At 37.1% G+C, this 576,716-nt stretch overlaps 1 protein-coding gene across 2 annotated transcripts; it reads left to right on the plus strand.

Moving 5' to 3' along the window:
• Nucleotides 1–100,364: 100,364 nt before the first annotated feature.
• pcdh9 (protocadherin 9) lies at nucleotides 100,365–355,985 on the plus strand (the record flags this gene model as incomplete). Of its 2 annotated transcripts, XM_079377356.1 has the most annotated exons (5): nucleotides 100,365–100,971; nucleotides 101,472–104,627; nucleotides 155,203–155,304; nucleotides 270,919–270,994; nucleotides 355,248–355,985. In XM_079377356.1, the coding sequence occupies exons 2-5, from the start codon at nucleotides 101,592–101,594 to the stop codon at nucleotides 355,622–355,624; spliced, it is 3,591 nt and encodes a 1,196-aa protein (XP_079233482.1). In that variant the 5' UTR covers nucleotides 100,365–100,971; nucleotides 101,472–101,591. The 2 variants fall into 2 exon arrangements, with proteins under 2 accessions (XP_079233482.1, XP_079233483.1); XM_079377357.1 differs by lacking the exons at nucleotides 155,203–155,304; nucleotides 270,919–270,994; nucleotides 355,248–355,985 and having other exon boundaries at nucleotides 101,472–104,687.
• Nucleotides 355,986–576,716: the final 220,731 nt, after the last annotated feature.

Genomic DNA, 576,716 nt, shown 5'->3' on the forward strand with positions numbered 1-576,716 from the left:
CGACCTGCCAACTCCATAAACTGGATCGCTTTATCAGCTGAGCCCAAACAACAAGAAAAATTTTAATAAAAATTGCTTTTAATTAATGGACATGGCAACCCTCCAATAGCGCATTCTGCAAAGCAACGTTGCTCATGTGTAAATGAACACAGGGTGGTGCTTCACGGAAACACACAGGATGTATATTTATTTAAATCACAGCCTATGAAATTTGATAATCACGCTATACGCCATAATGGGATTTTGGCTTTATTTCAATTAATTGTTCGGCAATAGTGATCTGAAGGGTTCCAGGCATCAGAAAATGTAAATGGAGCACTAGATCAAGACTCACCAAAACTTTGTGCGATAGCTCAACGTGAGCATTATTACAGTTTTACAAAGAGCAGTATTACAAAAGATTGCAATAAATGCACCATTATTTGAGGAAATATTGAAGAGAGTGTTATGAAACACAGTCCTTTGTGTGTGTGCATGTGCGCGTGTGTGTGCAGATCACGCACGTTGGCTTGTCTCTGGTCACACTGTATCACAAACACTGAACAGTAATTCGTTTTTCCACTCATTTGAAGCTGTGTGTGTTTATGCAGCTCAAGGGCATTGGTTTGTACCAGACAGCAGATTATTATTTACTACACTGAGTCAGGGAGGACCTAATCCAATTAGCAAATTCCCCCTTTCCTCCTCCTCGCTTCAAGGAGAGAATCATCTTTTTTTTTTTTTTCCCCTTCCCTTTTGCTCAGCCCAGCTGACGCGTCCCAGGAAAGCAAAGCTGCAAAAGCTGCAATAAAAATGCATCTGTCTCCATTAAACAGTGCAGGGACAAGAACAGGCGCTTACAGATACTGTGTCTTGGCCAGTCACTCGTGGAAACAGATTGCAGAGCAGGCGGCATCATTACTTTGTGTGTTAAAAACACATTAGGTGCCAATAAGGTGGCAGTGTACTTGAATGAAAATACCCAGAGATTAGAATATGCAGATGAGAGCCGAAGAGGCAGCGGTGGCGATGTCTGTTTGTGGCTTTGCAATTAAGTGGCGTTCGTGTCATTTTTCTGCGCTTTATTGACAATATGATATTGTACATGCTGTAATTATCTGATGTTAGTATCCGGGCAGGCGATGATACATTTCGCTGATTGTGTACTAAGTGAGCTAGTTTCAAACCCTGATTTTGCTTCATTTCAGGGATAAATATGAGCATGCACAGATGCACTCCCGCAGGAGATTTTTATTGCTTATCGGTGGCTCTCTCATAGCACTGGAGACTTAACACTGATGCTCAAGACATGGGGCTAAACATGTGCCACAACTATAGCTTTTAAAATAGCATTATTTAAACTTCGACATTTTATATTTATATTCACTGCAGAGGATCCATTGGTGTGCAAGTGATGTAATGCTACATCTCACCAAAATCTACTACACACACAATTAATTTTAAATTTTTTTTTTTGCATTATTTGGCTAAATTTCAGCTTGCTTAGAAACAATGTACAATAAAAATGTTCTGTGATATTTACGTAGATTTTTCATTGGTTTTATCATGTTTGATAATGTACACTAACGTCTGGGGATGTTACCAACACAAAGCCAAAACATTAGGGGCAAAATTGTGTGGCAAAATGTTGCCAAAACAGTGGGAGAGCCATAATTTGGTCACCATTTTATACAACTGGAGCTTGCCAGATCTATTATTGTATGATTCGGAAGAGTCTGCCACAATGTGCCTTTGATGCATTTGTGAAGCCTGCATTAGTGCACACTTCACAGCAGACTGCTATCTTTTACTTCATTGTGGCATTTTAGACATTTCTATCTCTGATTTATGTTACAGGCCAAATTATCAAAAACATTTGGAAATAAATAAATTTTTAAAAGCTCCATGAAGCACTTTTCTGCAACTGTTCTTCAAGGTGAGCAGTTTTTCAGCATCTGCTTGCCAGTTTCCATCTCAGTTTGAGGGCAAGCCCTCTGTGCACCTTTAAGTGTCTCCCTGGGCAACAACATCCTCAAGCATGTGAACAAGCAGAAAATAAGCGTGATAAAAGGAATGGAAGCTCACATGGGAGCGAACAAAAAGAGCATAAGCAACCTATGTCTGTGGTGCACCAATCTATTCACTATGATGTCCATAGAAGTTTACACAAATGATTTCTCTTTCCATTCCCCAATCTCAAACATGGTGGCCTACAGAATCGAAATAGTAACACTACAATTGTGCATGATCAACTATGATTTTCATTGCACATAAATCAAGACCGTTTCTCAAAATTAACGAGTCCAGGGCTACAATTTAATAAGTGCAATATGAAAACTTCTTTATAGATCAGATTTCAAATATGACATCCCAAACAGACAAAAAATGTAAAGAAATGAGCGAGAGTTCTGTAGACTTAAGTCAGAGTGGAATTTGATTTGTTTCAGTCAAACCTAAAACTCCAGCAAAAGATGGATTTCTCTCTGTTTCATAAAGATGTTTAACAATAGAAGACTGAAACACTCTCTCTCTCTCACTCACACACACACACACACACACACACACACACACACACACACACACACACACACTCCCACACACACACACACACACACACACATATCGTCTTTGTCTTTTGTCTGTGATGCAGTTATAATACAAATACTTAAAGATACATGCAGACCATGTGTCTCAGAGACAAGAAAAAGAATGAGAAAAGAGAGTGTGGATGGGGAGATATAATCAGTCACCACTCCTCACTCACTCCGTCTTGCCTCCTAGTTTTCCTGTAAGACTTCATTAGTAATCTGTGAAAGTATTGATACCCGCTGCTACATTCAATTAACTTGGAACATTTTTTATTTGAGCCCGGTATGATTTCACTTTCAATTTGTGACAGTCTCCCATGGCCTTCTGGCTTTTTCTGTGCAAGCCACCGTTTGATATGAAAGTGCTTTTTTTTTCTTTTTCTTTTCGAAATTAGACTTAAGTTTGCTTCGTACTGAATTCATTTGCTGTGCAATTGAAGCTCAACTGCTCTGCATGGTTAGCCAGTGTTATGCTTACAAATCATTTTAAGTGGCTGCTTTGGTTATAATGCAATATAAATAATACATATCTGATTATTAGTGCTCAATGTGTTTATTAAAGGAATGGTTCAACCCCCCCCCCCCAAAACCCCCCCCCCCCCCCCCCCCCCAAAAAATCACAAATTTTAAATTGAGCAAAATTATTTTAATATTTTTGTACCGAAGCATTTTCACTGGTGGTCTCAAGACTTTTGGACCCCAGTGTGTTCTGCATAATTTACTCAAAATGTTCAGACTTTTTCTGTATCAATGACAAAAAGGTACACTTAATATTGATTCACTGTAACTATGACCATCTTTATGGAATATAAAGAAAATTTGCCATTCATTTATTTGTCTTTTGGTTCATATTCCTTTTAAATATAAGTTTAAAGTTTCCAAGCATTAATCAAGCAGTGTGTGTCACCGTACTTCACTAAAATCCCGGAGGGAAAATAACCCTCCGACTTTCATCTGTAATAATATTTGACCGTCCGTTATTATATTTTTCTGTTTCTCCCATTATCTGGATGTTTGTCGTGACAGCGTGTGAGTCATGTTTGACTTCATTTGTATTTCCGTCTGTCTCTTTATATTAGCTTAATTTTCTTTCTGCTGTGTCTTTAGGCATTACCTCCATCTGACATCAGCGCAAGTCTTTGAATCTACAAGTGTTCATCTGTCTACTTCTTCTGGTCACTGCTTTCTTTTCCTTCCTTCTTTCCCCATCTTCTTCTCCCTTTCACTCTGCCTTTATTTCAATGATGGAATTTTCATGGCACCGTTATCATCCTTAACAGGGTTATCTGCAATCAACTCAGGGAGTAATGAAATCAGTTTTGTACAATTGGTAACTAGTGTGTGGCTGGGGATCTCATTTGGAGCTCTTGCCATATTGCCTGTCCCTAAAAGGACCACATGTAGAGAAATGAGTATGTCTCCTTATGACTTGGAGATTGAATTAGGTTGATTTTAATGGAGACATTATGTAGGGACATGACATGATGTATTAGTTGTCTCGGAGAGCATTCTTATGACACAACCAAGCCTGTTCAGTCGTCTTCTTTGTTCTTCCACATCCACTTCCTGTTGCTTTCTACAACCCTGAAGTAATGCATGGTATTCATATTTACAATACATTTTTGATGAAGATATCTAATTAAGCAATGTTAAGAATACCACAAAGATTTTAATGATTTTGATGAAGATATAAAATTAAGCAACATTGTCTGCAAAGGTTTTAATGCATTTCATGCCATTATATTTGTAGTGTCATTAGATTCAATCCTGCCTGTCCTGTGTCACAATTTTAAAAGACTTAAGATGTTTTAATAGTTTGTAGTGGTGAATAGAGGTAATTGGGAGTTTGAATGTTTGCATGTTTGATTCTATATTCCAGTTTCATTTAATTGATCCAAAACTTTGAATCAATGCATTTGTTTGCATCACTCAAAATGCTTTGGTATAAATGTAGGCTACTGTGAGATGTACAAGTCCTGCTGGAAAATGAAATCAGCATCTCCATAAAGCTTGTCAGCAGAAGGAAGCATGAAGTGCTCTAAAATTTCCTGGTAGATGGCTGCGTTGACTGTGGACTTCAGAAAACACAGTGGACCAACATCAGCAGATGACATGGCAGCCCAAATCATCACTGACTGTGGAAACTTCACACTGGACTTCAAGCAACATGGATTCTGTGCCTCTCTACTCTTCCTCCAGACTCTGGGACCTTGATTTCCAAATGAAATGCAAAATTTATTTTCATCTGAAAAGAGGACTTTGGACAACTGAGCAACAGTCCAGTTCTTTTTGTCTACAGCCCAGGTAAGAAGCTTCTGAAGTAGTTCAGAAGTGGCTTGGTAGCCCTTTTCCTGAAGACGTCTGAGCGTGGTGACTCTTGATGCACTGACTCGTAAGCTCTAATAATCAAAATTACACATTTTGATAATATGAGAATTTTTACACACAATTTTTACACATTTAGATAATATGAGAATACTGAAAATATTGGAAAAAAAATACTGAATTGTTTTTAGATTAAAATAATAATAATAATATAAATAATAAATCAATATAAAAAATTATCAAAATGTTTTGGTAAAAATGTACTTGTAATGATTATATTTAACTTTATTTATTTTTATTTTTTTATTTTTACACATTTAGATAATGTGAAATATTGAAAATATTGACAAAATACTAAAAACATTGAGCTTAATACTACTACTACTACTACTACTAATAATAATAGGTAATATAAAATGCAATTAACTGAGATGCATTAAAATTCATATTTCTAAACTACATAATAAAATAGTTATCGAATAACGAATAATCGCGATTAATCACATCCAAAATAAAAGTTTTTGTTTACATAATATATGTGTGTATTGTGCATATTTATTATGTATATATAAATACACATACACATGCATGTATTTAAGAAAAATATTTTACATTTATATATTAAATATATTTATATATGATATTATATAAATATATACATGTAAATATTTTTTAAATATATGCTGTATATGTGTGTCTTTAAATATACATAAATATACACAGTAAACACACATATATTATGTAAACTAAAACTTTTATTTTGGATGCGATTAATCGCGATTAATCGCTATACAGCACTAAAAATTAGATAATTAAAAACCCATTAAAAAAATCTAACATTTCTAATCTAACAGTAGTTTATCAAGGCAAGAAAGATGAAGGATTCGGAGCAACAGATGATGACAGAATTGTAATTTTTGCGTGCAATTCTCCTTTAAGAGGAGTCTGTGGTAGTAGAATAAGATCTTTACTAAAGCACTACAGTTAAGGATGAGTTATAGAGAGATCTAAAACTAAACATTTGACATGAATTCGTCTGTGACCCAAACCTCTAAAGCACAAAATAGAAACATCTTGAAGTTTTAGCATCCGGCAGTGACTGCTTATAACATGCTGCGGCGGTCCGTCGCCGCACAGTAAGACCACCGCACTAAAAAGCTCTTACTTGCCATGTAGCGTAGCAATGCTTTTCCTTGCACATTCACCGCTGACAGTCTTTCAAAAGACACTTCTTCTGAAAGATCTTGAGGAGTAGCTATGGAAACAAGAGAACAAAATATGGAAGGAAGGAATTTGAGAAGGTAAAGCATTCATTAGGTAGGCAGCATCACAGCTTATGGAGATCTTTTTAGCATAAATATGCCGTTGAAGCTGGAGGTGGTGCAGTCAGTGCACGACACAGATGTCATCCGTAAACACTGGGGGTGTGGGTGTGTTTGGCAAGTGGGTGGATGGAGATGAGGGTAGGGTATGCTCTGCAGAGATTAATTAACAGTTCCTGGTGGAATTAGTCAATTATATGTCTTGCACATGATAACGCTGCACACACAGGAATCAATAAGGCAAAACGCTATCTGTTTAACTGGCTCGCTGTTGCATGTATACTGTCCATAATGTAATGTAGAACAGTGTCCAACCCCCCCCCCCCCCCACCCCATCAGCCTGTAAATGCAGGACCTGCTGCACTTCGTACGTGTTTCTGAGGGTGCAAGGAACAGCCTGTATGACTCGAAGGGAATAATGAGTTCAACAGTTCACTCTCTGGGTCCCATTAAAATATTAAATCTCCCAATCCCTCCTTCCTGCCTTAATTAATGCCCAGTGTTTTGAGGTGTCTAGTTCTTGGCCAACCGCAGAGTGATAGCGCACCCGGAAGTGTCACATGCTCCTTCACATTTCTGAGCCAGCTGGGTTTCAGAAATCTTTGATAACTAATTTATCTGATTATCTTAGGTGTTTGTCTAAAGCTTTGTAGAAGAAATAATCTATCCACAGGTCTACATCTGGAGTGTCCAAAAGAGTTGTTCTCATACTGTAAATTTTCTTAAATGTTAGATAGATCTGAAACGGAAAAATGGTGCATACAGATCAAACTTTCTCAAATTGTGCCAAAAGTTATGGGGCCCTATTTTAGCGCATGGTCTAGCAGGGTGCAGGTGCACTTAGGGCATCTCCGAATCCACTTTTGTGGCCCATGATGTTCAATGGTTATGGTTCAGATTCATGTTAGATGTTCCAGCCCGATCTCACCGCAATTCATACATATTTTATGAGGTGGCTAATTCGTACAAATTCGTATGACCTCACTTGTACAAATTCATACAATTTTTGCTAAATCGTATGTATTTTACGAGTTGCCAATTTGTATGAATTTGTATGAATGACCTACACCTAACCCCACCCCTAAACCTACCAGTCACTGGGGTTTAGACAAATCGTACTAAATCGTATGAGTGAGGTCGTAATTCTTACGAATTAGCCACCTCGTAAAATTTGTACGAATTGGTCGTGAGATAGTGTTGGATGTTCTCAAGCAAGGGACCGGGGCCCTTTAGCATTAGCAAACTTTCAAAGGACATTACTAGAACTTTATTCCTATAAATGAACAACTGAATATAAATTATTTGTATTAATTATAAACTTTTTTTAGACAAATTAAATTAATGAAAGTATTAATTAAAAATAATGAATTAAAAATAATTAATACTAAAATAATGGAACTTACCAGAATGTAAAATTCTAAATAAAAGGCACCAAAAATCAACATAAAAAAATCTAAGCTCTCACTCATTATTTTTTTCATCATTTTATTTATGAAGTGATTTTTACAATTTATGAACAAAATATGTTATACTCTGCCTAAAATAAATAAATAAGCAAACACATGTCGTTTCAAACCCATAACACTTCGGGTTAATCTTCAAACACAAATAGAATATTTTTAATGAAAACATCATCAGTGCATCATCACTAGATCTATGTATGGTTGTCCATCAATGTTTAGATGCAATTTAAAAGTTTTTCATATAAAGCATTCGTATCCCTTCACAAGACTTCATATGGATTCATTTTATGCCTTTATAAGCTTTTTTGGTTCTTTGAAGTTTTGATTACCTTGACTTTCAGTTGAGAAACAGAAACTGAGTTTCATTAAAATATCTTAAAAAAGGGTGAGTAAATTATGACAATTTTCATTTTTGGGTGAACTACCCCTGTAAGGTTAGAGGTTCTTACAACCCTTTCACCTGAAGTCTGAGCAATAGTAATACTGCTGCTTAGCATGCCTCACTAATTAGCTTTATCTAAAACTGGAAAGTCACTGGAAAGGCAAGTCATTTAATGGTTGTATGTGTATCCTTTTACGCAGATAGTGTTGTAGCTCTGCAAATCTTACACTAATCTCCCTGTGGCAGGGCTCTAGGATCAGTCTTATAATTGCCAGGTCAGGACTGAAGTGCTGTTATTGGTTCAGTCAGTGACAGGGCTCTCAGGTGGGCTGGTTTAAGTATAGCGTTCAGCATGTCTGGACCTGCAGACAGATGGGCGCTACACATAAGGATATGCCTCTTGATGGAGAACTTAACTTAATGAAATTCAGTACACATCACTTTAATGGCCTGCTGCTATCATAAACCAATGCTGCTGTGTTAAGATGGAGCATGGAACAGATTTGAAGGCAGATTTGGGATGAAGAAGTAATTCGGTGGGCGATTCAAACTGATTTAAAGTCATGAGAAGATTTTGTGGGTTTTATTTTATGCAGTGGATCATTTACAATTATTAGATAACATCTCACAATTCTGACTTTTTTTCTCAGAATTGCGACTGTATCTCCCAATTTGTAATTGTGCATTTAGCTCACAATTCTGAGAAAAAAAGTTAGAGGTGCAAGATATAAACTCAGAATTGCGAGAAAAGCTATAAACTTGCAATTGCGTGAAATAAAGTAGCAATTTAGAGAAAACAAAATCTGAATTTTGAGTTATAAACTCAATTATGAACTGAGAAAATAGAGAATAAATAGAAATGTGAGAAAAAAGTCAGGATTGTGAGACTGATCACTGTCACCCCCCCCCCCCCCCCCCCCCATTTTATCAAAAAAAGCTGGTTTAATTTAGAAGAATGATACACATATTAATATTTTACAAGTCCTGTAGCTGTATTTCTCTCTAAAAAATTTTTGTCAAATGTGCTTAATTTGGTATTGTCTAAATCAACAGTTTTTTGTGTAGGTAAAATATTTTAAATATATAGCTTAAACGCATTAGGTTGTATAATCTAAAGTATCTTTAAGGGTCAGATGTGCTAGAAAACACCCTTGCAATAGCCAGAATTTCCTTTTTTTTTATATATCCTTGTCATGAGAGCCTATTTAACCTTTCAAATAAGATCTACTTTCATTAAACAGCTGTTTCTTGTCTGAAAGTAATGTAAGATTTGAAGGTGACTCAAACCAACATAAAACACTGCTAGAGAAAACAATTTGTGAAATTTGACTCGAGAATCTTAGTTACTAGATATAGTTAATGTGATAATTAGCATCAGCCTTCTCTAATATAGAAAATGTAAACAATGAAATCAAATCTAATTGAGAGCCACCAATTTGCAGTTGTTGATTTGCTTGTTCGTCATTCTACTCTGGTAGAAGAGAGAAGCAAGTACAATAAACCTACTCTCCTAATTTCCATTACAACAGAATTACGCCAGCCTTTTCTGAGGGTTTACTGTATCATTAACACTTGTCAAGGTTTACTTGTCAAGGTTGCCAGACATACAGGGAAAAGCTGAAAAAAACCCTGCCGTTTTAACTTGGCAAACAGTTTTATATGCTTATACCACCATTTAATCAGTCTCTCCGAGAGTCTCTCGACCTTTATTAGAAATTAATGTTGAAGCTATCTGCAGCTCACAATTATTTCCTGTCTGTGTTCTGTTGGTTAACCTTTCAAATTCGCTTTAAAGTCCAAATCATTGCAGGTGAAAAACTCTTTCTCGGAGATGAATCACCAAAAGTCTCCTGCAATTCCTGTTCTTGGCTTGCGTTATACTTGTAATAATTTTTAATATCGGACTGAGAGAGAGCCATCCAGATTGGCAATATGGCGAATTTATTCATCTAAACGCTACCATATCAAAACAAAGCTGGTCAGTCGCCTAACCGTCTCTAAGGGTGTACGCCGGCCAAGAACCATCGACCGCCACCAAATGCTCAACAGATGGTAAAGAGTATAAATACATCTGGAAGCATATGACTGTGTAAGGAAATATTGGGAAGGAAATGGAAGCCGAATGGCGAAAGAAGAATATGTATAAAAAAAGGCATCAGGGAACAATCAAGAAGGAAGGTCACCCTGAGTTCTACAGGGGAGAAAAGTTTCATGCCGTGAAAGATAATGGAAGACTGCTGGGCTAATTTTAGTTGTAATTTATGGTTTGACCTTTGGGCAAGAGAAATCTAGCATTATAATATGGAACAACACGCTTATCATGTCCACGGTAAATTAGTTTGAACATGAATATTGCATATTTTTTTATTTCTTACACTTGTGAATTTATTATGCATTCCCAAACAAGATGAATGGATATTTCTTAAATTTTGAATTCTTAGCCTTAAGGTGCTGATGAAACCATAAGAGACACTGATAGAAATAGAAAAAAGGCTGCTGTAGAAGTTCAGAAGCACACCTGAATGAAAGACTTGATTAATAAGCTTAACAAGTCAAGTCAAGTTGAGCTTTATTGTCATTCCGCTACATGTGGGGACTTACAGTGGAACGAAATGTCGTGCCTCGCAGGACCACGGTGCTACATAAATACAGACATACAACAATGAAGTAAAAAACACTATAAACCTATACACTACTAACCTACTGACAGATTTAACTATAAGTATACTATATATATATAAGTATTTACCCTATACAAACTAAAAGAATAAAAGATAAAAAATACAAACTATACGAATGCTTCACACAAATACTGTACATGTGCAAAGAGAAACATTTTGAGTCAGCAGCTGGTTGGGGAACAGTGCAGGATGATTTGTAGTGCATGAGCATGTAAACATACATATATTGCTGAGTCTTTTGTGGGATTGTGTACACGCAGCAGTGTGTGTTAAGTGTCTAGTGCACAGAGGAGAGTGTGTTACTACAAGTGGTTTGTACAGGTTCACTCACCTGTGTGTAGCACATTTCAAATTGCACAACAAAGTTTCATACAGTTTTTTGTGTGTGTGTAACTCAGGGTGTCTACTTTACACAAGACATCTCCGTGTCAAGTTAGGGCAATTTGACATTTAGATAAAAAAATCATGCAATTAATCATGCCACCCTAATTTTGTACTATCAGAGCAATTCAAGCTGGAAGTAGCACCTTCACGTTTTGCAAAACCATATTTCGCGAGAACAGGCAGCACAGAATAAATAAGAAGCCATTCAAAAATGACTTGTTTTACATTCTGAGTACAGAATAAAACAATGTGTTTCCAAATATATTTCTAAAAGCCAAACTACCGTACGTGATGTCTTAAAATGGCAAAAAAATTTGCTAAAAATACAACAGCCAAAACATCAATCTAGTGCAGGGGTTTTCAACATTTTTCAGGGCAAGGACCCCTTAGGCAATAAATACATGGAACAGGGACTCCCTGATACAAAATGTATCAAGCAGAGATACATATTAAGCATATAGCTTTAAATATTAAAGGGGTCATATGATACGATTTCAAGTTTTCCTTTCTCTTTGGAGTGTTACAAGCTATTCATGCATAGATAAGATCCCTAAAACTTGTCCACACCCCCCTAAAACAGCTCATTTAAACACGCCCCCACATGTCTACGTCACTGTGTGGGAAGATTTGCATAACACCGCCCAAATGTATATGCAAAGAAAAAATATGCTTGATTTTTATCCTCACTGTAGTATTGTTGCTGCCGCTGGCGCCATGTCCTGGAGACGCTGTGTTTCGTTGTGAAAGTGAAAGTACTTTGTTTGGGCTTCCCAAAAGAGTACACAACTAGAAATCAGAACAGTTCAACCCAAATATTAGAGTGTGTGCAGCGCATTTTACAGACAACTATTTCCTGAACCTGGGAGAGTAACGTTAGCCTACAATGCCAGCTGTGCACAAAGGCTGTTTCTATAAAGTGGGGCAATTCCAACTTTGCAAGGACAGTCCTGACTCACTGTCTGTAAGTTCATATTTAAAGAATTTGCTACTGACTATTCAAACGCAAGTTTTTGAGCAGTGTAGAGTAACGCTTGTTGTTTGTCATTTCTCCGATCACATATGCAGACATGGTAATGTTTATGTGGCGCAAAGCGTAAAAAGACAGTATAAGTCATTATAATCAGTAATTATGTCCCCACTGGATGCAACAAATGCCTCGTTTATAATGGGTTTTATTGTTTTTGTGTCGTCGCGTCGGGACACTATTTATTCTTCAGACATTCTACTTTAAATACAATAAGTATCAGCTGTATACAAAGTGACCAACATTTGGTTTTCAGGCGCTGAAATGTAATATTCATCAAACTGAAAATGGAGCCTCATTGAGGTCCCCATATCACTGTGACTGAACGATGTAGGGCCTAGAAAATGAAGATTCCCCCAAAAAAAGTTGATTAAGAACTAGAATCTAAAATCATATTGCGATATCTTTAATACTTCTTGAGTTATAGGCATGCAAACTTTGGAAAAAAAATATTTATGGCACTCAGACAGGTACGTTCAATGCAGTTGTTTTGACAGAACATTTTCAACAGTTTCAACATTATTTGTTCTTCAGACATTCCTCTTTAAAAGAAAAACAATATCATATTTTTGCAAATTGACCCACATTTGGTTTTTGACCACTGAAAATTTACATTTTACCAATTTAATCCTGAAGCCATATTTAAATTCCAATATCTCTAGAACAGAAACATATAGGGCCTTACAAATAAAGATACCAAAAGGAAAGTAGACCCAATATCTAAAAGGGCATTCAAATATCTTTAATACTTTTTGAGTTACAGGCATGCAAACATTGGAGAAAAAAACTTGAAACGTGCTGTTTCCCCATTTTTGAATGGTCACCATTGGCACATAATGTAAAAAAGATTGCTAAAGTCAACAGATTTTACTAATAGATGTACCAATCTCTGTGTAAAAATAACATTGTGACGCTGCCATCTTTCTGAATTCATTTTTACCCCCTGGTAATTTGGCTCTGATTCTGACCCCCCTCAACAAAATAGTAGATTAATCAATAAATATTAATCCATGATATTTAATATTTTGGCTATCATTACTATACATGTTTTATCTTTCTTCAGATAAAATATTAGCAAAATCCAAAATTTGAGCCAGGGAAATTTCTGAAATAGTTTTGACACGGAATGACCCTGCCTATATTGTGCAGGAAATCCAAAACAAAGAAACTGTGCAATAGCGCCCGGATGCACACATTAACAGGTTTTTAAAAACTGCCAGACTCAATTTTTCTACATAATGGAAAGTATTGCATGAGTAATTTGAACTGCTCACAAAACTGATAAACACCTTGACCCAGCTAACCTTTATTGAGTTCAACATTGTGCTGTTATTACAGTCAATTCTGTCTCACCATCACATCTGTCGATTCCTTATTGGGAAGTAAGATGTTCTAGGTTTGTCATCAGGCTTTCTCATGCAGTTTCTTACACTAATTGATGGACTCATTGATCTTGGCGGTTTTGCTACTGAGAATCACAGTCAAACAGCATTTGCTCAAGTACTCAAGAATTAGTGCGGTTTATTCGGTCTTAGCAGTTTTTCCCTTAACAATCTCTCTCTTCAAGCCCACATATGCTGATTGAGGCCCAAACTTTGAGTCTGGAAGGGTCGGTTGTGTCAGCAGAAGCAGTAACAGCAGATCTATGTATGTAATGCAGCATTAATGTCCCAGTATAGCGCCCTGACCAGCTCTTATCGCTTGTGGCTTTATCTCTATGCACCAGGCCCTCCTCTTTGCACCGGCTTCACCGTTTTGCCCCGCTGGCCAGAAATTTAAGGCCAACTGCTGGGCTTTTTGACCTCTGAGCTCTCTATGTGGCCATAACTGTCAAAGCAAAAATCGTTCGGCTCAGAGAATGCAACTATACGATGCACTGAGTGATGGGGCAATTACATGGGTAAAAGAGGACAAAAAACATGCCGTAAAAGCCTTGATGTTTTACCTGTACTGGGGAGTGACTAATATAAAGTGCATTTTTTGTATTGTGACAGTAGATGAGCTGTTTTCAAGAAGCGAGTCATTTCTTTTAAAAAAAGTGATGGAAAAAGTTTACAAAAAAACAGAAAATCCACACAGAGCTGAACTGAGTGGGCTTGAATTTCTCTAGTTTGATTTATTAAAAAAAAAAAAAAAAATCACTGACAAATTATTTCAATGAACTGGAAAACAAATTGAAAAAAAAATTAAAAACAAAAATTATAGACTTTATTTATTGGGGAAGGAAAGGGAAGACTTGGTGACATTAACCAAAATTGAAAATATTTTAAAGGCAGAGCAAGTTATTACACTGTGATGAATTTTTTTTCTTCGTAATAATAAGCTGTGATGAATCATACTCAATAGGGATATGTAAATAAAATAAATAGCATTGGTATATTTTTAATTTATTTGTTAGTAATTTATGTAGTTTACTAAACGAGTAGTTCTGCAGCTTGGCGTATTATTTCAAAGTTTCTTCTGGCATTGAATCTGCCAGACTGTGTAATCAAGTAGTCAGATTTGGTTTGCACAGAACAGGTTGTGCTATATTGTGAATAGTTGTTGTTATAGGCACAATATGGATGCAGCAGAGTATATTCACAATTTAGAATGGCCTTGAGTGCATTATTGCTTTTATAAAGAGGATATTACATAATAAACGTTATTTTATTAAGCAAATTCAGTGAGTCCATCTTACATTAAAAGATATAGCCCTGATATGTAAACTGGGGTTAATAGTTGGTCTCTATGAGAGCTACTGTACGCAGTGATGCAAACATTGTAATGGACCCGGTATTGTGTACTTTAGCAAAATGCATTGACCAAGCAGAATCTAGGTATGTATCTGGTTTATAATCTGGAACATGGCATGTAGCGCATACATACCCACTCCAGCAGTTATAGTGGTCAATAAATCAAAGCAGAAGGAAAGTCACATGCACAGAGGGCAGTGTATGAAGAATGTCACAGAGGATACAGTAGCTTGAAGCAATATTCATCTGATACACCAGCATCATGTCTATGGCTTTTTCTCTCTATCTCTGATCAAAAGCATTAGCACTGTGGGTCAAATTTGCCAAGCTGGATAAAGGACAGCAGTATAAAAGGAAAAATATAAATAAATATATTATGCATTATATTATGCCCTTGTTCCCCATTTCTTTTTATTAGGAGGCCTCAGATAACACATGCAGGACAAGCCTCTATTCAAAACATCATCTTTATTATTCCTCTCTGAATGAGTAGACTCTAATTTACCACATAATAATGTTTATAATGTCTAATTTTCGTATGAATTGTAATTGAGCCTTCACTAAGCCCCCCCCCACACTTTTGATCATGCAGACGAAGAGTATAGGCTACTTTAAGGTCAAAATTGCTCTTAAAAATGGCCAAATTAAGTTTATTATATTCTTATGTGAGCTAGTGTGACATTGCAAATATATATATATATTTTTCTACCGTTCTTCTTAAAAGATTGTTGAATTATGCATGAGAAATGAGGCAATGCCTCCTTCACGCTATGATTGGCTCATCACCCTGTCAATGCAGTAATGTCTGCCTATCAGTCGACGTGAATGGGTCAAATCGATGGAAATCGAAGGACTAATTAATTAAAATAAACAGCTCACTCGGATTTATTCACAGATCCTGTCTGAGCAGATGAGACCATTCGGTTAAATTAAAGCTGCATTTTCGTGGCTGCAACCATGGGTCCGTTCTTCGTACGGCGTATGCGGCGTATGCGTATGCGGTTCAAGTTTCATCAACATTTATCTGTTTTGCTCATAAATGAATAAGCGTTGTTGAACGAATAATTTGATTCACTGAAAGCCGACGGTGTTGTCTCCTCCCTCCACCAAAAAAACTGAGCCCGAACACACCACACAGACTATAGCCGCTGGCAAACTAACATATGCGTTCTGCGCATGCGTGAGAGGAATTAACTGTCTATTTCAGCAGCTGTCAATAGTATGTATTCGTCATTCAAAAGGAGAAACCGAAACAAAGATATACAAGATAAACGCAGATATACGAAACGTAAACAAAGCTTGCTTACAATTTTGATTATCAGTAACATTGATAACTTTAATCATTTCAAGTGGCTCATGTTGTTTGCATGATGATGGGGAAAGATTACGAAACAGTCTTTAACTGCTCTGAAAGATGCCTTTAAATAAAATGTATTATTATTTTTATTATGAACACAGTGACTTGCCACTACCTATTGGCGTAATGATGTAAACAACATTATTAGAGGCTCAGTATTTTTTTGTGTTATATATTTGTAATCTCCAAAAGAGGACCTTGTACCCTCTTAACAATATTTGACCTTTATTGTAGATTTTCTAAGTCTGTAAACGCAAGACCTCTGTAGACATACAGTACATTAGAAAAGAGCTTAATACGCTGGATGCATGCTAATGGGGTATTGACTGTAACAATTTACTGATTTATATGTAAAATTTGCAGATGGATGGGAGGGAAGGCGCCACTGCTACCAACAGAGTTTATGTGCACAGAGTTCAGTGCTTTTTGCACTGCGACCGGCTAAAGTCTCGAAGCGCTCAAATCAAAGGCTCATTGCTTGTTAAAGAGATCAAGCAATATTTGTCCATTAAAGTTTAATGCACACTTAAGTGCAGGAAATGAAGAGCCCCTCTTTTTTCATCAGAAGATTTGTTTAATCTCGTGTTCGTCTAATAAAATCTCTTTGATCCAGCTTTCTCCTCTAATCAGGACGTGCTCCCTCTTGCTCGACGTATGAAGTCGGACCGACCCTTTCCCCTCCTGGTACACAGTGTCTGATTTGATTTCTGTTGACATTGCGATACTAAAACCAAGTGTCTCGCATGCACTAATTGGCCCAGGTGGAATAATGTGGCATCTGATTTCCGTGCTGGTTTTCACGTGGCTGCAACTTTTCAGGGTCGAGTTTCACGTTTACAAACTTTAATTTTTCCTTTTTTTCCCCCCATCCACACGTTTCTCTTTTTCTCCCTTCAGTTCTGCTGTCATTCACCTTCAAGGTCATTGGTTTCTTCAGATTCTATTGAATAATTGCATGGTTGAAAAGAGGGAGATGGCACAATAGTGCTGGTTTAGAGGTTATGCGTCTGTGTGTGGGAAGATCAGCCATTCAGTGTTTTTAGCACAGACATTGGTACACTGACACTATTAATGGCTTCACAATCATGACCATTGAAAAGAAGTAACACAATATGAAACCAGCTTAAAAAATAAATAAATAAATAGCCTAATCCTGCATGTGAACAAGAAAAGCTCCAATAGTATGTTCTCAGTACAGTATGTAGTAAAATACTGTTATTCAAATACTTCACACTTCTGAAGAAAAAGTTATTTTGTGACAACATGCCCCACTATCACATAAGATCAATATGTTTGACCACAGTTTTTATTTGTCACATACACAATTATACAGAGTATAACCAGCAGTGAAATGTAGGTACATAAAGCAAATAATTACAAAAAAAATAAATTCCCTTTTTTCTGCTATTAATTTTGCCTTCATTTTCAGTTAATCTTTGCTCTTGTACTGCAACAGCAAACGACTTGCGCTGATGTTCAAAGACTGAATGAATTAAGTTGTTGTTGTTTTGGTTCATCAGTGATGGAAAGTGATTATGTTACAAGCTGAGATGAGCGGAGAATACAGGGGAGCAGGAAGAAATCATTTAATTAACAACGATAATAATGATCATTATCATTTTAATGATATTCATGCAAGCACGTGTCTCATTTCACAAAATACATTGGCCTCATTTATGGTTATCAACTGGAAGTGACATACAAAGGATGTTTAAGTTATCTGAAGTTACTGTTTTTCAAATAGATTTCACCATTTCAAGCACAGTTGCAACTAAATTGTTGGAAGCTGTTTGTTACTTAAGGCCATTTAATCATATAACAGCCACTAACAATGATTTCTCTGAAATACCGCCTACGTTTATCCCATTCATCAGGAGGATTGTAGTCTTATTCTGCACAAATGTGAAACATTGAAGAAGTATAGTTTTACATTATAAAAATGATTATAACATATCACAACACAATTATTCAGCACTTATTTTTTTACTGTATATGTACAAGGAGTATCTGACATCAAACTGAGGTCAGTACTACAGTATAATGCTGAAGTATGTTTAGTTGTTCATGTTACATAAAGACCAGATATTTCTTTAAGAAATCTCAATCATGTCTTTGTAAAGATATTATAAGGAGTGCTAGTTGCCATAATTGCTGATATATTTACATTTATTTTAAAATATTATTTTTAATCTATTTTTTTTTCTTAATTTATATGCTTCATTCATAAATTGTTTAAATTTGGCTTCTTTCTTTGGATAGTAGATTCTTGACAAATTGTTGTCAATTACCAGCAGGTTCCATTCATGACATCCAGCTGTATTCTGGTATGTTGTCACAAAAGGCCAGTGCGTGTTAAATGACTGAATCTTCTGGATAACAATGGTGTATGTGTTAAATTGCTCTTTTATAGACAGCACTTCAGGGTATGTCTATACAGAAAATGACTTGCATAAAGAATCCTACCTTGACAAATATACACTGGAGTAAATGACAAATAGCCCCAGACTTTCATACTGTACATCATTAACTATAATGTGCTATCATCTTAATACTCAATATGATTTTTTTTTAAAATAATCTATAGACAATTTGGGATTTATTATTCACTTCACTGGTTCATTAATGAGGCTGGTGCATCCTCAGACACATTAAATGTCTTTTGGTCAGACTGTAATTACGGGATATGCATTAATAAAGCACTTTGTAAAAGCATCCACCCAGAGATCTGGTAGGATGTGATGTGCAAGCGTAAAATGATCAAAATATCAAAGATAACGCCTTGAAACAAACGGATGCAACCTTTCTTGCATTAATGATGAAGTAGTGTCTCTAGAGGCAAGATCAAGACTAATGAACATATTACAGCACATTCCATTCCAGAATGAATGTGTAATGTAAACCTTTTGGACACTACGACTCATGGGTCAAAATTCAAGTTTTTCCTTCCCATGTTCCAAGTTAAGACAGGATATGGTACCAGAAACATCAATATTAGTTTTAATTATTCTCTTATAAAATTAATTAATAAGGATATTAGAGGATTTCCCAGAGGCACTGATTAAGATACGTTGGAGAAGATAGCAAAGCCTTTGTTCTACTTACTCTAGAGATCCTTAATAAGGCTTTAGAATCATTGCATCTCATATTGAGTACAGAAGATATGAATAATGACTTCCAAATAAATAGTGAATTATAACAGAACAAAAACTCATTATATTGAAATTGCATACTGTGTGGTTTTACTTTAAGGCTCTCAGAAATGTGAAGTTGTCAAGAGTAACATTAAACTATGATACTGTATCAGACATTTTCATGCATTAGACATTTCAAAAAAAAAAAAAAAAAAAAGTTCACCCCAAAATTCAAATTTTCTGAAAATGTTCTCATCCTCAGGCCATGAAAGATTTAGATGAGTTTTTCATCATCTGAACAGATTTGTAACAATTTAGCATTGCGTCTCTTGCTCACCAGTTTTTGCTGTCTGCAGTGAATGGGTGCCGTCAGTATAAGAGTCCAAATAGCTGATAAAAAGATCACAAAAAGTAATCCACACCACTCCAGTCATTAATTAATGTTTTGTGAAATGAAAAGCTGCAAGCTTTTAAAAAACAAATCCATCATTTAGATGCTTTTGACTACAAACCATTATGACTAAATTATAGAATAAGTTCCGTATCATGCTTTCTCTATCGAAAAATCATCTTGCCACTATTTTTTGTATAGGATATTTTGTCATCCTGTTCCAAAAGATAGATATAACTGTTTTGCTGCACAGCCCTGTTGCTATGCAATTGCATAGTAGTCCCAATTCAAAACAGCTCAGACCTAGGTTTTTTGTTAAATTCTAATCAAATATGGTTTGGGTCTCGCCCTCAGTATTAGTCTATGGGAGTTTTTCCACCATGGTCCACCAAGTTGCTTAGAACAGCATACCTCTTCTCAACAAATCGCATAATTGAGGTATCATTTGTATGTCTGGAGCACAAGCGGTGCAGCACAAATTACACACTTGAGGTTAATACTTGTTCAAATCACTAACCATAAGTATGAGCAATAGTAATAGTGATGCTTGCTTTAGCAAACACCAATAATAATTATCCGCACACATCTGATTCTAGAATTGAAATTAATCTTTATTTTCCAGCCCGTGCCCAACTTATAAATGGATTCACATTGGTGAGTATTTCACTGTGCATGTGACAGATTGTGTGTAGATTTGGTTGCGTGCGTATCTTCAGTCCTGATGACTGAAACTGTTTGTGTTGCCTTGAGAAGATGATCTTGCTTTATTAAAGTGTAGTGATGCATGTAATGAAATATAGTGTTGACAAAAAGCAGAGGTTTGGGGAAATTATGAAATTTCTTCTGCTGACTGTGGATTGGGGTCTAATTATGCCTCAAAACAGAATGCAATGCTGGAGGGAATCTAAAAAGTAAACATACTAAACTGTTTTAATTCAGGATATTACATAAGAAACATCATTTAGTAATCATAAAGGTGAGTCATAAAAAAAAATAGTATTTCACATTTTAAAATAGATTTACATAAGACATCAGATATGTATCCAAATGGTCAATGTCAATTAATTTTGAACACAGGGGACATTAGTAAATTGAATGTACAAGGCCTCCAGTGTCATCCGGTTCCAGTTGTTTTAGCTGTGCAAAAACAGTTTATGCTGCTTAATACTGCAAACATATTATATTATTTTAATTTATTATCATAATCACAAACAATGTAGCACAAATAGTTTTACGATTTAGTGCACTAGTTTTTCTTAATTATTCACCTATGCTGGCTAATGAATTGGAAGTATCAATCAATCAATCAATCAATCAATCAGTCAATCAATCAATCAATCAATCTATGCCAGATTTACATTTGCATTTAGCAAACGCTTACAGTTCATTCAAAGTTTACATTTTGTTAGTATGGGAATCAAACCCATTACCCTTACAAGTTCCACCAGTTGAGCAACAGTATATAGGAACTAGCACAACTAAGGTGGCATACATCAGCAGAACTAGAATGCAACATTCATCACAGAAAGCAAAATGTTTATCCTTAAGTAATGAATGTAAAAAAAGTGCAAGTGACCTCTCCGACTACTGTTCAAAGACTAGAGCCTGGGGCCATGAAGTCATATAGTGTTGCGCACATTTCATCCCTACCCTTAATAAAGTGGCATAATCATCAGAGTTTTGTCTAAACAGTGTTTAAGACATTTGTCTAACTTTGCTAGGGGCGGCAATAGACAATTTAGCTTGTGCCAGACGAACCTCAGCAGATTGCGCCTCACATATTACTTCCTCACCCCCTCTGAAAATCATGTAATTTACAGAATGACGTGCAACAAAATCAGAGGGGCTGATAACAAAAACTAGTTTATTTAGTCCAGATGTACCCCTGGAGAAATGGACCGAACTGCTCATGCAAGTAAAACTCTGTAACAAGGATGTTAACGTTGTTGCCTTGGTGACAAACCTCTTCCTTACAGCAATGCTGCTGAGCTGATCTAAGCGCACGGGCCTCTGTATTATTGTTTGGCACGATTTAATATACAATTTGAGATCCTGAGCAAGCGTGGGTGTGATAAAGGTTCATTCAAACACACATGCTAATGTAATCGTGCACAAAGACTCACCACACACACACAAACGCCTACACATGCACATATAGATGCACGTTTAAGGCTAGACTATAATCTGTGATTACCAGAACTTTTTGAGAAGTGCTAAGCAGGAAAATCTGATGAGTTGCAGCAGATTTTCCAAATCCCTCAGGTGCTGCCTCTCACTTATCTCCCCTGTGCCAGCCATTCAGCTGCCAAGAGCAGGTGGCACACTTTTGGGAGAAAATTGACTGTTTTAAAGATGTAGAACTCCTGGCGCACGGAGGACAGGGGATTTGGGATGCGAGAGTGTGTGCGCGTGCGAATTCATGTGTGCATGTTTTAGTGCACACATGTGTGTGTGTGTGAGTGTGTGCCAGCCCAATGTCCATGATGATTATCTCTCATATTCTCCTGCCCAGCGGGAGTCTCTCCTAACGCCCTCTTTCTAAAGATAGTCTCAAATGAGAAGCCCTCCCCGTCTCCCCAGCCAGATTCAATTTGGAGTCGGCAAGTTCTGCCAGGTTAAAGGGAGATCTGAGACTGATGTGTGCGAACTGAAAAAAGGGGTGAGCCAGAGAGACCACCACCGGCAAAAAAGATCAATTAAATAGTAAATGAAAATGATTGCGGCCCTGTCCTCTCGCATTTCTAGCCCGCAGATTTAATTTGGCGGTTCTCAGGATTAAAAGGCAAAGCTAGTCCCTCTTCCTCTGCAACAAGTGCATGGGCATAGGGTTGCATCATGGGATACGGCTCAGAGCAGCAGCTCTGCAGCACATATGGGCCGGCTGATTTATGCTAATATAACCTGCATCTTTTTTTCCTACCTCTCTATCACTCCCTGTCCCGTCTTTCCGCTCGTATCCTAATGGAAAGCCCCACGATTCAGGTTGCGAGAAACGGGGTCTCTCTTTGCGTAAGATAAATGAATTTAGCGCCAAAGCCAATTTGTCAAGGGCTCATCGTGCTGTCAGCTCTGTTTGTTCGTAAACGACTGTCTTAATCAAACACTGATCCGCAATTCCTCCCGGAGATTAAATAACGAACGGCAGGCCGCTCTCTAAACATCTACCATGCTTCACTTTCAGCTATGTCCTGGGAACGAAAGAAACGCACTTGCTTTCTCTAATCACCACGCAAGGACATTAACTGTTCGCAAGCTGTTTACTGGTAATGTACTCCTAACTTCAGCAATATTATAATGTTCCTAAAAATTTTACAGTCTGCAGTGCTGGAGATTATGAGTCCCAAAAGTGCCACTGCTGTAATTCTAGTTTATAAATAATTGAATATAGACCACAGAAAATGCAATCACACTTCCAATAAATCAAAACTGTTTTCATTTAGAGTCAACATGAACTTAAAATGGACCTGATTTAATTCCTTATTACTCGCACCTGGTTGTGTGTATCATCAATTTGCATTATTTAAGAAATAAAAAAGAAGTTTGTCTTTCATCCAAATAACTTATTCTTCTGTACCTCTGAAATGACCAATCCTTCTTGCTTTTCAGTTTCTTCCCTCCAGCCATCTGGCTCCATAATGGAATAGCCACTTCTCAACATCCAATATGTTCCTAATGAATAAAAAGTTCAAGATATTTCATTCACTGAAGATTAAAATCCATCCATCCATCCATCCATCCATCCATCCATCCATCCATCCATCCATCCATCCATCCATCCATCCATCCATCCATCCATCGTAGCCTTTTGATACAAGCGTTTTGGAGAATGGATGTATTGATGGATGAATAATGTGTCTTTTTACACTGGTTAAATTAAACAGTTTGAAATGTTTAATGGATATGAATCAAACTCTGAACTAACTTGGATTAATTCTAGCACTCTATTAATACTCAAAACACGAAAAAGTGCATTAAAAAATTGCTATGTGTGCAATGCTTTATCAGCATTAGCAAAATCACTGTGAATACCTGCTACTTAGCCTATTTATGAACGTATTTGTAATAATGTTCTACAATTTCTTGCACCAAAACTGTCATAAATTTCATTGCCATTTTCTACCCTCACCTCACAGTAGTTATTAACTGATATGTAAATATGAAATTACACATACCATACAGTATGTAATGGTGTGCTCATGCTTGTGACGTTCTGACCATGATGGTTTCTGAATGAGCATTTTGCCAGATCAGTTTCAGTAAAGCTCTCGGTGGATCGGGAAGAAAGTTTTGAGCTGTAAATGTTAGAACATGTTGACATAAACTCAAAAGAGTTTATTTAAGAAGAGTTTTCCAGAATATGTCTCAAAGTCCTGCTTAAAATTTAAATGTATACAGTAATCCTTTGGCACAGAGGAGTTGATATAGCTTCTGAAGCCACAGGAAGCCTTCTGAGGTAAAGGTGGCAAAGCTCACATTCAGATAGGCTCTCTTTGTGTTTGATCTGTGTGTGTATGTTGAAAAGAGTGTGTGTAGTGTGTGTATTTGTGTGCTGTGGCTGCACCATCAGCTCTTACCGTGTCCAGACATGGCAGGTCAGATCTCATCCTTCCTGACAGCATGGTATTTATGCAGTATACCGCAGTGATGACATCTTATCAAAGATGAGCCAGAGCTGCTGAGTTCAGGTTTACACTGACAGGTCACTCTGTGTTCTGCTTCTGTCTGCTTAGCACTTTTCCTCCAGGCTGATGGACACCAGCGCTTCAATCTCAAGGTCTCATGGATCAGCATATTTAGCTCCTTTACCAGTTTTTGGCCTCTTTAGTCATTAGTCTCAATCATGAGACAAATGTAGGAACAGGAAGTGTGATTGGCCAACAACAGAACCCATTCCAGAGGTTTGGGGTCAAGTTTTTTTTGTGGTCTATTTAATTTTATGGAAAGTTAGTCCTGTAACTACAGCATTATCAGAGTAAAAGCCGTCTTTGTTCATTGATGGCCAAATAAACTTGTTTATTTTGTTGTAAACATACAAATCTCTATTATAATTGTTTTACCTGATTTTTTTTTAAATTTAGTTTTATAAAAGATTGTTTCGCTTTTTTAATCTGACTGTCTATATGTCTCTGAATTATTTATTCAACTGATTTGTTAAAAAATGCTTAATTAATCAGGAACAAAGCAAGCGACTCAAATGAGTCATTCGACCAATTCATTCATATATGATGATTCATGAAGCAATGAAACAAGTGAAAAGTGTTTTTCTATGAGTCATTGAATCATTTAATGATTTGCCCAAAAATGCTTAATCCAGGGGTCACCAAGTTCGGTCCTGGAGGGCCGGTGTCCTGCAGAGTTTAGCTCCAACCCTAATCAAACACACCTGAAGCAGCTAATCAAGGTCTTACTAGGCATACTTCAAACTTCCAGGCAGGTGTGTTGAGGCAAGTTGGAGCTAAACTCTGCAGGACACCGGCCCTCCAGGATCCAGTTTGATGACCCCTGGCTTAATCGTTCAGGAACAAAGTGAGTAACTCATTGAATGATTTATTCAAATTATTTGCTTAAATACGCTAATTCCTTCAGGAATGTAAGTCACAGAATCATTAATTCAAACGATTTATTCAAATATATTAATTTAGGAAAGGGGGAGTGGTGTGTGGCCAAGTATGGTGACCCATACTCAAAGGTTTGGGGTCAATACATTTTTTCTTTCTTATTTTTTTTTTTTTAATTAATACTTTTATTCAGCAATGTGTTAAATGGATAAAAAGTGATAGTAAATACTTATATTGTTAGAAAATAATTATATTTTTAATTAATGCTGTTCTTTTTAACTTTTTATTAGCCTAATCAAAGAATCAAAGAAAAAAGGTACCAAAAAATATGAAGCAGCACACAGTTTCAACACTGATAATAAATCAGAATATTAGAATGATTTCTGAAGGATCATGTGACACTGAAGAGATGCTGGAAATTCAGCGTTGCTTTACAGGAATACACTATATTTTAAAATATATCAAAATAGAAAACCAATATTAGAAATTGCAATAGCCTAAGAGTTCACAATATTACTGTTTTTTTTTTCTCTGTATTTTGATCAAATAAATACATCCTTGATGAGTGACTCCATTAAAAAACAAGGTAAATTACTTATTAGGTGTATAATATAGGCCTAACATAATATAATATAATATCAAAACAACTGAAGCATGTAAACTGAGATCTGTAAGTTAAATATATATATATATATATAAAAATATAGCTTATATAGCTATCTAAAACATCCCTAAGAAGTACAGTTTGCACAATACACCTGTGTGTGTGACCGTAAATGTCTCAAAGAGTTTTGTTACCGTTCTGTGCCCATCATCCGCTATTTCCAGCACTTAAACAAGCCACTCTTCTTTAATACATGAGGATGTTTCATTTCACATGTCATCGCATTTGCATTGGCTCTCGTGTTGAGCTATTTCGTCCGCAACCATTGAAGCATTCGGTTTCTACAGCGACTCATTTGGGGCACATCATTCTCTTTCTATGAAACCTGTAAACCGCATTCACCGGTTCTAACTCTATAGCGGCAGCAGCTCTAAAGCAGTTTACCCGAGCATTGCAATTCTTTTGTTTTTACTAGAATACAATCAAATGGCTTCCCAACTCATTTTTGCGTGTGCGCGGCACATTATCTCTCTGCGTGGCCGCGCTCACAGCTTAGAGGGAACATTTCCCCCAACCATTCGAATTTCCGTAGGCGGGATTTATTTTAATGATATTCTAATGGACCGCTTTGTGATATCACAACACCCGGAAAACAACGCTGTAGTCCAAACGAGCCGTTCGTTGTAGTTCTTCAAAAAACTAATATCTTCCTTTGGAATGGACTTTGAGATTTGTAACTTTGTAGATCTTTTTTATGCCCAAACATACACACTACACACTGACTAAAATTCAAAAAGTGAAAAAGCATAATAGGACCCCTTTAATCAAACAAATTGCTTATAGAATCTTTTCGGGACCAAAACACAGCTGTTTTGCTTGGTGTTGCAATGATTCTGCTGTATAGCTATCTTTGGAACTATTTCCCTTGATGGGCAAAAGCACAAAATTATCAATATTATGTGCAAATGTAAGTTGCTTCATTTTTCAGATTTTGTTTAACTGGTGTATAGATGCAATAACACATAATCTTGTTACTTTCTCTTCAAAGCTCAGAACAGAGTTGTGTATTTTCTCCAGAAATGGCGAGTTATCAATTTCCTGTTTTCTCCGTGATGGTTTTTTTTCACTGCCTGAGAGCATGAGAACAGTGTGTGAGTCTCACGTGTAAGACATGCCAGTCCCAGAACAGTCGCTAGAAAGATGCATGGAAAAAAACTCTCTGGTCTTAAATGAGGAAGCCGAATCCAAGTTTACAAAACAATGAATGTGAAAGTAGTGAAACAGAAACACCTGTTTATACTGATTTCTGTAGTTTTCTCCTGTTCTTCAAACACCTGTCCTTGAAATAAGATGGATTGTTCAAAGCAATAAAAATACTATAAATGACTTGATCTCATGTTAACATAATTAGCATACAAGTCAACAAAAGTTACACCTGCTGTAAGTGATATTATTTTGTCTCCTACATAAACAATGGTGATACCATTAAATATTTATGCATATATCTGTATACCTGTATCAAAGCTTTTGTCTTCTAGGCTAGGCTATTTGAGGTCTCTCTCACTCTCATGTCTCTTTGCTCAATTGTCTTAGTCCATTTTGAGCATATCAATCATCTTCTGACCGTTTAAATCACAGCATGTTATCAGCATTTGTCTGATTGGGTCACACAGGGACATTCTGGGGATGAGAAAATGACATTTCCTTTTACAGTTCTCTGTCGTCACTAAAGTGTCCTTATAACCCTCTTTGTTGATCAATTTTCTCCAGAGAAACCTGTTTGAAGCCAATTATCTCACGTCATACAGAAGAAAATTGAGGGTTTATGACCGGATCTTAAGGCGAGAAGGAGGAACAAACATGTGGCCTGTAATTTTTAGAAGTATTCTTGGAGGCATCAGGTGGATCATTTGTCATCTTGATATCCATTAGAGTCACAAGGCATGTCCCAGCCAGTAATTCTCAAGGTAATTCAAGCGCAGACTTGTTTGACACTGTCCAACACGGTTTGAGGTTGACAGTTTAGGACGTTTTAGACGTTGTTTACACACCAGATGTGTATCATAGAGTGGAGCGACTGAGGCAGGAGACTGCAGCATAACCTTGGTCCCTTGGTTTAATTTGGAAATCAGATCTTATAGTTTTAGAGGTCATATCAAAACTATAACTAGACAGCATTGGTTATCTAAACAAGAAATACTAATTCTGGCCGTTATTAAAAGACTAGGTTTAATGGCAGTTTGGTAGCTGTACAGTAGTTTAGTTGGTCTGAAGTTGATCTTGCTGGACCAAATGACAAATGTCCAAAACGCCTCTGCAACCTTTAAACCAGACCAGACTGAAGTCCAGTCACATGTAAATTTAATTTAAAAGTGCTTATACTTGTTCAGTCAATGGCTTTAGAGTAGATAGCAAATGCTTGTAGGACCTAATGAACTACCATTCAAATGTCTACACTGTAAAAAAATGATTGCAATTTTAATCGTAAAAGAAATGCTATGATAAAAAACTGTTAAATAATTAATGATGTTTGCTTACTATATACATTGAAAGACTGTAATAAATGTAATGGGACAAGTTTAACATTATACCAGTTAATGAAAGTTTTTACTATAAAGTGTAATCTGTACTGTAAAACCTAAAATGTTGCAACAGTATTGCTTTTTTTACCATTAAAAGTGTCATATGACGTTGCTAAAAAGAACATTATTTTGTGTATTTGGTGTAATGCAATGTGTTTATGTGGTTTAAGGTTAAAAAAAAACATTATTTTCCACATACTGTACACTATTGTTGCTCCTCTATGCTCCGCATTTCTGAAACGTGTCGATTTTTACAAAGCTCATCGTTCTGAGAAGCGAGGCGTGTGTACAGGCTTACAGGCTGTGAGTCAAAACCGTCAGACTATCCTTGCAAAGTTGAAATTGCCCCACTTTATAGAAACAGCCTTTGTGCAAGCCAGCATTGTAGGCTACTCTTCCAGGTTCAGGAAGTAGTCCTCTGTAAAATGCGCTGCACACACTCGAATATTTGGGCTGAACTGTTCTGGAACAACAGTTCAAACAGTTCTAGGGTCAGGCTATAATATCTTTTTCTTTTTCTATTTTTTGCTAGAATTATACAGTACCTGATTGCAGCACTTTCACTTTCCATTGTGCATGCCCTATATAAATAAACTGGTCCTGCCTTACTTTTCAACAAATAGTCAGCAACATAATGCAAGCTCTGAGTACTTCAGCAAGAACACACTGGTACAAGGACTTACGACCTGTTTCCAGTCTCTACTTCTTCACAAGGCACACAAGCTTTTCTCGCCGGTCCTATATTGAAAAAGATGTCTGGAATTCTGGGTGAATATAAAACGTTTAATCAAGCTTCTCCCAACGTCCCAATTAATCGGCTGCCGATCTGTCACCATCCATCATAATCATTTTAATAGCGCCTCCTGTTGACCTGATCATCTGGATACCTGCTGCACCCCTTTTGCATTTTTCAGCCCATTAATTTAACAAATTTTAATTGTGTACATTTTTGACAGTTTTAATTTCCCTTATGAAACGCAGCCTCTCTGCGTTAAGGGTGGGGTGGGTGCCTTTTCTCCGTGTTTTTCCCTCTTTTTCCCCCAAGAGCTGTCAAATATACATCTGGCCTTGATATAGCGTTCAGGGTTTAAATAAACAAAGCAATGTTTGCCAAACCCATTACAAGCCATTTTAGAGAAAAATCTTTCATTTTTTTATTTTCCCAAACTCCATAACTCATACATCTGGAGCTTTTATGGTGTCCATTTGTAAGTGTGTTTGTGTCCGCTGGGGTGGGAAGTTACATTTCGGGAGGAACCCCTCGCAGAAACACAGGAAATGAAATATCGGCGGTGGCAAAGAAAAGTGACACGTAATTACTGTGGACACATTTGGCTGCCTAGGCAAACAAATTCCCGTTAAATAGGTTTTGAACTGCAGTAGTGAGATTAATCACCTCTCTATGAGCACGGCCATATGTGCGGGATCAATCACAGCACACACTGGGCACTTTGATGCAAATATATGCACTTATTTAGCCTTTGCTTTTATGTTTTCATTCTTTTGGTCAGAGCGGCCGCTTTCCAATCTGCATCTCTGCTGGATCCCATTAGCGTTTTAACAAAGGGTGCTGATACAGGTCGACTTAATAGGCCTGACTTCAACCCTTCCAGCAAGGATTTTGCTGCCTCCCTGTTGAGTTTCTCCTCTGACTTACAATTCACTACTTTTCTGGTGACCCAAAAGTGTATTCATTGGCTGCAACATGTCAAGATATGGGAGTTTTAGTTCATTTGTTGGTTTCCCGCGTGAGCCTTAAGCAAACATTAGCCATGCAAACTGCAAAGGGCAAAGTACAGGAGAAACTCTGCAAATCTAGTGTGTTTTTGGCAATAAAGCACAACGGTAACCTCATTTTTTTAGTGGCCTTGGTTTCATAAATGTTATATTTAAATCTTTAATAAAGAGTTCAAAGCCTTGAACAAATAAAATGTGAACTCTAAAATGAATCACAACATTTCACTGAAAGCAAACAAGTATTTGGGGGGGTGGAATTCTCATTCAACACCCCATTTGAAATTATTATGAAATAGAATAAATAAATTTAAATAAATTCTCTAAATATAAACACATTGTATTTTTAAATTTCATGTTTATTTCGCAAATTATTTTAAACTTTTTTTTTCTACAAAAATATGGTCTAAAAACATATTTGCAAGTCCACAGCTTCTTTAGCTTGCTTTTTAATGTAGTTATCTAATACACCTGCCATTGTTTATTACTGTACAGATATTGTTAATATACGTATATATAATGTTTGTGATGACTAACTTTATTACGTCATTCTCAGCACTTTGCGTCATTACTGAGCTCTTTTGCCAGAATTCTGTTTCCAAAGTAACATCATTGCCTCTGATTGGTGGAGCTCTTTTCACGATTATCAGTAGTGTAGTTCTTTCTGGGGAATTCCACAGTTAATTTTTAATTTGATTAGTTTTTGAAGTTGGAATCACTGACTGTGCACATAACATGGGCTCTGAGGTTGTACATCTCAAAAGGCTTATACTAAAAAATCAATTTCTCTGTAGAGAAATAAGTGGCAAGCCATTAGAAGCCAAGTCTAAAACTGTATGTATATTACTATAAATAAATAACACGTACACCAGTAGAAAGAGGAACACTGGGACATAGACACAAACTCACATTTCTATCTCAGTGCCTGTTTATTCCCATCAGACTGAGGTTCTAAACAAATTTCTCAAAAATATCTCTACATCACAAACCCATCCACTTGAGCATTTCTTTTTAAAGTGGAAATACTCAAAACACAGATGGGGTAAAAGAGAAAAAAAGGGAAAGAAAAACATAACAGGAAGCACAAGAAGAAAATCTTTCTGCCGCAAGAAAAAAATAAATGCAATAACTCTCTTAAAAACAGCAGGGAAGAGCTCAAGTACAGGCCGCTGTACATTTTGGCAGCAAACCAAACACATATGTTCTGATCTGTGACCTGTCTAGTGGACACTGTACTCCAGCAGCCTATACAGTTTGTCAACTATAAAGAGTGGACAAATACACTGGAACACAGTGATTTCAGTATATACATCAGTAAACATTAAGCCAAACAAAGTCAAAAAAATGTCTGTATTTTATTGCTTTATTGTGTTAATTTATTGTGTTAATGATTTACTTCAAAACTTCACCAAAATATAAATAAATAAATAAATAAAAATGTAATAAAATGTATTATTCCAAACACACTCTCATAGCTGTCAAAAATAAATAAATAAATAAATAAAAAGTAAAATAGAGCTGAACAGCTGAATATGATTTCTAAAATCATATTATAAAACCATAATATTTAAATGACATATAACTCCTAAATGTGTGAGATTTAAGGATCTTTCTTTCTTTCTGACTAATAAGCCAATTCTCAAATAACTGCTAAGATGACTTTTGTTCTACGCACTTAAAAGATAGAAGTACTTGCGTTGTCCAATCTATACAGACTGTGTCTGTTCCCCAAATAGCGAGTATAGTCTAAAATAGTCTAAATATAAATTTAATGCAGGATCTGATCGTGATTAAACCAGAAAAACGCAAAATAAATGAACAAAAACTATTTTTAAAGCTTGGGGTCCTAAATATTAGATCACTCGCACCCAAAGCAGTTATTGTAAATTAAATAATCACAGATAATAATTTTGATGTACTCTGCCTGACTGAAACCTGGCTGAAACCAAATGAATATTTTGGTCTAAATGAGTCTACTCCACCAAGCTACTGTTATAAACATGAGCCTCGTCAGACTGGTCGTGGCGGCGTTGTGACAATAATATATAGTGATATTCTCAATGTTACTCAGAAAACAGGATACAGGAGGTTTAACTCATTCAAAATACTTCTGCTTAATGTTACACTGTTAGATATGCAAAATAAATCCCTCCTGTCTCTTGCTCTGGCTACTGTGTACAGACCGCCAGGGCCATATACAGATTTCCTAAAAGAATTTGCAGATTTCCTCTCTGATCTATTGGTTAATGTTGATAAAGTGCTAATTGTCGGAGATTTTAACATTCACGTTGATAATACAAATGATGCGTTAGGACTTGCGTTTACTGACCTCATAAAATCTTTTGGAGTCAAGCAAAACGTCACCGGGCCCACTCATCGTTTTAATCATACGCTAGATTTAATTATATCGCATGGAATTGATCTTACCGATATAGATATCGTACCTCAAAGTGGTGATGTCACTGATAATTTCCTTGTATCGTGCATGCTGCGTATTACTGATATTAATTATATGGCTCCGCGTTATCGTCCGGGCAGAACTATTGTTCCAGCCACCAAAGACAGATTCACAAATAACCTGCCTGATTTATCTCAACTGCTCTGTGTACCCATAAATACACATGAACTAGATGAAATGACTAGCAACATGGGCACTATCTTCTCTAATACATTAGAAGCTGTTGCCCCCCTCAAATTGAAAAAAGTTAGAGAAAAAACGTACTGCGCCATGGTACAACAGTTATACCCAATCTCTCAAGAAAGAAACTCGTAATCTTGAGCGCAAATGGAGAAAAACTAACTTAGAAGTTTTTAGAATTGCGTGGAAAAACAGTATGTCCAGCTATAGACAGGCTCTAAAAGCTGCCAGGGCAGAGCATATCCGCAAACTCATAGATAATGACCAAAACAATCCAAGGTTCTTATTTAGCACAGTGGCTAGATTAACAAATAAACAGACACCGCCCGATCTAAATATTCCCTCACAGTTTAATAGTAATGACTTTATGAATTTCTTTTCTTTACTAAAATAGATAACATCAGAAATACAATATCAAATGTATATTCTACTGCGTCTAGTATTTAAGCTTCATTCATCGCACCCAAAGAAAAACTGCAGTGCTTTACAACTATAGGACAGGAAGAGCTAAATAAACTTATCAGTGCTTCTAAACCAACAACATGTTTATTAGATCCTGTACCCACTAAACTACTGAAAGAGTTGTTACCTGCAGCAGAAGAACCGCTTCTCAATATTATTAACTCATCGTTAACTTTAGGTCACGTCCCAAAACCATTCAAGCTGGCGTTATTAAGCCTCTTATTAAGAAACCACAACTAGATTCTAATGAACTGGCAAATTACAGACCCATTTCAAATCTTCCGTTTATGTCTAAAATTGTAGAAAAACTTGTGTCTGCTCAATTGTGCTCCTTTGTGCAAATAAATGATCTCTATGAAGAATTTCAGTCAGGTTTCAGGCCTCACCATAGCACAGAAACTGCACTTGTTAAAATTACAAATGACTTGCTTCTTGCTTCAGACCAAGGGTACATCTCATTGCTAGTATTACTTGATCTTAGTGCTGCGTTCGACACTATAGACCATGACATACTCATAGATCGATTACAAAACTATACTATTATTCAAGGGCAGGCTTTAAGATTCTTTAGATCCTACCTGTCCGATCGCTACCACTTTGTTCATTTAAATGGGGAGTCATCTCAATTATCACCAGTAAAGTTTAGAGTACTACAAGGATCTGTCCTAGGTCCTCTGCTATTTTCAATATACATGTTGCCTCTTGGTAATATTATTAGAAAATACGGGATTAGTTTTCATTGTTATGCTGATGATACTCAACTATATATCTCAACAAGACCAGATAAAATTCTAAACTATCTAAGCTAATAGATTTTGTAAAAAATGTAAAAGATTGGATGACCAATAATTTCCTCCTATTAAATTCAGATAAGACAGAGATATTACTTATTGGACCAAAAAACAGTACACAGAATCTCTTGGATCACAATTTACAACTAGACGGATGTACTGTTACGTCCTCTTAAAGGATTAGTTCACTTTTAAAAAAACTTTTGCTGATAATTTACTCACCCCCATGTCGTCCAAGATGTCCATGTCTTTCTTTCTTCAGTCGAAAAGAAATTAAGGTTTTTGATGAAAACATTTCTCCATATAATGGACTTCATTGGGACCCAAACGGTTCAAGGTCCAAATGACAGTTTCAGTGCAGCTTCAAAGGGCTTTAAACGATACCAGACGATGAATAAGGGTCTTATCTAGCGAAACGATCGGTCATTTAAAAAATAAATAAAAAAGTTTAAGTTTTATAAGCACAAATGCTCGCCTTGCTCTGTTCTGTGATGCACGTTCGTGACGTCACGTAATACGCAATGACGTTGAAAAGGTCACGCTTGACTTAGGCGGAAGTACTGAGTCAGTGTTTACAAATGTGCGGAAGGAGGACCATATACACATATTCAAATGTCTTTGTGTCAGTTTATTGTTTAAAATGCCCATTTCGTGTGCGTATCCTGGGTGTTTTAATATTAAAAACCCTACTGACTCGGTACTTCCGCCTACCTCAACCGTGACCTTTTCCACGTAATTGCGTATTACGTGACGTCACGAAAGCGAAAAGCTAGTTCATGCATTCATGACCTCTAGACTGGACTATTGTAATACACTGCTATAGGTGGTTCACCTGCATCTTCAATAAACAAGCTACAGATAGCAGCTGCTAGAGTTCTTACCAGGTCAAGAAAATATGATCATATTACCCCAATTTTACAGTCTCTGCACTGGCTACCTATTAAGTTCCGTATCATTTACAAAATATTATTACTTGCCTATAAGGCCCTAAATGGTTTAGCTCCTGCGTACCTAACTTGTCTTCTACCACGCTACAATCCAACCCGCTCCCTAAGGTCGCAAAACTCTGGACTTTTGGTAGTACCTTGGATAGCAAAGTCCACTAAAGGAGGTAGAGCTTTTTCACATTTGGCTCCCAAACTCTGGAATAGCTTTCCTGATAACGTTCGGGGTTCAGACACACTCTATCTGTTTAAATCTAGATTAAAGACACATCTCTTTAGCATTCACATAATGCATTTTATAATCTTGTACTGCAGTTAAATATGATCAAATGTACATTATTATTATTATTCTTTAGCTTGGGTTGAACAAATAATTTTTGATTAGATGGAACAGCAGCTAGGCTTATTATATCTCTATTTTTTTCTCTGTTTCTGTCACAGGATTAACATCCCATGATAACTAGGAATTACAGAAGCTTCAGTCTGGATCCAACCCTTAAATGATCTGAGATGACCGAACACCTGAGAAAAGATGATGCCAACCCCTCAGAGGACCTCAGAGGATGCCAACGCTCAGACAACATACAGAAATACCAAATTTTGCCATAAGTTAAATATATTAATGTTCTGCAATATATAAATATATTGTGGAAACTTAATTTCGTGTAGAGCTGCTTTGCAATGATTTGTATCATAAAAAGCGCTATACAAATAAACTTGAACTTTCTTTCTTTCTTTCTTTCTTTCTTTCTTTCTTTCTTTCTTTCTTTCTTTCTTTCTTTCTTTCTTTCTTTCTTTCTTTCTTTCTTTCAGCAACTGTTTCCATAAGTGAATATATTCCATATATACAGTATGCTATAGAATCAGTGGTTTGACCACAATGAGGCAATTGTCTGTATTGCTATCTCTCATACTTAGGATTAGTCATTTTAACAAAATCTGTTTAAAAAAACTGTAAACTACGCATTAAAATTTGTCCCATAACTCACATCTCACATAATTTTTAGTATACTGTCTAGAAGTACAGTACTTGACCATTTCATAGGAAACCACAACACTTAACAGCACAGGAATGGCACCCTAGCATTGAGTTTTGCATGAGTTTACCTTCCAGAAAATGTAAAAATCATTTTATGTCTATTTGACTTCTCAGTTTGCAGATTGGATAATTTGACCATGTTTTTGACTCCCTGTTCCTTTGGTTATCTGAGATACTTTTGTAATGCGGAAAGCATTCCTAAAGCCGTCTTCTTCCAGACCTGTGTGCTAATGATTTAAACAATCTTCCATACACGTCATGAAATCTGCCAGAACAAAAGAGAAGAACTGTCAAGAGTGAAAAGCTTACAGCCGTTTTTATGCACGTCTCCTACTCAACTACCTCAGAGGAAATGAAGGAATCATAGGCAGCAGTTAAGATTAGTATCTGAAATAGAGATGTCAGGACTGTAATTTAATGAAATACATCTTTGGGAATATTCGCTATACAGTCTTAGACGGCATAAACAGCATTTCTTATTATAAGAAAAGTGCCAAAGTGACTTCTTTGCTAATTCATAGCGTTCTTCTAGACTGTCAGTCCAGTGCATCATCGAGTTATTTATCTTCCACTAGATCTGAGATACACGCCATGAACGCACAGGGACTCCAGCGAAGATATTGCATTCTCTTTGACGTAGACTTAGCCAACCACTGTGCTTCTGTAATGTTCTTGTAATTGCACAGTGGATGCTCAAGAACGATCGCTGTACTTCTCTAAAATGTTTAGCATAACTAAAGTTGGTGGAAACGTAGTGGTGGATTCTGTCAGCGCCGCTGGGTCGCATGTGATCTATCCCACACCAAGTGTCAGAAGAGCAATAAAAAAGAATTTCCAATCAGATGAGTGCAGAAGAGAGAACAGACCTTTACAAGGCAACATGGCAGTTCATGTGCTATTGCATAATTGCTCCCACATCAAAGGTGTCGTGTTAAAGCATTAGTTTACCCGAACCTGAGATTCTGCAATCATGTAAATATCTTTCTTTTTTAAATACTAATTCAGATTATTTGCTTTTCAATATAACAAACATAGGTCACACAGTCAAGCAGAAAAAGTGTACCACGTGGCTCGTGTGTTATATTTGAAGACTTCTGAAGCTATATGATAGCTTGTGAAATGCAGTTCACAACCTATATAGGCAAATGCACACTGCACTGACAGACATGTTTTGTCGGATCAGTTTGTTACCCCTGTTCGTTTTGGTCGACGCTTATTTTGACCAATTGAATTGAATGTTGAATTGGTGTTTGTCGGGTCTTGAAGCGTCTGAGAAGTGAGGTATCTGAATTGTAATCTGGTGACTGCCGCCTTTGGTCTGCATCTGCCACATAGACTGTAAAAAAACAACGGATGACGGATTTCTACTTCGTTTCATTTTTGATAAGTGAAGTTAAAAGTAAAGCTGCACGATTAATCGAAATTAAATCGCGATCGAGATTAGGCAAAACCTGCGATTGTCATGCATATCTTTCAGCAAAGCAGGGTTCTGTGATCAGTATCTCCATCCCAAAGCCAGAGGGCACTATCACGTTGAAACTCCAAATATGCCCTGCAGAAGAAAGGTAATGCACGTTGTTCCAGGAAACAGAAAATTGAACTGCTTTCATTGATTCAATGTGACTAATAAACACAGGACTATGACAATATATGGTTTATTTGTTATTAAATGTGGTATTTTTGTGGGACAAGGGGCTCATAAATGCTTCTCACGTTGGAGAAGATGTTTGATGCATGTTGCTTTTTCAAAAGCACGATATAAACGAATTTTTTTTTTTTTTCAAACTTGCCAGGTAAAGGTTCGATGGTGTACAGAAGCGGGTTCAGATGGAGCAGCATTTACTACACAAAGCCATAGTTCACTACGCAAACTGCTTTCATAATCACAGAACTATTTCATTGATTTCGTAATCGCGTGCTTAAATCAGTCTGCAAATTTGAAAGCAGTTTTGCGTAGCTTGTCAGTGAACTACGGCTTCATTGTTAGTTTCCCGTCGCAGCGGTATCCCTTAGTCAAAACCCTGGAACGACATGCATTACCTTTCTTCCGTAGGGCATTTTTGGGAGTTTCAGCGCGAGAGCGCCCTCTGGCCTTCGGATGGAGATTTACTACTAATCACAGAACCGTGCTTCACTGAAAGATACACATGACAATCGCGTTCGATCAATCATGCAGCCCTAGGTTAAATGTCCGGAGTGAACTCTAGGTGGAGCCGCGGTACCAAACTCCCGCAGACCCAATCACAAGCTCACAATCATGATGCCACACCCCATTTTTATAGAACCAAATAACTCAAAGCAAACTTATTAGAAAAATGAACACCTGAACGTACATCAGCTTGACAAGGACTACCTAAAATGATGGAAACTATATTTGAGAAAAAATTAATTTGAAGCGTAATTTCTTTTTTTAGTTTGGCTCATGTCCCATTCGTTTACATGGAGAGGGTGGGGTTTATGACCTATACTGCAGCTAGCCACCATAGGGTGATCGAAAGGTTTTGGCATCACTTTTCAGGATGAAATGGGTGATTCTGTCATATAGATTCAGAAGGCTTCAAATATAGCACATGAGTCACATGGTCCACTTTTGTGGTGCTTTCTATTAGACAGTATATGACAGGATATACTGTAAATATACACACAAACTAATGTCAGTAAGGTATTTTAATGAAAGAAATTAATGATGCACTAAATTGAGAAAAAAGTTATTGACATTTAAAATATAACAAACGATTTCTATTTCATATAAATGTTGTTCCTTTGAACCTTGTTCATCAAAAAATTCGGAAAAAAAAATATCATGGCATTCATAACATAAGCAGCAAATCAGCATATTTAAATGATTTCTGAAGGATCACGTGGCACTGAAGACTGGAGTAACAATGCTGAAAATTCAGCTCTGCATCACAGAAATAAATTACATCTTACAATATATTCAAGTAGAAAATAGTTATTTTTAACTGTTTTTCTGCATTTTTTTAAGAATTTAATAAATATAGCATTGGTGTGCATAAGAGACTTTATAAAACACATTAAAAACCAAGAATGTTCTGTTTGTGTCCTAATTTGAATGGAGAGACAGCAGGATTTCAGTAAAAACAGACTTGCATAATATTTGGTCTCTTCCACACCTAAAGTACATTGCCTAAGATGTGGAATATAGTTATACTGTATGAAATACTATATATGTTGGATTTTTTGAGCTTGACAGTGCAAGCCACCATTACAACATTCATTGTACAAAAAGAAAGTCATGTCATTGGAGTGTCATGGTGATTTTTGGGTGAACTATTCCTTCACAGAGATGGCTGAGCAGAGAGCTGTTGAAAGGATCTGTTAATAAAGAGCAGTGATAGTTTTATTGCCGTACCCTTTCTGGGTGGATGCATTTGAACGGACACAGTTCATGAAAAGACCTGTCTGAGCTACTCTTCAAGCGCTCTTCCTTCACAGCATTTGTCTCTCCGAAATGCTAAATCTAAATGGAGTCAGATTTGGCCTAATCCCAAACCGAATTATTTTGTTATGACCCTGCTCGAGTATTATTATCTTTTGAGCTGTGGAAGCGTGAAGGGTGGAGATGAACACCAGTGTTGATGAGGCAGCCCTGCTTTTGGTCTGCCCTAAATTTATAAATAGCTTGTCTCTCTCTTTTGCTTTTGGCCAGAAACATACTTTATGCAAGTATGCAGATGCAGATGTGAATGCATGGCCAGACATTTTCAAGTGCACAGTACTGTTGTACATACTTAATGTGCATTCATGCATCACTGTAACAATCCCCATTACTCATGAGGGCGATAGAGGGACCTTCAAATGTCATTAAATGTGTTATCATTCATGTAGCTACAGTATATGAACAGCACATTACTAATTTAGTCTGAAAGGTTCTCTTCAAACTGATGCTCCACCATGACACTTAGTTGACCTGAAGGAAAAATCTGACTGTAGAAGAAGACAGTTTATGCTCATGTCCACTTTAGAGGTCTTTTGTGTACATTTTGGAGCACAACAACCATCTATATGCATCCAGATATGTTTTGCATTTACGTCTTACACTACCAAGTGTGTGATTGGTAAGACTTATTTATTTATTTATTTACTTTTTTGGTAAAAAAACACTGTAAAAACAGCAAAATTAATTAAATATATTGCTGTTAAAATAACTCTTTTCTATTTGAATATACTCTAAAATGTAATTTATTCCTGTGGTGCAAAGCTGAATTTTCAGCATCATTAGTTTTCAGAGTCACATGAGCCTTCACAAATTATTCTAATATGCTGATTTGCTGCTCAAAAACATTTCTGGTTATTATTAATGTTTTCAAGACAGTTGTGATGCTTGATAATTTTTTCAGGATCATTTGATGAAAGTTAAAAGGAACAACATTTATTTGAAATAGAAACATAAAAGTCATTTTAGATCAATTTAGTGTTTAATATGTCCTTACTGAACAATAATAATAATAATAATTATTATTATTATGCCAAAACACTCACAAAAAAGCTTTTCCATCATATTTATTTATTTATTTTAAATAAAACTATATCAAGTTTGATTTTCTCCACCTTGTTCTGACATTAATTTGAAAGCGTGTCAGATTGGGATCAAACTAACATGACAGGAAGCTGATAATGCCCTCACGCAAACCAACAGGCCGAGCAGTGAATAATGCCAGGCTCTGGGTTGTGTTTGCACCATCTGCAGTGCTGGCTGGGCCAGAGTCATCATTTACAAAGGCATTAACATTAGCATCGCGGCAGCCAGCTCTGCTTCACTGTTGTTTTCTCTTGTTCCCTGAAGCCAGCAGGTACACAGAGGGAATTTATTGTTGCTGGACCCCATTAATATTAAACATTAACTAATGAGAACTAATCACCACAGCACAATGGATAGTGACAGCCTCAACAAAGAGACCTGTCTCAGGAACTCTATCTGTCTGCATGTCCGTTTGTCTATTCATTCATCCATCCAACCAAACATACATACATTCATCTTTTTCATCCAGTTTTTTTCATCCATCCATCCATCCATCCATCCATCCATCTGTCAACACTTAAAAAAATGCATTGATGGTTCCATGGCATGAAGAACTTTTAATACCCATTTAAATTTTCCAAGTTCCTTTAAAGTGGAAAAAGGCTATTGAGATTAGTAAACTGTTATTCTCGCTAGGAAAATATTGGTTCTTTTAGAGACTGTTCACTAAATGGTCCTTTGGGGAAAGAAAAATGGTTCTTCTATGGATCACTGCAAAACCCCCTATTTGGAATCATTATTTTTTATGAATGTATCAATCCATCCAGCCATCCATTTCTTCTCATCTAAAATTTTTCATCCATCCATCTATCTACCACTTTTTTCATCCATCCAACCATCCACCATTTCTTCATCTACTATTTTTCCATCCATCCATCCATCCATCCATCCATCATTCATCCATCAATTTTTTTCATCTATGATTCATCCATGATTCATCCATAAATTGTTTTCATCCATCCATCCATCCATCCATCCATCCATCCATCCATCCATAATGTCTTCATCCATCCATCTTTTTCATCTACCATTTTTCATCCATCCATTCATCCATACATTTTTTTCATCCATCCATCCATCCATCCATCCATCCATCCATCCATAATTTTTTAACCCGTCCATCCATCCATCCATCCATCCATCCATCCATCCATCCATCCATCCATCCATCCATCTTTTCATTTTTTCATGACTCCGAAGACTGGAGAAGAACATTCCGATTCCCAAACTTTTGTATAGAAGTGTGCAGTATATAGTATTCAGTACATTAGTGCTGAATAGTACAATAGCACATTAGTATTTTATTATAGTACATTAGTATGTTATTGAAGACATAGCCTGTGTTAATTCATTGTGCATATTTTCTTTTTCAAACATGGCGCTGACCGCTGCCACCTCTGAAAGGACAACCAGACGCTTCTGGATTCGTCCCAGAAGGCTGATTTTGCCCACACCCAGCACCTGTCTCCAGTTCACCGTCCCTTATTTCCTAGAGCATCTCCTCTCTCAGTGGTCTCTCTCCTCCACTGCCTGTGTTCTGCATCTGTCTTCATTTCCTGCCACACCTGAACAAAACCAACTGACCTTCGGGGACCTTTGCCTTTAAATAAATGAGGTGCGTGTGTTCTGGCACGTGTGCTCGCGATCTGATGTGAGCTATTGCACCAAGAAGGATCTTAATGTGTGAGGGACCAGAGGTGCGAGCTCTGTTCAAACGCTTCAATTAATTAATGGGGTAATTAAGATTTTGTCATTGACGCAGTTTGCCGTGACAGGGATGGATCAGCCGCTCTGTCTCCGCACCAGGCGGGCGAGCAGACATGCGGTTGGGCGGGTGCCGTAATGAATGGCAGCAATTTAAGGTTTGTTTCGGTGGTGACAGGGCCACCTGCAAAGGCTTAGCTGGTGCGTTACAGCATACCAACATCATTCAGAGTGGCACAGCTGTCGTATGGAATTCTGGGTAAAATGACCACACGGATGCATTCCTGCGTTTTGATTTGAACAATTCCTTCATCTCTCTTCACTTTCTTTGTCAGCTGTGTATTACACAGTGTCTTTATTACACAATGTCTTTTATTAATCAAATTTTTATACTATATTCAGAATATTTTGCTCATGAAAAAGGAAAAAACTCATTAGACCACCAGTATTTTATGCCTAAGTTATTATTGATTAAAGGGACACAACAATCTATAGAAATGTAAAATAAATAAATAAATAAATAAATAAAAACATTCATTCATTCTGTATTGGTCTATTTAACACGTTCATGTTTTGAAACTGCTACCTTAATTTCCATTTATTTTTCCAACTTAACATTAAATTTTAAACTTTTTAATTCATTATAATTTATCCTTTCATAGTTTTGATGCTACACTAACCTGAAAAATTATTCTTATATACTATTATAGTATTCATTAATTTGAATAAGCTTTTATATTTATAGTTTTCATTTTATGAATTATTTTGTATTGATCTATTCATTTATGCTTTGGTGAAACTTCTACTACTTTATTGACAATTTTTTATGCCACCCCAACACTTAATTTTAAACATTTTAATTATAATTTTAATTAATTAAAAATATTATTATGATAAAATTAACATAAATTATACAATTATCGCTAATCATAAAATTACTAGAACATTAAAATAACAATCAAAAGAATAATGAAAATACGATAAAACATTTTATTAAAAAAAGTTAAAATTATAATATATAATATAATTTTATAGTTATAATGAAATATAGCAGGCGCAATGATATTACGCAGCACCTGAAAGTAGTCCCCTATATCATAACTCGAATACTTTCAGGCACTGTGTAATATCATTGTGCCTGTTGCACCCATGGAACGGCAGCAAAGTTCCTTGAGAATGAGAGGAAAAAAATGAGAATGAGGAAAAAAAAAAAGAGAAAAAAAAAAAGCCCAACCAGGGACTGGGGCTGCAAATTAGCCTTTGGCTAGAAGCCTATATTTGGAGCATCGGCTGCTTGAAATTATAGCAATGTTATACTGCATTGTCCCTGTTAAATAAACTAATAAATAAATAAATATAGTTCCTAGTTATATAAGCCTAGAAAATCGTAACTTTTAATTTTCTGTCAATCTTAGTACACGATGTAGCCCAAGAGAAGAGTCAAGTTTTAAATTCGAAAAATATCAAAACTCTTTGGTCATTTTTGAGCGAGATGCTAACGGTCCAATCAGATTCAATGATCTATGCTAAGCTACGCTAAAAGTGCTACCGCCAGACACGGACATCGGCTGAATGTATTCGAAAACGGTAAAACTCAACTGTTTAACTCTTGGAGTGGAGTGGAGCGTTCCTTTAAAACTAAAAACTAAAACTAAAATTTGAAATGTTCAATTCAATTTTGTATCCTTGAATTACAAAAGAAAATGCTCATTTTTTCAGCAACAAAAACAAACAAACGAATGAGTGTAAATAAAATGAAATAGATTAAAATATTTAAAGTTACTATTTTAACTCTAATGTCAGGTAAAGTAGAGGATGTTTTCATCCTCATCTGAAGAATCAGTGACCTGCTCCAATCCCACATTTGATTTGACAAATGCAGCATCATGCTGACGTTCTTCCACGAGGTGATGCAACCTGACAGCAACGGTGTAATAGCTGTGTGGAAACACTGATGCCCCACCAAAAGTCACCTCATCGATCCAGCCAATAAGGACAGGTGTTGTGTTTCACCCTGACGAGGAAAGGAGAACAACCTCCAAACCCTAGTGGGACAAGTGTTTGGTCCTCGTCCTCTTTCCCCTTTCTTTGATGGTTCCGTTGGGGAACGACGCCCTGCAAGGTGACACGGGAGGATCTCCGGTTTCACGGAGGAGAACTTACACACGTTTAGTGGCTTTTGGGATGGTGTGGGGAATTCCCATCGGAGTGAAAACAGGAACAAGAACACCTCCATCTCTCACAAAGGGCAAAAAGAAACCTGCTCCTGACATTTACACAGCACGCACTGCTCACTACATACTATTTTTAAAGGCAGCAGTATATAGTATGTGTGGGTTCAGCTCGCATGATCCAGTTAGTGCTGTCGCATGAACTCTGTGTTACATGATTCATGTAATTTTGTGTTAGCAGCTAAGGAAACATTTCTAATTTAAGCTTTTTTTAAGTTTAACGAAAAGTATTCTAATCAATTTAATACATTTTTTGTTTAGTTTTAGTAAGCAATAACAACACCACTCTAAAGTGGGCACTATCTAACATTCCTGACAGGGTAAAAAACTTTTGTACTATAACTCCTGGGAATATAAAGCCAGTCAGTTTGGAAGTGTAGAATGTGAAGTGCTTGTTTGAAATATTAATGCCTTTTTTTGGAATTTTGTTTTGGAAACGCACAGCATGCATCTCAAATTTCACGTTGAACCTGTTTGCTTTTACAGTATTTTTTTTTATTTGAACTTAGCAATAAGCTGTGGTTTACACTGAAACATACCCTGAAGTAAAGATCCATCCATTTTCTCAAAGTTAGATTTTCATTTTAATGAGACAATAACACTCTGCAAGCAAGACCAGTGAATTCCACTCAGTGACTGAAAATCGTTCGGCTCATCAAAAACCACGCTGCACTTGTTAATTATTAAAACCTAAAGGTGAGCATGTAATATTAAAACACCTCGAGGCGATCGAGCGGCCCAGGCCATATATACTGCCACTGCTTAAACACACTGCATCACCGATAATGGCTAATCTTGACGAGTGAATGTGCCTTTTGTTTGTGCAAAACTGTAATCACCTTCATTTCACTTTTATCAGCCGGAGTTTCAGCAGTTTTTCTGTGCAGGCGAACAAGACTTTTGCCAAACTCTTTGTATTGTTAATAAACCAGGTTTTTAGTGATTCTTTGTTTTGGAAAGTGTCAAGCTTGTTAGAACGAAATAAAATTTGAATTTTCAGGGTTCTTATTGGTATTCCTTAAAAAGAGAGCACTCAGTGGCTCAATATTCTCATGCACAGTGAAATTGATCAGTTGTCCTCATTTAAAAAGAGTATTTGTTCACTACCTCTTGTTGACAGAATAAATGATGATTTTTGCGTTTTGTCTTTATGTATTCAGTAAGGGAGGTTAAGCTGGGTCTTCATGAGCCAAGCATGCACACGACTGACAGAATTCAAGTTTTATTGAAGTCACGATAGATTGAAAGTAGCAACAAATCTTTTTTTTTGATACAATTCCATAAAATCTAAAAAAAAAAGGATTTAAAAAATCCAGCATTTGTCACCAGAGACATACATTTTGATTAAGAATTACAATTTATTATTATTATTATTTAATAAATCATTTGCTTGGATTATGTGATCAGACAAAATCAACAAAATGCATTTAGAAAATAGGGTGAATTTTCATTCATGCTTACTTGAATGAAAATGTAAAAAATCAATTTTCTTGTACACTGCTTGTTTGCTTACATCTTAAAATTAAATGCATTTATAATGTGCATTGAAATGCAATTTAAGTTAAAATTATTTTAAATGTAAAGTCAACATCTTGAGGTTCAGACATTCTAGATATTATATATATATATATATATATATATATATATATATATATATATATATATATATATACAGTTGTTTTATTTACCTCCTGCATTTGACTGACAATAAATAAATAAATAATATTATGCATTATTTTGGATAGTAAAGTAAAACGCCTCCACAGTGAATGTATCCAGCAGAAACGAAAAAGATTACATTCTAAACAGCATCACTAAATAGTAATTTCATTTATGATTAGGTGAATTATGTAGTTTAATTTTATAAATAGAAACAAGCATATTTAGATTATTTTACATTCAATAAGTTGCTTAACTTTGGCATCTCCCTACTGTCCATAAGATAACAGAGCTCTTCGACTAGAGGTCTGCAGACTCATTTTTTTATAGCCATCTAAATAATTTTGATGAAATCTCTGTGCTGCACGAAGGCAGTGAATTCAAAAGCAGTGAGTTACTGAAAGACTTCGTGTAAAACCAACATGTCGGCATGTCTGACTCTGAAAATCATCCAATCAAGCTTGTTCTCTTCACTAGTGATCATCTGAGAAATGCTCACTGGCTAATTTTCCTCATAGATGGGAAAAAAAATATATAATTGCATTTGATGTTTATTGAATTTTCTTATAAGCCTATATATATTTCTACTAGCCCTTTTCTACTTGACCTTTTTAAATGTATTTTATTACAGTTAGTTTCCAAGGCAACTATTTTGATTATCATTTTCAATATTGTTTCAGTTTATATTTCAGTGTATTTTTCAATTTAATACAGTTTATGTAAAATTAAAGTTCTATGTTATATTAATTTTGTCAAAGATATGGGCTTTAGCAGATCTTATTTTAGCAGATTTGATGTGCTTTTGTTGTTTATTTGTTCTATGTAGCTTAGTCATTTACTTTTCATATTTATAATTCATTTTATTTTTCACTAGATTTTTATACAAAATTAAAGTTCTGTATTAGATTAGACAAGGCCATTTTTGTGGGTTGATTTTGTTAAATATATGGACTTCAGCAATCTTTCAAATGTTCCTCTGCAATTTTCCTACTTTTTAAACAACCTAAAATGATCATATTACACTTCTCAACAAATAGACTGTTTATTCTAGTTTTTCATATGAAGTCCACTAGAGGAATGAAAGGAACTCTCCAGAGAAAGTTTGGAGGACATTGCATTCTCACAAACTTTATGAATGGCAAACAAAACAGCCGGTTCCTGCCACATATGTGGGTCATTTCTACCTTTCTGAGACCGGCTTGATGTCTCGGTCACTTCAGAGTTCTGAATGAACATCCGTTCGCCTTCCAACCCTACAGGTAGCTGATTTATATTCTAGCATTTGCGTTCTGTTTTAATTGACACTTGTGTGCTCGGGCCCATGCTAGACATAATTAAATGATAACGCCCCAAAATTCTCCCATTTCCTGCAGAGGTGAAAAGAAAAATTTGGGCTGAAAGCGTGAGATGTTTGGAGTCTATTGTAGCAGACAGGACAGCAGAGAAAATTACAAGCATTCAGCGCGTCTTTATGACCGGTCAGTCATGGGTGTAATCTCAATGGCGGGAAGCGTACGTCATAATGAGCTCCAAATTAGCTCCTATCTCTTGTCTCCGCGAGCTGCTGCCTACGGGTGTTTGGATGCGCCGCTGAATGGGCTCGCGTGTGAAGGTTTTGTGTGGGGTTTGTCGGCAGCCTCTCGCCATGTGTGTTAGCAGAACGCTGAGAGTCAGCAGAAAACCTTTTGACATGCCGCCGCGGATCATTCAAGCGCCCACTGAGTCGTGGTTTTATCTTCTCCTGCCAAGCCCTCGATTCACTCCCCAATCCTTTAACGTTGCCCCCTCCTGTCTCGCTAGACATAAGGCTCTTCACACAGCTTTGGTGTAGGCAGCAGTTTTCCTGCGCCGATCAGGTGGAAGCTGTGAGCTGTATGGCGCAAACTGTCATTCTCCATTGCTACTGTATAGAGAAGTGCAAATATAGGGGTGTATTTGCCTTTTGTCTTTTCTGACAGCTTACAAGAGCAACAAAGGCCGGCTTCAAAACCTTGCGCTCTGAGGGTGTGCACTAAAAATGTTCCAATGAAAAAAAAGACAATTCTCGATCAGAGAAGAAAAAGGAATTAATGGAAGCTTAATTGTTTCTTGCATGGGATAGATAGATAGATAGATAGATAGATAGATAGATAGATGGATGGATGGATGGATGGATGGATGGATGGATGGATGGATGGATGGATGGATGGATGGATGGATGGATGGATGGAGACATTTTCTCACAATTCTGAGAAATTGCAAATTGCGAGATAAAAAATTAGAATTGCTATATGTAAACTCAGAATTGTGAGATATGAACTTAAAATTCTGAGAAGAAAAGTCAGAATTGCAATATATAAATACAAACAAAGCCAGAATTTAGACAGTTAATATCTCATATTAATAAATTTAAATCTTACAATTCTCTTACATATCTTACAATGGGGAAAAAAACTGAACTGTGAGATGTAAATTTAGAATTCTGAGAAAAAAGGGTTAGAAGGCAAAACTGCGAGACACTCAGAATTTCTCGAAAAAAGTATCTCAATTCTAATTTTATATATCACAATTGTGGCATTTTTTTAAGATTTTGATATGCACAATTCTAAGCCCTCTAAATGGCCAACATGATCAAAACTTCACTGAAAAACATGTTGTACACAATCTACCACATGCCTTTTGTCATCTTATTGTTCATACTTTACTAAAAAGCCTTTTAGTATAATTAACTGTTATTTAGTATAATAAAACTGTTCACCTTCAGGTTGTGGTTCACATGTATTTTAGCTATGGCATATTTACTCAGTTTTACAAAGTAAGAATGATATTGTTAGCAATTGTACAAGATTTATTATTTCATATGTTAGGCTTTACAGAGTTAAATGAGGGAAATTCATCAAAACTTGTGCCATCTCTGTGTGTAGAATTCTCAAAAAAGTCAGAATTCTCAGTTTATATCTCATATTTCTAAATTTAAATCTTACAATTCTGTTTTTTTTCCCCTCAGAATTCTGAGTTTACATGTCAGAAATGCAAGAAAAAAGTATTTGCAGATGTTTCTGAAAAAAACAAAAAAAAACAATGTCTGCAGCAAGCAACTGAAGTTTACTTTCACAAGATCTCTGGTCATTTTATTAGTTTTGGCCGTTATATATATATATTTAGGCATTGTTTTACCAAAGCCTAAAACAAAAGTCATCTTGTTTGACCCTAGTTTGACTAGTGCATAATCCCCACTTTTTGCATCTTAATGGATAAATGCAAGAACCGCCCAACATTTCATTCAGAAATTGCAGAATGCAGAATTAGTTTGCCAATGGCAATTCATATTGACTTTAAAAGGCTAAGTTCCTACGTTGCTTGGAAACCATAAACATCATTACTGATAAATATAACTTTTAAGCTGCAATAAGCTGAAGTTCCACCGATTTAACTTCTGTCTGTCTGTTGTGCTTTCATTATTGAAGGTTTTTGATGGGCACAGACTGTCCTGTGACCTCCGTCTCTCCAGCTTTCTGTCTGTGTCCTTCTCTTAGTTTTAATATCTGCTCCCCCAATAGCAGCGGCAGTGGAGAAATTATTTCCTTTTCAAATCAATCATACGTACGAGTTTCTTATCAGACTGACCTGCTTCTATAAAAACGTTTCTCTGCTGCGCTCGTACTCGAAATCCAATTTCCATGTATTTTCTTGTTTACAGAAAATCATTAGTGTTGGATTTGATGTGCCCTCTGAGCTAGTTATGATGTTCGTGTATGTACGCTTAAAGAAACTGTACATCTGCAAATGAACGTAAAGTGTTATTTTAGTAAAGTTGTGTTATTTTTCTGTGAAACATTTACATTTATGCATTTAGCAGACGCTTTTATCCAAAGCGACTTATATTGCATTCAAGTTACAGTTTTTACATTTGATCAGCTCCTGCTTTCCCTGGGAATCGAACCCATGACCTTGGCGTTGCTAGCGCCATGCTCTACTATTTGAGCTACAGGAAAGCTTAACAGGTGTTTATTGACAAACAACAGAGCAGATGGGTCAGGATATGGTCATTGAGTAGCTCAACAGACCAGTTTGAGTGTGATGAGACGGTAACTTGGAATCTTTGTCTTGACAGGAATTCTAGGAACTAGGAGCTGAACACACACCTCACACAGACGGTTTCCAGAACTGGACACTGGAGCAGACTGACTGGGGAACACTGGAAAACACACACTGGAGGTAAGTATACAAGGAAGTAAGTAGCAGGTAATTCGCTGTGGTATTATAAGCAGTCCTCTTCGTATGAACGTTAACATAAACATTTGGTATTTTTGGCAGTTTGAGAGCGATGAGACGCGCCTTCCGGGATGGAAAGTGGGGGGGGGGGGGGGGGGGGGGGGGGGGGGCACAGTAACATGTTTGGGGGGGCACGGCCCCGGCCTTGGCGCCGGCCCTGGTGCAGGTGCGTTCCATTAATGATTAAGTGGTATCAGGTGCAGGCGTGCGTCGTGATAGGAGAATGACAGACAGATCTGTGACACTCATATGACATTGCCATTTTATAAAGAAGTGAACTTTTCAAGTTAGTCTCATCTTTTCATCTTATGCTTTTTTTTCCATTGGGGTCGATTTTACAAGGTCAACAGTGTTGACATGATTTTGTGCAGTAAAGAATTGAACATGTTTGTAGAAATATCAGCACTAAGTGATCTTTTTAAGGAAAGTGCTGCATAACCTTGAGCACAAGGCTTATGATGTTACATTAAACTGTTCAACTGTCAATTCTGATACCTTTCTGTAGCTTGCATTGTGCATGTTATTAATTTTTAAATACACTACATTGTTTAAATAAAAAATCCCCTTATTGAACTAGAAAAGGCACCAGTTTCATAGACTCATCCATGTGTTTCTCTCTCACACACATAAACTTATGAAGATCGATTGCACTTGCAAAACAGGTGAATGAGGAAGATGCAAGGAAAAAAATAGTTGATGCCAAAAAATTGATGGAGTGAACAAAAGGGAGATTGTTTGGCATTAGAGGACGAGGGAAAGAGAGAAAGAGAGAAAGTTGAAAGAAACTGACTTTGACATGCCTCATTTCATGAGCCTGTTTGTGCAGCAGAGATGTCGGCACTAATAGGTCCCGCAGAAATGCAGTGGCCCATCATGTGAATTCTAAGGGCCGCGGCTGAAGAGGGCTCCAGAAGAAGTGCAAAAAAAGCCAAAGTACCTGACAAACAGTCCATTTCTCCGTTCGTGTAGGAACTGACATAAAAAAGTGCAAGAGGAAAAGACAACAGATGCTGCTGCCTTTAGCCGGGTTCATTAGAGGGTCTGTAGAGAATCAAAAGTCGGCAGCCATGGACATTTTTCAGGCTGCAGCTGATGTCTGGAGTGCAAACAGAAGCTGTTGTTCAGTTACTGCTTGGCATACGGAGATGGAGTGAGTTTCGGACACAAACACAAAGCTGAAAGTGACCTTTACCATCTGACCATATGCTTCATAGTCTGTGTGTGTTTGAGTTGATAACTGGTAATCGACGACCACAGAGAGCCTCTTCTCTCCTCTAACTGCCTGATCTTTGAATCCCCGCTTCATATCTATGATTTTAACATGCATGCTCTTCTTCTTCCAACTCCTCCCACTGCTTACCCGCCTCCTACTCTGTTTAAAATGTATAATTTTCTGACTCCGCCCACCGGTCGGACTCCACCCACTCTCGCTTACCCCTCCATGACTGACTCAATCTTTAATCACTGACTGTGTCTGAAATCATATATAGCTACTTCTGTTAAACAAGCAATTACTTCACAATAATTAAAAAAATATGTTCTATATAGAATGAGTGAAGTATGAATGTAATCTGTCAAATCAAGTGAAGTCAAGTCACCTTTATTTATATAGTGCTTTATACAATACAGATTGCTTCAAAGCAGCTTTACAGGGATAAACGAGGAAAAACTGATTCAAAGATGCAAACAGAGATCAATTCTGCTGTAAAGCAGCTCTTAATAAATAATAATAAAATAATAATCATTTTCAAGCTGTGTTATTTTAGCATCAGATATTATTAAAGTTTTTGTAATTTTTGGTGTTTTTCTCATTTGAAATACACATTTTTTCAGCCGTTCTGAAATACTGAGAGATGACAGGATTGTGGACAGACCCTCACAAGCGACTCTCTGTCCTGAGCTGTGGAAAATATAAGGCACACTTTTTGAAGCCTGGCAAAACAACTATAACATAATTGAATACACTTTACAATAAGGATCCACTCGTTAAGGTTAAGGTTAATTAAAGATTAGTTAGGATGAACTAACAATGAACAATTTGGAAACTAATAACTAGTTGCTTATTAGCATGCATATTACTAGCATATTGGCTATTTATTAGTATTTATAAAAGCACATTAAGTCCTAAATCTGCATGACCATATTAGAGCATTTAATCCTATCCCATAACTAAATTTATTTACCTTACTATTTATAAGCAGAAAATTATCAGTTTATTGAGGCAACATTTTTTGTTAATAGTTAGTTACTATGAGAATTGGCACCCAAACTAAAGTTTGATCAACAATTCTTGTTAATCTTAATTGATACAAACTTCACTATTAATTAAATATGTGATGAACAACTTTGATTTTATCTTAACTTTAAGATTAATGAATGCTGCAAAAAATATATTGTATATAAAATATTTTATTACGCTGTATGCATCGCGGTAGTCTGGAAATGAAATGTCTGATGAGTGGCACTAAAAGGTTAATGCTATATCGTGTTTGAATATAACTTGCTAAATCTAACCAGTAGTGATAGCAAAAGCATACAGTAAGTGAGATAAAAACACATTTACTGAAGCAATCATGCCATTTTAGTTTCCTTCTACAAGTCTTTAAGCTCTTTTATCATAACACGATTTTCACAGGACTTAAACCCAGTGCTTCACATCGCAGGTGCAATTCTGTACCGGGTGTGCTTCTGAGCAAGTTTACTGTGCCAGAAAAAAACATATAGAGCTGGTTATGTGATGTAAATGTCAACATGTTAGTTTACAAATCATGCACTATGGTAAAAGTGTTTTGAGCTCATAAAAGTATTAGAATAGTATCATAATATATATATATGTTTTTTTTGTTTTTTTTTACTACCACTAATGTTAATGCAGTTGATTGCATTCATAAGTATGTTTTTTTAGTTTTGCACATTTTTGAAATAAGCTTAGGCTGATTTTTTTTTTTGCAATATATGATGCTTTCATAGATTCTTATTTAGAATACTAGCCTTTTCTTAGAATGGCATTTACTGGACTTTTTGCTAACAAGAACGATTCTCTTGTGCCAGATCCGGATTGTTCTGGCAAAATTAAGCCTGGTTTTCCCATGTGTATTTTTTATTCTGTTTTGTGTGTTTTGACTTCTGTTTTTTTTTTCTTCTTTTTGTTTATTAACTACAATACATTTAATGCTCTCTCTCTCCTTCTTTCCAAATAATTTTCATAATCTGTTTTTTTTTTTCCCTGACATTTCTTTCAATGAGTCATTTGTCAGACACATTGTCCCCTGGACAGAGTCTCTGTGTGGGTCTTAAGGTTGAAAGCCTCACATTTAAGTCATGAATAAACATGTTACTCTCACAGCCTGACCTGAAAAATTAAGGGAAGTTCTCCAGCTCTTCTGTAAATGAATTAATTTCATATATGTGAAATGGGCCATGCAAATAAAATATCTTAATGTGCAAATGTGTTTTTTAGACATCAATGCAGAAATAGCCTCAAACGGCACAGACGCAGCATCATTATGGCTCACAGATGACAACAAAGGACCGTCTCTGAATATTCATAGCCCACCATCTCACTTCCAATTCATCACACTGTGATTTTTGTGAAGACAAAGTTTGCGTGTCATTTCAGGAGCTTTAGTTAATTTTTTTACAAACACAAGTGAAGTCATATTTCATCCCAAACTATATATATATATATACATACACACATTTAAGAAGAGAAATTTGCATATACTTTTAACAATTTTTTGAGCTAAAACAGAGACAATGAGATGTATTTCTGATTATTATTTTCTAATGTAATGAATTATTTGAAGAAAAAGAAAATGTGAATGTCATGAAAATAATGCCAAAATTGTATTGTTTCTTAAGGCATACTCTGTTTTCTTACACAATATAATTTCTTGTTTATTTCCTTTGGTACTGGGGTGAAATCTAACTCAGGCTTCATTTTGTTAGGATCCTGTCTTTCAGAGATCATGTGAGAACAATCAATTGTCTCAAAATTAACTACTTTCCGGGCTGAGAATTTAACCCAACTTTAGGAAGCTCTGGTCCATCACAACAACAAAAAAGAGCAGAAAACATCTATTAATGTGAGTCCAACACGACAGAAGTATGTTTTGTTATCGCTTCATATATGGCTGACAGTTATCACCACTGAGTTTTGTTTTTTCAGATGCTTCTATTTCACCTTCGAGCCGAACATAAATTTCACCCACTTCTGTTCTATTATTCTCTATCTGTAACGCATTTTACCTGTTGTGTCATTATTGAATTTGCCTGGAGCAGAATGTGCTATCACATTCTGTCGTGAAACATCTGTTCACGTCCTCTTTTTCTTTTCAGCCTTATCAGGTCAACATGGATAAACAGCAGATGCAGTTTAGCTCACAGAGCAAACAATAACTTTGAATGGGTTCCCTTGAGCAAAGGCGTTATATGAGGAGAACGCCACTTTGGGTACAATATTAAAAACATATTAATCAGTTTCTCTTAAAGGCAGGTGTTTAATAAACTTACTTGTAGTGTTTCATTATACGCTTCCTAAAAACCTGCATTTGTTGCTAATTGTAGAATATGCATAAAAAACTCGAATTAATTAAAAAACCTAGTAAACCTCACTAACACGAGGCACTAATGTGTTTGACAGCAGGCGATTAGAGGCGGTAGGTGACAGATTTGTACTAAGAAGATTAATTAATTTGCTGTTTCCATACAAAATAATGCATGTTAGAATGAAAATGAGCTTAATCTAAAATTGTGACTTGTGACTCACACTAATAAATAGAAAATACTTTCAAAACTACATTATACAAACAATTCAAAGGCATAAAGGGCAGTCCGGTGGGGCACACTCGAATATGAAACAACCCTACACAACAGTTATCAAAGCCACACGGGATTAATTAAAAAACACAATAAAGCAAAGGCACAGTAGTACAATCGAGAGGACAAAATCACTTGCATGAAAATGTTTTCCACATAGGACTATTGAGTCAAATGCAAATGAGTACATTATAAAAGGAAAAGATAATGCGTTGGTGTGCAGTTTGACAACTCGCAGATTACAAAAGGACAAGAAAAACAAATGTTTACAATAAAGTAGCACTTTCCCCTAATTGTTCCCTCTCATGCACAAACGCACACGCAATAATGTATTTTTAATTTAACAGCATATCCATTGCTTTTATGGAAGAAACCAACAGGACAGCACAAGACATGTCATTTTCTCCTATCAGGATTTGCAGTCTGCAGAGACAGTAAGTAAGCCATCTGTAGGTTGATTTTTGTAAACACTGTGGCCGAATTTCACCGAAAAGTGAGCATCGATATGTGCCCTTCTGAATCTGAATGCTACCTGCATAACGCTATGACAAACTTCATGCTTGTGCTGTACTGTATCTATTAAATTTGTTGCAAAAATAAAGATTACTGCTTGGTGAAATTTATATTCATTTGAACTTGTGTGCCATCACATGCAGGTTGAGCCCAATTCAGAATTTAAAAAGAGCTTCCTTTCAGTTCATTTATCTGTAAAGGCCTATAAACCTTCAAACCTCAAGGCCTTTAAAACGTTTTTCAAAGCTTTCAGAAAGTCTAGATAAACCATTATTTTCTAATTTCTTCTATATGTTGAAACAACTAATAAGAAAAAGAAATGTTTCTTGAGCAGCAAATCAGCATATTAGAATGATTTCAGAAAAATAATGTGACTGAAGGCTGGAGTAATGATGCTAAAAATTCAGCTTTGATCACAGGAATAAATTACATTTTAAATTATATTCAAATAGAACCCCCTTATTTTAATTTGTAATAATATTTCACACTATTGCTGATTTTACTATTTTTTTTTATTAAATAAATGCAGCCTTGGTGATCATAAGAGACTTTTCAGAAAAAAAAAAAACATTATCTTACTGACCCTAAACAGCAGTGTACATTTCTTTTTTTAATTGCGGTTTGCCACCTAAACTCAAATTCAAGAACTAAAATGGAATTTAAAAGCCATACTCAGGGTTCATTTCCCAATAGCACAAAACCCTGAAACAAACACAAAAATATATATGTAGGATTATTTATACTAAAAAGATGCATATGAATTCAACATATTTTAGCGCTAGAATGATGGCATTTGGTTTCAGAATGATTCAGGATGACACGTGTTAATAAATGGCAACATTACATCCTTTAACTGGCCGATCACAAGTGTTAACGCCTTGTGGAAGAGTGATTCATGAAGGGATTCAGCTTCTATTTTTTGTTTCTTCACTGCTATTCTTTTTTTTCTGTCACACAAGTATTGGTAGACAATCTAGTCACATTTGGTGTCTGATTTCCAATTGGTACCACTAATGTAGGGTGACCATACGTGCCATTTTTCCCGGATGCGTCCTAGCCAGGATTTCTATATTGCTTTGATTCAACGTACCTCGAGAGCGTTCGAAAACATAAGGAACCTATGTCATACACCGATTGGTCTTCACACACAAACAAAGCCAAATCCTAGATATTTTAGGCAATATAGAAATCCTGGCCAGGATGTGTCTGGGAAAAAAATTGCACATATGGTCACCCTAACTAATGGTGTAGAAATGCACTTTTTCTTTAAAAAGAAAAAAAAACAAGACTTTAAACTTTTAAATTCGTCCTCTTTCTCCATTCTTCACAGTCTGCTTTAGTTATATTTGTATGTTCCATTCACATCTGAAGGAAGGCAAGGGTCGGTCCTCGCCGTGGCCTGTCATTAGGCTCACAGAGAGCCAGTATTCATGCTGCTTCCCCTGCAGTCAAAAAGCACTCAATGCCGTCGCTCAGGAAATGCCTGACCTGCCTCTCAGATATTGCTTTGGAGAGAGGAGGTTATTGCAGCCCCATTCTGTGGATTAAGTGGGTCCGGGTCTAAGTTACTAAAGCCTCCTCCTGGGGGTGTGACCCATGGGGCCACCCAATTTCTGCAAACAGCAGAGTTAAAACGCAGAGAAAGAGAGCAAAAAAGAAAGAATAAGCGGCAAAGCTTGAGTGGAAGAAAAAAAAATATATTGTACGAAATGTCTTGCTTTTTATCCATGCAGAGTTAGAATACAGATTTTGTGTCTGCAGACTGGTTACTATGGCAATAGGAGAACTTGCTCAAAAGCAAAGTTTAGTACATTGAAATATACACGATCAGGGTGAATGTATTTTTGTACCTTACAACCATTATTCAAACACAAATGGAGCTAACAAGCAACTTAATACTGCTATGGCTTTCAAAATTGGATTCACGTTGAGTTGAGAAAAAAAGTTTTGATTTAATTGATGATTAATGTTGAAAAAAGTCCAAGTACATTTGCGGGACACTCAGTACGTCCGAAAATCATGCTGTCATCATACTGTTCCAATAACATATGGCTTTCTTTCTTCTGTGCAACACCAAATTGGTGCAAAATTGAAATAGAAGTTGCAGCCACTGGAAAAAGCCAGCACTTTTTATTATATTACTTGTGGTTATTTAAGCTGTGGAAGGTAATGAGGTCACATGACTTGAGGCATCATCACATCTCACCTCGAGCAAGCATATGTTTTTATGCCCTTTTTAATTATCATTTATGCTCGTTTCTATTTAGTATTCTATTTTATGCAACATTACACAATTTGCATAAAAATACATGAATCGAAACCCAGCTATTGAGAAAAGAGCAGCGTGGACATTCTGCCTAGCATCTTATTATTTTTTAGTTCCACATAAGAAAGACTTGGCGAGAAAGTTTGCTCAGCAACATATGTGTGACTATTTAAGAGAATTACATAAAAGCTTTCCACACGTCTCTCAGTGGCAGCTAGCAGGATCCAGTCGGACAGGCACAAGACCCCTTTTCAGAGATAATGAACCAATGAGTGAAATACTATCCTTCAGCTAAATACAATTTACAGCAGATGGTTGAATTTAAAGTGAACCTCAGAGTGGAGCTTCAAAGGCTGCCAGTGAGTGTTCTTTATCCCCTTAGGCTTTGATTTTGAGTAGTTTTCTTTATATACAGTGCATGATTACATGAGCCTTGATCACACTTTATAAAGTCAAGCAGTGAAATGGCTTCTGTATTGCACTTTGCAGGGTGATTGAGGGAGTGACCTAACTCTGGGCCACAGAGTAGCTCTTTTGAGGGTTTTATTGGCCCAGGCCTCTTCTCCATTTGCCATAATGGGGCATGAATTTGGCTTCCTTTTGTGAAGTTCATGTTCAATTCCACTCAATGTGACTCAAGATCATTGATTCTCTCTGCCTGTTACCGGAAAGTGAGAAAAGCCTGTTACAGCTTGTTTGTCAGTTGGTTTTAACTCTACATTAACTTCAAAAGCAAAAATGATGTGCACAAGCTCCAAAAAAGACATAAAAGCACTAAAACAGTAAAAAAAGTACACCATTTGGCTTGTAAGGAAAGCCACACAATTAGACTGAGTCATTTACACTTTTGCAAATTCTAACTGGGCTCATCAACATCCAACATCAACTGGGTCATATATTTATCACAAAAAAGAGAATCTAAAAATTTAATATCTATTTGGCACAAATACAATCAGGATCAGAGTGAAAACATCAAAATGAAATAAATATATACTAAATACAAATAGAGAAACACATGAACTTAAATTGTCCTTCAAAGTTAAAGTAAAAAGCTTAAGAAACAAGCTCAGTCGATTAAATAAAGAAATTCTGAAAAACCACCCTCTTCTAGCAATTGTGTAATTTCTATAATTAAAGAAATTTGGTTCCTAAATGTTTTGTTTTTCCCTTTTTCGTCTCTAGTCCTATACTTACATTTTTGTTCTATGAGAATCAATCCCTGTTCATTTTTGATATCAAAATGTTATCTCATGTATTCCACAAAAGAAATAAAGTCGTAGCACAGCACAACAAACAGAGCCCCGGCCTCTTCTCCATTTGCAATAATGGCTCATGGATTTGGCATCTTTTTGTGAAGTTCATGTTCCATTCTACTAAAGCACTTTGATTCTTTCTGTCTGTTACCGGAAAGCTGGAAAAGCCCGTTATAGCTGAGTAGCTTTGATTGTTTGTCAACTGATTCCAGCACTACAAAAAACTTCAGAAACAATAATGGCACAAGATGCGTCATGCTGCATTCACTCCGTTTGAGCCTTTCTCGGTTGTCTGTTGACAGAGATCGGGTGAAAATAATTAAACCGTGCTCACCGAATCTTTCTAAAGTCACATTTTACCGTGAGAGGAGCTTTACGGCAAGTTTTTATATGTAAACGCTGATCAAATACACCACTGTTCTTTTACCCTGCCGGTTATTACATGACTGTAAGTCAGCTAAGAGCTGAGAGTTTTATCCAGGCTTCTGATGTCTTTCCTACGGCCCATCAATCATGCAGAACTAGATTAAAAATGGAAATGAACAGAGGAAGGCAGAAATATTCATCTCTTCTAAAAGGGGCTAGCGGTGATTACATTAAAAAAGGTGTAGTCCTGCTTTACCTTACCGTTGAGGAAAAAGACAGGAAAACTTAATCCGCCTTTAGAACATTAACATTCAAATTACATGGACGCGAGCTTCCTGCTTAGCCCTGGGAACGCAGGAAGAAAAATTGGACTGTGGAGATTTATCAAGAATGTACATGACAAAATGAAGAAGTTTGCCCTGCATTTTCAGACCATATGAAAGCTTGCACGATGCAGTACGACTTCATTTAAAACTGTTTTCTTTTATTTATATGCATGGAAAGGGAAATTAATAAGAAGGTTTCACTGAATGATTACATCTGCAATTTGCCACTGTAAAAACCCCTTTTTAATTTGTATTTATTTCTTAAGGATTCATGCCACATGCTGTTTCTTCTGACAGGCAGCCCCTGTAATTAATCGTTTCTTCTAGTTTTAGTATTGTTTAAGTGATATACATATTTGGTGAGTGGGCGGAGGTTGCCACAAATTGTCATCTACAGTCATGAAATATAAAACAACATTGAATATAGTAATATATAGTGGCGTTCTTAAAAATGCCTAAATGCACAGATGGTAGAACAAATAAAGTAAACAGAATAGATAAAACGAGATGAAGAAGTCATCATAGCTCTGTTCCAAAACTATGAGCTGAATATGCATCATAGGTGCGAGACACAAAATGATTATTATACCTAATTACAATCAAATTATAAGAAAACATGTTTTCATCATAAGAAGGCATTCGTAGACACAACATAAATGTACCTCTATCTACTTTTTGTTTAAAACTCTCCAGTTGAAGCGGCAGTAAAACACCAGCAACCTCCATGTTCACAATGTAAAATATTATATTAATGTCAAACCCTACTGAGGAGTGCTTTAGAAACAGTAAGGCCAGTTTAGAAACAGAGCCAGTGTATGCATTTTTATGCTACTGTGCAACTACTTACCAAAGACTGATTGTTTAATAAATTTGTCTCTGCTGTAAAATAAGTCATGCATGTTTGTACATCTAAAAGGCCTCTGTAAGTGCCTGTGCATATGTACACTGGTATGTATTTGTGTGTGTGTGCAATAAAGTGTAATGGGGCATTTGTATGTGTACCTGCGCTTCATCCACTGACAGTCCAATTTCATGGTGTATCTTGCTTATTTTCACAAGATGTAGGCTGCTTATTGAACAATTCGAATTTGATTTGCGAGGAAAGGATGCTAAATACTGGCTACAGAGTTAAAGTGTCACCGTACATAAGGAGCACACGAACAACTCAGCCGCAGCGCACAGAAACCTCGTTCTGATATAAATCAGGCGACTCATCCAGGGGGAAAATGACTTCTGGGTTTTGGCTTGTTTGCCTGGGGCTTGAGACAATACGCATATTTAGATAACACGCGAGCCCCAAATCAACGAGATATTACAATTTGTAAGAGTGTTTTGTTTTGTTCATTTCTTATTTGTTGCGTAGTGTTTTTCTCTCAATATTATACGGCTGTGGGCTGTTTCATTGCATTGCTGCTTCTGAAGGGAAATGGGATGAAACCGCTAAACCATCAATCAATTTTTTTCTTTTGCAAATATCAAAGTACATATCTGTAAGCAATTGTTTACAGTTGTTAGTTTATGCCGGGCTTCACAGATCAATGCAGTGCTACTTTTTGTGGTAGTTTTGTAAACAATTTACTTTATTCTTTGTGGATATAACTTTTCAAAATCACTGCTTCTTTCTCTCTCTCCATTTCTCACCATATAAAAGTATGAGGGTGTAAATGTGTGTTTTATAATGATGTAGTACAGCGTGCTGTTAGCAAAGGTCAAATTATACAACAGGAAGAAAAAAGTACCAAAAACTTGCGTGGTATTACTTAGTAAGTGTGAAAAAATTCATAGTGCCATTCTAGAAACAACCCTAGTAATACTATTGTAAATGTCCAAAAGCACTGGATACATTATTGTATTTGAACATTTAATGCCTTTTTGGACAATTTTGGACATGGTACAATAACATTTTTAGATATTCATTATAATTTGAACTTAACTTATATAATATTAACTTTAATTTAATTCCCAATTTAATAAAAAAACAAACAAAAAAACAGCCTTTTAGTTAACAACAACATTGCTTTTGTGATACTATGATAATATATATTTTTTAACATTCACCAAAATATTATCATGATTTTTAATAACTATGATATTGGAAGCATCATGCTTATCTCTGGAAAGTAACTAAGTCGTTAAGTCGTGACGTATTGTCAAGTATGGTGACCCATACTCGAAATTGGTGCTCTGCGTTTAACCCATCCAAGTGCACACACACACAGCAGTGAGTAGTGAACAAATGCACACACACACACACACACACACACACACACACACACCGTGAACACACACCCGGAGCAGTGGGCAGCCATGCTGCAGCGCCCGGGGAGCAATTGGGGGTTCGGTGCCTTGCTCAAGGGCACCTCAGTCGTGGTATTGAGGGTGGAGAGAGCGCTGTACATTCACTCCCCCCACCTACAATTCCTGCCGGCCGGGGACTCGAACCCGCAACCTTTCGATAACGAGTCCGACTCTCTAACCATTAGGCCACGACTTCCCCTAATGGTTAGAGAGTCTAACTACCATACTACATGCATGTGGTAGGCACATCATTCAGTACATAATATTCATCACAGTCCCATGGTATTTCCATCTGATTCAATGACTTTACCATGGTACTGCTACAGAATGTTTTTGTAAGGCTATACCCACATCCAGCAAACAACAACACACAACCACACACACACACCCCATCACACCATCCAAATATGCAGTTTTTCCCGAATTTCATAACAGCCTGCCTCATGTCAGCAGTGGAACAAATTGGAGCAATCAGCCGGTGTCGGCTGCGATGCGATGCTAGGCTTCGCAAATTAGCCTCCATTAGCATAATGACCCTGGCGGGAAAAGACAATGGCCCCTTCACACCATCACTGCCAGCATTCTATGGGTTGATGTTTACACCGCCATGACACCAGCCCCTCATTAGCACATTTGTCTTAGTTAGGGCAAAATTGGCAATTCTATCGCTGATAGCAAATGTTTCAAATGGAAGCTCATTGGAGCATAACCAATGTGATGTCACTCATGATAAAACAACAGAGGCATAGAGGAAAGAAAAAAAAGGAAACTGACATTAGCGCTCAGGTTTATGTCCCTCCAGGCGTTTGCGTTCGCATGTATATCGTTTGTTTCCACATTTCATTATGAATGTATTGATGTATCTCTTATCTGCCGTTACGCCACACATACAGTAGGTTAATTACGGCCTTCGTGTGAAATATACCCGCGTGTGAATGGATGTTTACACGCGTCTATTGGTCTTGGCTGACTTTTAAAGACCTTCTGGCATGTTTATAGCTTTGATGTGCTTTGATAGGGCCATCTATTGCTCCTTTGTCAGAATCTTTCATGTGATGTATGTGTGTGTCGGACGGCTTTGGGCTATCGTAGATTACAAGGCGCTTTCTTTAGATGCACATTGACTTGTCTTCGACCTTGTAACCTTGGGGAATCGATGTCCCTCAAGAGTGCACATGAACTCCTGCTTTGCTTTATTACTTTGACTCTCCGTGACAGATTATGACACACACGATGCAGATAATCTGTTTTCAGTGGGTTTTATTGATACTCGATTATGGTAGCATCACTCCCTTCAGGGTTCCATTTCTAAATGCCATACTTTTCCAGACTCAAATTGCCAAACCTTCTTCCAAATGACTTTTTTTCAGACCATATTTAACATAAATGGTTCATACAGCATTATCTTTATTATATAGTGCAGTCATCTGAATTTACAGATTTAAAATTTAGATAGAATGCACATTTAAAATATACACACACATTAAAAATCTAAATAAAAAAATTAATTACATGTATATATGAGAAAATCTATATTTTTAAATCCTATTTGGTAACACTTTATTTTAAGGTCTCTTAACTAACTGCTTATTAGCTGCATATTACTAGAATATTAACCATTTATTAGTAGTAATTAAGCACATATTAATGCATTATTCTATATCCCTAATCCTACCTAATACCTAAACTTAACTACTACCTTACTAACTATTAATTATTATATATTATATTTGCTATGAAAAAAATATTTTTCTATTTTTTAGAAATTTTATATTTTAGTAAGCTGAGTAGAGGCAACAGATTGGAAACACAATTTTTTTTTTGTTTTGTTTCTTCAATCAAAATCCATACTTTTCCATATTTTTTCCAAATCCTGTCACTTGGTTTGATCGCATCTGCTTGTATTATCCTAATTTTTTAAATCATTTTGGACAAAAGCTGGAAAATGAATAAATGGAATTTAATTTTACTGATAAACAGATTCAGTGTTAAAATGCTGATGTAATCTTCAGAGGAAGTGTGAAAGAAATGTGTAGTTCACACACAAAAATAAAAATTCTGTCAAAAACAGTTGAAAAGTTCTTCAAAAATTCTTCTTTTCAAATGCATTCAGAGTTTGACATTAGAGTATGCAAATGATGACAGAAGTGTCATTTTTGTTGAGCTATCCCTTTAAGTGTGTCACTTAATAAAACCATAAAAAAAAACTGCATGGTTTTGATTGCTATAGTCTTCCAAAGATATGAAGAATGCACTGTTCTCATTGACTTCTTATGCATGGCACTAAGCAAAGTTGATTAAAGTTTCATGCCATCTGAAGAGTATTGGGCTTTTGAAGATATAGCTGTGTGTGCGTGATCACAGAGACCTGCTTTTCTTTTTCTGTGAGTGCTTCATTAATCTGTTGACATTGATGGAATCGTAAGAGCGAGGTCTAATTTACACTCCTGCTGGGGAGACTGGACGAGAGAGCGGGAGAGAGAGTGATGAGCGTTTTCCACTGATCTCTCTTCTTCTGACTATTGTTTCCCCGTCTCACTCTGCGGGGCAGAATCTCTGAGACCATGGGGGAAGTGAGCAAAGCCATTTTTATAAATATGTCATAATATCGGGTCATTACATGCAAGATCTTAAGCGTAGCACTGCTAAACTTAGTAAATGTATAGCATATTTAATTGTTATTTAACAAAATGATCATTTTGTAATACTTGATGAATTGTTAAGAGAACAGCTTTAATGTACCATTAAAATACACCATTAAGACAAGCTCTCAAAATATCATTAACTCAAAGGCAATTAGAAAATTAGAAATGTGTTCAATAAAAGTCATATATATATATAATATTAAACATAAGAGTAATATATATATTAAATGTGAGTGTAATTTTTTATAATTTTTATAATTAAACAGGTTTACATGTAAATTGCAATATTGTAATTTAAGTGTAATAAAGTTTACCTAAATGTTTGGTTGGGAGTATACATGAAAATACATATTAAATAAGGTTGCAAAAGGGAAGAAGATTTCTGAAAATTTAGAGACATTTTTCAGAATTTTTGGAAAGTTTCCAGGAGTTTTTGGAAACTTCCGAAAAATTTTGGAAGGTGTCCAGAAATTTACCAAAAAATGTTCCATGTGCAACCCTAATAATAATAAAATGCATATATATATATTATTTAAAAAAAAATATATATATATTATTATATATTTTTTTATAATATTTTTTATAGATAATTATTGTAGCACTATCTATTCTATAATTGTAATACTTATTCATAATTTAGATTATCGTGGATTGTAATTTATGATTAGAAAATATCAAGTAGATCTAGTTTTTTTATATTTCTAAGTTTAGTTTTTTGTATTCTTGAATAAGTAAGCATAAAAACTGTAAATTATCCTCAAGAAAATGCAAAGCTATGTTCATGTGTTAAGTATACCTTTATCATGCACTAAATAGAGAGGGGCTACAAGTTTGCTTTTGACTGGAATGCTTTCCTGGAAATTAGCAGAGAAGCCGTAGAGCATTATGCTTCAATTGAGCATTGGCACTGAAAGGACACTTCTCGCGGCGAGACTCTCAGCGAGCTGAACGACCATTCAAATCATCAAACACCTTTTTGAGACATTTATGGGCTTACAGTATTGGCAGGGCCTGTCAAATCTCCTTAAACAGCAGTTTATAACTAAAGCTCTTTGTTCCCCAGTGCTTGTCTCATCTCTGTGAAATCCTCTGGATGCTTTTTTTAGCCAGCGGACCATGCAGCTGACAACTCTTGTAGAGCAGCCAGATAAGAAGATAAAAAGCTTGTTTTTCAGTGGTTATAAATTGCTCTGGCTAGGATCAGTGGTGCAGGGCTTAGAGATATATGACTTGATAGAAGCTTACTTTTATATCCATCACAGAAGCTGGAGTGTTATGTCAGAAGTGTTGAATTATAATGCAATGATAGACGCTGAATTCATCGGGAGCTGTATGGAGCTTTAAGGGCCCGTATCTCAATGCGAACATGGCACGCTGAAGGAGCGCGTGAAGGTTTGTCACCCGTCTGAAGCTACTGTAGTGACACGCTCGCTTGAAAAAGGAGTATCGTTTATGCATCCTAATGGTTTCTTTTATCTTTCCCTTTGCTTTGACTTCGGTATGAACCGACCTTGGAAGAGGAAACATAAAGAGTGATGGAACATTAACCAATGCTGTGCCTGTCTTAAAATATGCCAGGATATGCTTCCAGTGACAGCTGGCAGAATAGAATAGAATAGAATAGAATAGAATAGAATAGAATAGAATAGAATAGAATAGAATAGAAACACTAGGTGTTTTTGGAGCACATCCCGACCTCTTATTTTTCACATAATACAATTAAATGAGAACTAGGTCTGCCAATCTGTCAATTTTACAAAAATAATGTAAACTTCAGTTATAAAAGTAACTGACAGAATTGCACAAAATGCATATTATGTATTTCAATTGACAGCATATATATAATAGTGATGGCAAATTTATATATTCATATCAATTTATATATATAAATAAAATTGCCATATATATATATATATATATATATATATTAATAATAAATAATATTTTTAAATAATACTAAAATAATAATAATAAATACAATAATAAATAAATCCATTAATGATTTAATAATTTTATAACAATATAAATATAAATAAATATAAAAATTAGAAATAATATTGTATACAATATTGATATGCAAGTTACATAAGTGAAATATTTAAATTATATATATATATATATATATATATATATACACACACACATAGTATTTTTATAATATTTAATTATTGTATATTTATTATATACTAATTTGCCCAGCTAGTTAAGCTAGTGAACAGCTATGTTATCATATTGTTAAAACATCTATGCCCTACAATTGTGTTTGAAAGGTGTCTTAAAGTTATCTTTAATCCAGGTAATCCAGTGGGTGTGTGTGAACCGAGATCAGTGTAGCAAAGCTGACTTTGTGACTTCTGACCTTTCCATTACTCCGGCCGCAGCTTCTGTCGGCACACAGCAGGGTTTCTCAGGCCTTAATGCTGTCACTGGTGCTGCCTTTCATCTCAGCTCTTCTGCAGACAGATGCTCTGAAGACGGACTCTGAGGCCCAGAGGCTGAACGGACAATCTCTGAAGTGTCCCTTCAGGTCTCTTCCCACTGCTCCATGAGAGAGCTGGACAGGAAGTGCACTGGAGAGAAGACCATCTCATGAGGCCGGGTTACCAAACAGGCTCACAGAAGTCCTGAGGTAACTTTAAATTCAACAAAAGTTCAAAATGGAACATATTATTGTGATGATTAATCAGTTACATGATTACGCAGTGATGATTAAACATGATTAATCAGTTAAATTTTGCAAAAAATTATGTGCATTTCAATGATACTTTATTGCGTAATTGACAGAAGTGAACAAAACTCATAATTTGATTGATGCCATTAAATTGAATAGTGATGCCATATTAAGTTAAAAAGTAATTAAAACAAAAACTTGATTTATCTTAAAATTATTAAATAATATTATAAATATAAATATTTTAGTGCCTTTCTCCAAAGAAAGGAGTCTTCATCTTATTTTTCTTTCCCAACACATTTGACCATAAATCCAAGTAATTCCTGATACAAAAAATCAACTTTCTTCCAATATTGTTCTAGTTGAATATCCTGTAGAGTTTATTAATTGTTTATTTGATTATATGACTATAACAATGATTGTTCATAAGGATCCAAGCAGCTAATGGTCATTTTACTCAAACAATACTCATCTTAACAATAACTGACAAAATTAATAATTAGGAAATAAATATACTGCAAGATAACAACATTAGTGAAAAAGATTTATGCATACTGAAATATTATGGTATGCGGACAATAGTAGCAAATAAACTGAACATTAGCATTTCAGTTCCTTGTTAGCTAAATTTCTCAGTTGTACATAAGCTACTAATTAAAATATGTATCTACAGTATGAGTTTTATCTCAATGCAGAAACATTATGTTTATTCACGTAGGATATAAGGTAATGACTATTTCTTTGTGCTTGCATGCACTCAGTACAACCTGTTTTGTGACCTTCTATGATTTTGTATCTAAATAGCATGCATTGTTCATATGAATTTGCATGAACACTTATGCTTTCAGCAAATGCTTTAAGTGGCTTCCATTTAAGCGCAGTTATTTATGTAAGTGCAGTTACCTGAAGTATGGAAACAAGCCAAGTGCTAAGACGACATCTTGAGAGTCCAGAAGAACACTAGAATGCAAATACATGAACACCTGCAAGTGCAGTATCACATCAGTGCCAGTGTCATGCTAGACGCTAATCAAGCATGGAGAAAACTGAGAGTCAGTGTGTCTAGTGTTAGTGTTAGGTAACTAAAGAAGGCTTATTACCAATGCAGAACACATAGAGATGAACTGTGGAAAATAAGTTTGACCCTCAAGCTGTAAAAACACACAAGAACTGTGCTTGCAGTAATGCACTTACAGTATAGGCCATTACACTAGAATAAATGTTAAAACACACACAGTTTCAAATGAATAGGCACAAATAGCAATATTTAACACGGCTGATCACGTGGTTCATCTGGTAATTTAAAACCTTTTAATTTATTGGAGAACATTGCAGATATGTTATGTAAAAACTATCCACATTTCTTTCAATGTGCTTATGCTCACCTGTTACAAAAGAATAAATTCCATCAGCAATGCTGTATTTGCACATATTTTCCTGAAGACTTTAGACGTTTTGACAGGTTGAAAGAATTAATTTCTTCGCTTGTTCTTTTGCTGTGGTGACACACAGGTGACACTCAAAGTAGAAAGCTTAATTGTTATGATAAAACTGTTCTTATGTGTCTGTGTGAGAATAATTTTCTCATATTTCACTAGTGTCAGTGTGGATGGTTGTAACGCAGTAAAGGAGCTTGTTCCTGCCTTAATTCACAGTATCAAATCTAGCATGCTTCACCAAGATTACACAGTGACAATATTAAATGTCACTGGCGGCCCTGTGATTCCAGCAAGCTCAATTAAACACACCAAAAGCACAGTCTCAGAGTCTCACAGTCTCAAGAGTTTCAGAATTATATTTAATAATGGATGCATTGTACCACATAATCAAAAAATATATAAATTGTATATATAATACATATATCTAAATATAATTTTAATAAAACTGAAATTATATATAATTTATTATAAATACATATGTAATTAATTATATATAATTTCAATTTTATTAAAATTATATGACAAAGATTGCCAATTTTTGGAACATTATAATGTATATATACAGTGGTGTGAAAAAGTGTTGGCCCCCTTCCTGATTTTTTTTTTTTTTTTGCATGTTTGTCATACTTTAATGTTTCAGATCATCAAATAAATTTAAATATTAATCAAAGATAACACAAGTAAACACAACATGCAGTTTTTGAATTAAGTTTTTTATTATGAAAGGAAAACTAAATCCAAACCCACATGGCCCTGTGTGAAAAAGTGCTTGCCCCCTAAACCTAATAACTGGTTGGGCCACCCTTAGCATCAACAACTGCGATCAAGCGTTTGTGATAACTTGCAATGCGTCTGTTACAGCGCTGTGGAGGAATTTTGGCCCACTCATCTGGGCAGAATTGTTGTAATTCAGCCCCATTGGAGGGTTTTCGAGCATGAACTGCCTTTTTAAGGTCATGCCACAGCATCTCAATAGGATTCAGGTCAGGACTTTGACTAGGCCACTCCAAAGTCTTCATTTTGTTTTTCTTCAGACATTCAGAGGTGGATTTGCTGGTGTGTTTTGGATCATTGTCCTGCTGCAGAACCCAAGTTCGCTTCAGCTTGAGGTCACCAACAGATGGCCGGACATTGTCCTTCAGGATTTTTTGGTTGACAGCTGAATTCATGGTTCCATTTATCACAGCAAGTCTTCCAGGTCCTGAAGCAGCAAAACAGCCCCAGACCATCACACTACCACCACCATATTTTACTGTTGTATGATGTTCTTTTTCTGAAATGCTGTGTTACTTTTACGCCAGATGTAATGGGACACACACCTTCCAAAAAGTTCAACTTTTGTCTTGTCTGTCCACAGAGTATTTTCCCAAAAGTCTTGGTGATCATCAAGATGTTTTCTGGCAAAACTGATACGAGCCTTTATGTTCTTTTTGCGGTTTTCGTCTTGGAACTCTGCCATGCAGGCCATTTTTGCCCAGTCTCTTTCTTATGGTGGAGTTATGATCACTGACCTTAACTGAGGCAAGTGAGGCCTGCAGTTCTTTAGATGTTGTGGGGTCTTTTGTGACCTCTTGGATGAGTCGTCGCTGCGCTCTTGGGGTAATTTTGGTCGGCCGGCCACTCCTGGAAAGGTTCACCACTGTTCCATGTTTTCTCCATTTGTGGATAATGGCTCTCACTGTGGTTCGCTGGAGTCCCAAAGCTTTAGAAATGGCTTCATAACCTTTTCTAGACTGATCGATCTCAATTACTTTCTTTCTCATTTGTTCCTGAATTTCTTTGGATCTCAACATGTGTAGCTTTTGAGGATCTTTTGGTCTACTTCACTTTGTCAGACAGGTCCTATTTAAGTGATTTTTTGATTGCGAACAGGTGTGGCAGTAATCAGGCCTGGGTGTGGCTAGAGAAACTGAACTCAGGTGTGATAAACCACAGTTATGTTTTAACAGGGGGGAGGGGGGCAAACACTTTTTCACACAGGGCCATGTCAAGTCAAGTCAAGTCTGCTTTATTGTCAATTCTTCCACATGTACAGCACATACATACAGATAATTGAAATTGCGTTACTCTCAGACCCTTGGTGCATACAGTTAACATTAAACACTGACAGTAGACGTTCAAATACAGATAAATACAGTTTAAACATATGTACATACAACTATACAGATATACAAATGAGGACATAAAAAATAAAGAAAGAGATAGATAAAGTGGCATAAGGCACATGGCAGATAGAGTATATGTGGGTTTGGATTTTGTTTTCCCTTCATAAAAATAACCCTTCATTTAAAAACTGCATGTTGTGTTTACTTGTGTTATCTTTGATTAAATTTGTCTGATGATCTGAAACATTAAAGTGTGACAAACATGCAAAAAAAAAAAAAAAAAATCAGGAAGGGGGGCCAACACTTTTTCACTGTACATATATATATATATATATATATACACATATACATATATATGTGTGTGTGTGTGAGTTTGTGTGTGTGTGTGTGTATATGTAAGTATATGTGTGTGTGTGTGTGTATATATATATATATATATATATTTATTTGTGTATGTATGTATAACTATGTAACTATATATGTCTGTCTATCTATCTATCTATCTATCTATCTATCTATCTATCTATCTATCTATCTATCTATCTATCTATCTATCTATCTATCTATCTATCTATCTATCGATCTAGACACACACAACACTTACATTATATTAATTATATATTAATTATATAAATTATTATATTATTATTAAATATGAATAAAAAATACATTAAAATTCCATTACAAATTCCAATACATTTCACTGAAATTAGGATGTTCTTTATTTAATGCACTGCAAAAACATCTATCTACATTAAACTAAATTAAAATATATTAATCTGTACATGTTAAACAAAAATGTTTAAAATAAATAAATAAAGGGATGAGGAAAAAATAAAGTTTATTCAAGATATCCTGAAAATAAGTCTTAATATCTTAAAAAATTTGCTTCTTAAGTAAATATGTTAGCATTTATTTTAGACAAACATACTGATTTTCGAGTATACTATTCATTTAGCTTCTTTAAACAAACTGTTATTTATTATTTCTTTCTTTGCAAAATATGACATAAATATGACATGTTCTTGACCTGTTCACATAATGCAATTATGTTGATGAACAGTTTACTTTACCCTTCTCTCAGTGATAGTCTGGCTCACGCTGGGACATTTCTACACCCGTGTGTTTACACTAGAATGAAGGTGTAAGATGTGAAGATATCTGTGTGAGTGTGTTTATACATGTGAGCCAGTGCTTACCGATTACTAAAACACATTATTTGCTAAAAAGATTCCCTGTCTCATTCAGGTCTGTAACATGTAGCACAAACAATCCAATTATGCTTATTGTACATATGAAAATATTGCCCCGGTTCAGACGCCCATCTTCGGTGTGTGTCGTAAACCAAAGCAACCTCGTGAAATTCAGAAACACTGTATCTGCTTCTTTCTGTTCAATCTGTACTCCACCAGTCTCCTGCCTTCTTCAGACAGGCCTGTGGAACACCTGACACATTTGACAGGCGTATTTTGACTAACTGCATATGGCAGTCTTGATAAATAACACGCTAAGGAGGAAGCTTATCAACCAAATAAACTCAGCTCTACAGATAAGGAAGAAAATGCAAATCCAGTCTGACAGTTTCCAGCACAGTCTGCAAAGTGCCGAATAAACACGTCAGATATATAAAACTCCTTCCTTCTGTTTGTCTCACATGATAATTCTGTTTATGTTACTACGTGAGGACCAAGTGTCCTTATTTTTAATAAACCACAGTTTTGTTTTGTTTTTAATTTTTCTGATAGCTACTGTGAAATCCCAAACCATCATTTAACACCATAAGCTAGATTTTTACAATTTCTGAAGAAAATGAGTAGTGTTTCCACACTTTTTTGGTGTACAGATTTCTTTGTGTTGTTGTTGTTTTTTCATATATAAATTGGAGCAGAACCATTGAATATTTTTCACAAGCAAAACTTCCCATAGTGTTGCTATGTTATTGCTAGGGTTTTTAAAAAAATATTTTCGAAGTTGTAAATAAAACAGATTATTTGAGTATGTTTTACAAGAAAATATTTATTTTATATATTTATTTCACATTTAATTCAATGTATTACTTGCCATTTATTTGTAATTATTTGTGAAATTTACTAGCAATTTTACATTTTTTCTTATTTCTACTTTTAAATATTTATTTTATTTTTATTATTAGTAGTAGTAGTAGTAGTAGTATTATCGGTAGTGGTTTTAATGGCGTTCTGGGTGGTTGCTTACTGGTTCCAATAAAAAAAAAAATAACCCAACCCTCTAAATATCTCCAGATATGGCAAGCAATTTTAGTCTGTTTTTAGCTTTGTGGCAAAAACTCTAGGTCATTTGGAAAAACAAACTGCACAGTTCTCCTCAACAAGCCTCATGATTTAAATAATCGATCATGTCCGTAGCACAAATGGTGCACTTAAGTTTCGCTAGAACTCATTTGGCTAGGACCCATTTCTCAATAAATGGGTCACTTTTTCAAAACTCTGCAGCAGTTCTCCTAACCAAATTTCACCGTGGCACAGCAGTTAATTTCACATTCAAAATTCACTCTAAAACTACCAAAACTATTCATACATGTCTCAAATCGAGTCATTCTCCCATAACACTAGCTAAGCTTGTCAACCAACAAACACACTTTGTCACTTATAAACCAATGCCCTAAAAACACTATGTTACACGTCCCATATTTACATTACAGTATAAAATTATTCCTAAGGTGTCCGATTTTGTATACACAACTGTGGAGTTGTTCAGCTACATAAATTTTTTTGATAGTTCTTCATTTTTTAGATCTGGAATATATCTCAGTATTATTACTGTAGAAATGTAACATATTGCTGTCTTATTCAGTTTTGTATTATGTTAGGTTGTGAAATTAATTTAACAGCTTTGAAAGGAGGAGGATATAAACATGCAAATTGGCCTGTAGGTACACAGAGTGTTGGTGGCTGTTGTGTCTAAGTGAGAAAAAAAATTCATGTAATGTGAAAGATGTAGTCATTGAATGCATTTGTGCCAAAACAATGATAAATGATCCACAGTTTAGCACACAGTTGTGCTCACCATGTGGAGTTTTGAAGTTTTGTTATTACCAACTACTGTACATAAAAGAGGACACCTTAGGAATCATTTTGTACTGTAATGCAAATATGGGCCTTGCAATATATACTATGATTTCTAAACAGAAAGTGTCATTCTTTCTTTGTAAAGAAATTTTATAAAAGAAAACACTGTGTAATGCTACCTGCAGTTAGTTCTTTTTAAGTCATTGTTTTATGAATGACAACGTGTGTTTGTTGAGTGACAACCTTTGCTAGCGATATGGTAGAATGATTTGATTTGAGATATGTTTTGTTAATTGTAGTGCATTTTAGATGTGAAATTAACAGCTGTGCCAAGCTGAAAGTTGGTTAGGAAAAACTTTTTTGAAAAAGTGATTTGTATGTGATTGTTAAAAAAAGTGAGTTGAAATCACTAACTCAAGGTATGAGCAATAGTAATAGTTATTCTACACTCTTAAAAATAAAGGTTCCAAAAGGGTGTTTTTGCAGTGATGCCACAGAAGAACCATTTTTGGTTCCCAAAAGAACCTTTCAGTGAACAGTTCCTAAAAGAACCATTTTGAAGAACATTTTAAAAATCTAAAGAACCTTTTCTGCATTTGAAAGGTTCCATGGATGTTCAAGGTTCTTCATAGAACCACTGATGCCAATAAAGAACCTTTATTTTTAAGAGTGTAGGCTCAATGAGCCCAAATAAAAAGCATCAGGTGAAATTCACCCACAATCACAAGCACAACACAAAAAGTGGCCTTGGACAGTTAGATTGGGGGAGCCATAATATCATGTAACACACATTTACATTTGTGTCAAACACAGAGGTGTGCGGTTTGCCTTTTGCTCGGCAGTATGTTTTTGTTCTTCTCGTTACCCCGAGGGGAACAGTTGGCAGGCGCGTAGAGGACAGGACGAAGTGTTGGGCTGGTAGCCAACGCCACGAACGCTGGCGAGTATGACTGACAATTAAAAAAACACGACTAGACAGGGCAGGCAGCTGTGACTTTAGTGTCGGGAGTGTGTGAGGATTTATAGCGAAGCAAGAGCTTGCTGAAGTCAAAGAAGGAAAACAAAACAAACAACAATGAAGTTGATGAATGAATACGCCTTTTTCCATTCTATTACTCAAACATTCAATAAACTGTCTCAAAATCAAATTCATCCTTATAAAACACATGCAACCAATACACTGTTTGCAACACATTATAAAGACAATAGAGATAGTGCATATTCTATCTGTTTTCTGAATTTCCTAAACCATGAAAGTCTGAAAAAATCTAATCCTTCCAGAACTAATATGTTGCATGCGATGAAATATGCAAAAGCACATTTCAGGAATATTCACTGAAGGAGTGATTATATGGTATTCAATGATTATAGGGAATATTCATAGCATAAGCCATTAGAGCCTTAGGGGGCCTTTGGTACTATGACTTGCTGTGCTCTTGAGATATGTTTCTTTATTTCTATCAAGAGGTTAGGCTCAAACCTTACTTGTATTTTCACAAACACATGTGGCTACATTTTATTAAGCAGGAAATTAAGCCATTGATTTGTCTCAAGATGGACACCAGTAATGTTTTTTTTCTAAGGCACGTTTATAAAAATGACTTGATGTCTTAATTGAACTATGGCCTAATCCTGGTTTAGTCTAAACCCTGTCTGTGAAACCGGGCCTTTATCTCCTAATTTTTGTCATAATATGAAAATATGGTTAAAGATGAGTCAGGTTTGTGATCATTCAAAATTATTATGAAATGGTTACGTATAACTTTGGGGGTCTTCATTTTGTATAATTTGTATTATAGGGTGATGTTTTGTTGTATTAATAGGAGGATATTTTGCAGTAACTTGGATTGTAGCTTCTATTTGGGGGATTATATTACTTTTTTTCTTTTTTTGGGGTGGGGGGTTATTGTACATTATATTGATATTTTTGTTACATAGTATGTTTTGGTACACTCCTGCCAAGGCATGTGCGGATGGGGGGGGGGGGGGGGGGGGCGGTGGATTGCTTGAGGACTTGCCCCTTTTCCCCTTGATGCCCAAAGTGCCCTTTTGTCAAGGCAATTTTTTTTTTTTTGGAATTAAACACCCTTTTGTGAAGACCTGCCCAATTTAACTATTAGTAAAATTAATTAATAATAGTTTAGCCGGAAATTAAATTATCCACAAAATGGCCTTTCACCTGACGATCTCATCCGGGACGATCCCTCACGTTCAGACACACCTTTAGGATGCCTTCAATAACGTCCACGGGTGCTGATAATTGGAGTTCTCAGCGGAGCGGTGTGACTGCAAACTTATATTATTGAATTATTAATATTTTACGAGAACGGCGTGAAGAGATCATGCACAGCTGTTGTTTATACTGCTGTGTGTAGCCTGTGCAAGCAAGGTTAGCTGCAGCAAGGGGCTACAATATTTTTGTTCAATGTTTTCCTAATGACAATTTTATGATTGGTTTATAAAGGCTACTACGAACACCCTTTTCCAGCAACAGGGATAGCCTGTGTGTTTGTCCACATTAGGGATTTCCTGCAAGTCAAAAGTTTATGCGCGAGAGCGCCCTCTGACTTCAAGTATGAATGAACATGCACTGCACGAGAGTGTTCAGCTCTCTTGATATTCATATCTCCTCATTTTGGATACAAATAAAATGTCAGGTCATGTCTCTTAATTTAAATCTAGAAATCTATGTGAAAACACCTGCTTGAGCTCGAATAAAGTGCGGGGGACGAATTTACATTTTATTAAAATTAATATTAAATAAAAAATGCAGCTAACGTAGTTCTACACACAGCAATAAAAACAAAGGTACTTGTTCTCTTTCGTTCTTGATGTTTAACTGGGAAAAGTTTAAAGCGCGGGTCGAGGTGTCTTGTCTTTTTTTATGTTATCTGACTAAAAACTATTAATACTTTGAACTATTATTATTACAGTATTTATTTAAAAAATGTAGAGTGCCTTAAAAATAATTATCACAACACTAATAAAGTGCGGGGGACGAATTTACATTTTATTAAAATTAATATTAAATAAAAAATGCAGCTAACGTAGTTCTACACACAGCAATAAAAACAAAGGTACTTGTTCTCTTTTGTTCTTGATGTTTAACTGGGAAAAGTTTAAAGCGCGGGTCGAGGTGTCTTGTCTTTTTTTATGTTATCTGACTAAAAACTATTAATACTTTGAACTATTATTATTACAGTATTTATTTAAAAAATGTAGAGTGCCTTAAAAATAATTATCACAACACTAGTAAAACGTCTTAGGTTACGTATGTAAACCCCAGTTCCTCGAAGGAATGAGACGCTGCTTCAGGAGACGCTTTGGGGAACGCCTACAGCGTAACCGGCTCTGAATACCAATGAAATCTGTCCAATGGATGGGAGGGACGTCACGGGCGAGGTGACGTAATGACCAGCTGGTATAAAAGCACGTGCGGTGAAACCGGCGTCAGCTTCTAGAATGAAGCAAGCACTGGCAGGGATGCCGGAAGTGTGGCATCGCGACGCAGCGTCTCGTTCCTTCAAGGAACTGGGGTTACATACGTAACCTAAGACGTTCTTCTTCAGGAACTCGAGCTGCGTCAGGAGACGCTTTGGGGAACGAGATACCCATGGCACCAGACTTCCAAATTCCTGCCCTGTGTGTATCCATACGGAGCACAGCTAGGGCAAGAGAACGGAAGAACCTGGAGTGGCTCGCATGTCCAGGCCATAAAATCTGACAAAGGTCAGAGGCGTGGACCAACCCGCAGCGTTGCAGATGTCCTGGATAGGGACACCTGCGAGAAAGGCCTTGGAGGCCCCCACACTCCTAGTGGAATGAGCCCTGACTCCCAAGGGAGAGGGGAGATCAGAGGACTCATAGGCCAACTGAATGGCATCCACAATCCACCGACTGAGGGTCTGCTTGGACGCAGGAAAACCTCTCTTAGGGGGACCAAAGCAAATAAGAAGTTGGTCCGCCTTCCTCCACAAGGCAGCTCTGTGCTCGCACTGGACACATACGATTTAGTCTCAGCTGGTCAGGTTCCCGAAAGGGAGGAGGACTAAAGGCCTGCAGCACGACAGGCTGTGGTGTGACAGTTAACTGGGTCGAGCTGGCAATCTCCGCACCATGAAGTGAAGAGTCTCCACTACAGGGCGTACAGTTTCCTCGTAGAAGGAGCTCTGGATTGGAGAATGGTCTCAACAACCTCGGTTGGGAGACCGGCAGCTATGAGCTGTGCCCCCTCAGGGGCCACACCCACAGCTTCCACAACTCCGGGCAGGGGTGCACAATGGTGCCTCCTGCCTGTGAGAGGAGATCCCTCCTGACTGGAATCTCCCATGGAGAGCCGTCGAGGAGGGAAAACAGGTCCGAGAACCATACTCGGCCCGGCCAGAATGGGGCTACTAATAGCAGCCGGAGTCCGTCCCGGCGCACTCTCTCCAGAACTCCGGAGAGCATAGTGATTGGGGGAAAGGCGTACAGACGAAGCCTCAGCCACGTCTGTACCATGGCATCCAGCCCCAACGGAGTTGGATGACGTAGAGAGTACCAGAGGGGACATTGCGCTGACTCTTGAGTGGCAAAGAGGTCCACCTGAGCCTGGCCAAACACTCTCCAGATCTGCTTCATCACCTCGGTGTGAAGCATCCATTCCCCGGATAACAGCCCCTGCCTCGACAGGGTGTCTGCTCCCATATTTAGATGCCCAGGGATGTAAACCGCTCTCAGTGAGAGGAGTTTGCCCTGGGCCCACGGAAGGATCTGGTGTGCCAACCTGTACAGGGGGCGCGACCGCAGACCTCCTTGGTGGTTGATATAAGAGACCACCGATGTGTTGTCGGTGTGAACTAACACATGGTGACCTCTCAGGTCTAGGAGAAAGTGTTTCAGAACCTGAAACACGGCCAGCATCTCGAGCCTGTTGATGTGCCAGGCGAGATGATGACCTCTCCATCGACCGTGGGCAGGGCGGCCACTCATGACCACTCCCCAACCGGTGAGGTATGCGTCCGTCGCTAGCGTTATGCGGCGACTAGGAGCTCCCAACACCAGGCCCTGGGACAAGAACCAAGGTTGTCTCCACATGTCCAAGGCACGTAGGCACCGCCGCGTGACCTTGATCATGCGAAGCGGGTTTCCCCTCAGGGAGAACCCCTTGGTCTTGAGCCACCACTGTAGGGGTCTCATGTACAGCAGGCCAATAGGTAACACGTTGGACGCAGCCACCATCAGACCCAGCAGTCACTGAAACTGCTTGACAGTGAGTGACTGGCCTTCTCTCACTCTCCTGACTTCCGTGAGGATTGACTCGATCCAAGCTGGAAACATACGTGCCTGCATCGTGGTCGAATCCCACACTACACCAAGATAAGTGGTTCTCTGTACTGGAGAAAGAACACTCTTCTTGGCGTTTAGTCTTAACCCCAACACTTTCATGTGGGCGAGAACAACATCTCGATGTTGAGCCGCCCTCCGCTCTGAATGAGTGAGAATCACCCAATCGTCGATATAAATGAGTATGTGGACGCCCCGTAGCCGCAGCGGGGCTAACACAGCGTCCACACACTTCGTGAAAGTGCGGGGTGAGAGTGCTAGGCCGAAGAGAAGTACCCGATATTGGTAAGCTTTGCCACCGAAAGCAAACCTCAGGAACTTCCTGTGAGAGGGAAGGATGGAGACGTGGAAGTATGCGTCTTTTAGATCGATCGCGAAAAACCAGTCCTCGGACCTGATTTGGGATGCGACCTGCCTGAGCGTAAGCATCTTGAACTTCAGTCTGCTGACTGAGTGGTTCAGACGCCGCAGATCCAAAATGGGACGCAACCCTCCTTCCTTCTTTGGAACTATGAAGTACTGGCTGTAGAATCCAGACTGTCTCTCGTGAGGAGGAACCACCTCGATGGCCTCCTTCCTTAAGAGAGTATGTACCTCCTGTTCCATTACCAGAGCCTGCTCGGAGCCCACTAACGTGGAAATCACCCCGTTGAACTGAGGCGGACGAGAACCAAACTGGATTTTGTAGCCTCTTTCTACAGTGCGCAGGACCCATCGAGACAAATTTGGCAGTAGTTTCCACGCTGCAAAATAGTCTACTAAGGGAACCAGAGCGGCTAGTTTGGTGCCCTGAAACGGAACACCGGCAGGGAACGACCGAACCAACTGCTCTAGAGACCCCCGAAGGGGTGGCGAGCATCTCAGCTCCGCTACGATAGCGGGCGGAAGAGACTGAGTTGTGTGCTCGCTGGAGACCGCTGCGCCCTGAAGCACCGTAGGTGGCAGGGTTGGCAGAACGATCTCCTGAGGGCGCTGGGGGGCGACGACCGCTGTGTGATGCAGCGATCGTCGCTCTACCTCAGCGGGGGCTACCCTCATAAGCCCTGGTCCACCACCATCAGGGCTTCTTGGCCGTAGACCTCCTCGCCTGAAGCATGGTCCGCAGATCCTGCTTAGGCTGAGAGGTCCTCGGCCGCACACTTTTCTTTCCACCCCTCTTACGAGGAGGCGCACGGGTGGCCACGCTCTCCTTTTGCGCCTCCCTGTGCGAGGAGCCAGCACGCGGCAGGGGCTGCTCTCGCCCAGCAGCCACCAAAAGCCGGAGAGCGGCGAGGGAGAAACCGCTGGAACGCCACCGCCTGCCTCCCGGCCTCCTGGTGCCTGCTGACAACCGAGTCAACAGCGTCACCAAACAGGCCGGAAGGCGACAGCGGGGCGTTCAGGAGGAAGACCCTGTCGCATTCTTTAATATCCGACAGGGTCAACCACAGGTGCCTCTCCGCCGCCAATGGCACGGGCGGTCTCCTTGGTGGCGCGAAGAGACAAATCAGCGGTTCTGCGGAGCTCACAAATGCTCTCCGCAGAAATTCCCTCGCCCTCATCCAACTCCTTGAGCAGGTCCGCTTGGTATGCCTGCAACACCGCCATGGTGTGCAGACATGACCCAGCATGACCTGCTGCCGCGTACCACTTGCCCACCAGCGCTGACGGGGATGACGCCGTGTCAGGAGACAGATAGCCCGCAAGCGTCTGCTCCATGCGCGGCATCGCCCCATAACCGCGCTCCCTCGCCCCCGTCACATTGCTATAGAAACCAGACGAGGGGGCGAAGAGGCGGGCCGAAAAAGGTTCTCCCCACGACCTCGACACCTCAGTGTGGAGGTCGGGGAAAAGCGGCAGGCTCCGATGTGGAGGTGATCCAGTTTGCCTTTCCGCGGTTCCACCGAACACTCGGCCGGCCAGTCGAGTCTCAACTTGGCAACAGCATGAGTGATCACCTCCACAAGCTCCTCATACTGGGGTGAAAGAGGGGGTGCGACGTGTTCTCTTGTCTTTCAGAGGAAGACAAGAGAAGCGCCGCGGCCACTGCCCGAGGGGAAGTAACCGCCAGGCGTGCTTCCGGACTCGGGGAGCGGTCGCGGGATCCAGCAGGTGAGGATGGAGATAGAGACTCGCTCGTCTCCGATCCCTCTGCCAGATCCTGTTGCGAACCCCACGAGCGCCGTCTCCGCTCCACCTCAGCGACAGCGGGACCCGCGCCGCGGGGAACGCCAATGAAAGAACCCTCTCCTGAAAAGAGGGCCTTTCGGGAGCGAAGCACACGCAGAGGAACACCCTCGCAGTGCGGACAGTCAGCCCCCTCGAGGGCTGCCTCCGCGTGCCTCGCTCCCAAGCAAAGCACACACAAGCTGTGTGTATCCTCCGCACACAAATAACGTTTGCACGGAGGCACACACAGCCTGTATTGCGCCTCATTCCTCCCAAACTTTGTTTTACAAAGCCTCTTAGACATTTGCAAAACGGACAGACAACAGTAAATAGGACTTACAAGACACAGAGCGCTTAGCTGAATGACAGAAAGCTGACGCCGGTTTCACCGCACGTGCTTTTATACCAGCTGGTCATTACGTCACCTCGCCCATGACGTCCCTCCCATCCATTGGACAGATTTCATTGGTATTCAGAGCCAGTTACGCTGTTGGCGTTCCCCAAAGCGTCTCCTGACACAGCTCCAGTTCCTGAAGAGGAACTTATACTGATGTTCTCGTCCTCCGAATTATACATATCAATCCTGTTTTTATAATCATTATCATTCAAAAAATTTATAAATTCAGAACAGGATTAGAATAGAATTCTATTTTAAATAAGACAGGAATATTTTTTTCTACATCAACAGCAAAACCACCATACCCTGTAAACTCAATAACAACAACAACAACAACAACAACAATAATAATAATAATAATAATAATAATAATAATAATAACAATAATATCATTCCAGAGTAATTAAGAGGTGCAATAAAATGTCTTTAATATTTAAACTTAAAATGGCCTTTTCTGTTCTGTTTTTTTTTTCAAACCAGCATCATGGCATTTGCTGCTCTATCAATATAGAAGCATCCATTTGGATACACATATCAGCATAACCCTATTAAAAGCCGTGTTCCATGTGACCCTTTTATACTTTGAGCACCTGCCCCTCCAAAGGTCTCTGAACGGCCCTGCTCCTGCCCAACGACAGCAGATCAAATTTAGCTCTGTGGCTAATTCTGGGACAGTCTTTTTTTTTTTTTCTTATGTGGCAGAAATGGACTTCTACAGGATCACACCTGTGTAGAGAACATTCGAACTTCTCATTGCCCATTTTTCATTGTATTTCCTCACATTCTTTCATGAATGTCTATCTCTCTTGCTACGCATCCATAATTTCTGTCCCTCTTTCTGTCTTTACACACATAAGCATTCTCACTTTCAGATATGATCATATTCATACTACGCAATAGTAGAACTGCGTCTCAGCTGATTCTGCTACACCACTTACACTGCAGTATATCATTGGTGTGATTTTAAAAACCAGACACCAAGCAAAACACTATGGCCTACGGTTTAAACTAGGTTCCACATGAGCGCCTCCAGTATAGACAGTTTCTCTGATTATCCTAGAAACGAAAATAACTATACTGTGATATATACTGCTACTGTGAAATAAAATGACTAATATCATGATATAAGTTTTTGGTCATACCCACCCGTACTACATTCTGCAGGCTAGACTTTTAATTTTTAGGGTGTATATATGCGCCTGTGTAAGTATCTGCCCATATATTAGCACAAATCTTCTCATATTGTGGCTGTCTCTCTCCTTCTTTCTCTTTCTAGCCCATCTCTCGTTCATCGTTCTGCTCTACTTCCTTCAGCTTAGTTTGTAATGGAGATTGGCTCCAGGTTTACGCCTTGCCGCTGCGGAGCGCATAACAACACTATACCTGATGTTTTTCCTCTTCTCCTCTAAAGATTGCAATTGATTTAAGTGTGATGGGTAATATTGTTCGACGTTGTGAAGGGAACACAGTGACAGCGGTGATAAAGCATTCTGGACATTTGCTTGACACCCGGGTTATCGCGACTTAAACGCAATGAGGTGCAATGGAGAACGGTCAGGTTTTGAAAGTGATAAAGAGAGATGAGCCATTGGGAGATATAAAATGAGAGCGATAAGGAGACAAATACTGAGCTGTCCAACCTTTGTATCACTCGCTGTCCTTGGCTCACACCTGTAGCCATGTGTTCTCTGGGCCTAAGCTGCAAACAGATGGCGGCGTGTTGTCCTTCACCTTCTTTCTGCGTGGAAAAAAGAGAGAAAACAACAGTTGACATTTTCCAGACACAGCACAGCTCCTCGCTGATTTGTCACCTGTCTGTATAATAAACTTATATTTGGCGAATGTGACCTGTCATGCACACAACAAACTCAATGCCAATGATTAACTCTGATTCTTTTTATCCTCTATGGGTTTATGTCTGTTTACATAAGACTCGTGGAAAGGCAGACGCCATAAAAGTTACACCTGCTCTCCTCCTCCATATGTTTACCAGAAAGAGCCTAAATCCAGGTTTAATTTAGTTTGCATCAATCAACACAGTTCCGAAGGTAAGATATGGTACATTAACTACTTAGGTCACAAGGCCAGTCACTGGCATAACATGGGCTACAAGGAAAGAAACTACTGTAATAGAGCTAATGTAATACACAAGAATTTCAAAATTAAAATCTAAACACGCGATGAGTACATACTTTTGAGTATATGATATAGTTTGGCATATTAGTGGTATATTTCCACATCATAAAACTGCAATTTGATAACACAAACATCATCTTGCATTTTATTTAGATCTGCTCATGTTAAGATTAGTTTTTGTTTGTTGGTTTGTTTGTTTAGCATTACATCCAATCACACATGTACAGTATCTGTTGAGCTTATGAATGCAATGGCCAATCAGGGGCCTATATATTAGTCACCATTGAAGAAGAAATTCTCTCAAAACGCTGGAGTTTATGAAGCATGCACATTTTCTCTTCATAAACAACAAAGTTTAGATACAGTGTAAAAAGAGAGTCATTAGGCAGTGCAGTCAGCTTCATTGATTATAATGGGAGTTTTTGCGAGATTGTAGATGTTGGTGAACTCACAATGAACTGAAGTCATTGATTGCTTCACTGATGTTGATTAATTAAACCAAAGTACTTTACATAAAAATACAACATTTATACGATAATTATAAATCCATTTAAAGCTACATTTAATAAGGTAATTGTAAAAACTGCCTTGACAAAAGGCAAAAAATGCCTCTGGAAATCAATTCCAAGGGGTAAATATTGCTAGTTAATGGAAAAGTTAATTTCTGACCCTGATATACTGCAAAAGACAACAAGCAAAAGAAGACATGACCACATGGAAAGTGAAAGTGCTGCATGGTGTGACACAATGACAGCCAATCAAAACATATTTGATATTTGATTTAATATACAGATAGGCTGAGTGGGATTTTGGGCCAATGAGAGTTCACTATTGCTGGATCACCCAGTGCAACCTGGTTACGGCACAATAGAGTACCAAATATAAAATATAAAAAAATCTCTGGAGCTCTTCGAGAATATAAAATTAGTCAGTGCCTGTAACTGATCTCTCACACACACACAGTCGTTTCTATATCGCAGTAGGGTCTTTCCATTGACAGCCATTATTGGGCAGTAACCAAAGTCACCCCTTTTTTGCCTTTACGATTATTAAGCCATAGGGAGAGCCTTGCAATGCAATGCATGTGATTTCAGGTTTCCTTGGCACGCATGTGCTGCTGCCACTTTAAAAAAAAAAAAAAACATGTCAAAACTATGAGCCGCAGCTGCTTTGTATATTAATATCTTTCATTCTGCAGCTCACCCCTACAGAGGACTCTCACATTTCTACATCAACACTGTGGTTTTACTCACTCTCATTGTCGTTTACTTTACCTCTCGTTAGCAGAAACCCGATCCAGCGGTACAGCACTTTACACCATCTAGAGAGGAAACGGGAGTTTATATACCTCCAGCAGAAGACATTTTAGAGCACAAACCCTAAATCACTACAATAACACTGTAGCCATTTAACTGTCAAAATAGCCATCAGAGAGCTCGTACCACCTCAGCGGGGATAATTGCATGTGCGTGTGTGAGAGAGGATCATTATGTACATTTAGAGCGTGTTGAGGGAGTCTGTCCTGCGTATCTTTCATCTTTTCTTCCCCCACCCCTCAGTTAAGTTCCCATTTTCTCAAATTTACATCTAAGCAGCACTTATTCTCTTGTTAGTGTTTTTTCCTGGTTTCCGACAAGCCAAACAAACAGAATAAAACATGTGGCTATATCATTGCCTTTCTTCTCTGTCCTACAAATTATTTGCAATTCTGCGGCACAAGTTTCACCATACTCTGGAAAAAAGCTTTAAGTGGATAGTCTAAACTTTTAACACACTCCAGGGTGGAAAAGCTTAATGTAACATTACGGGTGGAATGGCTGACCTGTGACCCTCTTAGATTTAAGCTGCACTTTAAAAGGTTTACTCCGCTGGACTGGTGCTCGTGCAGGGCCGTCTGCGCCTCGTCGCATCGGTGCCCGGAACTGGCTCTGTCTCTCTTATATCATCACATCCCGAAGAACTGCAAAATTTAATCAAAAGATTTACAAAGGAAGTTTAAGTGAGTCTGCCAGAGACGGCGAGAAAGAGATGACAGCAAATAAGATCAGGTCATGTCAGAAGCTCTTTTCTCCAAAGGCTAAGAAGTGCCCCATTCATTATTCAGCTCCGTCCTTCATGTTTAATGGTGACCTAAGAAGAACAAGAGAAAGAATGAAATCGAAAGTTGGCTGCTGTGTTTTGGTTACCACTGACTTCCATTGTATGGACAAAAAAACACTCAAAATATCACCTTTCATGTTCCACAGAAGAAAGAAAGTCATATACGTTTGGAACAACATGAGGTAATGACAATTTTGGGTGAACTATATCTTTAAACTCCTACACAAGCAATTATCTAGCACTGTGATTTCAAAGACAGCATATAAGTTATATTTTATATTATTTTATTTAAAAAAAAAGGAACTCATGAAACATCTGCTATAAAATGATGTAATATTAGCAATATTTGTAGGAAAGACTTATTTGTGAGAATACAAAACTAATTTTGAATGGCTGTTTAGAACAGAATAGAGTGCAACATTCGGGTTCTGGGAGTAAAAACTCTTCTCCGTGTGGGTATAGATTGTTAACAATAAATTAAAGACAGACCTACTAGTTGTGAGGTTATTAATTGATGACGCATGCTTTTGTTAAATCCATCTGTTTGCATTATTTATTAAAATAATCATGTTTAACAGCTGAATTAGCTGTAAAAAACTACATTATAAAATTCACATTACAAAATCAGGGAGTTGTAGCGAGCAAATAGTGGCAAAAAAAGCTGATATACACCATCAATATGCATATATTGCAGTGAACAAAATAATTTTTTTCGATAGGAGATAATACAATTTTATACTGAATAGTTTTATACTTCGCCACAGTTTTCAATTCAAATATGTCCTTCACAATGCTTTATGGGAATTGTAGTTCTTTCCTTCACTAAACACATTTTCAGTACCCTTTGATCAAAAACTATGTTTTAATAATTTTTTTTTAGGAAGATTCAGTAGGGCCAATAAGATTTTTGGAAGAAATTAATACTTTTATACAGTAAGGATGCGTTAAATTAGTCAAACATGACATGAAATACCTTTACATTGTTACAAGTAGGCCTATTTATTTAAAATAAAAGTTCATTCAAGTTTTTTTTATAAACTTTCTGTTTATCAATGAATGTATTAAGTTGAAAACAAATATGCTGCTTCATATTAAATGTTTCATGAGCAGCAAATCAGCATATTAGAATGATTTCTGAATGATCATGTGACTGAAGACTGGAGTAATGATGCTGAAAATTCAGCTTTGATCACAGGAATAAAATACATTTTACAATATACTATATTAATACAGAAAACAGTTGCTTTAAATTGTAATAATACTACACTATATCTTCAGAATCACATGCAGTGATTGTTGACAATAAGAAAGTGAACAGAATCAAGTTTGATTTTGGGTTAAGTCTTAAGTTTGAGCTTCTTCTCATCTACCCTCATTGTTTCTCTTCAGAATTTCTCTCCTAATCTCTGTCTCAGGTAATAGCTTCCTCATTCCCCTCCTCTCCTTCTTCCCCTGTCAGTTTCTTCATCATCTCAGTCTTGGTATCAATCTCGCGCCCTTGCTCGGCTACCACACTCCCCTCGTCATCTCAGAGAACACAACAGACATCTTTTTTTGGGCTGTGGCAAAACAAATGAGCCGAGAATGTTTGACCTTTAGCAGTGCACATCCTGAACATGATATGTGAGTGTCAGAGAGAGAGAGAGGCAAGAAATAGAGAGACTGCGAGTGAAACGAGGGAGGTGTTGGAGGAAGAAATTGAGAAAGAGATACAGGGGAGAGAAAGAGAGAAAGTCAAGGGGAGGTAATAAGCAGAGATGGAGAAACAGAATAAGAGAGAGATAGAGAGAGGATATCTCAAGTCCTTGTTTGTCCGGTGTGCCAAGGATATCTGTATTGATCCAGCAGGGTGTCAATCACAGCACTCAATAGACTATTTATGTACGGAGACCTTTACCTTTGAAATAACAGCGGAGCTAAGATGATGAGGGTGAACAGATAACCCTGCTGCATAAAATAACATCTTTAAAAGTTAGCGCTTGACCCCGGCAGCCTTTCTTTCTGCCCCCCAGAGCACATGATGCTGCCCAGGCCTTCAAACGCTTGCCCCACATCACAAACCTACAAACAGGCCCTGCAACATCAAACACATCACTAGAAAGCGTCCGTGTTAGGGAGGAAAAAAAAAACTTTACTTCTGTTAAAAGTTTACTTTACTAGTTTACATTACTAGTTTTGTTAAAAGTCCTGTCTGGGCTTGATTTATAAATAAATTACACTAGGGAAAATATATGCACTACTTATATACACACTACCTACATACTATACACTATATGCACAAAATTAAAATAGTTTTTTTTTAATGTTTTTAAAAGAAGTGCCCTTATGCTCACCAGCTTATTTAAAGCTGCAGTCCGTAATTTTTTTGGGTTAAAAATTATCCAAAATCGTTATTTGAGCAAATACATAACCAGCCAGTGTTCAAAATTATCACCTTACTTCAGCCTGATTCACAACGGTTAGCTTATAATAATGTTTTCTAATTTGAGTGGCACAGGTAGGCTTTCGAGGGAAATTCGAGCATGGCACTGCATCATTACGTCACGTCTGTAAACATAAAGAAGTTGTCCCGGCCACAAGGCTATCGCACGTGAGGATCCTGCAGCAGAATAATTAAATGTATCATTTTGATGGCGAATTGTAATCCAAAAAGGATTATGTGTTTATGAAACACATGCAAATTAAATTAAATTATATTCCAGTTTTAAATGTGCTGCTGATTACAGATAGCATGTGATTACACAAGATTTGTATTTTAAAGAAAACCAGTTCGAAGGGAGCATAGTTTGCTTTTTGGGTTAAAAGAATTTCTTAATATGAAATTCCAATGGCATGACAATTAGATATTAGCAATGTTGATGGTGTTTACATTAATAATTTGAGAATAAAGTATAACAATAATGATAATTTGCACGGTTAGATGTGATGTGAGCTAACCGATCGTTAGATTTAATCACCATTGTTAGCGCGATTTATTGTAATGCTTTTTTCCTCAGTTGGTCAGAACAAACATGGCAGACTTGTTACTTGTTCAGATGGCAATATATGGTGAAAATGTTTATTTGGTTCATATATTCCAAGACGTAGGCTAGAATCTGTGATTCTTAAGTACAGTATCCACACCGGTGTGGTGACTGACAGACTGACGCATACTCCTCAAAACATTAGATTCATCTGCACTGGAGCCGTGCCGAAGCACAACCCCACGCACAGAAGATAATTCCGCACAGAGCTGCAATTCCAGGTTTTCAAACAGAGATGGCGACAAAGAGGCAAAACTTATGGACAGCATCTTTAATGAAATACAGTAAAAAAAACAACACCAAAAAACGGTAATAATGTAAAATATTATTACAATTTAAAATGACTGTTTTCTATTTTAATATATTTTAAAATGTAATTTATTCCTGCTATGGCAAAGCTGAATTTTCAGGAGCTTTTACCCCAGTCTAATTAAATTGTATGGTTAACTTCTTTATGGAAGCCCCATTTGATCCACCATGGGATCAAATAAATAAAATAAAATAAAAAAAGGTAATTGCAATTTTTTATCTCACATTTCTGAATTTTTTCTTGCAATTGTGAGTTTGTCTCACAATTTTCACTTCTTTTCACGTCAAATTCTGAGAAAAAACTGCTTAAAATTCTGTCATTTTCATACAGTTGCAAGTTTATATCTCACATTTCTGACTTTAGTTTTTAAAACTGTAGCATGCAATTTCGAGTTTATATCTTGTAATTTTGACTTTATATCTTTTTCTTACTCGATTATGACTTTTTTTCTCGATTGTGTGATAAAGTTTAAAAAAAATGTGTATTCAATGGCATAAGCAAGTTCTATATAGTTCACCCAAAAACTTGCCCTCATGTTGTTTCAAACCTATATATCTTTTCTTTCTTTTTTTTTCGTTTTCTGTGTAATTTAAAAAAAACAGCAACTGATATTCTCACCATTCAAATTCTGTGCATTTTACTTCTATAAAATGAAGTGAACATTTGAAACAAAATGATGGTGAGTGAACAATGACAAAATTTCTATTTGGGGTGAATATTTTGGTCTATTTTGAGCTCAAACACTCAAGATACAAGATACAAGATACACCCCCCCCCCCCCCCCCACACACACACACACTCACACAAACAAACATACTTTATATGAATTAACATAATTATATGCCTAAAAGGACTACGGATAATGCTATTTTTTCATTCTATGTTTTTCTTAGTACAAAACAGAGTAAAATGAAGTCCTTGGCGACTGTAACCATGACAACATCTGAGCACCACCTTGACTACACAAACGATTGTGCTAAAAGTTATTGCATTTGGGGCCTTTACCACATTTAGGACCAAAAGCTATTACACTCAGGGCCTTTATCACATTTAGCTTGTTCAGTGTTCAAGACATGGTTACGGCCTTGTCTAACACCATGACTTCATGGCTCTCAACCCCTCCACGCTGTCTGGCCTGAAATCTACTGCTCTCGCTGAAAGTAAATAGGTCATTCAGATGTTCTGTTGACAAATGCCTTGTTGATAACTCCCATCCAGCTGTGATGCCACCCAGGCCTCTCTTATCTAATGGGACCATCTGTCTTATGTCGATGATGTCACTTCCTGGAGTTTGGCTGAGGCAGGGGAGAGTTGATAGATAGTTGGCTTGATAGAGAGAGACAGAACAAGATAGCGAGAGACGGGGAGAGAGATGAGCAGATTATACGTTTCGCACATAAACCTCAAAGCCCACCATATAGAAACATTTGCATGGTTTGAACTGTAAATGTGAAAAATACAGCTGCGTGCTTGACTGGATGTAAACGGTATTAAGTTTTTACCAAGTTAGTTGTGGCCAAAAAGAGCAGTTATTTTATGCTCACAGAGACTGCATTTATTTGAGGAAAATCTACAGTAAAAACAGGAATATTATATCAATATTTCACAATTTAAAATAACTTGTTTATATTTGAATATGAATTTGAATCTGTGATGCAAAGCTGAATTTTCAGAATCATTACACCAATCTTCAGTGTCACATGATCCTTCAGAAATAATTCTAATTAGGGCTGCACGATATACTGTATCACATGCGATTGTCATGCGCATCTCGTCAGTAAAGTCAGTTCTGTGATTATTAATAATAATTATTATTATTTGCAGCAGTAATCATGGAAACAAATCAGGACTGAACAGAAACTAGGACAATGGAACTAAACAAGACAGGAGAAGAGGAACAGAAAGAAACACAGCCAAAAGACACCTGTTTCAACCTTAACATTTGCATGGTTTAAACTGCAAATGCCCAAACATACAACTGTGTACTCGACTGGATGTAAATTGTATAAAGCATTCAGAAAAAAAGTTTGTTGTGGCCCAACACAGCAATTCCAAGCCATCAGATAACCAGTGAGACACAAAGTCTCTTTTCAAAGACCCTTGTTGGAATCTAAAGACAACATGGTTGAGTGAAAGAATTCTCACCGCAGTCATTTTGTTTCTGATATATTTTTACTTAACAGGCACCAGTGGCACAGTGATAAGTGTGCTATTCGCTCTTATTTTTCCAAAGGCAAAATGCTCGACTTGTCAGACTACAAATGGTTTGAATTCTATTTATCAAGCTCAGCCGTTGACCAAATGACACGCCTAAATTTAAGGGTGTTTTAAAGAAATGGAAATGTCTTTTCTCCATCGTAGGCATGAATTACAGACACTTTGAGAGCAATAACTGAGGGTCAAAGCGGTACAGCACTTGTCTGAGAGGGTTTCTGTGAATTGTTAAGTACAACGATCCAGTTTTTTACTAGTACATCTGTGTGTTTGGGTGCATGTAGTGTATAGAGGGTGTAAATGCAGACTGAAAAGCTTTACCTTTTGAGATTAATCAGAATGTCACTTTAGATTTAAATAATTAGACTTGTTGTGACAGAGTGTGTAACATATGCACAAGGAAGCTGTGTCATATGTGCTGCTTGTTGTGAACAATTTAGTATTAATTTTGATGTTGCTGAAAAGAGCAGCACTACTTGTCAACAGCAAATGTTGTGTTTTGAAAATGGTTTCCCAACATTGTTCACTCAAAAACAACAAAAATAAATTCTGTTATCATTTATTCAAACCTGACTGTCTTTCTTCCAAAGAAAATAAAGCAGATATATTTGGAAGAATGTTGGTAACCAACATTCTTGTTGAGTAAACTATCCCTTTACTGTAAATAATAATAAATAAATAAATCTGTAAAATAAAATAATCTGTGAAATGTACGGTTAAAAAATGGTAGCTGTGGTTGCCTGAACTTACAATAAGAAACTATGGAAGCAACATTTTAGGTTTTACAAACAACTAAAATTTACATTAAAAAAATATTTTATGATCAGAACAATTTTTGCTATACTTTCCCAATAGCTAGACAAATCAGCACTAACCAGCAACAGAAAAGCACTAGGTGGCATTAACCAGCATTAATCAGTACCAGACCCACATTAAACAAGCACCAGACCAGCACCAACCATGGCCAAAAAAATAAAATAAAAAATAACACTTATAAGTACCATTCACTACACAATTTTCTCCCAGATCTTTTGCTCCAATTTACAGTCTGGAAGTTGATGCTATAGTTCCCAAAAGTTAAAGCCAGTCTGCAGATCTATTTAATATAAAACTGCATAGTGTATGATGTTAATAGACTCCAGTCGGAGGATTTCAAACGTTCAATATTTTGAGCTGATTTTAAAACACATACTGTTTTCATTTGTCACACGTCTCCTGGTTTGTTGTGTTCGGAGCAATTTATACAATACAGATTAAAGTCAAAACTTTACAGTGATAAACAGGAAAATAATCATTCAGTGATGCAAACAGAATTCAATTCTGCTGTAAAGACAACAGGCATTATTCAGCTGAAATCAGTTCATTGTTGATTCAGTTCTGTTCAATAACTGTAAAGTTCATCAATTGGAATGAGTTTCATTCATCTAATCTATAAAGCAGCTATGGAGAAATCAGTGTCATCGTCCAGTTCCGTTCAGTTATCATCCAATAGTGTCAGTGCAATTGCATTCCAGCCTGTAGGCTTATGATACTTTATATTTACATTTACATTTATTAATTTAGCTGACTCTTTTATCCAAAGCGACATACAATTGCTATATATATGTCAGAGTTCGCACGCCTCTGGAGCAACTAGGGGTTAAGCGTCTTGCTCAGGGACACATTGGTGTCTCACAGTGGTCTCTCACACCAAAGGCATGTGTCTTATCCACTGCGCCATCACCACCCTGTCATATATCGTTATATATCAAATATCAGCATCAACCATCACTGGTCTAGCATCAACCAACATAAACCAATTGAGTCAATTGAGTTTGATTAATGAAAGTTCTTGATGTGAGTATGTTGAACTAAAGGCCTCTGTGCATTGTGATTAAACACGGAGAGAGTAGTCCATCAGACTCACAGGCAGAGAGGGGACGCTGAGAGACTGGTGAGTCCAGCACCTGCCATTAATTCATTCCCTGTGAATGTGTCTATATATACATGTGCACACACACACACACACACACTCGTGCACATCTCGTGTGACTCACTCTGGGCTAATCAGAGTTTTATCTCTCTCTCCCACTGCCAGCTGCTCCAATCTGCTCTGCAGCCTGCCGATTATAAAATTGTAAAAATGTGAAACATACACTCACATTAACAAATGTCACGAGGAGCTCGAAACGGAGAAAAAAAGAAATAAATAAAGCACGCTTCCCCGAAGTCGGGGAAAAAAGCCATTGTCTGCTGACATTTCCTTCTCAGGAAGCAAATTGAAATGGAAGAATTTTAATTTTGTGTGATTTCAATAAGCGTGCATCAGAATTGTAATTAATACACACTGCTGTGCTCCCCACGGGCTGCGCTGCTGACACTGGCTTAGCAAACAGGGGATGAAACTCCATTTGGACGTGTAAAGATTATTGTTATGAGAGCCCAACACTCTATTTCCATCTCCTCTCCTTCCTTTTCTCCATTTCTGTCTCCTCCTCATTTCCTGTTATTCATAGACACTTTAGATCTCTGCAGACGACTCGTGACCCACATACACAGGACTTCACTTGGAATCAGAGAAACAAAAGAGCATAAACGCTATGTTCAGTTATTAGTTGGGAAATGTCCAAGTATACTGTATGTGAGCAAGACAAAGCAATGCCACTGTAAAAGCTGAAAGTATTGCTGAGATTCAGCGGCCCCAAAAACCATTTGGACACTGAAGGCACATTCGTGAAATTATGAACATCTTTGCTTTTGTTACCAAATACTAAACTGGTATTTAAATAAATTAACATTTCCAAGAAAAAAAAAAAAGAAGCTTATTAGGTTTACAACTTAGATATGATATTCAAAAATGAAGACAAACAATATTGTGAACCTTGTCAAATGTTAATTGAGCGTGTCAGTTAATGTGATGTGTGAACTTGAGGAAAAATGACTTTATACAGAAAATAAAAATCACCTTGACACCAGTTGGTTACACGTGATTGTAAAAAGTTTTTAGAAAAGTTAGTTCTAAGAAAAGTCAGCACTTGCTTGCAAATGCCACTTGGTTTGATAGTTTGTTTTCTAATGCAATGACATTCAGTAATTTTAAGTGTGGCTCAAGTTTGGGGCTGCTGCATAACACACACACACACACACACACACACACACACACACACACACACATACACAAAATAAAGAAAAAAGTATGGAGGTTCTTAAACGTCACTGCTCCCACTAAGTCCCATGATTTTGTCAACTTCTCACTTTCTGGAAAACACATAAGGACACGCCAGACATCAACTCGTGACATCACATTTGTGCTGATGTGTTCCAGTAATATATAGTTACTAACCTCCCTTAGATTAAATTGTGCTTGCTGCAGAATAGCTGCAAAAGAAATGTTCACAAAATAACCAAATAAACTCACTCTCAGGAAAAACTAAAAAACTTACTAAAGCTGTCTCTGGGCCAATACCCTTTTAAAACCTACTAATATGTACACATATGCACTAATGTGTATAATATTTAGGTAATAATATCTACCTTTAAGGTAAATGCACCCTTTAGCAGTAAGTAAGGTACAAAGGTGTACCTTCTAAAAATGTGCCACCACACTGACAGCTTTGTTTTGTTTTGTTGAGTGTAACGTAAACGTAATATTTAATTTAAAGGGAAACAGTTTAATTAAGCTCAAAGGGAATAATTTATGATTTTATAGGGAATTTGAACAGAATCATTGTGTTACGGCTGATCACTGAGGCGGCAGCGATTCACTGAAGGAGCCGTATAACACCAACTCTGCACTGGATATTACGATCCAAAATATATGAAAATATGAAAACATTATCAAATAGCATAGTGACAAAATGGGCAGATTAAGACATTAACTTGTGAGCACAAAACACAAGATACTTCTCTCTGATTGGCTGACAGTTCAGTAGTCGTTTGTAGTGAAGTCTTGGGCGTTGTTTCTTGGCTTTGCCAAGAGAGAGATTGCGCTGCACACACACATAAACTTGTTGTCAACGCTTCCCCACGATTTTTATTTGTGCTGCAAAGAGCAATACTAGTTTTAACTTGTCTATAACTTGGCAAATGACCATGGAATAAGCGGGATAATCAACGGATAGCCGTGCATTAAAGGATTTTAAATGCACTTCGTGAAGGCAACCACCCTCCGCTTCGAGTCGGGCGGTTCTTTGCCTCCACGTCGTGCATTAATCCTTTTATATATATATATATAAGGGATAATCAACTCTCTGCCCTATTAGTTTATGTTGATTTTTGGGCACTAACTGAACTCATCAAAATATCTTCTCGTATGATACTGTACATGGAAGAAAGTAAGGCATACAGATTTTGCATGACATGCCAGTGAGTAAATGATGAGAGAATTTTCATTTATGGTTGAAGTATCCCTTTAACAGTTTCACCATTAAAACTTCACAGCTCTCATTAAGTCCCACAGGCATGATTTTGTCAACTTCTCGCTTTCTAGAAAACACAAGGAAACGACACACACCAGCCACATTGCCGCAACACTAATGCCTTCCTGTACTGCTGTTTTCAAGAATTTAATCACATATTTACGATTGGAGGAGTCAAATGTAATACTTTTTTAAAAATGACCAAAAAACCCTTATCAGCTGAGCACCGATCTGAATATTGGAGAAGATGCGTCCTTGTCAGCGTCTACTGGGGTTAAGGCTCTCGCCAGGTCTGACTTCCTTTAGATTCCATCACGCTCGGTTCAGTGAAATTTGGATGCCATCATTGTGTTTTGGATGCTGCTTTGTTGTCCCAGTAACCTTGTATCTGAGTTGTAATGAGACTGTGATGTAAACTCATCTCTTGGCAGTGCCACATGGGCCATTGGTGAACATTTATCACTCTCTGGCCTGCTCTGTCCAATCCTGCACCGGCCCAGATTGTGCCTAAAGATAGCAGGAGTGTCCGGAACCCCAGAGATCGGCTCTCTCTCGCCCTATCTCTCCTTTTCACACACTCCCACAGACACACACAGTGAGAGGTAGATAGGCCAGTCTGGCAGCTAGTATGTGGTGGAAGAGAACAGTCCAGAGAGCTGGACCGAACCATCATCTGGCCAGAGCCAAGCAGCCACAGCTACAGTCATCAGCGCACATGTGTGCATGTGCGAATGTTTATTTATGCATGTGCCAGACACGTCTTCTCAAATGCCTCCATATCCACACTCTCGCTGCAGACGTGTCACCAAAATTAGCCGCCAACTCTAACAGACGAGAACAGGATGAAACTCAAAGAAGATTTGCTTGCGAAATCACCCAGTTACTTTTAAGTGACGCTTCGATGTTTTACAGTTTATTGCAGTTAGGAGAGCTGCACTTCTATTTTGGTTATCTTTTTACAGTTCTGACTTACAGTGACTGTGCGTGTCTGAAGCTTTTCTGTAAATGTACTTGTTTTCTCAGACATGAATCTAAGAAACCCAGCTTTGCTGCTTCGGGTTTGATTAGCTCTTTTTGCAGAGTTCACAGAAAGCCTTTATTTAAATTCACCAGGTCTTGCGAATGGAATCATGAGATGTTTGAAGTGAAAAACCCTTAAACGTTGAAAACTGAAAGCACGCTGCATTCAATTTATGTTGAATGTAAATTTCATTAGTAGACTTTTGCACTTGTTTCTTTAGCAGATGTATGCTCACCGGATTGAAGCAAAATTTAGAGTATGATAAAAACCAAGTGTAAAATATCCATTAATCCTTCAATCCATGAAAATAATTCTTAATATCTGTAAAAATCTATTTTTATTCAGTGGTGTTCCTGGACTTGTTTTCAAAAAGTATATTTTCAAAAGAGCAGCAGTGTTACAAATCACAAGATGTTTTACAAATGCAACATTAATGAGTCCAACATTCACACGTAATTGTAAGAAAAGTGTTTTCATTTCAGATGGAGTTACTGTGAAAGTTCAGGTCTATCTGGCATCTGGAGAGTAAACAATGTGTTTTTATTTTATTTCTTGTGATACAAAAGTAATGTGGCCCTTTTTTGAAGAACACGAGCTAAATGCATTGAATCGTAAAGCTTCTGGGAAGAATAAAGCTCAATCTCTTTAAGGAAGTGACTCACCTGTTCACAAAGGAACTGCTCAAATATGTCAATATCTTTCGATATGTGGCTTTCTCAGTTGACCTTAGGGCTTATCTGTAATCATAGAGGATTTCATGAAAGAATTACACTTTAACAATGGATTGAATTCAGCACATGACTTTATCTGTGGCTAAACTGGCTCGATAGACGCAGGATGCTTTATCAATACATTTTATGTTTTGTCTTTCATAATTCATGGTCTCGCTGCTATAATAGAATTCCATCAATATGCAATTGAAAGGTTGTCAGGTCTGCGATAATCCTTTACATAACCTATCAACAGTCCAGCATCATAGACATGAGCTTGTGTGCATTATTCATACAAGACTAAAAAGCAATGCAGAAAATAAAAAGGAAAATGTCGATTTGAAAAATCAAAGCTCAGCTCTTATGGGACTCATAATTTATTGCAGTAGAAAAGCAAAACTTAATAGCTAATCTAATATCCATCGAAATCACCCCTCGTACTCTCTAGCATGGCTGTGTTGCGTTACTGAGTCCGAAAGGTCAACACACCCTGCATACACTGACCTCTGTGACCTTCAGAAATGGATATGCTTGTGTTTTAATTGAATTAGGTTAATGCAGTAGCAATAAAATGAGAAAGCCAGAGTTAGCCATTGAAGGATTGGAGTTTGTTTATATGAGAGTGTCCACTTGAAGTTACTTTTGAATTGTACATAGTATCATATGTTTCTACAACTTTTAAGACCATGCAAATCCATTGCTAATACTCACCGTTGTTTGTGTTGTTGGTTTCCCTCCAAAATTATGTCACTTCCTGTAAGATGACATCACTAAGTAACTGGAAAGAACACAATGGAAAGTGATCATTTTATTTCAAATATTTCAATAAGAGAAAGAAAAAACGTGCAACAAACGTGTGGAATACTTAAAAATATAATTGTTATATTGTGATAAAATAAACTAATACAGTTTTTTTTTTTACTTTTTAAAAAAATAAAAAATATTCAATATATTTGATGGGAAAATGCTACTGTAGGCATACTCTACAGTATGATGCACATCTGTTTACTAACTGTTGTTATGCTTGAGTCACAGTTCTTGAGTTTGAGGAATGATAGATTGGCCCAGGTTGCCAGCCAGCCAAAAATACCTTCTTTACTCCTGTATCTCCCTTTTTTGCTTTTAATCTTTCCATCCCTTGATATGTCAGTGGAAGAAAAAGCAGATACTAATTTCCAAGAACCTGACTGTCTCTTCAGTCCCTCCCTCTTTGACCTAACAAAGCTTTTGCACTCTCTCTCTCTCTCTCTCTCTCTCTCTCTCTCACACACACACACACACACACACACACCTGGAACCTCGACAAGAGTGTCGTCCCACTTCAGCTCAGTGTGATGATGAGATAAGCGCATGTGTCTCGTGTTCGCCTCTAGATGGTGCTGTTCACCGCAACTCAACTAAACACGCTCCGCTTTCCTGACGGTGTCCACCTCTCTTCCTCTCTTCAGACATTCAGTCTAATAAACCTGGAATAAAATACATCAGAAGATTTTAGATCGGTGCATATAGTTTGTATTAAACATATTTCAACCTTGTTATCCTTCCTAACAGAAATTGCTACGTATTTACACTGCTGAATTTCACAATTTAATACCTTTTAATCGAGACGTATCTTCATATACTTTACAAACATACTTTATAATTCTGCTGTCAAAATCACATAGGCACTCAGTGACAGAGCATTATGGGAAGTATTTTGGTGATTATATTTGACAGTTTCGAACTGTTTATGCCAAAGTATGTTTAATGTACCAATCTATTTGAGCCTATAAAATATGTTTAATGCTGTAAGATGCAGCAATGATGGTTTAAAGTTCATCAAAACTAACTTTAGTTTATGCAATTCAAATATTCCGTGTTATAGATTTGACACGTTTAGGTGAAGCTAATGTTCCTGCCTGCTTAATACCTGACACAAGCACAGCTTTAAGTACACACTTCTCATTCGCATCAGTCCAGCAGACTTTATCTGTTTTGAAACGCTTATGCCGCTCTCTTTAATACTCCAAATAACTGTCGGTCACGAGTGACAAAACATTTTCGGTTTGTGTTTGGACTATTTGACACCATATTGCTGAAAACAAATACATGAAATGATCTTAAGCGTTAATGAGGTGAGATGGAACCCTGCATCGAGCCTCTTCTTCCCGCAGCCCGCAGAGTCTTTCTGAGGCATCTCTCTCCGTCTCAGCAGCGCGCGTGAGTGACGTTAATTCTAACCAATCATATTATTCCCCCTCCCCTCACCGCGACGTTAATGAAGAGACGGACCAATCAGCAGCCGAGGGGGCGTTCCCCTGTGGGCATACTCAGAGTTAGTGCAAGAAATTCAGTCTGGGGAAGAGGAGAGAGCGAGGATAAGCATCCCAACACATCCCACCGTTTGGACTTTTCCTCATTCAGGTGTGCGCGGCGAACCACGCACAAGACACCGGGACAGAAGCCGTGGATTTTCTTTCTGAATGAGGACTGAGAGGGAAATGATCCGATCGAATTTGAACTTGACTCTTTTTCTCTGATGGGATAGTTTATGTTGATATTTGAGCAGAACAGGTGCGATTCATAAGGGCTCCTCCGGTAATGCGGAATGACCGTACGGGACCGTTAACGCGCGCGTGGATCACCTGATTCATCACCGACCACCGCATTCCGCGCGTCCCCGACCGCACGCTGATCTGCGGGGGAAAGTTCATAAAGATTGTCTGATTGATTGATCAACATTTACCCCCCAAACAAGCTGTGCTTTGAATTGGATTTTTTCCCCCCACGACTAAAATACTAAAGTATTCACTGACCTAGTAGTCCTCAAAGCAGTGATCAATACGGATATCCTTACATTATACTGGAGTCAGATCATTTTTTCTGACTGGTCGAACGGATTTGTCACTATGTGCGCGAATTGGTAACCTCTGTATGAACAAGCTCACAGTGAACCGAGGTAAGAAAACGCATGCATGCATGCAGACACCCAAACGGGTTTGCATGCAGAATTTATGTACTGTCTTGTTTAAAACACTGTCACTTATAGTGCATATGCTATTTAATCACAATAAAATAATAATGAAATTAAATCCCAAATGCATGATGTGTAACTTTGAAGGAGATGCCATTAGAGACATTTCATGTGAAATGTCTTGAAAGATGCTGCTGAGTGCTTGACTGGCTGCATTATTTTATCTAGAGCCTCTCTGTGTATGCACAGTGAAATGATTACAGTGAAAAGCAGGCTGTAGTGGTGGTTAGAATGCATTTGAGAATTCTATCTAGAATGCATTGCCACCTTTATTAAGCATTACTATAAACCAGACTATAAACACTTATTGCTTGATTTTTAATTGCATTGGTTTTGGATGGACTATTTTTTTTTGTTGGTTCTTTGTCTTGAGTGCTGAGTATTATGGAATTCAATGTAACATATTATAATGTTGTGTGTTGTAGGGTCGTGTTTGGCTGCTCTTTATCTACAAATGTAAGGCTCTGTGAAACCTTGGCTCTGACAACACCATATGGAGACAACTGTTTGAATTAAAGCAGCGGGAACACGCGTGAACTGCTGTCATGGATTTAAGGGATTTTTTCTTGTTGGCAACATTAGTTGCTTGTTTCTGGTTAGATCCCACCATAGCCCAAGAGCTCATTTACCCTATTCGAGAAGAGCTACAGGAGAATGTTCTTATTGGAAACATACCAAAGGACTTGAACATCTCCCATATGAACTCTGCCACCGGGGCTACCAGTAATCTGGTTTACCGACTTGTGTCGAAAGCAGGTGACACCCCACTACTTAGAGTCATGAGCAATACAGGAGAAATCTTTACCACCTCCAACCGTATCGACAGGGAGAAACTCTGTCCCGGCCCCTCTTTTGAAGACAGCGAGTGCTCTTTTGAAATTGAGGTGGTCATGTTGCCCAATGAATACTTCAGATTAATCAAAATTAAAATCATAGTCAAAGACACCAACGACAATGCCCCCATGTTCCCCTCACCCGTGATCAACATTTCAATTCCAGAAAACACACTCATCAACAGCCGCTTTGCCATTCCCTCTGCCACCGATCCAGATACCGGACCCAACAGTGTACACAAATATGAGCTGTTGAACGGGCAGAGCGCCTTCGGTTTGGATATTGTGGAGACACCAGAGGGTGAGAAATGGCCTCAGCTTATCGTTCAGCAGAATTTAGATAGAGAACAGAAAGATACTTATGTGATGAAAGTCAAAGTGGAGGATGGGGGGAACCCACAAAAATCCAGCACTGCCATTCTACAGGTGACCGTCACTGATGTTAATGATAACCGGCCTGTCTTCAAAGAAAGCCAAATTGAGGTCCACATCCCAGAAAATTCTCCCGTCGGCACATCTGTAGTTCAGCTGCAAGCCACTGATGCAGACGTGGGAGCCAATGCAGAAATAAAATACATGTTTGGGGCCCAGGTGTCTCCAGCAACACGGAGACTTTTTGCTCTGAACTCAACCACTGGGCTCATAACAGTTCAAAGGCCGCTTGATAGAGAGGAGACTGCCATTCATAAACTCACAGTACTAGCCAGCGATGGAAGCTCGAGTCCAGCAAGAGCCACTATCACTATCAATGTGACAGATGTGAATGACAACGCTCCAAACATCGACCTGAGATACATCATCAGTCCAACTAATGGTACTGTAATGCTTTCTGAAAAAGATCCAATAAATACCAAGATTGCTCTCATTACTGTATCTGACAAAGACACCGATGTCAACGGCAAGGTGATTTGCTTCATTGAAAAAGATGTTCCATTTCATCTCAAAGCAGTTTATGATAACCAGTATTTGTTAGAAACATCTGCACTGCTTGATTATGAAGGAACCAAGGAGTACATCTTCAAGATTGTTGCTTCTGACTCTGGAAAACCTAGTCTGAACCAGACCGCCCTGGTTAGAGTACGGCTGGAGGATGAGAATGACAATCCACCCATTTTCACCCAGCCTGTCATTGAGCTGGCTGTCATGGAGAACAACCAACGTGACATGTTCCTGACAACCATCAGCGCCACAGATGACGACAGCGGACGGAATGCAGAGATTGTCTACCAGCTTGGACCCAACGCATCATTCTTTGATCTTGACCGCAAAACAGGAGTGCTAACCGCATCCAGGGTGTTTGATAGGGAGGAACAAGAGCGGTTCCTCTTTACGGTCACCGCTAGGGACAATGGCACCAGGGCTCTGCAGAGTCAAGCTGCAGTCATAGTGACCATACTGGACGAGAATGACAATAGCCCTAAATTCACACACAACCACTTTCAGTTCTTTGTGTCAGAGAACCTGCCTAAATATAGTACAGTCGGAGTAATCACAGTCACAGATGCAGATGCGGGTGAGAACGCCGTGGTGAGACTCTCGATCCTTAACGATAACGAGAACTTCATCCTTGACCCAGATTCTGGAGTCATAAAGTCCAACGTTTCCTTTGACCGAGAGCAGCAAAGCTCCTACACCTTTGACGTCAGAGCAGTGGACAACGGAAGCCCTCCATGTTCATCAGCTGCCAAGGTGACCATCAATGTCATTGACGTCAATGATAACCCCCCCATCGTCATCTACCCGCCATCAAACACCTCTTTCAAGCTAGTGCCACTGTCTGCGATTCCAGGATCAGTTGTGGCCGAGGTGTTTGCGGTAGATGGCGATACGGGTATGAATGCAGAACTCAAGTACACTATTGTGAGTGGTAACGGAAGAAGTCTTTTCAGAATTGACCCTGTAACGGGAAACATCACGTTAGAGGAGAAACCCACGGTTGCAGACATTGGCCTCCATCGGCTAGTGGTCAACATCAGTGACCTCGGCTATCCAAAGTCCCTGCACACTCTTGTCCTTGTTTTCCTGTATGTAAACGACACGGTTGGAAACTCCTCATACATACATGACCTCATCCGTCGGACAATGGAAACACCACTGGATAGGAACATCGGCGAGAGCAGTGAGACTTATCAGAATGTTGACAACCTCAAAACCATCATTGCCATCGTGACAGGCGCTATGGTAGTGATCGTGCTCATCTTCATAACAGTTCTGGTGCGCTGCCGACACTCCTCACAATTCAAGGCGGCCCAGAGAAAGAAGCAGGGTGCCGAGTGGATGTCCCCCAATCAGGAGAACAAGCAAAACAAGAAGAAGAAGCGCAAAAAGAGGAAGTCGCCAAAGAGCTCCCTCTTGAACTTTGTCACCATCGAGGAGAACAAACCCGACGACTCTGCCCACGAACCCATAAACGGGACCATCAGTCTCCCGGCTGAGCTCGAGGAGCCTGGGATTGGGCGCTTTGATTGGAATGCCACCCCTACTACCACCTTCAAACCCAGCAGCCCAGACTTGGCCCGGCACTACAAGTCCGCTTCACCTCAGTCGGCCTTCCACCTCAAAGCTGACACTCCGGTGTCTGTGAAAAAGCATCATGTGATACAGGAGCTGCCACTGGACAATACCTTTGTTGGGGGCTGTGACACGCTTTCCAAACGTTCATCCACCAGCTCTGATCACTTCAGTGCCTCAGAATGCAGTTCACAAGGAGGCTTCAAGTCAAAGGGGGCACCTTTGCACACCAGACAGGTAAAAGAACACTTTTACTGGTCTATAAGTACTGCTTATAACTGCCCTGCTCAGTACTGAAGTGCCTGTTGTAGCTAACTTGCTCTGAGTGATACATCTGTGATGCACGTAGAATTCAAAAAGCCCCCCGTAGATGTTCTTCAAAAAAGTCGTAAATATTGTATGTGTTTATGAAACTAGCATACCCAGGCGAATTACTATTATCATCATCTTACCACATGCATTTCTGTGTTTTTTTCTTTTTTAATTTATAAACCTCTACTTGAAACAAGTGCTGGATAAGCAGTTGGTTTAAAGGGTGAGATTCGAAAAGAATCCAACTTCTCTTCTGAATCCTACGAGGCTAGATTCAGTTTAATTTCACTGCTCTGTCATGATTCAAAGATGCAATGTTCTGAGAGTTTGTGAAAGAAACATTTTTTTCTCGCCTGTCTACTTCGATCACCATTTTCTCATTTCGACATCCAAACTCTTTTGTGGAAGAAATTAATTTTACTTCTAGGCATTATCAAACAAACCATCACTTGTATGAGTAACCACTCAAATTCAATCTTTTTTCTTATTTTTCAACATTTGTTAATTAGCATTCTCTATGATACCAGTTTCTTAATTAAAAATGTGCGCACACAACATTAAACATTATCTTCTGGTTCATTAAATCCAATGGAATCCAGATACTAAACCAATAAACTGTCTCAGATATTTAGTATAGGACAGCATTTCTTTTCGGTAGCTGTGCATATTTCTCAAAGATAATTCTACTGTATAAAGCACTCAAAATCACAAAAGCGAGTTGCCAAGCACAGCATCTCGTAGTATGAAACCCAGATGATGAGAGAGAGAGTTGAGGGAGGGAGGGAGGGAGGGAGGGAGGGAGGGGAATATTACCTTTAGGTGGCACTGTTGTTCTGTATGGCATATTCTGGCTATGGGCCAACATGCAGTGTGTGAGTGTGTGTGTCTGTAATGCATGGGGAAGAAGTGGGGGGCAGTTGCTCGTTCTCTCTCTGTCGCTCTCTCTTATTCACTCTCTCTCTCCATCTCTCGCTCACTTTTCGTCTCTCTGTCTCCCTGCCCTTCCCTTGCCCTTTTGTCTGTGTGTGTTTGTGTACGTGTGTGTGTGTATGGGAGCATCTCTCTCAGTAAACAGCTAATGTCTAATGATTGACTGAATTCACAACAGATTGGTAATGGCTGTTAGAGATGTATAACACTAGGTCTGACCGTTGGAGAACAAACACATACACACTTGTTTACTTGGCTATCTAAATAAGGACTTCTGTTTTAATTCGGTTGTAATTATGATTATTACTAATTATTACTACAGACTGTCATCTGGGGACAATTTTATATTTGTAGAATTAAAAAAATATATCTATGAATATTTTTTTTTTTTTTTTAGTTTATTCATGGATGCTTTTTTTCTAATTGAAGACATCATTTTGTGCTTTCATTTAATTATGTATTTACCTTATTTATGAGCTATGAATTATTTTTTAGTTCATTTTTGTTTAGATTTTTTCCAACAATTTTACAATTTTACGCCCTAAGTATAGCAAAGTAGACCAACACACTCACAAACATAAATGTTTATATACTATTTAAATATATGTAGGCTATATATTTAAACTGAATTTGTATAAACGGTCTCTAACTGAGATCCAACTATATTGTATTTTTTATATATTAGGGTAAAAAATTGTAGCCCTACAAGAAATAAATAATAATAATCATTGTTTTCTTTGCATGAATTCCTTTTCCAATTAAAGACATCCCTGGATGTCCCCAATGAAAAGTTTTGTCAGATTTAGTTCACTTCAGGGGATAATTTTGTCCACAAAGTGTAGCTACAGTAAGTAAACACACACACACAACTCGCATATTTCCAGATTGAGTGTGTGGAAGATCGTTTATCAATTCCTTAAGCGTGAAAGCTGTACAAACAAAAGCTTGTCTAATATTGTTTCCGGGCGGAACTGAGTCTGGAAGATGGGGGCGTCTGGGTTGGCTTGCTCTTGTGTGGGCCGTCCAGATCGCGGACATACAGTCCACACAGGATATGACCCTTCGATAGGTTACACTGCAGATCATCCCATTCCCCTTCCAAATGAGAACGTCAAATGAGTGTGATGAAGCATTTCAAAATGTTTTTCAATGAGATTTTGCATATGCAAAGCAATTCGTTGCATTCTGTTTCCTTCTCCCTGTCTAAGGTTTGCATTGTAGGGAGAAAGAAAGGAGTACATCAATGTAGAACGACAGATTACATAATGAACTGCAATCCAGGCCAAGAGAGTGGCCTCTGCAGCTACTGTCCTATTGGGAACCATGCTGTCGTGCTGTACATGCCTTAACGAATGACTCAGTGACCCAAAACAATAGCCGCCACTGTAAGCGCAGAGACAGATGCCTGTCAACGCTGTAGATGGATTGTACCACACTGTGAAATGTGCTGTTCGCTCAGTCCAGAGGGGTCTGTGTTTGAACAGGGGTTGCCCTTTGTGTCTCTGTCTCGATCCTTTAAAGGCCATTGACTGTGCGTTTCCTCTCTAAAGCTCATAGATACTGGGGCAGCCTCCATGCAGAGCTAGTTAGCACAGCTAGAGGCACATCAGTGGAAAGCTTATTATGGCACCCAAAACCTCTGCTGACAGCCATAGGGCAATTAACACTTGGCCTTTCTGTTCACCGACTGAACTGAAGCAGTGCAAACAACAATGAGCACATGCAAACCTGCCTGATAGTCAAGGGTGCAGCAAACATTACCATTTTCGGTCTGCTTGGCCGCAGTAAAACTACAGCTTTAAAGGGATAGCTCATCCTAAAATGAAATTCTGTCATCATTTGCTCACTCTCATGTCATTCCTTTATGCATTTCTTCTTCTGTGGAACACAAAAGGAGGAAAGTCAACAGGATCCAGTGTCATTTTTTTGCGTCCAAACATTTTTCAAAACGACTTCTTTTATGCACCACAGAAGAAAGAGAGTCATACAGGTTTGTAATGACATCGGGGTGAGTAAATGATGACAGAAGTTTCATGTTGGGGAGAACTGGCTCTTTAGGACTAAGCAGAAGCATTGGTTGCATAAGCGACCAATTGGGTGCCATTGGGTGTTAATGCATTTATCCAAAGCAAACTTACATTGCATTCTACGCTTACAATTCGTCAGTTCATGCATTCCCTTGAAATGAAACTCATGACCTTGCTAGTGCCATGCTCTACTCTTTAAACCATAGAAACCATAGTCACATAATTACTAGTCATGAGCCAAAATGATTTATAAGTGCAATAATATGTCCTCTCGACTTTCAAATCGTTTCAACGCCGCTTCTGATAATAAAATGTAATGTAGGAAAATTTCCATTGTGCATACTGGAATCAATGTGTATCATTCCTTACCCATTTCTCTGTCACTTTACTATGCTTTTCAGAGTGAAATTCAATATACAACAGATACAAATCGCTCACCTTCCAAAGAACTCGTTGATGAACAGCCTTTATTGCAAAATAATCTGAGTAGGCCATTTATTTCTCATTTGTAGTTTTTTTTTTATTACATGGGGCAAACACACACGCACACATCACGGTTCAATAGCTTCTCAGGATGGAGGCGCATTAAAAAGTCTATTACGAAGTGCATGAAACATTTAGGTTATTGATTAAACGTGCATGCATAGTGTGCAAGACTCCGCTCTGCGGGAAAACTCCTCAACAAGTCTGATTAATAAACTCAGTTGGAGAAATTAAACTGGGAAGTGACTGCTCATAGCAAACCGAACTCACGCAAGCATTTATAAGAGCATTTGCTCTTCATGCTGGAGAGTCTCTGCTCTTACTCATACCTGCTCAGATTTCACATCAAGAAATCCACTTACATCATGTCTATCAGATTCAGATTTCTTATCAGATCTTTGTCCATAAATATAGATTCTTAGAAAGCCTCATTCATATGTATCCGAGCCCTGAGAGGAGGCTATCAGCTCTACCAGTGAGTGCTAGCAATAATGACTTGAAGTGATGCGGTTATTCGGTTGAATTAGGAAGCAATCAGACCCGAGAGATTCCGTTGGACTGTTTTTAGAGACCAGATGACTGTCTCTTATGCACTGTTTCCTCTGCTGTCGAGCTTTCCTCTAGTCTGGCAAAGCAGAGCGCAGTCAGGTCTTTTCCCACTGTCACATAATAGAAGGAATCTGTACGCATCGCCTTTCCTGAGAGTCTCAACGAGCTAAGACAAAACCAAAATGGAATAAAAGTGTCTGGTTGCTGACAACATTGCAACATTAAATCTTAAGAGATTACGCATGCATCAGGCTCGCTCTCTGCCATATGTGAGCTAGACAAAGGTTACTAGCGAGGGCACGGAGCGAATAATATGTGGAATGAAGAGATGTGTGTGTGTGTTCAAGCCTCTCTCGAGTGGCTTTATGCTTCAATGAATGGACATCCTAATGCAAACAGTAGAGACTGGAGACGGTACGGGGGAAGGCGGTAATAGACTCCGCATTGTGATGGTGAAGGGCCGGTAGGGAGTAGTTCTTTCTCCACAGGTTCATTTGCCACATTAATAAGGGATTAGCATGGACGGGGCTCCCAGGATCAGGGCCTGAAGTTTGAGAAGATTAATGGACTGTGACATTATTGCACCTGAGGGGGATGTCTGTTGCGATATCTGGCGCGTTGAGCTGATGGAGAGGCTCCGTTGGGCCAGAGAAAGAAATTTAGTCGGGGTGCAACACTTGCGGCTGCTCGCTGCCTCTCATTGTCTTGCATAAAGAGCCTCTGCAATTCATTATTACGCGTTGTTGGGCTCCTCTTTGACTGGTTTACAGAAGCCTAGATTAAATATTATGTAAATTGCGTTGGACTGGTGCAGTTTTCTGTTATTAAATAAGCGTTCTGTCATCATTTACTCACCCTTGTGTCGCTACAAACCTGTATGCCTTTCTGTAGAACACAATAGAAGATACTTTGAAAAATGCTTCAGCGTTTTATTTTGTCCACACAATGAAAGTCAGTGGGATCCAAAGTTCTTTTGGACCCAAGTGACTTTCATTTCATGAACAATAGAAGGAAGAAAATCATACAGGTTAAGGTGAGTAAATGATGACAGAATGTTCATTTTGGTGTGAACTATCCCTTTTAAAACCAATTGTGGATGAAAAAGATGAATGAGATGCATTTTCTCATTTTTCCGGCCTCAATGCACCAATTTTACACAATGCACTGGCACCACGGAGTAATCAGCTGAACCCCAAGGTTGGTTTTGTCCCAAATGAACACATTGGAAACCAAAGATTCTTGTCTTTGGGAAGGTTCCTAATTCTCCAAATCCATTCAAGCCTCTCTCAATTCAAGGGTCAGTCCTGCCGTTTCAGCCCAAATGGCTGTGGCTTACAATTCTGAAATCTACACGGCTATCCGTTTCTCTTACGTAATCCAGTCTACCTCAAGTGCAGTTTGTCAAATCCCCGGTGGGAGCAAGCAGGCTTATCTTTCAAACAGACCATTGATTGTGCACGTTCTGGACCCAATGCCGAGGTGAAAACTTCCCAGTTTTGTCCCTATGAGGCTCAGCTTCTGAAGTTCAAGTTGAACTCACTCGGTCTAAAGTACTTTGCAGTTATAGCCCTTGTTGGGGCCAAACTGTCAAACTGATTTTGATAGGGTACTGATGGAAGACAGGCAAGGCGGTGCAAGAATGGAACGTTGCCTCAGGATGCCTATTGCAAAGCCTGTAAAGCTCCTAAATATAGAGAACAAACTGTAAGTTTGAGGCAGGGTTGAAGGCACCCCACTTGAGTGCTAGCAGAACTTTTTAGCTTGCTCAAGACTTTTATATTGTACATTCACACAGATGTTCAGAAGGTGTTGCTGGTAGAACTTAAAGCAAGACTTCCCTCTCCTGCATGGACAGAATACAGAAATGCTTCTGTTAAGCTAGGGTTTTTATTTATTCATTAACCAAACAGACCATTGGCACAGACCACTGGCAAATTACCAGGATTTTTACGATTTTCAGATTCGTTGTTGACTTCTTTTCATCATTTTCATGGTCATCACACAATAACTCTCATGAGTGTAGAGTAAATGTGATTTAAATAAACTTCAGTGGCTTGAAACAAATATTTGAACATTCATTCCACACTTAAAAAGGCATGAATTTAATTTGACTGAAAATCAAATTCGCATCTGCAATGATACATATATCTATTTTTGAAGTCGAAAGGAGAGGAAGAGATAAAGTATTAAAAAGATGAATGTTCAAATGTGTTTAGCTGTGTTGTTTCCTCTGCCAACTCTCTGGCAGCTCATTTGCTGAAGTCGCAAGCAAAAGTCAGCCCCATTCATCATAATTTCATTTCATAAAGCAAACTGATTGATAAGAGATGGCTCCCGGATCCGCTCTGTGATCTCCAACAGGCTAGATGAGAACACTCTGCCTTTCACTCCTTCTGATTTTTAGTTCCATATTTTTATCTTTCATTCATTCTCATACACATATTTACATTGACTGATTATCGGCATTGCATGATTCCTAATTATATATAACACAGAATATAAACAAATTATTAAACCCTGTCATGATAACACCAGAAGTCTCTCTGTTTATTTCATCTTATGGTACCTACATGCTGCAATTTTTAATGCATTTGGGTAACGACTCACACAATATGAAATGGCTAAAGTAGATACGGTGGAAGAAAATGTTTCTTGACTAGTTTGTGATGTTCTGGACACTTTTTCATTTTTGTACACTGTTTCAAATGCTCACCTGAGGTACAGTAGGGGTTCATCTAATGTGCACCAATTCATCTCAACATTTTTGGGAAAGAAGACACACACCTCACATGAACACCACTGTGCACTCTTAACAATAAAGGTTCCGGTTTGAACCATGGAGGGTTCTAGATCCCGATGCCATAGAAGAAGTTTCTTATGAGTTCCTCAAAGAAAACCATCCATGTAGTGCTGTTTTAAAGAACCCAGAAAGCACTACTTTGATCTGAAGAACCTGTAAAGTAACATCAAGAATGTTTTTAATCTCCAAAGAGCAATACAACTCAAGAACCCTATAAAGGGGGGAAGAACCACTGAAGAACCTTTATTTTTGAGAGAGTACTGTGACCATCCCCAAGTGCTGTTTCTCTGACACAGTGACATCATTGACACAACGAGCCCTGTAGGGCCTTTCCAAAGGTTGAAGGAGTCATCCTGTCAGATCACAGCACCTCCTCTTTCTTCAGATTAATAGCTTTGATTACCATAATCTGTAGTGAACTTCTCCTGTTCCACCCCTCCACTGCACCCGCCGTAATTTATAATGTACATAAAAGATGTTTTATGTAAATTGACCTCCTGGTAATCTTGCTTAATGTGCTGTGTTATTCTATAATGGACTGTTATGATTTTGTTTCTGCATATTTTTTCTTTCGCTTGTTATAATGTACTTCCCCACTGCAATCTGTATGCAGCTCAAGTAATCCTTGATGACTATTAATATTATGATTTTGTTTTTGTTTTCTGCTGAGCATTGTTTGAACAGTGATATTTTATCTTTTTAATTTCATAATAAATGTTGAAAAGTGATTTTTTTTCCTTTCTGGTTTTTAGTCCACTGCCTTTGACACTGAATCTTTGCACTTTGAGCTCCAATCAGGGTTTAGTGCAGATAAAAGCACATGTCATTATTCAGTCAATGTAATGCTTTCATCATGCAGATCTAAGGTTTATCATAAATTTAGATGTGCATGAAAATTAAAAATTTTAGTGTGCATCATACTAAGCACGCACACTGTTAAAATCACATCTGCACTGTGATTGAAGTTAACTTATAAAGCACAGCTTGCTTAAAACTTGTTTACATAGCTCGAAGTAGGACTACTAATGATATCAAGTAAACACTGACTATGCATATTTATTAGTGTATAAGCTTCATGCAAGTTTTGTGGCACTTGATTGAAAGTTGAAAAATGAATGCAAACCAGTGACAAACACAACTGAATAGATCTAATTAAGGGTTGTGCACTAGTAATACATGAGCATTTTGCATAGATTTTCAATTACAAATCTATAAGTGCATTTAAACTTAACAAGCTCTGTTGAACTGAAAATTTAAGGATATAAAGATATGAAGTGATGTATCAATTTGAAAGCCGGTATAGCATAGAAAACCCATATTACAAATATGTTGCCTCTAGCTTTATAACAGCAGGATTGTGAACTGTTTAAAATGTGTCTGTGAGATATGAAAGGACAGAAGGTACCCTGAAGCTTTTTACAAGGTTTGAAATTTCAGGGATTTGAGATACTGAAAAAATGAGTTTGAAGTTAATGACAATAAGAGATAAAAAAGAAATATATTAATAGAGTAAAATGGAACGAGACTGGACTCATGCTTTGGTTTGTAGACATATGCAGTCCTGCTCACATTCAAGCTACACATTTGTTCATGCATTCCCTGGGAATTGAACCCATGACCTTAGCCGTTAGCGCCATGCTTTACTGTTTTATACATTGCAGGCCTTTATATCAGAATGAATGAACACAATTTTCTATATTGACACATTTCCTACTGAAATAGCTTCATGAACCATGATTTGCTACTTTCGTTTTATTGCTAGTTGCTTGCAGGTGGTATTATGGGGACATTCTAGTACTTGACATTTATATTGGGCAAACATTTCCATGTCTCTCAACAATTCAACAGTATTTTGGTCCATTTTTCAGCAATAGTAATATTGCACATTTTGTCATTTTTATTTTGTAATATTTTAAGAGAAAGAGAGAAAAAAAACTCTAAAACTATACAAGATGCAATAAAATAAGACCTAGACTACATTAAATATAGATTCATTTGCTATTGTTTTCACCTACCATAATGTATTTTTTGTGGTGAAATATTGCTAAAAGTAAGAAACACAAAGAAACAAAAATATATTTTTATAGTCAGACAGCTATTGTCTATATAGCTTCTGCAATCCTTTTGCATATTGTTGGGTTTATCCCGCTCGTAATAACATTGATACATTTTAATGCTTGATCTTAAGGACTTTATTTTTTATTTTTTTTGTAAAAACTGTGCTTCGTGTCCAAAATGGATCAGGTCCTTTGACGTTCAGTTTCATAATGAGCTAAAAAAGTAGGTTTGGATACCAAGAACGGATTCTTGAAAAAAACAAATAATGGAGAAGAATGATGTTTAGTTCCATTGCACTGATTTGCAAATGGATGATTCTAACGAGTTGGTCCTTTTTTGTGATTAAGAAACATACAGTGAAGACTGATTCTCAAACGAATGATTTAAATGAGTTGGTTCTTCTAGTGAATCAAAAACATACAGCACAAACAGCTGAATCAGATTTATGTCCAGGTTTTTTAGTGAATCAGCAACATACAGTGCAAACAGTGAAGTCTGATTCCTAAATCAAGGAATCTAATGAACTGATCTGAGAAATATGCAGCACAATTAGGGTGGCCCGGTTCCTGAATGAAAGACTCTACTGAGTCACACATATAGAGGTTTAAATCAGTAGTTACTGACTGGTTGTTCAAATGGCAATGTGTAGTTAAAGATTCACATGATGAGTTCTACAGCATGGTAAAATAAAAGCAATCAGCCTAGAACGTACAGGTATAAAACAGGAACAGTAAACTATATAATTTGTGAATTGTATTATAACTTTAAAAAAATTAATGATGCTCAATTCTGTTAATGGTTTTCAGAAGTGCATTCTCCCCCCACGACGGACCGAACACCATACTCATGCATATGACAGAGATTCCTGCATTACTTGATAGAATAAGAATAAAAACAGCAGTAAGCAATGTAGTTTGTGAATTGCATTAAAAAACATACAAATAGTCTCTAAGGCATATTTAGCGTGTCAAGAAGGTGCTCACCAATGAGATTAGTGGTAATACAACATCAACAGTTGACTGCACACACCTATAAAGACATTTCTACCTTTCTGCCTAAGCTTTCCCTCTACGGCCCCTTTAATTTGATAGGTTTACACTCCACAACAGGACTAAATCTCTTTAATAATATAAGAACCAAAACAGATTAGAGCTGAATATGGTCTGAATGTTCATAGCAGTTGTTTGGTTGAGAACTGGCGTCTAAGCGCTGCATAAACACATGCTGAGTGAACGGGTGTATTTCAAAGTGCCGAGCAAACACATCCACGGCTTAAACTCTTTTTTTTAATCCTTTCATTTTTTGGAGCGTGGCCACCGTTGGCGGGCTGATGACTTGATGAGCTTGCGCTGGGGTTGAATACCGAGAGATAAATAAATACACAAACAAATCTTTGAAGGCTAGGGTTAGGGTAATCCCATCAGTGCTGTCTTTTATGGTGGACAGCAGAATCCGGTATGTCCGGTAAGCGCTCCAGACATCCTGTTCTGACATTATATGTAGGCTATATAAATATAATGTGGAGAGGTATAAATATTTAGAGCAGGATTGGTTCAGGACTAGTTCATTGGTCTGCGTGGGGCTCCGGGGCTCAATCGTCCCAGCTGTTGCTTTGACAAGCATCTGAGGGAGGAAAACGAATTACTATGATAGTGTCAGCGTTAGGTAAACCAGCTGGGATATAAACTCACATTAGTGACGTCCCCAAGGCATTCAAATGGTGTCATGACTTCCACATGTGTGCTGCAGAAAAAGCAAATTGCAAAAAAATGATGCTATTTTTCAATTGTTATTAAAATTGTGGACACTTTATCCATTGCATCGAATCATGCTGTCTTTTCCAACATCGTTTGGCATTAGCTTAGGTTTTTAAAATGCCACGTTAAGCTGCAAAATATTTGTAAACACTGTAAAAGAAAAATGGTATGAGATTTACGAATTTACTTTGAAACAATTTTCTTTAACTATTATATACCTACATTTAAATTAATCATTTAATATAATTCACTTATTGTGTACATACATGTTTTTACATTGTACTTCTATTTTCTATTATGTAGTTACATCTGTAATAACAAGTCCACCAAACCTGGTCATAACCTTAACCATATCCCACCTTGATAGCAGCAAAAGTGATCTGGGTTGCATTTTATATACAGTATGTGCACTTTGGCCTACCTGTACTTACAGCGTACTTACCTAAAATAATGGATAATATAAGGTAACTACATGGGTTAGGGTTAGGTTTAGGGGTAGGTTCAGGGTTAGTACCTAGTTATTACCCAGTTATTGTAATTTCTATAACAAATACATAGTATGTAAATGCAGAATATGACTGTAAAATAAATGAATAAAAAGTGCTACAATGACATGCAATACACCATGAACACAGTAAGCAAATCATACCAAGCAATTCATTATTTTTTAATGTAAGTACATGGTAGTTAAAGACACCTTAATATAAAGTGGGACCTGGTTTTCTATTAGAAATTGCTAATAGATATCACAATAAAATGTACAAGAAAATGGCAAGTAATACGCTGAATTAAACATGACATTTTAAAGCAGAAAAACTGGAAAAGTATTCTTAAACATACTCCAATAATCTTTGAAAAAACAATATATATTTTTTACACTGCAGCCTATGAAAACATGTCCAGTGCAAATGCAAGTTGCCATCCCAACTGAAACCAATTGGACCACAAGGAACTACCCAAAATGCCAGTTTGGCACATTTGCACATAGTAGTTACCAGACAGACTGGCTGTGTCTCAAATCACCCCTTATTTAGTGCTGTATTTGAGGGGACTGCCATTTGAAGTGGTGTCTGAAGCAATGGTGGACAAAAAATGTCCAAGTATTCAAGACCATAATGCACCTCAATAATGACTGTACAACCGATGTTAGTAGTGATATAATTATGTACGCTAGTGAATACGATGTACTGTGAGTGACACATCAAAATGAATCATACACAGCACTTTCGGCACCTTTTTCTTTGTCAGAATTCACTCACTCGTTTTCATTCGCTCATTCAGAGGACTATATTTGTAATGTAGGGAATAGTGAAGGAGGGTATAGAAGGTGATTTCAGATACAGCCACTGCATTCCTATAGCTCAAACAGTAGAGCTTGTTACTAGCAATTTGAAGGTCATGGGTTCGATTCCAAGGAAAAAAGGTTACTACAGTTGTAATTCCACTAATGTTTGACCACCAGAAATCATGTTTTGCTTGAAGAACATGCTTATTTCTGTGTTTCTTAAAATGATAAGCGTTTGGTTATTATCCATTCATTTTAAATTGTGGCTGAAGAGTCTAAATGCTGTTTTGGGGCCACCATCTTGTGTTCAAGTAAACCATTAGAAGCAAGAAAGAGTGAGAATGACAGAAACATTGCTGTGCTAAAGGGGTAAAAATGTGCTCAGCACCCAGAGACTACATTTTCAAGACATAAAATCACCTCTTCAGACTGACTTTGCAGTCTGTGACTTTTACGATGGCAGGCCTGGTATTAGTCGCTCCAATCTGTATATCCATCTCTTGCTTTGTCTTGGCCCAGGCAAATCGATGTTCGTAAGGCGCAGTAAAAATGACAATAAAAGTCAATCTCAACTTTCAGTCTCAATCTCTTTTTATTGCACCGCATTGACAAGTCTCACGACTGGGCCGGGAGAGGTAATGCACTGAAGTGGCCTACTAACTCTGCCAGCGCGGAGAAAATGACCCGGCTGATTGCTGGGACTCATGATTGCGCGGAGCTGGACGGTAGGCAAAAGCTGCAGACCGTGATGCTGATTTACTTCCTGAAGGGACGCGGATGACGGAACAGGTGCTGGAGTGTAAATATACATGTAGATCGCCTTTTGATTGTAATGACACAGTGGGTGCCAAAAGCTCCAGGCCAGCCGTTTTTCTTTTTCCCCATTTACTGATTGTCTGAGCCACTGTTTACTGACTGCCTGGCATCTGGAAGTTCATTTCCTGCACTTAAGAAGAGCCGCCATGCTATGTTCATTTTGGCCTGCCTCAATTGTAAAATCAAATGCTAATTCTAGTTTCGAGTGCATGCAATGTTTCTTAATCTATGAGTACATTTGGCCCTGTGTGCTTTTAAAACACTCTTCTCACACTCTCACTATAGTATATTTCATTTCCCCACCAATATCCAACTGCACACATCCCAGGTCAATTCTGTATTGGTTTTTCATGACCTGCGTAATTTTTACCACATATTAAAGCACCATTCGTTGTGTAGATGGATGGAATTATTTTGTTTTGTTTTTACTATTGCCAGCTTATTTGTCTTGGTATAATAAAATTTAATGCTTATAAAAAAAAATACATTAAAAATAATATATATATATATATATATATATATATATATATATATATATACATATATACATATACAGATATACACAACATAATTTGACAGAATAGCTTGAAACTTTCTGTTCTTGTTCTTTGTTTTCTTTACATCTCCTATTTCATCTTCACAAGCTCTTGACTGAAACAGTTGTCTCCTTACTGAACAAGCACACTAACATCTGAAAAATACTTTTTTTATACAAACATTTTCAGTTGTAGCAATGTCGCTTGTTGGAAATGACATTTTAAGCATTTTTGGATAAAATGGCAGACTAGTTTGTCTTGCCAATTTCATTACTAGCATTTCATGTATCCTAAATACTCACAATTAAATTATATTTTCCAAATTTGACAACACATTTAGCAAATATTTTCATCCAAAGTAATTCAAGGTATATATATATATATATATATATATATATATATATATATATATATATATATATATATATATATAATAAGTTTAAAGGGATAGTTCACCCAAAAATGAAAATTCTGGTATTATTTATTAAGTCAACTTTTTGGCTACCAACAATCTTCTGAAAGAAATTCATACAGGTTTGGAATGACTTGAGTATGAATAAATGATGACAGAATTATCATTTCATGGTGAACTATGTCTTTAATGCATTCACTGGGAATTGAACCAACAACCTTGATGTTGTTTACACCATGCTCTGTTTGAGCTACATGAACACCTCAGTTTTTTGTTTACTGTACATCGCTTCTCATACAATATGTAATCTCATACATGCTATTCACTGACACTATTGCCTCCTAGATAAACAAGTACACTTTTTATATAACATTTTTAGGGAGAATTGTTGGTTGAACTGACATCATAACTGAGGGACAGTGATAATTTAAGGTATAAAATGTATACACTTAACTTTAATGCAATAAATATTGAACTTACATATGCTGTTTCATTCTTTGTACTCACATATTACTACAAATTTATTTCTAAATAGATAGTTTTTAATAAAAAACCAGCCTCTGGAACATAAAATGCCCTCATTGATCAAGAAACACTCAAAAAACATTGTTGGCAAAATGTATCAGGAAAGCTATTCAAAACTGAGCTTGAAAGGAAATCACATAAATTCAGCTTCAAAAGAGGTTATTGAAAGGTTGAAAGCTACATGCGCCTGTGTGACGCTGAACGTTTTGTTGTCGAATCCGTTCGATGTATGGATTGCGGATGAGTATTGAATCAAGGCTTTATCCAGGCGATGGAACCTTGGCAGCCTTGTCGGGATTCTCAGTGTTTGCTTGAACAATGTGAGAACACATAAGAGCTACGATCAATCTGTCAGCGAATAAGCTGTCACAGTGGTGCTGCACCGAGAGATATTTAACGCACACATAAAACAAGCCGTGTCTGTTGTTTTTATCGTCGAGGGAATGTGAAATGGTAGGGTTTTTAAAAGCACACGCGGACACGTGCCTGACTGCTGCAGTAGTGTGTACTTCACTGCTCACACCACCACGTGAACTTTGCTTTGCGTTGCAGGAAAATAATAATATGCGTGGAAATGTCATTCAGGCAAGTGACGAGTCACGTCTTATCGCAGCTCCATTATATGCAAAGGTGTAAAACATTTGGCTCTCTTATTTAGATGATGCAATTCCATCCAGGCGAAGAGTTGAATTAGCAAAGGAGGGTAAAATTGTTTTCCCACTATCTCTCCACAAACATAGACAGCGGCCCCCGTCTCCCCCTGCCGTCAAGCCGATAATGCTCCTGATAAAGTACATGGACACCTGGATTTATTTCCACCGCTATCACTCGCTTTATTTATTTATTTCCGTGTCCTTTCGTTTACAACCCTTACGTACGTCTCGATTTCACCTCACCATCTGCACGCGGCCGCGCTCAGTGATTCCTGAGCCAAAAATACCAGTAATGCCGTACTTTCTCATTTCGTTCTCTTTTTTTCCTTGGCTTTTTAACACACTAATGTGCTGGACAGATGGCAGCACACTATGGTTAATACTGTTCCCATTAAGTCATGCGCTCGTAGTAAAGATAAGGGCTGCACTACTGGTCATACTTTTCCTGTATTCAGGCGCACTAATTTGGTTGCTTGGCAGTAGTAGTGGTGACAGAATCTGCAGCTTTCCTTGTAATAAAGATTCCATACTTTGTATTGGGGTGGGTGGTATGACCAATTTCATATACCACGGTAGCATATATCACAATATAGTAGTTTATTCTAGAAATGCAGCAACTAGGGCTGATACAGGGCGAATTCAGGTTAATTGGGACATTTTTTTCCCAGTCATCTCAATGGCAAAATGTGTTCCAATTTACCTGAATTTACGCTATTAAACGTCCAAGTGAAAATATTTTTTTTTCTCTATTCAAGTGAATCACGTTTACTAATATTACAAAATATATATTTTATGAAAATATATAATTGATAATAATTTTATTTACTTTGCATATATTCAAATGGCATCATACAATAGCACTTCATGCAAATGCTTCTTTTCATCTATTCAAGTCGTGGATTAATATATCATTGTATTTAAACATATATTTATATTTCTATATATATATATATATATATATATATATATATATATATATATATATATATTTACTAATACTTAACATTAAAATTTGTATTTTTTATAATTAATGTAACGTGTTTAGTAATATATATATATATATACATACACACACTAACACACATGTATTATATATTATATCTAAATATATTTATAGATTTCTAACAAAATATCTGTATTTCTGTAGTTTAAAGCGTATATTTATGTATATATAACATTTTAAACCAAAAATATAATATACAAACAGTAATAACATTACTATATATTTTAAACAATATTATATACAATATTTTTTGTATGTATATATGTGTGTGCATGTTAGTAGTAATATTAATACATATTAAAGCATTAATATTTTACCAACATTAACATATCTTAACAACAAAACAACAGTAACATATCTTAACATTAATATTTCAGCATTTTGAAATTTTGTATACATATAAAATCAAACATATAAATTCCAAATCACAAGTAAAGTATAAAAATGTGTTCATAGAATGTGCACTACAAAAGAATAAGAAATGATTACTAAGTAAACGACACTTGACCCATTGTCTCTCAACACACACACACACACACACACCGCCTAGAGCTCTAGAACATGTGGATCTCCCATGACCCCATTTCGCCATCATTTCTGACTCTGCTGATGGGTTGAGTCAGTGTCTTCGATGTCTCCAAGACATCCGCCCCAAATATCAGTGACTGGATACATAATAACTCTCATCCAGAGCCCCTTATCAGAGCTGCCTGTACCCCCGGGGTGTCACAATCCGGGGTTCCTCGCTGAAGCGTTAAAAGGTTACAGCAGGGGTGACGTCTGACGCACGCGGCTCCAACAAACGACCGCTTCTTCTCTCGCCCTAAACCCCCTCCTCGACCCCAAACAGTGCCTGAATTGTTCTCATATCCGAGGTGATGAACCTTCTAGGCCCTCCAGACTTAAAAATATCCCGAGCTCTTCAGAGGAAGCTCGAATACAGGAGATGTGGAAGGGATGTGGATGCGACGCTATGCGTAAGGCCGCGGCAACCCCTGACGAATATCAACGAGCCGGGCACGCTTTCATCCTGTATTCGGCTCACATACATGCTACTGAAAGTGACCCTGTGTCACAGTTTTCTACACTGACAAACAACAGCCTTATACTGGACTGCCCCACACTGAGCACATTCATTTTTAAATGAGTCTTGCAGCAGGAGAACAAAAAACACTTTCCTTTCTTCCAGAATTATGGATGGAAATGGAAACATTCAGAGAGATTTCAGACAGATTGGCATTGAAAAAACTTGCCAAACTGGATTTGTGGATTGATTGTAACTGTGAACATAATCACCTGATGGTCAATATTAATTACAAGCTACATTTGGTTATACATAGATTTGAATGAAAAATCACCACGGATCTGCTTAAAATAATCATCTTAAAGGTCAGTCGCCGTCCCAATGTGGGATTGTTTATGTCGGCACGGCTCGTTGGGAAAGGCTGTAATGTCTGAGATTGATTGGATTATGTCTGCATGATTTGTATGCCTCTCTCGGTACGAGACAGGACCTGTATTAAGACCACCCTGCAGCTACCGCAGAGCTTGTGGACTTGATGGTCTGTAAACAGCCTGTCTCTGGGTTTTTATTAAACTCTTCCGCATAGAAAGCATCACCGGCACCTCCTCCACTATATTTCCATTTCAAGACTCCCCTCACTCATTGCTGACTGAATCAAAATGAAGCTGGGAAAATTACTCTGAGCTCTGGATGTCTGACCGTGTCACATCAAGTTCAGTCGGAGGAGCTCTTACGGTTTCAATAGGGCTTGGTGCTTGTGAACTGCATTAGGGCTCTTGGAACTGATAAATGTTTGAAAATCTTGCTTGCAATGTCAGAAATGTCAATATTGGTGTTTTTCTTCATGGCGGTTAGCCCTGGAGAGCTTTCAAAGGGTTAGTTTACTTTTAAATGAAGACATTTATTCACTGTCTTGATGCTCCAAAGCCGCGTGATTTTCTTTCTGTGTCGAGAAATCCAATAAAATTATATCGTAAAATATCCAAAGTGTGCTTTTTCATAACATTGAGCTCTAAAAAACCTACTTCAAAAGAAAGAAAATCACAGAGGTTTACAGTATTACAACTTAAGGGTAAATGAGGACAATGCAGAGAGAAAATTAATTTTTAGGTAAACTGTTCCTTTAAGATTTCTTCCTAGCATATTTTAGCAATGTTTCTAGACAGCAGAGTTTCTGATATATTGACCCTGTACATGCTGTTAGAGAATAAAATGTAATCTTTTAAGACTAATACACAGAGAACGACTCTAAGATGAAGAAAAATAAAACAAAATCAGATGTGATATAGCAGGTGAGGTAGATAAATTCACCATCATTTCTTATTTGTGTAATAATGCACTGCAAGTCTGTATTTAATTTTCCAATTCTTGAGCCGTAGCACCTGCCGTCTTTCATTTTCACAGAGGATTCACCTTGAAGAGCCACTAATATCAAACACAAACAATCAATCTCAGGCAATCCTGAGCAGCCCTAATGGAGAAGAGCAGAATATTAATTATTGCAATGGAGAAAAAACAAAAGCGGCTGCCACGGTGATGTAGCTCAGCTAATTTATGTGTGTTTGGGTGCCAGGGGAGCTCCTGCAAATCTAGTAATGGCGCTTTCACACTCACAACCACGTATACACGCGTAATCGCACATGTTAATCAAGTAACCTGACATTTTCAACTAATGTATATGCATTAGTGCCTATAATTCATTACAGTTTTTCTCAGTCACTTTGGTACATCTCTCAGATCAGAATTGAAATCCTCAAAACTACCTGTTCAATCTTCACATCATTGTGTCACTTATGCACATCAAAAAAGCAGTTTCTCATTTCTTTGAACAAGCTGCAAATGCTTTGGTACATCTATGCAAATGATTATGTACAATTCTCTGCTGTTTCCTACATTATTAATTGCTTATGTCATGTTGCTCAAAATGTATTATATAGATCTCTGTGCTATTGTCTTACCCCCTCAAAACATCTAGTCATTAGTTCATCGGATAAGTTATTAAATGCTAAATGATTGATCTAGTTGTCATAAACTGTCAAGCATACTTTTTGTAAATTTGCCATGAATTGTGCAAGTGAATCTTGACTCTCACTAATGAAGAGAATATAGATCAACCAATTATAAACCAATTCTCTGAAATAGCTCAAAGGTGCATTTCATGACCCTTCAATTGGAAAGCATATATAGACAACACAAAATTGACAAATTCTGACGATGGATGAACATCCAGAAAACGATCAGGGACAACAGTCGAGAGGAAGAAGAGGAGTAAGGATGCATGGAAGTGTACAGAGGCAAAACAGAGAAAGAGGCAGAAGAGGCCAAGGACAGAGCTGCATATCAGATGAAATAATGTTGTCAATCATGGCCTTACAATGGCTGAAGGGTGCAGCTAAAAATTGGGAGAGCGACCATACCCTCAATAATTCAAACATTTGAAACAGTCTCTTTCAATCAATATCCCACATACAGTAATGTGTAAATTTGTACTTTTGAAAGGAAATATGGCATACATAAGAAGTGCAGCTTAGATAGATAGATAGATAGATAGATAGATAGATAGATAGATAGATAGATAGATAGATAGATAGATAGATAGATAGATAGATAGATAGATAGATAGATGTTTGTGTGCTCAGGTTTGTCATCTCGCTGTGAAGCATAGACCAAGGCTGTAAACTACACAGCCAGCAGCTGTCGTATTGATTGGTACTCAGATAAATGTCATTACTGGGACTTGTGGCCACCCGTTTATGTTTGTTTGATGTAAAGTGAAGTTTATTCTTCTCCCCTCATAGTTCTTCTCATTTTCTCGCTCAGTTTGAGTGAAATGGCACCTCAGAAAGCAGCTCAGCTGTCTTATCAGCCCTCCTCAGTAAAGCAGGACTCCCACCGTCTCACACACACACTCAGCTCTCTCTCTCATCCTCTTCCACCTCTCTCCTTCAGCTCAGCCTCTTCAGTTTACCTCTCCACCCAGGGGGACGCTTTATTGCTCAGAGGTTGCTCTTTCATACCTCAGGAGATTCAAAGGTGCTAGAAGCAAATTTACTTTTGGAATACCACAATGTAGATGATGGCTGATGCCACATTTGTCTTTGCCACTGTTCATAGAGCATAAAAAAGCAGTGGTCTTTTAGTTTTTAACCAATCGGAAACACTCTGACTGGGAGTCAATTTGCATGTTTGACGTCAGGTTGACTGACATGTCTTTGGAGGGTGGCAGGGTTGAAGTTACCAAAATGATGGATCTAGAAACATAAAATAATGCTTAAAGATGCTGTATGTTATTTTTTTTATTGTACTAAAGCATAAAATACCATAATACCTTATGTTTGCAGATATTTAACAAACATGCTAAGATCACATACTTGTTTCTCAGTGCTACAGTAAGTTATTCTACTCTGAAATGTGCATTCCTTGTTGGAATGTCTGTTTTTATTTTGGTCTGTTTTGGTATTTTGACACCCTGGGTTGCCAGTTGGTGGAAAGCTCAACTTTTTGGAGCCATGGAAGCCAGAAAATGAACTGGGTCAGAGATTGCAAATTGTACTCGAGCAAAAAAAATCCTCGGCATCACTCTAAAAAGCTTTATGATCAGAGGCATATTAAAATACAGATAAATCAACTCATCTACAGCGTAAAGCCTTCCATTGTAAATTGCGCTTGTTCCTGTTGCAGCAACCTGGCAACCCCAAACGAATAATAAAATATACTGTTATCATAAGTGAAAATGTGCATTTGTGCAATTAGTGACGTGCATTCGTATTATCTGTTTGCTAGTAGTTGAAGAATGCATATGTGTGCAGACAGTAGTGTTTCTTTACAAAGTGACATTGTCTACTACTGGCCTGGCATGCACAATACAGTCATTTTCATAGGTCTGCGTGGATTGGGATCGTTTTGACAACATTGTTGTCTGTACACAAAACCTCTCAAATATGCAAATGTAAATCTTTTATGTTTTTAGTACATCATTGGCATATAAACGTACCCTCAGATGTTAGCTCACAAAGAGTTACAGTAAGTGAATTCGGGTGTTTCTGGTTTAAGCACACCCCCGTGGGGTGTGTTGCCATGGTTGCCAGGGGCAAAGCTGTTTCCTGCAGAGAAATATAAATGGACACTAATTAGACAGTTTATTCAAGTAAACCATCTGTTTCTATGGTCAGTTTTATCTTTCAGGTCAGTTTTCAATTAATAAAGTTAACTAAAGTAAAGCAGCTAGCTAAAAAATTACACATGCAGTTTACACAGACAGTTGAAGGGAACTCCATCACCCCTTTGAGTACTGAGGTTGGTTACCACCATAGTAACACAAAAAAAGCAGTACGTAGAGTAGTATGCTCAAATTCACAGTATTCATAAAACAATAGGCAAAAAGTACCCAGTAATGACCAACTGTTTCTGGTGAGATTCTGAAATGCGCATAAGATGGACACTTTACTATCCCATGAGGCCACAAGAGAGAATTTGTGAATGTGAACTGAGATGTAGTACATCTGGACTGTATGAATGGGTTCATACTATACAGAACATACTCTTTTTAACAGTTGCAAAGCAAGCATTTATTCAGAAGTACTTTTACGATTTCAGATGCAGCCACGTTATGTACAACAGGACTGCACACTTGCAACGTGTTGTGCAATATTCAGGTTATCATATTTGTGTGGCATATGTCTCTAACTTGTGTTTATGTTAAATTCAGATTAAGATCTCTGACTTGTGAGCACATGGTTGAGATCGTTTCCCAAACTCAAAATATGACATTTTACTTTTATGCATTTGTAAGATGCCTTTTTCCAAAGCAGCTCACATTGTATTCAAGATTCAAATTTGATCAGTTCATGCATTTCCTTGAGTCAAACCTATGCCCTATTCTCTACTGCATGTTTGAGCTACAGCAATGCCCAGGAAAGTGAATTTTATATACTTTTTGATGTATCTAGATGTATTAGATGAGTTTGAAGCCACACATGAGATTACTTTGATATTTTTTCTGTGGAGAAGCAACAGAAAAAAAAATCAAATCTGCATTCGGTCTCATTTTAATCTCAGGAGGAACGTTTGAGATATTAAAGCGATTGTGATTTTTCTGTCATACCTTCTCGCTCCTCACCTCCATATCTCTCTCTCTCTGTGTTCTACTCTCATGTTCTGTGGGTCACATCCTTTTTTATTGCACACCGTATGTGATTTGACTCTCCAGGGCTCAGCTCACTAAATGGCTGCATGGTCGACGGACGATTTTAACTCTAAACCTCAGGAGGGAAGGAAACACAGAGTGGGCAGATGGTCAGTGAGGGGAGGGGGTGGTAGAAGGGGCAGAGAGAGGTGAGGGAAAACTGGAGACGGCAAGAAAGGAAGTCAGTTCATGAGAGATGGAATATATAAAGAAAGGAGAACCAAGGCACAAAGTCTCTTCTCCGAGTTTCCAGTATTCTCTCTGAACTCTCTAGAGACGAAGTCTCCATAGAGTGAAATTGCTGTTCCCGCTAATGCACTAACTGCTGCCGTCTACCCGAGCGCTGACACGCTGGCTACAGAACTCTGTCACCGTACATGCCGTCTGTCAGAGAAATGGGTAGATTTTCACTTAGTTTGTAGTTGAAAATTTTCCGCATTGTGGCACGAACAGGATCCCGTTCGGCGTCGAGCTTCTTGTTATGCCGAGACTCTCTCGCTTTCAACACACGCATTATAAGCCAGCCAGAAGCCTTGTGCTGTTGCCATGTGACACGCACGGTGTGTCTTTCTCTCTCCCTACCCTTATCGCTCAAGTCAGTTTTATTTCTCTCTGGGTTGTTTTTTTGTTCCTTTACACTTCTTAGGCGCGACACCAAAACAAGCCCTTCTTTTAAACCAAGCTATTTCAAAAGTGGCGCTGGGGTGAGAGAGTGCAACGAAGCAGATTCAGTGCCGCTAGTGGGATAAATACAGTGAATTCATAAACCTAAATCCATGCAAAGGCCTTGCTTGGGAGTCACTAAATCCAGTCAGTATCCAAAATTGATATCATTTATCAAATCCCAAAAGATCAAAGCGTGACTATCAGAACATAGTCAGGGAAAAAGTTATAATGACTTCAACCTGTATTATGACTGCCTCAGTCAGTTTTTTCGAAAGCAGCAGTGTCATTTAGTCCAGTGTCGCCAAGCGGAAGTGTGAAATGAGCAATTGTTTTCATACAGCTTTCCAAACACTTCCCCATCTGCCATTGGCCAAACAAAACGATAGCTCTGCCCAAAACTCACGCCATTGGCTGAGCTAGTGGGGATGCTTAAAGTGTGTGCTAACATGCCTAAAGCTACAATGCAAGGGAAGTAGCAACAGATAATTTCTCATGTATTACCATCCAAGTGAAATTCATTATTAAAAAGAAAAACGCAAGGCTTGGTTGTTGATTGGATAGAGGCAGATCTAAATGTGTGCTTGTAGGAAAGGGGTGGAGTTTAAGTGAAGTCTATGCGACTTTAAGGCATTTTTGTAGACAGAATGTTACACACGCACCATGGTGCCTCCCTTACCTCGGTATGCTGCTTGCAAAGGCAGCATTTTTCAGGTTTCAGACACAACCGATAAGTCAAGTCAGCGTCCAAAATCAATATCATTCAGCAAATCCCAACAGCATTAGATCAAAGCACAAATCACTGAAAGTGGCCTGGAAACAGGTTAGGATCTTCACGTTGTGATACTGAGCTACACTTTTGACAAGGTGTTTATGAGGAAGGTTATTAAGAAAATAAGCAGCAGGTGACAACGGAAACCATGGTAACTAGTGACTAGACCTGTGAGACTGATAAACCTGTGATAAAGAGGTGAGGCCTCTATGACAGCTAAATAAAACTGCTTATACATAGGCTATGTTTAGTGTACTGCATACTGGCATTGTGGGATAGCTTTCTGTGCTGTTTGCTCTGTTGAATACTGCACATTTTGGCCAATCAGAGTTACACAGACAAAATGCACACTATTCAAACTTCAGAGAATATATACTGCAAAAAAAAAAACAAACAAACAAAAACAGAAATAGTAGCATGGTAGTATTCTATTTTAAAAAATATTACAAATCGAATACTATGTTGTATCCCAAATGAGGTACTGTACACTATGCACTTTATCATGAAGTGTATGAAATAGTTAATTAGCAATAGAATTGGGATGCACCGCTAGTGTACAGTATTTGCGGCCTGCGCTATTCTGCTTAAAATGTTTTTAATATGTAAAGCTCTAGTACATTACAGTGTTTACATTAGAGGCATCCAGTTATCAAAGTAAATAAATAAATAATCCAGGTTTGTAAAAGGTTTGAACTTTTATCAGTTTTTTTTTATTAATAATATTTTACTCTTGTGCTAAAATTTCTGTAAAACCACATCGCTGATCCGAGCTAATGCACTTCACTTTTTAAATGAAATTATTTCTGGATAATTCACTGTTTATTAAAAAAAACAAGTTGAAAAAATGATTGAATCCAGTGTTTGGTAATAAAATAGCATAACAGGAAATTTACATGCGATTATTTTTTATTTTGTAGACTGGTCATTTCTGACTGGGAACACTGCAAGTGTAACAAAGTGGGGGGAAAATCATTAAAAAAAAATATACCATGTGTGAGCAAGTCAGTGGGTTTTAGTCCAATGCAACAGCATATTCAGAAAAAAGAAAATCTTCTCCGTGTCAAGATGAGCAGAAAACAACATGAGGGTTAAGATTATATAATTTCTGGTTTATTCAAATGGAAGGTCAAGTCATGTGCATTGCATTATGGGATACAATATTCACTATTTTGCACATTTCGGGGAACAGTAGCAAGTATTCAATGCATACAGAAAATGTACTGTTTATACTGTTCCATTACATTTATGCATTTGGCAAACACTTTTTATCTGTAGCAACTTATGTTGTTTTCAAGTAATATGCTTGGTTGGTTCATGCATTCCCTTGAAATCAAACCCACAACCTTTATGTTGCTGGCGTCCTTCTTCTCTGTTTGAGCTAGAGGAACATCCAGCAAAGTGATTTTTTGGAGTAAACTCTTTCTAGATGTACCTAGATGGGTCTGAAGCCATCAAACATTGAGGTTTGATGCACAGAAGAAAGGATGATGCCATCAGACAGCATGTGTAAATTGTAGAATTAGCCTGTTGGAATACTGTTATAAAAGCAGCTCTGGAGAATACGAGGATTGCTGTGACAGCATTAGCTGGTTGTAACCCTTCTGGTTTCCTCTTGGCACGCCTGTCCCTGTTACCCAGTTTAGCAGCGTATTATCTTACCAGTATCACTCCTCCGAATATGAAACGGCAAGCTTTGGCGGCATATTTGGGTCAGGCATTAGCGCCACACCTCTGACGTGTGTACTAACATGCTTTGCTTTCTCCCCTCTCTGGGACTCCTCCACCAACTGCATGGATAAACGAGTAGAACAGAACGAGCGGCGGAGGAGGAGACCCGTGGGTTCCAAGCGTTTGATCCCTATCGAAGCATGTTTATAGATATCAGAGCCTGATGTCTGCTGGGACTCTACAACTCAATGACTCTATTCCAAACAGCGAAACAGAAAAAGAAAACATTCCCGTCGCATCTCTCTACCCTTTCCCTCTAGAGAGATGGGAGGGATTTTGGTTTACATGAGCTTAAGAGACTCACACTTGCTGCCTGTTTTGATATTGACGGGCTGAAGACGTTATAGAAATATTATGCATTTCAGCCAAACCCCTGGGACCAAGTTAATATCATAGTGTTTACACGGCAGCGCCACACTGATATTCCTCAGTTTCTCTAAGCCGCAAACTCTAAATATTAGGGCAATTTTGATGTCAGGGTTCAATTTATTTGGTTGGTGTTAAAGTGTTTTTTTGAAGCATTCCACCTCACCGTCTTTTTAGGTGGACTTTTGAAGAGAGTGCAGCTGATCCTAAATTATGGAAATGAAACACTATTGATGATCCTGGTGACATTATCATATCTTCAGACCAAGCAATTGAAACAAAAATAGTTTTAAATGTAGTTTCAGCCATGCATGCACTTTTTTATTTTTTGGGGGGAGTAAAAATCTGTTTGAAAATGGTTTAAAATATTTACAATGCAACCAAAAGTGATGATGTCATTATACTATTTGAATATTACTTTACTTTTACTTTTAGTCATTTAGCAGACACTTTATTCCAAAGCGACTTACAAATAAGAAGGAACTAAAACTAAAAGTTAACACTCTGTAAATACTCTATACACACCCATTTAAGAAAATATAGAAATTAAATACAATTGACAAATGCATACAACAACAACATTTCAATAGTAAACATATAAAGGAAAAAATAAATAAATAAATCAAATAAAAATAAAAATAAAAAGCGATACTTATATCCTTTGCACGGTAGAGTCGATGGTCTTCACACTAAGAGGGCTTCACACGAGGGCTGCTGCGACCGCTGCCGCGGTATAATAACCTTTTTTATACCAATCCAACAAATCACTGCTAGAATTCAGCTGAACCCATTTTCCTATTAATCACTAAAAATGGCTAAGCAAGTGCACACACTGACAAGATACAGTACAGTATGAGACCAAACGCGATTTCAGCAACTCTCAACATAGTAAACAAAATATAAAAATTGGGCCAATTGAATAAACTTAGTCTGTATGTCTTAAAGGGACAGTTTACCTAAAAATTTAAATGAAATGAAAATGTTGTCATCATTTTCTGACTCTCATGTTGTTCCAAACCTGTATGAATTTCTTTCTTCTGTTTAACTTAAAAGAAGATAATGAATGTTGGTAACCAAATAGTTCATAAATGATGACAGAATTTTATTTTTATTTTTTTTTTAAGTTCAATGATCCCTTTAAGAACTAGTTTGACCAACTAGCAGTTATTTTTAATCGTACTTTTCGGATTCAAATTAGACCAATCTATGTTTTTTGCAACTGACTTTAAAAAGTCATGTTCAGCCTTAAAGAACAAAATAATAATAATAAAATACTGAATTATGTGTGCTCTTATCTTTCTTGCAAATATATTTAACAATTTATAGCCACAGTGTGTTTTGGTTACCCCAAAACCCCAAACACTTTATTTTACTGCTTTGAAAACATTGCTATGCTCATGCAAATAAGTTATTATTAGTATTGTTATTTGAATATGTGTGCGTTAACTTATTCATGTTAACCAAAATATTATTGGTTCATAATAATATGCTATTTTATTAGATTCTGGATACCTCATGACTTAATTAGATCAGAACACAAAGAGCCATTCATAATATTTCTGTCCTTGAGTTACTGAGTCATCTTTGAAATACCAGAGGGGAATATCTAAGAGTTTAGGCCAAAGGGGAAACAAATAGCTCCCCTCTCTACAATAAAGCAACTTTAGTAATGTGACATTATAATGGACTGTGTCTCAATATGGAGGCGTCTGGGTACATTCACAGGGAATTTTATTAGCACTATATTCGCTATGACACACGGCCTGGTGGTTTTAACCTCATCATCATTTCACAAAGAGAAAATGAAGCCTTTCACATAGTCCAACAGTGTTTGCACCCTTCCACATCCCTGAGAGTACTGGTATATAACAGCCTTTCATTTGCTCCAGCAGGGCCATTTTAACAACTGTAGAATTAATCTAAGTCTCATGCTAACACGGCGCTAGTCCTGAATATTCATGATGTCACTGTGATACCGTGTTTGATTCAACGCAATCCCCAGTACGTGCAATGTATGTATGAGCAGGTGCGTACGAAAGACTGTTTCTGACTTCTGTTTTATTGCAGCATCCATGTCCTTCTTCCTAGCATTGTCATATTTACACTTAGCGCTCAGTCCAAACGAATTGACTCTAGCGTGTCCCATTGCAATTATTCTCAATTCATAATTAATGCGCAGCGGTCTGGGAGCTAATTTAGGCTTGCACGTTGACTTGTGTGCTGTGTGTGGTTGTCAGTCCCCATCATGGTAAACAGTGGTAGTGGAGGAGAGAGCTTGGTGTTAGCGCATTAGCGGGGCCCGTGGGAGCTGTTCTTTGTGGCGTGCTGTTGTTCCTTTGTAGCGAGAGATACACAAAAACAGCCAAAGGAGTGGCGAGAACAGATGCAGGTGATGTTTACACTCTCTGAGCTTTTGATTTCATATCCTGCAAGAGATAAGTCACAACGCTAAAGATGCAAAATGAATGTGAGATTAATTCGGAGAGCCCATTTTAATACTGATGTCAACATGCGAGTTATATAACTATGTTGGGTTGAAATAATTCTATTCAAAACAGCTGTAAATTAACTAAGAATTACTACTTGGCAAAATGTCACTGATTGCTTTAAAAAATGCATGGGCACAGTACAACTTTAAATTTCATTAGATGAGTCTGATCATTTCTCACCCACATCTCATTCCAAACCTGAATGACGTTCTTGCCTCTTGGGAACACAAAAGAAGATGCACCGACCCAGCTAACAATCATATGTTCTAAGAATGTTTTACTAGTTTTTTACTAAACATTATTCATTAATTACGTTTTAAAATCTTGATATATTCAAAATGGTTATGCAAACGGAGTGTCCACCAATGTATATTAGCCAGCTGAAAATGCCTAGCTGTGAGCACTTCTGCAGCACAGCGGTTTTCAGTTGAGACGCTTTGGTTGATATGAAACAGAATATCCACAGAAGTGTTAATAGTATCTGATTCTGTAGACAGTTTATACCCGACAATAACAATGTTGACACAATGTAAAATACTTGCTCTGGCCCTTATTTTAAAACGTGGGTTCATTAAGTAACCCTGACACGTTTTTGTTATGTTGATATAGTCACGGATTGCTATGTTTTATTATGTTGCTTATTGTGGTGGTTCATAATTGAAATATCCGGGGAGTGTCGCTCTATCGTGTTGAAAACATCCCCTACACCAAACCCAACCCACCAAACCTACCTGATAGTGCTAACAAATGCAAAACTGTTAAAAAAAAAACTGTTTGTTGATGCAACTGTGCCATTTTAACTTAAAATATGCAGGTTTGAACTGTTTTGTGGAACTGTAGTTTCCGTACCGCGTGAGCTACCGAACAAACCAACTAAATATAAAAACCCATACATATGAAGCTGGATATGTGACGCTAATGTTCAAAAGTATCCGTTTTCAAATGTTGCAGCATGTTAAAATTGTTTTGAGGTCACACCATGATATTCCTTAAGTAATTGTGCGAAAATTAGGCTTTATTAATCAAAACTGTGGACCTGCAAATCATACTTTGAGTGAAAAGGAGCAAAAGTTGTTTATACCTCTAGTGTTTATTTCAACTGGAAACTGCAGCTATTTGTAATTATAGGTATGTTTTTTCAGTTTTGCAGAAATGTATTTAGAGGCGTGTGTATTTCCAGTGAGCCTATGTTGCAAAAATGACACATTTTTTAACCTTTTCAGAAAAAAATGTTCTATGAACAACATTATTATAGACCAGACAACTTTGAAAGAGTGTTCTATTAATGCTCTTCATAACTTTGAGAGAACCTTGCCAGAATACAAGAAAGAACCTTCTGAGATCATTCCCTGTTTGCTGGAAATTATACACTGCAAACATCTTGTAAGCAGTGTTGTAATATTGTTCATTCCAATTATTCAATTAATTAAACGTTTTAATGAACATTAATGTATTTTATAATACCATCATATTTTTAGTAAAAGCAATAAGCCACTCTAGGCATTTCAATAATTTTACTAGTTTCTGGGGTCTTCACTTCATGTGATGCCGAACAGAACAATGCAGTGTGCAAATTATGTTAATATTGCACTGAATCAATCCACCCTTCTTCTTAATGAGCCTTTAGTAACCTGTAGCACTGCAGTTAGTAGTGAAAAACATTTTCCTCCATTTTCGCAAATTTCTGTCTCTGTATCAGTATAAAAAGATATATAGACAGGAATCAGCTAATTTTCTCGCCTTATGTCAGACGTGTGGATGCGTGCGGCAGCATGCACAGATGTTCTATTAGCTGCACATCAAGGTAGCTAATTGCTGCCATGTGTAAACTAGGCACTGAAGTTTTGATATATCGCTGAGTGTTTCTTCATAAATGATGCACCTTTTTCCCCCATCTCTTCATGCAAAATTAGCTCTCGCAAATGTTTTGGTGAAAACTCAAAGTGCCTTCCGCTTAGAGAGGCTGTTGTAATTGTTGCAGAGCTTTTGACACCTGAAAGATGTCTGTCATCGTGCGCTGTTGAGTGAGAGGGAATACAAATGGTTAAAGGTTCGTTGTTCATTTTCACCCCATTTGAATTAGCATAAATTATGCCATGAAAGTATGAATGACAGAGCCCAAAATAAAAATGCTAAATGCTGTGTTGATGATAGAAGTTAGTAATTTTCTCAAACGCTTTGCGTGCAGTATGCATCGGATGTGGGCGTCTAAGGCAGAGATGAAACAATCACATAGGATGGAAAGATCATCTTGACGGATGAATGAGAAGTGGGCGCATTTTCTCATTAGCGAATCTTAGATTACGCCACATCACAAAGGAGAAGGTAAAAGAGCTATCCAGGTCACTACACACACGTACGCACAAACACAGGCTCTTTCTAATGCACCCGACTGCAGATATCATTATCTAGAGCAGGAGACGATGGTGTCATCGATTGTGACCGAGTCGGGAGCATTTCATTTGCTTCAGGCTACGTGTCTGATGAGTCCCTCTCTTTCTCTCTGCTGATGCTTCATCGTGTTCAGCCACCAGGGAGAATTAACTGCGTGTGTGGGGCAGCAGGAGGGGAGGGTGCTTTAGCGATTTTGAGCAACTCTCACACAAAGAACAGCTGCTCCGGTTTGGCTGCCTCGCAGACCGTCACGAGTCCGGCGGCGGCTCACCCGGAGGTCTCATGAGCTCTCATGCGCCTGACCCTCGAGCGGAGAGGACCCAGTGTCTCGGTGGGGGACTCTGTTGGAAACGAGGCTATGTTTGGAAAGCATTTGAAGGAATTTATATCTTTTGGATGTTTCGGCTGACCTTAATAAAAGCAGATGAGTCACGGCTATGCTGTTTAGTTAGATCCCAAAGCGCTCGTAGCTGAATAACATTCAGAACGAAACATTATCGCACAATCAGGAGCCTCTAATGTGATGCACGCAGCGAGCAGTCGTTTCAGGCGAAATGCACTCTATTCTAATGCTGTTTTGCTGTGAGTGAAGAGGCTGCAACCTCTCGTATCTCGGCGGCGTCTCAGTGGAATGTCAGGGCAGGTGCTGGGGCCTAAGTGAGACACGTGATGCCTGGCTTGTTTACACAATTTGTGACTAGGCGACTGCAAGAAAATCAGTCTCACCTGAGATGTTGCATCAGCTAATAAGGAAAGATCTCCTTAAGTTGGGTAGGCACTGGGTGATGGGGTGGGCATTGCACCACCTAGGTTTTCTCAAGTCAAGAAATTATTGATTGTACCCTCCCTCACGATTAAGGGGCGGCCACACTACAATTTTAGTTCCACTGACTTCAGTTCATATGCACGCAAATGCTGAAGTCCTGAAACACAAGTTCATATGAGGTTATTGAACTCTGACCAGTGAATTTCTTGCAAATGAAGATATCTGACCCATGGCGTGACCTTTTAGCTGGATTAAAAGAACACAAACTTCAAAGCTGTAGATTTGTTGCAGGAAAGTGGCATAGATTCTATATTTTAGATTTTTTATTAGTCATATTGCAAATCTCTCTCTTTTTATTTAATTGTCAACAGGGGAATACAGAGTCATGATGAAATATACCATACTAAGATATTAATCTTTTTCACCTTAGATGCAACACTTGTAGACTTGTTTTTATTCCTTTTCAGCAACAGAGATGTCTCTCAACAGCGTTAAGATTGCTCTTTATAGAGAATCATAAAATATTTTTAAGTCAGTGGAAAATAGTCTACCAATTGGAGCAGTTGAAATACATTTTTATATATGTATTTTCCCCGTTCAAAACACTATGCCACAAAGCTGAATAAATTATATGTTTAAGATACTGTAAATATGACTTTGGTGGTCCTGTAGTAAAGTTGTTTACAGTGTGACAGGAGTTAAAATCCTGACCTAACACCTATGGTAAGCTAACATAATTCATAAATCTGGAAACAAAGAAAAACAGCACTGCCTGTGCAAGAAACATAATTCAGTCATAAAATTTATGGTGCTTCAGGTGTCTCAGTTAAAAAGGACATGGTAGACAGCTCTCAGATAAACAAATAAATAAATAAATGAATCGTGAATGAATGAATGTCAGGTAAAACAGGATTCATAACAGCATATAGGCCTACTACTCTTAATGTTTTTTGCCACATCTTTATGTGCAAACACTTTTAACCCAAATCACTTTTTTGAATCTGTTCTCTTCAATGAATTGAAATGAACGGATCCGAATCAGTTCGCGATGAATCGAGCAGATCACTGACTCACACATTGACTCGTTTGGAGCGATTTTCTCGAGATGGTCCTCACTGCAGAACACAAGATCCAGGGGGTGTGGTGAATCTAGATCCAACTCCTCTCACCTTACATATACCTAAACCTACCTGTCTCCACCCCCTGATCCCTAAACCCACCCATCCCCACCCCTAAACCTACCCATCCCCACCCCTAAACCTACCCATCCCCATCCCTAAACCTACCCATCCCCACCCATCCCCACCCCTAAACCTACCCATACCCACCCCTAAACCCACCCATCTCCACCCCCTGATCCCTAAACCCACCCATCCCCACCCCTAAACCCACCCATCTCCACCCCCTGGATGTGGAACCAACCCCGCCCCCTGTATCTTTGTTCTGCAGTGAGGGGCTACTGACTTTCTCACTCAGTATAGTTCAACAAAGACAACAAAAAGTGCTGGACCTACAATCAATTGAAACAAAACATTGAAAGGCTGTTAGCCAGCGATGAAGAGAGTGTTTGTTTACTTCAACTCCTGCACGTGCAGCATTGAGAACAACTCAGGTAAATATATTTCCAACAGATGGTCTATAGCAACACTAACAGTAAAAGCGTTTAAAATGCCATTGACATTTCATGGCATGACATATTTATTCTTTGAAGTGTTAAAGTAAATATCATAACACAATAATTCAGTAGGGTACCATCAGATAGTCCCTAGTTTTTACAATTTGATGTGTGTGTAAGAGTATATGCTTTAAATTTTTCAATAATTTCATTCTCTATATACCGTCACGTTGTGTCGCTTCACCTGACAAAACGGGCCTCGTTGTATACAGTTTTTCCTCAGAACATTTGAGTTTGAGTGGCATTATGAGGGTTATACCCTCAAGTTACAGTTATATTCTTTTTTCCCTTTAAATGTATTTTTTAAATGATTTTTAAGTCTACTTACATTTTACATGGTAATTATGTAAACCTTTAGGAGTATGAGTATAAAAGACCTCAAAGTAAACAGAAATGGACTAAATGCCCTAAAAGTCCTAGTTTGACAAAATATGCATTGCCACAGTGTTTCTAGATTTGGGTCAGGATCACAGGATCAGGAATAGGCTTCACGTTACCAAAAAAAAAAAAAACTAAACAAACAAACTGCTGCTACTTCTGACTGAAATTTGCATTTTAAGACAAATATTGATACAATCTCACCAAAGTAGCGTTTTCTTAGAAATTTTTTTTAAAGTTATTAAATTGTTAAAGTTTTACAGTCTGAAGAGCATATCAGTGGTAAAATGAATTTGAAACCAATAACCGATACTCTGATCTGAAGAACGTATAATGCAATATCAACTCTATATACAGTGTAAATTAGTTCTTTATAAGAAGAGGACACTTTTCTGAACTTATGGTGCTGCAAAAGACATTATTTTTAAGAGTGTGTCTGCGTAGGTAGTGCGGAGAAGGATAAAGTACTAGCACATTTTAATTTGTGCTGCATCAGTGTCGTCCCCAGGCTAATGTATTTGACATCGTTCCAGCTTAAACAAGCGTACTGTAAACCAGATCCCTCTGGAAGCATTTTATCCTATGGAGAGGAACAGCACTCTGACAGCATTCTGAGGAGATATAGAAATGATTTTGATTGGCAGGTGTCAGAGACAGATATGATTCCAAAGACTCCCGGCGTTCCAGCACATTCACATTCGCTCTTACACTTCATTTAGCACCTGTCACTCACTCATCCGAAAAGCACACACACACAAATACAGTTATGCACAGATGCACACTTGCATGAAGTGTTTCCTTTGAGGAAGTCAATTGCTTTTATGACCGATATGTAAGGGATAATGTGCAGTCAGCCGGTCATTATTGCAAAATAAACCCTGACAGGGTGATCTGTGTTTTGTGTCCTCACGAAAGGGTTTATTTTGCTATAATTATCACCTAACATTTTTTATTCCATGGCTGCTCATCAAATATAATTTATACTCATAAGTTGTAATGTCGACTAGAAACAGCATTCTCACTTGTAGACTTCACTTTATAGTCCACCTATATAGTTAGTCTTGTTGCTCAGGGTGTTGGGAAAGCCACAGTCTTCCTCGCCAGTGTATAATCTGACTCGCTTCCCTGGAAGATGAATTATATCTGTGATTTGTTGTCACTTTTTGAATTATTGGTTGCCCTCTTTCCTCTTGGTGTGTTGTTTGTAAGCATCACTATCTGTAGTGGGTTAGACATAATAGGATCTTCTGATTTCTATCTCGATATTTCCCCTCATCATTCTTTACTGGTCTTTATTGCTGCGGACGCAGCAGTAGATGGCACACAGTGTTAGAGGAAATAGAGAGAGAGGCACAGCACTGGAGAAAGGTGTTTGCTTGTTAGCAGTTGCCTGCAGCAATTGAAACCCTATACTGCTCTTTTAAAGATTAAAGGGAGCTCACAAGAATGAATTGCTCCTGCTGATAGTGTTGTTTATAGCGCATGTTGTCTGAGTTGTTTTAGCATTAGAATTACTGATGCAATTATGCAAATCAGGTAACAGTGCAAATATGGCCAAAATTGGCATTTAAAAATCTTTCATGTCTGTTCTGAGTAGGAGATTGTGGAGGATGCAAAGTAGCGCAATCTGGCATGCTTCAAAATGCTTATTTCTGAAAATTGAATTCTATTTAGATTTTTAATTCAGTTTTAGTTAGTTTTAGCGGCAAGTTAAACTGTTTTTTTGGTCGGTGAATAAGGTTTTTGCACTAAAGGGGCCTAGTTTAGTGAATTTGCTGCAAGTGACCTCGGGAATATCAGATTGATCTCGTGTTTGTTCTCTTTTCAGTCGAAAAGTACATTCACACACGGACCTTCTCAAAGAGAAGTGCTAATAACTGTAAAAGTCATTCATTATAAGCTGCAGTCCATCAAAGGCTGTGAAAAAGAATGAAGGCACTGGACTAGAGCCAATTATGATCCACAGAGACAAACACACGCTGTTGAGATGAAAACGAGAGCAATATTATTTTCATTGCTGAAAAAGAAAATGTTGAAAATATTCAAAGCCGTGTGTATTTTGATGGCACCAATTGCGTCATAAAGTCTTGAGCATTAAACACATTTGCACAAAGGCCAATTAGGAAGACAGGATGGGTATTTTTCAGACTCTAAAGGTGACAAGCTAAATGGTGTGTCATGATTTAAATGCAGACTCCTGGGGAAAATTGCTTTTAATAATTGCAACATTCTCGTTTTGCCAAAGAGAGTGCAAATTTGCACCAAAAATAATTTTACAAACCTGCAATGCAAATGAAGTTTAGCCAAGCTGCATCTTTGCTTCCATCAGTCAAGTGCAAGATACATAGTGCTGGGATTATTCAATACTTTATTCTGGTAATGAGGTGAAAAATGGAAGTTATTTTAGAATATTAAACTGAAGTTCATGTTAATGTTGTCTATGTAAAAATGAGGAATCGCATCACTCCGATGTGCAAATTTGATGTCGAGTATTTCTGTCTCTCGCTGAAGCCTATAAATACTGTTTTTATTTGATCACAGATAATTGGTTTCACGGTGAAACTCTTCACTCAAGATCCGTTTTCATTCCTCTGTTGAGCACAAAGAATATCAGTGACAAAATTACAGGAATTGCTTATCAAGTAAGTGCTATATACAGTACAGTGAATACAGGACTGTTAGATTTGTTATGCATCGTCGCCCACTAAAGAAGTCTTTATTTAGGCCCGGAGCGTCTTGGGGTTACTTGACTTGCTCAAGGGCAAAACGTCAATGCAGTGGATGGGCAGTCATTTCTACAACCTGTGTTTATGGTACATTAAACTGTTAATGACTGACAATAGCATCACGTATGAGCTTGAAAGACACTTATTTACCCTGTGCGATGTCTTGTACATCAGTTTAGTGTAATTTCAAGGCTTAGTTCACCATAAAATTAAATGTTATCGCTGCCCTTACACTATTTCTTTCATGCAACTCGTACAAACACACATTGGCTTTCTATATTTTATAGACATAATGGTTTTTATACTGTACAAACTGTATTTTCTGTCCCCTTACCCTAACCCTACCCCTAAACCGAAACGTTCTGCTTTATTCTGTATGATTTATAAGCTGGTTTTCTCACAGAGACTTGACCACAAGGTCAATATTTACTGGTATTACTATACTTGTGGGGACATTTGATCTCCGTAAAGTAGGGAATACCAGGTGCACAAACACACACTCACACAAAGGATATTTAGCAGATGTTCAGTCTGCTCTTTTCCATATAATAAAAGTTGCTGCTTTGGAGCCGCTTGCTCCAAATTGGCTATAAAGCACTATGAAATGATAAAATTAGTCCTTTTGATTATTGCACTTTTTTCCCCAATTCCTCTAATGCTGTTTTGATTTTGACTAAATTTAATGGTGGAGTATGACATTTCTGTGCTACTAGCGGCACCAAATTGAATTGCACTTTGTTTGAGTGTCTTGACTGGGCCAGACAACAGCGTTCAACTTGCCATTGCAACTCATTGCCTGAAAACACTGGTATAAAGGTGAAGTGTTTAATTTTTATTTTATAGAAAAGAAAAAGCATACAAATGCAGAAAGTACACATTTCACCTCATGCCATTTTCAGTGAAATTCTTCACTCTTCTCAATAGCTCTCAAATCTCATTCACACTTCTGCAGATTCAAACATGACGTGTCATATTTAGTACGGATACGTGCAAGAACCAGTGTAGTTTGGCATCAAGTCAACCGTGGTTCGAGATATCTTGATGTGCCAAATTTGATTATAATCATGCGTGTTTAAATGGAAATGAGGGTGAGTATAAACATCACATAGCTACTTTGACGTCATTTACAAAGTTTTGCTTCCAAATGCGCATTCTTATCTCAAAACGTTGAGCTTAACCCACAGTTGCACCCAATGTCGGCGGGCTCTAGCGACACGTTTGTTGCCAGTTTAGCAGGCATCCTGCTTCCCGCCTGAGTCAGATAAGCAAGGCGGCTGCTACAATGGGAGGAGAACGTAGACACTTGCTTAAATTGCCACCTTTGCAGCATTTGACAAAGTGTTCGCTCGCTCATTTCTCTGAAGAATCATCAAAGTACTGGAGAAAGAAGTGAGCTGTCCCCCAAAGCGTATCTGTCTCTCTTTCTCAGCTCTGTCCTTCATGTGTTTAATGATCACCTCGCTGCTGCATGTGTCGGCATGAGCGAAATCCACAGGACGTTAATGCGGCCCACACATGTCAGCGCTGACAGAAGCGACGCTCAGCCGCTCGACACAGTTTCACCAAATCAAATCTTCTTCCCCCTCCAGAGTTGCTGAAGTGTGCCACTTGTAAAGTTAATTAATTTGATGGTTAATTATATAACTCATTTATTTAAGTGAGAGCTCGAGTGACATTAGTCTTGTGGAAATATAGAACATGCTGTAATTGTGGAGTGAATTTGCTTTTAAAGAGCTTTTTAATTCGGGTTCCGGGGCCATGGACTGGATGGGGGCCTAGTGTGGCCCTTTCTGCATTGAGAACCACCGTTGTTTCCATCAGATAGAGAGAGAAATGGTGAAATCTCAGTATCAAATGCATGTCCTTATTGAAAGTTCACCGCATTTTTTCCTACCACGTATGATTTTATGTGATCTTGTGAAGTATGTCATTACGCTCTAAATAGTGAATCACACTACACTGAGGTAATGAGCTACAGTCTCTTTCTATTTTAAGCCTGACACTGATCTCGTATCAGGGTGAGAGTATGAGTGGTAACCGGAGTCTTCACGGGATAGTCCAACCAGAAATCAATTTTGCGTTTACAGCACAAAGAGCTTCTAATATTTACATATAGTGTCACGGTCTTCTCTCACTGTGTATGCTGTATTTGCAATATCATACTGAAAAAATAGCAAGCTTAATATTCAATTATAGAAAAGGGGCAAAGTAACTCACTCAGTTTTGTGGTAACACTTTAGAATAGGGACCGCATGTTCACTATTAGCTAAGAGTTTTCTCCTCAGTAAACTCCTAATTTGCTGCTTATTGATAGTAAGTAAGGTAGTTGTTGTTATAGTTATGTTTAGGTATGGGATAGGGTTAAGGGATCTATAATATGGTCATGCATTATATGTGCTAATAAACAGCCAATATGCTTGTAATATGCATGCTAATAAAGTTAATAGTGAAAAGTGTTCCTTAATCTAAAGTGTTATCAATTTCGTCAAGCGCAAACATGCTAAAACACTTTTTCGATTCTAAATGGTCGTGATCATCTGGGTGTTCAGTATTTTTATTCGTTTCGATATCTTTCAGTTCCATCTAGTCTCTGGTTTGGTTAAAGGTTAACATGAATGACCAACATAGATGCTGGTGTCTTCAATACAGTATTTTACTATGGCTGTGAGATTGGCACCCGTTGTATGATTACTTATGACATAAATATTGTATGACTGAAATGTAAGATTGAATTTTTTAAATATGCAATGAATATTATTTCATTGAAATACTGAACATTGTTCATTTTACTAACCTAATGTATGTTAGTGAACTAATTGTATCCATTTCAGATAATTTACATTTAAATGGTACAATCTAGATTTAAACACACTTTCCTGACTTCTAAAATAATTAGTACCAATGGCAAATTAATAATACTCTGCTTAAATATTTATTATTAATATTACTGAAGTGATATCATTACTGTGATGTGTGTTCTTGTTTGAGATAAAGTAGGTTTTTGTTGAGTATTACAAATGGCTTGAGGCACTCTAACAGTTATATTTTTTTAATGCCACTATTTCTGTAGGCATGCACATACTGTATGTTTCTTATACCAAAACATAAATTATTGCCTCTGGTCTTCCCTACCCCTCAATTAATCTTCTACGATGATTAAAGAGTATAAAATAAAGAGCAAAAACATGTAGCAGTGTTTGTGAATGCTCGTCTAGTGTATTGCAAGTGTGGGACCCTGTTGAACACACTTAACACATGCCCTTGCGTTGGCGGTAACAAACCGAGTTACCTTCAGGTGTATTATTAAACTGGATGGCTTGTTATTCAGCTAACTCAATATAAACATATTGACATTTAACCAAGTAGCCGAGCAAAATTCTGTTAGTAGTTGACCTGGAAGGGAAAACAGGCTGTGGAAGAACATGGTTTAACGGGTAGTGTGGCTAAGAATGCAATCTATATGCATTGCATTGTGAATGACATTCAGACACTTTTTGGATGGAATGCATGCTTTGTTCTGTTTCAGGCCTAATGGTCAGGCAAGATACAGGTTTCACAGCATTTCACGTCTAAACCTAACACTCTTGTGTGGTTTAGTGTATGAAATATGAATGAGGACATATAAGATCGATATAAACATCCACATTCACACAGACTGCTTGTTTCCAACAGTTCAGAACAGGTTTGAGCAAAGAAAACGGCAGTTCCTACAGGTGGTTAAAACCAGAGAGCAGTGGTGATAGGAACGGAAAACCACACGTATCTCCAGGGATGAAGACAAAGCAAAGATTTTGTGACAGATCCTTTAGAGCAGGGTTTCCAAAGCCAGTTCACTGAGACTTCCTCACATAATTCCAAACAAGCGATTTAGAGTGTACTACGTCTCACATCTCCTAAAACACGAGAGAGAGAGAGAGAGAGAGAGAGAGAGAGAGAGAGAGAGAGAGAGAGGGAGGCAGACATACGGAAAAGGGAATATAAGGTGGAATTGATTTTATATATTTAGCATCGTATTGTGTGGCACTGCTGTGGAGTCTGTGTTCATGAACAGAAAGAATAGAGTCAGACTCCAACAAATAACTTCAAATAACCGGTTATATTTGTTTAGTTATGCTGTGTATTACTCGTAATCTGTCAGATACGGAAAATAGTGTAATTTCGCACATGACATCAAGATTAGACTTTATTTGTGTGCAAAGAGAACATATTTCTCTTTTGTAACAGAGCATATTTATCTTTTGTACTACCTTAGACCGGTATTTAACTGAATGGAGGAATTCTCAGAATCTCATAAAAAAAAATATTTCAAGGTCAATTTAACCCAAAATTCAAAAGAAATAAAAATCAGTCAGTATTAATCAAAATAAACATTTTTGCTTAATGAAAATGAAGCCTAGTTATTGACAATTTGTCTAAATTGGGACATTTTTTTTTTCGTGATTTTCAACACTTTCCCACCAATTTTTCCTTAATGTAGAACCCCCCATAAATAAATTAATAATTATATAAAATACTACCTTTTTAGTTCTCATTATTTTAAATGACAATTCCAATTACTGTAATACTGATATAAAAAAAATAAATATATACAGTATATAGCAAAACTATATATATTATATATAGTAGTACAACATTTTTTATATATTATATTATGTTATACTATATTATAATATACTATATTATATTGTATTTTATTATATTATATTATTATTTATTTATGGGACATTCTTCGTCGTCTTCCCACTGATTATGGAGTGTCTTATTATTATTTTTAATCTTAATGCTAATTATTTTTTAAGCTAATTTGTCATAATTAATGCAATAATAATTAATAATTAAAATTACATTGTGACATTGTTTTCATTATTGTTTTCATTCCCCCCGATTTTTCTTTACTGTAATGCAAAAACAAAAACAACAACAAACAAACAAACAAACAAAAAACATTCAAGTGTCTTGTTTTAGTTCTCATTAGTTCTTATGGCACTTCTTATTATCGTAATACTGATAATTTTTTTAAGTAAATCAAGTTAAATTATATTTAATGTAATCAATTAAATTTTGAATTATGGGAGGACTATGGGACTATTGGATGACTATTATTTTTTATGTTAATAAGAATGAGTTTTTAAGGTAATTTATTATAACATAAATATAATGCAAAATATCTTAATAGAACATATATGCTACTATTTCTTTGCTTTTGCTTTCAGGTAAAATATGACCTGGGCATTTTCTTGACACGTTTTTTCGCTCAATGATCATAGCGCATTCCTTCGCCCATCTAATGTATTTTAAGTAGTCATTAACCAATAGCGCGGTCAGGGGTCCTCTTTAGATCAGTAATGTTCTCTAATGATGAGAACGAGGCCCGCAGTAGAAATCGATAAAGGCTTCGTCTCTTGTGAATGAGCAGCACAACAGCAGACCTCCTTGCCATCCACTATCCCCCCGTCTCGACTGCTTAATTGATTGAGCGTTCCACCGCTTTGGGCTCAGGTCTTGGATTCCTCAAGGCGAGTATTACATGTCATCCAGCCGAAGGGCCGAGTAGATGGCGGGACGATAGAATAAGATCGATTTAGAATATTCTCTGTCACCAGACGCCATGATAGAACGGATTCTGTGTTGTCTGGTGTTGGCCTTTCGTAACCTCAATCACCCCCGCTGAGAGTTACGTTTCTTCCCTTTCATGTAAACCAGCTCATAGTGGCAATGAAACTATGTTTTTATATTTTTTGTTCCCCTTGTCTATCTTGCATTTTTTATTTCTCCCTGGAGTGTAGGCTTTGGTTTTCTATAAGGTGCAAATTAATTATCATTTCAAACAGTCTTCAGAAATATATTTGTGGCAGCGTGGATGGAGAGTTTTGCATGAGAAAGAACCGTCGCTTTGAATGTGCGCTGGATACATATGGTTATTTGAGGGGTTGGTAGTTTGATAGGCTTTGTTCTTCAGGAACAAAGTGAAAGGCCCCGGCGAAAAGCAATCCTCTTTAGTTCCTGAATGATATTAGAGCGCTGAGGATAATTGGGTGATATTTTTAGTGGTGGCCCCAGCGTTCAAGCTGTTTTTATGCTGTCGTCTTAGCGAGAGGCTCTCCCCGGCCATTGTCAACTTAAATGGAATGTCGATAAGTTGTAGTTTTGAGCCCACCGTGAAAATGGGCTTAGCAGCAGCGCGGTAAACACAAATCTGAAATTTGCTGAAGAGACCGATTGTTGCCAGTGTTCAATCAAATGCTAATGCTCTCTTGTGCTCACTTTCTTCTCTTCCCTCTTCACTACAGCCACATGCACACTGAAGTGTTTTTGAGACTGTCAGCTGCATTTTAAACATGGTGTTAACCCCTAAACCACTTTTACAAGTATGCACAGAATATAGGACTCGGTTGACTATAGCAACTTGTTGGCGTCTTGTGGCTTTAAACAATAAACATGGAAGGCAACATTTTAACCCATTTGCTGTTTGCTATTTTTATCTTCTGCTCACCTACATTTATTTGATTGAAAACACAATCAAAACAGTAATATTGTGAAATATTATTAGAATATAAAATAACTGCACTGCAAAAAATGGCTCATCTTACTTAGTATTTTTGTCTTGTTTCAAGTCAAAATATCAAAAAATTCTTAAAACAAGATACTTTTACTAGATAAGCAAAATTACATAAGATATTTAGTCTTAATATTAAGATTAAAAGACTAAATTAAGTGCATTTTGCTTAAAACAAGTAAAGATTTTCTGCCAGTAGGGTAAGTAAAATATTCTTAAAACAAGAGGATTTTACGTCCCTTTACTTTGCTTAGTTTTAAGCAAAATGCACTTTATTTAGGTTTTTTTCCCCCTGGGAAACAAGACTAAATATCTTAAGCAATTTTGCTTATCTAGTAAAAGTATCTTGATTTCAGATTTAATTTTTTTAGATATTTTGACTAGAAACATGAGAGAAAAATACTAAAATAAGCCATTTTTTTTGCAGTGAGTGTTTTCTATTTAAATATATTGTAAAATTGCATTTATTTCTGTGATCAAAGCTGACTTTTCTGCATTGTTACTCCAGTCTTAAGTGTCACATGATCTTTCAGAAATCATTTTAATATGCTGACACATTTTTTTATTATCAATGCTGCTTATTTTATATTTGCAGATATTTTATAAATGTCGTTACTCTCAGTTTTTATCAATTTAATGCATCATAATTAAACAATTATTAATTTCTTAAAATGTTATAATATTCTAAAATATAAAATTGTTATTGATTATAATTTTAAGATTATTTTTTCCAGTAATAATTTAAGTGTATCATTTAAATTTATTTATAAAACATATAAAAACTGTCTGTATATTAAAAAGCATTGTATAGAAATGTATTTATAATACTTTTTATATGTATATATAGTATTACCAATACTGGAAAAAAAAACAAACACACACACACACACACACAAAAAAAAATCATTTTGTTTAATTTTGCATCACTGCACTGATATGGTTCAGATGAAACTTTTTAAAAATTTTATTTTATTTAATTAAAAACAATTTTTGGATATCTAAATCAGTCACTGCCTTAACTGGTTGTTCTCTTTGGGTTTGTATACACTAGTTAATGCAAGTGCATTTGTCACTACCTGACGTTTTGAGTGAGTTTGTTGTAGAAAGTGGTTTTCACACTCATAAATAACCGAACTGTCTGTGTGCAGAATGACATTAAGCACTCAGAAGAGGAGTGACTACTGTATTCTCGGCAGTGTGTACGTTACCTGTGTCAGTTCACAGCAACAGTGCGGATCTGTACTAAAGACTGAAGGAGAGAGATAAATAAAGAACGACGGAGAAGATGTGCTTCATGGCTTGCTCTCCTCTTTTACGAGCTCATTTGCAGCGCTGGTGCACCAGTAACTCAACCATAGTGAGGAGACTATAAGGAAAGGGCCGATTATGAATGCGATATATTAAACATGGTGGCAAATATATTAAACATACTGGGCCGATCTCAGGAGGCAGGCTAGATAATGCGCTGATTGATTTTTACTGAGCTGTTAACTATTAATGCAGCTGTAACAGAAGGAGACCTACGGACATTTATCAGACCCGTAACACGTTCTTCATACGCCGTGGCTGGAGTCGGCTGTGAAGGATCCATTTAGTAATTATCAAACGGCCCCCCGGACACATGGCGGCTCTCGGCGATGATGAGATTTCGCTGAAGGTAATGCGGCTGGTAAACAGTCGGTGTGGAGGATGACGATGTGTATTTATTTACATTGTATCCTCCAGGAGCTCTTTGCCCTCAGCTTCAGCCTTAATAAAATGTGTTTAGTTATTGCTTGTTTTTTCTGCAGGTATCTGCAGTTTCGCTAAGTGACCCGTGGGGTCTCGGTAAGAAGCACATGTTGCCACTGTAACTGGAAATTTGCCTGATTATCATGCGGGGAAACAAACAGAAAGGACTTATCTGGAGAGAAGTGAAGTGCTCTGAAAAGATTAATTAGGCTGAATGCTTTGGATGTTTTAATGAAGAGGCCTTGAGATGAGGCGCCGCCACTTGCGCTCCTTCACGCAGGTGCACATCTCAGCTGGGTCACGTGAAGCACTTTCAACTGTGCCGAAGTCACCCATTTAGTGCCACCCTCGATTTTGTGATGCTTTGTCACAGAGACCACAGGAACACACAGGCATCACTGCGGCAGGAAGAAACCTAATTAGGAAGAATCAAAGGAACATTTGTTTAAAAAATGGCAAGTGATATTTTCGCTTAAAAAGCTGCGGTCAGCCCTTGACATTCTCATTACGAGCTATTATTTTTGGAATGTTCAGCTTTGAAGGAAAATAGAGGGCGCATTTCTTGATGAATGTGAAATGAATTTACAGCCCTCAATTTTAAAACAGTTTAAATTGAGGAAAAGATGAGGACTAGGAAATTGAAGCATGATTTATAAACGTACGCATGTATGGATGTATTTAGTCTCCGGTGTGACTTTGAACATGAAAGGCCTGAAACATCTATGCACGTGCATGAACATGAACTTGATGCTACGTAAGCCGAATTTCATACAGTCTTGCATTTTAGAATATGTCATAGCAAATTCATAATGCTGTGCAAGTAAATAAGGGGCACTATAGTGGATGTTTCATCTTATATGTTTAGTTTTGAAGTTTGAAGAAGCAGGTTGCATGGTTCTCAGAGTCACTGAACACCTGGAAATGTGTGAAATTGTGATTTCCAGGCTTGGGAAAGTCATGCATTTCTCTATACACAGAAAAATATACTTTTTTCCCATATTTATTTGGCTAGAAATATTAGTAGGTGTAATCTGTGGAAACTTTTTTCTGCCATGTGGTAAAACAAAAAAAAAGTATGCAAATTTCCCTTTGTGATTCCGAGTTTATATCTCACAATTCTGACTATTTTCTCACAATTCTGAGAGAGAGAGAGAGAGAGAGAAAAAAAAATAGAATTGGAAGATATAAACTGCAAGATATATGTGCAGAATTACGAGATAAAAAGTCACAATTAACTTTTTAATTTGTTTATTTTCTGGCCACAAAACGAAACAAAAGGAAACAAAAGAAAACAAAACATTGAGTAAAAAGTCTGAATTGTGAGATAAAAAATACTAACATTTATTTATTTATTTTTTCATGCCAGAAACAGGCTTCCGTTGTAATCTCTAAAAAAATATTTTGAAAATAATAATGAATAAATTTTGTCCAATAAAGGTGCACAAAAAAGACCACCAATAATAGGACATGCACAGACTATAAATGAACACCTAGTAGCTAAAACTCTCTCTTTATTATAATAATCGGTGGAGATATGGTTTATTTTGTGTGAAATGAACGGGCCCCTGAAGAGAGATGCATCATGAGATCAGAAGATGTGCTGTGGGTGTTATTGTTTGAACCAAAGCTCATGTGATTGACAGAGGGCTGTCATACAGTCCCATAGCATCCCTTCAGGCACATTATATTTTTAAAAGCCCTTGATTTATATCATCCGTCTGGTTGTGGTGTCTTTATGAAGCATTTGATGTTTGTGCGTATGTGTGTTTGAGCGTTTAACCTCTTTCCTGTAAACATGGCCCTCTGTACAAAAGCTCTCTAAATAAATGATGATAGATAATCTAGATATATAGAGTAAATGGAAAAGTGCCATCAGCATCACCTGTCTATCATGCACACACACACACACACGTGTTGGTTTTTGTGGTTTATGGGGACTCTCCATAGGCGTAATGGTTTTTATACTGAACAAACTGTGTGTGCTATTGCCCTACACCAACCCTACACCTAAACTTAGCCCTCACAGGAGACTTTGTGCATTTTTAGATTTTCAAAAAAACACCATTTAGTATGTTTTTTAAGCCTTTTGAATTACGGGGACATAGGCAGTGTCCTCATAAACCACCTTCATATTGTAATACCTCTGTCATACCCATGTCATTATACAAATTTGTGTCCTCATAAACCACATAAACATGCGCACACACACACACACACACACACACACACACTTATTTACTCTCGAAGAGTGCCAGGCTACTTAATCCAGAGTAATATTCCCCCTCTTAATCACGTTCATAAATTGGTAATGATATTCATGCACTTGTGTGATATATGGGAAATTATAATGTCAGCGTGTCTTAGCCGTGCCGCCGTCATTTGAATATGGGCTCTATTGCTTTAATAAATCATGGTGGGTGGGATATGGCAGTCATTAGGTTGAATGACACTACAGAGTCGTGTAAAAAAGTGCATTCAGCTCTCATATGCATCATGTTGTTAATCATATTACGACCATTGGGGCCATCATGATTCTCAAGTACGATATGGAAGTGCATTGAAGAACTAGGCTTTTATTTTGTGGTATTTTAGTTTTTTTTTTTTAAGAAATGAATATTTTTATTCAGCAAGGATGCATTAAATTGACCAAAAGTTCAGTTTTTGTAGCAATGTAAAATCTGTAGTATTTAAAAAACAAAACAACAACAACAAACATCAAAATACATACATATAATGGTTTCCACAAAAAAATAAATATAGGATCCTAAATAAAGGATCATGTGACAGTAATGATGCTGAAAATTCAGCATTACATCACAGAAATAAATTACATTTTAATATATATATAATATAATATATAAATATATTCAAATAGAAAAGAGTCATAGTACAGTACTATATTTTATTACAACATAATATTTGTACTGTATTTTTCAAATAAATGCATCTTCGGTGAGCTGAGACTTTCACTTTCAAAATCATTTAAAAATCTTACCAAACCCCACATTTTGAATGGTATATTTGAATGTAATTTCATCCGATTTAGTGAATTAATTTTGGTGTTCCAAGGTGGAAAAACAATCATCTCCACCAGTGCATTACCTTTGTTTTTTGTTCATTTGTAATTAAATAAATTCTTCCTGTTATTCCAATTCAAATTTAAATGGGGTGTGCCATTCACACCATCAACTGAAAGGCAGTCGGTTATTAAATTCTGAATTTCCCCCAACCCAACTAAACACCGAAATGCATGACCCAAATCTGTTACATGCCGACTATTAGAACCAAAGCAAAAGTGTGACTAGCAGAAACCTTCCAGAGCACATTTTTGTGATTTGCTGCAATTTTTTTGCACTAAACAGGAACTGCAGATGCCCTTTTTTCTACTTTCTTAAAGCTCAGAATATGTTCAGTTCAGCAGAACATGCTTTGTTTGAGGGAATGAAGGACAGATGACAGACAGCTTGTACTTTTACAGAACGGAAGCAGGCTTCCTTCTGGCTTTGATCACACATCTTGCTGTGAGAAAAGCTCTCGAATGCACACAGAAGGCTTGTTCTCACGACTACACACACCAAACATTCTCTGTACATGCCAGAGTTAGATTACAGTAAAAACTATAAATTAATAAAACAATTAAAGAGTACAAACCATACACCAGCACTCTAGAATGCACTTTCCTTCACGCTCGCTCACTAATGATAAGAGTGGAGAATCACGCTGGCATTAAGCGACTTTGCCATCTGCCAAAGCGTGTTGGCCAGGTCAATGTGACATTAATTAAAACACAGAGTGTGGGCGGCACCGAGCTCCAGACAAATAAGTAAATAGACATAGTGGTTAAGGAAACAAACTTTTTGACGCCTTGACAAACGTAACTTCAGATTTCATGATGCGAAGCGCGCAGAGATGGAGTAGAGATAAATAGCACGTGTAAGAGGGCGAGTGTGCACTCTCGAAGGTGTTCTGGGGTTAGAGACAGTGATGTATGCCCGGGCCTCTCGTCGGCCCTGCCTCATTACTGGGCAGCCATTTTGTAAATCGACAGATAATTACGGTATACATCATACAGTGTTTGCATGGCCGCAATTTACTGGATTTTGTTAGGTCCGTCGCTTAGGGACGGAGCAAGATGGAAAATGAAAAACGGCTCTTTCCGAAGCAAATAAACCATTTCTTTAGTATTCATAGCATCTCCAGAGGGCATTTGAGCGCAAGAACTGTAGCTTTTGGGTTGCCTGCTTCACCCTTTTTGTGTGACCTTGAATCTCATGCGATGCTTAACGCGTGTTTCGTAATTTCCCATCTTGCCTTGTTCGCCGTGCATGTTAATATACGAAAGCCTTTATTTGTTTTCTTTCAGGTCAGCATTTAGGTTTTAATTCACGGCTGTACGATAAACAATATGTTTTAGCTTCTCTCTCTTTGTTTGTGAATTTCAATGAGGTCGCCTTGCCTCCGCCAAAGCCTTTTTGATTGCTTTCCCTGCTTGAGTATCACTCTAATATCATTTGAAATGTCACCACTCATATGTGTTTGTTTCATATGCGTCCCTCTTTCTATTGCATGTAAAAAAACACAGAAGAGAAAAGACGGAGCGTGCGCGCGAGAGAAAAGCAGATTACCTAACAAAGGGCAGACTGATTTGAAAGCAGGATATTTCGCTGAGATTCACAGCGGAGGTTTGTCAAACACAAATGCCGTATGCTTATAAAGGCAATTTCATTTTCAAAGGAGATATAATCAGTCTGTATCATTTTGGACACAAAGCGTGAAGAAGAAAACATCTTCAGTTCTGCTTCAGCTTAAAAGCGCTGTGTAATTTTTCACCTTTTGAGTTGACTGAGTGTTTGGAAATTGAGAGCCCCCTAATTTTACGTTCGTGTGTAAAATATTAAGGATGCTGCAGAAATTCTCAGAAACCATGTTTTTCTGTCGAGTTTTTGAAAAGTGACAGAATGCCATTCATTCTCCTGGTTTTGGAAATGTCTTGTTGAGGTCCATTAAAGGCCTCGTGTAATAGGAAGCACGACATTTGTATTACCTGTTGAAACAGGAAATTGGTGTGGCCTGAATTGCAAGAGTCAGACTTGAAATAGCAAGCTTCATGCACGTTATACAGAAAAAAAGCAGGTTGTGTCACGAGGCTGGAAACACGAGACTGGAAAATCTGGTTTAAGATAGTGGTTTTGCAACATAATGGCTGGTCTAAACTAGTAATTTAAAGGTCCAAGCTGATCCTTGATGGTTAACATGTTAGCTGGTCAACCAGCTACTAATCAGCTTGCACCAACTTATTTATAATCACTTTAGACCAGGCACCTTATTCCAATAAAACAGCTTCCCCCTCCCCAACATCAGTCACGATTTTGAATATCGGTATTATAATTATTTAATCAATTATTTTTAATATAATTTATTTATTGACTGATAACCTACAAATGGCTGACGATTACAATTTTGACTAAAATCAATTCTAATGTACAGTGCGCATATTGATTTTAATAAGTGCTGTCAAAAGATTAATCACATCCAAAATAAATGTTTTTGTTTACATAATATATGTGTGTGCACTTTGTATATTTATTATGAATATATATATATATATATATATATATATATATATATACACACACACATGCATGTATATATTTAAGAAAAATTGTATATTAAATATATTTATATGTAATATATTTTTTATGAATATAAATATGTACATATAAATACATGTAAGAAACATTTAAATGTTTTCAAAATACATACTGTATGTGTGAATTTAAATTAATTATAAAATTTAAATATACATAATATACACAGTACACATACATATGTAAACAAAAACTTTTATTTTGGATGCAATTAATTGTGATTAATCGTTTGACATCAGTAATTTTAATAATTTTTTGAAAATTACATTTTAACAATCTTAATAACTTATTTGTTTTTTAAAGATTGAGAGGTAATTGGATCTACATATAAAAATTGGGGAAATCAGATTATATCATATCCAGTATCCATATGTATAACCAGTATTATCCTGTACCTCCCATTTATTCTTCTGTGAGAAATCTACCTTCCTCTACTTTCTCTGGTTCCCATCACTCCCCACACTTTGTGATTCCAGCCATATCATCACTCATTTCACATCTTTTTAAAAGTTGCTTACCAGTTTACTGGGTGGACTTGTAACCCTGCCTTTTCTTGGCTTTTAAGGGAACGCTTACCCGTGCCCGCACCGAACTGAACCCCGACTACCTGGACCTTCGTTCCCGAGCCGAGCTGAACCCAGAGTACTGGACGCCCTGCACTCCTCTAGTGAGTAACCCTTGTTCAGATTGTTGAGATGGCTGCTGTTGAAGCCCCATTAGAGAGCAGCACAGATACACTTTTCACCTGCTTGTTTATACGTGTTCTCTGCTTATTGGTTTCTTTAGTGACCTCTCTAACGATGGTCCCTTCACCGCTACATCATTATAACTGTGCTAATTTTACATAAACACACATACCTCCCTCCCATTGCTCTCATTACCTGAGTATGTGCTGGGATTTTTGTCTTCTGGAGATCGGGACAGTTTACATGAAACTTTGCTTGCCACTGGACCTAATGATGCTTGTTTTTTTTTTTTCTTTTTTTGAGAGCTTTGTGCAGACAGAAATGCATATATGAGTTTGAAGTCTTAAAATGTTTGTGGTGGCTTTTCAGGAGCTCTAAACCTGCTAATCTTGGCAGCGCTCTTGACTGGTTAAATTGGTCGATGCTTGTCATTTGCAAGTGTTTATCGGAGCTAATGCTAATTATTATGCGGTTTCATGAAGGTGAATGTCTCACTCCTTGTGTATGCTTCCCTGACTTTGTTTGGGGACATTCAGATGATATACTTCCACTCCTCACCGACTGTTATCGTTTGTCCTGGCCGATTTAAAACTCTCATCAGAAGAGTGTGTGCTCAAATGCAGTGAGTGAAATCAAACACATAAATCATCCATAACACCTTTCTTTTCATTCTACAAAGTGCTAAAGACTTTACTTGGGCTCTATATGCGTGTGTGCATTTGTAGGTGCTTGAATGAGTTTACTAGACTCCAAGGTCTATGTGGGTGTGACGGACACAGACAGAAAATAAGAGGGTGGTGAATGGAGAAGTAGAATATTTGCAGTGGAGAAGGCAACAAAGGAAATTCAGAAATAAACCATGACTGCAAGACAAAAAATAGGGTTTGTTTCTACCACAGGGACCTTAAGACTCTCGACATGCCCACTTTATAGTCATCAACACCCCTTCAGCTCCATTATAAGAGCATGCATGGGCTGTACAGCATTCCTGATCAATATTTCACCCTATTTTTGCTCTTCATCTTTCCTTTTTCCCCATGTCACTGCTTCTAACTTCCAGCATGTCTGCAAGGAATATGGATCCACTCTGTATGCGGTTGTAATATTCTCCTGGGCAGTCGATGAGATGATAGAAATGACCTGCGTTCTTCCAGATGTCACCGTGCATAAGAGTAGCTCAGTGTGCAGCCAATTACAGTGGTTTTCCAATGGGACTGGTCCTCATCATTGGAGTGTGAATGGTCACTTTCCCATATCATCCTGGGGTGAACCGTGCATTCACACTCATTGCTATCTCATACAGAAATACACACAGACACTTATCTTGTAACGAAAATTCAGCATCAAAATGGATTGAAATTAAAATATAATTAAAGTTATTATTATTTTCAAGATTACTTAAATGTGAATGAATGACTGTTGAATGACAGTAGATGTAACATGCTGAAAATCACCAGTTTTGTTTTTGTGTCTAGAGAACAGTACTGTCTTTGTGTCAGATGTTGTTGATCTGATAATAAGAACCTACATCTTTAGGAAAAGGCTGGTCTTGAGGATCAGTGTTTCAAATGGGTGATGGCAGGAGTGTTAGAGGTCTTGTCTGATGGATTTCAGGACATCAGTTTTAAGAAACTAAAGGGATAGGCTAGTTCAGATTGTTATATGTGAAGTGAAGGCAGACTCAATATTTCTAGTGTAGATCTAGACCACCACATTGGGGCTAGTTGAGAGTTTACCTTCCTTTTAAGGTAGCCATTTAGTTATAAACCTTGCTGTAGGATTTCAGAAGGGCAGGTTGTTGTGACGAGAAGTAAGGCTCGATTTGACCCCTGTTGTGAACTATCGTGTCCAAGTCGGAGAACTTCTTGGGGTCAAACAAGGACTTGTTTCAAAGTAGGTCAGACTCAGAACAAGTTGCTCAATTGTCGATAGGACCGCCAAATGGTCATGAGTTTGAAGTTATTAAAGTTTCTTATGGCCCTTGGGGACTAAAACAATAGCTGATCTTTTAAAGCAGGTTGAAGCAGCACAGAGGTCCAGCAGGTGGCAAAGAAAGTTAGGAAACCTATAGTTGGTCAGCATTGTGCTTCAAGGACTGTCATCATCTTCCCTCGGGAGAATTGGGGTCTGGTGGCCTCTCTTTTGTTCTTGAAGTTCTCTTGGTTATATGCACAGATGCACCCAGACACAGTTTGTTAATTTTCTTCATGCACCAAATCTATTTCGTCCTTTACAAGCCGGTTTGATAAATGGCTTTGTAAACTAGCCGAAATCGTATTCTGTTGAATTGCTAATGGGATTAGAGCTGTATTATGAAAAAGGTTGTTTTTGGAGAACATATTGCTTGTTTTCTGGAGGTCAGAGCGAATGTGCAGAATATCTTGTACCCTCCTCTGTCGTCTCTCAAAGGTCAGCAGTGTGATTAACCTCAGGTCAACAACACCCAAGATGCTGCACACAATCCGTTAGAATGCATTAGTTTGGGGATAAGTGCACAAGGTAACCAGTTTTACTGATCGGAGGTGATCCTTCAGTTCCAACTGCAGCTCTGCTAATATGTTGTGCATCTCGCCAACTGTCAGTTATTGCTCCCCTGAGCGTTTAGAACAATATTACGACCGATATTAGTTATTGAAATGAGCCGTAATTAACACAAAACCAATTGAGTTCATTATGGAGTTCATCCCTCTTTATTGCTCTGCTATCAGTTGCTGTATTCTCACCTCATGACCGCGGATGAAAGGGAAGAAGTCAAGCACAGTAAGTCAACACTACACTTCATAGGTATGTCAATAAATGGTCCTTCATGCCTTACACCGTCTTCGAAATAAGCCGGCCTCTCATTACAGAAAACACGGCTAGTGTATGTATATCTTCACTAGCGACGGACAGATCAGATAGATTCATTGCTTTGCTGTTCAATAAGTGGCTGTCGCAGCTGAACGCAGACTTGTCATTGGGTATCTGCCATGACGAGCCCCAGGTGCATGTACTCATGGTTCGCAGGCAGAGAGGAATCATGGGATTGATTATGACGTTATTCCAGGGTTGTGTGACCGTCATAACTGCTGTTTTCATCCAACATGTCCTGGAATATTCATGAAGCGGAGCTAGGCTATGTCTGAGGAGACCTGTCAGCTGGGAAGAGAAACATTTCTGAGCTTGTAGGGAACATGCTTGAGAAAGAAAAATGGCGACTTTGAATTGCTTTTTCATGTATTTGCACGCATTATTGATTTATTGACTTTCTGTCGGGACAAGGTGGTTTGAAGACTGACTACGGCCAATTTATTCATTCCGGTGAGAGGGAAATGAGCTTAGCTCTGCCGTGCTGACCAAACTGAGCGATGCCTAGGCCTACTGTAGGTGCTGATTAGCGAGAGTGAGCGCTCTTGACGCCGTTAGATTCTCATTCATTAGATGATATGAGGTACGTCGACTCCTAGGATTCTGCTAGGTTGTTCAGTAATGAGAACCTGAAAAAAGTTACAGAGCACATTTATTTATTTTGAATATAGGATGTAACCAGGGCAGAGGGAGCAAATGTAAAGCTTTATGAACTAGACATTGATTAAACTTCCGAAGTCCTCTTCAGTGTCCATAACGGTGATGTTACCGCCCCGCTTCAGATGTTTTCCTCTATAAAGTGGCTCTTAGAGGCTGGATGTGCTCTGAATCCTCATGCCATACTTTGCGTAGAAAAATTGTGTCTAAGCGTTTTAGAAAGTTGGTCAATACTCTCTTCATATTGAAGGTGTATTTACTGTAAGACCTTTGTAAAGAAAGAGAGACCTCATGAATTTTGCATGTGTATAGAGCTCCCATTTCTGTTCTGAGATATGGGATAGGAAATGGATCCCTTTCTTAAGTAAAGAGTAGGGATACTCCTGGGGCGAGGAACTCTACCTTTGCATTAGTGGGGTTGTCTGCATTGACTCGGATTGAGTGCTAGAAGCTCCACACAAATCCTTATTCATGCTGGGATATTAAAGGAACAATTCACCCAAAGCTAGCAATTGAGCTGACATCATTTAGCTGACATCTTTATGTCAGTCCAATGGAAGTCTGTTTTTGGAATAGAGCAGCATGAATTTTCTTCAGAATTTCTTTTTTGCGATAAGGCCAATAGCTAACAATGTCAGACTCTTGTTGAGTGTCTGTTGGCCCAGTTTTTGCCGTTTGTTCCATACCATTGCCAGTAGTCTGATCACTGTTATGGATTTTTGGCCAATTGAGCATGTCAGATAAGTGGCTGAGCCTGTCAGTGAGTGACCACTCTGATTGGGTGTTCAGCTTAGCGAACCAGTGCATGAAAATAACTTATGTGACAAAGGCAAGTAAACAGTAAAATCGAAAAGGGGCACAAACAAGAATGCTCTTCTCATTATATATTCGTACTCCTAACTCTTCCGGTTTCCTTTTTTTTTTCTGAATGGCGAATACAGACTTCTGCCACCTGCTGGTCTGGAGAGTTGGCTATAGTCTGCGGTTTTTTGAAGCACAAATGTTTGTCCCAAGCGCAGATGATGTGAAATGGCACCACATTCGACTTTCGGTGTCTAGGCCTTTAAATGGCAGAATGAAAGTCTTATATTTTTAACACAACATAAGGGTGAATAAGTAAGTAAAAAACTTTGCCTGCTTTCAGTGAAATGGTAAGTCACAGAGCATCTTGTTGGAACTAATACCGTTTTGTGATGTGGTAGAGTCTTGTTTGAAATCAAGTTTTGCCATTATTAAGTTGTAGCAGCTGTTTGTTGTATAGCCTCCAGCCTTGTTTTGGGCCATTTTCTTATTGTCTCTCTCTTTCTCTTATGGTTTCATTGTTTGTTTCTCTCTTACTTTCTTCACTTGTGTTCTCTTTCTACCTTTCTCTCTCTTTGACTCGCTCACACTCTCAGTATTATTAAGAGCAGAACTGGTGACTTGAGATAAGTGATTACTCCTAGAGGCGTCGGCTGGTGAGGGCACTCTTTTATTTGGTCAAGATGGATGGGTTGAAACATTTCCCTGAAAACAGCAGTCAGCATTGCAGCATTACTACTCTTTAAAATGCTTTTGTCTGATAAGAGCTCCTGCATTAATGTAGAAGGCAGGGTCCAGTGTTTGTGCCCTTGTAGTGCTTTAAAATGTCTTACTCACTACATTCATCATAGTCCTTATAGTTTGGCAGCATAAAAAAAGCAAAATAAATAAATAAATAAAACAAACATCTGGTCATCCAACTTTTACCTCCCTAGTCCAATGACGACTTATTTTATTTGTGCTTCTTTTTTATTTTCAGATAATAAAACTTTCATTACAGAAAATGTCTGACTGAAAGGGCCGTATACTTTAAGAATCCGTGTCAAGTTGATAAGAACATGTGGAAGAAATGTCATTTTCTGCCCCAGTTTGGTGGATGCGAAGGACAAGCTTTGCCGTATCTTGACATTCTCAGTTGCTTAGTTGTTCCAGCAGCAGATATTTTTCCTGTTTTGTACATTGGATTGTCATGTGTCGCATGTTTCCTGGTTTTTGATGATGTCATAATGCATCGTTTACACAAACCTGTCAGCTCTTCACGTTTCATGGTCCTCAGCCTTTCAGTAGATGTCACGTCACGCTCATGCACATCTCCCGCAGTCTATTTTGACAGGGATGAGGAGACATATGCGGGTAGAATGAGTTGTTCAAACAGCTTGTTGAATGGAGTTTCGCTGAATGCATGTTGGCAGAACCATGAGCGCTACACAGAAGCTAATAAAAGACAGACTCACCGATACTTTGACACTATTGAAGTTTTTTTCTGTCACTCCATGTATAGCACTTATGGTTTCACACTGCCGTTTGCGAGTAAAATTAGCCAGGTTATTGGTTTGGTGAAGTCTTCAGTAGATTTAGCTCATTTGCTTGTGTTGTGTTCAGAAGTATGCCCAAGCGCTTGCAATGCATTGGCCAATCATTTGCCTGCTTGTGAAGAATGTTTGTAAAGCCGTATTCGAACTGTCTACTACTTTCGCAGTTGGCCCCCTAGTGGCAGTTGGTTTGTCTGCGTATTTACAAAAGATGATCAAGGGTTTAACCCTTTGTGAGTAGTACGGGTGTGTGTTCATGTGTGATTTAGATGAGTGTGTGTTAAAGGCCTGATGGACCAGCTGTGGTGTCTGGCTGTCAGTTTTATGCAGATGAAGAGTTCAGATAGTAATTATCTAAATAATTAGCCTGTCCCAAAGGAAAGTAAGTTTGTTCTACTTCAGGCAATCCTGTCTCTTTGGTCTCTGCTGTCTGCACGGCATCTGTCCTAATGGCACAGTTCCATATATCTAAAAAAAGAGGCGCCATTTGTTATCTGACTCGGTTATTAATCTAATAAATTGGCATTAGGCACCTAAACACACATCCTGGAAAAAATCCATGAGATGTGTATTTTGTTGTTGTTTTTTTGTGTGTTTTTAAGTGAAGTGAAGTGACATACGGCCAAGTATGGTGACCCATACTCGGAATTCGTGCTCTGCATTTAACCCATCCAACGTGCACACACACAGCAGTGAACACACACACCGTGAACACACACCTGGAGCAGTGGGCAGCCATTTATGCTGCGGCGCCCGGGGAGCAGTTGGGCCTTGCTCAAGGGCACCTCAGTCATGGTATTGAGGGTGGAGAGAGCGCTGGACATTCACTCCCCCCACCTACAATCCCTGCCGGCCTGAGACTCGAACCAGCAACCTTTGGATTATGAGTCCGACTTTCTAACCATTTGGCCACGACTTCCCCGTGGAAGGTGAAGTTAACAAGGTGAAGTTCGTTGTGTGCCTCTAGTGGCTACAAAAATACTGCAAAAATGTTTTCAAGCATGATTCAACAACACTTGTCTGCAAATGGACAAAAAAAAAAAGTTGTGTTCCAGACCAAAAAAGAAATGTACTGTATGTTGCGATTTGATTTTATGCATCAGGAATTGACTGGATCAAGTGGTCTCTATATGCAATATAAAACAATAAAAGTGCTTGATGTCAGTCAAAAATGAAAGTTATTTCAGAGGCGTAGCAATTTATTACATTTTTATAATGAAGACATGATTATTATGACTTTTTTTTCCCTTTATAACATATATCTATTTTAGAAGTGGCTGGTATTAGTCCTTTATAGGAGAAATATTGGAAAAAGAAGTAAATAACTGAACAGATACAAGGCACTTATCTCTGCCTATGACTATCTAGCACCAGTCAGCGTTATTGCTTTAACGAATCCAATCGATCTGAGATGGTCGTCTGTATCGCCCAGTTGATGCTGATAATCTCTTATCAATGAGAGAGTTAACAGTGACTTATCACTTTGTGGTTTTCACCAGTATTTTCTGACATATTGCCACTATTTTAAATAAAGAGAACACCTCTGCGGCCCTGATGGAGGATTACAGTGCTTAAAACAGGCCACAGACGTAAAAGATTCACATTTGGCCTTTAAACAAGGCCGGCCTGTCAATACCCCTTAACCTCGGAGATCTGCTGCTTTCATACCAGGATGGCCCATATATAAAGTGGTTTAGGAGAATAGTCCTTCACAATGGCCCGTTTTTTTTCACTCTCTTGCTCTGTCTTTCTTTTGCACACATACACAGTTTTGGCCTTTTGAGATTTGGGGCACTGCTTTCCACATGGACTTATCAAACTGTCTCAGGGAAGTAGGCTTTGTGGGTGGGCGGCACTCTATTGTTCTCCTGCATGTAGTAAAGAACGAAAGAGGAGCTGTTCGATATATTTTCTGCTATCGTCAAAAACCCCTGCCAACCTAAGGCCAAGTTTATTTCTTTCACCCCATCACAATCACATGTACACAAAGAAGCGAACCAAAAGTGAACCAAACTAGTTTTTTCATAAAGAAAGGGCATCTGTTTTTTGGACTGATTTACTTGTTTCCTTGCTTGCTGGTGTATTTATTTATTTAGACATAATTCCCTCAATAATTTCCCTAATGCTCTTGACAAATAAATAAATAAATATTCTTGATTTGATTTAAAAAATATATACAGTGGTGTGAAAAAGTGTTCCTTCCTGATTTTTTTATTTTTTTGCATGTTTGTCACACTTTAATGTTTCAGATCATCAAACAAATTTAAATATTAATAAAAGATAACACAAATAAACACAACATGCAGTTTTTGAATGAAGTTTTTTATTATGAAGGGAAAACAAAATCCAAACACACATGACCCTGTGTGAAAAAGTCCCCCCCTGTTAAAACATAACAGTGGTTTATCACATCTGAGTTCAGTTTCTCTAGCCACACCCAGACCTGATTACTGCCACACCTGTTCGCTCGCAATCTAGAAATCACTTAAATAGGACCTGCCTGACAAAGTGAAGTGGACCAAAAGATCCTCAAAAGCTACACATCGTGTTGAGATCCAAAGAAATTAAGGAACAAATGAGAAAGAAAGTAATTGTGATCTATCAGTCTGGAAAAGGTTATAAAGCCATTTCTAAAGCTTTGGGACTCCAGCGAACCACAGTGAGAGCCATTATCCACAAATGGAGAAAACATGGAACAGTGGTAAACCTTCCCAGTAGTGGCCGGCCAACCAAAATTACCCCAAGAGCGCAGCGACGACTCATCCAAGAGGTCATAAAAGACCCCACAACAACATCTAAAGAACTGCAGGCCTCACTTGCCTCAGTTAAGGTCAGTGTTCATGACTCCACCATAAGAAAGAGACTGGGCAAAAATGGCCTGCATTGCAGAGTTCCAAGACGAAAACCGCTGCTGAGCAAAAAGAACATAAAGGCTCGTCTCAGTTTTGCCAGAAAACATCTTGATGATCCCCAAGACTTTTGGGAAAATACTCTGTGTGTGTCCCATTACATCTGGCGTAAAAGTAACAGCATTTCAGAAAAAGAACATCATAGCAACAGTAAAATATGGTGGTGGTAGTGTGATGGTCTGGGGCTGTTTTGCTGCTTCAGGACCTGGAAGACTTGCTGTGATAAATGGAACCATGAATTCAGCTGTCTACCTAAAAATCCTGAAGGACAATGTCCGGCCATCTGTTTGTGACCTCAAGCTGAAGCGAACTTGGGTTCTGCAGCAGGACAATGATCCAAAACACACCAGCAAATCCACCTCTGAATGTCTGAAGAAAAACAAAATGGAGACTTTGGAGTGGCCTAGTCAAAGTCCTGACCTGAATCCTATTGAGATGCTGTGGCATGACCTTAAAAAGGCAGTTCATGCTCAAACCCTCAAATGTGGCTGAATTACAACAATTCTGCCAAGATGAGTGGGCCAAAATTCCTCCACAGCGCTGTAACAGACGCATTGCAAGTTATCACAAACGCTTGATCGCAGTTGTTGATGCTAAGTGTGGCCCAAGCAGTTATTAGGTTTAGGGGGCAAGCACTTTTTCACACAGGGCCATGTGGGTTTGGATTTTGTTTTCCCTTCATAATAAAAAATTTCATTCAAAAACTGCATGTTGTGTTTACTTGTGTTATCTTTGATTAATATTTCAGTTTGTTTTCACACCACTGTATTCATTACAGTCATTTATTGAGATTTAATGTATTGCGAGTAATTTGTGAAAATAATGTCACTATAAAACGGCTTGAATTTATTATTATTATTATTATGCCATACTTGTTTTTTGTGGTTTTGAGGTTGTGAACTGGACTTGTATTTGTGAAGTTCACTCACACAGAGACACACATACACACAAACACAGACATATGATATTGTTTTAAATCAGATTGTTTTGTGCAGAATTAGATATTGCGGATTAGAGGTCCTGACTCTTTCATTATACTAAGAGGGCCTTAAAATGAGATGGATGTATGAAAAACATACTGGTCTTCTTTAAACCTCTTCCATGTCTGTCTCATTTTTTTTTTTTATCTGGAGTGTTTAATCTCTTGTTTCATGTATGAGAAAGCATCATTACTAATATCATCATGAATTGTGTGGTGACCTCAAAGTAGATTAAGGTATGCTGAACATCTTTAAACTATATATTGTTGCTTGATGACCTTCTGATAAAATGTTCTGATGAAAAACTGAATCTGCATAGCATGTTTCAGTGCATTGGGATTGGTTTATCATGCAATGTTGCTAGTTTTTCTCCAAAATGCTGCCTATTGCTTGGAATAGCCTTTCTGTCGAGAATGTGCCTAAAAAGTTGCTTAGGTTGGCAACTCACTATGTTTTGCAACAGAGGCATTGTTGTCTAAAAAATCGAATCTCCTACGAGGTTCTTATGGTTTACAGTAAATGAAATGTCCTGTTAGGAGATCAGCCTCACCTGTCATCCAGAGACGCAGGTAAAGCTTCTGTTCTCTGACGTTTTCATCTTTGCAGGGACAGTGTGATCGCCCCTCTCTAATATGCGTCCTCAGGGATGAAATCTGGAAGTTCTAGACCGGACTAATTGGCTTGGAGGCAGATATGCAGGGCAGCGCTGACAGCAGAGGTTTCTCCTGCTTCTTTCATATTGAAGGGACTGGACCCCAGTAGCAGTTCCAGGACTGCTTTAGGCTATGATCTACCTACTGACTCAACTTGGCAATTAGTCTACGTAGGTTATATATATTCTTCAGCTGGATAGCATCGGTGCTGAAAGTCGCCTAATGGACTCCCATCTTTAAAACACCTACTTTTTATAATTCAAATCTTCATTTCTGTCCGTCTCTCTTTGTCTTGCTTTTCTCTAATGAGGGTTTTCTGTGATATACTGTGATGGGGGTTTAGCTGCTCTTTCAACAAAGTAGTTACTTACTCTAAACAACATGTTAAATACAAAAAGTAGCTATATTGAAGCTGTTCAAGTAATCATTATCACTTTAATTATGTAACAAATTATTTGTTCATCATTTAATCATTTGTTCATAACAGGCTAACTTATAAAAGAGTGTCTGCTAAATGATATTAATTAGAATAATTGGATTAAAAACAAAGTAATAACCAGTGATTTTCAACTAAAACTTTATTTCACTACATTAAAGAACATAATATGTAGCACAGAGACATTTCCGCATACCGTTTAGTAATGACTCTTACTTGAATGAGGTTTTGGATTGATTTACATCAGTGAATTGATTTGCAAAAATGAATCTGTCTTAATCCATAATCGCCCCTCAAGTTGACTTTACTCTTAGGTTCTTCGGGGTCATATGGACCTCAAACTTTTACAGAGCAATTGCCTAAGGAAATATACATTTTTTATATGATAAACTGTATAGCATTTTTTATTTACTTCTCAGCTATGCATTTATGCTGTTTTTGTGGATATGTTTTTTTTAACCTATTTACTGCACAATTACTCAACTACGCCATAAATTGGCTTATGAAAAATTATTTTTTTAATGAAAAAATCACTTAAATCATGACTTAAATTAAATATAAAAAGGTTTCTAGATATTGGCCCAAGTCCATTTTTCTTCATTTTTCAACTTCTCCTCGCAACTTTATCATATATATTTTGTGAATATATATTTAAACATTCTAAAATATATTAAAAATCTATATTTTTGTCAAAGGCTAGAATTTGTTGTTGTTTGATGTCTTTTGAATTGTCTGCTTTTGCAAGTTATGTTACATAAATTTGCAGAAATGTCTCTCTCTCTCTCTCTCTCTCTCTCTCTGTGTGTGTGTTATGTCTACCCCTTCACATTGTTATGCATTTATTTTCTGTGCATTTTATTTGCCAAAATCTAAAAAATGCCCTGGACACCTGTCACACCTGTCTGTGTGTAAGTGTGTGTGAGTGCGTGTGTAAGTGTTTTTGTTTTTATATACCGATGGGGACTTAAACCTGAATACACACAGACTCATGGGGACTTGTGTCACGGTGGGGACCTAAATTGAGGTCCCCACGGGTAAACAAGCTTATAAATCACACAGAATTAAGTTTTTTGAAAATCTAAAAATGCAAAAAGTCTCCTGTGAGGGCTACGTTTAGGTGTAGGGCAATAGAATAGTGTGTGTGTGTGTGTGTGAGTGAACATGCTTGTTCCATGTTGCATTTGTGCTGTAGTACCAGTCTTTCATTTATGAGTGGAAATTTTCAGATTTATGCCAGATTTGTTGATTTTATATGCCGATTTCTATAAAAATGCACTCTATTGCAGTCACACACGTGTGTGTGTGTGTGCATGAGATAGAATGTACGTTCCAATTTGCATTTGTGCTCTATATCCAGGCCTTTACAAAAATGTAAAACATTTCAGATTTATACTGGGTTTACTACTTTTTTGGACAAATGAAACAAAAAAAACCCTAACTTTTTTTCACTTTTCCCATTCATTTTCAATGTGGGGTCAATCTGACCCCAAGGACCTTAACGGTAATTTTTTCAAATCAAGGCCAGCCAAGATTTTTTTCTTGAGCAGCAAATCAGCATATTAGAATGATTTCTGAAGGATCATGTGACACTGAAGACGCTGAAAATTCAGAATTCAGTTTTGCTCATATAAATAAATTATGAATATAAATAAATTATAAATTTTAATTTTTATTAGACTTTTATTAATGTTTCACAGCAAACTTTTGAAAAGTGCTATACATGTGTCAGAAGGATATATTTGGCTGTTGCATCACATCTTACTGTTTTTCAGCTTCACGTTGTGAGTGTCATGTTTTTAGGATGCCGGAACTGGATAAAAACGTGAAGCATACATCCTGTTCTCTCATATTGCGTTTTTGTCAAGCTGTTTTTGAACACCTCCTGTGTGAGCACCCACTAAGCCTGTATGTACAATACATTAGGATGAAAATAAACACCAATGTAGTGTTTACTCAAGTCTGTACTGCTGCTTGTTGGAAAAAAATAGCTTTGTGGAAAATTGACACTATTTTGAAAACAGCTGTGCTATTAAACAATGTAGTTAGCAACGTCATTACATTTAGTTAGTTACCCATAAAGAACAGAGGCAGATGAATGTGCTCATTTATGAATTTTAGATACAGATACATCATGTTGGAATGGATCTGATACTAAGTGCCGTCTCATTGAACCTCATCGTCTCAGCAGGATTCTTAAAGGAAGTCATGGGAGAATTTCCTCTGATTTTGAATTCAGTGCAGCTGTGTATGTGTCCGCTCCCATTGGCTCAGTCTGACTCTGTTTGCGTTTCTGTCACAACTGTTTCATCTACATGTAACGTCAGAAGCCAGTTCACACAAACACTTCCATCTGTGTTAAATTAGCATAGCAAAGCGTGACCATACAAAGCTAGCCAAACAGCATGTGACAGTTCTATGTATGTGCACACAGCATGGAATCAAGAGGTTACACACTGTCTTTGCCCTCTCTTCACGCACTCTCGCTCTTTTTCTTTCATTTCTCAGTCTAAGAATTCCACAGCATGCTTGACTACACTTCGCATACACATATCGTCGCTGGGTCAAGCAGAAGCTTTAACGTAGCCATAACGTTAATAGTCTAGTGCAGAGGTTTTCAAACTTTTTAATTCCAAGGGTCCCCAAATATGATGACCACCTAAGAAAAATGGACAGCATTATGCAAAACTATATAACTGGTTTTTGTTGCACCAATTTAGTTTTTCTACCAATTTAGTTTTAACTTCTTTAAGAGTTTTATGTAAATGATCACACTTATGACCTAACCTCTACGTGTCAGCATAGTTTGAACTATCATTCATCCTTTAATATAAAAATGTGGGCTGTGATATGTTAATGAGCTCATAACAGATGACTCTGGCCCATTTTTGCAGCTTCATTTGTTTTTAAACATGTAAATGAAGGCGGAAGCTTTGCGTTTTGAAAGCTACAGTATGTTTCCATAGCAAGAACAAGGAAAACGTATTTCCTGCGTCATGTCCCCTTTAAGACCCTCAACAGAACGCGCAACTGGGGTCCTCATTAGCAAGTCTAACGAGGTCACAACTAGCCCTTTATTTGTTTCTTTTTCAGACATAATATGCCAGTGTCCAAGTAGAACTGAGAAAATGAGATGCATCATGGGATCTGTTCATATCTAATAAGTGAGTCAAAAAAGAATAATTGCTAGCCGGCCAGCTGCCATTATTGTCCATTAAGTGTATTGTGGTCGGCGGTATGGCACGTCTGAACGCTCAGCCGTATGTAATGAGCTATAATCCTGCCTGGTGTGACGAAAAACGTCCACAGCAGGGCCTGCTCTATTGCAGAAGTTCTCGCTCTAATCAGAGCCCAATATTAAGGGCGAGGAGATTAGTCAAGGTGCAGGGTGCTCTTTAAATAAATAAATTGTGGCAAGAGAACAGAAGAAGCAGAATATATGTGTTCGACGGCAAGAAACAGTACAAGAGAGAGGGTCTCGAGTGGTCAACCTCTGAAGACCCTGCACTCTTTGAAGGCCTCATTAGCCGGTGTTATCTGTGTATTGACACTAGCACGGGTACCTGAGGGGTTACTGTGTGCGGCTTGCGTCTTGGCCCAGGCATACAAGGCTGTTCCGATGAAATAAGACTTTGAAGTTGATTTTCCATTTGAAGAACTATCCATCTGGGATTTTATTTATTTCCAATTCTCTTCTTTCCTTCTCTTTCCTTTCTCGCTCCTCAAGGCTAGGGGCTTCTATGTAGGTGGTGAAGAAGAAGATCACTCTTTGTTTTCTATTTATTTTGTTATGATCTCCAGCTGAAACAATCAGAACCTCTGTGTGTTTTGTTAATAATTAAAGCGGCCAAATCAATCTCGGAAACCCCGAGCTAGACGTCGCTCTCGGAGAGAAGGAGATGAAAAAAGATGGAGATGGTCTCCACAGCTTGTATTGCATGCCGGAAGTCACTTGCAGTAATCGGTATTGATCCGAAATACAACTTAGATTTGATTGTGTTCATTTCTTTTAGCGTCATGTATGAATCAGAAACCTTATTTATATGTAAACACAGCGAATAAAGCACATGCACACGCATGTTTTATTAGCTCTCGGAAAACTTCTAGCTCAATAAACAGCCACTTACATGTTGTTTTAACTTTTTTATGCCTTCAAGCTTTTATGCAGCTGTCATTTTTCAATTATAGCATTTCTCGCAACATCTGACTCTACATGAGGCGGAATTAACGAGAAGCGTATAAGTGTGTGTGTGCAAGAAGAACAAACTAACACGAGAGCGGCGGAGATGCAATCACATCCTCATCTATAATCTCCAAACAGTAGGACTGGAATTTATACCTCTATTTTCTTCCCTGCATCCTCCTTTCTTTTATGTTTTCAGACAAACTGTTGGCATAAAGTTGAGTAGATTCTGTTTTTGAAGAGGTTTACATTTATGCCTTTGGCAGGTGCAGTTTATGCATGGCAAATTACATTGCGTTCAAGCTCCTGATTTTATCAGTACATGCATTTGCTGGCATTCAAACCCATGATATTGCTAGCGCCATGCTATAGTGCAAGAGTAATTTGTTTGAATGTGTAGAACTCAAATCATATAAAATACAGTACTGTTAGATGATGCTTAACTTAAAACTTAACTTATACATGCACAGTTCTTGCTGTCTTTGGGAATTGAATCCATGATCCTTAAAATTTATTTTTGGGATTTGGTTAACAATAATAATGCTGCTTCAACTATTGCTAGTTGATGCTGGGTGATATATATATATATATATATATATATATATATATATATATATATATATATATATATATATATATATATATATATATATATATATGAGCCACATGAGTGTTTCTGAATTTATTTTACAGAGTAATCCTCAAGAACAGCTCTAAAGGAGATTTTGATAGGTGCACCAGCCTCAAAACTAAGACTAAATGTCATACAACTATAAGTTTGATTTCATAGTACTTGAATGGTAATGAAATCCTCCTCATGCTTTTATTGTTATATGGCCATGCAGAAGTGAATATGGATTCTAATGTAAGACTGAAAACAATCTTTCTTAGAGTTGGCTCTAAAAGAAAACGATCATTGAGATTTTGTGCACGAGTATTTTTACAGTAGCCAATTTCCATGACAATGTGACTGCCGTACAGAAAGCTATTGTTTTGGTTTACTCAAGACAATGACAGCAGGTTATTGTTGAGATATGCAAATTTGGTTTTCCTTTGCTCCATTTGGGAATGCCCTCTTTGAAGTCCTGGCAGCCTTGTGAAGTGTGAGGAAACAGAACCTTAATGGAATCCCCTCCTCTGAGTATAGAGCGATGCCCGTCTAACCTTGAACTTCCTGTGATGATCTGTCTGACCTGATTGTATCGTGATTAGATAAGGATTTAATCTGCCACACATATGCACGCGCCGTCAAACAATCAAGAGTCTTGCTCTCTTACAAACGCACACATCCGTCCTGCTTTCATCTGTCTCTCCGGCCCTCCATAACGCCAGGCTTTCTCTTGGCTCTCCTCACCCCTCCTTCCTCTTCTCGCTCTCCTTCCGTTTTCCTCCAGACACGCTGGAAATACAATAACAACCCTGAGAGAGGCAGGAAGTAGTAGAGCCAGCAGGAGAGGAAATGGATGATAGAAGAATGTAATCCATCTAGCGCACTAAAAACTTCAAACACACACGCACTCACTTGGATAAACAAATACACAAAGCTATATACACAAAAACATGACTATAGATCATATTTCACCCCAAAATAGTCAAATTAGAGAAAAAAAAATATGGTCAAATTAATAAATTATTGTTATTTTTATTTCTTTGACAGTATTTTTGAAAATGTTTCAAATACTCACACATTTTTTTTATTATTTTTTACTACTACAATCAATCAGATCATAAAAAGAAAAAAACAAAGGAATAAATTTATAAATATTTTTATGTCTTGTACAATTTGATTTAAAAATATACTATTTGATTTATAAAAATTTTAAAAAATACTATAATTTATTATGCCTTTCTTTAAATTTGGAGCAGCCTGGGCTGGTTTTGTGGGGTTTTATTGTTCTGGAAAATGAAGACTGTTCTCCTTGCATTAGATATTTGGAGTTTAGCCACAAATAACTGTCTTACTAATCACGTCCGACTAATCCCCTGTATTTGAAAACTGTCCTGAGAACTGTTTTCTACAGAAATCTGCCCTAATCAGACCCTTTAACACAAATCCACATGCTCAGGAATCCTGATTAGTGACTTAGGAAAGTGTTACGATTGCTGATTCATTTCCATGTGTATGTGGACATTGGTGTGCATCTGTGTTTGCATAAAGGATCAAAATTGAGCTGATGTGTTTGGCTATTATTTCCACAGCTCCCCACCACCTGTCCTTTTCATTCTCAGAATCTGTTTTAGCTGCTTATTTTCAGAGTAAAACTTTGTTTTTGTCTTCTGCCAGACTGTCTGAAGCCGCCAGTCCAGAGCTGAAGCGCTTCTGCTTTCATGATGGGCATCAGAGCTGAGCAAGCCTCTCCAGTTGGAATTGTTCCATATTAATTGCTTGTAAAAAATAAGTGTGATTGGGTTTTCCATCTGTCTTTGGATGCCTGGTACTCCTCTTGTTCTGAAGACCCTCGTTTTGACAGGCATTATACAGATAAGGGAGCGGAAGCACAATGTAACATATGTCTGAGGCTCCATTGAAAACTGATGCAGAATATTTCATATTATCTCCTTATTACAATTTCTTCTGTCGTATCCAATATCCTAATTTTGCACACAATGAACAATAATTAGTGACTAAACTTTTAGCAAAGCTATCACTGTTGCTCGTGTCGGAAAGACATGCATTATTGCTGTAAGATTAATGTATTTCATGGGAAAAGAGATTAGGAATGCAGACTTTGTCAGTTTGTGCATGTCTCAGATGATTTTTGCAAAACTACAGCTCTTTTCAAAACCTAGTGTGCTGCCTAGACATCAGAGATATTCCAAAACATTCTTGTAAGCCTTGTTTGGTCTTGTTTTAATGTGAAAATGCTTTCACACCTGCCTCATTTAGTTCGGTTGAATCGCACTAGATTCGTTTTCCCTCTTGGTGCGCTTCGTTTGGGCAGGTGAGAAAGCATCAATCGCACTCGGGTGCGCACCAAAAGCGGACCAAACAAGTGTACCGAGACCTCCTTGAAGAGGTGGTCTCGGTATGCTTTCAAACGAACCCTGGAGCGGTTCGTTTGTAGTGAGAAAGCGATCCGACCTTAAACAGACCCAACCACAAAAAGAACTGCGCATTTTTGGACTAAACCAGCTGCCGTAGTCAGCTGCGCTGTGCATTATAGGATGAGGAAGTATTTGTTGACAGTTTGCAGTTTAGCATGGCAGGTCGCGGACAAACTTGGGGTTGTGAGGAGGTGCGGAGCTTCATATAAATTTGTAATAATAAAGTAATAGCAGTGTGCTGTCTGCTGCTACTTTTTTTGCTTATTAGACTATTGAGGTAAACTTAGCAACATGTTAATGTCAAATTAAAATCCATAGTGAACTGAGTTTCCCATCTGCTTCACGTAAGCATTTATATATGTGTTCTATATAGAGAGTTTCATATGACTGATATGACCCCCCCCCCCCCCCCCCCCCCCCCTTGCTTAGGGACCTTAGAAGACAGCTGCCTATGTAGGTAGTAGACAGTTAGGCAGCTCTCTAAGTTTGAGAACAGAACTAATGCGTGGATATCTAGGATATCTACCCACTCTCCACCGTAGTAATTAGACAGGTTTCCCAGCTCAACATGAAAGTTTTGCGCTCTTCAGTACTTCAAAGACCGAATCCGATTTCTTCACAGCACGGTAAATAAATAAATAAATAAAAGAAAAGACCACACACCCTTAATCAATAGTGAAGCCAATGAAGTCAAGGTAACTTTCTTGGGAAATAATGAGGTATTATTTTTAAGCTATCACTTATTCTTGACGTGATTTCCCAGCAGGGGTTAAATTAAAGACAGTGTAGAGTGCAGAAATGAACGTTGATTTGTGTAACGAACGTATGAGGTGGAAAGTAATATCTACACTAAGGGTTTTAAAATGCAAATCTGTCCTCCTTTCGTAATGAGGTAGGAAAACCTACAATATTGCACGTACATGATGGTTTTATAGTCTTGCGTAGTGCATTGTGGCCTATTTTGGCCCTTATTTTAGATGCATCGTGGATTTATTTCATCCTGTTTTGTTTCATTTTGTTTTACCTAAGATCGAGGGGCAACAAATCATATTACATTCTTTGCTTTCTGATTTAGATGAATGTATTTGATCCCTAAACCAGGTTAGGATTTCATTTTACCAGATTAAATATTTCTTTTTGAGTAATGAGCCATGATTCATTTGACCTTCAACGACTTCAAAAGCAGATCCTCTGTTCAAAAACAGACCAGTCGCCCACGTGATTCAATCGGACAATTGAACAAAACCGCTCTTCAGTGACTCCCCATCAGAGTTACATGCTAGCCATCACAAAATTGCTCTCATGAAAGATCTCTGGGATTTTTTTTCTTCTTTGTATTGTCATGATCTATTGTGGGCCCCATCTGATTTCAATCAGGTAAATGGGACGATCATACAGAGGGAGGTTTCTCCCTTAATGACCCCGAGCTTTCAGCCGTATGATCAGGGGAGATGTTTACAGGCTCTGAGTGTGGATAATATCAAAGGCTTCCAGGATGATCTGGGACACATTGTTACGAGGTTTCTAAATATTAATATTTCATCTGTTTCGATCTCATTTGTGGTACTTAAGTTGATGTCTTCAGATTAGAGCGGGAGAGGCTGCGCAGCTTTCCAACAGAGGACGTTTGATCCTGGGAGAATAACAGCTGACCAAAAAAGCCCTGCATATTTATGCCAAGTGCAGCAGATCTTTTCGGATGCTTTTAGGTCGTGCCCTTAAGAGCAGCATATATTTTGTAGGGACTTTGAGGGCCCAGCCCTCCTCAGAAGCGTTATACTTTTCAACTCCAAAAGAGCTCTTAGAGAAAAATCCTCAAATGTATATTTAGAGACGAATGGCCACAAGAGGACTGAACTGCTGAAGATGAAGAAATTACAGTGACATTGCAGCGATGATTTTTTTCTCTCTCTCTTTTCCAACAGCATTATTTAATAGTAAAACCAGGGCTGTTAATTCTCTGTGGTGATTTAATGCATAAGAAATAACTTTTGTGGCTTTATTAAGGGACTTATTTTATTAATAAAGGCATGCTCTCTAAATATGCTTTTAAATAACTTGAATCGTTTTTAAAATATTGATATTTTAAATAGTTTTTAGAGTGCAGACATTTTTTTTTTGTATTTTTAGATTTTTTTTGTTTAAATGTAATATAATAATTTCTATATATCATATATTTTTTATTATTATTATATTTATTTATGAATGAATGAATGGTTTCTTACTCAAAATATCTTGGTTGAGCAGTTTGTCTGTTTTGGAGAAGACATCCCTTCTGCAGGGAACAATATGATATACTATTGCTAATATTTATTTAAATGATTAAATAAATTCATATGAGAGCTCTATAACATGCATTTACAAAATAGGGCATATTTTCATTTCATGTTGAATTTAAAGTTCTTCTAACATGTTATGGTATCTTTCCTTTTAAAGCTGCAATAATAGCCCCCTAGACACCAATGTTTTCTGTTAGTTGTGCCAGCGGGTCAAGGTTTGGCTGGTTAGCATGACCCATCAGCTCTTGCTGGTAGCTACACCATCTGGCAGCAAAACACATCTTTTTCCATTGGAGACAATTCAAAAGTAGCTGCACATTTTGAAGAAATCAATTTTAAAAAAATATATATATACCACTGGTATTGTAGCTGATGTTTTACCAGTTCTCAGTTCTGATTGGAGTGCTCTTAAAGTGTGAAATTGATTTATTTTCTTAGTTAGCATGCCTTGCTATTAATCACTGTGGTGCTGTTAGAATGACATTTACAGCTTTAGTGAAAACTGATATCAATATGTATAAAAACAAAGGTGTGTTTAGAAGTCAAATTGTAAACATAAAAGCAATTACAGAAACAAAACTGAAATCAATTGTCAAAATAAAAACAAATTCGAAAATTTTAAACTATAATAACCTTGGTACCTGATTCATTCTCACTGTGCTATTGATTCTGAAGGAGAACAGAGCTTGATGTGACCGATGTGGCATCCATCTTGCTTATTAAAAGCGTGTTTGCGCTGGCATATTCTTTGACCTTTTATCAGGATGAGTGATTGCTGCCAGGCTAGCGTTAGCAGAACGTCCACTTCTGACCTTCCGACAGCTCGTCCTTTACCTCCTGAATTATTCCTGCCGTGCCCATGAGGGCTGAAGTCAAATGAGCGCTTAAGCTAATGGAAAAGAATGCTGACAGGAAGTTGATGTACTCAGGTGATTCTTCCTCGTGGATTCTTCCTGTTGAGGTAGGCGACGTTGACACCCAGGGTCATACACCTCATAATGAGATTTATGGAGGAAAGCGAGACGGTCCACCTCTCCCACAAGAGGTCCCTGTCTTTCTTCCAGTTGTCGAGGGACAGAAGTAAACACTTGACCCAGCTGTAATGAGGGGCTTGTTTGGTAAATCAATGACAGATGGGTATTTTTGCAAACTTTGGAGAAAGTAGGGCGGGGAGAGTAGAAAAGTAATGGGTTTCAGTGTTTGCTGTTGTGCGACAATCTGCACGACACTAAGAAGACAATAACACTTCTGTCACAAATTGTAGACTCCACTAAATCCTAGAGTAGTGAGCATTTTAAGGCATCTTAGGTGCTTTTCTGATGTGATGATGTTCCAAATTGTAGGCGGCATAATTCTGAATGCATTCTGATCAGACCGTTTCATATGGCAGCTGCAGGAAAAGTCCCATCTGTCAGTTAAAAGAGCCAATCACCTTTTGATAGCATTTGTTTAATCTAGTATCCGTGTGAATTAGCTGCACCAGTTTGAAAAAAATAGATTTTTTAAAGCATGTTTTCACAGTTTATAATGGTACTTCATTGCTGATTTGATACATGTTGTTCTGGTTGATACCAACGCTAATAATTATTTTAATGTTACAGCTAATAAACAATATTGAAAATTGACTATTGGTAATTTGACTGAAAGTAAAGTTCTATATCATTAAAAACTGTATATTACTACCTGTGCATTAAACGGTTATAATGCATACCTGTCAGCCAATCAGAAACCAGTATGCATATATATATATTATATTACACATTAGATGATGGCACAAGTAGTCTGCATGTAAAACTGGAGGAAATAAGCATGAAAAAATTATCAAATTAATCTAGTATCAACCGATACAACCAAAAAAAAAAAAAAAAAAAGATATTCAATATGACACTGATAATGTTTTTTTAGGTCAGTAAAACAAGATTAATGTAGTTATTAATGTTTATTATTATTTTTTTATTTTTTAAATAAAATAATATAGAACTTTCCTTTCAGTGAAATTACCTATAGTAAATATTCTGTAATTTTAGCTATTATTTTAAGATAATTATCGGCTTTGGCTTTGGTATCAGCCATAATTTTAATATCTGTGCATCCCTAGGAAGCTGTTGACTGCCTAAATGAGACGTCACCTCATAATCGACCGATTTCCAACACTTTACAAAACGTTTGCATGGAAGACTTAGCTAGCAGTTGATTCCGATATCATAGCATGATGCTAGCATGTTGCTAAGCTAACAATGCGATACACTATTAAATGCATAAACATATAAAGCAATCAAAAAGTGACTAGTTATAATCAAGAAATACAGTCTTCTACTTAAATTGATTAAGTTGGTTTAACAAAACTTTAAACGAGCTGGTTTATTCTGGTTGTGCTGACCTCGATATCAGTCACTTATGAGGTGAGGTCTTGCTTATTGGATTGACAGCCCACAAGTTCTTGCAACAGATAATGTAGCACTGTTTTGTAAATGTGTTCTAGTCATTGGCATTCCGGGTCGTGAAAGGTAACACTTTCAGAGAAACGTCTTAGCAGGTTTTCAGACAACACAACACCTTCGTCCTGTAGCTATAGTTCACAGAAATAGCATCTCTCCAGCTCTGCTTTGTTTCTCCTACACGTGTCCTCTGAATGCGTTCACACTTCATTTGTATTCCACGCTGGTGCCTTCGTGTGGATTGTAACCACCTCTAAGACAATTAATTGGACAATAAATAGCTTTTGTCGATGATTACCTACCGTATTATTCATTAATTTCAGTTCAGATCAAGCATATAATAGTCCGAATACTTTCATCCACAAACACGATTGTTGCAGATAATGTTGCTTTGTCCCGGCTTCACCTCCAAACACGTATCGAGCCGAAGCGTGGCTTTTATCTTGCGCGCTGACCGTGTGTAAATACATCCCATTAACTCGCGACCGACGGCTTTTCTTTTGAGCTCGCAATTTCATGCTTGCAGCTCACCTTCGGTGCTTTTGAATGCTTTAAAGATTTTCACAGGTAGTTATACAGCTTGTGCATTTGGCTGAAGTCAATGTGAAAGAGGGGCGAGGTGGGCCGTGAGTGTTGTCCCACGGTACTAACTCGCCCAGAGCTGTAAGACACACAGACCAAGAAAAATGAGGCCTCTGTGCATAATGACTCAAAGATTGGCTAAGCAACATGGTGATGTGTCATGGGAAAGATATAAATGGTTGCTCTAAGAACACATCCAGTGTACCCAATTTTGTAGGAAACGCAGCCGCTCATTTGTCTTGCGGTAGGAGCTCTATCTTGTCTGAGACATAACGGTTAACTCACATGACTCTTTGTGGTGAATCATTTTAAATTATTTTATTGTGCTGTTTGCTCGCCCTGAATAAAAGCTGTTTTCTGTAGTCAGTTGCTTATAAAACAGCTTGAATTCCAGCACTGCGAATGTCTTAAATTCCTCGCCTTTAATTAATGACATGCCGCTTTCAATCGCAATGTCACATTGCTTCAGTATGTGTTTAAGTACTCTTTGAATATTAAGTTAGTTAAGCAAAGTATGTCAAATGTAAATTGTCAGTCGACATGCAATCAAAATTGTGAATGCATTCTAATGAACTCTGGGAAGTTTAATCAGAGACAGTAAAAAGAGAATGAAATAAAGTTCTAAATAAAATAAAATTATGCAAACCAGTAGTTAATGTTAACGAACTAATAAAATATCGAGAAAATGTACTATTGGTAATTTGACTGTAAAGTTATTTTAGTAAAAAATACTGAAACTCTAAAAACTACAATAAATAATTGCAAATGCAGGCGTCACAACAATAAGAACGGGATATTATGAGATTTGCTAAAAATTATATTTAACGTGTCACTAAATTAATAAGTATTTAAACTTTATAAAAATACAGATAATCAACATGAAATCAACCCCGTTTACTCTCAAAATTTATTTTTTTTTGTCTTATTGTGCACAATTCAATAGTGCATGTCTTCAAAGTTTCTCTTTTTGTGGCGCATGTTTTTAATCTGTTGTACTAAAATGTATTAGACGTTAGGCTACTGTTGAAAATACTGTATGTGATGTTTCTAAAAAATTGTAATGGAGTAATTAAGCTACATGCAATGTGATGGTGAATAACCTTTCCTTAGTTAGGTGAAAGTTTGGCGATGTCACCTGAAATGGGATATATTTTATTTAAACGTGCCACTTTCCCAGTCGATTATGCATTCTTCCAAATTATATCAAGATGCTCGAAACTTGATCTTCAGCCTCCACATCCTATAGTCTTCTCAAAGCTTCTGGTCTGGTGCTGTTTTAGAAGGAGTAGGCCTATATGCTGAATTAGATGACACTTCTAATGTATTGTTTCTGTGGGAATTATGCCTCAATCTAGATGTAAAAATGAGTTGTGAATGCCATTTCATGTTAAATATTAATAGATGACACAACTTATTGAAGGTACTGTAAAGTTGATTTAGTTAAAGTGCAAAAATATATAAATAAATAAATAAAGTGGATACTTCAACTGTGTTTTTTTTCTCTTAAAAGCTGAAAGATTTTCTCTTTCATGTCTTATTACAAGCTACCCAGCGGGTGAAAAATCAATCGCTGAAGCTTAAACAGAAATGTCAATTTCATTTTCTAGTAGTGGAGAAATATGTTGTAGTCCAAAAAAACAGAAATAAATCAATCTGTTTTGCAATTCTTCTGAGATGTTCTATCATATCTCACTGCAAACACAATCCAATGCCTGAATATATGAAGAATCCATAGTGTTGTCATCTTGGAGCTGCTGTACTGTAGTAATGAGCGCTGCCGTAATTCAGTTAACTGTTTTATCTCATTAAGAAGCCATAGAGACTGTGTAGAGTTATAGTTTAGATATCGGCAACTTTAGCCTTGCAGAAAAAAATATTTTTCTTTCTTTCTTTTTTTCTTTCTTGTTGTAGGACTTTCTTTCTTTTGTGAGATGTGAAATAATTTGAAAAATGGTTGGTAACCAAACAGTTTTGCCATCCGTTGTATGGACAAAAAAAACACTGACACATTTTTGGGTGATCTATCCTTTTAAAACTTCACCGAATGAACCTGTGGCCTCTTTTAGGTTGAGCTTGGACGTGTTATGTTTCTTCTTGAAAGCTTAGTTGTTTTCTAACTTTAAGTTATTGTGGTGGTGAAAAGTGTGAGACTCAATGTGTCAGAGTTTGCCTTCCAGTCAAAAGCCACTGCGGTGTGTGTGTGTGTGTTTTGTTGTCGTCTCACTCTGTGAACTTCAGGGTGCCATCTTGAGAGACGTAACTTACAACCTCAAGTTTCTAAGCATTCCAGCTTGCTTTATGCAGGTGTGCTTATCTCCATCTGCTCACACAGGTGTCAAAAATGCATGACACAAACATTTCACTGACACATTTTGTTTTCTATAATGAAAAAAACAACATTTTCATCTGCTCACCTCCAGTAAATCAGGGACACACTTTTAAAATAGATCAGTCTTTTTGGCCGTTCTCAAAGTCCTGCTGAAATATTTCATTCCTTGTTGAAATGTGGCCAAAATGCTGCTGATATATCATATTACCCACACCGCATCAAATAAGATGAGAATTTATCAACAAATATCCTCAGTCCTGAATGGATGATCTATTCTCAGACCAAAGAACTGAAGAAGAATCCTGTCCAGAAATATGCCATGCCCAAATTTGTGACATAGTGTTGATGAAAGCAGAATTCAGTTTCAGTTTATCCCTCATTTTAATTACAATAAGCAAACATTGTGGTTAAACTTCCATTGGAAGCATAAAGCCACAACATTATTTTAAAGGTGGGGTATGTAGTTTTTCAAAAACGCTTTAGTAATCGAGTCGGGGCCAAACTTGTAGCCAATCAGCAGTAAGGGGCGTGTCTACTCATCATGCGGGGGAGAGAGCGCTCAGTGCACATGACTGACTAGCTGAGCGATGACAGAATGATAGAGATGGCAGATAAAAAACAAAAGAGGAAAACATCTGCGGAACAAAAGGCGGCTTATACACTGTGTCTACACTGCACGCGACATTTGTCATGTTGCGCCGCGCCAACTAAAGCCTGTCTACACTGGTAGACAGCAAAGGCAAGAAGTAAGACCCGTGTAAATATCGGATCAGCTCTCCAGCGCTGGAGAGAACTCACGGAGCGGGAAGGCCTGCGATCAGACGTTGCTTTCTATCTTCTCTATCGTTGCCTGGTTTGCGTACGTATGTGTGGGGCGAAGCTATCAAAATAGGGGCGAGACCCTTTTGGGGTAGGGGCATGTTTGTCTCGGTGATTTCAAATATCAACATTGGCTACCAGACATCGCTTACCCCACCTTTAACATGTTGTGATGTAATCATTTAATTTAATTTAATTTAATTATTATTTTTTTTTTACTTAGGGATGACTTCAAAAAACAAACAAACAACAAAAAAAAAACTCTGTGATAGTCCGCGTTTTGCCACAAATGTTATCAGTAGTGCCCTAAACAATTAATTTAGCACGGTCACTCCTTTTATCTGATGTCTGGAGGACAAACTGCATCACAACTCTGACCTTTTCTAATATTTCATGGTGCAAATGCATCTTTTATGCAAGTATCTTCATTTGCTTCCACTTTTGAAAAATTGTCAGGGATTTGAATTGCGTTGCTGTTTTTTTTATCAGTCTATCCATTACAGGATTTCTTGTGTTTCATCACTCTGCCAGTGTTTCTTTCCTTGTCATTCCACCGTTCATTCATTTGTATGTGAGTCAATTCATCTATCTGTCTGTCTAACCCTCACAGTTTCTCTAATCTCTCTTTCTCGTGGTTTCTGCTCTTCTGACAACTTCATGTAGGAGGGAAAATCATAAATGAGATCTCTTTAATATTTCAGATGGCAGTGAGATGAAGTGGAGACTTGAGCTCACGTCTCCTGCCTCAGAAAAGACCCCAGTGATCTCACATGTGTCTCTTCTGGAGAATCAGAAGAGTCGCAAACTGTGCTCAGATTTGTAGAGCTACTAAAATATGCAATTAAGTCAGAGATCTTAACTTGATCCCAAACATTTTTCATTAATTTTTCGCACTAAATGTTCTGAGCTGCTATCCATGTTATTGCTCTGTACTTACAATTGTCTACGGTATGTTGTTTAGAATGTTGATTCTTAAATTAAACAACTTTAAAGTCAAAAAAGACAAACCACTGATCAATAACATTTCTTTTGGACCTAAACTTAGCTCTAGCAAATAAACCTTTTTTTTTTGCTCTTTTTGTAGGGCCTCAGGGAAGTTTTCAGTTTTGTACGACTATTAACCTTCTCAGATGTTTCTCCAAACGTTCATGAGCACAGGAGGAATTCAATAAGTAATGTTGGAGTTCATATTGAGGTCTTTTAACCACTGATTGCAGGATTTTGTGTTTTGGAAAATATGAGAGGAGTCTCTGTTTGCAAGTTACTTTTCTTGGTGCTATGGGCCTAAAGAGAAAAGTTGTGGATGAAGTTAAATAAAGAGTTCATTCCACTTGCTTTCCTTTAGTATTCTTGGAGGTGGGTGGAGGAGTGGGTCAGGCATGTGGAAAACCGCTGTCACTCAGCATCTCTGCTCTGCACGTCCAGCTGTCAAGCTACTTACGGCCTTCTCAAAGTTTACACTGTCCTCCTCAGCGTGTTCTTAAACACTTCGTCAATTTCACGTCTTCACACGTCAAGAAATATGAAATAAGAGAGACAGAGAGCACGAGAGGTAACCGCACGTCAGAGCTGCTGAGGAGATTTGGCATGGACGGCGTTTGGGTGCGGGCACAGGCCAGCGCATGATGCCGCAGGCGATGGATGCCTTATGCCTGCAAATAAAACATCTGAAGAGTAAACGCTAACGCTGTCAGTTTAACACAAACTCTTTTAGAGCGATTTAATCATTTTAAAAAAGACAATGTTATTAAAAAACTCAATTAATCACCCCAGATCTGTAAATTCTGTTTGTAAGGATAAGCCATTTTATTGAAAGTAGGGTTAGGTTTTTTGTGAAATTAAATGTCAAAATATAGTTGAATTAATGTTCCATCTTCAGTCAGTGTAACAGATATATACACTGAATGACATTTTTAGTCAACTCTAATAAACTCTATGAAAACCCATAGATATGAAGCTGGATATGTGTGATGCTAACGTTCAAAAACATCAGTTTTCAAATCTCCCAGCATATTAATATTGTTTTGAAGTCATAACATGATATTCTTCAAGTAATTGTGCAAAAATTACGCTTCATTAATCAAAACTCTGTAAATGTGTGTGAAAAGGAATAAAAGGCGTCTGAGTTTTACTGCCTCTGTTCATTTCTTTTGGAAACTGCAGTGATATGTACTTATTGGTATGTTTTTTGCATCTCCATAAAATGTGCCCCCAGGTACATTTATGCCATGAGACCAGGTCGTTTTTAGTGGGTATTTTCTGAAAATCATGGAAAAATTATATTATTATCTTTTGCTAAGAAAAACAATTATATAGAAAAATAGTAAATAAATAAATGCATACAAACATACATCACTTGCATTGGTTTGATGCTTGAAAACATATTTTCGTTTTTGACCCTTATGCAATTAATTTGTTCATGTAATAAATCTAAAATTAAAAATGGTTATCGATTTAAATGACTGGTATAAATATGTTAAAGAAAATAAATTAGGATGAACTGATGGAGAAACCAGGAAACCTGCCAGTTAGACAGCTGTGCTTACAAGTATGTATGTCAGATTGGGTAAATTCACTTGGAGAAGTATTTATATCCACCCTTATGCGACTTTACAAACGCCTCAGTCATTTTCTTTGATCTAAATGTTCTCTGAGTTGAGAATCTCCCTCAAATAGCATTGCAACCCCAGACGTGTAGATGCTACTGATGAAGGTTTCCTTTCCAGGTATGGTCTACCTCCAGCAGAGCGAGGAACCTAATAAAAGTCCTGAACTTCTTTATTTATTTATTTATTTACTTGGTTGCAGCACTGGAGCGTTGCATCATGGGCGTGAAGATCCATTAGGAGTGTTGGCGTGGGTGTGGAGTGCCGAGGTTCAGACTGGAGTGAGACTGATTAGCAACGCCTCTGAACAGTACTTCACTGTACTCAGCAGGGGCTCGTTTCACTTTCGACCGACACATCTATAACTTTGATGTAAACAGGAAGTCCTTTATTGTGTCTGAGTGGGTGGGTCGTGAAGTCAGAACACAAGGAGATCTGTCAGGTCAGATGAGCTACTTATTGAAACCTGTAATCGTTTACAGAACCTTCTTATTTGCAAGACATGAATATGTAATGATATGGGGAAATCCATGAAATCTGTCATGAACATGGCTTGTCATATTTCATCATTTTTTATTTTGTAATTTCAAGAAATGAATGAGAAATAATTTTGCTTAAAATAAAATATTTATTTATTTACCGTGACTATTTCATGATAGTTACTTACATTTCTCCAGCATGTGAGGGGTTAACTTGGAGGTGTTGCCAGATCCCTGTGTAAGCCGTAGTTCCTTCATGAATAATAAAGAATGCTTTTAGAAGCATTCGTAGGTGCATATTGCTTTGCTCAAACTTTTCTAATTAGAAGCATGAATGGGTGCCAGAGAACATGTTTATGTGCTGCATGTGTTGGCATTTTCAAGATGCGGCCTCTTAAAGTATTTATGAAACAAACCCAACAAACAAAGTGGCGCTTGCGATGCTCTTGGCTTTCACACCGAGAGCTTCTCTGGCATCGAGCTGCCACTATATTACCTTGGCGACCAGATTGTGATGCAGTCCATCCTCCGTGTCTTAAAAAGGCGGCTGAGGGGAGGTCTGATGAATTCCGTTTGAAGACGGTTTGATATTTTGAGATACTTTGAGTGGATTAAACTGAAAATGTCAAGCCGGTGAGGTGGTACTGGGCGGGACTGCTTTCAAGCTCTAGCTATTGGCATCCAGAGGTCAAAGGTCATGGCGTATCTAGAAAATACACTGCGGGGGTGCAAGAAAGCGCACACACACCGAGTGGAAAAGTCGCTGGGGTGTTTCTGTCGGATAGCATTTCAGATCTATTTGTTGGTCAAATTGAATGTTGCTGCATTAGCTTTTAATGGAGTTGACTGCAAAACTTAAAGTGATATTTCTGGGTTTAAAATAGTCTAACAAATGGGTTCAGTGCACACTTTTAAGACGGTCTCATTGTAATTAAAAATAATTTAGAGTCTCGTGACAGAATATTTTATTAAAAGTTAATAATTATATAAAAGTTATATTATATTATATTATACTGTGTGTGTGTGCAAAAAAAAAGGTTATTGATAAGAATGGATAAAATGTTTATTTACTGATTAAATTACATTATATTTAATTCACGTTTTTTTCTTTATTCCAGAAAACCAACCATTTACTAAGAACCTTTTAAGAACCCGGTAACCAATACACTGAAAAAAACTGTATAATATAATATAATGTAATATAATACACGCACGCACACACACACACACACACACACTGTTCAAGAACCTACAAAAATTGGTTCTTGATACGGTATGGATACATTTTTCAAAATATATTTTATTTTACTTTATTTTAGAAAACCAACCATTTACTAAGAACCTTAGAATAAATATAAATACAGTATATTATTATATATTTTGTATATTACTACTCAGGAATGCACAAATAAGGACAAAAAAAAGAGTTTGTTAAACCAAAAGATTGTATTTCTTCTTTTCTTTTCTTTTCTTTCTCCGTTTATGTGTGTGTGTGTGTGTCAGAAGTTTCCAGAAGCACAGATCCAAATGGTGTCTACTAGAGCGTGCTAAATGGGACCATTACGGTTTGCTAATGTTCTGAACCTGATGCTGCTTCCTCTTATTAATATTTAATTTCCTGTATTATAGACGCCATGACTATTATGAATATTTTTACCTAAATCTATTGTTTATCTGCTGTCTCTCTCAGTGGGACTGAAGTTTTCTAAAAGCTTTTGTGTGTTTGTAAGCAGAGGCACAGTAAATTATTCATATTTTTTACATGACATCTGTCAGAGAGAAAAGAAGCACACTCGTCTGCAGCGTTTCTTTCTCTTGTTCTCTTTTGACTGAGGGCTCTTTTAAAGTACACACATGCACTCATGCTAACATGCTACAATGCTAACAGTAGCCAGCGCTGCAGGTTCACAATTCTGCACGATGCTTCGACGTCTATTATAAATTGAACATATTTGGGCTTATTGAATTAATGGGAAAAAGATATTGTGCCTCGACAGCCTCACAAGTGATGTCGCACAGGTTGTAAACCTCCCACATCATCAACGGGACAATTAATATGTCCTCCGAGGGAGTAAACAGACTGGAGAAAAGTGCTGATGCTCACAGAGTCAGCTCTTGGTTCTCAGAGCGTCACACAGGACTGGAAGTTGCATAAAGGCCGACGGCAGCCAGAGTTTGTGTGGTCGCCTTGGAAACTGGTTGCCACAGTGTTATGAGGTGTATCTGCTCATTTGCGGTCATTATTGCTAGCCTTTTAGCCACTAATAAACAAACCCAGAAAACTTTAGCTGAAAAATAAGTGGTTTTAGATAATTTCACAAGTTAAGGTCATGGCAGTATTAAGTATGATTTGAAAAGATTGCATTTGCAGCAAGATGTTTGGATATTTTCCATGTTTCAAAGGAATGAATCACTCACATTGAAGTCATTATTTTCTGATAATCTTCCATGCATGCTGAATACTGCAGCTTGAAGTGGTTAAACGTTTCAGTGAAAAGCTACCTAAATTGTTGTCTTTTTCATGGATAAGTGAAGCTTGGCCTCAAAAGATTCAGAAAATAATGCACAAGTCATATGTATTGCTTTTATGAACAGCTGTCATGTGAAAATGCTGCTTAATTCTAAGTATGCTCCACTGAAAAATAACTGCTTTAAGGTGTGGACTAACACAGTGTAATAAGGGAAGTGGTGTGTGGCCAAGTATGGTGACCCATACTCGGAATTTGTGCTCTGCATTTAACCCATCCAATGTACATACACCCAGAGCAGTGGGCAGCCAATGCTGCGGCGCCCGGGGAGCAGTTGGGGATTCGGTGCCTTGCTTAAGGGTCTCACCTCAGTCATGGTATTGAAAGAGGGTTGGTTATTCACTCCCCCACCTACAATCCCTTCCGGACCTGAGACTCGAACCCACAACCTTCGGGTTACAAGTCCAACTCTTTATCCATTAGGCCACGGCTGCCCCCAAATAATGCCACTAAATAAAATTAGTAAATAAAAACACTTTTATATCCATATTTTATTTTATAGGGTGAGCTATTTCTTGAAGTTTTCTTATTCAGTTCTCTACATTTTCTTGGTGGCCAGCTCAGCTAAAACTCATTCAGTTATAAACTTGTGCTCAATCCATGTGTAGTGTTGATAAACAGAGTGTGTTTGCGTGTTTGTTGTAGCAAGTGTGGTTTCTGCATACATGCGATAAGACCTGTAAAAATTCACATTTTCTTCTGTTTTAATGCATGCTCTCTGTGTCGGTATATCTCTCTGGCCTCTCCGGCTCCAGTGCGCTTGGCAGCATGTTTCTATTGATTATTCTGTGCTCGGTATATGATCGATGCACAGGAACCGCTGAAATATTTGCCCAATTGGCTGCAATTACGTGAGTACATTAATCACATATGTGAGCGGATACAAGCTGATAATGACTGAGATATGAACTCTGGCTTGTCAACAACAGTGAAAGAATTTGCATTAGCGAATGACCCAGAACTCCAGCACGATCGTTTCCCTGCCCTGACTGCACGTCGGCTCTCTTTAGGAAAACATTACGTTTGCAGTAATTTATAGCAAGCGCTAGACTTTATACTGAACTCAGGCAGATTTAAATCGACCCCATTTACTTGATAAATAAATGTCAGCAGTGTTGTTGTCAGTGTTATGTTTTTGAAAAATAATTAAATGTTTTCAAAAGTTTAATAACATTTTCTGCCCTCTGAAATCTTTTCTGCTGACATGATGAAGGTGGTCTGGAAAATATTAACCAAAAATATGAATTACTTTCCTTCCTTTCTTCTTCCTTCCTTGTTGTTGTTTACTTGGAAAAATAAATGTCTCATGCAAGTTACAGCAACATTTTAAAATATAAAATATGTTTCTGTAACTTGCATGAGAATAAAATAAAATAAAAATTAAAAGCAGGCCTTACAGGTTATTTTGCAGGGACTGTAGACCCTGAAAGTCTGAAGACACACCAGGACTGTAAATGGAAGGGGATGCTGGGTCAAGGCTGGTTCATGACCATTCACTGGTGTCCTTGTGCTTGTAATGAGTTTAAAATGAGTGTGTGTGTGTGGTCCTGTGTGGTCTCAATGACTGTAAAAGCCAGGCTTTCAGATCAGCACAGTTGAAAAATCCTCTCTCATTGAGCGTTCCCCGTTCCTTGTCCTCAGTTTTATGGAGCGTGTGAAATCAGAGGAAAGGAACTGAACTCTGGAATCCCTGAGCAGGACTGCAAATTAATAACCATTGAATGCTGGTCAATTTCTGAGAAAGCAGCTAAATCTGCCCGAAAAGCCACAACTGAGAATTCACAAAGCAGAATTGCTCTGCATTTCACTTGTAGGTGTAATCATTTCATAAGACAATAAGCCATTACTCTGCCAACTAATGTAGTTCATTAGTCTACAGTAGGTAATATTGTACATATGAGGACATGGCTCCACTAAATACAGTACAGCGTTTAATTAAAGTCTAGATTAAAGTACTGTACGAGTTAGTTTATTAAAAAAATAATATCACAGATAGTTCTTCCAGTGAGCAGTATATAATAGTGTGCATATAGCCTAATTTTATATTATTCTTTATAAGTAATATATAATATCAGCTGACATGCATTCAAAAGTGTTTTATGTATTTTGATTATTTTACAAACAGCTCAGAATACAGCTCATCCAGTCAGATTTCACAGCACAACCGCCCTTTTTATAAGAGTCTATTTTATTGGGGTCTTATCTTGCAAGGTCTATATTTTATAGGTCCAGACTCTCAGTTTTTGTAACAAGTTAATTTTCCAATCGATAAACATTGTATAGACAAAATCTGCTATGGGAATTTATATGACATAAAAGAGTCTGCTCATCCATTCAGACCAATTATTTTGTAAGTTTGCCGTTTGTTTTACCTAAACTTTCAGAAAAAAGGTACTAATGCTGTCACTGGGACTGAACCCTGTCAAAAAGGTACATATTTGTACCTTATTTACCCCTAAAGGATGCATATATGTACCTTAAATGTATATTTTAGTACCTAAAGTGTACATATTAGTACCTTAAAAGTACATATTTGTACCTTTCAAAAAGATACCGCCTAAGGGACAGCTTTTGTACCTTTTTTCAGAGAGTGTAAATGTCCAGGTTTTACACATTTTGAATGATTTATTGTCAAAATTACTTATTTTTACCAGCAGTTAATCTCACTTATGATCAGATATTACCTACTGTAGACTACATACTGTACGTTAGTTGCACACACTCTCAAAAAAGGTACAAAAGCGGTCATTGGTGCAATACTAAAAAGTACTAATATGTACAGTGCCCTCCAAAAGTATTGGAACAGTAAAGACAAAATTGCTCTGTTGGCTGTGGAGTCAAGACATTTACAAATATGATTAAAAGATGAATATGAGACAAAACTACAGAATGTCACATTTTATTATTGGGTGATTCAACACATAGATGTTTTACCAGCTAAGAAGATCAGCACTTTTAGAGTTTCATTCCTCTATCTGATGTGAGCATAAGTATTGGAACAGTTGCCTCACAGGTCTTTCTAAGTGATCAGCTGTGTCTTGTTGCATTAATTCTTCAGATATTAAAAGCAGGGAGTGTGTCGTATCAGTTATCTCCATTACTTCTGTATTCTGAATTCTACAATCGATGATGACACACACAAACCAGGATGAAGATGAGGGAGCTGACTTTGAGAGAAAAGCAAGCAATTTGGATGCTAAAAGAAAAGAGGAAGTCAATTAGAGCTCAAGCAAAAACAAAGGTCATGGAGAAATCAAGAGTTTGGAAACCACCAGCGACACCAGCAACCAACAACTACCTGATCGGCTGAGAAAACAACAGTAGTTGATGACAGACAAATCATAAAAGCTGTGAAAATGAACCCTAAAAGACGTGTCTGTAAAATCACCAACAACTTCCAGAAAGCTGGGGTGATGCTCTGACAATCTACTGTCCTCAGGAGACTTTGACACAGAATTACAGATGCTACACAGCAAGATGCAAACCTCTGACCAGCACCAAAAATAGAAAAGGCAAGATTAGAGTTTGCAAAAAAAAGCACAAAGGTGAGCCAGAAGAGTTTTGGAACTGTGTTCATGGACCGATGAGACAAAGACGAACCTTTATCTAAGTGATGGGAAAGCAAAAATGTGGAGCAAAAAAGGGAACTGCAAATGATGCCAAGCATACAGCCTCATCTGTAAAGCATAGTGGAGGTGGTGTCATGGCATGGGCATGCATGGCTGTCTCTGGAACAGGCCCTCTCAACTTTACTGATGACTTAATGTATGATGACAGTAGCAGAATGAATTTGGAAGGGTACAAACCCATCTTGCCTACCAATATTCAAGAAGATGCCACCAGATTCATTGGGAAGTGCTTCATATTGCATCAGGACAATGACCCAAAACACCCTGCCAGTTCAGTCAAGGAATTTATAAGAGCAAAGAAATGGAAAGTCTTAGATTGCCCAAGTCAATCTCCAAATTTAAATCTGATTGAACATGAATTTCACCAGCTGAAGAGGAGAGTAAAGGCAGAAACTCCCCAAAACAAGCAACAATTGGAATTGGCTGCATTAAAGGCTGGGAAAAGTATTTCAAAGGATGAGACCAAGAGTCTGGTGATGTCTATGGGACTCACTGCTGTGATCTACAACTAAATAATAGCTTTTCATCTTTTATATCTGCCTTATGTTCAACTGTCCCAATACTTATGTTCACATCAATGAGTGGGATGAACTCTAAAAGTGCTGTTCTTTTTATTTGGTAAAACATGTATGTGTTGAAACGGCTAATAATAAAATGTGACATTCTGTAGTTTTGTCTCATATTCATCTTTTAATCATATTTGCAAATGTCTTGACTCCACAGCCAACAGAGCAATTGTGTCTTTACTGTTCCAATACTGGAGGGCACTGTATCTTTAATATACCAATATTAAGCTTAGGGGTAAATAAGGTACAAATGTGTACCTTTTGAAAAGTTACCGCCCAAATTTTGTACCTTTTTTTAATTTTTCTGAGAGTATAAACCTCCAATTGAATGTGTGCATCCAGCAATAGAAATGCCTTCTAGTGACTAACAGTACAGCAAGTCGCTGACCTCCATCGATAAAATCACTGTCAGTGTGAACGGGCCATAAGACACATAGAAGAAAAGAGAAAAAGGTCAGGTGTTTGTTTGTAAACAGCTATAGAGCGTAAAACCAAGCGAGCTCAGTGTGACGCCGAGGCTGTGCGTGAACATGGATGTTGTGGAGCCGATCGATATTGTATGGAGAAAGACAAGGGAAGAGCTAGGAAAAGGAGACTTGGATGGGCTATAAATCGCTAGTCACACACAAAATGGATCAATCATTGGCACGAGAGCAATGAACAGTGTGTGTCGATAGAATTAGTCACAACGCATGTGCCGCTCGCAGATTCACGAGCCCAAATAAATTCACCCGATGGAAGCATGAAATCTAAAGAGGTGTCCGTAAGGAGAGTGATGGGGTATTGATCATCTGCTCCACAGAGTGTGTATTTCCATAGATCTTGTTGTTATGTGACCCAGCGAAAGGTCCCATGATTAGTTTCGTGCTAAATATGGATTTGTGTGGCTCTTATAAAGAGGAACCGAAGACTGATAGATTGGGTGACTGTCACGACACCTGTCAAGTGCATGTCTGGGTCATCCAAACATCATAAAAAATTTATAAACTATATTTTTTTGAAGAAAATGGAGCATTTTGAGAACGTTTTGGTTTATTTATACCAATAATGTTTTGAACAAAGGTTAACCCTCTGGGGTCTGAGGTGATTTTGGAGCCCTTGAGATGTTTTGACATGCAAATATATTTACAGGAACGCTGTAATGAAGTACATAAAAAAATATATTTAAAATTAAATTCTTGTAGCTTTGTAAAATTATGGTTGAACCCCTGATGTCACATGGACTATTTTACAGATGTCCTTGCGACGTATCTGTGCGTTGATAGTGGTAATATCCTTGCTGTCTATTGGAGGGTCAGGGAGCTCTCAGATTTCATCAATAATATCTTAATTTGTGTTCCGAAGTTGACATGAGGGTGAGTAATTAATGACAGAATTTTCATTTTTGGATGAGCTATCCGTTTAACTCTCAGTAATTCACTACTACATGTTAGTAGTCAGTTAGGTTAGGGTTAGTAGAACAAGTTGACCTGTATTTGCAAAGCTACTATTAAGTAGAATGTGTGTTGGGGAACCATCAAAATAAAGTGTTAGCAGATATGGAGCAGACATTCTACTAATACTCCTGATGAATGTCTATCTTTTTTCTCTCTTTTGATTTTGGAGTGCGATGTGATCTCCACGTTTGCCTGAGGGTCACCCTGCTATTCACCCAGAATTCTGTGTGAAAGAGACTGTTTCAGATATGTCAGGCTTGAACCTCCATACTGCTGAGTCATGTGCTGTTATAAACAGATACTGCTGACACAATGGCCGCTGGTTACCTGAAGCTGTTTTCCAGCGGCTTGCACCTGGTTGCGTCATCCGCTGATAGCCTTAAAATGTCTTCCATTGACCACACACTTAGTAAGAGTCTAGACAGCAATTATATTTACTCTGGCCTACTTTTCACATCGTAGAGTCTGTGCTCCAGAATAATCCTCAGCCTTGATTAGCTTGCTTCAAAATACATTAGTGAATCAGAGGTGATGCACTTTGCCTGTGCTGTTTGAAATTAATACGGTTTGGTCTGAAGAAAACTTTAAATTACTTGTATTCATCGTTTACTCACCCTCATGTTGTTCTGTGTGCTACTTATTATTATTATTATTATTATTATTGTTTTTTCAGTGTGCCATATTACAATTTTACACTTAAATAGACACTTAAAAAAGCATTTTAGTACAATTTTTATGACATTATTTGAAATAATACCAAGTGCATTTTCACTCTCTTGCACTCAAGTGAGTCTCTATAATCTATGAGATTACTTGTATTATTACTATAATACATTTTTTTTTAATTTGTAAAATGTTTACTCATGATGGTAGTATTTGTAGTACTGTATTTAATTTATTACACAAACACTATTTTTATATTTTTATATGACCATTTATATATTATAGTTTTGCTGTAATGCAGTAATACATTACAGTAATGATAATAATATATAATTATAATAATACTTATATATAATAATTAAATATGCCTGGACGTATTATGGAAATGAGAATGTTTAATGAGAATTACCATGTCATTGGAAAAAGTTGTGAATTATTAGTGGATTATTGACCTACTGAAATATGTATTTAATTTTGAAATGATCATAAAACTTATGCTAAACAACTTATTACAGTTTTCTTTTCAATAATTCCGCAACTTATTTTTTATTAAGATTTTAGCTTCATTATAATGTCAGAAAAGACTTTATGCCTCCACAATCAATCAATCAAATCCAATTTATTGTGTGTATTCAATGCATTGTGATCAATTCCTTTTATTTATTTATAGATATGGATTAATAGATCTGATGTGGTTGCTATACACTTGAGCTGCTTGTTTCAAAACTTTTACATTTAAAGGGAATAATAACTGAATAATGACAATTTAATTTTTTTTGGTTAACTGTTGCTTTAAATTTAAATTGGCAAGTGAATAATTGATTGTATTAGTGTTGTGAGGCTCTTTATTGTTCTTATCTATAAAGAGAAAGAAATACAATAAGATGTACTAATAGAAAGCTTGAAAAAAAGAAAAGAAAATCAAAAACAAATGTTATTTCAAGGCTTGGCACTGAATATCTTGACACTGAATCCAACGCTTTGTTTGGGAACGTTGTAGAGAATCTGGGCCATGAGCTTATTTTGCTACCATATCTTTGGCTCAAACATAATATCTAATTCATCATAATAAGATCTCCCGCACAGATGTTACGGGTTTATGACGGCGAGAGGTTAAACCTGCTCGGATTATCTTCCACGTTTAAATCCGAATGAATTAGGCATTCTTTTCCCTTTAGAGATTTTCGAATATTCCCATATTGTTTAATCACGATTATACGGCACGGATCACGCAGTTGCTTAGCCGGTTATTATTTAGATAGTGAGATTTGAGTGTTCTGCTTTTATTTGTTGTTTCAAGCCCTCCTCCTCTTCAGGATGCCCTTCGAGACCCTCCGCAGCTGCTCGGACGGGCAGGATTGATAAAATCTACAGGAGGGCAGCAAAGGAAACCGAGTGGATAAATGTGACGCTGCATGTGCCGCCAGTCTTTTCCGATAACTTCACAGCGTGCAGAGATGGCCAAACCCACTCTGTAATAACCTCCAAACCGCCCGTCTGTAATTGTTCATTTGCATGAGGCCGCTTGCATGAGCTCTCCCCCACAATCTCTCTCTCACGCTGCCGACAAATGTGTGCTGGAACGAAAATGAAACATAATTATACAAGCTTATTAATATTTTGGCTTTGCCGCACATTGTTACAACCGCTGAAACATGGAATTAGCGTCAGCTCGGCAGCTTTTTTGGAGTTCTTTTCCTCTCTGGTCGCGTGTTCTCTTCCCACCCCTCTTTCTGAATGCTGTTAGTAGAGATCGGGGCCCCAACTGATTAAAAATGACAAAACACAGCATGTTTGAAGTGACTGTTGGCCTTCCCTGTCATGTGACCCGGCGAAAGGCCCTATGATTAGTTTTTGTGCTTAATACAGATTACACGTTTCCACAAGGCTCTTATAAAGAGAAACTGAAGAATGATAGATTGGGTGAATTACACAAAACCTATCACAAATATGTCCGAGTCACCCAAAAATCTGAAACAAACAAATAAACCACATTTAAAAAAATAATGTCATAAAAAATTGTAATTTATTATTATTATTATTATTAATACTAAGCACATTTTCAGTTTCAACTCCAAAATCACATTCGTATTACTCTTAATACAAGAGTAAAATATTTTTGAAATGTATCAAATATTTACTCTTAATGGTAATATTTGTTGTTGTGTATTATTACCATTTATATACTATATATTTTTACTGGAATGCAGTAATGCATTACAGTAATGAGGATAATACATAATTATACATATAATAACAATGTAATAATGAAATACGCCTGGGCGTATTATGGCATTGAGAATGTGTTTAATGAGGATTTAAATTGGCTGTAAAATATGAAAAGAAATGTGCAAAAATCATAAAAGTCCTAAAAGATGGTATTTTTGCACATTTCTTGGGACATTTTAAACCCAATTTAAATCCTCAATATAATTGTGTTTAAAATGCACAAAGAAATTAGCAAAATTTGCACATTGTTACAACTGCTGAAACATGGAATTACATGGGAGTTCTTTTCCTCACTGGTCGCACAAACTCTTCCCACCCCTCTTTCCGAATGCTGTTAGTTGAGACTGGGGTCCCTGACTGATTAAAAGTGACAAAACACAGCGTGTTTGAAGTGACTGTTGGCCTTTTCTGAAGAAGCTAGTCATTGTCACCACCGCCTCTGTTTTCTGCTCCTACATGAACCTTTCGAGCACCACTTCTGTCTCTGCAATGAACTTACCGCGTTACCGTGACCCAGATCTGGACCCTGGGTCTTCACAGCGTGAGCATAAACATGATTATTTATTCAATGCAAAAAAAAAAAAGCTACCGCATTGTTGTGGCGTTTACCTGAGGCTGTCTTTTGATTAATGTTATTTAATGCCTTAGGTGACCCTGAGGATGCAATGCACTAACACTCGTCATGCCGGTTCAAAGGCTTTCTGTTTTACGCTTAAAGACGCGTTTCTCGTTCGTGTGAGTCTCTGATCGTTTCCCCGGTTGCCCGTCATAAAGGTGTTTTAAATTAGAAGAGACTGAGAATTGAAAGAATCGACTGAAAACAAGGACGTCTAGCTTTATACGGTCATCCTACAGCACTACCCGACATCAAATACATCCTTGGCAGTGGACGTTCAGTAGTATAGATCACCCACGTTTAGCCCACGGGCAGAGAGAGGGAAATCAACAGCTTGTTGTTGTAAACTACTCTGATCTGAATGACACTGGAAATCTGTTGAATAAAAACATCAAATGACAGTATTGAGAGGCACAGTCTGCTTACACATGCTCTCAGACTTACATTTATAACATATCGACCAGCATATTCTCCTTGTCCTTCTGATTTCAGCCAAGAAAAAATATGTGCCTCTAACTGGTTCAATACGTGACCCTGCATGGCACATTTTTGTTACATTGATATAGGCATGTATTGCTGTGTTTGTATTGCGATGGTTCAGGTACATACTGCAGTGGTTCATAATTTAAATATCCGAGGAGTGTCACTAAAAGTTAATGCTCTATCGTGTTGGAAATATCCCCTACACCAAACCCAACCCTAAACCTACCCAATAGTGTTAACAAATACAAAAGCGTTTCACGGGGTTTGTACCGGAGTAGAGGCCCGTATTTCCAGTGAGCCTGTGTTGATTTTTAAGCAAAAATAGATTTTTAAGATTTTTAAAGGCTTTTATTTTTTTCCATGCCTTGTTTCTGGCCTTATTCTGTTTTATTTATTGAATTATCAATATATATAAAAAAGCTTTGAATATCCTGTTTAACAAAATACATCCAAATAGGAAATTAAAACAGTTAGCGAAAGGTCCTTTACTATGGAAGCAGAATACTGACAATAGTTTTTGACAAAGCATGCTGAATTCCCCAAATCGAAAAAAAGATGCATTGCAATTAACTGTGCCTGAATTTTAATGCCTTGTATTTCCAGGGCTTGCATTTTTAAGTCCTGAAATTTAACAGTTTATTTTGAGCTGTGAATATTTCAATTCAAAATATTTCACACGCATTTTCATAATTAAAAATTAAATAATTAATATTCACCTTCCAAAATATTCAATCAGTTTAAAAATACGATGTATAATATTCAATAGACAAATTCAGTAATTTTATTTCACTTTCCAAATTCGCTGTCACAAATTCAGCGTTGCACATCCAGGACCCGCAGGAATAGCAGTAGAGCACCGATGCATGATCGCCAGCTGATGTCAGCCGCTCACCTGCAGGTGGCGCAAAGCGGCTGTTGATGAAGGACATATGTGGATCAAGTCATTCATTTACAAAAACTGATTTGCAGAAATGGCGCAAGCACTAAGTAGAAGTTTTGATTATCGGGGCCAGTATAAACGTATGGAAACGCTGATTGTGTGTATGTTTAATTCAACATCTTCGCTGTTTCCCTACTACATGTAAGCAGCTTTCTCTACCGCAAAGGAGATTATAATGCTCTTTAACCCAACTCTGAAGTACAGAACTAACATTGCATCTGAGGACATATATTGCTTAGTGTCTGTAACTTTGTATCATGGCTTGTGTGACGCTGTGCTATAATACTGGGGTTCCCCTCATACGTCACACTCCAGGATTCCCCAACGACGCGTAATGCGCCTCAGTCAACTGACCTGAGATATAAGACCTCATGAACTAAATATATCAATAATTAATATTAAAATATTAAAAGTAAAAAATATATAAACTTATAGTGCACATGATCAGATTTAATTTTTATCTGTATTTGTGAAAAGGTCCCTGTGCTCTTCTTAAACCCCCTAAACTCTCTCATCTTTTTGAGCCAGCATTATAACACGCATCAAACGTGAAGCTGGAGCCGTCATGATACGGCAGGAGCATCACTCCGTCCGGATGTACAACCACTGCGGAAGAGCTGCACTGCAGACAGAAGGAAGGCCTATTAGAGAGACACATCTCTGACTTCCTGCCGGTCCCTTTGGGCCTGTAGATAATAATAGTTTCTCGCCACTGTTTTTTCAAAAGGTGAAATGTACTGTACGTTACGATGGAGCATTCCGTTTGCTTGGATCTTCTTCAGTTGTTCCCTTTAAAACATCTCCTTCATCATCCAGATAGAGTTTTCTTTTTTTCTTCCCCCGTCTGTCCTTTCACTGTCTTAGCTGTCTTTGTAAGTATAACAGAATCTCTTGAGGGTTTGATTAGTGAGATGGGTGCACGGATGTAGTGATTTAAATCAGAGAGCATGTGAATGAGAGAGAGAGAGCAGGAGGAGGAAGAGGGGGCTCCCTCATCAGCCCCTTTTGTGTGGAGAAAAGGGGCTTTAATTACTCCTTGCACCAGTTTCATTAAATATCTCATTCCTGATGTAAATGTTTGTGTGGGAGCCCCGAGTGCTAAACGACAGAAGAGAGACAGTAAGCGAGACAGAGTGAGATGGATGGAGAAAAGAAGAGCGAGAAAGAGGGAGGTTGGGTTTGCATAGGTGGGTGTGATGGATTTAGCTGTTGGTATGGGAGACTGGGGCTAGTTGTCACAAGGGGCAGCTTAACACTGACATCTTGTTTATTTATTTTTTTCTTCCCACTATCATAAAAAAAAAATAATGAATGAATAAATAAAGAAACTGAGCATGAATTTTTTAAATATCTGTAAAAGTATTTATGTATGTAGGTATGCATGTATGCATGTACCGTATGTCAGGTTGAGGCAGGTTGTTTCTCATTTTAAATGTAATTCAGTTAATTACTTTAAATGTATTTTGCTTAAACATTGGTTTGATATTTTGCATGCTTTATGTTACATTCATTATTTTGCAGTTAAAGTTGCTCCTAAAATATGCTGATTAATAGCAAGCTCACATTGTGACAACTTGCCCCATATAAGCTCTACTATTGGGGCATGTTGTCACTTTTTTTTTTTTTATGTAACGCTCTAAAATTTGTAACTGTACAGAAACTGACTTGAAAAATGAATGTGGCCCATTTTTTAACTGGGGTAAGGTAGTGTGACAACTAGCCCCGTTCTTCTCTATAATTGTATCATAACAGTGCAATCACATTAACTCCTGCATTTGCATACAAATTCACACCTCTAAGCTGATCGATGAGCCATAGATTTCTATATGATTGTTTCTGTGGTCGTCTGTGGTCAAACATTCTGCTTTGTCCAGAATCCATTGCCCCATTTTTTCTCCGATGTCTGTCACTCGAGTCGACAGATTTAGTCTCTTTGATCAGGACTCCGCCGTGGATCAAAAAAGGTTGTATATGGCAGAGTCGTGTACTCTGGAGAGACGAGGGTAAATCGGCTTTTGTAAGCCGATGATATGACGCGGGTCCCGAGGGATCATCAGCAGATCCTTCAAATTGATAATCACCATTCCTCATTACTGCAACTTCCTACGCTTTACTCGCCACTTCATTTCCTAATTACTTGATTATATATCTAAGATGATTCATTAACGATCTGAGCTTCCTTTTGCAAATAGTTTACACCAGTCATTAATTACCCTGGGCTTTTCCCCTCTCTGATAATGAGAGTTAGATTCTGACTCTGATTCCCTCTCTCTCGAGTGCTCCTCTGCTGAAAGCTCACCTCATTTTGGGTGAAGATTTGATTCATTATCCAGCAGTGCCTCTTGACTTTCAGTTTGCTAATGTTATTTGTGTTGTAGCTCAAGTCATTTGAGAGGGGGATTTGAGCCAAAATTACTGTTGTTTAAACATCTAAAGACATGCATTTGAAGAAATATGTTTTATTTTCAGCCATTAAGTGCTTTTGTTCCAGGTAAACATTGTTTATTGGCTGAAAAACTGGGTAGTCTTCAGTAATTTGTGGTGCATGTACTTAAGAAAATGGTTTAATGTAGATTGTGGCGATTGCTAGAAGGTTGTGGGTTCGATTCCCTTTACACTTTGAGTTGAATGTGCCTGTCAGTTGCATGATTGATCTGTGGATGCGTAGGTCAAAGGTTCAAAATAACATAGAAGTGACAGTCATTGCAAGGTAAATTGCTGGATTTGATCCATCCGCACAGTGAACTGCTATTCATTTTGCTGCAATGTGGTTGTTATTCTAACATGGACTGGATAAAAATAATAGCACTTTATAAAGCACACATGCTTCCATCATGAACTACGGCCTTGAGATTGTCGAGCTTCACCATTCATTGTGTTTAATAATGCCAAATCTGCTCGAAAACACTGAGTATTTGAATGGACTTTGTTAAAGCAGCTTGAAAATTAATTAGAGCTTCTGTCCCTAAGGAAATTTAGCCTTTTCACTTTAGTCTTCAGTCGGAACTCCACTCCAACATGAAGAATGAGAGGTTTGTTCTTTCACACAGACTTATTGGGAAGTCACAAAAAGCTTCAAACTTACTTGCCACAGCATTACTTTTGACACAAAAGACATTCTGTCAGGCTATAAAAACAGTTATAAGCAAAAATCAGCTGGGTTTTTCACCTTTTCAGCATTCATCGTGGAAGAAATCTGCAGCAGGGATAGACACATACCTTTAAAAGTACTGAGAGTCCTACACTGCTGAAAGTAATGTCAAATCACTCAAGTTATTCATTTCCCCCCCATATAAATACAATGTACTGAATGTAAAACTTTCAAAAAGCAGTATAAAATTAAATGACAGGAGTTTGTATTCTATGAAATGGTATATCTGGATACAAGCTTACTTATAATAGATGCACAGCATCTGAACATTTCAAATAAATTAATTGCATAAATGCAAACAGCTTAATAAAGCATTTTTTTAAATATATGCATTCTTTTAAATATGCATGTATTATCTGGTCAGGTTGAACTGTGGGGGGTTAGAGAATGATATGCATGGTTTTGTGTTGAATTACTGCATGCTAAAGTATCCTAAACTCTTTAAACGTGTGATTTTCCGCTTTGTTTGTTAGTTTGTACCACATTCCTGCTGTCACTGAAAACAAAAATGTGGAAAAAGAACATGATGGTCAGACACATCTCCATCTTTGGTTTCTTCAGGAGCAGTACATTTTAACCTCAAGGGAACTAATCAATAATGTATACGTGAGGCCTGAATTGCACTGTCACATCCATCATAATTGAACTTTTTAGCTGATGGAAAATACATTACTATCAGTTTAGATTTATTTGTGCAGGTTTCTCCGGTCTGAGAGAACAGCTCTGTGTGTGGACACATGCTCCACGGGGACCACCGAGGCTGTTTACAGCCAGCAAGTGTCGTTTCCTATTCGTCTCCTTCACTGCCGTATGAGTGTAAGTCACAGGATAATTTTTTTAAATAATTCACCTCAATCTCTAGAGTGGAGGACGCAGGGGTCATTGCTGAAGTGGGCTACTTTGATGTGTGGATAGTGCGTTCATTATGTTTATTTGAGTTTACCTCAAAAATGGTCTTCTTGTTTTCAGATACTCTACTGACTGATGACATGCATCTACAACTTTTTGAGAGAGAGAGAGAGAGAGACTCTGCAAGTGTGGCATTGCCACATAAATTAAAAACTATGTGAATGTGAAGAGGAGGTTACACAATTAAAATATTCAGCTACTGCCGAACAAGTAACCCACGGAAATCTGTCAAATAAAACATTTAAAAATATGCTGTAATAGAGTGATATCATGATATAGCACAGTTGTGTAATACAAAGTCGAAATTGCAGAATACAAAGTTGTATTTAGAATTAACATTGACAAATTGACATTTGAAGAAATACTGTAAAACTGATGTTAAAAAAGAGATACTCATAATCGTTAGATGCAATTTGCAGTTTGTATAGTATGATGCACTTTGCAGTGCATGATCAGATATTAAATGTAAACAGTCAGTTTTCAGAACAGGACAAAACATCTGATATGTGGAAATAGATCTTATATCTTATATCTTATCTGAGACAGAAGCATACTTCTATATGGCTAGCCCTAATGCACATTGCTATGAAAACTGCTTTTGATTTTTCATGTTTTGATGTTTTCTGCAAGAAATTAGTTCGTCCTGATTCACTTCAGCATATTTGTATTCTTCAGCATTTTCCCCATCTCTAAAAAGACATGTTGCTCTAATATTTGATAAAAGCTCCACTTTCTTCATTCTGCATATTACTTGGAAGTTTAATATCAATATCACCTTATGCCTGCTGTATCGACTGTTTTCACATATACCACCTCACCACCTCCTCCCGCTGTCCGATACAGTCACTCTGAAAGGATGCGTGGACTCATACAGGCCAAAATTCCTCCATCATTCCATACTGTTGAATTAATCGTGCTCCATGGCGTTCCCAAGCGTACGTGAAGTTTCGGGGAGCTGCCGGGTTCTTTGTTTTTCCTGCTGGTGTGCTTTATCTGCTGTAGCAGGGCTGAAAGTACGCCACTGAGGAGACCATTGTGCTTCTGTTTTGTTGGGGAACAGTTCTGTCTCCACAGTCTGAAACTTCTGCGCTGTGGCGTGATGCAGAATCCTCTGAGCCTGCGAGTTGAATACAGCTAAAACCAACTCTATTACCCAGCAGCTTATGGATTTGAATAGTTGAATGCCTAGTAATTACATACGGAGAGAGGTGTGTGTCCCTGTCTCTGAGCAGATGTGTGTGTGTTGTGCTGCGTTCCATTCAAACTCAAATGCGGGATATTCCTACTTGATATCTCAGACTTCCGACCACAAAGGCGTTCTGACATTTGCATGATGACGGATAAGAAAACAATACCGTAATGCTGCTATTAGCTTTGCAGATGTCAATGTTTAAACAATGCTTCGTAATAATCATTGGTGCTAGTTTTAGTGCATTTTATTTGGGAAGACAGTGTTTATCCATAAAGGTGTTTTTTTTTTTTTTTACTATACTAAAGCAGAGAAATACCATAATGTGTTTGTAGACATTTAGGAAACATGCTTAGTTCACATACTTGTTTCTCCAAAAAACAATGCTATACAGCCAGTTATTCTACTTTGAAATGTGAGTTCCGTTTCAGAATGTCTGTTTTTGTTTGGGTCTGTGTGACTCCGCCTACTACCAATTTACCCAATAGAATTTTGACAACACAGAAAACACCGCGTATTGTAGCCATGGAATCCAACAAACAAACCGGGTTAGTGATCTCAGATTCTACCCAACATAAAAGCCTTGGCACCCATCTAAAAAGCTCTAAAAGGCTTATTAAAATACAGATAAATCAACTCTTACAGTGTAAGGCTTGCCACCTTCCATTGCCAGTTGAGCTCGTTCCTGTTGCATGTCCTCAATCTGGCAACCTGTGTAATCATCGCGTTATGAGGAAGAGAGAAAGGAGAAATATTTTAAATATTGGACCCATTTTAACGGCTTGCTGTCAATATTACTTGCTGCACCTGTGTATATCTCACTGAGCAATGCCATTTTAAGGTTTGGATTTTCCAGAAGTTAGAAGTCTGACTTACAAACACAGCACTAATGCATTTCCACGTGTCTGCATGATTTGTCCATCACCTCACCGGAACTCAGCCCTGAATCTGTCATTCACTGCGCCTGCATGCTTCTCGACTCCAAAAGAGCAGCCATGGCCTCCTTGAACGTCAGTGTTAATGACAGCAAAATGGAGATGGATTTGTGCGGAATAGTCAGTCTGACTCACGATGAAAATAACCGGGATATTCTTAGATGCAGTGTGTTTTTAAAGTTGTAAATCATGATAGTTAAACCCAATATCACAATTAAGGAAACATGATGAGAATTTTATAACTAAAATGAAAAATTGGCAGTTTATTAAGAAATATTAAATTTTTTTATACAAATTAGATATTTTAAACAAATGGTTTTATTGGTTTATTTTTTTGATTAATCATTTTGTATTCAATATTAATTTCCATCCTGTTATTCTTTTGTAAAATTCCTTTAAGCAATAGTTTTGATTAATTCTGTGCTGTTTTTCTCATGCTAAAACATCCAACCTCATAAGATATAATTACAGAAATCAGTATGACAATATCAAAATTAAATAATAATGTTATTAAAAAAAGAAATGGCTAACGTAAGGCGTACGGATTCATGTGCAGGCTTTTATTAAGAAACAAAGTCAAACACAGGCAGGGTTAAACATCAATAAACAGCTATGCTGAGGGCAAGACACATGAGTATTCTTAGGACATGCGTGGGTCGTCGATCGGCAAACAATATCCAGAGGGCTTGACATGAGAGGCAATCCAAGAACCTGAGCATTAATCCAAAAGAGGTATAAACAAGAGTCCGAACGGCGAGACAAGTGTTAATTCAAGATACCCGGGCGGGAATCAGGAAACGAGGCTATAAACAAAATAAACTAAATTTAGACTTCAAAAACACAGAAGGACTCCGTAATGTAGCTATCACTAGTAGAGCGATAAACATAAGACAACACTGGAACTAAACACAGAATAGCTCGGTAAAGCAGCTAACACTTGGAGAGTGTTAAACGCAGAACAATACTCGGCAACTAGATCAGGAACTGAATGTGTTTATATGGTGTGTGTGTGTAATAGCTCTCAGGTGAGCGTGTGATTGGTGACAGCTGTGTGATCAGTCTCAGGTGTGAGCGTGGGATTAGTGAAATGGCTGCTGGGAAATGTAGTCCGGGTTAATGTGAAACAGTCTGTGCAATGAGAGAGTCAATATGGTGGAGGAGTGACCTCTGGTGGCGAGCGAATGGAAGTCCATGGACCGGATTTGTGACACATATTTCCTTAAATTAGAGCATGTGCATATTCATTTATTTATTTTTTCAAGTTGATAAGGTTCTGCTTGAAAGGAAGCGTCACATAGGTGAGATTCTGTATCGAGATTCAGCATGACTTGTGTGCATATCTTTGCACGTTACCCCCTGTGCCATTACCCCATTCCTCAGACTGCTTGGTTTCATCTGCGGAAGAATAAAATAAACATTATTGTTTTCCTGCCATGCTGGAATGGAGCCATTACTCTAAATAAACATTACATATGATGCAGATGACGATAATGTCTTTCTCTCTGTTTCTCTTTCTCTCGCTCTCTCTTGCTCTCATTATAGTGTTTTACTTGTTCTTAAAAAGGCTTCAGAAACTCATATTGCATGTGTTTGTGTGTCTCTGTGTCAAAGAGCAGGTGTTGTTAGATGTTTAAAAAGCACTTTTGCTTCTGTGCTAGCACATACATTTATCGATTGCCCTAAAATCAGGTTTGGAAGTTAACGTTGGAGTAAATGCAAGTCGACTTCAAGTGTATTAACAGAGTGTTCAATTCTAATGGGCTCTGCGCAACCTTTCCCTGACAGTTTATTACCTCTGAATGCCGTGTCTGATTGCATTTCATGCGCTGCAAATGCATTAGTGGTGTACAGACTCATGAAGGTCTGTAATACCTGGAGAGAGCTATCCGTTAGCATTCCCTCTGTTCATATCAATGGCAGTTGCTCGGCTGGCACATACCTGCTTCAGAAGTACATGAAATGCATGCTGACATTTTTACACATGGATAATTTGATCTATTTATGTTTTTTGATTGGATGTCATTCAAGATTCTATCTTTTTCCCACCTCAAAACCATTAATTCATTAAACATTTGATGAATTTTTATTATTTTATTTTATAAAATTTTTTGTTTAAGGTCTTTAATCAGACACAAGTTGTCGTTTGCCACTTTGAATGGCCAAGAGAGCCCAAGAGGCCACTGACAGGTAAAGCAACCAATCAAGTTTCACTGCATCATGTTTAGGGGTGGGACAATAAATCGATATGGCGATATATCGCGATTCTTCTCAGTGCGATACGATAATCGATATCTGGCGCCAAATATCGATATTTTAATTAATATAATAAGGTGCTTTAAATAGATTTCCCTGTTCACAGCATCTAAAAATGCGTTATGGATATATATGGTTATGGAGATGAAAACTAGCTGCCCCAGAACAGCTATCAGCGTGGACCATAGGCACCGATCACGTTATTATTGCAGAGCGCATATTCAGTCCGTGAGTAGCCTCTCTCCTCGGATCGCAGGTATGATTAATTTAGCCTACTCAACGTTAAAATCGATTTACATAACTTTTTTTTTGTTTTTGTTTTGACTTGAATAAAGAAAGAAAACTTGCACTTAACCTTTCCACAGGCATTTTGTTTAGAGATATCGTGATGTATCATTATAGGACTTTCTAGAAATATATAGATTATCGCAGAATCGCAGTATCATGATATTATCGTTACCGTGAGCCATGTATCGTGATTATATCGTATCGTGAGCTACCCTGCGATTCCCACCCCTAATCATGTTTAGGGGCGTGGAAATGTATCCACAATAACACACCGGTGTGTAAAATTCTTTGGACATGACTTGGACATGTTTAAAGATACTATGCTCCGAATTTAAAATATTTCACACATTTTTGAAAATCCAGCATTTAGTTGACCCTGATAAGTGCATAAACAGTTGTAAACACGACGGCTTTCTTCTTCCGTCAGGAGGTTTGGCATCACGGCATCTTTGTTTCCAGGTGGAATGTTAAAGAACACGACACACACGTCTCCTGGAAATCCTGTATAATTCAACCAATCCGATGACGACTTCAAAATTCCTGAAGTTTTTCCAATTTTGTGTGCTGTAGGTATCAGACATTCAGCCAACGGTCCGTGGGCGTGACATCTGAGGCGGAGACTAGCCTTTGAGTAGCAATCTAACATCTTAGCTTTCAGAACTCTAACTGGTTAAGAAAATCGGTTGATAAGCTAAAACGATATACACGACATAACAACTTTCTGTTTTTTGAGAAATACATCAACGCTACAGGGCTGTAGTGACTCAGCCCTAAAATATCATCAGCTAGTGCGATGAGCTATGAGTCTCTCTGTTTAAGCACGGGAAAACAATTGAAAACAGACTGCACCTGGTGACCAGAATGGAGTAATTGTAAAGTGTTGTAAAGAAAGCACGTCGCTCACATGTGTCAGGCCTGACCTTCTGCAGATACAGCTGCAGCACTCAAGCTCTATTCTGTTTACTCGGCTAAGCTGTTCGCATCAGTAGCAGAGATTGTGGCTGATTTTCTGCAGAAACCGCGCTGCACCGTGCCAAATTGCTCCAATAAATTCAATGTCGCAGCTAAATAATAGATTTCCATTACAGTCAAAGGAGCATGAAGCATGTTTTTCCTTTTGGAGGTCTGAAATACGCCATAGTCGACTGTGGCAACGTCATTGTGACACTGGAGAAGCCCAAATTCAAAGCCATTACGATGCTTCATTGCTCTATTTTCTAATTTACCAAGATTAACGACAGGCAATAAGGAGTCTATGTACTCTAAAGGAATTATTTCATTATTTAATCTAAAATAAAGTATTTCTTCGGAAAGAATGAGGTGATGAATTAAAAGTATGCGAGACACGAGAGAAGGGAGGAGTAGAAGATAAAATCCATGCTTTTAGCATGTTTCCAAGCAGTTCTTTCTTCAAGGGTCCTTTTGTATGTCAGCGGTATGTCAAAAGGAGGTTCTTTTAGATTCTAATTGTTGTCTATTTTGAGTTAAAGAGTGTGAGGTCAGCATGTCATCAAATCAAATGCAAGACCGTTCTCAAAGTGAGCCTCCCAGCTCTCCTGCTGTCACCGCGAGTGGTTTGTAAAGCGCAGCTCTGAGATTGCAGCCTGACACCATCAGAAGGGATTCTTATCCTTTTTTTTAGTTAAGCGCTGACGAGTCGTAGACACATCAGGGACTCACGCTACCTCGATGTCTCTCCGTGCTTGTCAGAGATGCTGAGATGGGATCTTGTTTAAAAGTGGGCCATGCGAGGTGCATCTTCACAACAATCTCGCACGAGTGGATTTCACTTGAGTGCATAATATGACGCTTTAAAGGCAATACTGACACTGACGTCTGTCTAAAGACGTTCTACCTTGGGCAAAGTGACTAAATTAGAAAGATATCTTTGGTTAAACAGGCGTTTATGGTCTCTTCAAATCTCTTTGCCCAATTTGTGTCCATTTTTTATGTTGGCAGAGCTTGTTGCTTGGTAGTCTTTAAAGAGTTTAAATGTTTTTCATGTTTTTCTTCCATCTTTTGATTTTTGTGCCAAGACAGCCCATGCAAGAACACACAGGAACATTGTAGAGCTGTAGCTACATTTACATGCACCCAAATAATCCATTTGTAATTGGATTGATGGCTCAATTGGATTGGAAAGTCTTCATGTAAACATCTAAATCGATCTGATTGAACTGGATCGCAATTACAATACGACTGGATTGGAAGGGGTGGTGTAGATCTGAAATAATCCCATCAAAAGGGGGAAAAAAATAAGCATGTGAATGCTATTTTCTCAATCGGTTTCAAAAATACCTTACACAGATGCACAGTGCCATCATGCATATGCACAATTATGCTCACAGCAGCTCCAGTGACATTATTGTAATGGTTTTCTCCAGTTCTGAATGAATGGATTCCAATTGAGAGAAATGAGTGCATGTAATGAGAAATTGTTTGAGTTCATATGGAGATTTGGTATGTAGATGCAGATCGAGATGCTAAGATCACTTTTGAACATCTACAGGATATGACCGAAGTCTAAGAAGCAGGAGACTTCAGCCAAAGCACATTTGCACTCTATTTAAAGTCATAGCTGTCTAGGAAAAGCAGTCAAGGTTTTAAAGAGATCTCGATTGTCATTTTCTTTCCTGTAGGCTCAGTCTGAATACTCTTAGTCACTGTGGGATTTACATCTCGCAGACATTTTTTTTCCCACAATACTTTCGTCCTACATGATCGATACATACACGGTGGCTTTTTAAGCTACATGGACGCATATCATGGACATTAAATGGAGCTCTGTGATTCAATGGCGGAGAGAATTTTTCGCTGGCTTGGTGATTGACAGCTCACAGAGCAAGCTAAACCTCACAGATCTCTTCTCAGCCGGATCGGCGTTCTGACTTGAGCGCACTGTCTTTTCATGGATCTGAGAAAATTCCCACAAAGGACACTGGCGTACACGCTCAGGCTCCTCCCTGCTTTGCCTGCCTCCCTTTGAAAGTGTAACAGCTACATCTCTGCAAGTCCAAAACGTGAAAGTGCCCTCGCCTCTCTCCCTTTTCCACTCGTTTTGAGAGACAGGAAAATCCAAAGTCACAACGACACTGCACACAGAATGTTGAGACTGTTACTGATTAAAGTCAACATGGAATCAAAATTGGCACTGTGAAAGTCAGCATGATAATGGTTTTATAAATTCATGCTATTGATCTTATTGCGAATGATTCATCCATGCATGTTTTATTCATGTATTCATTCATTAATATGTCATAACTGGATCTTGTGGTGACGTATGTTTGGCTTCTCGCCGGCTTCCCAGTGAACAAACACTGGAAAGAAACAAGTCGCCGCTCTCCTTTTTTTTTTTTTTTTTTTTTTATCAATCTATTTAATTTTTTAAGCAAACTTACTCTCTAGCAACTTTTTGATGTCAGCAAGCTCTCATATTTGTCATATAGACACATGTTTTGGCAACAAAATCAATTTCTACATTGTTTTTCCTATTTTTTTTACACATTCTTTTTTCGTCAACAAGCCTTGTGGACAAAATAGTATGATGGTGTTAAGGTTGGGTCACATTAGCACAATTTCATGCACAAAAAGGTCAATTTTCTATTGTCAATATTATAGCGAATCATAAAGCGCAGTTAAGTCACTTTCGGACCAAGCAGGTTTCTATTGGAAAACATGTTGAATTTGCATGACCATTGCGAAATCCTTTGCCTTTATGCTAAATTCCAAATTTTATTATATTATTTTCACTTTTATGTATGTTACAATACATAAGAACAGGTGTGTCGTTACTTCTGTGTCATATTGAATTTAAAACATATTCCTGTTTCATCTGTGCACATTTATTTATTTTTACCCAAAATTGCTCCTTTTCTCAAATGATATCATCAAGTGTTTTTTATATAGACATCCCTTTTAGCAGTTTAATCAATTCCAGGTTAATGTAATAGCCTCACATTATTTCTCCTCTTTAAATATCCTGTTTCGCTCTGAAATTTGTCATGTAATGGGGGAAAAAAGGTTTGCATGTCAACGGCATTTCATGTTGATTTTAGCGTCTTCATCTGGGGTCTACACATTGGTTGGAACAAATATATACATGATCTCTTTGGAATAAATAAACACATTAATAATTGATGAGCAGTGGAATAATCAGACCTCTATGACGGCAGAAAGTAAATGCTTTGTGAAACTTCACAAGCACATCCTACATTTCACTGTCTTACATATCTTGTTTCACTCGGAAATATGTCAGATTATGGAATTAAAAAGACTTTAATTCGAGAAATATAGGTCAGAAATCGTCTCTGGCTGTTGATGTGGTTGTAAGTGTGATTCTGCAGATGTAATGATGTGTGTTTATGATCTTGCGTGTTTAAATGGCAGCGGTAATTCTGTAATTATCCCCTGCTTACGTTTTCCTCTTCGTTTTCTTCTCATCTGCTCCTCCTTCCCTTCCTGGCAGGACCTCTTTTCTCCCTTCTCGTCAGAGCCGTCTCTGACCGCATTAATACACAAACAAACCCTCTCGGTTTCGAGCAGTGTTCTGGAGTGCCGCCCCTCCCTTTTTCTGTGGTGGCTGAGCGATGCATGCCGCCCCGTGTCCTCGCCATGGCATCTCCCTCGTTCCCTTCGAAATCACAGGTAGCGGCAACAACAGCGGTGGGTGTGTAAAATAGCTAACGGTGTGTTAACACTGATCACTGAATTTGCTTAAAAGGCACCTTTTTATTTGTGACTCACGCGATGTGCTCCCAGCCTCTTGTAATGTAGCATCCTACCTCTCCATTCATCTCCAAGGCAACGGCAAGCGCATATGTGATGGGAATGCAGAGTGTTGATGTGAATACAGCGCTGTGTCTGAGTGTGTGGGAGAGAGCAGCGGAGCGAGAGAGAGAGACAGTGTGTAAGTGTGTGGTAAACAGAAATACAGTAGCTTCTATCTAAAGAAGCATGTTTGTGGTTTTCTTGCAGTCAATAAAGCACAGCACACTTGAGCCATAACACGATTGCATCACACTGGTCATGTAAAGCATAATGTCTGCACATGCACGCTATACAGTAATCATATCCATGCATACTGGTCATATATCAATACAATGAGCCCTTGCTATCTAACAAGCATTATTGACTTAACAAAATAGTGTAATGGTGTTAAGATGCAGTCAGACTAGTGAAATTTTGCGACAAAAGTCGCCAATACACAGCTCACAAAATCACTTTCCAAACCAAATAGATTTCTATTGGTAAACATGGCAAATTTGCATTACCAAATCGAACCTGTTGCGAAATCTGTATGGGGAAATTTCACACGGAATTCCAGATTGCATAGATTCCTACAAAAAAACAGGATTTCAATCATGAAAATTCACAGAACAATGGCAAATCTAAACCTTCCCTAGTGAAAAAATAGTATACTTAAGTACAATTTGTTTGTGTGTACTTTAGTATAACTAAATATATTTGTGGCAGACTATAAATTGGTATACTTAAAGTCTGCTAAATTGGAACAACTTATTTTGTACTAAATGCATTTTAGTTGTGCAAAGTTCAACTTAAGTTGTAATAAATATACTTGTTTGTGCTAAAGTGGAACTATATACTTAAGTACACTTGAAGTATATATTTTTTGTTTATATATTTGAATTGCAGAATTCATTCAGCATAAACTTCAAATGTATTTTGGTGACATTACAATTGCAATTCAAATACATTGTAAGAGTGTTGAACATACATTAATATTACACTAATAACAAACTGAGGTCATACTGTCCTTTACTTTTAGTGACTTTAAAATGTATTGCAATGGCATTCAAAGTAAACTTGAAGTGTGCTAATGGCACAATTATTGTGTGCTTAAAATGCAGTAAATTAACCTTTATAAATAACAGCACAGCTTAAGATATTGCCTTTTAATAACACCCCCAGCATACCAGTCAACTCAATTATTTAATTAATTAAACGTGTGTATACGTGTGTGTGTGTGTGTATATATATACCGTGAATATACGTGTATATATATATATATATATATATATATATACACGTATATTCACGGTAGGAAAGTTGCTAAATATTTTCATGGAACGTGATCTTTAGTTAATATCCTAATGATTTTTTGGCATAAAAGAAAGATCAATAATTTTGTAAATACACAAAAAAAGACTGCCCTTTTTTTTTTTGGTCCAGGGTCACATGTGTGTGTAAAGTTGCTTTGCAACCATGCAAAATTGTGAAAAGCACTATTTGAAGTGTGGTTAAATTATTGAAAAGGTAAAGTTCATAACTATACAAAGTACTGCATCATCATGAATTATTATTATTTTTTTTTGTAACTCTTTTGTAACATTTTTATACTCAACAAGTACACTGTAAAAAGTGATAAGTTGACTTAACTTAAAAAAAATTGAGGAAACCCCTTGCCTTAAAATGATCAAGTAAATAATCATTTAAAAAAATATTATTATTATTTTCTTATTTTTTTATAAGAATTTTTTTTTTTAAGTTAAGTCAACTTATCACTTTTATCAGTGTAGAACTCAAATACAGTGTGTTGTATTGTACATTTAATCATAACAGGTCAATAGAGGATTCAGCTAAAATAAATGACTGAAGGATTATTTCAATATTTAACACATTTAACAGTTTTGTTTGCAATTCCCCTGTTTGTTACATTTGCGCTGTAAGCAAAAGTTGTGTTTGGAAGCTCTGCCCTTACAGCACCTGTTAGCAGAAACATGCTGGATGTTTCTATTCATACCTCACATTTTCTTTGGTTTGTCCAAAAAGAAAGTCTCATCTTAAAAAAAGTTAATAAAAAATACACAGCATCAGCTTAAAATAATTTAATCATTCTCAGACTTGAAATACATGGTGAGATTTGTGTCCTTATCTGCAATGAGTTTCTAGACTGCAATGAGTTTCTTCTGAAAAAATGTGCCAAATCTGCAACACAGATTCCCAAAAGTACAGCAACACCGATTGCTGGTGAATTTCAGAGCTCATTAAAGTATAAGGTGAGGAGAAACTGACACATCAAGTCCCCTTCACTGAACATACTGTATAGCCTATATTTAAGCTAATGTTAAAATCACATTATTAAAATACTTTAAGACACTTTAACGATTAATATATAAATATTTAATCCTTTCCCAAATGCATTTGTAAAAAGTACAGTATTTTACAAATGAATTTGTAGTGCACTAAGTTTGTGCTTGATGAATGCATGAAATAACTACATTTAGAATGTATGTTCGGTTAGTATAGACATGCCAATCTATTTTTAGCATACTTATCATGAAATAAATACATTTTAAATACAATTAAGTATATTTATTTTTCACTAGGGTTTACCATGGTTTTTGGACAATGGCAATAACATGCGATGACAAATTAAATGTCGTTTAAAAATACACTGGGAAAAAAAAAATAGACTATGGTATTCTAAGGGATTACAGTGTAAATTTCGGTATACTTAAGTATATTTCCAAATACCATAGTATGACCATGTATCATGGTATCACAGTACCACTTAGTACTTATTTTTAAAAACATTGCATTTTTTATTTGCTTATTTACCATGGTATTATGATCTAAAACATAACCATTCCGTGGTACCACCATACTACAGTACTTCTAACGAGAACACCACCATTATAATATAGTAAAAGCACAGTATTCCCTGATGTATCATGTTAATACCATGCTATATATCTATACAGGAAGATGGTACATTATATTTAACAGTACATACAGTATAATTTTGATAATATCAAAGTACTAATTATATCGTAGTACAATTCCCTTCCAAAAAAGTACTTTGGTGCTGCCATGTTTTTTGTACATGTACCATAGTATTATTGGAAGTACCTTAATAATGTTGTGTATTGCATATAATACCATGGTAAATCTATCAATACCATTGTACCACCACAGTATTTCTTAAGGTGTGAATATACCACAGTATACGAATATGTGGCATATTTGTGTAAATAGTATATTTCAAAGTACCATGGTACCTTCACAATACTTTTTGTATATGGGATTAGCATAATGGTAATGGTATTCACATTTACAATCTAAAGAAGTAAAAAATAAACGATGATATCTGAATATTCTGTATTATAGTTCAGAATACTGTGATATTGCCATCTAATAGGGCTGTAGTCAAGTCCACCTTTGTCAAGTCCAAGACAAATCCAAGACCAGGACTATCGAGTCCAAGTCAAGACTGAGTCCAAAGAGGTTCGAGTCCAAGTCAAGTCCAAGTCCAAGAGGTTCGAGTCCAAGTCCAAGTCCAAATGAGACAGTCAAAACAGAGAAAGAAAATAAAAGCATCTTCTTCAAAACCACATACTTAACTATTGATAATTTATGTGACATCTATTCTAAGATAATCATTTTGCATTATTATTTGTAATGATCTAAAAGCATGTGCAGCAGCACTGTAGGATAAAATTAGGCTATTTTATTTACTTTAGGGTAGCAGTTTCACTAAAGTCACATAAACTGAAGTGCAACTTCACATTTTCAGCATTTTTATTAAAGTGTAACAATCACATTCTGGGCTGCCAATGGAAAATATGACAAAAAACAAGCAACATAAGTCTAAAAAATAAATCAACATGTTCCCATTCTTGAACTTGTTACTTGTTCTAAAGCAGGGTGTCCAAACTCAGTCCTGGAGGGCCGGTGTCCTGCAGAGTTTAGATCCAATTTGCCTCAAAACACCTGCCTGAAAGTTTCTAGTATGCTTAGATTAGCTGTTTCAGGTGTGTTTGATTGGGTTGGAGCTGAATTCTGCAGGACACCAGCCCTCCAGGACCAAGTTTTAAGACCCCTGTCCTAAAGAAACCATAGTACAATGTAACCCTCCCAAGCAAGTCTGTGTAGCATATAAACACCTTCAGGTCTGTGTGTCTGTGTGTGGCCGCGCATGCATTTATTTGCTGTTTACCTTAGGCCATATAGTATAGCTGCAATATATATCCCCCGGGGATAGGGGTATATAGACAGAATTACAGGTGTTAAGCTGAGGCCATTTTTAATAGTAGAAATAAAAATTATTTAGTTCAGTTAGAGAACAGACAATTAAAGATTGAAAAATTAAATAAATAAAAAATTGGAAGGTTTTTTATTTGTTTCTAGGCTGGACCATGTGGCAAAAAAATAAATAAATCAATTGATTTTCATAGAATATTTGACCAATTCTCGATTTTGTACAATATTAACTAGTCAACTTGAAAATATAACTACAACATGATTCAAGCCTTTTTTTTTTTTATTAAACCTCTAGTTAAAGAAAATTCTATTCTAAGTGCAGCACACACATGAAGTTGTCATCATGATGTAAATGTTAAACAAATCACTAAATATCTTTGCAGAAAAGATGCATGAACTACAACTACATCTTGTACAAACTTTTCTTATGCATATTATATGTTCAGAAAGAATACAAGAAAAATGCTTAAACAATTCTCAAGTAATTCAAATTCAAAATGACTGAAGGTATAACACCTAGAGTGCTATTATGAACTATAAATGCTCTGTAAAAACAATGAACAGTGGTTTTCAGCCTGTCACCCTGATGCAAACATGAAATATCAGACATATAGTAATAGTTCTTCACAGGTTTTTTTTATTTGATTACGCTGCTTTTCCATTGTTTTTTTCTGTGTAAACATGGACGCGTTTGACTGTTGCGCTCGCGTCTCTTGCAGTGTCTCGTGCATGAAACGGCTTTCTAAAAACGCGGCGCTCTAGTTATTAAAGATGTTTAACTCCCATCTTCCGCGTCACATCTTTGTCAACACAAAAGCACATTCTGTGTGAATGGCATAGAGAGCATCACAAGAGAGCGGTTAATCATGTGCGCTGATATGCGGTGAAAGTAAATTGCGCCCGGGCATTTATAAGCTATAAAAGCAAAGGAAAGTCAGGTGGAAGAGAGGGAAAACTCCAACGAACTTTGTAAAACCAAACTGTATTATGCAACTCGCCGACATTGTGTCTGTGGCCAAAATAAAAATGAATTATGCCTCTGCTCAGCGCGCACACTTGGAGCCAGGCATATGACGCAGCCATGCATTTACCAGGCGACCAATGGCAATGCCCGTTCTAGATGGATTGTAAATTAAACCAATTACATTACCCATTTTCCGAACAAGCAAGCCAGATTAATGGGTTTGTTTTGAAAGAGAAAAAAAAGCATATATAGCTGGACTCGGTCGAGACCAACTAGAACATTTGGCGAGTCCAATGACCAAGTCCGAGTCCAAATACCAACGAGTCCATGACAAGTCCGAGACGACAGAAAATCGAGACTGGACTCGAGTACTACAGCCCTACCATCTAATTTCATCACTATGCCAAATAATTTCATCACTATGTACCACTGCAGTACTCTTTAGGCAACTGTTTAGACAACTAGTTTTTTTAAAAAGTACCTTTAAAAGTTGATAAATCTGCAGTTCTGCTGGATTAGGCAGAAGATGATTGATGAGATGTGAGGAGCGTTCCTCTGCTTCCTCTTTAGTGGATTCGGTTTAATGACTGCAGTTTTACAGTCGTTTGGAGCGTACATCCGTCCCCAGTCTGAGGACCTCTAACATGATACGGGTGACTGTATTCACCATTAAACGCACATCATGGGGTGATCACAGGGATGGCAATTGCAAGTCTGGGCAATGGTAAGCCTCTGCTAATGATGATATGCACTCCGTCTCTCCGTGTGACTCCAAGTCCGTCATGGACTGGGGTCCCCTGACCTCCATTAAAGCTCAGTGTGAGTTCACTTCTTCCTCCCAGCATCCTGTCTCCTTGTCTCACTTCTCGCTCACCGAATGACTGATAGCTTTGCTGCCGTAGCTCCTGCACTAATTAGCTATAGATTTACTCTTTATTCGGTAATGTTGTGACAACTATTTTTCTTTATTTTCCTTTTTACCCCTTTATAGCCCTTTATTTTGTAGCCAGATATTTGTTCTCTCCCTCTCTCTGACTTTCTCTTTCTTGCTCTGTTCCAAACCCACCATGCTGCTAACTAGATCATACTGTATTTGTGCTTCTGACGTGACGTGAATATCTTTTTCGGCTAAACTCTAAGGCAATAGTCTTAATATCCCAGAAGGCCTTGCAAACAAGTAAATGCCAGACGGGGTGAGAGAATTGTTGACTATAAATGCACTTATATTTCATTCAGTGCCTAAAAATGTAGATAAAAGAACCTTTTTTGTTTTGTTTTTGCCCTTAGCGGTTAGCTTAGCATTGAACCATAGCAGTTAATACTTTCATATAGTATTGATGCATTAAATTGATGAAAAGTGACAGTAAATAATTTTAGAATGTTACAAAAGTTTTTATTTAAAATGCTCTTTTGAACTTTCTATTCATCAAGGGATCCTGAAAAAAGTATAATTTTCCCACAAAAATATGAAGCAGCACAACTGTATGCAACATTAATAATAATAAGAAATGTGTCTTAAATCCAAATCAGCATATTAGAAAGATTTATGAAGGATCATGTGACACTGAAGACTGGAGTAATGATGCTTAAAATTTAGCTTTACATCACAGGAATAAAATACATTTTAAATTTTAAATTGTGATATTTTTATTTTCCACAAGATTAGTTTTTACTGTATTTTTGATCAAATAGTCTTGGTGAACATAAGAAGGTGAGCTTAAATTAATCCAGTCCCATACTGTAGGTTGGTCTGTTGGCGGGTTTAAGATGGATTTTAGGCATCTTACCAACCAGTAAAACCATCTGAACACCATGATAACACAATTTAAGAAGTGCATAAACCAGTTAAGCCAAGCAACCCAGCTGTGTTTGGTAAATGTTGTTTTTCCCCAGGTATGCTAGAAGGCATCTGTCGATCTAAGATTTTAGAACAGAGCACTTTCTCTCATTCTATCTCTCTTATTCTATTTCACAAATGAGGATGGCTTGATGCTGAACACTGACTGCCTCTCAATAAAAGTAAGATTTTCACCATCCCAATCCATCACTCTCTCTCCACCTGCAGGTGCCTTTGAGCAGGGGCATTCTTCTGGAGGCTGCCCCTCACCAGCCGCAGCCTCCAGCTTCTCCAGACACTCTCATAATTCATCCGCCTGTGATCGATGTTGCTGAATCTCAGGCTGTGGTTAGCGAGAGCAGTTGGGAGGAGCAGGCCGTGGTGTTTGGGTATATTTTCATATCCCTGTGAGCTCATATGGAACTTCACTTCATGTTATGTCACTGTCCTTGGGTATTCAGTGTTGATGAGCTCAGCCGAAAGTTTCATTTAGTTTTGGTCTCGTTTTAGGATCCAGCAAGCACACATACATAACCAAAACGGAAATACATCGCAATCTACTTAGTCTACTGAGTAATTTTGATTCACATATAGTTGAAATGTTACATTTTGGTATAAACAGCTAACTGTCAGTGACAGTCTAACTTCTGATCTGATAAGTAATTATTAGTAATATTTCTTTGATATACAAACTTCTGCACCTTAAATTGACCATATTTTTGGAACTATTTAAAATGCAAAAAAATGAGTCTTCAAAATAGAGCATATTTGTGTTTATTCTAAGGGTATGTTTACCCACAGCAATTGTACTAAAAACAACAAATTATTTTTGTGTTTTTGCAAAGGCCTGCATACAGGTGACAACATTGCCAAAATGATCCCTGTTTCCACACAGATTAGCGGAAACGACTAAAAATGCTGTATTGGCGATGTCACTCTTTAAAGAAACACTATGCAAATGCACATTCCTATAGACTGAACATGTAATATGCGTCTCAGTTTTCAAAAAATTGGATTTTCAGAGACGATAACGGTATCAAAAACCTGCACGTTAAAACCTGTACCCATACAAAGTTAACGTTTTCAGGCTGCCAAAACGCTGTTGTCGTGTAAACAAATGACCTAAACGCATAAAAAGGTTTACGTTTTTAGTTGAAAATGGTGTTGTGTTTTGTTTTGGTCTCAGCCGAACATTCAGTACACAAATATTCATGTGTCTACAAAAGAGCACGTCACTTTCATTTTTAAGTAATTTATTTTTGTTTAAACATCATCTGATAATCTTCACAAAAAGAGATGATTCACTTACAGTTAAAATCCAAAATGTTGTGAAAACGTTCGACAGGAAAACATCATGTTCTGCATTAAGTGTCAGTGTAAAAAGGCATCTAATAAATGTGTTATACTTTGAGAAGATCTGTGTATGTTCAAAGTTTATGAATGTCTAGGCAACTTGCTACATGTGCTTTCTGGAATTTTTACCGTAATATGCAAGGTCATTAACCTTTCCCGTCAATGTTGATTAGCCCAACTGAATGTTTTGAGCAGATAGGTGCTTATTTTCTAGCTTTTGGATGCTTAGCTCATTAGCTGATCTGCAAAATATGCTAAGCACGTTTCAGATTTACTTTCAAACATGCTAATCTTCTCTGGCCACCGCTAGCGATAATGTGCTTCTTAGTGTCTCATTGGTTCAGCTTAACCATGGTGGAGGTCTCATTTTATGCTGACAGGCCAAGTACAGGGAGAAATATATACACACAATCATCCGCTGTTGATATAGCCACTGGCGTGTGCGGTCTGTGTCTGTGATTGTTTAGACTAGCTGGTGGGCAGCTAGCAGAACAGTCCATCTGCGTGTTTTTGCAGATGCACATGTGTGTCTACGAGGGTTCGGTATCGCTCCGAGGCAGTGAAGATGGCTGCCCACTCTCTGTTTCTTCCTCGCAGGTAATGATTTGAAACAGCATCTGCGGAGGGGGGCATGAAGATAGAAGGGGCAGGCTGTAATTGAATGCGAACTGCTCTACTGCAGTGGCCTGAGAAAACACCATTATCCATTCTGTTATCCCAAAGGCTACTGTTGCTCCCACCTTTACGGCTGGAAGATGGGCAAACAGTAGCCCCTCAAAGTGAATTGCTTTTTCTCTGCTCTCCTGTTTCCTTCCCCCATCCTTTTTTATTCATTTATTTCACGGCCATATTTCACATGCGTGTCTCTTACATGCAATACATAGACACTTTATGGAAAATCAGTCTTAAAAATATGTAGATAAAGTCATTTAGATAGTTTGTATAGCATTATTATTATTATTGTATAAACACGAATACTTAAAAAAAGAGATTTTGTTTGGCTTTAATCCTGTGTATCAGTCAGTATTGGGTACTATATATATATATATATATATATTTAGCCTACAGAATCTTTGACTAGTATGTAAAACTGCACAATATGGCCGTTAAGGTAAACACTGGAAAGCGTTGTTGTGACAGTATTATACACTGCATGACTGCATGTCAAGTTCAGCAATGAATGGAGGAAAATGGTCTTCCAGTGATGCCAGGCCTTCTCTGTTGATAACAGTTGTAGTTTCTTCCACACTGGAAGTCAGTAAGCAAAACAATGTGTCAGGAAATATAACATGGCATTATCTTTCAACTCAAGGCTAAACGTGGATGGCTATCTCCTCCCGAAAAGCTTTTCCACCGCTGTGATACGACAGAGTGCTGGTGCCCATGCCACCCTTGTTTCTTTGGAGTGTCACTCTCATATTTTTTCGCTCACTGTCACACTTCCCCCAAAACTTTTGTCAGTCTTAAACAAAAAACATGACACCGCTTCTGGTTTTCATGTGACAAGGCATACAAAAGGGCTGCGTGGCAAAACACTCAAAGTAAATATCTGTCTCTCTTCGTTTTTGTCTGTCGGATTTTTTCACCCAGCTATCTACAGTACATCAGATACCCTAATGCTGACAGTGTCTTTGGAATGTCCTCTTGTTTTCCCTCTCATTCTAAATCTATTTGTCATTTAGCAGAATTATTTATTGACTGAACATACACTAATTACAGATATTCTTGGTTTTACTTGAGGATCAGTGTCTCAAAGGGTCAGCCCTTGTAGGGTTTGAACCTGTAACCTTTCAGTTACCATGCTGTTGTACATTTCACATTGTAGGCATTTGGTGGATATTTTTATCCAAAGCAACTTACATTTGCATTGAAGGTATACGTTCCTTGGGAATCCAACTCATGGCCTTGGTGTTGATGTTCCCATGTTCTACTGTTTGACCTGCAGGAATATTATTTTTAACCACTGTTCTATGAAACAATGATTTTAAAATCTCTGCAACAGTGTAAGTGAATGTGTTAGTGGTAAACTTAGTGGAAAGTCATAATGTCAACACGTGTAGGGTTTGAACCTGTAACCTTTCAGCATGCTCCTGGTTTTTGCATTTAACATTTACATTGGGCAGATATTTTTAGCCAAAACTACTTACATTTGTATTGAATGTATACATGTTATTGGTTCATGCTTTCCTTGGGAATCAAACCTTTGTGTTGATATCGCCATGTTTAACCTGCAGGAAAGTTATTTAACCACTACATCGCCTCTCTTAAACAATTATTTTAAGGACTCAGCATGCGAGTAAGTGAATGTGTAAGCGGTAAACTTCATTGTGATTCATAGATATTAATTTGATTAATTATTTGGCCCTAATTTGAACATTGAAATTTTGAAATTACACATTGACTTTAAACATTGTTTTGTTATCGGATGATAAAGCTGTAATAAAACTATTATTTTTGTTGGTTGCTCTCCATGTTCAGATATTAGCCTCTGATTCTCTCTCTCTCTTTCTTTCTCTCTATTCACCATCTGTGAACACATTTATTCCCTCTTTCAAGTTTCTGACTTGTTGAATGTGGCCTTTAACAGCCATCTCATTCTGACAGCTGGCCAGTTAGAAATACTGCAATTGCTACACGTCCAGGCTTTTAAAGGGAAGTCTCTCTCTCTCTTTCTGTCTCTGTCTCACCCCTCCATTCGCACACCTTTTTTTTATTATTCTGAATGCCAACGTGCCCCCCTTTCCCCCACCCGTCAGCATGCCTCTCTGTAATAGGCTTGTCTCCATCACAAAAGGCAGACTTGACATTTGCTGGTGGATGTCAATGGCTGCTGGAAGCTTGACGGACAGCGTGGCCCGAATGTGCGCCCGGGCGCTCAGTGCTGGCTAATTAGCTGTTATGGAGGAAGTGCCGGTTGATTTAGGCTGGGGCCTTATCGAGAGAGCCCACCTTTCCTCCCTCTGCTGTGCTGGCGTGACGCAGGGCAGCCACAGCCTTCAAATCCACGACAATAGACAGCCCTGTTATCTGACCCTGAAAGAGCTTGTGCACTGCGATAATCAGCTCGAAGGAGAGATGGAGGAAACGGGAGATTGTTGAGGCAAAGAGAATCGGAGGATGGGGAGGGGTTTTGTAAGATTTAGTTTAAAGCGGAATCATAGAGCTCCTTTCAAGTGTGCAGAACGAGTGAGAGAATGTGACCGTGCATGAATAAAACGGGTATCAGGTGGTTTCATAATGTATAACTAATGCATTCGATGAATAGTTTGTGCAATATTTACTCACTCTTGTGTTGTTCTAAAACCGTACATAAAGGAAACACTTTGAAGAATCTTCATGTGTCTCCTTTCCTTTCAACATTTATAGTAATAATGCCCCTCAAGTCCCAAAACATGTGCATTATATTTGAAGTCTCATCAAAGTAGACAGCCATTTATTTATGTAAGATCTTCCCCTCCACTGCTGCTCTTAAATCTCAAATTTAGTGTATTCGAACCTATATTTTGGACAGTTGTTATAGTGCTTTTATAATGTTGTTGTGTCCTCTTTGGAGCTTTAGAGACATAGACATGGCCATTGTGAAAAAGAGCTGCATTAACAATCTTCAGAAATTCTCTTTTTGTATTCCACAGGAAAAAAAAAATAATAATAGCAGGCTTGGGACAACATGAAGGTGAGTAAATAATAAAGACATTAAATTGGGGATGTCCTCAAATGGAAAAAACGTTCATTAAAAAAGTAAACAATTTGTTTTTGTTTCAGAATTAGCTTAATATAAAACAATAGCAGTCTATGGTATGTCCTCATTTAGATAGCTATGTAAGCACACGTCTGTAAGAGAGTTACACAGGGTTTACAAACGAGGAATTACCATGAATAATTAAATGGCTGGGGTGAGCATTCCGGTAGCCTTTGATTAATACTGGAAGGATAGAGAAAGAGAATAAAATGAAAAGGGAGCACCATGAAAGAAAAGACAGAACAGCAAAGAGATCAGACAGAAGAGAGGAGAGACAAAAAGGCGGAGTGCTGCATAGAGAATGAGTTCCACGCTCCTTTGCTCTGTTGAAAGCTTGATTCAGCAGTGCGGCTCCTTGCCCGTCCGCAGCCATGTGGAGCCCAGCAGTTCAGCATATTTTACAACACAAACCCAAAGGGAGAAGATGGAAGAGGTGTGTGTGTGTGTGTGTGTGTGTGCGGGGAGAGGAATTTGGAACAAATTTAAGTGACACAAGTAACACCAGAAATAACAGGTACACTGACTTGTCATCTTTTTCTTTATTTATTTAATTTTCAGTCTGGTATACGGCAGGGGAACGTGTCGCTTTTTTTCTCGCGCTCCATTCAGGTTGAAATCAATCACCGTCCACACTTGTCGACGGTCCTCACAGCGAGAACACCGGATTATTTATAGCTCGTGTCTTTCACACGATCCGTGCCTGGCGGACCCTAAAGAACCGATGCGTATCGCTATTAGGTAGACCAGCATCATGCCTGTCTCAAGATCCCCGAGTGGGTTTGCTCTCAAAGTCAAAGGCGCTGAGTCATGAGAACTGGAAAGTCAGTGGGGACTGAGCTTTGGCAGACCTGTCTTACCTTCTCTTCTTCTGATATGGGCAGAGTGCCATCTTTCTTTCTCTATCTATCTCTTTTTATTTCTCCTCTGGGCCTCAGTGTTCCATTCAGCTGGTTAGCGTGTGCTAAAATGAGCTAGCTCTGATAGCTGTGAGAGATCAGAATAAAATGGCGACTCACACACTGTGGCATTTAAAATGACGTTGTTCACATGGCATAATTGAAGACCACGTTGCAAAATAAAATACAGTAAAATCTTGGTCTTGTTTTTGAGTAAAAATATCTTGAAAATATTTAATTGTAGAATGTTGCGAATGACAAACGCGTGATGTGAATATGCATGGATGTGCACCTGCAGGTAAAGTACATTATCCCTGCTGGGAAATCCAGCTAAAACCCAGCTTAAGGTGGTTTTACGTGTTTTCCAGCTGGTTTAAGCTGATGTAAGTGGTTAACTGGATGGACCACCTGCTGGAGGAGAGCAGGCTGAGCTGGTAAGACCTCCATGGACAAGCCAAATTTGAGCTACAAAGGTACAAGACTGGGTTGGCCATCTGAAGACATGGCTGTCCAGTAGGGGTTGTGTTTGCAAATGTTTTTATGCATGAATGTGTTATTGTACATGCCCTAAGCGAGCTTTGCCACAAGATTTGCCTGGTTTTGTCTTCTGTGGCCAGTAGGCTGAAATTTTCCCATGCTCTGCAGTGAAATTCCAGCCTCTTTGCTCCTCTCTTGAGCTCAGGATGGATCCATATATCTCTCTTTATCCTGGGGCCACACAACACCTGGCAGCCTCCTACACTGCCTGAAACCAATCCCTCATCCCAGTAACCCAAAAAAGTGGAGTAACCTAGCACTGGGAAATCTATTACCCCAGAAATGGTCTCTCCTTGGGCTTGACCATGCACATTTGCCTGCCCACATGCCAGGAAAGAAAAGCTCATTAGAATTTTCTGCACTTAACACACACTGTCCTCCCCCGTGAGACACGAGACAATTGCGTTAAATGGAGCATTGCTTGGGATTCTTGTTAATTGAATTGTCACATCCTGCTTCTATTGATGGTGTCCAGACAGTTTTTTTTTCTCTCTGAATATTTGAAGCTTTTAATGGAAACATTTTGTGGAAAAGCAGAAACAGCTGTTGCTTAATTCCGGGAAGATATAGACAAGGTTTTAAACAAGAACTTCACCACCCTCTGAATTATTCTCTAGAATTCTAGGCATACACTTTCCAATTAGATCTGCATGAAAGGAGTTGGCTTGCTACTTGTTTCTTTGTAATGTGCCAACCAAAAAACCGAACCCACTCAAAAACCAGTACAGTCACCCAATCCCCTATCATTGTAGATGTGTGCAAGACAGTTTTGTCCTTCAAATGACCCTTCAAACATGGACCTCATCCATTATCCAAGCGGCACACTCTGGGATAGGGGGGCATCCTGACTCGGTGACCTGAGGTTCTGGAGGTAATCAGCTGCATGGGCCACAATGTGACCCGCCGTCTAAACCTCCTAGGCAAACACCGCTATTGATTTTACCACTGTATCTTTTATTGGAGTAATGTCTGTGATGTGTGAGATGCTTGACAATTTAATGGAAAAAGGTTGAGTAGGAAGGGCAGCCCGGCGAATAGCAAAAGGTGTTCGGGAACTAATATATCATTGTCAGCCATATCCTGTGGAGTTTCACGGCATGGTGCACCACTTTCTGACATTTTTACACCATATACACACTGTATCCAGCGTCCAATCTATCATTTCAGCAAAAACACTGTTGTGTAATATTTGAAATAATTAAATAAGTTGTTGAAGAGAGACCGCAAGCCCCTTAAGGGAGCTTGACAAGGCAGGGGGAGGCACAAAGCAGTGCTGACTGGAAAAAAAGGGATGAAGGCCGAGGAAGATTGTGAGGGAGCGCTCAGTGCTACATCAAAGCGGAGGCCTCCATAAAGAGCGCAGATGACTTCCGGCTATTGATTCCTCCCTCTCTCGAGGTCAGGTGAAATGTGTTTTGGCATTCGCTTCTTTTATTTTGTTTTGTTTCCTGGGTGCTTTTTTCTGTGTTATTACGAGCTCAGGCTCTCCGAGGACGTTGCTGGCTTTTGGTGGGTAACAAGCTCAACTCGACTGTAGTTGTTTTCAAGGATCAGAACTCCAAATTGCTTGGCAGAGCTCCTCCTGCCTGACTAACGTGTGCTAGCCCGCCTTACGCTCCCTAAGCTTTTCCTAATCATTTTAGGGTAGTCACTTTTAATCTCGTCATACTGTATCTACGTGGCCGCAGAGGAAAGCGAGCAGGTCTGAGGGGATGAGGGGTTGTGGGTCCGATGCTTGTAGTAGTAGTGTCCTGTTGTTTTTTTTTTTTTGTTTGTTTTTTGTGTGTGGCCAAGTATGATGAAAGTTTCACACTTTCGCTGCCTACCTAGACAACTGTCATGTAATTAATATGTGCAATTCCTTGAATGTCACTTTGTTATGAAAACCTCTGCCGGGAATATAAATTTGTGGAAGGCTTTAAGACCAAGCGGAATCCTCTGCCGGCTGCTCCCGCTTCACAGTGTGCGGGACTTGCACTAACTGGGACGTGCACCGTCTGCGTTTTGACAGTCTGACAGTTTTGGCCAATGCAAAAAACTTATTGATTATGAGACCAAAATTTAGCAAGGCAGGAAAACATTCAATCTACCTGAGGGAAGACATCTTTAATTGCAATACTGTCAATCACTTACACAGGTCAATCACATTTTTTTGTATGACATTAAAATTTTTTTTAGAATAATTGTGATTATTTCTGAGATTATTACTTCTTTTTAACTGCAGGCAAAAAGCCTACATTATGGTACAGTCCAAATATTTGGAGCACCCCTTATTCTGCTTATTTTCTTAAAGAATAAGCACTTATTTTCTACATGAATACAAGAATAAACACTATTTTCTCAAATAATAAAAGATAAAGAATCACAATTGTCCCTTATTTTCCATTTCTGAAGTTAATTGGCAACCCTAATGATGACGTAATTATCGGTTGACTTCCTTGACAGCTGTACCTTGCTCAAAAAAAAAAAAGTCAGTTGTTGGAGATATGCGAGCAAAAAAAATAATGCATAAAAAAATAGATAATAGAAAGCACAAAGGAGGCACTGAAAAGGCCAGCACAGAAAAAAAAGAAGAAAAATAAAAAAAAGTGGGCCGGTCTAAGGCTTGAAACTCCAGGGCTGAAAATTAGTCCCACTCCGGCCCTGAGCTAAACCGTTCCAGTAATTCTGCCATTTACAGAAGGCTGGACTGAGCTGTGTAAAGTACTCTGTGTTGATGCAGTGATCTGGGGCATTGAACACAGAGAGGCTGCTTATCTCTCCATGCAGTGTGATCGGGGTGAAAGAGTCAGTGTGCGGATGCCGATCTCCCATATTTCAGCCTGTGACCTCATCACCCTGCGCCAGATTCTCATTTCGGATTTTGTTTGCTGACATGGTAATGGAGGTTAGAGGGGAAGTGAGCTCAGGGAGAGGGTTTCCTTCTCTTTCTTTTTTTAGCATGGCACACTTTTTCTTGAGCACATGGACAGACAGATAGATGAAGAGAAAGGGTGGTTAACAAACATTATCCAGAGGTAGATACCTCCACAAAAGATATAATTACTGTGGAAGAAGAGAGAGAGAAAAAAGGGTACCCTAGTGAAAAATAAATATACTAAAATGTATTTGAAATACATTTATTTCATACTAGGTATACTACAAATACATTTAAATATTTATGTACTTAATTAAAATACCCCTACAATTGTACTTTTAGTGCACTAAACTGGTATACATAAACCACCGGTTTCACAGACAAGGCTTAAGCTAGACCCAGAATAAAATGCACGTTTGAGCTGCCTCAACTAAAAATATCTTGCTCTGACATATCGTAAAATATGCACACCTTAATGTTTTCTCTTAAGGCATTTTTTTTTTTTAAGTTGCTTAAATATCTTATTTTAACTAAGGCCTAGTCCTGGCTTAAACTAAGCCCCGTTTGTGAAACCGGGCCAAAGTCTGCTAAATTGGTACTAATTTTGCGCTTAATGCACTTTGATTGTGCAGAAGTATTCCTGAAGTCCAATTAAAGATATGCTGACGCTTCACTCTGAAGCATCAGATACACTTTAAATATCCTGCATTTAAAGACCGATGTTATTCAAAGATCATGCAATTCTAATCACTAGTGACATTAAAACACATTTAGTGTTAAGAAATGTGTTGTAGTACTCCAAATAAAGTTTCATTATATTTGTTATATAAGTACGTCTCGAGCAATATATATCTGTGAATATGTTAATAGATTTATATATATATATATATATATATTTTTTTTTGGCAGCATTTTTATTATGCTCTACTAAGCTATAAATGCTTTGCCGAGTATATTCACATCAATAAAGCATGCTACATTGAATTAGATTGAGAGACATTTCCTCACAGACCACATACTGGCAAGACAGTAGAAGCAAAGTTTAAATTTTGTTACATTTCTGTGTGGTCACGGATATATTTTATAGGCCAAGTCACTTGAGCTTTGCAATACTTATTATTTATTACAGACACTGTTATTTCAGTAGTCATTTCAAAGTTAAGGGTGAGAGAATCCTTTAGCTTGTTGCTTCAGGGCACTAACAGATGGGAATAAAAGTCTGAGTTAGTGTTGATCTTGAAGCCTGAAGTTATGGTTGCCATACAACCCCAGATATGAGCACCCTAATGTTGTACTCTTTCAGAGAGAAACATTTATCTACTTGTTACTCCAGGGTAAACTTGAATATGGTTGTGAATTTGTTTTAAAGTACAGTTTTAAAGTACAAAGACTAGGTTCAGTTGCTGGTTGTCTGTCTGTGAGATGAGCTGAGTGGGGTTTTGGAGGGGTTAACAGCACTAGTGGTTTAGTTTTAATTTTTTTTAATTCTCTTAAGTACTTAATCCCGCTGTGTGCCTTTGAGTGTAATAATGACAGGGATACATGTTTGGCGTTTATATGCCATATTAGTCCAAATGTGTTTGGTACTGACTGATAATGCCTGTATTTGTGTCTTTGGTGCAAAAGCATGTTTTTGTTTAAATCACAAATAAACAGTTAATATGACAACCAGTGACTGAACCTAGTCTTTACTATTTAAACTAAACTGAGCTAGACAATGACATCTCTGAATTCAATAATGAAATGCCTTTAACTGAAAATTGAGTGTTTAATCTTATTATTATAGATTACCGACACTCTATCCTCCAATTTGATACTGTTAAATGCTTTGATACACTCTGCATTGCTAAAAGCGCTATATAAATAAAGGTAAAAAAAATATATATATACAGTATATATATATATATACAGTATATATATATATATATATATATATATATATATATATATATATATATAATGCAATGCAATTCCATAGACGATGCAAAATGTAACTTCTTTCCTCACTTTTCAGATGTTTTCAGGACTTCGTCTTTGACTTTTGGGGAAATAGTCATTATATATAAGTATAATGTTTTAACCAATACAAATATTCCTTGTGACGTTCCTCAATTTAAATTTTACCCATCGGCTTAAAATGTAAATTAAATTTTTCTCAGTTTATTGTAGGATTTATTTATTTCACTTTTATAAAAAAAAGTGCCAATGGCCTGTGCATTAAATGTGGTTAACAGCTATCTTACTTCAGCTAGTACCTATTTTTAAATGTCTTACTTTCAGCAAATTAGTAGTGGGTGAATGTCATACAATTAATATTCATGAGCCCAGCTGATAGCTTGCCCCCCACACACTTTGTTCACACTCACAATGTGTCTGTGCCCATGGTGTAACCATAGTTTCCAGCAAAACACTTTAGTATCCATTGTGTTTTTGTTAGGGCTGCTCTATAACTGAGGCATTCTTGGCACTAAAATAGAAGAGTTTTGTTGATTGACTGCACTGATACTTGAACACCCAACTGTGCCAAACACACATTTGACAACATATATATGCACTATGTAGGCATGCACATCTCACAGCATAAGGATAATTGTGTTTGTCTGTGTGAGAACTATATTAGCCGGTTGTACAGAGTCAGCAGCTTTTTAATAGCAAGTGAGTGCAGAGCTTGACCAGTATTTGGAAAAAAACAGAAAAGAAATGGAACAAGAAACACAAAATTCTCTCATTTGGATTCATCATTAAGAAGTCGGTTTCTTCTGCCAATGGATCAATTGTTTCACCCACATCCAGAGTAAAGAGAAGGGCATCAGGTTCGGACAGAGTTGACCACTTAGCAGTATATAGAAGGCATTAGTTTTCTGGCAAAGAAGATGAGTCAGAGAGGTGCTTGGGGTTTCCCACAAGGCCAAGGGCGCTCATGAATGGAACATGAGGTTGGTTTACTAAAATATTGATGAGACAACTCTATAACTTAACTTCTTTGAGACCATCTGTGCCTTCTGCCCCCAACATGCTTGCTGAGATCTATCAAATATTGACACGCTTGCACAGAACCTTGGTGAATGCGAGTCAAGTTCATCCTAATGATTCAGAAGTTCGCTTCACTGTTGAAAAGCAGAGCGATTAGAGAAGTTGCGGACACCTCTCAGAAATGCCTCGGAGAATGCTGCTTGGCTGCTACAAAGGGAGAGAGACCTCCTTGAGAACATGCTTCAAGAATCCACAGGCACTTGAGAGAATAATTAGTAGGCACTATCGGGACGAGAGCTCAGCTAGACCTTTGCCACCAGTTCAGGTAGCTAAATGGCTGGAGAGAGAACGCAGAAGTAAAAGAAAGTGGTGCGATGAAGAAAACATGAAAAGAGAGACATTTCCTGTTGCGGCTCAAGAATAGACTGGTAAACCTCGGGAGTGTTTTGAAGCTTTGGAGGTCACCTGATGCAGAGTCTTTAAGTAGCATGCTAGGTCACCAGCCGACTTGAAATAGAAGATGAACCAGATCCCAAAGCTATTTTTGCCTTTCTCGAGCATGGTGGGTGGTGTCACACGGCAGTGTGAATGGCTTAATTGCTAAATCGAAGGTGACGAATGTGGTTATTTCATGGCAGCTCAAGAGTACAGTTGCACTGATGAAATTCCTTGTGAAGGAGGCAGATGAAAAACGGTCTGGCGATTTTTTTCAAAGGAGCTAATCGCTATTGAAGATTACTTTCATGTTTGGCTCGCTTTATGCTCAAATGTTCTTGTGCGAGATTAGTCTTAAGACTGATTTGGAGACTGATTGTAAATGTATTTCAAGGAACCCTGATTTCTTACTATAGCTATAGCGACTGGCTCTAACCCATAACATCAGAATTGACCGTTCTGTTTTATATTTAAGGTCTCTGCACACTGAGTGAAATTTTCGCATGCGTTTTTTCGCATTCGCAATCTTAAAAATTCGTCACGCACAGAGACCTTGCACACTGAGTCCGATGCGTTTTAATTAATCCGTTGCGAAAAAATTCGCAAAACTATACAAAATGTCTTTAAGCAGTGAGGATGATTTTGTTGTCCTCTCTCTTTTTAAAAAAATAAAAAGGAAATATTGGGTCCATCCAATCCTTAGATTGCGCAGAGAGGAAGGAGAGTTCCACCTGCGGGATTATATCGAGAGATTCAAAGTTTATTTCAGGATGTCAGTGCCTCAGTTTGATACTTTGCTAGCGATACTGAATCCACATAATACAAAGAATACCACCAATTTCCGTGAACCAATTTATCCTGAACAGAGACTGTCTGAGGTATGGACACACACACACACACAAACCAAACTGCGGCATCGGAAAGGTGCGCGCCAGGCATAAAAATAGGCTACAGCAGTTCTTTATATTCTGTATCTTTGTATTCCGCAATTTGTTTGTCATAAAGTGCGCTGTGCTGCAAGACGAAGTGTATTAATTTGTCTGACACTATTTTGGATTTTGGCTTTCGCTTGTACGGTGGCTCTGAATTGTCAAAACACCTTCTCAAAGCATCTCAAAATGCTTTATACGGATGCGAAAAACGCAAAAAATCGAACCCGATCCGAATTTTTTTTTGACGGACGAAAATTTCGGAGGCAGTGTGCAAACGTGATTGACAAAACGTGAGGTCGTATTTATTTTTCAACGTGCGAAAATTTCGGACGAAAAATTCGGACTCAGTGTGCAATGGCCTTTAGTGTTTATGAGTTAAAAATTGTGTTTGTAAATACATATACTGTGTTGTAACTCTTTAATGATTTGCGCATCTTGTATTCAAGGTGTAGAAAAAAATACAGATTTTTCTTGATGCTTACATCATGTTCTTGGTCATTAAATGTTTTGTTGAAAATGGAGTAAAGGTTCTTCAAAATGATATGATGAATATGGTGAATGCATTCCTAAGAGCTTGTTGTGTTTTAAACACCATTTTTTCAGCGATGACCCATAACTCTGAAATTATACTTTAATTTCAACTCATACTTTCAATCCCTTGACTGTAAACAGTTCCCAATGGATAATATCAGATACAGCGTTCTATTTTATTACATTTTGTCAGAAAATGCATTGAAAATGGCTTTATTTGACTTTAAATATAATAATTATCGTTAGCCGCTGACTAACAATGGATGTAAAAAATAAAATCTGTAAAGAATATGTCAGTGATTCAAAGTGCCGCTGACTGTTTAACACTAATGGAATGGCTCTTCAGAGAGTGCTCTGACCCTCAAGGTCACAGACATGGTCGTGCATTCAGTGTGGAAAGAAGGGAAATATGTGCCTTTATCAGTGGGGAGCCATCTTACTTTCACTCTGCTGTTACCGTGACCCTGCTGAGGGTGATTGTCACACTTGCTCTGTCTCGCTTCAGGCGTTGCGCTTTGGTAACAGTGAGAACTTTGATCTATGGAACCTCTGACTGATCTCACTTCGCCGTGACAAAGATACTTCATCACTCTCCGTTGCTCTCACTCTCTTTATTCACCTTGTTTAAGGAATAATTTGCCCCAAAATGAAAATTCTGTCATCATTTACTCACTCTCATGTCATTCAAAACCCCTGCAACTTTCTTTTTCTGGATATTTTTTTTTTTCTTTCAAGAATAGCCTAGCTGCTGTTTTCCTTACAATGAAAGCCAATGAGTAAAGTATTATAAGAGTGGGCCGTACAACTTGTGCTCTCTATTCTATAAAAGAAAGTTGCTCTCAGATCAAATGTGATAGGTTGCATAAGGTCATTGAATCAAAAACATGTCTAAAAAACATTTGATTTGATTTGAATCTTCTGGAGGAGAAGATTTTCAATGAATATCATATGTTTTTAACATAACCATTGTATGGATTTGAAGACTTATTATGTAGTGCATGAGCTGCATTGACTACTTTTTAAGAATTTCATTATAATGCAAGTATTTCAGTGAATATCATCAGTTAATCACATAAAACTATTATATGGATTTAACGACTTAGAATGCAATATATTTGGTGAATATCGTCTGTCCATCACACAAAACTATTACATGGATTTGAAAACTTATTCAGAGAACATCATCTGTTCGTCTAAAACTATTTTATGTAAGACTTCTAATGTAGTGCATGAGTTGTGTTGACTGCTTTTTTGAGGCTTTTATGGAGCTTGACAGCACCTGTTCCCATTCACTTTCATTATATGGAAAAGAACAGCCAGAATTTTCTTCACCTTTTGTGTTCCACAGAAGAAAGAAGATCATACTGGTTTAGAACGAAATGTGGGTGAGTAAATGATGATTGAAAGATAAGACTTTGAATTCAGGACCAAATTAGAGGACAGGTTTTCTTTTGAGGATCCAGAGAGATGATTTGTAGCCCATTATCGTCAATACACAGCGAGTTCATAAGGAACAGAGTGAAAGCAAAGATTCTCTAGTCTTTCTTTTTAATGACAAATGAATCTTTATTATCTTCTTAGCCCTGCATGGGACTCAGCTCTGCCGTTCTGCCGGATAAATCGCCCTCCTTGTTATGTTGGTGTCTCATGACAGGTAGCCTGAATGCACAATGAACTGTATTAGGCATTCAAACTGAGGAATAAACCTATTAATATTAATGCATTCCTAGCTCTTTTTTTTTATTCCATTCTGAATATTATATTAGTCATGTTTGCGGTTTACCACAACTAGGAGTGTTTTGTTTCGCCTGACAAGAAAAAGTTGCTCATATATTTGTTTGTTAATTTTTTCGAGTAAGATCATAAACATACAAACTGGATACTTGGTTCAGAAGGCCACTTACAAAAGGAGCCAACAATCTATTGTCTTTATTTTATACCAAAGCTTAAAATAATACTACTAATAAAAAAGCCCTAAAACGATGTTTTCAACTGACGTGACTGTCGGTGCAGAATCCTCTGCGGGCCTACATCAAAGTCTGCATGAGCTCTCTCTTCTCTGGAGAGTTGGATGAAACGACTGCGTTTGATTTGCACGTTCGGAAGAGAGCAATCCTGCTACTCGAACCGCCATTTATTTCGAGTATTGGAGTAATGGGGTTCTATAACTCTTCTGTCTTTCATAAAGCAGCTACTTTCACAGCATAGATAGATGTAAACTTCATAATTAGCTGTCAGAGAAAGAGAGAGAGAACGTAGTGGGTGCAAAACGCATCAGAATGTGGCCCTTTTCTTTCCATGACTGTTCTGACGCAAGTGAAACATGTCTTCTCTTTCATCCCTGATGCAATGACCAGGTTGAGATTGACAGCGCTCTGATCTTCCTGGAAAATGAGAGCTCGTGTGAGAGCTAGAGAATAAGAGACAGACCTGTATCTTAGATGTCTTACTTAGATGTGCGGTTATAATAATCTGTGCTTTGTTATGTACGGATATCCTTGGGGTGTGGATATTTAATGTGCTTTATGTCCTTAGAGGGTCAGATAATACTTTTTTTATTATTTATTCTCCCCTTCCCCAAGCTTCACTTTTTTTCCCCATCGGAAATAATTCATATGTATATTTCTGACCTCTTTCTAACCCTTAGCATAAAACAGGCTCTTTATACTACTGTGTGGGATATATAGCTTACCTAAAAAATGTACCTTTTGTGTCTTATTTCGAAGGTTGCATCCCCCCCGGGGTCACATTTGTCGGTCTCATTTCAGAGAACCATTATAAAATGCACTATTCGTCCTTGTTAGATGTAAATTGCTGTAATTTCTTTCTTACTTTGGGAAGTAATGGTTGCTTTTCTGAAATGAGAAAGCCTTGATGACGTATGTGGCCAACAGATGCAATCTAGAGGGTGCAGCCTTTGAAAATGAGGCAATTTAGTCACCCTCATTTCATTACATGAGTTTCCTCTTTCAATAAATCAACCAATCAATCAAATCCATGTTTTTTTTTTTTTTTTTTATAAAATGCAGGTTTGGAATAATTAGGGGAAGTAAATGATGCCAGAGTTTTTTTTTTAAGTTTTTTTTTGGGGTGAACTATCCCGTTAAGGCTTGTAAATGTCCTTATCTCATGTGAAATTAATCTTTTAGTGCACTTACTAGAGGGTTTAGGGTTTGCTGTCATGTCCAGTACAGTTTGCACTGGCCCTTTCTTCAACTGCAGAGCTGTAGGTGCTACACACAGCCAGAAACAACACAAAGTTGGACAGACTTTGAGTAATGTTATCTGTCTTATTTCCTTCTTGAGTTGTGGATCACTCAATTGGGTTTGTCTGTCAAAGTGTTACGATTTGGTGTTTATATTCCAGAAATTCATCACATTTAACATTTAACATTTTAACATTTAACATTGTTAAATGTTAAATGTTAAATGTTAAATGTTAAATTCATCAGATTGATGTGTTTTTTCAGCATGGTTGGGTTTTTGATCCCGGTATTTTTCATAGAACACTGAAGTCTTTTATTTAAAAAAAAAAAATGAAGGAAATTGTGATGCATCAGAAGATGACCCCTTTAAGGAAATCATGAATGAGCTGCATGCATATGTGTCATCTTCATAAAGCAACACTAAAGATTAGCCATATATTGTGGGTCAGGCACACACACTTTTATGAAAACACACAGTCTGCCCTCAGCCATCTGTCACAACACACACAGAGCAGTTGATATTTGAGCAGAGACGTCCCCTTTGTGTCTTATAAATTTAGTTTGCCACGTCTGTTTGTTTGCATTTGAACAACAGTAATGAGCTGTACACTCTGTGGCTCTTCGCTGTGTGTTCCGTCCTTAATTATGACCATAATAATCCAATTAGAGCATTAGCGGTGCCGTGAGAGGAAGTGCCTGCAGCAGCGGCCACCTCATTACAGAGCACCTTTCCCTGATTCACAAATCCAGCCGATGATCATGCTCTGACCCTGGCTTTGGGTTCGTCCAGGTCTCTTTGAGAGGCTTGAAAAGCCAAATTTCATTACAGGGCTTCCATAGCAGAGTCAGACGCTCAAGATAATAAGTTCTCACAGATTTTGAGAAGAATATGTGTGCTGGTAGTGGCACACATAGTAATCTAATGCACTTCAAATGAACTCATCCTCATCTTTACTTCTTCTCTCGATCTATGGATCTTTTTCAAAGTGTAGTGATCTGCATAAGTAACATTTCAAGACAGTGAAGATGCACTTCGTAAAGGCTGTTCTGAACAGTTACGCTGCCTTATGAGATGCCACATTTTGGCCTCAATCTAAAGCAGCATCGCATGTATCCTATAACTCATTGCAACAAACGTGAAAACGGAGCACTTACCCTCAGGGTGAACCTTCGAACTCTGTTCAAAAATGCTTAACACGGTAGGAGGCGGTTCTATTTGAATGGAAGTCAATGGAGGAGATGTGGAGAGAAGAGTGAAAAAATAAAGAAGGTTATGTAAAAAAAAAAAAAAAAAATAGAGAGAGAGAAAGAGAGAGAGGGAGAGGGAAAAAAAAAACATAAAAGAGTTGCAGTTTCAAGAAATACTGTATAGTCACAATAACCTGTTCTATGTATTTATTTGCTTAATACTTAGAGGACGAAACAGTTCCAAGTTTATTATAGTTATTATAGTACTAAAACTAAAATCATAAAAACAATACTTGAATAAAATAAATATTAAGTGTATATATATATATATATATATATATATATATATATATATATATATATACACACACACACACAATACTATATGTTGTATATTATAATTTAGTATAATTAAAAAATAACTAAAACTAAATCAAAACTATGCATATAAAAACAAAAACTTCTAAAAATGATAAAATACAGAATAAAATGACTAAAACTTTAAATAAAATAAAAATAAAAATATAAAGAAATAAAAACTGATTTAAAATATTAATAAAAACTATAATAGTATTATACTAAAGTAACACGGGGGCGGATTTTATGCTGAATAAATGGCTTTTGTGTGGAGGAAAAAACAAACAAACAAACTTATCAAACAACAAAAGTTCCTTGCCATAAATTGTCAACATTTTGAGTGAGCTGTAGTTTGAGTCAGAAACTCTTTCAAAAAAATATTTTGCCATGACAATTTTGCAACAGGTAGGATCCATTTACAGCATTGTGCATTTATATCGTCCTTAGTAGTGGTTACTGTCTGTTGTAAAATTCAGTAAACGTTACAAGGCATATGCAATTTTCATCAACATATGTAATAGGCCTTATGCAATTTTCAAAAGTTTGCTGCCCATAGGGAATGTTTTAAATCGCTTTAGGTATCTTTGGGGTTAAGATGCAGTCTCTGAAGGTAGTCATTCATCTGACACTTCTTTACTGCACATCTATGTTGTGTCCTCCATCAGAGCAGCCCATGCTTTAATATTACTTTCTAGGAAACTGTTGTGAATCAGATTCCTTGTGATAGTAGTGCAGGATCTCAGAGAAACAGTGTTTTTGTGTTTGAATGAAGTACTGTACAAGCTCTTCGGCTGACTGGTTAGGGCTTTTTGCTTTTTGAAATAGCTAAGGCTAACATTCCTTTAGCTCCCTCCGCTCCACTACCAGCCTTTTAATGAAAGTCAAGGCAAGATGCAGAAGATGAAAGCACTAACAGAAGACGTCTGCGGATGTACACTCATTAAATTCAGCTAACTCTAAATCATGTGCGTAGGATTCTCTCAAACATGGCGACAACAGCTTACACGTGTCCTGCTCTACTGTACTACAGCTTGCTTGACGTTACATGCTTGCTGCCAAATTCTTTTTTTTTTAATTTGCTAGTTTTTTTATTTGCATATGCATTTTAATGCATTTATTTTTATTGCAAATGCACCCTAACTAAAGCAGTTTGATGCAAACTTGTTTACTTGTTTCTTATACTTTGGTATATTTCATTGTTCAGTTTTGTAAAAGAAATAGTAAGTAGTGAGTTGGCTCACTCAGCAGCTAATACCTGAATATACTTAACTGTTTACCAAAATAATGTTTCCAAATTATATTTTAGATAAAAAATAAATTTTGATAACTTTTTAAGCTCATGTCATTGGGGAAAAATATTAATGTAAACATGGACCGTCTTATACAGTCTTCTCCGTAGAGATAATAAGCCCTTCACTGCTTTGCAGAACATATGTTAAACAAGTCAAACTTTAACTTGACACATTTGGTGTTCAATCTAAAATTAGCCCGAGGGTAATTTGTCTATGTTCAGTAATTATGGTTTGGACAGAGAGTATGCCCGTGTCTTAAAGGTCATTAATGATTGACATTGTGGACACAGACTATATAGAGGAACATACGGGAGGTGACTTTAAGAGCGTTTGTACCTTTACCACAGAGTTTGATCCTCTTTTGTCTCTTTTAATGCCTGAACAAGACCTCCAGGGAGACCATGGCTCTGGTCCAAAACCTAGTGAGCTGCCTATGGAGGAGGTACTCCTGACACAAAGGCTGTTCCACAAGGCATGCAGAATAATTTTGGCCAAAGTCACTAACATATGTATCCATCACATATGTGACCCTGGACCACAAAACCAGTCATAAGGGTCAATTATGACAATCCAGTCAACAACAGCACAATATTTGGCCCAGATACAACTATTTGAAAATCTGGAATCTGAGGTTGCAAAAAATCTAAATATTGAGAAAATCACCTTTAAAGTTGTCCAAATTAAGTCCTTAGCAATGCATATTACTAAACAAAAAGTATGTTTTGATATATTTATGTTCGGAAATTTACAAAATATCTTCATGGAACATGAACTTTACTTAATATCCTAATGATTTTTAGCATAAAAGAAAAATGTATTATTTTGACCCATACAATGCATTTTTGGCTATTGCTACAAACATATCCGTGCCACTTAAGACCCATGGACTTGGTTTTGTGGTCCAGGGTCACATATAGAGACAGGCCCAGAATGTATTGTATTGAACTGAGTGAAGAGATTCATCCAATATGGCAAATCAATTTGTTATTTTTATAGTGATTGTGTTTTTAGTGTAAATTATATTTATTTAGAATATAAATCATTCATTGAATACCATTGCATTTAAGTAATAACCACTAATTAAATTCTGTTCTGGATTTTATGGAATTAAATTAAATATGGACTACTTTACCCAACTTTTTTTTTTTTTTTTTTGAGAGAAGCCTCTTATACAGAGGCTGGATTTATTTAATCAAAAACATACTAGAAACAGTAATATTGTGAAATATATTATTACAACTTAAAATAACTGTTTTCTATGTGAATATTTTATTAAGTATAATTTTTTTTTTTTATGCAAAGCTGAATTTTTTTGCACCATTTCTCCAGTCTTCAGTGTCACATAATCCTCAAGAAGTAATTATAATATACCGATTTGTTGCTCAAGAAACACTTCTTCTTGTTATTAATGTTGAGCACAATTGTGTTGCTGTGAAAGTGAAATATTGCTTTGTAACAATTTAAAAATCGTATGTACTTAGACTTTTAAACAATTAAATGCACCCTTGCTAAATATAAATGTTTAAAAAAAATAATCTTACTGACCCTAAACTTTTGAAGGATAATTATATATTATATTTAGTGATGTCAAACGATTAATCACATCCAAAATAAAAGTTTTTGTTTACATTATATGTATATGTGCACTGTATACATTTATTATGTACATACAAATACATACACATACAGTATATATTTTGAAAATATTTATGTTTCTTATATTCTCATATTTTATATTATATATAAATATATTTAACATATAAATGTAACATATTTGTCTTAAATATATACATGCATGTGTTTGTATTTACATACATATATATGTATATGTGTGTGTGTGTGTGTGTGTGTGTGTGTGTGTGTATATATATATATATATATATATATATGCACGTAATACATATACACAGTATACACATGTAAACAAAAATTGTATTATGGATGCGATTAATCGCGATTAATTATTTGACAGCACTAACTATATTATGTTACATACAAAAGTGTTACAATTCAATAAATATCAAAACATTTAGATAAAAATAGTTTATTCAGTATTTATGTGGTGTATTTTTACACTTGTTAGAGGATCAGGTATTGGTAAGATGTTAACACCAAACTCTGTGGCACATGAGTTGTTGCCTATATACAGTGTTCCAAAAACTAGTCATGACTGAAGTTCAGTCGGGCTGGCAGCTGTCTATATAGACGTTACGCAGCAAAGCACCTTGCTAGGTTTTGTTACAGAGCCCATTTTAGCGCTTCACCTACATCGCCTTCTACTTACATTCTCGTCAGCCTCTTCTCGAACAGATCAAGATAAAGGGAGCAGACATGATCTGCCTTAGTCATCCTGATTCATTACAAAGGGAAGAGTTGGCCCGAATAACTTTGCAACAAAACAGTCTCCCCCACTCATTCTAAACTGCACTAGTTAGGTTAAGCACATTAAAGCAGGATTGATGAACGCGCTCTCAGGGCCCGGAGTGCGCTGCGTGGCACAAGAGAGGATCGGGCCTGCATTTCAGTGGCAGGCCCAATCACTTGTGATTTTTCTTGTATTGATCCTTGCCCAATGTAATGACCCTGAGATATTGTGATGCGCAGAAAATGACCGCGTTGGATGGAGGGGCTGCCTCTCACATGCATCTCTCTGAATCACGGCTGCTTATCATTCTTTTGATGTTTGAGGTGGATGACCTCAGTGTCGCGCGAGTAATGGAGGACATCGCATTGATGCACGTTGAGACAAAAGACGCAGTCCATTGAGATATGAGCCAAGACAATACAGAAAGACAGGAGTAGATGAATAGCAAACAGCTGTCGTATTTCAGTTGAAGCACGTATGGTTCATACGTTAACATTCAATTCAGCATGCGTGTCAGGGAATATTTCATGCACGAGCCGCATACGGATGTGTTTTGGTGCTGTCGTGCGTTTCGGAGCAGTTTGTTGAAATGATTTTGATGTATGAGAACCCTGGCTTTTTCGTTTCTAGAATGTAGAATGAAGCTGGAGATATTATTTTAGCGCATATATATGCAAGAGTTGTTTATTACTCAGATTCCATAAGGTGGGAATTAATTTCTGCTACTAAATAAAATATACATACATGCTGGAAGAAGTGCAAACGCTTTTGCATTTTCCCCTGAAGTTGTAAGGCTATTCAAGGTTTCTCGCAGTTATAATTTAATTTTTCGTGACCCTTTCCACCTTCTCTCTGACCCTTGGAATTAAGCAGCCTGCTTTTGCTGCTGTACCTTTAAGACGTCTATATGTAAATGACCTGATTGGCTCACATTTTCATATGTGAAATGCAACATTGAAGTAAAAATGCCCCCAAACAAGGTCGGCCACCACAAATAGAATGGGTGGTGGGAGCGTTGCACTGTGCAGAAAAATCATATTTTCTGTCACTGACCCCTTTAAAAACATCTTTCTTATTTCTCGTTTTCTCAAGACGCTCTATATGTGAAAGATTAAAGATTAAGATTAAACCCCGCGTTCATATGAAGGTGTGAGGTGTTAAATTTGAATATTCCATGTTGGGTACAGCAGCTGGATCTTCTGGTGTCACAGTGAATGTGCGAGACCATCGCTATCCACCTCTACCAGCGCTGCACGCTACAAACGCTTGTCAGACGAGCTCATTTTAATTGATTTATCTGCAGCGTGCACATACTCACAGCCAGCTCTATCTGTCTTGCTTTGGGCTGCAACTTTACTCATTGCATCACCACACACTGTGAAAGAAAATCAATGTGTGTGTGTATATATATGTGTGTATTCATACATTTTAATTATTGTATTAATATATAATACATATTTTATTATATTAATTTGACTGTCATGCTAATTTTAATTTGTCAAGATGATGGATGGATGGGTGTAGCTTCTGTGCAGGACTGATAATAATATACATTTGACTTTGATTTTCAGTATAAAGGACTATTATTTCTACAAGCTGAATGATTGGATGTACTTTTCAGTATTCTTCAAAATGTATATATTACATTGGCTGTAAAGCAAGGCATTTACTAAGAGCTCAGAGCTTTGGAATTTCACACACACACACACACACACACACACACACACACACTATGAAGTGGGGTTTCCCATGGACTGGCAGTGGTCCGTGTGGACTGAAGCGCAGTTAGTTAGGATTGCGTGGGTGCACACCATTACTTACACTGGATGCCTTATCTCTTTATTTAAGCCCAGAGGAATTACAGAGCCAGAGAAAGCTAAGAAAGAGAAACTGAGTGAAAGAGATATCAGATAAGAGATTTCGTATCAGAACCGGACAGAATTACAGCACCAGGTCCGCGTTCAAACACTCACTCCTCCACAATGAGTCAGTTTGGAACCAAACATGCGTGCATCATGTGGCTTGTTTTATTCTGTTTATTGGTGGTGCTTACAATCGCAGTCTGCACTGTTAGTATTGTTTGTAATGTACGTGTATTAGAGATTTGCTGTGTAAGCTGTGCTGTTTGTGCTGTGGACATGGATGATACCTTGAATTGTAAGGCTTTTTGGAAGAAAGGTGTGCTTACCTGTGATTTTCACTTGGCGGGCAATAAAACAGGCAAAAAAATCCCTTGACTTACATTAAAGCCATATCTAGAGACCAGAAGACATGGTGGTGGGCTCTTTTGACTTGAGCCTAAAAGAAACCAACCACAATACCTCAGCATCATAGTAAAAAATACCACTCACATTTTATACTACTGCTACTACTTTTACTAATATAATGTATTTTATGTTGTATATCTTATATTATATGCTCTTATTGTCTTATCACGCTTGAATAATTGTTTTATCTTCCACCATCACTGATAATTAAATATTAAATTATATTGTAGAGAGAATACTGATTACATTTTATTATTATTATTATTAGCAGCAGTAGTAGTAGTAGTAGTAAATATTGTATTGATGGTATTATAAATAAAATATAAATTATAAATAATATAAAATATAAATAATACTAATGTTAAACATACTACTACTACTACTGCTATTACTACTACTACTAATAATGATGATATACGGTTATATTATTAGTAGTAATAGTAGAACTACATTTATTATAATAAAATAATATTGTATTATAATATTTTGTATTTTATTATTATTATTAGTAGTAGTAGTAGTAGTAGGAAATGCATTCATATTTTTATAATAATATTTTAAAATACAAATAGTACTACTATTACTGCTAATAATAGAATGTAATTTAGGTCATATTACTATTATTATTATTATTAGTAGTAGTAGTAGTAGTAGTATTGTTAACATAATATTAAATTATGACAATTTTATTATGCTAATAACACTACTAAGAATATAATTTAATAATAATAATAATAATAATAATAATAATGAATAGTAAAATATAAAAATATATAATTATCATTATTAATCATGTCATAACATATGATATATTATAATTATCTTATATTATAATATTATATAATATACTGTAAATAGAGAACTTTCACTGATGGTAGAAGCAAGTTTTTTTTTTTTTTTTTTTTTTATATAAATGTAATATGGTAATTGGCAGGGGAAGGGAGATGGCTTTTCAGCAGGACAGGTATATCATCAGCTTCCTGTCAGAGAGGAAGTCCCTCGCTGTCCTGCTGTGAGCACAGATGCCTATTACTTCTCTTATGGCAGGATGTCAGGTGCAGAATGGACATTTTACACACAGAGGTGAGCTGGAAACTGCCGAACGGCCCTTTGAATGCTCAGGAAAGATGCAACAATAGAGTCCTTTATGGGAAATTCACTTTTGGAATTCGGTTGAAAGGAGTGTTGGCTTGAGTCTCTTTCTTTCTTTCAACTCCTCTTTTATACTCGGAATGCTGTATTCTGTGCAAACCCTCCCTGGAGGCTTTAAGGTCACTTTTGGGTTAATAAATCCACTGCTTGTCACTCAACCACATCCCTAAAACTGTCAATCAAGCACACTCTGGCTGAACTGCAAATGTGGGCTGGAAACAATCATGTTGTAGAATTGGATAAAGCATGAAAGCGGCCTGGCGTTCCTCTGCCATGAGTAGAACTAGAGTAGACAGGAGTTTATGTATCATGTTATTAACTGGTGGGCTGTGTGGGTTCAGCAACGGAAAACCAACAGAGTTATATTAAATACTTCCTTTATGTGTGGGATTGAGTACTACAAAAGCACTGTAGAAAACCTCAAATGATGTGTGGGAATTCAATATTTATCCACCATAGAATAATTAGGGTCCTGGAAAGACAAACTTTTACAGCTGTTTTCTTACGTGCTTTGATTACTTTGTCTGAATCTAAAATAGATTCACATTTTGATTTTAGATCCATTTTATAGTATTGCTGGAAGTTTTATGAATTTTAAATAATATTTTATTTTATTTTATATGAGGATATACAACAGTACTGTGTTTATTAATATTCTAAATGGACTTTTTAGTTTAACTTTCAGTAATCTGATGTGCTTTCATCATTTTGTCATAGACTTGAACTGGGTGTGTCTGAAAAGGAAGACATCCAGAATGAATCTGGTATATTCACCGTGAGGAGTTACTTGAATGTACAGAGGTATTGTGAGATTATAGATGGCCCAGAGGTCTCATGGGATGGCCTTAATTCTTGTTCCTTTCATAAAGGGAATTGGCTGTCTCTACCTCGATCTGTTTGGACCAGTGACCGAGTCAGGGGAGGTGTGTTCAATACTTCATTTCAATACCTCAATACATGCTGACTTAATTTCCCAGGAGCTCGAGCGAACCAGGGGCTGGCTTTTCCAATCTCATGCCCAGCCATGGGATGACTTCCTCGGGCCACTGCAGACACCGTCTCTGCTGCTCATCAGGTCTGGACGCTGAGACAGAGGGGCCTGCCTCTGCCAGAACTTACCTGACATGAATTTGTTTTCACACACTATTTTACTGATTATCAGTTATGACAGGGAAATCAGTGGATTTAAACAACTTGGAGATGCAGAGAAAGACTTGAAGCTGAGAACACACTTAAAGGTCTGACCGCTCGACATCGTGTCAACGGTTAAATAAATTTGTTCACGCGTTTGGCAGACGTTTGGCTGATCGTCAGGGCTTCTTTGTGAGGTTGTGACCCAGACCATCATGCTGATTGAAGCACACATTTCAGCTGTTTGTTTTCATGCATTTCCAGTGCCATTTATTTTCAATATTTAGCCCAGAAAATAGGCTTCTCGGCAAACAGGAGCGTGATGGATCAAAAGAGTTAATGCAGATAAACTGCATTAATTACAAATCTCAGAATGACAAATGGCTGCTGTCATGTAATGAAAAATTTCAGCGCGCTCAGATTCCGGCCGTTTCATTAATGCTGTGCTATTTACAGCAGCGCTAGAAGAAAACACAAATCTGAAAATGTACAGTCTAGACTTTTTATCACAATAAACCACTGCACCCTGCAAATCACACATACTTTCTGACAGGGATAAAAATGAGATGGAAAAAAATGTCAAAATGTTCCTTTTATAATGTGTGTTCATGTTCTTTTTAGAAACTGAGAGTTATTAAACAACAGAAAGGCCAGGTAAAAACAAAAACAAACATACTCAAAAGAGAGTGTGTTTGTGTGTGTGTGTGTGTGTGTGTGTGTGAGAGAGAGAGAGAGAGAGAGAGAGAGAGAGAGTCTATACTTTGAGGTTATTAACCATATTAATAATTAGTAATAATTAATCATAGTAATAATTAGTTTTAAGTGGAAAATCAATAAGCCACAAGAACATACAATTATAAATACATAGTTATTTAGTTATTAGTTTTTTATTATTTATTTATTTGTGAATTACTATTTATGTTTATTCAACCATCTAAATAAATAAATAGTGAAATATGTAAACACATGATTTATTGCCCCCAAACAAACACACATTTATTGCAGTTATTGTTTTTGAAATAATGCAATACAATTTATGTATCTATGAATAAATTAACGAATAATTATTTATGCATATTTAACCAATCAAACTAAATAAATTAATAAATATATACATTGTGAAATATGTAAACATATGTATGTTACTCTATTGCAATTATTATTTTTTAAATAAAGCAATACAATTTATTTATGAATAAATAAATTAGTGGTGTCAAACGATTCATTGTGATTAATCACATCCAAAATAAAAGTTTTTGTTTACATAATATATGTGTGTGTACTGTGTATATTTATTATGCTTATATAATTACACACACATGCAGTATATATTTTGAAAATATTTATTTATTATAATATGTATATACATGTATATTTTTATATTCATATAATTGAAATTATATATATATATATTTAATATATAGACTTTTTTTTCTTAAATATATACATGCATGTGTGTGTGTTTATATATACATAACAGATATACACAGTACACACACATATATTATGTAAACAAAAACTTTTATTATGGATGCGATTAACCATGATTAATCATTTGACAGCACTAAAATAAATTGATAAATAAATTGTGAAATATGTAAACATATGCATTTTACTCTATGATTGCAGTAACTATTGTTAAAATAATGCAATGCATTTTAAACAATGCATTAAAATGTATTCATTTATTTATGTATGAACGAACGAACGAACTAATTAATATTTATTTATGCATATTTAACCAAGTGGGAGAGTTGTCTAAATCGTAATTAATCCGTCAATTTCAAACCATTTTTGGACTACTTATGAGCATACTAGTTCAGTCATATATTATTAGGCATTATCAATCATACATACTTGGTTGTCTTGTGTTGACGTAGTAGGGAGGATGGGTCATTTAGAGCTGATGCTGATATTCAAGTATGATGATATGAAGCAATCTAAATTGACCTGACCAGCAGCAATGTGGCGTTTCTATCACTTCTGCCCATATGCTAATTACTAAGCGCTCAGTTGTATCCTTTATTTTCCTGCATTTAGATTTCTTGTTTGAGGTGGTTTTAGTTTGATGCATACAGCCTCTTTTGTCTACTAAAACATTAATCATCTGTGTAATACTAAAACCAATCATTGAGACTTAATAGTATAGAATTAACTGATTGGAGGTGATTAGATGAGGGTGTCATCTCCAGTGTGGCGTCCCTTAATTTTTACACCATTTTCCACTAATTTTCAGTAGTCATGTCTCTTTAGTTATTTTTAATTTAAGTCAATCACTTCAATATTTAATTTTTATCCAGGCTGAAATGCAAATAATCCCTATTGAGATACTTTTGGATCCTACTGTAATGCACATACTATGAAACCATCATAGCAGGTCTTTGCATAAACATGTATGCATTTTTTTTTCTTCCAGAGGTTCAGTAGAAGGACCAGGTGACAGCTGGGCTTGAAGGCGAACAGATTTCTGTGCTCTCAGGACACATATGCACACAGACACACATGTACTCACATAAGCTGATCTCTGTCGCAGGATGAATAGTAGGCGGAGAGGGCAGGTGGATTCACACAAAGTAATGAAATGAAATGACGGTCCTCCAGGAAGAGTAGGCAAAAAAAAAAAAAAAAAAGCCTCAGAAAAAAGAGGGCAGATTTGGGTTGGCCAGGAAATTGGAGCCATTGCAAGCAAATTGAGTTCAGGTCCTTTTGAAGGGAGAGCGCACACCAATCAATTTGGCCCCTGCCAGGCGCGTGTAGACGGTTGCGGTGGGAAAGGTGGTGGTGGTGGGGGGGGGCATCCGTTAACTGGGGGGTGGGGGTGGTCTGGGGACAGTAAACAGCAGACGCCAGGCGAGGAGACGCTAGCAATATTCACAAAACATGCACGTACATATAAACACAGCCAGAAAAAGACTCCGCTAGCATTTCCAGCATTGGAATTCAACGCAGCGTCTGCGTAGGTGGCTAGAAACACGAGCGCTTCCTCCAAAAAGAAAAAGTGCTAAGTCATCGTTTGAGCGAGATGCAAACATCTGCTAAGATCAAAGCTTTCCTTTTTTTTCTGCATGGAAAGAGGAGGTGTTCTCCGAACGCTCCTTCCTGCTTATCCAGTAATGATCTGCTCTCAGTTGAGAAAAATTCAGAATTGCAAAACTGTTTCCCTTCCAATTTGTAAAACAAGTAAAATAATAAAATAGTAATAATTTACTTTACAAATGCAAGTATTGTTTTTTTTTTATATTTTAATAGTTAATAAAAAATAAAGACACTACCACTATAAATAATAATAATAATAGTGTTTTTTTAATTTTGGATTTAAATACATAAACAATACTTGCAGCGGTTACATGAATTTGTCCTACCATAAATTAAAATCCAAAAGACAGTTTTGTCTCCTATGGGAGGTTGTTAAAATAAAAAATAAAAAATATATAATAATAATAATAATATATTAATATATAATATTTATATACATCATTATATTTACATAAATTATAAATACAAATGATAAATTGTAAGCAAAAAGTCAGAATTGTGAGATGACGTTGCAATTACCTTTATATCATGGTGATACAAAATATTAGTGAAAACCCAAAATTACAAGTTTGTAACTTATAATAGGAATAAATAGACTCAAAATTCTGAGAAAAAATGTGAGATAAAAAGTTGTATTTACATTATTTATTTAATTTTGTGTTGTAAGTAAGCTTCCATAGGATCCTTCAAATTCAAAGTAATTTCAGAATATAAAATGCCTTTTAAATTCAAAATTACTTCCCGAATTGGAACAGCACTCAATGTTACTCAGAATGTGACGTGCTTCCCCTTCTCTCAACCTCGTTCTCCTCGTCTTTCCGCGGGCCAAGATCTCTCCTCCTCCTGCTAATTCTTGGACACCGACACAACATCTCTGCTAATTGTGGCGGTTGCTCAGCAGGGCTGTTGAGACTGAAGCAAGGGTTGACGTAGGGTGGAATCATAACCCCCAAGGCCTAATTAACTCTGTTGGTTCCCCAATTAATCCATTAAGTTGTTTTGGCTCGGCTGCAAGGCCTCAGGCAGAATTTTATATACCAATACACCGTTGCATTAGATGCTAAGATGTTTGCAAAGGGAGCAAGATGAACCGCATGACACAGCATGTGATTTTCAGATCATTTCTGTGATTCCTTATCATGGTGTTGTAATTGTTTTAGGTTCATGTTCTATGGTTACCTTGGTTGCTATTTAATATGGTCTCTAAAAACTGGAGCCATAATGATCTTGATTTGAATTATTTTAATTAGGGACAATTATCAAAGACTGAGGCATGCAGCATGCAAATTATAAATTATATATAAATGTTTTATTGTGAGCATTTAGATGAGATCATGAAATGGGAAACACTATGGAATCAGCGAACAAATAAATCCAACATGCCTCTATATTAAAACTGTTTCATTGCACAAATTTCAGATTGCTTGTTATTGCATATTCAACTGATTTGATTTGATTTGAAACATTATGTTTTGTTACATGATGTTTTGGCAGGATTCACCGCATTCAGTACGAAGCCAAACTGAGATAAAGGAGGAATCAGATTTTCTTTGATGTTTCCATATAAAAATCTTTATAAAAAAAAGATACTGTAATCCAAATAACCAACTGAGGGTTGGCGGCAAAGACAGCTTGTACTCATGTATGTTATTTTGTTTTCAGAGATTAGAAACCTTAAACGTAATCATGTTTTGCTTTGTGGATCTGTCACTTTTGTCCAGGTTTTGCACTTTATTTTCATTATTATTTTTGAATAACGGAGGAACAGCAGCGTGGATCCAACAGCAGAGTTCAGAAAAGTTTGTTGCTTGTTTTATATGCGAAGAGGCCATTTACATTGGGATTTTAAAGGCACAGCATGAAAACAGCCCATTTGATTCAAAGGGTCAGAGAAGAACAGACATGGAAAGCTAAATTATGGGTTTTTGGCGCAAAAGCAAACAAACAAAACTTTGCTAACATTATAAGTGGACTGCTGGGAGAACAAAAACAGAAGAAAAAAAAAAAGTATGTGACCCCTTTAAAAAGTTCTCTGGTTAATGATTGTTCAGAGCTTTTAATGATCCTTAGTTTTTTTTTTTTTTTTTTTTTTTTTTTATCTCTTCACCGACCTACAATCCTAAACTGACTCAAATAGCGAAAGTGACAATAATTCCAGTATATGAAAGGCTAGATTACATCTGTAGCTAAATAAATGTTTGTGTATGATAAATTTAGCATAAGGCTGTTTTTTTTACTCTTTTTATTATTTTCAATATATCTGTATGTATTTTCCCTGCAATGGCTTAGATGGCTTTGCAGAGGATCATTTAAACCAAGCTACTAATTAGTTTTAAAATATTTAAGGCAAAAAGTAAAATACAGTGTAAAGAAATAAACAAGGTTTATATGCATTGCAAATATATTTTAAATCTTTAAAAGTAGCATAAGTCTTCTGACCTCAAAACATTTTTTTTTTTAAGTTTTTGAAACATACCTAATCACATGTTATAAAAACCAGCAGCCGAATACAGGGAAAAAATGGACTTCAATCGAGTCCATTTGGGCCCTGCAATTAGTATTTAGAGATTTTTGCACATAAATGTCCATTCCTGCTTCAAGCTATTTTTATTTATTTATTTATTTATTCCTCTTACAGTCATGATTGGCTTTCAAAGTCAAAATGCAAGAAAAATGGTGGCCATTAAATGGTTGACAGCCTCTAATTTTGGGAAGGAGTCCATTAGGTATTTGTGTGTTGATGCTGGAATCAAATGTTTCAACGGTATAGCGTCAATGCTGCATGTCCACCTCTGCCTACAGTTTATTGCATTTTGACAGCAACATGCAATAAACTTTATGAACAGCTTTTGAACATGCGTCTGTACTTAAACTACTATTAGAATTGGTTTAGAATTGGTAAGATTTTTTCAAATGCTTTTTTTTCAAATGCTCACCAAGTCTGTGTTTTTTTTTTACCAGTAAATACAGTAAAATCAATACAATTTTGAAATATAATTTATTCCTGTGATCAAAGCTGAAGTTTCAGCATCATTACTCCAGTCTTCAGTCACATGATCCTTCAGAAATCATTCTAATATGCTGATTTGCTCAATGTTGAAAACAGTTGTGGAAACTGTGATACATCATCAGTAAAATAACAAAAAACAAATACTTTGACCATTGTCAATGCAATGACATAAATAGTATAAAACAGGTCGTTTTAAAAGAACCATTCCACCTAATTAGCTAATCAAACTGAACTGAACATTAAGACATCAGTCTGAATCTTGGGCTGAATCATTGAGAGCTCACTGAATCAATTCGGATCTGACTGACTGAACCAGTTTTGAGTCAAAACTGGTCCTAAAATTTCACATTTTTATGCTTAGTGAAACTTCAAATAGTCTAATTACAGGTTAATTACATTTTGTAGTAGTAGCTTGTATTATAATGTAGTAAACATCATAATACGTTGGGGGAAAATGTAGTATTGCATAGGAAGCGCTGACTGAGAATTCTCTATTAATTCATATGGAACAAGTCTGCTTCAGAGACAACAGAATGATGCTGTTACTACATCAGCTATTTCTTGTTTGTTTTCTTGCCCTCCAGTGCTTGAAAATGATTATAATTGCAATGCATAGAGCAATATGCGGAGTCTCTCTGTCGCAGCACAGACACATGGCAACACGCAGGCGGTGGGATCATGTCACACACTGCGGCTTTGAGGGAAATTTGCTGGCTGCTTGGCAACCAAACAAATGGAAGAAAACGGTATGGGCAATTTTTATTTTCCAGATGATTAGGTCCAACAGAAATTACGGTTGCTAAGATCATTGACCATAAAATTAATTATTAAGGCGGGAATCAATTGTATTTCTTATGCCGCAAAACGGATCCATTTTTGAACATTTGTTTGTGATTACCTGACGCTGGAGGTGAGGAGCCGTTGATGACCTGTAAACGGGCTGTTATTTATTAGAGGTTCAGGAGCTCATTCGTGTCAAGGAGGACACAATCTGTCACCGCGGGAAGTCTGCTTACTTCCCCAGCAATCAGTGGATGGCCGGTCAGGCTGTGTCATTTGGCTCAGGTCGGGGTAATAATAATCATGCTCCGTTTCAGAGATAATAGTAAAGTGAGTGGGTATTTACCTTGTCCTTGAAGATAGACGCTGGTTGTCCTTGGAGACGGCGACGGTACGTTAGTCATGACGTCTGCTGAGTCATCATCAGCCACATTTACACCGTCAACTGCTTCACGTGATTTTAAAAACACCTGACACTGATTGAAGCTTGTTGCTTATGTGTAAGCGGAGATTTGGACTGCTTTCAAATGTGGGTATAAATGCAATGAGTATTTAATATTTATTATATAAAATCGAGTTACTTGCATGTCTTCTCATTGTTACGTGTTACTCAGGTTGTTATTGAATGCATGGGAATTCCTACAATTGAATTGCATATGGAGTGCATGCAGAAAATTTATATTTATTTATTTACTTACCAAGCTCTTTGTGGAGTTGGTCATTAAATACTTCAGCTAGTTTTATTGGAACCCAGCAACATATATTTAAATGCAGTTCACCAAATATTTCAGATTATTCTTCTAAATCAGTACCGGAAATGTGGGGAAGGATCATAGATTTGAGCTAGAAGTGAATGGAAACTGACACCAGTATTACAAATTACTATGACTCTTTTGCTGATAAATGCTTGTGTAAAAACCACACAAGTGAGATTTCGGTGTCAAATAAATAAATAAATTGTATTGATATTTTAAAAAAAAATCATATAGTTAATTGCTACAGTTTAATATTTATTCTGAATTATTTATTGTGTGTATATTAGTTACATTTTTATAATATTAAATTTATAAATATAATATATATATATATATGTGTATGTGTGTGTTTGTGTGTGTGTGTGTATCAAGTGTATTGACTTGATATATTACTCCAAGCCTCCTGATGGTTTGCCCAAAGATGATTCACACTGGTTGGACACTTCTTACGGACATCACAGTCCAGTTCCTCCCATAGTAGCTCAGTTGGTTTGAGGTCGGATGATTGGGGAGACCATTCCATGACAGACATGATGCCAGCTGACTGTTACCTCTCCAAATAGGATTTGCACAGCTTGGAAGTGTGCTTAGGGTCATTGATAAAGATTTATGCTGATGTTGTCCAAAACCACACTTTGCCAGGGGTGTTTCCAAACTTTTGGAGGGCATTGTTTGTGTGTGTGTGTGTGTGTGTGTGTGTGTGTGTGTGTATATATATATATATATATATATATACATAGGGGGGGGGGGGGGGGGGGGGGGGGGAATCCACATATGAGCCAGAAGATAATTTAAACACAAACCGACTGTCAAATCATCTGTGTGTGGGTCTGTAAATGGAGCCATAATAACACTGATATAGTCTGACACACTGTCACCACTGCATCTTACAGTGTTGGCAGAATAAACTGCACTGCATATATTGCACATGTTCTTATAGTGTTTCCCAGTTATCAGCTCACATAATAATCATCCAAGTATGAAGTCCACTGCTTTTTCCTGACTTCCAAAGCAAAGTGCAGTTCCTCTCGCTGCATCTCGGCGGATTGGCTTGTTTTGCGTGAATGCATCGTTGCTGTACATACATATGCATATACCGTCTCCTGCACATGGGGTCTCTTCACGGCACGTGGCCGCTTGGGCAGCCCTGTGACGAATTTCCACTTCATCAACGCGGCTCCCAGAGACGCCCGTCTGTGCATGAACTCCACTGCCTGCATAAGTCAAGTGATGTTATTTTTTCCACCTGCTCCTGTAAAGCACTCAAGCCGCCCATATGACAAGGGGGAGATGCTGTTGTGATGGAATATTTGAATTCTGAATAATTCATTCAGTTCTGAATAAGAATAATTGATAGCACTCCATTCAGGGATCAGCTCTTAATGCAATTTGGGAGTAAAGATTGGGAAGGTTCACAGGTGCTAATTAGTTTTAACAGAATGCATGCTGTCACATGAATTTTGCTGTACAGTTTTTGTTTGTTTGTTTGTTTTTAGAGCAAAAAAAAAAAAAAAAAAATATATATATATATATATATATTTGTGCATACATTGGAATTTTAAGTAATATTTATTTCTGTATAATACATGTATAATATTTCTGTCATACACATATAGATAGATAGATAGATAGATAGATAGATAGATAGATAGATAGATAGATAGATAGATAGATAGATAGATAGATAGATAGATAGATAGATAGATAGATAGATAGATAGATAGATCTGTGAGTTGGTTTTGGCTCATGGGTTTCAATTTGACTTTTGAACTGTTAAAATGAAGACATGATTAATATTATTAATTTAGTCATTAAAACAACAACAATATTTATTTTATTCTTAATTACATCTTAAAATAATTTAATTTTGTATTAGTGTCTTTAGCACCGAGCTATGTAATAAATTTGTATAAATATATATATATATATATATAACATATAAAAGATCTATATAGTTACTATGATGTTTTGTAAAATTACTCGCACTGAAATATCTCAGTCGTGCCGCCCACACGTAAGGCTAGATAAATGTAGAGAAAAGGGACGTGAGCGAGTAACTAACGTTTGCTGTGACATCCAAATGGGATTATTTTCAATCCCTGTGATTATATTTCTGGAAAGGTGCGCATGCCTGCAGAAAGATAGTAGGATGCAGATTACACTTGTTATACGTGCGCAGAGATGTCCGCAGGCGCGCTAACATGTTCACATGTGCCGATTTGCAGGGAGCTGCGTGAACACGATCCATCCATACAAATGACTCGTTCCGTTTTACCTCCCTAATAGGCTGGCAGATGTGTGAACGGCCCCCTCCCCACTCTATCTGATGCTGGAAGCGAGGAGGAAACTGGGTAGACGGCCAGGAAAAGCAGCAGTTTGTCAATGCTAATCCTATACAACGCTCCATGTGACGGGTTGCAAATGTTCGACTGCCAATAGCAATATAATTGAGCTTTCTTTCAATCTCGGGCTCATCAGGTTTCCACGGCTGCTTGGGTTCCCCGCGTCGCCATTGGCCCTGTGCACGAGCCAGCGAATTAGGGTGGGAGACGCAATCCTGCTTTTCTGTAAGCAAATAGGTTTAGCACCTGGCAACACTCACTGAACACCACATTATCCCCTCATCGCTAGGGGAGACGGGCACCTCCCTGTCTGTCCTCGCCTTCTCTTGTGTGACAAATGTTTTTGTCGCTCTCTCTTTTTTTTCTCTCTCGTAATCTCGGGCCGTCTGGGTCTGATGTGTGGTCCTGATTCGGGACGCTGGCCGGAGCGAGTGCATTGACATTTGGTGGAAGTGTTGTCCCCAGTGTCAAGATCCATTTTCCTCATGTTGCCTCTCCTTTCCTTCCTGTGCATCTCGCTCTTGCTCTCTCAACCTCTTCACAAATTCAATCCGTTTCCATTAGACAGCCATCCGCCTGGCCTTTTCAGGTGCTGCTTTTTTGGAGGGGTGGAGTCGGGCAGGTCAGGGCATGTTCTCATGATGGGACTAACTGAGGGGCCGATCCACAGGTAAACGTGGGCTCTGTTTGGCCCTTACAGTGCAATGCTTGCTTCTGAAAATAAATACTGACATTAATGAATACTGACATTGATTTAGCTATAATATTTAAAACATTTCAAATCAATTGTGATTTATGCTTGTATAGAAGCAACCAGACATGTGTGGGATTTAAACTTATTAAAATAAATCTATGTGACAACAATAGTTTATTGTTACATATTCCAATTCATGTAATTGCTCAATTTTAATATTTCATGTGAATGAAATATTTTGTTTGAATTTTAGTGAGTTATATTATTTATTTAATTATTTATTTGTGTGTGTGTGTGTAACTTCAATAACTTGTTGCTTATTAGTACTAGCATATTGGCTGATATTAGTACTTTATAAAGCACATATTAATGCCTTATTCGACATGAGCATATTCTAAATCTCTTAACCCAACTCAATACTTAAGTTAAGTTTAGTTATTTCTATAATTTATTCTTGAAATGCAGATTTTCAAATCATTTTTGTTTTGAATCAAATGGAGCTGGGGCCTGTTTCACAAAACAAGTTCACTAAATAAGCCAGGGTTATTTCAGTTTAACTTAGTCAGTTGATTTCGTTCAAAGTCAGACTAACTGAAATAAGCCTGGCTTATTTGGTAAACCTGTTTAATGGAACAGGCCCCTGGTTGGTTTGGCTCATGGATTTCAATTTTTGAATTGTTGAACTTTTGAAATGGTATTCTATTAATTAAATATTTTTAGTAGCATTATTTATTTAGATGACATTAACACATTAATTTTATCTGAATCACTGATTTCACTCTTACTCTTACATTCTGTGTAACTGCTAAAAGTGAACAGAAACTTTGGAGTGGATTTAACTGAAGGGAGTGCATGAAAACACACACACACACACACATGTTGGTTTTTGTGGTTTATGGGGACTCTCCATAGGCGTAATGGTTTTTATTCTGAACAAACTGTGTGTGCTATTGCCCTACACCTACCCTACACCTAAACTTAGCCCTCACAGGAGACTTTGTGCATTTTTAGATTTTCAAAAAAACACAATTTAGTATGTTTTTTAAGCCTTTTGAATTACGGGGACATAGGCAGTGTCCTCATAAACCACCTTCATATTGTAATACCTCTGTCATACCCATGTCATTATACAAATTTGTGTCCTCATAAACCACATAAACATGCACACACACACACACACACACGTGACATTTGTAACCCATTTATTGATAAAGAAGTTTGAATCATCATAAAATAGTGAAAAGTGAAAATCACCCACAAGGCATAAAAATGTGGGCGATAGCAGGTCAATAAAGAGTGAGTAAAGCTTTTTATTATTATTATTATTATTTTTTTATTGATGATCCATGTTTGAATTTCCTTTGCTGTAGTTATGCAGTTTGAAAAATCCTGAATTATTTTTGTATGATAAGTTGTTCACATAAATTACCAAACCTAATAATTACACAAAGGCCTGGTATTTACACTAGTCTTCTTGGCTTAAAAAGAAAACAAAAATGAATTAATTGAATTAATTTTAATTATATTAACTGATTAAATAAATTAACTTAGTTGACAACTCTAACACAGTTTATCTATTTATCTTATTGATTTATTTTTTTATGGGAATAGAGAAAATGAACGAGAAAATGCTTCCAGATCTCAGGTCTCTGTACAGCTCCACAGACCCACAGCATTCTCTCTAGCTCTGCTGTTCTTCTGAAATTAACCTGCTAAGTCCTCTGCATTTAAGACAAGTCTGGAGAGTCAAAGTCCTTGCAGTCCAGAATGTTATGTGGTCGTCTAGAGCAGAGACAGAACCCTGAAGCCCCTACGCTCAGACTCCGAGGGCATCCTGTGTGAAAGTTCAGGACATGTCAGAGCAGATCTCGATTCTGATGCGCACTCTGATGTGTTTGTTCTCTGACCATCTCTCTTTGTAGGGTTTTTAAGAGCAAAGCAGCATGGGGTGCTTCAGTCTGTGTCATGGCTGCTTTCAGATGATGGCATGTCATTCAAGGAACTCCTGACACATCCGATCTGCTTCTCTTTTGCAGCGGATACTGCAGTCTCCTCAGAGCGAGAGAGAGAGGGAACCTCGGCATGTCGAGCACTATTTGTGTAACACGAGAGCGCCCGTTGTACAGCGCTTAACCTCAGTAAAGAGGCCTTTGCAATATTTCAGGCCGTTATGAAATTGCCTCATGCCCAGGGTCTCTGCTCGGAGAAAAAAAAAAAAGAGGAAATAGACAGAAGCACAGACCTTTTTCGAAGACTCTGGCCTTTTCATGGCTGAGGTGTGGAATAGGATGGATGTTTGTTGTTGTCCTTTGATGGGGTTATTTTTCCATGATAGGTTGATTTCTCAGCACACCTGCAACCACAGTTTGTTTACCTTTAATAAGTCAGAGGCTGCAGAAAGTTGTTTGTGAGGGTATTGTCCCGCTGTTTGAGGGAGATCTTGTTTTTGTCCATATAGTCGTCCAGTTCCCACTGTAACGAGCACAATCATATCTTGCATGATGTTTGATAATAATGGATTTTTAAGGAATTTTTGATTATTATTATTTTTTTATTAAGCAAGGATAGATTAAATTGATCAAAAGTGACAAAAAAGAAAAAGATCCAGATCCAAAAATATTTAATGTAATATATATATATATAATATAATTATATTTAATGCATATATATATATATATATATATATATATATATATATAAATAATATAATTACAAAAATTATGTAGTATAATATGTTACTATAATATATAAAAAAATGTTGATTTATTTATAAAAATATAATTATTTAATTTAGACACATGGGGGGAAATTGTTTAATCTGAAACTTGTCATTTCTAGACGCACATGGGGGGGGGGGTAATCTGAAGTGAGTAATTTCTGTGCCACTAGCATCTCCAAAATCATTAGCAAATATTAAAATGAAAAATTCATCCTTTACCTGTAAATATTTCACATCAAATTCATAAATGTATTTGTTTCAATTTATAAAAAACAAAGTCATTGTATTTTAGACATACAAAAAAAAAAAGTTTCTGCTGCAGCACTCGAAACAGAAAGTGTGGCACATCGGCTGCTTGCAGCTTCATTGACTATAATGGAAACAATGTGATTTTTTGTGTCGTGATGTGCCGCTGTTGACACGGTGTTATGCTAATGTGCCTCGGTGTTGCAGATTGGAGGGTGCAGAAAAATTACATTTTCCTCTTCCAGATCTCCAAACCTTTTCACTCTCTCTGAGGGAAACAAGACAGATGGTGGTGCTAAAGCAGAAGGAGGGAATGCAGAAGTAAGAGGACGCTTAAGAGGAACAAATCAGTCCGTCAGCAGCACAGAGTGCTGCGGCCATCTTCAGAGTAGCTACAGTCCTACGCTTGATATATTTCAACAGAGTGCACGCAGAAGCATTATGAGTAAATTCACAGGTAAAGGTAAGGTTAAGGTAAAGAGGCACTTACAGGAACCATAACGGTGAATGAGAGAGAAGGAGAGATAGAACAAAAGAGCCAAGCCGTTGTGTGGCCTGTCGGCTTGCTGAGAGATGAGTCAAGTGGCACTGCATCGATTTACATCTCATCTCTAAAACACGTTCTCATTGAGCAAATAAGCGTTATTTCAGCGGGGCTAGAGTTTTACCTCTCGAATGGCGTTGCATGGACTTATCGCCGTATGAAGTGTGCTCACAATCAATAAGGGCTGTCTTTACCCGCCGTGAGAAACTCACGTTAACACGGTGCATGCGGCGGTTTGCCGTGAAAACCTTTTGAGGAATAGGAAATGACATGATGTGTTGTTCACACGTGGCTGTTCTCACATTGATCTATACTGCATATAGAGCCACTAGCCTGCTGACAACACCATCTTATGCCAGTCTAATGTGGCCTTTTGGCAAGCTGGGTCTGTTTTGATGGTGTTATTGAAGTTTTTGGTTATATACACTACTATTAAATTTTTATTTTTATTTTTTTAAGCAAATACTTTTATTCATCAAGGACACATTCAATTAATCAAAAGTAATGCCATTTGTGACCCTGGACCACAAAGCCAGTCATAAATAGCACAGGTATATTTGTAGCTATAGCTAACAATGCATTGTATGGGTCAACATTATCGATTTTTCTTTTACGCCGAAAATCATTAGGATATTAAGTAAAGATCATGTTCCATGAAGACATTTTGTAAATTTCCTACCATAAATATATCAAAACTACATTTTTGATTTGATTTGTAATATGCATTGCTAAGAACTTAATTTCGACAACTTTAAAGGTGATTTTTTCATATTTAGATTTTTTGGCACCCTCAGATTTCAGATTTTCAAATAATTGTATCGCCGCCAAATACTTCATAAAATTGACACTTATGACTGGTTTTGTGGTCCAGGGTCACATTTATAATGTTCCAAAGAGATTATATATATATATATATATATATATATATATATATATATATATTGCAGTTGATATGTAATTGATATATAATTAATATGTAATTGTTAAATTATATGATTACTAGCTGGGTTGTATGCACGTGTATTTAAGTAGTAAGCTATGAGAGGCTGTGCTACATGCTGATGGTATTCAGAGCTGAAGGACATTGATTATAAGTGAAGTGGCTGCAATGTCTTTATGGGTCTGTATTCATAATACAGCCTGGCCTCGAGTGCTTTATCGAAACTCTTAATACATTAAACAGTATGACGGAAATACAGTTCATTACACAAACTCCTTTACTCACAACTTAGAAGATCCAGTCATGATATGTTAACTAAGGTTTAAGTCTGCATTAAATGTAATCTCTTCTGAATGCATCGTGTTTGTTCTTATTGTAAAGGATTCATCCATTTATTTTTACATATTTTTTTGGTTACATAAATTTTTAATCAAAATGTCTTAACTTGATCTTCTAGTGAACTGAAAGTGTTCTGTCTGGCGACATATGCAGACTTTGCAAATTTATTAATGCAGTCCGCTTAAACTCCCCTCCTTTATTAAAATCAACTGCAAGCTCACATTCAGATCCACCTCCGTCCAATCAATGAGCTATGGTTTGAACCAAGTCCCGCCCTACGTTTTCTCAAAGAAAATATCCATTTATACTTCTGTTTCATGTGACCTGTGCAGTGTAACCCTAACTACTGTAATGCAACTGGAACAATGAACCAATTAGCATCCAGCTTTTATTGTGTACAAGAATGGTTCGTAAAAGGTTTTTGGAATGATGCTCCAGCAGCTTCAATCTCTTTGGTTTTCTTGGCTTCGCGGCAAGAGAAAGAATCGGGTTGTTACAGTCACTCCATACTGAGAACACACACACACACATACACACACTCGCTCTCAGTCAGTGAAGCACACAGTCTCTCTGCCTCGGTGAGGAGCTGTTAGCGTGTAGCTAATGCTTTGAGGCAGATCAGAAGAGGGTTTCAGAGCAGCCCTTTACACCGCAGTGTGGAGGACTCGCTGACTCTCAGCGCCGGACGCTCACAGCTGGGCTCACCGCCAGAGAGGAGAAAGAGTAGAGCCAGAACAAAGATAAAGAGAGCTAGCTGGCAAAGGAAAGTAGAAAAATGCAAGTTCAAGAATGTGGCAAAGTACAATTAGCCTAGAGGGAACGACACTAATCACTTCCCTGTGTATCATAGTAACCATAGCTTCTGCCAAAATATCACACTCGCTGCAACTATTATTAATGCTTGCCTGACTAGTACTGTTAATATCACTCTTACTATTCTTAGGGTTTAATGGTGTGTAAAACGTCTTGCACTGTTTGAGCTACTTACATGAATGAGACCTCAAATCTTGTGCATTTTTGATGATAAAATGGGCAAAACATGCCATGTACGTAAGTTTGGGGTCACTTAAATGTTTTTAGATAAGATTTTAGCACCAAGGCTGCATTTCTTTGATCAAAATTTAGTAAAAATACCTGTTTTTGATTAGAATACATATTAAAATGTAATTTATTCCTTCTGCAAAGGCTAAATGTTTAGCATCATCACTCCAGTCTTCCCAGCAGGCACAGGACATCAATATAATATCAGGTGAACGTTAGACATGACGACGGACAGATGTTGCATCTTGGTTGAGAAAGAAAATGGGGTTGATGTCAATGTTTGACACCAATTTGACATTGACTTAACGTTGGATTTTGGTTACACCACCTAAAAACAACAAATATCAACGTCAGCTGACGTAAGTATTGGACATCAAATTAACTTCGATATTAGGCGTTGAATTGACATGGAATCTGGGTTCAGTGGCACGTGAAGGTTGTGCTGCCATAGATTTTTGTGGAAGCTTTGATACTTTTCTTCAAAATTCTCTAAGTACAGCATTTATTTAAAACAGAAATCTTTTGTAACATTTAAATGTCTCTACTGTCACTTTTGGTCAATTTAATGCATCCATGCTGAAAAACTACTACTACTAAAATGAAACAAACAAATAAATACATTTCTAAAGACCAAAATGTCAATAAATGATGTGTGTGTTTTGAATCAATAAGCAACCACACAACTACATGCTAAAACACATACAGAACATCAGAATGTGATGTAATGATGACTAATAGCAACTTGCTTTATTTTAAAATGTAATGACTACAGTATTCTGGCCTAATCTATGACTACTGTGGCACATTTCTGTAAGGATCATTCACTTAGATTGTGTTGGGAAGTACCTCTAAATAACTTGTCTACATTAAACTCTGCTTAAATCAGCTGCACTAAGCGACCAAGAGGCTTCAGAAATGCTTAAAAACCCTTGCACGCAGCCCTGACACCCAGCATGAAACACACCAAAGCACATCCACCAGGAGATTTCTACTATTTCCATCAGGATGAGTCGACACATCCATTCACGCTAGCGGTCCGAGTGTCCAGAGGCGCTCCGAGCAGCACACTCAGGATTTAACAATGGAAAAACAATGCAAGCGCAGCGCATGTTTTATTCACCTTTTTTCAGCATGTTAGAGCAGTTTCGGGGCTTGGAGGGCATGTTCTTGGGACACTGGGAGAAGAGCCCCTCTTTAAAGCTGGCGTTTCATCCCTCCCAAGTCATGAATACCTGTCCAGTCTGTGTGTTTGTGTGATGAAAGAGGTTCCCAGCTTGTTCTGCCCTGTACAAAAGGACATTACGTGAGCTGCAAGGGTTGTATCGGTCCCCCTCATCTGTGTGCGAAAAATACTAAAGATGTTTTCTGTGACTGCGGACGACTGCAGATTGGCCCGGGCCGGCGTTTGAGCCACTGAGGCCAATGAAAGGGCCCATACGATGGGAGGAAGGTCACAGCGTTCTGCCTGTAATGAGGAGCGAGGGGATCATTACCAAAGAACATATGCGCTGAGAGCCATACTACAGAGAGCCGAGCCGAACGAGGCCTTCGGCGCTGCACAGAAACCTTCTCCTCTGATGTGCGACGGAAACGAGGTGGAGAGAGAGGCAGAGAGTACCATAATGGAGAAGGGGGAGGGAAAATGAGCCGATTTAAGTAGATAAAAAAGAAGGGATGGTGAAAAGAAAGAGGGCTACAAAAGGCAAAGCGTGCAGGGTCCGTCCTCATCTGCTGTAGTGGCGCGTTCACACCAACAGAGGGCAGACAGCCTTTTATTATGACTCCGGACAGACTCTACATCTCCGGTATCCGTGCTTTGTTTCACTCCATAAAGCAGGATATATATATTTCTCACGCATTCGAGCTTCAGCAACAATGGTGCTTTCAAAAAAGTGTGTGCGTGCGCGTCTACTGTATATATCTATATATCTAGTATTTCTCAAACACTGTTGGCAGTTCTCCCAAGTTATTCTAGCAGTGAGTTTTAAGTGACTATTTTTCCACAGAAAACCCACTAACAAGTGTGTGGAAAGAGATAAACAACTATAAATGACATATCTCATCTGAGGCATTGTGAAAAACTAAATAAATAAAAAAGATTCCTTTGGCTTTTGGTGGTTCACGTATGCAGTTAAACTGAAGCCAGTTGCGTTTTAATGAGCCTGTCTGTCCAGATCACATGCAGCTGTGAACATATGGTCTTATTGCTGTCCTGTGATTGATTCTTTCAGATCTCACTTAGATAAAGCTTCTCACTAAGATTAAACTTTGTGTGTTTAGTGATACGAATTGTAAGTAAAATAATGATTCTGGTTCTGTAAAGATTCCATTAAGTTTCCTAAATTTTTCTGTCTGTCTGCCTGTCTGTCTTTCTATCTCTCTTAATGATTCCATTAATAATTATTTTAGTACTTCTGAGGAGCACTTATGCAATATTTGCTTTGAGCTAGGAACAAAATGATTGTTTTATTATTTTCTTTTATTTTACTTATAACAAGTATAGCCAATAATTGCATGGATTTAGGGACAACAGAACAAAGTTACATTATACATCATATTTTTATTGGCTATGGGTTTATTTTACAGAGCCCAGTTTTTCCTCTCTCATCAATTCAGTCTGGGAGCTCAATATTTTCTGCATTCAATTTGAGAGAGAATCTGTGTAATGGATTTAAGCATCGTTGAATGCAATAAATATAGCTGATACTGGACATTTACTCGTAGCTGAAAGCATATTTAGCACAAATATTTAATGAAAAACAAAAACACGGGATGGAGATGACTATGAAAGCCAGATTTTCTCATGTTGTTGTGTAGAGGTCAATGATTCTGAAAAGCTGCAACGCAAGAGTCGCGTTCAGTGATTGTTTCAGCAGGTGGTGAGGCGTTGCTGGATTTGATCATTTTCTCAAGTGTGCGAGGTTGGAAGGAGCAGTGAGGTGGTAGACGTTCCCTCTCCTTCCTTGAGCAATGTGAGCAATCACCTGCAAATGAACAACACCAGTGCTGTTATGGAAATATCCACGCTGAGACCAGTACCTCAATTTCCTGTCACACGCTTGCCCTTTTATTTTGCGTGTATGCATCTACCTACACGTGTGAGTCATTGTGCGGATATATTAATCACTGTTTGAGTGATCTGGTGATTGTGCTATTACGGCTTTCTTTTCTTTTTTTAAGTCTGTGTTGGTTTGCAAGCACACTCTCCACCATGACACCTAGCTAAAAAGAGCAGTGACATATTCGAAGTAAAAAAATCAAAGCTTTTTCTCTCTAATAAAGGCTTTTTTCAGCCCAATAAAAGCTTTTTCCTGCGGGTCATGGTTTGTTTGGTTAACACTTCAATTCAGCAAGGACGCAATAAATGAATCAAAAGAGACTGTAAAGTCATTTAAAATGTTACAAAAGTTTTCTGTTTCAAATAAATGCTGTTCTTTTGAACTTTCTATTTATTAAGTAATTCTAGAAAATATCACACCTTCCACAAATAATATGAAGCAGGATGCACTGCTAATGTTACTTGAGCACCGAATTGAGCATATTAGAATGATCTATGAAGGAAAAAAATGGTATGTATATATTTCATTATGTTTCAACTTAGAATAATTTGTTACCCCGCTGACTTCAAATTTTTAGTTTAGTCAACTAAAATGCTTTGTTTTCCTCTGCTGTGTATTCTAACTAAATTAAATGTAAGATTATTATTATTATTCAATCATGCCAGTCAGATATTTCCTAACATTCTCTTTTGTGAATGGTGTTTCAGTTTCTCAGTTATTGTTTTATCATGCATTCTAGTCAACTTATTTAGCAGAAGCTGTGAGATAATATAACCTCTTAATAAAAGTTGTTTATTGCCATTCATGGTTCCATGAATAACCTTTAACATCCATGGAACCTTTCAATTACAAAAAAAGGTTATTTTAGAATCTTAGAATGTAACAAGTAATGTCCACTCAGGGGTTTATTTTGCACTTACGATAAGTGAACTGTATATTATACAAAATATACGTTCTCATTGGCTGTTTAGTTCACATTTTCAGCGTGGATGGACAAATTATGGCTGGAAATTTCGTGCCTGGTTAGGACCTGCTGCAAGGCTAGTTTCAGGTGTGAAAGAGAGCACCGTTTTCCGACAGCACGCTTGCTCGTGTTGGAAATGGAGGGGGTTGTTAGCGTCTCCATCCCTTGGGAGAAACACTGAGAGATGGAGGAAGCGAGAGGTGCGCTTGCCAATGAGTCGTCCCATGAGATCCAGACAGAAACAGCAGTCTATTATTTCTCAGACATGTGGCATTTGGCTGCAAAAAATCTCCTTATTCCTACGGAGGAAAGCGAATGCTGACCCTAGATGTGAAATGTTCTCGATGCGGACTTAAAATCATCACGTTAAGAACAGATACGTCAGCGAATGAACTCTAGCCAGATTTGTTGTGCCTCCGAGAGAATTACGGAAGATGTTCTGAGGTTTTGTGACATTCGCTGGAAAGTTCCAGCAAACTCTGGTGCTAATCTCTACACAGAGACCTGATCTGCCGCTAAACTGCGCTAACAGTTCTCAGACGGCGATGACTTTTGCCGAGCAGGAGGCTAGGTTAAACCCAGACTTAACTCAAATCCATTAAGCGCTACTCTGTTGGATGTGAAGCACTCATAAGCAAGCCCTGAAATTCCTCCTTAGAAAAACTGACATAAGCCTGAAACGTAGGAAATGTAATTCATTAAAGATCTGCATGTTCGCAGATTTGTTTATGCATGCCGTAATTGCCTATTTACTCGCAGCCAAAGATGTCTCCATTTTCTGAAAAGCGCTTTAGAGGCATCCACTTTCTTTTCTTTTCTTTCTTCGCTCCTGAGCCCCGAGTGAGGGAATCGGGCGGCGCGATCGACTCGTCTTTGAGCAGAAAACTTTTGTGACACTGATTCTGTGTACTTTGACGAGGGCAAACATCTTAGCTGAAAGCGGCTATGTTTGCTTAGCACCCGTTCCGTCGCCAGCGTGTTTGGCCCGTTACAATATAAAAACACGCCGCTAATATGGGCTGACAAGCATGATAAGCCATGATTGCGTGTAAATTGGCTGTGGCGAAGGTTTAAGCTGGTCTTATGCTAATACAGCAGTGAGTGACTGCTGGGCAAATACACAAACACATTCATGCCCACATTGACTTTCACATGGTGTGAGACGCAGGCACACGGGGTCCTGTATTAACTTTTGGAGAATTGGGAAAATGTAGCATACATATTTTTCACTGGCCATAAAGCTGTATTTTGCATCATTTTTTTATTAAAAATATATTTTTGGACCATTGAAAATAGGATTATTTAGCCATTTTTCTTTGCATATTTGTGATAAACAACGCAGGTCAATGTGTCCCTTGAGATGAGCCAGAGTCTGTCAAATTGCCACAAAAACAAAATTGTGATTTATATGCCTCATATTTATGATTTGGAGGCTTAATACGAGGAATATATACATAGATAAAACTATTTTTATAGCTTTTTTTATTATTATTATTTCTTGAAATAAGATCAACTTATGTAAGAAACAAAATTATTATGCTAATTGGATCAAATATAGCAAGAAAATGTCCTACATAACATTTATTAAGTCATAGTGTTTATTTTTTACACTTTCGCAATTTAAGTTACCAGCTAACCAAGAAGTCTTTCCCATTTCCCCATTGATTTTTATTAGCATTTGTCACAAAATTTTGGATGCAGCTTGCACATTTACATTGACACACATGCATGCATTAGCAGATATTTAAAACATTATTAGCACATAAGCAGCCACGATTCATTTTCACTGCATATAATGTGTGTGTGTGTGAAATCCCACACCTGCTTTATATCAGTTTATAATAGAAGTGTGATCGCACACCTGTGCATTCATTCCATGATGATTTGCGTATCACGCTGGGACATTAGAGGTGTAGTATTTCACTCTGCAAGCTGATCTACACACAGTATTGCTCTGATGATATTGTATTGTGATATGAGAGATTAATACTGTGTGTGGTTTTTGGCAAAAGCCAAGCCTATCATATGAATAAAAATACTAACACAGGACCTGTGGTTTATAGAGCACATAATATCCTTCATATCTATTAATAAACTGATGTGTGAGAAGTTGTAGAGGTGTCAGTCAGAACTGGCATGATGTAGTGTATCATATTGCTGAACTTATACACACACAATATGCATGTACATGCATGCTCAGACAGTTTAAAAGACACGTCTCTGTGATAAAAGTGCAATTTAACACTTCAAACAGGCTGTGCCACCAGCTCACATTTTATTTGTTTACAATTGTGTTCATTTCTCACTTATTTTTATTACTTTTCACAGCATATCTCGCTACTTCAACAACTTTAAATCACACGTAAATAATGACAAGTAACCTGACTGTCTGAACCAAACTTATTCTGAAACTTTCCCCCCATTAATTACTATAAACAATATACTTTCTTGCATGATCATTTTGTGACGCGAGTGGTCAAAAGGTGAAAAGGTCATCGAGATTGTTCTGAGCCAAGAGATCTGAGAAGGGAGCTGCTGTGGTTTGTCCAGCTTAAGTGGTCCGTAGCTCAGGCTGTCGCGCTGAAGCTACTGTTCGCCTCTTTTTTACCTCTAATTGAATGTCACTTGCTTTCTGAAATGCTCCAAATTATATAATGAGGTCATTTGCATAGCGCTGAGTTTAGCTGACCTTTGCTTTTGCCAATAATTACAGCAGAGTTGTTTAAGACAGTCGACAGAGATGGTGCAAAAAAAGACAACTTCCCGCTCAGAAAGGTTAGCGGAGAGCTCGGTGCTGGACTTTGCGAAATGGCATTAGAATTTCTTATGTATGCTCAAAATTAGCAAGTGACCAGGATCATCAATGCAGAAATATTTTCTTGAAAATCAACGAGAACTGTGCTTGGTTAAATTTACGTGTGCGAATATTTCCCAGTATAATTGCATTGGAGAGGTTGTTTGCGTACAAGCGTGTTGGATTGTGCATAAATTATTGTGTATGGAAAATGGAAAGCTCGCAGATGCAGGATGGTTACAGGCATGCTGCATCGTCAAGACCTTTCGATGGTGATGCCGGAACCTTCACACGGTTTTGAGTCTCTGTGCCCAGTGTGAGCACATGGCATGTGAACTGGGATGCTCTGGCCGGGCTGTGCCAACCCAGCAGTGCTATTCCGCCAACGCCTACCAGCACTGTGGGCAGAGCCTGTGCTGACCGGCCATCATCGAGAGCACTGAACATAGAACATACCAACTCGATCACAACAACTCATTATTCTGTTCAAAAGTTTGGGGGCACTAAAATATATATATGTATATAAAACTTTTTTTTTTCAGCAAGGATACAATAAATTAATCAAATGTGAATGTAAAGGCTGTTATAATGTTATAAAATATTTATATTTTAAATAAATGCTGTTCTTTTCAACTCTATATTCATCAAATTTTCAACATTCAACGATGATGATAATAAGAAATGTTTCTTGAGCAGCAAATCAATCATATTAGCATACTGAAAATTCAGCTTTGCATCACATTTTACATTTATAAATTACATGTATTTATTTTTTTCAAATAGAAAACATTTTAAATTGTAAATTTGTTGCATCACATGAATAAATTGAATTTTGCAATGTATTAAAATGATAATAATGCCATTTCTAATGCTGTTGCATCACAGGAATAAATTAAATTTTTAAATATATAAAAATAGAACACACTTATTTTAAATAGTACATTTTATTGTAAACTTAAATGCTTTTAAATGCTTTCATCACAGGAAAAAAATATTCAATATTACATTTTAAAATATATTAATTAAAAAACACATTTTAAATTCCGAATTTAAATAAATTTCTTGCATCAGAGGAATAAAAAGTTCACAATATATTACAATAATGATTTAAAATATGATTTATTGTAAAATGTAATGCCATTTTTAAGTGCTTTTGCATCACAGGGGAATTTTTTTTTTTTCAAATATATTCAGTATTAAAATATATTTAATATTACATTTTAAAATAGAAAACACTTATTTTGAATTGTAAATTTTTATACTGTTTTACCATATTAATAGTTTCATCTGTTGATCAAATTAATGCTGCTTTGTTGAGCATAAAGAGACTTGTTTCAAAACATTGAAGAAGCCTTATCAACCCTAAACTTTTGATTTGTAATGCTTTTATATCTGTCTATCTGCCTGTCTGTCTATCTTTCTACAGTATACCTCTTCTCCTCGTCTCACCTTACATGCTGGCATGTCATAACACTGTAATTTTGAGTGATTATTAACACATCATATCATTAGCGCATTAAGCTGTATCCACTGTGCACATGATATCACATGTTCTTTAGTGCTGAGAGCTTCGTAACGTGAAACGTGACTTTGTTTGCTGTGCCGAGGGGCAATTTTGACCAAATAAAATCCAAAACACGCTATTCGTTCAGTAAATTAATTTCTATAAAAGTCAACAAATCCCTCAGCTCTTAAATTTGTAATTCAGTCTCAATCCACAATATTGACTGAAAGTGGGAGGTTGATCGAGTAAGAAGGAGACAGGCGTTAACGTGTGGCTCTGTCTCTCTGCTGTCTGGTTTTATAGTCGCAGCGGCGCGTCACGTTTCACCTGCCGGACGGGTCTCAGGAAAGCTGCAGTGACAGTGGGCTGGGCGACCATGAGCCCGTAGGCAGTGGGCCACTCCTCTCACACCCTCTCCCTCTGGTGCAGGCACAGGACGAGTTCTACGAGCATGCCTCCCCGGACAAGAGGACTGAAGCAGACGGCAACTCGGACCCCAACTCCGGTGAGTCTGCTCATGTTTGCAGTGCAGCTCTAGTTTCTCTGCTCTTCTCTAAACTTAACAGAGGAGGAGGAGCTGAGCCAGAGAGCAAGATGAATATCACAGATGATAGTTTTCATTATATGCCTTCCCACTCAATGTGTACAACAATTTAATGTTCTGCAATAACAGTTTACAATGTAAATATAGAGTGCTCTCACGATACACAGAATGAAGTTTGCACAAGTGAATGTGGTTGTAATAAATAAGAGATGGGTAGAGGCAAAATTGCATAATTATGCGTATTTGTGCAGAAATCCAGTAGATGTGCATTAAGAGATTCAGAAGATGTGTGTAATGCTGGAAATAAGCCTTCTCAGCAATGTTTCTTTTATTGTGTTTTCGCAATACACCTCATATGACCCAGTCGAATCGTTTCCAGCATTTTTTTCTGTTCAGGCTGAACTCTTGTTGCTGTGCATAATGACAGAAGGCCTGGTTATCAGAATATATATATGTTGTTTAATGTATATTTATGTCAGTCGGTGGTATACGCTTTAGATGGAGCAAATAGAAAGCAAGCGACGACATGTCTTGCCACTTATTGTGTCTGCACTGTAAAAAAAAAAAAAAAAAAGTTGAGCCAACTTCAGCAGATTTTACTTATTTTTGTAGGAGACTCTCAACTTTTTGTTGCATAAACTTAAAACAAGAAGTTGAGAAAACTAAAAAATCTGCTGAAGCTGGTAGCCTTAAAATTTTAAGTTGGCTCAACTTTTTTTTTTTAACAGTGTGGTTAGGACTGATTAGATGGCAAAATGCGCCTGGTTAGTATGATTCTACCAGTAGTAGCAATTGCTTTATTGATGGTACACTGAAAAAATTAAATAAACGTTGAGTCAAAAATTGCTTGTAAATTCCACAAACAATTACGAAGACAAAGCAAGTAACATTGAATTAAACATGACATTTTCTTTTAAGTTCTTCAACATCATGTTTAATTCAGTGTTACTTGCTTTTTATAAATATACTTGCTGTATATAATAATAATATAGAATTATTATTATTTTGGGCCAATTACATACAATTCTCACATTATAATTCAGTAAAATAATGATTATTCTAATAAAATAGTTTAAAATAAATCAACAATAAATGAAAAACAACAAAGTACAACAAATGTACATAAAAGTGCATAATATAAAATTATGTACTATTTAAATATCTTTAAATCTCAATCTTTTTTAATCATTAAATCACATAGTTTCTTTAATTGTGGTAAGCAGCATTATTTATTTATTTATTTACTGATGAAAGTGCTAAATTATCGTAAAAATAATAACATAAAAAAAATCTAAAAATGGTCTTAACCTTCATTGCTCGGCAAAATATATTTTCTTGTTTGCTTCCCTTGATTTATTTTGAGTTGAAATATGGCCTGAATCTGTTATTGACAGCTTTGTGAGATTCCTCCAAATGCCCTCCAAAATCTTTAAATCAGCTGAATGAAAAACAAAGAACAATTACAGAAAAAAGCAGTAGTTTGTGCACTTGTAACAAAAAATGCTTTGAAAGGAAAATGATCTTGCTCATCTAAGCAGTGTGAACCAGCAGAACCTTCATTCTCACCTTGAGTAAAATTAGGAAAGGTCGGTCAAAAGAAGACATTTGATTTATATGTCATTGTCCTTAATATGTCACCATAGGGTTTGAGGTCACTTCCTGCGTGAAAAGAGCCGTGATGGAAGTATGTGTATTTATACGCTAATGGTCAGTCGCGTCTCTCTGGGCTGAGAGAGTGAAGCTCTTTTGGGCTCAGCACGTACTTGATTTATTTAGCAATGATTTCCCTGTTGGGGTCTCATGCGGCAAAGATGTTCAGTTTTAATATTTCCAGCCATAGCACTCCATGACCTACTTTTTCCATCACAGAGAGCCATAGATCTGCTCCAGCACCTGTGTCGCCCCAAGGTCAGAGATTGTTAACGCGTACATGTTTGCGCCTCTCGATTCATTTGAGTGGTTACTCAAACTAGTTTTTGGATAGTTTTTCGCTCCAGGATATTCTCAGATTTTTCACGCACCTTTTATTGGTCTCTAAAGATTCATTATAGACGTCACGCATATATCCGTGAGACTCCACATCTTTTTTCTTGCTATTAATATGATATTGAAAGTGTGATCTAGTGCAGAGCGGCACGACTCAAGTGTCTCCTTTTAATTTGATGAGAGAGGGGGGAGCTCAGAAACAATCATTTGCGTAAGGTAGGTGATAATTGCTATTTTTAATGGAATTGATGGTGGTGTACACACCAATTATCTACAAGCTCTTAAGCCTGGTAATTAATTAGCACACAAATGGCCGCGGTGCCATGGAGACCGGCGCATAATCAAATATTGGACACACACAGGGGCTATATTGGGAGCATCACCAAGCTCGGATGGCAACATCAATTAGAGGTCAGTTAAGAGATGAGATGAACAAATCAAATTGAGCTTCTTTTACGTCACCGAGGTCTCAGTAGCACAGGGAGCATCAAACTACGTTTTGTAACTCAAACTTTGGCAACTTTCGAAATAAGTGTAAAGATGTGCACTGGTATAGATTTTGGTATGGACCTTTGGGACATGTTCCTACCAAAGCCAAAGTATAATGATGAGTGATTTCAAAGAAACTGACTGAAAGATAGATAACTAATTGCTGGTTTGTGGATCACAGATGAACCCTTCATTTAAGACATGTATTGGTCTTAAAAGAGGAATGTAATCTCAAGCCTGGTCCGTTGGCTTCGGTATGGATCGGTGCACATTGATAAAGTCTGAGGAGTTGTTCATACTCACACCAGTTTCATTAATTAAGCATATCAAAAGGTTCATCTAAACTCCTGCTGCACAGACTGTGAAAGTACTGCAGTGCAGCAGAAAAGTTAATTTCACTCAATTTATGAACTGAACACTCTTTGAAGTAAAAGTTTGGGGTAGAAAAAAACAATACTTTTATTAAGAAAGGGTGCATTGAATTTATCAAAGTGACAGTAAAAACGTACTAACACAACATAATTGTTTTCACACAATGAGAATAATAGAAAATATTTTTCAAGTATCAAATCAGCATATTAGAATTATTTCTGAAGGATCACGTGACACCGAAGCCTTCTGAAAATTCAGCTTTGCATCACAGAAATAAATTATATTTTAAAATATATTGCAACAGAAAACTGATATTTTAAATTGTAAAATCGTTGCATAATTTTACTGTATTTTTCCACAAACAAATGCAGACTTGATGTCTTCTTCCATAAACATTTCAAAATCTCACTGACCACAAACTTTTGAATGCTAGTGTATGTTAGAAATCAGAAAGCCAGGTATAGAGAGTCATTCTAGAAAAATATGCAACCATGGAATGCTGCGATGAACCAAGTATTCCTGTAATAACATACAGTCCCCTCCATAAGTATTGGAACAGTAAAGACAACATTGCTCTGTTGGCTGTGGAGTCAAGACATTTGCAAATATGATTAAAAGATGAATATGAGACAAAACTACAGAATGTCACATTTTATTATTAGCCGTTTCAACACATACATGTTTTACCAAATAAAAAGAACAGAACTTTTAGAGTTCATCCCACTCATTGATGTGAGCATAAGTATTGGGACAGTTGAACATAAGGCAGATATAAAAGATTAAAAGCTATTATTTAGTTGTAGATCACAGCAGTGAGTCCCATAGACATCACCAGACTCTTGGTCTCATCCTTTGAAATACTTTTCCCAGCCTTTAATGCAGCCAATTCCAATTGTTGCTTGTTTTGGGGAGTTTCTGCCTTAACTCTTCTCTTCAGCTGGTGAAATTCATGTTCAATCAGATTTAAATCTGGAGATTGACTTGGGCAATCTAAGACTTTCCATTTCTTTGCTCTTATAAATTCCTTGACTGAACTGGCAGGGTGTTTTGGGTCGTTGTCCTGATGCAATATGAAGCACTTCCCAATTAATCTGGTTGCATTTTCTTGAATATTGGTAGGCAAGATGGTTTTGTACCCTTCCAAATTCATTCTGCTACTGTCATCAGTAAAGTTGCTGGTGCCGCTGGTGGTTTCCAAACTCTAGATTTCTCCATGCCCTTTGTTTTTGCTATAGCTCTAACTGACTTCCTCTTTTCTTTTAGCATCCAAATTACTTGCTTTTCTCTCAAAGTCAGCTCCCTCATCTTCATCCTGGTTTGTGTGTGTCATCATCGATTGCAAGAAGTAATGGATATAACTGATACGACACACTCCCTGCTTTTAATATCTGAAGAATTAATGCAACAGGACACAGCTGATCACTTAGAAAGACCTGTGAGGCAACTGTCCCAATACTTATGCTCACATCAGATGCTGAAAGTGCTGATCTTCCTAGCTGGTAAAACATCTATGTGTTGAATCACCCAATAATAAAATGTGACATTCTGTAGTTTTGTCTCATATTCATCTTTTAATCATATTTGTAAAGGTCTTGACTCCATAGCCAACAGAGCAATTTTGTCTTTACTGTTCCAATACTTTTGGAGGGCACTGTATATAGGTCATATTCAATGTCACAGGTTCTGTGAATACTCGAGCTATACATCTACCTGAACCCAGAATGTCACATAGTGTCCTTTCTGAATCGCAGTTAACAAACGCGGTGAAAATAGAAGCCTCTGTGGGTTGCCTGCGCTCAGGTGCCATGTAACGCTGGTCTCTATTATGTGGAGCCATTGTGTGCCGCGTACAAATCTCTCTATGCCTGCATGCTCAGTGAGTTCAGGAATCAGTCTTCTGTAAAAACTGGCTGTGAGGATTAATTTGTCAACTTCTGATGATCTGTACCAACCACAGGGGAACCGAGGGTTCGAGGTTGTTGTGCAGATTGAATTAATCTCCGAAGTTGCGAGCGTTTATCTCTTATATTTCCTTTCTTCGGTGTTTACCACTGCTCCGGAGTTAAACTTTTTTGTTACCTTATGCAAAAGAACCACAAGCTCTGCTTTTTGAATGCTGTTGACAGGACTGTCAACGTCAATTCCTGGCAACAACTTAAGAACACAGGGAAACATGTATCTGAGTGGGCTCCATTTGGACTCGGCGGGAGATCCTGACATCCCGCTCCGCTTGTGTATGCTTCAGAAAGCTGATTTCCTTCGCCACAAAACACATTTAAACAAAAACAACCCTCTGAGATGATAATTATGGGATACTGTTAAGCTCTACAATTCAAGGGTATGAAAAAAAAAAAAAAAAAAAAAAAAAAACTTTTAAGCATTTGTAAGAAAGTGACTGGGAGCTAATTTACGAGTCGCAGCGGTTGTGTTTGCGAGCCTTATACATCCTTTGGCATTCAGAGGCAAATGTATTCTACCTTTATTCCGTGCAGCTGTTGTTAATTGCGAGTACATATGCATTAGTAACTAATTAGCAATTATGCAGATTGACAAATTATTTTTATGCTTTCAATCAAAAGGTATTAAGCTAGCGGGTGCTAATTGTAGGTCAGCGTTGCATGCGCCGCTACTTTATTCTGACATTTAAAAAACATTACGTGTTTATCAAGAAGTGAGCGTGCACAGAAGATTTTTTTATATGTGTAATTTAAAAGCTAGAAAGGCTGATTTTAATCTTAAGGGCATCTTAAATGATTTTCAAAAGTGTTTTAAATGCTTTGCGATTTCAACGTCCTCTGGAATAATTACCTGCATTTATTCTCAGGTTGCTGCGCTGCAAATGTGCGCTTTAATTTGTAATCTAATAACTCTGGGTTATAATTGGTGGTTGAGATGGTGGTGACTGTTTAAATACACCAGGCGCACATACAATAACCCATAGCTGTTTATTTATTGATGCATGATTCAATGCCTTGGGTTTATAGTTCAGTTCAGATCATTAAAGATTCAATTGCCTGAAGTGGTATTCTCTTTGAGGGGGGTCCTGGGTAAGTGATATGTGTTTTTAGTGAAGCACGTATAACAGACAACCTTGAAAAACCTATTAATTAAACCTTACAGTATCTTTAAATGTTAAACCACGAATAATTTTTCTGTTTTATTTGCCCTTGATTTGAGGCACGCATTATCCTGTTTGTTGCTTCGGCGTTAGTTAGAAATACATCCAAAGAGAACTTTTCTTCTAGCTAGTCAGCTTGCAAGAATAAATAGATTCAGAGTCGTACCACTTCATTCTTTGCTTTTAGTTTTGCTCCTGTTCTGGAGAGTTTGGTTTTATAAAGTGGCTTTAAATAAAACATGTACGGTTGGTGTGCTACAAGACCCCATGAGAGCCAAAATCCACTCATATTATTCAGGAGCACAGCTTCCGTTTGCGGTGAACTTAATGGTGGAGTGGAACAGAAAGATGTGCCGTATTTTGTAAGCGTGTTTTTGAAGACCAAAGGATGGAGTTGAATGCCAGAGTCTGTTCGTGATCTGCCATCCTCAGACATCACAACGGGAGGCCATATAAACATGAGCTGAAACGAGGTGATAAAATACAGAGGACAGTTAAAGAATACAGCGATATATAAAAGTAGAACAAAGCGATCTGATGTCACAGTCACAGATGGACAGAATAATGTGAGTGAATGTTCTCCTGTTACAGACTTTAACAGCTAGTGTCATTTTACATTTATGCATTTAGCAGACGCTTTGGACTTACATTGCATTCAAGTTACAGTTTTTACATTTTATCAGTTCTTGCTTTCCCTGGGAATCGAAGCCATGACCTTGGCGTTGCTAGCGCCATGCTCTATTATTTGAGCTACAGGAAAGCCTATTTTTTGCTCTGTATTTCTCCTCTTCTCTAGCTTGCTTCCTAATCTAGCTTTCAAGTAAACGTGGGATTCTATTATTACAAATATTGTTGATTCTTTGATAAACTGCTTTTTCCCCCCTTCTTTTGTAAGCTGTTAGATTTTTAATATACTGCACCTAACCATATAATTGGGCATAGTTTAGATGGCAAAATAAATAGACCTATCAACATAGAATAAAAAAGTTGTTGAAGTCAAAGGATATTTGTCCAGTCATAATCTATTTAGGCAAATATTGATCTGTCTATTATGATTTTCTTTTCTTTTCTTTTCTTTTCAATTATTTTTACAAACTGAAATTATATCGCAAGGCTTTTGTGGTTAAATGCGCAAATTTGTTGTTGTTGATGATGATGATAATTTTAGTAATAATAATAAATATTATTATTATTGCGTTACATTTTTACATTATGCGTTTTATATTTATTTAGTTATTTGTTTGTTATATATATATTTTATATTTATGTATATACGTATATAAGGCTCCTGTATTTTTTTTTTGTTATTTCACTTTAATTGCATATAAAGTGACCTATACATTGCTATTAGAGTAAAATTACTGAACCTAAACATAGGAGCTGGATTAAAATGCTCATTTTAGAAGAAAATGTCAGATGGCACTTAGAAGCTTTTGCATCTGAACTCTTCATATGTGATGCTGATTAATTAGATCAGTCAAGTAGCATATCATGACATTTGTTTTATTCTATTATTATTATTTTTATTATTATTTTATTTTTTAGCAGCACTTATAATATTACTTATTATATACCAGCATAGTGTTGTGTGGAGAGCCACTGTGATACGGCTCATGAATACTTGGGTCTCCATTTTTCCCATTGTGTTAAATAAACAGAATCAATAACAATACCTAAATAATTCAATAAGAACCATAGCACTGAGTCATGGATGCTCTGTGGGAGAACATCCACACAGCGACAGGCCACACGGTTCTCAAAGAGCAGTGTGGAAAAGATGAAGAATGCAGGAAAATCAAGCAGGACAGGAAGTGGGGAGGTGCCAGAAAGAGAAGGCGCGTTCTTGGAGTAATGAGGATTCAAGGCAAACACGACTCTGTCAATCATTTCCCTTTGTGGAAATACTGAAATTAATTACCCCACACTGGCAGGATGCCATGTTTGCCGTGCATGACTGCTAGTGCTGACAGCGGGCCAGGAGTGAGATGAATGAGTGATCGCAGGAAGGAGAGAGATTATGACTGTTTGACAGATGAATTTCTGTTTAATGTGGCAAAAAGAGAACGGTGGGTGTGGCAGAGTATTGTAGTATAATGAAATATTGTTCATGCTAAATAACAGTCTGCTTGTCTGTGGTCACAATAGGCAATGGAGACTAATACATAACACGCACCAAACATCACAACTCCTTTTTTAGATATTAATGTCAAATGAGAGCTCACAAATCATCTTCTATCATCTTTCTTCTCACACATAATACAATTTCAACTCAAATTATATACAACCACTTATTTATTTGGTAAGGAGCCAGGTTATAATTAGGATGATAATGTACAACTAACTGGTTATTTTCACAAAATAAACCCAAAACAAGATCATATTTCACCCTGAAAGGATTTATTTTGTGATAATGACCAGCTAGCTGTGCATTATCACCACACTTATAACCTGAATATTTATTTATAATAAATATTTTATTATATATATATACTGTATATATAATATTTATAACTGAAATATCAGTGAGTCACTTCCATATCTTTGTAATGTCATTTTCTGAGTATTTACAGTTTGTTGTTGTCTAACGGACCGCCTGCCTGGCTGTATATCGTTGTTTATATACGAATGTATTTATGGACACATTTATTTTTCTCATGCATTTCCTGCTTTTTTTTCTCCTCCAGGATCCCTGGCAGGCTAAACTTTAATTTTACACGGTACCATGGCAAGGGGAAGGGCCCTTTACGCAATTAACTAATTAATCTAATGACTAAATTCATAATTAATTGTGTAATTAAAAAGATTTCATTGAGATCCCACCTACAGCGTGGAAGCGCCGCTGCCACACAAACTATCAGGAATTGCAGCCAGAGCTTCTGTTCATGTCGTGTCAACAGCGTCTGATTACATGAGGTGAATCAGATTCAATCAGCTGCATTTGCCTTGATGATATAATTATTTCAGTTTGATTTGTTAATGATGCTTTGAGAAAATGATGCTTAAAAGCAGCTTTAGTAAATCTACTACACATTTACAAGGTATTATGTAGTTAAGGTTAAGACAGTGGGACTGTTTTTTTTGTCCTGACACTCGTTCGCTCCTGCAGAATGTCCACTTGTTTCCGACTTATAATGATTTACTTCCACTTCGTGTTGTTTACTGAGATTTCAATCCTGTCTGTGCTCAAAATGAAGCTGCAAATGCTAAGTGATCTTTCATAAAGAGAGCAGAAACCGTAAACACTCTAGTCTAATGACATTATGAATCAGATTTTTAACCAATTTATTGAAACAAACAGTTTGAAAGAACTGATTTGTGTCTCAGAAGGGTCGGACCTTTTCCACTTCATCTTAAAAAATGGAGCATATATATAGTGTATGTATATATATATATATATATATATATATATATATATATACTGTCGTTACCACCTAAAGAACTAGACAATTCATATGCTAATTTTAAAAAGTGAAACATAAAACTAAATATGAAAAAAACATTGCTTTTATAGTATTATAGTTAAAAAGAGGAACAAAAAAAACTTTAAAAGAATGTAACTTAAAATGTTAATAACAATGCACATAAAATTGCTAATTGCCAAGGGAACATTTCTAATTATTTTAATAAAATTAAAAAGGAATTAAAAAAACAATAAAAACTGTATAAACAGTTTTTTAAAAACAAATAAAAAAATACTAAAATTTTCCAGTAATTACAACAAAATTATTAAAACGAAAATGAAAGTAAAATATAAAATGTAAAATGTAATTAATAACTTCCCACTTGTATTAATATTATTTAAATAGTACTAAAATTATGCTGTTGTAATTATTAATCATTTCATTTCTGAATCTTTTTTTTGTAATTAATTAAAAATAGAAATAGAAACTGAATAAAGAAAATGATCAACTACGTCTTATGTAACAAAACTATAAATAGAAACAAAGCATCTTTCAAATCTCATTACAAATTATTATCAATAGTTTGACCTGTGGGGAATATTACTAATTATTGACGAGAAAGGTGTATGTTTTACACGTGTACTGTATTAAACTAGCCTATGTTAGTTGATGTTTACCAGGTGTGGGAGCGTGTTTTATTTGACTTGAGTTTAAGAACTTGATCTGATCTGAATGATGCTATTATCATCCCTCCCACATTTTTGGCTTCTAGCAGGTAAAGATTTCATGAGCGTGTTCATGATGCAGATAGATAGCAGCTGAAGTGAGAGGAGGCGGTGAAGTAAAGCAGAGGAATAAAGTTACTCGTAAGGTCACAGTTCATTCTCAGTGAGAGGTGAGAGTGAAACAAAGAGCAGGCGGAGCACTATTAGTTGCATTATTAATTTACTGATGTATAGACAAATGGAGACACACATCGTTGCTATTAAACCGAGGAAGGTGCATGGGAAAACCAGGAAAGCTGTCTAAACCTACAAATCAAACAGATTCTGGGTCATACTCTATTCACAAACTATACTAACGTGTGTTTGTTTGGCCCACATGTGCTAACCCCATCAGATCGGCGGTCCAGATGTGAAGCGCCTCGGCCTTGATACCGTTCGGAAAATGAAACGCAAACAAGCTCTTCTGCTTTGTCAACATTTCATATGAGCCCACAAAGAAAACAAACAGAGGCAGAAGTGTGATTGCGTGCATGTGGGAGATTATTTAAGCTCTTACAGGAATCGTGCCGGCGCGGTGTCATCTCTTGAACAGAGTAACAGCCTCTCCGCTAAGTGAAAGTCGCGGTTCAGAGTGTGCTTTTCTCTGATACCCACCAAAGCAAGGTGTTAGGCATCTGCTGCGGCTTTGAAAGTCTGTGCATTCATTTATATTTAAATCTTATATCTCTGCGGTGAATAACGTGGTGGCGAGCTGTTTTCAACCCTTTTAACACTTGATTCAAAACGTTTAGTGGGAGCAGCAAAAAGTAACAAGGGAGGATGTTTATTGATGCCGGAGCAGGACACGTGCAGGTGAAATGCATAGGCTGTCTGGACGTGAACTAGCGGGTTTGTGCCTGTGCACTTGTCTCCGTGTGAGTGTGTGTTTATGCCACGGCCAGTGGTTCTTTGTGATGGCTGGATGGCGGACCGAGCGCTCCGCGGGCCAAGGGTGTTGACGCTAAATGCGGAGAGGAGAGATTGTTATGTTTTCTAGCATGAAAACGGAAGCACTTTTACCATCCATCATTGATGAGTTTGAGAAGATGGGTAATTCCCTCGCCATGCTTCGGAGCCTGGTATAGCTCGCTGGATTGACACACACACACATACCAACAAAACATTCATCTGAATGCGCAGTGCGTCAGTGATTCAAGACTGTAAAAATACGCTCTGTTGACTTCCTTAACTCATGCAAACTGTTCTTCAGTTCATGATCGCACCAACAACTCTTTTCAGAGGCCTCAGAAGGCATCCAGACTTTGAGGTTTGTAACTATTGTGAGGGGGACATTAAAATATCCATATAATTTTTTTTATAAACATCCCTACGCACATCTAGCTGTAGCGGACAGGGATACAAAAAGAAAATGACCCTGAAACATTAAATTGTATGTCCTTCCAGGAACAGAATTAAGCACTTGGCCCTCATGCACAAGGGCTCCTGTAGGATGTTGGCCCCTTCCCCTCGTTTGACTGGCCCCTCAGGCTCAGTGCCTGCCACTGCTGCCCACTCTACAGGATAGGTTCTGCCATCATATTCTGCCCATCTGCCATCAGTCACAAGCAACACAAAAGCATCGTTTGAAGGCATTATGTTGACAATCCGTCTCAACAATAAGCCATTGTTTATTGAATTAGTGGAGGGATGTCCTGCCAGTGGTATTCAGATCCATTTAGTAATATGAACTGCAGACTTGGGATTCACTTCTAACGGCCATTTACTGGTGGTGAATGGATGACATTGGGCTTCTACATCAATAGCACAGGGAAAACCATTGGTTTTCTGTAGACGTTATACTGGTTTGTGTCGTTTTGGTGCTCAGTTGGTTGACTAACCAGCACAGCCATGCATTTACCCATCAAAACGCAACATGATGTTTGCAGTGAAGCTGGCTGATCAAGAAAGCCGTGCTGGTTGAGTTGTTTAAGAAGCCTCATGAGGACACCAACATTGTTATATACTGTAAAAACTATTCAGGAAATATTAATTGTGCATGCAATAGGCGTAACATTTGACACATGGGCGACTTGCACATCCACATGAGGTTTGAGCCTTTAACCAACTGCTGCATTTCATAAATACTGTATAGAGAACACATGCTGCACGACCCGGGCACATATGTGAGGTCGCATGGAAGCTCGTACAGCTGGTGTACATTATTTTAAACGTATGTCTGGTGTAATGTTGGTTAATATGGCAGCCGTGCTTTCTCTCAGGTTCTTTAGCTTTTGAGAGCTCTGGGATATGAAGGCCTTTAATAGATTTTGGTCTCCAGAGAGCAACGAGATGAGCTGCGAAGTCACAAAGTGTGTGTGTATGTGTGTGCGTGTTGGAGAAAGAATGAGTTGTGAAGATATAAGTGCGACTAGATGTCAGCTAAATTGCTAACGGATGCCTTAAAGAATCTAAATTGCCTTGTTATTTATTACCTGCAAACAGTGGATGTGTGTGTGTGTGTGTGCAGATGCAATGTTTCTCAATCAGGGGCTGTGGATGCCTTGTGGTCCAGAATCCTTTTTATGTGTAATATTTTATATAAATATGTTTAGTGTCCGTAAGAATGTTTGAAATGAAAGAAATTAATCTTTATTCAGCAAGAATGCACTGATAAACGGATGAAAAAGTCATAGTAAAGCCATGTGTAATGTTATAGAAGATTTGTATTTCGAATAAACGCTGTTCTTGTGAGCTATCTATTGATCAAAGAATACTGAAAAACTTACAGATATATGACAACATATTACTGTTTAACCACATGCATTAGTGTGCTCTTTATTGCAGCACAGACTAGACGCCTCATTGGTTTATACTGGCTGATCACAATGATGAGCGTCATGAATTTATATCTAACTCTGATCAGGAGGAGCATCTACTAAAATAAACCAGAGTTATCTCTTGCTTTAACTCATATCTTACTGTCTGCTTGTTGCCTCCACATTAAACGAAGAAGAGGCGCATAAACTCCATTGTAAAGCTTTGTTTTAGCGAGCAGCTGTCGTCGTTGGGAAGTTTACTTTATTTGGGCGAGCCGTTTTAAATATAGTCTAAAAAGGGCTCATTGCTATGCAGTATGAAAGAGGCCTGTAGATTTCCTCCCCCCTGTTGGTAAGCACATGGTGCAGTGTTGAGAGGTGTGATAAGGAAGAAGCTGGCAGGGGGCAGAGTGGCAGATGTTAGCCCAGGTTTCTCTGGAAAGAGCACTAATCCGCTCTCACCGTGGCTAACCGAGACCAACTTCGAGCGCAGCCAAGTGCTCTGTCTGAATTTGATATTAAAATGAAATTGTTAGCACATGCATTATGCTTTGAGCGAGCAACTTGAACACTCCACTGGAAATCTAAGTGATATTGCTGGTGTTATTCCAGGATTTATTATGGTTTATGTGCGAGGATGAAAGAGCATTAGACAATGCGCACAAAATAGGCTCGTAGTGCCAGTGTATTGTATTTTAGTCTAATTGTTTTCTTGAAGTGCTGATCTAAAATGACTGATGTGAAGGATTTCTCTTTGGGTTTGTAAGTAATCTTGAAGATGTTTTATCAAAAGTTACTTTAAGACATTAACATTTCCCAGGGCACCTACAATTACATAAAACCTGGAATACCACAGAATGTTTAACTTGTTTGTTCAGTTGATGTTTTGGAAATCTATAATATAATATAATATAATATAATATAATATATAATATCATATCATATCATATCATATATCATATTGATATGATATGATATGATATTGATTGATTGATTGATTGATTGATTCTTCTGTTGAACACAAAAGAAGATATTTTGAGAAAGTGGGTAACTAAAAAAAAAAAAAAAAAAAAAAAGTTGCTGGTCCCCATTGACTTCCATAGTATGCATTTATCTATTTAATTTGTATTAAATAGAAGTCAGTGGCTACCGGCAACAATTTGGGTATCACAACAAGAAAATAAAAAAACTCATATAGGTTTGGAACAACTTGAAGGTGAGTAAATGATGACTGAATTTTGATTTTTGTGTGAACTATCCTTTTAACGTGCACTAAATATTATACTATGAATCTGAATATGCTTTCGAATTTGATCACCCAGTAGCCATGTATTGCTCATCTTGGACTGCATCCTTTGCATTAGCATCCTAAACCACTCAAATACAATCAGCGTTTATTTGAGTTTATGGACGTCATTAGGCACTCGTCCATTATTTTGGAATGAAATTATAATAACAACAGCTCTCAACCATCAAAACCTCTTGATTGCAAATAATCTGAACGGTAGCTCAGGTAGACCTGTCCATTAAACTGATTAAAACTGTCTGTGGAACCCTGTTCTCTTCAATCAGTGCATGTTGTGTCTCATTTCAAGTATATTAGCGCCAGTCCCTTTGAAATTAGAAAGACAAATAGTCCACGATTTAAATTAGGAAATTAATTTTGATGTATTAGTAGGTATAATGATTTCTCAATGTAACAAGGTCAAGGTTGAAGTTAATTAGATCCACACATTAACCGAATCTAATTTTTATACAGATTTAGACATGTTTAAGGTAATGCAGGAGTTTACACTTTTAAATATAGGGCATCGGTTTGGCCTTCACACTGAGCAAACTGTCACAACAACACAAATTATCAGGTGATAATTCAACTAAATGGAACAAACTCTTAAAAATAAATCGCTGGTTTTATTTAATTTCATCACATGAGAATTATGCCAGTAGTAGTAGTAGCTTCAGCAGATTTTTGAGTTTTCTCAACTTTTTTTTTAGAATAAGAAGTTGAACTCTGAAAACTCTTAAATCTGCTGAAGCTGGTTGCCTTAAACTTTTAAGTTTGCCCAACTTTTTTTTTTTTTTTTTTTTTTTTTTTACAGTGTAGTAGTATTCTCAACTGTGTATTGTGTTTGATCGCTTTCTTTGATCTTTGATGGGAATGCTGTTTTTTATATATTTTTTTTTTTTATTATGAATAATAATATTTTTATTTATTTATTATTATTAGTAAAAGATAATTAGGATAATAATAATATTTATTATTTACAATTATATTTTTTTAACATGTATTTCTTGTTTTGGCTAAAAATGCAAGTGTCCTGCATACAGTTAAATCATATTTTCAAACAAACAATAAATAATTAAAATAAATAAATAAAATACATGAAAATTAAAAATGATTCAAAAAATGTTTTTCATATATTATTTATGAATTATTTATTATTAATTTATGTAATATTTGGATACTGTTTTTGAATGCAATGCTGTTATAATAACATGTTCAGATATTTAAAATGTGAATAATATTTGTATTTAAAATGTGATGCAAAGTTTCTTAAATAGTTTTAATGTGGCCTTCATATATAAAAATAATAATAATAATAAAAAAAATAAAAAAAAGTTTAATGAAATTCAGCCCCTGGGACATAAAAAAGTTGCAAAAATCAGAAAGTCACCACAGGGAATTAATTACTAAGCATTAGTAACATAATCAGGGAAACAGCAGAGCTTGTTTTACTGTGACTGGGAAACATGAGGCTATGGCTTCTTGTTAAGGTTGTTGTTCTTGTGCCAAACTACTTTGAAGTGTGCAAATTCTGCTGCAGATAGAGAATTTTGAAAATGAGATACAGAGGAATAGAGGTGTAAAATACACACTCCATCGAGCGGAGAGAAAGAAGGATGCCGACAGAGACAGTGCATGGAGGGAGGGTTTTTATATCTCTCTACCAGTATCTTCGGATGCTCTTCCAGGCAAATTCTCTCCAACGCTTCTGCTCTTCCTCACAGATAACACATGCAGTCTGGTGCATTCTTTTCCTTAGCCAAAAGCTTTCTCTGTTTTATTTTATTTATTTATTTTCAGAATCTTAATTGAGTTTATTCTCCAAGTTTGCACTTATGATGGTTGGTGAGTGGCTACTATGTAACAGTGAACATACACAATAAACAGAGAGAGAAGAAGTGGAAGAATACAGACAGAGAAAAGTATTCAGTGGACTGTGCTTTTGTGATGTTCCATTTTAGTTCATGTTATTTAAGACAGAGGTAATAAGATACAGTATGAATAAGCATAGTTGAAAATATGTTGAACAGGCTATTGGGATTGGCCTTTTAATTAAATATACAGTAAAAGCAAAGAAAAACAAAACAAAAGTTTCAACTTAAAAAAAAACAAGGATTGTCTTAAAATGTTATGTTTAGTTGGCATGTGAAGTTGTATTAAATGACAAATTGAATATTTGAGTTATCGCAACAACTTAAATCCAAGAGATTTATTTTTATATTTTTTTGAATGAATGAAAAATAAATCTGTAGTTCTTAAGAAAATCAACTTCAATGCAATGGTTCACCAAAAAAAAAAAAAAACATAAAAAAAAAAAAAAAAAAATCTAATTTGTATCATTGTTTAAGATAAGATTTTTTAAATATTTGGATTGCCATGAGAATAAATAAAAATGACAGGATTTTTTGGGGCTGAATTTTATGAAACTTATTAAACGATTTCAAGCTTCAAAAACAAAACAAAACAAACCTTTAGGTTTAATTGGAGCCCTTATTTTAAGTGTCCGCAGATGCGGGAAGGTGAGAACATCACAACATGCTACACACCCGTCTCAGAGAAAACCGCTTTACTTCACATGAAATGTATTTTCTTGCAGTTCCCGGGTGATTTTAACTGGAACATTCGGCTATTTGTGGTTTCTGTTCCACCACTGGCGCTCATTTACCGTATTTACAAAATATTATCAACCCCAATAGGGGAAGTCGTGGCCTAATGGTTAGAGAGTCGGACTCGTAATCGAAAGGTTGCGGGTTCGAGTCCCCGGCCGGCAGGAATTGTAGGTGGGGGGAGTGAATGTCCAGCGCTCTCTCCAACCTCAATACCACGACTGAGGTGCCCTTGAGCAAGGCACCGAACCCCCAATTGCTCCCTGGGCGCTGCAGCATGGCTGCCCACTGCTCCGGGTGTGTGTTCACGGTGTGTGTGTGTGTGTGTGTGTGTGCATTTGTTCACTACACACTGCTGTGTGTGTGCACTTGGATGGGTTAAACGCAGAGCACCAATTTCGAGTATGGGTCACCATACTTGACAATACGTCACGACTTTACTTTATATAGATGATAAAATGATGACAGGTGTATTGAGCAGAGGCCAAGCTAGTTGTGCAACCGCCAAAGAAACGCTGAAAGCGGCTCGGGAACAAGTACGACAGCTGCCGCTGTGTCTTTACATAATGTGATGTTAAAGCTGTGGTCTCCTGGGCGTTGTCTGACTTTTCCCGTTTTCTCTCTTCTTCTTCTGTGGTGGCTTCTCACTCATGTCGGCAACTTACGGTAAAGCGGTTATCGTAGCATTAGCACTCTGTGTGGAAGACATTGAGAGTGTGTGTGGCCGGTTGAGCCGTCTCTTCAGAAGAGGCTCACCTTAAACCCAGTAAGCTGATCCGGGCTTCACAGGTCTGTGATGGAGATTAATCCACATAATACACAACTCACAGAGAGACACATACATATAGATCACACATTTACAGCCTAGACGAGATTATGTGACAGGCTTCATTCAGCCACTATGTTAATACTAGAAAATTGTGATTAATATCGGTATATTATCACATTCTGATTAGCTATGGGACCTCTAACAAATGTACCCGATTGCCATTATTACATTAAACCAATACTCTGCTTTCCATCTGAATGAGATAGTTGGCAAATGTGTTTATTAAACTGTTTTTTTTTTCTTTTTTTCTCTCCCATGTTTTATTGTAATAACAGTAGTAACGATATTATTAACCATAATAATGCGTTTTTTACATTTTGTTATATATAAGTCGAATCAGGATAAATATGTCTGTAATTAATAACAGTAAAATATTCATATTGTGACTTTTGAACGTAGTTTATTCCTGTGACGCATTTATATATAAATTTAAAGAAAGAAAGAAAGAAAGAAAGAAAGAAAGAAAGAAAGAAAGAAAGAAAGAAAGAACAATAAAGAAACTCTTACTGACCCTAAATTTTGAAGGGTAATGCAAATACAATGCACTACAATCAATTCAGTGTTTTTTTTTTTTTTTTCATGCATGTCATTTACAGATTTTGGCAATTTTGGCAACATCTTTTAGAATAATATTTGACTAAATATGTCAAGTTGCTGTTTAGTTTGATATGTTGTATCCGATGCATTGACACATTCATACATGCTGAAGTTTTTAAATACTTGGGCAGCTGTATTTATATTCTAGTCTGTTTGTAAGTGTGTATATGTGTGCACTACCATATGGTTTGTGGTTCACTTTTCTACCACGGCTCACAGCTCTTACCACCCTAGTAATTGCATCCTCTTGTGTGCTTGGAGCTTGTCCAGCGCCTGCGTATGTGTGTGTGTGTGTGTGTACGTTCAGCTTTAGAAGGCTTCGGTGTGTAGACAGTGGATTTTCTCATCATATGTTCCCCGTCTCACATCTCTCACCGCCATAATGTCTTATTAGTCCTGTGTCCTACTTAATGTGCTTTTTGTTGCGATGTAGTCAGGAAATAATATTTCATGGAAGAATATAACAGGAAATGTGAGACACTTTGATGACAAAGAGGCACAAACATTTGGGATGTGGCTTTAGAAAGATAGATGTACAGCTAAAAATGTCCAGATATCACTTTATAAGGGTAATCCATCATGGCACTTGAGGAACAGAGTAAAAATAATTGCGAAGTCTAGTGGCGGAGATGGGGTCGGTCCAAAGGCATCACAGGGGTGAGCTGCACCTGGAAGAGCCCATTAACTGGAGGTGAGCAGGGGTGCGGTGAGAACAGAGGGACGTGGACAGATGGAGGGATGACAGGTGGAGACGGAGGGAGAGCAAGAGGTGAGAAGTAATCAAACTGAGCCCACGACTCACAGCAGAGAGAAGGAGGAATAAACATGAGAAAAAGACACAGAATAACATCATTGTGCTCTCTAATACACAGTGTTTAAGGGTCTTTAGATATATTATTTTTACTAAAAAAACAAAAGAAGAATACCAATTGAGGAATTTTGACAGTGTGTCTGTGAAAAACAGAGCGAAGGATAGAATGAAAGAGTAAGTGAGTCAGGATGACAGGACTGAGTGAACACCGGATAGAGAAACAGCACGTGGCAGCTGAGCTCTTACCAACGATACACACTTTTACAGTAATAATCAGGAACTTCAGCGATCAGGTCTCAGATGAATGTCAGCAATCTCACACATGTACGAGACACACGAGCATTGCAGTGCGAGAGGGATTTGAGCTCAGACCCGGCCGGCCGGCCGGCATGTTGCGTATGTGACTGATGGTATCTGTGGAGACGACACGTCAATCCCGCTGGAAGGCCGAGAGTCACAGCAGCCCGCGCCGCCTCCAGGGAATTTAATTCAGCAGCCACTGCTTTAAATGTCATTTGCAGTTTATTATATCCAGTGTACAGATGCTTTATATTCAGCAATGCAGGTATTCTCGTAATGACTGTAAGTCTGGATTCTCCGCTCTCTAATGCATTACAGAGGCCATAGTTCAGGAAATTATCCAGACTAAATAATAGTTTGTGTAACTGATTTGAAATTTAAAGCAGCACATAAGTTTCAGGTTCAGCTACTATTATTACACACACACACACACACACAAGTTTACTTAGATAAATGGGGACATTCACTTCTATTGTTTTTATATAAAGCTAGTTATAAATACCACAACCTAACATGAACCCCAACTGAAAGCTGTCTGAATTATATGGGAACTTTATGTTAATGTCCTAACTCTTAAGTATAATTTTTCCTCAATATACTCCTAATTTGCTGCTTATTAATAGTTAGGTATGGGGTAGGAGGATATATATCTTCCTACCCCATACCTACCTATTAATAAGCAGCAAATTAGGAGTATATTGAGGAAAATATATATATTAGTGCTGTCAAACGATTAATCGTGATTAATCACATCCAAAAAAAAAAAAATTACATAATATATGTGTGTGTAATGTGTATATTTATTATGTGTATATATAAATACACACACACTAATGTATATATTTAAGCAAAATTTTACATTTATATATTAAATATATTAATATATTAATATATGATATAAATTAAATTAATATAAATATGTAAATGTGTACATTTTGTCTTTACTGCTCCAATACTTTTGGAGGGCACAGTATATATGTATGTGTATGTATGTGTGTATATATATATATATATATATATATATATATATATATATATATATATATATATATATATATATATATATTATAACACACTTTTAATCAAGTCAAATGCAAGTGTGTGCGCTTGATTTTGAGCATTAATAATAAAAAAATTTATGCTGTTTCTGATAATATTGTAAACTTTTGTAAAATGTACATCTTTTTTTCTATATTTTCTTTCTGTCAGGGCACCTAATGCCAGTTAGGTCTGATGATCATGTTCATAACTATCTACCTGAGTAATTGCACATCCAAATTAATGGCAGTATTTTAAAAGTCAATTGCACACAACCTGAAATGATGTTCCCATACGAATTTGCACATATAGCCATGGGAAATGCAATTACAAATGCTTTTTGGTGAAAAAAACCTTCACTAAATTAATAAATGAACATCAGGGGAAAAACATATTTCAAATATATAGAACAAATGTTATGTACAGTAGGTGTTAATGTGCACATCTGTGATTATTGAAGATAAGATGAGCTGAGGTGAGACAACCCACCACTTCTGTCCTGAGGACATCGCCGGAGAGAAGAAGCGTCTGTTGAGAAACCTTTGAGTCACGTCTTTAGTCTGCTAACAAACCCACAAGATGCTTTGCACAGCTACTTCTAGCGGCTTGAGATGAAAATTCAATTTAATCTGCCCGCCTAACCAGTTGTGATTCTGCATGGCAATAACATTTAAAGCCGGTGCGTGTGCTTAAACGCAGCATAAATGAAATTTCAGTTGACAAACTGTAGAGAGCCTTTTAAAAAGATGTTAAACTCCTTCTCCAGAGCTGTGTAAGCGCTCTCCGAAGACGTCCTCTTGCTAATCTGACAATTTGTGCTCCCTCGCAGATCTAATAAATAATGAATCTGATTCTGCCTTGATTTCTGTTTAAAGGACTAGTGCTAAATTTTCCCTAATACAGAAGTTGTGTGTCATTATGTGGTGTGATCTCGTTGACGCATGTTGTTCACTTTGTACTACGCTTCTCACACTAACGTTTGCAGCTCGCACACAAGCCTCAAGTGTGAAGCCCGGTAGATTGTCAACTTATCAGACACACTTGATGACGAAAGGAAACAATTTCTCCTTTAGTGCAGCGCCCGGAGGAATTAAATTATTGGACGGCATTTCACAAGTTGGAATTAACTCACAAGGTTGTATCAAGGCCCTTTTGCAATCGGCGGCTCTTGTTTTCCCTGAATGGATGCAAGTGTGTGTATGTGTGTGTGTTTTGGTATATACAGTATGTATATATTTCTGCATTATGCTGATGTGTGTGTGTGTGTGTGTGTGTGTGTGTTTGTCTGCTGAGAAGAGTGTGTGTGTGGGTGTCTAGTGTAGGAGTTTATCAGCTTGTGTGTGTGTGTGTGCATTCTTTTTATAAAATGAAGAATACCGAACAAAAGTTGCATGGCCTTGAGCTGTTGTATTTTCACTATAACACAGTTAAAACCTCCCAATGGGAGTTTTGAGATTCCTGAAGTTGAGAATGATAAATACAGCACGTTTGACTCAATTCAGCAGAGGAGGGAAATTTATCATTGCAGTATTTAACTATTAACGTAGCTGAGAGTTTTGCGAGGCCATCAGGTATTGTTTGAAAGCGCTGTCAATATTATTTAGTTTAAGCAGCTGCAGGCGTATTGTATTTGTCTGAATATGAAACTATCACTAGTCAATGTGTCATCAATCAATAATCATCCAAGACTGCTGAATGAAAGATGTGTTTATGTTTTGTTAAGTGTAGGAACAGAAGATATGGCAGTTGTTAATGGAAATGTGAAGTAAACAGAAGCGGGTGTTGAAAACGGCAGCATTTTAAGAGCAGCAGTGATCATTCTTAATGTGCTGAGGATGGGTTTGAAGTGTGTGTGACATACATTAGTCTTACAGAAACTTGTTTGGCTTTCTTTGAGAAACTTTGCGTTTGTTTGAAGTTAACATTAAGCTTCACAGAAACCGATTTTACTTCTTTTTTTAAATGAGTGAAAAACTCGTTTAAGTGATCGTTTATATGACTTAAAGATTAAGAAATAAGTGACATCAGTCAAAAAGAAAGCTGAACAAGAAAGCAGAACAAGTTTTTTGTATCAAGGAACCAAATAAGGTCAATTTCATGTTGACGTTCAGTTCATTCTAAAATATTGTAAAATTAATCATCTTCTTGTGTGTATATTATGTCATGTCTATCATATTTTACTATAAATCTTAAGAAATAAGCTACATTGCTTTTTATAATTGAATATTTTTTTTTTTTAAATAATCATTGCATTGTAAAATATTTAACGCACTGGATCATCAATCAAAATTTTTTATTTAATTTGAAGGAAAAATATATATGTGACCCTGAACCACAAAACCAGTCTTAACTATATTTGTAGCAATAGCCAAAAATACATTGTATGGGTCAAAATTATTGATTTTCTTTTATGCCAAAAATCATTAGGATGTTAATTAAAGATCATGTTCCATGAAGATATTTTGTAAATTTCCTACTGTAAATATATCAAAATTTAATTTTTGATTAGTAATATGCACTGCTAAGGACTTGATTTGGACAACTTTAAAGGTGTTTTTCTCAGTATTTTTTTTTTTTTTTTTTGCACCCTCAGATTCCAGATTTTCAAATAGTTGTATCTCGGCCAAATATTGTCCGATCCTAACAAACCATACATCAATGGAAAACATATTTATTCAGCTTTCAGATGATGTATAAATCTCAATTTTGACAAAATTGACCCTTATGACTGGTTTTGTGGTGCTTGGTCACATATGCGTTACGTAACTGTGTTGAATTACTTCAGATTTTGGTCTCTAGATCTAGTTTTTAATGAGAATTGTATTAAAATGTTTTGCAGGCTCTGCCATTCCATAAATAAAATTACCCTTAATTGACCTCATGAGCTCCAGTGTCATCAGATCAGTGATTTATCACTGGATTCAGGTCTCAGTCTCTCACCTAACAAACGGTGAGCGGTCAGACATTAGTCAGCCGTCTAAAACCACAGAACGACCCCATTACGCGAGGACAAGAGATACAGCATTCAACAAAGCAATTACTGATAGGCTTTTAAGGCACTATGTCATGCATTTGATTTTTTTTGCATCGTGATAAGCTTTCTTCTGATGCACGGCAGTCATTTGTCACCTCTGATGTTTTCTGTGACCTGTGTGTGGAGGTGGGCTGCACCACACGGCGAGTAAAGGCTATTTATTTCTGACAAATGAAAGAAAACCAGCTCGCTAGCGAAAGCAATCAGCCTCCTCGCGGGGAGGAAGGCAACTTGTTTAATTTGACGTGTTCATGTAAGAGTAAATCATGTACAAGGCAACGTGTCACTCCGAACAGAAGAGTGTGATTCATGGGGGAGACTTCGTTCGTTTAACAAGATACCAGGATCAACTCTGTCAAAACTTGAAAGCGGTAAAGTGCCTCTGGTGGGAAATGTTAGCGCAGGTACATACGGCACTCTGCAAGCATGAAAGAATTAGTGCGCTCACAGCTTAAACACACAAGCCTCCGGTGATGACAGAACACTGACTCATCAGTCACAGACTTTTCCATTATGTGAGTAGATCTGACCGCGAACTTCAGGCCGTTAATACAGCGCTCGCTGCTGGTGTCATGTGTTTGCTAACATGGCCAGAAAGGTTAACAGCTCTTGTGCATCACAAATGTTAATATTAACAGCATCACTGCATAAATGGGTGAATCTTACAAAGACAGGTCACATTTCATATCAAAATCAAAAGACAGAGAAAATGCATAAAGAAATGGTTGGCCCTGAAGCTGTTTAGGGCAACAACAACAACAACATTTATTTATTTATTTACTTATTTATTTATTTGCTTGTTTGCGTATGTCCCCACAAATTCTCATTGCTGTTATGCAAAATTATTTTAATTATTATTTTAAAAATTATTTTATTTTAATTACTTTTCTCAATTGTGATTCTCATTAGATACTTATTCTATATTTATTATTTAAAAACAAAAAGTATTTACTATTGCATTTGTAGCATTTGCTAAAAATGCAAACAAAAAACAAAACAAAACAACAACAACAACAGTATTGCGGTAATGTGAATAAAATATTGTATGCAATGAGAACTGAAAATCAAATCAAAATTTTCTATAAGAAAGGACAAATTTTCTTTACATTTCTTAATTATTTTTTAGCAGTAAAAATAGCATCGCAGGAATGAGAATAACATAATATATGATATTGTAGTTGCATTTTTTTTAAAAAAAGCTTAATTTTCTATAAGAACATTATTATTATTAAAACAGTATATTTGTCTTAGTTTGAAATGCAGTAATATAATGTATATAAAATAAACAACCATTTGATAATTTCTATTTTTGATTATCCAGTCCATGAAATATTTTACAATGCCTAATTATTAAATAAATAAATTTATACAATTAAATTAAAGGAAAATAAATAAAACTGAACATTCCAAACTGAATAAAATTATTATTATTATTAAGTTTAGTAAAAAAATAATTAAGGATTAGTAAAAATCAGACCATTAAAAATGTGAAATTCATTGAAATTGTAGCACTCGTGAGGTGAGAAGCATGTGCTTAGCTTTAGGAAGCATCACTGCCCTGAAACTAAATCTAGTTGAACAGTTTATCCAATAACCATCTGATTCAGCACCTTTGAAGGTTTCGAGTTTTTCCCTGCCTCAGTCTCGTGCTGTTAGCAGTCAAAATGCTCAATAAAGCACCTGCTTTTAATGAGAATCCAATGAGGTCATGGACGTCGGGTGGGCAGCGTTAGCACTTTTTCTCCTGTATGCAGGTTTTGTTTCTTTCTTTCTGTTCTGAGCAGGGTAGGCCTGAAGACAGCATTTGACATTAATGCATGAGAGTATCTAAAAATCGAAGAAAAAAATAACAAAAAAAAAAAACCTGAGAATGAGAGGAAAAAAAACAAAGCAGAAACTCAAGCATTCAGTCATCCAGCAGCTACAGTAGCTTTCCACCACACACCAAAGCACAAGGTCTCTCTCTTGTTCTACTTACATTTTTCCCTCTCACTTTCCCACTTTTTTTGTGCAACAAACATGAAAACACAGCAAAACACTTATGCAGCCCACCTACCGCTCTCAGCGGAGTTGCTCGATCAGATGTGGAGTTCACGGTTTCGATTCAGAAAGGAGTGGACGCTTGAGGAGAAGACAGCTGCTGGGCTGATTCTCGGAAAGTTGAATCATTTCATCATGTCAAATTACATTTGCAGCCTACAATAAATGAGTAGATATATTCTTGGCTTACATATGTACAAGTATATTCTAATAAAGCCTTATACAGTTGAAGCCTTAGGCCTGTTTCACGCCATATTTATTTAAGTGCTCATATTAACAGGTTTGAGTATTCACACTCATCATTTAAGCAGAATGATGCTGAGTCAAAGAAGAAATTCAGCACTCTATTTCTGCTCTTGCAAATTACATTTCACAACAAAAGTTTGTAATAATTTTCTAGCACTTACTCCCAATAACCATTTATAATTTATGGCTGTACAAAAAATGCTTAATGTATTAAAGGCCTTAAAACTAAGAGTTGTCCCGCTATAAACTCCTGACTTGCTGCTTAGTTAGTAAGGTAGTTGTTAAGATTAGGTATTGGGTCATGCGAAGGGATCTAGAATATGGTCATGCAGAATAAGGCATTAATATGTGCTCAAGTGTTATTAAACAGCCAATATGCTGGTAATATGCATGCTATAAGCAACTAGTTAACAATGAGAACTGGTCCTTAAATTAAAGTGTTAACAGTTATACTACTAGTTTTTGCTATGGTTTCAAAGAAGCAATTAAAATGTTCTATGTTTTTCTTTTAATAACAGATAACTAATCCGTGAGTTTCTGTGACTTTTACCATTCAGTCAATTCCTGGTGGAAAAAAAAAAAATCAAGACCCGCTCTACATTTTATTATTTATTTATTTATGTATTCACTTTAACTATTAGGAAAGTTAAATCACTTGTGAGCACTGTTTTACGTTTAAAGTATGTTAGATATCCAGAGATTTTCCAGCCATACAAGTCACATTCAGATGTTGAACTATATCTCTGTATACCATATCAGAGGGAATATACAGAGGGAATTGAGCTATTTTCTACAGTGGAACACAAAAAGAGATTGAGTTTTTTTTTTTTTTTTTCCAGATTGTCCCTGGAGCTCTTTTCATTAGACTGAAAGTGAATGGGGACAGACACACCATAAAAAGTACCATAAAGTAGTATATATGAGTTATATGCTATATTCTTCTGAAGCCATATGGTAACAGCTGAAATTTAAAGGCATAGTTCACAAAAAATTTAATTTTAACCCCATGTTTTCCATACCTGTCTGTCCGTCCGTCCATCCATCCATCCATTCATCCATCTATCTATCTATCTATCTATCTATCTGAATCACTGTGTGCATCAGGTCAGTTACAGACTCGGAGGGAAAGAGTGAAAAGCTTCTTCTCCGTGGCATGTTGGGTCACGGCGTGCTGTACTGACTTTGATATTTGTGTGAGTAACAGACCCGGAGGAGTTACGAAGGATGTGTGATGTAGAGCTGCTGGAAGAAACAGTGATCTAATTACACTGTTTACACAAACAATCGCTTCACTTCAGCCTGAATATGTGTATGCACCATCACATAGCTAGATAAAGGTTATTACCCATTTACTTTAGAGGAGATCCGCAGGAGATGCATATTACAGACATGAAGAGAGATAGTTTATCTGCCGCTAATGTCCTACAACGCTGGACTCATTCACCTCCACAGACGCTGATCTACTTCCTGTAGTGCGATTAAGATGGATGGACTGTTTACAACTAGAAATGGAGATGCTGTCGGGATGAAATGAGAGACACAGAAAGGAATCTGCTTTTAGCAGGAGTGCCAGTGATTGTCTTAAATGCACTGAGCATGTTTCATGAGTGGAGCACATTAAACACACCACATTACATTTATTTATTTGTTGGATGGTTTAAAGGCAACATGAGGTGATATTTACTTGCATTGTACTGCCATAATATTATTTAATATCCCCCCAAAAATGTTGGACATTCTGTTTTAGTGCAATTTTACACACAACAAAAAATACTGCAACATTTGGCACCTTGAAAATGCCATAAAATCCAACGTAGACCCTGTGCTGAATTTGATTTGAGATTGCAAACACGATTCGGACTCATATTTCAGTGTGAAAGTAGAATTAATATTCTAAAGTTATTTTAAACCTGAATATTAAAGTTTGTAAAGACAAACTTGTTTGAAATATTCATCCATCCATCCATCATATAAATAAGTAAATAAATATATACACTGTAAAAAAAAAAAAAAAGTTTCATAAAGTTGTTTCAACTTCAATATACCTCCCTGGAAGCATCTCAAAATCTTTTAGAATGTAAAAGAATCGCATTCTTTTAGAATTAAATTACAAATAAATGAATAAAAAAAAGTTACATTTAAGATAGAAAATCTAATGTTTTCAAGACAAACTAATTTTAAATATTTATTTGATTTTATTTTATTTTAACAGCCATAAAGTTGGATGGATGGACAGAAAGATGGACAGATTTCCTGAGATCTGTTTCCTATAGATGCTTACCTCTGAATAAAAACCTTCAGAAAGCATCACATTTTTCACATCTCTTCCAATAAACCTACATTTTACACAGCAAGGCCAAGAACATGTAAGGGATTTCATTTTGACTTGAGCACACAAACAGCCTCTGGATATATGGAGTAGATGTCTTAACACTAGCATAACATGATGTTCTTCAGGCTCGCTTACAACTTGTCTCCAGCAGACCTTTCTACAGCCTCGTGAGTTTGCCGTTTGATCTTTCAGTTGCATGTCATTAACCACATTATTGGTTCTGACCAGAGCTCTCCTTCCCTCTCTGTCTCTCGCTCTCTCATACGAGCGAGCTACAGTGTTTTCCAGCACATCACTTTTGTTCCCTAGTGTGATAATTAATATTCATGTTTGTCCAGTGCCTCAAACGCTGCCTTCAGGCATTTACGAAATTATGATGATTTGGACTGCGGAGCTTTCCATCGGCCCGCTTCTCTCACGGAGAGAGAGGCGAATACGATCGTGTGGAAGACAAACGTTTGTGCATTCAGAGAGAGAGCGAACCACTAGATATGCCTGCAAATAATATTCCACACCGGCTCAGGAGATAGTGACAGGTACAGACCGAAAGAGCTCATGTTTGTGCCTTTACGGTTTGCGCTTGTTCCCGTGTTTACAGCGTCGTCTACATCTGTGTTGGCATTGACTCTTAATAGCTTTTAACGTAAATTAAACTCTCACAATGATTTTCTTTTCTGAGCACCTGAAGTGCTCACGAACAGAGGCAGTCGTGGTAATTAGTGTTCTTAGCGAAATGCATCGCCACTCCCTCGCCTGTCTCTTTGGCCCTCCCTATACCGATTTCCAGGCACCGCGAGCCTCCCCTGCCTGTCAAAGCTGTCAGATTCAACCTGCCGGTACGCGAGGAGCGGAAACATTCTGGAATGCCGAAAGTGGGGTTAATTCATTCCTGGAGCCTCACACGCCCAGCTGACATCTTTTGCTGTCTTCGCTTAACTAAATTCCACAACACACTGTTTGTGCTAAACAGATGTTACCATAACACCTCAACTTGATTTGCATTTCCTGAAGGAGACAGCAGCGCTTCAGAGGCAGACGAAGAATAGTGTTAAAATTTTATGTTAGTTTTGGGTTTAAGCTTTGGTTCTGTGTAAGTGAAATGCCACATCAGTACTGCTGTGTCTTGAAATGTCCACACACACTCAAACTGTTGTTAAGTGATGTTGCTATAATTAAGCATTGTTTGTAAGCGTGCAACTAAGCATTACCTTGATAATTGATCTGAGTCTTCTTTGACACACACTCATGCTGGGTTTCCAAGTTTTATAGGGACATTCCATAGGCCTAATGGTTTTATGCTGTACAAACTGTATTTTCTCTACCCCTACCCTTTACACAATACTTTTGGCAATTTTAGATAATAAAAAAAAATTAAAACTTCATGTTGCATGATTCATAAGCTTGTTTCTATGAGGACCAAAAAAAAATGCTTCCACAAAGTCACAATTTACACGTATTACTATTCTTGTGGGTGTGAGTACATTTGATCCCCATAACATAGGGAATACCAGGACCACACACACACACACACACACACACACAGACGTTTGTTTTTGTGAATTGTGGGGACTTTCCATAGACTTCTATAACTTTTATACTGACCGAACAAAATTTATATCCCCTAACCTTAAACCTACCCCTTAAAGAAAACCTGCTTGCATTGTTACACTATCAGATAAACATCATTTACTATTTTTAATCATTTCTTTCCTCTCCTCAATGTTAAAAATACTTTTATCCAACGAGGATGCATTAAGATGTTCAAAAGTGACAGTAAATTCTGAAAAATAAATTATGATGGTTTCCACAAAAATATTTTCTCAACATAATATCTCAACATTTCTTGAGAAGCAAATCAGAATATTAGAATGATTTCTGAAGGATCATGTGACACTGAGGACTGGGGTATTAATTTAATTAATTAATAAAAATAAAATAAAATAAAAATAAAATCTTACCAGCTAGTTTTGAATGTTTGAGTAACTGTTTCATTGTTAAACCAAAAATTCAACAGTTTATGCAAAATTTTTAAGCAACGGGGACAGTTTAAATCACTATACCGTAAACAATTAAAAGAGCACAAACTCTGTTGGATTTCAGTTAAATACATTCCAAACCTAATTTTAATGACTAACAGCAAATTTTATAACCATGAAAAGTTTTTTTGTTTCACATTTTTCACTTTTTCACCTTTACTGCAGGAGAGACAATAAACAGCACCAATTGAAGTCTTAGTAGTTAAAGGGTTGACTAATGAATTGTACAAATTTTTGATGACTTTTTCAGTATAATGTGGCATATGTAAAAACATTCTTATACAGAAAACTACACTGTAAAAAAAAAATTTTACGGAAAAAAACTGGCAGCTGTGGTTACCAGAATTCTACCGTAAAAAATACGGTAGCAACGTTTTAGGTTTTACGGTTTTAACTTTACAGTTAAATACCGTAATTTATTTAACTGATATAATCTTAATATACCAACCTATTAAAGTACTGAAATCTGTTTTGTTCCTTTGAAATACACTGATAACCACCAAATGCAGGTGATGATGAGAAAGTCACATGATGAGCCAAAGCCCATCACAAGCAACTTTTAAACATTAGAATATAGAGAAGGTGCACAGTCTCATTCACACAAGCACTAAACACCATCATGGTGAGACTCATTAAACTGAAATATGTTATAAACATTAATTTAACAACATTAGATGTAACATACAACCCTAATAAACATAACCGATAAGAAACAACTAAGAAGAAACAGTTATTTCAAAGAAAAAAACGTCAAATTCAAACAGAATTTGAAATGGAATGCAGGGAATTCTGGGAACGTCAGTTCACGGGTTTTCCCTGTAAATTTTACAGGAACTTTCCGTTAACCATGTAACAGGTTTTTACCGTAGCATTTTCACAGTTTTTTACCGTTAAAATCACAATCATTTTTTACAGTGTACACAACACACGTTCTCAGGTTTCTGTTTTCAGTTTCTGGCTGATACCAAGTCAGGAGATGTGCTGCATGTGCCACGATAAGCCAGCGCTGGAATACGTCTTATCTCTGTCTGTACTAACTTACGATAAAGAGAACATACTTGGCAGCACTGTACAATGTGTACACAGACACATATGCTCTAAAGAGACTCGAGAGAGCAACAGCTGGGGTTCGTTACAAAACCCACAATCCTTAGGGGCCTTCTGTGGCTGTGTAAATACAACGCAAAGACTTCCATGACTCCTGACGCAGAAATAGCCCAGCTGTTTACTCCGAAAAGAATCTGTGTCAAGACCGTCGCCCACTGCACACGCAGCCATCTGGCATTGACACATGCACCGCTTCTTGATGACTCCACTTAGTCGCTTTTGTTTTGCTCTTTGTTCCGTTGTTCTTAATCACTCTTGCCTTCCAGAGTGCCTCGTTTTATCTTTGTCTTGCGCTTTTCAGTGGCTGGTTAAATCTTCGCTCAAGGTCTTTGTGACGCCCTGGAGTATGTACGCCTGATTCTAATCAGTCAAACTGTAAAAAGGCTTCATTTCCCACAGCAGATTGCTCGTTTGGGCGTGTGTCCCGGTGTGTGGAAGGCTGCTCCGATGTCTCTGTAGAGTCATGTAACAGACACCACCACAGATCTGTGATGAACAGTGCGAAACGTGGCTGCACTAGTAGGTGTTGACCTCTGCCTTCAGCTGAACTGATGTTTGGAGAGTAAAACATCTGTAGCGCTTTGGATTTGCCCTTGAGTTGAAGCGTCTATCATCTGTTCATGCGGAAGAAGTGAAAATGTGGCATGCAATGACATTGTCACTAGTGTCAAAAAGCTAAAGGACACGCTTCTCGAGACGCTGCGCTGGTGCTAAAGGCTTGTCAGCAAATAATTCAGCATTTATTTGATCTTTTCTGTCAAATTAAATTGGAGATGTTTGAGTAATGGGTCACAGCACAAACCAGATAAAATCAACTGTATCTGTTTTACTGAATCCAGCCCAAGGTGGATAGCTGGTTTTAGCTGGTTTAATAGTTTTAGAGGGAACTTGTCAGGTTAGGAGACCATCTAAACCAGCAAACCACCTCAATTTGAAGTTTTCATGAAGTAAAACAAGCTTCTTTTGCATACTTTTTGTGCTAATAAGGCCATTGAGCTCTAGGGGATAAGTTAGAAAAGTGAATGTTTGATGGATAAAAACAGAGCCAAAATGGGTCAGGGAATAAAAGTGGCACTTAAAGTTTTTTTGTTTTGTTTTTTTCCCCGGTCAAGTTCTTCCTTTTGTGAAATTAACAGACAGTTAGATCCAATGAAATTACATTTTAAATGTGTTTCTTGGCTTTTAAACAAACAAATAAATACCAATTTAATAATTTATTACATTTTTAAATAATGTCCTTTTGTTTGTTTGTTTGTTTGTTTAGAAATTCTGTTTGGTTTGTTTAATTTTTCATGATTTAATACAAATAAATGAATACATTATAATTAATAAATTAACTGTCAAAATGGTTACCAAATGAATGCAAGCAACTTCACCAACTTAATTACTCTTTTAAAATATAATCAAATGACATTTGAAAAATTTCTCAATTTATTTGACAAAAAAATGCAGCACAACAGCATATTGAAACTTGATATTGTGCGATATTCCTTAACAAATGGTGTGTTAATAAACTCTATTATTACAAGTATGTTGTATTGTACAAGAGTTATATATTTCTGTCATAATTTCTTTATGTTAAACCAAACTTTTATTTTGGCGGGTTGTAGTTAAGACATTTGTCTTTTTTGGGGGTTTAATATTAACAGACACTACTGTTTAATCATCCAAATTCCATGGCATTCCATGTTTTACTCTAAATGCCATGCTTTCAGTGTATTCTGCATTGAAATAGTCCAGGTTGGAGATGTAGCTTGTAGTTTGAGGCGTTCAGAGTTGTTCAATCTCTAGCGCCGAAATCTTGAAATCATATCCATTACTCCAAACCACCATCAGCTGTTATGGAGGTGTCATAATTAAATAAGCTCTCTCGTAAATAATCCCACGCAGGGTGTGAATGAGCACACTACATTCTCTGCATTATTAAATAACTGCTTATTTACTGTACTATTGATTGCACTATTATTACTGTCACATTCTGAGCTCAGCGGATGCAATGCAGACTAATTAATCACATAAGAAAGATTCAATATGTATTTGTTGTGAGCAAATTTAAAGATCAGCAAGGCAGGTTTATGTGCGTCTGAGTTTCTGTTCCAGTTTTGGGGCCGAGTTGGGAAGTAATATTGATATTTGGCTCCATGGATGTGGATCTACATAAAACTATGCCCTCTGGGACTTATGTTCCTTTGTGGATAAAGATACGGATTAATCAAAGGCTATGAATTTTTATTTTTCTTTAATCTTGTACAGGGATGAGCAGCGGCCGGCGCTGATGAAGGTGGCGGTGGGGGGGTAAGAGAGATGGGCCGAGAGCAGTGTTTTAAATAGTAGTCCATTTAGCAAAACTGTTCTATCCTAATGTGCAAGTAATAGGAGACTCTTAATCTTCGTGAAAGATAAAAGAATGAATGAAGCCATTTGCGAGGGTGAGATATTCTCTAGAATGGATTACTTAAAGTCATGGGTGGCTTCTGTGCTGTGTACCATTTTTTTCACTTTCAAATGTGTGACGCTTTATGAATTTATCATGTAAATGAATATTCTACTTAGCTGTCCTCAGGAGTGCAGTGCAATTACTTTTATATATTTTAGGTTAAGGCCTATTTGTAGTTCCTGATGGAAAAACAAAAGCGAGTGAGCTGCCTAAATAGACACATCCCTTCTTAGGCATCATCTTAAAAATAAATTAATAAATACATATTTCGAGTATACACATACTCTGCATAAATATGCACGGCAATTGTAATTAAATTGAGCTATTTGTTAATGATTTCTGTAAATTCATTTTTATGTCAGCTAATATTAAATTAAGCCATCTTTCACTGAAACTTTTCAGTGTTTATTTCTCTCACTATGTCCTTCTTGGATGGAATATATATATTTATGCTCTAATAAGCATGCACACATTTTGGGTGAAATGGTCCATTTTTATTATTTTAAGCTATTTTTCTATATACTTTCTTCATATTAAAGGAACTATTAGTTTATTCAATATATTTATCTCACTAAATCCATCTTGGATGGATTTTGTTGCTAAGCATATCAGAATATATTATGGGATTGCCTTCTCTACGGAGCATAAAAATAAAGGCATTTAAGGATCTAATCATGCATGCAATGCTGACTTATACTTATTGTTATCTTATTATTATTTATACACAATTATCATATATATTAAAATTTTGAATGAGCTTTTATTTTTATATTTATTATTTTAATTTTAGTTTAAGTTTGAGTACTTATGTGCTTAAATGTTGGGGAGTTGGCTTTGAGGCTGTAACTATTGTATTGTAATTATACGTTTTTTTAGACTGCCGTTTCAGTGAATTATTTTTGCACAGAAAACATTCAGCCTGGAGAATTCGATACTAAAGAGGCCTGCAGTTAAATGGCAAGATCTGACATTTATTATTTTACTGCCCATGCCATTAGGTCTGGCATTGAAAATTCCCTGTCAGGCAAAACTCTGTGTCAACCTTTACGTCCTCCATTACGACTCGACTTAAATTTCCGGGCCAATTTTTTTTTGTTTGTTTGTTTTGATAATCACAGCCTGCTGTGTTTTATTGCACTTGCTTTCTGGCGTTTCTCCAAAACATCTGACTTGAGCAGACAGATAATTCATTCAACAGGATAATTCATTTTTCCCTCGTTTTGGAATAATGTACAGTGTACCTGAGTCTGAGGTCACCGGCGTACAGACCCAGCATGGTAATGTTTCAGTCTGCGCCCAGGGTCTCAGATAATAAGCTCTGGCTAGTTGCCTTGTCTTTTAGCGGTGAAGTTAATTGAAAATAACATTTATATTCAGGAATGGAATCGCTCTGGATTCCTAACTGAATTTAATGAAACCGCACTGCAAGACGGTTCATTGGCAAACGTGAACGATAAGGATAAAAAGGGGAAAATGATTTGGCTGGTTTGAAATCCAATTTAAGATGGATCCTTAATCTGCGCTATTGTGAAATAAATGTACTTAATCTAATTGGGGCATTTAACAATTAAATTAAATAAACATTTGTGCATTTAGCTTATACTTAACTCTCTGCATTAGATTCCTAAAAAGTCTGAATAAAGCTTAAAGGAAAAGTTTATTTAAAAATACACTTTAGTCACCCTTACTGGATGTTTTCCACAAAATATAACAAAATAAAACACAAAATAATGTTTTTGGTTCCATGCATTTCTATTCATCATTCACATGAGCAAAAGGTTTAATGTAGTGCATGACTACTCTAATGGGTCATTTATGGTATTTTATTGTTTCTTTTTGGAGATTGATACACTAAGAACTGCATTGCATAGAAAACAGATACTGTATGTTTAGCATCATTTCTGCCATTTTTCTTGGAGAAAATCCAAAAACAGCGAAAATCCAAAACAGCGCCAATGGGCATGGAAATTTTTGCAAGTGATTTACTAACAATGCACAAATTACAGAACACAGACACAACATCTCATTTAAATATCTACCAACGCGATATACCAAGCGTAGCGCAAATTAGCATAGTCACAAGTAAAGAATAAAGAATTAAAGAAGCCACAAAAAGAAAAGAACTGGTTGAAAAGAACCGGAGGCCAAAAAACGAAGTTTTGATCGACCCGGTATTGCCTGACTTTTAGTTGAGGGTTCCAAGTCGTCTTTTATTTCCTGACGCACACTCAAAGTAACATGGCTTGGCAAATGATATGTTCAGATGTGTTCTTCTGGCATTCCAAATAAATGAATACGTATGGACAGAAATCCTCTCCCTTCTACCACACGCTCTCTGTTCTCTGCGGTGCCTCCTCTTAGCAACAACAATTGCAGCCATTTCAAGCACAAAATAGTTTAAGACATGCTTTTTTGGGGCGTTAAATAATGGCGCAAATACAAGTAATTTGACGAGTGCAAACGTTGAAATGTCTTTCTGGGAAAATTGCACGTCTCAATAATATCTCAACTGTTTCTCCTCAACAGAAATGAGATTGGATGGGGAACAAATAGAGACTTTTCTTGAGGTTTCCTGCTTGTGAGATGTTTCTCCTGTGGAAAAAAAGACAAAAAAAGCAGGTTCTAGTCTCAAAACAGTGCTCAGTCGAAAGTCAGATGTATTAGTATTCACTCAAACATTTCTCATCGAATTCAAGTCCAGAACTGAACTGCTGTTCATGTTCATTCATGAACATGTTCATTTGTGTCTCTTTTTCTTCCCTTAAGGAATTTTAGGACAAACATCTGAAACAAAGTTGACACTCAATCAAAAAATATAACAAAGAGATCATTAAATATCTGCATGAGCAGTGAAAGATCGACCTTCCTCTGGATTGCTCAAGGAGAAACTCTAATAACTCAGGTTTAAAATCTTCCTGTTGCCAGTCCGTGATCTTTAACCCTGCACCCATGCACAAAGTGTCAGAAGCACAGTATGTAAGGTTAACCAGTAAAAGCGGCCATGAAGAGATGTCACGCTGCTTGTGGTTGGAAGTCGACGTATTTAGCGGTGAGTTCTGGTGGTTGGGTTTCAGTTGAATGGGGGTGTGCACTGTGATCCCTCAGGTTTCTTCTGAGGATGTAAATGAGTCTGATCTTTATTAAACTCTTCCACCCCACGGCGCCCGGCATGGTGCACACAACAGCGTGTTCTGATGACTCTTTCACACAAACAGCCTAACCTCTCACATACGCACAGCGTGCAGAAACACAGGAAACTGCCAGCGAGGGAATGAAAATGAATCAGACGCTTTGATGCACACCTCAAACAAACGCCTGACGTCAGTCAGCCAGAGATGAGAGAAAGTATCAGTGTCACCCGTGGACTTAGCTCTCATGTTTTAGGTGACTTTCTTTAAAGGAAGACTAACTTCTGTGGACCCTCACTTTGCATATTACAGACACTTGAATAAGTATTAACCAGTACTGACTAGTGTAAGACACTCATTAACCCTCAGTACGGACAAAAAATCATTTCAAAAATATTAGTGGACTCTCCCTGGATAATATGCCTTCCTAGAGAATGAATGAATGATTTTTTTTTAAAACAGAGCAATACAGATTTTCAAATACATTAAAGACTTTTCAAAACTTTTCAAAAACATAAAGAGACATTTAAAAAACAAACAATAACTTAAATTAATAACAAACAAATAAATAAAAGAACATTCAATATTTTTCAAAAAACATTTAAAAATTCTGTGAGATTTTTAATTTTTTTTAAGTTATACATTTATGCTTTTTTGATGAAAAATACCATAAAAGCAGTAATACCGTGAAATATTATTGCAATTTAAAAGGAATGTTTCTATATTGATATATTAAAAATTAATATAATAATAATTAAATAATTTTAATTATTTTTAAAATAATTTATTACTGTGATGCAAAATCATTCTAACATCCTGGTTTGTTTCTCAAGATACGAACAGAATTTATTTAAACACTGTAAAAAGTGATAAGTTGACGAATTGAGGGAACCTGTTGCCTTAAAATTATCAAGTAAATAATAATTGTAAAAAATAAGTTAAGTGAACCTGACAATTCACTTAACTAAATGTTTTTTAATTATTATTTACTTGATAATTTTAAGGCAACGGGTTTCCTCATTTTTTTAAAATTAAGTCAACTTATCACTTTTTACAGTCAAACATATATATATATATTTTTTTTTTATACAATATAAATATCTTTACCAATGCAAATCAATAAAATAACCCCAAACCTTTGAATGGTAGTTTGTTTCCATATTTTCAAGATTTTTCTCCTGTAATTTCTAAAGAGAAATAAAATGACACCCAAAAAGGTGTATTGTTGACATTGTTCACATTCTATAGTATTTCTACACTATTCTACATACTTTATTTTTAGTCTCGTCTTCACATACTTTGTGTCTGTACTGTCATGTTTTATGATCCCAGCGTCATTATAAGCATCTCAATGCCAGTGAATCCTGTGCATGCTGTGCAAATGATGAATAAACAACTTGACATGAACTAGAAACATATTTTTGAGATGTTTGTCATTTGATTGCAGACTTTCATATCTTGTCAAATATGAGTACAATTTGAGAAGAGCCTGGCATTACCAAAATCAAACTAAAGTGCTCTCCATGTAATCCGTGTTGTCTAGGAGAAACAGTTGAGAAAACAAAACCCCTCAGTTGACTTCTTTCTCCAGTTTTCTCCAACATAATTTATCTTTGTTTCAGATATTTCACCTAAACACTTATTCTTGTCAGTATAGTGCAATAAAATGAATGGGAATACTGTAGGTCAGACCATTTGATCCTGGAAGGGTTTAATAAGAATTCTGACTTTTGATGGCAGACCTGGTATCTTGGTTAATTATATTATATATTTATTATTATATTATATATTTTGTTCTATGCAATCCTAGCACTGTGGTGCAAATATGTATATGTGTTTTTACTTTTTCTTGTGCTTCTAGTTCTCTAGTTATTCAAACTTGGCCTTGCTGCACTTTGAGTATTTTGGCTCTTAGATTATTTGTCACTAAATGTCAAAGTAAATCACTTCCTGCCTGCTAATATGTTATTTTTCTGTGTCTATTATTGTTTTTTCTAAAACATTTTTTGTAAAAACATCTAAGTTGCTACTTACTCTACTTTGCTTCCTTGAATCTCCCGAGCATTTAGAGAGCAAGCTTTGAGCAGTGTAATTTTCCTTTGGCTAGCTTAAGGCTATCTCTCATTCCTCCGTATTTAGTCTGAGGTAATGTCCTGTAATAACATCCTACCCTGCTAATCTGTTAGCGGCGGTCCTCCGAGGAGCATATGAGCTGTCTGTCATAACACTGCATGCATGTGTTTCCACGTTTACCCGACACAAACAGACAAATTCATTTACGCCTTTCAGCTACGGATGAGCGCCGCATCTAATTATTGCGCGAGCCTAGCAGCAGGCTCCAGAAATATGCTTAGCACATGCTAATGCCAGGGGTTGAGGTGGTACCATGTACAGTACGGGATATATGAGAGGTGAAGCCGGATCCGTCAGCTGTAATACCTGCTCTTAATGGCACAGACAATGAAAAGTGACAGAAATTATATGCCAGCACTGTCATCTGATTGAGGTTAAGAGGAACACAGTGTACAAGATAAAATTATATAAAATTAATGCAATTTCCTTTTTGTGTTCTCTTACATGTGCCACATCTTGTGCGGCTGCATCAACAGGTAAGAATATACGAATAAATATATATGTATATATTTGTATTTACCAGTTATTTATTTTTATATAGCATCTTTACACACTAAATATCAGTATTCACAGTACTTCTGATTTGTATAGTATTTTTTTTTTTTTTATTATTTATTTATTTTTTACATGTACTAACCTCCTGAATTAAAAAATGGATTCTAGATTTTTTTTCAACTATTATTATTGTTTTTTTTTTTTTTTTTTAATTTTTTTTTTTATTTGCTATAGTTGTTTTCCATGATGTGCATTTTATTTTATTATTATTATTATTATTATTATTTTTAATTCTAGGATCATGTCCAATCTGATCTGATGCAATTTATAATCCAGACCACTGACTCCTATGATTGATTTATTGACATTCATAAATACGAATCTTGTGAATCGAGTGATTAGCTTGCATGTTATGTTGACCATGTTCTCAAAATCTCTATCATATCAGCGCAGAAAGCGCTGTCGTCCCTCTTAACAGATGAGTTGTTTATATGTACGTTGGTGTTTTCGATGATGAAAAGATTCTGGCATCACCTGTCAGGGTGGAATTTGCGATTTCTGTTGTTTACATCCAGCCTTTAGACGCATCACATCCTGTTTAACATTTCTCTCACTGAATTAAAAAGCTACTTGATATTTTCCCTGGCGTCGCCTCCACAGGGTATTTAGCAACTCCATCGTAGAGAGTAAAATCTGTCATCGCCAAAGTAAAGGTTTTCCGTGCCTTTTTGTCTGCGGAAACGCTTGACACAGTGGACGGGAGAGGAGATCAATGAGCTGTCAGTCATCACGCACAGGTCTTGTCATTTTCCGTATGATGGGAAGGAAAGCAGGTGGGCAGATGGAAGCTGCTTGGTTTCTCAACGATCTGCTCGAGGTGGTTTAATCTCCAGGCTCTTGTAGTGGTGGACATCAGATGAAGGGGAGAATTAGACAAGACTCTTACTAATTAACAAGTGCAGCCCTTTTCTCTGTAGAGTTTTGAGTTCTTTGTACAAACCCTTGACATTCGTAGGATAGTGGGCTTGTCTTCTTTATCTAATGAATTTCCCAGGGACCTTGAGTGCAGGTCTTTAAACAAACACAATTAGACGTGTCAAAGCACCAGCTCTTGTTAACGCTCAGCCATTTACCACTAATTACTAGCGTGTTTTTAACCATAGCTTGATATGTACGCTGCGCACGCAGATCGCGGCCTCTGTATTGTCCTGTTAAACGCTTTCTTGACCCTATCCGTCAAATTATGGTTTGCAGGTGATTGATGAAGCACTAGTCAAAATAATTTCATTCGATTGTATTTCAGTAAGGTGAGTAATTGTAATATTGATTTACATACATATGTCATTAGCAGACCTTGATCAAATCTGAAACAAACAAAAAATGCAAGTAAATTTTACAAATAATTAAAATAAAGTGGCAAGTAGTATTTAATTAAATGTAATATTTTGAAGTAGGTATAGAACGACTGAAACTTGTAAAATTAAATCATTTGTATTGTATTTTGAAGAACAATTGTTGTTCTGACTATGATTCCTCTTACAATTATTGATACTTTTAAGGAGACTCCAACTAAAATACTAAACACAAACAGTAATATTTTGGTTAAAATTAATTTGTTAATTAATTGTACATCTGTATTGGCAGAAGAATACAGACCTTACAAACTAAATATACGTTTTATTTAGTTCACTAACCTTACAAATTTGAATTGTTTTCAAAAAGTACACAACACAGTAGTAATTTCACAAATAATTAAAAATAAATCAGCAAGTAACATACTGAATCAAATGTGAAACTTTGACAGCAGCATATTGAATCAAATGTGAAACAATAAGACAGACTGTATTTTCTTGTAAAACATACTCCTAAAATATTTGACATGTTTATTTACAAACTTCAAAAAATAAAAATGTTTGCGGTGTATTTAGAAAAACTGACTATAATTCCACTTCTGAATTATATAATCTTGAGTATAATTCCACTTATAATTCTTAAAACTTTTAAAGAAGCACCACTTATAATGCTAAATGCAAACAATACTATTTTGTTCTTGGCAGAAGAATGCAGACCTTACAAACTGAATACTATTGAAATGTCCAGGACCAATTCATTCAGAATTTCTGAATTAACCTGTTTTCGTTTTTCAACCCTCCAAAGCTGTTAGTATGTGTATGTGTAGCTTTGTAGAAATCTGTGCTTTCTGCTGATGCAGTTTCGTCTTAGGCTTGTTTATGAGTGACCGTTTGTAACTACTTTTAGCATTTAGCGATTATTGAGGATGTGGATTAAGACCTGCAATGTTGACTAAAGTTGTTGATGCATTTGCGAGGAGAAAATTTCACATCCAGAGGCTGTGGGCGATTTGAAGACACGGTCTAATCCTGTCATAATGCCACTTTGTCCCCTGACATCTGCACTTCTCCCTCTCCCTCTGAGTTCCTCTCTTTCTTTGTCTGTCATCCCTTTACATTCACCCCCCAACCTCGTCCCTTTAGGCGAGCGACCCACATCCAGCAACACAATTAACCACTTTGATATGTCAAGTAATTACTTCATTTTTCATGTTAAAACGCACCTCATTTAGCGCGGCACAGAGCAGCTGAGATGGAGAGGGCGGGAGAGATAGGTCAGCGGCGGTTTGAGGAGATTAGCACAAGACTCTCACTGTCTCTCATGGCTCGATGGATTCTCTCCAGAGAACGTGGGAAATGCAGCGGAGGAAGTAGGATGCCATTTTGACCTTGGCAGCCAGCTGCTAACATGCACCAGAGACTTCCCCTCGTTCCCTGCACGCAAATGTGGCCTTTTGCGAGGGGAGTGCCTCAGAGTTCCTCCCTGGGCCCCTTCATGATTTTACCCCCCATTATTTAACGAGTCTCATGCCTGCCGGGCAAGTCGAATCTGTCACCCCCAGTGGAAGAGCGGCGTTTCGAAGGAGAAGAGGAAGTGTGTGTGTGTGCGTGCGAATATGAGAGTGTGTGTGGTCCTGTTTGGCGACGGAGACTTCGTACAAGCTTTTAGTCATTCTAAATATTTAAGTACCACTTGTGTTTGGACCGCAACTTGGAGGTTAAATCCTTGGCAGAGTCGTTCTGGGTTCGGCTAAAGATTCATTCTCTTGATTTCCGTAATGTATTCTTCTGAGGTTTGTGCTGTAATTCAATTTGAGGTAATTGTAGCAGGAATCCATAATTAAAAGGATTAAAATGCAAGCCATTTATAGACGGCTAAAGAAAAGGAAAAATCTAGTTCCTGTGATCCTCTGATTCTCTGAATTTTTCTATTGTTTAGGTGGATTTCTCATTTGTTTTGACACCGCTGGGAATAAATAGGGAGAAAATAACATCAATCACAGTGCCTGCCACTATATATATATATATATATATATATATATATATATATATATATATATATATATATACACACATATACTAGCAGAACTTACTTCATTAGCATTTTTGCTACTGACATCATTGCAAGTATATTCATAAAATATATGAATATTTGAAATATTGCCCAACCCTATACTCTTACCTAAACTCCACATAAGCATTAGCTCTGCCATATACTGTACACTTTCCCAATACACTGTGAGCTGGACTGGACACACTGCGCCGGTAACACACACATTTTTCTCCTTCCAGATGAGTGGGATGTCAGTCATTTGTGGCTGTCTCTCGGTGGATCTGGTTTATTTTCTCCAGGGGAGTCCAGATAACCTGTACACCCCCGTACGCAACCCCCCGTCCTGTAACATATGTCTGCAATGAGCGTTCCTGTCTGCTCTCCTGTGGCTATTTCTAGTTGGATGAAAGGTTGTGTGAGCTGGATGTTCTCTGAGTAAGTGTGTGTGTGAAACTCATTGTTTCTAACCTTACTCCCTCGGAGTATAAGGGCTCAGCCTCATCCATGTGTCACGCTTCCCTGGTTGTGCTCAGAAACGGGAAGAGAAAGAGAACGGACTGATTCATTGTACAGCTGACAGGGAGATGAAGAAAAGGGTGGGATATGTTTTGATGTCCTTGTCTCTCAGGATTTGCCATGGATATTTGTCTTCTTTTCCCTCCGTCAGAGATTTTTATTTATTTTTTTCCCGACTGGCTTCGATGAGACACAATTTAACACTTGTTCTGGACTCATTTGTCTTAATTTATTCTTCATATTCTGTGTTCACAGACTGTTTTATGCACTCCAGCTGATTCCTTGCTCTACAGTTACAAAAATTATGCATTGATTCATAGAAACTAGGAGTGTGCGTCAGTACATGAGTACTCAGAAATGACAGCAGTGATTCATGATAGGAAAAACATATTTTTAAAATTTTTCAAGTTATTTATTTATTTTAATTTCATCTTGAGAATTGGTCACAGTAGCTTTTTAGGTGGCACTTTGTTGTCCAAATTAGTTTTGAGATGAACTGCGTTAATTTGTATGTCCATCCATCTATCCATTTATTCACAAATCTATCTTTCAATCTACTGTATATTTATTCATCCATCCATCCTCTATTAAATCATCTGTTTATTCACAAATCCATTCATCTATCCATGCATCCTTTCAACCAACCATTGATCGATTTATTAACAAATCTATCCATCCATTATTCACAAGTCTGTCATGTATCTTCCAATCCGTCCACCAATGCACAAATCTTTACGTCCATTATTCACAAATTTATCATTTATCCTCCATCCATCCATTATTCACAAACCCATCCATCCATCCATGCATTCACTCTTAAATTCATCCATCCATTCATGCACAAATCTATCATCATCCATCCATTCTTCCATTTATTCATGAATCCATCCATTCATTATTCACAAATCTCTCCATCGATTCATCCCTCCATCCATCCATCCTTCCATCCATCCATCCGTCCGTCCATCCATTATTCATATTTTTTTCATCCATCCATCATCTATTTATCTACTCTCAAATCTATCCACCCATCTTTTTATTCACAAATGCATCTATCCATCCATTTATTCACAAATCCATCCATCCATCCATCCATCCATCCATTTATTCACAAATCCATCCATCCATCCATCCATTTATTTGCAAATCCATCCATTTTTCATCCATCCATCTTCCATCCTTCCTTCTATCCATCCATCCATCAATGTTTTTACAAATCTATCCATGCAACCACACATCAATCAATTTTTCATCCATTTTTAATCTGCCAGTGACCATGGGATTTAATTGGCTGTAGTAAAGAACACAAGATTGCTTTGAACATACATGCAATCTCAGAAAACCATGACATAAGTATTTCCCAACATGCCTCTGACATCACTTGCCAGAAATGAAAGATAAAAGCTTATATCTATAGTACAGTATGCTGTTTGATTTAGAAATTCATCAACCTCCTTTAAACCTAGAGTATTTGCCCATATGGTCTGTTATATTACACAAAGCAGATGCTAAAGTGAAGCTTTTTTATGTTTATGAAACATGTTGAACCAGTAATTGAGAATTAAATAAAAGCAATTAACTTATTTTGAATTCAAGCAAAAAGAATACATTTAAAGGTGGAAGAGAGAGCTTGTGTGGTTGATGTTGTTGCAGTAGTAGTCGATGTTGTTGTTCCTGGTCGCTGTTTTTGTTTCGTGTAAAGGACGAGAGAACCTCAGTGCTTTGTGCTTACGAATGCTACATCAGCACTCCTGCCAAACTGATGAGAGATGGGCTGATGTAGACGCAAAGACGGCCTGTACCTACCAATCAGACCATATCAGAAGATGCTGTCCCTATGTACAGACGCCCACTTACAGGAGCCTTCAAACAGCTGATTGGACAGTGAAGAGAGTAGAGCATGCTGGACTGTGTCCCTCAGTAAGATTTACTAAACTCCAGCACTGAATGTTTCTTTATTCAGGCATGAAAGATGAAAATGCTTTGGAAATGTGTACTTTTATCTCGTTGTTTTATGATTTATTCATTATTGTCTTTATCATTTTCCCTAACAGAGCCATGGATGCCAAATTGTTGCTCGGTTTCTCTAGCTTCAGTTATTCTAAACACTGTCACAATATTTTGAGTGGCACTGGTTGGACTACAGTAATTAGACAGATGGAGAAAATTACATAATGTTCAGCTCTATTAATGGACTCTTGTTGCTTGCATGACTTACACTACACAAGAAGACTGCTGTATTGACGCTACTTAACATGAGATAAAAGAAAACTAAGAGAGTGTGGCAGACATCGTAACTACGTAACATCGTAAAATAACAATTGTTATTTTAGTGCTTCAAAATGCAAATGAAAGAATTGTCCTAGGCGTGTTCCCCGAACTATACCTTAGGAGGCTGCTTAAGGTATACCTTCTTCCGTGCGATGTTACCAGGTGCTGTCCAATAGTGGTGGTGCTGAATTGGTTGATATTGATGGCTCGAGAGGGGATGCTTCACTGCGTTATGTGAGAAAGTGGTGTTCTTTATAAAATAAGTGTTGATTTTAAATAAAGACACAGAACTCTTTGCTGTTAGAACGCAACAAACTTTTAAGTTTTACTTTCGCTTTGAAACATACATCACATCAGGGAAGAAAACCAAGAAAGAAAAATATATAAAATACAATATATTCCACCACACCACATAAAATACTAGCGGAAAAAAACAACATGGGGCACTGCTTAATAATTTGACAGCTTTTAACAAAACAAAACATAGGCCTACAGAAAAACAAAAAACAAAAACATTCTGGTGATAGTGCTTTCCAACAAGAAGCACTTCAGAAATAGTTCAAATTACATTTATCAAGACTCATGGGGTCTTATAAAAATAATCCAAATTGCAAACTAAATCTAAGCCTGGATATTTTATATAATTTCGAAATGAGTGCATGAACTGGCAACCTCACACCCAAATGTAACATGCGTATCACAAACTGGCTGTCTCTTCACTGGCCTTTTTTAAGGGTCAATTATATTATCAAAATATAGTCTTAATTTACTCTACAACCAGGGTTGATTGCCCAGCAGACACATCACTTGGTATAAATCACTCATTTCTGTTGTTGGATGATCTACTGAATAAAAACGCAACACGTAAATCATATAATCAACAGTTTCTATGGTAGAGAAAAAAGAATAAAAAAGAAAGGGGAGCTGAATTTGAGTTTGTCTTGTCAAAATCATACCAATAAGATCGAAAAGATCTTTGCTGCCATGGCCAAAATTATAATAATAATAATTATTATTTTTAATTAATTAATTTTTTTTTTTTAGAATTTCAGCTTTTGACCATTTTAGTGCACATACACTAAATGGTTCCACGTACGGTGCTGTCTTTGATTTAGCGAAACCATTGATGATATAATAAAATAGCTAACAACCATTAGTCTAACGACAGAGGGTTAATTATTTGCAAGAAAATACTTCAGTTAGCCTAATTGAGCACTGGGTGTATTAAAACTTCAGAATTATATTCATATATATTATATTCATACTGTAAACAGCGATAAGGTATAGCTAAGAGTGGTCCAGACCAGCCTTACGAAAGTATGACTTATAGAAGGTATACTGAGAATGTTTCGGGAAACCCGTATTAACGATAAGGTACAGCTTAAGGTATATATTAAGACGTAGCATTAAGAAGGTGTCAGGCAACGCAGGCCTGGTCTATCTATACTCTTCCCACATAAATGTTCTCAAGATTATGCACATACATAAAATTAGGCCTGCAGACAAATACTGTAATCGACAACATGATCACGTTTGTAGTTTTTAACGAACGGGAAGACATTCGGAAATCAAAGCGACATACAGACATCCATCAGATGTAGTTAATTCACATCTTCAGGCACAGTGGAGCGGATCTTTACAAGCAACTGCATTTCTGCTCTTCTCAGTGCTAAAATCAGATTTGTCAATAAAAATAATTTCTCAAGCACAGATTTTCCCTGTGTTAATGTCCTAGTTTCTCTATATCGCTCTTGTAATGATGGCAAGACAATGTATAGGTGTACAGAATGGACACATTGAAGTGTTTGTGTGTAAAGAGAGAGAGAGAGAGAGCAGTGGCCCCTCAGGACTCGCTGGTCCAGCCTCTCTGATGCTCTTGTCAGCTGTAAAACCATTGGCCTGTTATCGCCAGGGGAGACCATGTTGCTACACTGACGAAGGTTGTTAACATTGTGTTTGCCCATCACGTCGATGTGGTTAAGCACCACTGCTGAACCTAACCTTGAGTTAAGTAACAATATCAGTCTTTCTTCACTCCCTCTGTCTCTTTTTGTTTTTATCTCTCTGTCTCTTATGGATCATAGAAGCTTTTTTTTTTTTTTAAATCCTTAACTTTAAAGACAAGGCTCTGAATGCGTTTGATTCTCAATGGGCCTCTTTCATGAAAGCACAAGGAATTGATGTGTAAATCTTTATTTAAATCGTTCCTGCTTAAATAGTTTTTTTTATGCATTTTTTAATTCAATTGTCTTATAGGAATCTCATAGGAAACTAAACCACAAATGTCATTTCTTTAATATCTCAATTGTTTTCCTGGACATTAATGAGAGTAAATGGAAAGCAAATAGCCTGCAATCAAAACTCAAATACTTATCAAACATTCTCATTTTATTTGTCTTTAATTGTAAAAACGTTAAAATCTATGTTATGCCTCCTGAGATTTTACAAATGATTTACAAACAAAAGGAACAACATTTGTTGCTGGGCAGTACCTAATTTACCCCTAAAGGGTGCTTATTTGTGCCTTAAAAGTATTTTATTATTACCTAAAGGTACATATCGGTATCTTTTGAAAGTGGCAGTTTTCTCCCCCTGTGTTTGAACGTATGATTTGTTCATGTTTCACAAATGTGGCCTATTCACTCTACTTAAAGTCTTTATTGATTCAAGATTTGTGTCCAGAGAGGTGCTTCAGAGAGGTTAGATGAGGCAGCCGGTGGCCATTTTGGCTCAAACTAGGGGCACATGTGCTGAATAGCCAGAATAGTGGCTCTTTGCCTTTATAATCCTGTTTTGTCGCTGTTCCAGCCACTATCGACACAGGCAGGTACGTCAGGGACAAGAAAGAGAAGAAGCCATTTTCTGAAAAGTCTCAGGTGTTTGAGAGTCTGGCAAATTAGATAAAGGAATTAAATGTGTTGGTGGGACTTCGTGTTTCTCCAGATGTGCATAGATGGACAGGTAGATGTACTAATTCAAAGTAAACTTTCGGTGTGACGGGTGTACACCAGCTAACATCGCCGCTCATCACTGTACATACCCACAATCCACTTCATCCCCTGAGATTTGAATCACACCATATGTTCCATACTGCCACGCAGACTCAAATTATTTATCATGAAACAGATGTCATTTTGCTGTTGAGTTTGCATTGTTAGTGTTTGTTTTTGAACTCATGATATAGAGTTTGTTTTGAATTTTTCACATGTTTCCTAGAACACTTACAGCAACAACTGAACATGACAGTCGTGATTTTTCTAAAGACATTAAATGAGAGTTAGTTGACATGTAGTTCCAAAATTACTGAAAGTTTGTTGAATATTTAAAGTGGACTGTTGAAATAAAGTGTATCCCAGAGATGATCTTGTCAGGGTCTTGACCTAGTGATAAACTGTTGTACCCCTAAAGGTACTAAAGTTTGCACATCTTTTCTGACAGTGTTGAAATTTTTACTTTTATGTTCCACAGAAGAAAGTCATACAGTTTTAGACTGACATGAGGGTGAGTAAACGATGACAAGAGCTTTCATTTTTGGGTGAACTATCCCTTCAGGTTATATTTAGACTTTCCCCTCCAGAGTATCTCTCAAATACAGTATCTTTTGTGTTTGCCTCCTTCAGACCCATTGCACCAGTCTTGATATCATGCTTCTCACTTGTCTGTAATATCTAGACGCACCAGGTCTGTTCGTGACCCAGTCAGACTGGAATTGTGGAACAGATTGTGTCGTTACAATGCTTTTTTGTTTGCTGTAAAATATTAAGCAGGACTGATGTCCGTGAAATCCTGCCAGGACCTGGAGCTGTGCATATTTCAGAGATACAGACTGCTGTTTGCTGTCAGCATTGATCAGCTGGATGAGTGGGAATGGCCAAATGTGTACAGCGATAGCCCTGCTGGTGTTACACCATTAGAGTGTGGCTTCACACTTAGATATACAAATCCTTTCTCATGTGATTTAATACAGTAGTATTAGGTAACGGGCACCTTTGCTGGAAGAAGCAAATGTTTAAGACATTACCGTCTTGAATCGCGATCAGCAGTGAAAGCAGACACTTATTTTGAAGCACCTCCACAAAAGTAGATCACAATCCATATATTTTTGCAATCCAGGTCATTTTCAATGGATACAATAATTTACCTTATTTTTGTCTCACTGAATATCTCATTTCAGTCTGATGTTTAACATGTCCGAAATAAAATTGGGTGCTAACGCTCTTTGACTTTAAACTCATCTGAAGGTTAACGAGAGCAAATCAAAGGTTTGTTCTATGGCTTTGGGTTTATTCTCCTTGATTTTCCTTCGGATTGACATTGATTAAGAAATAATGCAGGGGGAAATCAGGCCAGGCTCGCTGCTGTTGATTGGCTGTTTATCTACTTACTGGAGCGTTTTTTTGTCTTTGTGTTTTTGCTGATATCATTCTGAAGAAAGAACGAGCAAACGCCCTGTGAGCATTTTGGTGCTTATTAGCAGTCCCTGAGCTGCTGCTAGCAGCCTTGGTCAATTTTGTATGCTGTCGAGAGCTTTTCTTTGAGGAGACAAGCCTTACCTGAAGTGCTCTTTTATGTAGACACAGCTGAAAGTACAGGGTAAAACCCCAAACCCCAGAGCAAAAGTAGGAGTCCAACCAATAAGATGACCTCTTGTAAGTATTTGATGTGTGCATGTGTGTGCTAGCACCCCTGAATAGGCTCTTTGTCCATCTGCGATAAGACTATCAAAAGCTTATCAAAAGCTATCTTACTTTTTCAGACAGCTGTTGCTAGTTGATTAGGGAATGCAGGCTTTTTTGCCCTCTTTGCCGCTATTGTTTTATTGAGATATAGGACACGGACACATTGGAAATGACCACTTGAGACCATTTTTATGCTGGTCCAACTGGTTTATGCTGGTTTGATACATACATATATATATATATATATATATATATATATATATATATATATATTCTTTTACATTTATATATATTCTTAACATTTTTATTCAGCAAACATGCATTAAATTGATCAAACATGGCAGTAAAAACATTTATCATTTTATAAAATATTAATTTTTTTTAAATGCTGTTCTTTTGAATTCTTCAAAGAATAACCAATCAATCAATCTCAAAACATTGATAACAATATTAAGAAATAATTTTTTTGGACACCAAATCAACATATTAAAATAATTTCTTAATGATCATGTGACACTGAAGACTGGAATAATGATGCTTAAAATTCAGCTTTGCATCACATGAATAAATTACATTTTAAAATATATTCAAATATAAAAAGCTATTTTAAACAAAGTAATAATATTTCCAGGGCCGGCGCAAGCTCAACTGCCGCTCTAGGCAAAACACTGTCGAGCCGCCCGCACTTCACTCTCATAATTAAATACGATTTTAAAGATGCATGTGAAAGACTGGATAATTTGTTTATTGACACAACTGCATTAAAATAAAAGACACGGGTATGTTTTCTGATTATAATTTTTTTCCCCCTACTGCAATGTTAAAATAAAAATAATAAAATAATAATAAATAAATAACCACTAGTATAGCTGCAAACGCAAATTAAGTGTACAAGCCTGAAGTGGCCATGGGAAGATTTGGGAGAATTCCCGGTGAGCAGCGCAAAACAACTAGTGTGCACAGCTATTAGTACTCAGGGCTTAATCTGAACAAACCCGGTCCGAATCCGGCACCTCCCAATTCCGATCAGCTCATTTGGCGTAACCCCTTCCTCCAATGAAAGACGTTCGTGTCAGGGTTATTATAGTTTTGCATTTTTAAATTCATTTTTATTTTAATATTTCTTTCAATTTTCCCTATAAATTTCACTTTTGTTTTTATTTTGTAAGAATTTGGTTAATTTAATTTAGTTTTTATTTTGTGAACAGTTTTCTAGCCTATAGTTTTTACACAGTTTAGTTTCCGTTTTAATTTTACTAATTAAAGTTTAGCAGAATTAACAGAAGACTTCCAGAGCACAGACCAAAAACATTTTAATTTAAGTTTATTGACTAGCGACACAAAATTAAAGCATGCTGAGATTGATTAGTAAACAATTATTTGCTTATTTGATTTAGCTGCTGTTGGTTTCGTTTCGTTTTGTTTTAGTTTTTAATTCTTTCTTTCTTTCTTGCCTAAATGCCTTTATTTTCATCAAATAGGCCTACAGTTCTTAATACAACATATTTTACCGTTTAAACATGTAGGCTATAAAACATTTTTTCATAACCACTGGTGCAACTAATGTGCAACTGAAATATCCAATTCAGCTCAGCTAGTCCAGAGTGACCAGTACAAACCAGACTGGTAAACTAAACACTGTTTTTATGGAGCAGCAGCAGTCTGCAGGATAGTCCCATCACCTCAGAAGTGAGAACGAGTGCTGACATTTGAAAGCTTCTGAATTAATGATCAACACTGTAAGTTCTTGTTTACGCTAATCCCTGATCTCTTATCGCACAGGGTCTCGCTAAACCGATGACAACTCGAATTTATGACAGCAACATGACAACTGTGAGTTCACTCAGACTAATTGTGAATGTATCGAGCCACGCTGACATGATATATAATTTTCCTCATAGAGAGAAATGGAAGGAGGGCAGAAGAATGCCGTGTTGGGAAGCGGTTTGACAAAGTGTGACAATGATGGAAGCAGACTTCTCTCTTTGCTCTGGGCTTGCTGCGATAGAGGATAGCAGGTTGTTTGCACGTTCCGCGCGGCGCTGACAGGGATTATCGAGGGGAGAGACGGAGGACGATTGCAAAGAGCTGTTCTTGCAATTCAACTCGCTGCAGCATGTTTTCTTCTCTCTGGCACATCCTGAGCTCTGCGGTGACACCAAAATAGACTGTGGCGTTGCGGATGTGTGGACGTTCACGCAGAGGTGGGCATTTGACGAGAACGTGTATAGACCGGGCCGAGCTTTTACACTGCACAGCCATCGACTGAAAATTTGACACTGTGTTCCTGGACGGGCCTTTAGACCTCTGCGTGCATTCATTGTAGGCAGTGGAAGGCATGTGTGATGCTGATGTGAATATTCCAGCGACCTGCCGTCCCTGGGCAGCACTAATAGCGCGCTGTAGCTTTGGGTCACACTTTCAACTGGCTCTCACGAATACACGAATGATTACAGTTCAGGCTAGATCAGTGTCAAACTCGTTTGAGGTCCATGGTCCGATTGGACAAAATTGTTTCAAAAAGGAGGTTTACTCAGCTATGCCATAGAGGAACCAGATTTGAAGGAATCTTTAAATGTACAGTTTTTAAAAGAGCCATGTTTTCTTAGTACAAGGACCTTTTTAACAATCTAAGAAACTAAGAATAGAACTGAGAGGAATTGAAAGGTTGAGAATGTTAAGTTTTCTCAATGGAATCATCAATCAAAAAACATTATTTTGAAGAGTCTAAGACCACATCCCTAATCCTAGACTATACTTAAACTTAACAACTACCACCAATTATTAATAAGCAGCAAATTAGGAGTTTATTTAGGCACAAGTCTAGTTAATGGTTTGCAAATAGCGAGAATTGGATCTTAAAATAAAATGTGACCTAGGTTATTTATTAGAACTGGTAGTTCCAACCTTTTATCATCCACTGAACCTCTCCTTGGTTTTTCATAGTAAAAAATATACTAAGAAAAAGTGGTTATTTTAAGAAATGTTCTCTGAAAGTTTCTTTAGGGAACATAAAATGGTTCTTTTGCTTTGGAAACACCATTCTGGAACCTTTATTTTTAAATATAAGGTGAAGAACATTTTTTTTTCCACTATAAAGAACCTTTTGTGGAATGTAAAAGTTCTGTGGATGTTAAAGGTTTATATGCCAATAAACAACCTTTATTTTTAAGAGTGAAATTTGCTCCACCACTAAAGCTTTAAATCTCCAGAATGAACATCATGCTATTTTAATAACCAATACTGGGGTAAAACAGTGGAGAACATATAGAATTTACTGATTTAATTCACCTGAGGCTTTTAGATACATACGGAATTGCTAATTAGTAACTATTAATCAAAGAATAACATTCTTCAAAGAAAACGACTCAGTGCTCTTGGCTGGAAGACTTTAGCTTTAATAAATCATCTAAGTTGCATATTAACACAAAGTTCGACCTAAAAAACTGCTCTGCAAGTTTAATTACAGACCTGCTTTTTATATCTCCAACAGCACTGAATCAGTATTAATGTATAATATCTAATAATCACTCAGTGGAGACTTAGAAACAGTAGGCTAATGAAGTTGACTTTTATAATGTTATTCCTCTTGTACCTGTGCGTAAACCTTGTATTATTGATTTAAGCGCTTTGCACAAACTTCAAAGTGGGGTTGGGAACGGTTTGCTTTGGGACCACAGATCCAGTTTTAGCAGATAAAGCATGATTTCACAGACATAGCGCCAAATGCCACACTTAATTAAAAGCAAGACATCACCACTTTAAGTTTGGCTCGTTAGCATGGCCTCGTTAACCCCTGGTGGTACAGTAGATGCTGTAACTACACCATCTGGTTCTAAAACACATCTCTGTTCAAAATGTGTGTGTTCAAAAGTTTGGGTTTATTTTGTATTGTTTTTGAATGTTTTAAGTCTTAACAAGGCAGCACTTATTTGATAAGAAATATAGTAAAAACAGTAAAATGGTTAATTATTATTACAATTAAAAAATTATATTTGAATATATTTTTAAATGTAATTTATTCCTGTGATGCAAAGCAGAATTTTCAGCATCATTACTCCAGTTTTCAATGTCACATGATTCCTCAGAAATAATACTAATATGCTTATTTGTGCTACTAAATATGTTTGTAGAAACGGTGATACATATGTATTTATTTTAATAGAGAGTTCAAAATAACACCAGCATTTAGTTGTATGTGTGTGTGTGTGTGTGTGTGTGTATTAATTAAATTAATAATTTTATTAATTGGATGAATAAAATTATTAATTTCTTTAAAGAACGAAATATTGCAGACACCAAATGTTTTATCAATATTTGTATTGATGTCTTTTATCCACTGTTTGAGCACATATTTTGTAACATTTCATTTCTGCACTGACAATTTTTATTATAATTTTTTTTTTTTTGAAGAGGAGCCACTGGCTCGCAGGCCTCCTCGAACAAAACACCCCTGTTTTCCACATCATAACAGTATTTCCAATCATGCCTCATTTGTCAGGTACCTGCTTGAAGTTTTAAACAACATTAGTTTGAGAGAAATTCACAATTAAGGGATCTGAGCAGCGAGTGAGTGTTGTCGCTTGAATCAAGCAGATGCTGAAATATGCGTTCGGTGGAGAACGTGAGCCGTGTCTCCACTCCTGGCTGTCAGAGACACGGCTGCTGTGCGCCTCTAAGACAAACTCAGCCTAATAATGTTTAATCATAACAGTGCTCCGAGCAAAACAACAGCAATCCAATATTCCTCCGCTCTCTTCCTCTCTCTCGCACACTCGTTCTGTGTCAGGTGTGTCAGCGTGCGATAGATTAGAGCTGTGGGACTAGAATAATGGGGTTTAGCTCATAATACGATTGCTTGGATTTTAGTGCAGATTAGATATCTAGTCTGCATGACCAGAGAAGAAGCCTTTAACACAGGTAATTCCAGCAGCTTTCATCAGGTTTAAGACACTTTAGAGCTGTGATTCCCAATCGGGCAGACATGGGGCCAAGATTTTACTTTATTTATCCTATACATTTTTTTTCTTTCTTTTTTAATTCAGGGGCCAGTTGCAAAAATGTAGCCTCTGTGTTTAAGAACTAGTCTGTCCAACTAGCAGTTACCAAGGGGTAATAAGTCATATTTTTCAGATTAATATACAGTATGTTTTTTTTTATTATTATTATATATATATAACCAGCTTAGAAAAAAAAAAAAAAAAAAAATCTTTGACCAGTCTTAGAGGAAAAAAAAAAATGTTTAACTGAACCCTCGTGTTGTATTATGGTCATTTTGCTATGTTGTTAGTATTGTTGCAATGGACTAAAACTTACCGACTCTGCTCACACAGGGTATAACAACTTCCTGAAAAAAAAACAACAACAAAACATTTTTTTTTTCAAAAATCTGTTGTTGTTGTAGCAGCATCACAGATCTTTGTTTATTATTCAGATTGATGAAAACCTGTACACTCTTGAAATTGCATAAAACCAGCCTATCAGATTAGAGCGTGTGATTTTTGTGTGCATGATGGTGTGTGAATGGGCCGTGGGCGGGACTACTTTCTGCATAAAAAATGCAGAGTTTCATAAAAAAGTTTCTTGGATCTTTGAGCTGTACCACATTTCACACACTCTTCTCTGTCCTTGCCAACTCGCCTACGTATTAGACCGGCGTTAATTCCCTGGGTTGGAAATTTTAAAGCTGGGCTCCTGCAGTAATTGCAGTTCCTGATAATCTATAAATCATAGCTGTGAGGTCATCTCATAAACTCTTATCAGCCCAAGATTAAGGAATACTCACATTTTCACCCCTCCTTCTTCTGTTCATCTCATTTTGAGGAAGACTAGCCGCTGGAAAAGATTGATTATTCTTTCTTCACAACAACGCATTAGCTCTTAACGTGTAATTTCATCGCATCCAAATGAGGGCAGGGTTATTTGTAACTGAGAGGAGTTATCATACCAAGACTAGAAGATAAAACGGATAAATGACAATAAAAAAAGATCACAACAGTTATTAAAGCAATTTTAAAGACCCTCTGAGGTCTGTTTTACATGCTCAGAAATTTAAAGCCAACATGAAAGTGTATTTTCCGTCAGTAATCTGACTAAAAAACAAATGCAGAAAGTCAAGTCTTATAATTGTTTGAAAGATTCTGACTGATTTCCCACTCACAATAAGAATAGCAACTTGTATATGGAAGGTAAATATGGTCAGTTTTGATTTCATGTTGCCTTGACACTCTGAACTGTGTTAAACTGAGTATTTTAGATGTAGAGACCCTTCATGCCACATCATTGCAAAATTTGGTTGGGAGGCAGACAGATCATCAACTTGATCCATCACAGACAATTTAACGCTTGACTGCCCTCTAAGTTGAGACACATTGGTCTGCCTAACAAGCTGGCATCTCTGTGGCAAAGAACATGACACTGATGATGACTATGCAGGGATCTTTTGTTCTCTTTAAAGCATGATGACATTTCCAGAATTCGACGAGAGGGTTGTTGTCAGGAGCAAAATGTTCCTTGCATTTTTTCATGTTGTTTCCCTTTTCTGTTTCAATGCAAGAGACAAGATTTAACACCCATGTTATTAAATTTTTAAAACATGAATAAGTGCAATGAATTTTCTGATTGGTTTACACAAATATTATTTGGTGTACAACTGCAGCACTTCATTTCTTCTGGTCTATTTTGATTAGTTTTATTATATTTATTTTTTTCTGTATTTTATTTTGTGTTTTGTTGACAAATTTCACCCAATATACTGGTTTTGCTTTTGTTTAGGAATAAGTCACACATAAATCTTGATTTAGTTTGTGATAAAAAGGAGGGTTAAAGCTCCATGTATATCTGAAAGATGGATTTCAATCAGATCAGGTAGAGATGTTAAAATAAGTGTATTATTTTACCCCAAACTTAAATACAGTCAATCAGTCAAATACAGTCAAAGTCAATCACTATTGAACATAGAAAAACAAATGAAAAATAAAGACAAAAGACAGTCAAACACGCCCTCCTGTATAATCTTGCTACATGAATAAGTCTAGTTTTTACTCAAATGAAAGGTTTGAGATATTACCATACTGGTGCATAATTTTGGGTTTTGATGCATAAATTCATGCCGTCTATTGCCTGGAGATGGAGAGCAATGTTTCATAGCTTCAGAGTGTATGCAATGAAAAATAATCATGCATTGTTATTTTGTCCTTGAACGGAACAAAATGCTTTCTGTATAAATCTATAAAATGAGGCTTTTGCTTCAGTAAACCGCTAATTTGCTGCGTATTAATAGTTAGTAAGGTAATTGTTAACCCTTTGGGAACTGAGGGTGTTTTGGGGCCCTGGAGAAACGTGCCCTGACATTTGAAGTGAAGTGAAGTGAAGTGAAGTGACATTCAGCCAAGTATGGTGACCCATACTCGGAATTCGTGCTCTGCATTTAACCCATCCAACGTGCACACACACAGCAGTGAACACACACACACCGTGAACATACACCCGGAGCAGTGGGCAGCCATTTATGCTGCAGCGCCCGGGGAGCAGTTGGGGGTTCGGTGCCTTGCTCAAGGGCACCTCAGTCGTGGTATTGAGGTTGGAGAGAGCGCTGGACATTCACTCCCCCCACCTACAATTCCTGCCGGCCTGAGACTCGAACCCGCAACCTTTGGATTACAAGTCCGACTCTCTAACCATTAGGCCACGACTTCCCCCCCATCTGTGTGTTTAAGTTTTTGTTTATGATAGGAATAAGGACTGGTTGTGCAGAATAAGGCATTAATACAGTATGTGCTTTATAAGTGCTAATAAACTATATAGGCATGCTAATAAGCAATTAGTTAATAATGAGAATTGGTCCTTAAAATTAAGTGGGTAGCGCTTTATTTTAGGGTCTCTTAACTAGTTGCTTTTTAGCTGCATATTACTAGAATATTAGCCATTTATTAGTAGTAATTAAGCACATATTAATGCCTTATTCTACATCCCTAATCATACCCTATACCTAAACTTAACAACTACCTTACTAACTATTAATAAGCAGCGAATTAGGAATTTATTGAGGGAAAAGTCGTAGTTAATAGCGAATAAGTGTTCCTTGTTCTAAAGTGTTACCATAAAGGGTTATTGGTGTGAATAGGCCTTATACTGTAAATAGTATAGTGATAATTAAGGTCAAATACTATTTTATACAGCATTAATGCAGTCTGCCTGGAATTCTCTCTTGCTGCGCAGAAGGACAGAGAACTGTTAAAGTCAGTCAGGAAATATATCTGGGTATAACAATAAATACAGTGACCTTTCAGGGCATGGAGAAAGTATAAAATGCAAGTTAATATAGACTTGCATAGCAACTCAAATGGATCCAATTTGCTTATGTGAGTGTGAATACAGTGACATATAAAATGAAGGCATATATTTACATTAAGGACCTGCATATCCACAGTGTGTCTCATTGAAAGAAAGTTGGCAGTGCTAATTGGAAGATGTAAATGTGAAAGGGTAGTTCAGCCAGAAGTCAAATGTATTGCTAGTTCCTCACCCACGCTGTTTTTTTTTTTTTCTTGTGAAACACAAAAACATCATCCATAGAACCAATGTTCATACTGACCACAGCTGTCATGTGACAAAAATGAAATAAACACTGTAAACAGGTCATAGATGTACTATTGTATAATTTCAGAAATCTTAAAATATAGTGCATGAGTCATTTATTTATTTTATTTTTACTATGTGGATTGCAAGAACATGATGTTCTTCATTATTTGTATAAACTATCCCTTTATTTGTAGTTGTAACTTATATTTGACATCAGACTTCTCTTCTCAAACTCTTGGTTCTGTCTTGTTACTGCAGTCAGTAGATTGAAGTCAAGTATCATCTCTGCTATATCCTTTATAGTGGTTATTAAAGATTGTTAAATATTGCTTCCCTCAGGTAATGTGGATTAAATGATGTAGTGTGTGCAGGTACACTGCAAGCTGAAATTACAATCGTTATGGAGTATATGGGAGGAGGAAAGATGGAGAGCTCATGGTAATTACGCTGCTGAAATAACCAGATAGGGTTTTATTACCAAATTTCTCCAGGCGGCAGCTAATGATCAACACGGGGGGGGGGGGGGATATCTGTTCCTCTCAGCCTCTTTTCTCACTATCTCATTCTCTGAAATGTAAACTGTCTGCTAACATGAATGGACACTGGTTAAAGAGATGCTTTTCCCATTTTAAAGTGTTCTCAGGCTATAGCTAATGTTAAGTGTTAATGATGAGCGGGGGAAATAAAGAAATGGCCTTTATACTAGCCAGCCTTTGTTCACTGTGTCACAACTAGTGACTAACTACTATATGTGCTTGTGTATGCAATGTCAGTGTTAAATGTCTCAAATAGTCAAACCTGATGATCCTGATTAAAAAAAATTAAAATAAATAGAAAATAGCAAACCATTATATGTGACCCTAGACCACAAAACCAGTCTTAAGTGTCGAAATTGAGATGTATACATCATCTTAAATCTTAATAAATATATTTTCCATTGATATATGGTTTGTTATGATAGGACAATATTTGGCCGAGATACAACTATTTGAAAATCTGGAATCTGAGTGTGCAAAAAAATCTAAATGTTGAGAAAATCACCTTTAAAGTTGTCCAAATGAAGTTCTTAGCAGTGCATATTACTAATCAAAAAATACATTTTGATATATTTACGGTAATAAATTTACTAAATATATTCATGGAACATGATCTTTACTTAATATCCTAATGATTTTTGGCATAAAAGGAAAATGAATAATTTTGACACATACAATGTATTTTTGGCTATTGCTACAAATATACCCCAGCGACTTAAAACTGGTGTGGTGGTCCAGGGTCACATGCATATATACACTACTGGCCAAAGGTTTGAGTGTTTTTATTATTTATTTACTGGCATAAATCTCTTTTGCTTACTAAGGCTGCAATTATTTGTAAAAAAATTACAGTATTAATGTAGTAATAATATTAAATAGTATTGCTATTTTAAATAACGTTTTTTTCTATTTCAGTATATTTTCAAATGTATTTTATTCCTGTGATGCAAAGCTGAATTTTCAGTGTCACAGGATCCTTCAGAAATCATCTTAATATGCGGATTTGATGCCCAAGACAGCAATGCTAAGAAGAATTGTGCTTCTTAATATATTGTCATACATTTTTTTTATATTCTTTCATGAACAGAAAGTTCAAAAGAACAACATTTATTTGAAATATAAATATTTAGTAATACATTATGAAGGTGATTACTGTCACTTTTAATCAATTTAATGCATTAATTAAAAGTCATTACATTATTAATTCCTTTCAAACAGAAAAAAAAACATCTTTACGCTAATACTGTGTAGCTTAGTATAGACATTGTATTATCAATATTATCTGTTTTTATTCAATGTCACCAACAAAAATAGTTTAAAACCTAAATATCAATTCAAAACCCATTAATCTTGTAGAATTATTCATGCATTTCTAATTGTAGAGAAAATGCATCCATGCCTCGTGCCACCTCTCAACAGTCTGGGTAAATATAGACTTTAAATGCACCATCTGAAAACAGTGGCTAAATGTGTAATAAATTCTATGTTGAATCAAAATCTCTATTTAAAGCTATGCTTTTTTGTTTCTATTTAATGACTTTCTCATTTACTACAAATGTCCTGTTTCCCGTACTATGGTAACCATTTTAGATAAACCCAACCCTAAATTTCACATAAAATGAAAATAAATTGATCCTTATATGTTAGCCAGTCTGACATCTTGTCCAAAATGAACTGAAAGTCTAAGTATATCAGTAAATCTGGTTACACTCACTCTACTTTACCACACGCATGCACACACACACACACACACACACACACACACACAATCATACAGTTTAAGCAGAGCATCTGCTCCTTCTGCACTACATCTAGAGCTTGTGTGATCCTTCTCCTCCCGCACACAGCAACACTCACTCACACACACACACACACACATTTACGTGTGCACATTTGCCTGTTCCCTGGAGGTGTCTGACAGCAGCCAGAGGGCTGCTAAGGGGCCTTAAAATTGGGAATGATGTGGCTGGAACATTTTCTTTCCTCTCTTCTCTTCTCTTTCACAGATGTGTACACCCTCCATTCCTTCATAACACCAGTACTTCAGTCATTATAGTTTATCTCATGTCTTATGGGCAAATATGCATGTGAACCAGCGTTTCTGTGCATGTGTGTTCGAGTGGCTTCGCGTGCATTTGTTTGGATGTGTGCATATGTTTGAAGTGAATCCATGCCCCCCAATCAGCTGAGCTGAAATCAGCCTAATTAAATGACAAAAGGAGGACAGACTGTCTTCTCTTTCACAGCTTCCCGCTATTCTGCCTGATGCACAGTTGTTCTGGCAGTACAGCTCTCTTGAATTACACGCAATCACCGATGGACTTTATGAATCACTTAAAGGGGCCTTAATCAATATCTTTATTGCAAAAAAGCGGTTACTTATAATCCATGATTTGATGTGTCTGAAACCCAGTCTGTCAGTGACTTGACAGGCAGCCTCCCATTCAATGAATTAGAACACAATCAAGTGAGCTCTACAGATAACCTAGCAAATATTTACACAAAGAAATGCATATGAAAAATTTACATTTAATAAAGAATTAAAGTACTCAATCAAACACCGTATTTATCATTCTCTACATCCACACCAAACCACACAAACAGGATTGTGGGATATCAGAAACAGTGATGGGTACATTCTTAGTGTACATGAAAAACAGAACATACATATTTAACAGTCGCAAAATAAGTTGCTCATAAAATATCATGCAACTTTGGATGCAGGAATACTTTTTCTTTCTGTATTTCTTAGTTTTTTTTGGATGTTACTGATACTATTGGATATATGTGAAATGCAAAATAGCTCAAATTTGCTATACGATAGCAAAAAACAATATTTGCTATGAAAAGCCACACGTCATATGTTGTCAGAAGCTAATGTCTTATGTTCACCAACATCCTAACAGTGACCCATTTTGCAGCTTAGTTTCCATAAAAGTGAAAATATTTTAAAATAGAGCTAGGAAAATATTCATTCATTCATTCATTCATATTAATGTTTAGTTTTTTTCTTGTGAGCTAAATTATACTTAAATTATCACTAATATTTTAAGTAATGTTAACCTTTTATAATTGAATGAATTCTTGAAAATGCATTTGTGAAATATTCCAGTGATTATATTTAATGAGCATTTTACATTCTTTAAAAATGCTGTATTTTTTATTTATTGGATTCAAAGCCTCATGAATTTCCTGCAGTTCCCCTCAGAAACCCCTATGGGTTGGTGAACTCCCATTTCGGAAACCCCACTTTAAAGAATATATCTGTAAATTATAGATTATGTGCTCACGCAGATGTACAGGGTAATTGGCTCATTCATAAAAGGCAGGAGGTGAAGTTGTTTTATGAAATGATGCATCTGCATACAGAATCAGGTGTTGGCCCGCCGCTCACTTCATCAATATGTGTGTCAGCAGTAAGAGACGCAGCTGTATGCAGGGTAATGTAGTCCGTTCCCCAGCCAGGAGCACAGATTACACATGAGGGAATAGAGATGGCTGGAATTAGTTTATTCTTGAAAATGAGCAGATGATCTCAGCCTGTGTGTTAGATGGACGACACTATCATGCGACCACCTGCATTGCTCCAAGACTTCAGTGCATCATAAAATATGCATGTTCATGTGTTTTGTATGCTTTCATTTTACTGAGGTCTAAGACATTTGTGCGCTGGTGCTGCAAAAAAACAAACATTGAAGAACATTTATTGGTGGCTTTTTAGATTTCCATCTGTGGCATTCTGACTGTGGCATTCTGATGGAAGATATTCACTTGGCGTGAGCTCGTTGTTTGTCACACGGAGCTCAGTGTGAATGATATCCGTATAATACCAGGAATCTATCTTATTTGCATAATCCATTTGCGTAATTACAGCATTAGTGATCTAAGAAGCCTAATTGCATTTATATAGGCGGCGACTGACGAGGGTGATTCTAGTCGATTGTCCTGGTGAAATGAGCAGGTAAAGGAATATGAGAGGATGAGCTGAAAAATGTGAGGATATAGTTTCAGTTACTAAGGCTGTCAGAATGAGATGTCACAGAAAAGCCCAAAACAATGTCTGGATTTTCTTTAAACCCCTAGATTATGAGTTCTGCTTATTTCAGTTTCATATTTAAGTTTTAACTGTCAAAGCTGACTGTGCATATTGTTTTTTTGTTTGCAATATTGTGTTGTTGATGGTGGTGAACCCTAGTCAAAGTGACAAAGGCAGTGCTAACCAGTCTGGTTGGTGATTCTTTTTTTTTTTTTTTTTGTTTGAATTAGTGTTTTAAGATTCCTTATTTTATAAATATTCCTTATTTTTAGAATTTTTTTAGAAAGTGTGTGTGTGCGTGCGTGAGTGCTCGTGTGCTTTAAAATCTAATTATTTTTTTTTTACTGATTTTTTTCCAACCGCATACAAATTTAATAATAAATAATTAAATAATAATATTATTTTAAAAGTGATTTTAAAAATAAACAAATTCTTTAAAATAATTTTATAGCATTTTAAAGATGATATCGAAATGTATTTATTCTGTATGATTCTCAGCAGAGCAAAACAAAACAAAAAAGAATATCTGCAAATGTCTGCTAAACGGGTTTTATGTTCATGTAGTGAAGGAAATTTGATTCATCGATCCATTTTATTTGCTTTAAAGTGATCGTTTATCATTAAATACAAAGCGTTCAGTTGCACTTCTCCGGGTAGAAAGCAGGAAATCTGGACATTGAGGAAAATGAATCACAACAATGTATCTCACCTAATGCACCTTTTTATTGCATTTTGTTGCACTGAAAGGTTTTTCAGAAGAAAAAAAAAGAGAGAAGCAGCTTGTTCATTTTATGCTAAAGTGACCATTACAATGTAATTCCCAACTTCCTAGGCTTTCGAATGCAGGATGGCCTTATTCTATCCTTCAGACAGACCGTCATTCCCAAAATTGAGAATATTATTGCGGGAAAATAACTTCTCTTGGGGCTTCGGCCATGATGCCTGCTTGCAACAGGAAACAGCGTGTTTTGGACTCTCACATCTGAAGATCCCCTACCTTTTATATATTTGCCGAAAGGGGGATGATGATTTGCTACTGATAACAAGAAAGAGCCGGCAGGTGTTACTCTGAGAGACGGAGTGTCAGACTCCAAAATAGGTGAGGCGGAGAGGGACAGAGCAGGAGACATTTCTTGTTGAAATGTACTATGGGTAATATTCTTACTTTTGACTAATGGTCACATACGGGGGAAATGCAGGCTTTCTCCAGACCTCTATTGCTTGACATAAAAGCCGTTTTACTGTGGCTTTCTTTCATCTGTGTCTTGGGAGTGCTGTGCCTCCACGGCCCGAGAAAGCCTTGCTTAATCACTGGTGGTGGGTGGTGGGGTTTACAGTCTACTTATGGAAATATCAATACCTGCAGCTTTATGAGAAAGCCCGTATTATCAGGCACATTTGTACGACTGTAAGCTCGTTTAACTCGCCACTTTGTTTTGGCTTTTACAAATTGATAATCAGAGCTCTTTGAAGCAACGTACGGTCAAACTTTCACCCTCACGAACACAGAACATGAGTGTGGGAACAGCATCATTCATGCTTTATGAGTGCAGAAACGCCAGATTTATTGCAGGTGACACAAGTTCATGTTTAGAGTCCATACGGTTTATGAACATGTGAGGAACAGTTTCAGCCCTGTTTGGAAGAGTGCGTAGGTTTAATTGATTTCTCAGGGACTTGATATCACCCTGTTATGTCAATCTCGTCTGGTTTTGTTTTGCATTTTAGATGAATGCTAGAATAAACGAATCTTTGCACATTAGAGGTCTTGTGTGAAAATCTCCATCTAAAAATTAAATGCAAGCTTATCAGTCGCATCACATCGGCTTTTCAGACCGTATGCAAACCACTCGGCCGGACGAATAATTACCTTCGCCGATTGCGAAGCGAGCCCGCTAACAAGTTTCAGCCTTCCATTTGAATTTCAGCATCGACTTCATAGCGCTTTACTTGTCTTTGATTTGGAAAAGAGAGAGAGAAAATGAAATGAACCCCCTCGGTGATTTGATTTAATTTACTGGGAAATATTCCTTGTAAGCTGCATGGTGAATCTGGAGAGTTGGAGAGACTAATGCATTTGAAATTATCACCTTTGCTTGAGCATTTTAAAGTCGTTCTCTTTTCATTTTTCAGCATCTGGGAGTAAAATACTCTGTACAATTTCATCCTCGTGTCACTTTGTTTTGGCTTGACTGTAGTTAGCATTCATCGCTAATATCCTTTCCTTCAAGTGTAGCCTACACAGCCACAAATTAGCAACCCAGTGGGTTAAGAGTTAGTAAGGCAGAACATTCCATTTTCACCACTTTATAAGCACATTTTGCTGAAAACTATTTATAAAAGAAACTGTTCTGTAAAGCGAGTAACAATAAACCATGAGGCAGAGCTTAGCATGTAAACTTTGCGTTTGAACTTCAGTTATTTTGATGGGAAAGCAACAGTGTTGTGACGATACCTCAGCATAACATTGTGATGCCACAGACTGCCTTCAACATTCAGTAAAAACGGTACAAAAGCTGTCACTAGGGTGGTACGCTTTCAAAATGTACTTTTTCTCATGTAACATTGTGGGAACATTGTTTTAAAATGTCTCTAAAATGTTGAAATGTCAAGTTTTCTTGTCAGAATTATTGCTATTTAAAGGTTTTAAATACATATATGTATAACATAACATAAAAAAATAAATAAAAACATTGCCTAAACATTACTTTAAGTATGATTCGCACAAACATGTATATAACATTTATGACAAACTGAGCAAAACAAGCTTCTAGCCATTACCGGCGAACATTTAGAATATTAATGGTAAGAGAACAGAACTGCTTAATAAAAATGTTAAATGCCAGTGTGTAACTCTTGCAGCATTTGTGAAGTGTTACCGAGGAACTAACTACATATCTTGCTAAAAACTCTTCAGCAAATGCATAGCAACACCCTGCCAACCCACCCTAATATCATCCTAATATTGGTAGCAAATCAGTTCACAAGGGAAATATATATAAATAATTACAATTCATTATGATTAATTACAATTATTTATATCAGCTGCAAGTAGTAACTGTAGCAGAATTAAATTGCCATCATCTAAAATGTTCATCCAGGGAACATTCCGTGTAAGTTCAAATCAACTCTAAGAAAGGATATTTTCTTGGCCACAGAAAATACCTTCCTGAGTATTAATGCATTAGAGCATGTAGCAAGGATCAGACATTATCTACAAGCAGAATCATTAATTCATGTAATTTGTGCACGGTAATTTTATTAACTAAACAGTAACACAAACTAGTCTAACAAACAAACAAGCATACATACACTCACGAGTACATACAAAAAGGGGAGCTAAAGTGGATGAATGAAGCCATTAGAGAAACCAGAGAATGCAGTTATGGGAAATGAGTCAGAGCCACCTAGGGGTGGGCGATATGGCAAAAATATCATATCACGATTTTTTTCGAAATATCACGATTCTTTGTCATCCACAATTCGTTTTCTGCAGCCAAACTAATTTCCCTGTTATAAAGACAAAGCCTTTCAAGGTAACAAAATATAAAAAAGAATGATGGATATTTAGGCCAAAGTGGGCGAAGATAAAAATCTTTGTCATTATTTTATCTTTGTTATTAAAAATAAGAACAAAGATACACATTACAAATACGCATAATATACAGCAGGCATATTTAGCAGGAGCATTCAAGAAACTAAATGAACAAATATAAACATAAAACACTATATAAATTGATTCCTTTTAAAGTAACTTTTTCAGTCAAGAGTAGTGAGTTATTTTTTTCTCTTTGTGTTTTGTTGTTTTAACATTAAAGAATAAAAATTCTGTCATCTGTCTGTCGATTCTGTCATAGTGTTTTATATTTATACCATCATTTACTCACTCAAAATTATCTTCGATTGAGTGGAAAGACAAGGCTGAAAGCCTGGCACAAAAACTTAAGGGTCCAGAAGAGTTCTAGCTCATCCTCCTCATCCTCTTAGGATCTAAAAGAAACGCAGACTGGTGAGGCAGATCACTGATGTGAGATCTTTATCTCCTATTCAAGGTCACACCTTCTGGGAGTCAAAGAGCCAGCGGTGACTTGCACTTTCGGGAAAGTTTACGACTCTTTGTGTCTGAACATGGTCATTTGCATATGTGATTCCACTGTGTGTTAATGCAAAAACTACTAAAGATTCTTAGGACACTAATATGTTGCATAGGTATCGACATATAATATACACTCTTGATTAGATCATCCGAAGACAAATTCATAGATACTAAACATGGCATAGGTAAGGTTGCATGAAAGAGTGGTTCTATCATAAGCATGCATAAAACAGTATACGATACAAAAGGCAGTATACAAGAACAGTTATAATATACACAATTACCTGAGGATATAGGAAGGTCAAATAAAAATCTGTCTATGGATTAATGAAAGAAGTCGTTTCCTATAGCAGTATGTCTCTGTTTTAGAAAGAATTGAGTAGGGGGAAGATTCTCTCTACATACTTTAATGTTGTAAAGTTTATCTGATCTGGGTGAGGTGTCCTGGTTGCCATGGTAAACAGAGGCCTGGTGTCATTCACAGACATCCTGGCACCCAGTATGTTTATTGGATGAGGGGTCTGTGACTATTTGTTAACCTAATGCATATTTGATTTGTTAAATCTAATGATAAATTGTGTGTCTGATTGGTCCAAATGCTACATATTATTTTATGCTTTGGTGTTATTGATATCTCTGCTTAACTCAGACCATTCTTTGCTTCTCATCATTCTCAGTGTTTCTCTTTTGTTGCCACCAAAATAGGAACAAATGCAGCCCTATATTGCTATGCTAGCCATGCAGCACCAGCTAGAAGTTAACACCCAGAACAGACCCATCAGACAGAAGGAAGATTCAGAGACACTGTGCTCAGTAATAACAGGAGCTCTGGCTGGACCTTTACATCACGTCATCACCCGAAACACTTTCCAGGCACATCAAACTGCCACAGCTCCTCATGGCCATAAGTCTCTCTTTCACTCTGTCTTTACTCTGGAAGTAAAAATCCCATTTACCTTCACCACAGAAAAAATGATTTTTTTTCAACAATAACATTTAAAACTTTGAAGACAGACCTACCATGAGCTCTGAGATGTTAAGCAATGAAGCTTTTGTAGAGGCCATACTGTAGGTCATGAATAAATAAATAATAATAATGATAATTATTATTATTAGTATTAGTATTATTTGTAATAGCCACTCCCCAAGAACATCTAAATAATCCTGCAGATATATTTTTATATACTGTATGCATTTCTCTCGTACCAATCTGTGGTTTCTTTATTTTCACATAATAGCATATTTTCAACTTAAATCAATATTGCACATCTATTTATTTAAATGGTAAGTAGCTGCATAATAACCAGTATAATGTACATTCAGTCAGTCATTATCTCTAAATATAGCTCTACAGGGTGGCTGACTGCACATTATATGTTACAATGTGTCATTTGTAATGTATGCTGCTGAAATACAGGGAAGATTATAAACCACCGCAGCAGAAGTCGAAGTTGCTTTGTTGATTTACTTCTTGTTGTCTGTAAGTGTTTTTGCCTGTTGTCAGTGTTTTCATCAAAGACATTTGTATCGAGCGGCTCTCCATCGCTGATGCCAGTGGCCTTGAGATAGTGAGTCGTCACGGGGTCACCCTGAGCATCACATTTATAGAGCCTGACGTAATGTTGGCACGAGCGCTGGGACCATTTGTTCTCTGTGGATGGGTGTGTGCCAGCCGGAGCTCTGGTAATGGGCTGGGTGGCAGACGGAGACGCTGGGTGCATGAGCACTGGAGTATTTTTCCATTCTGACTAAAGCAATGATTGTGTCTCAGAACAAAAGCTGGAGGTGGACCGGCAGTGCTTCCATAAAGATCTAATTTCACAGAATTCATTTCAGTCCATTTACAGTGATGACATGATTTCTGTATCAGTTTGACACTGGTTTACCCTTGTGTGTATCCTGATGTTGAGGAATGACTGACCGTAACTAACCTATAATGCTAACTTTACATTTTTCAGTAGAGTGGCATTAGCTCAGCGGTTTTTTAAATAGTATGGCTTCTCCAGTAACAAGGTGTTGCATGACAAAGCATTACTTCACTGTTTATGTCACATTGTTTAGTATCAAAACCAACTGAGGCAATAATCACACTAGAATGTGTTTTCTCTCTCAAGTATCAATTTAGTAAAATGGTTAATTTGGCCTGTTCATTTCAGTTAAATGATTCACTTGAATATTCACTCCAGAGGGTTTCCAGACTGACTGATTGATTGATATTATAAGGTTTACTAAATATAGCTGTTTATTATGACTATAAATTAGGATGTGGGGTAATTGAATTCAATTTTGTGTACATTAAGGTTTTGATGGCATCATTCTTTGTGTTGTTATTTTTTTTTTTTTTTTTGTATAATACTAACACAGTAGTTGGCTGTTGTGCCAACACAATTATATTTTAAGTAAAATTGTGTGATCAGGACCTTGGCATATAAGCAGAGATGACTATGTTTTGAATTCAATTTAATTTAGATTTATTTTAAGTAAAAAATGTCCATGTAGAGTAATTCCCCAGAAATGATTAATACAAAATAAATAATTTGACATTGAATAAATATTTTTCATTAATGCTTTAAAAAGGACTTTGTAAAGCAGTTTGGATTATTAAATGATTATTCAAATATTATTTATAATTGGAATACATAAATATTCATTTGTATATTTGTAATGAAATATTTACCAAATTTAGTTAAATATTGATGTTCATGACTATAACTGTCAGAGTGCGCGGGGAACGAGGAATTCTTCGGTAACACAAATCTTTAATACAAAACGTAGGAGACATTTAAACGACATTTAACAGTAGACAAACACCATGGGAAAACACAGGACTTATAAAGGAAAGGAAATCAAACGAGGAAGAACTGAAACAGGTGAGGAGTAATTAAACACAACTGGAAATTAATCATCAAAATAAGGACAGGAACTAACCAAATAAGGGCAAAACGGAACAAACTCGTAACAGATCGCCCCCCATCCCGCGCCGTAACAGTTCTACCGGGAAAGGGGGCGGGTGTCCTGGAGGGACCGGTGCAGGGCAGGATACTGGAAAGGCCCCCAGGGCAGAACAGGAGTCTCAGGCGGCCATGGCGGCTCCGTGGACTCGGGAGGCCATGGCAGAGCAGAGAGCTTGGGTGGTCATGGCGGATCCAGGCATTCGGGGAGCCATGGCGGAGCAGGGAGCTTAGGCAGCCATGGCGGATCCAGGGATTCGAAAAGCCCCCGCCAAAAAAAAAATTATTGGGGAGAACAATGCCTGGGGGGCACTCTGGAAGCGTGGGCACTGGCAGAGACGGGTCCTGGAGAGGCGGGCACTGGAGGAACGGACACTGGAGTGCGCTGATGAGGAGCGGGCATTTGAGGGCGCTCAGGAGGCACAGGCACTTGAGGGCGCTTGCGAGGAGCAGGCTCTGGAGTGTGCTGGCGAGGAGCAGGCTCTGGAGGGCGTTTGCGAGGAGCGGGCACTGGACTGCACTCTGGGGTAAGGAGAGGTGCCGAGATCTCCGGGTGTAGTGCCGTTTCCAGGAGCTCTGAGAGAGCTGCGAACGGCGGTGGGCTTGGGTTGGCTGCAAACGGCAGCGGGCTTGCGTTATTCGTGGACGGCGGCCTGGATTTCCCCACGAACGGCGGGCTTGGGCAATCTGCGAACGGCGTCCTGGCATTTCCCCATGAACGGCGGCTTGGAGTTCCCCGTGAATGGCGGGCTTGAGTGAGCTTGAGCGACGACTTCCATGTCGGCAAAGGCAGAGGGCAAAAAGCAAACAAAAAACGTAAAAAAAACCGTGGGAAGGGCGCCACTCACTTCTTTTGTCAGTCTACTTTTCTTATAAAGGAAAGGAAAGGACTTATAAAGGAAAGGAAATCTAACGAGGAAGAACAGAAACAGGTGAGGAGTAATTAAACAGCTGGAAGCTTATCATTAAAATGGGGACATGAACTAACCAAATAAGGGCTAAACGGAATAAACTCGTGACAATAACTTATGGTTTAGTGCAATTTAATGTATTGTACATTGTTTTGATGACATTTAAATTAAAATATTATCTCATATGACTAAATAAATAATCTTGGCTAAATAAATAAGTAAAATAAATAAATAAATAATATGACTAAATAAATAAGCAGGGTTGAGCCTGGTCAGTACTTGGATGGGAGACCTCCTGGGAAAAACTAGGTTGCTGTTGGATGAGGTGTTAGTGAGGCCAGCAGGGGGTGCTCACCCTGCGGTCTGTGTGGGTCCTAACGCCCCAGTATAGTGATGGGGACACTATACTGTCAAAAAGCACCGTCTTTCGGATGAGACGTTAAACCGAGGTCCTGACTCTCTGTGGTCATTAAAAAAGAGTAGAGGTGTGACCTCGGCATCCTGGCCAAATTTCCCCATTGGTCTCTGACCATCATGGCCTCCTAATCATCCCCTTACACTGATTGGCTTCATCACTCTGTCTCCTCTCCACCAGTAAGCTGGTGTGTGGTGGGCGTTCTGGCGCACTATGGCTGCCGTCGCATCATCCAGGTGGATGCTGCACACTGGTGGTGGACAAGGAGACACCACCCCTCACAATGTAGAGCGCTTTGAGTGCTTAGAAAAGCAGAAAAGCGCTATATAAATGTAATGAATTATTATTATTATTATTATAAATAATCTTGACTACAGTAGTTAGTTGTCATGAAAACAAAATATTTTTTTATGGGTCAGGACAAGGAGGGTGAATAAGACCAGAGGGGTTTTATTAAATAATAATTAAGGATTTAATAAATAAATATCAACACTGTTATTTATTTATTTATTGGTAGGAAAGATATCATAAATATATATATATATATATATATATATATATATATATATATATATATATATATATTGGGTTAATATATTTGAGATATTTCAAATGGACAGCTTGACTGTAATTTAACTGTTTTAAATAATGTTTTTCTTGTGGTTTGGCAAACTAAGTCTCAATTATCTTCCCCAATACCGGTCTCTCCAAACCGCAGAGAATCGAGTTGATTCTTCATTAGTGCTGTCTTTAGCAGTGTTGGTGTACTTCATCAGTTTGGAAATGTGCGCTGTAAATGAGCAGTGCACAGTGACTCATTATTCGCTACTTTATGATGAGAGTCAACAAACTGAGATCAGCATGTCACCAATGCAATGCTCGTGCACGCACTATATGGGTGTCAGTGTGTTTCTCCAAATTGAAGGCTGTGTTGCTGCATGTTCTTTATTAGCTGTTTATCAGAATAAACTTAATGAACCTTGCCCTTGGCTTGACTGTTCTATTGTTGTCGTACTGGAGCGAGGGACCATCTGATCACTACACCGGCTGTACAGCACTCCGACACCTTCTGTCAACTGCGAAGTGTGCATCTGCTGCCGTATGTGAGAGTGTGTGGATATGCATTTCAGATGCTATTATAGTTTGCAGTCAGGCCTCGCTTATAAAACAAGCAGCAGAAAATTCAGTGTAAATCAATATAAAATCATAAATTGTTGCACGGAATTGATTTTTTTCAATTTCAATTTTTTTAACATAAAAATAGATCTGCTATGTTTTATGAAACCCAAGGACTTGGCTAGTTAGCCCCTCTGAGCAAGTGTAATTGAGTTGAATGAGAAAGCTAACAGATAGTTTTCTTTATTATCGACCTCGCTGGTGGTAACACAACTAAATAGCTTTTGTCCTTTTAATTGTGATCCAAAGCCGTACAACACCAATACGTTTAATATAGAGTTAAACATTCTTCAACAACCCTTAAAGCTGGATAAAGAAAAATAGATTTTTGTTTTCTTTTTTATTTGGTTTTAGTTCATTTGGTTCTATTTTCCCCTTTCACACGAAAAAAAATTAGGACAAGGTCTCGAAAACTAGGAAGAAAAAAAAAATACATTAGCATGAGCTCCCACATTAATATTTTCGTAGCCTTGTGAAATTCTTTTGTTAGCGAGTTATTCATGCAATAATCCATCTGGAATCATCAGCTGAAATGATCCATCTAACCGTTCATTTACCAAAGCAATAATCAGTTCACACATAAGCAATTACTGCAACAATGTCAGTGACATCTCTATAATTATCACAAGAGACAATGAGAGACTCAGGTGCTGGATGAAGTCAGTGGAGCCCATGCCTGTAGACTTCTGGACAGAGGTTTCATTAATTCTGTGCTTTCTTAATAAAGATATTTTGAATGGTTAAGTCTGAGATAATGGAAATAAGATCTTTTTTTTTTCTTTTTTTTTTCTCTTTAAGTTTTGAGGGGTCATACCATTTGACATGTAAAACCTAAAATAATCTTAGGTCAAAGAATATCTGACATTTTTACAGGATGTGTAGACCTTAAGGCTGATGATACACGTGGCAACTTTTTGAGCAATTTTGCCAGGAAACTTTTTTGAGCAATATTTCTTGGGCACTTTTCCATTGAGAATGGGTAACAAATTTCTATCTGGATATTTTAGATCAGTCGTGGGCCCTCTGTCTGGTTGCCCATTGATGGCTGCACTGCCCAAAGTTGCCTGGTATCATTGCTCAAAAACTTGCTCCGTGTATCATCAGCCTAAGACACAGTCATTGGGTTCATTGTGGTGATGTCATTATCTGTTTTATGATTTTATTGTGATATGATAACAGCTTCCCACATGTTTGTGATATTTCACCCAAAAACAAAAATGATGTCATAATTTACTCACCCTTATGCCATTTCAAACATGGATGAATTTCTTTCAGCTGTTGAACACAAAATAAGATGTTTGGAAGAATGTTGGTAACCAAACAGTTTATGGTAGCCACTGAATTCCCTAGTATGGAAAAAAAGAGGCTACCATAACTGTTTGTTTACCAGCATTCTTACCAGCCCAACTTGAGACTAAATAAATGACAGAATTTTCATTTTGAGTGATCCTTTTTAAGCTTAGCTGTAAGTGGCAGAGAAAAGTTTTCCAAATTTCAACAACATTTGATCATTTAAAACTGCTTTGAAATTTCCTTTTTAAAAGCATTATTGAAAAGGTATTAATTTAATGTGTCGAACTACCTCATGAAGTTGTATTTTATATAATTTCACACTTTTGGTTTGAGTCTTTGTTTGTTTAATTACAATTTCTAGAGCGGTACTCCACCTTGACATATTAATCAATCAATCAAAATGTACTTTAATTTTGAAATTGAAAACATGGTCATCTTCAAAGATTTACTGAATTACATTTTAATCTATTTGAATGTATTTGAATGAACTGCTGTCACGTCATTGACCTGTGTGTATGTGTGTGTTCTCATAAAAAAGACGTTGTGTTTCTGAAAGAGAACAGCATTCCCTCCCTCTCGTTACAAAGATGGCCGTACACACACCAACACACTTTGATCTCTGTCCAGCATCCTGCAGCCCAGCCTTTGATTATCGCACAAGGTGACATGTGCTGGTTGAGGGGTGCCATGCTGATGCTGGTGTGACAGGTGCAGTCATCAGACTGACTGGAGGTCAAACAGAGAGGCCAAACAGCAAGCCAAAGCAGCCCAAACTAGGGCATGGCGTCACGGCAACCAAGCGCCTAGACGACAGGGTGTCATAGCGATGGAGGCTGGAGACTGTGACGGAGCCCGTCAAGGATAAGAGAACGAGAGCAGTTTCAACAAATAACCGTAAACAATGGAATTTGATTTTTGGGTGTTTTCGTTATTGCTAGGACGTTATGCGGATTCTGTGTTTTTTAGGCTGTTTTTGTGACATTGCTTCAGTGTGCTGGGTGATTGCTAGATAGCTTCTTACTAGCCAAAGCCAAAAATGTCTCAGTGATAATCAATGACTGTGTTTGTTACAAACATGTATGATATTCTTTCTTCTGTTGAACACAAAGAGTTTTGGCTAACAAACAGTTGACTGCAGCCATTGACTTCTATTGTATGGAACAACAATACTATGAAAGTCAATGGCTACCAACATTTCTCTGGTTACCAACATGTTTAGTTTGAAAAATGTTGGCAACCAAACAGCCAACGGCAGCCATTGACTTTATGGAACAAAAATAACATGGAAGGCAATGGCTACCATCAACTGTTTGTTTGGTTACCAACATTCTTAGTTTGAAGACTGTTGATTGTTGACATCCATTGACTTCCTTGGTAATGAACAAGAATACTATGGAAGTCGATGGCTACCATCAACTGTTTGGTTACCAACATTCTTCAAAATACCTTTTTTTGAGTTTAACAGAAAAAAATAATTAATAGTTTGGAAAAACATTACAATGACATTTTAATTTTAGGAAGAACTATCCCTTTAAAGGGGGAAAAAAAACAATGGCAAGACAGGCTAATTTTAGTGTATTACCTTTCTGAAGTCAGATAATACTTCTGTTAACAGTTAGATTAGATGATTCTCTTACAGATCTCAAATTTACCAATAATAACTTATTGACGAAAATAGCCTGCAACTGTTTAATTGTTGTTATTTGACTTCTCTTTTCATTACAAGAGACATGCGAGTGAACGAACACATCTTTATGAATAGGGAGATGTCAGACGCCATGAAAAACAGGTGGCATGATATTCCCTAAGCTTCCTGTATGCGCTATTGTATCGCAGCCTGAATTGCCTGGCACATTTGACGAAAAAGACTACGCAGCACAGCTAATTTTCTTAATCAACTGAAAAAGTCATATAATGGGAAGATTGAACCAAGCTGATATACTGAACAACAGTAAGCGTTTCAAGGTTTTTTTTATACCTCTTGTTTTCCACAAGAGCGATAGAGTTGACTGTCGGTAAGTCGCTACGTCTCAGAGCGATTGTTATTCATGAAAGACAGCATCAGTCACTCCACTTATTTGTAAACATGATATTTTGGAGGGGAAAAAAGAAACGACGTCCAGAACAAAGGAAATAATATATTTCCTAATGACATAGCTCCGCTTCTATGTTTCCTTTTTAATCAAAGTGTTGCTGGAGCGTTGCTTCCTCTGGCTTCTGATTGTGTTCACCTTGGATGCCTTAACCTTGACGTCACACACTGCGGAAAAGGAGTAATACAGCAGGATCCTTTGATTGTGACAATTTTTAATCCATGTCCATGGGTCCGTAAAAAAAAAAAAAAAAAAAAAAAAAAAACTTTTCCCATTTGCCTCTTCTCAAATTTCAGATTTCACAGATCAGAAATCAGTTGGAAAAAAAGGGCTAATTATTTTCAGATTCATGGAGAAAACAGCATGGCACATGAACAGGAGAGCTGTTGGCATTTCTTTGAAATATATTCCATTTTTGGTTCTGAATGTGTGCAAAGATGGTGCTCATTTGAAGATGGCATGAAATGGTCTCCTACATGCTTCTAACTTCTGGCACACAAAGCTTTAAAACTGCTATATTATTTCCAACCTTATAGTGCAGTAGTATATAATGAATGCATCATTCATTCATTCATAATGCGACATTTAGATCCTTTGTTTGCATTTTCACTTTCAGCATTGGAATTTCCAGCAATGGAAGTGAATGGACACAAGTAAATAGGGTCAATTGTGATTTCATGTCGACTTAAATGCCTTTAAATCGATAACAGAGCAGAGAATGTCCAGTTATCCCAAATATCCACATTGCCTTGGATCCATCTCAGCTGGACCACCTCATATTTGTTTCGTCCAGCCCAACACAGCAGGTCCACATGGCAGGTCGATGCACGGTGGATATCGGGCGTCTGTTTGAGACAGGTCTCGTGGAGCACCAATTTGCATGTTAATGAAAGATGCAACCCTGTCAGCGGAATGGAAATCACAAATGAAGGGACAAAATGAGAAGAGAAAAGAGCATGAGTAATTTAGTTAACATGGCTGGAGCAGAGGGCCATTCGACATGATCAATCTCACTCTGCGATTGAAATGATATCATTAAAACAGAGGAAGCTGGAAAATAGGTTTGAAATGCATTGATTGAAGAGGCAGGGGTAAAATTGATATCACCGTGGTGACCTAACATTTCCCAGGTTGAACTGAATATGTGACACATTTCCTGGTAAATGTCGTTTTTGTAATTCCATTGTGTTACTCGTACTGTTACTCTTACTTTATACTTAGTATTTAAACTACTCCTAATCACAAGAATTTATGAAATTCGGATAATAAAACAGACAGAACCAATATGAAACCACTTAGCAACGCTTTAACAAAGCCCTAGCGACCATATCTAAACATGAATATCAGGTATTCACACAGAAACCTGAGCAAACCACAACATCACAGCAGCTATCACCACAACATCCAACCATATCTCAACATGAATATCAGGTATTCACTCAGAAGTCCCTAGTAACCACTCATAACAAAATACAAAAGCACTCATTCTAGAAACCATTTAGCAATATCATTAAGACATGGAGTGGACAAACAACCAAAACATCCTACCAAAGCAACTTACCAAAAAAAAAACATTCAGAGCATCTCAACAATCACACACAACATTCAATAGCTTCCTGTCGGTGATTTTTGCAGTGGCAAGCACCACTCACATTTCCTTCAGCAAATGTAAAAATCCTTTCTCTATTTTTTGGTATAATTATGGTCACTGAGTACAGCACTTTATATGCAGACCAGCTGAGTAACCTCAGGTGCTTGACATGAAACTCAAAACAGGAGTGTTTTTAAATAAAGGAAATGCATTTCATCGGTGGAGTTTGAGGGTGAAATTGTTTTCTTCTGTGAAGTGTGTGTTTCCTCCCTTTCTCTACCGTTCTCCATTTCCTGTGGTGCACAAGGGTTGTCTGTCAAAAATCTGAAAATCGTCTCAAATTCACCATAAAGTTACTGTGGTTTGAAAGCTCTCACACACATAATACAGTGTTAGAGGGGGAAATGTGGGGCAAGTTCAAACAGAGACTCTCTCTCTCTCTCTCTCACTCTCTCTCTCACACACACACACACACACACACACACACTCTGCTCTTGTTCTCAGCGCCCTCTCTCTTTCCAATCTCATTTGTGAAATTCATTTTCCTGTCACCGTGACTCAGTCTCTAATTCATCCCTCATGATTCCTCATGTCAGTCCCATAATGCCATGCTCCTATGCCTCCTCAGAGACCATTAGAGGAGTGATAGGGATGGACTGTGTCTAGCTCAGCGACATGCAGACGGTTTGTGGGGAAGGGGAAAGCAAGGACTCACAGATCATCAGTGTACTTTCTAATGCATATTGTACACTAAATTGCCTTTTCCAAATTGGTAAGCTCCAATCTGATTGGCTGGCTCCATGCAATTACTGGGAGTCAGGGTGTAGAGGTTTTATAATTCTGCCAAGAAATATAGTCGTGTTTATATGTTTCCAGGCAGTTAAAATGAACAAAGGTTTGCTGGATCTGTTTCGTGGCATTGGAACTGAACTGTCATAAAGCAGTAGTTTTATTCAGGAGGGTCTTTAGAGAAGATGTTTTGTAGCGTGTCATCAAAAAGGATTTTGATGGTTTTGAATACATTTAAATGGGGGAAAATGTATTTATTTGTTTATGCTCAAAGTTAATATCATTTAGTAAGTGTGCATTAATCACATCAAAAATCACATTAAACACATGAATGATGATTTATATTTTAAATAAATGCCTTTTATTTATTCATTCATTCATTCATTCATTCATTCATTTTTTCTTTTTGTTTTTCTTTTACATTTTTTATTGGAGTGACCTGAAAAAAAGTATTGTGGTTTCCACTAATCATCTGAACAACTAGTGTTCATATTCTTCTTCTTCTTCTTCTTATTATTATTATTATTAATAATAATAAAGTTTTCTTCAGAAAATGTACTGCATATTAGAATGATTTCTGCAGGGTTTGTTTTTATTTTGCAAGAAGTTTGCATTACATTGATCAAAATGACTGTAATTAATGACATTAATAACGTGCCAAAGGATTCCCTTTTTTTCCAAATAAATTTCATTTTTATTTTTTTTTATTGAGAAGCAAACTTATTATTGAGCAGTAAATTAACATATTAGAATGATTTCTGAAGACTGGAACAATGATGCTGAAAATTGTGCAGCTTTGCAATACAGGAATAAATTACATACTTATATCAGTGTAGGACACATGTATTTAAAATTGTGATAATATTTCACATAATTACTGTTTTTACTGGATTTTTGATATGTGCAACCTTGGTGAGCATAAGAGTATTTCTTATAATATTTACTTGCTTACTAATTTGTTGACTTGACTTGAGATTCTGAGTTGGCATTAAGAAATTTAATTTTACATTAAATATTGTAATTATTAATATAGAATATTCAATGATCACACCTGCATATTCCATTTCTCATAGAGACAAGAGCTCTGGTGGCACTGCATTAATACAACAGAAATTTGAAACCAGCACCACGACCGTTTCCTCAATCCGTTCAGAGGAGGTAGCAGCAATAATTAAACCATTTTGACTCCATCTGGAAGATTAGAAATGCCGAATGCCTACAGGAGCCTGAAAATTACAGAGTGGCAACCTAAAAATAACAAACTCTTTCAACATCGCCATCATGTTGTAATAAACACATATGTCTGAATGCGAGGAGGCTGCTCTTTTCTTCAGTTAGTTTATTTTCTCTTCATAACAGACGGAGTGACAGGTCTCCCTCCAGGGATAAATATTTAAATTCACGTGGAAATAGGGCTGGCTTCTATAAATGGTACGAGCATACAGTGCGCCTTGTGAAAAAAAAAAGTGACAAAAATCTCTGAACATCAGCGCGCATAGTGGATTCATTATTATTTGTTGCTGATGTGATCGTTGCTGCATTATTCCACATTTTTATCACACATTATGGATGTAAATCAGACTTTGTGCCGTTATTTGCATTGCGTACACTCACACAAACATGCCAGAGTGATGGAAATATAGATTCTGGCCTCTCGTTCGGGAGCAGATATGGAGCTTTAGGCCTGATGAGGGATGAGGGCCGAGTCTAACGCTGGTTTATGGGACGCTGAAGCACCAAATGGACCATGTTATTAGTCTGATGACGAGAGGAATGGAGCCGACATGTTAGGAATAGATTAACTCCAGAGAATGGTTGATCATGGAGAATTGCTTCTTTAGCTCTATTTCCATTAAAAAATAAAATAAAAATGGCACTGAGTGCATGGCTTTCATGATGTTTGGATCCATAAATATCTGTATTCTTCTGCAGATGTGGATGGATCAATATTTTGAAAGGAACTACTAAAAGCTAAAATAGTTCATCCAAAAATGAAAATCGATCACAACAACTAGGCAATACAGTATATTTATAGACATTTCAATATGATTATTGTGAGGAACAGAAAGTGTTGACATTCACTCTAGCTCTCCTTGGTGTGTTTATAAGAGTTCATGTAAGAAGTTCAAGAGCAAATCATTCAGATATTTTCAGTTAGCACTTCACAAAACCATCCTGACTAGTGCGGTTTCATTTGTGAATAATTTGCTGCTTCAGAGACTCATAAATAACAGGAACGATGCTCACATGTTGCCGTCTACTCATATAGACGTACAAAAAATTGATTTTTAATGTCCTTAAGTATTAAAAGTAAAAAGTACTGATTGATGAATTTTATAATTTTAATTTATATTCTTTAAGATTTAATAATTTTATTTATATGTTTTATAGATTCTTACTTCTCAAAATATTTGGGTTAGAGGGGTTGTCATACAATACATAAACAAATAAATAGATATCACAGAGGGCAAAATATATACAATTTTAGAAATATGTTATGCAAACATACTAGTTCAAGCTTCTTCAATAGTGGGAAGATGCATATGCATTAATTTGTGTTATTTTTGTTATATTTAATTTTATATCTTGAGAGGGTGATACACAAATGTGGGCATGCACTGAATTTGCATTGACGAATTTCATACAGTGGCTTTTTTACAGTAGATTTAGGTTATAAATAAATCACAGTAGCAACATAAATGTGATTTGAATTTACAATAATAAATCCTAAAATTCGGCTTTAGTAACTTACTTCTCACGCCTCAGTCACGCCATGAGACACTTTGAGAGAATTCACTGAGATAAGGAGTGTGTTATGCTTTTAGGACAATGATCATCAAAATAATAATAGTCTGATAAAGTACGGATACTTGAAAGATGTATTTAAAAACAGAAACAAGTAAAAATATGTTCTTACTCTCCACCACTGATAGAAACAAACACTGAAACAATCTCAGTTCGATTTATTTGCTTTTGATTTCAATCCTTGCCCAAGAGAACCCAACTTTGATTGATACTTAAATGAAATAACAAGAGCAACAACCATTGAGAATGCTGGCATGTCTTCCAAGAAAAAAAGAGTTGTTTTGTGTTGCATCTCGCTGTGTTCTGATTATGTTGATCATGCTATTAGTCATCTGTCCTTTGTCTCAATGTATTTTAAAGTGGTGCCATAAATATCTCATGCTTCAGTGATTCTTCCATTTCCTGCGGTAACTCTGGCAGTCGCTTATGCCTTATCACACCAATTATGTAGAGACATGGAGCTTTGGCTTGTTTTTCCTCATCAGATGCTCATCTTTTCCCCATTTATTAGTTCATCGGCTCCGTCCGGCTACAGCATGTGGCTGTCTTTCATATACGCTTTATACGTTTCTCGCAAACACAAATCATCGATCTCTGATCTCCTTTTACGACGTATTTTTCAAAGCCCTTTGTTCATTGTAGGAAATGTTAGAAATGTTATTTGTTACAGTGAAAATTAGAGGCAGAATTGAAACCCTAGCGCTGCATTACACAGAGCGTATGAATAATAGATGCCTTGTGTCCGGGATTCGCAGAGTGGTGTTAAAATGAAAGTGTGTTTTCAACAGAACCGTATTATATTACAGCATTATGAACGTGTTTTGCCTGAATGCAGGTCATAACGACGTGTTGGTTTGTATTCGGGAAGCTTTTTGTTTGATTGTTGGTGTGACAGATGTGAGTGACATAAGGAAATGAAAGGATATTCAGTGTGTCGCTAAACACATCTGAACCAGAGCTCTTCTGTGGAGAGATGAGGTGCTCGAGTTAATCTCACACTTTATATTTAGCAATTCAAGCTGCTTTCAAATCAACTTTGGGCCCATTTTTTATCACTCAGCAGCTGGTGGGGAGCGCGAAGCTTTTAAGCTGGACTGAGAACAGTGTAGCGAGTGGTCTGTGATAACAGAGCAAGACACAGTCTAGTCAAATGCTAGAAAAAAAACAAGAGCACACGTTTGCTTTTAACATGGAGAGGGACATTTTAAAACCATTCAGCATGACCAGATGTTTTGCCCAACAACACAGTGAAATTGTCTGTTCCACCTGAAAATGCAGTTATCAGCTTATAGTCAGTGATTTGGAAAGGACCAAACAATATTTTACAGTATTTTACAATACTTATAAGAGCATATTTTGTCAATAACTTTCTCGTCTTTCAAAATAATACAAGCATCTCTATTTGGGCACTTTTCTCAGCAGTTATTTTTTATTTTAATTTTTTTATTTATTATAATTTTTTTAAAATAAATTCAGTGAATTAATAGCATGCAATTAATTTATTAAAATAATAATAATAATATTGATGTTGTTACATAAAATCAATGGTGATTAATTTAATGATTAACGATGCTATTAATAAATTATATTAGTAATAAATAATATTAGTAACAGCAACATTAATAATAAAACTAATAATAATGATAATAATGAAATTAATAATATACTGAGGTAGGATAACTGTAATATTTGGCACACTACTTCTGATGTAAATCTGTACACATGATTTATTGCCTTTTCCTTTCTTTGACTGTTGTCTCTCAGCATGAGACATTTGTTTGCAAGAACTTGCTATAAATAACATGCAGCGTTGCATACAACTTTAATGAAGCTTTATTGAAGTTGCTGTTTCTTTTCATATAACATTGTGGGGACTATAATAGTTATTATTTCAACTTTGTTCTGTCCAAGAAGGATTAAATATATACACAGATGGGCATGGTGTAAATACTAAATGCCTCCCTGAGTATTATCTTCATTATCTTCTTGATCATGTTTGACAATGCAGTTGAGCCGATGATACCACATCGATTCCCACAATGCACTTTATGTTCCGATGTGGGTGGAATGTGTGTTTTCTTTTTTTCCGCCCACTGTATTCAAAGTCAAATATATGCATAGTTATCTTAATTCAGAGTATACAACTGCAAGTTCCATGAGAGTGACAATGACAGCAATTCTTTTATTTTATACATTGATTGTTTGGTTTATTGGATTTTTAATTATTGTAGTATTTATTAGTAATGATTATACTAATTTTCATTTCCCTCTAATGCAGTCTGTTTTGAGCTGGTTGGGAAGAGAATGACAATTTAAAATGTAAAAAGTGTTACCTTTGAACAAATTGCATTAATTATTGCAAAATAATAATAATAATAATAGTAATAATAATAATAATAATAATAAACAACAATGATAATCATCATAATCATCACCATCATCATCATCTGCAAACTCACATTGAAAATTAATAACTTCAATTTGCTTTGACACTTCACATCACTGCTTTCAATGTGAATTTTCAATGTGAATGCGAAGGGTAACAATAAAACAAAACAAAATAAGTAAAAAATGAAATGTTTTGTGGAACTTAGATGGTGATGCAAGGCTTAACTATATTTTGTATATTTTTACATATATTTGTTCAGTCTGTGTCACAGGTCTATACTCTGAAAGTTGTAAACATGACAGACGATTCTAAGTAATTATGTTCTCTTTGTGTCCTCAGATGGACCTCTAGGACCAAGAGGCTTAGTGGAAGCCACAGAGATGTGCACCCAAGAGTGTCTGGTGTTGGGCCACTCCGACAACTGTTGGATGCCGCCGAGCCTGAGCTCGTACCCCTCACCCAAGTCCCCCGTTTCCTCTTTCAACAACCAAAAGGAGTGGGCTAAAGAGAGACTGCTGAACGGCCACACCCTGACCCGCAGCTGGAAGGGTGAGCGTGGAAGCCAGGAGCAGTTTGGGGACAGGAAGACCTTCGGGAGCTCGGAGGGACATTTTGGCAGCGGCGGCGGTGGTCACATGGCCGACATCCCATTGGCCAGCCTGAAATCTTACCAGCCCATCTCTGGTCCCGACAGTCCTAAAGAACAGCAGCTTTAAAGGTGTTTTTTGGGTTCGTTTTGTGTCCGGATCATCCCAGCAACTTTTGAAAGCTTTAGTCCATTCCTCTTTTTTTCCCTCCTTTTCTTAGATCGATGCTAATGCGGTGTGATAGTTACGTGTATGGAGTAGACCTTAGACTTTATCGCTTATGCAGGACAGTATACTATGCGAATCCGACTCGCCGACGGCACGTCTGCGGAGATCTTCTCGTGCAAATCCATAGCTGCCCTTAAACTCCCATGGTTTGCTGCAAATTCACATTAAAAGGAATCACCGTATACTTCGTCTTGAACAGAGACTGCAAACAAACGTTCAAGATGAACAAAACAGGGCTGTGCTCTATGTATCACGGTTATTTAAAAAAAAGAAAAAAAAACAAAAACAAAAAAAAAACAATGTAACAGCTGACCAATATATACATATATTGTGACGTGGTTGTTTTTGAGCTGTTTTGGGACTATATTAATCTACACCATCTGAGAAAATGGAATTTACAAATCGAGAAAGCGTTGTGCTAATAACACTGTTAGTGGAAATCGTTTAGTCTGTCATCGTTGAAGTGTTTGTAAATAGGACTTAATACTAATCGATTTTATGTACTTGTAACAATAATCACATGGAATAGATCAGTGAACATGACAGCTGTCTTTTATCATTTATCGTACAGGACGCGTTGTTTTTATCGGCCTTTTGTCATTAACGTCATTGTCTTCTGGAACAGAGGACCACAGTCTGGATCTGTAAAGCAAACACACACACACACACACACACGCAGATGCAAACACATACCCACACCCCCTCTGGTGGAGATTTAACGAACGAATCCGGGATGATAATGTCAGTCGGTCATGACATTACACAATTGCCCCATTTTTGCATTTACTGAGTCAATGAACCTGGCAAACGTATTTTTTTTAAAGCTATTTTGTATTATTGATGTAAATGCTCAATTTCTACTTACTGAAATGGAAAGCTTGATGTCTTTTCCTCAAAAAAGAAGAAGGTTGTTTCAATTCAACAGCAATATATTTGTAAACTCTCGACATCTAATTTCAAATGCCATTCTTGTACATTTAATCGAACTCGTGCTTTAATTGAGAGTAGTATTTGCAAACTTTGAAAACTGAGTCCTTTTTTCTTTCATAATATATCGTGTATGCCCACGTTTTTTTGACATGCAGAAGAAGTGAGTGTAGTTTTCATGTCTGTGCATTCATGACATATCCAACATATCGTACCGAACTACAGGTTTTTACGAGAACAATCACAGCAGCCCCTCGTCTCGGAATGCCAAACACAGTAAATGTTTGTCAGGCGCCAATATGCTCCAGAGAAAAAAGAAATTAATAAATAAAAAAATACACTGTCCAAACTGGAGAGGATGCGAATCAAAAGCGCATGTGCATCTTTCAAGGACTGAGATTTTGGTTCCATTTCTGTTTTTCCTTTAAATGTTTGGGCCGTTCTTTTTCCCTTTTTGTCACATGGCATGGCAGCCACATGCTTAACAAGAAACCGCATGCTTAACAAGACGAACTAGCTTTTAAATGACTTAGTTTCACCTTCTTTTCATTCGGTTGACGATTATTGATTCGTAACGCAGTGAGCTCATTCATTTTGTACAGCACCTTTATGTTGGATCACAATATTTAAAGTACAAAAAAAAGGGTATCAAAAACTATATGAAAAGAGACAAGAGTGGTGTGAGTTGCTTTCAGCAGTATGTTTGTTGGTTGTGGGGACGTTTGCCATCATAGATATTTAAACAGTTACTCCTTGTTACTGCTCTACAGGTATACCGCTACTGCAATAAATGTTTTAAATTCGTGCATATTTGTGGCTTGTTTTGTTCCTCGCCGGACTGCCTCGTCTTCAAACGCTACATTTATTTTATGGGAATATTTAATATTAGCTTCATCTACCATGTATTTATGGTCATCAAGCAACATCATTGCTCGCTGGTTAATCTTACAGAGCGAGAAAAGAGAAAAAAAAATTGACATACTGTCAGAATATATGACGCTTTTGACGATAATTTTTAATGTTTGTGTTGATATTAAATTCTTGAACTTTTAAGAATATTGTTTAGCAAGTTTTTTTCTCTCTCTCTCTGTCTCATGTGGAACTTCTGAAAAAAGGAAACATAAGCAAGTCTCAATTTTTCCTTCCTAGAGTCTTTTTTTAAGTCACATTAACTCTACATGTGATTGTAATATCCAGTTGCAAAGTACATTGTACACTTTTAAGAGCCTGTGATACCCCACTGACATATTAAGTAGATTTATTTAGTACAATTGTTATTTTTTATAACAATTATTGCATAATTTTATCGTTATGTATCTTGGTACATTGCTACACAGCTTCTTGCAAATGCTCACAAATGCTAAAGCACAGAAACAGTCTTCAGCAGGCCCAGATTTTGTGTAAATGAATTAAAATATGGTCAAATGTGCTGATAGTACGACACTCTTACTGGTATATAAGCTTTAATCAGTTTAGACAATGTATTTTTTGATGCTTTACAATAAATTCCCGTTTGGTAAAATTAGTGGATTAGGTATCTAGAACAATTCAGTTTTTACAGTATTTACTCATCTAGATTGACGGTAATATACCAGTGTTCATTATTAATTCTTGTGGTAACACTTTATTTTAGGGTCTCTTTACTAGTTGCTTATTAGCATGCATACTACTAGAATATTAGCCATTTATTAGAAGTAATTAAGCACATATTAATGACTTATTCTACATCCCTAATCCTACCCAATACCTAAACTTAACAACTACCTTACTAACTATTAATAAGCAGCAAATTATAAATTTATTGAGGGTAAAGTTGTAGTTAATAGTGAATAAGTGCTCCCTATTCTAAAGTGTTACCAATCATGTTTTTTTTTTTTTTATTTGGTCACTTTATTTAAAGGTCCAATTCTCACAATTAACCAAATGTTAACTGTGACTTTTGCCTCAATAAGCTCCTAATTTGCTGCTTATTAATAGTTAGTATACGGTAGTTAAATTTAGGTTAAGATTAAGGGATCTAGAATATGGTCATGCAGAATACGGCATTAATATGTGCTTTATAATTATTAATAAACAGCCAGTATAGAAATATGCATGCTAGTTAATAGTGAGAATTGGTCCTTGAAGTGCTACCGTTCAGCTGAAATATTGTTATTCCATCTAATGCATTAACTAAACCTAAAGAACTGAACCTTATAGTAAAGTGTTACCAATTTTTTTAAAGAAACTGTCCATGGAAGGGATATGAAATATGACATATGGATGTGGAAATCTGTGGATTTTTCTTCATGCACAGATTCCATGTGGTTCTGGTCATTACAAACAAAATACTGTCAACACTTTTTTGTGACCTTGGTTTCCAGTGACTGTTATTCAGAAGACAGACCACAAGTTGGTATGGGCCGAACACATTGTAGAGTTCTCGTTTAGCTTTCTCTCCTCGTTCACCATGTTTTTTCGGCAGTGGCGTTTTGCCCAAGTCGTCAATAGAGTTTTTGTTTACACTGTCTGGTGCTTGTGCTTTGGCTCCGAGGCAAATTGCTAGGAAGTGAATTTAGCATGAAACTGATGCCCAGTAATGAAGGCCAAGCATACAGGCGAGCAGTTGGAGTAATTATATTTCTTTTGCCCCCCCCTTCCACTGTTTTTTTTTCTCTCTCTGGTTTCTCCTCCTTCTGTTGATATGTTTATCTAGCCTCCCCCAGTGGACCTGCTTAAATTCTTATTCTCCACGCTAGCTATCGACTTGGGCTAGAATAGCTTCTGAAAAGCTTCAAAGCTAATTGCCTTGGAAGTGCAAGGGGAAGCAAATTAGTGTCACACCACAAGAAGTGAAAGAAGCGTTCCCATTTCCTATTCACATGGCTTTGTGAGAACAATTTCCGATGCGCACCAGGCCTCCGCTGGGCTGGATAGCAGCAGACGAGCGGCCCAACTGAGATTTGGTCGAAGAAAGTCTGAAAGTTGCCGAATTTTCCTGAGTGCTCATTGGACGAGTTTGAGAAATGGAACAAATCTGTCTTGAAACTGGGTGTAATATCAATAGGGCAGAAAATAATGAGCAGGTACAGGTCTTTGTGTGGAACAGGAACGAGAGACGTGATCCTTGGCTTGTGTGGATTCATACTGTGGCCGAAGACGCGATACCGAGGAGTAGTTCAGCGGAAAATTCAAAATCTGTCGTTTTGAAATCCCTTGTGTGGTTACAAACCCCATGACTTTCTTTCTTCCACTGGATTTACACAGAATGTTCATGCTGCTCTTTTCCATAGACTGGAAGAATATTGTGACCAGGAGCTTTCACGCTCCTGATTCAACCAGCCAGATGACGACTTCGACATTCCTGAAGTGTTTCCAGAAAAGTGCGCCATCAGACGTATAGCCAACGTACCGTGGGCATGACGTCGGAGGCTGAGACTACAACATTACTGTTTTTGCTGCATTTATTGATCAAATAAATTAAACTTATGTTGTTGATTCATTCACATAAAATATTATTATTGAAATGTATTTATATATTGCACATGAAACACATTTTAGGGTCAAACCACCCTGTTCAACATTCAAGGTCATTTCAAATCCATATAACTTTCCTGAAACCATAGAACACAAAAGGAGAAAGTGTGAAAAATGTGCTAGTTGCTCTTTTCCATGAACTTAATGAATTGGGAATTGTAAGGTTATTACATATAATATTAATATTAATATAGTTTAATTTAGCTCAAAGGGAATCATTTATGATTTTATAGGGATTTGAACAGAATCAGTGTTACGGCGATTCACTGAACGAGCCGTATGACAAACTCTGCACTGGATATTAAAATCCCAAATATAGTGAAAACACTATTAAATAGCACAGTAATGAAATCGACAGATTAAGGCATTAACTTGTGAGCAGAAAACACAAGATACTTCTCTTTTAAAATATAAATCAGATTTTATTTATATAAACCTAAAACATAAACTAATCTAACACATGAACACAAGCATTCACACATTCACACGTTGCAGAAAGAGAGAAAGTGAGGAAAGGATGAGTTTAAGAGAATGGAAATGTGAAATCCCAAGTTTACAGCAATATGTTCAATTGCATAGACTTGAACAACCATCAATCACTTATTTAACCCTCGCTTTGAGTTTCTCAATGAGGCTAAAATTTATATTAAATACACCAATTAGAACCTGTTAGAATCTGGAGGTGTGTGTTGTTTTGCCTGTGTAACGGGGTTGTGTCCTCGTTGCAGACAGGGGGGGGTTCCCCGAAGTGTCTGATTGGCTGGAAGTTCAGTAGTCTTTGAAGTGACGTCTTTTGGGCGTTGGCTGAGGATGCGGAGTTCTTTCTGGTTGAAGTTTGAAGCGGGTCGGAGCTGGACTTTAGCAAACTTACATTAGAACACGAAACTCCACGGAAAGAAAATAAACTAAAGTAAAAGAATAAAAAAAGATGTAACGAGACTAAGTTGTTTTCTTTCTCATTATGGCACGTGGGCCAGGGCACGCTCAAAGAGCAGCACGCACGCGGTGAGAGGGACGAGAGTTGGAGAGAGTAAAAGGCAAGAGAGAGGGAGGAGAAAGCGGACAAGAGTTTTAAACTCGCTTCTGGACCGTCCTATCTGGACGCCTTGACCAACCAGATACGGTCCTTGCTTAGCTAGGGTGTGTTCTTCACATCATAAATCAGCTTGTTATCAGTCACATGGTCCGAATTTTACAGGCTTTGGCAAAGTATAGCTTTTTGAACATGATTTCATAATAAGATTATGATGCCTTTGACAAAGAATTGATTGGAAGAAACATTCACATCATGTATTTTCGAGCTCATACATACTAAATATGCAATATTTATCTTTAAGGCTCGAGCTATTCAATAATGATTAAAAGCAAGACATACACAATGAGTGATTAAAACAAGGATATTAAAATCATATGTGGGGTTCTGCATAAAAATGTCCTTTTAGGATGATTTTATGTGCATATGAAAAATAAAGTCTTTGTATAGTTCTAAGGAGAACGAAGGAATGTTGGTTTGGACGGTCTTGTATGTGTGGAGACACGCCCGAAAGAGTCTGTAGCTAATGAATTTCTATCACAGGTTTACATGTGAACATCAGTCTTGATTACTTGCAACAAATTTGACAGTCTCCTTCTTGAATTGGAATTATCAATAAGTGTTTCTTTGTCCTCAGTGTTGTAAGTTGTTTGATGAAAGAGAGCTTGTTAGTTGGGATTGCTTCAGCTAGTTGGAGCTAGGACTCCGGACAGATTTATGATATCCTGTTTCTTGGAGCCTCTCTTTCTGGAATCTCAGCTTCTCATGTGTCAGTGTCCTAATGCATCTTAAAATTGTCTGATTCAGTCTCTGATATCCTACAGAATGAAACTTTCAAATAATATGAAAGCACAATAGAAGTATCAATAAGCAGCAACTTAAATGTAGCTATCATGACTTCAGAAGATTTGGAATGTAATGCTAAAGGAATAGACTGCTTTTATAGTAGTGTGCTTTGCTATCATTTGGAGCTTGACAACCATAGTCCTCATTTACTTTTATTAATTTGAAAAGTTTCCAAGATATTCTTTAGAAGAAAATAAGGCATGTAGGTTTGGAACGACATGAGAGTGAGTAAATAATGACACATTCTGAATAAACAGAGAGGAGATTAATCTACGCATTTAAGATGAGAAAAAAAAGACAATTAAATTCTCAGAGTGAAAAAGGTGCCTTGACAGCAAATTGTTTTATATATTCAGCAACAATACTGAATAAACACAAAATACAATCAAGTTCAATATGTTCATGCATTTTAGTTTAATTCCTACAGGCTTTCAGACAGAGAAGATCTCATAGAGGCTGTCAGAGAGAGAAGTGTTTTTGCATTGAGGCCAATAAGATTCTTATGGAAGATTGTATCCTCCACTGAATAAAAATAAAATAGAGTAATTGTAGCTTTTTATCTCACTTTTTTTTTTCTTTTTCTCGCAATTGGGAGTTTACATCCTGCAACTGTGATTTTTCTTTTTTTTTTTCAGAATTGCAAGATATAAACTCATAATTGCGAGTTATATTTATAGAATTGCGGGATACAGACTTGCAATTCTGAACTTTTCCTTGCAATTCTGAGTTATTTTCTCAGAATTTTGGAAGTTAAACTTCCAATTCCGAGTTATGAAGTCCAATTCTGAGGGAAAAAAAAAAGTTAAATAAATGTGTGAAATACAGTCACAATTGCTAGATTTTATTTATTTATTTTTTTTTTTCCGGTGGTAGAAATGGGCTTCCATAGATACTTGTTACACTTTCAACGCAATTGTAATTGACATAAAAACTGTGGTGATGCATCTTCTCTTTCAGGTGAACTACTTTCATGCGTTTGAAGAAAATCATGCAGGTTAGTTAAAATCAGCACGTTTACAGCATCTTATAATGGCAGACGAAGCTCTTGTGTCTGTATTTGCGCCTGGCCTTAGTGTCATTTCGAGAGGGTAAAGACTAGGGTAAATATCTAGATGCCATTGATTCTACTTCTACTGTCTAAATTAAATTCTCTCAAAGACCCTGCAGGCTCTTGGTAGAGCCGGCTAACAGAACTTAATAATGAATTGATCAATTTGGCCTATCCTTGATGTGTGGGTTTTTAAATGCACCACTCTTTCAGACATCGATGTTAAGTAATATGCAACAGATAAATGCACTGATAAATTAAGCATTAATCAGGGGTGAAGTGTAGACTGATCTCACAGGTGTTTCTACTCTAAAAGAGTCAATGATTTGTGTCAATGACATGCATTTGCTTCTCAATGATTTACAGTGTAAGTTCACGTTCCTCGTCTGTGATCTAGATTCACGCTTTCTAGGGGCTTTTGTGTTGTTTGTGTACAAGGGCATAGGCATATTTACTCTCATTCACACATTCTTAATTGCCTATTTACCTGCTTCCCACTTAAGGCCACTTATTCCTTTACGAGTTTAATGAAATGATTATCCAGCCTTATGGTAGGCATAAATAAAATCCTTAACCTTAATATGTAATCTACACCAGTGCACCAATTCAAATCTGAGTGTAACTAATGGGACTAATTAACACAGTATGTAGCGTAGCCTGAACGGAGGATTTCTGCTCAAACGGCCTTCTGCATTTACAGATCTGATAACCAGATTCAGACTTGGATGAAAAAAAGATGTGTTCATAGGACCACTAGACCCCCAGCTAGAAAATATGTTTAATAATTTATAAATTTATCTTGAGATAGATATGACATTTGTTGCTGGGATATGATATTAGACAGCCATCAGCATAAAATCTAAAGCAACAGCATATTGACTCGCATCTTTAATCTAGCAAAGCTGCAAGCAAATACCATGTAGACACAATTAAATACAGAATTGTTACAAACATAATATAGTTACCAATAAAACTAAATGAGGTTTTTGGTAGATGAATAACTTGACCATTTTCTAGCAAGCAAAAGGTAGACTTAATGCAAATAATATACATTTAAAAACTTTTAAAATGTTTATATGAAAGCTGTAAAAACTGACAATAACAGCCATCTTATAGATGTTCAATAAGACCAATAAGAAAAGTTCAATAAGAAAAGTTTTAAATAATGTCCATGGATCACTGTGATGCTACATGGTGAGGATATTTCAGTTAATTCTCAGAAGAGATGTCAAATCATATTCTTTATTCTGTCTGAGCTGAAAAGTCTCTTGTTTAGTGTTTTATGCATGAGTGTGTGAGAAGACAAAGGCTAAACACCGGCTACATGCCGAGCTTGTCAAGGGAGGTAATTAACAGCACAGGGTAAAATCAGCTGCAGGGTTTCCAGCTTTTTAGGACACACGAGTCCATCAGGCAACATGTACAACCAGAGCTGAGAGGAACCATCATTAGTAAGAGCTTTTGCATCACGTTGTGTTGTTTGGGAAGTGTGTGTGTGTGTGTGTGTGTGTGTGTTTGACAAAGGCAGAGAAAGTAAGTTTGTGAGAGAGAGAGTGAGAGAAATAAGATCAGTTTTTTAACATTAAGAAAGCTTCAGCACAATGACCCTGAAAAAAATCAAGACAACTCTACTGTGCAAATCCATAGCATAACAAAGCATACATTATTATTATTATTATTATTTATTTTCATTTTTACATACAATTACAGGAAATTACTACAAAATGTTATAATTGAGAGAAAGAAATATGCTAACATTCAAGTGTCTAATGCCCACCAATACTGGAATTATTTGATCAACAATACACACACACACACACAAACAGTAATATTGTGAAATATTAGTACAGTTAAAAATAACCATTTTCTATTTGAATGTATTTTAAAATGTAATGTGATAAAAGCTGTTTTTTTTTTGCATTATTACTCCAGTCTTTTTGTGGAGATTCATGATACATTTTTTCCAGGATTCTTTAATAAAAGGAAGTTAAAAAGAACAGCATTTAATTGCAAACTTTAACATTATAATTATCTTTACTGTTACTTTTAATCAATTTAATGCATCCTTGCGAAAAACAAAGTGTTGCTTGCTTACGGTAAAAACTTGCTCACAAACTTTGTTCATTTATTCACATTTCCATTCACTCTCTCTTCCACTCATTCTTGCAATTACTTATGTATTTAATTATTTATTTATTTATCTATCTATTTATTTTTTCTGTTTCAGTGAACGCTCTTCTGGTACTCAAGAGGAAGTTTTGAAAGTTGCAGTATTTTCTGGTAGTACATCTAACCCTTTTATCTCAAAAGATCAAGGAAAATTTGAAAATCTGATCCTCATTTAATCCCTGTTGCTCTTTTGAGCACTACACTCTAGTACAAGGCCATGGTGCTTTTACCTGTTTCCATCTCTCTCTCTCTCTCTCTCTCTCTCTCTTTCTCTTTCACGCACAAATGCACACTCAAAACATCAATATAACACCAATTTCTGAAAAAGGATGGATCTGAGCACTAGGTAAAGCATTACAGACACTCCTCTTTCTGTTTCCACAGGGGAGCGTGTTTGATTTTGTCGAGCAGCTGTAGTTCATCCAGCAAAGCCTCTGAGCAGCGTGCAAATACACGCTAAAGTGACTCTCTCGCTAAAATGGCTGCTCTCATTAGCTCTTTTTCACTTCTTCTCTCTTTTTCACACCATCTCTGAAGGTCCACAGTGAGCTGTAATCCAAATGTGCTACAACCAAAATCTAGTGCAAAGTGTTAGCTCCATTTTCAGGTTGAATTAGATTTTGAGCGTAATTGTGCAAGCAAGCTTTCTTTTGCTCTGTCTGAAAACCTACTGAGCTGCCAAGCTAAAAACATACATTTTTGGGTGCATTCAGGGTACTGTATAGGCACAGATGCCACTCAATCACAGATACATTTCATTGCATTCACACACTTCAAAGCATTTATGTGAGTTAGTGGGAAGAAACTTGTTTTAGGACGCAGAGCCTTCCATTACCAGGCAGATGGAGGCAGCTGGGACAGGTTAACCCGTCTGATCTCTGGAGGTCGACTGATCAGCGGGGTCAATAATGGCCTGAAACATCTTCAAATTGCCACCAGACATTTACTCTCTCTCTTTCTGTTAGCTTGTTCTTTTTTCTTGTTTCTGTCTGTTTTCACAAATGGAAAAGTAACAAATAAAGAGCAAATCAACCCAACAGCAGAATGGAGGTCTATCTTTCATTTTCAGATGTCACAAAGCATCTACAATTACTCAAAAAAAGAGTCAGTGAAGGTTGTGTTAGCATGACGAATATTCAGTGTAAGGTCATCATTAAGTTTTAACAGTTTTAAAAGATGTTTATAGAACTTGAAAAATAAAGCCAACTGTTTGCATGCATTTTTCTTCTCCGTCTTCTTTTTTTTCAGTAATTATATCAAGTAAATGTATTTACAAAACTTAAAATGTCATGTTGTGAACATCTGCCATCATTATACCAATTACTTTAGCTCAATAAGGCAAATGAGATTGAACCACAAAACCACTTTTTTTCAGTATAGGACTATTCAAATAATAATAAATAAGCTTTAAACCAGTGTTTATTTAACTGTATAGACATGTTCATTTGTTAAGATTTCAATATGTAAATGTCTGTTATGACTAGAAAACTGAGTTGGGGTAGAGTACCAAAACAAACTTGTAGCCAATCAGCAGTAAAAGGGGCATGTCTACTCATCATATGGAGGAGAGAGCATTCAGTGAACAGCTGAGCCGAGTAAAACCATATTTACACCGGACGTGGCACGCCGCAACAGCTAAAGCCTGCCTACACTGTATTTCAGGAGAGAATGTAGTTGTTTAAAACTCAAATCTGCAGTTTATTTACAAAAACAGCGCCTGTGCTTCGCCGATTTCGGAGATGGGAGCTCCACAAAATCACCGGGCGCTCAGTGCTGATGTATCCCGAAGAGAGGAGCATAACCTCTGCTAGTCCTTCTGACATTTGCCACTGGCTCTGATGTCTCTGTAGTGGTTAAACATAAGATATAATTCATTTTGGGTAGCCTAAATCTAACAGGTAATCTTTGGTTTTTATTCTATTGTTCTATTAATATGTTAAAATGAAAATGAAAACAGGCAATGTTTGATATAATATTTTGTTTCATTGTAATGTATGCACATTCCCTGAACTATATTTCTGTGGTTATTAATATGTTTAAATAAAAACAAAAAGAGGCAGTGGTGTTTGATATATTCTGTCTGTAAATACAGTGAGGAAGACTGCAGCAGCCAAGGAGAGCTGACTGATGTTATCAAGTATGCTGTCCTTTGCAGAATTACCGGACTTGCGTCATTCCGTCCACGGGATTCACACTCCCGAGTCTAACTCGTGAAGTCCGAATCACCAAGGATGCAAATCCGAAATTTGCTTACTTGGTATTAAGAAACGCACGCAGACCCAACGTTATGTCACCAGACTATTTGCCTAATCGTCTCAGTACTTTAGACCGCGATGGAAACGAAGACAGCAACCCGGTCTGGAAAAGTTCCTGGGAAATATTGTTCAAGGTAATTTCGGTGGAAAACCAGCTTATGTTTCACAGAACTAATCTTTGCCTGGGTTGCGTAGGCTACGTATGTGTGGCGGATCTATCAAAATACCCTTTTGGGGTAGGGGAGTGTTTGTTTTGGTGATTTCAAATATCAACATTGGCTTCTAGAAATCGCTTACCCTGCCTTTAAGACAATTTTAATGTAAAATTGTTGCTTCTGGCATAAAGACGAGTCCATAATCCATAATATTCCTTTCTCCAGTAAAAATGTCCTCTCGACTGAATCAGGAGAGGAATATGAATAGATCAAGCTCTATTTACAAATTAAAATAGTCTAAAACAGTTCTAAACAAATATGTGGGTGGATTTTGATGTCCGAGGACAACAGGGGATGGACTTCCACTGAATAAAGTATTATTATGAATTATGGACTTGTATTTTGGCCAGGAAAGATGGCCTAGAGTCGAATGACAGTTTAAAGTCTTGATTAAGGCTTTTCACTTCACAAGCCATTAACTGATGTACTGGAATTATGTGGATTATTGTGATGTTTTTTATCAGCTGTTTGGACATTCTGATGGCGTCCCCCATTCACTGCAGAGGATCCATTGATGAGCAAGTGATGCAATGCTACATTTCTCCAAATCTGTTCCCATGAACAAACAAACTCATCTACAACTTGAACAGCTTGAGGGTGCAATTTTCAGCTAATGTTCATGTTTGGGTGAAACGTTACTTTAAATTATTTTTTTTTATTAATTTGTGGCTCTACAATACCATTTCACTTTCAAATGGCTGGATCCATTAGATGTTTTTTTTGTGGCGTTGGCATCAGCAGCATGAGATGGTCATTCACTCATCAGGACAGGCTGTGAAAAATGCATTTCTGATTAAAAAGCTGTGGATAAAAAGGTTCTGATGAGTAGTTCAAAGATTATTACAACATGCAATCCAGTGATCAAAAGTTCCCTATCTGTCGGTCACTATGAGTTATGTCATGACGACACTAGGGGATTCACCTGGGAGCCCCAATCACCTCTGATAAGAGAAAACGGCAATGAAATTTGCTAGTGGATTTTGCATACCTGAGCCACTCCCCATGCATACGGGTATACAAGGGCGACAGGTGCATCCACTCATCAGATTTTTGCTTCGGAGCCGAGTGGATGAGAAGAGTGCTGATCTCCACAAAGCCTTTCCACCTCTTTATTTTGTTCCCGGTTGGAGGTTACGGTGCAATCAGCAGAGTCCCTCGCAGCAACGATTCCTCCTGGGCACTTCAACTGAAAGAGCAAATTCTAAAAGAGCAAATCACTGACGGCTCGCGTCTTTTTCAAGATCCCGTTCTGTCCGTGTCCTCTTGGTTGCGGTTGTTACCTGTCCGCGGATGACGGACACGATCATTGCCTTCAGTGTCTGGGCTTCCAACACGCTGAAGACTCGTTCGTGGAAGATTCATGCGCCTGTTGTGGGCGTATGAACATTGACGGCGCTGCGATCTCGCCTTTCTTTTCTGAAAAGATTGGCACCCTCTGCCGCCACCACCCCGGTTTTTCTGACTCGAGCGGAGGACCGCCGGCTGGCGCTCTGGGAGATCTGAGAGTCACAGTAAGAGCTTCTCCGCCGGGTACGTCCCCACGGACCTCTTACTGCTCATGCAGCGATTGTCCCGTTCTGGTTGCCGGGTGATTTCGTTGGTCTATCCCAAGGGACTGCCAGCATTTTATTCGTGACACCGCCCGAGGATCAGATGTTGATCGCAGCATCAGGGGATGGGCTTTCATCCTCTGAGGATGAAGGTTCGGCTGGGCTGCCCTCCTCGGGTGTGGTCGCCACTACCGAACCGGACACGGAGCTGTCGGTCATGCTTGCTGGGGCAGTTGCGGGGATCGGGCTGGAGGTCAACAGACCGCCCAGTCCTGAGCCCTCTCGGCTGGATGAATGGTTTATCGGTGCGAGACGCGGCACACAACTGAGCTCTGCCCCGGTGCTTTTCTTCCCGGAGGTGCATGAGGAGCTGATGAAGTCATGGGTGGCTCCTTTCACGGCCAGAAGCCACTCATCTGCCTCCTCCGTCCCTACTACCCTCGAGGGCGGGGCAGCCAGGGGGTACGAGGACATTGCCCAGGTGGAGAGAACGATTGAAGCGCAATTGTTCTCCCACAAAAAACGCCGCCACTTGGAGGAACCGTCCGCGTCTCCCGTCCAAAGCCTATAAGCTGACGGCCGCTCTCACGGCCAAAGCTTACAATGCTGTGGGCCAGGCCGCCTCTGCCTTGCATGCCATGGCTATCCTTCAGGTTCACCAAGTCAAGGCTCTAAAACAAATGCACGAGGGTAGTCCCGACCCGAGGTTGATGCAGGAGCTGCACACGGCGACTGACTTCGCCCTCTGGGCGACGAAAGTCATGGCACGGCCCCTCGGGAAGGTGATGTCCACCATTGTGGTCCAAGAGCGCCATATCTGGCTCAACCTGGCAGATATGAAGGACATCGACAAAGCACGCTTTCTCGGCACTCCCATCTCCCAGGCGGGGCTGTTCGGTGACACTGTCGAGTGCTATGCCCAGCAGTTCTCGGCAGTGCAGAAGCAGACTGAGGTGATCCAGCACATGCTGCCTCGGCGTGATGCACCGTCAGCCACCACTGCCCCGAGGGCCAGGCCTCAGTCTGCTTGTTGCCGTGGGCGCCCTCTTGCGTCCTCCAGGGCAGCTCCGCCCCGTGCTGAATCGACACCTAGGCCGGGGCGTCGAGCCTCTCGCAGGAGTGCGGCATCCCCCGCGCCTCAGCCGGCCCCCAAGTCCTCCAGGAAGACGACGAGGCGGCCCTGACGTGGGCAATTTTGTGGAATTTTGCTCTTTCCCAGGAGACGGCGAGGACAGCGTCGCTCCTTCCCCCGGAGGAGGGCCGGGTGGAGAATCCTGTGTTTCTTTTTGTTTCTGTTTGCCGCTGGCTCAAGGTGCCTTTGGTGCCTCTTGCACGATATCTGGGGGCGTGGCTTGAGCTGCCAGCCTGTCTCGCTGGCTCATTCGCACAATTCGACTCGGCTACGCGATTCAGTTCACCAGGCGACCTCCCAGGTTCAGTGCCGTTCTCGAGACTTCGGTGGCAGTCCGAGACGCACCTGTCTTGCGCAAGGAGATTGCTGTCCTCCTGGCAAAGGATGCAATCGAGCTGGTCCCTCCAGCCAAGATGAGGCAGTGGTTTTACAGCCCCTACTTCATCGTACCCAAGAAAGGCGGTGGCCTTCGACCAATCTTGGATCTGCGAGTCTTGAATCGGGCCCTGCACAAGCTTCCAATCAAGATGTTGACACAGAGGCGCATTATCAAATGCATTCAGTCCTGGGATTGGTTTGCAGCGATCGACCTGAAGGACGCTTACTTTCATGCCTCGATCCTTCCTCGACACAGACTGTTCCTATGGTTTGCATTCGAGGGTCAGGCATGGCAGTACAGGGTCCTCCCCTTCGGGCTCTCCCTGTCACCCCGTGTCTTCACGAAGATCACGGAGGGTGCCCTTACCCCGCTACGGGAAGTGGGCATCAGGATCCTCAACTATCTTGACGACTGGCTCATTCTGGCCCGGTCTCCAGAACAGTTGTGCGGTCACAGGGACCTGGTGCTCCAGCACCTCAGCCAGTTGGGGCTTCGGGTCAACTGGGAAAAGAGCAAGCTCCTCCAGCACGGGTTGAGGCGCTACATGCAACAGGCAGGCAGCCTCAGGGCTCTGGACGGGGCCTCGAATGCTTTGGCACATCAACTGCCTAGAGCTGCTGGCAGTGCACCTAGCCTTGCGGCAGTTCTGGCCACTGCTGTCAGGCAAGCACGTCTTGGTCCGTACAGAAAACACTGCAGCTGTTTCGTACATCAACCGGCAGCGAGGTCTACAATCACGCCGCATGTCACAGCTCGCCCGCCATCTCCTCCTCTTGAGTCAGACACAGCTCCAGTCGCTGCGCGCCATTCACCCCGGCCTGGATACATGGCTAAGGTTCCCACCACGCCCTTCCATGATCTGGTGGTGAACCTGCAAGCACTGCCCTCGGAGGAGGCAGACCCAGCCTTGGCATTGCTGTGTTCCGTAAGAGCGCTGCGCATATATGTGGACCGCACCCGGAGCTTCAGAAGCTCTGAGCAGCTCTTTGTCTGCCATGGAGGTCAGCAGAAAGGGAAGGCTGTCTCCAAGAGCTTGGATAGTGGATGCCATCGCCTTGGCGTACCAATCCCAAGGCGAGCCGTGCCCCCTCGGGGTGATGGCTCACTCCACACGGAGTGTTGCCTCCTCCTATGCGTTGTCTGTCTCTGCTCTTTGGCAGACATCTGTAGAGCGGCGGGCTGGGCGACATTGAACAGAGGGATTTTACAATCTCTGCGTTGAGCCAGTTTCTTCCCGTGTGCTGGGTAACAGGTAAATGGCGGGAAGAGCTGGACGGTGTCACGCTTGCTGCGCCATTCCCCCTCACCCGGGGATGCGAGCGCCTTTTTCCTCCTCCAGTAAGTTCCCCAGACGGCGAACCCTGGTGGAGTTCCTCCAGCACCCTCGGCAGTCAGACTGGGCGGAGCAGTCTGACACCAGGCCCAGTACTGGTGTTAACTTGCCTGGGTCTCCGGTCAGCCCTTGTACTGGGCTAGGTGTCTGTATGGCTTGAATCCCTTCGGGTAATCCCATATGTGTATTCTTCCACGGTAAGGTTTCCCTCATGGATAAACCCGTGTCTTCCCTTGACAGAGCACTCTGTCAGGCTCTGCTGGCAGCCCTCCTCCCTACGCCTAGGTAGGATCTGCCCCTGAGTCCAGTCGTATGTAGTACTGCCCCAAGCTGGGTCAGTCCATATCATTGTCTCCACATGATACCCCCCTTCGGACAGGATGTGGCCTCCGTATTGCCCTTCTCCGGAAGGCTCGCTTCCCTGTCGTTACTGCCAAGCTATAACAACAAATAGGAAAGACTTGAAGCATTCTTTCTTGAAGGTCGAAATCTCTTCAAAATTCTTGGGGAAAGGAACAGCGGTTTGGAAATCTCCAGCAGCGATGTACTTACCTGTGGTCCCTGCGGAGACCTTTTGCATGGCATTTGTCTGGCACGCGCTAGCTTGTCAAGGTTGTGACGGGGTTCAGGTTGTGGCACTTTCCATAGACCCCTAATGTCATCACGACATAACTCGTAGTGACCGACAGATAGGGAACTGAAGTCAGGGAACGAGGGTTAGGTATGTAACCGAGACGATATATCTAATCAATAATGAAGGTTTGATGCATTTTCGAAATGTAACAACACGAAAGTTTCTTTCCAAGAATAACCTTTAGGAATGAATATTTCACCCAAATGAAAATTTTGTCAAAAACTCTTCATAAAAGTACTCCATAAAGCTGTGTATATTGCAAGCGCATATTGCAAAACTTCTGAAGTCATACAGAGTGTAAATTACCAACTGTTTCTATGGATAACAGGTCAGGCATTCTCCTTTGTTTTATAGATAAAAGAAAATAACACAGGGTCAGAACAATTTGAGTATGAGTAACTATTGGCAAAAATCTACTTCAACTGTTCAAAGTTTTTCTGTTTCTACAGCATCGTTTGTTTTTAAAATCGTATAGTAGTTGCCAAAACTGTTGTTTCCAGTCCAGTATATTCACTGTCTTTTGGAGATTCAGCCCTAACTCTCTGAAGAGTAATTGAAATCAAAATTACATTTTCAGCTCCAAAGCTATAAAATGTTCCTTGTCACTTCACCTTTCCACTGAATTAAAATGGAATTAGCGGTAATTGTCGGAGCTTTAGGGATTATATTATTTAACAGGGAGCCTTTTGAACACCTGAAAGACTTTCTGGAGATAAGAGATTTCCATTAAAATCCCCCTAGACAAGACACCAAAGGAGTACCGCAAAATAAAGAGCCTTTTACACCTTCATATGCTAATAATTAGACAGGGACATACAGTTCTTCCTATGTGACCATCGATCGGATGATTGATTTATGAAAGCACAGTTTCGTTGAAAGCCACAGGACACATAATGGTCATTAATTAGCTGACCGCAGGGAAACTGTGAAACGTTTGAATTGAGAGAATGTGTCTCCTGACATGCATGAAAACAAAAGGTGTTGTAGAAAGAATATTTTGAAAGGAAAACAGGGAAATATGATATCTGAATTTTAATGAGCTTGTTCAAAACCTTCCACTCGCCAGATGCAAATTCAAGGGTCACTGATAAATAATGACACAAGATTGAATTAAAATTTTTGTTTAAAACATGTTAAGCTGTTAGAGATGTAATCTTAGGAGCCGTGTTGATTTTATATGTTTTTGAAAAATGTATTTATTTATTTATTTACTTATTTATTTTAAAGCTTATATATTGTGGAACCATAAAAAAAAACCTTTAATTTATCAATGAAACAATCAAATCCAATTTTATAATAATAATAATAATAATAATAATTATTATTATTATTATTATTATTATTATTATTACTAGAAATGAGCTAATATGTGCTATTATTTATAGGATTGTTATATAATATTATTAAATATTTATTTTTAAATAAATAAATATGAATAATGAGTGGATGAATGAATGAATGAATGAATGAATGAATGAATGAATGAATTAATTAATTAATTAATTAATTAATTAATTAATTAATTTAAAAAAGAAGTAGAGGTTTAGATAAAAGAGTGCTATGCCTCTGGCCCCACTTCAATTTATCAATGAACTGCATGCACAGAAAGAGTCTGATATGTGAATTACTGTAGCATCCTGATATATGTACTTTAAACTTTATTTATTTACAAATAATTTCTGAACTTAAAATCGTGTTGTTTGATGGGATGAGAACGTGGCTTCTGATGAGAGAACAAGTCTTCTCTCATGCTGTTGCAGACAAATGATTCATTTCACATGTATTTATCCTCAGCTGCGATGAAAGATTATGTCAACTTTGTAATGCAATGTTGAAAGTGGGTTGTTCTGTATCATCAGTGTTTAATTGCCAGTGTCTTTATATTCATATTCTGTCACTGTCTAGACAGCGAACAGCGCTGCTACCTAAGATGACAATGCATAATCAGGCTGCCTTATTGTTTACCCCGCGTCCCTCTGTGTCTTCATATTAATCATTAGCATTAAAATGATGTTCCAGTCGCTGTAATGAATCGGCTTATTTTCAGTATGAAACTAGCTTCTTTTAATAACATTAATGGAAATGACTAAACTCTTCTCATTTGAGATAATTTAAAGATGGGTTTAAGAATGACTTGAATGCCTTTAGAGAAATGAAGTGGATCAGAATTATTCTCCCTCCATAATTGCTCAAGGCATTTTCTCTGTGTGTGTGTGTCTTTTTAATGCTATTTTTAATAGTATTTAAATTATCATATTTATAATATTGCATAAAAACATGCATACTGTACATAAAAGAAATATGTAATAATAATAATAATAATTATTATTATTATTATCATTGTTGTTGTTGGTGTGGAAAACCAAATAATATTTTGATCATTCCATGGAATTAGGAATAGGTGCCTTTAAAAGACTAGAAATGCTTAGATTAATTTTATGACACTTATGATGCCTTCGCACCGTTTATAACTTGAGAGCTTCAGTCTTGAATCATGACAACTGCATGAAAAAGGGCTACAAGCACATTATTTATAATGTTTTTGTTGTTGTTGTTGTTTTTTCCATAAAGAAAGAAAGTCATATGAGAGTGGAAAACAGCTGAGTACATGATACCTTTACATTTTTGGCTAAACTGTGCCTTTAAAAAAATGTTTTGGTGGATGGTTACCATGACGAGTTAAGGAGGAAAGCTTTACATTTAAAACTTTTAAAACTCAAGCATATAATTACATAATCAACGGTGACAAACACAACTCAGAAGAACGAAGAAACTGTGTGTCCTTTGAGGACGCTGGAAAAAAAACTTCTGCATGCTCAGTATGCATTCGCTTTCTGAAAGCAGTGTGAGGATGGGTATTATGAGGCCGGTGACTGATATGTAAAAACGTGGCTTTAGAATCTCCTGAGGTGGTTCTGTAGAACAGAAGTTTGCGAAATGAATTGCACTTGATTAGTAGATGAATTTATTCTGCTGAGTCTTGCCAGCTGTATTAGAAAGACGAGAGGCCGGTCATGCATACTGATGGTAGGATCAGAGAGGAAACCTATAATACCTTACATTACGGAGAGATGCTAATGGCATCATGCTGATAAACCCGATTTATAAAAAGGACATGCACTAAGGTCTTCTGTGTAATGAATTCAGTTGCACAGGTGGATTTGTATATCAAATGAAATCAAAGTGCAGCCCGTTTGCCGTGGCAAATGAATGAAAGATGATTCACTTTGATAAGAGGTTTTTTATGTCTTGGTTTGATTGCCAGTTCTTGATAAAGACAGCATGAAGGAAAAAAAATACAAAAGAGAACAGAGCAGCTCATGCACATAATTCAGCTCAGTATACATCACACTAATAAAAAATATAGCTAGAAAATTGTTAGGCGTTAAAAAGAGAAAACTTTAGGTATATGTTTTTCTTTGCTAAAATTCTGCATTTACATGAAACCTAATGCAATTTTAAACTTCCAATATGTAATTAAACATACTGTATTTAGATGTGAGATTTATTTCTGGGAAATTTCTAATTATTGATCATAACTATCTCTTGTTTGTATAAGAAGTTGCCAAAAACAATCTAACACCTCACATTTAAACAATATGTTCAACATATACTGTCAAAAATGCATTTAAATTATTAAAGTTAGCTGAGAAATATATGATTTTCACTTTTCAAGTTTTTTTACCATTTTCTGCTGCTTCACCTGATTTGATGGCAAGATATTTGATAGCTCATCTAACTAGTCTTAAAGGATTAGTTCACTTTTAAAAAAACTTTTGCTGATAATTTACTCACCCCCATGTCATCCAAGACGTCCATGTCTTTTTTTCTTCAGTCGAAAAGAAATTAAGGTTTTTGATGAAAACATTTCTCCATATAATGGACTTCATTGGGACCCAAACGGTTCAAGGTCCAAATGACAGTTTCAGTGCAGCTTCAAAGGGCTTTAAACGATACCAGACGATGAATAAGGGTCTTATCTAGCGAAACGATCGGTCTTTTCAAAAATAAATAAAATTTTTTAAGTTTTATAAGCACAAATGCTCGCCTTGCTCTGTTCTGTGATGCGCGTTCGTGACGTCACGTAATACGCAATTACGTTGAAAAGGTCACGGTTGAGGTAGGCGGAAGTACCGAGTACAACAAGAATGTTAAATTTGGACTCGTCTGACCACAGAACACTTTTCCACTTTGAAACAATCAATTTTAAATGAGCTTTGGCCCACAGGACACGACAGCACTTCAGGACCATGTTCACATATGACTTGATAGAGCTTTAGTTGGCATCTGCAGATGGCACGGTGGATTGTGTTTACCGACTGTGGTTTCTGGAAGCATTCCTGAGCCCATTTAGTAATGTCAATGACAGAAACATGCCGGTGAATGATGCGGTGTCGTCTAAGGGCCCGAAGACCAAGGGCATCCAACAAAGGTCTTTGGCCTTATCCCTTACGCACAGAGATTTCTCTAGTTTCTCTGAACCTTTTGATGATGTTATGCACTGTAGATGATGAGATTTGCAAAGCCTTTGCAATTTGACGTATTTCACAATCTTTGTATGCACTCTTTCACAGATTGGAGAGTCTCTCCCCATCTTTACGTTTGAGAGACTCTGCCTCTCTAAGACATCCCTATTATAGCTAATCGTGCTACAGACCTGATATCAATTAACTTAATTAGTTGCTAGATGTTCTCCCAGCTGATTGTTTTTCAAAATGTATGAGACTGGCTTCATTTCTGTATGCGAACAGGCTTCTTCATGCAGGCTGTGGCTCTTTACACACAATTTTCATGCCTAGAGAGATAGAGGAGAAAAGTGAGCGAACAGTCAATTGCATGTCCGATGATGAAAGAGCTGAGAGGTGAGAAACAGAGGAAAGAGTCTCTTAAAAGTATTTAAAATAGCAGTGATAGATGGAACCGTATCCCTCGTGTGTCAGTGGCATCATTTACACAGCGAAGGGCCGGACTGATGACGCCCTAATTTAATTTCCTGATTGATCCATAAGCCATAGTGCTGGAGCCATAGTTTGACAGACAGTGTGGAAACCAAGAAGAAAAAAAAAAATTCACTGAACATTTTATTAAGAATATAGTTGAGAGGTTTGAAATAGTCAGTAATATTTATGTTTGAAAAACATATTAATACATACTAATAAAACATAATAAAAGAAACAAGTAGGCCTATATTGTAAAAAATAACAAAATTTTACAAAATTTTAAGCATACAGTGGACCTGAAATGAATATACATACTGCTGTTCAAAAGTTTGGGATTAGTAAGATTTGTATGTATGCATTTATTTATTTATTTATTTATTTATTTATTTATATAAGTTCTTATGCTTATCAAGGCTGCATTTATTTGATCAACATACAGAAAAAAATCAGTAATATTGTTAACTATTATTACAATTTAATATAATGGTTTTCTATTTTAATATACTTAAAAATAGAATTTATTAATGCAATGTAAATCTGAATTTTCAGCATCATTACACCAGTCTTTACTGTCACATGATCCTTCAAAAATAATTTTAATATGCTCCACCTGTATAGATCTGCTATGAGGTGATTCATGTATGCTATTGGGGGTTATTTCATGTACTGTATGTTATATTTGCAGCAGCAGTATTTCTTACATGCTCACAGCAGCATGTTGTGGATGTATTGGCGGTAGCAAGTCTCGTTACTTGCTCTGCCACAGCAGCAGCAGTGTAGCAGGTCTATTCAGCCAAGACCGAATACAATAAAATTGTCATGTACATTACCATGTCAATCCTTCCGAGAGTTGTCTTGACAGAAATACTTTTATTCAGCAAGGAACTGATTAAGAGTAAAGACTAAATATTAGATACTGAATTAATTTACCAAGAAGCAAATAACTTCCAAAACAAAGAGAATGGAAATGGAAAAGTACAAATATCAGACATATACACGAATAACATAATGTGCAAAACACATTTATTGAGCAGTGAGATGTCCTTTAAACAGATTCTAGCCCTCATCTGTCCCTGGTGAAGCCCAACAGCGATTGAAAGTCAAGGTGGCCATTTGTGCAGAACACCCTCTGAATTTGAATAATTCTGTGGAGTTGAGCGAGGGTAAATGGCCTATAATTCACTCTCATTCACGCCAGCTCTCAGTCAGAGACTCTGTGCCTGAAGAGGACAAAGCTCGTCCTCAGTTTAATACATTTATTTGTGTTTACTTCCTCTTCCATTACTCACCACAAGCCTGTTACTGTCACACACATACATCTCTGTCTCCACACACCTCACGGGCACCTTTCCTTTAACAGATTTTTTGGGGCGTTTGACACGGTTGGGTTTCACGTCGCTCATTATCAAGCGAGACAGAAGGTCTAGTGATCCATTAAAGCAAACAGCATGCAAACAGCATCAAATGCCGTGTGAAGAAACTGTGATATTTTGAACAGAAGTAACAGAGTGAACTTGTATCTGTTGGCAAGCTGCAAAATGTGACTATACATAGGAGGAAAAAAAAAAGTTTACCTATACCTACCTAACTTTCTTACTAATTTATTATTTAGTTTGTTACTGGCTACTTACTACTACTTATTTTATTACTTGCTAATTAATTGCTTTATTTATTGATTGATTTACCTACCTACCTACCTAAATACTTTAATTTCTTACTAACTACAGTATTACTTCATGGCTTACTTACAACCTACTTTATTACTTGCTACTCACTTAATTGCTTACTTTATTTATTTATTTCCCTGCCTACCTACTCAACTTTCTATTTACTTGCTTACTCACTACTTACAGACATTACTTACTACTGTTAATTTTTTACTTGCTTTGTATGTATATATGCATGTATGTACATGTATTGATTGATTGATTTGGCTAGTCAACTTTCTTACTACTTTCTTAATTGTTACTTACTTGCTTACTACTTACTTTGTTTATTACTTGCTAAATACTTACTGCTTATTTACTTATGTGCTTACTTAATCTGCCACGACTCATGGTCCTAGAACACTTAAGTTACTGACATGCATTCATTTCCCAAATAATGTGCAGTACAGATTACCTTTGTCTGTTGCATATATCTTCACATATCTCATGAATTTATGACCACAGTGAATAAATAATAATAATATTATATAATAAATAATAATGATCATATCCTAAAAACAGACTACTTTATTTGAGTTACATACTAACAATTTACATCACATGTGTTTGTATCTAACAGTGATGAGCAATGCATTCACAATATAATTAAGTTGTGAATCAACATGAATTATCCATTATTATAAGTATTGTTTGACTGCAATAAATTCTAATATGTGTAACATGGGCAGTTGTGTTTCTCAGAACATTAGTTGAGGAGAAAATGAGCTAATGTATTTTCATTCCAGCCTAGTTCTAAGAGACAGATTTTTGCTGTGAGATCAAGTGTAAAATTGAACAGTTGCACTCTCTCTCTCAGTCTCAGACATTGTGAACGGCTGCATTTAACCAGGGTAATTTGATTCGCATTTGCACATAAAATGCACACAGATACTGAAAAATGCAATATAAACATATTGTCAGCATCTAAAACACTGATCTTTTATGTATGAACAACTTTAGAGTTTTAAGAAATCTTTATGAATCTCTTGATGTTGTCGGAACTGGAATTGCTGTAATCTTTGAGAGGATACAGTTGCTGTTGACCGAGTTCAATACTACATACAACATTCAAAGCAGAAATCTTATTTATGATAGAAAAAATAAATGAATAGCATATTTATTTATAAATTAAATTGAAATTACCTGATTATTTTATTTATTTATTTATTTATTTTATATTATAACTGTATGGCGTAAACTGAATCTGCTATAAACAGCTGAATCTGCTGATATACAGTGGGCTTTTCAGCTAAATTTAAACAGTAAAACTAGATAAAAAAAAAAATAAAAATAGTTAAAAGCACAAAACAGTGCAAATATAAAATAGACAGCTATGCTTAATAATTGTAATGGCTTTGAGCATTTCATTATTCTAAGTTATTTTGTATAGAATTAAATCAACCTTTGAATTCCATGAACATGATTCAGTATTCAAGATCTCTACAGTTATTCAAAAAGGGTTAATGTTTTATATTTCCGTGCGTTATATTGTGCATGCATAAGTAAAATCCTTTTCATTTTAAATTTGTTAATGATCTAATATGAAACAGCATCATGTCCATTTTAAGTTAAATGAGTGATCTTACATGTGAAGTTGAGTGGCAGACCTGTATATTTGTAAAGTGAAGTCCTCGCGACTCAGTCATGTCTGTTTGTGTACCGTTTGCATTTGTAATATACACTCACCGGTGCCTGTCCTTGGGCTCTCGGCCTCATGGGAGACAGGACAAAATAAAGGCAAAGCTGAAAGCTCAGCAACCAAGATGACCTCTTCACTGTCTGGCTCACTCCACAGCATACTGTCACCAGCACCTTCTATTCTTTTAAACAAATATTTGTGTGTGTGTGTGTGTGAGAGAGAGTGAGAGAGAGAGAGAGAGAGAGAGAGAGAGAATGAATGAATGCAAGACACGTCCTGCATCACAAAAGTGCAGACTAGACATGGGAGTTTATGGGATGGGAATTAATGATTAATGATGATTAATGATTCTTATATTATTAAATTAGATTGCTTTATTAAGCCATATACTACACTATATATATATATATATATATATATATATATATATATATATATATATATATATATATATATATTTTTTTTTTTTTTTTTTTTTTTTTTTTTTTATAAATATAAACAAACATTCTAAAGAAAATCAATCCTATTTTCAGTAGCATCACATATGTCAGTGCATTTCTTTATTACAATGCATTTATTACAAAAACCTCAATTTTTTTCAAAAGCGTGTGTCCTGTATGCTGCACAGAATATGTTGGTTTATTAATAGTAACATATATGACAATCAATCAATCAATCAAAGTATATTTTAAATAAATAAAAAATCACAATTTTGAGGCAAGGAGAACAAAATTATACATATATATATATGAATGTGATATGTCCATGTGTGTTATATTAATAACAAATAACGTGTTTTTCTTCGAATGTGACATGTGAATTTAAATATAGCCTATAGCCTGTAGATGGCAAAATATATTTTAAATTCTTAAAAAAAATATATATAAAAATCAACCAATTATATTGGTTAAATAATAATTCAGTAAATATATTTTTGGGCATTTTTTTTTTTTTTACATTTTAAAATATATTTTAAAACATTCAGAGTCATTCAGTCATGAATCATACTACAGTGTTTGTGCTATGTTTGCTTGTCTGCATCTAGAACAGGAAACACAAAGAGTTTTTGTGTGTATGAGAGTAATACAGTGTACTGTCTGCATCAGGAACAGAACAGAGCATCATGAAAATCATTTGGTTTCAGTTTAAAAATGAACTAGAATAAGAACCTGTCCTTGATTTCTAACTCCACTGCATGCTCTTATTTCTCCAGAGCATTACAGCTCAAACGCATCAGCATGAGCCGGTGTGGCCTGACCTTTCTCTGTGCACCTAATCTTCTTTGTGCAAATTACACTTGCATACTTTTCCTGAATATATTGTAATTAGGCATATGTATTCCAACGGGCTGATAAGATATAGTCTTTCTGTAATCTCTCATTTATATGCAAAGCAGAGGAGTTAAAGAGCTTATGCTTTCTTCGCTCTTAATGCGTCCCCCTTTTCGCTTAATCAAGTTCATTTTTTCCTCACGTTCATGTCTCCACAGTCCCATCTCACGCTGAGTTCTCAAAGTTTGAGTTTACAAGTGGTGGGGGGTCGTTGTGAAAGACAGACGCACTCTGATGAACTGCTGAATTGCACTTCTTACGTTTATTTCAAGATGTAAGGAGCATCACAGCAAATGATTTGATCATGCATCTTTTACAGCAGGGACTTGTCCCTGAAACTCTTTGCTATGGATGATGTTGTCCTCACTAATTTATGACAGCTTTTTCTCGGTTGACAAAGGGGGAAAAATGAGTTTGTATCAATGAGACAATTAATCTAGTGTCTTTTATTTTGCACCAACAAAGCATCATTGTATAGTATTCAAACTTTTAAATGTAACTAGTGGCATGTGCAACTTTCATTTAGTATCGATTGAAAGATAAGGGACTGAGATTTAATTTGTTGGATTGATGGAAACAGGACAAATTAACTTGTATTCTTGGGTCTAAAGGAATATGTACTGCAAGTCAAACAGCAAAACCATTTATACAGAAATCTTACATTAACACTCGTACAGCCTCTGTAAATACATAAACTCATCAGCACAAGGGGATTTGAATTGAAAAAGTCCATTCTGCCTCTCCCAGATCTAATTTACGCCATATAATTATACTTTTCTCCACTACAATTCTCATGACTTCTCTCAACGATATATTCTCAGAAGAGTTCAGTCATTACAATTCAACCAGCATTTGGCTTTCCACAGAGTCTACCTGCTGCCATGAATTATTGTCCACAGGCCCTCACCATTTAGAATTAAGCTCCAAACAAATTCATTAGCACCCCCAGTGTGCTGAATTGACTTTTGCCTCTTGACTTCAAAGGGGCCCTGGGCATCCGCTGCGGAGCATGATAGCAGTGTATGGTAATGGCCATAGGGACTCAGATAAACCATTCAAGTCAGCCAACATGTGTGCCTACAGATAGCCTTTTGTGGTGACTGTTGGTGTGGCTATTCTTTCAGAATATATTTTTTATAAAGTATGCATCATCTAAATTGGTGCATTTTGGTGTTGTCACAATTTGCACCATTTTGTGCTGTTCACAGGATTTAAAGTGTATAATCGAAAGTTTGAATTGAAGTGCAATTTCAATGTGAATATTTTCACATTGAAATTGCACTGCGATTCAAACGTTCGATTATACACTTCAGATCCTGTTTGCCACCTGGAAATGTTTTTTTTTTTCTTTTTTTTTCTCACCCTGGAGCTATCAATCCATCCAGCTCAGATTCAAGGTTTGGCAGGCTTTGCTTTTGTAGTCAAAAAGAGTTCTATACATTTTTATTATTAATTCCTTACACTTGCTTTTCAGCATTGCATTGATTAATTAAATTTACCTGTTGTTGACAAAATCTCTCCAACTTTTCTCATACTGCAAATACTTCTCATGCTCTTCTCATACTTTGACATATACAAAAATGGCCAAATAAATATTTTTGCTCAAATATGTTTCAAAATATATTTACAAATTTATATATTCTACCAATATTAATATTATTATATAATACAATATTTATTTATTTATTTAATTATATTTTGGTAGATAAAATAGTTTTTACATTTTAATGATATTTTTGATTGAGCTTCAGTCTTTGCAACATATACTTAGCATATATTTAAAATATTTCTAGTTTAGCCATACAACTATAAATGGGTATAGGTTTAAAAGACAGACTTTCACAAACAGTATTTCTTCGTTACTTAGACTTCCAAACTTCAAACGCAGTGCAAAACACCCTTGCAATATTAATGAAAGCCGTAACGAAGGTGATTATTTCTGTTTATCAACCGAACCTTTGTAGCGTCTCTCTTTTCACCATATTTCAGTACTTACAACCCCACTATTTTTAATGACCACCAACAAATGGGAAAGTCAGCAGAGGACAAACCAGAGAGGAAGTAAAATGAGATGAAAAAAAATGGCAAACGGACAGAGTCCTTGCTCCTCGGAATCTGTGATTGCATATTTATACCGACTCCTGGGTGACATGACTGCCGCTGTGTTCATGTTTGTCCAGGAGAAGGATATAAATTAGCTGCTTGTTGCCGTGTCAAGCGTGGCGTGTCCTTGACGTGACAGCCCCCCTGCCCTGTGGAGGCAAGGCGTTGTGATGCGGGGTTGGCGAAGAAGAGGAGGAGGAGGAGGAATTTGATAATACTTGTGCTCTACCTCGCTACCGGTCTCAAAGGTGTAGAAGAGAAAAAGTTACGCTATCCTTCCTGTCACTTCGGTCTCCAACCAAAATTACTTATCTCTATCATCGCAGATACCCTTCACCGGTTCCCACTTCAGACGCCCACAGCTCGCCAGCTCCAAAAGTTCTTTGAATCGCAGCGCGGATGATCTTGTTTCCTTCATCAGAAAGCTGAAGCCCGTTCAGTTGTTTTGACACAAATCAATATGTTCATGTTCAATATGTTTATTTGCCTACATGTGATGCAACGTGGAGAAATATTGGTGGATCTGCTCTGACCTCCTCCCACAAAGTGTGAAGGATAATTTTTAACAGTGCATTGCAGAATATCTGAAGTGTGAACAAGCTTTAATAATGAAGCTTTAAAAGACAACATGGCTGTGTTTCCTTTTCCTCCTCCTTCGGTATAAAAAGCACAGGAGAAGCAGACTGAAATTGATTCTTTGCCAAAAGTCTCATTCAAACACCAATGACGCACAACAAAACCTGTAAGCTGCTCCGATCTTGTGGTGCAGTGCTCATGTTGATTGGTTTAGATGGGGCTTGGTTAAATTGAGCAGTCACAAGTAATAGGCTGGAGGGAAGATGGAAATGCATTTTCAGATTTAGCTGAATAAACCCTTTTCAAAGTTTATGTACAAAATACGGAACTTTTGTCAGCATGCAAAGTCACTTCATGTTGATCTGCAGAAGGACAGACGTTGTTATTGTCCAAAGCATTCATGACCTCTGTCTGAAAAAATGTCAAGAATTAGTGTAAAGGGTATGTGTGCATATATAATTATGTTGTGTTGCATTTAAATCAGAAGTCAAATGTTATCACAACTGTGTTGACCGTGTTTCAGTACACAAGTTGAAAAAAAACAAGATAAATGTGTCCATTGGTAGTAATACCAGTGATTAAAAACACATAATAAAGCTGTATTTTACGTAGATAACAGACATATCACAGCCACAGATAGAGGTTAGATATTACTGTGCACACCACTGAATTTATTGAGACACAGACAAACAGAAATGCTAATAATCAATGCATTAATCAACTAGGTAAAGTATGGTGATGTCTATTAAGCTACGTTCACACCGCAGCAGAATACGGTTGTCAGACTGTATTGGAGTCCTAATACAGTTACGTTCACATGGTGGGGTGATTTACGGGAGTGACAACCACATTCTATAACCGAACTCACACCTGTAAATTTACAGAAATCACAACCGCATTCTCGAAAAACCCACGTTGTGTGAACTGAACCGGACTCGACAATAGTTGTGTGGGTTTTCATGAATGGTTTCGGGAACTTACAGAAATGCTGGACCACAAAACCAGTCATAAGAGTGTATACATATGAAAGCTGATTAAATAAGCTTTCCATTGATGTATGATATGCTAGGATAGGACAATATTTGGACGCAATACAACTATTTGAATATCTGGAATCTGAGGGTGCAAAAAAATCTAAATAGAGATTTAATGGACATCGCCAACATTTATTGTTTATTTAATATAAATAATTTGAAAGCGTGTGCTTTCAAAATGTCCCAACGTGTACGAAGCAGCATTAGTTTAACTAGTGTGAGTTTGGGGCTGTACTACTCATTTGGCCTGACTAATGGCAGACGGGTACATTTTCTCCCTTAAAAGCAGTCATTATTTTTACAATTAGGTGACATTAGTGGCACAGAAATTATACACTTTGCCTTTTTACTTCAGGGGAACAACAAAGTGTTTTCTAGTTTGGTAAAGGTAGCCAAGAATCAAGTTTTTGTTAGCAATGTAGTCACCATGGTGATTTGCTTCCCTCCAGACAGCGGCAATAACGCTGCTCAAGTTTGGCCCGCTCCACTAATGCTGTAAATCAAAACAAACACAGTCCTGACAGCACAAAGTTTCCTGTTCCCGAGTGAAATTGTGAAATTTTCTCTCATATTCACATCAGTTCAATAGGGAGCTGCTCTGGAGCGATGCACACTGACAGCCAAGGACAGGATTGAAGCCCCAGCATCTGTGGGCCTCCTGCGGGCTGGGAGATGAAGACAGGCGCGGGCCCCCCGGTACCCCCCACCTTGGGTTTATTCCTGACTCCAACAAAAGCAACCCGAAAAGGGATAATCAAGCTGTCACCTGAACGCCGTGGCACTGAATACCAACCTTTAATCATTCCGGCAAATAACAGTAACTAAGGTCTTTTGCCCTCTTCACATTAAATGAAATGCAGCAGAAATAGAGAGAGCGTAATTTTGCGTTAATGCACACTGAGAAGCAAAAAGTTGCCGAAGTTTGGGAGTGCTCCCTTGTCTGTTTTAAATGCAAAGCTTTTTTTAGTCCAAGGTCAAAACTTTGGAGAGGTGAGAGGAGACGGAGTATTCAGATGATGAAATCCGTTCTAATTACTGCACAAATCAAATTCTCCGAAGGCTTCCACACTAATTTTGCGCTCGGCTCCATTTATATTGACATAGATTCCTCTAATGAAATAATAAGAGTACTCCCACGCCAAGACACTTTGTCCCACAGATGGATCCACATGTAGATAATTGGATATAAAACTAGCGATCTCCTGGCCTGAAAACACTCTTCCACCGTAAACTCACTTTTCACACAAGTCTGCTAAGTAATTAAACCAGCCACATATTCTCACCTGTGATCCCTGCACTTTGTGTGAGGAACTCAACTTTAATCAGCGTCATTACTTCCGTCACTTAAGGAAACCGGAGCCAAACGCTTACCTGTTTTATCTAGCCGAGCATCAGAGGAAAATGTGTGATTGCCCTTTCCATTGTTAGGTTTTAATTGCATATTAGTTATGCTTAATCTGTTTTTCTCCATGGCTTCTCTTATGGAGAGAAAAATCTGTGTTTTTTTGGGTACAACTGTATTCTCTCCAGTACTTTTCAGATGAGCGTAACTCATCAGCGTGTGACTTTGAGTGTCGGCACTTAAAGGGTCAGCTTTTTTTTTTTTTTTTTCTCCGGTTTAATCAGTAGAATTTATAATAATTAAACAGGTATAACAACAGCAACAACAACAATAATAATTTTTCAAGAATAATATAAATAGAACTCAAAAGCATATAATTAAAACAAATAAATCAATAGTTGCTTATTTTGGTACACATAGCCAAATTTGACCCTTTAATATAACAAGCTTTATTTTATATTCAGTGCATTGTAAAGATGGTTTCTGAGAAATATAATTTTAGAGAACATACATGTCCAAAACTGTAAAGAAGTTTTATTAAAACAACATAAAGATTAAAAAAAGGTTATAAAATGCACCCTATCATTCAGAGAGGGTTTCAGATTTTTATTCTAAATGTAGAACTATTCACAACATATTGTTGACAGACACATGAGCTGAGATTCATTACCATAAATACACTTCAGTTTTTTTCCCTGAAAGAAATTAAAAGTTGAATTTACCAAGGCATTCAATTGATCAAAAGTGGCAGTAAAGGCAGTTAAATTCATATATAAGTAGTAAAATTTAAAAAAAAAGTAGTGTAGATGGTAAGATAGTATAATTTAGTAAACTGAAGCTAATTACTTGCAAAAGGGCGACATACAGTAGATACCTACATGATATCTTCTCTAATTTCAAAAATTCTTAAAGGCTTAGTTCAGCCAAAAATGAAAATTAGCCTGTGTTTTACTCACCCTTGAGTAAATCCAATCGAATTGTCCTGTATTTCTGTTGAACAGTTCACAAGAGAATAAAGTGAGCGCATCGATAATAAAACATGCCTCACACGGCTCTGGGGCATGAATAAAGGCCTCCTGTAGCGAATCCATGCATTTTTGTTTTTGTGAGAAAAGTATCCATATTTCAAAAGTACTAAACACTTTTGTCTCACTTCCGTTATCTGTCGTACGTGGAAGCCGTTCCGGCAGATGACGTAAGATGTATGCACAGCGTGCGCACCTCTAAGATATGCTAGTCTCGCGAGTTTGTTTACAGGAGCAAAGGAAGCAAAGTTTCCTTACCTTAGCAAAGGAAAACCAGTCTCCTCTTGGCTTTTATCGAAATCCTCCGACATTTTTTTTTTCTCTGCGTTCGTCACTAATCACGCAACACCGACGTCCTACATCATCCACCAAAACACCTTCTGAGTACCACAGTTAGATGAAGTAAGATAGAAGTGTTTATTCCGTTTGAAATATGGATAGTTTTATTTAACAAAAACACATAGGTTCACGACAGGAGACCTTTATTCATCCCCCGAAGCCGTGTGAGGCATGTTTTATTATGGATGCGCACGCTTTATTTGACGTCTTGTGGACTGTTCATCAGAAACACCCACCCACTGCAATGATAGAGCTTGGAATAGCCAGGACAATTTTTAATACAGTATAACTCCAATTTGATTCATCTGAAAGAAGAAAGTCATATACACTTAGGAATAAAACACAGGCTAATTTTCATTTTTGGGCAAAATAACCCTTTAACAGCAAATAGATCTTATTTAAATATAAATGTGGGCTGTTATACAGTGTTTAAACGTCTTCTGATGTATGAAGTCATTGTGTGATATACAGATTGTAGAAGTACAGAACTTTGTACCGGGAAGGAAGTTTTCTAAAAGTTACAGTATGTTTCTAATAGCACAATGAACTCTTTAATCTCAAAAGATCAAGAAAAATGTGATTCCTCACGATATGTCCCCTTTAATTCCAGCTGTTCCCAGAGCAGGGACCTGAGTCTGTTTCCAGAGTACCGTTAGTGGGGGTCAACGTGAACCACAGGCTCTGAGCCCAGCAGTTCTGGTTCTTCCCTCCTCCTTCACAGCAGCAGGGCTTTTAACGGCTTTGTCCGCTCGACTAATGATTTCTCCAAGGGACTGTGCGGTTCTCGTGCTCCTTTCCCCTTGGGGGGAGGTTTAATAACTCCACTCACCATCCCACTGTGCATGACTGTAAGAGCCAGGCCTCTGCAGCAGGCCAGAAAGAAGTGGCCACAGTGTGGGGAGAAACGCCAATGGGTTCCTGCAATGGAAACGGGACGGTGGGATTGATTGAAGCCGCACACTCTGGTCATGCAGGGCTTGTAGTAACGAGGGTAAAGGAATCCAGCTGGGAAGCAAAGAGACAGCGCTCTTCTGTGAAAAAGAAGCTCGATAGGTGCTGATATTAGGCACATAGCGGCATATCTAATAGCCATTAAGCAGTGGGAGGAAGTGATGTTATTAACGGAGACGCCGATGGTCACATTTTAGAGTACTCAGAGCTCTGTTAGCCGTGGATGACCACCTGGCATTCATGATTTGGCAATTAATAAGAAATGGTTCAGTCATAAGCATGCCTCCAGTCGTGGGATAGAGGACCGGTGGGGACCGACGAGCACTTAATGATTGCTATTCTGGCCTCCTCTGAGATGGTGAGTGCTTCCATTTAGCCTTTATATGAAGTGTACAGCATGCAGAAGAGCAGCGGATGTAATTGGACCAGATCAGAACGTCCAACAGTAGGGTCACGTCTGCAAAAGCAAGTGTGCCAGATCAATGTGAATCAGGAAGCAGTTTTTTTGTCAGCAATAGCTCTCTGCTGCTTTGTTTACCCCTCAATCAAGCAGAGAGGGATGCAACAAATAATTTCCTGGAAAGTGCCAACGTCGATGATTTAGGTGCTTACAATCAAGCAGAGGGAGACAGGCCTCCCTGATAATATCGAGCTCTTTACCGGGATGTCAGCGCCGGTAATGAAGAATGACTGTCAGCTAACCTCATTGGAGAGTCAGGCATCATCTCAAGAGATTCAGAAACGGTTCTACAGGCATCTTAGTTTCCACTCTGGTCCAGAAGCATCAATAGAGAGCAAAACCTGGAAATGGGTTAGCATTTCCTGTTACATCATCCTGAATGGGTTTTATGAATGGGTTTTTGACTAAATGCCTTAAATAAAGTGTCGTTAATACAGGTTTAAGACATTTACACGTTTTATTCTATGACATAAAATGCATCGCTAATACCCCCTTGTGATTAGTGATGGGAAGATCAGATCATTTTACTGACTCGTTTCCTCTTGTTCATCAAAGACTGTAAAATTGGGGTAATATGATCATATTTTCTTGACCTGGTAAGAACTCTAGCCGCTGCATTTTGGACTATGTGTAGCTTGTTTATTGAAGATGCAGGACAACCAGCTAGCAGTGCATTACAATAGTCCAGTCTAGAGGTCATGAATGCATTAACTAGCTTTTCTGCATCAGAAACAGGTAGCATGTTTCGAAGCTTGGCAATGTGTCTGAGATGGAAGAATGCTGTTTTTGTAACATGGGAAATATGATTTTCAAAAGGACAAATTGCTGTCTAATATAACACCCAGATTTTTGACTTCAGAGGACGTAACAGTGCATCCGTCTAGTTGCAAAATGTAATCCAAGAGATTTTGTGTACTGTTTTTTGGTCCAATACGTAATATCTCTGTCTTCTCTGAATTTAATAGGAGGAAATTATTGGTCATCCAATCTTTTAAATTTTTCACACAATCTATTATCTTAGATAGTTGAGAAGTTTAATCTGGTATTGTTGAGATATATAGTTGAATATCATCAGCATAACAATGAAAACTAATCCCATATTTTCTAATAATATTACCAAGGGGCAACATGTATATTGAAAATAGCAGAGGACCTAGGAAAGATCCTTGTGGTACTCCATACTTTACTGGTGATAACTGAGATGACTCCCCATTTAAATGAACAAAGTGGTAGCGATCGGACAGGTAGGATCTAAACCATCTTAAAGCCTGCCCTTGAATACCAGTATAGTTTTGTAATCGATCTATGAGTATATCATGGTCTATAGTGTTGAACGCAGCACTAAGATCAAGTAATAATAGCAATGAGATGCAGCCTTGGTCTGAAGCAAGAAGCAAGTCATTTGTAATTTTAAAAAGTGCAGTTTCTGTACTATGGTGAGGCCTGAAACCTGACTGAAATTCTTCATAGAGATCACAGCTTGAATGGTTTTGGGACGTGACCTAAAGATAACGATGAGTTAACAATATTGAGAAGTGAATATTAGAGTATATATATATAAAAAAAGAAAAAAACAATTTCAGTCTTCACTTAGTGAAAACTGGTTTACACACCTTTTCTTTTCTTTTTTTCAGTGTACTGTCCAGTACACTATAATAACTCAAAATTCCAGGGAAAATATTTAAATAAAGATTGAAAGAGTTTTTGAATTCATGCAACAATTGCTACATGTAACCTGAGTCGTGCAGTGATTGGAAGATCAGATCATTTTACTTATGCTGCCGCCGATCTTGTTCATCAAAATTCTTTATTCAAGTCCATTTCATTTATTTGAGTGGGGTTAAATGTTATATTTTCAAAAGCCAAGTTCCCTGGAAACGTCCAAATATGCAATTTTGATCATATTCTGAATTAGGAAATCATTATAATACAGCCAGAGATAATTTATGGGGAATATACCGTAAATTATTACTTTCCCTCAGAGTCTTTCATTCATTTGTCACATGACAGACGCAATGAATGAATCATCACTAGTGTTGTGTTTGGACTTTTGTTCTACTTCCTGTTTCCTGTACCAAGTTTTGTACTGCTCTGTAGTTTTGTTGTTTAGTTTTCTCATTAGCTCTTGTTTCCCTCTGATTTCTCTTGATTCCTGTTATGTTTATACTTCATGTTTTCATGTTTTTTGTGATGCTAACTTTATGGGATATGTCACAATAGCAGCGTTCTCTGGAGCAAAAGCCGAAAGACCCAAAACATGGCAACACACCTGAATGGAACCACGCAGAGGGGCATGAGAGGAAATTATTGCATCACTTTAGGAGAGGTGTGCTCAGGGTGTGAAATTACTCAGAGCTGAACCTCCCTCTGATTCACCCTGAAAGGTAGAGCATGACAGAGCATCCTTCTCCCGATTGCTTCACTGACCCACGGCCTTATCCGGAAACACGCTCGCCATTCACTCTCTCATCTGCTTCTCTCACTCATTACAGGCAAAACCACTGCCTTATTGTAATAACCGAGACAAATGAAACTATCCCAGAACACACCCCGCTATACACCGAAACTACCTCTATTTATTTGTTTCTGAGGCGCTCCGGGTCTCGTAGAGAAAGGAAATTAACGCGTCCTGTGAGCGGGGAGGAAATGTCTCGGAATGCTGAGTTATGATGCAAACACATCATTATGTTGAGTACGCTGCAAAATAATCACAGTGCATCTGAATCACATCTCTCACATTCCCACTGCCACTTCAGGCTTCCAAACATATCTCTCTCATAAACTACAAGCCAATAGATAAACTAGGAACAAAGACGTTACAGTTCTACGCACAAGAACTCGACTGTACTTGAGGTTAAAACATTCACTGGCCGCTCTTACAGATTGTTTTGCAGGGTTGAATGCTTAGAGCACTGTGAGGGCAAATCTTATATAAAGATTCCGAAAGACCTTCCACAGCATTATTTTAGGAAACTATGGAAAATCACACTATAGTGGGCTCTGTGTGGTGAACAGATATGAGTGCAAAAGACTGGCAGATTTAAAGTTTTTAAATTTATACTAGAATACAATGCTTATACTAGTATCTATTTATTGGTTGGATAAGGTGAACATCATGTTCAAAACATGATTCAAGTAATATTTATGGAAGCCTGTTTCCATAAGTCACATTGTAAAATATAAATTCACAAAATTAGATCTAAAATTAGTGTGAGATATACAATTGCAAATATGCAAATTAAAGTAGCAAGAAATTATTTGAATTAGAATCACAATTATTAGAAATATAGGTGAAAGTCGTAGTTGTTGAATATATAGTCACTGAGATATAAAGTCTCAAAAGTTTGCAATTGAGTAAAATATGAAATAACAATAATAATAATAATAATGTATTTGTAGTAATTTGTCCACTATTAAAAATAACTAAAACTGGGATAAAATAAACTATTTTAACCTAAAAAAAAGTATCCGATGCTTGAAAAAGTAAAGCTGTGTAAAACGGCAGCGACATCAACATAATGTTTGAGTGAATGCCACATGTATCAAGACTCAAACTTCTTATTAAAGTAGGTTAGTACTCTTTTTATAACCAGAATATCTGCAGGCTAAAATGTAAAAGAAGTACGGAAAGTCTACTTTCGTTTCCTGTTCAATGTGACTTCCTTGAAGAAACTTCTTTAAATGGACCAAAAAGATGTTTAACAGATGGTCTGGCTAATCTAGATTGCATGTGAAAGCCAACTATAGATATGCCCTATCCATAAATGACTGTCAGTGACCCAAAAAAACATTTGCGCATGAGGCTGTAGCCTTTTCACCGATCAGAACGCTTGTAGGAAATTAACATTTATCCTGCCATTCAAATCAAGTTCTTAAATGTGCTTTATTGTGAGCTATAAAGATTTCCTTCACCTAGGGGTATGGTAAAATTATTGCAAATTAATATTCAGAATGACTTTTTCCTCATATGATGGTCTCAATGGGCTGAAAACCAAATGAATTTGAAATTCAATCATTGGATTTATTTATTCGATTCCGCCCAAGAAATCTCAAAGGACAGTAATGCCCTGTGGCACCGAGCCACCTACGACTTCAGCTGGGTTCAGTTTAAATAAAAAATTGCTTAATATTGATTTTGTCCAAAGAAAAAATAAACAACAATGTCTTGTAATAGAACTATTTTTTTTAATGCTTTTAGACAAGTCTCATACTGTAAATATTTATCTTATGCAATTCACTGCATTACTGTATTGTACATAATACATCATATTACAAATAAGAGAACACTTTATTAATTAAGTGACTAACAAAATTAAATTTACATAGTTATTATTAAACAAATGATCAATTAAATATATAAATGTTATTAAAATAATATTAAAACCCGTTCTACTCAATTGTTGCAATAGTGCAACACACACTATTTCATTGTTTGAATAAAATCTCTAAATGGTGAAATAGTGATAATTTCATGATGCCTGATGTAATAACTGTGGCAATGTGCGTTTCACACTCTAGTCAGCCATTTTGAGATGCAATGGTGCCATATGACACAAACTGGAGAAGTAATTCCTGCCTCTGTTTGACACTGCCTGTCAAGCTTTTCAGCGGAAAGGCTATTTATACTGTTTCTGGCCCCCTCATGACAGCCACACCGGAGCCAGGGTTGCCATGCTGTTGGTGGCACTGGACTTTGGTGGGGGCACTCTTGTAGTCCTCCTACAGCTGAGTCAAACGCACGAGTAAGCCAGCCTGTGGTGATTTTCCACATCAGAGAAAAACAGGCATTATCTTCATGTTGCATTGTTTACCTCTGTGGATCACCACAGTTCTTTTTCAGATCTGTTTGTATCTTTCTCCTCCATATTTCACCTCTCAGAAGCACAGTTGTTCCTGTTATGCATTATGGTGATGTGTGTAACTTAAGAAAGTTTTTCTATATAAAGGTACAACAGACTTTCAGAAATATGTTCAATCGCTTACAAGGCTGAGATCACTTTCATATTTTAACCATCTTTGAAATGTTGACATTTTAATATAGATTTAGTTCATTTTAATAAACACATTGGGATAACAATCATTTTATAGTGAGATCAAATCCATCACTTATACAGATGTGCTGCTTTTTTCCTTCCAAAAATGATGTTATTGAGAAACTGGCTTTTGGAAGTTGGCCGAGAGAGAGCTCAAGACGCTGCAAATAGAAAAAACGCCTGCAAATTAAGACAACAACTTCGTCAATTTGACAACGCACGCGCTGCAAATACTCACAACACAACCAAATAAAGAAATGCACTTCAAATAAAATTCTTTATTTGGTTGTGTTGGGAGCATTTGCAGCGCCTGCTGTCAAATTGATGAAGATGTTTTCTTGATTTTCTGGTGCTTTTTCTATTTGCATGTGTTTTTTGAAGTTGTAGTGTGTTGAGCTCTGTCGGCCACCGTACTTTTGTTAGTTAATGGTGTTTACTAAAAAGAAAATAGGATAGAAAGTGAAATTAAGGACACAGGACAAAATGAAAAAGACACATACAAAAAAATTCAAGGACAGTTTAAATGAAAATCTTTTTTTCTTTAGCTTTTCCCCTCTTCTGTGATGTGTGGACTCTGAAGAATTAATACATAAATTTGTTTTTGATTTGAGGGAAAATACTTTGTAACAGCTCTACTGGGATTTGTTTTCTGTTTTTTTTTTCCCCTACCACTTTTGTTATATTTGCCTCAGATTTATATCTTTATATTCTGTGAAAACAAAAACTGCATGCCATAGTGTGAGCTGTAGCAAAACCTGTTTTCTAGACATATGATTTGTTTTACTGAAATAACAACATGTTAAGGAATCATATATATGGTTTCGTTGGCACACTCTCACAGCAGTGCAGGGCTCTTTTATCCTCCTTCTCCCGGTGTGTAATGGTTTCAGTCCTCTATCTCTGTGTGCTTTATCACAGTGGAGACCCAGCCTTGGCCGGACACCTTCATTCTGCAGCAGTGCTTAGCAATTATCCTTCAGCCACAGTAGCAAATGCCAGGCGGAAGGGGCGATACAGCCGACTCACTGTGACATATGAGGTGCAGCGCTATCTCCCCGCTCTGCCTTAAGTTGAAAGGGGGTCTTATTATCAATTACAGCACATTATGCTGCATTAGCAACCGCATATCACCAGGACACGCTTTAGAAGACCATTCTTCCTGAAGGAAACCACATGTATTTATACACTGGGTCTATTTTGAACCCTGCTTGATGTACGTCTATATCATTGTTTTCAAATGTTGATCTAGAGAACCGTTTAATTGGCTGTATGGAATACCATTTTGTTTTTGGCATTAATATGATTCCTCTAGTCCTCATTATTTTACTACTCTTCGTAAAAAAAAAAAAAAAAATACTAAAACTGTGTTATGAGAATTTGATCTTGCTTTGTTTGAAGGGACTAGATTATGTTTTTACTCAATGTATTTTATTTTCCTTTGGTATATTTGAACCCTCAGTTTTCTGACCCTGTGAACATGCTAATTTTTGTGGGTAAATGTCATATTCACACATTTTGGAAGAAATGTAAAGCTTCCTTTACTTAATTTCTTTATGATTTTGAGTTTCACATAAATACCTTTTAAAATATGCCAAAATATTTACTTTAATTGTACTGATTTATTTATTTGTTTTGTTTCTGTTTCCTGTTTTGCATTGTAATTATGCTATATATATATATATATATATATATATATATATATATATATATATATATATATATAGTCCTAATAAAAAAATTATATAAAATATAAAAATAATATAAAAATGTTTTCATTTTTTAAAGAAATTAAAAACATTGTAAATGGCTTAAATACTTTATTTAAAAAACAACAAAACAAACAAACAAAAAAACAAACAATAGTTTTGCTTTAAATGCATAAGGCACAACAGTATTCCAGTAGGTGGTTTGTGAATAGAATCCTGAAATAACATGAACTATAAAATCGCACAAGTCATTTAATAAATTTATTTTAGCTACTGTACCTTTAAGACCTTATACCTCCCACCTCATTGTCTGCAAACAAGGGCAAGGTGTACTTAATCTTGTGTCACATATGTTGTGTTCCACATCAAACTTTCATAGAGAAATAATTAAGATAAATGATGCATGTAATAAGTATTAAATAGTGGTGAAATATGCAACCTCTAAAGCGAAAGAGTGACCATGCTGTCTGCATCCTTTCTCCCCAGTGGACAGGGACCATCTGGCCATGGCCATTATCACTGACCCTGATGTCAGGCTCCTTAGCAGGGGGAAGAGGGCTCAAACATCCCTGGGTCTGGCCCCAAGCACCTGACTGCATTTCTACAACCTTGCAGAAGTGAGAGGGGACAAATTACAAAGTCACTCATATGATAACAGTATGGCTAACCAGGCGGCTTTGCTTTATTAAAATGGATCAGTATTTGCATGCTTGAGAAATTGTGATATTTACTAAACATTTTGAAAGGCAGATCTTCCTAAAAGTCAATAAGAGTTATGAGAGTTATCCTCTTCTTCCTGAGACGGCTGAGGAAGTTTGGAATGAACCCCAGCATCCTCAGATCATTCTACACCTGCACTGTGGAGAGCATCCTGACAGGCTGCATCACCGCCTGGTTTGGAAACAGCACCGCTGGCAACCGCAAAGCTCTGCAAAGGGTCGTGCGAACTGCCCGTCACATTGTTGGAGGTGAGCTTCCCTCCCTCCAGGACATCTACACCAGGCGATGTATAAAGAAAGCCCGGAGGATCATCAATGACTCCAGCCACCCGTCCCACAGACTGATCTCTCTGCTGCCCTCAGGAAGACGTCTCCGCAGCATCCGATCCCGCACTAGCCGACTGAGGGATAGCTTTTTTCCTCAGGCTATCAGGCTAATGAACAGTCAGAACTAATACACCCTACAGCACACTCCCACTTTACAATATACCACGCACTGCACTTTAATTCCACACAGTTCAAACTGGACTACCAGTACACTACTGCACAAATACAACAATCTTTTTGCCAGCACCGGATACCATCCAATGCACATCCATGACATTTGCACATCCGGTTTATATATAATCTGCTGCATCTTCGCATATTACTGTGTGTATATAACGTAGAATGTGTACTACATACTGTGTATAATGTGTATCGGTAACTGTATGTCTGTCTAATAGTACACTGTGTGTACTGAGTATATGTATGTGTATATTACACATTGTCATCTGTATAAGTCTGTACGTATGTATGGTAATGTCTATATGTAAATTGTTTTTGCAGTGTCTGGAGCACGCTCTCAAGAATTTCACTCACGAAGGCACACGTGCTGTGGTGATGTGACAATAAAAGTGATTTGATTTGATTTGATTTGAATTAAGAACCATTTAATTTCGTACAAAAATGGCATGATGTTTGGTTCAGTTAGAAGTTCTGGAATGTTTGCATTAAAAATGGACAGTGTGCATAAAATATTCAATATAAGAATCAGTGTCACTGTGCAAGTCAACCAGCATTAATTTACAAATTTTGAGCATGCTTTGCAGCCATGGCTTATATATGCCTAGAAATAAATTCAAAATATGGGTTTGAAAGAGACAACAAAGCCAGTTTCTAGATGCAATAACTGTAAAAGGGTAACTTGCTTTCAAGAATTGCAATCACTGTTCTGTTGAAATATGAAATGATCTCATAATTTGATAGACTTAAGCACTGTACAAGACTTTTGCATTTCCATAATGACCAAGGCAATCTACCAGGAGCAGAGCAAATTAGTGTAGGGTTGCAACAGAGATGCAAATTTGGTAAAGATGTTTTTTTTGGGGGGGGGTGTTAAATAACGGCACATATACCAGCAGACTGACTACTGCAAACCTTGCAGTAACCTTGCATGATTCATTTAAATACTCTCCTCATTAATGTTGAGTCTAAAGGTAAACTCCTACAAATCATATGGAATAAGGTCAGACACAAAAATAGCTATGTCCATGCCTTTTCATTGTTTTTTTGTTTAGTTTTTTTTAACTGCATGTCTTCAGTATATCCTTACAGTAGTTTTTTAACGCCAAAAAAGGGTTTGAGCTGATGCAAACTGTTAGTAAATTTGGCCCTATGTGTTGGCAGGTGACATAATACTAGCCTTATCTGAAGTTTGCAATGTTTTAAATGATCATTAACCATAGCGCAGGGTAAGCTGCCAGAAATCATCTGTTTACATGGAGCAATCTTCACCGTGGAAATGATGTTGGAAACATATACTCAGAAGTTCATCCACCTTATTCATCCAAGTATTTTTGCATTCCTGAACAAAATTAAAAAACTTCAACTTTCAGCATTTGACTGCTCTGGCCTGGTTTCATCCATTGCAAGTGCAATATTGTGATGGTGGTATTTCGATTAGTGATTAACATTATGACATTAGCATCAAATCATTGCTAAGTAAAGCAACCACTTCAACCATTTCAAAACCCCAAAGCCTCCGAGCCTCTCTGTTGGTATGTCGCGACAGACAAAGCCACCGAGAAACACCTGAGAATGAAACATTTTCTAAAATTACAGGTCATTGTATAAATGTTACTGTGTTCAGAGGTGAAATGAATTACTCTGAAAGCTCCTATTGTTCTGTGTCTCTCCATGCAAGCTTTTCTAATGGGAGCACCTAACAACCAAATAGACCCATAGTCTTGCAAAGTAATTGCAATGTTTAGCTTCACCGAGCGTGTTTCTCTAGATGTCCTACAGTTGAAATCTCTGATCGCAATCCCTCTTTTGCTTTCTTTGAAAAAGACAGATGTGAGTTTGTCTAGGTTTTTCAGGCGGTATTATTGATGCAAGAATAGGAGGAATGCTTTGACATTTGGTCCGTTGCCCTGGCTTATGTGTAAGGTACTAATTAGCAGAGAAAACACTGTCAAACTGCCATATGGTAGCAGAGAAGTAGCAGATTGCCAAGTACAGCTACAGTCCCGAACATTTGCGACCGCAAACGTTTGTCAAGACAGCTTGTGTCAGGTATCATATGTAAATGTAGGCTAAATTAATCAGTGCGCTAATGTTTTTCAGTTTTTTTTTCTTGGTTTCTCTTGTGTACGTCCCCAAGGTCAACGTTGAACACTTTTAGTCTTTTTTCTGCTTTGGTAGCTGGTATTATCTGAGTCATCTGAGTATTATAAAGCTTGCCGCCACTTTCCATTGATCTTCAAGTGGAGATGGCGTTAAATGTGAATTAACAAGCCAAAAAACAAACACAAGCATGAATGTGACACTCAGGATGAGATGCTGTCGTTATAACTAAGGGGTATATGGTACAATTAAGAGGTTAAGTAGCAACACACACTTGCAGAACGGGTGAAATAACTGGGAACAAAGTGTTTCATTGCACTAATGGGACTTCAGGGGAGAGGAAAGATCTTGATGTACCATGATGCTCATTAAAACTAGAGCAAACAAAGCTGCTCTGCTCAGATGTCCTCATAATAATCTCCAGAGATTGAGGATTTGAGGTTCTCTGAGAGAGTTCAGTGTTTAGGGCTGTTTGTCCCATTAGTGGTATTTCCCGTCACACGGGAATCAATTGGTCGAGCTGTTCTGTCAGAGGCTGGGAGATTGACGATGGAGAAGGAGGCCGAAAGGCAAACAGAAATGTTTTTTGAGAGGAGAGATAAAGATCAAACCAACCTTTAGGAAGATGAAGGGGGGACGGCGGAGGAGAGCCCATAGTGAAATGATTTTCCATCAAAGTTTCATGGTTTTCTTGGAGAACTGAACCGTGCTGTGCGTGCTTGTGCCATGTGTTCAGAAGCTGGTCTGAAAGCAGCACAGCAGAATCTCTTAAAGAAAGGTCATTTGACTGATTTTTAAAAGTGCACTCCAAAACGCCTCTCTATAGTGCCATTTTTAACTTCATTTCATTTTTGTTTTATATGTAATTGTCATTTATTCATCCTCAGGTCATTAAAAATATGGTAGCTGTTTTCTATTATTTAATGCCATATATTAAAGCAATGACATTGCTTTTTCTGCCTGGTCTTAGCCTGATTTCAGCATGTAGAACATTGACATTCCATTTTTGTATATTTGAAAATATTGTCTGAAACACACAATATAGACATACTGAAAGCATCTAAAATGTCATAGTATTTACATATGCACAAATTTTGAAACATAAGCTATACTATATATTATTATATTATTGCTATATATTATATTATATTATATTACTATATATCATTTATTTATTTATTGCATCTGTCTAATGGTAAACAAAATATAAAAAGAATGAATGAGTAGACTGTAAAAAAATTCCACCTTCTTCAACTTTAAATTTTTAAGTGAAATTAAATGTCCAAGTAATTTTAACTTAAATTATATTAAACTGACTTAAAAAATTAATTGAATCTTGTATAATTTTAAAAATAAAGTTTAATTTGCTTCAGTTAATTTGACGAGTTAAAGTTGACCTATTGATTATATCATTATTTACAGTGTAATGATTAAATTATGTCCACTTTTCATTTGAACATTTTTAACTTGGAGACATGGGTAAAATGATAGAATCCTTTAATATAGGTTGAAAATCTGATACCATACACAGAACAGAATCAAATGTTAGAGAAATGTTAGATAACATGCCTTTTATTAAAGCAGTGACACTGGAGATCTTTCATTAACCTCACTGATAAAATACAATAAAATCCTACTATTACTATAATTTCCATGAATTCAATGTTCTATGAACCTAAAAGATTCATAAAAATGTGTATGTGTGTATATCAAGTTGCAATAACTTATAGTTCTGTCACCATAAAAAATCTGCACATTAGAAAAAGGTGCCTCTGTGTGCCAGAGAGGCCGGTTTATTTATGGCTGGGGTTAGGGGCTCGAAATATCTCTGCATAAAGCCACTTTCATGTTTTGTGTCATTCAAACGTATGATAATACTGGAAAATTGCCCAGGCTTGGCACTTGATCCTCCAGACTGAGGTGAGAATGTCACCAGAGTGACGTTTGGTGATGCCGGATAAACGTCGCTAGAGTGACGTTTCTCATATGAGACTTTTATTACAGAAATATTGTTGTACTCAAATTTATTGTTCACATCAAAAGCTTAGAATGAAGGAACCAGCCTTAAGGTCTGTAACAATATTACATTGCAAAGAAGAATTCAGACTGAGAGGGGCTCTCAAATGCTAACCACATTTGAAAAGATGTCCCTGAGAGCACAATAAAAAATCTTATCAGTATGTGCATCAGGCCAGAGCTCAGTTGTAAATCAAGACATCAGCACGAGCTGGCAGTGACCTTCCACAGTTATCTGCAAAGGCATACGCCATGAGATTGCAACTCAAATATTGTTGTCTGTGGGCCTGCTCTAGTCGGCCTGGCAGGTATGCCCTATCTGTGCCACCACCACTGGGCAGGATGCAACGAAAACCTCCCGCTCAAATCAGCAGCTGAGCCGGGAACAGGACAACAGCGAGGTCCCCTGCCGGCAAGAACCAAATCTGACAACTAAAAAGAAAAAAAATAATAACAAGGGCAGTGGATGAATCATGGAGCATGCTAGATCATGCACAGTTGACATATTGACCTTCTGGTGTTTAAGTCTTATCTGTGACCCAATTAGCAAACTAAAATGCTACTTTTACTGCTTGTGCACTATATGATATTATAATGTTACGTTAGGTCTTGCATTCTGCCTGCTTCAAATCAGACACAGAGATTTATATGAATGAATTATAGCATGTATTTCAATTAATTATCGATCGATGGAGAGAGAGAGAGATGACAGTTGTGTGTAGCCTACCTGCTTGCTGCGTCTGCGCGTCTCTCTCTACCAAAACAGCGATTTTATCATCTCGTTGCTGGAGAATATAATGTAGCGATCTAGTATCTATCTTTTATTTGATTAATGCACAGGTAGTTCCAAGTCAGTTTTATCACTGTTTCGTATTAATGCGCTGCTTTAATTGATGCACACTAACCAATTCGCATCACTAGCTCGCACACACACACGGAGAGAGAGAGAGAGAAAGAGAGAGAGAGAGAGAGAGAGAGAGAGGTGGGAGATCGTAGATTGCGCTGCACACACACATAAACTTGTTTTCAACACTTCCCCGCAATTTTTATTAAACAGTTATACTGCATACCTGCCAGCCAATCAGAATCCAGTATTCAGACAGACCATGGACCATATATATATATATATATATATATATATATATATATATATATATATATATATATATATATATATATTCTTTTTTTTTATCATTTCCTAGTTCATAACTGGATGCTACTTGCATGCAAAAGAATGCAATGCAATAATCTAACATACTGCTGTTTAATGTTTATTGTGAAATAATACCTTGCATTTTTTTTTTACTTGTATGCTCAATATTGCACATTATGCTCAGTTAGCTAATACACAGCTCTTTCTAATCCTTCATACTAAGAGAACACATTTGCAGATTGTAAATTAATATTACTGCCTAACTGAACAGAATTAAAACTTTCTGAAGGTCATTTTTTTTCAGAGTTAACGCTGACTTTTTGCACCATATCAGTGAGTATAAATAGCTTTGCTCTTTAATTCATTTCCGATGGTGCTCTGAATGTGTATTAACAGAACACATATAAAAAGAACAGCCATTTTAAGAGGAAAAAAAAAATGTCCTCATTTCCACTCTATTTATAATTGAAGATATAACAGGTGAAAAATTTAATAGTGTCGGAGGTCTGGTTTTATCAGGAGATTATAAAACAAGGTAGCTAATAAGCCCAATTCCCCTCAAATGTAAAACATAATAATAAATTAAGGCAAAATGAGCTTTGTGGTCAAATTATTAAATATTTCATGCAAATATTGTAAGAGCTCATATGTGGTTATCATTTAATACCGGGCTCAAAATCAGCTCTTTCCCAAGGAGACTTGGCCGTATAACTTTACATTGTAATTTAGAGTGACTTACAATTGATTTAACCTGAGGTCAGTCCTTCCGACATTAGAGACAAAGAGACTCTGTAGTGAAATTGTTCGTTTAATGATTAACACATTAAAGGAATGGTTGACTAAAAATGAACAGTTTATCTTAATTTGCTTGCACTCATTCTACTGACACCGTATTACTTTATTTAGAGAAATACAAATTTGATAGAAAGTCTGAGATGATCTATACAGTGGTGGTGTCAATAACCATCCACTTTTAAACACCATTAGTTCATGTGTGTTAATTATGAACTACTTTTATGGTGACTGTATATTCTTTTGGAGTCTTTTAATGCACCAGCCACTGTCCTGGTGTGGAAAACAGTTTTGGGTTGAAACGTCATTAGGGTGAGTAAATAACCGCAGCCTTTCTGTGTGAACTTTTCCTTCAAGATTGATGCATTTGTCCTGCTCATTCATTTAAATTGATTTAAATAGAGACCACAGAGTCGGTGCTGCAAACTACACAGGGATTCTGTTTTGGTCAGCGAGTCTTGGAGGGAGTTTAGCTGTTTTTGGATCAGGGCCCAGGTGCTTCTTGAAAGATGAAGAGATGCCTTAATAATTTATTCTGATGTGTGTTTGTGTCTGTGTGTGTTTGCACCTGCATCATGCCATGAGCTATGGGACATTCTTCCTCGGTTTCTGCCCACCTGCATGTGTGTGTGTGTGTGTGTGTGTGCATGTGTGCGAGTATCACATGGTCCAAGTGGGCTTGTTTGGCACCAGCAGCGAGTGAAAAGAATTGATTTTGTGTTAGCTGTCCTGCAAGCCAACTCAATATAGATTAAGTCTCCCCTCTTTCATCCCCTTCATGCCTGACAATCTGAGTTATCGAATCCACATAAAATATGTTCTCCTGCATTTAATTTTACAATTATACATGATGGACAGAAATTATTTAAAAGATTTCCACAGGAACTGCTTTGAAATTCATTAAACAGGAGAAGAAAAAAAAAAAACTCCTATCTATCTATCTATCTATCTATCTATCTATCTATCTATCTATCTATCTATCTATCTATCTATCTATCTATCTATCTATCTATCTATCTATCTATCTATCTATCTATCTATTTAGCTTAACTGCCTATAAACAATGCAAAATTAATAAATGTAAAGTAGCAACAAATGTAAATATAAAATACAATAAATAAAATAAAATAAAATGCATTCAGACGTTTGGTCTGCTTTTATCTGTCTGTCTGTTGTAAAAATAGTACAAAAATAATAAATATAAAGTAGCAACAGTTTAAATGTTGGTAAAATCAAATAAAATCAAATGTATTCGACAGTTTGGGCTGTTTCAATTTTTTTTTTTAAGTATACATCAATCATTTATTTGGATTTTTTCCCCTCATGTTTTGACCGCTATAGGACCACTGCTCTAAACATCAGCTCTAAACCTCTTGATTATGTTTCGACATGATGTCAGCTACTTCTACGGGTGGTTTGAGGTAGCATGTCGTGTGCTTGTTTCAGCATGCTCATCTGCTCTTTGCGCAGGTTGAAGAGCCCTAGGTGTCTGGCCGTTAATGAGGAAAAACGCTCTGCTTTAGCAGCTGCCTGTAATCAGATGGTAATTGGATTGAGGAGTGGTGAACTGGAGCTCAGAGCTCAGTGTTTTTGTGTGAAGATGAGGATTATCCTGTCTGTCTGTGTGTGTGTGTGTGTGTGTGCGCGAGTCAGGCAGGGCAGGCCAGCATGGCGTGTGTCCTCACTGGGGCCACGTGTTGGCTCAATGTGCACTAGAATGGCTTCATAAATATGTCTGCCTGCAGCTGCACGGGGCAGCGGGCTCCTTGCCCTGCCAATATTTCCTTCACACTTCTTTTTATCCGTTCTGTTTTTCATCAAGGTGTTGTGGGACAGAAGAACCAGGTAACCTTGCTCCAGTGCCCACACACAGCACAAGACTTTTCATAATACTTGCATTGCTGAGCCGAGCGCTGCCTACTCTGGTTAGCATTTTGATGAAATAATTTAGCTGTTTTTTATTTCATTTAAATTGGTATCGTTTTACAGTTGTAATCATTTGTTTATTATATTAAACATTATTTGCATATGCATTTAGTTAATTACACTAATGCAAAAAAAATAAAAATAAATAAAATTCTCTCTCTCTCTCGTCTTGATTCAGGATTGTGCATGAAAATTAAAAAAATAAATAAAAAGATAAAAATAAAAATGCTGTCATTACATATCATGATAATCCAAACCTTTTTTTTTTATTTTATTTAATTGTATTTTATTTTGAAGAATCCTCTTACATGTCTCCATGTTAATGGTTAGGTTTTTCTTTTTTTTAAGAATTACTCATGTTTAATAATGTAATTAAATTATGCAGTTTGTTGAACTTCATACAGTTAAATTCCTCGGTAAAATAAGTATTTGGTCACCTACAAACAAGCAAGATTTCTGGCTCTCACAGACCTGTAACTTCTTCTTTAAGAGGCTCCTCTGTCCTCCACTCGTTACCTGTATTAAATTACAGGCCTCTCTCATCTTTTTAAGTGGGAGAACTTGCGCAATTGGTGGCTGACTAAACACTTTTTTGCCCAACTGTATGTGCTGACAAATCACATATGATACATATTTACTAAATAACACAATATAAATATTTTTAACTACCATCTTCACATAGTTACGGTAAAATGACTATATGCGTTTGCCTGCGGCTTCGTCTTTAAACTTTATAAATCATGCATAATTAAAGCTTCATAACTAAAATCCAAGCTGAAAATAGCCGGTTGGCAGTACATTTGCATGTAGGATCACATTATAAAGACTAATCTGCAGAAAAACTAATCACGGCTATGTAATTTGTCAATTAAATATAATCTACTATCTATTTCATGACTGTCCACTTCAGATTTAAATATAGTTCTCAATGATATATTCAATAAAATGGTACTTGCAGTTAAACTCCAGATATAATGCTTGCATAAAAAATTAAACAGGCAAAAAAGCATAATTTGAAGATTCATCAGGGGGCCAAAACGTAGCTGGATAATTGAGTTTGCTTCATGGCGAGAGAGATACGGAAATAATGAAGAGGAAAAGATCTACGGTAATGACCCCTTTACACTTTGACTCATATGTAAAAGAGGTTAGGATTCATACGTGCTGCTTTAAATAAAGAAAACACACTTAAGATCTTACATTCAGCACTTTTCTGCTGAGTGACACTTCTAAGAGAAAACGAAGGGTAATATTTGTTTAGAAGGTGCCACTTGCATGTTTAAGATTTTATTAATTCAACACTTTAACAAAGCATCTGCAAAGCGCTCGCAAAACTCCCCAATTACTGTAAGCCGAGTTGAGTGATGGGTTCTGCTAAAGGTGCACGGAATGTAAAATATGCTTCAAAGAGAAGTAAAAGATTCATAACGAATAATATGAGCAAAAAGGAGAAATCACAATAATGCAAAACTATCAGAAGTGAGATTTTGATATGATTTGAAATCACACTTAGTGTGAATATGGATAGATTTTAATGCATAAAAATATATTTGCATATTTAAATGAAAATGTAAATAACAGGGAAATAATTTTTGCATTGCATAAAGACTTTAGTGGCCAAAAACATAAGCTCCTTATATGCTTATGTAAATGAACATTTTAAAAGTGTAGAGGATTTTTCTTCTTTTTCTTCTTCTTTTATTTGTTCTAATGAAAATGACAAAATTGTTATTCATTTTTGGCTCACAGAAATCGCAGCAGCTCAAGAATCCGGTCATAAGACGACAACTTAGATAAAATAATTGTATTCTTCCATTGTTCGCAGCCACAGGCGGAAATTAAATGGCTTATCTAGGGGTCTTGAGAAATCCTTCAATGGTGACTGTGTGTGATATAACAATTTTGATGGTCTCGGGTAATTCAGCCTAGTATTAAGATTGGGGTTATGGAATGGCACAGAAAAAGGCACAAAAATGTCAGGACACAAATGTAAGACTATACTTTTTCTCTGCATGCAAAGTGTGTCAGATAGCAGTATACGTCTAAAGTGCTTCAATTATTATCTTTTTTTTTTATATATATACACTTTTTACTAAATACTAAACCTATACAAAATTGTCTTTATAATTATGAAACATCAAAATGGCATTTTCATTCAGCTGAATTGTTCCAAAGCTTAATTACGAATCCATAACATATATATACTCAAAAACAGATCCTATTCCAATGAATGAGTCACACTTGAATCTTTTCATGTAGACACACTTGTGTTTGAATTGTGAAACTGTTTTGATAACTAAACAAAAATAAAATAGCACAACTATTACTTTGAATGACTGAAATAACCTGACTGCATTAAATCAACCAACCAACAATTTATTCCTTCTAAAGGTAGCTGAAAATGTAAAGTGACTTCACAGTGGATGAGTTTTAAATAGCTTCATGTTGTAAGTAGACCATTTACCATGGTAAAATTACAGTAATGCACATCTGAAGTGGCATACTGTTGCTTTAAATTATAATTTAAATCAAGCCAAACATATTTATTTCCATGAATATTGTACACAGCTTCCTACAGCTTGTTATTTAGGCTGTACTTTAAAAAAATAATTAAAAACAAATATACTTTTAAATATAAAAACTATTTATGCATACGACTGAATCAGCCTGACTGCATTATATTACACTAACCAACATTTTTTGCTTTTAAAAATAAAAATGTTAACTTTTTACAGTGTAGCCTAATAAATAAATAGAATAATTGTATTCCAGTTATTGTGCCTAAGAATACCATTTACCATGGTAGAATCACTGTAATGCATACCTCAAGCGGCATTCTACTTTAAACTGTCATTTAAAACAAGCCAAACATCTTCAGTTCCATGAATGTGGCATAAAACCTCCTACAGTTCTGCTATTTGGGGTTATAGGTGCAGCTCATTGCGGCAAAACAGGAGTGATGGACGGAGAGTGCCGTTGTCACAGAGAATCTCATGTCTATCCTGAGCTGCTGAGAGAACCCTTTAGTGGTCCACGATCCAATCTTCCAGAGCAGGACAGGACAGAATGAAACTTGCTCCATGTCTCCAGAGTAGAGAGGTGTTTTTACTGGCCTATTATTAGGGGCCAATGTCTCACGTCCCCCGTGACACTGAGGCAGAGAGAGGAAGACAGCGACTAGTGCTGTAACAGCGGCCCAATCAATATTCATCTTCCAAAAACAGTAACAGGGAGAGCTGAGCTGGTGCCATGGTAAGGGCCGGCAGATAGAACGCAGTACATGTGTGTGTGTGTGTGTGTGTGTGTGTTACCTCGAGATATCTGGAAAGAGGCCAATGGTGCTGGAAGACCATGTCTGCGTATTCTGTTTCAGTCAAAATCCCAGTAGGAAGACAGTGATCTCAGGACCGGGAGAAACAGAGGAGCTTTTCTTGAAAATAACCTCGACCCCAGACAGCCTGAAAGCAGGGACAGAGAAAGAGATGGAGATGGAGCCACTATGGAGAACAGAGGAGAAAGGAGGGGGAAAAAAATCAATCAAAGCAATTAACTACTCGGGCTGAACACTAATTCCCACGGATGAACTTTTTTATTTATTTATTTTCCTGACTTCAGATCGTGCTGAAAGTTCAAAAGAAAATTGTGACCTGCTTTTGATAAGTACTGATAATCTAGTAACATCTTTAAATATAAAAATAAACACATAAATGGAGTGAAATCTTAGGAGATTAGTCACACTTTTACCCCTTTGATAATATCAGACCTCCAAGTTGGAGAAAAGCCCTGGTAATCAATGCTTTATGAAAAGCACTGCACTCTTTACATAATATACTGCTGTTAGTGTCTTTAGGGAAATCATCTTTCCTCCAGCTCTTTCCCGGACCGAAGTGGCTGTCTTCTGACACTTGAGCTGACACAATGAGCTATGACTTTGTCCAACCAAACAAAAGCAAAACTGCATGTAAAGTGGCTATTGCAGTCTAGAAGACAGACAATGCTCTTTTCCTCTCTATACAGAACATCTTATATAGACCCAATAGTCTGAATATTGATTGATTGATTGATTGATTGATTGATTGAATGAATCTGTAAAAGTAATGATTTGGTATAGGTTTTTTAGAGTAGGATGGCAGATTTTGGGGTCTGTAAGATTTGGTTGGGTAAGACTGTGTTTATTTGAACAAAAATACAGTAAAACGGTAATACTGTAAAATTGTACTACAATTTAAAATTGTAACGCTTTCTATGTGCATATATTTTCAAATGTAATTTATTCCTGTGATGCAAAGCTGAATTTTTAGCATCATTAATCCAGTTTTACATGATCCTTCAGAAATCATTCTAATATGCTGATTTGCTGCTCAAGAAACATTTCTTATTATCATCAACAGTTGTGCTTTATTGGAAACTTTTTTGTTTTCAGGAATATTTGATAAATTTTGATAAAACATAATATTTATTTTTAACTAAGGTGCAGGAAATAACTTTCTTAACACAGCAAGGATTGACCTTGCAAGTATAGATGCAGAAACAAGATTAATAGTGTCTCTATGGTGATTGCATAGCAGCGCTCTCTCCTTTACAACTCATTCTCATCCATTATGACAACTATTGCACTGCTTTGGCATTGAGCTGAGGACATTGGTAATGCAAATGTTCCTAAACCACTCAATAAATGCTTGTTGTATTAAAAGAACAGTTCAAACAAAATGAAAATTCTACTCACCTTCATGTTGTTTCAAACTGAATCTTCCTTTATTCTGTGGAATACAAAAGTGTTGTGTACAAAAGACTGGTGTGAGAAACAAACAGAAATATTTTAAAATATTAAGAATATGCTTATACTGCTTTTATTTTTCTATTTATAGACTGTTAAAATGATTTGACAAAAAAAAAGATTATTGGAGATTTCCAAGATTGTTTCGAAAAAAAGTCATGTTTAACACACTGTACTACTTGTACTTCTTGACTAGCGAGTTAAAAACAGAAAACCTTAAAACCCACACCATTTTTTTTCCAGTGTAGGGTGTATCTCAACACCTCTTTTTACCTTCCAAGGAAGAGATAAAGTCATTCAGGATTGAAACATAATGATGGTCATATTTGAGTGACCTATCCCTTAAAATCACAATAATGAAATTAAATTTTAAAGATCGCTGGCTATTTAACCCCATATTTCCTACCAAAAGGATTTGCGACAACACGGGTGAAGCAGTAAGCTGATCTCCATTTAGACTCCCAGTAATTGATTTGAATAGCATATTCGCAACACGTTTTACTGTTTTACCTCATTCGGCAGTAATGCTACACATGTGGTCTCTGTGGATCTCTAAATGAGCCCTGCGACTCTTATTGCACTAAAACCAATCAGGTTTTCATAACAGGAAAACAGTGCTGTAAATTATACTAGTCAATTATAGGGCCCAAATGAATGTGATTGAAGTAGTAATTGTTGTTGCACAGAGAGGAGAGAATACAGACAGACAGAAGCAGAGCACTCATTACCATCAGCCTCAGCGGATGGCCGATTGGCCATCGAGCTTCTCAGGAAATTGAAATGCTCGTTGATGAATACTTGTGAGAGCGATCCGCACACACACGAGAGAGCCGGGAGGAAAGACACGTCTGATTGTTTGCGTCATTTGCAGTAAGGGGCCTCGTCAACACGGCCTTAGTTTGGTACGAGGAATGGTGCGTTTCCTTAATAGGATGATTTATTTCCTGACAATGTTCATTTCCTGCAGGGCTGGCGGAGAGCGGCCGTTTCAGGTGGCTGCCGTTTTAAGTTGGCTTCCTCTTCGGCACCCAAGAGAGCGCGCATCGGACAGCCTCTGCCACTATTGACATGTGTATCAACCGTCACCGTTTTATTAGACACTGACATTTCCTATTGGACCGGTAACAAATGGCATTTCCCTAGACAACTTGTTAACTTTTAAAGGTTGATAGATTCAGTAGCGCAGGGCTGAGATACGCCGACAGATCACGGCACGGCTATTCGACGGACCCAAGAAAAACAAAACTGGGAGATTAGCTGGTGACAGACAGGGGATGAAGTGTGCACGGCACAGGCGCTGCGGGGAGGAGGGGGAAGCCTTAGCCGGACCACGGTGCAATGGACAATATCGATCTGGATGCAGAGGCCTCGGGCTGAATGAGAGAAAATGAAGCCTCTGCTGTGGGAGAGATGCGGAAGGCCCTTGTCCTTTCTGATAGCTCACTGAATAGTTTGAACAGAGTGCCGTGTTCTTTCTAGAGTTCTACGTTCTTCCCTGAAACATTATACTCGAAGATGTCTGCATGTTTTCTGCATGTTTTCATAGCATCAAGAAGAAGCCGTTATATCATAATACTGCAGAGTAGATAAACCCAACACGAGAAAGCAAACAGTCATATATAATCTTGAGTCTATTCCAAGCTTTAATTTCTGTAAAAAATTGGACACTCAAGATCTATTAATATAATGAAGTATTTGCAGTTTAAATTTTGCTTGCAGGAAATTATTTTACATGGTTGCTTTTCAGTGGCAGTATAAAGAGAAAGAAGCCATGTGCTTTCATAATGTAGTTGCCACATGGAGAGACATTAGCTAATTTGACTAATTAGCCAAACCTTGATCCTCTGATTGTTCAAGTTCAAGTTTATTTGTATAGCGCTTTTTACGGTACAAATCGTAGCAAAGCAGCTCTACAGGAAATTAAGTTTCCACAATGTATTTATGTATTGCAGAACCTTAATATATTTAATTTATGGCAAAACATGGTAATTCTGTATGTTGTCTGAGCGTTGGCATCCTCTGAGGTCCTCTGAGGGGTTGGCATCATCTTTTCTCAGGTGTTCGGTCATCTCAGATCATTTAAGGGTTGGATCCAGACTGAAGCTTCTGTAATTCCTAGTTACCACGGGATGTTAATCCTGTGACAGAAACAGAGAAACAAATAGAGACATAATTAGCATAGCTGCTGTTCCATCTAATCAAAAATTATTTGTTCAACCCAAGCTAAAGAATAATAATAATGTACATTTGATCAGATATAACTGCAGTACAAGATTATAAAATGCATTATGTGAATGCTTGGCTAAAGAGATGTGTCTTTAATCTAGATTTAAACAGAGGAAGTGTATCTGAACACCGAACGTTAGCAGGAAAGCTATTCCAGAGTTTGGGAGCCATATGTGAAAAAGCTCTACCTCCTTTAGTGGACTTTGCCATCCTAGGTACTACCAAAAGTCCAGAGTTTTGTGACCTTAGGGAGCGGGTTGGATTGTAGCGTGTTAGAAGACAAGTTAGGTACGCAGGAGCTAAACATTTAGGGCCTTATAGGCAAGTAATAATATTTTGTAAATGATACGGAACTGAATAGGTAGGCAGTGCAGAGACTGTAAAATTGGGGTAATATGATCATATTTTCTTGACCTGGTAAGAACTCTAGCAGCTGCTTTCTGTAGCTTGTTTATTGAAGATGCAGGACAACCCGCTAGCAGTGTATTACAATAGTCCAGTCTAGAGATCATGAATGCATGAACTAGCTTTTCTGCATCAGAAACAGGTAGCATGTTTCGAAGCTTGGCAATGTTTCTAAGATGGAAGAATGCTGTTTTTGTAACATGGGAAATATGATTTTGCTGTATAATATAACACCCAGATTTTTTACTTTAGAGGACGTAACAGTATATCCGTCTAGTTGCAAATTGTAATCCAAGAGATTTTGTGTACTGTTTTTTGGTCCAATAAGTAATATCTCTTATATATATATATATATATATATATATATATATATACAAAAATATTAAAATATAATATTATATATTAATAACATATTTACTACTTTTTATTCTTTTTAATCAAGTAAAAAAAGTTATTATTATTATACTTATTAACAATAAAATAATTCACAATGAACCAACTTTAAATGTACTATAATAATGCACAATAATATATATATATATATATATATATATATATATATATATATATATATATATATATATATACACACACAAGGTCACAGCTTTGTGGTGACATTGCATTAAAGTAAAAAAAAAAAAAATTCAACCAACCCTGGTTTTGTGGTGATGAAGATACACGAAAGGAAAGCTTGTTATAGTTATATAGTTGTGCCTATCATATGAAGCCACAACACATACTAGGGAATAAGAGTTCAAATTCACAATACTTACCAGCCAAAATATGACATCTGGCTTCCAAAAATCTCATCTGCCACAATGGCACTGACTCCTGACCTTGTTTGTTTGCTTTTGTATCCACTCTCAGGACTGCATTCGGTGGAATGGCACTTTCAACTAAAATAACCCGTGTCCTCTCAAGCTCCTATGATAATACAATATGGAAGAGAGCCATTTGTGCGGGTCGGCAGCACTTGACCTATAACTGGGCTCTCCCTGCTGAAGCCACACATTTGGTAATGACAGATGATGTTGCTGAGAGAGCTGCTCACTTCTTCTAGAAGCTTCATTATGAGCCAGAGAGCGGCAGAGAAAAGAAACTCACTGCTTCATAAAGAAGACGACACTTTGTTGCTGTAACTGACACTAATTGGTGTTCGAAAAAGTTGGAATCACAAAATATACATGTTGCCCCTTGGTAATATTATTAGAAAATATGGGAATAGTTTTCATTGTTATGCTGATGATACTTAACTATATATCTCAGCAAGACCAGATGAAACTTCAAAACTATCTAAGCTAATAGATTGTGTAAAAAATGTAAAAGATTGGATGACCAATAATTTCCTCCTATTAAATTCAGACAAGACAGAGATATTACTTATTGGACCAAAAAACAGTACACAAAATCTCTTGGATTACAATTTGCAACGAGACGGATGTACTGTTATGTCCTCTAAAGTAAAAAATCTGGGTGTTATATTAGACAGCAACTTGTCCTTTGAAAATCATATTTCCCATGTTACAAAACAGCATTCTTCCATCTTAGAAACATTGCCAAGCTTCGAAACATACTACCTGTTTCTGATGCAGAAAAGCTAGTTCATGCATTCATGACCTCTAGACTGGACTATTGTAATGCACTGCTAGCTGGTTGTCCTGCATCTTCAATAAACAAGCTACAGATAGTCCAACATGCATCGAAAAGAAAAAGAAAATATGATCATATTACCCCAATTTTACAGTCTCTGCACTGCACGTATTAAATTCAGTATCATTTACAAAATATTATTACTTGCCTATAAGGCCCTAAATGGTTTAGCTCCTGCGTACCTAACTTGTCTTCTACCACGCTACAATCCAACCCGCTCCCTAAGGTCGCAAAACTCTGGACTTTTGGTAGTACCTAGGATGGCCTAGGAAGTCCACTAAAGGAGGAAAAGCTTTTTCACATTTGGCTCCCAAACTCTGGAATAGCCTTCCTGATAACGTTTGGGGTTCAGACACACTCTATCTGTTTAAATCTAGATTAAAGAAACATCTCTTTAGCCAAGCATTCACATAACGCATCTTATAATCTTGTACTGCAGTTATATCTGATCAAATGTACATTATTATTATTGTTTAGCTTGGGTTGAACAAATAGTTTTTTATTAGATGGAACAGCAGCTATGCTAATTATATCTCTATTTGTTTCTCTGTTTCTGTCACAGGATTAACATCCCATGGTAACTAGGAATGACAGAAGCTTCAGTCTGGATCCAACCCTTAAATGATCTGAGATGACCGAACACCTGAGAAAAGATGATGCCAACCCCTCAGAGGACCTCAGAGGATGCCAAATCTCAGACAACATACAAATACCAAATTTTGCCATAAGTTAAATATATTAAGGTTCTGCAATATATAAATATATTGTGGAAACTTAATTTCCTGTAGAGCTGCTTAGCAACGATTTGTATCATAAAAAGCGCTATACAAATAAATGTGAACTTGAAACTTGAACCTGCTCATTTGCTTCTCAGAAGTCTTGAAAACGTTCAGTGGTTGCCAAGAATCATTCGATTATCCTGTGGAACAAAAGCTTAACTTGTTGGTGACATTCGATTAGCCTTGAATAGAAAGTTATAATTACTATGGCATCTTGTAAAGTCAAACTTTGAAGCAACTTGCCAAAATCTTGTCTGAAACATAAAAACAATTAAGTTTGATGGTTGTAGGCATTTTGTGCACTTTAAAACCCATACCAAGTTAAGATTTGCATAAGACAGATAGAAGTGGTCAGGTTTTGGCTTGTCAGTGTGGCCTGTTATAACTAAAGCAGTATGCAGATTCAACGATTATTTCTCTATTGATATCATTTCAAAAGTAGCTTAAAATCTGCTAACACTTTATTTTGATCATCCCCAAACAGAAATTCTACTGACAAGTAACTTTGTAACTTATTCTACTAACTCTACCCGGTAGCACTATCTATATTAGGGAACACATATTCACTATTAACAAAGAGTTTTTCCTCAATAAACTCTGCTGATTATTAATAGTTAGTAAGGTAATTGTTAGGTTTAGGTATGTGGTAGGTTTAAGGAATCTAAAATATGGTCATGCAGAATAAGGCATTAATAATGATTTATAAGTACTAATAAACAACCAATTTACTGGTAATATGCATGCTAATAAGCTACTAGTTAATAGTGAAAATAGGTTGTTAAAATAAAGTGTACCCTAACCTTAATGAGAGTTAGATGTAGTCTCAAGTGGACTATCAAAATGAAGTGTGACTGTTTATTTTTCTACATATGTATTTTCATTATATTATAGTTGACGCTAGCCTGTGTCCAATTCCTTTTCTGAAGGCTGTTAAAAAAATGTTAAATGGACATCAAACAACTTGCATTAAGATTAATGGAATAGCTGTACATTATGAGAAAACATTTGTATGATCAGACAGAAAAGATATAGTGCAAAAAGTAAAAACTATGCATACTTCGGAAGATGTAGCTTAAAGGCTTTATTGTGGCCTGGAATTGGGGAATTGATATAATCACAACCCAAGCTGTACAATAACAGTATGTTTGCTTTATCAGTGCAAAGGAATTATGATAATATGGCATATTTTCTGTCACTGGTGGAGGAGTTGATGCCACTTTAATTTTCACTGTGTCTACAATTTTTTTTCCATGAAAAAAAAAAAAGTTTTTGCATTAAATCATCTCAAGAGAAGTTAAGTTACGAAAACAGAAATGGAGAGAGCGGGATTGGAAAGGGAGGCAGTTGTCTCCTGTTTGATCTGACAGTTTTAATTCCAGGGTTAATTACCTCAACCATCAGTGATAGCACAGTCACAATGGTGTTGACGTGATGTCTTCTGACAGCGGTACGTGGGAAAAGAGAGAGACAGCCTCAAATGAGCTTTCATGAAGTGTTGTCTTTAGAGCTCTGCAGACAGATACCCAGAGGGGCGAACGCACAGATCAGTTTACAAACCGCAGTGTATCACTGAGAGCACACTGATTCTCGAGACATGAGACAAAACAGGATACAAGGAAACTGACAAAATAAAAGTTTTTAATCATACTTAATAAATAATTGAAGTACGCTGTAAAACGTGTGTGCTGGTGCAACCTCTGGCTTCCTTTATTTTCTCACAAAATATGTTTTTTCTCAGTTGAGTTACGTTAAAGAAAACACATTTTGTGAGAAAATATCAGTATCATTATTATATCAGCTATCAGCATTCAAATGTAAAATAATAATGTCAAACACAAAAACAATGTCAAGAATATTATATATTGAAATATATAATATTTACTTCAATTGAGAAACCTTGGTGGCAGTCTGCTGAGTTAACATTGTGATCATAACACAGAAAAATACAAGAATAATTAGTAAAAATATGAAACTCTCCAGATTTTGTGGGGCCTTCTTGAACACTTTTTTTAAGGTAAGTGATGCAATCAATTTATTGTTGCTACATTTAAATAAACAAGTTTAGTTGACTAACTTTTTTTTTTTTTTTTAATGGAGCTAAAATAAATTGTCTGCAATCACCTTAAACAAATAGTATCTTTTTATTTGTATTTTTAATGAACTTATGAACATAAATGATTGAAAGTGGTCCTATATGTGACCATGGACCACAAAACCAAGTCATAAGGGTCTTTTTTTCATTGAGATTCATCCATCATCTGAAAGCTGAATAAATAAGTTTTCCATTGATGTATGGTTTGTTAGGATAGGACAATATTTGGATACTATTTGAAACTGTTGAACTATTTGAAAATCTGGAATCTAAGGGTGCATAAAATCTAGATATTGAGAAAATCACCTTTTAAGTTGGACAAATTTAGTTTTAAGCAATGCATATTACAAATCAAAAATTAAATTTTGATACATTTATAGCAGGAAATTTACAACATATTCATGGAACATCTTTACTTTATACTTTTGTGGTGCAGGGTCACATATATACTTGTCTATTGTATTTTAAAATGTAATACAAAGGATATAGGATTTAAAATCTAGTTTGAAATGTTTTGCCACTTGTCTCAAGAATCAAGTTATATGTTTCTGAACCTATATCGCACTGGGAAGATCTTATTATTTCACAGAATAGAACTGCTAATCATAATGTAAAGAGAGCATATCCTACATAACTATTTGTTGATAGTGTCTCATAAGCCTTTCCCTGTGACTGAAAGAGTTGAACTTGCAAAACCTTTTGAATGATGAAGCCTTGGATTCACTCATGAAGTGATTTTTGCAGTAATCACCATAGAGGAGCTGACACACTCTCTCGGTAATTGCTAAGTTCAAATGATTACCTAGACGTAATTTCAGCCTGAATAATGCATTAGTTATTGCCATTTTATGGCTAACGCACAGCATCATTAGAAAGCCATATGAGAGTCATTTTCCTGGAGGTGACAAGGTCGAGTGATAGCAAAGTGCCCTAATGCACATATTAACGCTTCAGAAGACACGTGTCCAGAACGCTTCAGACCGCACGTCCAGACCTCAACCTCACAGAACTTCAGTAGCCCTGCGGATTCAATACGTTCTATTTTATCTCTGGATAAAAGCAATAATTCAGTTCAGAAGTCTGGTGCTAGTATGATGCCTTGACACATTGAGTCATGCTGGTCGGTTTAAAATGTGTTGCTTAATTTTTAATGATCTATGAATCAGACTGAATCAATCACAGGAGTCAACGGCCTGAATCATGGACTAAATCAATCAGACAATAAATGGGCTCTGATTACTTGCCTGCTGAACCGCAAGTTATGATGCTCAACTTGAAATTTAGTAAAGAATCAAAACTAGTGTGCAAAAAAACAAAACAAAAAGAGTATTTTTATATCACAATTCAGACTTTTTTTCAGACTTGTAATTCTGAGTTTATCTTTTTTTCTCTTAATTTTGAGTTTAGTCTACATCTCACAATTTAATTTTATTTACTTATTTAGGAATTTATTTCTTGCTATTGTGGCTTCATATCTTACAATTTTGACTTTTCTTCTGACATTATAGCTCACAAATCATGCTTTAAATAGTGAAAAAATATATCCATCCATCTATCCATCCACCCATCGGCGTAAATAAGCTTCCACAGTAATTTTTCTGTAGCAGAGATGCCAAGTTTTTTTTTGCATAAATGATATTAAAATAATCTTTAAAGAGTATTATTTTCATTCGAATTAATCAGATACAGATACTCTAATCATATCGAAAAATAAAAGCATCATAAATGCAGAAATGCATGTTTTCTTAGTCAACAGCCCAGTTTTCTATATTCCATCACTTATTCTGTATCACATTGTTGTCGGTTAATAAGAAAAAAGGCTTCCCATAAATAACAGATCTGCATGCCTTTTTTACTGTCATTCTGTGTTGTGAGTGTTGACACTTTAAAGCACCTTAGCAGATGCTCATCCTCTATGAGGCTCGTCTTTTTTCTCCTTCCAAGTGTAGCGTTGTGTTAATGAGAATTTGATTACTCCGTCAAGGCTTTACATTAGAATGCATGATATCATTAGCAGCCACAAACTCTGTCTGCTCCCAGAGTGGCCACATAGCATTCTGTAAAAGATGCTGTGCACTAGATAGTAGGAGAGAGCAGATCTGGTTGGCACAGATTTCATTCTGTCTTGGTTGAATGAATATAACAGTTAAGTTGTTCAAACCTAATCATAGAAAAACTGAAAAGTGTGAATGTCTATCGCCTTGTGGGAATTTTTCAGTAGAGGTTACATTATTACACCAGAAGGTGGCGACATGTAAGTGTTTTTTATGATTGAGTCTTTGAATTATTTACTGAACTGAGTTCAAAAGTGGCAGTTTTTTTTGTGAATGAGTCACTGAATCAATCACAAAACCAATTCAAACACATTATTTATGTAAAGACACACATCATGTTGTAAGCAGCCACTTACTGTAAACAGCCTGGATAAATAACATAATATCTGTAATAACTTCATGATTGGTCCAAAACAGCTCATCCTGACCTTGTACATGTTTGTACAATCTTATATTTTCTTTAAATGTAACATCACTGATATATAACCAATTCCCAGCAAAGTGGCAGAAATAATATTTTAAGAACTTTTTTTTTATGCCCTGTAAATCTGTGTATTTTGCTAATCTCAAAATCTATTGTTGCAAAATGCAAACTACATTATTGCACAGCAATATGGATTTGGATATATAAGTACATTTTTGTATATTCAACTTTATTTGCATATACACAAATTGTTTATTTTAATGCAAAAATCAATTTCTAAAAATGCAATTATGAGGCATGAATATATAAGATGCTATGAGCATAGACATCATTATAATATGTAAAGCTGCTCTGAAACCTAGTTCACTGTAAAAAGCAGTATTCAAATAAAAGAGATTTGACTGGTTTATAGAAACAAATCAGACTTCCAATCACTACTATTCATCATTTTCAGATCCAAGTAATGAATTACCCACAACAATAGGACCCATATATAATAAAGAAAATTTTCTAAAAACCCCAAAGCATGTCTTTACAATTTGAGTGATGGCGTTAACAAAGAACCACAACTAGAATAATAATATGTGTGATTTCTGTGAATTCTCTTTCTTTCATAATATCAAAAAAAAAAAAAAAATGTCACTCAAAAGGGAATTCAAAGCTCCTTTATCAAGGGACAAGGCATCCAAGACTGGATAAGGAGGTTCCATTAACTTCCCAGCATGCATCTTTGGATATGGGTGAAAAGCAGGCTGGAAGTATTGACAGTGCTTCTTGAATAATTTAATATCAGCTAAACGTATTAAGGCCTGGCTGTCATGTATTCCCCCTCATGACAGCAGGTTAGCTTTTTTAACGTTTTATTGTCACAGCCGCACAAAAACACAATCTTCAGCCCCATGGTTCCTCCTTCTTCACATGAATGGCGAAAAAAGACAAATTTCAAGTTCACCTGTGAATTGAAGTGGGCGTATAATCAAGGTAAATTGACAAGCTTCACCTGTCAAATTTACTGACTCTCCTCCCCCTTCGAGAAGATATAAATGATATTTTCTTATCCTGGCTTTGTGTAAATGCTCTAAGGTGCCCTAAAACTAATTCTTTATCGCACAAGCCCATCCATCAAAAGCACAGTTTGAACCAGGTGGAATGACATCTATTCCGATGCAATGGAGCAAAGCTAATGAGGAAAAAATTCTCCATTTAAATTCTTGTCAGTTGAGGCGGTGAATATCCATACAAGCAGACAACTGATTTGAGCAAAGACAATCGTCAAACAAGTGTTTGGAAGCCATTGTATTTTATTCACTGCAGAAAAAAAATTAAACATAAAAAATTGTCGTGATTTTAAACTACATGTATTCAGCACTAGGAAACAGCGCCAGGTCTTTGATTTGTTCATTCCTAGGCTGTTGTTCCGAAGTGCCGGGTTACCAGAGGTTCCGCATGTCCCGCGTGTTTGTGACATTCTCTGAGTAAACATGACTTCTTGTGGCACAATAACAAAGAGATATACAGTGGACAGCTTCCCTTCTGCTTTTTTTCTCCACAATGTCTTCGGTAAGAGAGGGGAAACAGCACGGGCGCAGCTGCTATCAAAGGTAGAGTGCGCAGCAGTGCTCAGAGCTGCTGATCCATACCACACTGTGTCCCCGCTGTCACTCCATGATGCTCGCAGTACTGCGTGTGAACCACTGACGATACTACAATACACTGTGTGCAGACACCACACACCGCACAGTTAGGACTGAATAGAGGAAGTGCTATCCACAACCCCAACCCTATCTATCAATCTATTTATCTGTCTGTCTGTCTATCTATCTGTCTTGCTTTCTGAATATCCTCTTCTGTTCTTTCTGAAAAGAGTCGGTGATCTAAGAGGGTGGGGAATATATACATATGTGTTAATCCAGAATGAAAGTAATCATTATTTTTCTTTGCTCTTGCAGAAATGCTGCGATTCTGATGCCAAAAACCAAACAAACAACAAACAAAAAACATGCTGCCCCTCCCCTTTACCTTTTATCCTGCACATGAACCTCCCATAACCCTAAGAAACCATTATAAAGATCAAAGAACAACAGGAGAAAAGCACACAGAGATGAACGGACATGTTCCAAGAAGAAAAAGACTTCACATGAATGATTGCATTAATTATGGGCATCAGCTATTAGCCTTGTTACATCTTCCCTCAAGAAACTACGTTTTGTTCCCAACAGAATGCACCTGTTTATATTCATAAATAAAGATGAACACATCTTGTTGAACATTTTGATGAATATAATTGGCCACTTTTCCGAGTTAAAACAATGGTGCTATTCTTGAATACATTTCACTCCCTGAGACCTTGTTTATGCGCTTGTTGAATAAATGTCTTCTCATCTCAGAGAGACAACTAAGTGCACTTGATGTTTCATATGAGACCTTGGTGTAACAAACAGGACTCGGGGACTCTGTCCTTTGTGAGAGCAACAGGCCCTGTCACTCACAACGTCTGCCTGGCTCAGCTCCCAAATGTACTTGTTTGAATTATTTTAATCAGCACCAATGCCATTCCACTGGATACGACCATTTACATATGCGCTTTTCGCTTCTCCGATAAGCCTTCATAGATCCCCAATATGATGAGCAGCTGAATAATGCCATTTCCGTCACAGGACTCCACGGCAGATGCAACAATACACTTCAATCAGGATATATTACTCCTCTCTGCCGGCTTTGGTTGTTGCTTCAGTTGAGCAACCTTTATCCAAATCTCCCAATCTGATTTAGACGAGGACAATTTCATTTCAGCCAGCAAGAAAGAGATAAAATAATGGAATATATTGGGGAATATCTATTTTTCGCTATGTCTTTTGATGCTTGATAGACATTAAGCTACATTCTCTATCCTAGGCTAATTCATAGACTGTACAATCCCAGGCTGATGGGATAGTGTGGAATTGTGGTTATTCAGTGTGAAATGTATTAGTGGGTATAAAATTGTAAGAATATGCTGGTAAGATTACACCTATTGGCCTAGTTCTGCTGACCACTTAGATATTAACATTTATCCTATATCAGGTTGTTGTGATGGATTATGTCTTAAAAGGGCTGTATTCATTAGAAATGCCATCTGGCGATTATGGGTACGGTGACATGTTGCATGGTGACACTTGTGTGGGTGACCCCAGTAACCATTCATAACCATTTATATCCATCCTTTGACTCTTAAGCCAGAAAAAAAAGCTCTAATAATGTATATCATTGCTCATACTTATACTCCTGAAAATAAAGGCTGTCGCTCAAAAATGATCAACAGTTTTATTATTATTATTATTATTATTATTATTGTTGTTGTTGTTTATTTTTTACTGTTTATTTAAATGATTTACAATATTTTAGTTAGATATTTGTTGGGGGGGGTTTATGGTACTACATTTTATTTATGTAAAAGTTATGATCCACTTTTTTTTAACCTGTTAACCACATTTTGAGCATAGATATGAAAATTAAATTTCCAAACAAATTGAAAAATGCTCAAAAATACCATTTTTAAATTTAAATTTTGTTTTGTTTTTTTTTTTGCTCTAAAATAGCATCTATGGCAAAGCCATGAATCTATAAAAGTTGTGCTTCACATTTGAGGTCAATATCTAAAAAAAAAAACTTTCAGTAAGAATTTGTTTGGGCACAGAATTAACCGTTTCCACTAGATAAAAAATAAAAAAATAAAACAATTATAAAAATAAACAAACAAATAAATAAAAATAACTGCACCAGGAATGGACCTTTATTTTGTCATGTTATGTTATGTTAGTGTAATATATGTTACACCACTAACACACCTAGGTTTTCATGGGGACTTTACAGTTCAAAGAGCCCAGTGAAGTTCTTCCCTGCCAAAGTTAATAAACTATATCTGTTTGCAACTAACGTTGTGTACAGGTACCGTCAAGCTGCAAGAGAAAAAGGCTTCTTTGAACAAGGTTGGAAGCACAGAATCTTCTAGAATGTCATTTTATGGTGTAACATTAACAGAAAACCTGTTAATTAGAAACGGGTGTCCACACACCTTTGGCCAAGCATGCTAGCAGTGAATTTAATTACAGATGGTGAAGTGAAAGCTGAAGGTGTGTTAAATGTTGGATGACCCTGTGAGCAGCAGAGCTTTTACACAACAATCTGGGTTTTAAGACATCATTAAGACCACAATGGCCTTGAAGAGAAAGTGAAAAAATAGGCAGAAAGAAATAAAAGACTGAATAAAAAGGAAAGAAAAGGAAGCAAAGTAGGAGAGTGGAAAAGTGGAGAAGAAAAAGTCCAGATGGGAGATATCTGCTGTCCCTGGAGGGGACAGAAAGACTCAGCGGGGACTTTGCAGAACGAACCCTGCATGAGCTGCTCTCGTTTTCTCCTCTCTTCCTGTCCTGTCTACCCAAAGCCTCATGACAAACACTCACCTTGAGTGCTGAATCACGGGTCCCGTGGGCCTCCGCATGAGGCGCTGATGAATTTTCACCACGAGAAAGCAGGGGTTATCTCCGAGGTCAACCCGACCCGCGCCACATTCATCACAGCTCTCTTCCAAAACAACCAGCCAAGATTGGAAAACTGAGATGCTACGAGCAAAACGAGAGACTGAAAGATGGAAAGAGAGAGTGGGAGGAGGGAGGAAAACAAACATACTTCTAATGCAGAGGAGGCTGATACAGACACTGGCAGATAGAAGCATGTTTACCCTGCATTCACGCAGCTGTAACGCAGGCTGTTTGCTCTGTTTACAATACTCTTCTATTCACAACAGTACTACAACAGCATATATATGTATATTTAATATATATTTGTGACCCTGAACCACAAAACCAGTCTTAAGTCGCTGGGGTATATTCGTAGCAATAGCCAAATATACACTGTATGGGTTGAAAATGATCGATTTTTCTTTCATGCAAAAAATCATTAGGGTATTAAGTAAAGATCATGTTCCATGAAGATATATTTGTAAATTTCCTACTGTAAGTATATTAAAACTTAATTTTTGATTAGTAATATGCATTGTTAAGAACTTCATTTGCACATCTTTAAAGGCGAATTTCGCAATATTTTGATTTTTTTTACACCCTCAGATTCCAGATTTTCCGATAGTTGTATCTCGGCCAAATACCTATCCTAATAAACCATACATCAATAGAAAGCTTATTTATGTAGAAATCTCAATTTCCAAAAATTGACCCTTATGACTGGTTTTGTGGTCCAGGGTCACATTTAATATATTTTAAAATGTAATGTTATGTGATGATAAAGCTGAACATTCAGCAGTCATTTAGTCCTTCAAAAATTATTATTATTATTATTATTGTTTATTATTATTGAAAACATTTGTGCCACTTAATATATGTATATATGTACTGACTCCATTCTAGTTTATACCACTCAATTTTGAGTTCTGATTAATAAAGTCCAAAAAGCTCACAAAGTCTATATGACCTCAGCACTGCTGTATATACCAAGTTTTCTGAAACCATTACCAACTTTGTGTAAAGAGACTGGCAGCAAGTGTGAATATTCAGAGAGAGTGAATGAGATTCTAAGAACATTCAGCCTTTATGAATAAGACAGCAACACAAATCTTTTCTCCAAACCAAATTCTGCCCGATTGTGTTATCTGCTCATGTCTACATTTGTCTTTTTTAAGCCTATTGGATAAAGACACACCTCAGCAAGCTTAACAGATAAAGTCAGCTCACAGGCGCCGCTACACACAGGTCATTTCATCAGTATTGCAGAACTGACCTGTGGCACTTCTCTCGGAGGAAGCTGTCCCTGACCTTTATTACTGCTGAGTTACACACCTTATTGCCAGGAAAACTGTAAATTTTTATCACGGGGACATTGCACACGGCAGGCAAAGGTCAGGCAATATACTGCTCCTTAGTCCGGTGTCCTCCTTTTCTTTCAAACTACATGCAAAGTGTCCTTCAAATGCACCTCAATCAAATCTTTCCCCCTGCACCGATATGAGCACCTCTGTCCCGTCTGATTATCTCTTTTATGGCCTAGATTTATGGGTTCTGGGGTTGGAGAGCACCTCTGGAGATGCACGTCAGCTGCCGGTGTGTGGAAATGTCATTTATCTCTTTTGCCCCAAAACTTCTTTTTCCGTTTTCATGCAACTCGTCATCAACAATGTGTTTAGACGTCGTATTTTTCTCCCTCTGACAGTAAGCACTTACTGTGAAATAAGTAACAAATATTGCATTCTTGAAAATTGTAGGTAAATCAGAGTCAAAGAATCTAACCACAGCTACAGACAAGATTAAAAAAGATTACACCATCGTTATATAAGCTTTGGGAAAGAAGAATGACTTCTTAATTTAGACATTTTGCTCATGTTTTGTAAAAATATTCCATGTTTCACATGAATTGCATTGGTTTGTTGCATTCTTCTGAAAGCATTATTCTCTAAACATTAGTGATTCACACACTATCTGAGCTCATATTTCATTATCTTTTTCATTATCTATTAATTCAAATTTGTGTTAATTATTTTCTCTTCCAAATATTTTTTTTTCGAGGAGATACTGACTGCCTGGTACAGGCTCCTAATTTTAGATATTTATTTTTGAATGATATTGCTGGCATTCTTTTATATTTTTTATTTTTAAAAACAAAGTTTTATGAAAATTACCAACCACTGAGTTGTTGATCAAATTAAAACATCAATTAACAAGGTGATATTTTATGTTGAGCCTGTATCACTTTTGATATAATATGATGCCTGGTTTGCATATTAAAATATTAAAAAATATTTAAGTCAATATACAAAACACTTTTTTTGTATTTAGTTTGGCAGTGTTTCATTTTGATTAAAGCAAAGAAAACTCAGCCTACTCTAGTACCTCTAGTAAGTTCATCAGAATGACAGTGAGAGAGAAAGAGATGAAAACGTAAGGTCATATTTGAATAATGTAGCAGAGTTTCTCACAAGTGTGAGCGCAGAAGAGCTTTACTAGACTTTGACCTGATTATTTCAAGTGCCAATGAAATTCACAAAAGTTCTAAGTCACCCTCTTCCCTCCTGCTACATGTTTCTTTTGATGACCTTTAGAAGCGAGAGACTGTAGATCAGGAATGGGCAACTTCAGTCCTGGAGGGCCGGTGTCCTGCAGAGTTTAGCTCCAACCCTAATCAAACACACCTGTCTGTAACTTTCTAGTGATCTTGAAGACATTAATTAGCTTCTTCAGGTGTGTTTGATTAGGGTTGGAGCTAAACTCTGCAGGACACCGGCCCTCCAGGACCGAAGTTGCCCATCCCTGCTGTAGATATTCACTTCCACAGACTGAAGAATGGTGACCTGTGATAGATCAGACACAGATCTGGTCTTGAGTCGTCCACAGACGGTTAGTGTTAGAGGTTTCGATCTCGGAAATGTGTCTTAACTTCGCAGGCATGGACTTTTTTTATGTCACTATACAATGTTAGTGAGAAAAAATAAATAAAATCTTGTCACCTTATGTTTCCAGTGTTCCTTTCATGCATGAAAATGAAAATTGATAAGAAAATTTAATTATCTTTTTGATTATATTTATTTGTTTTTTGTATTAAATTATAATTTTTTTATTTACGTTATACGAAAAAGTATGAAAGCCCACTTCCGCCACTGAATTAAAATAAAAAAAATAAATAATTTCTAACCTTTTAATCTCACAATTCTGAATTTTTTCTCGCAATTGCAAGTTTTTTTCTTAGAATTGCATGACACATACTCACAATCATTTTTTTTTACTTCAGACTTTTTTCCTCATGCAATTCTGTGAAAAACTATTTATTTATAAAGATATAAGGTCACAGTTATGAGACGTAAACTCAAAATTCTGACAAAATAAAATAGATAAATTCAGAATTGTGAGATCCAAAAAAAAGACAGCACTTTTATATCATTTCGCAATCAATTTGAGTTTATATCTCACTATTCTGACTTTTTTCTCAGAATTGTGAGATATAAACTCAAATTCACAATTGCCTTTTTTACTCTGTAGCAGAAACGAGCTTCCATAAAAACGTGCACTATTAAGTAATCCTATTAATATTTATATTTATTTAACTATCATCCTTAGAGTTAATTCCAAATACTAATGTTTTCGAGTTGCATTGATATATTGTAATTCTTTTGTAGTCTGGTAAATCAGAATTAGTTCATTCCATTTTACGAGAGTGATGCATTTAAACCAATCAATAGTGAATCCAGTTGGCTACTTTAGCAAAGCTGCCACATCCTCACTTTCCAAAGTCTTTCCATTAATATAAGTGTGCGGTATTTGAGACGCTAACCACATATTTGTCCTTCATTAAGCTAAAAACTATGAAAACCTTTGGCTTAAATGATAAATAGCTCCTGTCTCGTGATCCCGTTGGTGGGATTGTGCATGCATGTTTGTGCCTCATTAATCTTTGATCCGTTGGAACATAACTACTCAAATATTACTGCTGCACAGACCATTGGGCAGCAGAATGATGCAGAATCTGTCACCCTTTTTTCACTGTCTCTCGCTCCAAACTTCTCCGTCTCCCCTCTTTTCTATCTCATTAAATGCAAATGCTAAAGATCCGCCACACTTCCACACATCTGAGGCCTCACGGCGCCCGTACAGTCGGGTCTCCAGTGCTTCAGCCGCTATGAGTGATACATCATATCTGCGTGACTTTCATACTGTAATAATTCATCTCAACCCAGCCGGCTATTGCTGAGTTACAAACACAGGGAATAATGATAATTCATGAGAAAAATTCACTGCTCAGATCGGTAGCTCTTTTTAGCACCGACTTTGTCAACAAGACTATAAAATCTCTGAATTATGATGGAAAAGCTCTTTTCTAGGCTTTACTTGTGACAAATGTATGGTTTAATAAATTCGGCATGGCGTTCATGACATATGGAAAGGGGAAATCATAGTTTATGCTGTTAATAATAAGCAACATGGGAAATAATATATTGCTCTTTGCTGCAATGTTTTTCGTTCATTTTGGCATTCAGAATCATTATGCCTGGCATCTCATGACAAACCATGAACGAGGACACCTAATAATGTATAGAACATCAAATAGCGTCCAACCTTAGTTTAAATTTCAATGAAGTGTTTAATTTTATAATGGCTATAACAACACGTGTGCCATCAGACAACTGCAGGCCGCCATTCTCTCTCCAGTTTCTACGAGGGCAAATGTTGGAAATGGGTCAGCTTTACAAAAACAGCCATTTTGTGTTAATAAACCATGAATATTTGTTGATGGCTAACTTCTCTGTGGGGAAAGGCAGATATCAATATAAAAGGCCATCCAGACGGCAATAAAGGCCCCATGAAGGCAGCCTGTCGAAGCAGAGACTGGGTTTAAATAATAATTGCTTGTAGAAGCTCTAACTAGATGGTAAACTAGATTTGCATTTCCCAAAGGAAATACCAGTGTTGACAAGAATATTGTAAAAGTTTTAGGCAAGCGGTTTGGCTTTAGTGCTATGTAAATGAAATGCCGCATCTGGGTATTCAGTAGTCTTAAGTGAGACTCCAACGTGTAGGGGATGAATATGGTTTATTAATTTCGAAGGGCACTGCTCAGGTAACAAGTGTGCATCAATATTTAATTTCAAAGGAACTAAACAAACTTTAGCTAAAACAAAACAGGTGTATATAGCAAAAGATTATATACCAAATAAGCATAACCATTGCTGGGTAACCAATTACATGTAATCTGGATTACGTAATCAGATTACAAAAAAAAAAAAAAAACACTTGAAATTCGATTACATTGTTTTAAAATGCTCATAACCAGATTACAGTTTTAATAGACTACATTTATTTTTCTCTCTCTCAAAAAATGTCCTTTCTAAAATGTTACTGCTTTTATACAAATGGCTTTTCATCAACTCACACACTGTCACGGTGCACACAGAAAGGACGAACGAGGAACACGAGACGAGGAGGTAAACTCAAAATAACAGTCTTTAATAAATCCAAACAAGGCAGGGCAAGGCAAGGCTGACACAGAGAGGAACACTACAGTAACGAGTAGACCAGACGAAATCAAACTGAACAGACAGGACTATAAATACACATGATAATCATAGATAATGATAATGAGACAAACACAGCTGGACAAGAATGAACCAATAGTCACATTAAACAAGGACAGGAAACAAACCAAATATGGACACAAGAGGCGGGAACACATGACACACACGACAGAGGACTGACACACACACCCTGTAGAGTATAGGGACCAATTTTCTCTGTAGTTGCTTTTTAGCATGATTATGATTAACATATTGGCTGTTTATTAATACTTATAAAGCACATATTCAGCATGACCATATTCTATATTCTACAGCCCTAAGCCTACCCAATACCTAATAACCATCTTACTAACTATTAATAAATAGATTAACTATTAATAAAGCAAATAAGCATATTAAAGAAGCAAATTAGTAGATTATTGAGCCATAAATTGTGGTTAATGGTTTATTAAAAGAGAGAATTGGACCTTAAAATAAACTGTGACCCACGGTTTTTAATATATTTCAAAACATAAAAATAATGTCCAAAATATTTTAACAAAACACACACACACACACACACACACACACACACACACACACACATATATATATATATATATATATATATATATATATATATATATATATATATATATGTATATACATATTTATATTTAATGTATATAAAATATATTTAATGTATATAAATAATTTACTGTGAAACGTGTAATACATAGTGTACATTTTTGTCAAAACTATACTACAATATTTTAATGTGCAAAAATATGATCCCTCACGGAACTAGGCATAAACAAATCAGTTTAAATGAATGATACTGTAAAACAGCCCAGAGATGTGTTGTAATATTGAGATCTGGTTGCTACAAAACACAATTTTGGATACATGAGAATAATGAACTCTCATGATCCATTGACAGACAAAGGAATTTTGAATGTGATGGTAAAAGCCAATCAGGTTTACTTGATTAATGCCATTCATTAGATCGGTGTCTTGATTACCTCAGAGAGCCCAGGTCTTCTTCATCATGTGGAAATCAATGCATGGAGCTGATAATGACATAGTAAAAACTGAGTTCTGTCCCTCCCTCTCTCTCTAGATAGAAAAAAAAAGCTTTACTGGCACGATAAACAAGGGTTTTACATTGGAAAAGCATTAATAAATATTACACAAATGTGCAAACTCTCTGTCTGCAGCCTTTCAGGAATCTGCAGAGCTGAAATATCCCTATTGGCGTTTAATAACAGCATATGGATTGATAGATAAATTATGTAATTGTTCTGCATGGACGCGTATTGATTTCTCCCCGTGTTCGTGGGTTTTCTCCTGGTGATTTGTCACACAGCCGTGTGTTTGTGTCTTCAGTGAGAGCTAATGTGGTTTGGGAGGGAGGACTGAATTCAGGTCCAACACAATCGACTTTTGTAGCAAGACAATAGAAAAGTGAGAAAGAGAGAGAGAGAGAGGGAGAGAAAGAGAGATAAATCTGAATAAATAGCTGGAAGGTAAATATGTGTGTCTGCTGGTGAATATATGATATTTACAATAAGTATACAATCAATAATTCATAAATGACAAGCTGAATTATAAGAGGTGCTAATATGCCCTTAACAGTTTATTTTACCTTATTCCTAGTGTATCCTTTAGCTGTTTTGAATGTATTTCAGCTTTTTTTATGCAAATACTGCATTTTCTGTGCACTGCACAAAATCTAATGTCTTGACTCTTGGTTACAAACTTTTTATTCACTCGAGTCTACACAAGAATTCCTTTAAGTTAATTATATAAAAAATATGCTATTATAAATTTACACAATTTTTACATATGTAAATTCATTTACTAGGATTAACCCCTTGAGATTTTGTTTTCGAGAGGGTCCCAAAATACAACATATCACAATGACGACATAATAATAAAAAAAAAACATTAATTAACAATACATCTGTAAACAACACTAAACACACACGTCACAAAATGAATGAATTAATTAATTCATTAATTTCCACCAAGGCTGCATTTATTTGATTTCCTTCAGAAATAATTTGGTGCTCAAGAAACATTGTTATTAATACATATATCTAATTCAATTGATATGTTTTCATTTTTTTTCAAGCTTAGAGCTCATTGGTTGATGTTAGCACCTTTCAGAGCAAGTATTTAATATGGTAAACCTATACTTGGCCACATGTCACTTCTCTTCACGCATGCACTGATTTGTGACTGCGTGTTTTGAGTTTGAGCTCAATCAAGTTGATTCTTTATCGTCTGTTTTCTATCTTAAAAACAATTTTATACACTATGATTTTCATTTCTATAATGTGTGAATATATCCCCTATAGCATTCTAAAACAAAACCAATCAGAGCGCCTTGTTATCACTAGTTTTATTTTGATTTCTTGAGTCTGCTATTAGCTTATAGCCCGTTAGCATGGGCGGCGTGGCTGCCGCTAATCTCGCTTAGATTGCTAATACTCTATCCATAAATTTCTTACGTCCCATGAGGCATTGCGTCAAAAGTGGGCGCGACGTCCGGTTCGAAGTAAACAAGCGGGAGTTGACACTCATTCATTCATTAGTTGACCGTCATTCAAGATTTAGTGATACAAACTTAATGATGTGGGAACACAACCTCAACGAAATTAAAAGGGGTGATATAACAGTACCTTTACCATCCGCGGTAGATGGTTGGGAGGATGACGTGAAGAAGTGGCCTCGTATCACGTATGGTAACATTTTTAGCTATTTTGTAGAGTCAGTAGCCTGTGATGGTAAGGCGATGAGCAATCTGAAAAGCTCAGAGGCATATCAATATCTACACAGTGATAAAGTCGGTCGAGTGTTGTTTAAGGACGTCGGAAACGACCTTGCGTATCTAAAAGCTGACATTGAGCCGAGCCAGAGCCTGCACGTAACACATCATAGGCTTGGGTGCTAGTTTCAGTGACAGGTGAAGTACAGACAGCGGGTTGTTCATGTATTGCAGGGCCAGGACGCTCTTGTAGTCATGCAGCAGCACTTTTGTGGAAGGTCAGTAAAGTTAGGACAATTAAGGGCACAAAATGTATTATTGTATTGTGTATTATTGTATATTTTTAATTAATTAATAAATGTACTAAACTGAAATGTTTACTGTGTGTCATTCATGTTCTGTATATGTTTCTTCACAGTAGCCTTGACTTAAAATATTTATTTTAATATTGTTGGATAATAAAATTGAATCAGATTTAGTTTTAGGCTTATGTTCAAAACACTCACGTTTAAGCCACTGAATTAGTTTAGTGCGGTTATATGTACGACCACGAACAGCACATGTTGTCCCTGAGCTCCGTAACGACATCTCTCATTAATGTTTGCGACTTTAAATAGCAGAAAAATGTACTCGAAAATACCTAACCTCTTCGCTATCTAACACAAAATACCGTTGATTTACTACTTCCGCCACCTAACCGGAAGTTTCTCCCACGTTCTATTTTACAGTAGCGCCCCCCGGAAACAGGTGGATACACACACATTACCATTGTTTCACTGTTACTTGATTAAATGGCAGATTTGTGTCTACCTTTGAGTGCAGGTGAGGACACATTCGAGCTGCATTCGGTGCAGCTGGAGCTGGAGGATGTGGAGAAGCAGATCCGCGACCTGGTGGAGAAGCAGGCCCAGCTGAGAGAGTGGAGAGCCCGCGATCCTGAAGGGCGACGAGAGCATCGATGCTGTCGTGCTGCATGCGGGGGTTAACGACACCAAGCTGCGGCAGACGGAGACACTGAAGAAGGACTTCAGGAGCCTGATTGAGACGGTACGAAGCACATCGCCCACGACGACGATCATCGTGTCAGGACCGCTTCCCACGTATCGACGAGGACACGAAAGGTTCAGTAGACTCTTTGGTTTAAACAAATAATTATTGTCATGGTGTAAAGAACAGAAACTGCTCTTTGTTAATAATTGGAATCTTTTCTGGGAGCGTCCTAGGCTTTTCCGTGCTGATGGCCTGCACCCCAGCAGAGTCGGAGTGGAACTCCTGTCGGACAACATCTCCAGGACGCTACGCTCCATATGACTAGTAAGCCAATTCTCAAATAACTACTATGATGACTTTTGTTCTACCCACTTAAAATATAGAAGTACTTGCATTGTCCAATCTATACACACTGTGTCTGTTCCCCGAATAGCGAGGTCAAAATATACATTTAATGCAGGATCTAGAAAAAATCTGATCGTGATTGAACCAGAAAAACACTAAATAAATTAACAAAAACAATTTTTAAAGCTTGGGCTCCTAAACATTAGATCACTCGCACCCAAAGCAGTTATTGTAAATTAAATGATCACAGATAATAATTTTGATGTACTCTGCCTGACTGAAACCTGTCTTAAACCAAATGAATATTTTGGTCTAAATGAGTCTACTCCACGAAGCTACTGTTATAAACATGAGCCCCGTCAGACTGGTCGTGGCGGCGGTGTTGCAACAATATATAGTCATATTCTCAATGTTACACAGAAAACAGGATACAGGAGGTTTAACTCATTCAAAATACTTCTGCTTAATGTTACACTGTTAGATATGCTAAAGAAATCCCTCCTGTCTCTTGCTCTGGCTACTGTGTATAGACTGCCAGGGCCATATACAGATTTCCTAAAAGAATTTGCAGATTTCCTCTCAGATCTATTAGTTAATGTTGATAAAGTGGTAATTGTCTGAGATTTTAACATTCACGTTGATAATACAAATGATGCGTTAGGACTTGCGTTTACTGACCTAATAAACTCTTTTGGAGTCAAGCAAAACGTCACCGGGTCCACTCATCGTTTTAATCATACGCTAGATTTAATTATATCGCATGGAAATGATCTTACAGATATAGATATCGTACCTCAAAGTGATGATGTTACTGATCATTTCCTTGTATCGTGCATGCTGCGTATTACTGATATTAGTCATATGGCTTGGCGTTATCGTCCGGGCAGAACTATTGTTCCAGCCACCAAAGACAGATTCACAAATAACCTGCCTGATTTATCTCAACTGCTCTGTGTACCCATAAATACACATGAACTAGACGAAATGACTAGCAACATGGGCACTATCTTCTCTAATACAGGTTAGAGAAAAACGTACTGCGCCATGGTACAACAGTTATACCCTTTCTCTCAAGAAAGAAACTCGTAATCTTGAGCGCAAATGGAGAAAAACTAACTTAGAAGTTATTAGAAATGCATGAAAAAACAGTATGTCCAGCTATAGACAGGCTCTAAAAGCTGCCAGGGCAGAGCATATCGGTAAACTCATAGATAATAACCAAAACAATCCAAGGTTCTTATTTAGCACAGTTGCTAGATTAACAAATAAACAGACCCCACCCAATCTAAATATTCCCTCACAGTTTAATAGTAATGACTTTATGAATTTCTTTACTGATAAAATAGATAACATCAGAAATACAATATCAAATGTAGATTCTACTGCATCTAGTATTTCAGCTTCATTCATCACACCCAAAGAAAAACTGCAGTGCTTTACAACTATAGGACAGAAAGAGCTAAATAAACTTATCAGTGCATCTAAAACAACGTGTTTATTAGATCCTGTACCCACTAAACTATTGAAAGAGTTTTTACCTGTAGCAGAAGAACCGCTTCTCAAATTATTACCTCATCGTAATCTTTAGGTCACATCCCAAAACCATTCAAGCTGGCGGCAATTAAGCCTCTTATTAAGAAACCACAACTAGATTCTAATGAACTGGCAAATTACAGACCCATTTCAAATCTTCCGTTTGTGTCTAAAATTTAAATGGGGAGTCATCTGAATTATCACCAGTAAAGTATGGAGTACCACAAGGATCTGTCCTAGGTCCTCTGCTATTTTCAATATACATGTTGCCCCTTGGTAATATTATTAGAAAATACAGGATTAGTTTTCATTGTTATGCTGATGATACTCAACTATATATCTCAACAAGACCAGATGAAACTTCTCAACTAAAGTCAAAAATCTGGGTGTTATATTAGACAGCAACTTGTCCTTTGAAAATCATATTTCCCATGTTACAAAAACAGCATTCTTCCATCTTATATCTGATCAAATGTACATTATTATTATTCCTTAGCTTGGGTTGAACAAATTATTTTTGCTTAGATGGAACAGCAGCTACGCTAATTATGTCTCTATTTGTTTCTCCGTTTCTGCCACGGGATTAACATCCCGTGGTAACTAGGAATTACAGAAGCTTCAGTCTGGATCCAACCCTTAAATGATCTGAGATGACCGAACACCTGAGAAAAGATAATGCCAACTCCTCAGAGGACTTCAGAGGATGCCAACGCTCAGACAACATACAGAATTACCAAATTTTGCCATAAGTTAAATATTATTAAGGTTCTGCAATATATAAATATATTGTGGAAACTTAATTTCCTGTAGAGCTGCTTTGCATCGAGTTGTATCATAAAAAGCGCTATACAAATAAACTTGAACTTAAACAATTTTGCTTGATCATGTTATTTATTTCTCCCTGCTGTATAAAGTGAATTCCAGAGGTTGGAGAAAAAAGAAACAGGAGTTGAAAATGGAGAGACTGTTCCTCCCCATGGGGCTGCTGTTGGTTGGGTTGGTTTGGATAGAAAGGCAGCAGCTGCAGAGGAATGATAGCATGGTTAGCCGTCGCAGCCGACTGCAATAATCTCAGTCCTGGCTGAACCAGAGAAAGGGAGCCATGCTCTAACAGTGGGGCTTCTGCCATAGCTCAAGTATCATCATGAACAGCTGTTCTCAGGCCTGTAGGTGAGACGGGGCAAGTCCTGTCCTCTCCTGCTGTAGCTGGTGTGTGGTGAGCGCACTGGCGCCGTTGTCCTGTGGCTGCCGTCGCATCATCCAAGTGGATGCTGCACACTGGTGGTGGTTGAGGAGAGACCCCCCCACATGATTGTAAAGCGCTTTGGGTGTACAGCAATACACACTAAAGCGCTATATAAATGCCTCATTCATTCATTCATTCATTCAAGAGGAGGAGCCATGGTACACTTGAGAGACTTCTTCAGCTGACACACTGACTGGCCTGCTAGCAGATGAGGGAAAAGATATGGGTTCAGAAAATGATCGATATCAGATGTTTATCATGTTAAAGACCTTGGCTGTGGTTAAATGATGATGACTGAATAATCAAGACCCTGTTTTTCATTTACTGCACTCATGTATAACATATTAAACATATTGAAAGACATGATTATTATAGCGGCGCATAGTTTCTGGAAATCGAGTTGTATCGATTTCATATTTGTATGATTAATGGATATTAATCAAAAAGTCCAACTTATACCTTATTAACGATACTTCATTAACGACTTGTCCAGCAAGCATTTGAACCAGTATGTTTTAACAATTCAGATTATTCCCGTGGCCATAGTAATACCGAATTGATTAGGTAATTTTTAGCATATGTAAGTTTAGCATAGGTAACGCAAAATTGGCAAATAGTTTAAGACTTGAAAATCACATAGCACCAGACACAATATTTCTTAATAAATCAAAGTTTATTTGCTACTCTACAACACTACTAAGCGAAAATAACACAAAACAGAATACGTACACACACACAAACATACATACACGCTGCAGGCAATTAATTGTTTTGATTTGAAGAGAGTTTAAGGTTCTAATGCTCGTTTTCAAGAATGCTCTAACTTCAGAATATGTCCTAGCAGATCCCTTTAAATGTTTTAATCATACATTACGATGAGAAAAGTAAACTTTCATCCACACCAAATTATTGCTGATGCAACTAGCTTTCATTCAAAATCAAACAACAGGTATTTAGCATACACAAAGTACATACCTTAATTCTATATATTACATGGGTTAATGCATCGATTAACATGCTACCTTGTAAATAACCACACCAAGTATATTAAAGACATAAGATACAACGTTAGTATGTTTTGTCTATTGAGTATATTGTTTTAATAGAAATAGGAATAAAGGAATATCTGTTGGCAGAGAGTCAATAAAAGTTAGGGTGTTCTTTGCACAAGAAAAAAAAAAAACCCAGGGAGGACGAAAGGGGGACATTCTCTCCTGGTTGATACAATCATTGAATTACATGTTAATCAGTCAGGAGGTCGTGTCCAGATCCAGAGGTCTTTGTCCTGTTTCTGGTTGAATTATGTTTAAGTGATAAGAAAGCCACAGTAAAGTCCTGTTCTGGAATACGTCCAGATGCTCCCTCAAATGTATCCTGGTTTTTAGAGGTCTCCTGAGATAAGGAGATTCAGGGCAGTAAATCGGCCAGCCAGTCAAATGCAGATGCTGGGAGTGGAAGTCTTGACTCCTGCTAAGGAATTTGCTGTCTTGAAATAATTGTGTGTGTGTGTGTGTGTGTGTGTCCTGCTCTGCAAGGCATTACAGTGTCCACTGTGTGGATGGTGTGCTTTGGAATCATTCTACTTTGTTTGGGGTCTCTTTGATTTACTGGCTCTGACAAGCAAACTAATTTAGGGGAGAAAATGAATGAATGAATGAATGAATGAAAAAAAAAAACAGAACAAAAACAACAGGGTTTCATCACTTTTGGTGCTTAGACTTCCAATTAATACAAAGTGTTGCAGTATTTTCCTTCTTTAGATTTAATTAGACTGCTGAGATTTCAAATTGCTTTAGAGTGAAATAATAAAGTTTTTTTTATTATTGTCTCATGCTCACCAAGGCTGTATTTATTTAATCAAAAATACAGCAATAATGTGAAATATTATAACAATTTAAAAGTAGCTGTTTTCTATTGTAATACATTTTAAAATATAACTTATTCCTGTGATGCAAAGCTAAATTTTCAGCATTATTACTCCAGTCTTCAGTGTCAGAAATCATTCTAATGTGCTAATTTGATGCTCAATAAACATTTATTATTATAAAAAAAAAAAAAAATAGAAAAAAAAAAAAAAATGCTGCTTAATGTTTTTGTGGAAACTGTGATACAGTGCCATTAAAATATTTGAGTAAGATAAGATATAAGAAACAAAAAAGATATTCAGCTAGGGTGCATTAACATTTTTAAAAGTGACAGTATAGATATTTGCAATGTTAGATAAATAATTTACATAAATAAATAAATAAACACAGCCATTTATTTAAACATTGATAACACTATGAGTCATCATTAATAATTTAACACCATATCTGCATAATAGAATGATTTCTCAAGGATCATATATAGACCATATAAAGGAATCTAAAAATTCTGCATATATACACAGTGCGTCTCATTGTGGCATTGTCATTGTTTGTTTAGCGTGGCCATATAGTAATGAATACAGGCTTGTTGAATGCATTGTTCTTTTCACTCCTTACAGCTGGTGCTATTTATCTTTTGTCATTTCCTTCAGAGTGTTTTATTCTGATTGTTTGCGTTAATGTATTCTTGTCATGGAGAACGTCACAACTGCTAAACTGAAAATAAAGTCACTCTCGTCGGGAATTGCTATTTCAAAACAAGCATGTGTTCAATTAATCATAGTCTCAACTGAATAAAAAATCCTCCACATCATTCCCTCGCCGTCCCTAACTCTCAAATACAAAGCCATCACTTTGACCGCATCCAATTCCTGGACTCTCGGACACTTCTAAACAGCCGCTTCTTGTCTTTTTATGATTATTTTCTTGTTTACCAGCCGTGTCTCTCTTAGAATATATAATTGAATTACTCTGGGATGCCACTTTGTTTGTTAGACGCAGTTGTTTATGGTTTTTAGACACAGCTGAGCATCATGTGGCATTGACCGGCCCACTCCGGAGCGTGGTTTCGTCAGATGAGATAAACATTACAAAACTGTGGAACAGATGATGATGGCCCTGGGGTATCTTGCGGAGATATGAGAGAAGATAAAACAATCAAACCTACCTCGCTAGCAAACTGACCCCCAGCGCTCCCGAATCAAGGCCCCTGTCCCGGAGGCACTATGATTTTTTATATCAAAGGTTCGAATGAAGTATAGTTCCTCCGAAAGTTCTAAATTAGAACGTTCATGCAATATTGATAGCCATTTATTTAATACAGCCACTCTAACTTTGAAGTAAGAGACACTTTGGACAACTGATGAGCTCAGACAACGCAGGGCTTTTTGTTAACGGCCAAATGCGGAAGCGTCTCATCGCTGCGATGGCTTATGCCACGGTGATGGCTCTTTGTGGATTTCAATGTCTGCCATCCAGCAAAATGGGGGTCAGGGGAGAAATAGGCCTATTAATATTTCACGATGAAAGAGCTTCGTCCTGGTCTATTTCAGCCAGTGGCCACGAGTAGCCTACTTCCTGCGGCTCTGCTCCCATTTATCAATTAGTGGACCTTTTTTTTTTTTTTCGGGGGCATAACATTAAACCTAAAAGGAGCTTATCTCATCTGTGACAAAGTGTTTTCCCTCTCTGTACTCACGGCTGTAAGCTGGAAAGAGCCTATAATGGTAAGTGGCACATTTGAACGTGGAAAGTGAGGCTTTACTGTCAATTAATATCTCATGTCAGAATGTTTGATGAGTTTTTAAATAAGCAAGATTGACCTCACATATCATGGAATATTTATGCAAATCCTATCAGAGTTCTGTTTTTACTGAAACATGATGTTATGGATTTCAGAAAACAGATGGAATATTGAGGATTTGATTATCTTATACACTTAAAGCTTCCTTAAAGAAAAGCAGTTCCCTGCAAGTGTCTTTTGAACAAATTTGAACTTTAAGTAAAGGGACAGTCCCATTTAAGTCTTGCCAAATAAATTATGTGGACATGAAATACTGATTCGAGTTTAAACTGTTTTATTTATTATTATCTTTTTATCTTACAATCCATTAAATATACGGAACCATCGACCTGGCAACAATATAATATTACAGTGCTATTAATTTTGAAGTTCTCCGATTAAATTTTTAATAGAATCAATAACTGTGACACTACATGGTGACAGTTGCATTTGTAAGAAAGAGAAAGTGAGTTTGCGACATGACTAGAAACTGAAAGCGCCGCCTTTAAATACCCGGATCAGCCCAATACCTGGATGTGCTTGACCAATCAGAATCAAGTATTCCAATAAGTCATGTGATAAAAAATAATGTATAACTTATACAAATGTTAATGTAAATGCAAATGTAAAGTGTTTGAATATAGTATATGAGCAAAACTGATAATTGTATGATGTTTTTGTTGCAAAATATAAAATTTCGACCTTCAAAGAGGACAGAAAGCTTTATGGTTTCAAATAATGTGTGAGTAAATAATAATATTCTCATTTTATCCTCAAAAATTTACCCTTGGATGAAGTAAGAGTGTCCTCCAAAATGAGCTGATCATAGCCAGTGTGACGTTTATGAGAGATCAGTGAAGTCAGATGGAGACAAATAAGTCCATGTACTGTATTCAGACTCACTTGTGAAGTCATACTCTCTGCAAGCACACTTTTTAAAGTGCTTAGCGCAGAAGCATCATGCTAATCCGTCCCCCTGCCGAATTAAACATAGATCTTAATAAGACAACACTTGAAGGTTATTTAAAGTTACCTAAGTAAACATGTTTCGAGTTTCTGGGAGTTTAAGCTCAGGGGAGATCTGTGGCTGTAGAGTCACGCCAACTGGATTAAATTCTTCAGGCTTAAGTAGAAAACTGACAGGTCATGTAACAGACTCGGGGAAGAAAATGAGCAGAGTTAAATTCATTTAAAACAGCAATACTTAGTGATGCAAAATGAAACAAAGCACATAACGCTCATTTAAACATTATTCAATCTGCTAGTGAATCATTTCCAGGGATTGTTTCATTCAAACACTTATACACAGTCCCTGACATCTTACATTTGCTGAAACATCACAATAAAGTCACACACAAAGCCATTATCACATATTGTCTATTAAGTTTTAATGTGTATTTTTTTTTTATTGAAATCTGTTTTTAGTTCAGTTTGCTACATGATTTAGCTCAAGAAAGCAAAAAGTGCACTACATTAACAAGACTGAAATTCAATTAATCTCTTATCTGAAAAAAATGTTTATGATGGTAGAATATGTTCGTATATAAAATAATAATAATAATAATAATTATATATATATATATATATATATATATACAATCATTCATTACAGTGATACAAAACATGGAAGTGGCTTCAAAATAAATATATTTTTTTTAAAATATAATATTAAAAGTTTGGGGAGGTTTTAACCAAAAGGCACCAAGAAAATCAGCATGCACATTTTGGATAAAAGTTGCTTTTTCATTTACTGCCCGGTACAAAACATTTTAAATGGGGAAAATGAATGATTTAGCTCATAAAACTGCTTCCAAAAAGAGAGAAAAGAAATTACATGAGAGGAAGTGAAACAAAGAACAGAGAGCAATGCCAAAATGTGCTGTACTTTTGACTGCAACACTTTCTCTGAAAAAGTATTTGGGGTTTTTACCGCTGCCATCTCACTGGAGCCTGAAATTCAATTTCATTTCAAATTCAACACAGGAAATATTTGGTTGGACACACCAATCATTTAACAATCAGTATTGTCAGAGGGGATGTTTGAGTGTGTGTGCTCAGGATAGGCAGAGCATGACTGCATCTATCTGGAAAAGCATGAAATTATTCAATCAGTGCAAAGCTTTCAAATCTTCCACTTGCTTTCTGTAAATGACATCAGAGCCACTTGTGCTGACGTTACATGTAATGCATCTTAACTTCAATCAACACTCAGTCTTGCAAAGACTAATAATAAAGTTTTTTGTACAATTCTTTTCAACTAATGTCGTCCTTGTGGAGTCAGAACTGTGAAGAAATTAAGCAAAGAAACAGTGCTTGATAAAACTGGATCTGTTTTTAGACCACTCAGATCTGCTGTGTACAAAGGAAATGTTTTATATATATATATATATATATATATATATATATATATATATATATATATATCCTTCCTTTTTTTGCATATTTGAATGATTCACACTTGAATGATTCAGATCATCAAACACATTTTAATATTACACAAAGATAACCCAGGTAAATACAAAATGTAGTTTTGAAATAATGATTTAATTTATTAAGCGAAAAAAGCTGTCCAGACCTGCCTGGCACTACATGGAAAAGTAATTGCCTCCTAAATCTAATAACTGGTTGTGCCACCCTTTGCAGCAACAACTGCAATCAAGCGTTTGCGATAACTGGCAATGATTCTTTCACGTTGCTGTGGATGAATTTTGGCCCACTCTTCTTTTCAGAATTGTTTTAATTCAGCCACACTGGAAGGTTTTTTTTTTTAGCATGGAAGGACTGTTTAAGGTCATTCCACAGCATCTCAATCGGATTTAAGTCCAGACTTTGTCTTGGCTACTTAAGACTTGTTTTTCTTGAGCCATTCAGAGGTGAACTTGCTGGTGTGTTTGGGATCATTGTCCTGCTGCATAACCCAAGTGCGCTTGAGCTTAAGGTCATAAACTGACTGCCGGACATTGTCCTTCAGGATTTTCTGACAGAGTGCAGAATTCATGGTTCCATCAATTATGTCATCAAGTCATCCAGGCCCTAAAGCTGCAAAGCAGCCCCAGATCATCACACTACCACCGCCATGTTTGACTGTTGGTATGATGTTCTTTTAATGAAATGCTGTGTTGGATTTATGCTAGATGTAACGGGACACGCACCTTCCAAAAATGTTAACTTTTGTTCCATCAGTCCACAGACTATTTGCCCAAAAGTCTTGGAGGTAATCAATATATTTTTTGGCAAATGTGAGACAAGCCTTTGTGTTCTTTTTGGTCAGCAATGGCTTTTGCCTTGGAACTCTCTCATGGATGGCATTTTTGCCCAGTCTCTTTCTTATTGTTGAATCATGAACACTGACCTTAATTGAGGCAAGTGAGGCCTGCAGTTCTTTAGATGTTGTTCTGGGTTATTTTATGACCTCCTGGATGAGTCGTCGTTGCACTCTTGGAGTAATTTTGGTAGGCAGGTCACTCCTGGGAAGTGTGACAAATATGCCAAAAAGAAAAAAAAAACAGGAAGGGGGCAAAAACCTTTTCATGGCACTGTATGTGTGTATACAGTATAGCCTATATAAATATATATACATATACACACATGTATATAAATTCCATTTACAATCCTTTAAAATACATATATTTTGCCATTTAAAAATACATAATCTGTTCTAGTATGTGACTATTTTTTGTTGAAAACCATGTAAATGAAACTTGTCTTTTTAAGCTTCAGCAGGGAGTAATAATCCTTTGATAGACTCCACAAATTAAAAATGATGTGAGACATGGAGCTCATTTCACCAGCTTCATATCCATATCTGTCTGGCTTCATTCCACTATTATTTTAATCTCAGTAGGTTTTTATATCCGTGTTCATCTAGCATCATTAAGATACATTTCAGTATCAACTCTACAGCTTTGTTAACAGCATTTGTTAACAGCTTTAATTTTCAGTGGCCAGAGCTGCAGACCAATTTAGTGTGATCTTATTTGCAGACAATTTCCAGAACTGTTGAACCATTGTGCGTTTACAAATTTAGAGAAATTATAAAGGCGCATAATGAATTAATGGAATTCAATGGTTGATTTTATTGAATTTCTATTAACTGAGATCAATTAAATATGCTTGATGTCATCACTTGATAGTTCACCTAATAATGAAAATGTACTCAGCTTCAGGTCAACCAAGATGTGGATGACTTTGTTTCTTCATGGGAACAGAATGAAGAAATTTAGCATTACATCACTTGCTCACCAGTGGATCCTCTGGAAAACATTTTAAATAGAGAAAACTAGCTTATGAACTAGCTCATAATACCGCTTCCAGAAAGAGAAAATAATAATAATTAATTGAGAGGAAGAGAAACAAAGAACAGAGAGCAACACCAAAACACTTACTTTCTCTGAATAATGAATTAATAGAATTAATTAATAGATTTCGATGGTTGATTTTATTGTATTTCTAATAACTGAGATCAATTAAATATGTTTACATTTTAACATAGTTAAAGGAATAGTTCACCTAATGAACATGTGCTCACCCTTCTTCATGGGAACAGATTTGGAGAAATGTAGCATTGCATGACTTGGTCACCAATAGATCCCTCTGCAGTGAATGGGTGCCGTCAGAATGAGAGTCCACAGCTGATAAAAACACAATAATTCACAAGTAATCCACACCACTCCGGTCCATCAATTAATATCTTGTGAAGCCAAAAGCTGTGCGTTTATAAGAAACAAAATGCATCATCAAGGCATTTCAGTCATCACTTCTGGCCAAAATTAGATTCTGTAAGCAAAGGTCTCTACATCTTGGATGGCCAGAGAGGTGAGATTTAAATTTTTCATTTTTGTATTAACTATTCCTTTAACATATATTCCCATGTGATTTGACATTGTACAAGTTTTATTCTGTTTAATGCTTTTTCTAAAGACTAAATTAATGACAGATTTCTTTCTTGGACCAAGCTTCACCATTATTTACTGAAAAACGAGAGAAGTTGGGTCAGTATGTAGATACATACTAATAAGATCACCCACCAGCTACATGAGGACAGAAGAGCTGTGAATTATCACTGTGAATCAATAATCAGATAAGACAAAAATATTCATTTGAATTCTGGACCATTGTTTGTTTGTTTGTGTGTGAGTATGTGTGTGTGTGTGTTTGTGATTCTTGACCCGTCTGACACATCACACACATAGGACCTGAGCACTGGTCATGGGAATTAGAGGTCTATTTCATTGTGAGCTAATCTTAGCCAGTCCTAGAAACATGACATTTCCTCTCAGTCTCTTAATGAGAGGAGCAAATGTCTGGGCGAGCACACCTCTGCCAACAAAGTGTTAATCATGAATTGATCCGATTGGTGTTCTTTTGTAATTTGTCACTCTCTGCTTCCTTCAGGGTTTTGTTTTTGCAACTAAAATAGCATTTAATTAAAACATCATTATACAACAAAATTCAATATTTAAGATTTGATTGTTTCATGATGATTTTATTAACAATCAATTAAAAGGCATTTAGCTTTTAAATGGCCAAAGAACAAAAAAAGAGGAGAACTAACATTTACTAACTGTTGCTAACCTTAGAAATCTAAAACATAATTCAGTATCTGCCCACCGATCTTATTTATTTAGTTATTAGAAATAATACATTTTTGGCCAAATTAAATGCTTGTTTTTTTATATTTCTTGCATATTAGAATGATTTCTGAAGAATTAAGTGACACCGCGGACTGAAAATTCAGCTTTGACATCACATTAATAAATTATGTTTGAAAATACAGGTATATACGGAAGTTCTAAGCGGCCATGCATTATTATAATTTTTCTGTCTTGTTTTCTCGTGATCACGACTTAACTTTCTCGTGATCTCGACATAACGAAAGTTGTTTTGTCGTTATCACGACTTAATTTTCTCTGTGTATTCGGCATGAGAAAATGCTATAGAAGCAGCATCATCGCAGCATCATGGATGATCGTATTCGCTTTTACTTTGATCAGGGACTCACTCAAACTGAAATAATAAAAATAAAAATATGGTATAAGTACCATCCCAAATATTGAAGGTGTTGTGTGTGTGACCGACTACATTGATCCATGACAGAATACTTTTCATGCATATTCATACTCGGCCATTTTAGCTCTGTGTCTGTCAGTGATTGACGACTTACACATAAGTGTTCGACACTTGAGAAGGAGGCTGTCGGGTCTGCAACTTTATCGTCGAAGACAATATAGCGACCCTGATTTTCTCACGATAGCTACAATTACGTCGTGAGAAAACGGTTTTTACGTTGAGATCAACAACTTTCGTTATGTCGAGATCACGAGAAAATTAAGTCGTGATAACGACAAAACAACTTTCGTTATGTCGAGATCACGAGAAAATTAAGTCGTGATAACGACAAAACAACTTTCGTTATGTCGAGATCACGAGAAAATTAAATAGTGATAACGACAAAACAACTTTCGTTATGTCGAGATCACGAGAAAATTAAATAGTGATAACGACAAAACAACTTTCGTTATGTCGAGATCACGAGAAAATTAAGTCGTGATAACGACAAAACAACTTTCGTTATGTCGAGATCACGACAAAATTAAGTCGTGATAACGACAAAACAACTTTCGTTATGTCGAGATCACGACAAAATTAAGTCGTGATAACGACAAAACAACTTTCGTTATGTCGAGATCACGAGAAAATTAAGTCGTGATAACGACAAAACAACTTTCGTTATGTCGAGATCCCGAGAAAATTAAGTCGTGATAACGACAAAACAACTTTCGTTATGTCGAGATCACGAGAAAATTAAGTCGTGATCACGAGAAAACAAAACAGAAAAATTATAATAATGCATGGCCGCTTAGAACTTCCATAGGTATAATCAAATAGAAAACAATATTATTTCACAATGTTACTGTTTTTTGTTTTGTTTTTTTTGTTTGTTTTTTTTGCTTTAAATCAATGCAGCCTTGGTGAGCATTAAAAACAAACAAAAAAACAACCTTACTTTATAAAGTTGAAAATTACTATAAATGAAACTCTAATTCAGTGTGGTCTATACTTGTTGAGCACTGCTGTGCAAGTTGCAAGTTCAGTTTTGTATAGCACTTTTCACAGTACATAATATTTCAAAGAAGAATAATCTAGAAAAAAAAGGGAAAAAAAGAAAGAAAAATCCAACTTCTTTTGGGTTTTCAAGGATGTTCAAGGTTGTTATAGACATGCAAGTGTTGTCATCTCATATGATTTAAAATGAGATTCTCTGAGTCGCAGGTGTGGATGTGGGTGGCCAATGTTGAAACCAAACCTACAACACAGATTTAATATTATATTGTTTCAGACTTTACTATTGTCATGTCTAGTGCCATTTTTTGAGTTGACATTCTGAGCTATTAGTAGAGTACTTCAGTGAGCTCAACATGTTAACTTATGTCAAATTTATAATTATCCCCTCAAATAAATATTGGATAGAGGAAAAGGATTCTCAACAATGACAGTGCTTTTATTCCATTAAGGTGTTATTCGCCACCGTGTTGATAATCGCAGGATTTCAAACTAGGTAAAAGCGTTATTGAAGTCCTCAGAGAGCTGCTTGTTATTCTAAGCCTCACATGTGAGACACCCATAGAAACACACACACACTTATGGTCATGGAATAGTTCTATATCCTCCACACACTTTTTGCTCTAATATACACTTCACAAAACCATTCAGTAATGTAGTCCTTACAAGAGTGGTCGGTCTTGACATGTGATATTGGAAAAGTAACTTTAATTCTCATTAGAGAGGAACAAGCTTGCTTATGTCACTTTAAATGGCTGATAGAACCAGAGTTCTTACTACAATTGCAATTATTCTTGGCAAATGTCATTTTGCTTCCTTCGTATAATGGTGAAATATATGTTAATGCATTCGGAATTCAATACTACTTGTGTTGTATAACTTATTTAGAGTCCCATTCCTCTAACCATTGATTCCTGAGGATGTTTTTGCGTGTAAACATGCATTAAGGAACAATGTGCAGTCAGACAGTCATTATCACAAAAGAAACCCCAGCAGGGTGATGATCAGGACACGTCACAAAGTGAAAAGCTTGTGTATCACTGCAGAGGGGTTTATTATAGTGGATTTACCAGATTGGAAAGTGAATTCTGAAGGCTAAAAATCCTAAAACATGGTGAAGTCGCAGAAGTTAGTTTCTTTTTAAAGTCTTATTGCTTATACAAAGCTGCAGCAGCTGGAATATGATAAAAGGCACCGATCTTCAATATTCCGTTATCAATATTTATAATCAGAATAAACAATTCTGCCACCAAGTAATATCCATCATGTTTATCTAACTGTAGAAAGTTTATAGTTGCCAAGCAACACCAGCAATTTTATATAGAGGTGCATTAATATACTGTGGGATGCCTCATCCAATCAGAAGTTAGTATTTGAACAGTTGTATAATGTTCGATAATGACAGTCTAACTATACATCTATATATATAAATTGAGTTAATTATGTTAAGGTTAGGCTGTGAAGAGACTTTCAACTAGTTTAACAGAAAAAAAATATATATATATATATATATATAACCTACACTTAATTGGATGTGATCTAATTAGCATTAATTATGCATTATTAATTTTTTTTTTTTTTTTTTTTGGATATTAGAATGATTTCTGAAGAATCATGTGACACTGAAAACTGGAGTAATGATGCTGAAAGTTCAGATTTTACATCACAGGGATAAACTACATATATATGATTCAAATTTAATTTATAATATAATGTATATGTAAAATATAATCAAATAGAAAAAAGTTATTTTATTTCACAATATTACTGCATTTTACTGTATTTTTAATTAAATCATATGCAATTATTTACAGTGATTGCCTTCAAAACTTCACCAGTCAGAACAATCTTTTATTTATTTTATTTATATATATTTTTTTCTGTATTGTTCTAACACCTGAATTACTAAAGGAATAAAGCTAGTTAAACAATGACACAAACATACCAAAAAATTAATGGCCCAGTAGCTCTTTAGTGTCACTCCACCACAGGGACCCAGAGACATCAATCAGCTCTTTAAACGTGCCTGGACGTCTGGATATTTTCCTAGTTTTAATTGTTTTCTCCATTATGTAATCATTATTTATGAATAACTGCTACCATGATCGATTCACAGATAAAAAAAAAACACAAATGCCTCTTTTTACCACCTGCATTGCCTGAATATTACCACATTAATTGCGTCAGGCAAATAGCGCTGACTTCCACGAATACGACACCATCTATATTAGCAGAGATTGCGGTTAATAAATAAGATGCATGTTTTTGTACTAAAACACTACTTTCTGTGTGTGTGAAACAGCAAGAGATATATAGAGAGAGAAAGAAACAAAGACACGATGAGAGTCTGCAGCAAATGGCTCGAGCAGAGAGAGATAGAGAGATACGCGAAACGAGGGTGAGAGAGGAGGATTTGAGGCAGACCACGGCTGCACAAAGGGGGCTCAGGGATGGGCCTTTAAAAGAGCCTTTGATGAATGAAGCTGAGTGATTTCTGGGGACCAAGGTTGGCCTCTCCAGGGTAAAAGAGGTGCTGGGGCACCGTCACCTTGTAATCTGTTTCATATCTCCTCTTAGTTGTACTGCAAGTACACTACACAGGCTTTTCTCTTTCTCAAGGTCTCGGAGCAGTTTCGTAAGCCCTGATATTGTCTCTCTCGCTCACTTGCTTGCTCTCTCTCTCCGTACCCATCTTTCCTTTGTCTTCAACCTTCCGTTGAGAGAAGCAGCAAAGCCACAATGTAAAAAGAGAGCATCTGTCCTGTGTCATCTAAAATGAGCAAGGGATCAAAATCACAAAGACGCCTTGCATAAAAAGACAAAAGCTGGAATTTTTACGGCATTTGTGATGAGTTGCTTAAAAAGAAAGCATTATCTTGTCAAATAGAGCATCGCAAGATATCATTCAAATGTCTTAGGGGATACACGAGTATAAAATAAGATAAATACATCAGCCTGTGAAGGCATATTATCAACAGCAGTCAAAAATAGCACCTTTTAAAGAAGACAGAGAACAAAAAGAACCGCTTTTTCTCCACTACTTTTTCTTTCCATTAGACCTGAGTTTCTTGTCCTTATTGATCTGTTTGGTCAGCTGATTGGTGTTATGTGAACAGTGACTGTAGCGCTCCTGACCTCTGACCTCTCGGCCCCATGTCGATTTATCCACTGCACTGCCTATTATTTTCAAGCATCCTTCTTTGAGCGAAAACACATTATAGAGACACACAACATGTATGTATACAGAGATCTTCCAGCACAATCACCTTTCATGTTTCTGCTTTACCGCTGGAGGTCACGACCTCTGTCATACATCCGTCTCCGCATAACTGACCAGTTTGATCACGTGACCTCATCTTTCATTAATTTTCTTTGTTGTTTTGTAAAGCGCACGACACTTTAATCTTAAAATCAATGTGTTTTTGCATCATTTCCTTCTCGAGTCAGTCAGGCTTCACACTTGGGGAATCTTAACTTTAGTAAACAGGGTGAAATGCTTTGTTTCATTCATTTAAGTGAAAAAGCACAGGCCATCAATGGTACTACTGACATTTTGCTCTGTGAATATTTAGCTGCCAAATATTTGGTGGTGAATAAATCGCACGATTTGTTGTGCGTTATTGTGAACGAGTCCGTGCATTTGTGTGTGTGTGAGAGAGAGAGACAGGGTTTGCAGTCAAAGGTCTGGAGCTCAACTTCACTTCATTAATGCAAAACACCACAATATGAGAGCAGATTTACATACTGTCGACCGAAAACCAAAACAACAATGATGAACTGCTATTTCCTCTTAGGATGTGCTGCTTTGATGCCTCTCTAAAGGAAAAAAGAGAGTATTTTTCTGCCTGGAGGTGGGGTGATGAATACTCAATGAGCCAACAGGTGCCGTGTACACGGTTTGAACTACTGTAAAAGGAAAACTTGTGCTTTAAAGTGACGGCGCGTTTGATTTCTCCCTGCAACATGCTGCTCTGTTGATTTTCTGCTATTGTGGTTTATTTCATGGGACTGAGAAATCAGAGATTGATTGTTTTCTTGATTTCAACACCCCTAATGAGCAAATGAAGCGAACAACTGTCTTCTCGGATATTAAGCCCATTGTTTTAAATACAGACACTCTTAAATTATCAGCTATAGTACAAGATTTTTATTTTTTTTCTAATTGCAATTTACTTAGCAAGGAATGCAATAAATATCTGTTAGGCTGCTGTCATTGTTTGCAATCAGTTTTGCAATTTAGTTTTAATGACATTTGCGTTCAGTGCGTTCAAGATTTTGTATAGTTTGATGCATTTAGTTTAAAGAATCATTAGAGCTGTCACTTTTTTTTTTTTTCCAGGGTATATTTGGGATTATTCTTGGAAGTCAGTTACTGTATAGACACAAACCTTAAAGTCTTGGCAACAAAAGCATTTCTGCTACTGACCAGGAAGCAAAATACTGTTGATTTAATACATTCCTATGTAAGAATATAATATATAACTTGCTTTTGGATAACATTACAATTAATTAATTTCATGAATACTAAATTTTAAAGCAAAAGTGACAGGTGGAGAAAAAAACTCCTCTATAAATATGTCAATGTCTTAGTAAAATTCTTATTTAAAATATATATGTTTTATGTTTTTTAAAGTAGTTTTTTATGCTCACCAAAGATGCATTTATTTGATCAAAAACACAGTGAAGGAATAATACTGTTAAATATTATTACAATTAATTCTAAAGTTTTCTATTTGAATATATGTTAAAATTTAATTTATTTGTGTGATGCAAAGCTGAATTTTCAGCATCATTACTCCAGGTCTTCACTGCCACATCCTTCAGAAATCATTCTAATATGCTGAACTGCTGCTCAAGAGCCATTTCTTATTATTATTATCAATGTTGAAAATATTTAGGGTGCTTTATAGATGCTTTAGTTGGAAGCTACACTGAGGTGGTGCTTCACTGCTGAGTAGTTCAGCACCTTGGACAGCAACCCATAACACACTACATAAAGAGTTCAGCACCCGGAACAGCGTGTTTGCAATGCTGAACCCAGAACTGTGACACAATTGCAGCTCCACAGAGCAGAGTCAGAAGAAACTTCCTCTACCGGATCAGCGCTCTTGCTCTTAGAGCTGAACAGAATGACAGAAAACTCAGCTGCAGTGCTGCAGGCTTACATCTCCTGAAGACTGATAAAACTTAAGTACTGTATTTACTAAACATGCATACATGCACACACACACACACACACACGTATGTATATGTATATATATGTATATATATATATATATATATATATATATATATATATATATATATATATATATATATATATGTGTGTGTGTTTACATGTATGCATGTTTAGTAAATATATATACAAATACTATATTGCCAAAAGTATTGGGTCACCCCCTTCTAATGAACAGGTTTGACTACTTTAGTAATTTCTATGAGTACAAATCTTAATATTTAAGCATATAATGATATTCTAGGGAATTGTGTGCCTCTAATTTTATAGCAACAGTTTGAACAGAACCCTTTTCTATTCTAACATGACAGTGCTTCTGTGTATATTCAGTCACATATAAATATACACACACACTGACATATACACACATATACACACACACACACATACAAACAGGTTGGTACTTCCAATCCTCACAGCCTAATTTTCTTAAACCAATTAATGTGGCATCTACCCAGGCTAAGCTGGCTTGATAACATCAGCAGGAATGTTATTTTATTTAAAAAATATTTATATTTTATGTTTGTTTAACGTGATAATTACAATATAATAATGATAAAAAACTATATAATGGTATTGTAATTATATTATATTTTTTACACTTTATATATTCAATATAATTTTTTCAGATCATTCAGTTCATATATTGATTGCACTTTTTTTCAAGCAATTAAATACTTGTAAACACTCTTTATGGTGCAGTCATTGACAGATGTAAGTTGAGGCTGTGAAGTTGTATTTATCCTGTTTGTATAAGAGAAGCTCATTCCACTAACACTGACATCATGCTCCGCTGGCTTTTTTCAAAAGAGTCGTTCAAGGCCTAGATCAAACTGCTCCCTCTCCTAAGTCCACATTAAAGCAGCTCTATATATTACAGTAGTAACAGTCCTATAATCTCTCTGAGACTCCACTCTTTCTTTCTGCTTGGTCAAGCACTGGGAGGCCACGGCGAGGGGCTGGAAAGGTCTGGATCAGTCAGCCTCTCTGCAATGTGATATTCACGTTTGCTGTTAAACCACAGAGAGGATTGTGGGTGTAAAGTTTAGTCAGCAGGATTTAACTCTTGCATAAGACACAACAAAAGTGCATTCCTGATAAAAATACATGATACTTCTGGGTCTTCAAAACTAGGTTCTGAAGTTAACATTTGAAGGATTTAGTGTTCACTCAAGCAATTGTTTTTTCTACAGTTAAGGAAAACAAAGAATAATTTTGTGTTAACTTATTTCCATGTTTTATTTATGATCTATTTACAGTTTTAACATAGTTTACCTTAAGGGGGTCAAGGACTGCTTTTTTATTATTTTGTTCTGTTTTCTGAGGTCCACTTAATTTTTTGTCCTGTTTTTGACCCCCCTCATCAGAACGCTCTGTTTGAATAGATGTGGCAGGTTGTAAACTCGGAAGTAAACACCCACTGCTATGATTGGCTTGTGTATGTTTGACAGTCTACGTCCTTCACAAATGGACGCTGCTGTGTTTTAGGTTAAAAACATAAAAGCTCAGTAAATATCAAATAGTCTGTAATAACAGACAAAGCAATAGTGATCAAGTAATACATTTACATTTAATCATTTAGCAGACGCTTTTATCCAAAGCGACTTACAAATGAGGAGAACAATAGAAGCAATCAGACCAACGAGAGAGCAACAGTATACAAGTGCTGTGACAAGTCTCATTTAGTCTAGTACAGTACACATAGATGTGTGTGTGTGTGTGTGTGTGTGTTTTAATAGATTTGAACAAAATAGGTAAGTGCTAGTATTAGTTCATCAGGTGCTAGCGAAAAAGATGTGTCTTTAGAGGTTTTTTGAAAATGGCCAAAGACTCAGCTGTTCGAATTGAGATAGGGAGGTCATTCCACCAGCTGGGCACAGTCCAGGAAAAGATCCGTGAGAGTGATTTTGTGCCTCCTTGGAATGGCACCACAAGGCGTTGTTCACTTGCAGAAAGCAAGCTTCTGGAGGGCGCATAAGTTTGAACTAACGAGTTTAGGTATTTTGGTGCAGCGTCAGCTGTTGTCTTGTAGGCAAACATCAGTACCTTGAATTTGATGCGAGCAGCTACTTGTAGGCAGAGTAACCTGATGAAGAGAGGTGTAACGTGAGATTTTTTCTGCTCTTTAAAGACCACTCTCGCTGCTGAATTCTAGATCAGTTGCAGAGGCTTGATAGTAAGGCAAATCTGTAGGACTGGGCCGTTGTAGCAATATGGTCTGTGAAGCTTAACTGATCATCTATCACAACTACAAGGTTCCTGGCTGTCCTGGAAGGAGTTATGGTTGATGAACCCAGCTGTACAGAGAAGTTCTGATGAAGGGCTGGGTTGGCTGAGACCACGAGCTGTTTTGTCTTAGCAAGGTTGAGTTGAAGGTGATTGTCCTAGAAGTGTCTCTCAGACAGGCTGCAATTTGAACAGCTACCGTTGGATCATCTGGTTGGAATGAGAAGTAGAGTTGAGTGTCATCAGCATAGCAGTGATAAGAAAAGCCATGCTTCTGAATGACAGATCCTAATGATGACATGTAGATGGAGAATAGAAGAGGTCCAAGCACTGAGCCCTGAGGATCCCCAGTAGCAAGAATTTGTGACTTAGAAACCTCACCCATCCAAGTCATCCTGAAAGACCTACCTAAGAGGTAAGACTTGAACCACAGGAGTGCGATTCCTGAGATGCCCAGGTAATAAAACCAGTTACCCACACTAGTGTTGCGACATTACAGTCAGATCCAATATAGCTGGCATAGCATCATCCTTTAGTTTAATTTTTTTCTAAAAAAATCCTGCGTCAAATTGTTTGTAAATGAATCCATGGTAAAATGAAGTGAACAAAGGGCCAAGTTCTTACAGACACTGTCTGTAACTTCATTACAAATAAAGTTAATCTATTCTTTCCTAATGTAGGGATCAGAAGAAAGGCAATGCAAAGACTGTTTTTTCCACAACTAGGCACTGCAGAGCATCTTATTGTCTTCAGAGCCATCTTTGTTGCTTGGTTTCTGCATAGACCTGCGTTTGCCGCTCTCATCATTTACCTACTACATGCATGAATCAGTGGGCAGAGCTAAACAGCCAGTGATGTAGAGGTGTGAATCTTCTTCTGCGAAGGCAGTGTTTAGCCACACTATTACATCATAAGGTGCCACATTCCACAGCCTGTTGACTGTGTTGACTGTTGAATTGTATAGCAATTCTGAGAATAAAAGTCTGAATTGTGAGATATAAACCTGCAACTGTGAGAAAAAAAAAAAAAAAAGGTCAGAAATATGAGATAAAAGTTGCAATTACCTTATTGATTTTGTGGCGAAAAAAAAAATGAATTGTGAAACCCAGAAATTGAGAGGAAAAGGGCAGGATTGCAATATAAAAACTCAGAAATTAATAAAGTTATATTTTGCAATTCTTTCATATTATTTTGAAATAAGATCAAATATACATTTGACTAAAGTTTACTAACATCTTTAAAAGTTATATTCAATTTTACAACTTAGTTTCAACAACACATTGTCTGAAAGCTACAATGTTTGTAAGAATGACATAAGAAGAACTTTAAAGCTCACATATATACAAAAATAAAATAAAATTGGTCACAGACCCCCCAGTCTCAGTTTGTGAATGTAATCCTGAATTAACTGTATGCCCTGTTCCAGCCACTGAGACCATTTATGAAATGCCTGCCTTTCTGGTTTCAGTTAAAAAACCTGATTCTGAGCATAGTGTCAGTTCTGATTCAGTTAGTAGGTCTGATGTTAAACCTTTTGTCAGTCCAATTTCTGCTAGTGGGTCTGAGTGTGAACAGTCTGTCTACTTAGCTTTCATCACTGAACTATCTGTCAATCCAGTGTCAGTCAATGCATCGATTTGTGAACTCTCTGTTGGTTTATACTCTGCAGTTAAATCTGAATCAGAATTGTCTGTCTATCCCGTCTCAACTAGTGAACCTGTGGGTGAATTGTTTGCCTGTCCAGTTTCAATCAGAGAGCTATCTTATGAACTGTCTGTCCTTTCAGTTCCCTGCCCGATCCTTGAGACCGTGTATGCGCTCTCTGTTCTGTGTGTCTCAGATTCTCTTAGGCACCAATCTCTGCTGTGGGTTCCTGATCAGACTGTTCCATCGTGGTGCTCTCCTGTTCCGTGGAGGTTGGCTGTCTGGCTCTGGTGGTCTACTGCTCCGCCGTGGGGATCTTCAGTCTTGTCTGCTCTGCTATGGTGGGGGGGGGGGACTCTCACACCACACAGACTGTCATATATTACCCTGGACTGCATTTCCCATCATTCATTGCACTAAGTACACACAGCTGTCTCAATCACACGCTCACACCTGATATTTATCACACAATCACACATTCTATTTAAACCATGGACTTCCTCTTCCTCTCTGACAGTATTGTATAGCATATATCACTCTCCTAGTGATAACTACTCTACGGAGCCCACTCAGTTATCATAGTCTTGCCTTGCTTTGTGTGTTTTCTAGTGTTTTGATTCTTGCCTGTGTTTCCTGGATTTACCCTTTGCCTTGCCATTCGGCTCTTTGTACCTCTCTTGGACTATTGCTCATGTACCTGGATTATCTCTCTGCCTTGCCCTGTTGGATATTGTTCGCCGATCGTCGACCCACACTTGCCTTAGGACTACTCTTTGTCTTGCCTGTGATGTTCCTGTTTGCCATTGCATGAACCTAGCTTGTTTTGTGACCTCACCTTTGAATAAAACCTTGCAAATGGACAGTTCGACCTGTTACAATACGATTGCTTTTTCCAAATCTTATAAAATTGGATCCCATTCACTTTCATTGTAAAGTGCCTCTGTGTAACCTTTACTGTGTTAAGAAAATGAGGGACTATCAAGAGTGGTTTTATGTGTTTAATTCAAAAATAAAAGTTTTCAGTTTACTGATGTATTTTGATTTCTGCATGAAAGTGTTTGGTTTGAATGAGACTCATTGTGCATATCGGTTTCTATATAAACCACTCTTCTCCACAAATACCTTTGAATACTAATGATATCACACTGGATTAGATCAAAGGTGGCAGTTGGCCTGAAAAAAAACTGAGAAGCACTGAATTAGACCGTCAACAATACGAACACTTTACAAACTGACACTTTAGAGAGAAGCGGGAGCTGTTTTCATCAGCTTGGGATAAAAGATTAGTGTGTTTACCGGTCCAAAATTACCTTTACATGCTCTTCAGACACACATAGACAAAAGCCTTGCCATGTAATATTAATGTCCGACAAGTCTGATTTCGCGCGGGAGGTTTTATTGACGTGATATCCTTTAATCTTCTCCACAATAGCATTTAAGAAAATGCTGCTAATTTGCAAATGGGATTAAAAATGTGTAGCTAAATAATGTATTACAAACAGTCCCTCCGAACCGCTGGTGAATACTAAACCCACGGGTGTGTTTTTATTTATTTAGAAACATTGGTCTTGCACACCTTCAAAGAGCCACAGCGCTTGTTTGTCTTTCATTAGTGTGGAAGCACAGCCTGTGCTCCGAACACTCGGCAGAAACTCAATATTCTGTCTTCTCGCCTTAGAACGACACAATGGCCCGTGGTTTCACTCGCAAACAGGAGGAAGTTCATGCATACAGCATTTGTCTTCACTCAGACCCAGAGACATTGTAGTCCCTGACATACCCACTCTCGTCCGAGTCCCAGATGAGCACTTGGACTGTAGTCGGGTTAATAAGGTTATAATCTCACCATTAAAGCACATAATTTTTGTCTCTCATGGCACTCTTTGCAGGGTAATCCTGTTAAAGTTGGGCTCATTTATGTCAGACCATAAACATCAGATGGATGTGTCTTCCTTCACATTTGGGTGAAACTAAAGGAATAGAGACAGGAATAGAAAGACTCTCTGGGATGGACAAAAGCTGCACTTCAAAGTTTGCTAAAAGAGAAACAGAGTAACCTCTAAGAGTTCACTGAAGGGGACACAACAGAAGAATGCAGAAGTACATTATATATGGGACAATATTATTATTATTAGATACTGGGGAAAAAAAAAAAAGCAATTATTAGTTTTTAACCAAGAATTTTTTATGGAATATTTTGCAGAGATATTTATGCATGCATTTTTTTATGCTTTATTAAGAACAGGTAGCATGTACAGTGTCATATCTCAATATATAACAACAACAAAAAAAACATTTCACATGCTTCAACAAGTAGGAACAAAGAAGAAAGAGCAAAAAAAAAATAATAATAATAAAAAAAGGAGAACGAGAGGGTACATAAGCATCAGTTTACAGACAGATATCCATTGTACATATATTAACAATTCCCTAGAATATTACAATGCAATTTAAATACCGACAATATACTTTGCTGGACAGCACCATTCATTTTATTTTATTTTTTATATTATGTGAAAATGTTAAAGGAGGAGCATATATTAATCGTTTTAATTGCTTTACTATTTTTAGATTTTGATATCACATCTACATACATTTCAATCTCCTTTTCAAGCACCATAAAAAGAGGTCTGCTTTTTGTAAACTTGCACTTATGAATGTGAAATTTACATAAAAATTAAATAAAATTTATAATAAAACCAACATCCTTTAAAGAGCGAATATTTATGCATGCATGTATGGATGGATGGATTTATTTATTTATTTGCTAATGTGTATTAAAAAACTAATCTATCAAATGTAAATGAGTGAAATAAGTTCAGGCATGATCTGGAAAAATCCTTTAATAAAGTTTTTTTTTTTTATTATTATTTTATTTTTTATTTACAGCATCTCACACTTGAGTTGTGTCAGTTGAAAATAGTTCACCTTTGAAAAGCACATATTTAGAACCTGTTCTAAAAGCTGTTCTATGCTGAAACCACACCTAATGAGATCACAAGGCAATGCCACTTAATGCAAAAAGAGCTGAAAACCTGCTGTTTGCATTCTTGACATTTTTAGACCTTGCATTAATGTGTCTACCAATAAATCCCAAGAGATCCAAAATTATAAATTATTTGCAATGTTAAATTACAGCATTGGTTGTCATTTTAGCATAAATAGATTTATGTTCATATATGCATTTGTGTGAGTCTGTATCCCTTTTGGCGATGAAAGAGGCTCTAAATTTTGGAACAAGGATTCTAACTCAACTATTTATCTCCCTGCTCCCAAAACACTCATTTGAGAGGAGAGGTCTCCATAACAGCACATGTAACTTACAATGCTTAATAAAAGTAACAGAAGGGGGGGGGGGGGATTTCTAACAATCTTCAATTGTTCTAATTGGCATCATTAATTTTCTCTATGGGCCTCAAGATAATTACATGACATTAGTGTCATGTATAATGCATGAGCAAGTTTCACCCCCCACATTCTACGGCCCAGTGTGTGTGTGTGTGTGTGTGTGTGTTATAGTTTAATATTCATCTTGAAAACAGCATGTGTTTAAATTCACAGTGAGCATGCATGCATTTGGTCTGATATGGAGTTCTGTTGGTTATATAATATATTCACGGACATCAAATTGTCTTGGCGTACTGGTGACATCTACGACTCAATAGTAAATGCAGAGTTTTACGGTATACTGACATTGCTTTTCAGGCTTGACCGGTATGCATATATGCATTGCTTTGCTAAACAAAAAACAGCATTGGTTTAACAATAATAAACTGGCTTACATGACACATCTAAAATGGAGACAGTCTGAGGTGTGTTAATTTAAAAAGGCCTTCATTGAACACATCATAAAAATGACCTTGTCCAGTATTGCAAAATCAACCCTGACAATGGACAATTGAACTTCTGTTCTTACTTTATGATTATAAATGCAATCATTTTATTATTTCACAAATAAAAGCAAGAGTTGCTATTGATATTAAGAAATTTGAAATAACACATCAAAACACAACATAAACTAGTTAAACAATCTAAATTAAACTGTTTACTTAAACAGTGCAATACCTATGATATTTCATTTAACTGAATAAAAACATTAAGATGTCAAACATTGAATTAACAACTTTTCTTTAATTCATCATGTACACAATTGCACAGCCTTTTCTTCCTCTGAACTTTGAACCTGGATGTACTTTAAATACTGCCTTTTTTATATTTTCAAATTTTTTATTTTTTTTTTATTGAGAGCAATAAATAAATAAATACATACAAACACACAACAATAAATAAATATATACAATAAAAGTATAGGCAGCACACAAAACTACAAAACATGCAGATATTAGTTTTCCTTTCATATTTCTCTGAACTTAACAAACTACATGAAGTATGGTTTACATTACGACTTACTCTATCCATCAATTTGCATTAAATGTGAGTGTTTCATCTGAAAATAAGATTACTGGAGATTTCATGCCACAGAAGTGTAACTCTTTAAGCCAACAAACCTTTTATGGTCAGTGCAATAGGATCAAAACACAGTGCGGTTATGAGTATAGGCCATTAATATTTTATAATTGATTAAAGTGGCTACATGATTGCTGACCAGCAGCAATACAAAAATCCAGTGTCAGAAAGAAAGAACAGATTAAGAGAAATAAATAATGATTTAAAGGAATAGATAACACATCTACGCCATTACACAACAGCCATAAAAAAAAAAAAAAAAAAAAAAAAACTTTTATTTTTCTTAATTTTTCAGTTATGCATAAATGTCTAAAGAACATTTGTCTTGAGTAATTTTTTTTTTTTTTTTTTCCATTCTTTCTTTTTTTTCCTTTTTATCTTTTGGCTTTTTTATCAATTACATTTAGTATATATTAAAAAAAATTGTCAAATAATATATGCTTTCAGCCTACACCTTTTCTGGTTAATGTGTAAAATTATGAGCAATTATTATGAAATTGTGGATTCTAGTCACTAATAATCCAAATGATGTTCATCAGACAGCCAGTTGCTTCCATGTTGCAGTAAGGTGTTTACAAAAGTAGGTATCAATACTGTGGTTAATTTATTATATCAGTCACATGAATGAGATATTTCACCCATTTGACATGAAGTATTACAGCATTTGGGAGCATGTGTGTGTGTTTGTATGGAAGCAGCGGTGTCTTGGAGGTGCTTGTTCTTTGCGTCGTGTACTGTGGTTGTGTACATGTTCTTCCCTGTTCCATATGTAGCAGCTGACCTCTATTAGCTCCTTGCCCACTTAGGTTCTGTAAACCTGATTGAGTTTGTCGACTGAGGCCAGAGTATTAATTTGAGGAAAACACACACCGACACATGCTCATTTCCACTGTGCAGACACAAGCGCACACGCACGCCACAACACCCACAGAGCGTGAATTGCGTTTCATAATTCATAAACTTCAAAGACAAGGCGGACGTCAAGCAAAACAGTTGCCAAACGTTTTTGGTTCTTGTTTGCTGATGCCAGCTTGGAGCTTTTGATTAGTGTGGGTGGGTTAAAGATAGGTTCCTGAAAGGATAATTGAACGCGATAAATACGGCAATCAGTCTCTGCCTTAATCAACGGCTCTTAATCATTAAATGACATTACAGGATGGCTAATATACTGTGTTAATATTACACATTCATATTTGACATTAAATCCCTTTCTTGGAGGAAAAAAGCCACTCGTTTGGCTTGACAAAAGGACGCTAATCATCGAGACGCGAGATAAAGTAAGACACGTTGTGCCTGGTTAGCTCAGCGCTAGCGTGTGCAATGATATCCAACATGAAGATGAGGGCAAAACACCCTTGTAATCAGATGGAAAGACTTCACCCCATTACCATCTAAAAAGCAAATTAAGGCTCTAATGAACATAAGCAGAGAGAGCAGACAGCAGCTAATTAGTTATAGACCAAAAATAGAGAAAGATCAAAGAGACATTCATGCGTCCATCTTATCTCATTGCTCGAGAAAACTCAATGAACTACATTTAAAAAGCACACAATGTCAGCTGGGAGTTTGCTTGCTTATTTTCAACTTTAGAGAGGGTAAATAGAGTCTAAATTAGCTGCTGGCCGCTCATTTAAATAGGTATAATATCACATATGACAGTAAAATGCATCTAATGTAGTGCTTCTCAACTGGTGTGGTTTTGCGACCTGAATAATGAGCTGCCTTTCTGCAGGTGGGAAAAACTACATGTTTTTACAATTTTGCACATTTTAGCTAATATAGGGCACATTTGGAAGAACAAAATAATATGGAGAAGAGAAAATGTTTTTGTTGTCTTTTGTTATTGATGTCAAAGATTATGCATCTAATCATACGTACCATATTTTGGTGCAAAATTATCTATCAGTGCAACTAGTCAAGCTAATCCAGTTGGTTGGCAGATGACAGGTTGCGTTATATATCACCAAGAACAAGATACTCAAGGAACATGTAAAAATGTTGTCATTTGTTATGAGTGAAAATGTATTAAGACTGATAGAATATTCTGTGATACTGTATGTGCTTTCGGACTTTAGTAGAGAACTGTATTTTTCTTCCTGGACAAAAACTTGTAATGTATTCAAGGCATGTGGCTATTCAGAAATTAACATCCAAAAATGTACCTCTTAGAAATATATTCAAAAGTGTGACAACCTGACACCGTGTCCATATAAAACATTTCTGGACTGAATTTTCTGCAAAAAAATAACTATATTCTGAAATATACCATTGCAGTGATGCAAAATTCTTAAAGGATTAGTTCATCCAAAAATGCAAAATTGCTGAAAATGTACTCATTCTCAGGTCATCCAATATGTAGATGAGTTTGTTTCTTCTTGGGAAAAGATTTGGAGAAATTTAGCATTACATCACTTGCTCACCAATGAATCCTCTGCAGTGAATGGGTGCCGTCAGAATGAGAGCCCAAACAGCTGATAAAAAAAAAAAAAAACCACGATAATCCACACCACTCCATACCATCAATTATCATCGTGTGAATTGAAAAGCTGCATGTTTGCAAGAAACAAATCCATCATCCAGGTATTTTAACTTTAAAATAGTTAAACTTAAATAGTTTTTTAACTTTAACATTTGCTTCTGGCGTCAATAATCCATAATGACACTTCCTCCTTACTACGTGTATTGTTTTTATCAGTTGTTTGGATTCTCTTTCTGATGGCACCCATTCACTGCAGAGGATCCATTGGTGAGCAAGTGATGTGATGCTATATTTATCCAGACCTGTTTTGATGAATGAATAAACTCTAAATGTAATAAAATCTACATCTTGAATGGCCTGAGGATGTGAGTACAGTTTGGCAAATTTTCATTTTTGGGTGAACTATTACGTTAATACAGAGATGTGAAAATTGTGGCTCTCCTGTAAAGACCTGCTCTAAAGACTTTCTACTGTTTAATTTGTCTTTCCCCTTCCACTATCAAAACAGATTATTATTTTACTCAAGTCTCGTTACAGGTCTATGGAAGAGCGCTTGGGGCGTATCACTCTGAGTAGAAAAAAATTAGCATTTGAAGGAGAAACTGTAAGCAGGGAGGTTCTGAAAGTGTGAATTTTATAATTAAGCCTCCTTCTATTTCTCTGAATGGGGGAGTTTAAATCACCTTTTGCAGTCTCTTCCTACAGGCAGTTTTGAATAGACACACATTCATTTGTCTAAGAGAACACTCTCATTTTTAGGCCAGACTCTATTGGTTCAGAGGAGAAAAGGTTGTTAATTCAGTCAGTGCATTACAATTATATCCATCCTGTTGCTGGGATAAAGCTGGCTCTTCCCCATTGCAGACACAAACAGCTTGGCTCAAGTGCTGAGTTTGTATTGTCGCAAATGTGGAGTCATTATGAAGAGAGGGAGAGACTAAACTTAAAACAAATATTATCAGAGACGAGAAAATGAGACTCCTGCCAAAGTGCCGTTGCCTTAGGGAGAGCGGCTTGCCTTTATTCAGCGGGAACAGAGTGCTACCATGTCGCTTCACACTCCACAGCACATATTGCTGGAGCCTGGAAGCTCATCCAAAAAATATCTGCACAGTAATCAAGACGAGCACTTAAGCCTCTGAAGATTTCTCAATTTACTTATTTATTTATATATTTTCATTTTATTTGTTTACTTCATTCTCCCATAGGGAAGACGTTGATTTGATGCATATGCAGTTTTCCTAAAATGGCCTTGTAAACATCTCACAGTTGGTAGTTGGTACAGTTGGACATTGTGCTGGAGAGGCAGTTGGCGGAGTCAAATGAAAGTACTAAAAATGTGAATGTTTACATGAGTTTTAGCCTCTTTGGAAGTAGTGGTGGCTTGTTGGTTAAGGATCTGGGCCGTAAACACAAAGATCGGATGTCTGAGGTCACGTAGGCTGTTTTGGGCCAAATATCTAGTACTAATTATCTCACGCAAGCCAAAGATATTTTACAAGTCAGTTCATACAAAAACATATGACTTTTGCACAAACAAAACCATTTCAAAATCACTATAATACAGGCATTAACATTGATTTTTAAGAAAGGGACATTTGCCAATGTCACTAATTCAATTAAATGTTTTTCCAAATATATTTATACAATACAATTTAGAAGTAACCTGCATTATACCTGCTCTCTTTACTCTTTCCACAACGGATCAGCTTAATTGCAATATTTATTTAAATTTTGTGATCTTTTACTCACTCTAAAGTCCAAACCCTAAGTTTTTGCCATTATTTTCAGTTCCAATTCACTGATGTCAAGTCAGCAACAACAACAAAAAAGTTCCATGCAGTTTGCATGTTATAAGTTTTCTGAAGTAATATCATTCAAATATGGCATGTTCCAATGTGGTACGTTGACAAATGAATATAAATAAAAATTGTGTGCATGCATCAAATAAATCACGGAGGACTAAATACAACAAATAAATAAATAAAAACAACTACTACTACTACTAATAATGATAATAATAAAAATTCAGGTCAGGTTTAGAGTAAACCATACATTTTCCCACTTTACAAATTATTTTGATTTCAGAGTGAGATCAAATAGGTACAGATACATTTTGACAACATGATCTATATATTTTTTTAAAATACATTTGAAAGCTGATGATCTTGATCTGTAGCTCATCTCATCGGTGGACACGCACTGGCCATACAGATTTAAACTGCTGCTGTTTTTGCTATACTTTATATCTTCATAGTTACAGTACAGTATGCTCTCTCTCTCTCTCTCTCTCTCTCTGGATCAAAGTATCCATGATTGGAGGATCAAATAATCCATATCTATGAAATGGGAGCCTGGACTAGAGGGTGGTCAGGTTTACGCATCATACTGGACTCCCAACCCACGAGTCATGCCCTCCGATGCCATCCTCTGATGCCATGTTCTGTGTGAACATAAGCTCATGCAGCAGTGAGAGATGCACTGCGCTTCTTCTGAAGAAAGTGTACGCTGTGTAAATTGGAGAGATAACTAACTCTAGCCCACGTGATAATACTGTGGGGGAGAAGCCTTTTAATTGAGTTCCTGTTTCATTGTGTTGTTACATTCGTTAGTGAGCCAGATTTCAGTATTTTCCTTTTGTTTCTGTTCTTAATGGTTGGTTTCCTTTAACAGTTAAATTTTAGTTTTGATTATTTTTATTTAATACTCTATTTGATCACTGTTTACCTAAGAGCCATGGCGTGTCTAGTAATACAGCCTATCGAATATCATATTTTTCAAGGCCGTTTTCATGAAAATAAGGTCAAGACGATGTGGATTTTGCAGATGCGACTTGAGAAATGGAGCAGCTGCAAACTAGCGATTTAGTTCATTGCTAATGCCTTTAAGACCGCAGGTCGGCCGAAGTGCACTCTTCTAATGGCCTCTATTGATTTCTGCCTGCTTTAGACTTAAGCTGACTCTACTCTGCTAATTTAAATGATTTGGAAGTATGTTGCGATGGACATCTAAGAACACATTTTCTAGTTTTCACATAGATTAGAAGCGCAATACTTCATTTATGTCACTGAAATTGGACAGATCCAGAATATGGCGTGAGCAGATGTACAGATTACATTAAATACTTCAGTCATTTTAGCCTGAAGTCTGAGAAAGAACATTTCGGAAGGATTTCCAATTGATTTTTAGCTGCACACTAAACCAGTTAAACCTGTTAGAAGTGAGCGCTTAGTTTTATCCAGATGGTCAACAGGGCAATTTTTCCACAATGTTGCCTGGCAACAACACTGGAGGGAGGCGAACAAATGAAACAAAAGATAAATTGTTTATTAAGCTTTAGAAGTAAATCTCAGGGTTGCATATGCCAGTTGCCCAGATATACTCTCTTATTTTGAGGGCTGTTACTCGGCAACACTGTTTTAAAAAACAAAAGTAGTTTAAAGACATTGTTCACTTGAAAACACAATTCTATTGTAATTTAGTCACCTTCATGTTGCTTCTGAACACAAAAGGAGATGTTTTGAAGAATGCTTGAGATGATGGATGACGAATGGGGTTTTGTATTACCACATTCCAAAACAGCATCATAAAAGTCGATTTCTGAAACCATGCAATAGCTCTGTGTGAGGTAAATCCTGAAACTGTTATTTGTTAAAACATTTTTTGATGTCAAATGTTGCCTGTTGTCACACACACACACACCCCTTCATTTTGGTCCTTTTTTACTTAATGTCTTAACATTTGGCAGTCCAATCAAAGAGTGCAATGGTTCTAAACCTATTTGACCCGTTTTTAAAAGACAATAATTACAGAAAGTAGGAGTGGCAATATAATCAAATAAATTCTAGAAATCATAATTTTAAAATTCAAATATATAAATGTAGGTTTTCCAAGACCTTGGTTCTTCAATAAAAATACCACTTGTTTAAGGAACAAATTACAATAAAAAGTTTACAATGATAGTTTACAACTTGATTTTCTCCTTCTTTTAAAGCTTGTTGTGTCATTTTAAGCCATCTTGTGTCCTCCCTGGAAGTGTGTTGAGGCCCCCTAGGGGCCCCGAACCACTGAAAGCACTTAAGTTAATATATAAATATATATATATATATATATATATATATATATATATATATATATTAGTGCTGTCAAACGATAAAAAAATTGAATCGCGTTAATCACAGTCCTGGACTGTGATTAATCACACAAATTTCAAATACTAGGACTTGTAAATGTGTTGAAATAAAGGAATACACGACAAACTAGTTTAAGGAAACGTAACCTTTCACACCTCCGCAAGGTATGAGACATAGTCCTTATTGTTCTTTTGTTCTAATTCAGCCATTATCAACCTTTATACTGACAATAAAACGTTTACCAAGCCGCATCGCTTCAATATAAAAGTAGCCCAAAAAACCGCAACCCACGGCTCTGTCATTTTTACCACGACTGTATTTTCAAAATAGCCCAATTGTGCGGGGAAACCGCAACCTTAGCAACACTGGTTCGCTGTACCCTTATCAAATATTAGTATACATCTCTCTCTCTCTCTCTCTCTCTCTCTCTCTCGGATACTCGCTCTCTCTCTCCACGTTCGCTTCACTTTCGTCTTAAAATTTTTAGATTAATCACATGCGTTAACGCGTTAACGTCGATAGCCCTAATATATATATATATATATATATATATATATATATATATATATATATATATATATACATAAAATACAAATTATGCAGAGTGCCTATTCAGGATGCTATCATATTGGTATTTCTGCAGAATATAACATGTACAGCACAACATTTTTGAAAGTTTAATCATGAAACAATCAAAGACACAAGGAGGCCCTCAGTGCACCAAGGCATACTGTAGATGTGCACTACCCTACAGTTCACACCTCCAATTACTTTCTCATGTCCCAAGACCTTTAAAGTTTCAGTAAACTTGCTCAGAATAAAGTACCAAGTTGGTTTGTCTTGCCCACTAACATGCGATTAAAGGCAGTTGAGGAACGACCTCCGCTATTGTTGCTGAAGGTCTATGCAGTGAAATGAAATCTGCTTCATCAACCTTTCACAAGGTTAAAAGCTTCCACAAAAGACTCCCCCCTCATCTCCACAAAGCCGGAGAATGGGGCCAACATTGGATTTCACACGATCTTATCTCATTTGACGGTCAAGATAGTATTTTCATCCCCCCCCCCGTCCCTGCACAATAATCCATTTCCCTCAATTCTGGGTCTTGAGACCAGCCACAGAGAGCCATTGGATCAATATTTGCCAAGTTTAAACTAGAGGATTATCCGTCGCTCAGAGAGTCTAACAGAAGCCCTCCAAGGTGACATGAATCCTTTTTCTGCCCACCACCATTTTAGAGGTCATCCACCCCTTAGAAAAAAAACACATGCATATGCATTTATTTATTATATTCCTAATTACAGAAATCTAATATGCTATACTTTTTCTTAATGTGGAATGCACGGCTCCAAAATATCATCTTCTGCTCGCATTAGGAATCAGTTGTTTGTAGACCATGCATATTTGCTGATACTATTCTAACACTCGGCAATGACTTATCAAAACAACATCTCATTAACAAGAATTTCCAGCAAAGCCACTACGTAGACAAACTCAAACCAATGTTCCCTCTCTAGACCAATTAAAATGAGCTACCCACTAAAAGCGTGACTAAAATTTGAGGTTTACAGACAACAAAAGAGAGGACATTGACTCAAACAAGTTGGCTGCTCATAAAGTGCCTCAACCTCAACCGTGTCCAAGGTCACCAGATCAGCAAGGAATAGGATTTCAAGGTCCTCGTTCATTTGGCAGCATGCTACTTGTTTGTCTTCCAACTGTTGAAACTTTCTCATGTCTAATTATGAGGACTGAATAAAAGTCCTTCTGTCACTCACATGCAAATCTCCTTGATTCAAATCGGCTGAGAAGTGAGCAGGCATTTTCTAAAAAATGATCGCAGCATACTGTATCTAGCCTTGCCTAATAAAGTTTTAGACTACAAAGATGCAGAAAAATGACATGCATAAAAAAAAAAAAAACAGGTTTTCATTCAGTGGTTGCCAATGAGAAGCTTGACATGTACTAATTTTGACTATTATTTTGAAGTGTTTTGATTGCTTGACTGCTTGCACTTCCTTGACATTGTCTCAAGGCCTATTCAATGTGCACTTATGTCATTTTTCCCCCATTTTGTGAATTTGGCATACTGCTCATGTGTGTTGTTCTCAGTATTATAATTAGTTGTCAGACTGTCAAGTTGAGTATAATCAACAGAAGTTGATTTTTAAATGTGTTACAAGACATGATAATTTCTACCGTTCTTTATCAGCTGGAATGAAATGAATTGCAAATACACATTTCCAGACTACTAGGTTTTACAACTCATAGTTTGGTAATATGTCAGCCAAGACCATTTTTGGTTGTACTACTTGTAGTGTGTGGCAGCTTGTATGATAGAAGGAACAATATGTAGAAGCTGAATTAGCTTCCAAACAGATCTAAATTAAAACTTAACAGAATAATTTGGTAAAGGAAATTATGTAATTGATTGTATTTACATGCACCCTCATAACGTGATTATAATGGAATTTTGGCAATATTGCAATTAAACTTTACCCCATGTAAACACAATACTTCAATCAAAATAATGCAATATGTGGTGCATGTCAATCACATAATTACAGCTCTGACCAGAGTGTGCTTGTGCTCTGACGAACACAGATGCTGTGTATTGTCCATGAATGAACTCTGAGACCTTATTCTAAAGCTGGGCCAGTTCTACGGGGATGCTAGAGATTTCAAACGAAAGCAAGAGCACCCTCAGTTAAGGCTGTAAAAATATGTTACTGGCAAACATTCCAATTAGTACTGATATTTGTGCTCAGTACAGCTTCAAAGGATTCTATTTACAACAAGTTTTCAGCAGCGTTGAGCAATGTAGCCAATCACAGACATGTCCGATGATTTCTTGAATTTCTTGAAGTAATGGCCAATCAGAGGCATTTAAGTTCAAGTGTCCCCTGACTGCTCAAAACGCCATGCTGAGTTACGCAAGCTAGTGAATGCATTCATTATATCACAGAAAGTGAGTCATTATGCTATATGTGACCCTGAACCACAAAACCAGTCATAAGGGTCAATTTTTCGAAAATTAAGTTTTGTACATCACCTTAAAGCTGAATAAATAAGCTTTCCATCGATGTATGGTTTGTTAGGATACGACAATATTTGGCCGAGATACAACTATTTGAAGATCTGGAATATGAGGGTGCAAACAAATCAAAATACTGAGAAAATTGCCTTTAAACTTGTCCAAATTAAGTTTTTAAAAATGCATATTACTAATCAAAAATTAAGTTATAATATGTTCACGGTATATATATCTTCATGGAACATGATCTTTACTTGATATCCTAATGATTTTTGGCATAAAAGAAAAATAGATCATTTTGACCCATGCAATGTTTTCTTGGCTAATGCTACAAATATAACCCAGCGACTTAAGACTGGTTTTGTGGTCCAAGGTCACATATTGGAAATAATCACATTATTGGTGCACATGTAAATGCAGTCAATATTTACTAATCCATCATTGTGCTCATTTTGAGTTTTGACAGCACCTATGTATGTTTATTATTTACATATTTAATTATTTACTTTCATAAAAAAAAAACAAACAAAAAAACTGGATATTCTTCAAAAATTCACTTTTTGAGTTCTGTGGAGGAAAGCAAGTCATTCAAGTTTGGAACAACATTATGGTGTGTACAAAATAGCAGATTTTTCATTTTTTTGAAAACCTATTATCCTTTAAAGCATGTAATTGTGCCTTTCTTCAGTCCCATGCTCTATGTCCACAGGAAATGTTTCCTCTCCTCTTCTTTTCTTTTCTTTTCTTTTCTTTTCTTTTCTTTTCTTTTCTTTTCTTTTCTTTTCCCAAATCCGTATAAATCCTCGGTGCTCTGGAAGAGAAGCTGAAAGTGCCACGTCACTATAGGAACAAGGCCATTCGCAGCCAGCGGAGCAGTACTGGCAACCAAGCAAGGTTGCTTTGTCCATAAATGTTTAATAAAAGAATACACATAACAATTGAACCTCTCTGCCTCTGCGCAGGGGAAGCGTGTCCCAAGACCTGTTGAGATATTCCATTTATTTGTAATACCCTCCACGGCTCTCCGCAGTCAAGTTTACTGCTCCGCTGGGCTATGATACAAATTCATACCCGTTAGCCTCTAAGAATTGGATCAATTTGGGAGATATTACCCCACAAAGTCAATCTCAGGAAAAATAGATAGTGGATGTATACGTTCAGAGCAGATGCTGTGTTGTAGCGAATGCAGTTTTATTCTGTACACTACTTCTGTGCTCCTGTCAAAATCTCCAATTTCAAGGTTAGCCCTGTGACTTAACTCTCCAGTCAGAGCTATTATCTGTAACATCTTTAAAAACAAAACAAAAAAAAAACAGATTAATCTTGTGAAATGTATGCTATCTGACACGAGAATGTGTTTTGCCTCTGCTGAAAGGTTTTTTCAGGCTTCCCACTGATCAACCTGTCTATGCAATGTTATATGCAATTTTTTGTAATGTAATAAAAGTAATATCAATATGTAATTTAAAGAAATAGTTTAATTTAGCTCAAAGGCAATCATTTATGATTTTATAGAGATTTGAACAGAATCACTGTTACGGCGAATTCACTGAACAAGCCGTATAACAAACTCTGCACTGGATATTAAAATCCAAAATATAGTGAAAACACTATTAAATAGCACAGTAACAAAATCGGCAGATGAACTTGACATTAAAATTGGTATTAACTGCACCTGATTCAGTTAGAATCTGGAGGTGTACTTGCTTTGCCTGTGTTAAGAGGTTTCCTTTGTGTCGTCGTTGCAGACAGGGGGTTCCCCGAAGTTGCTGATTGGCTGGGAGTTCAGTAGTCTTTGAAGTGACGTCTTGGGCATTGGCTGAGGATGCGGAGTTGGTCTGGGCGAAGTTTGAAGCGAGTGCAGTCGGAGCTGGAATTTGTAGCAAACTTACATTAGAACACGAAACTCCACGGAAAGAAAAGAAACTAAAGTAAAAGAATAAAAATAAAAGGATATAACGAGACTAAGTTGGTTTTCTTTCCATCACGGTAGCAGCTGGCACGTGGGCCAGAGCACGCTCAAAGAGCAGCACGCGGTGGCAAAAGAGAAGAAGAGGAGAAGTGTGACCAAGAGAGTAAGAGACTAAGAGAGCATTTTTACGAAGAAGAGTAAGAAGAGTTTGATGGTGTCCTGAGTTTTTAAACTCGGCTTTCAGACCGTCCCATCTGGACGTCTTGACCAATTAGATACTGTCCTTGCTTGGGGTATTGCTTTGTTTCTCCACCCCACTAATAAATTGTTGCTATCTGTTCAATCAGAGGTCCGAACTTTACAGGCTCTTGCAAAGTATACCTTTTGAACATGATTTCTATAACAAGACTATGATGCATTTGACAAAAAATTGATTGGAAGAATCATTTAAAGCATGCATTTTCAAACTCATACATACCAAACATGAATATTAATCCTTCAGCTATTCAATACTTATTAAAAGCAAGACATACACAATGAAATGTGTGTGTTACATACATAATATGCAGTTATGCATAGAAATTATGTGTTTCATTAAAAATTTTAAATGAAAGTCTTTTATGTAGTTCTATGGAGAACGAAGGTATGTTCTTTTAGACAAAGGAATTTTTGGTTTGGTCTGTCTTCTGTGTGTGGAGACCTGCCCAAGAGAGTCTGTAGCTCATGATTTTCTATCACAGGTTTACATGTGTCCATCAGTCTTGTCATCTTTGACGGTCTCTTTCCTGAATTGGAATTATCAACAAGTGTTCTTTAAGATTTCAATGTCTCAATGTTGAAAGCTGTTTTGTGAAAGAGGCTTGCTGGTTAGGCTTGCTTAAAGCTAGTTGGAGCCAGGAATCCGATTTATGACGTTGTCCTGTTACAGCTTTGAGCCCCCCCACCCCCACCCCCCCTTTCTGGAATCTCAGCTTCTCAGGTTTCAATGTTCTGATGCATCTTAAATTTTTCTTATTCAGTCTCTGATATCTTACACTTTCAACTTAGTTTAAGGCCAACTGTATATATATATAAATGCATACACATAGATTGTCTTTTAAATTTAGTCAGTATTAAATACCATGTCATATGCATTTGGGTTAAATTTACTCAGAAATAGAATACAAAAAGTTCAAAATAACATTTTAGTTCAAAATAATGTGCAAAATAATGTATCAATCATTTGCTTCATCGACTGTGCATATTCTGTTATTTATCTTTTATGTTAGCCTATTAATCTCATATATACTGTATATGTATGGATCCTTCCATTTTATAATTTTTTAAACAATATGGGAATGTTGCTTTTGAATGTTCTCTGAACATTCTGAAATCAGCAACTAAAAAAATCTATACAAAGACAAAAAAAAAAGAAAAAAAGTCCAACAATGTACAAATAATGCTGCTAACATTTTGTTTTGAGCTTGAGCTCCATCAAGTTGATTCTTTATCGTCTATTTTCTATCTTAAAAACAATTTTATACACTATCATTTTTGTTTCTATAACGTGTGAATATATCCCCCATAGCATTCTAAAACAAAACCAATCAGAGCGCCTCTGTTACAAGGCATGAGTCATAGGGATCCATTTGCAAGCTTTTATTGACAAACATGGTCAGTTAACAGGTTAGGTCAACAACAGCAGACAGGGTTGGCACAGGCAAGGCACAAGGGTATACCTAGGGCAAGTGTGGGTCGACGATCGGCGTACAGTATCCAAAGGGCTAGACTGAGGGGTAATCCAGTAGCGGGAGAAATAATCCAATCGAGGTGCGAACAGAGTCCAAACGGCAAGGCAAAGGTGTAAATCCAGGAAACGCAGGCAAGAGTCAAAACACAGGTAAACAGCATAGGCAAGACTAGGAAAGGCTTGGTAAAGTAGCTATCGACAGAGACTATGATAAATTCTAAACAATACTCGGCAGTGACAGAGAGGAAGTCCAAGGCTTATAAAGCGTGTGTGATTGGGTGATCATTCTCAGCTGTGAGTGTGATTAGTGTAATCAGCTGTGTGTGTGTCGTCAGTGCAATGGATGATGGGAAATGGAGTCCAATGTGCTGTGTAGTGTGAAAGTCCATGTGGTGAGCGGGTGACCTCTGGTGGTGAACAAATGGAGGTTCATGGCCAGGATTCGTGACAGCCTTGTTATCACTAGTTTTATTTTGATTTATCGAGTCTGCTATTAGCTTATAGCCTGTTAGCATCGGCAGCGTTAGCTGCCGCTAATCTCGCTTAGATTGCTAATACTCTATTCACTCACATTACCATTGTTTCACTGTTACTTGCTTAAATGGCGGATTTGTGTCTACCTTTTAGTGCAGGTGAGGACACATTCAAGCTTCATTCGGTGCAGCTGGAGGCCGTGGAGAAGCAGATCTGCGACCTGGTGGAGAAGCAGGCCCAACTGAGAGAGGGGAGAGCCGCGCTGGAAACATCCCGGGCTGATGCTCACAAGTCCGGGGTAAGTATACAGCACGCTGCTAACACTCCCACCACCTCTACTCCGTGTGTTTATCTGCACAGACCCTGTGCACCCAGGACGCGATCTTCCCAGATGTCCTTCACTCCGGAGCCGGGACGCCACGGACCCTGGGTGTACCAGCAGCGGAAGACGCGAGCCAGGCCCCGGGCGATGACCTCTCCACCTCCGGTCTTCGAGATCTCCACCCGGAACCGCTTCGCTCCCCTCCGCGAGACAGAACGCGACGCTGTGATCGTCGGAGACTCCATCGTCCGGCACGTCCGTGCTACGTGTTCTCGATGTTTCTGCGCAGATACTCACGATCCTGAAGGGCGACGAGAGCATCTGTGCTGTCGTGCTGCACGCGGGGCTTAACGACTCCAAGATGCGGCAGACGGAGACACTGGAGTCTGATCGAGACGGTACGCAGCACATCGCCCGCGACGACGATCATCGTGTCAGGACCGACGTATCGACGAGGACACGAAAGGTTCAGTAGACTTTTGCTTTAAATGACTGGCTATTGTCATGGTGTAAAGAGCAGAAACTGCTCTTTGTTAATAAGTTGAATCTTTTTTGGGAGCGTCCTAGGCTTTTCCGTGCTGATGGCCTGCACCCCAGCAGAGTCGGAGTGGAACTCCTGTCGGACAACATCTCCATAACGCTATGCTCCATATGACTAGTAAGCCAATTCTCAAATAACTACTATGATGACTTTTGTTCTACCCACTTAAAAGATAGAAGTACTTGCGTTGTCCAATCTATACAGACTGTGTCGGTTCCCCGAATAGTGAGGTCAAAATATAAATTTAATGCAGATCTAGAAAAAATCTGATCATGATTAAACCTGAAAAACGCAAAATAAATGAACAAAAACTATTTTTAAAGCTTGGGCTCCTAAACATTAGATCACTCGCGCCCAAAGCAGTTATTGTAAATTAAATGATCACTGATAATAATTTTGATGTACTCTGCCTGACTGAAACCTGGCTTACATCAAATTAATATTTTGGTCTAAATGAGTCTACTCCACCAAGCTACTGTTATAAACATGAGCCCCGTCAGACTGGTCGTGGCGGCGGCGTTGCAACAATATATAGTGATATTCTCAATGTTACTCAGAAAACAGGATACAGGAGGTTTAACTCATTCAAAATACTTCTGCTTAATGTTACACTGTTAGATATGCAAAATAAATCTCTCCTATCTCTTGCTCTGGCTACTTTGTATAGACCGCCAGGGCCATATACAGATTTCCTAAAATAATTAGCAGATTTCCTCTCAGATCTATTGGTCAATTTTGATAAAGTGCTAATTGTCGGAGATTTTAACATTCACGTTGATCATACAAATGATGCGTTAGGACTTGCGTTTACTGACCTAATAAAATCTTTTGGAGTCAAGCAAAACGTCACCGGCCCACTCATCGTTTTAATCATACGCTAGATTTAATTATATCGCATGGAATTGATCTTACCGATATAGATATCGTACCTCAAAGTGATGATGTTACTGATCATTTTATTTTTATCGTGCATGCTGCCTATTACTGATATTAATTATATGGCTCCGCGTTGTTGTTCACGAAAGACAGATTCACAAATAACCTGCCTGATTTATCTCAACTGCTCTGTGTACGCATAAATACACATGAACTAGACGAAATGACTAGCAACATGGGCACTATCTTCTCTAATACATTAGAAGCTGTTGACCCCCTCAAATTGAAAAAGGTTAGAGAAAAAGGTACTGCGCAATGGTACAACAGTTATACCCATTCTCTCAAGAAAGAAACTCGTAATCTTGAGCGCAAATGGAGAAAAACTTAGAAGTTTTTAGAATTGCGTGGAAAAACAGTATGTCCAGCAATAGACAGGCTCTAAAAGCTGCCAGGGCAGAACATTTCCGCAAACTCATAGATAATGACCAAAACAGTCCAAGGTTCTTATTTAGCACAGTGGCTAGATTAACAAATAAACACATGCCACCCAATCTAAATATTCCCTCACAGTTTAATAGTAATGACTTTATGAATTTCTTTACTGATAAAATAGATAACATCAGAAATACAATATCAAATGTAGATTCTACTGCGTCTAGTATTTCAGCTTCATTCATCGCACCCAAAGAAAAACTGCCCAACTAGCTTTACAACTAAAGGCCAGGAAGAGCTAAATAAACTTATCAGTGCATCTAAACCAACAACGTGTTTATTAGATCTTGTACCCACTAAACTACTGAAAGAGTTGGTAGAAGAAGAACCGCTTGTCAATATTATTAACTCATTGTTATCTTTAGGTCACATCCCAAAACCATTCAAGCTGGCGGTTAGGTTACACTTTATTTCGATAGTCCACTATAAACATTCTACAAACTATAAGTAACTTTGCAACTACTTGTCAACTACATGTCAACTAATTCTCATTAATTTGCAACTACATGTCTACTAACTCTCAGTAGGGTAGGTTTAGGGTTAGTAGAATAAGTTGACATATACTTGCAAAGTTTCTAATACTCAGTATGTTGTATGTTGTGGACCCATCAAAATAAAGTGTTAGAAGATATTAAGCAGACAGTCTACTAATACTCTAATAACTGCTAGTTGACATCTAGTTACAAAGTTACTTACTGTTAGTAGAATGTCTAAAGTGGACTATCAAAATAAAGTGTGACCGGCGGTAATTAAGCCTCTTATTAAGAAACCACAACCAGATTCTAATGAACTGGCAAATTACAGACCCATTTCAAATCTTCTGTTTATGTCTAAAATTTTAGAAAAAGTTGTGTCTGCTCAATTGTGTTCCTACTTGCAAAAAAATGATCTCTATGAAGAATTTCAGTCAGGTTTCAGGCCTCACCATAGCACAGAAACTGCACTTGTTAAAATTACAAATTACTTGCTTCTTGCTTCAGACCAAGGCTGCATCTCATTGCTAGTATTACTTGATCTTAGTGCTGCGTTAGACACTATAGACCATGACACACTCATAGATCGATTACAAAAGTATACTGGTATTCAAGGGCATGCTTTAAGATGGTTTAGATCCTACCTGTCCGATCGCTACCACTTTGTTCATTTAAATGAGTCATCTCAATTATCACCAGTAAAGTATGGAGTACCACAAGGATCTGTCCTAGGTCCTCTGCTATTTTCAATATACATGTTGCCCCTTGGTAATATTATTAGAAAATACGGGATTAGTTTTTATTGTTATAATGATGATACTCAACTATATATCTCAACAAGACCAGATGAAACTTCTCAACTATCTAAGCTAATATATTGTGTAAAAAATGTAAAAGATTGGATGACCAATAATTTCCTTCTATTAAATTCAGATAAGACAGAGATATTACTTATTGGACCAAAAAACAGAACACAGAATCTCTTGGATTACAATTTGCAACTAGACGGATGTACTGTTACGTCCTCTAAAGTCAAAAATCTGGATATTATATTAGACAGCAAATTGTCCTTTGAAAATCATATTTCCCATGTTACAAAAACAGCATTCTTCCATCTTAGAAACATTGCCAAGCTTCGAAACATACTACCTGTTTCTGATGCAGAAAAGCTAGTACATGCATTCATGACCTCTAGATTGGACTATTGTAATGCACTGCTAGGTGGTTGTCCTGCATCTTCAATAAACAAGCTACAGATAGTCCAAAATGCAGCGGCTAGAGTTCTTACCAGATTATGAAAATATGATCATATTGCTACAATTTTACAGTCTCTGCACTGGCTACCTATTAAGTTCCGTATCATTTACAAAATATTATTACTTGCCTATAAGGCCAACCCGCTCCCTAAGGTCGCAAAACTCTGGACTTTTGGTAGTACCTAGGATAGCAAAGTCCAATAAAGGAGGTAGAGCTTTTTCACATTTGGCTCCCAATCTCTGGAATAGCCTTCCTGATAACGTTCGGGGTTCTCTCTCTGTTTAAATCTAGATTAAACACACATCTCTTTAGCGAAGCATTTACATAATGCATCTTATAATCTTGTACTGCAGTTATATCTGATCAAATGTGCATTATTATTATTCTTTAGCTTGGGTTGAACAAATCATTTTTGCTTAGATGGAACAGCAGCTACGCAAATTATGTCTCTATTTGTTTCTCTGTTTCTGTCACAGGATTAACATCCCATGGTAACTAGGAATTACAGAAGCTTCAGTCTGGATCCAACCCTTAAATTATCTGAGATGACCGAACACCTGAGAAAAGATAATGCCAACCCCTCAGAGGACCTCAGAGGATGCCAATGCTCAGACAACATACAGAATTACCAAATTTTGCCATAAGTTAAATATATTAAGGTTCTGCAATATATAAATATATCGTGGAAACTTAATTTCCTGTAGAGCTGCTTAGCAATAATTTGTATCGTAAAAAGCGCTATACAAATAAACTTGAACTTGAACATTTTCCACAAGTAATCCACATGACTCCAGTCCATCAATTCATGTTTTGTGAAGTGAAAAGCTGCATATTTGTAAGAAACAAATCCATTAAGTTATTTTAGCCTTTTTAACTGTTGCTCCAAAATCCATAATAAATAATAACACTTCCTGCAGTGAAAAAGTTGTTCATCCTGTTGACCTGTCACATCAATATCCACCAACTGTATTCATTTTGAACTGTTTTCGTTTGTAAACAGTGCTTGGTCTGTGCATACTTCTCTCCTGATTCAGATGAGATTATTTTTTTCAATGGTGAATGTGATTCAAAATGGACTTGTTTTTTACAAACACACAAATCTTTGCTTCACAATACTTTAATGCATAGACTCGAGTGGTGTGGGTTACTTGTGGATTATTGTGATGTTTTTATCAGCTGTTTGGGCTCTCATTCTGACGGCACCCATTCACTGCAGAGGATCTATTGATGAGCAAGTGATTTAATTCTATATTTCTCCAAATCTGTTCCCATGAAGAAAGAAATTCATCAACATCTTGGATGACCTAAGTGTGAGTACGTATTCAGATAATTGTCATTTCTGGGTTAACGATTCCTTTAACATTACTGGAAGAACATTTGTTCATATTTTTTTTGTGAATGTTGCCAAAGTTCTGAAATGGGCTTCTCTTGAAACACGGAATGCAACACATGAGGAAACCTGGACATTGAAAACAATAAATTCAGATTCAGTGTTTTACAGACACAAGGAAATGTTTTATTACCACTGCACCATCATTTCAAAATTGTGGACATATACAATCTGGCGTCTGTGTGTGTTTTTCAGTAGGTAAGACAGATATAACGCTCAATGATCTAAAACAATCCATTATCCCGTTGAACACCCCTAGCTGTTCAAAGCAGTGTTTGCTTACATTGTATGTAATGGATCTCTTTTATTTTCCAGTGTTCTCTTTATCGTTGGTAATAAATAAAGTTGTAATACCCATATGGAATGTTATATTTGTTTTGCTTCTATTCTGCAATGTCCAAAGAAAAAGAAACAAAACAGCATGCTCAAATGCATCCATGGGAATTGTCTTGGCAGTAAGACCTATTGCCAATATTAAACTTTGGCTTGCTAGACTACGCTAACCACTCGCACGCTGCTAAGCATGAAACATTAATGAAAACGCACAAAACCTCTGCTGTGCCACAGCATAATGGCCAGCTCTCTCCAGAGAAGTGATTTCTGTGCTTCTGTATGCATGCAAACAGCATCTCCAACAGTTTAAGGTCTTATTTTTATTCTATATATTTTTAAATTCTATATTACATTCTGTGTGTTCGTTTACAATATTTGCATACAGATATACATACAAACCTAATTTCCAAAGATTTCAGCTTTCTGTGATCCCATACTTACAAATTAGAGCCGTAACCTTATTAAGCCTACTGTATCTTGTTGTACACAATCTGCAACATCCTTTTGGTTATTTGATTGCTAATTTATACAGTTTTATCAAGGCCTGTTGGTAACTATAACAGCGTCCACCTTCAAGTCATGGTACACGTGTCTTTTTTGCTGTGAAATATACTAATTTTTATAAAATAAGTATAAAAATATATGATGTATTGTTAGAAATATGTCAAGATGAATACTTACTGGACTGAAACTTACTGGACTCATTATTGATTATTCATATATCATTAAAAAAATTGGTTTGTTGGTTTGAAAAAATGTATATTTGTATCTGTTAATCGTCATTGTATTGCATTATGTTTTGCCACTCACAACAAAGACTACAGAACTTTGATCATAAAACTGAACATTTAAATATCACATTACTAGGACATTAAGATATAGAGTGAAAGCTGATAATTACATGCATTTTATGTAAGTATGTTCGGCTATACAGTTTTAAAGAGCCCATTGATTTACAAGCTATAAGAGTCATCTTACTTTTTGACCTTATAAATTACAGCATCTTCTCCAGATTGTATATTTTTGCTCGATTTGGGCATCTATTGTAAATAACTCTGAATAAATCTGTATTCTTCTACATATGAGCCATTAAAGCCCCCCCCCAAAAAAAGAGATTGAATTATATATTGTCTCAAGTTCCAAACCTGTATGACTTTCTTTTATTCTGTGGAACACAAACAAATATGTTTTGAAGAATGTTTTTGTATATACAATGAAAATAAACTGTCCAAAACAACATTGTAAAGTACATTACAGGTATGGAACGACACAAATATGAGTAAATGATGACAGAATTTGCATTTTTGGAATAACTATCACTTTAACCCTGTAAAAAAAAAAAAAAACCTGACATATGGAAATGATTAATGTAAATGACAGCAGAATTTACATATCTCCTTTAAAAAGTTGACTATCAATGTAAAAATGTGGTCACAGTTCTACTTACTGGTCAGAAAACATGACATTTCGCTCTTTTGATGGCTATATGACATGATCCTCAGACAATGCCAAACAATAAGTACATTTATTCATTATGCAGTAGTAAAAATGCATTTTTTTTTGTTGTTGTTTGGTTTCTCTTTTGGTAAGTATGTACGGCACATGCTTAGTTTATGATAAAAGCTTATTAAAAAGGTGTCCGCTCATGTTCTCACAAATAATTGAATCTTTCAAATTGATCAAGAGGATTTCCGAATAGCTTTGAGTGCTGCTTTAAAACCCTTGAAGTTTCTTCTCGCACCTTATTGTACCTGTTTGTTGAGCTGTATATAAATGGTATGTTTTAATGAGAACACATTTCACACACTTTCAGGCAGCTTTCATCTTGGAATTGATTGCCTTGATTTGTCAGAAGAGACCATCCCGTGCCAACATGAAAGAAACGACGTGTTTACGGTGGCTAGAACACTATTTCCATCTGCCTGTGACTAGAGATCTAGAGGAGATATCACAGATCTGCATGTGCACTTGTTCTACAGCACCTGCCATTCACACTAAAAGCCACTCCTACAGAAGCATGAATAATCATAGAGCTGAGCCTGAAAAAAAAAAAAAAAGGAAAAAATGACCATATGCAGTATGTCATGATTGATAAAGATTTCTGAGAAACTTATCGGGCTCCACAAGGACAAGAATAAATATTTGCGACAACAGATGAAACATATTAGTGGACGCGGGCCATATGCAAATGGTGGCTGCAGGATTTGTTGGCTTGGCGTGCCGTAGTGGGCCGATCGTGAGCAAACAGCGGGGCGACCCAGCAACACCCGCGCTGACAGTGATCAAGCTGCTGGGGCTGGAGGTCTTTGGAGACCTGCTGGAATCATTAGTTCTCTGCTCTACTTCTGCCATGAGGTGTTTTCTTAGTGCCAGCTTTGGGACTTCCCAAATACCCCTATTGTTTAAAATGGCTTGCTGGATACAGAGCATTTCCTAAGCAGTCTTTTGTTTGCTCTGCAAAAGAACCAACTTTACTCTGGAAGCTAATAAATGAAGCTTTCCATCACTACCCCTGTGACTTTTCACCGCTTTTTTTTTTTTCTCTCTGAGTCCGGTTGGCTGTATTTCACTGATTTGCAAAACAAATGGCCCCAGGCTTGTGAGTCCATCAAAACCTTGAGCTTCGAGAATGGAGTTTTTATATAACAACAGAGTAATGTTATCTCCTGACAGAATGAGAGACTATGTGGTGTAATGGAAACAGACTAGTGTCATTCCCTGGCTGTAGAGGACACTCATTAACACATTTGCTAAATGAGAGGATCTTGTCTGTCTGCTTTAGAGTTTGTTTTCACAGCAGAGATCCACTCACTCTCATTCTAACTGGATGTTTTGCTCTTCTCACTTTACATTGTGCTATTAAAAAAAACAAAAAAAAACATTAATTCTTTCAGTCAGTTTTATATAATCTAGCTGTAGCTTCTTCATACACTCTTAAAAACTAAAGGTGCTTCACAATGCCAAACCATTTTTGTCTAAATGGTTCCATAAAGAACCTATAATATCTGAAGAACCTTTCTGTTTCACAAAAGGTTCTTTGTGGCGAAAGAAGGTTCTTCAGATTATAAAAAGGTAAGAAAGAGATGGTTCTTTAAAGAACCTTTGACTGAATGGTTCTTTGTGGAACCAAAAATGGTTCTTCCATGGCATCGCTGTGAAAAACTTTTTGAAGCACCTTTATTTTTAAGAGTGTACTGTATGTATGCGAAAAAAAAAAAAAAAAAGTTTGTACAGTGGTTTGTAGAGAAATCACTGTGTATGTATATGTGTGATATGTAACATATAATCTAAAGGTCATACAAAACATACAACCTCTGTCATAATTTGCTCACCTTCATGTCATTCCAAACCTGTATTCTTAATCTTTAGTGGAACACAAAAGGATAAATTATAAAGAAATCATGGGTTCCACCTGTCAAACTCATAAAAAAAATAAAAATAACAATAATACAGCAATATTTAAAATCATCGGAAGCCATATGATAGCTGTGTGAGAGGAACTGACTGAAATTTAGTAGGTGAATATAATAAGTTGTATATAAGGTGAGTATAATAACTTTTCTGTGTTTATTGTAGGGATGTCCCAATCAGGTTTTTGTGCCCCCAATCTGATATGAGTCATTGAATATTGAATATCTGTCGATACCAAGTCCCAGTCCGATAATCGTATACTCCTAGTGTTCGAAGCATAATTCAAGTACATTAAAGTTATTAAAGATGCAACCCATCGCAATGCATTATAACAATTATGTCTCTGATAGTCTGACAGCAGTTAAAGTAAACGGTAAATACATGAGTGATCGTAAGTGCGCATCAAATACACTGAACGTGGAAGCTCAAACGTGTGTGACAGATGTCACTGGCATCGGTTTTAATGGCGGCTAAACATGCATATTTGAGCGTTGTCTTTTCCTTTTAATGGCGTTGGCAAATCTACTAGAAGGCGCATACCGCCACCTACTGCATGTCACCGGCATGACAGCTGACGTAAAATAGGGATCGGGCTTAGGAGAGCCGATACAGTTAAAAAAATTGCTTCATCGGCCCAGATCCCGATCCTTGAGATCAGCTTTGGCCATCCCTAGTTTATTGGGGAAAAAGAAAGTCACACGGGTTTGCAATGGCATGCAGGTGAGAAAATAATTACATCATTTTCATTTTTTGTTGTACTTACTCTAACCAAATTGACCAAGATAGCCTACACGGTGAAAATCAGGTCCTCCATCTTGTAGTCCAGCTGTTCAAGTATCTAGGCCAGCTTGGACCAGCTAGAGAGCATGCAAATCCTACTAGCACGGGTGGCTCTAGCTGGATTTCCAGCAGTATTCTTCACACGAGTTAATGATGTGAGGGGAGGCTGTTGTCTCTTGTAAGTTCATTTATCACTCCAGTCAACTTATGTCTACCGAGTGACTTATCTATCTCCAGCAACTGAGCAACAAACGTGTACATCAAAATCCACAAGGTCCGTCCTGCGCTAGCACATGGCATGGCGTTGTACAGGCTGGCACTGCCTGGCACAGAATGTTTTTGGAGGATTCTGTGGTCTTCACTGTGCCATCCAGCACTCAGATTGCCATGAAATCCATTCAAGCACTCCAAGTCCTTCCACCCCCAACCCTACATCTCTTTCCTGCCCCATTTGCACAGCGCAGACTCGCACATAAATGACTCATTCCTCCTGGTCTCATCCATCTATGACTGGAGCCGGATGGAGGCCCTTGCTGGCTGGCCGTCTCCGATCCCCAGCGCTCTTCCCGCCACATCCCTGCCTGCCACGGCGTCCCCTCTCTACCTCTCATCACTCCATCTGCTCACCCCCCAGCCGAAGGCACTCCATACCCACGGCGATAAGTACCATCTGCACCATCACCCGCCAACTCCTCCCCCTGAGGAACGAGAGCTACGGGGCGGCTTTCCTTCTCATCGCCCCCCTCGCTCTTCCTCTGTGCTCCTCTCTGTCACTCTGATAATTCTTCCTTTTGCCCCTTTCTTCCGAGGTGCTTTCCTCATCCATCGTGTCTGGACCAGGAGATGAGATTTAGGAAGCCTCCAGCCTGCTGTGCTTTCTGGCCATGGATGTAAAGCTCCTGGCAGACGTCTCGAGTCTTTGTGTCACAGCTTACAAAGGAAATGCATGTCGGAAATCCATCTAAACCATGTCCATGTCCCTCATATGCTGCCTGCTACCTGCCCACACCATAATTCATCCTTTATTCCTTTCTAGATCAACTACATGTGCAAACTTTGTTCAAGATGTTCAGCTCTTCTAGGCCATACTTTTGAGTTGAAGTCTAGTAAGATTGCTAGAGTATATTTTACAAGAAAATACTATGTCAGTCTTTCTACGGTAAAATTAAGTATTTAAAAAATTTACTAGCAATTTGAGAGAGAGAGAGAGCGAGATTATTTCAAAGTAAATCATACAACAAATGATTCTCCAATGTATCTATTATGTGGGAAAATACTTCAAAATAATTTATTGAATGTAAATAATTTCAGACAGTAAATTGCATGCCATATTTGCAATTACATATTAGTATAATTGCAAATTAGTAAATTTAAAATACATTAACTTTAAATGTAATATCAAAATATCAAATAAGACACTACAGTTGTAAATGTAATCAAGTACAAAAACGTGCTTCAGTATGTTTGTCAACATCAGATGAATTGTATTTCTTTAAAGCATGACAAAATATCATTAAAACAATGGTTTAAATGTACTTTAAAGTAAAACTTTTACTTTGACATTAAAATAAAGTGCACAAAGTGTTAAGTGTGTGGCCTTTTATTTAATCATTATTATATTGCAAGCAGTCAATATTTACTGTAAATATACTCTTAAGATTTTGAAATACACTACAATTACACATTCGGTACAATGTTGTGAAAAGACTGTACTTGTGAAAAACGAAAAAAAAATCTTTTTTCACAAGTGGTGTGCTATTTTTTACTTGTCATTTGTATAAATTCCTGTAGCTCAAATAGTAGATCATGATTCATGACACTATAGCATTGTCAAAGGTCATGGGTTCGATTCCCAGGAACACATGAACTGATGTGTATCTCAACTGCAATTTAAGTCACTTTGGGAAGAAAAAAAAAGGCAAATACATCATAAAAAGGAAAGGCAATCTTCTTGAGAAAATTGAGCCCATGTTGATTAATGACAACAGAACAACGCGACAAAACTAACAACCAATAAATTGGTGAATAGAAGGAATGGTTCTAGCATGTGTACATGTCTGCAAAGTCTCGGGAGGAACAAAGCAAACACATCACGCTGAGTTTGGTTGCCAAACCATTTGAGAGTAACGATTTGTCCTTGTCAGCAGATGACACATTTTTGTTGATGAACATTGACTGTGTTAGATTAGCCAGAGCGTTGTTTCCTGTTGTGATCCAATCCACTTCGGCAGCATTTGAGTTTAATACAGCAGCGGGTGTCTGAGACCTCTCTTACCAATTCAGAAAGCAGAAAAAAAGAAAGAGAGGGAGAGAGAGGAAGAAAGAGTTTAAGAAAACATACATGTCTCTCATGTTATTTTCAGGCTTAAACTCAAACAAATCTAAGATTGAGGATTAACCTTTTCGTACACGAAGGAGGGCGATGACATCTCCCGTGCATTTTATCTTATTCCATTTGGTGGAATCGCTCATCTCGTCGTATTATTTATTTGTGTACTTGCTCCCTTAAGGGACACAGGACGCTGTATCTGTGAGTGACTGAATATGCTGGACCATTAGAAGGTCAAAGTCATCAATTACACTTATGCACAGCTAAGAAGAGTGCTCCTGCAATCCAGCGCGAGATTCGGCTTTAGAGGAGAAGATGTCTAGGATGTAGGTCACAGCAGATTAAGATAAATGGATGTATCCTCCAGAAGAATCAGTCTCCATTCGACGCTGGACCGCAATTACACCACGTAAAGACACACGAGAGTGGGGCACTGGGTCAATAAACATGTTTACACTGCTTACTTTAAGATTAATTTTCATAATTAGATGGGCAACACATTAGTCTCTCATGAGGCATTCTTGAAATTTAACATCTTTTAATATTCTGTTTTACTCTGGTTTCTGGAAAGGATTGTTTCAGTGCCTGAATTTGTAATGTCAACCCGTTCAGATTTTTTCTACACACATATCTAGTATGCATACTGCTGCATTAGCGTAAAACACTTCTGAAATTAGATTCAAAAGATCACAGGTTTGATTCCCAAGGAATGTATGAACTGATCAAATGTTATCTCAAAAGTCATTGCTTTGGAAAAATGCAGAAATATAGTAAAAAAGGAATGCACAATTGTGGTTGATGCACACAATGCACGTTGATTAATGACAACAGAACAATGCAAAAAAACTAACAACTGATTCAATTAAAAAGAACTGCTGAAAAGAAAAGAAATTAAACACTTCTAAAATTGCATTCTGGATTAAGAAATTTAGTTTTTCAAACTTTTTTTACATTGTCCCCATAATTTGGGATTTTTCATTAACAGGTCAGGCTCACATAAAGTTAATGCACAGGAATTCTAATGTGTAATTCTTGATGAAGAGATGTGTAACAATTCATTCATATACACTGATTTTTATTTGAATTTGTGTTAGCCAATAATCAATGCTTGAAATCAAAAAATCAAAAAAATTAAAATACTTAAACACTTATTAAAACTGTTGTTACATGTGCTTCACTTATTTATTTATTATTATTATTAATTACGGTAATTATTTATTAAGATAAACAGTGACATGTATTTGTATCATTGTTTAGTTGGTCAATATGCATTATTATAAGTATTTAAATGCACTTTAATTTACCCATCAACACAAATAGATAGATAGATAAATGAATAAATAAATACTGAACTGAACCAAGTTGTTGCCAGAAGAATTAAATTAATTTTGTATCAAATATAATTTAATTGTGCAAAATTATTGCAAAACATATTTTGGAAATTAAAAACCAGTTAATTGTGAATACAATCAGTTTGATTTGTTGTCAGTCCAGGGATTCACACCCCTATAGGACTGAAGGATGGAATACACTACACAACTTTTAAAATCTGAACATATTTTAAAACACTTACCGACTTACCGAAAAACTGACCATCAAACACTAAACAACTGAGGACCACACACTACCAGAGTTTAAAGTCCTTTAGATCGCAACAAACTCATGCAGAAACATGTGCCTTGTTGGTAGGGGACGCTTGACAAGTATGTGTTCTAAAATCGGCTCAAAATATCAAACATGTTTGATATCTTCCAACTGGATGGATTCATAGTCTGAAGCTATGAACATCATACACTACAGGATTTTCTATGAAATATGCAGACTGGCTCTGATTTTCGGCAACTAGCGTCAACTTCTCCAGACTGTAAATTGGGGGGAAATGGGGGAAAAACTGTGTAGTGTATTCCAGGCTTATGAGCTATTAGGATAATGTTTTAATGTATTTATTTTCGAAATGTTGCATCCTCTATATCTTTCCCTTTGCATCTATTCCACACCTGCAGAGTGTTGATTAAATTCATTTAGTTAAGTCCCTTTGCCAACTTTTCAATTAATTCTGAGAAAACAAGTGTTAATATCACACTCAATTTGGATTCTCAAGTAAATCATTTTTTAGGGATGTTTAAAATTTTTGAATCTTTGCTGTGCAAAAGCAGCCTAGTAGCTTGGAGATCTCAGCGCTCAGCAAGTTTTTGACATTTCTTTTTTAACCACACGCTTCATTTCCACAGAACCAGTACTTTACTCTCCGCTGATGAAAAACTAATCACTTAATCACATATTTCTAATAAGCCTCTTACTGCTCTGTCACACGGACTCTGGCGGAGGTCTCTTCGGGGAAATGTTTGTGACAGCATAGTAAATAGCTGATGTTTTTTTTCCAAGCTAAGGCGAACCCTACAAAGAGAGAGAACCCGTGTGGACTGACCCACACAGTGAAAGGATGCAAACACGAATCACTCTCTTTTTCTTCCTGTGCAGACATGCATCACGGTGAAGGTCATTGGAATGGGAGTCGAGCTGCTCCTGATGGACCCCTGGGGTCCCATTCATCCAGGGGCGACAACATCAGTGACATTAAACAGATCTGACTGACCTGAACTCAGCAGCTACACATGCAGAATTTCTGTAAGATGTGTACTTACAGCCCTGTCTCTCTTAATTTTTTTTTCAGTTTTCTCTCAAAAACCATCCCTTCAGGACATGAAAGACATCTTTGGAGGTCCTTTTCTTGTGTCCTTGTCGGATTATAGCATCATCTATTACACAAAGCTTTTACCTAGATTTCTATCTGGTTGCTTGACCCCAAGGAGAAAAAAAAAAAGTAGTAAAAGTTACTCAAAGAAGGAGAGTAATGGATGTGAATTTTCGAGCTAAATATATAGACATCTGCTCTCTCTCTGACACCACGTGAAAAGAGGAGAGAAGTCTTTTAATTAACTCATTAATTAGATATCATAACTGACACCCCACTGGTCTACTTTTAAGTGTGGACTAGAGATATTTTGAGCGAGCGAGATCGAGCCCCAGGCTTCGGGTAAAGCAGTTTTTGAATGTTAATCACAGCGCGTCGCATTTCGCGAAGCGAAAACGAACCTGTTTACATTTAGAAATGCAACTTGAGACAAGCAAATTGTGTGGACTTTGTGAAATCACACTTTCATGGACCATCTATCATGTCTGAAACAGTTCTATAAGTAAACATCCCCTGTGTAAGAATCCAAACAATCCGGAGAGGGAAAGACGACATTACAAATGCATGGTGGGAGGCATAGCTTGTTTGGGGCTCTATGTGTATAGTCAGAATGAAAATGTGACAAATCCGTGTTTAAACAAAAAGCTTAAAGCTTATGGAGAGCCATTTCATTATTCCGACAGATACCTATGTCTTAAGAACAAGCACACAATCAACTACAATAACACGTGAACCTTCCCAGTGTAAAAAGTCACCTTTTGGCGAGATGGGGGGGGGGGTTAATGCTGGCAAATCCAGCTAAAATCAGCTTTTGATACAGGTTATATATATATATAGGCCTATATAAACAGCACTTATCTGATTTGTCTGTTATTATACGTGTTTTGGTACAAACCAGACTGCTGCAGGAAGCCAGCCAATCAAATTAAACTGTACATTTTTGAATAACACTGATTAGTATTTTTGAGTGCAATGCACATCAAATTATCAGCGCATGGACTGTGGGTGGTCAATCTAATGCTAAAACTAATTTGAGAAGACATATAAACTGAACCAACACTGAAAACAAGGAGAAAGCTAGGCTGAGAGGAAGGATGTAGAAGAAGAGCCATGTAGATAAAGGCATTGCTTTGCATCGACGGAAGCATGCTAATGACTCCACCAGACGTGGATTGTTTTGAGAAAGTCGACGAGAACTGCAGCATGTTTGTGGTGCAGCGGAATAGCTAATCCCCTAGCAAGATTAACATCTCTGATTGAGCGCGAGCAGACCCTGATTAAAAAAAGTAAATGAAATAAATAAACAGGAACTAGAAACACAGCCCTGGGGCTTTGTTTGTGCTGGATAATTAGCGGGAGACACCCCGGCATCTCCAGTCACGGTGCAGCTGCTCAGGGAGAGGTCTGCGAACGCGCCACACAGGGATACAGCAACTTTGGGGAGGAACAGCTGTTATTTCAATGACAGAGGCGATGAAATGGCGCTGGAAAAGCCAAATGATGGATGGGAGTGAGTCATGGAGGTCGTTAAGGGATGAGAGACGCACACCTCTTGTCCGTGACATCACTCATGATCGCTGATCAAGTTAACATGTCACGCCGCAGAGATGATCGTCGGCGGGCCTGTAGATAGAGAGAGAGTGTGGGTGCAGAGAAAGGAATATTTATGAGAGCGAAGACACAAATGGAAAGGGAGAAGTTCGTAAAGGAGAGGATGCAGAGAGACGAAAACGACAGAAAGAGAGATAGAGCTCTACAGTAAATGGTTCTCTGGGATTAGAGTCCTGACAAGTTGGATGACATTTTGCCTTCAAGAGGCTACAAGCAGCGAGTGACAGAGGGAGTGACAGCTTCCTCTGCGAGAATTTGCAGAGACTCTATGTCCTTTTCCTGCAAAGAGAAAAAAAGAAGTGGCCGGTCCGCAGCGCTCGCCTATCTGACTTCTCGTGTCATAAAGCGTTCCAGTGTGGAGATCACAGAGAATGACCTCTGGAGCTGTGAAAGTAATATTCTACAAATGCACACACACACACACACACACACATATTCACCAGGCAGATCGTTTGATCCTATAAGTCAAAGTCGGCCAGTTCTTAAGCATCAGAATCCCTTCATACTAAGGCTGCATGATTCAGTCAAAAAAATTACATTATCTTTCAAAAGTTTTGTGTAAGATTTTTTTTTTTTTTTTGTCGGTGAGTCTATTATGCTCAAAATAATATCAAAAATACAGAAAAAAAGCAGTAATAGTGTGTAAGATTATTACAATCAAAAATAACTGTTTTATATTCTAATTTATTTTAAAATGCAATTCATGTGATGCAAAGCTGCATTTTCAGCCTCATTACTCTAGTTTTCAGTGTCACGTGATCACATGTCACAGAAAACAATCTTATATGCTGATTTGCTGCTAAAGAAACATTTATTCTTATTTTGATGAGATGGCTAAAAATGTTTGTGCTGTGTAATATTTTTGTTGAAACTGTGATTCATTTTTTTCACTATTCTTTGATAACCAGAAGAAAATTCAATTAAAAGAATGAAAAGAACAGCTTTTATTTGAAATAGAAATCTTTTGTAAAATTATAATTGTATTTACTGTCACTTTTGATTCATTTAATGCACACTAGTTGAATAAACATGATTATTTCGTTTAATGTTACAGACCTCAAACTTTTCAATGTTAGTATATATTGTGATTATTTAGACAACTGTTGCAATATGAACTGCAATATGTTAAATGTGTAGGCCTCTTACTTAGTACTGCTGCATAGATATCAAGACTAAAATGCACACAAATAAAACACACTGACCAGCTTTTAAAACAAGTGTGCAAAAACAAAGGATAACATATTGTAATGTATTGAAATATTGTTAAAAAAGTTGTTATATCACAAAAAAGAAAGTGTGTAGTGCTACAAGACACATCAAATTAATGTAATGTTGGAAACTGGTGCAACTCTCATTGTAGCACAATTTTAATGCAATTAATTGTACAGCCTGTATTTTTATTGCAGGCTTTTTGCTGAAAGAGTAGAACCAAAACTGGCTTGTTAATAATTCTTACACGTTCCTCTGATTGATTGTTCCTGTGCTACAGATTTCTTTCCAAAATCGTAGTTTTGAGTTCAAAAGTGCTGGCCGCAGCCCAATATCCGAACTAGAACAAGCACTTTCATGTTATTTCTGGCTACGGTTCAGCTGGTTTTCTGAATTAGTACAGTATACACACTCGGATATTCATTTAATGAAATACATTTATGCAAATAAATGATATTAGAGAGATTAGTGAACGGTTGATACAGCAGTAGACCAGATTATTCGTGTTAATACGCAGGATCCATTCTCAACAAAACCAATGCCAAAATTTTTCTGCACTCATCAGTGAAATGTCTGAGAATTTCACTGTCTTCACTGGTTGTCAAAATACACACAGAACGGATTATTATTCAAACTTAATGAAATGGTTAAAAATGATTTAAACAGTTTAATTTTAAAATAAATGAATAAAATTATGCTGCATAAATGTAATAAACTTTGTTGTTCATCAGATTTAAAACCACAAATGCTCATTTACATTTGTGAATTTTCTAAGTACTATATTGTTTTTCAAAACCCATTTTATTTGATAGTTGAGGCTGTGAAGTCATGTTTGTTCACCCGTTTGAAAGCAAGCACTTTAAACAAACCCTCACACATTTGGATGAAATTACTCTTACAATATTAATGCTAATAAACACAGAATGTTAAGCGTGTTTAGCTTTGCTTTTCACGTTAACATGTTAGACTACAATTGGCTAATTAGGTTTGAAAATGTTTTCAAAATAAATGTTTTGAGAATAATCAGCCCTTGAAAACGCAGCAGCTGAAGAGTCCTGACACAGACACAATGAGCAAGAATTCAGAGGCAAAAGGCACACCATTAACAAGAATGTGCTTTTATTAAAGCTGAAGATTGTCATTTTAATGTAAAAAAAAAAAAGATGAATGTTTGACCAATTGCAGAGTTTGGGAAACCTGTTTGGAAACACTCATTCAATTTTTTTTTTTTTTTTTTTGAGTGTCTATTTACACTAAGTGCAAATAGTCTGCCTTGTTGGTAGAGGCTATTTACACTAAATCCACCCACCAACATGTGATTGGGGTAGTTAACACTACAAAAGTCAATAATCTAATAACAAATCCAGTAGTGTAGATGGTAAAGCGTGTGCCGCAGTCATTTTTGACACGTTTGACCTGGGTTTTAATCAACATTTTGCCAAACTTTTTTTTCTCCCTATTAAAATATTGTGTAACTGGAAAGGCATTTATTTTTATATAAAAATTAAATAGAAAAAAATTAAAAAATAAAGTTGAAAATAAAGCATCAGTTAGGGTTATAGAGGGCTTGAATTTCTTCTTATTATTTATTGCATACTCTTATATAATGTACTACAATAATGAGATGCAGATAATTGCCACTATTTAGTGTAAATTGCATTTATCGCTAAGCAAATATGCTATTTTCACTTAGCATAAATAGCATTTATTGGTCTGAAATAATAACAGATGCTAAATAAATGCCAAATAATACATGCCTTCCCATTAGCTTCAAATGAGCAAAAATATGTGCTTTATTACTTTCATACATTTCTTTTTAGTAAATATTAGTGGTGATATAACTCTGAAATGGACTTCAAATTATCTTCAAGAGAATTGCATGAGCAACGCTCTGAGTAGTTTATGCTGATTAATTTTACTTTATGTAACAAGAGCCAGATATTAGGAATCTAGAATGCTAAATATTTTAGTAATATGTGAAAATGGAGAGCCAGTTATCTCTAGCGAGAGGGTGAATGGAGTAATATTTCAGGCTGGTAATCTCACTTTACAGATCAGATAACAATTTGCCCCTTTAATGAATTAGCGTATATATTACTTTATTTCCTCCTGCGATTCATTTCAAACTAATGTAGATAAAATATCCCACTGTTAAATATGAACTGAACCCTGTTTGAATCAAACACTGCTAGGCTTCGGGGTCCCTGGCTTCAGCTTTAATAACAGCTCACATTCAATGCAGTGGCTCTTGTCTAAGCAAACACTATAATCTTAAGAGAGCCGAGGTCATGTCAGCTTTTCTCTGTTGTTTATTGCCCTTCCCCTCTACTAACAACACATTTACTCTTTGCTTTCCCTGTACACTAATTCAACAGAGGCAGAAGAGACCCACAAAGCAACTGCTGTCAATGTATCCATGGGGTTAAGACTCAATTTACTTTTTTTCCCCCACCACGTTTTTTTTTTTCTTCTTCTCTCCTGAAAAGCTCATTTCCCTAAGGGCAATTATAATAAGAGAATCGATGCTTGAGTGAATTTTAATTTGTCATATGGAGAGAGGGAAAGATACTTCAATCTACACTGTGACTGTTGTCATTAGCAGAGAGAACGATGAGGCAGAGACAGAGCTTCAACACTGGACTCTCCCAACAGTGACAGTAGTAAAAATTCATTGTTCCAAAAACTTGAGGTAATATGATATAATTTATCATTTAGTTTTTATTTAGCTACTTATCTCACTCCAGCAGAACTTGAAATGTTGGCAAAGGTTTCTTGCACCTACAACAGTCATATATTAAATGTGGTGATTAACTAACCTCTTCACATTTGTGGAATGAGTAGCTGTGTTTAATTATGGGTTGTGGATTTGCTATAAGGTCCAGTATCGTTGGCACTGCCCCATCCTTCAAAAACAGCCTCAGGATTTCTGAATGACCCATTTTTGCAGTTTCAATAAATGGCCTGAGTGGACTGTACATTAAAGACTATACTCTAATTTCGAAAGATGAAGGGAAAATATACAGTATGATTCAACATATAAGCCAGGAATGTGCATTAAGAAAGTAAACTTTGATGTTGAACCATAGTAGTTGTGTGATATTACACTTATACAACAGTTTACCGTCACAAGTGCAATTACAGAGTATCATAAAAACCCTTTTGTATGCAGAACTACTTCCTTCCACTGATTCAAATCTCAAATTGACAGTTTAACAGATGAACCCATGCCTCCGTTACTAAATCGAAAACATCATATTACAACTAGTAACAAAGAAACATTGAGTTGCTTCACTGAAAGAATATTAAGTAGAGTATTATGGAGATAATTATGGAGATGGACTGAGTGATTGTGATTACCTCTCATATTCACAATAAAACATTAGTTTGGATGGCCATTGATTGTGTCTTAGAAGGTGTTGTTGAAAGTAAAACTAAATTCCTTGTTTGCAACCCTTTTTCAGTCTCTGTCAATATAAAAGTCTTTACTGCTGACTCACTCTCGCCATCTAATAGCGAAACAATGTAACTAAAATCTCCATCAAAAACACACACACTGTTTCTCAAAGACTAAAGACTATTATTAAATACTACTATTATTTATATAAATATTATTTATTGAATAATAACATTTAACAAACAGCAAGCCAAGTTGTTAAAGAATATATATATATATATATATATATATATATATATATATATAATCTTTAACAACTTGGCCTTATTCCAGTATTGTAATCAATTCCTGAGAGATAAAATGAAGTCTCTTCCCTATTTCAATATCCTGGGCAATCTGAAAAATATATAAGTAATACACTGAGTTATGCAATTTCCATATAGCCGGCACTTTCTCAATATAGATTTCCTGAAATCCAATTATAATGCAAGTCAAGGTCTCTGGCACCAAAAACAACTGTAATTTAGGCATATATCACATTTTCCACTCACTGGGTTTATTAAACTTGGCACTGTTTTATCCTTAATAAAAAGGGGAGAAGAATTTAAACACATTTGTGACCCTGGACCACAAAACCAGTCATAAGGGTAAATTTTCTGAAATTGAGATTTATACATCATCTGAAAATCTGGAATCTGAGGGTGCAAAAAAAAAATCTAAATATTGAGAAAATCATCTTGAAAGTTGTCCAAATGAAGTTCTTAGCAATGCATATTACTAATCAAAAATTAAAGGGGTCATATGATGCGATTTCAAGTTTTTCTTTCTCTTTGGGGTGTTACAAGCTGTTTGTGGATAGATAAGATCCCTAAAGTTGCAAAGACTAAAGTCTCAAAACCAAAGAGATATTCTTTATAAAAGTTAAGACTCTACCACGCCCCCCTAAAACGGCTCATTTAAACATGCCCCCACATGTCTACGTCACGGTGTGGGAAGATTTGCAAAACACCACCCAAATGTATATACAATGAAAGAAGGCGGAACTATTATTCTCGCTGTAGTGCTGTTGCTGCCGCTGACGCCATGTTCTGGAGACGCTGTGTTTCATTGTGAAAGCGAAACTACTTTGTTTGGGCTTCCAAAAGAGGACACAACTAGAAATCAGTGGTTAAGTTGTATTTACAACACTGTTTCAGAGCAGTACAACCCAGATATTCGAGTGTGTGCAGCACATGTTACGGAGGACTATTTCCTGAACTTGGAAGCTACAATGCCAGCTGTGCACAAATGCTGTTTCTATAAAATGGGCCAATTCCAACTTTGCAAAGACAGTCTGGCGCTTCTGACTCACAGCCTGTAAGTACATTTCTGCCACTGACGATTCAAGCGTGAGTTTTGAGCAGTATAGAGTAGTGCTTGTTGTTTGTCGTTTCTCCGATCACAAATACAGACATGGTAATGTTTACGTGGCGCGATGCAATGCGACGCGTAAAAAGACAGTATCATTATAATCAGTAATTATGTCCACACTGGATGCAACAAATGTCTCGTTTGTAATAGATTGTATTGTTTTTGTGTGGTCACGCCGTGAAACGCCATCACAATACGCTGAGGGGCGTAACATTTCCGTCTCACACTAGAGGTGTTCGGCCAATCACAATGCACTGTATAGCTGGCCAATCAGAGAAGGCCTCGCTTCTCAGAACAATGAGATTTGTAAAAATCGACGCGAGCAACAATAATGTACAGTATGTGGAAAATAATGTTTTTGAAATTTAAACCACATAAACACATTGCATTACACCAAACACACCAATAATGTTCTTTTTAGCAACATCATATCACCCATTTACGTTTTTATGTATTTACAGTAGGAAATTTACTAAATATATTCATGGAACATGATTTTTACTTAATGTCCTAATGATTTTTGGCATGAAAGAAAAATCAATCATTTTGACCCATACAATGTATTTTTGGCTATTGCTACTAATATACCCCAGCAACTGAAGACTGGTTTTGTGGTCCAGGGTCACATTTGATTTAATTAGTGTATTTCAGTGGTTAAATGTATAGGTAATATTAAACTCAATATTTATTTTATTTTTTCTTATTTTATTTTTATTTTTAATTTTTTTTTATAGGATATTAAATCACAGTCTACATTACCGCTATTCTGCAGCACATCTTTATATGGACTCCAGTTTCCAGATTTTTTCCACATTCAGCATATTGTATCGTTTCTCTCAACTAAAGTACCTTTAAAATAAATCAGTACATTCGTCAGCCATGTTGGAAGCAACAATGAGCAGCTATTTTCTTCCAAGGTAAAACTGCACATCGCTGATACAACAGCCTTGATTATGTATGTTTCACCTTCACTTCCTCTAGGCAGTTTTTGAAAGAAGAAGAAAAAAGCCTGAAACCAAACCAATCAGCTTTGAGATGAATCGAAAAATACTAAATTTAATTTGAGGTAAAAAAGTACTTGAAAATACCAATAAAAAGACATACAGCAGGTAAGAGTGTGTATGTACAGTCTTTTATGGAGAAATTAACTGCTCCACATGTTACCAAATCAATTTTCCTACGGAGAAATTAATGATTTTTTAATTCCTGAACAATAATATCAAACTGTAAGCAAGCAAGTCCAGCTCCTCTCTAAAAAAAATTAAAAGGGTACCCCATCTTTTTTCTTCAAGATATTGTCAATTAAAAATGAAATGTGTAATTTCTGCACCACTAGTATCACCAAGGGAATTGTACAAATGATGACAGGTTTCCAAAACACTCGGTCTGCTATTAAAAAATTAAAAATAAATAAATAAATGCCAAACGCAATCAATTGTTTAAGCCGATGTGGCTGTATGCATTTTAGCACCACAGATCCACAGTGATTAAAATTAAATAGCCCACATCATCATTCATTTATACAGAATAAGTAATTTTAATGTGCACATTCCTGTCATTGTGGTACCTGCTGGGGAACGATAGAAAAAACAAGCCACAAGACAGTTACACTAACATCGCAGCACCTTTTCAGAGCCAGAGCAGATAAAGCAGACAGCGCTCATAATTACCTGCCTGTTTGTTTGGTACTGTACACAGGTCTGACATTCCCACAGATACAGCTAAACTAAGCACTAGCATTAGCTATAGATCCCCAGCATGACCTTTGTAAAGCTGACAGCCCTCTAAACACTAATAAAAAAAATGAGCGTAGTTCCCAAATACAAATTCATGCCACAATGAGTCTGGGGAGTGAGGACACGCGAATGGTGCATTAGAAATCATATAAGAGTAGCGTGTTTCACTGTACACCATCTGCTATACAAGAGTCCCAGTAGCGCTGTTTCAAGCATCTTCAGAAAGTGGGGTATGGCTTTCAGTCTTCTGAAAACTCAGAAATCTGCATCAACTCAACGGCTGCCAGCACTTCCCAAATTATCAGCTGCCCCCAAAATGGTGCACCAGTTTTATATAAGCTTCTAATGAAGTTTAAAGAAAATATTACATGTAAGAGAAATTCTGCCAGAAAATCAGTCATGTTCGTCATGTCTCCTAGTGTCGCTATAAGTGTCACTATGATCTGGAAGAAACTCAATGATGATCAAAACAGGCCCTGAGGATGTGGAACTCAATAAAATATAGTTTTCGTATAAATACTGTTTTTTTTTTGTTTTTTTTTATTCCTGTGTTGGCATATTTGCTTTTGAAACTGATCACATATTCTTATTTTTTTTTTTTTTTAAGGTCCAAAAGGTTTTGTTTGTTCAAATTTACCCAAGAGAGAAAGACTCAGCATGTTAAATGCGCACTACCATACAAATGTTTTGGGTCAGTAAGATGTTTTAATGTTTTTGAAAGATGTCTCTTATGCTCACCTGCATTCATTCATTCATTAAAAAAAAAAAAAAAAACAGTAATATTGTGAAATATTATTACAATTTATAGTAGCATTTTTTTATATTTGAATATATTTAAAATGCAATTTATTAATTTAATGAAATTACTTTAACTTCCAATGTCACATAATACTTCAGAAATCGTTCTAATATTTTAAGTAAAATTTTATATATTTTTATTATTTTTATTATTTTTATCAATATTGAAAACAGTTGTGCTGCTTATTATTTTAAAGTTAAAAAGAACAACAGTATAAATGTATTTACACTTTTTTATCAATTTAATCCATCCTTGCTGAATAAAATAATTAATATAGTAATCATGTTTTATTCATTTAATATTTTAAAAAAAAATACTGACCTCAACTTTGAGTAAAAACCGTGAACTAAAAGCCACTTCAATATATTGTATATTTCTGTCTATAGATTCTGACACTAATAAATACCATAGTAATACCGTTGTGTTTTGGACGTACCAACATATTCTCTGAAATATTTTTGAGTAGCCTATATATATATATATATATATATTATTTAGTATACCATCATTGTGCCAAGGTGACACTATTTTTTAGATGAAATTTCCTCTTTGTTTTGATTGATCTGATTTGTGTTTCCTCTTTGTCTTTCTGTTCTTCGTGAGGCTGCATTTTAGAATAGGGAACACTTATTCACTTTTAACTACAACTTTACCCTCAATAAATTCCTAATTTGCTGTAATAGTTAGTAAGATAGTTGTTAAGTTTAGGTATTGGGTAGGATCAGGGATGTAGAATAAGGTCGCGTAGAATAAGGCATTAATAAGTGCTTAATTACTACTAATAACTATTCTAATATTCTAGTAATATGCATGCTAATAAGCAACTAGTTAAGAGACTCTAAAATAAAGTGTTACCAATGATTTTTTGGAATGCAAACCCATTTGACACAAATGTAAATGCCTATTTGTTTCCTAAGTGCACTGAATCAAAGGCTTCTTAAATGATACAGTAAATTACCTTCAGGAAGGGCCTCCTTTCCTAACTGACTATTGATTTGTGACTAAAAGAGCTCATTATGCTCAAGTGCTAGGCACTAATCTTTTGAGGGTTTTTTTTTTTTGTCCTACTGCCCTTTCAAGATGAATGTCAGATGCAAAGACAATTTAACAAGCTCAACTTCAACGAGGAGAGAAATAAGTTTTAAAGGAATGGTTCAGCCAAAAATGAAGATTATGTCATCATTTATTCTACCTCATGACTTCTCAGAAGCTGATTTTTTTTTTTTTTTTTTTGCTGTTTCATGCTGTTTATCATGAAAAGAAGGTGGGAATGAATGTGGCAAGCTCCAAAACTCCATAAAGGTAACATTTAACCAATTGTGTAAGCCATAAGATGAACAGACTGAAATATGCCTTCCACTAAAACTCACACCTGAAATACAGTGCGTTCCGACACATCTTGAGTGATTTTCATCATTGGTTTGTGGGTGTCTTGTCCCCTAATATCACTGATGTCAAATTTCACCTCATGGCATGACTAACAGCACCATATTTGTTTTGACAGCAAGATTGAAGGGTTTGTAATACTGTGCATGGATCAGTTTTTTTTTTTTTTTTTAAATACCTTTCTGGTGTTTTTCACTCTCATATTGAAGTCTGTCAGTATCAGTTTACATTTTATATGGCAAAGAATGGTTGGGATATTCTGAAATTTATAAATTTACCTTTTGTTGGAAGAAGTCTTAGGGGTCAGAAAAATGATTTCACAATTCTCATTTTAGACTCTACTTTACACAGTGAAACTACTGGTTATTATAACAATTATTTTGTATTGGTAAAATGATCACAGCTGTTGTGATTGTAGACAAAAGAAAATAGACTTACAGATACTTTTGATTTTATTTTTATTTTTATTTTTTAAAGGTGACTATGCACTTCTATTATATGGCTGAGAGAGCAGGACATATTTTTTTTTTTTATTATCTTTTTGCGGTCAAAAAAGAAAATAAATACAGGTTGGAACAGCACTAAGATATGTTTTAAAAAAAAAAAAAAAAAAAACAACAACAACTGAATTTTCTTTTTCTTGTTTGGTGAACTATCCCTTTAAAGCTATTAACTTTGTTTTTTCTTTTGTTTTTTAACTAGGCTTTGACCACTTATATTGACCTCAAGTAAAATGATGAAGACTGAAGTGGATGAAGTATTGCTTGTTCTTAATGAAGTTCGAAACTTTACTACCACTGTGTTGACATCTATTCCCTTTCTTGTACATTTGCTTCATTCTGTCCTGCATTTGTGCCCGACTTGCACATTTTCCCAAAAGCTTCTTTAAAGTCTATAACATATTTCTCATTTCCATAGTGTGCCTGGCACATGCACAAACTTAAAATGAAGTGTGGTTAAATGTCCTCTCGCAAACTTTGGATTAAATTCAAAGAAGTTAATTTGCAACCACTACAGACTTCAGACCAATCAGTTCAGTGTGTGCTCTAGTTTCTCAAAGACACATAGCTCGAGTAAAAAAAAAAAAAAAGTAAAAGAAAATCAGGTATTTCAAATATAAATATTAGCATGGCTATCAAGATATTCAGTGTCACAATGAAGAGCAGCATGATTCTCTGGCTTCAACATTTTTTTTTTTTTTTTTTTGTGATTTTGAATGTTTTCAGTTCTGTGATATGACCACTGTGACATCAGGAAATGTAAGGTATACAAGGCTAAAGACACACGTTAAGGAAAATGTGCTTTTCACTACTCCCATAGTGTATGATTGCATGATATCTCTACATGATATTATGCAGAAAAATAAATTAGTAAAGTAGTTTAAAAGTCATATCTTTGAGACAGCAAAGAGGGTGTTTTGCTTAGAGAGAATATTTGTTCAGTGCAACCACTTCAAAAAAATATTTATTTTGATAAATGAATTTAATTTACATTTATTCAATAAAAACATGGTCCTCAAAATGTATTCAATGTAGAAATACAAATAAATCAAGATTCTTAAAGCTGTTGCTGTCACGGTGCACACAGCAAGGATGATACAGGAACATGAAACGAGGGTGTAAACTCAAAACTGAACAGGCAGGAACTTAAATACACAGGTTAATTACACAAACACAGCTGAACAGAATAAACTAATAATCACACTAAACAAGGACTGGGAACAAACCAATTATGGACACAAGAGGCGGGAACACATGACAGAGAACTGACAGTTGCACTGTTTGAAAGAGATCTCAATTTAATAAGGCTTTACAGAAACAACAAATTATTCTATGATTTATATCGAATTTTGAAATATGATGGTTTCATTATGAACATAGCAAATATCTCTAAGGTTTACTTAAAAAATTATATCGACCGTCTGAATCTATGTCATGTCAACAAATAGACAATTCAGCCAGATATGTAATATCACATAAATGATTTTGCCTTTACCTCAAATAAAATACTTTTACATATTCTTCAGTTATTAAAACAACTGTTGATTCAATTACTTTGAACAAAACGGAAAATCATTACCAAGACCTTTCTCAAAACATATCTGGTAGTGATTCTCATTTGCTGCATAAATCTCTAACATTTAAAAATAAATAAAGAAATATTAGATCGACCAAGCTCAGACATTCTCATGTATTGCCGCCCACAAACGAGTTGTGCAGGAATGAGCTAAAGTTCCTAGTTCATGGTGAAACGCACATGTTCAGAAAAGTGCTGCGATGAGTTTTTGTGGCTTCTAGTACAGTAGTAAATCAAATCTGCTTTTTACCCCGGTGCGCCTTTAGCCCCGTTGACATCCTACTGCTATACTAGTTAAAAAAGTTCTTTATTCTATATAAACATACTTTTTTTTTCATTTCCAAAGTGCAATTAGAGTAGTCGCTAATTACCGAAACATCTCTCAGCGCGATCCTTCAGTTTTAAGTGGAAGGACTACGAGGCACACACACTTTGAAGAGTTTCCAAGAGAAACCATTCAAATTCCAGTCCATCTGTTTGCTCCACTAGCTAAAACAAATTACGGCTGAGTGCACGTGTATAAGTATCCTCTGACCTCTTCGAGGAGGCGACGCTATGATGCTGATGGCAGATGGAGAATGAACACATGCCGCTAAAAGCCACGGATGTTCAGTTTGGGCTTTTCGGCGTGTTCACTTTGAAACTCGGCAACCTGCGATTGAAGGAAACGAGAATCCAACAAGTTTTTTCCACTTAGCCGATTTGCTCACTTAGACACATAGTCGGTTCCCATCTGGGAGAGATCACACAACCGGGAAACATCGTCTGAAGCGAATTAGACATATTACAGACAAGCTTAGCTCGCATGACTGAAATATCGCTGGGAGATTCAGAGGCACAAGACGTGATGTATATCCCCCGGTTATGTTAAGCTAATGACCACCTCACCTGTCACTGAGGTCTCTCTGAGAAGGTTGTTAAAAACCCATCTCAGGATGTAGTGAGGGACAGTCGGAGAGCGCGTTGAAGGACGGGGGTTGACCTCTCTTCCTTTTACTTCTTTCCGACTGGAGCCTCCATCCAGCTTGAGAAGTAACTCTAATGAGCAGAGCCCATCACTGCAGATGCCAGCTGCCTCTTTCAAACACCGCGGCGCTCACAATTTCTTTCTCTCTCCCTCGCTGTCAGTCTTTCTTGACGGCACTGCATGCCTCCAGCTTCGGTCCTGATCTCTATTATGGTCCTCCCATCTGCCACAGGGTGTCATGGGGCCCAAACTCAACCACAGGGCCCTTGTCAGGACCAGGCGATGAGGGACATGAAAAAAAAAAAACGAGGATGCGGCACTGAGGATGGATGGAGGGCTGTGTAGTGACTGCCTCCCTCATCACTGGTTTCTCTTGTTCGCCTTCTTTCTCTGCCCCCTGTCAGTATCGGTGACAAGAGCCAGCCTCATAAAAACTTAATGAAGCGTCTTGGTAAAGGAGCGGGAGCCAGGACTCACAGATTGAAGGCCTGTGTGAAGTTAGGGGAGGGACAGGTTATGCCTGACATCCACAGCTATCATTTTAAAACTCCAGCAGGGAGAAAAAAGCGGTACAGAAAAACTCTTCTCGGAAAAGTCTCAGACTAAGTTGTCTTTTTTAATGGTAAACAGGAAATCAAACCAGTATCTGTAAATGCATGATGGGAGGGGATGGTGCTTAACCTGTTCATGCCCGCTGAAGAAAAGGCCATTTTGGGACAAGGAATTCTGCCTTAAACCAGGAATCAATATCAAAATCTGGAGAGTGAGATAATGTCAAAGTTTGCTGGTTAAACCTTGCTGGTAGATGCTGTAACAACACTGCAAATCTTTTTCAATCTTTCTCATCTTTCAAATCAATGGACTGACAAACACTAGTTCCAGTACAATCATCAACACCATTTAGTGGAAAATGTGGTAACACTTAAGAACCTGACAAAGTATGGCATAATAATCAGCACAAATTGTTCATCATAAGACTAGATAATGTAGGCTGTCACTGGGGCAGTATCCTTTTAAAAGGTACAACATGTACATTTTAGGTACTAATATGCACCTTTTAGAGGTAAATATGGTACAGATACATTTTGAAAGGGTACTAGTGACCAGCTTCCCCCTATTTTCAAGCTGACCACAAATAAAGTAAATCACCTACACTTTCAGAAAAGCTACAAAAAATGTACAAAAGCTAAAAGGTACATCTTGTATACCCCTACATGGGTACATATTAGCAACTTAAATGTACATATTAGTATCTAAAGTGTACATATTAGTACATTTTAAAAGGGACCTGCACCAGTGACAGCTTTGTACATTTTTAAAGCGTATAAATTGTAGGGGTGTACTAATATTAAAATTATTTTCAATACTGAGATGTAAATAATTATTTGTATGTAACTGCTCTGATTTTATATGTAATTAATTAATGAATAATATTAAAATTGTACTGTTTTGTCAAAATAAATTAAAAACTAAAACACTATGCACACTATGATCAATTGTTTAAAGTAAATTTAGGCATCACAACATTGTAACAACATGGCAAATTTATATTCATGTTAAAACTGGATAAAGATTACATTTTTATAGTGTTTAAAGATGAGAGTTAGATGATGGGAAAGGTGATCTAAATTTAAAAACAAGGGAAATGAGCATGCATAATTATCCAATGCAGCCAATGCATAGAAAGATATGATTGTGCGGACTGACAGATAGCTTTTACCTGCACCAGAATGCACTGCTGAATAGCATAAAAGCATAAATAAATATATAAAGCTTATTATTTCCTCTTCTTTATAATCTACTATTCCTCTGGTTATAAACCTTCTCTCTACTAACAAAACAAATATAAAAATTAAGAAGAAAGAGAAAACTTTCACTGCCCCCTCATGTCTGTTGGAATGACATCTGTGTCCTTCTTTAGTGACTTGCAGCAATTGGTTTTGGGTCCAAAAATAGCCGTCTAAGGCGCTAGCATGTGCTGCCCCCCCAACCTCCTCCTCTGCCTTTCCATCTTTATGTCTTTCTCCCTTCAGCAACTTGATGTCGTAATTTAGAGCAACTTCAAATATCTTTCTAGTTGTAGAAACAAAATCACCATTATTTGTAGTCAAAACCAGAAAGACAAAGACAAAGACATACACAATTTCACCAAAAGATTGGCTTAGAGAGGTTCTCCTGGTTTGAGATGGCAAATATTTGAAATCTGTCAGACATTAGCAAGCAGGATTCAGCCATCATTTTAGTTTTTCAGAAAGAAAGTGGTGTACTTTCATGACACATAGATTATTGTGCTGTCTATCATGACCTGAATCTCTCACAGTCCTCACACCAGGCTTCAGACTTGCTACTTTAAATAACTCACTCAACACTTCAGTCACAATTTGAAAATTCACAACGGTGATGGTTCCTGTACAAGCCTGTGCAACCCTAAATGTCTTATTCAGTCACTAATGGGTCCAGAATAATGGACCAGTCACAGTCCAAAATGTTTTGCTTGAAAGAAGCATTTGTTTTCGTTTTAAAAAAAAAAAAAAAAAAAAAAAAAGAGAAATGAAGTGAAGTGAAAATGGTAGCACTGAGTTCTTTTGTTGAAAATATTATAATCACATAAATATTATTATATTTTTAAGTCATTAAAGAGACATTTCCGTTCGAACAGGACAGTGCATTAAGAAATATCTACAATCTACATTAGTAATTAATGAAGAATGTGTTTGTGTGTATACACCGACACATAGAGTTTTGTATTTATTATACAAGTTTTTAGTTATATTTATTTAGTTTTAGTTATTTTAGTGCTTCAACATATACAAGTGGCAAGTTATCACATTGAAGCAAACAAAATTTTACAAAATTTTTGACATTATATTCTATCAACTGCATATGCCCTGTAATATTATATATTTGTATACAATGCATTTTCCCTGCTGTACAAGGTCCTCTTATTATCAACAAGGTAATAAATAAATAAATAAACAAACAAACAATACTGATATAATGAATTTCATATTGTACATCAAAATAAACACAATTGTGTTCAGCACAATTCCCATAAAAACCCATCAGTTGGGCCATCATGTGGACGTAAAGCTGAAGGGCAGTCCTGGACTGAGATTAGAGGTTTTCACACAGGTTGATTTGTGAGCACAGGGACATGTCAGTAGGTCTAATGTCAGTGATCTCAGAGGTTACACTCCTCTCTGGCTGGTGGATTACAGTCTAATACAGCCTGTCACAGAGAGCACAACACATACTGATTAATGCTCAGATTGTGTGAGTGAACATGCAAAAACCAATTCTCCTAATAAAGCTCATTTATAAATGACAAACAACATTAATTATACCATTTTGGACTAAGTGAAATCAAGCTTTTCAGATATAAATATTTCAGAAATAAGATAATATCAGGATGATGCTGGAGGCATTTACATGAGGTTACCAAATCTATGCCACCAAAAAAATAGATTTGTGTGATAATAATGTACAAATAACTAAAGGAATAGTTCATCCATGAATGTAAATTACATCATTCACTGCAGTGAATGGGTGCCGTCAGAATGAGAGTCCAAACATCTGATAAAAAAAAAGAAAAATCACAATAATCCAAAAATAATCTACACCACTCAAGTCATCAATTGCCGTCTTGAAGTAAAAAGCAGGGTGTTTGAAATAAATCCATCATAAATCCATCAGATGTTTTTAACTTTAAAGAGTCGCTTCTGGCCAAAATACCTAATCCATACAGAGCACATAATTTATCATGACATTGAAAAAATCCATCCCTGTTGTCCTCTCAGATCAAAAAAGCATCGGAAGCAGCAGTTAAAAACATCTTATCCCGGACGAGCCCCCATTTATTGTTACGTCTCTGATGTCAATTTAGTCTAGGATTTGAAAGAGGTAACATTAAGATGACATTTTAAAGAAATAAGCCAAGGAAATAGATGGCAATGGAACATGTGACACAAATTACACCTCAAGAAAAGTTTATTGTTACCAAGAAATCAGTAGTTCATCAGTAAGGAAAAGAAGGGAAGTTAAAGTGGTGCTTAAATCATAAAATAAAAATAATAAAAGAATTGTCCTTATTTTCTAAGAAACACAGATTTGTTTACAACACAAGACATTAATTGATGGACTAGAGTGGTGTGGATGACTTGTGGATTATTGCAATGTTTTATCAGCTGTTTGGACTCTCATTCTGTCGGCAACCATTCACTGACAAAGATCCATTGGTGAGCAAGTGATGTAATGTTAAATTTCTTCAAAGAAGGAGGAACAAAAACAAAGAAAGAAAAAAAACTCACCTACATCTTGAGTGGCCTGAGGGTGAATACATTTTCAGCATTTTTTTTTTTTTTTTTGGGGGGTGGGGGGTGAATTTGAATACAACAAATACAACAATAAATAGAATATCATTTTTGCTATTACATAATGATAGACAGTATTCATAATAATAAATAATGCCATGTGTGCACTGGATTGCAATTATGTCAAGGAAACTTCAGAGCTACATAATACATACATGCACATTTTGGAAATGAAGAAATGTCAAATATGGCTACTTTATTAATACAGCTAATCCAATGCACAGCATCACTATTCAGAAACCAACGCAACTCAAGGTCAAGTCAAGTCAATTCGCCTTTATTTATATAGCGCTTTTAACAATACAGATTGTGTCAAAGCACTTAACAGTATCAAATTGGAGGATAGAGTGTCAGTAATGTATAAAAATAATATTAAACACTCAATTTTCAGTTAAAGGCATTTCATTATTGAATTCAGTGATGTCATTGTCTAGCTCAGTTTAGTTTAAATAGTATCTGTGAAATCAAATTGACAATAATCACTAGAAATTAAGTGTCCCCAACTGAGCAAGCCAGAGGCGACAGTGGCAAGGAACCAAAACTCCCTCTGTGACAGAATGGAGAAAAAAAAACCTTGGGAGAAACCAGGCTCAGTCGGGGGGCCAGTTCTCCTCTGGCCAGGATATTATTGTTTATTTATTGTTTAATTATTGATTTAATTAAAATGTTAAATGTATTATATTTCTATTTTTATATTGTTTCAATTTCTAACAATAATAGTATTATGTAGTTAGGTATTTTATTATATTTTTAGTTATTTAGTTTTAGTTTTAGTTTTTTCTCAGACGATCAAGACATCATATCCCGGCACCGATCTACCATCTGATCCGGACACAGACTGAGAAACAGAATAAGAAAGAAACAGACAAATATTAGCGTAGATGCCATTCTTCTTACGATGTAACGAGTACAGGTCGTGTTATGGGGAGTGTTCCCGGTTCCGGTTGATCTAATTAATGCAGCCTAACAATCCTTTAACGAATTTGAATAATAGAAGCGTATTAGTGTGTTATGTGTAAGCCAGGTTAAAAAAATGTGTCTTTAATCTAGATTTATACTGACAGAGTGTGTCTGCTTCCCGAACAGTGTTGGGTAGATTGTTCCAGAGTTAAGGTGCTAAATAGGAAAGGGATCTGCCGCCCGCAGTTGATTTTGATATTCTAGATATTATCAAATGGCCAGAGTGTTGAGAACGCAGCGGATGTGGAGGACTATAATGTGATAAGAGTTCTCTCAGGTACTGAGGAGTTAAGCCATTCAGGGCTTTATAAGTAATTAACACGATTTTAAAATCTATACGATGTTTGATAGGAAGCCAGTGCAGTGTTGACAGGACCAGGCTAATATGGTCATACTTCCTGGTTCTAGTAAGAACTCTAGCTTCTGCATTTTGGACCAACTGTAGTTTGTTGATCAAGCGTGCAGAACAACCACCCAATAAAGCATTACAATAATCTAACCTTGAGGTCATAAATGCATGAATTAGCATTTCTGCATTTGACGTTGAGAGCATAGGTCGCAATTTAGATATGTTTTTGAGATGGAAAAACGCAGTTTTACATATGCTAGAAACATGGCTTTCAAATGAAAGATTGCTTTCAAACAGCACACCTAGGTTCCTAACTGATGAAGAAGATTAAGGTCAAGATTATGTAGTTATTATACAGTGTGTATAGCTTGAATGCAATGTAAGTTGTTTTGGATAAAAAGTATCTTTCAAATGTATGTATGTAATTCTCTAAGTGTGGTTCAGAGAGTGTTTTGAGTCGTCTGTGAAATAATAGCTTCTTTAGGAAGGACCGAATTTCTGATAAATCTTGCACTATTTTTATGTTGTCAATACAGCCGTTAACAGGCTGACACTGGTATGCAATTATTTATTCTTGGTATATTATTGTGACACCATCAAATGATTAAATTATAAAATTATGTCCCTAAACAGCACATAAAAGAAATACATGTAATGTAGAGGGTCTATGTGAATGGTTCATGGCCAGAAAAGGCTGCTACAGCGTATCAAAAACCTGGCAGACCAAGGTAGCTAAATAATCACTTGAATGAGCTTCTGCTTCACCAATGTATTACTGAGATACCATAAACTATTGATTTCTCAACCCCTAAATAACACTTAAAGGCATCGATCACAAAAAAATCTGTCATTATTTATTCAACCTCAAGATGTTCTAAACCTGTAAAAGTGACTTTCTTCTGTTGAACACAAATTAAGATATTTTGAAGAATGTTGGTAACCAAACAGTTTACGGTAGCCAATGACTTCCATAGTATGAAAACAAAATGCAATTTTGAAAAATGTTGATAACCAAACAGTTGACGGCAGCCATTGACTTCCATAGTATGGAAAAAGCAGATGGTTTGAGGAATTTGGGTAACCAAACAGTTGATGGTAGCCAATGTCTTCCATAGTATGGAGGAGAAAAAAGATAAAAAAACAAAACAAAAACAAATTTGAAGAATATTGGTAAAATAAATAAATAAACAGTTGATGGCAGACATTGTCTCCCATAATATGGAGTAATATGACTATGGAAGTCAATAGCTTCTGTCAACTGTTTGGTTACCAACATTCTTCAGAATATCTTATTTTGTCTTTGACAGAAGAAAGACACTCATACAGCTTTTGAACATCTTGAGGTTGAGTAAATAATGACAGAGCATTCATTTTTGGGTGATCTCTCCCTTTAAAAATATAATGAACAGTGGTTAGTCGAATTAAATGTTCTATTCCCATCCAAGTGTGAAATTTTTGGCCGGGGAAAAAAAATAAAAATAGCTAAGTGGCCATGACATTATGCAAGATATTGTGCCTCAGAAAAGCAGCTGTTGAATTTCTATCAGCTAACAGGTTTCATGACAACAAATTCAACAGGTGTCCCACATCGGTGCCATAGCGGCATCATAGTGTCTTTCTTAAAACACAAGATCAGACGATGCGTACTTGTCAGCGCTTGTTCTTTTGCTTAACATTTTTTGGTTACATTTATGAAGGGAATATTTGAAATAAATTCCTCTGTGGGGCTGTTGCGATATTCAATGTGCTTTCATTTGTCAGCAGAACCATCGCAGGGCCATTCAGCACTGATTAACATTAGGGAGCTGTTGCTCTGCTTGAAGCTTCTCCACCAGGGACACCAACAAGCAACACAAGGCTTCATTTGAAAAAGAAAGGAAAATAATAATAGCAAATATTCAAAGTGAGGAGTCTTTTAATTCCATTGTTATTGTATTCCAGTGCGTTGCGTTGTGGAGGTGGCCTGATCACATGCCTCAGGGGCTAAAGGGGATTTCTAGCTGATTTGGTGAAGTGGCAACCTCTATCCCATATCTCCCCATGGCAACCAGCCAGGACGGTGAGGAGCGCGCTGAGATATTATAGGCTGGAAGATTAAAATGGCCCCTAGCTGTTGAGAGGGTGAGCGGGGTCCCCTTTCCCATCGCACATGGAAACAAATTAGCCAGCCACAGCAGGGCGTGTTTATGCGTGTGTGTGTGTGTGTGTGAGAGAGAGAGAGAGAGAGATGCAGTGTGTGTGTGTGTGTGTGTGTGTGTGAGTGAAAGGCAATGTTTACTTTGCACTCACCTCTCCCACACCTCTACAGAGAATAAGAGAAAGATAGAAAATGTATAAGAGAGAGAAAGTAGAGCCAAGAGAATTCACTGCAGGCCAAAACATTATTTTTTAAATAAACACACGTTCACAAAACATGCGTAAGGTATTTCACTTGCTTAATGTGACATATTTACAGTAGTGAAAATATTAAAATGCATTTAAATGAAAGCCGTTTGACTGATTGACAGAAAAAAAAACTGATTAAATGGGTAAATAAAATACATTTATTGTAAATAGGGTCAATTTTAAGTTTGTTTTATGACTTTTTTATATACCCTTTTTTTTTGCACAAATAATCTGTGCATATTAAAATAGCATGCACCTTTCAATTGTGCACAATAAAACTGAGAACATTATAGTGTTAATTTTGATGTCACACACCACAATCACAATCTTTTTTTTTCCACTGTGTTTAAGCTTATGTTTTGAGCTTAAATATACATCCACATTAATAACAGACTGATTAATTGGAGTTTGAACAGTAAATTCTCAAGCTTCATGTTACTATATATATGCTAATAATGTGTCAAGAATGACTCATTAGCAGCAACCTTTTTATTTAGGTTATGTCATTTATGCCAAAATTTAATGCACATATTCTATGACTTGAATTGGGCAAATAAGAAAAATATTAATAATATTTGCAGATAGCAAAGGCATTAGCAGTTACAAATTTAATGATTTCATTGTGATGCAGAGGAAAAATGCAAGGCTTTGTAAAAGTGATGCTCTATCATGTCAAAAGTTGATAAAATGTTAACCATTGGGAATTTCAGAAAGACAGGTCTGGATGTGCTTTTGGGAATTCCATCCAATGTATTCCCACTTGATTTCAAACTGACCCAGTTCTTTCCACAGCCTCTAAATGCATCTTGTGCATTCGTATCTGTCAAACGCGCCGTCAGAGCTTTCTCTAGTGTGTAAACACCCAAACTGTTCTTCAGCACACATTTCCCTGGTGTAAGTTGATTGCCTAAATTACGTCTCCACATGTAATTGTGAGCTTGACTGATGCTTCTCATTCAGAAATAGAGGAAATATGCTCGTTCCTCATTATAAAGACTCAGAATGCCAAAACAAAACAAATCTATCCATAATTCATCACCGCTTTTCAGGAAAGGATAGGCACCCATAAGTTTTAGAGGGACTCCGCTGCAGTCCTGGAACACAGATGGGAAAAATATGAGAAGAAAAAAATTATTGGATAAAAAAAGGGGAAAAAAATAAGAGTCTAGTAATACGGTTTATGTTCAGAATAATTAAGTCTATTTTTTTTTTTTTTACAGTAAGAACAGTAATATTATTACAATTTAAAATAATAATTTTAAAATGGAAAATGTAATTCATTCCTGAGAAGCAAAACTGAGTTTTCAGCATCATTACATTTTTCAGTGTCACATGATCCTTCAGAAATTATTATTATATTTGCTTCAAGAAACATTTATTAATTGTTTTGTTTTATTGTTTATTATTATTGTTGAAAACAGCTTTTCTGCTTCATACATGCAGAACATATTTCAAATGTTTGGAGTATGTGTGAGTGTTTTAAATAGAAATTAATGTTTTTTTTTTTCTCAGCAAATATGCTTAAAATAAAATAAAATAATAAATTACAAAATATTTTATATAAAAAAGTTGTTCCTTTGAACTTTTTAAACATCAATTTCAACTAAATATTAAGCAGCAAAAACTATTTTAACACTAATAATAATAATAAGAAGAAGAAGAAAAAGAAAAAGAAGAAGAACATTATTAACGACTGAGCACCAATATTAATTGAGCAGCAATTCAGGATTCAAGGATCATCTGACACTGAAGCCTGGAGTAAAAATTCAGCTTTGCAGCACAAGAATAAATTACATTTTAATATATTTTAAAATAGAAAACGGTTATTTCAAATTGCAATATATTACTGTTTTTACTGTATTTTTGCAGCCTTGGTGAAATTGCAATTTAGTGAGGGAGAAAGCAAATAACTTTTTGTGAAATTTGCATTAAATTAACTGCAATGAAAAGGCTAAAATATCCGATGAGGCATGACACTTCTGGTAGACAGAGAGAAGTAGATAAAGGCCGCCGTTCTCGACTCAGTGGCGCAAATAATATATGACCAGGTCATTAAAAGCGTTACCTCTGAAGTGGAGAAATTATGCCCTTAATGGCGATTAAAACTCCAACAGTTGCATGAATCATGCATTAGTACCACCATAGAAGGGATATTTTTAAAGCCAGAACTCAAAGAAAATGACCAAGACTATAATTTCTCACTTTCTTTTGAGTTTGACTTCCAGCCCATTTGTCTACAAATGAATCCTTCGTGGAACCATCTCATAAAATCTTAATATTCTATTTCAAGTGACTTATATTGATCTGGATATTTAAAATATGCCCGGAAGAAGTTTAAAAGAAATTTTTATAAATAAACCAGATCATTTTTCGAATAAGAGGTTTGTCACAACCGTACAGCAGATACTAAGTGATGTTTTAAGTGTTTGAACAATTGAAGCAGATGATAATAACACTGACAAATGCATTTCAATATAACAATCTGAACCACAGACATAAAACATAACTAGATCTCATGATGAAAATGTCAAGCATTATTAGAAATAAGAGGAGCGTTTCTGTTGCCTCGCTGTAGCAATTGTTGTGTTTTTGTTTAGTCGTTCGTAACTCCTCGTCATGCTGAATAAACTCATTTCGCTAGCGTGGCAGTAAATTCCTAGCTCAATTACTTTTATATAGTTAGCATAAAGAGCGATCAAACGTTTTGATCAAATCAAGACAACAAAGCAGGAGAATGAAATCAGGTGAAAACATCATGGTAAATGTGAAGCTCATTCAAACATGAAATAAATCAAACCAGGTGAAATAACTGGAAGGTTTCATTATGGGATAATTGCTGCGTGCTGATGTGTTTAATGTGATACTGGGCATGAGACAGACATGAAGACTTCTAAAAGAAATCTATGATCATAAATTACAGATGACTTTTTGCATGTTAACATTTCCATTATGTTGATCAAAGGGACAGTTCATCTCAAAATGAAAATGCTCATATTTACAAACAAACAATGAATGAATGAATGTGAATTCAATTCAAGAATATACATATACTGTACATAATATATATTATTTGCTAAAAGCGAATAAACATTTTTACACAGCACAGTATTTAGTAAAAATTAAAAAATACTTTTAATCATACATATATACAGTATATATATATATATATATACACACACACACACACACACACACATATACATACACTCACCGGCCACTTTATTAGGTACACCAGTTCAATTGCTAATCAACCAATCACATGGCAGCAACTCAATGCATTTAGGCATCTAGATGTGGTGAAGACGACTTGCTGAAGTTCAAACCGAGCATCAGAATGGGGAAGAAAGGGGATTTAAGTGACTTTGAACGTGGAATGGTTGTTGGTGCCAGATGGGATGGTGTGAGTATTTCAAAAACTGCTGATCTACTGTGATTTTCACACACAACCATCTCTAGGGTTTACAGAGAATGGTCCGAAAAAGAGAAAATATCCAGTGAGCAGAAGTTGTGTGGACAAAAATGCCTTGTTGATGTCAGAGGAGAATGGGCAGACTGGTTAGAGATGATAGAAAGGCAACAGTAACTCAAATAACCACTCGTTACAACCAAGGTATGCAGAATACCATCTCTGAACGCACAACACATTGAACCCTGAAGCAGATGGGCTACAGCAGCAGAAGACCACAGCAGGTGCCGCTCCTGTCAGCTAACAAAAGGAAACGGAAGCTACAATTCACACAGGCTCACCAAAATTGAACAATAGAAGATTGGAAAAACGTTGCCTGGACTGATAAATCTCGATTTCTGCTGCGACATTCAGATGGTAGGGTCAGAATTTGTCGTAAAGAACATGAAAGCATGGATCCATCCTGCCTTGTCTCAACGGTTCAGGCTGGTGGTGGTGGTGTAATAGTGTGGGGGATATTTTCTTGGCACACTTTGGGCCCCTTAGTACCAATTAAGCATTGTTTAAATGCCACAGCCTGCCTGAGTATTGTTGCTGACCATGTCCATCCCTTTATGACTACAGTTTACCCATCTTCTGATGGCTTCTTCCAGCAGGGTAATGCACCATGTAACAAAGCTCAAATCATCTCAGACTGGTTTCTTGAACATGACAATGAGTTCACTTTACTCAAATGGCCTCCACAGTCACCAGATCTCAATCCAATAGAGCACCTTTGGGATGTGGTGGAACGGGAGATTCGCATCATGGATGTGCAGCCGACAAATCTGCAGCAGCTGCGTGATGCTATCATGTCAATATGGACCAAAATCTCTGAGGAATGTTTCCAACACCTTGTTGAATCTATGCCATGAAGAATTAAGGCAGTTCTGGAGGCAAAAAAGGGTCCAACCCGGTCCTAGCATGGTGTACCTAATAAAGTGGCCAGTGTGTGTGTGTGTATATATATATATATATATATATATATATATATATATATATATATATATATATATTGTGGCGGGAAGAGCAAACGAGAGACAAAGTGGGTGTGGCGTCAGGCCTCGGAGAGGCTTTTATTAAACAAAATAAAAAATAAAGTGTCCAAAAGGGGTTAAAGTGTCCAAAAATAAACAGGGGGTCTGGTATCCTTGTCGTGCTGCAGGGTTTGTGAAGGAGGGCAGTGTTCTGAAAGGAAGGGTCCAGGTAAGCGGCGGAGTCCGGCGGACCGGGGCGCGAGGGGTGACAGCTTCTTCCTCCCTTGGCTCGCGGCGCTTCCAGGGCTTATAAGGCCCGGCATCCTGGCCCGTCAGCCATCTCGCGGGTGCGGAACTCGATCCCTTCTCGACGCTCCCTTCCTGGACCTACGAGGACACCAGCGTGCATGCACGGGGAAGACCGGTCTCCCGAGGAGAGGCACGCTCGGCATTTAAACAGCGGCAGTGATGAGGCTCTATTCTGATCAGGTGCGCCTCATCACACGCTGCCAGCCCTGACTGTTTCAGCGCCTCTCCTCTCTCACACACCCACTCCCGTCGGGAGCCTGGTGAAGGGCGGCGAATACGTGACAGGGTGGTGATGATAATAAGGGGGGAGGCAGCCAACTCGTCACATCCCCCCACCCCCAAGCGACATCCCCGTCCTCAGGCTACCGCCCACACAGGAGTGCTACCTTCCTCAACCAGGCTCCAGCGGTCGGAGTGGGCGGGGCAGGAATTCCTCTCTGGGCAACTCTCCCTCTCACACCGCGCCGGAACCGGGACAGAGAAACCGGGTATCAGTCGACAGCCTCAACCAACCATAGGGTAAATGACTATAGAAGAAACGTGGCTGGGAGGCTGTCTCCGTCGTTCCTGCGTCCCAGTGCAGGTTTCCACAAACTTTTTTTGCGAACGAGAGGGGATGACGTCATTAGGTGTTGCCCAACTGCGCTGTCTAGGCTCCGCCTGCCCGCATTCTCCACCAGTGTGGCACATATCAGACCTGTACACACATAAGTGTCTATATTATATATTGTGTTTTTGCTGTTTTGTACATTGCCTATTTGGATATTTGTATTATTCTTTATTATCTGTGTCCTGTCCTGTTGCTGTCTCTCTGTTGCACTGTGGAGCTTCTGTCACTATAACAAATTCCTCGTATGTGTAAACATACTTGGCCAATAAAGCTCATTCTGATTGTATTAATCTGGCAGGACAAGTAAAAAAAAAAATTTTCTCAGTTTCACACACACACACATCAATCTTCAAATGTACAATGTATAAACAACATAAAGACAGTATATGTTTAATATTTCTTTAATGGCATCTTTTTTTATGATTGAAGGCCAGCATCACTGATATCAATACTACTGATGTCTCTATAAAAATTTTTTTTTCCCCTGAATATTTAATCATTGAATGTTGCCATTCAGCATTACAGTATAATTGAGAGCTATCAATTTGAACATTTATTAGAATTAACTTCTAATTTAAATGAACTTAAAACAATCTTCACACAAACCCATTATAATAAATGACATATTTAACTACCTGCTGTGCCTTTCTGCAGAAATATACAGAAAATGAATAGTTACCAAACACTAAATTCTAAATTAAATATATGAAACCATTGAAGCTATAAAAGTTATTGATTTCCTCTTTTTTCTTTTGCTCTTGGATTAATAGACATCAAAGCAGCTGGTTAGCTTACTTGCCTGCTTTTGCTTTAAAAGCTGCTGCTGAATGTAACGCGGATCTAACATGCATCTTATTTTCTTACAACTCTCTTTACCTTTTCTGACCCACTTCAGGTTTTAAAGACTTTACTAATAAGCGGACGAGTTGAATCTGGTCTTTTAGATGAGGGAGACAGTGCTGGGGTGCCTCAGAGCAGTTTTTAAAACCATTTCAGAGACATGTTCTTAAATGTGACGCATATATAACATATTGCATGCATGCACACAGTTTTAAGGCAGCTTTAAATCGCCTTTTTGGTAACTTCATGGTGTACCTAATGATTGTCGCCTCGGGCGATGTGCTTCGTACCGTCTCGATCAGGCTCTTGAAGTCAGTTCAGTGTCACTTCAGTGTCTCTGTCTGCCGCAGCTTGGTGTCGTTAACCCCCGCGTGCAGGACGACAGCACCGATGCTCTCATCGCCCTTCAGGATCGCGGGTATCTGCGCAGAAATAACGAGAACACGAGCACCGGGGAAACAGCGAGTGTGCACTTTACCTTCAGCTAACTTAGCACGGACGTGCTGGATGATGGAGTCTCCGACGATCACAGCATCGCGTTCCGTCTCGCAGAGGGGAGGGGAGCGAAGCGGTTCCAGGTGGAGATCTCGAAGACCGGAGGCGGTGGAGGGGTAGAGGTCGTCGCCCGGGATTTGGCTCGCGTTTTCCGCTGCTGGTGCACCCAGGGTCCGTGGCGTCCTGGTGCCGGAGTGAAGGAAATCTGGGAGGATCGCTTCCTGGGTGTACAAGGTTTGTGCACACCAGCAGTTCACTTAGAAACACACAGAGTAGAGGTGGTGGGAGTGTTAGCAGCGTGCTGTATACTTACCCCGGATTTGTGAGCATCAGCCCAGGATGTTTCCAGCGCGGCTCTCAACTCTCTCAGCTGGGCCTACTTCTCCACCAGGTTGCGGATCTGCTTCTCCACGGCCTCCAGCTCCAGCTGCACCGAATGCAGCTCGAATGTGTCCTCACCTGCACTCAAAGGTAGGCACAAATCCGCCATTTAAGCAAGTAACAGGGAAACAATGGTAATGTGTGTGAATAGAGTATTAGCAATGTAAGCGAGATTAGCGACAGCCACGCTGCCGATGCTAATGGGCTATAAGCTAATAGCAGACTCGAGAAATCAAAATAAAAGTAGTGATAACAAGGCGCTCTGATTGGTTTTGTTTTAGAATGCTATAGGGGATATATTCACACGTTATAGAAACAAAAATGATAGTGTATAAAATAGTTTTTAAGATAGAAAATAGACAATAAAGAATCAACTTGATGGAGCTCAAACTCAAAACACGCAATCACAAATCAGCGCATGCGTATCACACTTGTTTGGTTCCCAACATTCTTAAGAGATTTCTAAAGCTTTTGGACTCCAGCGAACCACAGTGAGAGCCATTATCCACAAATGGCGAAAACATGGAACAGTGGTGAACCTTCCCAGGAGTGGCCGGCTGACCAAAAATACCCCAAGAGCACAGCAACGACTCATCCAAGAGGTCACAAAAGATCCCACAACAACATCTAAAGAACTGCAGGCCTCACTTGCCTCAGTTAAGGTCAGTGTTCATGACTCCACCATAAGAAAGAGACTGAACAAAAATGGCCTGCATGGCAGAGTTCCAAGACGAAAACTGCTGCTGAGCAAAAAGAACATAAAGGCTCGTCTCAGTTTTGCCAGAAAACATCTTGATGATCCCCAAGATTTTTGGGAAAATACTCTGTGGACTGACGAGACAAAAGTTGAACTTTTTGGAAGGTGTTTGTCACATTACATCTGGCGTAAAAGTAACACAGCATTTCAGAAAAAGAACATCATACCAACAGTAAAATATGGTGGTGGTAGTGTGATGGTCTGGGGCTGTTTTTCTGCTTCAGGACCTGGAAGACTTGCTGTGATAAATGGAACCATGAATTCAGCTGTCTACCAAAAAATCCTGAAGGACAATGTCCAGCCATCTGTTCGTGACCTCAAGCTGAAGCGAATTTGGGTTCTGCAGCAGGACAATGATCCAAAACACACCAGCAAATCCACCTCTGAATGGCTGAAGAAAAACAAAATGGAGACTTTGGAGTGGCCTAGTCAAAGTCCTGACCTGAATCCTACTGAGATGCTGTGGCATGACCTTAAAAAGGCGGTTCATGCTCGAAAACCCTCCAATTTGGCTGAATTACAACAATTCTGCCAAGATGAGTGGGCCAAAATTCCTCCACAGCGCTGTAACAGACTCATTGCAAATTATCGCAAACGCTTGATTGCAGTTGTTGCTGCTAAGGGTGGCCCAACCAGTTATTAGGTTTAGGGGGCAAGCACTTTTTCACACAGGGCCATGTGGGTTTGGATTTTGTTTTCCTTTCATAATAAAAAACTTAATTCAAAAACTGCATGTTGTGTTTACTTGTGTTATCTTTGATTAATATTTAAATTAGTTTGATGATCTGAAACATTAAAGTGTGACAAAAATGCAAAAAAAGAAAAAATCAGGAAGGGGGCTAACACTTTTTCACACGACTGTATATATACATATATAAAATGTATAATTAAATATTCTATATATTCTATACTCTATTATTCTATATATTCTATATTCTATTGAATATTGGTAGGCAATATGGTTTTGTACACTTCCAAATTCATTCTGCTACTGTCATCATACATTAAGTCATCAGTAAAGCTGAGAGGGCCTGTTCCAGAGGCAGCCATGCATGCCCATGCAATGACACCACCCCCACCATGCTTTACAGATGAGGCTGTATGCTTGGGATCATTGCAGTTCCCTTTTGTTTTCTCCATATTTTTGCTTTCCCATCACTTAGATAAAGGTTCATCTTTGTCCCATCGGTCCAAAACTCTTCTGGCTCACCTTTGTGATTTTTTGCAAACTCTAATCTTGACTTTCTTTCTTGGTGCTGGTCAGAGGTTTGCATCTTGCTGTGTAGCATCTGTAATTCTGTGTCAAAGTCTCCTGAGGACAGTAAATTGTCAGAGCATCACCCCAGCTTTCTGGAAGTTGTTGGTGATTTTACGGACACGTCTTTTAGGATTCATTTTCACAGCTTTTATGATTTGTCTGTCATCAACTACTGTTGTTTTCTCAGCCGATCAGGTAGTTGTTGGTGTCGCTGGTGGTTTCCAAACTCTTGATTTCTCCATGCCCTTTGTTTTTGTTATAGCTCTAATTGACTTCCTCTTTTCTTTTAGCATCCAAGCTTGCTTTTCTCTCAAAGTCAGCTCCCTTGTCTTCATCCTGGTTTGTGTGTGTGTCATCATCGAATGCAAGATTCAGAATACAGAAGTAATGGATATAACTGATACGACACATTCCCTGCTTTTAATATCTGAAGAATTAATGCAACAGGACACAGCTGATCACTTAGAAAGACCTGTGAGGCAACTGTTCCAATACTTATGCTCACATCAGATAGGGGGATGAAACTCTAAAAGTGCTGAACTTCTTAGCTGGTAAAACATCTGTGTGTTGAATCACCCAATAATAAAATGTGACATTCTGTAGTTTTGTCTCATATTCATCTTTCAATCATATTTGTAAATGTGTTGACTCTACAGCCAACAGAGCAATTTTCTCTTTACTGTTCCAATACTTTTTTATATACATATAGAGCCTCCAGACGTTTTCTGTACGATACATAACTTGAGATATATTAATTATGTATACATGTATATTAATTAATGAAATGACCACTTTTAACATAAAAAAGGATTTGATATTATTAATTTTTATATGAATTGCAAAACTGGAATGAACAGTTTACACTGTATTTACTAAATTATTATTATAATTTTTTTAAACAAAACCAATGCTATCAAGAGATTTTGGAACAAACATAATTGGCATTATTGATGCAGAAAATAAATATTGTTGCTGTAAATCCAGTAAAGCCAAATAATCTAGAAAAGAAAGAAAACCTTAATTTTATCATTAGACAATCAAACCAAGCTATCTGACTGGCTGAGAATAATCTTCATCTATAACTGTGTCAATCCACCTACTTTGTTGCATAGCAACAGGTAAATGGTGAGGGAACTATTGATGCTAAAATTTATACTAAAATTATGTTTCGTTGTTTCTTTGTATTAATATTTACAAACACTCCCCCATCTGCTATCGTTCAGACAAACATCCAGTTGTTGTGTGTGTTTGGTGCCGCTAGTGACACAAACTACATTCTTCACCTTTAATTATTATTATTAATGAGCACACAGGACATGGTGGTTTCTCCACAGTTTCAGGCCCTGTGCAGTGATTGGTTGACCTTTCCTTCCCTGATGTCTCACACTCTTGTTTTTTTAAATAAAAAGTGAGAATGGTTATTTAGCACAAGCGAACACCCAGAGAGGACTGAAATGAGAAAACGCCGGATACATTGATTCGGTCTCTGGAGGAAAGACTGAGACATTTGATACCTGTCCCCTTCACGTCTTTCACAGACTCTGGATTACACAGCTCTGACTCACTTTCACTCTCGGTTAAAATCCCGGCCCACTGGGGATTAGGATTGATTACTTAACTGCTCCTCATAGGGTCTGTTACCTCTAGAGAGCAATTTGAGCGAAGCAAACTCGATTGGAATTGAGATGTAACTCAAACTAAGGAAACGCCAAAAGTAAAACAAAAATATGCTAACATAAAAATCTGGTGGTTTTGTTAAAGTGGATTCCATAAGTATGGGTCAGAATAAGTGTTGCTCTCATTTTTACATAAATATAGCTGTGATGCTATTGCTGAATTATTGGAACATTATTTCACCCATATTTTGACATGTTATTTTCACTAAATTTTTTTTAAATATTAAAGTAGACATTTTACTTGCATTCAGTATGCTTTCTATGTATATAAAACATTTTTTGTAAAATTTAATTTGATGCGGTCCCTGAAATGTGATGAACATCTAATGAAATGACTAATAATGGGAATAAAACTATATAAAAAGTGCCACTAGGTAATGAGAATTTGACAGAAATTATGCTTAATTTTCATAAAAATAATGTCACAAGGCACCAATCTTAATGGTCTGTAAAATAGGCTAGCAACACACAATTATGTATTTTTTCTTAGGACTGACCTGCACATGTTTTTGTGAAATTCACTCAAATGTGTTTCAAAAAGTTTTTGGTGCATATATTAGAAAATCTCTCTCTAAAAACATCTGTTTGTAGATGGGTCACAGAATAAAAAAAAAACGAAAAAAAAATGGCTTAATGGAGTCAGTCTTAGCGCATCAGTAAACATGGATTGAATATTTCACACTGCCAAGTCAATCGCCATTGATGAGGCACAGAGGGAGGCTGAGACTGAATCCAGCTTCAAAAACATTTTTTTTTTCTTTTTTAGACATTGCATTTGGCCCTCTGCTGAGGCTGTGCTCATTCTAATGAAGCTGTGCTGAAGAGAGTCCTCGTGACTTTCTCCCTGGAGCCATAATTGCAAGTTTGTGTCTGATGTTGGTTGTTAAGACATAGTTGACTAGACACACGTAATCCTATGTAAATAAACTAAATTTACAGCAATCCCTTTAAATATACTGTACATTTAATGATCCTACATACTCACAAAGATGTAGTAAAACTCATAATGTCAATAAACAGGCCTATCGTATTTGAAAACGAACATCTCTCCACAAAGTTAAATATAGTATATTCCAAAATGAATTCAAGGTTTTCCTCCTCAGTTACAGCTGGATATACCATCTTAAAGTGGATGAAACACTTCAAGTAACTTTCTGTACTCCAGTCATTAAGACTAATATATGCTGCTTCCCACAAATCCCATGTACATTCCGTTAACAGGACTGCCTCCACAATTATAACAGCTGACCTTTGAGCCTTCGCCTTATTAGTTAGTTTTCATGCCCTGATGTTACCCAAGCATCTCTCTTTGCAATGTTTCAAACCCCTTCAGAAGGAATCTGCACAGACAAACACCAAAATCTTAGTCTCGTACAGCTAGACTTTTAATTGATTGATACAGAGACTGACAGGCATATACAAGGAAAGGGTAAGCATCAGATTCTCAACGTCCATTAAATATCATATTTATTTTGTTTTCTTTTATTGCATTCTCAATCAAAATGTAAATGGAGAAAAAAAGAAAAGATCATTTTAATGTTGTGCTTTTTTCCCACTGTGTTCTAGATAATTCCACAAATCCAATACCCCTTGCCAAAATCTGCTCTTAGGGTAGAGCATGGACTAACGGTGGCCGTCTGTAGGAATCAGCTGGCATTCTGAGGGGTCTAATTGGCATTCTCTGCCCATCACCTGTCATTACAGTCAAGTATATATTTTGGAGTCCATTTGTGTTTGTTTTTTGCCTGGAGCTGCCATCCCAATGGTAATCCAAACGCTATTACACATGGATGAGACCTGCACAGCACCACTGATAAACTTCTCAGTATGCAAATGTCAAGCAATTAAAGGAAGTGAAACAGCCTCCAAACTCTTTGCATTTATAAGTGTGATACTGTGCCCATTTTACAATCCAGTGCCCCTTGTGTAAACCTCTATGCAGCACTTTGCATGATGATGCTTCAGTGCATTAATTCATTTTACCTGACAGGATACAACTAGAGAGAACTAATATATGCTATGCACACTATATTTAGTTTTTTAACCTTTATGTAAAATTAGAACATACTGAATATACCTTCAAATTTTACATCTGTTGGCAGCAGTAATGTTGAAACTTTTAAATCTTTTGAGTTAAAACTGTGCCACCAACTTTAGTTTCAGCTTGACAAAGTCAAAAGCATATTGTTCTATACATGTAGTTTATTTATTTATTCGCTTATTTTTTAATCTATAAAATGTTCTGTGCACAGAATTAACAAATCTCAAATTTAATTGAGCGAGTCGCTAACATACAGTCATACATGTTTGTGGGGGTTCAAACTAACTGAACATCGTTTCGCCAGTAGGTGGCAGCTAGTGACATATACGAGCAAGATTCTTTGAGTACGTTGAAGATTCATTTACTAGATTAATTTAAAAACACAAATTCATTAAAATCCTTAAGATTGAGTCACTGAATTATTCACTCAACAGATTAGGTTATGAACATTGATTTATTCAGAAATTAAACATTATACGACTGACTGTGAGTGAGTCAATTAATCAATTGTGCAAAAACACTGATTCATTCAGGAATAACACTATTGTGTGTTCTCTGACACACAACAAAATAGACTAGGCAAAAACAGAAAAAGCAACAATACTGTGTTTAAAATGTGTGTACTCTACTGTATATCAATTTTTTTAACTGTTATACCAAAGCAATATTGTGTACAACAGCACTGTGATATTGTTTTATTATTATTATTATTAGTATTAGTAATATTTATTCCAACAGTGAAATGTCTGAGATGTGAAACAACAGTTAGAGTATCTAGAGCTCTGAATTGTCTTTATTATTTAACTGCTCATGGAGTTTAGGTGGTTGAAAACTGCAAATTAGCAATACATTGGCTCAATTCCTAAAATTAGAAAAGGTGAGGTCCTACAATTCAAGGGTTGCTTTGGAGCAACAATAGAATTTAGCTGATGTACAAAAGACTGTGGGTTTGATCTTTGCTCAGAGCAAAAGCAACTACACTGCTGCCATGACCTGGATAAACGCCCACGTGTGGCTTTTTACTCTAGGGAGAGAGCGGTGAGGTCAAAGGAAGGGGAGTGTAATGGATCATGGGTAGATGTGCTTTTGCTCTGCTTTCGGAGAGCTCATTCTTCTACACAAGCACTACTCTGCTCTCTCAGAGATGTTTACACTTGATAATTTTATGAATAACATTAAGGTCACAAGTTCAATAACTGTCTTGAACTAGACTAACATACTAGTCAAAAACAATACAAATTAACAAAAAAGGTCTGACAGCCCAATGCATTTTCCACTTGCCTACTTTCAATGTTCAGATCAAAGAACACAAATATATAAATAACTTTGATGGAGGGAAAAATACAATCAGGAAAACATCTATTACATTTTTACAGCCCAGCACCTTTGAATATCATCATGCTTCTGTGTAATTACACTGAATAATATTTGGTAAAGAGTGTGTTGAGTTGCTTCAATTTGCTCAGAATATTAATCAGCTACTAATACGGTGAAAATGGAATTCATAAAATCACTGTAACTGCATAAAGTCTTAATAGATTCAATTGCTCTGTTCCAAACCTAGTGAGCTGTCTACAGAGACAGCATTTTAATGCACCTTGATATACACAAAGGCTGTTCCAAATTGTGTTTCTTGCCAAATGTTAAGCCAACACCATGTTTCCTTTTCAGATAATAATAATAATAATAATAATAATAATTAAAGAAATGGAGATTAAGAAAAAAAAAATGTTCAAAGTATTTAAGACTGGATTATTTCATCCAGTACTTGCAACAATAGGCTGATTGGAAAAATTTGCCTCTAAATGCATTTTTGTAAGACTCTACTGAATAAAAACAAAATTATTAAATACTTCCTAAAAAATAGCATATGCATACTTTGTAAACTAATAAATTTTTGACATTTGCATCATTTAATCTGCTTCATATACATTTTCTGAAATAGTAAACTTGCTTGGAAGCTCACCTGGTGCATTGTTGCACTTGCGATGCAAAGCTTGGGTACGAGTTCCATGAAATTCAATTCATGATAAAAGAACTTCAAGACTTGTAGAGGCAAGCTAATATTGCATGGTCTGACCTTTTGCACATAAAACAATGAAATGTAATAAAATGTTGCCAGATATGCGTTCATCTGTTTCGGATAAAACTGAATCGCCACAGGCGTTTATTTTTATTTTTTTTTAAATTAGCATGGTTTGAATATCTATTTGCTATATGGTTTTGCACTGTTAGCTTTGCCATGCTAATTGAGTTTCCAGTGTGGTGAATTATTTGTGTGTAACTCATTAGACATGTACTATATATAGGCATAAACAAGACATAGTCTGGCCTTAGTTAAAAGCGTCAATTGTTTGTTTACTCTAGACCATGCATGTGTATTAGCTGGACCAGCCTGAAAAATTATGATTTCAATTACTATGATTTGTGCTTAATAAAGATAGTTTGCTCCACATTGAAGTAAATAGAACCTGTACTTGCATTTATGACATTCCATGACAGCTAGGATGCCGCCTTAGAAGGCAGCTGCCTGTGTAGACAGTGAGACAGATCACTGAAGGTTTGGAACAGAGCTGTTGTCACAGGTTAATCTCCTCACGTGTCTAGAGTGTTAATCAGTTTTCCAATACTGGAATTTCCAACATACATGGAACAAGACAATGATAATACTTTTATCCCCACCAATTTCCAGAGGGGTAATTGCAGTTCCTTAGAGCAATGCGGGTCTAAGTGCTTCGCTCAAGGGGAAAATAATGGCAGAGGATTGTGAATAACCTTCTAGTCATTGGGGTATTTCCATAACTCAAAGAGCAATGGGATTCTAACCACCACTCTTCCAGTTGATGTCCAAGACTACTGAGCCCCCAACCAATAATGGTGCTTTCACTTGGACCTACTTCCACAGATCTGTTGCTCTCAAGGAAGCCAATAGTCCATCAAGAACCACAATTATCCATTGCCATTTTTCCTTCTAAGTGCTTTTAGGTTTCAAGATCCCTCTCCGGATAAATGTTTTTAGGCTGTTGCATTGCAATGAGTCACAATAGTAATACACTGGGTTTGTTTCCTGCTCTCATATATATATATATATATATATATATATATATATATATATATATGTATATATAAAAGCATGTAGGTTATTGACTGTTCACCTCTTACAGTGCCTTGCGAAAGTATTCATACCCCTTTTTCCATGTTTTGTTATGTTGCTGCCTTATGTTAAACTGCTAAATTACTTTTTTCCCCACATTAATCTACACTCCATACACCATAACGGTAAAGCAAACAAACAGGTTTTTAACATCTTTGTAAATGTATTAAAAATAAAATAAAAAACTTAAATAATTCCATTGCATAAGTATTCATACCCTTATCTGGGACAACTGAAATTTAGCTCAGGAGCATTCATATTGCTTGTAGGTGTTACTACACTTTGAGTGAAGTTAACCTGTGGAAAATTCAATGGAATGGGTATGATTTGGAAAGGCACACGTCTTAATAAAAGGTCTAATAGCTGATAATGCATATCAGAGCATAAAAAAACAAGAAAAAAAACAAGCCCTGAGGTCAAAAGAACTGCATGTAGAGCTCAGAAACAGATTTGTCTCAAGCCACACATCTGAGGAAGAGTGCAGAAAAAAAAAAAAAATCTGCTTCATTGAAGGGTCACAAAGGCATGTAGTGTCTGTTACCCTTAATAGAAGAAGTTTGAAACAACCAGGATTCTTCCTAGAGCTTGCCTCTTGGCCAAACCGAGCAATTGATGGAGAAGGGCATTGGTTAGTGAGGTGACCAAGAAACTGATGGTCACTCTAGTTGAGCTCCATGATCATATATGCAGATCGGAGAAACTTACAGAAGGACAAACATCACTGCAACACTTCACCGATCTGGGCTTTATGGCGGTGTAGCCAAACTCAATCCTCTCATCAGTGAAGACACATGAAAACACATTTAGAATTTGCAGAAAAGCACCTAATGGACCCTCAGACTGTGAGAAACAAGATTCTCTGGTCTGATGAATCTCAATTCTAAGCATCATGTTTGGAGGAAACCACCTCTGCTCAGCACCTGCAGAGTACCAACCCAAAAGTAAAGTGTGTTGGAGCAGCCTCATGCTGTGGGGCTGTTTTTCAGCGGCAGGGACTCACTGAGGGACTCGTCAGAGTAGAAGAAAAGCTCAATGCACCAAAATATTGAGATAGCTTTAATGAAAACTCAATCCAGAGCATTCAGAACCTCAGACTGGGCAGAAGGTTCACCTTCCAACAGGACAATGAACCTAAACACACAGCAAGAGTGGCTTATAGACAACTCTGTGAATGTCTTTGAGTGGCCCAGCCACAGCCTGGGGTTAAACCCAGTCAAATATTTCTGAAGAAACCTGAAAATGTGCATCTGACCCCATCCAACCTGACAGACCTTGAGAGGTGAAGAGATGAGGAGAAGAATGTCAGATAATTGCCAAATGCTGATGAGAAAAGCTCGTCAAATCAAACAAAAAAAGACATGAGACTGTAAAGTTGCTTCAGCTAAATATTTAGTTAAGGGTATGAATACTTATGCAATGTAGGTTGCTTATTTCAGTTTTTAATTTTTTATAAATTTACGAAGTTGTGACATTCTGTTTTTGCTTTGTCAATATGGCGTATGGAGTGTAGATTCATGTGGAAAAAAAAAAAGTAATTTAAAGCAGTTTAACATAAGGCACCAACATAACAAAACATGAAAAAAAATTATGGGGTATGAATACTTCCGCAAGGCACCGTAGTAAAGGCCCTTTTACATGACTCCAGGGATTTGATGTATTTATCACACATTGCTTCTTACCTCAGATATAATGCGTTGTAGATAGTGCCACAAAAATTTGATTTTTGATATAGCTGAAAAGAAAAAAAGCAGAAAGTATGTACCCATTAATGGTGAAAACATGCAATTGCGCTTCCATGCCATGTGCTTTGATACACTGCTAATCAAACATTTGGGGTCAGTAGGGTTGAACGTTTCTGAAAGAAGTGTCTTATGCTCATGAAACCTCAATTTTTTAAAATTAAAATATGGGAGGGGGGGGGGCAGGAATATTGTGAAATATTATTACAATTTAAAAATAGTGGATTTCAATTTTAATACATTTTAAAATGCAATTTATTCCTGTGAAGCAAAGTTGAATTTTCAGCATCAATACTCTTCATGTCACATGATCCTTCAGAAATCATTATAATATGCTGAGTTGGCAAATGTTGAAAACAATTGTACAAATAGCAGCAAAAAGTCTGAAAGAGCAGCATTTACTTGAAATTTAAATATGTTGTAACATTTTAAATACCTTTACTGTCACTTGTAATCAGCGTAAAGAGTCATTTGTTTCCAAATATTTTTTAAAAAGTACTGATTTCAAAATTCTGACCGGTAGTGTTTGATGATTATGGATTATTAGATATATTACTATTAGAAAAAAGCTTTTTGCATTTTTTTTTTCCAAAACCTTCAAAAGATGTTCCAAAGCTTCAAAAATCCCTCTATTAAATCTAACAGTATAAGTAATTATATTAACCTTTAAACTCACATGCTATCACTGACAGATACTAATTACATGGAAATGTCATGAATACATGGTACATGCCACATCTGTGTAATGATAAATTAGTTTAAGTCCATACGACATATTTTAATTTGCATAATTTCACATCAACCTGAAAGAACCTGTCAAAAAACATCACCAGGCTACAAATTTGTTTGCAGAGAATATGTAGCTTTTTCCTGAGAATCTCTCAATATTCCACTCACTATGGGCACTTATGTTATTTGGTCATATTTTTAAAAATACATATAATTTTGGACAAATTCCTCTTTCTTTGTCAAACTAACAATAAAACCACCTTAACAACTTTTTACTCCCTTTCTATTATGATTTTTATTATGATACCTAGACTTTTAAACATCAACAATGAAAATACAGTTTAAAAATATGACTTATCTGGTAACTATTAATGTACCTGAATTAAGAACTAGTAAAATAATTAAAATACATTATAGTATTTAATGTGAGACCACTATCAGTATTACTTTTTATGCAAAATATAGCTGTCACAGGGTATTGGTGTCATTGCCACAACACTGTAATGTCCCTTTAAAAAGTTTGTGTGAAAGATTGTTTGTGTGATTTATATGGAAATGTTTAGTGACATCAGAGCACATGTTGGACATGGAGGGAATTTTAATTTCCATCAACAACATATGAAGAAAAATCAAGGTAAATATTGCTTGATCAGTTAAAATATTTATTCTACATCATTTCCAAACATGCTGTACCTTCAAGGTTTTTTTAAAAAAAGCTAAAAATGTTAAGTTAAATAAGAATATTTTGCTAAGTATTAATTCAAAGCTAATCAGTGAAGCTATCTTCTATGTTTTAACCAAAAAAATACAGAAATGTCATTTCCACCACACTGCCTCTGTGGTGGAAATTACATTTATGGTTTCAAAGCACAATTGATATGTTTAATGACTTTGTGAATTGAGTTTATTGAGTGCGATGAGTTTAAGACTTTTTCTAATAAATATCTCTGCTGTTTCTCTACATTCCCGTTAATTCATTGTCATTTCCACAACACCCTGTCATTTCCACCACCACCCTGTCATTTCCATCACCACACATTTTTTTAAAAATATTTAAAAAGTTATTATCACACATTAAAAGTGGATCCACAATTTATGAGATCATGCTCTACTTAATATAAAAATTCAAGTTATTTATTTTCTAATATGCTCTTACCCAAACCAATATTAAATTTCGGAGTGTGACAGGTGTACAGCTCAACTAAAACTAGTTACAAAAATGATCTTAGACAATTCTTGAGTGCCATAAGTTATTCTATATTTAAATAACAGCTGTATATTGAGATGTGGAGGACATTACATTTGTTCATTGCAGGTCGTAAAAATGTAAAATATTAAAAAAAATTCTTGTAATCTAAGTTTGTCCTCTTACAGACCTTAAAACTAGACAAATTATTTAAACTTATGAGACTGTGTTAAGTGACTTTTGAACAAGTTTTTTTTTTATTCAACTTCACAAGGCTAAAAGTGCCCCTAGTTGAAGAAACGGCCTGAAAGTTAATTAATTCACTCTTCTAGATGAAGAATGAATGTATTTGAACGTGCCTCCTGCACTGTTTAATCATTCAACCACCTTTTGTGTTCAGAAAGACATTGCGTAATCTGACAAAATATTTGTATATTCCATTATTCAATTACACATGTACATGATCACCAAACGAATAGGATAAAATGGCCAATATGACAAGTGACAATTTTGGCTAGCTCCAAAGTCATCTTGAAAATTTAAGCTGCATTCAGTGAACACTTAATGTTTAATACAACCCTGGAACGCAAACAGAGCCAATCGACAAGAGAATCCATTTCACATCAAGGAACATGATAAAAGGAGGTAAAGCAGCCTTGCAAACTGCAGTTATGAACCATATCCAACAAATGACCAACCAATAAGCAGCCCAGGGTTCGTCCGTGGCCAGTTGGTTCATGTTTATGCCGGTCAAAGAGACCGCAGTAATCATAAAAATCATTTGCACATGTTGCAGCAGTTCGCTGTGGTTCTGATCCAGCTCCCACAGCTGCCTGAATCTGAAAGCGAGAGGTTTGTTTTGGTGGATTAGTTTTGAGGTTTGTGTTTGAATCAAGTGCAGACCCATCTGTCTGGGCCTGTGAGAGGCCAGATAAAACAGGCAGGAGTGTTAAATCATGATTGGATAAGAATGGGACAGTGCACAAGGGCGCCCAAGAGTCGACCAAAATGAAAAATTAAACAACAACAAACAAGAAAACCGGGCCAAAAAAATGTGCGTTTGAAGCATCGCTGTAAATAAATATTGCATGGATGGATTTTTAAGGTACATTCTGCAGTTTTTTAATAATGCATTTACAGTTTTTAACATTAGGAACAGTCTGACAGTCTGTCATATTTGCCTTCAACATGCATGGCACTATTATGCAGTTATTTCGACACTCATAAACAACCCAGTGCTAGTGGCATGCCACCGTTTACCCATCTACCTCCTTAATGTGCAGTTAACTTTCGATTTGACAGAAAATTTCACAGCCAATTTCACATTCTGTAAATGCACAGACAAGTCACAGAAAGACTAGCTCTTGAAGATACAAACAGGATATAAATTGTGTATATGCAGTAAATTGTACTCAAAAGGCACAGATATGGCTATTTATCAACTGGACAGCTAGTGATCCCAGTCGTTAAAGGAATAGTTCACTCAAAAATACAAATTCTGTCATCATCTACTCACCCTCATGTTATTGAAAACTTGACTTTTGACAAAAAAGAAAAGAAAATCCCCATCACAATGGTGCCAGTAAAAGATCTACAGAGAGAGATGTCATGGTACAGGTAACATTGCCATACTGAAAACTTCACAGTCCAAAACTGATGAGGGAGGAAATGTTTCCCGTCATTGCAGATGCTTGAATATGTCAAAAAATGTCACAATCTTTGCTAACAGCTGGATGTTGTAAGAGTTATTAACTTGATGAATAGTCCAATTCACCTAATCTTTTCTAGAAGCCATTTTGAATTAAGTCTTGATTGATGTAGTTAATGTGACAAACTGACTGGCTTGTCATTGAAAAAAGTCTATAAAAGAATAAAAAAATAATTGTTGTTACATAATTTAAAATGTAAAACAAGAACAAGCTAGAGTTCTATGTATTCTGAAACCATCTCATACTTCTAGCACAAAATGTGTGGTAAACCTTAAAGGGGTCATCGGATGCCCATTTTCCACAAGTTGGTATGATTCTTTAGGGTCTTAATGAAAAGTCTATAACATACTTTGGTTAAAAATTTTCAATGGTAGTGTAAAAAACACCTTTTTTACCATGTCAAAATCAGCTCTGTTTTTAGCAAGCTATTTTAGTCCATGTTGCTTTAAAGGCTAATAAGATCTGCTGACCCCGTCCCTCTCTTCCGTGGGGTGATGAGGATGGATGTGTACACACACTTCCAACACACATTTATGTTCAAACAACTTGAAAAGTGAATTTTGCATCCGATGACCCCTTTAAGAACCAAAGTTGAATACTTCAAATTAGGTGTTTTCAAAGCACTTCAGCGCCATTTATTTCCCCACAAGGTGACTCCGGCACACAAACAAGGAGCGGCACCTTGGGACAATGCAAAGCCTCAAAGTTAGATGGTCATCGTGACCTCTGCTGGGGTTGATGCATCAATACTTTCTGCTCCCCTTCTGTTCGCTGGTCTTTTGGTGGACCATTATGACACTTTGTTTCTTCAAAGGCATCAATCAAAGCCATCTGGCTGGGCATTGATTGGCTCGGCTCATTAAGTCCCATCCAAAGCCCCTTTGGTCGGTGAGCACAGAGGGGCTGTAGACCGGAGTCTTATCAGTCTCAGCACAAAGCTCCTTCCACCTTGTCATAAAATCGGCGGTGAAAAAGTACAGCTGCTGTGCCACATGATAGAGGTCAGCTCTCTATAGCTCACAGCAGACTTGTTAGATATGATGCAGTCATCAGAGCTTACCCTTCAGCTAGTCATTTCGCCATTTCTTTTTCCTTTAACAGAAACTCAGGGGACAAATCTCCATCTGTTATCTATTTTATGGGATCATACAGCAAGAATGATACCACCACAAACGGTGCCACATGGTCAGAGCCTTATTTTGCAGAGCCAAAACAGGAATATGCAGTGTCATATTGGAGCTACAGGCAAAATTAGTTCAGATTTGGCCCAGAGTAACTGATCCGTAACTTAGTACTTTGCCAGAACACTTTGTAATGCATTCTGGCTATAATCGTTACAGCTAAACGACTTTGACGGTACCCAAAAAATGCTACCCGATAACTTGCCGAGCAGAGTGTTCATGTTTGGTTAGAGAGTTCAAGACTTATTTGCATACCTTTCCTGAAGATGTTGCTTGGATGTGATTGCGGGGCACCTCGCTAATTAAAATCACTTTAATGGCCAGCTCATTATCCTCACGAGTGCTGGCCTTGCCATCTTTGCCAGGGGTGAAGCTGCAAAACTCTGTTGATGTGTGCATTCCAAAATAGCAACTGTCCCCGAACAAAAGCTCAAGAAGACAGATATGGGACACAGAGGTGACTGAGTCAATCAATCACGCATTGGATACGCATTCTTGAAGGAACTGCCAGTGCTTGGAAGGCTGTGAAAGAACAGTGTTAACATTTTAAGAAAGCATGGCTAATGTATTGATCTGTTTGTAGGGTTTGACCTCTTTGCCATAGAACTCTCAAAGCACCAGCCAATCATGATCGATCAGTTTAGATGACTACAGTATTACATGACGCCAATGCTTAAAACAAGATGGAAGAGAGACTACAGAGAAAAACAGATGCAAGAAAGAAAACTACAATCACAATTCACTATTACTATGTACAATAGAAGACTGATCGGAATTTTTGATGCAAGTATGATAACAAATATTGATCATTCTATAAGTATTTAAAATCAGTATGACTTCTTCAAGCTTTTAACGTATGGTCACGTTTACCAGTGCTCTGTGAAATTTTGTGGGCAAAATATATTCATTTCAATAGGAATAGTGCGTGATCAGGAGTTTTGCATAAGAGCGAAAATGTTCTCAATGCAGATTTTGTTTGTGTTCAAGCTGTTCAGAAAGCTGTTAGGTTTAATGGTTTTAATATGAGTTTTGTGAGTTGTTTGATAATGGACCTTTTTTTACACTATTGCTTTTCTTTTGCCCTCAAAATTCCGCCAAAATGTCACTGTGACCTTTCTAATGTGATATTTCATGTCACATTTCTTAATGAGTAAAACTGAAGCTTTGAAACAGCAAAACAGTACATCTAACAATTAAAGAACATATTTAAAATATGAATGTTTTATGTTAAATAATTTGAGCTGAACTAAGTGTAGATATTAATGAAGAAGATGAAAAAGGATGTGTCAGAAATGTCAGTACAGGGCTCCTTTGCAATCACTTTAATTAGCTAGGGAACAGATATTGCGAAGCCTCTGTCAAGTATTAAATGCAGAATGTGCTTTGTATATTTGTATACACACACACACACACACATACATATATTTTGAACAGAAACTCAAACATTTTTCATGAAATTCTTCCAAGAACAGCATATCCATGCTCTATTTCACAGATCTACACACAAATTTGTGTCTATTTGCATTGCTCCAAAATAATTTTAGGATCTTAAGTGAGGCTGATCGTTAAATAGAACATAACAGAGAATTTCATTACGCTATAACAGAGCGACCTTTGAGCAATACAATCTTCCTCTGGGACCAACACTTCCCTGAGATGAATAGAATGAGGAAAAACAAGGTCACTTTCAGCGCAGAAACGCAGTGATGTCAGTCCCATAATTCCCTAACTGTCCTGCTTAATGTGCACCATGCCAGGGGGGCTGAAGTGTGATGACACACTAAACATCTCTGTAATCCCGTTCCTGACGCCAAGTCAAATGAAATAATCGCTGACTGAGTCCCCGGAGGAAGGGCGACTATACACGCAGCAGGCGCTCGCCGGGATCTTAACGAGGAGCGCCTCTCTCAACTGTTCTCCTCGCTGCAGATCAGCCATATTGTCACTCTGGATTTACGTCAGTGAGACTGTGCGCCCGGGGAGTGTTTTCTGTTTCTCATTGGGTGATTAGTTAATAGGAGATAATGTGTGCCATCAGGCCCTGGGCTGCAGGAGAGGAAGATGAGAAGACAAGGACAGTGTCTTATCCTTTTTTCTAATCTGAGAGAGACAGCCGCAGACTGCAGTTGGGGAAGTTTGGCAAGGACAGAGGCCGGTGTCAAGAACGTTTCCCGCTCTCAGAGAGCAGTGCTAATGGGGAAGGCTGAGGGTCATCTGTGCCCATTTTTAATCCCTGATGGATGATCCCTTTCAAGGAACAAAAGATCTGGAGTCGTTTTCCTCACTGGTTAAAGACTGCCTTGAATTTCATGCGGGGCATTTACGATTTGAAGTACTACTTGACTTTTTGAGGTTTTTTTAGAAAATAAAGTGATCCTCCATGCATGTCTAACAGTAGTTAGTAGTCATTTCTTAATAAACTGTAGTTTATATCATACTTCTACACTCTGTGGGTTACAGAAGTTCCACATTAAATTATTAAAATAGCTAATTTAACTATTATTATTAATAATAATAAATTATTAAAATTGTAAACTATTTTTCCTTAGGGGAATGGTAGTATTGTTGTTATTATTATAATTACTAATAATAATAATAATCATCATCATCATTAAAATCAAAGCCAAAACATCAAACTACAGCTGTTCAATCAATCAATCACATCATCAATAATAATAATAATAATAATATTATTCATGTTAAATATACCAATAAGAGGGTTTCATTCAAGCCATTCAAGTGCATTACAGCAACTGAATAATTTGCTCAAAGAATGAAATTTCAAGATTTTTTTTTTTTTAATACTGAAGTAAATTAAATTAAATTCACATCTTGGATGATAACCAGGTATTGGTGTTAAAAATACTTTCTGAAGAAAATACAGGCACGAACAGACCAAGTTTGTGTTCCACGAAAGAAAGACAGTCAGAGAGGTGTGGAACGACACAAAGGGGTGTCAACTATTCCCCTACGTTTCCTTGAGATTGTAAGAAGCAAACACTTGAGGTGAATTCGGACACAATACAGTTCATTAAGGACAGGCATTTGTCCTGCTGCCAGCTGTAATAAATCTTCCTGAAGCCCTTGTTTGTACCCAACAATAGACGCAGGGGCCATCTGATGAGGGAGTGTAAATATTCATTCTGAACGGACCGGTGTCTTTGTGTTTCTGAGAAGATGAAAAACAATGGCCCGGTACACAGGGGGTGCCCACAACACAGACTGTGAAAAGAAAAAGACTGCATACATAATACGATTAGTGATGGGACAACAGCCGGACCAGCGGGACACAAGGAGAAATGACATGTAATCCAGGATACAGCGACTGGGTCGGAGGGAAAACAACACATCCCAGGCACCCGACAGAGCTGTGAAACTGTGACCTTGGATTGAAGAACGAACGCACATTCATCGCTTTATAGAAAACAGGCTATCGATTGCCCTGAGTTTTATGTGGAAAGATATAGATATAAATGAAAAGGTATAAAAATGTGACTGGCATACTTAAAAAAAAAAAAAAAATTATAATAATAAAATACAGAAAATGGATCGACAGAATAATCAGTCCTCTGTAACACTGGATCCTCTATGCTCACCAATAGATCCTCTGCAGAGAATGGGTGCCGTCAGAATGAGAGTCCAAACAGCTGATAAAAAAACATCACAATAATCCACACAATCAATCATTGTGTTACGATGCTGTGCGGAACAAGGAGCGCACGACGAGGATATACAATAGTTTTTCCTTTAATCAGGATTCCAGGAGCAGATACAAACAGGGGAGTGCACACACAATGATAGCAACAATAACCGACGGTCAGACTAACAAACACAGGAACTTATAAAGGGGCAGATAATTGGGGAGGACAGGTGAACACAATGACTAATCAAACTGAACTAGGTCACAGGGGAAAACAGAAAACCCGACATGTAACATTTCGCCCCCTCCCGGCAAGGCGTGACCTCACGCCGTAACATAACAACTGAGGAGGGAGGGTGGGGGTTCTGGAGGAGGATGTGGAATAGGAGGGTGACAGAGAAAAGGCCTGGAGTCCAAACAATAAGTCCATGGGGGAGTGGAGGGTGGGAGGAGCCAAGGGGGAGCCAGGAACAGGAGGAGCCAGATGACGACCCAGGCCACAGTCCAGATGGTGGCCCACGGGGGAGCCGACGGAGGGAGGAGCCATGGTGGAGGAGTGACCGCCGACTCCATGGGGCCGACCAACGGCGGCGGAGCAGGTGGTGGTGGAGCCCGAGGTGGAGACAGAGAGCCGAAGAGCCAGGGTGACGCCGAAGATCCGGAGGTCCAAGGCGGAGCAGATGTCTTCGGCGACCTCGGCGCAGGCGGAGATCCGGATGGCCGCGGCGGAGCCGGAGCGACAGAGGACATAGGTGGAGCAGGAGGGAAGGAGGAGCCCAACGGAGCCGGAGGGACGAAGGGACGGGGCGCAGCCCAAGGAGAGTAGTCCTGAGGTGCAGGTAGGGGGACGACTGACCAATGCGGAGCCGGAAGGACGAGGGAGCCCGGTGGAGCTGGTGGGCAGACGGGATCCGGTGGAGCCGAGGGAGCTTGAAGGCATGGTGGAGCCGCAGGGTCGCCGGACTGAGGCGGAGTCTGGGTCTCGGAGGCTGAGGGCGGAGACGAGGGATCCTCCAGACTCAACGCCAACAGCACTGGAGATCGGCAGACCAGCGGCGAGCCCACGCCACAGATGGTGAGCTGAGGGTGAGCAGAGGGGCTGACGAACTCCAGTGATGAGGGTGATGGAGTAGGGACCAGGTCAATGAGAGGCGGTGGGAGAGGGAGGTTGGGTGGGATAACTTCCCAGAAATCTAACACCGGAGCTGGCTTCAGGATGATTGTGTCAGTGTGAAAGTCAATGAGGTTTCCCAGGTCCAGTTCATGCTCACCCTCAGCGGTGGCGCCGTGGGCGGGGCGTTCCATCGCCCTCGCGATCTCCACAGCTTTATCCACCGTCGGTTGAACTGCCGGCTCTCGCACCTGGTCAGACACTTGGGGCTCGGGCTCCGGGACGATCGGTAGCTCTGTCGCTCCAGATGGAGATGGCTCAACGACCGCGGCAGGCTCTGGCTCTCCGTCTGCGGTGGGCTCGGGCAGCTCCGCGCTGCGGGGTGGTAGCGGACTGGGCACTGGGTCCCGAGTGGGGCTGGTGTCATTATCTGCGACGTCCACGGTGAGTTGTGATCTGCAAGACACCAGCACCCACTCGATAAATGCGGCGAGGCTCTCTCGAGGACCGTCCCCGGACAACTGCCCACGTGTGGTGTTGTTCAGTCCAGCTTTGTAGAACGTGCAGAGGCAGTAGTCCGGGAAGTGTGTTAAGTTGGCCAGGAACAAAAAATCCTCGGTGTGGTCCTCGAGAGAGCAGTCCCCCTGCTCCAGCAGGATGACGAGGACAGCGGGATCCATAAAAAATAAAAAACTTGACAAAAAACGGGAAACAAAACGGGGAAAAAACACGCCACAATCTTACTGTTTCGGTCGGTTATTCTGTTACGATGCTGTGCGGAACAAGGAGCGCACGACGAGGATATACAATAGTTTTTCCTTTAATCAGGATTCCAGGAGCAGATACAAACAGGGGAGTGCACACACATCAATGATAGCAACAATAACCGACGGTCAGACTAACAAACACAGGAACTTATAAAGGGGCAGATAATTGGGGAGGACAGGTGAACACAATGACTAATCAAACTGAACTAGGTCAAAGGGGAAAACAGAAAACCCGACACGGAACAGTCACAGGGGAAAACAGAAAACCCGACATGTAACACATTGTGTTGTGCAGATAAATCTTTACCCATCATTAAGGTGTTTTAACTTTAAACTTTCACTTCTGGACAAAATATAGCTGAAAATATTTGTTTTTGCTGTTTTCTTGCACTGATTTTGTGTGTAAATGGTGCTTGATCTGTGCATATTTCTCTCCTAATTCAGATAGGAATTAATTTTTTCACTGGAGAAAGCAATACTATGGCTAGAACATTCATATTTTAGTCAGAAGCAAGAGTTTTATTAGATTAATTTAATTTATGTTTAATTAATAGACTGGAGTGGTGTGGATTATTGTTATGTTTTTATCAGCTGTTTGGACTCTCATTCTGACGGCACCCATTCACTGCAGTGGTTCCAGTCAAGTGATGCAATGCTAATTTTCTCCAAATCTGATCCAATGAAGAAACAAACTCATCTACAGTATATCTTGGAATATCTTTCAGTTTAAATGTTGATTTGCTTGCCAATGATTTAATGCAAGTAAATGCATTTTATTTTTATTTTTTTTGCTTACACATGGTGAAAAGACAACTAAACGATCAGTGAAATGTGACACACCTGTCTCTCACACTGCAACTGAACTGCTGTGACCTGGAACGGATCTGTTATTGACGCATGTCACTTTGAGACATGAGTCCAGCCAATTATAATGTGCTCTCTGTGCATAACACAACCTCCAGGTAGGAAATATCTAATGACTGACTCCCCAGTATGTATATATGTGAGTGTCACTGATCCACAGTAGACAGAAGTGGATCATGAGTGTCCCGAGGGAAAATACTTCCTGTTCAAGGACTGGGAAAAGTGACATCTCACAATTATTTAGTAATACTTGTATCTGGTGATGTTCAGGCATTTTTGTAGACTTTTTCAACCGGTAGAATGCAGCAGAATGGATTTAGGCTTTGCAAAACATGCTGAGAGGCTCATTGCTTGCTGAGAGCATGATCAAATTAGGCAAAATATGTAATAAATGAGCACGTGAGGGACAAGGAATGTGCATGACTTAAATTAATGATGGACCCTCTGAGGAAACTTACAGCTTTTCTGTGCAGTTCTGCAAATGCAAAACCAGTTTGGTCCATATTTCCTGCAGTAAATCATTAAAACAAACCACAGCCTAAGAAAGCATCAAACAGCATCCTTGCAAACAGTAACTAATGTGCCCAGCTAATAACTGTCCTTATTTGTGCATAAATGTCCACTCTTTTTGAATGTTTGCATCTGGCAGGTCATTTGTTGCATAGCAACAGCTGAGGTCTTTGAATAACAACCACATTATATCCTGCTGCTGAACAAAACTCAAAAACACCAAAACAAGTATATAGATCTTACCGTGTGATATCACAAACAAATAACCATCACATTTTGTTTTCAAACTACATAGTTGTATTATCTATTAGTTACTTGATGTTTTGTCTTTGTTTGCAAACTGTAAAAATAAAACTATAAGAATCTTTACTCAAAATCTGGAATCTAAAACTGGAGGCATGGCTATAAATGGGTCTAAGCAGACTTATATCTGAACTCAACTGTAGCCTTTAGACTGTGGTTGGTTGGTAGGTAGGTAGGTAAATAAAGTATGTAAGTAAATAAATAAATATTTCATTATTATTATTATTATTCATGCATACATATATTTTGTTTATAATCATGTAAAGTCAATGTCATCATTGCAAAAATGCGTTTATAAATTAGAATATTTTCAAAGTAACAAAATGCAAACCGACAGGACCGGCTGCTATGACGGTATAAATGTACAAAATCTCATGTTTCTTCCAATTCATGTTGTTCTATTACCGTATTTCTGCTGACACACTCTTTTTCACCAGTAAATTAAGGTATTGTAATCATAACTGAAGTTGTTCTGTTTCCATAAAAAAGGATATCATCCAACCTGTTTTGACATACAGAACATTGGCTGCTGGTTGGTCAAAAATACTCACTTTCAAATCTAATTTGTTCAATGTGTAACCATCAAACCATTTCATTTTAACTTGATTTTGTTTTGTGAATCAATTTATTTGAATGAAGTTAATAAAGTAAAGTTTGATTTTAACTATTCTGGGGTGCCAATACTTAAAAACACTAAATATATTTATGTATTTGCATTTTAAGAATTTCACCCCACAAACACATTTTATTTTTCAAGCAAAATGTTTGGGGGGTGGGGGATGATAAAAGCTCTATTGTAAGTTTTTTTTGCAGCTGCAACTTGGTATGGTTTTGCCATCTAATGCAATTATATTTTAAAGAGTACAAAAACTTTTCTACACTGTATTTTCAAAAATTTAACCAATCTGTGGCTTGTCCTTATCACAATACAGCCTCCAAAACATGTGGAGTGAGAATGGTGTTCATCGACTTGCCTGTGTCGGCGTGTGTTGATTCAGGGCCACAAAGGTATTCTGAGTACACCACAGCAGCATGCAAGGCGCTTTGTAAAACTCAGAGATCACATAAGTTATGAGAGGCTGGAGATGTTTACGGCGAGCCGTGATAAATGTACATCTGGAGGTGTTTATTTAGTGCTCAATATTAAATGCATGAGGATACCCAGGTGACAGTGACCTTAGAATTGCTGTTTATATGTCGGGAGATGTTCTTACTGTAATGGACTCAGGTCGGGGTTCAAACTATTACAAACCGTTGCTTAATTAATTCCTCTGAATGTCACCTTGACTGAATGCAAGGAGAATCTCAATTAAATGCGCTCTTACATGCAATATGCACTTTCAGAAACTGTTAGAACAGACTTTGCGGTTCATGATCTCAGTTGCAAATATTGCAGGTTTAGTTTCAGATGCACATGTAGAAAACCCAACACATAATTGTGGCTCATAAGCATTTTGGAGTTCTGTGCAATATCATGCAATAAGTTGCAAGGTACACTTGCTAGTTCCAACAGCAAATTTAATCTGCATACTAAGACATTATATACCAACAATATTCCCCAAAATGTTGTTCTTACTCACACACAGAACATATTGAAAAGAATGTGGGCTTACAACGAATGCTCCAATCAGTGAACACTTTATTTGAAGGTGTCCATGTTACACACGTTACATGTACTTACTATTATAATTACAATAAATTATGCATAATTATATGCAAGTAACACAAAGCCAAACCCTAACCCTATACCATATATAGTAAGTACATGCAGTTCATTAATATTACTCAGTACATAAATGTATAATTGCACTGTAACAAGGACACAAAGTGTAACCCTCCAATCATAATAGTTGAAACTGTAGAAATAGGCATCTACAATTCATGCATTGTTCATGTTGATTATGATTAAATAAACAGAAAATAAGTACACTGTTTGCTGAAGGTAAGCATGCACTTAAATGTCTGTCATATATTTCTTGCTCAACAAAAAAGTATTAGCAAATCTATGTGGGCAGATATAATTTATTCCTTGTTGGATTTGTACTTATTTGTACTTAGTAAATACAATACGCTATTTTGCTACTGTATTTATACTTGGTGCAAACAGTGTCTGCCACTATTTAAACTCGGTGCAAATACCTTCTACTCACTGGGATTTTGAGTGAAGCATACAATTCAAGAAATTCAAGAAATTATTAGAAATTATGAGACTTGGTAACAAATTAGGATCTGATAAGTTGAGGACTGTTGGCACAGGGTTTTTATAGCTAGTTAGTTAGAAATGAAACATTGTCTGAAGCATAGAATGTCACTACATGGGGAAGTCATGGCCTAATGGTTAGAGAGTCGGACTCGTAATCCAAAGGTTGCGGGATCGAGTCTCAGGCCGGCAGGGATTGTAGGTGGGGGGAGTGATTGTCCAGCGCTCTCTCCACCCTCAGTACCATGACTGAGGTGCCCTTGAGCAAGGCACCGAACCCCCCAACCGCCGCAGCATAAATGGCTGCCCACTGCTCCGGGTGTGTGTTCACAGTGTGTGTGTGCACTTTGGATGGGATAAATGCAGAGCACGGATTCCGAGTATGGGTCACCATACTTGGCTGTATGTCACGTCATCACTTTCCCATAATAGATCAGGAAAACATTTTTTCTTTAGTCTACACTGCACTGATTAATTCTGAATACAGCTAGTATTTATGATCAAACGTGGACCATAAAGTAATTCAGATTCTTTTTGTTTTAGCACCGAGCCCTTCACTTGCTTTCTTCTGGCCTTCAGTAAACTCTCTCAGATTCCCCAAACAGTGTGCTTTACAATCAGACAGAATGAGTAATACCTAAGCAACAATGAAATGAAAAGCTACATATTAGGGTCATTGCATAATGTAATTTCACTGAAGAGAAGCTACTCGTCTCATTCATTTCGTGCCTTTGTGGTGGCTGCACAGTCATTAATATTTCCCAATAAATAGCATTTGAGGAAGCTTCTATATTTATTTATTTCCTTTATGATTTGAGACCTTTTGATGATTAATCTGTATTATGAAGCCTGAGACGTATTACCTGCTTAATTAATTCAATATATGGCACATTAATCTTTCTTTCTTGCACCTACGCCCAGACACTTCCACAACGGAGGAGACGTGTGGGTGGTTTTGATGGTGAGTCTGTTTTTCATGCAGAATCTTCTATAGCTCTACTGTTGGGCAGCACTCAGTCATGACTTCTGACGACTGACACAAAGTCTGGTCCACTTTGCATCATATTGTGGCTAAGAACTGCTTTTGAAAAGTTATGGCTAAGAAAAAGAAAAAATGTTTTTGCTTGACATGACATGCAACCAATCACATTCCGTTTAAGGGTGTTTATGCTAAAAAGTTGATAATAGACAATAATATGCTGACTTGGGGAAAACGGATTGCACATTTTCTGTCTCATTTGAGAAAAGAGTAAATGGAAGGCAGACATTGGCACAAATAAGTGCATTCACAGTCATAACTCGTCATGTGATATGCAGTTCTGCTCATGGATATGAGTTGACTTGATAATTAGTGCCTCACATAAAATAAAATAAAAACTCTTTATGACAGTAACCATGCAAATTTTGGCAAATGCAGCTAGTTAATCTTCGAATTTCTAGTTCAAATTATGCTCTTGCTAAGTTATAGTCATAATTTGTAAAAAAAAAAATATATATAATAATTTATATAAATAATTTTCACACAATTTTTTATATTTGTATTTGAAATGGCTTGTTCAAACTGGGGTTCATTAAATCCTGGGGTTTCATGAGTCAGTGAAAAGCTACTTATTAAATAACACAAAAGTAAAAGTAAAATAAATACATTTAAAAAATAAAAATGAAAATAAAACAATTAAAAATATATACTTTTTTTGTTTACCTGTATGTCTGAAATTTAACTGAATTATTTACACACTATCTGGAGGTTAAAGTAAATAAATGATAATAATTAAAAAAAGGAAACATAAAACAATAAATAAAACATTACACACACACACACAATAATACAATTTGCCACACACAACTTAAAAGTTTCTGTATTTGAAGAAATTGACTTGTTTTGTCTACAGCTGTTATAAGAAAGCACAGTTCTACTAGATTCTAGACTGGGATCAAGACATTTCTGTTTTGTTCAGATTACTTGTCTTGGAACAAAAGCCTCATATGGGAACATTTGCCCAGCTTTTATTAAAGTGTTGCTTTGTCACCACGCTCACAATGTGAGCTATATCTGTACAACACACACAGACAATCATCAGATAGCCATGATGGCAGAAGTACCATTTCATGTCATTGAATCAATGGTAGAAAATAAATGTAGGCAGAGATAGTACAATCACCAGGCAATGATGAGTGAATTGGGCATTATGTTAATGCAACTGATTTTCTATTGTTAGATCCAGTGATTATGTGGATTGGGGTGTTCGATAAAGCATTTGGTGAACAACTACTAATCAGATACTGTGTGCCACCGTTGATCAGACTAAAACAGCCATATCACCATGATATTTCCATCCATCTCTCTACTTTTGTATCTGCTGTGCGTCACAACTTTGTACAGTAACTCTACATTTATTGCAGATACATTAAGACAGCTAAACAAATATGATAGCAAACAAAAGCCATAGATTTGGTTTTAGCATTTTAAACTATTAAAATGCACCATGTTTTGTACACATCGAAAATGCCAATTACAACTGCTTAAGATTTACTCAAGTATTTTTGTCCACAACCTTTATTGCATATGTATATTAAATACATCAAAACAATACATTGGAATTTGACAAACTGTAATTTGGATGGAAGGAAGGAATCAATCAATCAATCAACTAAAGCGTGCAGGTCAAATTTCATTTTTACAAGAATTTATATGAAATAATTTTCTGAGAAAATTAAGTCCTTTCAGGACATTCATTCATTGTCGGTGTTGTAATAACATGATTTGTAATAATGCATATTTTAATTTAAATCTGTAAATGATTAAATACTTAAAATAATGCAACTTAAATCTAAAATGTGCTTACTTTTTTACTTACTTTCTTTCTTTCTAGTCTCTAATCCGTTAAAAAGTAAGTTGTCAAGCATATACAAAAGGAAATAAAATGTATGCATACATATATATATGTATATATATGTATATATATATATATATATATATATATATATATATATATATATATATATATATATATATATATATAAACCAATAAGCAAGCAATGGCATGCAATACTCATAATTACATTCATTAAAAAATACAATAACAAACAACAACAATCCAAGATGTTCCTCCTTTCCTTTCCTTTCCTTTCCTTTCCTTTCCTTTCCTTTCCTTTCCTTTCCTTTCCTTTCCTTTCCTTTCCTTTCCTTTCCTTTCGTGAGTCTTCTTTCTATTGAGTCTCTAAACCATTAAAATACACAATAGTTATTGTTATATATTTTTTTTTTTACGAAAAAAAAAAAAAAGCTACTTATGGCATTTTATCACATTTAGTCACAAATTCAATTACTAGAAATAAATGAATTTTTACATATTTGTCACTAGTCTCTCAACTTTGGTCATGACACATCCCTACCGCCCGTACCCAAATCTACAGGCCATGTTGGAAACCCTCAGATGTCGTTTTTTATTTTCTAATCTATTCATGGACAAATTTTCTGGGCAGAACAAAACACAGAGACAGCTGGACCGCTCTCTCTGGCCAACTCCAGATGTTCCTTCTCTGAAGGAAATATCAGAGGATAATAATTACTGTGTGGGCCGCATTCACATACATGTGTGCACACACTCACATGCGCAGGCTGTAAACATTTAAAACAACAGCGCTCCCCTGATACCCCCTCATAAATCCAATTTGTATGACAGAAGCGACGTGATTGATGCCCGGCTTTCCCCAAAGTGTTTGATTAGGAGACAGAAGGTAGAGAGCTGCCGAGAAAGAGATAAATGTTACAGCTGTGGATTAACATCCCAAGGTCACAGAGCCTGGGCATTTCAATTAAGGACTTTTCAGAGGACGAAATTCTGGCCTACAGGAGCCAAATGACTGTTTAATGAGACTGTCATTCCTGACTGAGCTTTGGACGAGGAGGAGGAGGGACAGAAGCCATCTTTAGAACATGATGGAAGAGGAGTTGTATTTACATATATACGCCATGACCCCATTAACCATGCTGGGATTGCAGGGAATATGTGCGGAATGGAGACGCGGCTCCTTTTCCCTCTTCTTTTCAGTTTCGATTTGTTCATGCTGATGAAGCAAAAATGCAGTCAGTGAAAGAAAATGTTAAGATGAAGGATAGATGGGAAATGGAATTCAGCCTTTTCAAATGCACTCGGCATATTTTCCGGCAGCACACGCTCTGGCTGTCATGGCTTGACACGTGTCAAACATACAGACTGACAGATTACACTGTGCTTAACTTAACCTGCTTACGGGAGAAACTCTTTCACACGCACACACACACACTGATGCCAAACTGCAGAGAGAGTATTGAAGGCTGGGGATTTAATTGCAGACAGAATGCTATCTCCAGAGAACACTTGTTGATTTTAATCACAACAGTGGTCAGATTTGATTACCGTCTGGACTGCGTAAAGTTTTTGAGAATCTTGCGTCCTTGCTGTGCCCTTGCGCCATATGCTGATTGATTACACCAATCTGTCAAGCTCTGTGCCAATGCCTGATGTTTAAAAGTGCCAACAGATATATTTTAATGAGAGAACAAATTAAAATAAAATTATTTATTCTCATTAAAAAAAAAAATCAAGTTGGAGATAAGTCTTAAAGGTATAGTTCACAAAAAAAGGACATGGTCAGAACAGTCCATCAGGCGTTATTAACTTGATATTACTTAAATATTAATTAAAAAGTAACATTATTATTATATTTGAATCTAAATCAAAATTATGTATTTTCCCAAAACCATTAATGCAAAAATAAAACATTATTTATTATAAAGGTCATAATTAAATAAATATATCTTCTTTAGACAAGCGATATATTTAGCTTGTTTATTTATTTGATGTTTTTATTTTCTTCATTTTCAAGTTGTGTTTATTTATTTATTTATTTTTCTATTAATTGGGACTGCTATGAGATTTTAAACAAACTGAACACATCGGGTGCATTTTAAAACACAGTGATCTCACTTTTTTCAGTGTACACAATAAGTGTATTGTATCAAATTATTAATTTACAGTACAAAACGCAGTGCATCGTTTTTAGCACATATTAGTTAAAGACGCTTAATATAAAGTGGCTTCCCATCATTTACTCACCCTCATGTGGCTCCGATCCAATAGTTTATTTTTCCTCAAATACTCAAAAATAGATATTAGGCAGGATTTATTTTCTCCACATGGGGTATTCAATGAAAGGCACAGGGGGTTACAAAGACATGGGGTGCATAAATGAAGACAAAATTTGAACTTTTAGGTGATTTAGGAGATACATTTTTTTTCTACAGTTTAGAACCACCTTTTTTTCTTTCCTTTTTTTTTCTTTTTTCTTTTTTTGCATTAAAGCTTCATTAAAGAGCTAATGACCTACAATGGTAGTCAAATGGGGTTGGATCATATCAGGGTTTAGTCGGCTGGCTTAATTGATTTTTTTTGTCTGCTCCTCCTTTTCTCATCAATTTTATCAAAAATAAAATCCATTTTAGGCCATTTACATTGAATTTACTTGCCTTAAATCTAAACATGACACATTTTATCAAAGGAGAACTAATTCCAGCATTAGATGAAGCACAATTAGATGGATATATATCTCTCTCTGTTCAGCAATCAATGAAAAACATTCAGATTTTTTCATTTTTTGTTATTTTACAGCAATGAATCACAGTTTTATTTTGGATTTTGTCTCACATATCTGTCTTAAACAGTTCGGCTCTGACTCAAAGATGAAAAAATGAAATATTCCAAGTTACTCAAGGGGTGTTAAAGCGAGCTCATGAAATCCAATCATGCATGTTAGAGAGAAATGTTAAATCTGCAGGATAAGTCCTGGTTTTCCTCAAGCTGTCCGCTTTAAGAGACATAAATTGTATGCACTTATGAATTACAGAGTAATTAAATCAATACTTTTTAATTTGCACAAACGTGCTGACTTCATGACAGAAGGGATACAGTGAGAAATTTAAAATGAGGTGAAAAATAATGAGTTTGGGGCAAATTTTAAGGCCAATTTGTGAACCCTTTAGGATCTGGATTTCCGCATGACTGATTTCTCAAATATGATCTTCATAATTAGGAAAGGAAGCTTTTCTCAAAAAAAAAAAAAACCTTTTGGGGGTGATATCAGACAGATGTCTTGACGTTCTTTTTTGTTGTGAGGAGGGGGAAAAACATTCAAATCCCCAGTGAAGATCTCAAGGATTTCATGAAACCTGACATGACCACCAGCCTCCCATGAGCTCAGTTGTTTGATGTTTTTCTTTTTTTCTTCTTCTTCTTCTGGGAGACAATATGGATGTTATGAAGTGCAACAGCAGCCTGCAGATCTTCAGCTGTCATTGGTAGCTACTGTAGGTTTGCTGGTTAGAGGATTCAGCAGAGTCTTTGGGCTGCTTTAGTAGGATGTCCTCTCGTAATGGCAGTAGTGCAGCATTTCTGACGTTTGTAAAGTGGACAGATAGAAGCCTGATTCTTCATAAACCCTTTTGTAAACCTTTTCAGTCTTCAGAGCTTCAGCATCTCTTTCTCTGAGGTCCGCTGAAATCTCCTGCGATCAGGATGTTGTCAGGTAAAGTCTACAGAGAAAAAAGACACGGATGCAGGAACATGAAGGCACTGAAGAGAGCAGCATGCTTGGTGGGGATGAAAATGTGACTATCATCAGGGCAAGAAAAAATGCAAAATACAATTAAATAAATTTTTTTTAATAAATATAATTTATTTTGACTCAGGAAATGCAAGCAATCATCCAGAAAATCCTACTAACCACAAAGCAACTCAGAAAACTTTAGCGACTACATAAGGACACCCTGCAAAACACGCTAGCATCATTTTATAATGGGAAACAAATTTTGTTTATGCATTGAATTGCCCATAAACAAAATAAGTTAAGAATAACATATTTGGATATTTTAATGTGTGCATTTTAGGGAGGTTTTCATTTGTGTGAGCATATTTGAACCACATATGTAATTTTGTTGGAGATGCAGTGTTAATCATCTCCATACTGATGAGAGTTTTAATTATATCCAACTGTTCAACTATATCTCTATGCAAATCTACTATTCACTGGGGTACACATCCTCAGTCCTACTTCCCAAAGACTTAACAAAAAGTAACCAAAATAATGTCAAATTTACACAGAAAGTAGCATGGAAGTGCTTCTGAAGTGGCATTTAGGTGTCTTTACATAGACTGTTTAATGCTGCTCAGAGGTGGGTTGCACTTTATTTTACATTATGTATACTTACCTGTACTTACCCAAGTACTGGATAATATAAGGTATATAATATAGTATGTACTGTACATGCGGAACAGGACTGTAAAGTAAAATGCTACCCAGAGATGGCATGAATGCATTTACACAGCAATTACAATGTATTTTGAGACTAAGGGCTGGGGTGGATCTGAGCTGGTCTCAGCCTCAGACGTCACATACACGGATCATTGGCTGAACGTTTGATGCATAAGGGAGTTTTCAGGCTGTCATCTTATTGGTTGAACACTACAGGATTTCCAGCAGACATGCGTGTCGTGTTCTTTATCAGTCACCTGAAAACATCCCATTGTAATACCAACACCCCCTCAAGGAAGAAGAAAGCCATTGTGGTCGCTTACTTACGTCAACTAAACACTGGATTTTTAAAAGTATGTGAAGTTCACAGGATAGACTCTAGACAACATTCTTGAATGAATGATTTACTGGTCACATACCAGTCGCGTATTTTCGGGAAACTGACTTTACATTTTCATGCCCCTAAACATAACACTGTACAAAATAAACTGTGATCGGTTGCTTTAAACTTCTGTAAGACGGCCTCTAGGGTGGTTATTGGCCAATGAGAGCTGTGATGAGTCCAGACCTTCTGCTACTAGACTGAAGATCTAGCTAAGTGAGACTAGGGCTGTGTTTCACTTATTTTTTAGACACACACTCGCAACCCTCCCTAAGCACTTCCCCTCTGGGAAAACTCCGCTGCCATTTCAAAGTGTGTTCCACATCGTGAAGTGGACGAGGGAAGTTCATACGACAGATCCTCGACCTTTAGATTTTTACTGAGGTAGCGAATCTACTTCATATGTAGGCTTACACATTAGGCAGCCCCATTTAAAACAATGCAACATGATTTTGACATCACCACAGACTGTTTAATTTACCCCTAACCTAAACAACTTTACAATACAAGATATATTTCTTATTTATTTATGTTTAAATGTTTTAATATTTAACCCCCCCACACACACAGATACATGTGAATGTATATATATATATATACACTGTACATTTCCTTAAACTAACAGTTTGCAAAAAAAAAAAATCTGCTTGTTAGTAAAAATATTTCTTTGCATTCAGCATTTGCTATGTAAGACTGTTGTTCTAAAGGTCAAACTACATTTGGGAGTAACACACACTCGAAGGCTCAAGGGTTTTCCCACCTAGTTGTAAATCGCCTTTTTAATTGGGGAATGTGTACATATTACGCTCACAGTATGTTTTAAGAACTTCCTTTGCACTGCTTGCTCCCAAAGAGGGGAAAAAAATGAACTAAGCAATATTTATGAAATGCCAACTCAGCTCAGTGAACACATCCAATCAAAACTCTGATGGCATTCACATGCACACACACACACACAAGCTCAACGCACATTAGAATTAATATGATTAGCTCTGTCTAGTCATATTTCCACATACTTCTCTAACACAAAATTTATATTTTGATAACACTTGCAAACAAGACATAAAGACCTCACCAAATTATTAATATTTCAAAAATAATTCACATCCGTGGCACTGGGCATTTTCTCTGGGCCTAATCATTTTCATAGACGTCTGTGCAAAAGAAACAAACATGAAAGCTTGTTTCTTCAAAGCACTTGGGATGTCCTGCTGCTATGCATCTTTTATTATTTAGTCCACAAAACTTTGAAAAAGTTCATGTAGTGTTTTTTTTTCAGAAAACTTGATCTTCAGAGCTCATATCTGCTGTTTGCGCCAATGAATATGCTTTTATTTTCCTCAAGCACCTCTCCAGCTAAAAGCATTCCATCTGTTTAAGGTCAAACCTCCACTTATAGAATAAAAGTTAGGGAATTTTCATTGTAAAAATGTTTCTTCATTGCAGCACCTGTTCCAATATGTTGCATTTCCTGGGTGCTCTATTTTTTTCCCCCTTCCTCATTTCAAGCTAGTCAAAGTATTTCCAAAAATATTGGGCTGCGTTATTATCCCTCTCCTCTAATATAAGGGTGTGCTTTCATGTGTAAAATCTTTGCCGGAATGAGATTCTGACTAGTTAATGTATCCCATCGAAGTCTTTGATATCCCCAATTATGTAAACAAGCTTTAATAAGTAAACAGACCGGGTGCTACAATATTGAATCTGATTAGGGCCCTGTGGTCAGAAATGTCAGCACTTTCTTTCAAAGCAATCTGGGATCAAAGGCTCTAGGGCTTCCAGACTGGATTTGGCATTAACTGCTTGTGCTCAGGGAAACATGACCCTGACGTTATCGACGACTGGTTTGTCCTAGATGATTAGCCTAATGTCAGCTGCAGAGTATCATAACAGATGTAACCTGTAATCATAGCCGTGACTTTAGCTTATTGACAAGCCACACTAACCGGTCCAGGTCCAGCGATGTATTTTAAAGTATAAATACCCCTTTATACTGTGACTAAAACAAAATCTGATATTACGGACATAATCGCTGTAAATGTACATAAATGGCTGTTATAGTGATACTGTAGTGAAAAATATGTTTTAAAGAATCTGAAAAACATGCTATGCAAGTATAGACTACTGTTCAAGTGTTGTTGTTGTTTACTAACTAATAATACTTTTATCCAGCAAAGATACATGGAATTAATTAAATCTTTGCCATCACTGGAATTAAAATGACATTTTAAGGTAACACTTTGCAGTAAGGTCTTATCTGTTAACATTATTGCATTAACTAATATAAACTAACAATGAGAAATATATGTTTGCAGCATTTATTAACCTTTGTCAGTTACTGAATAAAAATGTTCACCTAGTTCAGATGCAACTTTTCATCCTTAAAATGTTGAATGTAAATGTTGAAATTAATATCAGCTAAAATTAATACATATTATAAAACTATTGTTCGTTGTTAGTTCATGTTAACTAATATACTTCAATAATGTTAAATTAAACATAATAGTTTAAAATATATTAAAACGATAGCTATTTCAATATTTCACAAAATTACTGTATTTTTGATCACAATGACCAGTTTTGAGCAGTAGTGTAACTATGTATAACATGTTGTAACAATACTAATACTAATAAACATACAAATATTATAACTATTCTAAAATAACTCATCTTAATAACATATCTGTTTTTATGTATACACACTTTGTGTGAATGTATATACTGTATATATCAATGCTAAAACATCTACCTACACAATAACAAAATAATTACAATTTGTATGTTGCTAGTAAGTAAGTATGTATAGGTAAGTAAATAAATACAAATTCAATACATTCTTTTGAATGGTCATTAATGCAGAAAGATGTTTTTTTGTTTTTGTTGTTTTTTTTGGATATCTACCAGCAGGGTAGACTATCTGCCGAAACTAACAAGTCAAACCTTGACCCCCTGGTGTAGTACATTTCAAAGCATTGATTTGAGATCCTGTTATTAAATGAATTCAACCCAAGCCACATGACTTTGCTCAACTTGTTTAGACTGAACTTTGACAGGCTGAGTTGCTCTCTTAAGCATCTCTCAGTGTTAACCGCAGTGCGTTGACCTCTAGCCACCACTTCAGCAAAGTGAGAAGAAGTGCATTAAGGTTTTGGGGGGCTTTTTAGCTGACCATTTCACCTCCTGAAGCAACGGCAACATAATATGAGAAACCCAACCAATCGAGACACCCATCAATCCAGCGTAATTCACTCTCTGAGCCAACTCCACTTACAAACTCAATGCAAATTCAATACATGTAGTATTGACCTTATGCTGTCTCGAAGCAAAGACCCTGCAGTGCTGATTACTCCATTTCCATTAAGAAAATTAACCATTTTTACTTCCTAATCCAACAATCTGTCTTTTTTTTCCTGGTTTACCATTAATTCATAGGCCTGAGATAATGCATGGGCATTGTAGAAGTGGAAATCAGACAATGGAGCACAAGCAATATTCATATAGCATTACGAGGACACACAATGCTTAATGTATTGCGATGATTCGTAGACTAATCAGACTTCTGCATACGCCACTGAGGAACAAAGAATATGCATGTATTGTCATTACTCCCTGCAACTCTTAACTCAGAAATTATAAATGAGAGGCTTTTTGATTTATTGATGAAACCAGCGTAGTGAAGTGCTTTTTGCCGCAGGCACGACTCAAGGCTAAACCAGTTATAACAAAGATAAAAGCAAAAAATGATGTTGAATTTCAAGCTATCCATAACAAATGAGATCTCCTCTTTTGATATTCTGCCTCTGAAAATGTACAATAATTGACTTTACGGCATTGAGATTCTTTTTCAAGTGCAGGTAAAATGCACAAATAAATCCTCAGATCCCTTCGAGGGTGAAGAATGCCTGAGAGCGAAGGGCTACAGGCGGGCCGGATTCGTAGCTCCAGTCTTTATGCAAGCGTTCATTGGGGTGATTACATTCCGATTATGTGTTTCCACGGACTAAACATGTAAGGTGCGTTAGCAGAAACCTTGTGATGAATTTATTATTAATTAAATGATCATGTTGTATTCAGGGGCTGTTGTTAGATTATTATGCAAACTGGATTTCGGTATAACATCTATGCAAACGGCGGAGATGAGGATCATGTGACACTGGAGACTAAAGTAATGATGCTGAAAATTTAGCTTTACATCTCAGGTTTGAAAGGGAAACTCCTACAAATGCAGATTAAAAAAGGCCAGGTGCAAAAATGTTCACGGCTTTTCATCGCTAATTATTCACCGTGCGTCTTTAGTAAATCCTGACAGTACTATTTAAACACCAAAACACATTTGCAAAATCTGGCCCTAAAGTTGCAATGTAAAGTAATGCAGTAGGCTACCATTCATAAGCATGTCATCAATATGTACATTTTGTATAATATTTTACATTTTAATCAATTTAATTGGCAAGAATGCATTAAATGAATCAAAAGTGAAAGTAAAGAATAAATTGCATATTAAAGATTTTAATTATAATGATATTTCACAGTTTCACAAAAGAATCTTACCTAACTTTTATAAATGTGTAAATACACAAAGGTAGCCAACAATACCATTTCTGATCAGCTAAATAAGACCAGCAAACCACCTCAGGGATAAGACTTAACATCCAAAAGACAATTTAACTCTGTTGTTCGTTACCGTCCCTCAACTCCAACTGAAATCCAATCATTTACGTTCAAACTTTGAACCGCAAAATGATCCCTCTATGCCAGGTTATTAATTACCACCTGGCCGTCCTTGCTGGTTGGGAAAGGCAAAGGCTGCGGAGGTCTTTTCCACTCCCCGTTCTCATCCTTCCCGAACACCCCTCCCTCGCTCTCCCCGTGTCCTCCTCCTCTTCAATTCCGGAGACGGCGTCTGGAGGCTGACACCAGCAGCTCTGGCACGTAGGGTCATTACCAGAGCTGTCATTAAGAAATGAAATCAATCCCCAAAATGCAGCAAGCTCAGGGGAGAGGTTGCACGATAGAGTTTGGGAATGCATGCGTGTGCACGCTGATGGTGGCGAGGGAGGAACAGAGGGGGCTATCGCTTCATAAGCTGTAGATTGCTTTCCCCACCACACTAATTATGATGTAACTGGAACAACAGCATGAGGTGAGTGTGTGTGGTGATTAACCTCGGGCGGCTGAGAAATGAATCTAATGAGAAGAGCGGGACATTGGAACTGTTCAATCAATTTTGCCTTTCTCTCTCTCTTTCTTTCTCTCCCTCCCTCTAGTCTCCGGAGCATTTAAATGCATTTGTGACCTTGTAATGGGTGACAGTGGCAGTCTCTTGAACCCATTTAGCATAGCACGTTCTCTTCATTTGTCTCCCTGGCCTGCTGGATTTCTCCTGGATGAAGGGTGGGACTTGCGCTCACCTGACCGGAGACAAACTTTGGGTTTTTCCCCCTTGAACGGTCAGTGAACGAAGCTATCGTGCCGCTTCGAGACCGGTGTCACTGCCAGGACAAGGAGAAACAAAGAGAAAAAAGGCATTTAAGCGAGATGCCGACGCATTAATTAAACAGGTCTTTCAAAAGCACAGTCAGCCTTAATAGGCAGAATATTATTACACATCCATTCTATTAAAATCTCAAGCCAGAGTTGAAAAATGAGGACAAACACATAAAGGACACATTTCATCACTTCTAAAGATGCCAATAAATTATTAACACGGTGTAATTTACACAAGCGCCCTGTTTAAATGCTAAAATTAGACATATCGTTTTGAGAATATGAGTTTAAATTTGGCTTTGTACTGACCTAGCTTCAGGTTTGTGAGTTGAGATGAAAAGCTAATTAATTGAATTGAACATAACATAAAAAAAAATACAATACATAGACTGTGATAAAATATGAATTATTCTTTTCTATCCTTCTGAAACACCCGGATTTGAAATCACAGCCTTCATATAGTGTGATGCATCATCTAGGGCTGTGTATTGGCAAGAATCTGGCGATACGATACGTATGACGATACAGGGGTTGCGATATGATATATTGCTATACATTGCGATACTGTAAGCAAGGCGATGTATTGGGATCTTTCTTATTTTAGGAATAGGGTATATTTTTAGAAAAGCTGTCATTTAGAGCACACCACAATATGCAAACCTTAGCAATAAATTAATTAATTAAAATTGTTTAACCAGAAGACACTGGGATCTGCATTTGCAATAATCAGTCCATGTAACATTCAACATTACTGGACCACTTTTTGTACGAGTCAAGGGGGGAAAATTAAAGTGCTTGCAGGATTCTTTAGTTAAATGTATGTATAAAATGTATTTTATAAAAAAGACCATATATATTTTTAGACACTGCTTAAAAGTTTACAATTGTAATATAACAATATCATAACATTTTGATCTGAACAAAAAATTACATCTGCTTAATATTAATGAAAAATAAAGTGCTTGCAGGATTCCTAAAGAAAACAAAACAATAAAATAAATACAGATGTTGAACATTCTCAGAACCTTTCAACTAGGATTGAGATGGTCCTCACTGCAGAACACAAGATCCAGGGGGCGTGGTTAGATCTAGATCTAACTCCTCCCCCCTTACATGCACCTGAACCTACCATCTCCACCCCCTGGATGTGGATCCAACCCCTGGATCTGTTCTGCAGTGAGGGGCTACGGCCCCAACTGCACAAAACGCCCCCAACACGAGAGAAAGCTGCAGCCATGCAGTGACACTACCGCCCGGCACGCCCCGCGAGAAGGCTCCTCAACACGGGATGCGGCAAGCGGCAGAACCGAGGTGGCGCAAAAGCCCAAATGACACCACCATACACCGAAACGAGAGCTGAAACAATTCTTTCATCCTCCATTACTGGCAGCGAGCTATATTAACGCTAACATTAGTGGAGTGCCCTGATGCTAGTGTTTCCTGTCACTGTTTAACTTCAGAGATGAAGAATGATATCTAGAGGTCGGGATATGAACTCAAAATGAAACAACTGCCATGAATTCTGTATGATTTTTTTAAAACAAATATCGATATTGCGTTTTTGAGAATCGATACAGTATTGCCAAACAAAATATCGCGATTCACACATGTATCGATATTTTCTTACACCCCCAGCATCATCATATGTAATCAAGGAGATGAGTTGTGAACAACTTCTGGTTGTCCATCATTACAAGAGCTCTTTTTGTGGTGCAAAAAATAAAAATAAATAAACAAACGTTTGCTAGCTTAACTAACCTCAAGAAGAACTGCATTTCAGGAGCATCATGACCTGTGGTATATTGGTGTAATATGTAAGGGCTCATGCACAGATGTTCTTTGTCGCAAAGTGATTTACAAAGTGAAGCCAGTGACTAAATGATCTTCACACTGTTCCTGTTAGTAGCATCAAAACGGTTATCTATATTGTGATTACGCTAAAAACAATCAAAGATCATTGTCTTTGATTTCTGCTTTTTTTTTCGCCAAAACTCCAATTATCATTAATGAAACTGTTTACACTGTGCAACGAGTCTCTTATTTGCATCGTATTTTCACTGTTATGTATGATGACAGTATTTTTTGAGATTGCAGAAATTGATCACTGGATCATGTGCGATTAGTTAACCTTGGTGGCTGTTATGCTGTAGTAAAAACACAGTAAAAGTTTTTGAGTGTTCCACATGCAACGCTCATTTCATATGCAAAGATGTTAGCCAATCATAGCAGTGGGCAGTTACATTGAGTGTCTCAGCAGACACACCCCTTCCAACAGAGTGTTCAAATCAAAGTTTTTGAAAAAATAAATAAACATACTAAGATTATAAGCACACCTCAGAAACATTATAAAATAATAAAAAAAATGCATTCCATCACCCTTTTAAAGAAGCATGTAGTCTGCTGTGTTTCAGACTGAAGAGCATCGAGTTTGCAGTGCTTCTCACAAACTCCATATCTATTGTGCTGGGGAACACAATGTGTGCTAGGTTCACTTTTGCTACATTCACCTTCACATAATAGTTTTTTGGACAGAAGTTTACAGCATTTCGCCGATTTTATGCCAAAAGCTTGAGGTTTTGATTGTTTGAAAGTCAACAATGTAAGATAAGTATTTGTATTGTATTTTGTATTGCTGAAAGGTTCTTATAAAGAGCGATAGTGCCATAGTGTATTTCCTATAGCAGTAGAGTCTTAGTTCTTTGTGCCTGGATGTCTCAGCCGTAGTAATATGGCAAATTTTCATATAAAGGAAATGCTATGTGTGTGCACTTGGATGGGTTAAATACAGAGCACAAATTCTGAGAAGTCACCATACTTGGCCACACGTCACTTCACTTTCACTTTTCTATAATCATAATAGAAATTTTGGGCCAAGTTGCATAGAGCTCTTACGTTGAGGGGACTTAAAACTTTAGAATTACTTTAAATTGAAAATTCATAATGATAACAGATTTTGTTTAAGTTAAGTTATGGCCACCGAATTTGCTTACATTTAATTATTTTAACATTTTCAATGATCTTATTTTAAATATTTGCATAAAAAGCATGTTGCCAATTTTTTTTTTTGTTCTCATATATCCAGGATATCAAAATAGCATAGGAGAAATAACTTTGAATATATTCATCAGATAATAATAATAATAATAATAATAAATACACACTTAAGCATTTATAAACTGAAAAGACAGCTCAAGATCTGCAGTATTGTGAACATCTACTGCACTGAGCCTAACAAAGTGGTTATTGTATTCAAGACAGAACATGCTACCTTATCATCTAAACAACAGTCTCAGGTGGAGAAGGTTGAGAGTCTTTGTCTATTCCAAAAGCCTTCATGAGAGCAGCGCAAAACATGTGACCAGTTCACAAAGCACACAGAACTTTTCCTGGTATTATTGCAGCAGCCTCGTTCAAGATTACGGCCTTTACTTGTCTGAATACACGACTACAGGATATGATATATTCTCAAGGATGTGTGCTACAAAACAGTGTGTAATCCTTGAACCAAACTGACGAAACGTTTGCAACGTTCTGAGCCTAACAACCGTTAAATCTCTTCAGCAAAGCTGATTTCTCAATAGATAACCTCCATTATTGTTTCCTAGAACAGGCAAATTCAGTCCAAGTTATTTTTTTCTTTATCGATTTGTTTTTAACCATTGGGGAGGTTGCTGTGTAGATTACCTTTCTTAAGTGTGACATCTGTAACCTTTCACATTACCTGTGCTGTTGAACACATAATGCCCACCTTCAAGAGGAACAAGTCCATTTAAATGAACAAAATAAATAATTAAATAAAAATTTTGTCTTTTTTCTCCACCTTTTAGAGAACATGTTGTGTGCTTTTAAAAAACAAATGCTGCTATACAAGTACATGATAATGTTCTTTTCACTTGACCCAACTTCAACTAGCATTGCTCTAGCTCTCAACTCTAGCACCGAGCATCCTTGTATAACATAATATTGACTTTTTGGTGGACTATAAAAGGTAAGAATAAAACAGTCTCCTCTTCACATCAATTCATGTGTTTTCCTTCAAGATTTGAAATTTTTCCCCTCAAATGCAGAAACAACTGTTTATAAGGTGCATTGTATCTAACAAAGCATGTGAATATGAGGCATGTGATTGGCTATTGGTTGCGAAGCATCTACCCGTAACATTTTAACTATGCATTGTTTCACACTGTACACATTTGACATTGAAATGCAGGGGTAATGCCACAACAGTGCTAACCCCACTTCAATATTGAGTGAGTGAAAGTTGGGGTTATAAGCTCGGTTTAGAATGGTAATAACCCATCAAGTGTGACTGGGAACACTGGATAACTTTCATACTTGCTTTCAAATGCAAATCAAACCATATGATGTTGCTAAAAATATGATGTTGCATTATTTTGTGTATTTGGTGTAATGCAATGTGTTAATGCGGTTTAAGGTTCAAAAAACACATTTTCCACATACCGTACATTATTGTTGCTCCTCTATGCCCTGCCTTTCTGAAACGAGTCGATTTTGACAAAGCTCAACATTTGGAGAAGCGAGGCCTGCTCTGATTGGCCAGCTATCCAGTGCGTTGTAATTGGCTGAATACCTCACGTGTGAGACGGAAATGTTACACCCCCTTACCGCATTGTCATGTAGTGTCCCGGCTCGATGACACAAAAACAATACAACCCTTTATAAATGAGGAGTTTGTTGCATCCAGACATAATTACTGATTATAATGACTTATACTGTCTTTTCATGCGTCGCGTTGCATCGCGCCACGTAAAAATGACCATGTATGCATTTGTGATCGTAGAAACACCAAACAAGCACTACTCTACACAGCTCAAAACTCGCGTTTGAATAGTCAGTAGCAGAAACGTACTTACAGGCTGTGAGTCAGAAGCGTCAGACTGTCCTTGCAAAGTTGGAATTGCCCCACTTTATAGAAACAGCCTTTTTGCAAGCCAGCATTGTAGGCTAACGTTACTCTTCCAGTTTCAGGAAATAATCCTCTGTAAAATACGCTGCATATTTGGGTTGAACTGTTCTGGAACAGTGTTCTAAATACAACTTAATCACTGATTTCTAGTTGTGTACTCTTTTGGAAGCCCAAACAAAGTACTTTCACTTTCACAATGAAACACAGCGTCTCCAGGACATGGCGTCAGTGGCAGCAACAATACTACAGCGAGAATAATAGGTCTGCCTTTGTATGCATTTGGATAGTGTTTTGCAAATCGCCCCACACCATGACGTAGACGTGTGGGGGGGTGTTTAAATTAGCCGTTTTAGGGGGCTTGGCAGAGTCTTAACTTTTATAAAGAATCTCTCTTTGGTTTTGAGACTTTATTCTTTGCAACTTCAGGGATCTTATCTATGCACGAACAGCTTAAAAGAGCTGTTCAAAATGAAAGGAAAACTTGAAATCGCATCATATGACCCCTTTAACATAAAATATACCTTGTCACACTAAGGTGCAAACTAGCGCACTAGGAACCAAATTTTATACAAAACATTTTATACAACCAAAGAGAATCAAAATAAATTAAAATCAAATCAAATAAAACAAAATATGAAAAAAATAATTTGTATTTTGTCTTGTTTTCCATTAAAACGATACATACATATAAAATATTTTTCATTTAAAAAAAAAAAAGCAAAAAAGCATAAAATAATAAATTTAGAGAATATTTATTATATCAACTACTTCATCATATAATTGCTAGATTTATGCTAACCTAAATCTAACTTTAATCTATTGAAATATGTTCAACAACTTCAAGATATATTCTTGGAAAAGAGTATTCAGCTTCTGGAGTTTCCAAGAAAGTTTATATTATTTTTATTATTATTAATTCATTTTTATTTAATTGTTATTATTTTTCTGGAAACCAATATAATATATATATATATATATATATATATATATATATATATATATATATATATATATATATATATATATATATATATATATATATATATAAAATGTTTTTCAGGGTGTTGCAAAAAGATTCGGTTCTGAACCAAAACCACTAGAATGAAAGCATCCTTAATCTCATATTTAGTTTCCTCTCGCAGCGGTCCGCTTTTCTGTCTGTTACATGCCTACTTTTCAATCCGAGAGAAGTGATGAGAATACATTATGGAGAGGTAGACTGAAAGCAGAAAGTGCTTATTGTGATCAGCGTGGCCCAGTTTCCCCAGTATTCACTCTTTGGAGAGGCCTAAAGTAATAGAGGCCTTTGATTCCTTCATTAAGTCACAGCCTCACTCCTCCCGCTCTTTCCTGAGGCACCCGGCAGGACTCCGTCCTTGGACACTGCTGAGCAACATCCTCTGAATAATCAGTAAGTTTGAGTTATAGTTCCATAGCCCAATGCTGACATGCCCATCTAAAGAAACAGTGTGTTCTCCTTGCAGCTTCTTTTCCTGTCCTTCTCCGTTTCTCTCTCTCCCTCTCTCTACACGAGAGCGTGCACACGCCTTCACATTTCAACTTGTCACGCATAAATAATCACCAAAAGCTCCGTCGCACCCTAAGCATTTGGACGTAATATAGGAATTCAGCCTGCATGGCCAAAGCACTAATGAGGTGGCAAGGATGACATTTTTAAGACATTTGCGGCGTCTTTAAGGAAAGAAGCCAGAAATTAGAGCCTGTCTGGGCTGTGTGTTAAACAGATTCTTTCATGTCTTATTAGCATGATTAGGTCTTGACCTTGTTAGCCTCCATCATTGTTTCTCCCTAAGCGCTGCCGTCTAATTCCCCTCCCCGTCATGGCACACTTAATTATTCAGGAAAGACGCAAATATGTAAAATCATTTTCTCTGTGCATATTGACTCTTTCTCTAGCAAGAGACTTGTGTTCAAGTCATCTTGAAACTGAAATGGACTAAATTTTCATTCTTAAACCATATCGCTGGTATTATTTTACACCATACGCAAGTAATGGGGGAAGTCGTGGCCTAATGGTTAGAGAGTCGGACTAGTAATCGAAAGGTTGCGAGTTCGAGCCCGCGGCCGGCAGGAATTGTAGGTGGGGGGAGGGAATGTCCAGCGCTCTCTCCACTCTCAATACCACGACTGAGGTGCCCTTGAGCAAGGCACCGAACCCCCAATTGCTCCCCGGGCGCTGCAGCATGGCTGCCCACTGCTCCGGGTGTGTGTTCACGGTGTGTGTGTGTGTGTGTGTGGATTTGTTCACTACTCACTGCTGTGTGTGTGCACTTGGATGGGTTAAACGCAGAGCACCAATTTCGAGTATGGGTCACCATACTTGACAATACGTCACGACTTTAATTACAAGAATATTTGTCTTTGCAGTTCTTCATAAAAATGGCATGCTGGGCCTTTGAAACGCCTTTCATTCAGGCTGACGTCAACTACTTTCTTCAAATCCCGTCTTATCAAATCCCCAAAAAAGTCTCACGCAACATTTTTTCTCATTTAATACCTAGATTCACACAAATACACATCACATTATGGAGGTAAAATGGTTACGGAACAGAATGCTAAAAAAAAGGAAACCTTCAATCCTTCCTCTCCAACCACTTCTAGTATGGTCTAAATTATCCACTTGCACAATCTAATCAAAATCCAATGGATAAAATTAATTTCTGCATTACATATAACATTGAATATCCTGTTGCACTCAGAAATGTCAAATTACAGAAGCAAAATGGCCAGTAGACACAGTTTCTCTGTGTTTTAACATCATCTGACTGTGTGACTCCCTTCTGCAACATCAAACCAAAATGGTCTCATGGGAAAATATGGCTTTTTTATAAGTTTGCAATTATGTATGAATTTGTACAGTGTGAACTGCATGAAAATAATGATTTTAGAAAAAAAACAAACAAACATGAAAGTCCACCCCTAAACATAAGCCACTAAGCAGAATGTGTAATTTGAATTTGTAATAATTAATCAATATCAAAGCAAACATTAGTTATGAATTGCCAAGAGATTGTGTTGGCTAACCCCATCTTGCATGATCTAATGAAATTGCAAAAGATTCAATAAATTTGTGTCCCACGTGAATGTAAAATAACATCCAGTTTCACTTAAAAATACATCATATTACAAAAGGGATGTAAAAGGTCACATTAATAATGCCCTTTCGGGAAAAAAAAATGGAAAGCATTTATAAAAGTTGTGCTATAATCTTCAAATTCTTTCATTAAAATGTTACTCTTTATACCCCCCTCTGAAACAAAGGCCATGTAAAGTGATTCTAACACTGAAAGCCAACTCTCATCGTCTCAATCACCGCTCAGCCTGTGTAAGACGCCCGATTCAACCCGCTCGCCTGACACCTCCACCAGTATGGACAAGACTGGAGTGATGAGGAACATATTGCCTTTGGCAACTGTTTCAAGTTGCGCGAGTGTAAAGCAGAGCTGCCTGTCACCTCCCATGATCCTCAGTAGAGGACTCAGGCACCTTGATTTTGCCGTCGCCTCATCCGTCGGCTTCATTTGCAAGGAGTAATTGATGGTGGCGTTGACAAATGCGGAGCCCACCTTGCATAATTAATAAATGAAAGCACTGTGCTTTGTAGCGCTTCTTGTGATGTGTGGGAGAGAAGGTGTGCCCGCACTACACAGTTATCTGGGGACGAACCTCATTTGCATTCCTCAGACTGCACTAAAACACGAAACACGGGTTCTGATAAACGTCGTTTGCTGCGACATGAAAGTCGCCTACATTTGATAATTTGACGAGAAGGTATTTGGAACTTGTTTTTACGTGCATTATCTTGGTCTGTCTGAAAATAAGAAGGGGAAAAGATGACATTTGATCTGTTATAAGGAAATTTAAATCACATGATGTATTTTTGTTGGCCAATCGGAAAGTTAGCATCACCCTGGTTCCCTTGACAAAAACCCAATAGGATTTTTCCATTGGTCCATTGACCAACAAACATGTATTATTCCCATACATTCAAATCATTATGAAAATCTGGAACACAGCTTTTATATATTTTGAACCCCAAAAATATTCGCCAGAAGTAAGAATCTAAAAGTAAGCTATATATGAACCACACTATGGTAGCATGGCTCAAGGTCACCACTATTAACCTTAACTGTCATCCCCATTTTTGAAAATTCACGAAAAAGTGCACTATGCAAACTTACATTATTATAATTCATAAACGCTTTTGAATACAGACCTAAGGTTGGTCTCTTTTTAAAGAAGACAATTAGCAGATTATTACAGAAGTTAAATCATTTAATACAATTTTAAAGTATTAAAGTTAAATTAAATATTTAAAAAAATTGTTAAAAATCTAAAATTGCTATAAAATTAAAGCATATGTGTACATAAGTTGTGTTCCAAATTTGAAGTTGATATAAAAAAAAAGAGGTTCATATGCAATTGTGTTTAGGCGTTATACCAAAAACAGCCACTGGCTGCCATTCAAACTCCATTGAATTTTTTGTTTATGTATTTCTGTCACAAATCTATACATTTCTCTCTCAGTATTACATCTATAACAAAATCAATCAATACTATTTTAACTTCCTCCTATGTGAGTTTTAGCCGTTTTATCAAAACACAGTTTCACGGTATTCGTACCAGACAACTTCACCTCACAAGTGCAACACTGTATCGGGTGAGCTACCGAGCAAACCTACACATTTAGAAATATTGCTGCATGTTTATGAATTGTTTGAATTGTCAATTGTTTTGAAGTTATAATATTGTGCAAGGAGTTGGTTTTATTGTGCCCAGCATGCCATTTTTATGAAGAACTGCAAAGACAAATATTCTTTATTTGTAATTACTTGCGTATAGTGTAAAATAATACCAGCGATATGTTTTAAGAATGAAAATTTTGTCCATTTCAGTTTCAAGATGACTTGAACACAAGTCTCTTGCTAGAGAAAGAGTCAATATGCACAGAGAAAATGATGATAATAACGAGCTTGTGTTCACCACACACCTTATTTTAGGCATTTATCCAAAAACCCATTCAAAATATCTATTGACTTCAGGACAACGGAACCAGAAGTGCTAAAATGCAACTTGTTTCCGAGCTTTGTTCTTAAAAAATTCTGCCATCTCTCCACCACTAACTGAGTTTCCTGAACAGGATTCGTGTTCTTCTTTGTAACGGTACACTGGACAAATAGCATTACAGTTTCATCCAATTAAAAACGTCATACCTTAATTGAATTGAAACCTGTTCAACCTTTTCCGCCAGCCCTCACACATGGCTAAATGCACATGAGGACATGTTGGAATAAAACAAACACTCAAGCATGCAGTTATCAACACGCCACATGTGCTGCCTTCCCCGAGAACAAACATGAAGGCGGGATGCTTGCCTTTGTTCCTCCAACGGTTCATTGGAAGCGTTGGACTAAAGCAGTTCCAGGTGATCTGGCGCCTTGCAGGATTGTCTCTCGGGTTCCAGGCTGCGACTCTAGACACGGAACTGGCTGCTGTTCAGAAAACAAAGCAGCAAAGGTCACGGCCCGAACACAGCGGTACAGCGGCATTATGGTTACAAACCCAAGATAATCTTTGTAGTAAAATTAAAGAATCGACCCTGTGACCCAAAAACAAGCATAAAGGCACATAGTTTCAGTGTTGAAATAAATAAGTAGCTATGGAGAGAGGGAAAAAGATCCCCTTCAAGGTTGCATTTGAAGGCAGGAAGCAAAAACAGCTGGCTTGGGAGCATTTAGACATGGGCCGCCATGACATTGTCTATTTTATCACCAGTAATGTGTACTATTTGTTCCACTCAATGTGCAGCGAGAAGGCGATTTAGAAAGATTGATCTTTTCGCTTTTGTTGAAGACCAAACTCTGAAGCATCAATATATGTCCTGAAACAAACCTTGATTAGTTTCCACAAACCACAAGACAATATGTGCAGTAACAGAGATGTAGCCTACATTTATTTATTGTGGTAGAGCAGCCATTTTAACAACATTAGTAAAGCACATCTGTACAGCTCAGCTTACACTGTAATGCATTGTAATTTTGAGAAACATTCCTCCGAAAAAAAATGGTGCAATATAACCCACGATAAAAAAAGCAATAATGTACGATATAAACATGCCTCAGCAGCGTATTTCACTCTTTTAGTCTTTGGCTAAGAAACCACAGTATCTAACATTGGTATTGAAATGCACGCACAACCATAATTAAAGCTTCATTAAAGGGTTATGCTGCCAGAGTGACCTGGCTATATAATTACAATTAACAAATGACCCTCATTCATAGAAATGCTTGACAAGGTTGAATATTACCATCGTTTTGGAATATTTAGCACCATATCAACATTAGAAAGAATGGAATGAGCTGAGAGCCAAACTGTTTATGCAAGTCAGGGCTTCATTAAACTTCAAAAGGGCTTCAAATAAATAGTGTCAAGACATCTGACTGCAATGGGTGACTGTGTGGGGTTCACACAGCTTTAATTCTCAAATTACAGTTCAAAAGAACGGGTGGAAGCAAAGACCTACACTTCACAACAAAAGTAAAAAGGCATGTGAAAACAATAAAACCGTAATATCTCCAAATCAAAAGAGGATTTTCTGGTGCTTTCCCATACAAACCCCATTGCCATGATCCAAGAGTGTTATTGGTGGCCATTGCGTTATGATTTAATGTGTTGTCCCATACTGGCCACAGAGTCTGCCATCACATCTCTTTATTATTCAGGTCTCTGGACATATGGATTTGACCTCTTTTTCAATATATGTTTAGTATTATTATTGTTTTACTGCATGCCAGGTGAGAATTTCAAGTCTGATCACTTAAAATACAGAAATGGCAAAACAATTGCTCAAATCCCAAGCAATGCCTTGTTCAGAGCTGCAGCAATAGAGATGTTTACCTTAGAAACACAAGGCAAGTGTTATTTCTTTAATAATAATAATATCTCATCTTTCCTAAAATATCAGCAGCTGTTGCTCTATGCCTCAAAGCACTTTTTAAAGATTTGTATTAATTGATATTTAATTTTTTTTTTTAAATAAGACTAATTTACTTGAGATATAACTGTTTTCAGAGAATGTGTGCGAGTGTTTATTTTTTCCTTAATTTAAGTATCAAATTAAAATTAAAAGTGCCAGTACACTAATATTCAAGAAACTGTCACTGAAAAAAAAAAAAAAGAAAAAAAAGACACTTAATATATTGTGTAGTTGTTTCTAAAGTAAATTGATCCTCTTTCAAGTTGTTTTGTTTTTTTTTTAATAAAAATCAAGTAAAAAGTTGGTATGATTTAGCCATAAATCACAGCTAGTTAAAAAACGTTAAAAAAAGTGGTTAAGACTTCATGTTAGAGAACACTATTCACCATTAACAACTTTCTTATTAGCATGTATTACTAGTATATTGCCTGTTTATTAGTACTTATAAAGCACATGTAAATACATATTCTAGATTCCTTTACCCTACCCAATATTTAAACAAAACTAATATAACAACTTCCTTACTTTCTATCAATAAGCAGCAAATTAGGAGTTTATTGAAGGAAAACTATTAATTAATCGTACTTAGTTAGTTAATAGTTAATATGTTCCCTAATCTAAAGTGTTACCAAAAGTGAAGGACAAACAGCTACAGCTGAAAGTTCAAACAGCAATAAACTAAATCTTAAAATGAAAGTTTTCTGATTGTTATCCTCAACACTCCGTTCAGCCTCTGATCAACAGAAATCGATTTTAACGTAATAGAAGCCGGGCAGAATCTGTGAAGCAAGCAAAATAGGAGCTTGTAAGATTGTAGTCAGTTGTACGAGGCTCGAAAAATCTCAGTTATGAAGCACAATAAACACAGACAGGCCTATTGTATGGCGGCCTTCTGACTGGTGTAAAGGTGAAGCACAGAGTCAGCCGAGCAGCAAATAACGCTGTGCCGAGGAAACCTTTCCCTGTCTCAAGAGTGTCCTCTCTTCATATTTCCGATTGTTCTTCTGCTGTTTGTTTGGTTAAGTCTTCACCGTCATTGTTTGAGGAAGTATTCTCCACTAGGCGAATCGTTTCTCTCACTCTCTCTCCGATAATCTCCTTTCATGGTCTGCTTGGCACCACATTCACTTCTGCTCATCCACACAGTGAAGGAGGGAGGAAATCGACTTTTATTTATTTAGCTTGCTAGAGCTTATTTACTTATTTATTTTGTCAGCGGGAATAGATATTGTGATTCCAGTCACCGGTTTTGAATGAATTCAAATGTGTCTCTGTGTGCCTGCTGATTATCAGCCTTTTGATAATTTCCTTTTGATTTTCCTTTGTGGACTCTGTCAGTGGAATGGGATGTTTTGGCCCATCAGAAAACTTGAAGGAACCCATATCTATCTCATAATTTGCATTGGTTCTCCAATCAACATTATTTTCAAAGATGTCACCAAATACTCATGAATAAGGGGACCAAATGTAAGAGTTTCAATTTGGTTATTTAACAAACCATATTGATAGTCCATACACTTTTGAGTGGGATGTATGCTTTAAATGTCTATAGCGGTTATTGCCTTATACACCGATCAGGCATGACATTATGACCACTGACAGGTGAAGTGAACAACACTGATTATCTCTTCATCATGGCACCTGTTAGTGGGTGGGATATATGAGACAGAAAGGGAATATTTTGTCCTCAAACTTCATGTGTTAGAAGTAGGAAAAATGGGCAAGCGAGTGAGTGAGTCTAACAAGGGCCAAATTGTGAAGGCTAGATGACTGGGTCAGAGCATTTCCAAAACTGCTGCTCTTTTGGGGTATTCCTGGTCTGCAGTGGTCAGTATATATCAAAAGTGGTCCAAGGAAGGAACAGTGGTGAACTGGAGACAGGGTAATGATGCTCACTCATGCACTTGGGAAGCGAAGTGTTCAAGTCCTCAAAGTGCTCAAGGAGTTAATGCTGGTTCTGTTGAAAAGGTGTCAGAATACACAGTGCATAGCAGTTTGTTGCATACGGGGCTGCATAGCCTCAGACCAGTCAGGGTGCCCATGCTGACACCTGTCCACCGCTGAAAGCGCAAATAATGGGCACATGAGCATCAGAACCGGACTACCGAGCAATGGAAGAAGGTGGCCTGGTCTGATGAATCACGTTTTCTTTAAAATCACATGGATGGCCGAGTGCATACTTGCCTGGGGAACACATGGCACCAGGATGCACTATGGGAAAAAAGCAAGCCAGTGGAGGCAGTGTGATGCTTTGGGCAATGTTCTGCTGGGAAACCTTGGGTCCTGCCATCCTTGTGGATGTTACTTTGACAAGTACCATGTACAGTACACCTTTTCAGGTCAGGTCAGAGCTGTTTTGGCAGTAAAAAGGGAACCAACACAATATTAGGAAGGTGGTCATAATGTTACACCCTGATCTGCGTATATTCTTTGCACAAAAATACCATTCAGCATCCACTCTGCTTATAGCAATTTACATACAAATATAGTTTTATTGCACGTATTGCAGCCATCCTCTAAGTTTACTCGCACTGCTTTGGAATATGGTAGCAGGTTTTCAAGCTTGTTATAAGCTGGACGATAAGATATCATGTTCCAAAAAACAGTTTGATCTCCTTAAGAGTGTATGACCAGCTGGTAGCTGGTTTGTTGCTGGTCCAAGATAGTCTAGAGCTAAAGACCAGCTTGAAATAGCTAGAAAATGGCTACCATGCTCCAAGCATGCTGAAAAAACACACACACAAAAAAAAAGCATAAATCAGCTTAGTCTTGCTAACACATTTTAGACTCTCAGTGTTTTCAGCTTTTGGCTGGTTTTAGAGGGGTTTAGGGCACTTCAGCTGGCTAAACTGCAGCGATCTTATACCAGATGAAAGCAGTAAAAAACATTTTAGGCTTGTATAAGCAGCAAACAAATCACACAAAATAGCAAGATGTTAAGCATGCTGGTAAGTGAACATCAAATCATGAAAATACATTACAAAAAAACTGCGAACTTGTCAATTTTAATTAGATTTAACTTCTATTTCATTAAAAAGAAAATCAACTAATGAATTTTATAAAATCGCACTTTCTGAAGCAATGCATTATGAGATTACCTTTTCTGTAAAGGATACGCATGACACTGCCTGATTTTGACTAAAAGAAGACATCTTAGAAATAAGAAGCTTCATAACCGCCTTTGTGTGCTGATATCTATGATGCCTTAAAATGCTGTCTAGGTAGACAGCTAACTAGGCTTTGGAACAGAGCTATGGAGTTTGTTTTCTCAAGCATGCTTCCCAGAAGGCTTTGCTGTCTTTGTTAGCATGCTTAAGCTTAGTGTACAGATTTATATACATATGCATAAAATCAGGAACCAGCAGACATCTTCTCAGAATCTTAAAGATATCTGAATCCATAACAATAGCGCCTTTTCCATCCCAGCGCTGTTTTAATCTAATCAGAAGCATGCATATGTATGGAATTAAAACTTATGAAACGGAAATTCAAATACAGTAAACACAGATGACTGGCAGATAATGTCCGTTTGCTTTAATAAACACAGGGGAAATTCATAAAATCAAATTTGTATGATACTAAATCTGAATTATTATTAGATTTACATGTTTTCATATCTGCTCGGAGGATGCATATATATTCTAAAACAGCAAAAAGCCTGAAATGCCCAACATTTGGGGGTGGGATATATATCTTATTGTCAAATATATAAATATTTAAATAAATGAGCCTTTAAATTGTCTCCAAAGCTAGGGGGATTTAAATTTATACGTCTAGTTATCAAACCAAAGGTTCAGAACGCCTGCCAATAGCCAAAGTAATGGTGAAGAATTGGCCAGGTCATTGGACTGGAATGTGATTGAATGCGGTTCTGTGTCACAGATACTCTAGGATTTACTAAAGCAGATATCAGTGGTCAGTTGTATTTGTGTGCATATATATACACACTCACATGCTTATATTTCTCATCGTGTTCTTACTCAAAGCCCTTAAGGCCAAACATGCCAATGTTTATGATGACATGTCATCACATCAAATCCATTACAAGATTGCGGGTGAAGAAATGTGTGAATCATTCCCTTTTTTCCCAAGCCGCTGAGCGAAGAGTCACTTTATATGTCCTGTCATGAAAAATAGCTTGAGGCTTTGGAAAGTGTCCTCTTATTATATCAAATTCAATTTGATCACTGAGCATTGTCTCCTAATTTTCGAAATTCTTCAAAGTGCGCGTCTGAACCACGTCGCTTAGTATGGGGATTTTCAATATGACATCCGTGGAGGGAGGGTGGCTAAATTTAAAAATTTAATTCCATTTGCTTTCATGCTGTCTTCCAAGAGTTTCCAAGAGTGAGCATTCAATAAATCAAAAGACAGAGTTGCTCTCTGGGATTCCTGCTCACACTTTCTCCCCATTTTGAGAAAGTCTTGTCTTTATCACTCACAGATTGCTGTGGATCGTTAGACCAGGCAGAGAAATGCATAACTTTGTTTTAGTCTAATGAGATCTCTGAATTCCTGTCTCCTGCTCGTAGAGTAATAATGCACAGAAGAATGGAATTGATTGCGACCGAAACAGGGTTCAAATTTGTAATGGAGAGCAGTGCAATGTGGGCTTTCAAGAACCTGGGAAAACAGAGAAGAAATGAATTCCAACAGCATCAGCATGCTGAACTTTTTGTAGAATGCAGGGAAATTAAATTTAGAGGGTCTGTCAAGGGCAGATAAGAAATATCGGTCAATAAAAAGGCCATCTGTATAGTCTCTGAGCAATTTACATCTAATAGAAAAAGAAAAACGATACAGATATTGCATTTATCTCGGCCCAAAAGAGACAGAGCAGAAACAGATTTTTGATTCCAACCTCAGAGCCTGATTACAAAATCGGTTTATGTGGAAAATCATATAAAATTGGATTTGGAAAGTTCTTAAAAAGCTCTCTTTCAAATGAAAAAAATATTGTATTGTCCAGTCTTACAAAAATTACTATTAGAATTTTTTGTCCATTAGGTTTATGTTACATTTTACTGCTTTTTTGTTTTTTTTTCAAACTGAAACATGTCCATTGAGCTGATAATGTTTTTAAAGGCACATCTGCTGTTCCTGTATCTCAGTGATACAGATGAGAGGGGGAAAAAAAGATATATGTTTGGAACAACAAATGATGGCAATTTTCAGTTTTAGTTGAACTATCCCATTATTGGTATTAACACTTTGTCCTAACCAGGATGCATGGCAAATTATGGCTCGTTTCCACTGAGCAGTACTGTTCAGTACAGCATGGTACGGAATTATACGGAATTTCCTTTGTCACAAGCTGTGAATGGTACCAAAATAGCGAACCGTACCATACCACTTTTTTGGTACCCTTCCGTTGGGGTACCTAGCACAGCAAAGGGTACCAACAGGGTGGAGCAAAACTCACTGCAGAACAATTATTGATTGACTAGAATCGTCACTTGTGCATGCTACAAGGGGATAAAGAGTCCTTCACTCATTCTGCTCTGCTGTCTATGAGCGTTGGGCTTATTAACATCATGCACAAACACAAAAAAAATATAACAGTGTATTTTATCATTTTATATTTTCACACAGACAATAGCCGTTTCTCAATATGCATTCTTGTGGACTTGTGAAACGTCATTGCACAAAAAACTGCATCATTTTCAAAATATTACTTTTTTTGTGATCGTTACTGTTACTGTAATGAAATGTAGTTTTAAGATTTTTTTTTCGGTGAGAATGTAGTTATTTAAAACTCAAATTTGTGGTTTATTTATAAAGATAGCACCTATTTGAAAATGTGCTATGCCAATTTCGGAACTCCAGGTGATCGCCGGGCGCTCAGTGCTCATGTATCCGCCTAGAGCAGCCTTACGCTCGGCTAGTCCTCCCGACATTTCCCACCGGCTCTGATGTCTCTGTAGTGAGTAAACATTAGATACAATTCGTTTTGGGTATATTTAACAGGCATTCGTGGTCTTATGAATCTAATATTTGTTCCTAATCATATCGTTTTGGCTGAGCACTAAGTTATGTTCAACATTAACATAGTACAGAGCTGACTTTGTAGCATACATTTGACTGAATTGTTTCACAATTACAACTATCAAGCAGGGTACTGTTGGCGGTGGAAACGCAAGCTGGATTAGGGTGTTCCGTCCCGAATCGTACCGTACTGTACTGTACTGACCCGGAATGCTCGGTGGAAACGAGTCATAACAACAAGCGATTTTTCTGCCCAGACTGAAAGCTCTAAATAAATGTGATGTTTTATATATAGTTATATGGAGTGAGATATTTATTGACCAGTGAGATTTAATTGTGGGCTGGACTACCTAGCATGATGGCTGGCAAAATGCCCTGTTGTGGCTGGTTAGGACAAATGTTTAAAATAACATGGAAGAGACAGCTTGTTGCTTTATCACATTGCTTTGGTTAGGCCACAGTGTCGTAATAAATTTCAAGACAATGAATTCTGTATTTATAGTGCATTTTTCATCAGAGATTTATTAGCAGCATTTTGTGAGCTGAACTCTAGCTCTCCCCAGACATTTTTTTAAATGCAATTTGTTACTTAAACACAGAAAACAGTTTATAATTAGCCAAGAAATTAAAATGAAAATTAAATTGATCAACTTTTTAAAGTTTATGCTCTATTCTATTGTTGTTGAAAT

This window comes from Barbus barbus (genome assembly GCF_936440315.1).
Source record: "Barbus barbus genome assembly, chromosome: 25".
Classification (NCBI taxonomy): domain Eukaryota; kingdom Metazoa; phylum Chordata; class Actinopteri; order Cypriniformes; family Cyprinidae; genus Barbus; species Barbus barbus.